At 43.1% G+C, this 450,487-nt stretch overlaps 2 protein-coding genes and 5 long non-coding RNA genes across 21 annotated transcripts; 4 read left to right on the top strand and 3 right to left on the bottom strand.

The window, feature by feature from the left end:
* Nucleotides 1–35,007: 35,007 nt before the first annotated feature.
* LOC149919801 (uncharacterized) lies at nucleotides 35,008–43,111 on the top strand. The gene is made up of 3 exons (XR_016463696.1): nucleotides 35,008–35,211; nucleotides 41,573–41,681; nucleotides 42,766–43,111. It is a non-coding gene; the product is annotated as an uncharacterized LOC149919801 (long non-coding RNA).
* Nucleotides 43,112–65,551: 22,440 nt separating this feature from the next.
* LOC116242343 (uncharacterized) lies at nucleotides 65,552–297,764 on the bottom strand. Of its 5 annotated transcripts, XR_004169722.2 has the most exons (11): nucleotides 296,477–297,764; nucleotides 294,806–294,901; nucleotides 227,887–227,966; nucleotides 215,324–215,400; nucleotides 135,331–135,437; nucleotides 83,953–84,122; nucleotides 79,796–79,909; nucleotides 79,133–79,408; nucleotides 73,831–73,996; nucleotides 72,354–72,472; nucleotides 65,552–66,399 (listed from the first exon to the last, which is right to left on the bottom strand). It is a non-coding gene; the product is annotated as an uncharacterized LOC116242343 (long non-coding RNA). The 5 variants fall into 5 exon arrangements; XR_016471181.1 differs by lacking the exon at nucleotides 227,887–227,966; XR_016471183.1 differs by lacking the exons at nucleotides 79,796–79,909; nucleotides 227,887–227,966.
* On the top strand, nucleotides 119,786–126,269 carry LOC116242387 (uncharacterized). Of its 2 annotated transcripts, none has more exons than XR_016463695.1 (3): nucleotides 119,786–119,817; nucleotides 124,962–125,044; nucleotides 125,682–126,269. It is a non-coding gene; the product is annotated as an uncharacterized LOC116242387 (long non-coding RNA). The 2 variants fall into 2 exon arrangements; XR_004169735.2 differs by lacking the exon at nucleotides 119,786–119,817 and adding an exon at nucleotides 119,828–120,146.
* An 8,164-nt stretch (nucleotides 297,765–305,928) lies between the features above and the next one.
* LOC149919800 (uncharacterized) lies at nucleotides 305,929–313,408 on the bottom strand. Its single transcript, XR_016463694.1, has 3 exons — nucleotides 311,488–313,408; nucleotides 309,690–309,862; nucleotides 305,929–307,474 (listed from the first exon to the last, which is right to left on the bottom strand). It is a non-coding gene; the product is annotated as an uncharacterized LOC149919800 (long non-coding RNA).
* Nucleotides 313,409–316,016: 2,608 nt separating this feature from the next.
* IGSF11 (immunoglobulin superfamily member 11) lies at nucleotides 316,017–440,352 on the bottom strand. Of its 3 annotated transcripts, none has more exons than XM_090150476.1 (7): nucleotides 440,246–440,352; nucleotides 322,900–323,063; nucleotides 321,846–322,053; nucleotides 320,917–321,072; nucleotides 319,835–319,957; nucleotides 319,462–319,612; nucleotides 316,017–318,773 (listed from the first exon to the last, which is right to left on the bottom strand). In XM_090150476.1, the coding sequence occupies exons 1-7, from the start codon at nucleotides 440,340–440,342 to the stop codon at nucleotides 318,323–318,325; spliced, it is 1,350 nt and encodes a 449-aa protein (XP_090006602.1). In that variant the 5' UTR covers nucleotides 440,343–440,352; the 3' UTR covers nucleotides 316,017–318,322. The 3 variants fall into 3 exon arrangements, with proteins under 3 accessions (XP_090006602.1, XP_090006604.1, XP_031468933.1); XM_090150478.1 differs by lacking the exon at nucleotides 440,246–440,352 and adding an exon at nucleotides 405,640–405,759; XM_031613073.2 differs by lacking the exon at nucleotides 440,246–440,352 and adding an exon at nucleotides 351,969–352,056.
* Nucleotides 349,628–356,401, top strand: LOC116242365 (uncharacterized). 5 transcript variants are annotated; one of them, XR_016471169.1, is made up of 6 exons: nucleotides 352,130–352,296; nucleotides 352,813–353,018; nucleotides 353,100–353,141; nucleotides 354,051–354,117; nucleotides 354,762–354,834; nucleotides 355,796–356,155. It is a non-coding gene; the product is annotated as an uncharacterized LOC116242365 (long non-coding RNA). The 5 variants fall into 5 exon arrangements; XR_016471170.1 differs by having other exon boundaries at nucleotides 352,138–352,296; nucleotides 352,942–353,018; nucleotides 355,796–356,152; XR_004169728.2 differs by lacking the exons at nucleotides 352,130–352,296; nucleotides 352,813–353,018 and adding an exon at nucleotides 349,628–350,781 and having other exon boundaries at nucleotides 355,796–356,401.
* Nucleotides 440,260–443,134, top strand: TEX55 (testis expressed 55). 4 transcript variants are annotated; one of them, XM_031613129.2, is made up of 4 exons: nucleotides 440,260–440,321; nucleotides 441,371–441,828; nucleotides 442,101–442,163; nucleotides 442,923–443,134. In XM_031613129.2, the coding sequence occupies exons 2-4, from the start codon at nucleotides 441,478–441,480 to the stop codon at nucleotides 443,034–443,036; spliced, it is 528 nt and encodes a 175-aa protein (XP_031468989.1). In that variant the 5' UTR covers nucleotides 440,260–440,321; nucleotides 441,371–441,477; the 3' UTR covers nucleotides 443,037–443,134. The 4 variants fall into 4 exon arrangements, with proteins under 4 accessions (XP_031468989.1, XP_031468988.1, XP_090006619.1 ...); XM_031613128.2 differs by having other exon boundaries at nucleotides 440,316–440,358; XM_090150493.1 differs by lacking the exon at nucleotides 440,260–440,321 and adding an exon at nucleotides 440,338–440,354.
* Nucleotides 443,135–450,487: the final 7,353 nt, after the last annotated feature.

Genomic DNA, 450,487 nt, shown 5'->3' with positions numbered 1-450,487 from the left:
TTGATGCATCCTATCAGTTAGGCTTCATTTCCTGAGGAAATCAAACTAAAATATTAGAGCGGATTAGAGTCAGCTGACTCCAGTCAGCTGGAGGAACATGCTTCTTTTTCACGATTTCTCTTTTACGGTGGTTTTCATCCTCCAATGCCAACAGATTACCTTATAAAGGATGGCATGTGCAAAAGATAAGCCTGCCCACAAGGTTAGTTTGGAACTTACTGTGCCCAAGTGAAATGCTGTCAAGCCAGTCTGTATGTTTTTAAGTGTTGCTGCAGGAACTCCCACCAAGGTGGGGCACAGGCACTACAAGGACCAACTAGGCCAGCTCTCAAACCGTGTGCCCATGTCATACTTGGGATATGAGCATTCTGTTGGATCCAATCCTCTTTGAATTCTTTGAGCATTGACAGAGCAGCAACATTGCAATTAATAATAATAGGAAAATCAGAATTAGATCTCTGCTTCAGACCATAAATTGCAGGGACAAAACTAGTTGAAAATGATATTGAAGCCAGCATCATTCCCATTTAGACTGGACAGCAGTTTAAAAAAAAAAAAAAAATCAGAAGATTGAAAAGAAGCAGCTTTACTTCAGGTAGCATCATCTCATACTTCTCTGGAGAAGCCAGAAAAAGCTACTTCTTACAGTCCATTTGACATACTCTTAACCTTCAAAAACATTCAGGGCTGGGGTTTGGCTCTCCTGCTCATGCTGAGTCATACCAACAGAGTTAGTCAGGACATTCGGCTACTAAATATGAGCTGGAGTATCAGATTCTGTGGGCTGGAATTCTCTAGGATTGGTCTAGAGCCAAAGGTGAGCCCGCTTTTTGTATGGCCAAATCCCTCTGCTACCTACAGACTGCAAGGACAAGAACAGAAGAAAGAATGCTATACTCAACTCTCCCTAAACACATAAAACAAATTTTCTTTAAGTCACTGTTCTTCCTCCCTTTCTTTTTGAATTGCTGCAGTTTTCCCACTTACCTTAGATTCAAAAGCCAGATGAGCCACAGACATATTAGCTATCAAAGAGTGCATCTACAACTCCATTTAGAGAGGAAAAAAAAAAATAAATAAATAAAGGCCAGATTCTGACAGCTCTGAATGATTGAAAGATGGCTACTTTTAATGCATAGTGAAAGTATTTCATTAAGGCTGAGTGGATGCATATAGATGCACTGTGCATGGATGCCTGTCCATTTTTTAATAAATAAATGTGCTTTGTGCTATTAACTGTTTAAGCACTCACACTTTCATTTCTATTTCATCTACGCTTTAGTCTCTTTGTGCAATATCAATATTAACTTGACTGTACCTGCACACATGTAATATTACTTCTTCCAAATGTTCATACTGAACCTACCATAAAATACTTCTCAAGCAGGCAAACTAAAGTTGATAGAGGAACTTATAACTTTTCCATTACAGATTTTTTTTTTTCAAATTACTGTTATTTAACTGTGCAAATTTTGTGTTGCATTAGCAAAAGGCTTAGTGCCTTTTTCTTTTACTTTAATAGGAGTAGCACTGAAAACATAGTTGGCCATGCAAATTTTTGCAGAGTTTACATAAGAAAATTAGTGGTCCTGAAATTTAAAGCTGAGAGAGCTTGGTAAAGCGAGCAGGAGACAAGAGCCATACATTACCCAAGAGTGTTTTTATCCTGGATGTTTTAGTGTCCTATCCTGCGCGTCTCTCTCTGACATATGTGTATTACTATTTGTTTTATTGAGTGTTGCATCTGTGGGTTTCATGGCATGTCTTTGGGACTAGTGCATCTGTGATGAATAGCACATTTTATTGTGATTTAGAAGAGTGTTGTGGCATGTGCTGCATGTGATCTTGGAAAAGGGAGTGGAAGGAGATGTTCTCTCAGCAAGAAATAGTCATTTGTCATGTGGCTCTGTGAAACCCACCACTGTCCAAGGTCAAGGACTGCACAGTGTCCAGAAATGTGAGTTCTTGTAGAAGGGATGCACAGTGCATCAGGACCATGATAAATAGCCTCACATCTGATTAGGCTGCCTTATGTAGACTAAGAAAACAGCATTCACGCTTCCCATTCACCTACAGCCTGAGAGGCAGGAAGAGCCAACTCTGATCAAACAATACTTCCCACCTACCACTTCCTTGCTGCCACTTCATATTCCTTATCTATATTCTTCCCATGTCCCACTCTCAACTTCTCTTTGCATCCAACTACCTCCCACCCCCCTACCCCATTCCTCTCTTCCTCTTTACTATCTTTCTGAGAAACTCATCAAAGAAGGAAGAATGTCTTTTCAAGGTTTCTTCAAGGAAGCATTTTTCACCAGGGCTTCTACAAAATTAAAAGGAGTCTTTCTGAGCCAATAAAAGGCACAGCCTTTTTATTGGCTGTACTTGGCTATATAACAATTCCATAAAATAGAAATCCACAGAAATAGCCAGCTAATGAGACAGCAGCAACACTCACTGTGCAATGACGCAGTAGAGACTGTACCAAGAACCCTTGGAGACAAGCATGTTACATGTTCTGATACAAGAATCACAGGGAGAGTTTGTCCCGAATTAGCCCTAGCAGACAGAAACACAGAACTGTAGAGGTTGGAAAGGACCACTGGAGACCATCAAGTCCAAGCCCCTGCTAAAGCAGGTTCACCACAGCAAGTCACATAGGAAGGTATTCAGATAGGTCTTGAATATCTCCAGAGAAGGAGACTCGAAAACCCCTCCAGGCAGCCTGTTCCAGTTCTTCATCACTCTCACAGTAGATAAGTTCTTCCTTATGTTTGTATGCAATTTCTTGTGTTTTGGCTTCTGCCCATTGCTCCTTATTCTATTGCTGCATGCCACCAAAAAGTCAGCCTCCATCAACTTGACTCCCGCATTTAGAATTTATTAAAGTTCACCAGGTTTCCCTCCACCCAACTCACCTATGCTATGGTAGCATAGCCTTCTGGTGTGTCAGACACTCCTCCCAACTTTGTATCATCAGCAAAATTGCTGAGGGTATACTCTATCCCTTCATTCAGGTAACTGATGAAGATGTTAAAACCAGACCCAGCAACAATGCCTGGGGAACACCACTAGTTACAGACCTCCAGCCAGATGCTGTGCCACCTATGACTACCCTCTGAACCAGAAGTCAGCCACTTCTCAATCCACCTCACTGTCCACTTATCGGTCCCAAACATTCTAAGCTTCATTACAACAGTGCTGTGGAATACAGTGTCAAACACCTTGCTGAAGTCAAGGTACGCAGCATCCACTGCTCTGTCTTCATCTACCCAGCTGGAGATAGCATCATAGAAGGCTACCAAGTTGATCAAGCATGACTGCTCCTTGGTGAATCTATGTTGACTACTTCTGATAACCCACATCCTCTGCAAGTTAGGGCATATAAAGTATATCTCACAGAAAGCATTTGGCAGCAGTGTACACCCACACTTTGACATCGCCACATAATTAGAATATAAAATGAATGGAACAGCAGTTGCTATCATCACGTCTACCATTACTGAATCCCCAAAGCCAACTTCTTCAAGGAGGGCCTCATCCAAGCTATGCTGAGAAGTCTGAAACACAGGCACACAGAACCCAGCCTCTGGGACACACACAAGGAGTTCTGCAGAAAGGATCTCTGCTCTTTGAACATTTGCAAAATTTTACTGGAAATCTGCAAGTGTGAACAACAACAAGAGAAAGAATATTGGCTAGAACCCAAAGAAAAATTTTGGCAGATCACGTTTTTGAGTTATCACGTTTTCTGTGAGAAAAGTCAGCTCTTTCAAGCTGGGAAAAAAATAATAATAAGCCCTTAAGATCATCAGTAAATCCACAATTTAGAGGGACAGGTGTTTACACCACAAAATTCCTGCCACATTCAGCATTAACTGGCCTTTGCAGAAGAATGAACAATCCCTCAAGGCTACAGAGCACCTTTCAAGACTGTTTTTGCAGCCACCCTAGTCTCGTAAATCTCTACCAGAGCTTGGCAACACAGACCTCACTCACCTCTGCCTTGGATTCAGGGCCTGTCTCCTCCGGCAGCACTGTACTGAAGATATTTTCTTCACAAAGCACTCAGCTCCTCTTGCAGGTGCCTTACTCTGCCCAAAAGCAGAGCTGTAGAATCCCAGCTGCAGCTTGTCAGTTCTTTGGCAACAGCTGAGTGCCTTGTGCTTCCCTCCATTAACTCTTTCACCTGATGGGCATGAGGTGATGAACCCAGCTTCCTATCTGATGGTTTCACTAAGCCCAACACTGTGCCTCCGAGAGGTACTTCCCCATTAGACTTAGTGACTTTGTTAGCTATACTGTGGGCTGACTTTTGAACTAGGACTACGATAAGTCTCTTGTGCAAGAAAGGTGGCTATTTGTCCACCCTGCCTGTCTGACTAAGGTGATGTTCCTGACATGACAAAGATGCAAACAGATGAATGCTGAATATCACCAAAACACTTCAGTCTGACTATCTGCAATGAGAGTTGACTTGCACATTTTTTGATAGCCTTACATTTGCTGGACAGAAATATAGGACAGTGGTGAGCTCTCCAAAGCCATTTTTTGTGCCAAGGAATCCACCCTTTCCAGTCAGCAAAGCAGCAAGAGCTAGGGCTGCATGAGTATTCCCACTGCAAGTATCCTTGCAGTGCTTCATAACATATTAAAATTACAAACTCTCAGACTGATATTTTTTCAGACCTAGCCTCTTATCCAAGAATGGATTTGTATTTTGTTTTTATTTTTGAAAGCTTGAAAAAGCATTTGGCTGTTTAAGATACTTTAGGCTGGGAGAGTGTTTTATGATTAGTGGAAGAAACAATTTGCACCTTTTCTTAACAGTTCCAATGCTGAAATTACTGTGGATAGAGAGCTGAAAGGCAAATAATGTGAGGCAAGGTAGGAAAAGGCAATATCTTTTATTAACCTAAAGAGTATAGCTGAAAAAACTCAAATCAAACCAGCTTTCCAGGTACATGGGTTTGCAAGCCTGGAAGCATATCCATACTTCTAACAGTATAAAGTCAAATAAATGATAGCATTCCTCTGTACAAATCTGCCAGCATTTACTTTAGCCATCGTTAGCCATCACAGTGACAATAGTGCTGCACCTCAGAAATAAAGTCAAGCCTTCTGTGGTGAGGACTACAATAACGAGAGAAACAGAAAACATACAACCACTGCTACATTAAACTGGACTTCACGAGTCCAAACCATAGTTCCTAGAAAATACTGTCTGATTTCTTGCAGCAAGAAAACACTTGATGTTCAATACAGTGAAGAGTAATCTTTGCGTAGGCAGAGCTCCACACACTTCTGTGGATCACTGAAGACCTGCTCTCAAGCACATTAAAAGCAAATGAAAGACTCACCAAACTCAGCATCAACTGATCTAGACCCCCTAACAGCAAAATCACTAAGACAGCCCTTTTGCGCAATTGCTCTGTATTGAGTATACAAAGTGATTGTCCTGCACTGTTTATCAGTTGTGTTGCAGGGATGCACAGAGCCCTCACTGAGACCAAATCCTATTGTTCTAGGTGCTCTACAGAAGGACAGTGAGAAATGATTTCAAACCATTGATACCAGGTGCTAAGATAGACAAGGTGAACAAAAGATGAGAGAGGTGAAAGTAACAGAGGTGATTTGCCAACTGTAACTGATGAAAACAAGAGAGCAGACCTCTAGTGTCACAGGGACTATTTACCTCTTCACAGACTTCACAAAAAGCTTAGCACACTGAGCAGAGAAGAAACTACAGCCTACCTACTATTTTTAAAAAATAAGTCTGTGATGCAATAGCAAACTAAATGGAAAACATGAGGTCGCAGCCTTACGTTTGGCATTGCCTGACTTCTGCTACCCTTTGCAATGTTAATAGTTTCTGCCGGTAGCTTCTTTTTCAAAGCAAGATTTCTCTCCTGTTTCTATTTTATCAGACAGAGGATGATCAAGAGGTTAAAAAACACATTATTAGCATTAATGACTATTATTATTTATACCCCTGCTACAAGCTGCACAAGCATAGGAGAAGAGACAGTCCATTTCTCCAGAGAGCTCGCAAATCTTATTTATGATAAGGAATCACAGACCATGTATCAACAGCCAGAGAGAAGAACAGGGCAGAAATGAGGGCAACCATATTAAGCACGAGCCTGTTGTATAGCTTGGGCAAGATACTGTCTCCTGGGACCTGCTTCCTCAGCCATAAAATACAGAGTTTTTCTCTACCACATCACTTTCCACCTTACCGAGAAAGCAACAGTGGTCATGCCCTACCACCTGGAGTCTTGACCTGAAAAAGTATTTCTATTTGTCCTACTCAGAAGCTCCAAGTTTTATGCCCCTTAGGATTTACAATGCCTGAGCACCAGAATATGGATGGCTATGCAAGAGAGCTCAGGAAGGTTCTGGGAGTGTTCCTCTTTGTCCTCCACTGTTTCCAGTAATGCATCAATGTATGGCCCAGAGTTTAGGCCAATAAAACACAGGTAGAAGCATCCAGAAGTTGAGAGTGACAAATAAAATGTACAGATGCTATTGTTTAGCTCATTTGATTGTTGGGCCTCTAGCACAGGGACTTTCTCCTCGTTTTGACGGTTTGTCTAAGAGAGGAAGATCACCTATGCCCTTGCTGGCTTGCCACAAGGGCTTTGATGACATGAATACTGCTGATGGCTTTGGCAATAACCATGGACAAGTTGTTCTATTTTCCCATACCTGAATCTTGGTTTTGGCCATCTGTTTATGTCAGCCTTAGTAAATAATTGGTTAATCCATCCATGGGTCCTTGCTGGTACTAGGGCATGATGAAAGCTGAAGAAAAATGGGAGCAATCCCTCTTAACCAGGTCTCTTTTGACATCTAACAATGACTGTGATAAATGGCTTACAAGTGACTTCGCCTATCTACAATTAATCAACACATCCCATGATGTAAGTTCAGGGCTTACTGGGGTACAAGGTCATGGGCCTGCCCTGACAGCACATCTGCATAAGCCTAATCCCACTCCTTTTTACTGATTCTACAGAGTTTGGATGAGAAAGTGGGATCTCTGTCACTCAATGCAAGTTAGACTGGCTTCTATGAGAGACTTAGCATCATGGGGATGCAACCTAGTCTTAGCAGAGCTGCTACAGGTAACAGTGTGGGGAAATTCCAGATCACAGCTCTTCAGAGGTCACTGGAAAGATAGTAGAGAGATTTCAGCACATGACTCCAAAAAAAGGAAATATGGGACTCCTGCTTAAGCTCAGAAACAATTTGAAGCACAACCTTGCAGATCCAGACTAAAGCCAATTATAGCATGGCACTGAGGTTGGTTTCTCAGGTTCCTTTCCTTTTCTTTTGAAATTATGGCCACTTTTCTCATTCTATCTATTTCCATTGTACAATTTCCCATCACCAAGTTCCCCACTTATCTGCCATTCGTCTGAGCATCTGTCATCTAAATCTACACCTTCGCTGCCCCTGTCTTCACCAGCCTGACAGCTGAAGCTGCAGATGGCCTCTTTTTCCTCCCTTCCTCTACAAGACTATTTTCAGACAACGCCCCTGCAAAACGTAAAGGAGAAAGCTGCCGAATAGGGGGCTGATGTACTGCTTCATTTCCTGAAATACTTGTGGCCACAGAAACAAACCAAGCTGCTCAGGGAAGAGGGCAGAAGAAAGGCTGATATAATATTAGGAGACCTATACCTCTTAGTATAGCACAGATGCCATGAGATGCACATTAGTGCTTATTCGAGAACAAAGCATACACTGATGTTGGGTTGCAAAGTCTCTGCATGTTAGTTACAATCTGGAATTCCAGGGAAATTTTTAAAGGTCCATTAGTCCTTGGCCATCTCCATTGTAATCTATATTATGCTGATTACATCCTTTCTGTGGGTCTTCTTTGTGGGGGGGAAAAAAGTTTTCATTTGGAAAGATGTATAACTGCATAACAGCATCCATAATCTGACTATGAAGGTCAGAATTCCCAAATCAGACAAACTCTGTTTGGCAATGAAAAAACACCTGTGAAGGAGCAAAAAGGATGTCTAAACCAGTTCATGATGCAGCTCAGAACAGCCCTTTCCCTTTTTAAATTCAAGGTAAGCTCAATTGATACTGAAGCAAGCACCAGAACAACACAATTCCTAGATCTACTTTTCTGACAGTAACCTGATAAAGGATGTACTTATTGTTAGGAGTAGGAAACCAGCATTCTGGGAGCAGGAGAGTGCTCTGAAAATGATCTTGAGACCGAAGAGTATGCACCACATTTGCATCTTGAGACCAAAGAGTATGCACCACATTTGCATCCTTTCCCCGTGTCTGCCTTTTAGAAAGCCAGCTGGATCCCTGCATTAACATACTTGTTCACCCAGTGACTCACCAAGTGTGCTCAGGCAAACAGAGTACCGAGGACTCAGGAACACGTGCCTGGGCCACACCTGAGCTTGCATTCATAAGCTTACAGTCTGCACCAATGAGAAACTTGACCTTGGGGTAGCTTCAGTCTCTCTAGACAGAACCTAAAGTGTTGCATAAATTTAGTAGACTGTGTAACTATGTACATCTCTGCTTTGACCTTCTTTTGACTGTGACCACTGACAGTTTCATGGCAACCACAGAGACCTCCTACCTTCAGACCAAGTTAAAGGATAGACCTTTTAGTTTGTTGTACTCGGTGGGTGGAAGAGATACATACAACCTGCTTTCCAAATAACCCCAAAGTTTGCCATATTCTGCTTAGTTCATTTCTCAATTGAAGTTGAAAACCACACACCAGCAGATTTGGAGTCATTGTTCTTCTTCGCATTTGCCCCCAGCTCCAATGGGACTGCAAAACAGCAGTCTCAGTTTTACAAGACACTTGCAAGACATAGCATCTCTCCAACATATATTGAAACAAGTTAAACTGCACTGAAAAGGAAAAGTTGTGCAGATTAGATGTTTGTTCATATATTTGCCTACTCTTTAGTCACTAAGAGCATCCCAATGTATTTTCAGACCACTGTCATCAGAGTGTGCTCTTCTTTCCTTTTAACCAATGAAAAAATAAAGTTTGATTCAAACTTCCTTAATAGCCATAATATAAAAGCTTGATGCTTGTGGCAGACAATGGACTTGAAATCTATTTTCTGAAGTTTCTAGAATCTCATGGGATTTCCATGTAAGATGTAATACTGTATTGAACACTTCAGCCCAGCAGCACTGTAGTAAAACAAAGCTTTTCAAGCCAGTGGAAGCTGCAATTATCACCGCACTGCCCTCTCTCATTAAGATGCCAACCACTGAGATTACCTACAATCAAAACACCTGCTAGTCTGATCAGCTCATGAGATTTGTTGGCTTTGCTATTGGTAGGAAAACTGGAGCACAAATGCCGTTCTTTTGGCCACAACGTGATTCTGCTGGTAGAGGACTCTGTCTGGAGAATAAATAAATCCACTATGGGAGAAGTACATCTTAAGGATCTATTCCACTGTCCTCTGCTGATATGGAAGAAGGGATTCTGAAGGAAATCCCCATGATTTAAAAAAAAAAAAAAAAAAGGCAGCTTTATGGAGATTTGCAAACCTCTGTAAGACCTTGTGTTTTGTAAGAAGATCTATAAAACCGAGAATTAAAAAAGAGGAAGGAATTGGAGAGGAGAACATAATGTAATTGTCTAATGCACATCTTTAATGAACTAAAACATATCCTCCTCACAAAGGGCTCATAAGGGAAAAAATGGGATCTCTCATATACACCTTCAATCTTGCACTGAATTATCTGTGGCAATTGGACCCACAGCTTCAACCGAGAGGGTCTTATAATGAGGAAAAGATATTGTAAAACCACTGCATGCAAAAGCACCCAATTAATTCAAGAGCATCATTGTTATTTCATTTATATGGCACCGTAGGGGTATGCAATGCTTTACAGACGATTAGGGGCTATAAAAGTTTACAGAAAAGATGAAGCAGAATGCAAGGAGCTGGCAACCAACTGGAGTACAAGCGCTGACTAAAAGCTCTCACCATGGTGTTTATGGTTTGTTTGTTCATGTGGTTGTGGTTTGTTGTTGTTGTGTTTTTGGTTGGTTGTGGTTTTTTTTGTTGCTTTGTTTTAAGGTTCAAGGAGTGTTTTTTTTTTTGGCAGCGAGCCCCTTTTTCAGGAAGGCAGAGACCATTTAACAAGACTGTTGGGTCATTGCCAAGGATTCAAAGTTGGAAAGCATACTTATTAAAACAGGTCTGAAGAAACCGAATAAAAACGCCCACAACATAGAGGAGGGAGACAGATTTGAGACAAACTGTAAGTCATTTACTTAGAATTCAATGCTCCAGTAAACTGGATGAGCAAACAGAGACTGCATATACCCAGAATTGACTGGCTGAGGCTCCAACTAAGTGAGTGTTGTATTCCTAGGTCAAAAAATGCACGTATAAGATATGGCCTGTTACTTATGTTCTGTATTCACAGCTCCAGGGTACTCCTAGATTCTCAGCAGGCTTTCAGCTGGCAGTAGAACAGCAGTGACCAGGCAGCATCTCTCCACCAGCTACAAAGAGTACAACTCAAGCTTCCAGATAGAGATTTGTTAATGGATTCTGGACAGGCTTTTGTATGGCAGCACTAAAATATTTCAGGAACAGCTGGACCTTAAATGTGCCCAGAAGCTATACAGTAAGAACATAGCAGCTTTCTCAAGTAACACCTACTTTTCTCATAGCAGCGTACGACACCTGTGCTCCATAAATGGCTGCAAGCCAGGATTTTAAGGGTTTTTCTGTATCACTTGTGATCTCAGAGTAAGTAATTCTGTAAAGTTTTTGTGTTGCACTTAGACAACCCACAGGAAAGGTCTTTGACAAATCTGTTGATTTTTTATTTCCTCACCCTGATGTTCTCTCATCTGCTACTTTTATCAAAATGGTCTCTGAAATTTTGAACAAACTAAATATCAAGAATGACTGGAAGGCTAGAATTCCTTTTTTTTTTTGTTAAGTAGAAAACTATACATCAACAAAAGGTTTGTTAAAAATATTGACTGTAAAATTACACCATTTTTTAATAGGATAGAGAGGGGAAAACAGGTTTTCCCCCTACACTTCAAGCAATTTTGTCTTTTCAAGCCTAAGAATTCTTGCTCAACCCTACTTTTTCAGCAGCTCAGGAGCAAATCCTGAAACAATTCTTGCATTACTTTCCCCAGAAAATGTTGTCCTTTTTATTGTTCTTCTCCAACAGCTCCCACCAGCAACGAGATATCTAATGCTTTGGGACTAGCATTAGCACATTGTACAAGATGGCCTCTGGACTGCAGTTTGCTGAGCTAAAAAAAAAATAATTCTACTAGCATTTCTGACCTTCAGGCAATTAGCTTCTCAAGCAGTTATATTTATGGAAAATTGTGCATGGATCATCTCTATCTTTCCATTGAGATGCTAATGCCTGTTTAAACATATCTTATACTATGATAGTTTATTCCTCTTTCCTGTACAATATAAAGCACCTTTCTACTGATTTTGCTGTGTCTATGCTATGGGAAGTTACACTGCAGTAACTATTGCAATATGTAGTAGGACAGATTGAAAGATTTCTGGTTGAAGCTACTGGTAAAGCCATTAATTTTGTGGGGGAAGGAGGAGGAATTGGGAAAATGCTAGGTTTTTTGCTTAGAGCAGTGTTTTGTGTGTTTCTGTGCATGTGTTATTCAAATAATAAAAAAGCAGCAGCAGCAAACATATTGCCTAACCTTTCTCCAGCCTTCCCTTAAACAATGCTAAATTCTGTCCTTCTGTGGCCCACGCAGTCAAATATACAGCTAAATCAGCTTTTCATTCCCTTGGACAGGGTCCACAAGCAGCGCTGCTGAGTGCCACCCCCAGCCAAGGCTGTGTGCCCAGCTCTCAGGAGCAGTGTCTGTGGCTGCTTCTGGACTGGCAACAGCAGCTCCTTGTGAATATTCACCCTTCTGAAGTGATTTGGACCACTTTCCTGCTCCAGAAAATTAAGGGCAGTAATGTAACTGTTTCTAGTCCAGGCTACAAACGCCTGTTCCGTCTTCCCACCTTGATCCAAAACACCAAATACAAGATGCTCCCAACCTAGCTACTTACTTGTACGCCCTTGCTTTTAAGTGATGCACACCGTTCTTCAGCTGACTCATGAACCTAACCTGGGACTTGCCTTCTGACACAGGCTGTAGCTTCACTGTTCTCCACAAGGAGCTCCTAGAAGCTCCATACTGAGTTTCCTTGGAAACAGAGTTTGATCAGTATAATGCTCCATGGCACTTGACCATTCGTCACCATAGTGGTTATAAAAATCCCATTGGTAGAAAACCCTTCAAGCTTTTATTTTTTTTTACACCATTTAAAAAAAAATAACCAGATACTCATCCTTTGATTCAACAGTAAAGCAAACAAAAGACTACATTAGACTAATTGGGCCAATAATGTTGAAAAAGGTGATGGACCTAAACCTAAATTCTAGCTCCAAACGGGGGAAGATGAGATCTGAGGTAACACTCTTGAGGCCTGCAGGCCTACTTGATAATTGCTATCAATTATCAAAAATTGTTTTTCAACCTTTTCACTTACGTGGCACCTGAAAGTTTCCTACAGTTTTAACACAGAGGTGTGGATCCTAACAACATGAGCTTTAGCTTCTTGAAATAAGCTTTCCTTAATTACTTCTCCTGTGCTTGCCTGCATCCACACAATACAGGTTGGAGAACACAGTGGTACGGGAGAATTATGGGAGAGCTGATAAATAAATGGGGTTCATTTTCCAACTATGGCCCCTCCTGTGATTAAGGTTATTTTTCTCCTCAACCTCTTGATTCAGGCGTGGAAAAAATGCATTACAAAGCCATTAGACAAAATAGTGCCTCGGAAGTAAGTGATTTTTTCCCCCTCATCTTTTGTTTGTCATTAACAGTCTTTTCAGTAACTATGATTATGGCAACAGCAGGCCACGTGACAGAAAGAAATGAAAACAAAGAGCAGAGGGGAAAGTTACTGCACTAAAACAAACTCTGTTATATTGCAGATTATATTACAAGTGAAATGCACACTGCATTGCCTAAGACTATGGAAATACTATGGGAGCCCTTCTCAGTCCCAAGCTGTTCATTAGCATGGAGAGATTTTGATTTAATAACTGTGATCAAAATTCCACTGAATATGCTGGTCATTATGTGCCCAAACTGAAGATGCTCACCAAGGTTTATGATCTTTGAGTAAATTTAAGTATTCATTAAAAGGACCAGCTAGTATATCAGTTACATAAGGAAAGCATCCAAATGATACTGTTGTCTGAAAAAGTCCTGACCTTTCAGAGGGCAGTTTATATAGCTGTGTTAATGAAAAAAATTGCAGCTAAAGATGCTAAGGAGCTAAATGAGTATCTGAGTGTAACACATTAAGTGGTGACCACATCCCATGTGCAAGAGTATGTAAGTCACTCTGAAAGTAATGCCTCCTATTCATTCCTTCTTTGGGAACTATGACAGATACAAAGACCACAACAACACTATTTGACAGAGCGAATTCTCAACTAAAAAGAACTATTTTTCAACACAGTCACCACCATTAGCTATTCGTTTTCAGCAGCAATGAACAAAAGCCTGCATGCCACACAAAATCTGCATGGCCATCCAGAATGTGGCTTGTCTTTCACGTTGCTGTCACTACTGCTGCCTCAGTGCACTCATGCAGGCTGTTTGGTCTCGAGGAACATTCAGCAAACGTTTTTTCTGCATGGAAGAATTCAGTCCCACACCTTCACTCCATACATACTTCCATTTAAGATACCTTTTTGTCATACTGCCCCTCTGCTGCCATCAGCAACAAAATATAAGAGAATACTGTTGGGAAGTTTCAATCTCTACTTCCATCCCACCAACATCTGCCTCTGACATACTGGGCCAACATAATGAAATAGAAAGCATTACTTTTGGAGCAGCCCCATTGGCAGTCTGGATGTGGGTCTGTATTTTGGAGGTTGAGAGACTTTAATAATATCTAATTATTATATCATGCCAGTTGATACGAGTACCAGAATGAGGTCACGACATATATAAATGATCACTAGCTGTCCAGTGAGTGCTTGGCATGTATTCTAGAGCTGGATTCATTGAAGAATCATGGCAAACAAGGCTGGAAAGGAACCAAACAGACCATCATCTTGGGTCCATTTCATGTGACAGGCACACTTCTTGCAGTATAGACATTATACTGTGACAGGTTGGCAGCTGACAAAAGTTCTGGTAAAAATGCACCACCAAGATGGACAAGTGGAGTAAAGACACTGGCTATCAGACTGACAAGCACAGTTCTTTAAAACTTATAACAAGATCTGAGACTTCTATGCTGCTGATGGCCTTCACTCACTATTTCTCATTCGCTATGTCTAAAGAAAGTGAAAATTGACTAGCTGTAGGCTTTCAGTGGTGACATACAGATGTAAGAGAAATCACAGACAGAGCAATGCCCAAATGGCATATGGTAACTATATGGAATATGGAAGAATTCCTCCTCTTGGACATCATATCCAGCTGGACTGAAGCAATGTAAGTCAAGGACACTCTTAGCTAGGTTTTCAAGAGAACACAACATCCAGCTAAGCTTCAAAATAAGCAGGTAATTTCAAAGAAGCTGATCTATATTCAAATTTTAACCCTAACGAGGACCTGTTTGATGCTGACTGGGCACATTTGAGGGGAAGTACTAACCTGAAGAAGCCAAGCACTTGAAAAGCTGCAATGTATTTGCCAAGTCTAATGTTTACAAATTATGCATAGTAAAATCTTATACATATTAGCACTGACATACTCTAGTGTTTTAAATGAAAGTTACCATTCAGAATAACATGTGATGTCAAGACATGAGAGTAATACCATTATCCTCTATACAATAGCTGATGGCAATTAATTGCCTGTTTGTGAATCGAAGACTTTGTGCAAGAGGAAACTCATTATGGCCTTGCTGCCTGAGAAGAACTGAAGGTGGTGTAACATAGCAAGGCCCTTATTCACAAGACGTTACACTCTTAAAGGATAAAACAATACTGACCAACTGTTCAATTCCTACTTCCAGAGCAGGATATTCTAACAACAGAGGAAACAGCAGAAATAAGGTCACTGTCAGCACTCTATCATCATAAATAATCACAGATTCATCAGCTGGCATAGTACTGATGACTGGTTTTCCTGCCCAGCGTGGCACACATGGGACAGTTCACTCTAAGTAAGAGGAGTAAGTGTATTCAGTCTATGCCAAGCCTGGCATCCTAACAAATACACAGTTAACAACAGAAAGCTGTAAAGAGTCACTTTTAAATTAGTCACGTTTTGCAGGGCAAAGGTAAGTGCTCTACTTATGTTAAACCTTTCTTTCAGTGCTCCTATAGACTGAGCATTGATGAAGGCTGTCTCATGCATTGGATCCAAGTTGTAATTCCCAAAAGGTTGCAGCAAGCTCTTTAAGAGGGATTATGTGACATTCATTTTCAAGTGGCTGGGATGAAATCAATGGCTGGAAGCCATCTTTGTATCCTACTTTTGAGCACTGATGGTCCACTTCTAAATGTGACTAATTAGGCCCATTTCTAAATGCAAGGAGATAAAAACTAAGATTCAGCAATCTACATAAATTATTAAGGAGAGCATCCAATGCTAGTAGATAAACTGTGGGCAAAAATTAATTCTAAGCCAGCTCTATTGACAAGCATCATTCAAGTTGGTATCCACCAAAAAAAAATTTGCCAAGTGAAGCTTGGGTTATTTTTCATACTGTTCCACTTGCATAATGCAAGATTTGAATAGAGCAAACCTAACATTTTCTAGTAAGACATATTTCTTTCAGAATTAAACACCAAATGGCTTTATCACAAGCTTTTTTTTTTGGATCTGATACACTTCCAGGTCATTGCCTTTTTTTGCTGCACTAAAGTGAACGAGGAAAGCCATTATAATATCTTGTTACTTAGAAGACTTCAGTCTTCTCCATTCCACATATTGTTCTACAGCCCCAGCATCATTTCAAAGAACATGTAATCCACACATTCCCAAGTATGTTCAACTACTACTCACAAGATTTGACCTTCAGCTATAAGCTTCATTAAGGTCTTTTAATTCTTGTAGGGTTGGCTCCTTGTTTAAGCTTTCTATGTTTCTATGTTGCTTTCATAGAACCACAGAATCACCAAGGTTGGAAAAGACCTCCAAGATCATCCAATCCAGCCAGCTACCTCCACCAATATCTCCTCACAAAACCATGTTTTTTAGTACAATGCCTAAACAGTTCTTGAACACCTCCAGGGACAGTGACTCAGCCATCTTCATGCGCAGCCCATTCCAGTACCTGACCACTCTTTTGGAAAAGAAATCTTTCCTAATATCCAACCTGAACCTTCCCTGGCACAACTTGAGGCCAATCCCTTTAGTCCTATCACCAGTTACGTAGAAGAGGCCAGCCCCCACCTCTATACAACCTCCTTTCAGGGAGTTGTAGAGAGCAGTAAGGTCTTCCCTAAGCCTCCTCTTTCCCAGACTGAACAATCCCAGCTCCCTTAGCCACTCCCCATAAGACTTGTGCTCCAGACCCCACACAGCTTCATTACCCTTCTATGGACAAGCTCAAAGGGCATCAATGTCTTTCTTACAGGGAGGGGCACAAAATTGAAACAGCAATCATGTCCTCATCTGAGCTGAGTACAACAGGATGAACACCTCCCTGCTCCTGCTGGCTGTCCTATTTCTGGTACAAGCCAGGATGCCATTGGCCTTCTTGACCACCTGAGTACACTGCTGGCTCAGTTCATCTGAGCATCAACCAATACCCCCAGATCCATTTCTTCTACACAAGTCTATCACAGTATAGCATTCACTTCAGACTGACAGCAAAGGAACGTAACTCAGAAAATAACCACAATCCCTCATCACTGTTCCATGCTATTAAAAAATGCTAAGTATGCTACAAGATACAGTATGCACAGGAACAAGGTGAACTTACTCTAAATTGGTCAGGGGTTGTATGCTATCACAAGAGAAGCCATTTCAGGATCTCCATGACAGCTTCCTTGTTCAATGTAGATGCATTTAATTAAACTGGAAACCAAAAGAGAGGCCTGACTTTGTAGGCAGGATAACAGCAAAGACTTCAAAGGAAAGGCATTATGTTCTCCATTGTGCAAGATACAAGGGGAGGAAAAAAAATCATTCTCTCTCTCTATCAAACATAATAAAAAGCTGAGTTAAGAAGCACAGAAAAAAGAGCCTGGTTAATTTAAGGTGAAATTGGAAGAGAAAAAAAATACAAGGGCCTGGTTCTCAGGGCATCATCACTCTTGCTGATTTTAGATGGTACACTAGATACTCAGCATTTCTGAAATTGAGGTCCAAAAATTGGATGGGGCTGTATTTTCCCTCTTGCTGCATTTGAAGTGACATATTTACCCTCCAAACGTGCAGATTAGGTACTGTTTGTTCAAGATGTTACACAGTAACACAATAGGTGCACCATATATTGTATGCATTGTCACAATCACACATTAAGCAGTAAATGAAAAAAGTATATTTAGAAGTTACAGATTACAATCTTATTCACCAAACTTGATACCTGGTGGTGGTTTCTTTTTTGTTTGTTTTTGTTATTCTTTCTTTAATCTGTTTGCCAAAAAGACAGCAACATCAATAAAGATGTACACTGGCCACCTCCTTCTCCCTTGCCATGATTTAATCCAGCAGGGGGCTAAGCACCACAGTCATTCGCTCTCTCCCCCACTTCCCAGTGGGATGGAAGAGAGAATCAAGAGAAACAAAGTAGAACTTGTGGGTTTAGATAAAACTATTTACTCAGATAAAGGAAAAGGATAATAGTTATGACCATAGAGAGAAAGATATACGTGAATGTACATAACAAGTGATACACAAACAATTGCTCCCCACCCCTCGATTGATGCCCAGCAAGCCCCCCAAGCAACAGAAGAGAGCCAGATGAACTCCCCTTTCCTTCAAAACTCCTTCTGCATAATGACATAAGAAATGGAATATCCCTTTGGCTAGTTTAAACCAGCTGTCCTAATTTTGTTCCCTTCCAGCTACTTGTGCCCTTTGCTGAGAATGGCCTTAGTTCTGTACAACACTGCTTAGCAGCAACCATAAACATCCACGCATATTAAAAATTGTTTTTCTCCTAGAACCAAAAACATAGCATTATACCAGACATGCTGAAGAAAACAATCCTACCCCAGTTCAAACTAAGACAGTTATAGGACGGCTACAGCCTGCCCAGAGATTTAAGGTAGGCCAGTACCAGTAGACAAACACAGACCTGGGAATACAGGGAACTGATGTTTGAAAAGAACTTCTATGTGTTCATCTACAGTTTTGTCTGAGGACTCCACCTCACTTCAGCTGTTAAGGTCCAAGTTTGACACAGCAGCTATATGCCTTTCTGTTCACCTTCCTGGTTGTGAGTGCAGGTGTCACTACATTGGAGATGAATATATATTTTAAAAGTTCTGTTCAAAGATGAAGATAGTTTCCTGGGGAATTATGAGCTACTGAATCCTCAGGATCTAGTATGCCACCTTTTCTGTTCTGGATTTCTAAGGAATCTAGACAAAACCCATTTCATGGGGAAGGTTTTTTCTTAAAATATGTTCAGTTTGGTTTTTTTTCTTCCTTCTCAGTATCCATATCCTGTCCTTCCATTTTGTCCCCCGTGAATTGTCAAATGGTGAAGTGGTCTTTCAGTTACAGTTCGGTCAAGCCCAGATAACAACAGCCTTGTTTTAAGTAGAATTTAAGAAAGTAGGAGACAAAAGAAAAAAATAAAGAAAAGGAAAGGAAAGAGGTAAAGAGATTCTGACAAGATGTGATTGATACTGTGTGCTTTATCTTTCACAGCTTATATTATACACACACACACACACACACACGTGTGTGTATGCGTGAGAAATAGTTAGCTTGATAGTTAAAGAAACTAAATCCCTGTCAAGGATAAAATATATCAGAAAATATATCAGGAACACAGAACAACTCTTCATCTGGTGTGGCTATCACTCACTTCCCAGCCCAACCGACTGCCTCCCAGAAGAATTCATAAAGGATCATTGCCTCTGATCTATTCTCCGCAGGTCCCGTCTCTTCCCTCCTTCATTATCTCCCTCCTCCCTTCCCGTCTCTGCCCTCTTCCCAGACCCTTCATAGGACTGTGTAAAAGGAGCATGTGAAGGCAACAAAACCTCTGGAGAGAGCATGCTGCCTAGCTGAGAGGAGCAGGTGTGAAGGAGAAGAGGATGGGTCACACGGAGTGTGAGGCACTGCACTGTCTTCAAATGCTGCTCACTGCACACAGGTGGTGTTATGGGGAGGAATATGGGAGGCAAGAAAAGCCACTGAAAACGTGAGGGCAGGAATTCAAAGTAAAGATGAGTCTGGAGAAGATGAATTAGCCATGGCGGAAGCCTATGAAATAAAAATCCCCAGGTTGTACATGGACAATCCTGTTAGATCTAATGGCAATTTACTTTGGAAGTTTCAAGTGCAAAGAGACCATTTAGCAGAGATGCTGCTGTTTGCCTTGGTTTCCTGAGACACACAGACCTGATTTCCTCAGTGAGGAACAAAGACATCTGTACACAGAATACTCAGCTGTCAAATACAGGCAGCAGCAGGACAAGCTAATCCTAGTGGCTGAGGAGGGATACTGTAAGAGTAGGACCAATAGTCAGAATGCAAGACTGCCTAACCCCACTGAAATACAGCCTTCTCGTCTGCCTCTATTTTCCTCCATTCCCATGCTCCGTAGATCCTGCTCCATCAGAGAGGAAGGCACTTTTCTCTGAAAAGCATCCTCAGGAAACTGTTGGAACAGGGAGCAGTAACCACAAGCGATACATCAATGAGGATCTTCAGGTTACAGATGAGAGAAGACAGGTGCCATACAGTGGTAGAGGACCACAGTCTTCCTTCAGTTACACTAGATGGGGAAAAAATGGATTTCACACTTCATTACATTCCGTCATCTCCAGAATGGGATGAATCCATTCAGGAAGAGATTCCAGCCCACAGTGAGATCAAGGGGCCAACAGAGAAAATTCAGTGAAGGCAGAGCCAAACTCTAACTCTACCTGCATACATCACTGACACCTGGTGACATCATGATATCTTAAGATACATCAGTATTTGGGGGAAGAAGGTATGAAAACCACAAGAGTGCCAATTGCTAGTACTCTGCACTAGCATGCTCTTCATCTGGAGACTTTCATCTTTTTTGTTTTTTTTTAAACTGCATCGTATTAGATAGATAGCTCTAAATACACTCAAGCTGATAGTTTTAATCTGTATGAATGTGTTGGGGGAAAAAAATCATTAACTAGGGGAACATGGGAAGAAGAGACTACCCAGTTTCTCACAGCAGCTTCTCAAAGGCATAGAGCTGGTGGAAGTGGTCCAGAAAGATGCTGTCCCGGGAATGAGCTGGTTTTGTGCCATCCGTTTTACCACCTGGTTCAAATAGAAGCTGCTATTATACCTTACTGCAGAAACCTAGAGCCTTCCTTGCAATTCCCAGTGATGCTTCCCATCCCTCCCTGAGGCACAAGGCCTGCCAAGGAAGGTTTGGAGCAAGCATCTCCAGGTGGCTGCACGATACTCAAGGACATAGAGAAATCCACCCCTAGACATCAAGGCTGCTGTAGGAGCAGCACACAAGAAACGCAGCCTGGAATTCAACTTCCCTCCTGCACACACTGAACAGCAGATTAGGCAGAATTTCCAAGCTAGGCCAATTTTTTTTCAGGCAACCTCCTTCCACCAGATCACTCTCTGGTCATAAAGCTATGGGGACCATTTATTGCTAATGGTATCTGAAGGCTTAATGTAGAAGTCAGGCTCTTCATATAAATGGAACCACTTCCTAATTACAAGTCCAAGGACAAGCAGGAAAGGAAGAATCACCTCTGAATTGCAACCATCTTTGACAAGAAATGCAACTCAAAATGCATTTGAAGTATTGCCTGCCTATCAAGGCCTAATAAAAAAAAACAGGAAATGGGAGGTGCCATAGCAATTCAGCATTTGTATCCATCTACAGAAAAAGCAGTGCCAAAGCCTTAGCAAATAATCTCTGCAGCTGATCACCTGAGCTTCAAGCATCCACAGGTGAAATCTATAATGCAGCCTTAACAGCATCATCTCTAAGGGGAGGGTTTCCATTAGCTCTTTGCAGGAAATGTAGCAAACAGTTTCACTGAAAGGCACCTCTTAAACACATTTACATAAGTAAGCTTTCACTTACAAAAAGCAGCCTCAGTCAATCCGTTGGGGCTTTCCCACCACCTCCTAAACTTGCCAGCATATGATCTAAAAGCAACCCAGTAAGCAGCTTCTTCCCTAATTGCTCCTCTAAAGTGACTTTATGCCCTGGGTGGTTGTACAAGGTGGAGTTTCTCTTGCTCAGATTCAGGGAACTTGAGGCTGGCCTTCGGGCCAGCTTTACTAAAGAGGTTTATTACACCGACTCTCGCTACATTATTTATTGCTTGTTTGCTCAGCTCTTTTAATTGCTTTCTTACTAGCATTATACTCCCCGCAGTCTTCTTACTGAGGTACACACATCACCTTCTGTCCTGTAGCGCTGTGCTCTGCCCTCTGGATGCTGCTGTACGCTCCCTCCTGGAGGCAGTGTTTCAGGGCAGATGCCATAGGAAAAGGACGCATTGCATAGCAGTGCCTACCAGCTGACTTGCCCTGAGTGCTTGCCTTTGCAGGTCCCACTAATTCACCCTCCCCCAACAGCCTTATGAGCGGCATCTGAATTGAACATGCCCAAAGATATGCAAGAATTAGCATGTAGCAGTCATTATTTAAATACCCCACATTCTGTGAGCCATCAGCATCTAGCACTTGGCTTATCGCAAAATGTCAGCTCTTAAAAATTGCAATTATAAGGAAAAGCAATTTTAAGTCATTATCATAGGCTTTCTAAAGCACATTTGTTTCTTTCCAGCCCCCATCCTTGTTCTCTCAAGGTCTATGCAACTGAATGCATTGGGACAGCCTGACTTAATAACACCTGTACAATGCTCTGCCTTCTCACCACTCCTCAAAATGATTGTTCCCACACTCATTTTTCTACTGTGAAATGTGCAGGCAGGATTGAGGAGGTGCAAACCTTTTGCTAGCACTCTTTTGGGCTGACCATGCTCCATTGTGCCTCAGCAGCAGGGCTGTTCCTAAACCATGCTGCTGAAAAGCACATACCACACCGTAATGCAGTCGCTATATATAGGCTGTAAAGAGCTTTTGGAAACCATGAGGAAAAGGGCTATTTGATGTACAATAAATTATTAATTGTTATTAGTTACTATCTTGACAGGTTTCTGTTACTCAGCTGTTTTCCATCCTGGTTTGGGAAGGGAGGGTGGCCTCTCTCCCTTCCCCATTGTTGTTTCTCCTCTTTTTCCCCTTGCTAAATTTGGGACTCTGCCTCTCTGCACTTAATGGACAGAAGACTGAGCAGATCTTTGTTCCCACAGCCTCCTCCAGCTCCCCTGACTGTAAAGGGAACAGAAGCAGAGCAGATTTTCAGAGCTCAACATTAGAAAACACTGAAGTCTGGATTCTGCCCACACATCCACTACAGAGATGTGAAGGCACCCCATAAGCTGACCCAAGTACCTTATATCTGACAACAGCACAGCAGTCCAGGCCATCCACTGACAGTACTTCATCTCTTCCTGAATTTATTACATGCCTGGAAAAGCATATCTTGTTTTACAGGTTTTGTTAGAACCTGCATGTCTGTTGTACTGCAAGTAGCCTGTGCATACTGGGGCTTTTTCTTCACAGAAGAACTTGATATAGGCAATATGGGTATGACAGAGGTGAGTAGAAGCCAGGAGGTTTCACAGCATCTGCAAGGACCAAGCAGAGTACAGCTCAAGGACACTCATCCTCTCCTACTTGTGTAATGGGAATCTGGCAGCCTCTTGCCTGTTTCAGTGCTACAGCTATAACACCTCCTCCCCAGGAAATGCTCCAGTAAAGTTAAAGTCAGGAGAACAAGGGCCATTACACGACTCTGCCTAACAAACACATGCCCTGCAGACCACAAACCACTTTTCAGGGCAGGAATGAAAATACTGTGAAGTGGGAGCTGATGCTGTATGGCTGTGGGATGACCCTGACCACAATCCTGTGCTGAGCTGCTCCATGTATGGCTCACAGGACTGCTCAGTGAATCACTCCAGCAAGAAAAAAAACACAGAAGGGAGGACTCACCTGTGCTCAACCACAAAACAGCTAGAAAAGCCTCTAAAACCTCTATACAAAACTAGAAGTTCCCCCACAAGTCTGGAAAGTTTCATTAATAGTGAAACCTCAAAAATGTCACAGGGAAGCAAAACACAGGGCAAGGCTCTGCAAGTAATGGGCTTGCAGTCACAAGCCATTCTGTCAGAGAAGAGACAGCAGCAATACACAGGTTACCCTCAGCATGTACAGCAGCTCCATCTAGCACATGCCCCAGTTTAGTGCATCTATTTGCTTGCCTCATCGTTTGAAACGGTCACACTGTTCAATTCACAGGGAAGCAGGAAGCCTCCTGCCTTCACCACACCATGAAAAATAAACCTCATTGCCAGCCGTGAGTGCAGCTGAACTACTGTGAATATGATTTACCTGCCAGGGCTGATGAAGATAAACCAGCTTTGGTGCCATTTCAAAAAACCTGCCTGGGTGAGCCCGAGGGATGCTAGGCAAGGACAAACATCTCTCCCAGTTCATATTCTGATGTGTAACTGCGCCCACACTTAACTATACTCACACAGAAATGCTGAGGAATGCAGAGATGTACGTGCACATGACAATGCATGAAACGTTTTGCACATCATGATGGATATTTAGCAGTTAACACAGAGAGGGCTCAGACATAGAGACAGCTCATTTGTAAACAGAGAACCTGATTTGAACAATCATTCCAAACTTCCCAACCCAAGAACAAACAAGTGGAACAATCTTCACCCAGCACTGGAATCATGAAGACTGATTGCAAAATAGGGGATGGGGCATTCTTCATTGTACAAGAAAGAGATGGGAAGGGAAAGCAAAAGTAAAAGGTAAACAATTGTGTCTCTGTTCAAGAAAAACTGTAAGGAATATTTTCATTTTATTCTAGAGTCACCAGAGTGTGTGCACGTGTATGTGTACTCTACTTCTGTGAAGAGTGCACCAGAGTGTAAAAGCAGAAATGCAGAAGTAGAAGTGAAATAGATTTTTTTTTAAATAGCAAACTTAAAACACTGCAAAAGGTTAGAATGATTTAGAACATCCAGCCTGCACAGCTACGCTTGGCTGTTCTCAGCGTACGTGGGAGGTGACTCTGCACACAGGGCTCTTGCAGTGGCCAGAAAAACTTGCTGCTTGCAACCTCTTTCATTTTCCTGCTATTTCCATGAGAGGCTTCTGAGGGAGTTACCTGCTGACTATATGAGGACAGGGCATAGAGCAGTTCATGCTTCTCTGTCATGGTAAAGGCAAGTAGCAGCATGGGCAGAATAGTTTCTCTCCTGTCTCCTGTGATGGGAGATGCATGCTGCCTGCTCTTCTTGTTTAATCTTCTGAAGATAGTTTGTGACCACATCAATGCCTTGTAAATTTGTCAGTACCTTTCTACAAGGCTGTGCTACTTATAATAAAAAGCTACAGTAGCCTCCATAGACTTTGTCATTTTAATTATATCACTACTGCCAAGCAGTAGGCATGTTCCTTGTCCCTGTTGGTCCAACACTGAGGTATTGCTATCAGCAAAATTAATTGGTTACCACCCTTTTGTTATCTCAGAAGCAGCTATCAAAAAGGTGACACCATAGTGTCAACACTACCGATTGGCTGGCACTGTGAAAATTAGTACCTGGGATATGGTCTGCTTTAGCAGGAGATAAACTAAATTGCAGAAGATCATCTTCTTCAGCACTATCCTATATACTGAGATCACAGAGATAGGAAGAAGGCACTCAGTCACTTGAATTTGGAAGTTGCCACAGAGGAAGCAAAAAGAGAGAGTCAAAAAAAAAAAAGAATCAGATATTCTAGTTTCTGGTTGGCTAGAGGCTATCTACCTCCACTAAGCAGTCTTTTACCCTTCTGCATCAGCTACCTAACCTGGAGAAACAGAGGAGTTGTTAAGAACAGAAAAGGCAGTGGTAATTTTAATCAGAAGTAGAAAAACAAACCAGTACTAATGCAGCAAAAGAAAAAAAAAAAATCAGGCCACATCTAATAATGACCAAATTCTTCATTCGTTTGTTAGCTCAGAAAATTCCACATTAAATAGAAAAAACACTACAACAGATAACTGTTTATGCACAAAGGGAATAAAGCAGCAGTGTCACAGTTGTGTGAAATGGGTAACACAGGTTACGACTGTGTGCTGTCTATAAAGGGAGATAAAACATTTCCTAAAAAGACAGAATAATTGTGAAAATAGTTTAGATGAGCTCAACAAATGACAGACTGCGTACAGTAAAGAAATTCACTGAGGTTTCACTTAGCTCAAGCATGGCTTGTTGGTTTCAAAAGGTGCATAGAGATTAGCTAAGGAAAACAGGGCTCACCTTGCATCCCCCCTCTGGAGGAATGTCTGGCATATATTCTTTGGTTACTACAATACAGAGACTATTCAGGAATTTTTTTGATATTGTTATCCAAGTTGACAGGTATGAATGACCGTGAAAAAACATTCCACTCAGGCGTATCTGGAAGACTCCAGTTCAAGCTATCATAGTGATTTTAGAGGTATGATGTCCACTTGTTTTGAAATTGAGAAAGGGAACAAGGAAACATCTAACAACTTGAATACAACTGAAAACAATCTCTTTTGTAAAAAATACAACCTTCACCAACTCTTCACTAAGTAAAGATGAGCTGACAGTGAGCTGCTAGAGGGAAAACAAGAGGAGCATGAGGCTTTCCAGGAACAGTAGCTAACAGTTTACTATGGTTCAGTTCACAATAATCAGCACCACTTGCTGGGATTGTTGAAAAAAATAAACATCTTCCACAACACCCTCTGTTATCAATAATATTGAAGACAGTTTCATGTCAGTGCTGCTCACCTATCTATGAAAGAATGACAGTGGAAGCATGTTTTACTGTTCTCTGGTTCATGCTGTGTGAATGCAAGTACCTTGTGATTTAGGGGTCAGATGATTACCAAAAAAATGTAATCATTTAACCAAAGCCTGCTCTGCCTGTCAATCCAGGCTCTAGCCACGTTCAAGCAGCAGGACCGTGTTCTGGCTGCACCTCTCTTTTGTAGTGCAAGTCCTGGGGGAGAACTGAAGCTGGAATTTATAAAAAAAGCATCAGATCTTAATGCTTTGTATTTCTGAATCCTCCCTTGTAGCCTCTGAAAAAGTGACAGGCAAAAATCTTCTCTACACTGCAGGTAATATAGAGAACCTACACATATGGTGAGTCAGAACATTCAAGGTAGAACAGTGAATTTCTATTCACATTCAATTTTTAATTGTGTCTAAGTTTCTCAATAAACATCTTTTCTTCCTGAAATGCAGCATGACTAGATCAGTTGTCAGAGGAAAATGCTTCTAAGGGAAAATTATATGTCATTTGGAAAACCTTTTTAGAAGTCTTGTAAAAACTAAAAGTATTTTTCTAGTTTCTTTTAAAATCTTCAACTGTTTCTCACAGAACAGAAGAAAACAAACTATGTCACCTAAGTCTATAAACTCCACATTTGTTGTGCTTCCCCTCAAGGAAGATCTTTATGCAAAATTCATCCTGAAAGGACAGCAAAGCACTTTCCGCATTAAGAAAATGGGCACCATATTGATGTAATTACATTGATGTAGACAGTGCTTTGGTTCACTTTGGAAACCGTGGAAGCTCTCCAGCAGATTTACAGACTCACTGGAGGTCACGTGGAATATGTAACTTTGAAAACCTCACTAATTAGATAAGCAGGAATTTTAACTCACCTTATTTTTCTTGTGTTTGTCAGACAACATTCCAAGGCTATAGGTGGAAATGAAGAATTTCCTGCTCAATTCCTGGGCAATAGCTACTTCTGTATGGTTTGTTTTTTTTTTTTTTTCCAGCCCAGAGGGAAAGCAAGGAGAAAGAAAGATTTGAGAGAATTTATGGTAGCTTCTCAAAGTATCCCAACACTGTCAGATTCAAATCACTTGATGTCATTAGAAGCGGAGCAGTCTGTTGCTGTTCTTCTCCCCTTTATATTGCCCCACCAAATCCTGCAAAATAAAGTGAGATTTCAGCTCTGGAAAGCTCTTCTTCCCTCCTTTTCTGTACTTGTCATCCCACCTGATTCTTCTACATAGCTGTTGAGGAGATGTCACCTTGTATAGTATCCATGGGGTCTTTGACAATCCAAAACAATAAAGATAGTGGGAAAAAAAAACATCCAAGAGGCACGGTGAAGCCAACAGATGAACAACAAAAGGGAAGCAATGGGACTGGAGTGCTTGCTGTTGTTTGTGTGCTCTGTAAATATCAGTAATGATGAAGAAGAGGCAATAAACTGCTTTGAAGCCCTTTATGATCATTTCTGTATTCTCTGTCACCCTGGAAATGAACTGTGTGTTTTGGAGTTCCTCTCTCTCCCCCTTTGTCCCATTCTTTTCCTTTTTCCCCAGGATTTAACAGAAGTAGTAACCTTTGTGCTTTTTATTGTGCAGTCAGGAAATAAAATTCCACTCAGTTAAGCCACATTGTAAACAGAAACGCAGCCATCAGCTCAGTTAACTCAGATATTTCAAGGCAGATGCCCTCTAAAAGGTACCATGAGTTGAGGAACCGCTTCACTGTCCTTTACCTGGCACTGGCAGGTACGACAAAGCAGTAACCTGTAGCTGCCATAATTCATCACGAAACAAAGAGCCCATTTCTCCCATGTTTAGAGGGAACACTTGATTCCTCAGCTCAGTGGGATGGTCACAGGTCTACTTCCAACTATGCAGGTTTACTGCAGCATCTTGAGCCCAGAGGAGAGATGAGAGGTCAGCTGCATTAGATTCTTACCACTACATATTAAGGAAGTTTCTGTCTTGAACAAGAGACTAGAAACCACAGGGGAAAGGCATCTGCAGATTTTAGGAAGGTCAATGTGTACAGAGACTTCAGGGATGACCAAGGAAGTGCCCACAATCCCGAGTCTCTAGCACAATTAAGAACTTTTTAAAACTCCAGAAATGCCACTTGTAAGGAGAATCACATCTGAGTGAAAGTTCTGAGCCTGTGTGGAAAGGAATTTGTGTAAAGATTAGAAAAGTTCACTGGAGAAAAGCTTTAAATTCACTGTTGGGCAAACAGAAGAGGAGTTCTTATGTCTCCGCCTTAAATCCTTTCAGGATACTAGTTAATAAATATACCAAAAGGGACAGAAAGACAAGTGCCCTGTCCCCTGACGTCTGCTATCCCATGATTGCTGATATTCTTCAACAAAAAAAGAATGTTTCAAGATCATTTCCAATGCTCTGACCTGCTCTGAGAACCTGGGACTCCTCACCAGATCTTCTTCAGGGAGCCATTTAGTGGATCTCTCATGTGGACACAAGGCTTCCTTTTGCACTAAACCTCTAACCTAGAGATAACTATGCTACCTGGGTTGACTGATATCTACCATTTGAGCATTCCTGACTTAGAAGATGTTTCTGTGTTGAGTAGATTCAGTGCTGGTACAGTGAGAGAAGTACAACTTCTGGACAGTTTCAGCCCAGCCATAAATCTTATGTCACAGATCAAGCCAAACTGGTAATAAATCTCTTAAACTCTGTACGACATGATGCCAGATTCAGCCCTTAGAAAGGAAGTACAATTCCATTGACTGCCAACACTTGTTTGCATGAGATTTTATCTCTTTCCTTCTCAATATCTCCAATACCAATGCCCTGTCTGCTTTAACTGTCTCTGAAGTCAGTGTTGCTCTGAAAAAGAGGACATCTGTCTAGAGATGACCAGGAAATGCTATCCAGATACTATTTTTTTTTTAAGCTTGCCAAAATTTTTCATTCCACACCATGTATAATACAGCCAGAGGCAGTGCAGGCTCAGGAAACATCATGGTGACTGTGTAATTATTCTTAGTGCTTTCTGCCAGTAACTCCATGGTCAAATTCTGACTGCTTGGCTTGTCTTAGAGCTTCCATGCAGCATTGTGAGTGCCCTCACAGAAATAATGCAGCCCTTCCAGCCTCTTCAGCACCCTGAAGGTGTGGATGCTCCCTGCCCTGTATTATTTCCCTCTAGGAATCTACTTACATAAGCTATGTACCAGAAAGCAACAGATAGCCAACATCAGCACACTCATTCCACATCACCCATCAATGCTCTCTCATGTACACTCTAACTAAACCTGTTTGTTCCACAGAGACCATGTAGATGTGGTCAGTGGTAGGCTGGTAGGGTGAACCTGAGCAGATGCTCACAATAAGCATTATGGCCTTTACATATATAGTGGGGAGCTGTCCAATCCCAGAGCTGCAAGAGCCAGCCAAGACAGATACCTCAGTATAAATCCCTCACCAAGAAGAATGCGAGCATGCTTAGCTTCTTCGTCAGTCAGTAATGAGTCATTGCCCACTGGGGGGGAAAAAAAACAAGACCTGTCAAAGTTGTTTCTCCAAAACCAAGAAAAAGTGATTCAAGCATAACAAATAGGTAGGCATTCAGCTGGATTGGGGAGGTCCTTGTTCCTGCATTTCCCAATCTCCCGCATCCCAGATGAGTGCTGAAGTAGGCCTACGCAACTAACTTTTCTCTCCACTTCATTATGGGGACAGCTAATACAAAGTAGAATAGCTCCCTCAAGCAGCACTAAGGAAAAGCTTCAGTTGGAGAAAAAGTTGAGAAAAAGAACACAGTTTTTGGGAACAGAGGCAGATGGGGACTTTTTTGCATCTTCCAGCTTCCTTGGTAAAACCCTTGGCCACCATGCTATTTGGTACTCAGGTCCAGCTGGCCTATTTCATCACAGATTCCCATCTGACACAAAAACCTCCTTCCAGCTACAAGTTATACTAAAACTAACCAGTTCATTCCTGTCTATCAACAACAAAAAAAAATCTGACAAGTGTCAGAAAAACTTCCCTATTGAGTTTCTGTGAAAGATGCTTCAAGAAATAACATTGATACAAATACGAATACCAGATATTCAGGCTACAGGTCAGCAAGAGTTAGATATAGAAGAGTCTGACCTTGTTTCTCAATCTTCATATGCCATACTCATTTGCTATGGAGGCATTCAAACAAGCCAACAGTAGTTCCTTTTCATTTAATCTTTTTGCCAAATAATAAATCTTTCAGACAGCTCCACTGGAATTATTCATATACACAATCAGCTACTGGAATATGTTGCTTTACCAGTTGTTCTCCTTCAGATTCCTAGGGCATTAGGCACCCCTTCAAAGTGCCTATAAGATATAGCCTGTTCTCTTCAATGGTGTAAGAAGAGAAAAATCTATTTTTTAACTTCAGAGGAGAACACAAAGATGTTGATCTGCACAATAGAAAAGAGGACTGTTCGCTATTCTACGAGTCACTAAAGTAATTGCTCTTTTTCCCCTCCCCCTTTTATAAGTCAAATGTTTTAGAAATCAATTATGATATAGATATCAGAGTTAAAAAAAAACAGTGGGCTGATGGGAGGGCCAAGTAAACAAAAAAATGCTGAGGATTCTGGAGAAGTTTGACAATCAACAGAAACCTAAGAGAAGTAAACCTGGACCGTGCTCTAGGTGCAAGAAATGCCATTTGTAGCAAATGTGACTATTGTAACTGTAGGCAGCTCCAACATCCACCATATACAGGTGAAACAGAGACATCTACACTCCTAAGGTCATGAGAAAACATAGCTAGAAAGTGTTCCAAGATATATAGGCCTTTCCCTAGCTCTAACCAGTCACAATGGATATTTACCCAACTTTTAATTGCTGTTGTTAAGAAACCTTCAGAAGCCGAGATACACTTCCCTTCTCAAGCAATCCACTCTAGTACTTAACTATTCTTACTGCTGGAAAGATTTTCCTAATGTTTAATCTAGATCTTCTTGCCACAATTTAAGCCCATTACTTCCCATTCTATCCCCAGTGGACTTAGATAGCAGTCTGTTATCTCCTCAGACACAGGTCTAACAGCAAATTCAGCTTCCCTCACTGTCAGGCCTGGGCCTTAATTACAAGATGATTTCAACTCTCACAGCTCATGTTTGTATATACACCATGCATATTTATGGCACATACCAGAGATGACTGCTTTGAATGGATTGCTGTGAGGATCTTGTGGTAGAGAAAACAAATTGCCATTGCTGGCATTAAAGAACAAGAAGCATTTTTCACACGCTCATAAATACATATTCCACACACACACACACTTATACACTTTTCCTATTAATAGCTGTGTTATGTACACAGTCTGACAGATCTGAGGGCAACCCAATGCTGCCATCACCATACTCAGTCCATATCTGAACGCAAGCACCCAAGCATGCACAGAGACAAAGGTATATGAACGCTTATGGATCTGTGGCACAGACTCACAGATGGTATAAATCAGTGTCACTCCTACTCAGCCTAACTCCTATTCAAGTTGGCCATAAGGTAAGAACAGGCAAGTACGCAGCTCCCTATGTCTATACAGCCATATGGGCAGTATACCCAGGCGAGTGTGTTGCACACCTTCCTCGCCTGATAGATGCTGCAGTACAGCTGCCAGCCTGGCCACCCAAAAGCACAGGCACCATCAAGCTCCCATCAGTAGAAAATTCTGGCTTAGGCACAAGAGGAAACACTGAGCAGCACAGCGTAGTACAGCAGAACCCTGTTGAACCAATTAGGGTTAACACATTTCTGGTTAATGAGAGGTGCCGGTCATGATTGTAAATTAATATTTTCCAGTGGCTACCCATGCACTCAAGTGTCAGTATTGATCAAACTTACCTCTGTCCAGTTAATGCTGATGGATTCAACAGCAACATACGCCTGCTCATCTGTTACCCAATTAAGAAAAGCCCTCGACTCATCCTAATAGCTGTATTTATTGTCATTGGAAATATTGATACATCTCTGTGCCAACTGCAAGCCAACATACACATGCAAGCACATACAAAGGATGTGAAGCTGCCCTGGGAATTCTCCTGGGCTCAAATCACATTGAGAAAGCACTTTGTCAGCCTCCATTCTATTTTGTCCAAATGGGCAATATTTTCTGTGGGGAAAGGGAAAGTAAAGGATACTCCCTTCTCTAGGCTTACTAGCTAGACTTTTTTCCCTTTGCATTAGAGAGCAGGAAATGCATCAAGCTTCACAAATAAGCTGCTTGGCTGTTAAAGGACTACAGCAAATGAAAGCTTCCTATTGCACACGGAGTCCAGCATGTGAGAAATGCTGGCAATGTAAGAAAAATGCCTACAGGAGGAACCAAATAAGGATTAATGAGCATCTTTTTACATGATTCTCTAAAATGCTGGCCTGACTTTGAATCAGGAATCAGAAGCTGCTGGATAGCTAATGGGTCTTGGGTAAGGGACATGACAGCAGCTGTCTGCATAAAACAAACAAAAAACTCAAAGGACTGTAGCAACATTTAACGTTTTCCTTGCAGTGCAAGTTCTTTCCTGAAATGGACACCTGCGATTTAGAGAGCCCAAGAGCATCTGCCCTTTCCTGGAAGCACACAGACCGTCATCCCTCTCAAATGGACTATTAAATGCAGGAAGAGATGAGAACCCCATTTTTCTCAGAAGGTCACTCTGAACTAAAACACAACTGAAAGCTCAGAGGAGGGCGGTTCATCTCTGCTGCTAAAGCATAGCCCTGCCAAGCCCAGCCAGAACACCCATCCTGTGCAGTTGAGATTGCATGCTGTGGTACATAAAGCTGAATGGGAAAAGAGCTGTGAATGAGATGCCTAATGCTCCAGAAGTTCAGAAAGCAGTTAACACAGGCCTCTGTGCCTACTCATTAAGGATCCCTTTTCTGAACACAAATGAGCCAGCACCATCTGACTTGTGCAGAGGCTGTGTTTTATCCCAGGGAGCTAGCTGGAACCTCAAGTCATCAACCAAAAGCCTGTCTGGTGTTTTCCAAATGTTTTGTCAATTGTTCCTCCAATTTGACAGATGCCCACAAGGCAACCTGTGGGCCTGAAAGTATCTTAGCAGGCCACAGTCAATGGCACTTCATACTCAGTAACCAAAGTTTGAACGGGATTTTGCAAATGGATCTTTTCAAGCTACCGAGGTGGAACTCTCAAGCCTGCTGCCACACAGCAGTGGCAGCTGCTCCCTGTTGCTGCTTCTGTCCAATCTGTCCTTTAGATAGGTGAAGGACACCTATCTCCAGTGCTCTCCATTTAGTACTTTTCACCATCCTCTAAATTAAAAAGTGAGCAATTGACAACACACCTTATTAAGTGACACTTTTCTCCCTTCCTCCCCATTCCACCATGGCCATGTTTTAACAGACACAGACACTTTGCTGGTGTCTTTTTAATTTGATTTAACTAAAAAAATAACATACAAAGCCATTTGGCCTTGTGCCACTCAACAAACTGCTACAGAGTGGGTATGAGTTATGGGGTAATATTTCACACCCTGTTGTGTCTTATTACTTAACTAATAACAATATTTACCCAGGGTTTTCCCCAAGCAACTCAGACAGGTTGAAAAGAAATCTTGATTAAAGAATGACAGCCAAAGTATTGGATGTTAAGTATAAATAAGAGTAATGTGAAGAGAGTGGAAGACTTTACTGTTGCATCCTGGTAGTTTGCAGTAAATCAGAGTAATATGAAAGTTCCTTTTTTTCCAGCAGGTCTTCCCATTCGCCAGCTCTCCCTGCAGCCCATGTGGAGATCTGCTTATTTGCACTGAGTGCAACTGCTGTAGGTTGAAGTTGCCACGTGCACCAATAGCATTTACCTGCTAAAGGCTAAACCTTGTGACCTAAGCCCTTAACCACTAAAGCCAAACAAATAATTAACCACCTCTCACCTTTTCTCAGGCCAACCACTAAGAAATAATTTATCACAAAATAGTACATTGTAGCCTTTATTTTCCACCAACTCCTTGCCACTTAATAGGTCACAGTTAGAAAAATTAATTGACACGAAGCAACAGCTCTCACTGTATTATCTGTGGAGTTCACCACCAAGGCAGACAAGGACCACGTAAATTACATGGAGCGCATGCTACAATTAAAAGCACCCCCATTTGTGTTAGAGAGGATATGACACTTTTACTCTTTAATCAGTTAAACGGCAACTGCCTCATGAGTAGAGCATTCCATGTTCCTTCACTTTGAATTTCAGCTGAAATAGTCCATGTTGCTTTCAGTTCAAGGCAGGAATATAGAACTATTATAGAGCCCTTGTCTCACTTCCTTTGGTAATTCTCCACCTGACTCAGGGACTTCAGCCACACATCCATTCAGCTAAGAAAAGCACTGCAGATTCCTTTCAACCTAACCTAATTCAGAAAACTAAATATTGTAAATAAAAGGACTCCTGTCTAAAGCTCATAAAAAATAGATTCAAATTTATGTTCAAGTTGCTTTTTTCTGGCTGCTTCAGAATACTTGGAAGGGATGTGGGAAAAAAGTAATGCCATTCTCTGCATCTTCTTGTTTCCCCATGGAGACCTTCCTTCCACAAGCTCACTAGACTCTGTGACAGGACCCTCCAGTAAGAGTGGCTAAAATCACAGCCCTAGCAGGGATGCATGCAAGCCAGAGCTGAACATTCTAAATAATGTAATTTCTGTAGAATTACTCCAGCTGATAGATGGGCAAAATCTCACCGCTGTTACTCAGGCAAAACACCATTCCAAGATGCTGAAAGTTTTGAGCGAATAAAAGCTTTCAGGTTTGAGCTAAAAGCAATAATTTTGGAACAGACACCTTAAGGAATATGAACCTCTCCTGACAAGGGGCTGTGACATAAGGTGCTCTTATGATGCCATGCTACACTGTCTCAGCAACAATCTGTCACAGGCTGCATTCATGAGCCAACCACAGCTGACAGTGGCTGAGGAACAGAAATGAAACAACTACCTACCTCTTCAAATTAGGCACTACAGAGTTTACCTCTTCATCCTTCACTACTACAGCATTCCCTCATCTCACTTGCACATTAGAAGCCTGTGTTTGAAATGCTTACTCCTTTTCCATGCAGGAGCTTTAATACCACAGGAGAACATGTGCGTGAGTACCCAGGCACTATTTACCTTTGCTTTCTGATTTCTGTGTTCAAGTGAGTCCTACGAGGCAAGATGACAACAGCAAAGAGCAGGGAGATACCAAGATCCTTCTTTCTCTTCTCTCTGACAGAGAAAGGAGACCTATAAGCCAAGGAAAGTGGCATGTGGAGGTGGTACTGATGAGTAACTATGACAGCAGAAAACGAGACTCCAAACGTTATTTAGGATATTAGTTCCAGCCAAGGGAACATCATCTTCTTTATACTGTACTGAAATCAACTGTGTTTGCAACAAGTTTTACCCCATCTTATCATACTGCTCATCTTCCCATATGTACTTCCAGTTACAGCATCTAAGCCCAACTTTCCTGTCCCCAGCTCCGTAATCCATCAGGTCCTACCTAGCCTCTTCCTAGCCCCCCTTTTTTCTTTTTTTAAACCTACAGAAGCACCTATAAGTCTCACACCAGCTTCCACTTTCTACAGCTCTGTCAGTTCTGGCAGGGAATGGAGACCCCAGTGATTCAAAGCTGGCTCACTATTAACACTGCCAGCTGTTTCACCACCCTGCCTCTCAGCACGCCAACCAGAAAAGCCTTTGTTCTCCAGGACACCCTTCCCAACTGATTCTGACTAGGTGGCTTATCACTCAGCAACAGCAGCAGTGTTCACCCTGGCAGTTTCTCTTTCCCCCCCTTACACCCCAGACCTTCTGTGCTAGGAAAAAAAAGAGCCTTCACACTCCTCCTCTGGTCCCCTACTATTTATCTTTCATTTCTTTCTTAATGGGTAGAAGGAATTGTACCATCCCTCTTGGCTCAACTGCTTGTGCAGGCATTTTCTATCATCCTGCAGCAGATAGAGCTTGTGAGGAAAGAAGAAATGGCCTTGGGATAAGAGATCACATCCTTGTGAATTAGCTTACAGTCCAGGGGCTAAAAGCCACTGCCAGAACAGGATAAATATGGTAAACAGTATTGGTCTCTATTAGAAAATCAGGGATTCTACTTAAACATATTCAGAACGACAGCAGGATGAAGCCCCATGTTCCCACAAATCACTGCACATACTCACAAGGCCCAAGGCTTTAGGGATAACTAGTTTGTTTAAATGGGTCCAGGGCTTATCCATCAGAGTGAAAGCACCCACACAGATCAGATTTCAGTCCAAGAGCAACATGAACTGCTTGTCTTTGGAGTTACAGGACAAGTGTCAGTAGAAGCATGGCAGGGAGAAAAAATGATGCCCCAAACTACAATCACACGAATCCTTGTAGTGCCTCAAGCCACTGCTGTTGCAGTTCTCACAAGTTTCACCTTTCACTCCAACACAAAACAGACATCTAAACTAGAGGATGATCACTTCCATTCTCTTAGCCTGAGGACTTAGCCCTTGAGGAGGGCTTGCAAGGATTGTGTGTCACAGTTGTTTTATATTCCACTAACAATCTCTAATTTTGAAAGTACTTGCCTTCCATTTACCAGAGATCTTGTACTACTGTTGAGTGTCAGAGTAATAGAATCATAGAGTGGCTTGGGTTGGAAGACATTTTAAAGACCATATGGCTCCAAATCTCTTCTGTAGGAAGAATTGCCACCCATCTGGTCAGGCTGTCCAGGGCCCCATCCAACCTGGCCTTGAATGCCTCCAGAGACGGGGCATCCAAAGCTCATCTGGGCAGCCTGTGCCAGCGTCTCACCATCCTCTCAGTAAAGAATTTCTACCTAACATCTAACCTGAATCTCCCCTTTTAGTTTAAAACCATTCCCCTTGTCCTATCACTATCAGGTTGTGCAAAAAGTCAGTCCCCCTCTTCTGGGACCAACTCACATAAGCTAAGCTCATCTGTCCAGACAAGCCCAGTTCCCTCAACCTTTCTTCATAGGAGAGGTGCTCCAGCCCTCTGATCTTAGTGGCCCTCCTCTGGACCCATCCCAAGAGCTCAGACGAGCTAAGGTCATCTGTCCAGACTTCACTTTTTCCTCACTTGCTGGGTTTCTTCTTCCAAACTTCTCATATGATCTGACTGGGAGAAGGAAGGAAGCTAAATGCTCTGAAAGAGTAACCTTTTTGTGAAAGGCCTAAAGGAAAGCCATATCATTAGTAGCAGGAGATCACATACAAAACAATGCTCTCCTTTGGATGCGTAGCAGATGAGGAAATGTACCTGTAGAGGTACTGGAGATTCCTGAAACATGCAGGAACTGGAGAGGGGGAGAAGTGAAAGATGAGTTTTAAATTCAGTGACAATATCTGTTCAGATAAATGCAACTCCTTTAACACTTCTCCGCAGCCTCCTACTTTTCTCCATCTATTCTACTTAGCCTTCTACTTCTTCATGTAAAATACACTTCAACATTATCTCTCAACCACTTCATAAGTTCTACACCCTCCTTCATAGCACCCTAGTTTGCCTCTGATTCCAACTTTAGTCACCTTGGGAAGAACACTGATGTACACGTACTTACTTTCATATTAAAAGCACTGTTTTCTTACCACCTTTACTTCCTCTGAGGCAGACATTCTGCAGTCAGAGATGCAGCAGCCTATGTCATGAAAACTGTATCTTCCATGAATCTGAGACACAGTACCTCCCAGATATCATCACATCTTTGTGCTGTGTTACTGCTTCATCCCCAGTACAGAAGTCTTTAAAGCCCAGTGCATAACTACAGTGCTACATCTGTTTTAAAACATGTTACTGGAGGCCTGCAAGTATGGACCTATAGTTCCAGTGAAGACAATGTCCATCCTTACACGCAGATTAAGCAGACCATTAAACAGTGAGAATACTGATTTCAGATTCCAGAAGTAGAGGTCTGCTAGAGATATTGCTCTAGAGGAGTGGCCAGCGGGGAGAGGGAGCTGATTGTCCCCCTCTACTCGGCTCTTGTGAAGTCCCATCTGGAGTACTGTGTCCATACCTGGGGCCCCCAGAACAAGAAAGACATGGAGCTCTTGGAGTGGGTCCAGAGGAGGGCCACTAAGATGATCAGAGGGCTGGAGCACCTCTCCTATGAGGAAAGGTTGAGGGAACTGAGATTGTTTTCCTTGGAAAAAGAGAGGGCTCCAGGGAGACAACATTGAGGCCTTCCAATATTTGAAGGAGCATACAAGCAGGAGGAGGAACCTCTGTTTACAAGGGTGAATAGTGATAGGATAACGGACAATGGTTTTAAACTGAGGTTTATGTTAGATGTTAGGAGGAAGTTTTTCCACACAGAGGGTGGTGACACTGGAACAGGATGCCCCATCCCTGGAGGCATTCAAGGCCAGGCTGGATGTGGCTCTGGGCAGCCTGGTCTGGAGGGCTGAAACTAGATGATCACTGTGGTCCTTTTCAACCCAGGCCATTCTGTGATTCTATGATTTGTGCGCAGTTTCTCTCTGAGAACAAAATGGTCACCAAATGTGGCAAGAGAAGGGAGAAAACACCAACTTCATAGCTATGCATGCTATTTCTGAGAATAGAAATACACCATAAGACAAATTTGTATATTGAGACCAGAAAGAAAGATTATGATTTCGCGTGACTTCCTAAGCACACCATTGAATTTCAATTAAAAAATTCTGTATTAAGCCAAGTGTCCATGTTTAAGCTAGAATCTCTCTTTTAGACAGCAGCCCGGTCTGGATTTGAACATCTGATATACAAGAAAGGTATCACTTCTCTAGATGTCTTATTCTGATAGAAAATCATCTTCATTAAAAGTGTTTTATCCTTTTCCCTGGCCACCTTGGTTTTGCAAACACTTTGTAGCTTGCTACTGTAGTGTCTTGCCATTGCTTTCTCTGCTGAAATCTTAACTAGATAAGGAAGGCCTATGGTTAGGATCCTTCTCTAAGCACATTGAGTTTCCTAAATCTTCCATTCTGAGCCAGATTTCTGTTTTGCATCATACCAGTGGGCTCATATCTGAAGCCATTCCAGTTTGTTAGCAGGTTTTTTATATTCGTCATAACACAGTTAACATGCAAAAGAAGCCACCGCTTCTTTTTTCAAAAAACAAACAACTAACAACTTTCTATGTTTTAGTGTGCTTGATTTCTCACTCTTAATACTACACATAACTACATACCATATATAGTAAACATCACACACACACAGGAGACCCTTAAAGGTCAGAAATTAAACTAGAAAATATACACCGGAGAAACCAATCAAAGTCTATTAATTTATTTTTCTTCCCATTTCCACCTCTGCATACCAGATGCCACAGGGGCTTCAAGTACCTTCCCTAGTGATTGATTCAGTTCAAAAAGAATGGCCTGACTGATGATACTATCACTTCCTTCTTTGAAAAACCATATCCTGCAAGGCTTAGGGGAAATTTTTCCTATCACCCAATTTATTCTATGGTTAACTTCATCCTATTTCTTTTACATTATTAAACTATGTGAATCTTCTTACTTCTACATCCCTAACCAATGTAAACTTTGTCCTATTTCTCTTACACCTTTAAACTGTGTCATGTGAATCTTCTTACTACTACATCCCACCGCAATATAAATTTCATCCTATTATTCCTACTTCCCTAAGCCAACTTAACTAATAACCCTTTGTTACTCCTACATTTCAAAGCAAGCTCACTTCTCTTGTGCCCAATCCTTTAAATACTTGCAAAGAATCCTAGCACGCTAGATGGATTGGTCAGCTTACAGTTGCTTATTTTCAGTTTCCATACATCATTGTCAATAAAACCATTGCTTTTATTTAATCTCTGGGACTCATTTTGAATTAAGGTATTTTCAATTCAGATTTTTCTCAAGTGGGACTCCATTACTGCCAGTCATAGTTCCCATCTTGCCCATCCAGGACTTGCTACCTTATCTCATAAATCACACAATCTCAAATGATACTAGTTTCCATCAAACATCATTTGATTTTGTCATGCAAATACTGTTAAATTTCACCCAGTCTAGAGATATCCATATCCAGAATACATATAGTAAGCAGAAGATACAAAGTGCATATAAACAAGCATGTCAATGCAGAGCTGTGAGTGTCAGCTAAGCAATAGTACAAATGGTTTTTTTCTGAAACAGAAAAAAGTAGCAGCTCATCAGCCAAGTTCTGAACTTGGTTGGGCTTTCTGGGACAGTGTCAAAAATCTTAGACTTGTAAAAATCATAGGTTCATTATGGTTGGAAAAGACATCCAAGATAACCAAATTCAGCCATCAACCCATACCCACCACGCCCACAAACAATGTTCCTCAGTGCCCTACCTCCATGTTTCTTGAACACCTCCAGGGATGGTGACTCCACCATCTCCCTGTGCAACCTGTGCCACTGCCTCACCTCTTTCTGAGGAGACATTTTCCCTAATACTCAACCTGAACCTTCCTGTTGCAACTTAAGGCCATTACCTCTCATTCCATCTGTTCTTCAAGCAGCAGCACGTGCAGGGATCAAGACCAATCCAATTAGATTGGGACTCCAAGTGCCAAAGCTTAGGATAGATCCAAGACCCTTGCCTAGTGTGGAGATAGGATTTGGTGATCTTTGCTTTCTCTACTACAAGAATAAGCGTGGTTACAAGTCTTATTTTGCTTCCATTCACTTTGAAGACAGAATCTTACCTATTATCAGGCAGCAGGAAAAGCAAAACATGGCCCAGCTTTGCAGTCAGTATGATCTCTCAAGATACAAGTCCTCTTGTGAGCATGAGTTCTGACTGATCTACTAAGAACAACAATGCTTGCACGTGGTTTAAAAGTCAACCCACCATACAAAGATCTTCGGGAAAGCTCAGAAGATACGTAGGTCTTGCTTCTCTTAAGCAAAGACCTTGTGTTCTGCTGCTAGAAAAATACCTGATGCCCTACATAGAAACATTTCAATAGTAGTTATCCTACAAATGCAGCTGGCATTAAGAAATAAAGATTTTGGATTTAACCAAAATGATAGTGCAGGAGAAAGTATAGGTGCCTTGTTTGCCTAGTTTTGGTAACACTATCACCAAAAATTCTGTTCTGGCTAAAATCCAAATGTTTCCACCAATTTTTTGGCCCAGCCACAACACTAAATAAGCCATTCTTCTGCTAGTTTTTTTTCTGGAGCCAGAAGTGAATTAATTCTTGGCTTAAACTTTTATCAGAATGTACTCATTCAAGATAGCCAACACCTTAGTACATGGCAAAGATTCCCCTTTGAGGCACATAAACATTTTGTTTCATTGACAGATCTTTCTCCAGATTTAGAGAACATACTTCTCCCTGGAGCTCAGGTCATGTTTGCATAGCTGAATAAAAATGCCATAAATCTCCTCTTTTCAGCAGTAGAAAGCAATTGAGAATTAATTCCTCCTGGAACCTTCTTAAGAAACTACCCAGCTCATGGTTGGACCTTATACTATTCTTTCAGGTTCAGTATGCCTTCTGTTCTGCCAGGGCCGTTCACCAGGACATGCTGAGGACACTTTAAATTTAGGAACTTCTGCAGTCAGACCAAGACAGATTACTCATGACATCAGGTAATTGAGGTACTTCCCTGATGCTATGCTTAAGTATTAAACATTGCAAGGGATCTGTATACCAGATCAACTGTACAGGCTTGTTTGTAGTTCAGACAGTTCACTGAATAACCACTGGGGAAAGATACTGTTATGGAAGCATGATACAGGGAAAAGGATTTATGACCCGAATTAGATTAAAACAAGGTTAAGGATCTTCATCTTCAGCTCAGAGATCACTTTACACAGTAATACACATTAATAAGATTTCACCATGGTAGCTTGGATCCTGTTGTGAATATTCCTATCAGAGCTTCTCTAGTGGGTTAAGAAGAATCTCTATTCTGTGGTCTTGAAAGAGTAGTCCCAAAGGCTTGCATTAGCTTAAGGCAAATACTTCAATCACCATCAGCCCATCTGACTACCAAAGATATCAGAAACATGAGAGGTTTTCAAGCCCTTGAACAGCCCAAATGCTAATCCTCATCACATTGCACACTTCCTGTGGACTGCATTGCTGGCTCCATTAAACAAAGTGGAACATTTGGGCTACTGTATCCAGTCTTTCTGGTGCATGCATAAAAATTCTGTATCCTCTTGTGCTCTGTTAATAATCTGTATATTTGCTTGCTTTTATTTGGATGCAATGTCTGATCCTGTCTGGCTGCTGAACAGATTTCTCTCAGACAAGTTCAAAATGCATTTGGCAGTACTGTGCCCATATGTGCTCCCTCAGACATGCCTCTTAAAAAAACCTCACTAGATCATCATCATCACATGTTCCCTTCAGACACCACAGGTATTGTGAGACCTGTGACTTCAGCTATTTTAACATAGATTGTAGAAACATTAGTTGAGTATAAAAAGCATTTAACCAGTTAGCAATGCTCCACCAGTAACGACACAGCAGTTTACTATGCTAGATAATAAACTGAACAGACTTTGGTAGGATAAAATAACAGCAGGCAACATACCAGGGACACAGTAGCCCAAGGAACTTTATTTATCAAGTCTCAGGGCAGATTAGAAGGTGATAAATCAGATTCAAAGAATTGAGCTTAATGTTGCAGGAGTGACATTTTGATCACTTTCTTTCCTTCTTCAGCCCCTCCCTCTCACTCCCATCTCCCTCCTCCTTTTTCCTACTGGTGGAGATGCATTTTCACAACATGCAGACCTTCCTGTCCAATAAACCTCTTCTTCTATCAAGATGAGAACCTTAAAAGGATGGTATTTTTGGAGAATGCTAACTCACACTACATACTCCTCATGAACTGGCACTGTGCAAGACCACTGAAGCTTCTGCATAAACCCACGCAACAGCTTTCTAAAGCATCCACAGTGAATCTGGTAGGTCTGGAGTCCCAAGAGCTTCTACTCAACGAAACATGACTATCTCCAATTTCCTTCTCAGCATCTGTAATTGTCCTAAGTCAGAACCCTGGGAGCCAAAAAAAAAAAAAAAGAAAAAACACAACAAAACAACACAGACCAATCGGAGCTATACAAAAACTGTGGTGTATGAAGGAAGAAAAGAGGGGGCCATGCAATGATGGGAGTAAAGGATCAAGGGAGAGAAGGCAAGAGATTTATTCAGCATTTCCTTGTCTGTCTCCTCCACAAACTGAATCACAGAAGCATGAAAGTAGATGTATTGAATCTCAAAGGAAATAAAAGAAGTGGAAAATTAACTACTGATGAAAAAAAAAAAAAGCTGTGTCCAGGGATTCCTGCATATCAACTCTGAGCTCCCTCTTATCAGCTTAGAATAGAAAAGGCCAGGGGACTGGGGAGGAAAGGTCAAACATGGAGGGAAAACACAGGCAAGGAAAAAAAATAAGAACTAGCACTGAAATCAAAGCAAAAGAGCAAAACTGAAAAAACTCACCCCATTTCAGACAATTTGCATGCACTGCCACAAGTACCATTTCCCAATTTCAGCATCATGAATGGGTGAAGCTGGCTTAAAGCTGAAGCTTAGAAAAGCCACACCACTTTCTGCTTTTTTTCCCCCTTTATTTGGCAATAGGTAATAACAGTGGGCTGGGGAAACCTAGTACAACAGCAGCTGCAACCATCTGCAGCAGTGCACAGCTGAGCCAACTGTGAGACGCTGCGTGCCAGGCCTGAACCAACCTCAAGAGCTCATCCCTGCTGGTTACTAATGGCCTAGACACTGTGCACAAAGTTGGCCTGTTTAATTCTGGCTGGCTTCCGTGCTTTGCATTTTCTTGTATCATATGCTGCTGTTTTCCTTTAGCTTTGAATAAGCTTTGACTTTATTCATTCCTGGGCATCTGTATCCATATTGACTTAAGTAACTACCAGATCATGATGGATGGAGTTCTACCTCCACATCACCACTCTCTGATCACAGACAGGTCTACTGCAATAATCTCCTTGGAAACTGCTAATAAGAGACTAGGACAAACAAATGCTGTTCCTATTGCCAATGAGTAGTAAAAAAGACAACTTTAAAGACTAGCTTCAAGTGGAAGTGGTGGGTCTGAGCATACTCCAAACCGGCTCCCCACAACCACCACACACCAATCACCAACAGCACACAGTGCAAGGCCATCCCCTGTTTAGATATCTCCACTGAACCCCTGTGCCTGGCTGACAAGGACCAACAGCGATCCAAGAATTACCTTCATTTGGCCAACAATCCAGCTGTTGATATTACCTCCTCAAATTGGTATAACCAGAACTACAGCTATCTCTTTTGAAGACTAAGCATTCAGTCACCCAGTCAAGTCCAAGAAGGACAGAAACAGAGAAAACAAAGACACGCTTATGATATCACTTAGCAACATTAGCTGCACAAATGCAGACTAAATGACTACCTTACAGAAAGAGGTAACAGGCTGAAAAATCAGAACATTATAAAAGTATATGGGGGAATGCAGGGCAAATGGGTTAGCAAACATAACAGAACATGCATAATTCTCAGCTACTCAAACAGTAATCATAAATCACCACCTGCCCAGCAACTATCAGACAGCAAGCTTGCCTCATCACTTTCAATAAACGCATTTCCTATGTACAAATCACAGCCAGATTTATTTAACTCACTTACCAAAGTAACTTTTTGTGTTCTATACACCCAGCTCAGCTCTGGGGAAAGCAACATGAGTTTATACCTCCCCATACATGAAATTACTTACTGTGTTCAGATATCTGTGGAAAGCAGCTGAAGCAAGGAGGCTTTCAGTGTATCGGTGTACCTCATTTTAACTTGGAGGAGTGTTTACTTCATGTGAGGCCTGACTTTGAAACTACATTTGAGTGCTGCAGAACTTGTCAGCATTTGTATACTTCACTGAAGTTGAGACTCTGCTCCTGTGCTATCAGAAGAAAATTAATGTGGAGCCTTATAAACTCACTGGAACAGCCAGATCACAAACCCAAGCCCATCAGGATATCCTGTGCACAAGGTTTTTTTTAGCAGAACAAAAATTTCACTCAGAAGGCTGACAGTGAGTCAGGTCAATTCTGACAAATACTACTTGATAAAAGAAGAAACTGAAGTATGTGGAAAGATGAATAGAATATACCAAAAAAAAATTTAAAAAATCTTTTCTTCAACTTTGGAAATGTTACCAGCATTTCCTTTTTTTTTTTTTAAAAAAAAAAAAAAAAAAAGAGTCCGGGCCTATACAAATAAACTTTTCCAGAAAATGAACTAACATTGTACTTACAATTAAATGAACATTTTCTATTTCAGTTTGAATTAATAAGGTATTTCTGGTCAATGGAACCCAACATCTTTTTTTTGTTTGTTTGTTTAGTCATTGAATCAAAAAATCCATTATTCACACAACTCAATCTGAAATAAATAAAAGAGCAAACCAGCTGCAGACTCCTTAGATTTTGAATTAAAACATCAGGCTGCAGGAGTCAGGGCAGAGTATTCCATTGCCAGAGATCACGCACTATATAATCCCTTAATTGTAACCCAACCCTTAACAGTAATTTAATGTTCTCATAACATCATTGGTTTTCAGGTTTCTTGATTCTAAACTGAACTCCCTACAGAGCATTAAGGGCACATGCAGTGAGCTGTAGGTCTGTGAGATGATGGCTATCTAATTCCTCTAATAAAAAAAGGTAAACATCTGTCAGTGAGAGGGAAACTTGCAACCCAGGAAGCTTTTATCATGGAACAATGACATTGCTGGCTTGTCTATAAGAAATACCTTAAGAGAGAAGTTTCCTTACAAAATAAGTGGTAAGAGGCAGAAACTGCTCATTTCTTAAGCAGGCATAGAGAAAAGGAGGCCTGGTCTTCAGGTAACCTATTAAAGACTTAGTGAACACACTCATGCCACTGTGGAAGGTGCCCAGCCAAGTGCAAACCAGTGAAGAATCTGCAAGGTTGAGAGAGGCTAACTTAATTTGTGTCTCCTTATCCACAGCATCTGAGGAATGGAGCCCACAGCAGGGGCTCCAACCCAAAGCCTGCATCCTATATCAAATAGCCCACTCAACACAGAGTGTCAGGTAGCTTTATCATTCCAGCATCTTATTGCATCTTCCCTCCCTCACTCTTGGCCAAGCTTCTAGTGTGGGTCTAGCCCTGTCCAGGCAGCCAGGTGATCAGCACTGCTTTTTTAGTCTATGATGGCCAGAGATATAAGACATACATTCTCCTTAGGCTTGCTCAACTCACTCACCACTCAGCCATAGCACTCTCTCGTTATCATCCATGAGGCTGAACCCACAAAAACAAAGAAAGTGGAAACTATTTTCTGCTGTTGTTTTGAATGTGAAGTAGAGCAGAGACTGGCTTTCATTCTCAGGGCACTACAGGGTCGCAGGCAGCGCATAGACAGCACAATCGCTTATCTCTCCCCAAGGCATTGCACACAAGAAAGAAAAGAGACACATAGCACTGGCCAGGGTTCACTGCTCTTGGCAAAATGCAGCAGTATCCCAGAGGTGAGTGGCTTCCTGAGCCAGACTAATCCAAACTACTGGCTCAGAGGTGAAGCACTGCACTGTTTTGGCACACGTACAATCAGCTCGACAGCCACAGATCTGCAGCTGTGCAGATTTGGACTAGCAACATTTAACAGCAAGGGTAATTACCTCCTGGGACAGTGTGCCAAGGCTCATGAGAGGCTTCCTTGCTGGGCGTTAAGTCAATCCTTTTCTGAGCTCTGGTTCAAACACAGCACCCAGGACTTGAAGCAGGAATTACCACAGAGCAACCCCCCCTTGCCCTGTGTCACACAGAGCACTAGGGTTTTCAACTCATGTCCTTTCTTAGCCTTTACTACTGACACTTCACATCAGACAGACCTTGAATATGGATCTTCATCACAGCGATCACAGTATGAAAAAGTCTCAGAGGGTAAGTGATAAATATACAACTCTATCCTTGCTATTCAATTTGAAGGCTGCCTATATTGCTCTTGAATGTCTGAGAGCAACAGAGTATCTTTGGCACTGTCATGCAATAGAAAGCACAGCAATGATAGCAGGGTAACAAAGACCCAGGCTGCAGCAAGTAAGGATAGGCTTGAACACAGCAGCTATGGATGCAGAAACAAAAGGGGGGGGGAAAAAAACCAAAACAAAACACTTACCCTTGGTAGGCCTCAAGCAAGCAAGAATCTCCAGCAAGATACCCTCACCTCCACTGCCAACAGTTAAATAAAGTCTGGGAAGGGGTGGATCCTGGCCCAACCCCTTCCTTCAGGTGCACTGCATGCACCTGAGCTCCCTTGGGTGGCCCTGCCTTCCTACCAAGTGCTCAATCACTGGTTCAAGCAGTGACTTAGCATTTCCACTACAGGCACTCTTCATCTATCTTTCAGCGTGACAAACTGGAAGAAATGAACCAGTCACAGTCAGCTATCATACTAAGAATACTTGGAGAAACCTAACAGCTTAAACCTCATTACTCCGCAGGAGTAAGATTGCACGCTTCTAGATCTCACTATCTAGGCAGCCTGACTGAGCTTAGTACTTTTTTCACCAAGAAACAAGAGGAAAAAAAAAAAAAACAGATCGCAGCTCTCCCCAAGAATATGGCATGCCCATTTGGGAGGCTGAGGTGATTCTGCCCCTCTGCTCTGCTCTCATGAGACCCCACCTGGAGTACTGCATCCAGTTCTGTGGCCCCCAACACAAGAAGAACACCAAGCTGTTGGAACAGGCCCAGAGGAGGGCCACAAAGATGATCAGAGGGCTGGAGCTCCTCCCCTAAGGGGACAGGCTGGGGATTTTCAGCCTAGAGAAGAGAAGGCTTCAGGATACCTTATGGTGGCCTTCCAGTACATGGGGGGCTATAGGAAAGCTGGGGGGGGGGGGGTTATAAGGGCAAGTAGAGACAGGACAAAGGGAAATGGCTTTAAATTGGAAGAGGGCAGATTTAGACTAGAGATTAGGAAGAAATTCTTTACTGTGAGGGTGGTGAGACACTGGAACAGGTTGCCCAGAGAGGCTGTGGATGCCCCCTCCCTAGAAGCATTCAAGGCCAGGCTCGACTCAATGGGGCTTTGAGCAACCTGGTCTAGTGGGAAGCATCTCTGCCTATAGCAGGGGTTGGAACTAGGTGATCTTAAACGTCCCTTCCAACCCAAACCATTCTATGATTTTAAGAAAGGATTACTTGCTTTGTGATTCAGAGCAGAGCAATCTGGAGTGTTTACTCTCCTTCTGGCTTGCACAGTTTTCTTGATTCATTACCTGAGAGAACTGGATGTTGAGAGAGGCTCAGTTATAGAGTGAGCATTCTAGGTATGCTTTTGGACACTTGAGTTATTCTGTACCATTCCATATACTATTCTACTTTTTCTGTACTATTCCATATATTATTCTATAATCTTCTTGTTGGAAGAGATCAGGAGTAGAATTAGATTTACTGGCCCTGGCACTGTCTTTTAGCCTGGTGCTACACTGCAGCTTGATCCTCAAGTTAAGTAGGTTGCTCTGAAAATAATACCACCTATTTATTTCCATGGAAACTAGAACAGATACAAAGAGCACAATAACACTATTTGATAGAGCAAATTTTCAGCTACAAAACACCATTTTTCAACTTCATAACTACCATTAGTTGTACCAGGGGAGGTTTAGGTTAGGTATCAGGAAGAACTTTGCAGAAAGGGTTGTTAAGCACTGTAATAGGCTCCCAGGGAGGTGACTGAGTCACCATCCCTGCATGTGTTTAAAAACCGTTTGGATGTGGTACTCAGAGACATCATTTAGTGGTGGGTTGTTAGAGTTAGGGTAGTATGGTTAGGTTCTGGTTGGACTTGGTGATCTTGAAGGCCTTTTCCAACCTGAGCAATTCTATGATTCTATGATGATTAACAGTGCATTTTCACCAGCAATAAACAAGAGTCTGCATGACATGCTCATAAAAATCTGAACCAGCGTAGGTGGCCCACTGTTTCACAGCTGCTATGATGGTGTAGTTGCTAGAAAAATGTTGCCCACACAAACCATTTTTCATTGGCTCAGACAGACGGAAGTCAGAAGGTGCCAAATGTGGCCTATATGATGGGTATGGTAGGACAGTCCAGTCAAGATTGTTAATGTGCTTCATGGTCTTCAAAGTAGTGTAGGGCCTGGCATTATTGTGTTGCAAGGGAAGGTGGTTTTCTTCTCTGGCCTGACTGTGAAAGCTGGAATCTTCCGCTTAGCATCACAATGTAACAGTCAGACTTGATAGTTTGTCCAGGTTCCAGGAAATCCAGAAGGACCACCCCTTTCTTTTCCTAAAAGGTAGTGCGCATCACTTTACACACTGAGGGCTATATATTGAATTTTTTTTTAATGGGGAATTCACACGTTGCCACTCCATGGACTACAGTTTTGACTCCCATTCATAGTGGTGACACCAGATCTCATCACTGCTAATGATGCGATCCAGGAAACTGTCACCTGGACATTATATAGGTCCTGACAAACTTGCATACAATGCTCTTTCTGTTCTGTTCCTCTGTGAGCATTCATGGTACCCACCTTGCATAAACTTTGCAATATTTCAATGTTGTCACCACTGTTTTCGACATATTGAAGCTGATACTCAGCTATGTACACAGTTCCCTGCTGTAATCTGCCAATTTGCATGGATGAGCTGATCAAGACATTCCACATTTTGTGGTGAGACAGCTGTGCATGGCCGTCCAAACATGGTTATTTTTTCGTGCTACTGTTGCCACTGCTCAAACATACCAGTCACTGCCTCACTGTGCTCATATCTGCTGTATGGCCTCCAGAAATGCTCAACAAGCATCAGTTCATGTCAGTGGGGGCCACTTGTTCTGCATGGAGGAAATCATTGACGCACCTTTGCTTCAAACACACTTCCATGTCAGGTGCTGTTTTGTTAAACTGCCCCTCTGCTGCGATCTGTCATGCGACAACAACATGTAACAGAATACTGATGGAGAGGTTCAACATCTACAGCCGTACCACCAACATCCGCCTCTGACATGGTGGGCTGATGTAATGAAATAGGAGGCATTACTTTCAGAGCAGCCCTTGTACATTAAGGTAAGGAGGAAGAAAGATTTGTATTCCACTTCGCATATGTAAAAGAAAGTGTTTATCTGTACTGGGTTGCATTTATGCAGCAAATGAAACTTCTACATAAGCACTTACATACATAGTCACCTGCTACCTGGCAATTAAGGCACTTTTAGGCTTAGGGGAGAAAGTCTGCACTGCAGTCAAGGCAAAGAAGGGATTTTAATTCCAGTAGCCCCATTTGTGTTTTTTTTGTTGTTGTTTGTTTGCTTTTTGTAAACACTGCACCACCTTCTGTTGCTGACGGTAAGTATGGAATTTGGCACAGTGTTGTTCCTTGTTTGGGGGGTTTCTTTACGCTTTGTACAAATCACCTTGCTGAGGAGTAAGAAAGGTTTGCTTTAAAAGGATCCATGAGGACTGTGATTTTAACGTCATGTCTACTACAGAAATTGGAGTACCTGGTAAAAATAAAAATGGCCAGGAAGTTTATCACAAAGAACAGTGACTCAGTAAAACACTGACCTACTTTAAGAGAATCACTGGCTGCAATGAAGGCCATGGATTCCAGGTCAGCCTTGCTTTTGGGTGAACCCCATCTGAGGAAGTCCTGCAGAGCAGTTCTTCTTTGGCAATGGCTCATCTGACTCTCGTATGCCCTCAAAACAAGTCTTCTTTGCCTTCTGCCTCCAGCCAAGCACTTCATCTCATCCCCATGCCCTATTGCTGCTGCGAGGCTTGATGGGAGGCCTACATCTTCCTGCCCTCAGCTGGCTGCTCTTGGGAGGGAAGGAAGCTCACCCAGATGGATTTCAGCAGCTCTCATGAGTATTTTATGGTCTCTTACTGATTTACAGCCAGTTCAGCATTCTTGTAAATGGCCATAAATTGGATTGAAGTCATAAATCATAACCTGAGAAAGAAAGACACAGTCTCTGAGTCCCAGCTCAGGCTAAACCAGCCTCTATGAATACATGGAAGAAACCTGCTTCCTCAATCAATACACACAGCTCAGGGTCAGCAGGGTCTGCAGGGTCCACCCCCACTTCTCTTCCACTGTAGCAGCAGCTACATACTGCATTTGTGGGATGCACTAAAAATATCTTCCCTCCAGCTGTCTGGCATGTCCTGCTGCAACACAGAGGTCACCCCCACCACTTTGGGGTCAGCTCTTCATGATCTTGACTGTACTTGCACATATACGGCTTTCTAAATAGTAATTCTGATCAGCACTTCTTACTCGAAGCTCCCAAATTCCTCAAGTGACTCAGGAAGCAGAGTTTCCTACCACAGACAATACTTTTGGGAGCTGATTGCCTTCTTTCTTCGGGGAGTAAGTAGTAGGAAGACTCAGGTTAACTTGTTGAGACACCAGATCCATTCCACACATGGCACAGACAAATTGCCTCACTTTCACTACAAGCCTGGTACCTCAAATCCAGAGTTTTGTGCCTTCCTCTTTTGTTTCTTTAGCTCAGTTTTAGAGTCTAACCTGTAAGCATTTTTGAAAGCGTCTGACACTGCTGCTGTAAGAGGGACCCCTCATGTTTCTGCAGCTGTCTACATTCAGGACAACACAGACTGGCTCATCTCACCACCTCACACTAGGTCTGCACACTGCACTCACCCAAAACTGACTGCTCCTGCCAGGCCTTCTGTAGCCCCCAGGGCTTTTGGACTGGCTGCTTTGCCTCACCCTCTATACAGAGCACTGGATGGGGACAAGCCTTAGTATCTTCCTTCCCAAAAGGCCAAAAGGGCGCCTGGCTGCTTCTAGCTCAGAGGAAAGAAGTCAACTCACACCTACAATTAATGAGGCATTTTGTTTCCTTAAAGACAAGTGAAAAGCCACCACAAAGGTTTCCTACTGGGTAGAAATCACAGACTCAGCCACAGCAGGGAACTGCACTGCGCTCCTGTAAACAACTGCAGCACAGCCCAGTCAGCAGCTAAGACTGCAAGTCCAACTCATGCAGTGACCCATTCTCAGGCCTCTTTGATTCAGACTTGGTTATGTGAATTTATTATTTAGCTAGATGGAGTGATTTAGACTTATGCAAGCAACCATTAAAAAACAAATTATTGTGCCTTGTTATCTATGCATCTGTGTTTCAATAAAAGTCACTGGTCAGTCACCTTGCAGGAGAGCACCCTAAAGTCATGATCTGACACTGATTATGTCATTTTCTAATAGCCTGGAAGAGTGGATGAACTGTTTGCTCTTTAAGCTTTTCATTATTTAAGCATCTTGCTGTTATTTTGTTCACCTGCTGTTTGTTTCTTTTTTCTCTGTGTCTTATTTTAACTTGTTTATTCATTACTGCTTTTGTGATAACACCTCAAAGTCCTGGACTTGGATTAGCTTCCCACTGTGCTGAGTGCAGTGCAAAACATAAAGATACCCATATTTACATCTGGGCACGGGTGACTCTGGAGTTGTCTTGGGTTTTATCCCACTGGTTTTGACCATGTAGACCAGGCACTGCTTCCAAGACTTTGTGAAAATTATCTGAAGCAAACCCTGAACTGGCATATTAGAATCTCTTCACAGGACTTGCATCTCATCTGACAGAAATTTAGAAAAAGAAAAAAAATAGAGAAATCTAAAAAAGGAAAAGAAAAAGAAAGAAAACCATCACCATTGTATTGCTTTTAGTAATACATTAATCAGTAGTAATAACTGACCAGTTCTTGTTTACCAAGATAATAAAAAAAGAATCAGAATAACTTGATCATTTCTATTAACATTCAGATTCTTCAAAAACATGTTCTTTTGGAGATGCATTTAAACTGGTAAAGCTCTGGTTTTAATACCAAGCTAAAAAATTGCTAAGAAAACAATGGTTGAGATATCAATATAACCATTGAGATATTGATGTTGAAATATCAAGCTATGATAGGAACTAAATATTATTGCTACTTTTACTGATCACTACTATTTTCCATTAGACACTTAGCATCCTGTCATGGTTTTTTTTGTGTAGCTGTGTGTGTGTTCTCTGTCTACACATACCTGCCAGTGTAACTACAGGAAAAATGACTTATCCATAGTTTATAATATGGGCACCAGAAGCAACTTTTACACTCTACACTATGGATCTGATCAGCTAATCATGTGTGTAAGTTGTACCACACATGCTACACCTGTAAGAAGTATGAATAGAAAATAAGATAATCCAAAATGATTGGCTTAATCATGGCACAGAATTACAGCTCACCCTCTCTGTCCCTCAGCTGGAATCTGCAACTTGACCACAAGTCCTGTGAATGTGGCTTTGAGTCAGTTCAGAGCTTCTGGATCAAGAATCATTGGAAGCAGCATACATCCTGCAGTTCAGATCCTAGGTCTGGCTAGAGCAGTTCGCTTGACTGCCTGGACCAGTGTTCTACGTGTTGTAAGTGCTCCCACCACAACCCAGATTTAACTTTCCAGATGCCTCCACGTGGCCTCCAGCCTTTTCCTAATAGGACATAAGAGATAAGTGAATTGGTTAATGACTGAAAAGGTCTTTTCACGCACCTACGCATAACCTGGCACATAACCATCAGTCCCTGCTGCCATTTGCACTGCTTCCACTTGGTGGGTCTGGGGAGAGATAAGAAGTACATCACCAGCACACACATACACACACACCTGAGCACGCACAACTAGACACTGCCTCATGCAATGCGATTTGCCAGCACACGGGAGTGGATCTCAGAGGTGCAATCCAGCTTCAGTGGCTGTGAAAGCTAAGCTATTTTGCCACGGGTCATTTGTCCAAATGATGCCAGAAAATAAATCCTACACCTTATAGGTCAAGAAATTTGTTTTTTCAGGTGTGTGTGCTTGTTCAGTGGGGTTCTATTACAGGAGCTTCTGTTTTAATACCATTAATAACAATAATAATAATAGTTAATAGCTAGAAGAATATCAAAAGCAGAGACAGATATTTGCAGTTTCTTTTGGACCTTGTTTTAGGAGCAGGCTATGATAGGACTAGCAAAATCCACAAGGTGACAACAAATCAGTGGGGTCAAGCAAAGTTAAGGAACTCGAAAACTTTGGTGTGACGAGAGTTTCCCCATAAATCTCCTGGTTAGAAAGTCACCCACAGGCTGAAAAGAAACTTGTGTTGAGTTCCTACCCATAGAAAGACTTGCCCTTCACTGGGTACTGCTGAATCTTTCCTGTCAGAGAAGATTTATCCATGGGAAATAATTAAAAACAATTCAGAACTTTCTCCCTCTTGGAATGAATTAAATTACATTAAATAGCAGGGGGTTTTGTGCTTTTTATTTTTTTTCCTTTGCCCCAAAGGACAAGAGACATTTGTGCTTGCCACAGTGTCTTCCTTCACCCAAGACCTCTTCTTACTGTTTTAAATGATATACATTGTCCACAGCCTGTAATAGTGCTAAGTGTGGCATCATTTTCAGAAACAAAGCATTTCCTTCCCTATCATTCTCTTGCACATATGGCATCTCAAAACGCAGTGACAGACTATAAATTCACACCAAGGTTATAGAGCCGTTCAACAGAGAGGAGGGAAAAGATGACTATTTCTTGATGGCTCTCCCTGTGAACTGTGAAGAAAACAACTAGTGTCATCATCAAACCCAGTCAGAAAAACAGTGATACTAGAACAGCACTTTTTTCTTGTATGAGATGTTATTCACAGCAAAGTCAAGTCCAGTGCTTTTGGGCTGGCAGCCTTCTTTTGGCTGAGGTTTGTTTAAACCAATAGATACTTCAGTTCTGTTTTGCTCGAAGGCTCCAAGAAGTAATGCTTTGTGTCTTTTGGATCCAGCCACAGTGCTAGGTGTCAAGGCCAATGTTGGACCAGGTTCCCTGTTTCTAGCTGCTCACTGACACCTGCAGAGCTGGCTCTGGTCTGTAGCAGGGATATCTCTGTTACATGCAACACTACTACACAGCTATGTACAAAGAGCCACAAGATCCCCCTGGCCCTAGGGCATCCTCTGGGTGCCTCTGAGCCCATATTCCCAGCTCCTGGCTACCCACTCTGCTGCTTCCCTCTGTTGCAGTGCCTGCAAATGAGAGAGAACAGCTGCAGTTATTACATGACATTAAAAATGCCGATATAGATAGTGCATAGCTGAAAGGTAGGTCCAGACAGAACAAACATGTAAAAGTGCTTTGGTTCCTATAGCCACAAAATCACAGAGCCATGGAATTTTAGCAGGTGGGAGGAACCTCTGGGGATCGTCTAATCCAATCCTCCTGCTAAGTAGATTGCCTTCAGTACTCTGCATGGGAAAGCCTGTGAATTCAAAAGTTTCTTTATAGCCATCCGATAACAGAGAGAAGTTCCAAACCAGCCCCTGTGCCCTCTTTAAAGAATCTTTCCACTGCAAACGACAAAATCCCTTCACTGCAGAGCACATTGCAATGCTGGGCAGAGAGGGATAAGTACAGCACCAGCACAGCAGTGGGGAAGCTGTTAAGACCCGAAGCAGAGCTAGGGAAATCTGTTTCCCCCATTCTGGGGGACCTGGGCAGGTATCTGTGCTGGCATGCAGCTCCTTGCATCAGGAAAGTGATGCAAGCACCTCCCAGGGCGTCAGGCTCTGCTTCTCTGAGATTCATCTCCACTGTGTTTCACAGTCCTTTTTTTAATTGGGGTAAATAGAATCAGAATGACAAGTGCAGAGTGATGTTTTCAGTGGGCTATTTGTCTGGTGAGGAATTTGTGAAATGTGTGTTTTTCTGTAGAGTGTGCATGGCTGTAAAGAAGGGCCAGAGTCAGCACAACCTCAGAGCGATGGAGAATAAAGCATTCTAGTTTTGTGGCCATTGATCTGATGACACTGCGGGTAATGGATGGACAAGGTTAGTCTCAGAATGTCTGATTTTTCTCAAATCATTGCTGGAGTCAGACTTAAGGTTGCTTCACCGTGCAATTCCGTATTTACTGTTATTAGAGTTTCTCATACCTTCACACTCACTTTGAATTTCCTACGCTTTTACTGAGTGATGGGTTTGGAAGCTTTTTTAAAGGAAGCAAATCATTCTGGGAAGATATTTTTACATGATTATTTTTGTTTACCTGAATTTTATTAATCTTCTCTTGCAGCCCTAGATCCACGTTTTTATCTGAAATTCCATTATTGCATTTAATGTATTTCAGATCTTCTCTTAGTTAGGAAAAATCCCTTTTTCTCCTTTTTATTCTGCTGTTTTTATTTTATTTCTTCCTCTTTTTTTTTTTTTTTTTTTTTTTTGGTTTGTTTGTTTGTTTTAAATCAAAATGCACTGTTTTTTTAAATCCAGAGAAGAAGAGCTGATTAGATTAGGAAATATCAGTACATAGGTCACTCTGAAAGTAATGCCTCCTATTTATCACCATGGAAACTACAGCAGATACAAAGAGCACAATAACACTGAGTTCTCGGCTACAAAACACTGTTTTTCAACATAGTAACCACCATTAGCTGTGCATTTTTGCCAGCGACTTTCATGAGCCTGCATGCTGTGCTCACAAATATCTGCACCGGTGGAGGTGCCCCACTGCCACTGTCACCACTGCTGAAACGCACCACCCACCACCTCACTGTGCTCACATCCACTCTTTGGTCTCCACAAACATTCAGTAAGCATCAACGACTGTCAGTAGGTGCCATTTGTTCCACGTGGTGGAATTCAGTGACGCACCTTTGCTTCAGACACACTTCATGTTTTGTCAGACTGCCCCTCTGCTGCCACCTGTTGCACAGCAACAAAATGTAATAGACTATTGGTGGGAAGGTTCAACCTCTGCTGCCATACCACCAACATCCACCTCTGATGTCGGTGGGCTGACATAATAAAACAGGAGGCATTACTTTTAGAACAGCCCTCATATTTCAGACAGGTTGCAGACCAGTTTGGGACTGCATTGCAGGAGCAGCTGTGCTGGGAGAATGTCTCCATGGGCTGAGAATGGTTTATTTTGTTATGAGGTGCTATGTACCATGCCTCTGTTAAAGTAACCTTTGAAGAAAGAGCTGTGGCAAGCAGGAGAAAGCAGGAAAGTGGCAAACGAACTGATGCTTGCAGAAAGAAAGCAAACACTTCAAAGCACTTATGCATTTCCATAGCACCACCTGTCACTGAGGACATCAGCCCAACTGTTAAGTCCGCCTGTAGCTTTGAAAATCCTGTGGACACCTTGCTGCTATGTATCTTCCAGATAACCACATCACTAAAACACCCCCTTTTCAGTTGCATCCTGCCAGAAGATGGTGTCCTATCCTATCAGACACCGGTCTCGGCACAGTGATCCAGGCGCTTGTGACTGATTATTGCAGCTAATATCTAGTGAAGAAGCCAGGCATCCTGGAAAAGCTCCAGTTGACAAAACACAGTCTGCGGTCTCCCTGGCAACGCAGATTTCTGTGAGAACATCACCCTGCTGCTCCCTCGTTTGTACCGGCCACCAGCGAAGATAGAGTCACCTTCAAGGTCTCCGCCCCAGTACTCAGCACTGGCCACAGGTTTTGTTGGAGTTGCTGCAGAAATCCACCTTTCTGCATAACTCTGCTGCAGAGGTACTGTGCGGGAGCAAGCAGACAGTTGACTGAGAGGATGCAGTCTGTGTACGCCGGAGACAGGATTTCCATGGGCTTTAGATGAGTTGCATTGCTCCCAGGAACACTGAGAGCAACCACAGCAGCTCCTGCCCGCTTCCCAGAGAACTCAGCTCCCCAGCACAGCAATAAGCTTTCTGCATCCACCCACACGGGTGCAAAGCACAAGGCATCCACCAGCCCACTCATTAGCACATTCACACATTTAAACAAACAGATCACCCCATAAAATAATCAAGCTCTTTTCCCTCCAGCCTATAGAGGAAGGGGAAAAAGGCAGAGAGCATGTTAGTTTTATTTCTGTTTTCCGATACTTGGGTCACATTCAGATATTGTGCTTCTAGCAGTGCCTAAATGCCCAGGAAAGCTGTTGAGGTCAGAAGCAAGATGCAGTCTCTGCCTTCAAGTCACCTAGGAGATATGTCTGTGCACCAGGAGAGATTCCCATGCTACCCCCAGCCGTGCAAGCAAAGACACCTCTGCACAGCGCTGCTTGGGGTTGTGAAAGCATGCCCCCAAATCAGCTCGCTGCTAAGCTGCTTTAAATCTGTTAGCAGGTCCTGAGGAATGACCCACAAATCTTCTTTCGAATTTGTAATTAATTCCTTTCTGCTGAGTTCACTCCCCTTTTTCTGCTGTGTTTCCATGAGCTATCTCACAAATCAGTTTACTGGCAGGGATGTTTGTAGACATGGCAAATTTTAAGTCAGTGTTGCATACTATTTGCAGAAAGTGCATTTTGAATGTGTTATTACAGATCTTTCCACCACCTCCATTAAAAAACAGTTCTGCTGGCATAATGACTCCTAAAACCTAGGCCAATGTTTGTAACCCAGGCCCCCCAGAAGCTGAAAGGAGAAAAGTGATAGCAAGCAAAACTCTTCTGCATCCTTTCTTAAACATAGCCTTGTTTATAAGAGCAGCTGTGCTGGATCAGATCACAAGCATTTCTACCCCAGTACAGTCACCTGCAACAACCCAAAGAAGAAATTCAAGGAAATGTGTGAAGAGACCAACTTACTTCAACAAAGACAAATATGCTGCAGTATAAAGAGTATACTTTACTTTTAAAGTATAAAACTTAAAGTACATAAGGAACTGTACTGATGCTACTGATATCATAGGGAAATGCTGAGCTATTAAGACAGGTGGAACCTAAAAGAGGCTATGAAAAAGAAGGGGACAGACTGCTTAGCAGTGTTTGTTGTGACAGGACAGGGAGAGATGATTTCAAACTGAAAGAGAGGAGATTTAATTGGATGTAAGGAAGATTTTTATAGTAAAGGAGATGAGGTGCTGGAACAGATTGTCCAGAGATGTGGTGGAAGTCCCATCTTTGGAGACATTTAAGGCCAGGCTGGACTGGGCTCTGAGTAGCCTGATGGAGCTGTGCATGTCCCTGTTCATTGCAGGTCCCTTCCAACTCAAATGATTCTATGATTCTATGATAATATGATTGATTAGACAAACAGGTGAGCTGATCAGCCAATGTTATCAAAGCCACAGAAAGTACACATGCTTTTAACATACAATTACTTCTATGGAGAATACCAAATATTCTGCATAATTCTCACTATGAACATTCTATAACCTCCTGCAGAAAATATTTTTGCCTGAAAACTGTGAGTGAACATAAAAATTACTGCAAATCATTGGACTCTGTGGCTTGAGCATGAACAAACTGTGACTACTAGAGAAATAATGCTTGATGGGGCAGGGCAGGTTCAAATTGACAATGTGAGCAAAGCTGGTTAGCTTCAGCAAAGAAGACTCACCTGAAGGAAAGGACTGGCCATGTCTGGATGTCTTGAGATCAACAGCAAACCTCTTCAACAAGTACTGTGTTAGCTAAACATAAAGCATGTTTCAAAGGCAAATGACTGGGCTCAATCCATGGGTAACTGGGTGAAAATTAATGGCCAGTGATACAATTGTATGATTCTATGGTTTTATACCGAGAAGGTCAAAACAGCTGATCTAATATTCCCTTTAGCCTTCAATTCTGTGAATCTGTGAGTATACAGTGGACACATGGTTCATTAGGAAGAGTGGCCCACAGCCTCAGCTGATATAAATAGATATTTGCACCAATTTGCACTTGATAAGCATCTGGGCAGGCTTGCTCAGCTGCACAGCCTGGCATGCTGTGTAGTCAAGTTTAAAACTAACAAATGACATTAGCATGCCAGAACCCATGGGCCAGATGGTGTGTGAGGACTGCAGGAACCTCACTCGTGCACATGGCTCTTGTCAAAGTAGTATAAGTCTTGTCCACAAGCCGTTCCTCATATAAAGTGAGGACTGCAGACTCCCGTGGAGGTATGCTGCACGTTTTGCTGTGTAAAGAGGGCTCCCCTGGGTTACGTGGGGCTCTTGAAAGAGTGCTGCTTCACTCAGTTACTCTGGGAAGATGCCTCCTCACCAGCATGCCTGCACCATTCCCAGACCCAATGTTAGCTCTGTATGTCTTTTCCTATTATGTATTTACCACTATTTTTTTGTCCTAGGTTTTATAAAACTGAGAGCAACTAGGTTTCTTAAGCACTGCCATCAGGCTAGAGTAGTGACAGTAAACATCTTTTTCCTATTGTCTGAAAGTTAATCTCAAAGAGAAAATTCAAGTTACTTTCAATTTCTGCCTGTTTCCACTTGTTTCCCCATGTATCACAGTACTAGTCTTTTCCTGTTTCTGAGATACTTCTTAAGTATGTGTAGGTTATCATGCCACTCAGTAGTTGCTGTTTAACCAATCTCTCCAGACTTTATCCTTTTAATCTTTCTTTCTGAATCAATTCCTCCACTCCCTTGATCATTCCGGTTGCTCCACTTTGAACAGCTCCTGTTTGTCAATAGCTCTTTCTAATGACTTCTGTGAAACAGGAAATACGTGAAACTTCAAGGCATAAAAATCACACGTGCAGCAAAGGTTCTGAATGCAGGATTCCAGGGATTCATATGCAAATTCCTGAGCTATGCCTCAGGAATCTTGTCATGAGACAAGAGCAGACTCCAGGGAATTTTTGAGCATCACATCTAGTGTTTGCCCCAGCCAGCTGCTTCACACGGAGCCCATAGGTCAACCTGTGCCCTGCAATGTGCTAACATGTTGGATGTGAGGACTTGCTTAGGCCTCACTAGAAGATGCGGGGTCAGTACTGTGGCTGGTGCTGTTTAATAACTTCATCAGTGACATCGACAGTGGGATTGAGTGCACCCTCAGCAAGTTTGCAGATAATGCCAAGCTGTGGGGTGCAGCTGATATGGCCGAGGGATGGGATGCCATCCAGAGGGACCTAGACAGGCTCAAGCAGTGGGCACAGAACATCAAGAGGCTCAACAAAGCCAAGTGCAAGGTCACATGGGTCACAGCAACCCCCAATACCAGTACAAGCTGGGGGACAAAAGGATAGAGAACAGCCCTGCTGAAAAGGACTAGAGGGTACTGGTGGATGGCAGCTGGACATAAGCCAGTAATGTGCCCTCACAGCCCAGAAAGTCAACTGTATTTTGGGCTGCATCAAAAGAAGCACGACCAGAAGGGTGAGGGAGGTGATCCTGCCCCTTTTCTGTGCTGGTGAGACTTCACCTGGAGTACTGCATCCAGATGTGAAGCCCTCAGTACAGGAGAGATGTGGACCTGTTGGAGTGTGTCCAGAGGAGGGCCACAAAAATGATCTGAGGGACAGAAGACCTGTGAGGACAGGCTGAGAGAGCTGGGGCTTTTCAGCCTGGAGAAGAGAAGGCTCTGAGGTTACCTGAGAGCAGCCTTTCAGTATCTAAAGGGAGGAAGCTATAAGAAAGAAGAGGCTCTTTAGCAGTCTGTGGTGATAGGACAAGGGGAAATGGCTTTAAAATGAGATAAAGGAGATTTAGACTGTACATGAGGAAAAAGTGTTTTTACAATGAGTGTTGTGAGGCTGCCCAGAGAGGTGGTGTCCTGTTCCTGGACATACTCAAGGTCAGTCGGAATGGGGCTGTGAGCAGCCTGATCTAGCTGTAGGTGTTCTTATTCACTGCAGGAAATTTGAACTAGATGACCTTTAAAGGTCCATTCCAATTCAAACAATTCTATGATTCTGAGTGCAAGAGATCTTTGTAGGTACAAGAAGTGACTCTGGCTTGAGAGCAACCCCAAATCTTGCAGGAAGAAACAATGCAGTTGTATCATGCAATGTGCATAGTAGAGTGATGAACAGCCAGATGATATGAGGTCATTTACTACAATCCTAACATGTTTCCATATGATGCATATACATTCTCCCCACAGGTGGGAAGTAATGCTGAGAAGTAACACCATGGATAAAGGGAAAGATACCATCATTTAGTGAGGCATTTTCTAAAATATGGAAATCCAGCCCAAATTATAGTAATATAAGAGATTGTAAAGTGCAGCAGGGGAGATATAAAATGGAGATTAAGGAGGGTATAAGGAGCTTTGCTGAACAAATCATACCATGGCAAATCCGTGCCCAGACTCTGTGGGCACCTGACTTCCCCATGAGAGCAAAACAGTGCAGTTCTGCTGAGCAAGAAGACAAGAGCTGGTTACAAAGGGGAGCTTGGGTTAGGGAGCCATCCCTCTCACAGCATAGGAACTTTCCAACCAAGGTAGCCTTTGTAACAACACACAGGACTAGGCACGGTGAGCCACCATCTGCCTTACCCCAGGAAGGCATTCGGGATATATATGGGGTTTTTTAAGCCATTCAAGTAAAGCGACCTCCTTAGACTGACAGTGCTGCAGTTCTTCCACTGTGGAGATATGAAAAGATTGCTCTCCCAGAGTTCCTCAGTCCAGTCTACGTGACTCCATCTTGTGCTTACAGTGCTGATCTCTATCTATGAGGGACTTGAAAATGACACAGAGCTAGCAACATTGTTTAGAGAGCCATGTGTATCCCGAGAGGAGGCCAAATGCACCCTATTTTCCACAAATACCAACTTTTTAAAAGACTGCACCAAATTTTGATGTTGTGGAAGAGCCTTGTTAGCGGAAACAACAAACAAAAATAAGGATAAGAAGCTGCTGCCTCCCACATGTGCGTTACCATGCTCCAGTTGAGCAACCTGTCCATCTGCAGTAGAGTAACATGCATCTTCCAGCACACAGCAGCACAGGCTTGAGAGCCCTGTAGGAGAACAGGAGGATGGTAGCTTCCCGGGTACGTGCCTGCAAAGGTGCTAGGTGAATAAGAAGGACAGGAAGCTTCTGGTTTGGTGAGACATGGGCAGGCTTAAGATGCTCAGCTACCCTAGCAAACCCTCTTCCTTCACGGACATGATCCAAAGCCTGCTGTAATTTGTAATGTCTTCCAGGCTTGAACTCCATCCCTGCACATAGTGAAGAGTTGTGCATGTTATTCATTGCATAAGCCAACCTTTGGGCCCAGCACTACAGAGCAGGATGTTAAGTTGCTGCTGAGCATGAGTGCAGCAGCTGTGAGGGTTCAGCAAAGAGACCTTTCTGTCTGTAACACCAAATGGACGTTTTGCAGGCCTGATTTTTGTCTCTCCTGATAACAGCTTGACCACGTGTTTTTCTGCCTTGAGGCTGGATGTATCTCTTTTACTCTGGAACTGAAAATACTCTGTCACAGCAGAAGAGCTGCCTATGAATGAGGAGGAGAAGTGAACCATCATCCCTTGACATGAAAAGGTACTTTGGGGACCTCAACTTCCCCTGCACTGGTAGAAATCAGCTTTTCCTGTGTGTCTGTCATTTTGAGCCCTCAGCCCTAATTAAACTTTGCCATCAATTCTGTCAAACAAGGTGGTGGAAAGACTCTGCCTGGCCAGGGCAGGCTATTGAATAGCAGCCATCAGCACCTGCTTTAGGACTGATTAATCCAGTAAGATGAGGTGTGAAGGCTGAGCTGTCAACAACATAAAGCATTCTGGTAACTGGAAAGGCAGAAGAGCCACCATCAATTCACCAAACCAACCACCTACTCCTTTAGCTAGCTCCTTGCTTATCCATGTCTGGAGTGGGATCTGCCTCGTGAACAGCAATGAATGTTTTTTCCTTTGGGCTTTTTCACCTGTGGAAATGAAGAGTGGGAAGAGAAAGCAATTCTTGGATGCTTCTGACCATGCTGAGAAAGGTCAGAGACATGAGAAGATGACACAGCAGATGAAGACATGAGCTTAAAAGTGGATGATAAGCATCAGCAGATGCCCAAGAAACAAGAGTTCAGTGTAGCTGGGCTATTAGCTGTTTGAATGAGAAGGTAATGCTCATTCAAACAGTTTTTTTGTACAAATGCCTGTGGGACTGAGGAGCCAGGAGGGGAACAATTATTGTAACCATGTTTAACAAAGAAGCTAAAGATGATCCAATTATAAAATAGAGAGCCCTACTTCTGAACAAGGAGGAAAACACTGAAAAAAAATCATTAAAGATAGAGTTAGAAAGCTTCTGGATGGGTCTAACACGATTGAGATAAACCTGTCTGCCTTCTTCTGTAAGTGTGACTTGTGCTTCTCTAGCCTATTAGGATTCTGGGGAAGAGGTAATGAAATATTGGACTGAGGAGAAGGGGTGTGGGGGGATATAATTTATTTAAAGTTTTCAAAAGGCTTTTGATAAAGTCTTTCACAAGCGGCTATTAAAGAAATTTGTTACCCGTAGGGTGGAAGGCAAAGTCCTGACATGGATTAAAGCCTAGATAAGAGGTAAGAAACAAAGGAAAGGAATAAGCGTCCAATTCTCTCCATGAAAGGAGGTTAATAGCAAGATGCTCCAGGGATCAGCATCAGGACCGGGGATGTTCAATATGTTTATTAACGATCTAAGAGAAAGAGGAGAAAAACAGAGATACAAATTTTTGCTGATGGCACAGTTTACTTCTTGTAGGCAATTTATTGGCTGCGTTTGACTCTCTTTCTTTGTTCATTGCTTGTCTATGAATAGATCACAAGTTGTACTAATAGGCTTATAAATATAATTGGAAGTATGGCTCGGTACGATGAACAGTACTGAGGTTACAGGAGGAGACCTACAGGCGCTAGAACATCAGCTGGAAATGGAAGCAGAGACAGAAAGCAAGAGAGCTTCAGCTCCCCTCTATCATCTCTGTAAGGTGCTGGTTCTTCTAATTCTGCCTGTGTCTTATGTTGCTGCTAACTCATAATAGCAGCTGTGGTGTAAGCAGTATCATCATCATATGCTTATTATCATCACACTTCTTCTTATCCTCCTATACGGTTTGAATCTGCTATGGACTCATAGGATGTCACAAACCCTTTGCCAGCCTCCTTTGCAATCCATTACCTATGTGTACATTTTTTGGGAAGCATGCACTTATGCATTCACACTTACATACATTATTTCTGCATTTTTAAGTCCCAGCCTGGCAGACCTTTCTTTGTGCAGCCAAGTTTTTTTGCTGCCAGCACAAGCTTCACGAGGTCACTGTTTGGCTTCCAGGCAGGCTCTCCTACGGTTGCACTCTGCACCCTGCCCCATATGGATCTGCTTTCCACACTGCCTCCATGTGCTGGTCTTCTACTGGCTCCTGTTGTCTATTCATCATACTGACTGAAATGCTCAGCTCCTAGCAAGGCAGTTATTGTAGGCAAGTTAAAAGTCCTCCTTCACAGTCACTGCTGCCACATAAGTTTGTTCAGCTTGCTGTATTAAAGTCATTAGTGCCAGGCAGCCCCGGAGAAATGCTTTATATCGTCGTTTTCCACTACAGTATGGCTACCATTTTTTACCCAGTTGAGGTCTTTACCTTAGAGTATCTCAGCACATGCTTAAGGCTGTCGGTATTTACATTCCTTGCCAGATAAGAAATATCTTAGAGATTAGAGAAAGCCACATATTCAAGTGCTTCCTAAAATCAGAGCTTTATTGAATTCATTGATCTGAGTTTGATAATTACCCACTTCTAGTCCAAGGTTACCAACAGAAACCTGTGCTCATCAAATTCCATTTTATGTCAGTCTGCCATAAAGAAAAGAAGAAGCAGATAAAACTTCCTCAGCTGACCAGATCAGGAGACAGAGTTCTCGTGCTGCTGGTTTGTCCCAGCTTTGTGTCAGCGTGACAGCTGACAAACAGCTCCATCTGTACAGTGGCTGTGAAAACGGAGGAGGAGTGCTAGTCGGTCTGTATGATTCCTTGACACGAAAGGTGTTACTGCTGAAGAATTCCCAGATGACATCTGATTCAGCAGTTCCTTTGTTGCGATTCTGTTTACTCAGAGGGTGATGCTCATCCTTTCTCTCACCTACCAACAGCTACCGAGGAATGAAATGAGGAAAAGGGGCACTCCAGGCACAAGTGCATTCCAAGACCAGTAGCAGCAGGGATGATGGAGTTGTTCTCCTTGTAATTAAGTTTGGAGTCAGAAGGCAGCAATTCTTTCTGTGATCTTCCGGCATTGTCGCTTGACACTTCCCACCAGCTGGTGGGTAGGAAAAAGAGTGTTGCAGTGTCACTGGAAAATAAGTGGCTGCAGCATGTAGCTGAGTTGCTGGAGGTTTCATAATGCTGCTTTCAGTCTTTTATATATATGCAATCACATACGAGCAGAATGGCCTCCATCTCAAAGCAGCTCCGTTCTGTCAGAAGCAAGCTGGAACAGCCAGGCGGTTGCTTGACTAATGACACAAAGGGAAGGTGCTAAGAAGGCAAATGCAATCTGAACTCAAACTCGGCATGTTGCAAACAAATTGAGCTGCTGTGCTAAAGTTGTAAAGAAAAAAAAGAAGGTTTCCTATTACTTATACAGCAACCGGGGTAACGAGCAAGCTGGAAATGGAAATTCCCATTGATAAGAAGAAATTTGATATTATTGTCATTGGTGAAACCTGCAGGGATTAGTCACAAGACTGGAATGCTTAACAGTCTCATTACAGTCATTTAAGGAAAAGCACAGTGAGTAAAGGCACAGGGGTGATGCTTTGCATAAAAGATGCCACTGCGTTTTTGTAGTTACTTGATTCTTCAGAGCAGAGACTGATCCTTGTGTTTACTAGAAGAAACTTTCAGCCACTGCTAAATGAACTGATGGAAAATAATGATTCTCCTCTTTTCTGCAGCATATAGAAATAATAACAGTGATAATAAAACAGTTAGTATGGAAGGATTCTAATTTGAATATCACCAGTGCTTCTGAAGTATAGAAATGATAATTTTCTACCATGAAATCATTTCAGTCGTGTTGAGGTAGAAGTCTAATGTTGTTCTCATTAGGAACAGTGAAAGGCTGGTCTGAAAGCTGCTGGTTTCCCCTGGAGGGTGGGTTTCAGGTCAATGAGGGATTCAGGCTGAGATGGTAAAATGTAGAAATCAGTATAGAGTAACAAAATACAGAATTACTGAACACATTGATGAATGCATTACACTGATACCCAGAGGTCAATAGGAAATAGTCTGGGAATCGTAAATTAAGACAAAGAAACATATAGGACAATTATAAATAACTTAAAAGAACGATAAGCTCCTGGACAGCAAATTGGCATGAGGAACTATTCAATGATCCATGCTTAACGAGATGATTAGTGTATGACTAGTTAATAGCAGTGCAGGGAAAAGTCACTGTGAAAAGTAGACATATGCACCTGCATGAGCTTTTGGACAACATTAAAGGTAAAAATAGGTACTAAAACACCGCAGAAAAGTGTGCTTTTGCATTTGTGAATGTCCCTGCACCTGCACACAAACAGAGAAAAGTGATCACGCATGCCTGCCCAACTGATCAAGAGCTGATGAAGTTAGTAAAAGGTTATACTCACTGGATGTTCATTCAACCTGTTGCAGTAGAAGCTGCAGCCCCTGGAAGCAGCTACAGGGACCAGCAATGATGATTTGATTATTCTCAGTATGAGCACAGGGAGTGTGATGCCAAGCAATAATATATATATACTTGGTCCTCTGAAAAGGCTAACTTTCGAAATGTCAAAAGTAAAATTTATTAGGAGAGAGCATAGAATACCTCTCTATATTTGTATAAATATTGATTTATGTATGAATGAAAACTGGGAGTTCCTTCAGCAAAGTTTATCAGAGGCCACTGTGACATAGTCCTGTAAGAGGATGGTGAGGGAGGAAAACTCAATATGACTGAGCAGAGAGAGAGATGGTGTGAAATTCAGAGTGCTCGTGTAACATACAGAGGAAAAAAAAAGGGGGGAGGGGGAGGAGGGAGGGAAATGGAAGCAACCAGTAGTAACTAAAAGATGGATGTTCAAGATAGTTATACAGGAAATTAAAGATTATTCTACATTCAATCCATTTGTTTAAACAATAGAGAGCAACTTAAGTCATAAGAAGATAAGGAATTGGCTGGATGTGGCTCTGGGCAGCCTGGTCTGGTGGTTGGCAACCCTGCACAAAGCAGGGGGGTGAAAACTAGATGATCATTGTGGTCCTTTTCAACCCAGGCCATTCTATGATTCTGTGATTTTATGAACTGTCCCCACTGTGTGTCTTTGGTCAGGACACAGGGAGATTGGGCCATCATCCTTGGTCTCTAGTGGGTGCTGGGGATCATGGGGAAGAGAAGGGGTAGTTGGGGCGTCCTCTTTGTTTTGCTGAGCATGTGATGGAACTTTGTAGCCCCCACCCTCTCCTGAGCTGGTGCTGCCAAGTTATCACATGAAGAGTCTCTTGTGGCCCTGACATTTCTGAAACATCTTTTCAGATCTTGGCTTCACAGCTGACTCGCATCCAGGCAGCCAGCAGGGCCAGAAACACTGTCAGGATCATTCCCACGTTCAATTACTCACAGCAGCCTGTGCTTTCGCCTTGTCACTCGACCTTGTCCCCTTTCCCTTCCCAGAGGCGCTTCAGGCAGCAGAGGGCTGCTGTCCATCAGAGGCCCAGGTGCTTCCTTTCTCTTCCTTCCCTGCGAAACGCCAGCCTGCAGCAGAGCAGCCGAGGTAGCCAGGCTCCCCAAGGTGGTGGAAATGTGATTAAACCACCGGGTCTGCAACAGTCCTCTCCCTCAGCCTTCATAGAAAGTGCACAAGGGGCTGTGGTTTCTACACAGAGCAGCTTGCCAGGCCATGAGACTATGAAATGTGGCAGGGAATGAGAGAGAGAATAAATGCATGCTCAACCCAGACCCAGAGTACTAGCCTAGGGCTTTGCACTTGGCAGATCCTCATCTCAGAAGACAACTTTGTGGTGCTATTACCAGTCAGCACTTCTCCCTCACTCTCTCACTCTCTTTCCCTTTCATCTAGGTTGCTGCAGTTGCATTTAATGACACAACAGATGTATTCATTTGCATCTTTATACAGATCTCTAAGCTCTACAAATGGGTGGGTGGGCGTGACCCCATTTTCCCAAATTATTCAGCACCTTTCAGTTATGCATTTATCTCTTTTCTAATGTTTTTCTGAAGCACATGTAAGCAGCAATGGAGAATTACTCTGCCATTTTCTCTTGAGCATCTGGGACCCAATCATTCCTGTGGCTGCCTTTGTGAATCTCCCTTAGACAAGAGGAGACAGAGAGACGTCTATGCATGGGTGGACTGCCTCCTCCACTACATATACATGCTTCCTGACAAGGGAAAAAGGCACAGATTTACCTAAGAAACCTCAAAGATGGCTATGGGGAAGAAATCACAGAAAAACAAGCAACACTCTGTCTATTTGTCGAGGGCGATGACAGCTCTGTTGCTGACATCGAGAGATCTGTAGTCGCATTTGTGGGATGTGGGTGAGTTAAAATATTTCCCTTCACTGTCTGAAGGCGGTGTTTATGTGGAACTGCTTGAAGCACACTCCACGTTGATGACTAAGGGAGATGCCACCACCGGCGTGGAAGATCTGTCAGCGTGTCTGGGTGCTGGTGTGTGTTCTTCAGAGCTTCTCTGCACTGGTGCCCAGATTCTGGCCCTGATACAGTGAGTACCTGGCTACAGCAAAAGGGTTTATACTGCTGAGGAATACGTCTTCCCACAGTGACAGGTGCCTTGAGAAAACACACCACGCTGCATTTCTCCTGAGTCTAGAACACAGCATTGCCATCTCTGCCTGGCCATCTGTACAGACTGGGAACAAGAGGATGGAAGATGATGAGAGAAGAAAGGAGGGGATAGGAAGGACTATTCCCCACTTGACTGTCATCCGTTGCATGGAAGTGCAATCCCAGACCTTGCATGCTGAACCCAGATGCACAAAAGAGGGGAGCTCCTGTTCTGACACTCCTTCTGTGTGGCCAGGTGGCTCTGGAGCCATGTGTTAGTCAAGAGGTTTTCCTGTTACAGTCTGTGAGTATGGATGCTGGTGCCTTTGGCAAAGATCATCTCTGGTTTAATTCATGGGTTGCACTTTGTGTGTATCAAGCTATGGCCACAGATATAATGTAATCCTATCACTGTGTGTGTGCTGAGCAGGGCTGTCAATAAAAGGTGATTTGCATCAGTACATTTTCATATAAATATGTATGCTCTGTTGCTAACAGTATTATTATTTATTATTTGTGTTACAGTTGTGCCTCAAGGCTTTGGCAGGGAGTGGGCTCCATTATATTGGTTGTTGCACTCACTGTGAGAGGCAGAGCCTGTTCTGCACAGCTTCTAGACTAAACACACCATAACAGGCAAGGTCTGGAGAACTTATGAGGGAAAAAGCATTTTGAAGTTGAAGTCCTGGATTCAGGGAGCCAGCAGCAGGGCTGGGAGAAGACCTGTGCTCCTGGTGGCTTCCTGACTAATACTTTTCCCATGAGACTTCTCCAGAACCAAAAAATTTGCAACCCTGTAACCTTGATTTCCTACTGGGAGAAAATGGATGAGGCATTCTATAAGGTGGAAATTCCCTCCTCTGACATGCAAAGCGAGCACCCCTTTTTCCAGCCCGTGGACACTCACTGGAATTTTCCCCGGGCCTTACATCATATAATGTCAGATTTCTTCTCCTCCCAAGGTCCTGCCCACAAGAATCACCTGAATGCAGCAGTCTCTCCTCCAATTCATACGAAAGGGCATTGGCTTAAGTATCATTTGCAGGGTTTTGAGGGCTACAGGATGGGGCACAGGGTGCCCTGGGGACAGGACTTGAAGGGAGATGCTCCATGCTGGGAATACTCTGCAGGCAATCTGGCTGTGGAGGACCCACAGTGGAGCAGGAACAACACCCCAAGGAACTGTGGTCCATGGAGTACACAGACTGAAAGGAGCAGGAAACACATGAGGAAGAAGGAGAAGAGGCAGATAAGAGCAAGTAACCATTGCAAACCAACCCAGCCACCTACAAAAATGGGGTGGGAGAGAGGTACTGAACTGAAGCGGAGCCTGGGGAAGAGGGAGAAAAGAGACTTCCCTCAGTGTTTAATTATTTAAGTCTTCTTTGTTTTCCAACACCAGAATCAGTAAATAAAGGTTTATGTTAATTGGAAATAAATCAAATTCAGTGAAATTCCCTGAACTGAGACTGTTTTACCCACAACAGACACATATGAAAAAAAAAGTTAAGTTTTTTTAGCTTAGAGGGATGTGAGGAAAAGCTCCAGAATCATCAAAGCCTTCAAAACCAGAAGCAGAGTGCAAAAAGCTCATATTTTTCTCCTTCTGTATCTGTACATCTGTACATGTCTGCTCATTCTATGAGTACAAACACCAGAAATGACAATAGTGTTCATGCACTGCTGGTGACACCAGAATCCAAGATAATACATCTAACCCACAGTTGCTGAATGGACCTTGTTGTGAGTGTAGAAACACTGAGTATTTTAAGACAGCCAGCTTAGCCAAAAATTAACTAAATACTACTACACACTCTCTCTCTCTCATGCTATTTGCAAAACTGCATCACCAACTAATCAAGACAGCCAGTGATCAGGAACACTGATAGACAAAATACTGTCAGACTCAAAAGCAGCAGGTCCCATCCATTCCACATTGGTTCCACCATGCATCAGCAGGCTGATCTGCTGCTCAGAGCACAGTGCAGCCGTCTGTCTAAATCAATACAGCTGGGACATCTGACAAAATTCATGGCACCTCTTTTGTCTCTCAAACATTTTTCAACCCAAATAAAAATCCCCTTTATTTGACTGAGACTAGCTCCCCTTCTTCTGCATGTGTGGAGAGAAGTTATGTTTGTCCATCCTAATTGCCTTGAGAACAGACATGCTAACCTGAGCCTAAAAAAGGTTCCTAAAACAAAAGCATATCAGTATCCCAGCGCATTTCCATACCAGCTCCTGGGAAGAGACAGATCTCAAGGTCCAACAGTGAGCCAGCTGCTGAAATTTAATAGCAGAAATGGCAGTCAGATTTATGGAACTTTTATGAAATCAATAGCATCGGCTTCTCCAAAATGACTTGAAGAGTGAGACCCCATACAAATGTAATTAAGCACAGAATGCAGCACTGTTTCTATGCTTGTGAACACGGCTGCAAAGCTGTATTCATTTAAACATGGACAGCAGTTGCCTTGAACTTGCTGCTGATGAGGTGAAAATACTATTGCCACTAATCAAGGCTGTTTATAATGTAAGAGGCACTCAACCTTATTTTAATGGAGCTATGGAGCTGGCGTCTGAGTTTCAATACCCTATAGGAAACAGGTAGGAGATGAGATAGATAGGAGGTGAAGAAAAGCTGATAAAATCCCATCACTAGGCAATTCATAAACACAGGTGGTTGAGAAGTGGATAGAGGAGAAAGGGAAAGTGCGTACCTTAATTTTTCCAGTCTTCCTTAACTGAATGCTTTGTTTTCCTGTTGGATAAAAGGCACTCAGAAGCAGAGGGGTGGATGTCACAAAGCTGTCATCAGTCTGTTTTCCACATTTATTTTCTGAAATTTGAAATGACACTGAAAGTTGAAAAATCTGAAAAAAGGGGAAAAAAAAATAATTCTTCACAGAACTATCTGTACACCTCTGTCACAATCTTAAAAGGAGAGATATATTTTTAACAGCCCTGGGGGAAAAAACATGTTAGGAAAGTTCAGAAAAGCCTGAGTGCTGTTACAACCCCAAAACGCTTCTAATCACTGAAGACTTTGCCTTTTTGACCTTCTTAGCTGACTGTAGCACTCTCCCTGGCTTTGACTAACAGCTTACTCTACCAGCACAGCAGCCTGTCTCTACAAACAGACCCAGGGATGTAACCTCACAGGCAATGCCTGCACTTCTGAAGCTGGAAGTTGTCAGTCCTGTGCAGAACCAGCCACTAAAGGCCCTATTCAGGCTCCGTTATCTAATGCAGCAGTTTTCAACTTATTCAACGTTGCTAATGGCTTACGGACTGTGTCAAAGGGAAACACAGAAGTAAAAGAAAAGTCACTCTAATATCTCTAAACCTAAGTTTTTGACAAAGGGATCTGTATTACCACCAGGCAATTTTTCAAGGTCCACAAATAGGATTGAAAACCATGGCAAGGTACTTCAATCCACTCTGAAGCATCCGTATTAGTGTGTCCTGAGATGCTGAGTGCTACCTGCTGACCGTATCAGTACAACCAAAGAGTCTTTGCTTTTCTGTACCTCTCTAAAAGCCTAAGTGTTCAGAGCTGGTAGGGGAAGTTTACCATGTTAATAAGGAGTGGTGGAACATTTAACATGGAAGATTGTTACTTATTTTTCACTTTTCCAGCTTTGGTCTTTACGAGTTTCATTTCTTTTATTTGTTCTCTCTCTTTTCTTTAGAGCCTTCTTGCCTATTCATTGGATCTGTTTTTACTGTTGAACCTATCATATCTTACCAGTGGAAAACCTACTGAAATTATTAATTGGTGAGAGAGCATGGTTATGGTTTTATTGCTATCATGAAAATCTAAATCCTGGAAAATTACGAGTGTAAATGCAAGCAAATCAAACTGATCAAGCTAATTTTGCATTATTGAATTTCTATCAAGCTCCTCACAAAATAATTCCCACAGGAAAAAAAAAAAAACCAACAACTATTCTTACTGCAGGGTGGTTTATTTTGCTGCTTGTTTGTTTATCCCTATTTGTTTCCATCCTTTCTTTTCTACTCTTTGGACCATTCCTAAGGCGTTTTTCATGTTTAAAAACACAGCCCTTTCATAAAGATGGCTGTAGTGACATAATAAACAAACATGTATTAAGGTTCCAGCTTCATCAATCATCCTATTAGACTGTACTACTCCATCAGCAGGTTAGCTGCATGCTCAGCTTCCTGAAAGCATACCTGGATGTTCCCCTTCTGTACAGAGTGTGTGACCGATCCATCCTGCAGCCTGAATTTGTCTTGTCTATTTGGTCGATGAGCTCACAGGGGAAGGGACACATCTCCACCCCACATTTGTATGGTGATGGATACACTGAAGATCTCTTCTTCATTCGTTACTACAGGTCTTCATCATAAATAACAGAAACAATAATTCAGCTTGTACATCAGGGCTTCACCCATTGCATTTTTCTGCCTCAAAATGTTAAAGGAAATTATGTTTCATGATTACTTTATTTTTAAAATAGGTACATAATTCACAGTCTCCAAAGTGCATAAATTGACTGGAAAGAAAATTAAAGACTTAAATAAATAAATAAATTAGCTTAAGTTCTTCTCTTGTCCAGTTCCTCCTTACAGCATTCATGGGCTTCCTTGACAATTTAACTCAAAGTAAGTTTATGCATCTGTCATTAAGTAGGCAAATTCAAAAATGCTGCCATGAATTAGCGGGGATTTGGAGCTGGCAAAACAGAGAAGCTAGGGCTGTAAATGCCCTTTTATGTGGAACTACAATCAAAACAGAATGCACTCACATCTTCTTCCTTTTCTTCTCCCTCTGAGAGCTCAGTAGAGACAGAGGCACTTGGTTTAAAGATCTTTTCCAGCAAGTCTATGAGAGAACTCAAGTCCCAGAAGATAAAGGATTTTTTTCTCTCAGATCTTCCAAGTAAAATTCTAGGTTGATAGTCCTGTCTTCACTCTTTCTTCCTCGTATACTTGCTTAAGAGGTACAAACATCTTCCAATTCTGAGCTTGACAAAGCTCGGGGGGGGGGGGGAGGGAAGATCAATATTTTATGGTGGTGATAAGCAATTGCCTTTATGACTGCAGTTGATTTAGGATTTGCACTGTCTTATGTATATCAGACACAGAAGCAATAACATTGTTACTTTAGCTGGCTGTTTTTTTGTTTAAAGCAGTAATTTCCTGTGCTCATGTATTTGCATGCCTTCTCACTAAGACCCCTCGCAAGATTTCATCACACAGTCCCACTTCTCCTAGTCCACAGGGCCATGCAATAGCCCGAGAAATACCAGAATACACCTTTGGCTTATAAACATGTAACTTGCTCACATTATCAGGATGACAACCATCACATCACAATTCCCTAAGTACCATCTAGATCTGGCCAGGTAGCTTGGGTGCCCTGTATATCAGCAGGTCTTCTCTATGGTACTTGGCTGCACTTTAGAGCACAGCCTACCTCAGAGACTCTGCATTGTTTTTAGGTATTTGCTTAGCCCTTAGCAATGCTTGCATCCCATTGAAGCCAAAAGGCACAAACCACTGGCCTGAATATCCTTTAGAAGGTGAACCAGAGTCTCAGGCAATGCCAAGTGAAAAAGCAAATACAGAGGGAGACTTTCTCTGTCAGTAAACAAAACAAAGCAAGATGATTTTTAAACCTTTTGGCATGTCTGGATGTCTTTACCGCCACTGATGAAGAATAAACAATGCAATTATTAATTATTGATGATCACTAATAAGAATGATGATGATGATCATCATCATGCGGTCTCGCCGTTCCTGCCACCTCTCTAATCAGTGTGATCTTGCTGCTATTATACATAATTGTGATATTCCACGTCAGGGCAGGCAAGGAAGCAACCTTTCGGTATAAATACTAAATACTTAGCATAACAAGAGTGAGAGTTCCCCGGCTCAGAGCAGAGCTAAGCAAAGTCATGGGCTTCCATTCTTTTTAATTTACCATCTGTTCTGTATGACACAGCCTCCGTCTCTTTAGGGTTTAGTACCCATTTATTATCCAAAAGCCACCTCTGCCTGCTATTAAAATCACGTTGGAGTGATTTAGAAAGGGAATCCGTCCATTTGCCCAAGTGGAAAGATGTGCCATCAACATAAACTGAAGCTCTGCAGCCCTTCCTAGCCGCCAGGCCCAGGCGCTGGCTCACCAGCACATGCACCTCCAACCTGCTCCCTCCTCCAGCAAAGCTGGCTTCCAAGGACCTAGCATTACATACATCCCCTTCTCTCCTCTTCCCTCATGCTACAGATGCACACGTCACATACACTTTACCACTGCGCCTTTTCCTTCTCATTCCCCTTTTTTTTGTACAACTGGCAATGTGTGCATGCTCCTTACCCCTCCGTGTCCCAACATACAACTTGTTCCCACATCCTTTTACTCAGCCTTACTCCCCTTTCGTCCTTTCCAGCTCATTCACTCTTCACCATCGCTTAATAAAACACAGCACAGATGAAACTAATTGCCATCACTTCCTCAGGCCCCTTGGGACATCTCAGAAATCCCCCGCAGGTGCCCAGGCAAGCATCTCACCCTAATAGTGAATGACTGCTAAAGTAAGACAAAGATTTTCAACAGCCTCCGCAAATTGAACCCAACACCACCACTTCCACCCCCATAGCTGCTGCCTATGGCTTTAGCCACTTCCAATTAACTGAGCAGCCCAGAGCTCTCCTCAGGGACACAGGACAAACAAGATCTGGGCAGAAAACAAGCCGAGGAGGAAGGCAATGCAATTAAATGCAAGGCAGCTTGGCTGCAGGGCCTGGGGCAGGCCTGCTGAGGGGACGGGGAACCCACAGCTTGGTTCCTAAAGGGCCATCAGGTGGGATGGAGGTGGCAAAGCTTCTAGTGCAGGGCAATACTTGCAGTGTGCATCTTTGCTCAGCCACATGACTACCAAAGGGAGATCTGAGCACTAAATATTTAGGATCCCAGTTGGTTTGCTGAGAAAACAGCCATTTTGTTCTCAGGCACCACAGAGGGTGGAAGATGAATATATTCATGGCCTCAACTTAAAACATTTTAATGAAAACCTTGGCATCACTGATGTGTGTCCTTGCTTGCTGTTATTTTTGCTTTACCTGCTAGAGTACAACAGAGAGAGGGAGGAGAGGAGAAAGAAGACAAGGGAAAAATGAGTATGTTCTCACCAGAAATTCTGAATTGATTTAAAATGAATTCCTCCCCTCTATTTTAAATCAATGCTTCAAAATCAAAAACTCAATTTTAGTTTTAGACTCAAATGCTTCCCCCCCTTTCCCCTCCCCCACCAAACAGGCTATAATTTATGTTCATATCTAAAGAAAAAAAAAAAAAAGAAAAAAGAAAAAAAAAAAGGAACAATGCCTTGAAAATGAAATGACAGGTTAAACTTTTTAGTATTTCATTTAGAAGTGGTGATTTGACATGGGAGTTGCAATTCAGTACTTTCCTCAGGGGGTTAGCACGTGATTCCTGGAGGGCTGGTGGAAAGCGAGGCTGCTGAAGTACCAGGGCTTCTCAAGAAGTAGGTCACTTGTCTTTGCCACCCTGTTTGCTTGGGCAGATTGAACCTCGACAGCCATTTGCCTGCATGGGAGGCAGAAGGGTAGGAGGCATCCCAGGATTTTGCACAGCTTGCTTCACACTGGCTGGCCTCAGCTAAGAGCTGTGAACTGAAGAAGCTGAGAGAAGAGGGAACAGTGCTGCTGTGAGATGAGTCACAGCTTTGTCTGATTTCAGTACAAGCCTGGTGCTACTGGAAGAAGAATGCAGTGAGCAAAGCACATCACCCTGACCTGTCCCGCCCACACTGAGCCTGTTCTAGTGAATAAATCCCAACAGGGCACCTCCTGGCTGGGAGAGCCAGAAGTTACTGCAGGCTGGTGCTGCGGTGTGTTAGAAGAGAGGTGTGCACAAGGGAAGCCGTACAGAGCTAAGTTTATCTCTAGTCAACACTATCAGTCTTTCACTTTCACGAGCAGTAAAATTGACTGAAACTCACTGAAAATATGTATTTTAAAAAATGGGAAAGGAAAAGAAAATGTCCAGTTCCTGTAAGGTGATCAATAACAGCCAGAGCTAGAGATGACTTTTTCAGCCACGGAGAAACAACTGTTATTGTTGAATTGCTCGGGAACCTTGCCAGTGGACAAAGATAAACTAATAATGTCAAAGAGAGGAGGGGTGAGATTGCTGAAACCTTAGCTATGGTAAGAGGGTTGATGGAAACACTTTCAAGGGGCATGTGGCAGGCCTCACAGAAAGCAATCAACTCAAAGCAGGCACCAGGGAAAACTGGGGGTGGGAGAGCACGCACCTATGGCACTGCCACGCTACTGCTGCTGCAGCTGCTGCTGCCTGAGCAGGAGTGGCACAGTACAGAGCATCAACCTGCTTCAGGTGCTAACCTGCCGAACAGAAGGCCAGGCTTCTTCACACAACATTTCCTTGTAATCAGCCTGGCTTCTCCTGTCCCCAGGAAGCCCAGAAGGGCAGTGGGAAGACACCACAGACCAGGAGTATGGGGGACCCGTGGAGCAGCTCTGTGGTACAGTGAGCAAACTGCTCTCCATTGACAGAACAGAGACAGACATGCATTGCTTAACACTGCAGAATGGCCACTGCCAAGGCTTTGCTTCTGCAGCTGCAACCCCGTGGCTCAGCAGCAATTGTTTGTGAGCCCATGCATCACCCACAGCATGGAGCCCTGGTGGATGTATCCAGCATAAGGCATCACACCAAAGGGACTTTTACCTGGCTGCCTGAGAGCCAGCCCTTAGAGAGTTCCATTGGTTCTTCCAGAGAAGTGGTTCGCAGTGGCTTCTAGGCTGCTGGCTGTAGCAATTTAGATGTGAAGGGCTCCAGGGAAAACTGGAGCAGTCACAGGGTCATAGTTCCCTGAGTTTTTGCCATTTCATTCTGGACAAACAGTAAATGTCGTTCCCTGGTATCAAGCACTTTGTATTTTGTGAAGCATTGCACTGTGGGCTTTTTCTCACAAAACTCCATTATTCCTACAACACCAGCCCCATGACACCAAGGCATGCAGTTGGGCCGTGGTGTCCACTGACAATGAATGGAAAGGCCCTGGACAGGCTCCAATTCGTACTTGTGAGAGATAGGCTGTTCTGTCTAATCCTGACCTTTTCAAAGTATCCAGATACTCACTTCTATTACTAAAGAAATATCACTACACTTTTTTTTTTTTTTTTTTTTTTTTTTTGTGCCTTTTTGCTTAAAATTTCAAGAGATGATAGTTCCAAACCCAGCCCAGCACTGAACAATGCCACAGGGAGGGGGTAGCTGAGCCATGGGACATTGGTAAGGCTTTGCTGAAGGCCACAGAGCCAGCCAAGGCCCAGGGCTTTGTGTTGTTGTTATTCCTGCTTCATCTTCGTATACTTTTTATATCACTGGGCCATAAGCTGCTTAACAAAAGCAGCTGGTATTTTTACTCTTATTTATGGAAGGGGAAACTGAGGCATGGAGGAAAGTGACATGACTTACCTGAGGTTATTCAGCAGACATCTGTGACCATGAGGGTCTTCCAAGTCTTAGAGTCACAAAATATTTCAGCTCCTGACCATTGCTATGTGAGTGAGGCCTCTTGCAGTGCTGAGAGTTCTACAACCCACGTTGATCTCTGGCTTGTGTTTGGGTATCACACATTTGTAATGGAAAAACTTGGACCTGCAGAGATGGGCAGTGCCTTAGGTTGCCACATCTGCACTGGACAGTGGGACACACTGGCGCAGCCTTCCATCAAAGCCTTGCACCTCTGACCTGTTGAGAAAACATTTTAGCTAAGTTCTTCCCATGGCCTGCTCTGGCCCCAGACTCTCTGCAGACTGGGAGGCTTCCTCTTTGCTGGTGCTGGCTTCCCAAAGTATACCTCAGCCCCAGTGCACCAGCTCCGTACCCACAAAGCAAAGAAAAGCCATGGGAAGCATCTACTGCTGCATAGGCAGGAGCCCGCACTTTCAGGAGAGAACAAGCCCCCTGCTCCCCTCCCTCTCCATGTTTGTGTTGCTCTTTAAATGGCTTTGTTTTGCTTAAGCATCCCTTTTAAAGCAATGTTTAGCTTCCAGTTGGAATGAGCTCCAGGAAGCATGGCCGGGGCCCTGCCTGGAACAAGGGCCTGTAATTTACGGTGAGTTATGTTTCAATTACCTCGGTGTTATAGCGTCTTGGTGAGGGCAGGCATTATGTCATGTCAGGGATACAGGCGAGGGAGAAAATACAGACGCTCCCATTACAGCCAGTGATGGAGCAGTTTTAATAATACTGCGGGAAAAAAATAAAGAGAAGGGGAGCGCAAATGACTTTCCAGCCATACCATTACTGCACATTAGTAACAGTGTGCAGGCAGGGAGGGAGAAGGGGAGAGGGAAGTGGGGAAAGGAGAGCACAGCTGAGGAACGGGGAAGTGGGAAAAAGGAGATAGAGGGGGCAGAGAGAAGGAAAAATAGAGCATGGCAGGGAGAGGGAAGGAGGGAAGGACAGAAAGAGGGGCAGGGACAGAATGGCACCTGGAGAGAAAGGAAGGGCAAAGGGGCTGGATGAGATATGCAAGAGGAGAGGCAGATAGAGAAGGGGGACGAAGTCTGGAGTGAGACACAGGGGGGAAACGGGTGGCCCCAGCCCCACAGCTGTCCATCCCCTCCTCCTGCTCCATTGCACTCTGTACGTTCCCAAGCCCAGTTCACCAGCAAGGCAGGCAAGGAGGCACAGGAAAGGGGAAAAGGAGCCATCGTTATAAGGCTTTTGTGAACAATATTGCTTTGTTGCTGGAACAAAGCACTTGACTTTCCAATAATAACAATCTATCTTTTTTTTTTTTTTTTTTTTTTGTATCAAATTTCCATTATCATTGTGGTTTTCTTTCATTTCATTTCAGCTGGGTAAGCCTTTCACTTCCAGCATGCTGCCTCAATTGCCCGCTCTCCCTCATGGTCAGTTGCTGCTGCCCATGTGCTCCCACTCTCTCTCTCCTCTTCTTTATTTTCTTGACATAAATGGCAGTCATTGCTCACAGAATGTGCTGGGTGAGCCTGCTTTGTAATTCAAACCTTTTATTCAGGTTACCATTATGTACTAAAGAGGAAAATATGTATTGGCTAAACAGCATCCTTACAGATTGTTCCTGGGCTGGGAGGGAGGGCTCAAGCATGGGTCCTCACATAGACCAGCTGTTCTTGGCTTACCGAAGAACCCGGCACATACTCACTGCCACCCACCACCCAGCTGCAGGGAGAAAACCCACAGAGTGGGGAGCAGTTTGTGCCTCTCACCAATGCCATATGAGTAGACTTAGTCTACCAATGCAATGCCATAAAGCCATAGCGGACTGCAGGCAGGGATTTCCCACCACCATAAATGGCTTCACATTGCTATATTGGTAAAAATAAAAGCTATCTCTCTGTCCCTCAAAATTAGAGTTTCCAGAATGCTGTGTTAGAGGAGAGTGGTGGGGATAATGTTTCAGACTGCAAGTCTTTCAGTGTTATATCCATACAGCACCAGCGGATGCGGTTGTGCAAATGCGACCTGAACCAGGTACAGGCATGTGCTGCCATTTCTCATCTACTTGCAAGGAGGAGTACATGCCTGCTTTATGGCCGTTACTGGGAAATAGGGCACCATCTGATTTGATTTCAAATCAAGATAAAGTTTGGATTAGCTACTCTTGAAGCATGCTGCAGGCTTCCCAGACCTGCAGGACAGTGAGCTGTGTGTTAAACTATTGGCAGCTGATGGCTACAGTTTCCGAGTGGTACTTCTTTTTGATGCTTACAGACTTCATTTGTTGCATGAAAGCAGTTATGCCTCCCCCATGAGTGCATCAGGATAATGCATGTAATGCAAGTCAAAAGACATCAGAATCAGGGGAATACTATGAGCAATCCCAAGTGGAGGCTCCCTCAAAGCATCCTTCAGCCACAAGATTATCCCAGTTTTATAGGAGGACACACACATCAGAGGAGACTATTAAGGTGGCAAGCATTCTATATGAAGAGGTTCACGATTTCTGCTTGCCCCCTGAAGGATTTTATATGTAATAATTTTCTGGTCTAGCTCATAGTTAGACCAGAGACTATCACTGCTAAAAATTTCCCTTATACTATAAGGTTTAGCCAGAGCTTTGTTGTTGACTTGGAGTCTTTTTGCCTCATCCTACATGGCAAATGTATCTAGTATGCATTATAAACAGAAAGCACGGGAAGTACTGGTGCCAGCCTTGTTTAATATCTGGAGCACAAGACTTATGAAGAGCAGCTTAGGAAATCGAGATTATGGAGGAGGCTCAGGGGAGAACTTATCACTCTCCACAACTCCCAGAAAGGAGGCTATGGAGAGGTGGGGATCAGCCTCTTCTCCCAGGTAACAGCTATAGATGAGAGGGTATGGCCTCGAGTCGCCTCAGGGGAGGTTCAAGTTGGATATTAGGAAAAATGTCTTCTCAGCAAGAGTGGTGAGGCAGTGGCAAAGGCTACCTAGGGAGGCAGTGGAATCATCACCCCTGGAGGTGTTCAAGAAACTGTGGATGTGGCACTGAGGGACATGGTTTATTAGGCATGGTGGGGACTTGATCTTAGTGGTATTTTCTAAACTTACTGACTGATGTTTCTATTTCTCTTTGCAAGTATTGATTAACCTATGTATTTATTTTTTTATTACGGTGGCCACACCTCTGCACAGACAAGTAGGATTCAGTTGCATGCAGAAAAGAGGAACTTCACCCAGGCAGTCCTGCCCCAGCCTCCCATTAGCCTTACGGCAGATTTTTGCAGTGATATTCTCTGAAAATCTCTTTCCTCCCTCAGTTTCTGAGCTCACAGATGTTAAACACAGGCGATGCAGATCTGACGGTCCTATGGTTCGTTCTTGCTTCCAGATGCTAAAGCACATTTAAAGATGTTAACAATACACAAAATACCCTCAGCATATGACTTCTCTCTGTAGGCGATCACTGGAGCTGTCACAGGGGTATTATTAATTTGCTAAGAAGAAGAAACGTATCCCCCCTGGTTTTGAATGAAAGGGGAGGCGTCTACAAGGCAGCTTCTCAAACAGGAGGTAGCCCACACTTTAGGAAATGTTGTAAGCCTCCAGATAGGAAAACTTTTCTGTTTGTTTATTGTTGGGCTTTTTTTTTTAGGAAGCAGGAACTCATCAGTTCACCTATATTGTATTTACTGATTTTCCTCCCTCGTGGTTAGTCACTAAAGCCATATCACAGCCCAGTCCTTGTTTTTAAACACAGCACAGTCACTACCATCTTCTGCTTACATTTCCATATGATTTTTCATTTTAATCTAAAACATGGAGTGTCTGTGGAGTATGCGAATATGCCTTTGGGATAATCACAAATAAACACATGGGTAGCAGCGTGTTTGCAAACAGCTAACACTCTGAGACACCAGCCAACAGAAAAGCAGATTTTGTGGCACTAGACGAAATTCAGCAGAGATTTGCTGGGCTGTTGGGGATACAGTTTCATTTCTCTTCACATAGGGGAGAACTGGCCACGAATGCTTTGGGAAGGCTCTCTGTCTCAAACTCAGCAGAAGAATTTGGAGTTCCTCTTTCCTACTTTTGTCAGTAATAACATTCCCTCACTCCTAAAACTCACTGTCCACTTGAGATATTGATTGAGATTACAGGATCAAGAGCTTGTACAGTAACTAGGTCAGGGAGCCTCCTCAGAGGAGCCTGGCTGTGTTTTTCCTCATCCAAGCTACCATGTTAACTGAAATGCAATGAACACAAGGAAAACATGATGTCAAGTAAAACAGCCAGGCTTCAGGCATACTTCTGAAAATTTGAGAAATGATTAAGTGGCACAAAATTATCTGCTTAGAGAAATTTAGGACAGCAGTTCCTAAATGTCCTTCTGTAGCACAGCCTTCCCCATCCTTTTGGTTTGCATAACAGAATGTATTAGGATCCAGTTACAAGCCCAAGTCCACCGGGGAGTGGAAGTGTGAAGCTTAATACAGTATCACAGAAATGGAAAGCTTCCTTAATGGTACAGAAGGGACTTGTGCTTGAAAGCATTTAACAGAGCCTTGGTAAGTAAACTACAGTAATTGAGCTAGCAGAAGCATTTAGCTTGAATGCTTTGTATACGTATAACAAAATCAAATCAACACGAGGAAGAAATATTCACCAAAGTAATGATTTGAAATGCTTCTATCTTCTCTCCAGACAAGGAGTACTTACTTTTTTTGGCCTGCACATTTCACTGTGCCATGTAACTACAGTGAGTCCTGGTTGGTGAGCACAAAAGGATTTAAGCCACAATGCATTAACGTCAAGCTTCATACCTGCAGTTATTTCTAGTCCGTCAGGGAATGCAGCCCTCCAGCTCCAGAACTTCAAACTGAAAACTCAGCTGATCATGGTATCCTCTGGGATTAATCCTTCTCCTGCTTCTCTCAGCTCCGACTCTGTTTTCCCTGAGGTTCACTTTATATCTGGCAAAGGAACCGGGGTGCTAAAAGGCATGGGAGGGGAGATAAATAACAACCATGAGCAAGCTGTCAAAGAAAGACACTTCACTGTGGTCAGTTGTGTGTCAAAACCATCAGCCCATCAAGAGAAAAAGAGAGGAAGAGAGGGAGAAAAGCTAAGGATAATTGAAGCTTAAAGGATCTGACATCTATAACCAGCAAAATTCTAGTGTTGAATACTAGAAGTTGTCAAAGGTCTTCATAACAGTTAGGTCAAAGAAACAGCTATGGGAATTGTTCAGGCTATCCTTGGATTGTATCCTGGGACTTTCACTAAATAAAATTTAAGCATGAAACGGAGGCAAAAAAAAGTGCAGCATTATGCCTTTGATGCTGCTGCAGGGCCTTATGAAAGCTGAGATTTGAAAACACCTAAACCTGTTCTGCACTGGGGAGATGGTCTTGCTTAGAGATGAGTCTTAAAATGACGGTCCCAAGTACTGCACTTGTCACTCTGACACCATTTTAAATTCCAGCTGAACAAGGATGCAGTATAATATTTTAAGTTTGGTGCTTAAAGTGGAAAGTGGAGATCTAGTTTGAAATTTTAAGTAGAGAAGTCTTTCCATTTTATCCTCATTTAGCAGAAAACCTTTTCCATGATTGGGTCAGCTTTATATGATAAGCTGTGGTGAACAGGAACTCTCTAGATAGGAGTTTGGTTTAGCTTATTTTGGTTTCTTTGGTAGTTAGAAGAATTTCAGTTTGTACATATTCATCTGAACATAAGGAAAGGGAAGAAATTGCCCACTAGGAAGAAAAAAACCCTTCACAGTTTGGCCACAGATTTTCATGATGATATTTGGAAGATGCTGAGAAATGAATAGAAGACAAGGCAGGGGAAAAGATAGAAACAAAGAAAAGAAGTGAAATGGACAACAGAGAAGGCAAAGGGATCAACATGCAATGATGGAGGCTCACTGCAGAGAGCAGAATTAAGGAAAAGAATCAATTGCAACCCATCTCGAAAGAAGGGAAGACAAGTCAAAGTAGAAAGTAGACATCAGGTGTTGTAGCTTTATCAGACCCCCAGATGCTGTCAGAAGATGTCTTTTAGCAGCTGAGAAAGGCACATATTCAGAGCTTCACAGCAATCCTATTTTTTGGAAAAGAAATAAAAAAGAAGAAGAATTTTCTGGAAAACGTGTGCCACTAAGGCTGCTCACTGGCAAGCAGAGCATTGTAGCTGATCTGGGGAATGCTGAGCTGAGTACAAGGCACTAGCTCTGAGTCCCTGCATTAAACAACCAAGTTAGGAAGAACTCAGCTTTGACTTCAACATACTCAATTATTCTTGTATAGGTATGTGCAACAACAACAACAACAACAAAACCATGATAGAAGAAAAAAGAACAGGAGCTTGCTATTGTATACGGTTTCTGCGCTCCCTCACACAGCAAGACATGCAGCTATTTGGAAAAATTGGGGTCTGACTGTTCTTTCTCTCTTAGTGAATTTTCTCACCTCCACTGTCCCAGCCTACCACCCACCTTCTGAGAAAGCCAAAGCTCCAGTGATTTTGTTGGAATGTTTAATTCTTGCTTGAAGAGCTTTTGTTACTAGGTTTAAGGAAAACAAAGAATGCTAAACAACTTAAATGACCAACATCTGACAAATAGCAAATAATCAAAGCATTCAATCCACACATAAATGAGGCCAGGGATTGCCTATTATTCTGTCTTTGCACACTACCCAGAAAACAGGCAGAGGGGGTGTATTCTTGGTCAATCCCTAGGCACTGTCATAATAAACATGATTAATAGGCTATAATTTACCTGCACAAATAATTCAATGAACAAATACAAGCAACAAACAAATTTGGGCAGCCGTGATCAGATCTTGAGCAGAATAAAGCAAATTCACTAAATAAATTGGTATCAACTAGTTCTAGTAATTGCATTCCATCTCCCAGAATGGCTCCTGGATTACTTATGGAGCCCAAAAGCCTGCCAAACATTTTACAGGCTAGCTCCATTCTGTGCCTACGAGAGTGGATTCACAGCCTACACCCAAATGAATTTACACTGACATTTTTATGGGGCTTTCTAGCCTCACAAGTGTTTTTTAAGGAGTGAAACTTAAAATAGCTCTGGTCCTCCCATAATATTCCTGATTAAGTAACAGGATTAGACTAGGTTTTGCATTCTTTCATCAACGAAAATGACTTACTCGGGGCATTAAAACAAGAGCCCCTGGAGAACCACACGTACGGGTCATAGATAAACCTTCAGCACTGTGCTACCTTTCTTTCTTACATCTCTTCCTTTGTCTCAGTTGTCTTGGGTTTTGAGTTTGAGCCACACTCCAGCCAAGACCCTGCATTTCTGCTTTTCTGGGATAGAAGAGTATCTCTCCTATGAAGAACAGAGCTCTGGTCTGTTCTGTAACTCCCAAGCAAACTTCTTGCTTTTTGGAAGAAATGCTGAGCGCAGCTTTCCTGGCACACACACCCTTCCTCCTCCTGCCTGAGCTGGGCAGCAATGCCGCATGCGGTGGGTAAGCCTGGCCTCCATGACAAGGTAAGATAAATGGAGAAACATGTGCTGCAAGAGATGTTTATTGAGTGAGATGCTAAATGAATAACCCAATCAATGCTGTAATATTTAATTCAATACAAACTTCAGATTCAGAGTGTTCCCCATTTATTTTGTGCTGTCACAGAAATTGTTCATTAGAGCAGGACGCTATCATTAAGGGGAAGAGTCCTTCAGCAGGGAGGGGTTGGCTCCAGGATTGGCAATGGGTATACAGCCTTTGAAAGACGGTGAGCGATTGTGAGTTTAGCACTCTCCTTCCCTGACAGTGGCTTTGGGGATGGCAGAAGACCTCCTGGAAAGCCCTCGCTCTTTGTCACACCTTGCACCACCATAATATTACCTCCACGTGGCAAGGAGCCCTTTGCAGCTGCATCTATGCCCTGGACTATTTGCACTTGGATAGCCTGCAGGCAACCCTGCCTGCTGGCATGCCATGCTGCCTCACCACCAAAGTGCTCACCCTCAAACACACATGCATAGGGATGTCATGGCAGGGTTGCCAGCTGGCAGGACATCCCTTGCTTGTGACAGGTGACATGTTGCCTCTTAATCATCCCAGCCATCCTTATTCAGTGCCCCTGGCACCCTGTCCCCCACATTTATAGCTGCCACTCTTATAGATCTAAACCATCTGGTACAGCTCTGACTTGTCCTGTGGTTAATGGCTTTTCTGAATGTAACATTCAACCACGTGGTGCCTGCGTCTCCTTCCCATGCTGTCTCTGCTTATTTTTATTCATCCTGGCCTCTGTCACTAGCCAGGTTTTTCCACAAATCCAAGAAGATATTTAAAACATTTCTTGTCATCCCTGAAGCCCTATTCTTTGAACTGTTCTATTCTCTTTTTCCCAGGGATTCACATGAAAGCAACCCCAGGTAGCTCAGCATTGATTTCCACATGGATGTTTGAGGAATGCCTTCATTCCAGCAGGTTGCATCCCTTCAGTGGGTGTTCTTCAAAGCCAACTTCACTCTTGAATTGATCCCAGCTAGCTTATTCATTCCCTCCTCAAAGTCCTTCATTCTCTCGTCTGTCCCTCTCTTGCTCTCAGGCAAGTCCTTAATTATCCCCCCAAGTGCTACTCAGGTGAAGAAGCAGAAAACTGTGTTTAACATATCCTCTTATTACCCGCAGAGGACTAATGAAAGAAGAGCTGATTTAGTGAGTCTTGATGCCCACATGTCTGCGTGCTTATTTAGCCCTGTCAGTTCCTCCCTCACAAAGGAAACCAAGTCCTGCTTGGCCATTGGTGACGGGTAGCTGACATGAGCACAGAGTATATTTCTGTCAAGCTCCAAGTGCTCTGAAGGCTTAAAATTCAAGGTAATTTACAAGTAACTGTTTTGAAAGGAGAGCACAAAACCTCCATATTAATTGGGGGTGATCTAGAAGGCAAAGCATCTGTCAGTGCAGAGATAACAATGTATGATGAATACAAACAGAAACAACCCCCCACACCCCTTCTCTATCTTATCTAGCCATCCATTCATCGATCCTAATCCTACCTCTGCTTCTTCCTTCTCTTCTTTTTATGGCTGTGCAAATTCATGTTTCATCCACGTTTCAAAGGCTGGTGAGTAACCAGAACTTTGTCGGAATCTTCATTTTAAACTGATAAAACAAACAGCATCCCCTCAGCCCCCCTTCTCCCAGTCTGTTCCTGCCAGAAACATAGCAACCAGCATGCACGGCTTTCTGCAGGCAGCCTAGTTTGCATTTAATTAGTTCTGTGATATCCTAAACTTCTTTCAACCTCCGCCCCCAGAACATCGTTGTAGAAATCTTCACTCCGGGAACAGCACGATAGAGCTGTCAAAAACCCAGCATCTGTGCCAGGAAGTGTTTAGAGCACTTGGGTTCCTGAACTGGGACACAACTTGCCTGGAACAGACTCTGCTACCGGGACATTAAAGCAATCTAACACCCTACAGAGGAACAAAGATGGACAATCTAATCCAGCTTTATAAGATGGGATAAAGGAGTCAGAGATGTGAGGCTGCCTGCTCTCAGAGCATTGGTCTGGCGTACCACCATCCATGCCAGGACAGATAGCCAGCTCCCATGATGGAGGGAGACAAGGGTTTTCCAAGGTGAGCAGGAATCTTGTGGGACAGTCAGTCCTAAAGCCCAGCATCTTCTTTTCACAACCATGCATCCATGCACCAGCTGTAAGTATTACCTCACGGGTCCCACTGCAGCAAAGCCTATATTTTCACTGATCAGGTTTGGATACTTTCCATGGGCACCGAGTAGAAAAGGCTGAATAACTTCACTCCAGAATCAAGGGGTCTATATGGACCAGCATGGACACTCAGCACTAAATAGAATGTCCCTGTCAACTGAGAGTGCTCAAGACCATCCATGCTTCACCTTGCCAAAAAGACCACCGGCAGCCCCACGCAGTTCCCACTAGCTCCATGGACTCCTTTCCAGATCCACACCCTGCCTCCAAGCCTTCTGCTTGGACCCTGTACCTGAAGTTACTGAAAACGACACCGAAGTCAGCATGTGGCTGAGCTGTGCTAGGGGCTGGGGGATTCTTGTCCTTTTAATTTACCTCTGCAGTTCTAAATTTCCCCCCACAGATAGTCGTTCCCTCCCAGACAACAGGGAAGACACAGAATGAAGACAGAAAACAGTGTCCATCCCAACAGCCATCTGAGGTGGCTGGCAGAATGTTCACTGTTTCTCTCCAGAACAAAGCATCCCTTTTCTGTCCATTTATTCCTAACCCGTAACAGAGAGATGCCAGCTGGAGGAAAGCTTCTCACACTTGTCTACATTTCTGCTAGCCACAGCAAACCCCAAAACTGGAAAGCTAGCAGAGCTAAAGCAGGCAAGAGCTAAAGCGGGTGTCGATATTTTAATCACTCTGGCAGCCCACTAACCCCTTTGATGCTTCCACCAGGCTTGCAGTTGGCAAGAGCGCTGCTGATAATGGTACGAGCATAGAGCAATGGGTCCTTTTTCCATAGATGATCAATGCAACCAAGCTTCTTGCTCAGACCATTCACAGCCTCTCCGCAGGGTTGCAGCTGCATTCAGCGCCGGGTCTCTGTGAATTAAAGCACAGGCAGCGCTTTCCTCATTCGGCAGTTCCTCCCTCCCATCCCCTGCCACTCTGCTGCTGTTAAACTCACTGCAGCTTCAGCCACTTTATCATCTCATTTGCTTTCTGATCTGACACCAGCCTGCCATGCAGCTGATCAAAGGCAGAAACCAGAGTGCAGCCGGGCTGAGCAGCCCCAGAATTCAAACAAACATGTCACTTCCCATCTCTACATGTTAGACAACTTCACTTCTTTCTGTTACTGATTCTTTTAATCTTTCCCTCCACACACACTCCCCCCTCCTTGCTTTCTATTCATCCTCTACATTCATTTCCCAAGCACACATGCTGTCACCTTTTCCCCTTCTTTTCTTGATCTTTCCTGTCACTTTCCCATCTTTCCCCCTTGCCTCCTAAACCCTGTCTTCCTAACCACTCTCATTCCTTCCTTCTCTTCCTGGTGCTTTCACACTTTTTACTTGATTGCTTCTGCCCATTCCCCACTCTTTTCGGAAACTTTCCACCATTTCACAGGAGTGAAGTCACTTTTGGGGATGTAGACATAAGGTTCCAGAAGGGGTATGTTTTCCTTCCAAGCTGTGAGTAGGCTACTATTAGAGCCAGTATTATCATTATACATGTCCCTGGAATCTGTAAATGACTTCTTACCATGAAATCTTCAATGAATCAATAGTCTTTCAACAACTGAAATCCAATGTTAGGAATAAAGAAATTCAGAGATCCTTTCCTGCAAGTAAGGAAGGAAGGAAGGAAGAGAGAAAGAGAGAGAGAGAGAAGGAGAAGGAGAAAACAAGAAGGCAAAGAAGGCAAAATGAAAATAAATAGAAGAAAAATAGAGAAAAAGAGGAAGAAAGAGGAAGAGAAAGAGAGAAAAAGGAAAAGAGAAAAAGGAAAAGGAAGAGGAAAAGGAAATAGAAAAGGAAATAGAAAAAGGAAAAGGAAAAGGAAATAGAAAAGGAAAAGGAAAAGGAAAAGGAAAAAGGAAAAAGTATTTTGGACTTTGGGAGAAGGTGGGAATGACAGGCAGTAAATATAAGGATTCAAATAGATTTATTTTTTTTTTAATAACATTGTTGGATTTCATTTTAACATAATCCTCAAGTAATTCTTGAATCTCAGGCTGAACTAGTGATCCTTGGAATCCTTCTAGTAATTCTTTCCATCACCTGCACAGTGTTACAGATTAATTCTAATACTGAATTTGGGTCCACACATAAATATTGCAACTTGGAACCCATTTTTGTTCCATACTGGGAAGGATATCAGATCTTTTTATGTTAGGTAGCATTTAGTCTGATCATTTACGATGCTTAAACACCACTTCTGAGCTCAAGATCAACGCATCCCTAAGAGTAAGAAATTGGGGAAAGGTGGCAGGAGGCATGTGTGGATGAGCAAGGAGCTCATCAATAATCTAAAAGGAAAGAAGAAAGTTCAGAGAGCGTCTAGCCAAAATCAACACATACAAATCCATGGGCCTCAATGGGATGCAACCACATGTGTTGAGGGAGCTTGCAGAGGTGATTGTTGTACTGCTCTCTAAGGTCTTGGCAAACAGAAGATATGCCTGTAGACTGGAGGATAGTCAGTGTCACACTAGTTTTCAAAAATGTCAAGAAGGAGGATCTGGGAAACTGCAGGCCTGTCAGCCTCATGTCCGTCCCTGGAAAGGTGATGGAACACTTGTTCTGGATACCCTCTCCAAGAAATTGGAAGATAAAGAAGGTTATCAGGAGTAGTCAACATGGACTCACTAAGGGGAAATCATGCTTTACCAACTTTGTTGCCTTCTATGATATCATCTCCAGCTGTGTAGATCTGGGGGGGAGAGCAGTGGATGTTGTATACCTTGACTTCAGCAAGGAGTCTGACACTGTCTCCCTGAACATCCTTGTAATAAAACTTAGTAATTGTGGGATGGATGAATGAATGATGAGATGGATTGAGAAGAGGTTGACTGGCAGAGCTCAGAGAGTTGTCATTAGTGGCACAGAGTCTGGTTGGAGGCCTGTAACTAATAGCGTTCCCCAGGGGTCGGTGCTTTAGTCTGGTTTTGTTTAACATCTTCATTGATGATCTGGATGAAGGGATAGAGTTCACCCTTAGCCAGTTTACTGATGATACAAAGCTGGGAGGAGTGGCTGACAAACCAGAAGGCTGTGCTACCACTCAGCAATACCTGGACAGACCAGAGAGTTGAGCTGGAGGAACCTGATGAGGTTTAACAAAAGCAAGTGTAGAGTCTTGATCCTAGGGAGGAATAACTGCATGCATCAGTACAGGTTATGGGCTGACCTGCTGGAGAGGAGCTCTGCAGAAAGACCTGGGGGTTCTTGTGAACAACAGGCTGGCCATGAGCCAGCAGTGTGCTCCTGTGGCCAAGAAGGCCAATGGTATCCTGGGATGCATTAAAAAGAGTGTGGCCAGCAGGTCAAGGGAGGTGATCCTCCCCCTCTACTCTGCAGTGGTGAGGCCACATTTAGAATACTTTGTCCAGTTTGGGGTTCCCCAGTTGAAAAAGACAGGAGTCTCCTTCTGTGTAGATACTCAAGACCCATCTGGATGCCTATCTGTGCCACTTATTGTAGGGAACTTGCTTTAACACAGGGGTTGGACTTCATGATCTCTTGAGGTCCCTTTCAACCCCTGCAACTCTGTAACTCTGATTCTGTGAAGGCTTTTGTCTCTGATGGCAGATAGACAGCACACATTACAGAAATGCATGGGAGTCACACATGAAGCAGGGAGATAATTTTACCTCCATTTTTCTCTCCATTAAGGTTCAGACCAGTTTTCAAGAGTTTGAAATAATGTTCCAAGGCTCAAACTAAGCTGCAAGGTTTGTTTCAATAATCTCTGAACATTTCTAAGGTCTACAAGAAGGCTTTTTGGCCTACATCCAGCTTGATTAAAGTATTCCTGGATTCAATTAACTGAAAAATAACGAGTATTTTGCAACATGCAATTTGATATATTTTTTTGTTACAGTAAAGTGAGTGAGCGGTGATTACAGAGCTTAATACAACAGGCCTTGCTGTTCCACTAGAATCAAAAAGTGACATGAAATTAAGTTAATTTAGCCAGAACTTTTGGGGGAAAGCTGGGACTAGGGGAAAACAGCTGTTTTTCCTTTATAAGGCTATTTTTCATTAGGTAATTCTAGAAGATGCATTCTGTGACACATTCTATAATTCAAGAAGAAACAGTTCACATGAAAGACATTTTGTTTTCTTCAAAATAAAATACACATTGAACAAAATAAAATACACATTGAGCCAAAAGTTACATACATGCACACAAAATCCTTTCCCCACAATATTCTCTAATAGACAAATAAATCAAGACGTTTTAAAAATCTGAATCCTCGGTGCTGAAAGTCAGAGGTTTGATCTTGCTAGATATCACCTCTGGGAGCAATGGCCAGTAGCAAGTTCAGAGGCAGGGTTGGCAGCAGGCACCCACCTATGTGAAGCAACTACATACAGCTTGGAAGTGACTTCCAAAACGCAACTGGTCCACAGGGCACATTTTGAAATTCCACCACCCATTTCACTCCCACATCTTAGTGAAAAGAAATGGTTGCCCTGCACAGGCTAAGAAACTCCCACATTGCTCAGTACGTTTGAGCCAGTCCCCCTCCAATCAAGTATCCATTTCAGGATTTTGCTAGCTATGTCAGTCCCTGAGATGAATAACCTGCACAGCATCTCTTGCTTCAAATCTTTTAAGCAGATTTTATCTCTACATCAGCAGCCAAGATAGTTCATTTCTGTAACAAACAGCTGCCACCTTATACCTCTGCATATACTCCCACATCAATATGCACTACAATTTGTCCTTGTCCAACTTACTGGGGTACCTCAATATGTGCAAACTTCTTTTGAACTTCCTGACATTTTCAATTCATGTACCATGGGACACATAAAAAACAAACAAACAAACAAAAAACTACCCAAAAACTAAAACAAAAGAATTCACAAGCTATGATCCTTAAATCTCAAGTTCTCAGCTTAATAATGCATTTTCAGCTGTGCAGTTCCAACATTCGTAACTAGTGCTGAGAAAATAATTTGCAGCCAGTAATTTGCTGAAAGAATTTAGTCTTTTTCTCTGTGCGCAGATGGTCCCTGAGCAAAATCAAAATTTCCTTGAATGTACTCATTATTTGAAAATACTCAACACATTTTTGGCAGGGTTTTTGCTCCCTTTAAAAAAAAAAAAAAAAAAAAAAAAAGCCCTCACAGACACATACCAAGAAAACATATAAAAAATCCTTTCAAATTGACCACAAAAGAAGCATTGCTTGTGTATTCTATTGTTAGTATTCTGCCCATGAGCTGCTGATTTGTTGTGATTAATTGGAGGTTCATAGTATGGTTTTTATTCCCCAACTAGAGGGAAAACAAGAACCCCATAATAAGCTTCACGTGGCCTCCATACAAGGTCTTGCAGTGGTATAGCAGGGCCTCGTGTCTGGGAGAATGCATCCTAATAGCACAATGGCACAACACCTCCTCTCTCTCCCTACTCCCATGCTGAGAAATCAGTTCAACCCATCCCAGAACACAAAAGCATACCTGAGAAATGGTAAGTTATTACAGGACGCTGTGCTGTAAGATCACGAGGTATAGGACTGGCTGAAGGGAGAGTAAGATGGAAGTGAACAGAGGAGGCTTTTTAAAATTTGTGAGACCTGACAAGTCTATGCTTTTAAAAAATCATTCCTGAGAACAAATAAATAAGACCTCAAAAATAGACTGATAGGCTGGGTCTGTCATTTAAACTTCATTACCACTTTACACACCAAGGAACTATGTGAAAGAGAGGAACTTACTTAATATTTCATTTAACTGCATTTATATCAGGGACTAGAAAGAAGGAGTACTGTTTACCTACAGGCTTGTTAAGGCTACAGTAGTCCCACTAGCTTCCTATTCTGTCCTCATGTTCTGTTCATCCACTCCTACTAGCATTGGGTTGTCCTGTTCTGCTCCTTCAGCTGGGATACTGAATTTTGTCCTGGGCTTAGATACAAGAGCTGATGTCCTGGAGCTGAAGGGATGGGGCATAACCATTACAAATCCTCTGAATCATCCACGCTTTCTATCAATCTGCTCTCTTTCTGTGCTAATGTGTGTTACTGATGCAAGTGCAGACAGAATTGTGCCACTCTTTGCAGCTGCTTCGGGGAAGAATCACATTTACATTACTAAATGCAGCTTTCCAGCAAAAACAGAGAGCGAAGTCAGAAGACAGCCTTTGAAAAGGAAGAAAGAGACTTTAAAACAAATAACCCACATTCACTAACATGTATTCAAATACAGACAAGAAGAACAGTGGTTAAAAAAAAAAACAACAAAAAACCCCACAAAACTCCTGACATTTCTGATTCTAGCAGCCTTTATCACAGAGAATGAGGCTTTTATTTTGGCTGTTACCTTTCCTTTTGATAGTCTCTTCTGAATCACATCTCAAACACACATTTCTTCATTTCCCCACAGTACTCTGTCATGTTGGGTGATCCTGTGCCTTGCAGATGTGCTGTGCCAAGCAATGACCAGCAGTAAAGGTGTAAAATACTTTTCCTCTCCTGTAATGCATTCCGTGTCTACAGCAGAGTTTTTGCAAGAGGTCTTGAATTTGGAATTTATCAGGAAGACTGGGCAGACAAGTCTGTCTTGCTGCTGTATAAATCTATGATAACTTACAAATACTTCAAGAAAAAAAAAGGATTTTAAAATAGAATTACATTTGCATTCAAATTAATTTAGTATATGTGAGATTCTGTCTTAGCAAAACACCTCACAAAGCTTTTGGGACATACAAGATTCACTGTGGGGATCCAACAAAATAATTGCTACACATAGCCCCTACATTTTTGGAAAGACTAGAACGTTTTTTTTTCACTGTGTGACAAAAGATAATGGGTGGCAGAAACTGAAGAGTATCAACAGATGGAAATGGGTAGCTGCAGCAAGTTTCAAACAGAAAAGAAAGGATTTTGTGGCATTTACAGGAAAAACAATAGCAGGAGCAAACTAGTTGTTGAATGTGGCATCAGAGTCAATCCTTTACTGGGATAGGTGATGAGGTCCATGCCCTTCAGAACTGCTGTTTATTTAATCTTTACCATGGAAAACACTGATGCACAGAACTATTCTCAACTAATATTCTGATAGCCGTCATCAGCTTTTTCTGATGGAAGAAGATTCTACAAAACTGAATCTAAAACAAAGAACAATTCATTGACAGGTCAGTTCTGTGGCAGCTTCCACAGCAATGAAGATAAAAAAGTAAAACAGCAAGAGCTTTCATAAAAAGTAGCTTTTTCCTTTCTTGAACATTTTCTGTCCACTATGAAGTCAAAAAATAAGGAATTTCCTGAATCAGAAAGCAAAGGCTGACTCACTCAAGAGCTAGGATGTTTGAAATATATAGGGCAAAATCTCAGTCCAAACTTAGCAGCTCATTCCTCCCCAAATCCCACTCACTGTGGAACTCTCTTCCCAAGCATTAAAGTATCTCAAGTTCAGATCCAGATGCAAATTCCTTAACTTGTTAAAAAGTCTCACCACTTTGGAAGTCAAAGGAGGACAAACATTACAGTGTGTGGGCTGAGACACCTCTTCAATCAACAGTAAAAAAAAAAAAAAAGTAAAACAACTTCATTAGCCAATTTTTCTTGTTATTTAAGCTCAAGGTTTACACTAGATAGTACATGATATTCCAACCTAGGGGAGAAGGATATAGCAAACCAAGGCTTTATTAAGGCCTGTGTGTACATGATTTACTTTTCATTAGATTTAGTTATCAGCTAACTAGTAATTCGGGCAAGAGTTCTAGCTGTGCTTAATACTTCAGTCTTACAACAGAATAATATTTCCAGCTTCATTAAAAACAAACATTCAGATGGGAACAAATTAACTCATTTCAATTCAGCCAGCTGCAAAGACCTCCTTTCTTTTTGTGCCATTTCAGAAAAATAATTTCAGCCATTTCCAAATCACCTCTTAAAAATACACAGCTTTTGCATCAAGCCTGTAAAGCAGGCTTGATTCAGGCCTTTGCACCCCAGTAAGGGAGTGATTCCCTGAGGCCTCTGTGTTCTTTGGATTTATGTCTTAGACAAAGCTACCAGAGACCAACATGCAAACTGTGCAGATCCCCATGCCTGGAATCATGTGCTTTCAAATATGTAAGCCAAATCAGCAAGGTATTGCACTGGTATGGGGCTTCAGTATGAGCAGGACTGCATGGTTCCTTCCTCATTCATCTCCACTCACTGCTCAGGCTATCCTCTGTCCTTGTTTCACCCCTTTCCTCATGATTTCTCCTCCACTTTCTCAACTGAATGTCCCTCTACTGCTAGAGGAAAGCACAAACACAAGTCCCAGCTCTAAGATCCTACAGGAAGGTTCCATCAGTAGTGTTTTTTCCCCCACTCCCAGTAGGATGAGGTACTGCACTGAATGCTTTGAGTCATCATGCTCTACCACCCTGCATGATGGCAATATGGTCCCAGGCTCAGCATTCACCTTCCCATTCACTGATGGTGTCTCCAAAGACAGGCTTAGCCTTGCACAGAGCAGCTAGCCTTAAAATATTTAGAGATCCAGGTCTTACCCAACAGCTTCCAGAGAAGGATACTTGCCTCCACAAACATACCAGGCATACAATCAACAAGGAATGCAGCCTTTGCTTTGGCACACATTTTGTTCATGGGTAGTCAGATCCTTCTTGTTCCTTTATCCACTGTGCTGGGATAATGAGCAACAAGAAATACAAAGATGCAAAATACAAAGATGCAAAAAGCAACGCCGGGGCTCTAGCTTGATACCAGCAAATGGTTTCTGTGTTAGAAAATAGAACAATCTCTCCTCTGCCTTTCCACTTAGATATTTTCTGATGCTTTCTGAGTAAAAAAGGCTAAGCTTCATTTATTCTTAGGAAAATTTCTGGTCATCCATAAACTCCTACTGAGTTCTGGTGAGAAAAGATTCTACATGCTGCATCAGAAAACAGCCAACTCTCAAACCCCACTTCCTATCCCGAAGCACTTTGAGGAAGTTTGGACGCACATCTGAACTTTTCAGTTTGATGCAGTCTCTCCCTGTGACTCATAGAAATGTTGCCATGAATATTTAAATTTTTGAAGTTCCAAAAGGAAAAAAAAAAAGGCTTAAATAGGGAAAGAAAGAGACTCAAACAAATACCATAGCTGCCAACATCTTGTGACAGAAAGTCAATAGCTTTTAAATCTGCATAAAATTACATACATTTCCATGAAATTACCTACATTTGCATACAGTGATGCTTGATGCTACAAGGGACTTGCAGCTCCTCCCCAAGACTCCTCAAATCCTAGTTTCTCCCACAGGTCAAGCAGCACATTAATTCTGATCTCCTGAGCTGTAAGGCACTGGGACAATCTGGGAGTGAATCACTGGAGTATTTTCACAGCACAGCAGAAAACCCTCTCTGACTAGAACATGGGCCAGAGGCCTCTGAAAGTCTCCGTGGGCCCTTTGCTCCTTCCTCCCTGCCCTCCTCTTCCTCTCCTTATTGGCAGGACAAGGCTACAGTTCAGGCTAGGGAGGAAAACTTCTAGCAAGTAGGAAAAAAGTCTGTCCTAGAATCACAGAATAATCTGAGTTTCAAGCATTGGAACACATCTTTTGGGTAAGTGGTGGAGTCATCGTTCCTGGTTCAAGAAACATGTAGATATGGTGCTGAGGGACATGGCTTAGTGGGCATGGTGAGGATGGGTCAGTGGCTGGACTTGATGATCTTAGAAGTCTTTTTCAGTATAATGATTCTATGTTTCTATGAGTTGGAAGGAACCCACAAGAATCACTGAGTCCAACTCCTACCTCCACATGGGACCACTGCAAATTCAAACCCTATATCTGAGAGTGTTGTCCAAACACTCCTTGAACTCTGGCAGCTTGGGGCTATGCCCACTGCTCTGGGCAGCCTGCTCCTCTGCCCCACCACTCTCTGATGAAGAACCTTTTCCTAACCCCTACCCTGACCCTCCCCTCACAGCTTCATGCTGTTCCCTCAGGTTCTCCTCTCTCCATATTCTTCACCACATGCAACAAGTGGATGGTGCTCATAGTGTCACCAGCGAGAAGTTGGCTCTCCTTGTAGGGATCAGGGACTCCCTTCAATTCCTCATGAGCTGGCTCAAACCCACCTGCCAACGCCTGTATAACATCATGGGTTGAGAAAGGAGGGAATAGGGCCTAGTGGTAAAAACAACAAGCAGTGACTGAAGGACTTCTCAGTGGCTAAGACAGCTTTTCTCTTAGATTAGCGAGCAAGCAGCACATGAGGAGCTGAAGGGCTTCTGTTTTTTTCTGCCAACTCATTGCAGTGCATCAGCCAAAGGGATTGCTTGGTGTGGTTAGCTTTCCCCTGGTAACATCTGTCCACTAAAAAACAAAACCCAACATGCCACCCTCCTTTTACAGCAGCCATGACACAGGTTAGTAATGAGTTGGAACAAAACGGGGAGTGCTTTGCATCCCACCCCCAGGCCCTGGCCTCCCTGTGTGTAACTGCTTTTGAAATATATTTGGTAACACACCGAATGTATTTAAAGGGATTGTGGAACTGGCCAATTTTCATGCTAATTAAAGTGCAGGAAATGGAAGTGAGCTGTTTGAAATACATTACAGCACCGAGGAAAACATATTGTGTGCTATCTCATATTTTTCAAGAAACCATATTCAAATCCACTTTCAATCTGCATGCACCGTGCTTCTGCTGCTGCCTGTGTTACCAAGCCACAGGCAGAGAGTGTCCTTTCCCCATGCTGGCCTAGCAGCAGCCGTGGCACAGACATGGATGCAGCATGTGTCCTTGGAAATAGAGAGAGTTAGGTCAGTGTCTGAAAAGGAGCTGGAGCACCAGGCTTTGCATGGGAAAGGTGGAGAAGAGAGAAAATCACTAATCTACACAGACAGCATTGCCAAAGGGGTCAATATTTAACTGTCCTGTGGTGGATGCTTGCAGCAGAGAGCCCAGGCTAACAGTGGTGTTTCCCTTGCAAGAACTGGGGGAAGCATAGGGTTCAATTAAGTGTCTAAGGGAAGTTGCATGCAGAAAGGCATTTGCAGAGCCTGTGAGCATCCTTTATTTGCCTCTCTAGATAGCAGGATGCACACTGTCCCAGATAGGCAAGAGCTTGACTGGCATCCCTTAGCCAGGGGCCCAGGTGTAGCTCTGAATTTGGGTTTCAGCCTCTCAGACTGCACGTGCTGTTTATCAAATACAAAACACTTACATAGCAGGTCTTTTCAGAACAATTGCTTTTGCCAAGATAAGTTTAGAAACCCTTTACCCTTAGGGATATTAAATGCTGCCCTGTTGTTTATAGACAGTTCCCTTCTGCACAGTATGAGACCTCACCAGAGCACAAACTCATGTACATGAGCCAGTCTCAGCATGAAATTCAGGAAGAATCTGCGTGTAAGTTGACGGATGGGGAATGTCCTTATGTACTTCCCAAGGTAGCTATGTGTGTCCAACTGCCCTCCCATGCATCTTTGCATCTCCCTCCTCACAGGAGGTGGCTGCAGAAGGGATGAGCTCTCCAGGCACGCCTGTTCCTCTAGGAAGACTGCAGAGATTAGGGTCTGTTTGCGTGTAGGCAAAACACAGGACTCTCTTCTACGTGTGAGTGCTGTATGTAGGAATTACTTGGCTGTTTTCCTTCTGTTTTCATCTCCTTGCCCTCTCTCGCTATCCTTCGGATATAGGGGCTGCAAGCAAGCATAATAATCCCTGGGGCTGGGAGCTACCACGCTGCACTGTCAAGTGCTGAGCAGTATTTCTTCACCCTCAGGAGGAAATCTGCTTCTTTAAATATTTGTCTGACTCCCTGACAGCTTTTTGACAGAACATCCACTCCCCTGTTAACAGTAGTGTTCAGTGGCAAGAGGCATCTCTATCAGGGCACCCTCTCCTTTGCAAGCAAAGCCCTATTCCTCACTGGCAATAGCTCTTCCTTCCCTGTTTCAGTTCAAATCCAAGTTTTGTCCCCTGTGTTGTCTTCTGGGAGGGCCTTGCTTCCCAAATCAGAATTTGGAAAGACAAATGCCCTGGGGCTGGTGTACAGATTGCAAAGGTTAGGCAGCAGCAGGTGAGAGGAAAAAAAAGAGAGGTTCTTCCCAGTTTAACTCCACCAAAGGATGGAGGTGGCAGAGGAACTGCAAAAAGAGCAAATCTCTGTTCTTGTGAAATAAAGGCAAGTGTCTCTCTTAAATGTTAATTGAGAAGTCTTCCCTTCCTTCAGAGTCTGGCAAGTGATCTGTGTGGGGGTGGGAAGAAGACAGGAATTACCTAGCAATATCTGGAAATACCCTGCAATCCCAGGCATCACGTGGCTTTGGAAGTGGCAGCAGCTCTTGGGAGGCAGCTAAAGCCAAGATGACATGTGGGTGTTGGGGAATTAGCCTGTTCTGTCTGATGCTGTTTCAGCTTTCTACCGTCAGGTCCAGCTGAAGTCCTTGGCTTTGGAGAAGGGCCATCACTGATCCATTAGATTCGTTTCTGACTTAGCTATGTCATGGTGATGTGGCTGATTGGTCAGTGTAATGAATTTGAAGAGAGATGTCTGAGTTAAGTCATCCCTAAAGAATCTCTGAAAGAATAGCCTGGTTGCCATGAGCTCGCGTAGGCTAATCCTTTTAATAAGAAGAATATCTATATTGCCTTTGTGACATTAGAAATCACTGAATGCCTAAATTCTGTTCTACCAGTGTTTGGCAGCTTATAGCATGAGAGATAAATCTAAGTTCTTGCAGGAATGCAGAGTTTGATTAATGGATGATTCCACTAGACCATGGACCAGAATATAACAGGGTTGGAAGGGACAGCCTGTGCATCAGGTTCACTTCAAAACCAATAATGTGATGCTGTCAAGATCTTTTCTGCAGTGTCTCCTCCATGTAAAGGGCAGCAAGACCTTTGCCAGTGCTGGCGGTATTTACATTATTTTTCCTACTCAAGATAGTGGAAGAGAATCATCTACATACAATGCAAGATCCGTTGTAATCCAAAGAATATGAGAAAGTTAGGAGTCTCAGAATCTCAGGAATCTCAAGGCAGCTATTCCCAGGTCTTCATGCTCTTCATGGCACTCAGACTAGGAGCACAAAAAGTTTTGCCTTGAAAAGCTGTCTCTGGCAGAACTGCTGATACTTTTGTTCAGAGGCAGCGTTGTGTGCTGAGTGTCACCTAAACGAGGGAAGGAGGGATGCTCTCCTACAGGATTTCTGGAAGACGCTGCCATTGTTCAGAGTGCAAGTGGGCTGAGGAGCTTAACAGATGGCTGCAGTGAGACATGGTCTTTCTACAGATGGTGAATTCATTCCCTCTGAGATCAGTGGTGGGCTGGATGACAGCCCAATATGGTTGCAGACTCCAAAAGCCTGTATTCTCCCCCCACACCCTGCTATCATGACATTTTCCTCTTTGAAGAAGGGAAGGGGATTTAGAGAGACAGACGCAGACACATTACAAGGGCAGGGAGAAACCCAAGAAAATGGCTGATGCCATGGAAACAGGTACGTATCCCTCTGAGAGGCTGTCAGCACAGGAAGAAGGCTGAGCAGTTTTTACTCACTAGTTGTCCTTGTGGACATCCCTTCCAACACATGGACATTCACAGGACATGATACCTTCCTTGCTTTTCAAAACAAAACTTCTTTGATAAGCACCAGATGCCAATAAGCAAAATGACTGAGAATGTCATCTCTGAGAAAAACTCCCAAGAAGCCCCTGTCCTGCAGACCTGTCTTTGAGACTATGGTCACATTCTTTTTTAAACATTAGCCAGTGCTAATTAAAATGAACCTCTTGCTGGGTTTTGTTGCAACAAGCTTTTAAAAGGCTAGAAGCCTTTCACTAGAAATTATCCAAACCCAATGAAATCAGTGGAATCAGACAGCAAATGACTTCCTGCTGTGAACAGCTACAGACTTGAATGGAACCCTACCTTATCCTTCCCATCCCAAAAGAGAACATCAAATTTCAATATTTTTATCAGATAAGCAGCTTATCGAGTTTTATCAAAGGAAATCAGTTAGTTTCTTAGCCTTCTCAAAGTCACAACAGAAAAAAGAGAAAAGATTAAAAAAAAAAATTCAAGCCAGTAAGCATTTCAAGCAAACACACTGAAGAGTTTCAGGTCTTCATTACTTTTTTTTCCCTCCTCAGTCAGAGCATTCTTTGAAGCCAGTCTTCCTCCAGGTGATACTTCAGAAATACAAGAAATACGATACTGGAATAGGTCACTGTGGCCAGGGTTTAGAAAACCACATCCTCATTCATTCCAGGATGGTCTTGGGCTATTTAGTAGTGGTGGTGGTTAATGCCAGGAAGCTGTCTGGAAATGTCCTGCTTGGATGCAGTTCTAGGTTCCACAGTGAACATGTAGCTTGGAGGATTATCTCAGCAGTCAGCATCCACTGACTCATTGGAAACCTGACTCACAGCTATTCCTATTAAATGGTAAGAACAAAAAATCTTTTTATTTCTGTATCTACCCATAAGCCTGTAAGATGATACCTACAGGGACTAATGTCATATTATCAGGAGCAAGCTTAACTTCAGCAGGTTAGCATTCAGCAAATCACAGCAAAGTTGGGCAAAGGTCTGGATTAGAACACATCTCCTGACAGCTGTTGTGCCCTCAGCCCCATGTATTGAAGGCTGAGCAGCACTTCTCTTGAAATTCACTTGCTTCCAGTTTAATGGAGTACCTGCAAGGAAATTTCACAGTAGTGGGTATTCCAAAAGATACCACCGTTAATTCAGATGGCAGAATAGGTCTTGTGATTCAGCATTCAACACCTTCTCTGGAAGCTCTGAAGCAACTCTAGAAATAGTCCTCTTAGGAAAAGAGGAAAAAAAGAAAAGGAAAAGGGGCACCTGAAGCATGCCAGTAGATTTGTAGGTCTGAAAAAAAATACAGAGGACGTGTCTTGCTGAATATAAACTTACTGGTGTAAAGATCTTGGTCTAATGCTGATGGAAAGGCCCCTTGTGCTACACTGCTTCCTTGCATTAAAGTAGTGTTAGGAAACCTTGAAGGATCAAGCACAATATGAATGATAAATCCTAGAGCTATATATATAAATATGGAAATACCACACCTGCAATATTGTTCCCAGGGTGCTATATTATTGGGAGAAATGCCGATGTAGCAATGCAAGTGGCTTTGCCAAGAGATTCATGGATTATTCCAGAGGAATTGCTTTTGGCTTGGTCTCTCAAGGCTGCTAAATACTTCTCTATATGAAATCCACGATACCATATTGTTGAGATACTAAAACCAAGTCAGGAGAGGGAGGGACAGGAAATTTAGAAGGAGAAAGAGCAGAGACCTCCTCAGTCATTCTCCTTTAGCCCTCACCACTCCTTTTGTTCCAGAATATTTCCCCTTCCTTTCTAAGCTTCATATTTAAGTAGGTGAGCCCTGGAACCACTGCAGCAAAGCATGCTGTTATAAAGCCAATGGCCCCTTCTTCTCAGGGAAAATCCTCCTCCCAGAGGACTGCTTCATTTATTTCATTTGTCTCCTTTCCATCTCCCACCCTCTTCTCTGGGGAATACAACTCAGACAGATAAGCTAATGAGACAATTAGCTCTCTGCTCCCTGATTGAAGGGCCCTTTATTTCCCTAACCAGCCAAGCCAATTCTCAACATCATGAGCGCTTGACTTTATTTCTACAATGTGATTCATCTTCCTTCTTGCTCATATATAAACCTACCATAAAAGAATATTATTAATGTTGCCAAGTCAAGAGCTTGCTTGTTAGCAAACACTTAGACCTAATTCTATTTGGGGAGCCTTAATTCACCGTCTCTTCTTTCCCACCTCCTCGCAATTCACCTTGCATGTGTATATTATTATGATCTTTAATAACTCTACCCTACAGCAGTGTAGGGAGCCCAATCCACACCCAGAACAGAAACTGGGCAGTGATCCATGAGCAACAATAAGATAGTCACTACTTTATCTTTTAGTTATTTACTTGCTACCTACGTGCTATCACACATCTGCAGAAGTAATCATCTCAATGAGCGCACAAAGGTCGAGTACAACCACAATACAATAATCATACTTAAATGTAACACAGCACGTCAAAATCACATCTTAAAATATCAGAACACTGCAAGCTCTGGCAGAAAAGGGAAGATGGAGATCTGAGACAAATTTAAAGCTTCTTCAGTTTCTCTTTAGCTCAAAGATCTTACCTCCCAGGCGATCACCCAGTAACCCCTACACTTGATCTCCACTATACTTTCCCTTTTGGCAGGTAGGGAAAAGAGGTGGCTGAGAGGAGAGAAGGAAACAGTACCCTGCTGTTCCTCCAACCCTGCCATGAAGAGAGAAGCAACAATCAGAGCCCCCACTCCTCCGAGGTCCTAGACTGAAATGAAGAGCCAGGGCTCCTGTCTTGATTTGGCCTCCTCCATATGTGGAGAAATGCAACAGCAGAGTTCAAAAGACCTGAAGAATCTGCTCAGTAGCAGCACGAAGTCCCAATGTTCCCATTGTTTTTCCCCTACCACCCACTCCCACTGAGCTATATAACCAGTTTTGGTCACATAACACTGGGCTGAATAGTGGAAATTGCAGTTAGAAGAGTGTGAGTCACTCACCAGGCTTTCTCTGACAACATTTTGTCTATCAAGCAGGTAGCAAGGAGACATTTTAATTGATCCTATATCTGTAGTAAGTGGAAAAGAGAAAAACAGCAGATTACCTATGCCTGGGGTATCATTGTTAACCATTTGCCCAGTGCTCACTGTTGGTGGCTGCTGGCACTGATCAAGCTCATGAGATATTTTTCAGCACTGTAGGATATGTGCTGTATTCATCAATTGCTACTGCATGCTTGATCATTTAACCTGTCACATCTCTTTCTGATTTCTTGGTGGACTGTCCCCCTAGATCCTCACAACAGGAAGCAGTGCGGCCTCTGAGACACATCTGCTTAAGAGCATCCACGTCTCTCCTTATGAGTGGTACTGCTTATAAGCATGGTTGTAAAAGAAAAGGGAAGAGCGGAAGCCACTGTCAAAGTTCTCACTAGATCCATCTCATAGGGGACACAAAATATAGCACAGACTGAATACTACAAATTATTTTAGCCCCAGCCTTTTTCCTTGCTTCTGATTTCTTTAGTCAATCATGAGAACTCACCAGTGTCATGCCATGAGAAAAAGAGGGGATGTCTGCCTACCTATACAGGACAAGAAAACTGTCAGAGTTATGATATTTTAGTCTAGTCAGGCAAATCAGCCTCCAAACTTCTGTCCCGGCAGAATTTGAAGGCTTCATAATCTTTCTGGAATTTACAAGTGCATGAACATTAATAGTGTAGGCACAGGTCCATACACCCTAACCCTATACTTCGTAGAAAAAATGCTCAATGCAATCTACATTTGCATTGTTTCCACTTGGGATCTCTTCAGTGGGTAGGTGGCAAGCCCAGCTACTGCACCACTACACCTCTTTACTTTAAAAGCATGGGTAAATATATTAACTTTCTTCAGCATTATAGAAGGTCGATAGATGCAGATGGACTTCTGTTGCAAAGCTTCCAAGACCTGGTAATTCATAATTGTGCAGTATTTCAAATATTTCATTTTAAAAACCTAAAGGAGTGGGAAAGGAGGACTTGGTTTCATAAAAGTTTCAGCATATTTGCAGACAAGTTCAACAGTTTTTGCCCAGCTAGAATTATCAGGAATAGAGACCAAAAGGTTGCAGAAACAGTTAGTTAGATGGCTTGGGAAAAAAGCTCTGTTCTCTTTCACTGTTTGACAGATGCAGTGCAGCAAATAGAGAGTTAAGGCTTTTCCCCTGCTACACTGCAGCAAAAATGAGAGATTTAAATAGACTGAAAATGTAAATCCAACATTTACTCCATAGACAGAGTGAAGCAGAGCAGAGGGGAGGGGAGTGAGGGAGAATAGATGATCATTGGATGTGTGAGAAGAGAGATGCATCACATAGTATATATTTTATAGGTATTAATATTCATACCACTTCTTTCCTTTCTCCCTCCAGGCTCTGTCTGCCGCTTCAGTTCATCCATCCAGCTTCAAGAGGGAGATGGATCTTTCAGCCTTTCTCCTGCGACTCTAAGCTAGAAACTGAGTGTCAAAGTAGCGTACAATTCTCTTCTTGGGAACATTACAGGGAGACATTCATTGTAGAGACATCTTCAGACACATCCTAAGAGAAAGCATAGCTTATGAGAGGGATCTTCCCATGCACACTGGAAAGCACCTTTTTGTGTTTGATCAGAGATGGGCTTGAGCTGAAACATAAAGAAAGCATGGAGTGACACAAGTTCTTCTCGAGCCCAGAAGGAGAAATGCTGCCTTTATGGATGTGTGGAACTTTAGGAACTGCCATTTCATATCTAAAGGTTTAGAACGACATGTGGAAGGTCAGCATATGAGACGTCTTCAGGTATGTGTTTGGAAAATTGAGCAAAGCATACCTCTGGAAAGAGGATGCGCTGATTGCAGAGATAGTAGTCCAGTCCTATAAAAGATAGCATTTTATTATATTGGTCTGGAATCAAAAGAAATTCTTATGTGGAGAGAGCATGAAATCAGGTGACTGGGACACTTGTTTGGGACTAAACAGATGTCCAACCTGAGACAGCAGCATCAAGATCAAGAAGTAATGTACAGGCAGTAGTGCACAGGAAGATAGTTTCAATTTACTGAAAAGAAGATGAGGCCAAAGTTTATGTTTAAAGGCTGCTGCAGTATTTTCATTTTGACACTACTGAAGATTTTCATGAAAAAAAATAATCCATTTTCCAAACTCTGTTCAGAAGAGAGGCAGTAGTAGTCCTGGAAGACTGATGTTTCCCTCAAGACTCAGGTGCTTCAAACTAAGAAGATTTGATGGTGATGCTTAAAAAGCACTATGTGGCCCAAACAAATATCACAGCAGAGAAATAAATTTCTCTTAACCATGCCAAGCAAAGGTGAGGCTTAACAGTTTTCTTGCTGGTCTTGCAAAGCTCTTCTACCCATCATGTTTGTATTCCAGCCTAAGGAGCCTCTTGGGAATTCTTGCTTTCTATTTGGCAATCAAAAAAACTGGGCTCTGATGAAGAAAAGGCTGCAGAGTATTTTTCACAGAGAACAATTTAATCCAAAGGAAGAGACAGGTAAAAAGTGAAGTCCTGAGCATAGTTCCATGGTCCAGCAATGAGGAAAAACCATTCTTGAAGCCATCTCTGTGCCTTAAATGAAGTCATACACCGTGGTCTGGCATTAGTCCCAGGAATACCAGGGAACAAAATTTAGAGGCATGACATGAGTAATACTAGTGCTTCTGCACTGAGCACAGAAGATCTGGACAGCGGTATGTATTTGCACTGTCCTAAAATGCAGCAAGAAGGAAAGCCATTTTATATTTGCAAGGAGGAGGAAACTCTCCCTTTCTCTTAGCAAACATTGGCTCATTTATGTACTACAAAGGATTGATCTTCTACTGTGGAACAGCTTCTCTGAATTCTGGGATGCAAAAGCTGGATTTCAATAATACAGACAGGTAAAAATCATTGTGACTGTTCATCTTTAGACATAGCAACTCAGAGATAATTCCCTATTTTTTGGGAAAAGCATACAGAAGATTTACCATCTTTCCTCCCTCAGCAACTGACAGTGTTCACCAAATTAGCATCCAGGAGATAAAAGTTCAGACCACAACCGGCTGCCAATTCACACAGCACAATTTAAGTCGGTGCCACTTTACAAGGAAGGCTTTTACAGGAAGCGCTCAGGAAGGCTTTTGATCTATGGATGTAAAGTAAGTAATTTTTACCCTTGCCATTATTTGGTACAGAAGGAAGAGATTTTTAGCCTACCATGGAAACACGGATTTGTCAGTGTTGTTTGTATTACAGTCACATCCAGGGCCTCCCACTGTGATAGATGCTGAATAAATATGCAAGTGAGAAGTCCACACCACCTAACAAAGATATCCAAAAGGAAAGCAATGTAACATCCTGTCCAATATTATGAAGCAGAGCAGAGACAGAAAACAGCACAAGCTTCTTAGTCACACCTACTTTGCTTGTGGAAGATCTGTATTTAGTGAGGGTATCACTTCTTTATAGATTCATGCCTTCAAAGTCACTCTGCTTTCACTGGGATCATCAAACAGAGATACACTTCCTGGTTCCTTCATCACTTCTTTCAGAAGTCTCTTACCTATAACTTGTAGATTCCATCCCATTTATGAAATCAGAACAGGGCATGAAGTCTTTCTTGGAACACCAAGTTTGCATGGTTTTATGAGAAGCATGAGCAAAGTCTGGTTTCCTCTGGGATGTGCTCAATTCCAAGAGGCTTGCCTGACTTGTAGTAATTTGTGCTTCAAACTGCAGCCCTCCTATCAAAACAAAGCAAAACTTTCTTCTATCCATAGCACTTAGCTGAGATCAGACAACTAGTTCAAAAGTTCATGGGGAGTGAGAGGAAGAAAAAGGTTCTGCAGACAAAGTATGAACCATCTGTCTTATATTCTAAGTTTGCAAGATAAAATTCATGCTGATTATTTTTTTTTCCTCAGTCCAAAATTAATAGGAATTTAATTCTCAAATTAAATCAGAGAATTTGAAAATCCAAAATAAGTTTTACAGAACGTACTTTCTTTTAATCATTTTAAAAACCCTCATGAAAAGATAGGCCTTTTTACTCTAAAAAGCATAAATTTTACTTTGACACAAAGCTTCTAAAAGTCATTTCAAAAATGTTTTCCTTGAAATTTTGAAATGTACCAAACACACCCCTCAAGCAATTTTTTATTTCAAGTTGGTATTTTCCAGTGGAAAAAATTCCTGTTCTAACATTGCTTATTGCATTAATAACATTTATAGCTTGACTAAGAGTTCTTAGCTATATTGTGACTGAAAAGCTTGCTTTGGAAGCCACTAATCCAGGCATGATGCTCACTCACTTCTTTGCAAGCCTATGGCTAAGTACTGGCAAGATGGTGTAGCTCTATATTTTCACTGCTGCTGAGCCAAGTAGTTTTGGTGGGTACATCAAGAGGGGGGTGTGCCAGCAGAAAAGGGCAGAGCATGTAGGGGGGGAGGCATAGTCAAACAGGTCAAAAGCACATGTGCGCTGGAGTATGGGGTGACTGAAGCAAAGCCAAAAATGATGAAATTATGGCTGGTAGAAAATGTTTCAGAGATGCAGCTTGCAGCTGTATGGCTAGATTGTTATTTGCAATTCCTCACTCCCTCGGTGTCTGTGAAGCAAAAATCTGCTTTCCTGAGATTCTAGTGCCTGCAGTTCATGTTGAGTTCACTAGCCAGGGCAGCCAAAAATACTGAAAAACCTGGTTCAAATATATAGGAAAATAAAATCTAGTTTTGTAAATCTGTGGCAAGCTTGATTTTTACAATATTCCTTTAAAAATATTTCTCCCCTTATACAGTTCAGAAATAACCAGATCAATTTTGCAAAAAGAAATCCAACAACTCCTGAACACGTCCTTTGGTCTTAGGCTAAGCATGAGCCATTTCATCATGAAGAAAATTCACTGGGAGTGTTCAGAGGAAATGGACATCAGGGCCTGGTTGCTGCGGCTCTTTCAATTTGTGTACACCGTACTGCTCAGGTCGGCAGAGACACAGAAGAATCTGCAGCTGAATTGGACCATTATGACAAGATTCTGTTTCTAGAGTTGACAGTACCAGTACAAAGATGATGACAGAGAGACAAGAGCAAGCTTGGGAGAGCATGCAGAAGCATATACCTGTGGAGCTGGCTTGCTCACTTTATGACCAGCATCTCTCAGGTTGGGAGCTGGCTGACCCCAGAGCAGTAGTGTTTGCTCCAGGGGTGCCATATTTCCTGCTATGAAGCATGTGCACTTACAGTGAAAGGCTCCCTGCATCTGGAAGGTGGTCTTTCATTGGACTGGTTTATCAGCCTACAAACTCCTCTCTGAATGGACACCACTAATTCAGACTACAATAACAAGGCTTTCCTTTCCTTCTCTGCTATCTGTACCTGGCCAGGCATGACTCATTTGCAATACCTGTAAACAAAACACACGACAGCACAGTTCAATTTTGTGCTACAATGAACAATGGGTCTCCTGCAGATGCCCTAGTGATGTACTACAACCAGTGTTAAGCCAGTGACAGAACGCAGCAAGATGGTGCTGTTGAAATGTTACTTGAAGATTTCATACATCAGGCAAACAAGAGCAGGGGGGAGAGAGGGTTACCTGAGCAGGTGTTTTCTTCAAGGAAGATGGAAATGAGAGATTGCAAAACAGTTAGCTCTCTGAAGCTGTAAGATTACCTGGATAGGTCCCTGCTTAGCACATGCCACTCACTGTCCCCCATAGGAAAGATTTTGAGACCAGGGAGACCTCAAAGGGACAGCTGCAGCCATCCAGCATCCTGTGTGCAAAGCCTGTTCTGCAACATCTGATTTTTATCTCAGAAAAAAATGGAAAAATTTCCTCCCACTTCTCCAGACTAGTGAATCTTGATTATCAAAAACCCCACAGCTTTTCTCATAAGCCATGCTCTTACCTTTAAGCATGGCAGCATTTGTGTGAGCTGCTGCTGGGATAGTATCAAGAATTGTATTGCTCTCCAGTTTAAGAAAGCTGCTCAGCATTTAACAGCTTCAGAGCCAGCCCCATCCTAAAACATCTGAACACCGCAGTTTTTGCTATCCAGATCTGAGCATTTGAGATTGCAACAAACTGAGTCATCCCACCAGCACTAAGACATCACTCAAGAGAAAAATTCAGCACTGGTATCTGGGGCCTCTCCAGCATTCATTACAGGATTACTCTTTACCTCCATAGCTTCAGGGACTGTAGGTTGTGGAAGAATGGATACTTGAACAAAGTGCTTAGTTTTGAGTGAACAAAAGGCTCATTTGCCTAACGTGGGCGTGTTTGTGTTGCAGATAGTTTGAAGCCTTTGATGCGATAACTTGGGAACAACTTGTTCTGAAAGTATCCGCTTCAGCAGAGGCACATGGAAATTCAGCATCTCTGCTCCCACTGTTTGCATTTCTTGCCATATAACAAGAACTAGCAAGAAGTGGAAAGCTTTAGTATATGCTTGAGACCTCATTATATGAGACCAGTATATGCTACATCCCCCTTTTCCTGCATGTGTACAAAGGTGAAAGGACTAGAATGTCAGGGAATAGCTCCCTACTGTGTCACTGGAGAACAATTATATTTTCTGTGCCAGTCATTCTCTCACAGTCACTGGGGATGAGAGAGGATCTGTGGGACTAAGAAAGCTTAGAAAGCTTTCTGTTAGAGAGAGCTCTCTTAGAGAGCTGCAGCTTTACCAGTGTCTGACACTGGGGTATCACTAGGCAGGCCCACATGCTCATATGGAAGAGGAAACAGCTGAAGATACTGCATAGAGTTTTTCTCTTTGCTGTGAAAACTCAGGAGCACCAGTGCTCTGTGAATACTTGAATACTTTCCAGAGGGCCTCTGTTTTCTTGTGGTATGGACTCTCTGCTCAAGAAAACCTCTCCTGTGAGTTTGCAATACCTGAACCAACCAACAGCCTCTGCATCTACGCTGCTGGCCCTTCCAGAGGGAAGAACTGTGCAAGGCACACACTGATTCACAGTCGCATGTGGTAATGAGGAGGGAAGCAGTGGCCAACCCATCACATTTGACTAGTTTACAACATGCAATTAATTTGTGCTGATTTAAAATCAACAGGAGAGTGTAATGAGAGACCTGGGTGCCCTGAAAGTACTCTCGCTTTGTCTAGACCACTCACGGAGCGCCACTCCATACAGCACAGAAAGCACACAGTTAAGTCTCCGTGGATTAAAGCCTGATGATCTCACACCTTGTGTGTTGTCAAGTAGAAGGGCTGCTCCAAAAGTAACATCTTCTGTGTTATTATGTTGGCCTATGAGCAGATGGTGGTGTTACAGCAGTAGAGGTTCAACCTTCCCACCAATATTCCCTTGCATGTTGTTGCCGTGTGACAGATGACAGCAGAGAGGCAGTCAGACAAAATGTAATTTGACATGGAAGTGCATATGAAGCAAAGGTGTGGAAGTGAATTCTTCCATGTGAAAAAAAAAAAAAAAAACACCCCCTGACCTTCACTGACACTTGGTGAGAGTTTCTGGAGACTAAACAGTGGATGTGACAACAGTGAGGCAGTGAGCAGTGAGTTTCAGCAGTGGCAACAGCAGCGTGAAAGAAAAACTGTGTTCCAGATGGCCATGTGCAGCAGTCACAACACGAAATGAAGAGTGTCTTGATCAGCTCATCCATGTGAATCAGTGGATTACGACCAAGGAACTGTGTGCAGAGCACAATATCTCCTACAATGCTTTTGAAATAATGACTGCAATAATGGAATGAACATCACAAAGTTTGTGCCAGGTGGGTCCCACAAATGCTCACACAGGAACAGAAAAAATATCATATGCAAGTTTGTTAGGACCTATTGAAACAGTATGAGGCTGCAGGTGACAGTTTCTGTCCAATGTGGGACCAAATGTGGAGGCACCACTATGAACCACAGTCAGAAAGACAACCCACGGAGTGGCAGTGTGTGAATTCTTCACTGAGGAAAAAATTCAAGAGACAGCCCTTAGCAGGTAATGCATTGTGTACTGTCTTTTGGGATAGGAAAGAGGTGATCCTTCTGGATCACCAGCAGCTCTGACTGCTTTATCATGATGCTGACTAAGCTGAAGGCTCAAACTTCCAGAGTCAAGCCAAAGAAGACAACTTTCCTCTTTCAACACAATAACTAGGCCCCATACTATTTTGAAGACTATGGAACACATTGCAAATCTTTGCTGGACCGTCCTACCATACTCAATGTAGAGTCCTGATTTGGCACCTTCTGACTTCCATCTGTTTAGGCTGATGAAGGACAGACTGCATGGGTGAAATTTCCCTAGCAACTGCACCATCATAGCAGCTGTGAAACTGTGGGTCACCTTCTCTGGTGCAGATTTTTTATGAGAGCATTATGCAGGCAAAAATGCATAGCTAGTGGTGATGACTTTGTTGAAAAACAGTATTTTCTAGCTGCAAATTTGCTCTATCAAACAGTGTTATTATGCTCTTAATATCTGTTGTAGTTTTCAAGGAAATAAATAGGAGGCATTATTTTCAGAGCAACCTATGTATATTAAGAAAATACTAATTCTTGCAGATGCTTCTGAGTTTGGTACCTGGTGCTTTGCTGCCTATGTTTCCAGGTCTTTCAGGACCTGGAGTCCTTCTGCAGCTGATAATTCTATATTATTTATTGTACTGCACTAACAGTTTCTGTAATTAAAATATGTTTAAAAAAAAAAATGCCGGTTGTTCTAAAGGGATAGTAAAGATTCGGGCTGGCAAAAGCCACCTACACTTGGGAGCAATCTATTTTATCTGAAGAGAAAACCTTATAAGCATAATTCCTCTCTGAAAGTGGCTGGCATTATGGCAGCTAACTGCTAAAGAGTTAATCCTTTGGTAGTGAAGGGAGATGCTCCTTACATTCATTTGCATGGCTGAGAGCAAGGCTGGACTATTTGTATAAAATTACTCAAGCTTTTGACTTCTTGCTCTTATCTGTTCCACCAGACTTTCTCTCATGACCCCATCTTTCCCTACTCATTCGAATTTCCTGCCAAAAGGACTGTGTTTAAGGGAATGCTCTCTGCTGCTTCTTGTGCTATTTCTCCTTCATGAAATAATGGTTTGCCTTCAGGCTGGACACTAACAGTGAATTGACAGAGGAATGGAACCATGCTTTTTGTTCCCGGTGCTCTCTGTTGCCCGTACGTGTGATGTTCCATTGATGATAGGCACCACTGGGAACTCTAAAGTAGATGAGGAGCCTCAAGCTGAAGAATATGCTTTGAAGTGGCTGGTGGACTTGGCAGAACTGTCTGCTGTTAAGCTCCTGCTGTTGCCAAGCATACAGTAGCGGAAGCAATACAGGAGAGAGGGAACAGATCTTTGGTCCAGAGTAGCTTAATAATGCAGATAAAACCTAGAAGTAGCAGAAGGGAGTTGATTCAATTTATCTGAACTGAGAACGAAGCTGCATAGTTGTGCTGCCTGTCCTTGATAGTAGTGGACAGATCATGGACTTGCTGGTTGCACACAGTGTTTTGTCTCTCTCCTTTGCCCCAGGGCAGGTGGAGTGGCAATATACTCATAGTTATCAGATCTCCACCACTGAGAGTTTTCAGTCCAAGATCTTCCCCAGGCTCCATGTGACCCTGGAAGATGTATCACACCCAACACAGCAAAAAAGAAAAGGCCCTGTTAATGACACGGGTGAAACCTTTTTTTCAGCCTCTATTTATTACTCCAAATCTGAAGAAAGACTACAAGAATCAGAGATTTTTCCAGGAACATTCACATGTTCAAAGAAGCCACGAGAACTGAAAGCTAACTTAAAACCAAGGAGAAAAGAAAAAAAAAAAAAAGTTTTTAAATTCCCTTTCAAGGGAGACAGAGATTAAATGCAGTTAAGTACAGTTCACTATAGTTTCTCTCTAAACCCCTCCAGAAATTAGCATATCGGGCACTGCAATCCTCACATCACTAGTTTTAACTACAGGGTTACACCTGCACTGTCGCAATTATTTTCATGAATGCATCAAAATCCACTGTGAAATAGCTGAGGTTCCATACCTTCTCTATTTTTAGAAGCCCTGGCCACAGAGACTTTTTTTTTCTGTTGATTAGAGGTTTTTCTGTTCAGTTCATTGATCAAAAGGGCCATTTACAAGACTCTGAGTTATCTAAAGCTGATTTCAAGCCCACAAAGCACTATCATGTTCTGAGGTGAGATTTCACATTGACTCTGAATACAGACAAGGAGAAAAATAAATTGTAGACAGACTTGTCATCCAGCGCAAACTTAACCAGGTCTTGGGCCAACCTTTGACAATACGCCTGATTTATGTCATTGATCAGGGCAGTCACTCTCAATAAAATCAGACTAATTGTTAAAATAAGGGCCCAGATTATAAATGCTTTGATATACAGTTAAAGCCTAGTACAGGTACAGGAGCCAGAAAGATTTACAGAAGTGACCTTGAGCGGAATTTGCATATTGGTTGGTTCTGCAAATGTTTGTTAGACCACAAAAGCAAAAGGGCCATTTCACACAGACCAGCAAGTCACAGTTATGCTTATTCCCTCTTCTGGGGAGTGACCTCAACATGGGGACCATCCACAGGCAGCAGATGATATCAGAAGGCACAATGGGCTTTTTATTTCCCCCTTACTTTGCCTACTCTACATAAAAATGCAATAAAAAATCAAAAGTATCATCCTAGTTCCCCTTACATGATACACCAAAGAGATTCGTTGTTGCTGTTGTTGTTTTAGGTATTCTTTTTTCATATATTCCTCTGTAAGTACTGGCAATACTTGAAGGTAGGACCAAATCCTCATACAAGATTATAGTAAACCTGAAGTACAACTAAAACATAGAACCCCAAATAGTACAGCTCCATTTTGATTTGGAGGTAATTTGCAAATATTTCCTATCCATAGCCTGTAATTGAAGACATTTAACTCTATTATTATTATTATTTTTAATGATAGTTTAGGGGATGCTAATGGCCTAGTAGAGCCTCTCAGGGCCTGGGTGCAATCCACGCTCAGTATTTAAAGGCTGAAAGTCACTAAAGTCTACTATGAGGAAAGAATGCACATCAGCATTAAAAAGGTATGAGAAAAAATCACCCAAAAAGCTTACAATCCTCTTGCCTTTTTCCTCCATCACATCTCCATGAGGAGCCATGCCAGAACACAGAGATTGAAATCACGGTCTTGATCATAAATAACCTTTGAGGCTCTTTCTATTCACTTTCTCATTTGTACCTCACAGCTGAAAGATCACACTATACAGTACTCCTGATAGACTCCCTTCCCCAAGCCCACCCACAGAGAGGGAAATATAACCCAGAAAACTATGAACCTAAAGCATCCCTCTTCTCCTTTAGTTGTTTCCATCAGTCCCAGCTGGAAAACATCACAGCTGGGAGAGCAATTACTGACAGAAGCCGACATATATTCTAGGTGACTTCTGTCTGCTAAACCAGAAAGATGACTTGACCATGAAAAAGAATGAAGCTAGAATTAACACAGCAATATTTTTCAAGAGGAAAGTAATATCTGATAAAGCTATTTATTTCTCTTTTCTGGAAACCTCTCTTCCCCTTTTCCACTGACCCACAAACAGGAGTAAGTTTACTAGACAGGCCAGCCCCAAGCTAGTCTCACATCCCAGAATTGCAATGTTGGCTAGGGAATTCTTTTAGTAGAAGCCAGGACTAGTATCTTATTGCAGAATCTATGCCCAATTATTAACCTTGTAAATATTTTAGGTTACAGAGCTTATTATACCTTTGGTTTATTGATATGTCCATTGACTATTAAAATTAATTTTTCATTACCTTTAATTAATTATGGTAGTGATTTGGAAATTATCTTCTGTGAAGTTTGGCTGAGATGACTTGCAGACTCTGTGCCTTTAAAATGAGCTCCACATTCTTGCAGAATGCAAGATGAAAGATATGGCTTTATTAGACCAAATTGGGCTCCTGACAAGTCTTCTCAAATATGTATTGACAGTATTGCTGTCTTAAAAGGTACAGACTGTATAGCACAACCCATAAAAACCATAAATGCTGGAGCAAAGAAAGATATGCATAGGTTTAACAACTACCGCTATGCCCTTTTCGTATTTTGGCAGAGCCTGGAATTAAGGTGGAAATTTCATCACAAAACCCAGTATACAGATTGCCTGGAGAATTCAGAGAGGCATTTGTTCCAGAGTCACTACTAAGTCCTTTGTTTGACTGGAGCAAGCTTATGTCTTGCGCTGCGGAATATGGTTTACTAATCACCACGGCTGGTTTGAATGGCTCCATGGATCAAAACTGACTTTATGTGGTGGTGCTGAGCACATTTGCCATTCTACTGCATCAATCATTAGGATGCTTTGCTTGCGAGGATTGTACTAGGAGTCATTTCTTTGATGTGTACAAACATAGGAAAGAGCTGAGGTTTTTACAGGAGCTGCTTGGCTACAAGTAAAGAATACCACCACTAAAGAGGAGGGCCATTTCAAAACAATTAGAGCCTGTTTTTTTCTGCTTGCCTATTTATGGATCTAGTATAGCTCATATCATTTTGGCAGGGTGGAGATTTTCTTTCTGTGTTTTTGGAAAGCTCGTCCAAGTGCAACTATCATAGCTGAATTTTAGCTCTGGTCCTGTCCCCTATAACTACCCCATTCTTTTCTACTCTCTTCACACTGAGGCTGCACCTTTGTGACCTTCAGTAGCCATTCTAAGCCAAACATCTAATCATTTTGTGATTGTGACAGTGTGAAAAATTCCTCCAAATCGAATTGGAAGAGGATTAGACATTTATGCAGTTAGCTCCAAAGAACTGCAGCGTTCATGGCCTACTCATGTTCACCAGCTTCTCAAGAACAAGAATAATAAGTTGACAGTGTCACTGCCTCCTTCTCTTGAAAATAGCACGCTCTAGAGGAAGCAAATGCACTTCCTACTCCTGCTTACCATTACACTCAAGTATGCTTATAAGAAGGGCCTTTGGTTTAGTCCTTGTAAGAACAGCCACCAACTTCAGTAGACTTTGGAACAGATCCTTAGTATGAGTTTTATTCCTGGAAGTGCCTGTACTGCTTGGAAGAACATGACAATGGATTTGTTACGGACTGAAGCACTGCACAGTCTTAGCAATCCTGCAATTTTTAGGACTTCTGGGCAAGTGTTCAGCACACTCAGTGAGTATTCATCTCCTCTCATGGCAGACACACGGAAAGAACATTGCCAGTGAAGCAAGTTCATTGTTCTGTTCCCATATGAGGTGGCTAAAACATGAAATGTATTGCTCCTTTTGTAGCTGGTGACCAAGTTCCCCATTCTGCAGCCAAGTGATTGATGCAGTGTGCATACTGAATCTCTCCTATCCTTATGCCATCCTTCTCCTGAGCATCCACCTGCATTTTCCATCCTCAATTTGCACGACAGTACGCTCGTGTCAGTCCACAAATGAAAGTGAACTTGGCTATAGAGAATCGATGGAATGGCCATGGATGTAGGAGCAGAAGACAACAGAGCTCCATGGAAAGGGTAACCTCTGATTGAACCATCTCAGTGTTTGGCTACCATTTTTTATTGTGAAGTATGCAACAGCATCCTGTAGATAATGGGAATTTTCTGACAGCCAAATTGATGGATGCCTCTTGGTGTTATGAAAGAGTAAACAAAATCCCTGTGAGAGAGAAAAGAAGAGCAAAGAGCCTTATAGAGACAGCTTTGTACTGAGATGAAGCATTTCTCTTCAGGAAAACTCATCCTTGGATCTTGCTTTTTCACTTTGGTAACAAAGAAAATCATCTGTGAACAACACTGTCTGGAACACTGAAAACCCAGTAGGGGTTAACAGGGACTGCTTTATGTCTACAAAGTTGATAGTGTGGGTTGGCTGGCTTCCTTAGAACTAAAGTTCTCACTGTACTGTATTTGAATGGCTTTGGTTTTTCAGGCAAACTGTCTCTGCCCTTCTTCATTTTGGAGACTGAAGGAACACATTTGGAAAAACAATAACAACAAAAAACACATTATTAATATTTAAAAACCGGTCTATGCACATGAATACAGAAAGTTTTTTACTACTGTTGATTCCATAGACCTATGTAATGTAATAGATTTTTCAACTGAGTTCACCAGTATAGGCTTTGGGAACCTTGGAAACATTGAATAATTTAGCCTCAAAATACCCCCTGGTGGTGTGCTTCAGTGTCATTTATCTCTATTTTACAGATGTGGAACCAATGTAACAAAACTCACAATGCTTTTCCCTGAAGTTGTTCAAAGAGCTTGTGGTAAAGCTTTGTAATCTTTTAGAATCATAGAATGGTTTGGGTTGAAAGGGGCCTTTATGATCATCGAGTTCCAACCCCCCTGCTACAGGCAAGGACACCTCCCTCTAGACCAGGTTGCTCAAAGCCCCATGCAGTCTGGTCTTGAATGCTTCCAGGAAGGGGGAAGCACTTCCTTTATTATCATAATACTTTTTTATTCTACCATAAAGACTTTGGGCTAAAGCAGAAGTCACAAATACTGACAACTGAGTTTTGGACGAATTATAAGCAGCAGTCAGATTTCACCTGATGGCCTAGAGCTGTGAAAGATCTATATAGAGGAAGTCTTAGTCTGGACTAAATTACAGTGTACATGGCAGAATTGTAACTGGGATTTAGTGCTTTGAAAGTGATGACTCAAATGACAAATTGATAATCCACCCTAAGAGAGGAAAAGAACATGGTGAGGAATGGTAAAATGGCTTTTGAAAGAAGAGATTTGTGGGGACTGTCCTGATTTAGTGAACAATTTCCACTAGCCCACCTTTCTTTAGTATTCTAACCTGTCCCTAGGGGAAAATTTTTGCAATAAACAAACAGAAAAGATGGGTAATGGAAGAGTTCTAATGAGATATTTTCATTAAAAAGTTTTTAAGACACTGAAATTTTTCACTTTGAAATTTCCTCAACAAACCTAAACCTTTTCATACTCTTTTAAGAACTGATCAACTCTCTAGAGCAAACATGAAAATATATGTATATATTTTGAAAGAGAATTAAATAACTTATAATGAAACATGACATTGACATTCAAAGGAGACAGTGACCACCTGACTGTAATTTCTCAACCAACAATGAAATAAGCAGTTTACTGCATGATCCATGCCAAAATTTCTGTTTTAATCCAAGTCAGACTTTTTTTTTCCTCCTTGGATAGCATAACAGAAAACAATTTCCTTTTCCGTATGTTGACTTCTTTTAAATTCAGTTTTGACCCTTCAAATACTGTTCACCTACGTCCAAACTTTCCATAGGAAATGTCTTTCTTCATGGCAGTGAGACTGAAGGCTGACATTGAAGCCACTGTTCTAAAATCATACTGACAGTTCAGATCTGGATCTGAAATTTGGGGATTGCTGCATCTCAAAGGAGGTGGAATTAAATATTTCAGTTCTGCCAGAGCTGCTAGTTGCAGGTTGGAAGGTATAACATTGTGCCGGTCTTACTTCTGAATCTGATTCCCATATTTTTCTCTTACAAAAACCACAAAGAAATACAAAAACATACAATCGTATTAATTTAAGGTCCTGTGGCAGAAGTGGTAGGAGAAGAAAAGTTCAGCTAAAGAGAGATGGAGCATTAAAATTGAAATAATGCATGCTAAAAATCAGAAAACAGAGAAGAGTACTCAGCTTAAGAGTAAATTCTCCCATGTGGAATATATAGCCTTGACAAAGCATCAGTAAAGAGCCTATAGATCTATACCAAAACTTTCTGCAGTATCAACAGGTTTCCAGACCTCATGGCTCCACACATCAGTTCTCAGTCCACTCCTATCTAACATCTATTTCCTAACATTTCCTGGAAGAATATGGAATAGACTCAGTGCCTCAGTTTTAGACCTAGGTCTGCTTTAATTTCACTGTGTACGATGATCTCATTAGATCAGGGTGGCCCATCTCTTCAACATGATGGGGCTCTGTGGATGAAGTACAGATTGTGAGAGCTGAACCTGAGGAAGATGGAGATTACACTGGCAGGCAAAGAAAGCACTTTGAATAGTTTATAATCATTCTGTGGTAGCTGTTACATATTTTAAACAGCCACAAACAGTCTGTTTAGGCAGAGCTTGAAAGGCCTCAGAACCCTGTGCCACAGGCAATGTGCATCCATGGTCAGCTCTGTGCCATCCTCATTTGGCTAGAAGACTCCACTCCATTCTGGCACATGAGGTTCTGGTCTTCAGAAGCCAAGCTTTTTCCCCTTCTGTTTGGGTTACAGAATTGCAACAACCCTTTGGAGAGTCTAATTGATACAGCCCCTGCAGCAATACAAACAACTCTCAGCACATCAAACTTGTCCTCTACTGCCCCTCCACAGATCTCAAAGCAAATTTTATGGTCTTTCTCTTTATCCTCATGGCCTGGGCCCAATATATTTAAAACATCACCGAAAACTCCAGGTTGCAGATGTTGTTCTCTGCTATAGTAATATTATGAGTTCTTAGGGTAGTCTTCCACAGATGACCAAAGCCTTGTGACTTTTCATTCCTTGTACTAGGTTTATTTATTTAATAGTGTTAATACTTAGCATAAATGTGAAGTTGAAGCCTGTATATATTAAAAAAAAAAAAAAGAGGGGGAGAAAGAAAAATGAAAAACATATTTATGTTAAAGAGGCCTCATATCAGTTGGAAGATTGTTGAAATCATTCTTCTATCTAAGGAATTTTATCATGCCTCAGTAGTGTCTTAGCAGTGCCAGTAAACGCACTCCTGGAAAGCTACTAATTTGTGCAATAAGAACAGAAGCAGAAGATCAGCGTACAACTTGTGGAAGTGCTCAGCTGCACATCAGGTCTTCCACAGAACCTCTGACTGGTAACTCACTAATGCAAGGAAAACACATCAGCTCAGGCCACTTTGGCACAGGCTTAAAGACTTGTGTTTTATCTTGCATTATCTGTACATAAAGAGTAAAAACAGTTACTTATAATGATTCAGGCAATAAGTAATAACTTAATAATCTTAAGTATTAAGATTTGTATTAAGTATATCTCATCCTTAATAATACTTCTGCTTGATGGAGTTGGCATTTTTGAGCAGTGTAAATCACCCCTTTGTCCCTGTCTAGAGCTTTTTATGGCCACAGACTATACTGAATTAGTACCAGGCTCTGTCATCTGTTTTTCTGTCATCAGGTGATTTCGTAAGAGCACAATCTCATTGTATTTGAGATATGGGACTATAGTAGATACAACTTAGTCTAATCCATAGACCTTCCGTTCTTAGGATTTGGGGAATTGGTAGAAAACAATAAACCATCTCTGACTCCTTCCAGTGACAGCTCATTCTCTCTTTCTACTATCATATTATAAACTGTCTTTCTGGGAAGCTAAAAGAAATATATTCTGTAGGTAGAAAGAGGTGTTTGCAGCAATGCTGGGCATTGAGAAACTGTAAGAGAGATGGATCTTAGTATGGCAGGGAGGGAATATATCCTGACAGAATGGCCTCGAATAAAAATGACAAGTGAGGAAATGGTCCTCTTTCAGCATAGAGAAAAGTGATATCCCCAGAACAGGAATGACACGATTAAGCAGATTCTTAAAGCTTGGATAATACTGAAGAAAAAGATAGCTGCTAATAGATGCCCAACTTTTTCTTACAAACTCTGTCTTTCAACATAGGCACTTTTCAAACACGCTTTCCAGAAATGCTGGCCTGTGATCACTTCTTTGGTTTCTGTGTTTTGTTGTGGGTTTTTTTCTTTTATTCTTTCTTTCTTTCTTTCTTTCTTTTTTTTTTTTTTTTTTTTTGGTTGTTGCCCCGAATACTCAAAAGACCAAGTGCATTTCAGTACCTTTCAAAGTCTTTCACATCATGAGAGACATACTTGTATATTTGCACAAACTGGAAAGGAATGAAATATCACATGCTTCATTGGAACAACTGCAAATAATCAAAGCTGAAATAAAACCTGAATATTTTGAAAAGACCATTTTGTTCAGCAGTTCTTGTTCAAGATAGCATAAAAATATTTCTACAGTTCATTCTGAAGAACAAAGACACCGTACAAGAGATAGGTTTTTCCCAGATATCCTTAGGTCATTGCTATAGTTGGACTATGCAGGGCAAAATCTGTAGGGAAAGGTATTGTAATTTATTAGAAAGATATGGAAAAATGTGGAAAAAGCAGAAGTGCAATTTCTTGTTTTTCAAGTTAGAGGCAGAAAATCTGAAGATGTATTATTGTTTTAGGTGCAAAATTAGTCTAATAAAAGATCTGTTTCAGATTGTTTGATAAAACTTTGCCTTGCTGATATCCTTAGACCATTGCAACTACAACAAAATTTAAGGCATCGCATTCTTTTGTCTAATTCAGAGATTTAGAGGGGACTATGACAGATATCTAGTCCATCTTCTTGACTTCGGATCAACATCAAATACAAATATGTCATTCCTGAAACTTACTTATCTACTGTGTTCTTAGAGATCTCTAATGATGGAAACTGCATTACATACTCAAGTAATCTTTTGTTTTACTTGAACCTTTCTTACTGCAATTTAAACTCATTATTTCCTTGTTTTGTTACAGCCATGGGGAATAGTTTCATACCTTCTTTTTTTCCAAAGCTTTTCATGTTCTTTATGTTCTTGAAGACTGTCATTATTCTCAGTTTTCTCTTTCTCTCTCTCTCTCTCTCTTTTTTTTTTTTTTTAATTTTAGGTTAAACAAACAGTTTTCCTTCAACTATCACACTGATCTTTTTTTTTCTAGACTATTTTTTACTCTGACTCTTATGCCCCCCCAATTATTTCTGTTAGTGTCCTATTGACTGTGTTTGTTCCAAATTTTCTTGGTATTCCAAAGCACAGTTTATTCACTAGTATATACTTGTATAAACAGTATATATATTAGAATACAGAGCATGATCCCAAAGCAGAGGGAGCATAGAGACTGAATTTCACTCTTTCAGAAACAGGTGACGTTTTCTGCCTCAAATTAATACCCACAGAGCACAGCAGCATGTTAGTATCCAAACTTGAGATGAATATACATGTCTTTCTCTTTGGCAATTTTCAGTTGATCCCAAGAGAAGGTGGTTATAGTACACTCCTGCAGGGTTTCAGTAAGGGGAACAGTTCTGAGGAGCCTAGCAGAAAATAAATATTTTGTAGTAGTAAGAATTTAAATTTTCATGTAGGCTTGTTGCAGGCTCTTAGCATTACACAGAACTTAGGAAGTTTTTATTAAAATCAACCCTACTTATCAGATGGGAAAAGAGCAGTACAAAGAAATAATGAGATGAAGCCCAAAGCCACACAATGAGAAATAAACATAGGCTGAACTAGAAAAGAAGAAATTCTGATTATTTTTTTTTTTCTGCCCCTGCACATTCTGGAAATTATTTTTTCTCTGACCTTTGGGGAAAATGATTAAGCCCAGGTTCAGGCTGGCTCAATCAACTGATAGAGTGGGACAGAGTAGACAAATTAGCAGTGAGTGTGAATCTGCCTTTTGTATCATGATTGGAGTAATGCAATGTATTCTGCTAGGGATGTAACAGAGCAACATGATGACATCCAGCTTCCACCTAGTGCCTGAGTAATGCCTGTACCTCTTCACAGTCAACAAAAAGGTAAAAGAATAAACTTGGATTAGCTTTCACAGGATTTCACCGCAAAACAAGTGTTTAAAAATGATTTTAAGTGACCTAGATAATGTCTTTTCATATCATTGTTTAGCAATACCTGCCTCAGTAGATGATGTAGCTGTTAGTACTGTAAGGATCCCTCAGGACAAACTCCTGTTGTAACACATTTTCTCTGCACCAAAGCCTACATAAATGTTAAATGAAGCCACTTTAAACAAATATAGGTAACAGAGGGAGAATAAGCCTGTTAACAGAATCAGCATTGCAGTCACTAACTCATAATATTTTATTTATTTATTATCTCATAATACCTATAACAAAAGTAACTAGATGCTATAAAATAATACTTACATGCATAGAAGTAGAAATTACTCACCATGTTCAACCCATCATAAAAGCTCCTTTGACTCACAGTATCCAATCAAAGAAAGAAAAGAAAGTATAGCCCTTTCCAGACCCAACTAATGCTTAATTGAATGCCTGGCTGAGCACAACAGCCATGATGTTTTCCAAACACAGCCTCCTAAAGAGTCTGAGACCATCATGTAGCGTACAGAATAAGGACTTTCAAAGTGAACAGGAGACAAAGGGAAGAAACTATTTTTTTCTCTTCTTTTTCCAGATGTGGTTTACTGTCACCCCTGGCTTGAACCAAAGAATATAAGTATGCAATGGAAAGTGTGATGGAGAGCGTGAAGAGAAATGGAAAAGTTTATCAGCATGCTGAAGAGTTAATGCAGCACAAAAAAAAAAAAAAAAAAAAAAGCTTCAAAGCACAGAAATTAGTGCTGAGAAAACAAACTGATACAGAAGTAAAGAGCAAGCTCTCGTGTGCTGCATATTGATCATGAATGTACAGTAGGCAATTGTGAGAAGACAAATCACAGAATCATAGAATGGCCTGGGTTGAAAAGGACCACAATGATCATCCAGTTCCAACCCCCCTGCTATGTGCAGGGTCACCAACCAGCAGACCAGGCTGCCCAGAGCCACATCCAGCCTGGCCTTGAATGCCTCCAGGGATGGGGCATCCACAACCTCCTTGGGCAACCTGTTCCAGTGTGTCACCACCTCTGTGTGACAAACTTCCTCCTACTACCTAACCTAAACCTCCCCTATCTTAATTTAAAGTAATGGGCCAGATACAGCGAGGGGAAAAGTATCCATTTCATAACTAAAACAACAAGGGAATCTAAAAGGACCTTCTAGGCTAATATCGAGCAAAAAGTGGCAATGAACAGCTCCTAACCTCCTAAAAGAAAAGAAAACAAAACAAAACACACAACTTTCCTCTACTATTCTCAACAAATCCCCCATTTTCCCTTCTCTTGGTACCTGTGGTTGATCTCATCCAAACTCAGTTTCAGCATTTTCTTTACCATTCAGAGCTTAAACAGACAGCAATGGAGAGTGCAAGGATAGAGCAATTTGTACCCAAGGAAAAGAAAACCAACGTCTTCTTTTGAGCAGCTTTTTCCTCCATGTTACATCTTTTTCCAACCTGAAACATTAAAACAGCATAATGCAGAGGCACTCAGATGGTGCTGCCAACACAGTGCATAACAAAACACATTCTCTCCCTGGCTCTCCGATAATTTAGCTTTGTTTTAGTTTCAATCTAATGATCATTTATGCTGTAGCCAATCTTCAATTTATACCCATCTAGTCCAAAGTGCAATTATATGCTGAGCGGAAAATGCAGCTTTGACTGATAATAATAAGATTGGCACTGCGTGTGGCAATTTTTCACTCTTCATTTTCATGACTACTGCCATATCAGTCGGGCAGTGATTTTGCCCCATCTCCTAAATGTGGTCAGGATAGTAGACAGGAGAGGACTGAAATAGAAGTGTCCCTTTCTGTTGGATGAGATCAACCAACACTTTCTGAGACAACTAACAATCTAAAGGAAATGATGTAGGAGAGGCACTTTCTCAATTATATGGCTATGCTGAAGAAGAAAACAAGAATGCTTTTCACCGCACATTTGCTCATTAACATTGTTCTTTTTTCACTCTTGCATGGAGCAGAAATCTCTAGTTCATTCACTGGTAAGTTAGGCATTTTCCAGTGCAGATCTAGCCTGATGGTATACAGAGTGCCTAATGTTCATATGCTCAGAAGGCCATTCTTCAATTGTTTTAAAGGCAGTAATTGTGGCAGTGTAAGTCTCTGGCAGCCTTTCCACCAGGAAAGGTGGTCTTGTGCTTAATTTAGAAAGTCAAGACATACGACTAGAATTCTTGACTTTGTCTCTGATTTGCTGAGATTGAAAAGGTACCACTTGTCCTCCTCTCGATTCTATTGTCTTCATCAGTAAAATAAAGTGAACAATACCCACATCTGCCTGGTAGCAGACTGTAGACTATGCAACGTCAAATGCGCTTTGAATTTTCATAGCTTGAGTTTCAGAGGGGATAAAACAGCTGAAGAAGAAATAGATCTTCTACAGAGTTGCTGTTACTACCAAAAATGTCCCAAAAATCCTGGTAAATATGTTGATCGTGATGAACCTCATTCTGGTTGGAAGCTGCATATGAACAGTGGAGAACTACTGTTTAGCATCTTCTTTCTCATGGCTTAGTAACAGGTTCTGCTGTATTTTCACCTGTGTAATCTAATGGGAAGCCAGCTTGTCCTTTGCATAATTTCCTTTATTTCTTTATTTTTTCAACAAAGGAAAAGTTCTTACCTGGCCTCTTTGGGGGGAATTTCATGTACAGTTGGTGGTGCCCAGAAGGGAGAAGCAGATGCTATTGAGATATTCATGGTGTCCAAAATAGAAAGCAATTTATATGGACAATTAAGAAGAGCCACACGGGACTTTGGTTGTTGGAAGTTACAAGCCTGTAAGCAGGCAATTTCTTGGATTTAAAAAAAAAAAAATTGAATTCACCTGAGGCCATGCAAGGGAAGAAAAGTTATACAGAGAGAACAATTCCCAAGTTCATTCACCAGGGCACTAAGCTCCTGATTTGCAGTGAAAATGCAGCATATAGAGTCCTTGTCATCGGCAGGATTTAGAGGACAGAGAATGTAGCCATCAAAGAACAGGTATGAAATGTCACACACAGTAAAGGCAGAGCAAGCTAGGAGCTTCTGATAACATTAAAAGAAGATCTCTAAAAGATCCTCTGTCCTGACTTTCGGCAGTTGCACCCATCCTACTCTGATTCTCTGTGCCCTAGCTCCACCAGCATGTCTTCTCATTCATGACATTGCACAGGAAAAAGGCTTGATGAGGAAACAGAAATATGGTGTAATGGGTTATATGTTTGGCATTTATTTTCTTGTCATTATTTGTTCTCCTTTGGCATTGGGAAGACAGAAAATGTCAGTGTTTTCTGTTGACCTGGCATTTTTCTTGGTACTTCATCAATAAGGAAGTTTCAGTTGCAGGCACAAAGGAGTTAAATCAATTTGCTTCAGAACAGCTCTAAGAAATCACTCAGCTCTTTAAAGAAGTCTCTGGAGGGGTGGTGGCTGTAGCTGGAGGGATGTGCAGACTGAAGGCCTGAATGTTTCAGAGTGCGGACAGAAATTATGTGATTTCAGCCTTTCTCTAGTTGACTACAGACCTTAGAGCACAGTCTGCACCTTCCTTTTCCCTAGACATTGCTTTGGGCTACCTTATTATGTTCAGATGCCATGCGAGAATACGTTGTCTCTCAGCAATATGGTAAGCCAGAGGACATTTCTCACTCACATCTCTGTAGCCACAGAATTGGCACAGGCTGTGCAGGAGCACTGAGAAATCGTGTATTGACTCATTCTTCCCTTACTTGCACAGATGAAGTTGGGCCCACTCAAAAATCCCTTATGAACCATCACCCCGCAGGATGGTATCAGATTCTCCTCCAGTTCTTCAGTGGCTGAATTGAACTGTTTCAGCTGAGTAGCTCCAATCCTCCTGCTGCATGCAACATGGAATTGAGCAGTCTGTTTCTCCTCTGGTTGCTTGATTTAAGTCAAATGAAAACTCTGGGAACAGCCATGCTCTCACAAGGCTGAAGTGTCATCTGAAGAGAAAGAAGGGATGGAGTAGCAAGACTGGACATATTTCACCCAAATTTCTTCTGAAGTCTGTATATTCCCTGCCTTTTTAATGCAGTCTTCTATGGTGAAAAGGAGTATTATCCATCAAGGAGTGAACTCTCCACTTTGTTTTAGTGTCTCTTACTTGTTTACCTTCACTCTTTCTTGAAGCCTGAACTCCCATCAGAAACCTGCTCTGCATTTTCATGTTCCTTTCCTGGCTGTTATATTTCCTGCTAGGCCTTGACATTGTCTGAGCCAAAGTGTTTTTCTCTCTTATTTGCTTTTTGTTTATGTCAAAATAGTATGTGTCTCATTCAGCATTTCTTCAATGCTGTTCCTGACACAACATAGTCAGACCTATGGCTAATGTAGATGTATGTATTTTATGACATCTTTGGTTTCTTTCTGTATGATGTGCTTTGTCATTCTGAATAAGAGTTTAACCGCTCACAGCTAGCACTGCAACTGGGGAAATTATGTGAGATGTTATTCACACAGAGTTCAAGTCCTTGGTCTGAATCAAGAAGAACAGGGACTTGAACTTGTCTCTCTCACATAAAATGATCATTTAGTTAACGGATATTCTGCAGCACATCTCTTTCCTTTCCTTAGAAAACTTTCTAAACAGAAGATTCATTGAACACTGTTCAGTCCAACTGGAACATCTGGTGTGTACAAACTCAGATCTTCATATGGTATATAAAACAAAACTAAGATATATATATATATATACACTTGTGTGTGTGTGGAATAATTCAGAATCAGCTACACTGCCAAGCAGGTCTTTGCAGTGTGTTGCCAAGAAAGCCAGCAGGTCTTCTGGATACACGTGAGATGAATAAAAATAATACCAGTCTGCTGTTATCCATCAGAACTTCCTGGCTCAAGAACACCAGACATGAGATCCAGTGTCCTCTCTGTGTGATACTTGCTGGTAGCCAGGACAGAGGCACAAAGATTACTCTTTCTTTCCCGATTTCAGAACTGCCAAGACAAATGTGAATGTCAAAGGAATAATGTGGGACTGGTGTGGCATGCCTTCACTAAGTAGGTGCTCATGAGAGACTCATTCCATAGAGATAGAACATGAAAGTTATGAAACTTCCACCATTATTTAGGATGCCAGGAGCTATGTCTCAGCTGCAATCCTTCTGAGCATCAGCAAGTAAACTGTACTCATATCCCAACCTGGTGTGAAGAAAAGACCCTAAAGACTTACCACAGAAACCACAATCCAGAAATGTCTGAAGGGAACTATGGTGAACACTGGGTAGGTCATAGATGTGGACAACAGAGGGGATTGGCTTCTTGGTCTACTCCTCTATTCTTTGGGGTTTGAGTAACAAAGGATGCTTCACAGCATTTGAGGGCATAAAATGATACTTGCAAGTTCTGAAGACTTTAATCTAGATTCTTAACATGAATTGTGGAATAAGCAAAGAACAACTTGTGAATTCCACGTTAATCCAATTCAGATTTGCAGTGACAACACTGCCAGAAATGTGGATATCCACAACATGCAAAGCTGCTTCTTTAAGAGTCATATCTCTGTGAAATCACATAGAGAAAGGTGCTTACAGTGGGAACAGGAAAGATTAACCCATAGAGAATGGAGGAAGAAATCCAAGGAGAAAGGTCAACCAAGTGGGAAAAAAAAATTGATTGGAAGAGAAGGAATAAAAGAAGTAAATAACCAAAAAAATTCAAAGATAGTGGCAGAAATAAGGAGGAGATAAATTATTCACTGAACAGACATAGAACAGAATTTGAATGTATTGGTTATTGATTACATCTTCCAACAACTATAGGCAACAATGGAACAGACATTAAGCTGAGAAACATCCATCATGTCCACTTCAATCCCATTCCAATTAAAGTGAAAACACAGCATAAATTTACAACATTTAATGGGAAAAAAAAGCCCACCAAGAAACAAAAAACAAAACACCCACAAAACTATAACAAGTCCAACCAAGACATTGGGATGGATGAATAGTCTTAGGAGGATCTTAGACTCATTTAATTGCATGCAGGTGGACACACAGAGAGTTCTGGAAGTGAATCATGCTCCACACAGCTACAGCAGAAGACCAAATGAGCAATCAGACTAAATCATCCTTGGTTTATAGTCCAGAGCAAAATTCTTTCCTGATCCTACATCCAGTTAATGCTTTTAGTTCGAGTTAAATCAGTCAGACTGTACCAACAAGAGATCAGCATAACCTACCTACTGCTTTGTCTTTAGCTCGGCCAATTCCTTGTTTAGGCAATTTAATGCTCAAAGAAAGACCGGCTTGCCCCCTCCTCACTCTTCATACCTCCCACTCCTACACACACATCCAAGAAAATAAAGGACTAGGAAATGAAGTATCTTCCTTTTTTTTACCCCAGAAGTGGTCACTGGAAGCTCTGTAGCATGAAATTAATTAATTAAAATATAAACACAATAAATTTCCTTCTATGAACTCAGCAAGCAGTACTTTTTAATTATTTAAGTTTCTTGCCCTTGCTACCCTGTATGAAAGGCCAGAATTTCTTTCCTTTGAAGTTCAGAAACCTTCTCCTAATTTCCTAGCTAATTTATTCTCATCTGATCCTTAAGCACTGCTTTTCTTCAGTTGAAACAATTCTGCATCCTGGTATTTACAGAGAGGGTATTTATGAAGTTGTACTCCTTCTTGTCTTTCTTTGCTAGTCTAATCAAGCCTCCCACACACACTTTTTAAAAGCTTTGCTACTTCCCCTAATCATTCTCACAACACTTCACTATTTGTCACTTTTTATTTTAATCAGAAGTGACCCAAATTGGCCACAATATTTTGACTGAGGTTTCCTCAGTTTCTCATACTATTACTGAAATACCTCATATTTCCCTTTCTGGAAATAGCCTTGCCAGATACATCACAGAATTGCAATGGTTCTTTTCAAGGCAATGTCATATTCCAGCAAAAAGGAAAAGAAGATGTGAAGCAGAAGAGAGGAATGTTGAACAGAAAAATAGAAGCATCATGAGGAATAGTAGACAATTCAAGAGGGAAAAAAAAGCCCTTCAAACATAAAGACATAATTTGCTGGGTAAAAAAGTTAATCAAGGGAATAAAATTGACAGACAGACAGGTGATGCAAGGCACATCTGTACAGAATCACAGTGCAGTAGTATTGTATGACCTTTCAGCTTCACACTAGTCTCTGCCAGTGCTTCCTATCAACAACATTTTTGAAAAAGCAGGGACGACAGCGTCACATCAGTAAGGGGAAAAACTCTGAGGGAAAGAAGGCAGAAGAGGTCTGTCTCCTGTGTCTTGAATAGAATTCTTGCACCAGGGCTTACCTTCTCTCTCCAGAATGAAATGCATTTTGCCTAATGATTTAAGAAATAATACTTTCCAAATGTGTGTGTGCTTGTGTGCCGCTGTGTGTGTGAGTTTGAGACATATAAAACCTTCCTGAGTCCTAAAATTTTTAAGGATAATATTTGTAAAAAAAATATTTTGTTGTCCTACGGTCATGCAAATATTGTCCTTTAACCTATGAAGGAATGTAATGAAAGATCTTAAAGGATTTTAAGCATATTAATGAAATGTTACAGTGATCCCCAGGCAGTACACGCTTATGTATTTTCTGTGTACTCCACAAGGAGACACAGTAAGCCCTGCTCTCAGTTGCCTCACAATTTTCCATAGTGAAACATGATTGAATTTTTTATTTATTATTTGGAAGGAAAACTTCAACACTGAAATATTTTGTAGGAACACTTTGAAACAGGATGAATGGAGAGAAAGAGCTCTATGTTTTGCTGGTATAGTGTGGTTTTGTTCTGACAAATGATAAATAAATAAATAAAACCCAACAAATTTTCTCATCAGTAGTTTGTATAGCAGCACCTTTGTTTCTGACGGTGTAAGAGGAAACTCAGCTTGCAGCAGACATGTGATACGTCAATTCATTTCTACTGTATTAGCAAGAAGCAACACACACAAGACAGATATATCAAGCTGTCTGATAGTCTAAGAGCCAAAAATTCCTCTTCCAGCTCCCTTCTCTCCGCTCTGGTTTCCTCCACACACATACATATGCACAAATAAAGGCAAATCTGCCACTCCCGCAAGCGTAATATTGCAAAATTCTGCAGTTTTATTGGGGGTGTTTATCATAAAGCATCCTTATCTGTTATCTGCTTATAGAGGAAGCTTTGGTATATTATTTCAGAGTAATAGCCGAGAGCGAGTTAAATTGCATTAACCTTTAAAGCTGGCATTAATGGGTAACCATGTCATGAGACTATATTACTATACAATTTCCTTTTCCTATTCTTATTCTGGCTCTGTGCATGGAGTATTTTTTGTTGCTGGTGCCAGCCTTACATTACATATTCTGAGCTCAACATGCAGTGCCCATTCTATGGGAAGCACTCAGCTACAAAAAGTGTAGGACTAGATTTTCTTCAATGCCAACAGACAACAGGTGAGAAGGCAGGATCTCATGATTGATGCTATGCATTTTGTCCTTTGCACAGTCAACAGGTTATTCAGTATACACTTCACACCTATGTTTTTGACCAGAAATATGGTAACTTCAGGGCTATAATGCCCTCAGGGCCTGAAGCTCTTAGGTTAGGATTCATTCCTGGATGTATCAGTGTGGTACATGAGAGACTGTTCCTTTCTCTTACTGCTGCAGTTTTCTGGGAGGGAGAGTTTTACCTGTGGGGACTAAAACATATGAACTGTATTATGTCTGTTATTCTGACAGGGAAGACGTCAGCACAGTATTCAAAGCGTGCAAGCCCAATCTCCTAATAGCTTTCCATGAACAGAGACAGACAGAGCTACTCCAGATCTGTTGTGGTGTAAATGGAACCTGAACATGGCCTACCAGTTATCACGTACTCACGCCTGTGTATTAATTATACACATAAAATTGCTGTATTTAAGAATTATCAGAATAATTTATCACTTTCAGAGAGCTGTAATTGCAAAAACAGCATAGCCATTTGTCAGCAGTTTTAGATGGAAAGGAGTAGGCTGAGAGAAGGCAGCAGCCTCTCTGATCACATTTTGATTAGGAAGCCTCTTTGTTACGTATCTGGCTTGTGGACTCTCCTCCCCCTCACAACTCTTTGAGCCTTCTTCACAATCTGTTTATCCATAGAATGCCTGCACCTGACTCACCACCCATGGAAGCTCTTCTCAGCTTTGAAAGGAGAGCTAAAATGACAAATCTGTGAAAGGACACAACTCCACACAACTGAGGCCAAGCTTCTGAAAACATACAACTGAGCTGCAGTGCTCTTCAAAACTTTCACAAACTGGGAGCCATCAGATCGTTACCTAGTTTACCAAAGAGACATTTGTCTGACTAAAGGGAACGGGTCTCAGATGAATTTTAATACTCCTCAGAAAAATGCATGGTAAGAGCAGATCTACACATGGGACACACCTTGGGTGATGCAAAAGAGGTGTATGTTATTTGGCTCCATGGAGATGCGTACAACATAAGAGCCTAAATAGATGAGAACATGTTTTGTTTTGAAGCACTGTTGCAATAAAGGTGCATGTTAAATACAGAACTGCTAGAGTTTCTTGCCAAAAGCTAACGTTAGTTGTTTAAATTAAAACTGCAATTAACACACAACTTAAATAAATTCTTTCTTTCCTCTTTTCTGTGTTCCTTAAAAGGAACCTGCTGCTTCCTGAACTCCCTCTGAGAGCACACATGCTGTGCTGCCCGTTTAAGCAGAGCAGCACAGCCCCTTCTCCATGGCTAATCAGCAAAGCTGGTGAATGCAGACTGCAGAGAAGTGCAGGCTTTTGGGTGCATCTAGCTTTGTTCTCTCTCATGAGTTCCTTTTGAGATCAGGCTTATGTTCACTAACGCTTCTTTTCCCTCCTCCTCAGAAAAGTTTGCCACAGCCCAAATCTGCGTAACCACATTAAACCATCAAGCTGTAGAGATTTACCATCATAGTGCAATTCGACCCAGGGTATCAGCAAGCTGATATAACATTTCTGACTGCCCTGGGACTGTGAAGTTTTGGACAGTTGTGAAAGACATTCCACCTAATGTCTGATCCATTTTTTCTGGACCTATCAACACACAGCCCTAAATGAATCTATCAGACAACCTTACTTTTAAAATTTTGATTCAAACAGCAAAGATTCACCCTATTAGTTTCAGAGGTGTGAGTTACAAACTCCAGGCTGTCAGACAAAAATAGGTGCATGTATACTCACAAATCAGTAAGCCCCTGAGTTAGAGGAATGACTTTGGGCCAGCAGCTCTACAGACAGTTTTGAGGCAACGTGTTGCATTCACAGCAGTAATAAGGATCTCTCTCTCCCTAGGGAAAATAAAGAAAAAAATTACAATCATTGGTAGAAATTGTGTTGATTTTTCTTAATGATAAATGAAGTGAAAATGTGGATGAGAATGATGGATGCTGCCAGTCAGAGTTCTTCTGGTTACAGCAGACAGTGTCTCTTTATGTACCCGTCTCATGAAAGTGTCAGGATATTTAAAAAGCAAAAAAGCAAAAAAAAAAAAAAAAAGAAAGAAGCTAAAATTAAAATGGAGAAGAAAAAGTCATTTCTCACATTTAATGGCATAATGAAGTCTTTTTAATGTAATTTTCTTTACTCTTCTGATTACATATTCACAAAGAGGATCTTCACTTCTATCTTTATTAGGCACCGTGTTTGTCATCATTATGGGTTAAGTATTTTCATAAACATTTGATGAATATTAACCATTTAAAATAAAAAATAACAGTTTATTCTCAGTGCAATGACGGCTGCACATGGAGATATTAATATTAGAGCAAGTCATATGAAATTACGCACCCTGCAGCCCCATCCCTGTGTGCAAGGAAGCAGTGCAGAGGCTGAGAGATGAGAGAGTCTCTCAACCAGTTGAGAGTCTCTCACATGTAGAAGTGCTTGGAAGACTGGATCCTAGCTAGACCTATAACCCAGGCTGACAGTAATCAGTAAGGCTACCAAATCTCCCTGTCAGGGACGTGGTGCTCCTGGGTCCCTCCTGTAGGTCACAAAATAGCCAGCCGTTTATTTGCTGCTTTCCTAACATTCCTGCATCCTTCCCTTCCTGTGTTTGCAGGGACTTATCCAGCCTAGGCTTTGAAATGAAATCCTGGTTAGTTTATATGCCATCTCTAGTTGGTGCAATTGCCCTAACAAATACATTTTTAAACATAGCCTGTTCTCTACAGTACGGGGAATGGCATTTTAAAACAAACAGTTCCAAAGCCAGGTTCTACAGAAAGAGGAGGAGGAATGAACATCACAAAAGAAGGTCCATCAACAAGAGGATGACTGGAGCTGAGTGCAAACATAACCTGGTTAATCTGCTTTTAAATAACAGAAAAATACAAACAAAATGTTTTAGGTTCACTAGAGCACCAGTTAAAATTTCTTAAAAACAGTATTTCATTTTGATCCTTTTCTTAAGAAGATTTTATTACTCAATGACTGAGTCATTTCCATAAAAGAAAACAACAACGCATACTATTTAAATATTGCCTGACCTCTTTCTTCCCCCTGGGCTCTGTTTCTTTTGCATCTTTTATCCATTTTCCTTCCCCCAGTAAACAAAATAAAACATCAGTGATAACATCTTAATTCCAAGGAAACACATGAAAGCCTAATTCTGACAGAAGGCTGTTGCAACAAAAATACCTGACCTGCTTCTCACAAAGCATCCCTATTTCTCTTCTTATCCAGAGGAAACAGGAGGCAGCCCATACCCCTGAGGCTTCCCCAACCATAAACCAGGAAGTGTTGGCCCTTCCCTATGAGTGCCCATGCCAGCATCAAATCAACACAAAAGCAGGCAGCCGTGGAACACTGCTTTACTTTTCTTACCTTAAATAAATAAATATATGAAATAAACACAGAGCAACATGAAAAAGGTGAGGAAAAAAGGCTTACCTGTGGATCTTATATTGACCTTCCCCACCGCCCCAAAGCCCAGAGCAGTATTTTCAGTGCTGTCAAACACTATTAGAAGGTCAGATATGCAAAGGTGTATAGGGTTAATCTTTTCTTTTTTCTTGCCTTCCTAGACATAAACTGGGTCAACTTAATTAAATCCTGTATGTAGGAGACCCAAAGCAGGAGCCTAAAGAGCCCAAGGGACCAATTCAAAAGATCCTGACGCAGCCCTGAGAGGAAAGGGTTAACAGCAGAATTATCAGTGGATGTTTAATTAGGATTTGAGAGATGGGGATTGAGCATTAGGCTCGGGTTTATTTAGGGCTCATGTGTGCTCAAGCGCCGAGGTAATTTTACATTGTACTTCGCGGTGCCCTTCGCGGCTCTCAGCCGGGAGCTACGCTGGCTGCTGCTGGAGTAAAAGCTCCACCTGGAGACAGCAGGAGCCTGCCGGCTTCACAGCAGAGGATACCGGCAAGGATTTGCTGCCAGAGCAAGGGGCTCAGGAGGCCTCAGCCCTGGAATTGCCACTTCTCTCGCTCCCCTGCTATGGCCCAGACGTTTCCCTTCCTTTCAGCACTTAGCGCTGCTAATTCCCAGACCCCGTGGGGTGCCAGGAGGTGCAGAGAGGGAACATGAGTGATTGCAGATCTGCAGCAGGGGCACCAGGGAGGGGGAAGGGGAAAACTTGAGCAGAACCTCAGGAGTTCAAACCCACTGTTGCCTGCAGCTACAAAAAAGGTTTTCTAGAAAAATAAAATCAGATCGTAGAATCATTATGATTGGAAGGACCAATAAGATCATCTAGCCCAACCATCAGCCCATGCCTTTGACCACTCTACACCACATCCCTCGGTGCCACACCTACATGTTTCTTCAACACCTCCAGGACGGTGACTGCACCACCTCCCTGGGCAGCTTTGCCACTGCCTCACCACTCTTTCTGAGAAGACATTTTTCCTAATATCCAACCTGATGTGATTCTCTGCTTTGGTGTGAAGCTTCTTTTCCAGCCCTTCTGCCTAGTTTGCATCTTCTCACCTGACTGCTCTCCATAAAAGCTGTTGAAGTCACTGGTATTGTGGGATGAGTAAGGAGGAAGACATAGCTCCTGGGAACCACTCGCCCATCTGTGTCTGGGTTGGATTTTGAAATCCTCATCCTGAGGAGAAGTTTGCATCATGATATAAAGTTTCACTGCCAAGAATGAAGCATGAACTGGTATTCAGCCTCAAGCTTCTAAGCGCTGAAAAGCAAATATATCCTTTCTGGCTTTTAACTTAGGCACAGGGAGATTTCCCAGTAACTGGAATCCCTCTGTCCACGTTGCCAAATTGCTGGTGCAACCTCTGCTCTGTTTTTGGCTGACGCCAGATAACAGCATCCCAGAGAGCTCCTAGACACAGCCTGTGATTTGGCATGGGCTGGAGTCCTTTCCAGAAGAAAGGTAAGTGTTGTTAAATGGCATCAGGGCGTTGCAGGCCAAACAGCTTCAGTATCAGGAAAATTTTCTGAGGTGTATCTAATTCCTTGGCACATAAGCAAACGTTTTCAGTGAAAGTCTGCTCTAGGATCATACTGTCAGTAGAAGGGCAATCCTCTGCATAGGCAAGCTTTCTCCAGCCACGACGAGCTCCATAAAGGTGTCAGACTGGCTCCTCAGCTTCAATGAGGCCTTCCAAACAGGGAAAGAACAAGCATATGCAGTTTAGTTTAGTAGTGGAACAAAGATTCTAAGATATGTAGAAAAAAAGCCCTTTATACTGTTAGAAAGCCGGCGCCATAGAGCTTGGTTGGCAAGAGTTGAGGCAACAAGAGAGTGTTCAGCTGTGGTTTGCATGCCACTGCCTGGCAAGCAGAGCTCAGTATTTCTAAGTAGTCTAAAGCTAGACTGGTCTGTTATTAGGAGAAACCAAGCCCCTGCATGTTATTAATCAGCAGATGGTATATAAATGTGATGTCAGGAACCAATCTAGCACGACCCACGGCAAGGAGGAGGATGATTAAACAGGGAAATGAAACAGAGCTGAGGAATGTCACAAAAGAGTCAGCGCAGAGGGACTTGGATCCCCAGGAACATGGGGGCTTCAGACTGCATGAAAAAAATCTTTGCCAATTTAAAAAGCAAGAAGCAAGTCTGTAAACAGAGCTGACCATAGGGGATAAAGATGAAATGGAAGCAAGCTTTTTTACTATCTCAATCAGGGAGAAAAAGTAACAAGAACTGACGGAGATGCTGAAAAGTGAGTGATATGTTATTGCCAAGAAGAATGCTCAAAACAGTGTAACAGCTGATAGAGGTACTGAGCGTTGTGAACCTAGACAGAGTAAGACTTCAGAAACATCCCTGAGTTAGAAAGAAAAAAACAACCAACAAACTAACTGAATGCCTTCAGCAACAGAAAACGGAGCAGATGTCAGTGCCGAGAGCTCCAGACTCACAGGGTAAATTTGGGGACTGCCAGCAGCGACGCCTAGTGAAATCGGCAGGTGTGTTTCTTCTCTGGAATACAGATGCAGTGGGGGCTTTCCTTACCCCAGCACATTCACAGCAACTCCCACCTGTCCTTGAATTCACATAGGACAAAAGGTGTCCCTCAAAGACTAAGCTCAAAATTCTGGGCTAAAATATCTCTTTCTCCTCTAGCCTCCTCACATCTCCATAAGAGACAGAGTATTTTCTCTACCTTCTCACTGTTTCTCTACTCCAATAACCACATCATTTCCAAAAATGTTGTCCAGACTCAACCCACTAAGTCCTGGATTTGTTATAATGAGAAGCCTGTATCAGATTCCTCCCAGAGAGAGTAACGGATTATTCTCCATATTCAAGGAATCATAGGAACACAGAATATCCAGAGTTAGAAGAGACCCACAGGGATCACCGAGTCCAACTCCTGACTCCACACAGCACCACCCAAAATCCAAACCCTATATCTGAGAGTGGTGTCCAAACCTCAGCACTCAGTGGTCCAAACCAGCACTCAGAGCCATGCCCACTGCCCTGGGCAGCCCATTCCATGCCCACCGCCCTTTGGTGCAGACCCTGTCCCTCACCCCTAACTGCCCTCCCCTGACACAGCTCCATGCCGTTCCCTCGGGCGCTGCCCTCCGCCTGTGAGGAGCTGCAGCCGCCATCAGGCCTCCCCTCAGCTCGTCTGCTCTGGGCTGAACACACCACAGGACTCAAGAGTTCTTTCCTCATTCTTCATTGAAATTACTAGAGAGGTTCAGCCACCACATTTCACTGGTTCTTTGTCCAGATGTCTTCAGTCAGAAACTTCCTTTGCAGCTTCCCTTCCAAATTAGATTCACAAAAGCTCAGGTATTTCTGTTGGTGCGCAGACACGTACACAGGCACTTTTGCAAGGAGTCTGGCCATGCCGGCCCTGACTGGCTAACACTGTTTGTGGTACAGCATCCAGGCAGCTTCAACAGCTTCCAGACCCAGCGTCATGCATCTGCAGAAGGCCTTCAGATCTGCATCCAGCAACCCAGCACCACTCTCAGCACAGACCCAAGAGGAAGTTCTTCCACTGATGCTGAGTGTATTTTTATATATTTCTTCTCGCATATATACATTGTAATGTATAATTAATGCTTCTGCAGTGCTTTTTTTTCTTTTTTTTTTAATGTTGCATGTTATTTTTATTTTTTCCTACAGGATCACCCTCTCTCTTTAGCATATGCCGTTGGCTTCCTTATTTTCTCCCCACCATCTACTATCTTCTGTCCGCCTTCACTGTAGGCCACTCTCCCAGCTCTCTGCAATACATGCCATTCCTCCTATCTCTCTTTTCTTCCACCATCTCCTTCCTTCCCTCCTCAGTGCTGGCCACCTCCCACCTCTCTCTATCTCCTGTCAGCAACACAGTTTATCGGCAGTTGCAGTCTCATCTATCAGTCCAATTCATCTTCCCCTGCAGCCTTTGGGGTAGAGCGAGAGGAAAAACCACAAGCTGCCTTCCTAAAGAAACTGGTGGCAGCCAGGGGCATTAATATGAGAAGCTTGGGAAGGTGTCGTTTTTCACTCAAGCTGACATTTAAGCTGTTTCATAAATATGAAATCAAACTAAGGGCCCAGATGGGCCTTCACCCCCTCCTCCTTTAACTAAGAACGGCTGTGATACTCCCTTCACCAGCTTAAAGCAAAGGAATGACAGGAGCAAATCCCTCGAGGATGACGGATGGAAGGAGTGACTGTTCTCAGTGATAGCACCTGTGATGTTTACATTCGTTTCAGTGCAAAGCCACCAACGCATACAGGAGAGCCATCAGTCACTATTGGTAGTGGCAGGTTGTCCAAGGTGGGATTTCTCTGTGAGTGCACAGGGCAATGGGGTGGATACTTTCTCTGCCACAGAGAGAATATCCCCCCACAAAGGAAAGCGGAACTGTTTTCATAGCAGTTCACTTAGTGCTGCAACTCCGTTTCACATACACCTGGAGCCTGATTTTAGGAGAGAAAGAGGTACAAATCCCCGATCCTGGCTTGCGTTACAAACGTGGCCTGCTTGTACCACTCTGTGCATCATGGTGTACAATACTTTGAGCGCACAGCCCAGGGAAATAGCAGTTTTTTGGGGAATTTACTGGACCAGCTACAAGAGCTGTAACCTCATCCTCCCCTCCACTTCCATTTGGCAGAGTTCCTTTAGAGGCTGGACTGAAGAAGAGGCATACTGGGCACCTGTTAATGACCAGAGATCACAAGAGCAAGGGAGAAAATGTAAATTCTGCTGCCTCTTACTCCTGACAAATTAAGGAGGATCTTTGAGGTCACATGCAGCATCTGCTTTCATCTGCCCGCCCCGTAGTCCCTACAGACCCATACTGAATGCAAAGGCAAGGGGAGAGGGCCACAGCCAGAAGAAAGAAGATATGGATATGGCACCTTTATATATGCTTCTAGATATCACTGGCAGTCAGTGATACAGCTCCTTATGATCCAGGCATTAACTACAACTGCCCCGAAATTTCTTGCCAGCTTATACAAGATACAGAAGCAGAAAGTGACATCACAAGGCACAGAGCTCTGCCTCTTGATCTCACAGAGAGACATGTTGTACAGCCTCATCCTTCAACATGGAGTGCTCATATCACCTTACACTGTCTGATCCTGCTGCAGTCCTTGAAAGGCTATGCTTGGGCCACTCCTCTGTTGGACAGATCAATCTAATTCCCAGTACAAGTTTAGCTGACCAGTTTTATGAGAACAATGAACTTCAGTTCAAGCAGCTTTTCTCCCTCCCTTCTGTTTGACCCAATTATGTGTTTACAGAGAATAATGGTATCCTTTCAGTTTTCATTTGACTAGACCAAACATGGCAGGCTTATTTCTTCTGACATTGTCCTTATTGTACTGCCATTTGCACTAGTTTTAATTCTTCTCTCTTGAAAAAGATTGACAAGAATGATAAAAACTCTTCCAGGTGATGTCTGTACTATCTTCATACAACAGCTGTGGTATTGCCATTTTCTAATGCATGTTCTAGTGTATGCTTGTACATCCTAAAATCTCATTTACCTCTCACATGGCCATTTCAAGTTGTGAGCTCATACTTGTACTGTGATTGACTGGTACAAGCAAGTCTGTCTCCTGCTTTCTTGTTTCAAACTGATAAGCTTTCAGTATGAAGGTGCAACTCTCACATTGCCCAGATCTATGGTCTTGCATTCCATACTGCTATGTTCCCTCACATCATTGTTAACCCAATCCTTACAATACCCTGTGTGATATTGCAGTGTTTCTGGACATTGATGATGCTGCCTCTTAAAGTTAACTCACTCCCAAGTTTAGGTCTGTCATCATCACTGAAAGCATGGCTACCATGACCAAATCTTAAGAAGCCACCTCCTCCCCGCTTTGCTTCCTTTCCTCTCTTTCACCAGTTCCTTAGCGTCCTCACAATTCTTGTACTAATCCTCATCTTCCCTCATTTAACTAATAATTTCCCAAGAGGTACCATCCCAGATTTTAATGAAGTGCAGATAGAAGAGATCTACTGCATTTCCCTTGTCTAGAACATCACTTACTTTATCAAAGACAGATATCAAGTTAGTCTGGTACAATCTCTTTCTGATAATGGCATGTTGCACTATATCCATTTTATATTCCATGTCTTCAATTATTCTTTCTGACATAATTTGTTCTGAATCCATCTATGCCCTTGAGGCCAAAATAACAAGCCTGCAGCTGCCTAGATCACTCTCCCTCCCTTTCTTAAATACGGGTACTACATTTGCTATTATCCAGGAAGAAGAACCCCCCAGTGATTGGATAGATTTATTAAAAAAACCATGTAGCAGGCCTGTGATTTCATGGACCAGTTCTTTTAGCATGCTGGGGATGATGATTTCCCAGCTTCCATGACTTGAACACAGTAAACTCTCTGAAACATTTCCATCTTGCATGCAATTATTGCCCTTTCAGTATATTTATTCCCATTAGTCCACCTGACTTTGCCCTATAGTCTGTATTACTGCTCTTACGGACAAAGTATTCCTCTTGTTTAGAGCTGTGCAAATTTTTCTCCTATGTATAGTCTCCAGTAGTGGTTTTTTGGTTTTTTTTTTTTGGCTTTTTTCTTCTTTTTTTTTTTTTTTTTTTTGTTTCATTTCCTTTGCAGGGACTAACTCAGTTTGACTTATGGCAATTCTCACTTCATCCCTGCACTTCCTGACCTCCCAAGACATACCTTTCTTTGTTGCTTAATCTCCTTTCCAAGGCTGCCTTGATGTGCACGCAGTTATCAAGAGCAGCAGGCTACTAGGGGGTAATAAAAGGGCCACAGACCTATTGCTTGTTTGGCCTATACCTAGAGCTGCAAAGTCAGCCTTGCTGTGATTACCAACACAGACCAGGTCAGGGTGGCAGCTACTACTACAGGAGTATGCCTACAAGCAACAGGAGATGCTGGTCCTGCCCTCTGCTTCTCCGGATGGCAGTCAGAGAAGTAAGATATACTTCTCTCACAACCCCCTACCAGTCTAGTTTCTTTGCTTTCTGTTTCTGAAGTCATGATTCCCCCTTTCACAGGTGCTACCACAAGCAGCATCATAAGAGATGCAGATGGATAGCTGCCTTGGCATCAGTTAGATGTAGAAACAGGATCCTTTTGTAACCTCTCAGAAAATGAGGGCAAGGGGAAAACGAAGGCAAATCTGTATTTTGAGATTACATTGATTGAAAGGGTACCAAGTAGTGGAGGAAGAGTGGAAGACTCCTTTCTCTGTGTATGGTTCACTGAAACTTTCAGTTACTCCTCTGCACCCTCCCAGCTCATCCTGTCTTCATTCGCCTCCCATCTGCTCTGCAATGCCACCAGAAATGGCTTCATTGCCCTTTATCTAAAGGGAAGGCAACTTTCAGAACTTTGTTAATACTGTAGAGGATTTGCTGTTTCTGCCCTGCTTTGCTCCTTTTAGGCTCTTCGCTTATGGGTGAGATGTTTTTTAAAGATAACCTTTTAAAATAAATTGGCTATTCATCTCCTCCAAGTTTGCTCCCTCTTCCTAGGATGCAAATTCCAAATATTTTCACACTATTCAATTAAATGTGTTCCTACTGCCCTCCTTTAAAGTCTCTGAGTTTCCAGGTCCAGCTAACTTACTGATTTCTCTGCTTGAACAAAGTTTGCCCTTTGGAAATAGAAAGAAACTCTCAGTTATGATTCATTCTTATTTATCCAGCCACTCAATTTGAACTGAACCATATAGCTGTAGGATTTGAATGGACCTCGAGAGCTCACGTAGCCCATCTCTGCCCCAAGCGATGATCTGCTGTCCAGACCTCCATCACTTCTGACAGGCATGTGTTTAACCTGCTTTTGTAAACCTCCACTGGCAGAGACTCCATAATCTCCCTAAGCAATCTGTTCCTCATATTACTCTCCTTACCCTCCAAAAACATTCCCTAATGTCTCATCTGAATCTCTTTTCCTGAAATTTAGACCATTATTACTTGTCCTTTCTACCATAGGCACACAGAAAAGGTTATTTTCTTCATAGTAGCTTCTTCCTTCCTCATAAACACTTTCATTCCTCTCTTGACAGACTAAGCAGCTCATTCAATCCTCCCTCACTGGTTGTGGTTTGTACATTTTGGAGCATTCCTGTTTTTCTCTTCCGGACTGAGTCCAAGAGACCCATATCTTAAAATGCAGCATCCACAACCTGATCTCACTCAGACTGAATTTAAAAAGGATTACATCACATATCTTACCTGTGATGCTACTACTTATACATCTCAGGATGATGTTTGCTTTCTTCACAACAGCTGACTTACTATTATTGACTCGGGCATTATGTGATCCGCTGTAACCCTCCAGATCCTTCTCAGCCGAACTATACCTGGTCACTCCCATCTTGTGCTGGTACTATTGATTGTTCCTCAGTACAACACTTTGTACACATCTTCATTGATCTGCAGCCCATTTTTTTGCAGATATTTTCTCCAATCTGTATAGATCATTTTGAATTTGAATCACATCCCCTGTAGCATGCATGCATGTATTCAGCAGGGTATTCTAACATTTATTAAGGGCATGCATTATTCCATAACCTACATTATCAGTGACCATAGAATCTAACTTGATGGATCCTTCTAGTCAGCCAGTGAATCGCTGATAACTCCTTTACAAGAATGGTTTTCCAAACAGTTTTGAATCCATATCATAGTAATTTTATACACGCTGCATTTCTCCAGACTGCTAATGGAAGTCTCACATGAGGCAGTGTCAAAACCTAACAAGTCAAGGTGCTCTGTCGTTATCTACAAGACTTGTTACCTGTCAGAGTAGGAAATCAGGTTGGCTTTATACAATTTGTTCCTGACAAAATCAAATTGCCTGTTATTTACTATGTTGCTATCCAACTCATGATCAATCTATTGTTAGGTTCCATATAAAGCTCTCCTGTAAAATTCTCTCTTGCTAACTGAAATCAAGGCTAGAATAGCAGCACTTCTGATGGGTCTCAGTGATTATTTAGTGATGAAGTCTTTTAGCTATCACATTCAAGAATAACCAGTCCCTACTTTTATTAATAGCATCTATTTTACAATCTAAATTTCAGAAAATACAGTCTTCTAAACTGACATAATTCCTAGTTATTTTTCTCTCTCTCACACACAGGTTAAAGCGATTTATGATCTTCAGACACCCAAGGGTAATAAAGACAGCATTTTTCCAGTTCCTCCCCAAAGCAATTTTGACCCAAGCCAATTCCATTTTAGCTTTGCTGCTACTTATTTGCTCATCATATCCTTAATGTCTCAACTAATTTTATGTTTGTTTCTGCCTTTCCTGAAAAACATCCACCCTTCAGTACATATGTTCCAGTCTTCACTACTACATGTCTTCTCTAACATGTCTCTGATGATTCATTCTAATAACAACTATTTCATAACAGTTATCTTGCTCTGATTTTCACATTCCTTGAATGCACCTTGGCTGTTTCAGTCACATCTTGATCAATTTCCCAGCTAAATAGTGTACAAACATTTCCCAAAAATATCACTGATTTCAATACTGTGCCTGCTAGCATTTGTACTCTCATTTTCCTTGCTTTATTTTTTCTTTTTGCTACACATTCACCTATTCCTGCATACTTTTTTTACCCCACGTTGCTTTTTCTGTATATTGAATGAAGAAATTAACATAGGAACAAATATTATACAAGCTTATCCCAAACTACCATTCAATTTCCTAAACCAAGATCTTACTTACTTACTAATTGTGTTACATCAATGCCAGAAATCATTCTCTCAGGCATAGAGGAATCTCTCCCTGGAGGACAGCTATTCTTTTGGGACCATGTCTCAGTGGATAGGCTGTCTGAAAACCTTCCTGGTAATATCAGTCTTATGACAGCCTTTCTTATACTTTCTGTGCATGCAAGAAATTGCAAGTTCATTTGAGCTTCACTTCACTTACTGCCCTGAGGACTTTCCTTAACATGACACAGATAATTTTCACTTTCTCTGACAGGATTCTGGAAGTAACACCTGTCCTGGAGTGAAGGACAGTCACTGAACTTTTTCAAGGGATGTCCTTTGGGTTCAAGTCTTCATAGTGGGATTCAGTACAAGGACCAGGCTGGCAATATAACCACTGAAGAAGAACAAAGTCGCCAGTCCAGGTCTGTCTGTGGTAGCACACAACATGCCATTCAAATACCATGTTTCCAAGGATGTCTAAGTTGTCAGTGTGAGCAACTTTGTATGCTGTGACCCAGAGACAGCATAAGCTGTCGGAACAGGAGGATACAGCAGTTGCAGAAGAGTGTTTAGAGGATATTATGTCCCTTGGCTCAGCCTCTCATGATCTTTGCAGTCTTGAAGCAAACCGTACATCAGATGAAGGGGAAGAGACAGTTGTTCTAGTAAGCAGAGCAAGGAAGGAGGAAGGGGAAGGTCTGGAGCATTTCTGCTGTGTGAGAGATGCCATTCTGTGGTTGTTTTTCTACTCTGTAGCCTCACTCTGAGAGGTGAGTGAACCGAGAAATTAAAGCATCCCTTGAAAATAGAGCAAGCCTTTGGGACTGGTGGCAGAGTGCTGTCCTCATTTCCTAATTTATGTGCTGCAAATTTTTATGTTTTCTCTCAGTTTCCTCCGTGAATGTGTCCCTGATTATGCCCATCCTTTTTCTTTCCTGCATATTGGTTGATTATTTTGCTACTCCATCATTTGCCTCTTTCTTCATTACAGTCCCTAGTGCAGCATGCCTGTTGTCAACTATATTTCTCCTCCATTAGCTAGTTCCTTTTTCTTCTCACCTAGACTGCACTCAAGGTCCTTCCATTCCATTGGGATCATGAGTCTGGAAGACACAGAAAGTTATCTAAACCTTGTGAAAAAATGTTTACTCAATGGGAGTGAAGCCAGGAACGGATCTGGAGAGAAGTTTGTGATAATGTGGAGTGAAAAGTGTACAGTCAACCAAAAGGTCTTCTTCAAAAGCTCAGACGTTTAGGACATGAAGAAGTTTTAAAAGCAATTATAAATATTCTTGAGGGAAAATTAAAGAAGAAATTTTCTCTCAAAATGCCTAGCCTCACAGACTGTTATAAGAAGATATTATTATAAATCAGCAAAGATGACACAAAATCTCTTGAAATGTAGTTCAGCAAGGGAACTATGTTATAATCCTACAGCACCTGGAATGTGACATCCACAATTAAAAAGAGAAGGAGGGAGAGGGAGGGAGAAATAACAGAGAGAGATAGGGCCCCAGAGACATGCTGTTAAAAAATTATATTTAGAATCTCCAAATCTCCAAGGAACAACAGACATAGAAGTCAATTATACTGCCTCAAAGGAAAGATTTCAAATACTGTACCTAGTGGGAAATCACACAGACCTGACTCCCATGAGTGCTTGCAGCTCCCATGATCTTTTCCGTTTCACAAGACAATTGTAAATCTCTACCACTCTGGACTGATAGTTTTTTCAGGTAAGGAGGAAGTATATCAACCAATTGTGTATACACCTAACACACTGATTCAATAAATCTAAACAGACTTTGGAATATTTGCCAAAGAAAGTTCTACAATTTCAAATTTGCCTTTATTTATTAAAAAAAAAAAAAAAGTGAAAAAGGAAAAAAACCCAAACCCAATGTATAGAAAGAAACCCTTCACTGCAGGTCAATAAGTAAGTTTAGCCTGTGTTTTAACTTCAACACTACATTCCACTGAAGTTTAAAGGAGAAAATAGGAATCTAAGCAAGAAGTCATAAAAAAAAAGCCTAAATGAAACATTTCAACCTCCTGGAAGTGTTGATGTATTTTCTGAGTGAAATTTCATCAAATGGGGCACATTTCTTCAGACCCTGAAGCTTTCATAAAAATCAGCTTTTACAAATGGAAAATTGTTAGAGAAAGAAGGGAAGGAAAAGAAAAAAACACAAGTACCTCTCCTATTGCTTTTCTAACCTTCAGCACTGGAAGTGCATACAGTCACTATCACTTGTGTCTAAACAGCCTTCTAGGTGTGAGGAGCAACAGTCTCAGCAGTTCCTCTGGACAGACATATGAGAGTATGCTCAAATTCACATGGTCTCACTCTTGTGACCTACAGACCACTGCAGGTCCACAGCTTGCCTTCAAGAGCCTATGTAAAATATCTAGAAATGTCTTTTGCTAGGTTTGAACTTGCTATATCGAAGTGCAATTTCTTCTGGAAATGTTTGGTTGTTTCTAATTTTGAAAAGTGTGGCTGTCCCCTGCACTGCACTGCCTGACAGGGCAGCAGAGGATCAAGACTGCCAGCACCAAGCCTTGCTCTGCCTCAGAGCAGTGGAAAATGGACTGTCCATCCATGCAGCAGCCCCAGGGAAGATCACCTCTGAGGAAGAGAAAAGCCTTCCAAGGTAAAGAGCTAACAGCTGCAGCTTCCTTTGAAAGCTGCTCACTTTCCTCTGTCTCCAAAGCACAAAGATCTGCAAGCACAGATCTGAGGTTCTTCCTCCCTTTGACTTCCCCAGTTAATCTCCACTCTATGTCCGACGTTATTCTTCTTGTGTTTCTGAAATCACTCATCCTCTGTTGCACAGTTACTATTGCCTGTGTTTCTGTAATGATAAATGCATTAATAAATGCAGCTCTCTGTCTGTCAAACCTGAAAATCGGGGAAGCTGCAAATTCAGAAGATCAAACTCTACACACCCTAGCTGCTGAGACCCTATGTTATAACCTCAGTGAAACAACTGGGCTGTTGATAAATCAGATCCACACCCCCTACTCAATAAATAATGAGCAACCTAGGAAAAGCTCTGGAGGGATATAATCCACTGGCCATTGAGACCTTTCTTGCTTCATTCAGGGGCAATAAAGTCATACCCTCATGGTCAGAGAGAGATGTTTCACTACAAGTCAAGCAGTGATCTAGTAACAGTGAAGAGTGAGTAAGACAAAAAACATCTCACTATCTAGCAGCTAGTGAGTGGACTATCAGAGAAGTCACTCTAGCTTGCACTTAGTTTACCATTTTGGAATAGAAGAAAGATTGTTTACACTATGGACAGTGGGATTTGCCTGAGTAAATATGAGGATCAACATCGTAGAAATTTGCATCTGAGGAAGCCACACTAAGCATCCCTTGTGAGTCAGTAAGGTTCAAATCAATATAACTAATGCTGTTTAGGGTGCAGTTCATCTTGTCCTAAAATAAACATCCATGTTTTATCTGCAGAAGTCCTGTCTTCAGTATCCATTAACAATAATGGAATTCAGATACCTTGCAGGAGAGTATCTAGGACATAGACAACTGCTCTGTAGATAGCCATTGCTAAGTGAAACGAGTCCTTCCCTGCCTTCCTTTCTGAGCTGTAAATGGGGCCCTGCTAGGCTATCGCAGAATAGGCTTGCATTATCTGTATGCAATTTGGGGACTTTGCTTCCATATCCACTCATAGCTAATGGTCTGTTCCATTAATTCTTAAGGTTAAGGTGACCTTGTAAAGCTAAATAAGTACATTTCTCAAATAGCACGTGGCAAATATAAGTATGCACACATTTAGATATTTGTGAAATAAATTAACCCTACCTCTCTAACTCATTTCCCACTTTCCTTTCAGTGCCAAGATAATCCACTTAAATAGAGTTCCTAACCTTTCTAGAGGCACAAAACAACATGAAAAAGATCGAAAAACCCCATTGGCTGGCTCCTTTCCTGCTCATGGAATAAAAATACTAATTATTCCCTTATTAAAGCAAAAATTAAATATTTTCTAAGCTTTCATCCATTTTTTTTGTCTTAATTATACCCCCTCTTAAATAATAAAAAAATGAAACATGAAACTTAATAAAAATAAAGCAAAATTGATGCAAACAGATTAATTGGCAAGGTGTGAAAATACTGCTCGTATCCTGGAGACAGACCGCGTTGTCTGTAGTTTCTTAATTTTCACTCTATTAAGGTTATTTCCTGTGACTGTGGCTTTTTTTTCCCCAGCAGCCATTCTGAAACACAGTCACCCTTCTTTCCTTTGCATGCTCTATGCGTGTTTCTTTTTCCCTCACAGATCAGGCAAACAAAAACGCACATGTATGAAATCCATTTGTCAGAGGTCTAGAGGTAGGCACACTGGTCTCTGAGTCAAAGTGCATGGAATGGAGCAATGAAAATAAATCTCAAACTGCAACATCCACATTACTATAATATGTGCTCAACAGCACTATTACTGGCTATTTTTTACAAGAAACTGAGGTTTAATGCAACACTGCACACTAAAAACTTTGAAATTCTAACCAGGACAGTGTTCACATCACCACTGCATCCTAGCTCAGACCCAGATCTGGTTCTGAACTTATCCCCAGCTCACAGCAATTTTAAACCAGGATAAATGTGCAAGTATAGGAGAGTACTGTGTTCAGATGTAGGATTTCTTCACTGCTTACTTTCTTGCCTTACTGATGACACTTCTCCCATGTTCTATTAGTAGGAGATGTTGGTACAAACCACCAATGCTATTAAGTGTACCCACCCTAAGACATAAGCATCTGGAGAAAGTGAAGCAGATTTTGCAAAGAGCTGTCCCATTTGGAAATAAAGAGCGTGTTTCCAAATATGCCAAGAATTACTTAAGTCCGTATTAAAGTGATTTCAGAACCACAGTGAAATTTTCATATTAAATAAGACTGCAACTTGTCTCTAAAACTCAGACTTCTCAGTCTAAAATCACCGTAGAAAGTTTTGGAAGTCTGGGAGGGCACCTGTCTTTGATATCTCTACTTTCTTCACTGTTTCTCTCCTTGCTTCTGATTAGAACCAAATAAGAAAGTTTGGAAGAGTTAATTGGAAGTGGGAATTATCAGACCTTCTATGATTCTCAAGCTCAAGTTTTCTGCCAGCAAGCAGACCCTGGTAGAGCAGACAAATCAATCTTCCATCACTGTTTGTCCCACAGTATCTGACACTTGGTATTGTGCGCACGTGTGCGTGACTTTTTAATTATTTTGGAAACCAAATTGCATTATTATTATTACTACTACTATTATCTAGATGCTTTGTATTTTCCAGAAGCATTTGGGGATTATTTACAATCTCCTCTGGAAACTATTGATTTTCCACAATATTTGTCTTGTGTTTGCATTCACAAGTTCAGAGGGAGATCTGATTCACATCCTGGTATCTGTAGTATAAATCTTGGTGATCAGGCAAAAGATACTCTTCCTTTACTAGGTTTGTTTGCCAGCAGTCTCTCAGCCTTTGAGCCTTGTATCTATGATACGAGCAGTCACCACTGTTCTAAACAATTGGCAGTCATAAAATAGCTGGGCTGGTATTACTGAATCTGTTTTCTGTTTCAAATGCTTTTGAATATAAGAGAGGGTTGCCTTATTATCTTCTGCATGTCATTAGGAGCAGGGATGACAAGGTGATGGCCCAAAATGAGGGAAGGAGGTCTGGGTTTTACAAGCAGCTCTTGCCGTGGTGATGAGATCCAACCAGAAGGTACTTCAGCTCTTTAACTCTTTTCTGTCCTACACAGCATCCTAAGTGACAGCCTGGTGGCTTACTATGGCATTTTTAGTAGGTCAAAAATAGTAAATAAAGAGCACGTGTTTGCTTGCAGTATAGCCAGATTCTCTCTAATATTTATATTCTAATAATCTCCATCATCAAGGTCTATACACAAATGAGAGATGAGTACTATGGGTACATCTACAGCATAAAGCAATGCAGACCTACACAGAGCAACCTGGTAGGAATTGCTTTTGGTTACAGATGCAGATCTAACCGTGATGACAAGTGGAATAAATGAACCGGTGAGGAGGCAGATTCTTTCCATTACCCAAGGCACAGAGGTAGCATAGAGGTCTTTTGTAGTACCACTTTATGGTACATTACTTACCCAGAGCTGTTCCTCTAGCTTCCCCTGTGATGTTCTATCTCACCAATTTTTATTTTTATTTTTATTTACAGTGATGATGTAAATCCAGCTGGGGGAGAAGTAGGGCTTTTGTAGAAGGATCTATGTTAGCATCTTAATGAAAACAAACTGCCAGTCTTGGAGTTCAGGACCTATGGCCCTTCATTTCTGCTGGACAATAGGAAAGGAATTCCAACCCAGCTTTGCACTGTTTAACAAGGAACTAGTACTTTTCTGCATGTAGGTGCTTCAAAAACAGAGGAAGAGGCTTGTGCTTTGATCAGCTGGTAAGCTGCAACAGCCTACTGCCCTCTCTATCAATAAATTTACCATTGCTCCTGGAACCACTGGTCCAAAACTTCCTATCTGATCCTTCACCTTGTGAATAATGCAGTTCCCTGCCTCCAGCTGCCTGTTATCTTCATCTATCATGTACTGATGATGACCATAAAAATTGTAAACAGTTTAGGACACAACTGTCTAGGAACACTTGAGAGTGATCTTATTGGGCTACTAATGCATCCAACACTTTTCCATAATGCATCATTGAATCATTAGCAGCACCTTAGTTTGGCAGTGGTTATTTGTGGAGGGTACTCAGTACTCAGTACAACCTGGAGACCTGCACTGACCTTGGTCATGGCTACTAGCATTTGGAAGTGCAGATGGAAGAGAAAGATGAGGTTAAAAGGAAAAATGAAATAGAGGAGCAGGATGAGAACTATTTCCATGGGTTACTAATAAGGCCCATTTGCTTATGTTAATGTGCCATAAGTCCTTAATTGTCCATACTCCACTGATACGTTGTCTATTTTTTATTTTCCTTCTCTCTATTTCTGTCCTGTGTTTCACTCCATTTGTTTTTTGGTCTGCCTTATTCCCAACTGTCTTCTCATCTCACTTTTTTCCAATACATACTTTCTCACCAGTCTCCCTGATTTACTCATTCCTAAAGAGAGGAATTAAAACGTGCAAAGATACATGCGAGTGCTCGATACAGGGTGTGAGAAGTTTGCCACATTCCTAGCAATTAGCTCTTTGACTGCCATCTTTCTAGGAGCAGGATTTTCTTTAAGGGGAAATACATGGTACAATCAGCTCAGTTAATTTCCCTCAGTTAAGGGAAATAAAATGAATTTGAGCTTGATTAAAAAAAAAAAAGTATACAATCAAGTTGTGAAAGAGTGAAGGGAGATGTGGTTTTGGTATCCATCCTAGCTCAAATTACTTTTCAAAACTGAAAGTAAGACACATTCCATTCACAAAATACAGAAAAAAAAAAAAAAAAAAAATAGCAGAGCCTGACATATCCTGGACAATCAACTAATATTTGAAGAAAAAAAATACGGAGCTACTTCAAATTCAGAAGAATTCTCTGACTACATACAAACAGTTAATTATCAGTTTCAGAGAGTAGGCTAAGCAGTACAGACACTGTCTACTTACTGAAATTAACTGAAGTGGAAAGAAAACAAAGAGAAAATGATAGAGAAAGAGAGAAAAGAATTTTTTTTTTTTTTTTTAAATACTGATAACAAATGAAATATTGTAGATTAGAGATTAAAAGTCATATTCTGCCAGGAGTTATACCAACATGCAACAAAGGACAGAGCTGGGCCAACTGATGGCACAGAGATTTTTGCTGACCCCCTGTAAAGTAGAGTTGCTGCTGTCACCTTGTATTCATTTTGTTCCCCCCTCCCCTGTCCTCCCCCAAGGCAAAATCCCTGAATCAGCCATTTCCGATCAAGACATTTGCCACTACACAAGCAAAATGGGGAGCTTTTGAATGCTTTCATGGCAGCTGTCCCACATCCAGCTAGTATATTTCAGCTGTCAAGTGGATTAAATATCCACCTTTAAGCAAACTCATGAAAATGTAACAGCCTTGCCATTTTGTTACTCTCAAGAAGAGTTCACCTCTTCCTGCAGCTCAGTCAACTCCTCCCTCTAGGGTCTGCAGTCTCTCCTCCTAGTCCAGCATAGGCTCCTATCTCAGACAACAAGCAAGAGATAACAAGCTCACCCCAATTGGACTCATTAAAAACTCAATGTTCTAAAGGCCAGGTACTCAAAACTCCAGCATCCACTGAGTGACCTAAGAAAGGAGCAATCTTTCCAATGGACTCAGCCTCTGTTACGCTCTGGGAGGAGGCTGCCAGATTTTTGAATGCTCCCAAACCTCAGTGCTCAAGAGATGCAAGTACTGAGGGCTTCTGAGGATACTGCATCTCTGAACTATTTGGATAAGCACAGCGATGCCAGAAAGCTCATGCCGACCAGCAATTGTACCTTTCTTTAGCCAAAAATACCATTAAACTAGTTGGGACTGTTCAGTGTTGTTCTGCAGCTCCCACTTAATTATGCCTGAAATATCAAGCATTTAGATCTTCTAGAAGGTCTAACTTTGGGTGACAGTGAGGACTGCCAGCACAAAAGCAAACACTACAGCTGAAAATTTGCCCCTTTAAGAACTTTGTTGTAAAATTCTAGAAAAGTCCAGCTGATGGAAAGGTTAAATGCCAGCTCCACTGTGGAATATTTTGTTTCAGTCTAATCACACAGGGATTAATCTTCTGCACAGTTTCTAAATGCTGCCTAGACAAGTTGCTCAGTGCCTGTAGGAGCTAGGGACTGACTTTAAAAGATTATCTTAATGCTGTCTCCAATTCAGCATCCGGACATGTGCCTAGCATTCTCCCTTGAGCCAATAGAAGTCCTCAAGGACATCACATTCACCACTGCTGGAGAGAAAGCCTGCAAATATGATGACATCCTGCTGTCTGCCATGGGCCTGCCCAGCCACATCAGACTTGGCCATTAGTCCATGGTGAGACAGGGTTTTCTATGCCCTGAAGGAAAGCAAATCTCACTTGGAGTTTCAGGCTTATGGTCTTGGAATCTTTCTGCTTCAGCTGATATATTGTCTAAATCTAAAACTTATTTAAAAACCTGTCTGGATGCGACGGCTTTTAATTAATCTTCTCTTAGTTTTTATACCATATAGTACCTTGAAGACGCAAGATCAATCACTGCTGTATTGTAATGTAGAGTTGGGAGACAGAAAGATAAATGAGCTATCAAGTTTAGCATTTTGATAGCTAAGTTTAATTTTAACTAGCTCGGGAACACACTGTAGATAGGTGGATAAAGTCAGCATTAGGACCCGAGGTAGAGTCCACCAGAAAGGAACAGAAAGAGTTCCTTAGTGTCTGGTCAGTCTTGTGTGAACGTTGGTGAGTGATATCTAAGCTGACATAGGCTATTATGTTAGCAAACATACATTTCTTATCCTTCAGCTGTATTGACGTTTCAAAATCATAAACAATTGCTAAAAAATATAACCAAGCAGCCATAATAAAGACTGTACAAGCAGATGGGATTCTAGTATATAGGGTACCTTTCTACCACACATTCTACAGCTTCTGTCCTGCAAAGACTCGCTCACAAAGAAAATGAGATCCTTTACAAGGTATAATATTAGGCATACAGGAGAGCTGTGGCAAAAACAAGTCTCGGTACTATGTAAGGAAGGGTAAATACAGTGTCACATGCATGATGGGGAAGAGAGAAGCAAGTTTATCACTCAAGGGTACAGAATGAATCAGCAGCAGAGCTGGCAGCAGAAGCAAGGAATCCTGACTCATCATTTACTCCATCCATGAAGCTGTTCACAGATCTGCAAGTAAGTGATACAATAGTCAGCCAAGTTATTCATCCTCCTGAAAGTGCCTATGCAAGAATGAGCCACATTTGGGGGCCTTGTGCCTTTTATGACTCATGATGACTCAGAATCTGATGAGTTTCACAGAGTCCATCACAGAAACTCTAATTCCAGTGTTTTCTGCTCAGTCCATTATAATGATTCTCATTCTAATGCATGCCATGCATCCATCACAGTGATGACTTCTAACATACTCCACCCAGTCTTAGACTGCAATGAGTAATGCTAATGCACTGCACCAGTCTGCAAGGAATTTCCATCATGCATCATTTTAAGATCACATTGTATTCAAGAGTACACTCAAATTAAGGCAGTTCTTGTATGTGCATTTGCTCTGAATCTTAACTTTGGCCTTTTCTCACTGGACCAGTAAAAAGGTTGAGTGGAAGAGCTAAATAAAAAGCAGCTTTGTTTGTCTGTCTGCCACTCCAAGGGGTTCATAACGCACCCATTACCCAAATTATGCACATGTTGAGTGACAGTGTCTTTTGCCTATGGTTTAATCTGATTCACTAGGGTAAAAACTACTGAATTTCACAATAAAACAAAACAAACTGCTTCTTCTTCTCTTAGGTCAGTTGTAATGGTTGGACGGGGGGGGTTGGCTGGGGAGAACTGCATATCCCTATATGCTTTCTCACTTACATAATAAAAAGCGGATACAACAGGCATGACTGATAGTACAGATTTCACTCAAATAGCTCCATTTATTAATATTTTGAGTTTGTGATATAGTGCTGAGGCTCTGAGCACACAGTTAATAATACATAACATCCATTATTCTACCATTGGGTTGGAGACGCTGTGACTACATGACAACAAAAATCAATCTGGTATTCAGTTGGTTGACAACTTGTCCAGAATATTTTGGTTCAACTCTGCTCCAAAGGACTGTATATGGTGTCACATATTTCCTATCCTCCACCACATGGCATTAAGATAACATAAAGAAACCTAGAAGCCACTATAAACTCTGTAAGTTGCACTTTTGTTAATTCAGCAGATAGGAACTGGTGTGCCCTCATCTTGATCCAGATCAAGAACATAACAGTGGTGCAGCAGAGGAAATGATAGGGGTTATTTTATTCACAGCTCGCTCCATCTCTTTGTCTCATTTGCTGCTATTGTATTAGTAAAGGGATTTTAGCCAGCCTGGACCATACTGTGGTATGTGATGGAGTTTTAGTAAAGCAGACATCCTGGGAGGATCTGTCCCAGAGGAAACTTCATGGTCGGTAAAGACAAACCCTTATTACTAAAACCAAATATATAGCAAAGACATGCGGGTCAGCCATTTTTAATAACTGAGAAATAGAATATGACTCTGGTCATTTTTATGCTGTTATTACTTGCTTTAGAGAGCCATCACACGTGCAAAGTCCCATTGGAACAAGAGTTCACAGAGAGTAAATCTCAGGCCTGTAGCTTAGAACCACTTAATCACGCAACAGACTTCATTTCTGGCAGAAGTAATTAACAAAGGTTCAGCCATCTAATCAGGGAACAAAAGCACAGCTCCGTCACCTCATTGAACAATCGTGTCACCCAAATATCGAATCATGAATATCGACCACTCACAGCTAAGGGTTTGCAGGTAGCTCCCAGACCAAAATACGTATAAACTGAGGCTGCAGGTCAGTCAATGCAAACACGCTGCATAAAACAGCTACTGGCTGAGAGCAGACTACTGGCAAACATGAAGGGGAAAAAAAAGGAAAAAATAAAAGCAAAACAAAGCAGCAGCTAAATTTGCCAACCACTGCAGATTTTGCTTGACTGAATATAAAACAGAGAGCAAGAAAAGCGGAGTGAAAAGAAGAGTGGGAAATGATGATGCTCCCTGTACAGTCACTCTGAAAAACACTGTTTGGAGGAAAGTTCAGAAGTGTGGGAGCACCAGAGTTGGCACAGGGAACATTGAACACTGGTGAACTCTTGTCTAGACACCCATTTTGCAGGACTCCACATGCTGTACCAATTCTCCAAGACAAAGCATTCTCCATTCACTTTTATTTTCTGTATGCTTGTTTTGCCAAAAAAGGGTATGCTGCTACTGCTTGTTCTTTTCTACCCTGACTGGGAGCTTGCTCCTTTATGCTGTGTTTAGGCTATATTGAGAAGAACTTCACTCTTCTGCATAAGAAAAGCAAAGGGTGGGACAGCAAATGGCTGGTGATCAAATGTTATATTGTTCCACATGCACTGACTGGTAATCATTAGGGCAGAACAGATACAGTGAGCAGCCATATCTGTTCTTGGTGATGAGAAAGTTCTCATTCGGGTCACAGCATCACACAGAGCTCCTGCTTTTGCATATACCACAAATAACGACCCTATCTTCCCATCATTTGTTTTAGGGGAACCATCAAAAGCTAGTTATGGAACCAAACTGAGGAACTCAAGCTCACCCTAATTTAACATGTAAGCGTGACTCCCAAAAATGATATTCAGAAACATTTCAAACCCCAGGAAAACAGCTCCACCCCCATTTATGGACTAACAAAACAAATTAAAGGAAACTCTGAAAGAGCTGAAGAGTAGAAGAATGCAATTACTACTCAGAGGGATGTCATTTAAGCAGTATCTTCCAAAAGATCACGGTAATGTCAACAGAAAGCTGTAGGTACAAAAGAGGTCAAATAGAAAGTAAGGAGCTGAATAGAGAATTTTAAGTTCAAACATCTAAGGCAGACAATGAGAAATTCCAAGGTTAAACTGGTCTTCAGTTGGGACACTATGTGGAGATATTGGGATTTATTTTCAACCCTGGCACAGTTTATGATTGACTTGGGCACTACCAGTTCACCTTGATATAAATTTTGATTTCCTCAATTATAAGGGAGAAACAATGCCAATAAACTACTTTAGAAGAAGCAGTAAGAGCATGGTAACATTTGCAAGGAGTTTGAACACTAGGTGATTGAAGAGATGGGAAAATGCAAGAAAACAGGGGTTTCCCTGATCCTCTTGCACAGTCAGGATACAGTCAGGCTTGGTAGAAGCTGCATATACATGGAGACAGACAACAGTTGGTCTGGCAGTTGTTAGTCACGGAGGTAAATGTTGGGGAAGATTGGGTCCCCAACTTGGCTTGTCAAATCTGAAACTTTTACCTCTTCCAGACCCAACCTCCTGGAAAGGAGCGGCCTGCTTTACCTATTGCTTCCTCTCCTTGCCTCATCACTTCAGTCACTGAGGGCATACAAATGGCAGCTTAGCATTCTGTGCAACAATGCATCTGGCACTTGCCAGTCTCTTTGAATAAGTCAAGAGGGGAGAACATTTCCTGGTGCAGTTGCAGCTGACTCTTCCGAAAGACATGCTGAGCTGTTCACATGAGGACTACACTTCTGCAGTCCCATGTTTCTTAGTATAATGGTTGCAACTCTTTCTGAGGTTAGAAACAGCATAGCAGCTTCCTGCCAGGGTGAGAAGTTAGAATTGTTTTCCCCAGGTGATTACCCTAACCAGAGAACTGCTAAATACCTTTAATTGCTGGCAGCAGTTCAGTTTCTCCAGCACAGGCCAGTGGATGTTGGCAGTGGTTACAGCCAGTTCTCACTCCTCTGCTGTGGAGGAACAGGGCTTTCTCCATTCAAGGTGTTACATGAAGAGAAATGAGGCAAATGAGACAGGGCACTGTTTGCAAAAAAATACATGAGAAAGATTGGGATAGATCAACAACAGCAGAAAAGCTTTGCTGATTATCTCAAATTGCCTGGCAGAGGAGATAAGGTGAAGAGAAAATTTAAGTAAGCAGGGAGAAAGGAAAACAAACTGGATACTTGTGTCTCTTGCTTGCTTGCTGCAGCATGACTGTTATCACAGCACTGTGGACCAGAGAAGCCCCTGTGCTACATGGCGAAGACGAATGCTGGTAATGCTATAGAAGAAGAGCTGGAAATGGGTACCAACAGGAAGACACAGGTTCTCCTTGGGTCTGAAGCAAGGCGGCACTCTTGCAGCAGCAGCAGCAGGACTAAGCTCCATCTGAGTGGTTTGGTAGGAATCTGCAGCATTGCAGTGAGCAACCTGGTCTGTGGATGTGCTGCCCTCCCACATTCACATTATTATTATATCTGCTTCTGGGTTCCCCACAGTTCAGAACACCCAAAGAGCAGATGAAGGAGTCATGTCTCATTGCTGCATGCCAAGAAAAGATGGTTCTGCTGCACAGCTGGAGACAATGGGGAAGAGAAAGAGAGAGCTGCAATACTTCTCAAGGATATATCAACCTTCATAGCCAATCAAAACAAGCATCCAACTGCCATAACACCTTGTTTCAGATAGTGGCCAGCATCAAGGATAATGTAAAACACTTAAAATGGGAAATAACTAACTAATGTGTCCACTGGGAAAGTTTCTTTATAATCCCAGGCAGTTAGTGGTTGGATTTATGCCCTGAATCTCAAAGGCTGATATTTCTTATACATTTTTTATTTTCCCTTATGTAACTGTGAATGCTCTCACTATACACAGAAATGGCTTCTTCTGCTTCTTCCTCTTCTTCTTCTTCTTCTTCTTCTTCTTCTTCTTCTTCTTCTTTTTAACTAAGCCTCTGAGCTCAGTGCATGATATCCTGCAGCAGGGAGTTCCACAGTTTAATGGAGTACCATAAAAAATAATATTTTCAACACTTAGAAATCTGGGTTGCTTTTTTAATTTCAAAGCATATCCTTTTGTCCCAGTAGTGAGAACCTTTTAAAATATTATTTATCTACTTCTAACACTTACTCTCTCTTATTCATCTCCTCTCTGAAGGATATCTTCCTTCATCTTATTCAGTCTTTCCTTATCTGAAAATCCAAGCCTCCGGACCATTTTCACTCCCATATCCAAGTTCTGCTATATTCTTCGTTTCTGAGAGGAGTTGATGAGAAATTAGCAAAGTACAAAAGGTGAGGGTTTATCAGTAACTCTATGATGGTATTATATCTTTAATGTTAATTTCTGTCCTATGCTGGAGATATTTTTTGCTGTGCATCTAGTTATGTTAAGTTCAAGGAAAGATGGGGGAGTCTAACTGCACTGAATAAGCATCATCTCCTGCTGTTCCTCATGCCTCTGAATGCAGCTCTCATCTTCTGTCTTAGTGTATGTTATCAGGCTGTGCTTCTTGTTGGGGATTGTCATTAGAATGGCGACCTGCTAGGGTGATATAGCTGTCCAGCTCCTATCAAACGAGAACTTGAAACATTTTTCTGTTATTTTTAAGTACAGCCTTGTACCGCCTCGTTTAACTTTAATGTTCTGTTTGAATGCATTTCTCTGTAGTCATCTAAGGGAATGGTCCACAAGGAAAAAAAAAAAAAAACTGAAAAAAGTTGCTGTATTTTTTCTGCTCTGAACAGAGGATCACAGAGGAAAGATAGCTTGGGTGATAGGACTAGTGCCAAGATATATGGTAGAAAGGGTCAAATTCCTGCTCTGCTCTCCCTTCTGTTACCTCATGTGATCTCATCATGAACAGAGGCTATGGGCAATGACAAGCGATGAAGTTCCTGATGCTTAACAAGTTACTGCTCGTCAGCTGAACCGTAGAAGCAAAGATATCCACATTCCACGTCCATAGAGATAGCAAAATGAAATCTCTTCACTTAACTATCTTCAGGAGTACACCAAAGGGCAATTAAAGCTGGCCAGCTGTCATTTAGTCAGCTATGAAAGCACATCCATCCTCTCCAGGTTTCTGTGCCTGTAATGATTCCTTAATTCACAGGAGAGCTGGGGGGAAAGCAACAGGAAAATGGCAAGGTACACGTATAGAAAAACTTGTCACAGCACAGCAGCCACATGGCTATGTCTATATTGCGTGCCCAAGAATACAAACCAGCAGTGGGCCGTGGCCCCTCACAGAAAAGCATCCTTTCAGTTCCCGGGCCTCTCTTCTCTCTTTTCCTCACTAAACCTCATCTGAGGTCAGTAGAAGGACAAATACAGCCATATGGGTCAAAAACAGAAGATTTTTAGGGTGGTCTTGGAACACTATGATGCTCCTGACACTGCCAGGAGAACAACAGCAGCAAGCACATGCACTGGGATGGATAGGCAGCACCACATCCACCTCTGCCCTCCTTTGTGGTATGTAAGCCTGCAGACACTGCTGGGAACATCTGCCAGGAAATTGCACAGGCAGGTAAGAAGTATGACTAAGGTCAGCTTGGTTAGGGCCATCCAGCAGCTGCAGAAACAGCCCATTTTGCCTATACTTGAGGCTAGACCAGAGCTGTTGTGACGCAACTGTTGTTTGGTGTGAAAGGGAAATAATGGACTTGTCAAACTCTTGCTAGTGAAGAGGAAAAAAAAAAAAAACAACAAAAAAATGTCCTCTCCTTATTGCTCCAGATTACTGTATTATTTTCAGGGCTTCTTTTTTTGCAGGTTTGGAAATATAAACTCTGAGCTGTTTTGCAAACCCTTCATATTCAGTGCAAACATTTTATTATCTGTGGTTTTGTTGCTGATTTTCTTTCTCCCATCTCTTTTTTTTTTTCTTCTTCTTTAAATCCATTCAACCATTTATTGGATCTTCAATTCTCCAGTGTGCATTTCTTCTTTGCTACACTATCTCCTGCTTTTCACAGATAAACACCTCACACCTGGGAGACAGGCTCTCTAATTAGTATTAAAACCTGATTTTTTTTCCACCCCCCTTTGAAGCTTTCTAGGATGCCTTTTTGTGAATAATAATGTCCTCAATTCAACATAATGCACCACTCGATCAAAAGGAGCTGTAGCAATCACTTTCCCAACAACTCACATTGCCATTCCTGTCCCTCCATACAACTGAGGCAAGAAAAGGTCCAGCTTGAAAGAGGTGCTCAGAAACTGAGGTTTCAACATGAGGTTTCCTGCTGGCCTCAAAGTGCCCTATGCAGAAATCTTGATGCCTCGTATCACATCTTCATCACCATTCTCCAGCATGACGGAAGTTGAGGCTGCCTGATCTCCTGCCACATCAAACTGTATCAGAAATAGCGTGGCCAGAAGGAGCAGGGAAGTGTTCATCCATCTGTACTCAGCCCTGGTGAGGCCACACCTCAAGTATTGTGTTTAGTTTAGGGTCCTTTACTGCAAGAAAGACATTGAGACCCTGCACTGTGTGCAGAGAAAGGCAACAAAGCTAATGAGCGGTTTGGAGCACAAGTCTTATACGAAGTGGCTGAGGGAACTGGGACTGTTTAGTCTGGAGGGAAGCTCAGGGATGACTGTATCGCTCTCTACAACTACCTGGAGAGAGGTTGTGGCAAGGTGGGGGTCAACTTCTTCTCCCGTGTAAGCAGTGATAGAACGAAGGAATGGCCTCAAGATACTCCAGGAGAGATTCAGGTTGGATATTAGGAAAAATTTCTTCTCCAAGAGAGTGGTCAGGCACTGGAATCAGCTGCCCAGGTAGGTGGTGGAGTCACCATCCCTCAGAAATGTTTGGGTGTTGTACTAAAGGACATGGTTTAGTGAGGAAATACTGGGTAGGTGGATGGTTGGACTGGGTGATCTTGGAGGTCTTTTCCAACCTTGGTGATTCTCTGATTCTATGATTCCATGAAACTGGTTGACAAACAATTATCCCCTGCACAGTGTTCTATAATCATGGCTACAGGACACCTTGTGTCCCCAGACCTAAAGAGGAAAACACATACAAGGCTGTTCTGGCTCCCTGCTTTCTGGGTTCCTTTGAGGGAAGAAAAGTCAGAGTTTAGGCAACTCTTTTAAAAAGCACCCTGGCCCATGGCAGTATCTTGTATAAAATCATGCACTAGAAGTGTATGAGAGGGGGACAGAACTACAAGTTTCTTTGGTGGGAAGGAGAACAAGACACAACTGAAACACCAAATCAGGCATACATCTCTTCACTTTCTCTGCAGACCATTTGTGGTCTCGCTCACAAGCTGTTGCCCTTGGGAACAGGAGCCTGTTGAAGGTCCTAGGTGTTAGGTATGCCTATGCTGCAGACCAGTTCCAGCAGAGTCTTCTTTCAGAAGTTCACAGTGCTGGCTATCTACCCATTGAGCATCTAGGTTTCGATGGATGAAAAAAATCATCCTTCTCCAACAGGAAGCTATTCCTTGGCAGCTTTCCTAAGCCCTTTAATTTAGAAACTAGCAGGGTCGCAGGCTATGCTCCCTGAGGCCAAAGTGATACCACAGCCTTCATAAATGGTGCCACCAGCAATCCAGAATCACTGCAACCAAGGCTAGATAATGGTTGTTACAAGACAGGTCACCAGGTCCTACTATTAGTCCTTATTTTAAGATTTCATAAGTGCATTCCTTTCCTAAGTTTTGTTCATGTGCACACGCAAATTAATACTTACAGGCACATGCTAAAGTACTGACTTTGAAACTGCAGCACTGCTGTGGGAACATATATAATTTGGACCACTCCTGTAATATTTTCTCAGGTGAGATGGGAACTCCAAAGGATCCATAAGGGACTTAGGAGCTTCAGCCTTACTTTTCCCTTTCATTTTATTTAGAATTGCCTCTCCAGTTCCACTCAGCTTTTTCCTTGAAGCCTACTCAATGAGCAAGAATTTACTCTGCTGTACATAACATTGCTGAAGTCTGGGATGAGCTGCAAAGTGCTCATAAATGACAAGGCTTAACAAATAGGAATGTTTTAGAATAAAGCAGATAGCTTGAAAGAGTACTCTGCCCTTCTAGAGAGGTAGCTGGAGGCAGATGGGGTGCTCAACACAAGTATTTGCCTGTCTGCAAGTATCTTCAGTTAGAATGTGAAGAAAGGCAGTCTGAACTTAGGCAGTCAGACCTGTGCTCTGTGGGATGTCTTGTACATCCTTAGGCACCTGAATTCAGTCTCTATTATAAGACACCATATCAGACTGAACACACTACTGTTTTGATGCACAAAGACAATGCTAGATGCCAAAGACTCCCAGCTCTGATTTTAAGTGCCAGGGGAAACATGAGAATACATCATGTAATTACTATATTCTGCTTTAATTAAATGGTTTTTGCCCCTCTCCCCTCCCCTAAAACAGCTAGGCTTGATGCAGTTCTGAACATTATCTAAATGACCACTAGGCTGAGGGGTCAGCTAGGTCGCTAACCATCTAAATTAAATTCAGGTTATTATCTTTTCATTATTATACATGGGTTGCTCTGAAAGTAATGCCTCCTACTTATCTCCATGGAAACTACAGCAGCTACAAAGAGCACAATAGCACTGTTTGTTAAAGCAAATTCTCAGCTACAAAACACCATTTTTCAAAATGGTCACCACCATTAGCTGTGATTCTTCGCCAGCAATGAACAAAAGCCTGCATGCTGCAATCGTAAGAATCTGCACCAGTGAAGATGCCCGAGTGTTGCTGTACTGGTGAAATGCATCACTCACCACCTCATTGTGCTCACATCCACTGCTTGGTCTCCATAAATGTTCAGCAAGCATCAGTGAATGTCAATGGGTGCCATTTTTTTCTGGATGGTGGAATTCAGTGACACACCTTTGCTTCATCCACACTTCTGCATCAGACACCATACTGTCAGACTGCCCTTTTGCTGCCATCTGTCACATGACAGCAACATGTAAGGGAATACTGGTGGGAAGGTTTAACCTCTACTGCCATACTGCCAACATCTGCCTCTGACATTGTGTGCCAACATAATGAAATAGGAGGCATTAATTTCAGAGCAGCCTTTGCACAACTGAATCCCATACACCCAGTGAGTGGGTGTTTGGGTGACTTCACACTCCTTAAAACTTACACCATTATTTGAGTGCCACCAGCTCTTTGATTTGCAGCCCCCTTCTCCCCTCCACCTTTCCAGCACCATGTCCCAGTATTCATGTGGCTCTCAGTACCCCCAGCTCCTGTGCAGCTCTTCCTCTTACCCGAGAGCTGGAGTTCCACTATACAGCTGTCCCTGTTTGTTTTGCTTTTCCTATGCTATTCCAGCTCTGGGCTCCCCCCTCACTTTTCTGCCTCTTATCCTGTATTTGAAGCCTCTCTCCCCACTTTTCCTAGACCTCTGCCTATTAAACCAGCTCTTGCTTGAACAGCACCAGCTAATCATATTGAATTATGCCACATTTTAATGTGACTTCCTTACACAGATACATGCCCATGGGGATCCAGACTGAGAACTCCAAGCCCACATTATCTTTGATCTGAGACACTACAAGATATAAACCCTTGATCATACTCATCAATTGAATTAATCATCACCTTCCCCTTTATAAGATATCTGTGTCCAAGAACCCTGTTGCCGATTTGGTCACGGGCAGATTAATGGCTGTATATGCAGTATGTAGTGGCATTTCTATACAAATGTTTAATAGCAATGAAGTGGTTGCACTGAATCAAATATTATAAACTTTTCCAGCTCTCTCATAATTGCTATTCAGGGAGTCATTCTAATAGCAAGCCTCCAAAAGGAAATGAGCAGCAGCATTTTTGTAATGAAAGAAAATGTCTTCCATGAGAAGCACAGCCTCTCCCCCATACTCAAAAGGATTCTGCATTATATCCTGAGAGGTGTGGACTCCCTTTTGGAATGAAGACTCCAGCTCTACTAAAACATCTTTCGTAATTTCTACAGAGCAGCTACTATTGTGCAAACCAACAATTACAAAAACAGTAATGGCGCAGGTTTCCCCACACCCATTGTTTTCACTGAACAACCCCCAGCTGCAATTAGGAATCACACTACAGTTCAAGCTCTTATGGCACTACAGTATGATCGCACATGATGCGTACAGTGTAATTGATGGGAACTATATAACTCATCCAAACAACTTGATATCTAATAAACAAACATCTGAAATTAACTTCACTTGCGTTCAGCTGAGATACGAACTACGTCTGCTGCAGGTGACAGAAAGTGACAGAGACTGGCGAAAGAAAATGAAACCCTAAGCATTCACTAATTTCATCAGTTCTTTCCCTGTTCTTTTTGTCTAATGGAAGGTAGTGGCTAGAAGTCCTTGAGATTTCCATGACATACAATTATTGAATTCAATTTTCAATTTCGGAACTGAGGACAAATGGATTTATTAAGTAATTGCTCCAGTGAAAGATTTAGAAACTCATACAAAGCGGACATTTAAAGATGACCCTTGAAATTCAGGCCTGTTTTTCACATATTTCTTTGGGTTTCACTATCTTAAATCATATATGCTGTGCACACATCACAATTCACCCAGTATCTCATCTTTACAATCTTTCGGACATAGGGCAAGTATTGGGACTTGAAACGAAGACCTTTAAAAGTTATTTCTATCATTTTTTGCAACTGGATTTAGCCTGGCAGAGAAAACTAATAGATGTGAGAGCTGTCATCAACACCATGCTCTGCTATGCATCAAGGTACGAAAGAGACCTTTGTGCACAATGTTGTTTATGGACATTGCATTTCACTTAATGAAAGGGAGAAAAATACAGACGCTGTGCCCAAATGGCAGGGTCTCCCCTCATGTCCATTTCAAGCATATGGTCAGAGTAAATGGAAACAACAATAAAGCCAACCCCAAGCAGGCCCTGTCTTTGTTAGGAGGGAAAAAAAAAAAAAAAGTTCAGCTCTTAAGTCCTTGTAACTTGGTACCTTGTAACAAGGTACAAAAGGCTTGTAAAGATGGAGCAGAATTTGTCTAGGCTGTAGCTGCCGTGATGCACAGCAGCAGAGCAGCAGCATGAGCCCACTTCTACCAGCAGCTTCTGTTGGCATCTTGCACTTCCAGCTGCAATGGTTAGAGAGAAGATATGTCTTCTCTCTGCTATTTTGGATCCAGAGGCAGACACATCCAGCTGATGTGTGAGCAGGCACCAGGGGGTGGTTGTAGTGATGGCAGTATCTGCCAAACAGCAGAGCTGGCAGGAGCACAAACTGTTAGCCACATTGAAACAAGAACCCAAAGTGCCATCTGAGGTCTTGACTGCAAGGGCAAGCTTCAGCAGTGATGTTAGTGAGGATACAGATGTACAATTTAGCAGAATAAAGCCCAGCATGAACACCATTATCCCAATATGAGAGAAAGAGACTTAGGGGTAATGCAAACACTTTCCCAGGTGACAGCTAAGCTGAAACAGGCTTCTATTGCACCAATTTATTTATTTATTTTTTAAATCACACCCTGCACAAGGATTATACATACAAACCCTACTAATTTAATCCACTTCTTCAGTCAAATCAGAGGGATGTTCCCACACAGACAGGGTCTAAAAATGGGATTAAATGGGCCAGGAGGAGCTGGGGGCACTGCTGTCATTTACACAGGGTCAAGGGGAGAAGTGCTGAAGGTCTGACACAGCATTGGTTAGAAATGTTACACCCTTCTGAAGGAGGTTCTTGGGATTATAGCTCTACACCCTTGAGCACACTGCTGTACAGCAGTCATGCTAATAATTAATAACAAGGAAATGATTCTCGCCCTGTTCTGGTCACCTTATTAAAGTGAGGATATTGTGGAAATGGAAAAATCCCAGCAGGACAGCACCTAGGATGATAGATGGATGGGATGCATTTTTAACAGAGCTCACTACATTTCAGGAAACATATTTCTGAGCGGAGAGTGCCTGCAAAGCTCTTATATTCCTTTCCTACTCTGCTGCTACCAGACATTGCGAGGTGGACCCTTGCTCTGCCCAACTGGTGGCCAATTATATTATGCTCAGTGGCCCCAAAATGCTTGGCTAAGCTCGTAACCTTGTCTTTATATTTTTGTCACCATTCTCCTTTGCACTAAGGATTCTTACCGAGATAAGGAACAAGCTGATAAAATAATGTTAGCCAAGCTGTTCTTTCTGTGTGTCTGGAGCGGCCCACAAAATCTGGAAAGTTGCTGTTTGCCCTGAAGGACTCCTAAGATCCATTTTTCAACTCTTCAGCCAAGTTCTAGCTTCTAATTTATGCTCTCAAGTAGTCTCAATGCACAAAAAGTCAAAATAGGCTTTGGATGGGTATCCAGATGTAGCAAAACAGAGCTGCACATAAACACAGGACTCTGAGTTACACGAGTACACAGGAGGACATTGTATTGGCAAGGCTGCATCGGCCTTTTGGTCTCGAACAGCCATACCCTAGGGGCTCTGTAAAGCCCAGAGGTCACTCCAAGCAAAGTGCCCTCACAGCCGCGTGGAAGCAAACACAGACCCCAGCAAAGAAAGCTTCCTGCGTGAGCTGTCTTGCAATGCAGCCCGGGGCTGCAGCTCCTCCTGCCAAGACTTTTATGGGACGCGGTGGTCTAGCAGAGAATGGGCCATTCACCCCGCTCCCGCTGAGTTGCAAAGGACAGACCTTTCACCAAGATCTGTGTTACGGCTTAAAGGAGAGAGGAGAAAAATAAAAAGAAACAAAAGAAAACCTTAGCCCTCCGAAACAACTGAACAAATATCCCCCCGGTTAATAAATAACAGGCTTGGCTGGGGAATTGTAATTGTGTGTATAATGCATCTCAGATCTGCAGTATAATTACACTCTGGAAACCATTGACTAATAAAAGGCACCAGCCAGGGGAAAGGATGCCTCCTTGCCATGGGTTGACAGGCAGGCAACAAACAAGACGCACTTTTTCACCTTCTATTCAATAAAATTGGTGTATTAAATATGCAGGCAGAGCACCTCCATTTAGCAATTCACTTCCTTCCTTTTCTTTCTCTTTTTTTCCCCCGTTCTTCTCCTTTTGTTTCCATCAAGACACAGAAGGTTAAAAAAAAAAAAAAAAAGCTATATATGAGAGCCCTGGCTATACGTGAGCGGTGTTTTAATGAGGCTGCATCTCGGTCCCTCTGCTATACTAAGTAAATATGTTTCTCCCCCTGCAAAGACAGGCTTTGCTTGCCTGGGCTGAAGGAAAAAGTGGTTGGGGAATACTAGGAGGCTTTTCCTCTACCCCCACTCTTTACTTCCACTAAAATAAAACTCACCCCCATATTACAGAATGAATGCTTGTTCACAGAGCAAAGGCAATATAAGCCATTTCCATACCAATCGCAATGCATTTGAACCTTTAGAGGAAATCAGAAACCAGGGAGCACACCTGAAGATCAAGTTCCAGTTTGCAAAACTTATGGGAATCACAACTGGCTCTAAACAAAACAGGCAGCTCCTTTCCTCCTCCAAAATGAATCTGTGCCGCCCTTATCCCTAAGCTGCCCATCTCGAGCCCCTTGCACTAGAAATACCTGAGGTCAAGGGCGGTGAGCATAGTCAAGTAGGCTGAGCTACTTCAGCTCCCTTCAGCTTGGTGGAGGCATCTGTAGGCACCAGCTTCACATCTAACTCTGAGGAAGGAAGTGGAAGAGACACTCTTCCTGCAGACTGAAAAGCCAAAAACCTGACAACATGCATGCAGATGCAGCAAGCAGGTGAGCTGCTAATTTGGAAACCCCAGGGTTGATTAGCCAGCACTTTTGCCTTCAGATGCTTCCAACCGATGCACCTCATTTCCCACCCGTGTCTCTAAGGGTGCAAGTCCACTAATGACCCCACAGAGTCCACCAGGATGCAGAGCCTGGCCTTGAAGCGAGCAAGGAGAGCAGCTGAGCTGTGCGGGCTGTCACTGCCTCCCTCCCGGGGCTGAGGAGGGAGCAAACAGGAGCAGAATTGTGGAAGTTTCCTGACTCAGCAGTCGCACGCTCATTCGTGGAGGCACTGCTGCTGCTAATAGGCTGTGGTAATGGAGAGATGTCTCGAAGGCAGGACGGTGGGAGGCTGATCAGCTCCAGCAGAAGAAGTGAGGTCAGTGGTAATGAGCGACAGCAAAGAGGAATGCAAATTGTGGGAGGATTTATGAAGCAGTTTCTGCTCAGTGAGCAGATTCCAGATAAGTGGGCTGTTAATAAGGCAGGCAAAGCTCCTCGGCTGTGCCAGCTGTTAGATGGAGATGGGCACACGTCTCTGACTGGCATTCACCCGAGGCCGGGTGCAAGGTGCCACAGCACGGACACCAGCTCAGCACGTGTTGACACGCTGCAGTGCTCTGTCCCTCTGCGGACAAAATGCTCATGTGCCTGGACTGCAAAAAGCTGACAAAAAGCAGGGCAGGTTGGCTTATCAGCACACAAAAGAACACAATTTTGCACGCCCAAGTCCTAACTTAAGCCATTTTTATTCTCTCTTCTTTTGGTCCCTCCCTCCTTCCCTGATCTCAGAACGTACTGTGGAGTTAGATGAGTATCTCTCACCAGCCCCTTTGAAATGAAGTGACCCGAAGTCTTGCACAGCAAATCCCAGCAGAGCTAGGAAGGGCAACTTTACCTTGCCCATCTCTCGTCTGCCCAGGCCTGAGTCTCTTGGGAGCACTGCTGCTGCAAATGACTAATGGTAGGTGTCATGGATGTTGCTGAGGAATGCCAGTCTGTGGTGTGCTGGTGACACAATAGGAGATCTTTCAGCAGGAAATCATTTTCTTTTATAATTTTTCCTCTGAAATGCTGTGGGATGCAGTCACAATAAGCCTCTCAGCATCAGGAGAGTACCTAGTTTCTCAGCCATAAGGACTGCCACCCTCAACTGCTTGATGTGGCAACACTCCAGGGCCTACAAAACATTCTTTCCCACCACTGTCTTTGCCTCTTTCCTTCAAGAAATCTGCCTGTCTGCAACTTGTTAGATTCTAGACTCTGGGTTAATGAGGCTTCATAGGCTAGCTGCCATTGAGCCCTCACTACTGGTAGAAGCAAATCCAACGCAGCAAGGGGAGGTGAGCTGTGAAAAGCCACATGAAGTGCTTGTTGTTAACCTGAGCTGGGGCTGCCCCACTGGGAAGATCCTGCCTCAAAGAGAAGGAGAGGTGATGGAGGCAGCTATCTATGAAGGCACTATCTACAACCACACGAAAGAGGAACAGCCAGAGACCTTCCCTATTACTGGGCAAAACAGACCAAAGTCTCAGGCTAAGGGGCTTCCTCTCCCATTCCTGTTTTGGGCAATCACATGGGGCTCCCACAGACATACATGCACTTTGTGACACAATAAGGGAACATGGGTGACATAGGTGGAAAGCATTCTGCAGTGGTCATCGCAGACTGTGCTACATGCAGGATGTGAGTGCCTCACTACATTTGGGCAGGTCCTTCTGCAGCAGCACTCCACATCTGCATCTTAGCAGCACCACAACAGGGGAGTGAGAGACAGGAACCAAATGAGCTAATTTCATTCTGAATACATGAGACTTGACAAGTCTATTAAAGGTCTGGAGCCTAATGTGTCTCATTATGAAAAATTAGTGCTGTCCTGTAAAAATACTGGAGACAGTGCATCACTTAAGGAAAGGACATCTTGAGGATGCGGTCTTTTTTAATAGGCCCTACATCATCAGGGACATGCATACCTCAGAAGTGAGCCAATGGGATTTGGACCTGAGAGCTAGTACTTCTCTCAAGTCTGACATTTCTACAATACTTTAGTTTGCCCTTCTCCTGATTAAACAAGGAGAAGGTGGACCAGCCAAGGTTCAAGTGGATTGAAGGATTTGGCTTGCTTGTTGCAACATATCACTGAAAAACCCAATAAAAAAAATAATATTTGATTCAAGCAGAAACAAAACTCTGTAAAGGTATTTTTCAAAATAATAATAAATCCCAAACATTTCATCTTGAGCCAATCCCACACTGTGTCAGTTGAAATATTATGTTTTATTCCTTCCCTGTGTTGTTCAGCTGCTGCTGAATCTTTTTCTTTTAATTTAGGTCAGTGTTAATGCTATTTCAAAAAACAAAGCTATTTCTGTGAAATGAACATCAAAATTAAGCATTTGAGTATTTCAGAAATGAAACACTATAGTCACAACAAAGACCATTTGATATTTACAATAATTTTTCATTCATCACCTTTATTGCTATTGCTATTATTATTATTATTATTATTTTGCTAGAACTCCTTGCGAGATTTGGCTCAAGAATATCCCACTTTGCTTCTTCCCTCCTCTCCTCATCCCATGCCCTACCCTACCTTTTTTACTACTTGTTAAAATTTAGCCTGGTTCTACTCACAGTTATGATGTTGAACATTCTCGTGGCTTAGAGATAAATAGATAAATAAATAAATAAAGATTTTTCACTGTGTCTCTACCCCAGCATCTGTGAAGGAATATGAAAAACTCAGACATCTCTGTGCCATCAGCATGTTATTAGGTTTGCTATGACAGTGGGCAAACAAGCACATCAACTGCATGGAGGTAGATGATAAGTAGAAAGTCCTACTGAGTTGGGCATCTTCACTGAAAGAATGCATGGGCAAAAAAAATTAGTTGACCCTGCTGAGGTGTGGTAGAGCCCTACCAAGAGAGTTCTGGCTATAGATGTCAGAAGGGCTGCAACATCTCATGCAGCAACAAAGGCATGCTGAATTGGTCCAGCACCCTCTGACATGAAGTCTTCACATCTCAGGGACATTCAAACGCAACTCATCTTTGTAAATTTTGCTGAACTCTTTTATTATAATAAAAGAAAAAAGACTTTATCTGCTAACTACCACTGTATGCCTGGAATGCTGTCTTCCAGGCAGGCGAAAGAAAGAACACATATGACAGCTGGAAGAGCTCAGAGAAACCAAAGTGCTTTATCTTGCAGAAGAAAATACAAATGAGCAATTTGAGCACCATCAAACCTGCAGTGTGTGTGAGAAAGAGATGTAGGATGGAATCCCCTGTTAGACTTTGAGATCCCTGGAATTAGGTCACGTTAAGAAGAAAAGTGACAGTTTAAAGGATTCAGAGAATTTCTTATTTCTTGAGACAGCTCTTTGACCTTTGCAAGGAAAACCACGAAGAACCTAGAGCATAAAGGAACAAGCCTTCTGTGTCTTTCCTTTTATTTCCTTCCTTCTCTCAGCTTTCTCCTTAGAAACAAGTAATTGCACTTCCCTTTCTTGGAAAGATGCAGTTCTCTCAGTTGGAGCTTCATAATACAAGTGCCAGTACTGCTACTCATGGTCTGACAGGAAATCTGAATGGAGAACATAGCTGTGTGAGCACTGTCATTATAAAAAACCTACTTCCACAGTATGTTCTGGAGCAGAAGCAAAAATGATGCAGGGGCTGGGCTCAACACCAAGCTAAATCAATTAAAGTCCAGCCTAAGTCCACTGAAGTCTAAGACAATTGCCCTAACACAGATAAATGACAGCTAGCACCAGTTACTACCTCTGTTCAAATACTTCAGCATGAATGCAGGCATGAAAAGGTCAGTGGTTTATGTTTGAATTCTCCTGGAAGCTGAAACCTCATGTTCTCTAATGGTTCATTCAGTCCATTTGAACCCAGGTAAGGCAAATCCTTCTGTTGAAATGTGCTTTTCTGTCATTCTACCACAAAGACTTACGTTCTTGGAGGAAAATCCAGACATCATGGCTACAGAGAGGTAACTAAAAATCTCTAGTACTTAAGGTATAGCAAAAGGGCAGAAGATAAGAAGGGGATAGGAATTAAAGAGCTTGTTTGCTATGGAAAGAATTAATATAACTCTTTACACGGAGAGAACACTATGTGGCTGCAGGAGCATGAAGAACAACACACATACCACGTATACAGAAACAAAGCTATTCCTTGTTGTATATCTATCCGTGTGACAGATTTCATGCACCATCACATTCTCTCAGCAACACACATCCTCCTTCTCACACACTTCCTTATAGCAACAGATTTATAGTACAGCATCAACACAAATCCCTTGCTTCAGAAGGGTTTCCACACAAGCTCAGTAAGAAGCATCCACACACACTAATCCACACCTGTAGATCTTCCCAGCTCTAGACAAAGCACATACAGGTGAATGGGCCACTTTTTCTCAGCCAGATGCAGAGCAGTCATAGGCATAGGAATACCTGCCTACCAGTCTAGTACAGAGAATGACAAATACAACCATGGATCACAGTCTCATTGGTGAAAGTTGAAGGTCTCCTTGGCTCCCAGGATCTGACTCCTTCTTTTCAAGTTTCAGCTTCTTAGAATCACAGAACATCCTGAGTTGGAAGAGACCCACAGGGATCATCGAGTCCAACCCCTGTCTCCACACAGCACCACACAAATCCAATCCCTATGTCTGAAAGCAATGTCCAAACATTCCTTGAACTCCAGCACTCAGTGCTATGCCCACTGCCCTATGGTGCAGACCCTGACCCTAACCCCCATCTGCCCTCCCCTGACACAGCTCCATGCCGTTCCCTCGGCCCTGTCGCTGTCACACAGAACAGAGCTCAGCGCTGCCCCTCCGCTCCCTGTGAGGAGCTGCAGCCGCCATCAGGCCTCCCCTCAGCTCCTCTGCTCTGGGCTGAGCACAAAGGAACCTCAGCCCCTCCTCACACACCTTGTCCTCCAGACCCTTCCCCATCAGCATAGTGCTCTTCTGTGCCTGAAAAAACCTCTCTCTCTCCCTCCATCCCTCCTTTATGCCAAAGCTCTCTTTACGGAATGATAGCACAGCTGCACTAATAGCTTAGCAATGCAGCTGACTGATGGCCTTTGCTTCACGCCTGCCACTTGCCCACATGGAGACCAGTTGCAACACAATCCAAAGGAAACATTAAAAGGGAAATGAAAGGGACAAAAATTTCAGGGGCAAAACCCTCGTTGGGTGCCAGGCAGATGAAATCAACAGCCTAACACCAGGGCTGAACTTGATCCAGCATGCTGTTTTGACAAACTAAACAATTAATTAACAACTATCTCCCCAGCAGATCTCTTCTTGCAGCAGAGTATGTGAGGAACGCACAGATCCATGTAAGAGCTCTATCGCCACCATTACATGCTGAAGAATAGTATCTAATTAATTATAATGATGGCAAAGATTAGATCCAAATTCCTCTACACAGTGTGTACACAGCCCAAACAGGCAAAATAAATCAGAGAGCCATACCCTAATCCAGCAGCTTCAGAGGATTAAATAGGTGCATTCTAATCACAGGCTCAGAGCTGTTCCACTCAGTATGCACAAGGCTGCTCCCGTATGTGACTGTATCTCTAAGGGATCCTGGGAAAGGTACCTCACTTTAGATGGAAAAATGTAATTTAGGCCTTTTCCACCTTCAGTCATTTAAGATCTCCTTGCATTCTTTCTCTCTCCATGTTTCAGTCTGCACATCCCAGGCAAAAACCAGGGGTAATAATTTATCACTCTTTAAGCCTCTCTTGAGATTTCAGATGGGCAAGACATTAGTTTTCGTTTCTCTGCTAGCATGCTGCTGTGCTCTGCTGCTTAACAGTAGGTGCTCCCATCCAGAGGTGGCAGCATTTCAGACAGCAGGAGGGAATCGTCTTTTAATTTTATTTTTTATATGAGTTCTTGAAGGGAGAATGTTTTCTTTTTTGTAACTTCATTAATATGGGCTGTATGAGAAAGCCGAGATTCTACTGCTCATAAAGCAAGTACATATGTTCTCTATTCATCAAGACGAATTCTCCAATTCCAAAGGAAAACATATTTCTCAGAATGCAAAAAGAAAAATAACCAACATCTTTTTCACACAACAAGGGTAAAAATCATTAACTGTGTCACTAATCATTGGGTTAGCTCCAACCCTGGGGTGGTGGAGACTAAATCAATCCTACTACACCTACTGTGAAACTGAGCTCTTACACTAGCTAAGAATAGAACTGAGTGGTCCAGACCATGAAAAACACTACAATTTGCAGAATGAAATCTTTAATTAATACATATTTTTCCAAAGAACTAATTAAGAAAAAAAAGCCACAACTGGAAATACTGACATTTTTCCACTTCTCCAATCCAAACAGTGTCTGCTGACATTCCTTAAAACCAAACATTTCATTTCGTGTTATACTGAATGCTTCGATAGCCCTGTTTTCGCCTGTACTGGAATTGATCTTCCATAATGTCTGGCTGCTCTCTGACTTTCACCCTGCACTGCTCAGCTCATTCAGAGCAGATCTGCCTCATGCTGTTGGAAGTGTATTTCAGACAAGCAGACCAGTCCACGAAAGAGCTGTATGCGTAATGCATTCAAACTACATCTCCCATGAGGCACCACAGCTCCACGGGCAGGAGCCACTTGATGTCAAAGAAATGTACAGCAAAATGCTTTGATTTCTTTCAGCAAATGCAAATGTTTGAACCATTCCAAGTCAAAACATTCTGTTCAAATTCTAACATTTTAAAGCTGTCAAACATTGCTGTGTTTTGTGATTCTAAAGAAAATGGTGCTTTCCCTTGGAGAATCAATTCCATGGGAAATCTCATGCCTAGGAAGTTGTGGCAGCTGAAAGTCTTGATAGAGGCTCCTCTCCTCTTTTGCACAGGGTGCATCTTCATGGTAGTTGAAAGCGGTAAACTGCAGGAAGTATAGGCATACACGAACTAGCTTGATCTCACATGCTGTTGATATGAGTAGCAATAAAATTACAAAAAAAGCCTATATACATCCATCTGAGATGCACATAAACTGCTAGCCCACATTGGCATTCATGAAGTTCACCACTACTGACTTTAATTTAGCTGGAGTGGTTACTTTTATCCATCCTGAAATCACGCCTCTGGCTGCAACACAGACATGTCCTTTACAGGCAGACTCAGTATCTAATAAAAAGACAGCATTTAGGAACATCTTAAGCATGTGAAACAAGATCTTCTAGAGGAAATTTCCTGAGAATAGTTACCCTAATGCATGGCCTTAAAGAAGATTTGGCAGGATACTAAAGTAGGATAAAAAGCGAGCATGGATCCTTACGGCTCCATAACACACCTGACAAAACTCCATCCACCTCAGGGGGAAAAAAAAAAAAGAGATAGTGAAACTAAATCCACATGTTCTTGCATCTCTTCCCCTCTCTTTTTGTCTTTCTAAGATAAAAGGTGTAATATAACCTTCCATCATTTCATCGCAGCCTCATGCTGTGAACCAGTCAATACTTTTTTATTATCATTTATTATCACAAAAGCTGCAACACTCTCTGATCCATCAAGTATGGACCAAGGTCCCATTCTGTCTAGTGCTGCACAAGCACAGAACAACAAGATAGTTCTTGCCTAAAGGAAAAGCTAAATATAAGGCAAGAGAGTGGGTGGCTAGAGACAGATGGGGAAGAGAGAAGCAATGAGACCATACGCGTCACCATAACAGGCAGACCTCTGTACACTGGGTGCCAAACATTTATCTTGCTTTAGTCTGGGATAGGTTATTTTAGACTTTTTTGGGGGGAGAGAGAGGAGTGGAGAATATTTTCTGCAATAAAGATGGATTTGAGGGAAGAACACGGTGATGCCTTTGCAGACAGAGGGAGCTGGGAAGAAAGTAAGAGGATGTTCTTCCGCAAGCGTGTGACTGGTAGCAGAGCTGGTTGGGCAAGGAAGCCATGACGGGCCTCAAACTGAAAGCAATCTCAGAAAATTAGAGAAGGGCTGAGCAAACCTGAACTGAACTTAATTAAGAGCAAAGCAGCAGATGGTAGATTCTGCAGCAGTGTCCTCCAAATCAGCCATAGAATCATAGAATCGCTCAGGTTGGAAAAGACCTTAAAGATCATTGAGTCCAACCACAACCTAACCAAACTACCCTAACTCTAACAACCCACTGCTAAATCATGTCCCTGAGCACCGCATCCAAACAGTTTTTAAACACATCCAGGGATGGTGACTCAACCACCTCCCTGGGGAGCTTATTCCAGTGCATAGTTTCAGGATATGTGCTTTGAGAGCTGGGACACAGTCAGAATGGGCAGAAGCTGCTCTGCGCTTATGGTCAGGGTTTGTTTGCAGACAGCAAGAAACAGCTTCTCTGGTGAACATGCTTAGCAGGGCAAATAGAGGTGAGGGAGAATGGGAGCAGACTCAGTGGATGTTAGCTAGCAGTAAGCAGTACTCAGGTCTAACACTGATAATAGGGCTGGTAAAGGAAAGATGCTGCACAATGCTAGGGCTTGAAAGGTCAACAAAACTTCAGCAAGCGCCACTCCCTCCCCAGCTGAGCTTCACACGAGGTGGCAATGTCACCCTATCACCTCCATGGAGCAGAGTGTAGAACTGCCTCGAGTGACAACTGAAATGAGCCAAGGTCAGCCTGGTCTTAGTCAAGGGTGGAAGTACAGCTGCATGAAGAAGCTGTAGCTCAGTCCCACACAACTCATCTTCTCCCTGTTTCACTTTGAAGCTGAAGAGTGAGGAGACTCAAGAAGAAAAATAAGTGATGGGCAGAGAAAGTGAGATAGTGAAGGCAGGGCACAGCTGAGATTTCATGCTAGAGCCCAGCGTGGATGGAAAAATACGGAGGTAGACCAGCAAGCAGTGTGCAGGCAGCACAGGAACCATGTGAACACGGGCACTGTGAGAAGAGAACAAACTGCCCAATGGATAGAACAAATTGGTTATGGGGTAAAAATGGGAAGGGGGCCTCTCTCTGTAAAGGCAGCTCTGAACAGAAAGTTCATCCCATGTTCTGACCTTTTCACCTCTGAATAACGGGCACAAACAAAACCGAGCCAAAACCTGTGGCATGGAGGGGTGCATTCTGAGATCTGAAGTACACTATAAAACGCAGCTTTCTCAAAGCTTTTTTCTGAAGTGAGCAGAAAAGCATTTGGTCTGCCTCCTTTTTCATTCTTCCTCTTCCCCTCTGCTGTTTTTTTGTTTTTTTTTTCCTGTGTGGGTTTTTTCTTTTTTTTTTTTTTCTTTTTTTTTTTTTTTTTGTCTTTGTGAGGAAACACTGCAACCAGAAGGATCTCTGAAATACCAGGCCTGACCAAGCGTGGGGCAGAATCTGCTCATTCCAATTATCTGCCAGCCTAATCATAAAAACATCACGGTGCACGCTCCATATGTCATTTTTATTGAATTCATTCAGGAGTTTCTCGATTAATCTTTTATTATTCCTTTTCAAATCCCAAGGTTCCCATAACAGGAGCTGATCAGCTAAAGCAATTCTTGCACAGACTGGAAACGTTGAGAATTATCTTGGCTCTCGCATCCTTCTGTCACGTCACCAGAATTCCCTATGGCCTCTTCTTCAAGTGCTTCCTGCCTGAAAAAGACCCTGGGTCCCCAGTGCCTCTTAGCCCCTTGGCTCTCATCCATCCAGGCAGGAGAATCTGACCCCTGCCAGTGCTTACTTATAGTCTTAATTGAATCCCATCTGAAGGAAGATAAATGAAACTTTGGCACTGAAATGGTGCCCAGTGACAGGACAAGAGGCAATGGGAACAAACTGTAACGCAGGAAGTTTCATAAAAACGTGAGGAAGAACTTCTTTACTGTGAAGGTGAGAAAGCACTGACACAGGCTGCCAAGAGAGGTTGAGAAGTCTTCTTCTATGGAGATATTCAAGACCCATCTGGATGCTTTCCTATGCATCCTGATGTAGGGAACCTGCTTTAACAGGAAGTTGGACTTGGTGATCCCCAGAGGTGCTTTCTAATCCCTACAATTCTGCAATTCTGTGAATACACCTGAAAATGAGAGGTTTACTCTCAAGACCTCTGGTGAGATTCTAGTCCCAGACCTGTAAGCATATTGGTATCTGTACCAAACTTAGCACAAATGGCACCAGATGGATCCATAGCAAGAACAACAACAACAAAAAGGATACTTACTTAGCCTAACACCTCTTCACTGCCACACATTCTCTCTAAAGCCTAAACCTTCCACACATCTAGCAATGGCACTTCTACCTGCATATTTTTTTACTGCATCTCTACTTATCTCCATGTTAGTAATGTATATGCTGCCAACTACCATAGACCTCTTGTTCTCACCAGCAAAAGCCACATCATCTATTCCAGCTCAACAGAAGTAGTATCAAAGGAGCTTTACATCCCATTTTGAGACACCTGTGCCATTCCCTTCAACTAAGCAGAATGAGCCCTAGAGGTACTGAGAGCTTCCCTGAGCAGTAGTATTGCTGTGGAAAAAAATTACTACTGGGAGAATAGTAACTAACTATTTATTACCTCTGGGGTGGGATATTCCTGTCCCAGTAACTTGTTTGGCATCTTCATCACCACCTCATTAAAGCTTTAGCTCATTAATTAAATATTTAATACATTAAATGAAGTTCCTTCTGTACTGAGGAGATGAGATCTTGTTGCTGTGTGCGTGACGCTGTGTATCCTCCTGGGAGGCTCCAATTTGCCATACTAATTGTACCGAGCCTCTTCAAAAAGCCCTGTGCTAAATCTTTGGCTGCTGAACAAACTGAGTCCATCTCAGCAGGAGAGGAGCCCAAGCTGGCAAAAGGCACAGAACAGCAACTTACCCTTCTCTGTGGATCCTGGTAGTCAGAGGAGCACACCTATTTGACAGGACACAGTACAAAGCAGCAATACCAAAACTGAAAATAACCTCCAGTCCTCATCTACACTGGTGTGCAGGCTAAGATGCAGCAGCTTTGCCGAATCAAGGACTAGCCCTGCTAATTAGGGCTGTACGGTGGGAACCAGTTAAGCTTGCTATTAGCATTTTAAAAGGTCCCAAGCATTTCTGCTCCCTTGGTTATGCTGCAGCTGTACTGGCAGCTGACTGAATGCAGCAAAGATGGACAGAAGGCTCTGCCAATAGAAGAGGTCCACAAAGGGAAGGGCAAAAATCGAAATGAGGGAAGGAATCTCCAAAAGCAGATGGGCTACTGGTGGAAAGAAAACAGAGACCAGCTGTAAAAATTGAATTGCTGCCCTGCTCTGCCCTCATATACACTTTCTTGCCCCCAACCTGCTGTTTACTTCTACCTCTGTGGTTATGGTCAGAAATCAGCTGCTCATGTGGCTGAGATGTGATTGAGTGAGTTGATGTCTCTGGCAGGAGAGAGCAGAAAAGTGAATTATTTTTGTAAACTTCTGTTTAGGCCCTTCCCTTAGGTGTCTCACACACACTCATCCATAATCACATCAATAAGGAAAAATTAAGACCCTTCCTTCTATTGATATCTACATAAAGCCAAAGATCCAAGTTCCCCATGGCCTAAACATGGTTTACCTCATAGATCTATTTTCTACATTGAATGAGGGACCTATAATTCCTATACCATTTGAACCACATCATGTTGTTGTCCTGTCAGATATCTAAGTTGCTAAATGAAAATATCCTTAAAAATTATAGATTGTGACTCCGGGCTTTCAGAATCAGAAGTGTGGATTTTGTAAGATAAGAAGTTCTCTACGAGTGGGTGCCAGGAGGAACTGAAAGGAGCTTGGCTCTTCATGGGAGTAGATGGCATCTACATGTGTGAGATTCTTAAGGGCAACATCTGGCTAGAAAGAATAGGTAAGGAAAATAGGAGGACAAAAAAGAGATTTAAAGGTCATTGAGCTTAAGTTTGGAGGTGGGAGGGCTTGCCAGCAAGATGAATTATAGTTAGGGTACTATGGTTAGGCTGCGGTTGGATTTGATGATCCTTGAGGTCCCTTCCAACCTGAGTAATTCTATGATTCTATGATTCTATGAAAATGGGTTTTAAGGCTTTCCTCTGGAAAGGTGAAGGAGATGGAGGAGGAATGGCAGAGAGGACATCTATGTTTGGGCAGGCAACTCTTGCTGGCTTCCTTCTGTTTTGATACCTTTTTCATTTATATTTTATTCTTCTTTTTAATGTTGTAGTAAGAACAGGAAAGGAAGATCTATGACAATTGAAAGAAAAAGCTGAGAAATTGGGAGAACATTAAAAACTACTGGAGCATTTGGAGAAAGACAGAAGTGATTGTCCTTTGAGAATGGAAAGACACTGGGTAGAACACCCATCTGAGAGATTCTGAAGGACTAGAGGGCTTCTTTCCCCCGGGCTGAACATAAGTGGAGTGCTGGCTTCCTTCTGGACACCAGAATGGAAGCAGAGTAGTTGGGCACTGGGAGGGAAGCACAGCAATGGATACAGTGGGTGAAGAAATTCTTCCACAACTAATAAAATGCTTCCATAGGGTTAAGCGTCCTGTAGTACTTAATAAATAATATTTAGCACACTGACTGCATACAACACTTCAAGGGTTTTTCAGTCATGGGTATGGACCACTAGTTACAAACTAGTTAGTAACTAAAATCACACATTCAGCAAAGGCCTCTGCCTACATCATACTGCTAATCGCTGATGAAATCAGGAATCCATCAGTATTCACAGACCTCAATTTGGTCCCTTATACAACACTAAATTCACCTGAAACCATGCACAATTGAAAAATACAAGTGATGTCCAGCTAAGCTTCTGTCTTTCTCCAGCTTACTTTAGAAAGCATCATCTTCCATGCCAATCTGAGATCAATTTTCCTCATGGATGCTGCAGATCTTTCTCAAGAAAATCCTTGGTGTAGTAGAATACAACTACATATGCACATATAGGCCCAATCTGTGTGTCACAGACATAAATAGCAAGGTCATCTGTAGTGGACTCAGGAGCAACGTCTGAGTGTCTGGAATCACAGAATGAGATGTGCCTGAAAGCAGTGTCAAAATACCCCACTTACATGGAAATGACCATGTACCTAGATTTCTATTTGTCAAAGCCACTGTGATACGTACTGTCCAAAGCTGTGGTTTAGTGAGGAAAGGGAGCAAGGGTTTGCCAAAAACACATATATATTTTTTTCCCTACTAGCTGTACATATAAAAAGAAATAGATAAGGTTTACAGTTGTTACCACTTTGGATTGACACATTCTATTTGCCTGGATCTAATATTTTTCATGCCCTTGCTGCTGATACTGTTGCTATGCACTAAAGATGTAATAAGTTTGGTAAATCCCAGACGACTCTTAAACAAATGCAAGCTCTAGGTTATAAGCATTTCTTTATCAGCCTGTTTTTTTCAGGGGGTCAGGAAAGCAGAAAGGGAGATTCCTTTGCTCCAGCTCTTTTTTTCCTGTAATGCTGAGTGTCTTCAAAGACACTCATCATCTGCTTTTTATAGTCCAATTCACAATTTCATCTTCCCCCCCCGACCTAAGATTCTTTTTTTTAAAGCTATTTTCTCATGAAGAACAGGAGGCAAAGTTTTCTCAAGTCATAACCCAATGAAGTGACACTAATAGAGAATTTAGTTGTACAAGATTTTAAACCCATTAGATACCCAGCTCAAAGTCTTAGCTGGGGTGAAAAGCTATGCAGTCAGCGCCTGAGCTGAAATGACAGCCATGATACTTTCCCATCAACCGTCCACGTTCTAGCAATTTATTGTGTTTGGATGCAATTGCTGGCAAAGACTTAACTGCCAGCATGGACACGACAAATCACTTTCAGCACTGTGTCAGCTCTATGTGATTAAATTGTGGATCTTAGATAGCCCAGCCTCATGGGATTGGCATATAAGGACAGACAAGGCCCTGCAGAGAAGGATTTGGGGGTTCAGGTGGATGAAAAGCTTGACATGAGCCAACAGTGTGTGCTTGCAGCCCAGAAGGCCAACAGTCTGGTCTGCATCAAAAGAGGGGTGGCAGCAGGGTGAGGGAGGTGATTGTCCCCCCTCTGCTCTGCTCCTGTAAAGCTCCATCTGGATTATTGCATCCAGGCCTGGGGCCCCCAGCACAAGAAAGATGAGGAGCTGTTGGAGTGGGTCCAGAGGAGGAACATGAGGATGATCAAAAGGATAAAGCACTTCTACTTCAAAGACAGGCTAAGGGAGCTGGGCTTGTTCAGGTTGGAGAAGACTCATTGCAGCCTTCAGTACTTAAAAGGAGCTTATAAACAAGAGTGAGACCAACATTTTACATGGTCTTATAGCAATAGACCATTTTACATGGTCTGATAGGAGAAAGAGGAATCGTTTTAAACTAAAAGATGGGAGATTTAGATTAGAACTCATGGAAAATTTCCCAGTGAGAGGATGGTGAGGCACTGGCACAGGCTGCCTGAAGAAGCTGTGGATGCCCCATTCCTGGATGTGTTCAAGGCCAGGCTGAATGGAGCCCTGAGCAGCCTGATTGAGAGGTTAGCAATCCTGCCTATGGCAGGGGGGTTGGAACTGAATGTTCTTAAGGACCCCTCCAATCTAAGCTATTCTATGATTCTGATTCTAACTTCTATTGTTTAAATAATTCCGTTCTCAAAGAACAGCAGCAGAAGCATGGTCTCAGGGAGAGAGTGCAGAAATGCTTAGATTCCTGTATTAAGTCTGTCCTTAGAAGTAACTAATAGTGGAGTTACTCAAAGATTCTACTGTCTGCAGGACTTGCAGAGCTGCCTGTTACCAAACCCACAGGAGAAGTTTCCATGTTCTCAGACCTTCCAGTAAAATGTCTTATGTGATCACTGCCTAATGAACAACAGTTGAAACAAAGCAGATTAAAGTTGAGTGGGATCATTTTGATGGGCACTGCTTTGGCAAACTGTTCACACTAACATCTGTGTGGCATATCTGGCTGAAAGGGTAAGCAACTCCTTTCACAGCTCCAGATGGATCCAGAAAAGGACATCCGCGCTGAATCAGACTAGGACTAATCTTCTTATTCCTAAAAAGAATCAGAAACATCCTTTCAGCTTAATCCTTTCATCTTTCTACCTCCTTTTCTATCTCCCAGTAAATACTGCTGCCAGTTTTCTGAGGAATGGTGACATGCTCCTTCAACACAAGGGCAGGCTTACAGAAAAAGTCTCCAGATAGGCTACTGCAGTGCTGAAAGGTACAGAAACTACACGGGGAAATCTCACGCTGTCTTATCCTACAGAATGTATCAGGTTCATTCAGTTATTTAAATACAGTCATCGAGACCCATGCGGCAGGAGGTTGGAGCATGATGATCCTTGATGTCCCTTCTAACCCAATCCAGTTTATGATTCTATGATTCTGTGACGATTCTATGATTCTGTGACAACACCAAGCTACTGCTCTAAAAGGTCCTATGTGTCTTCAGTAGTTCACCAGCCTCACAAAGCTGTTTCAGATACCCTAAAATATTTTTAGTGAGAACAGGTTCCTGAACTTATACAACTGAGGTGGCTCATTAGCCCAGCAATTCCACATGTTTTGTGACAGTGCTTACAGCCAGAGACAAAAGGTGCTGAACTCAACAAATGCCCTTGAAAATGTCAATACCTTAGGAACCTAGGGCTGCATCAAAAGGCCAAAAGATGCAGTTAGATACACACAAACATTTTCAAAAGTAGTCAGCAGCCAAAACTCAGGGTTCCAGCTTCTGATGAAACCAGCACCAAGGCACTTGCAAGCATCCTGTTAGATACCTCAGGTGTTCTTTACAATTTGAGCTCATCTCACCAAATAGCAACACAGCTCTAGCAGAGAAACAGTTTATAGCTCCCTAGGCCTAGCCCAAATATAGTCAGACTGAGAAGATAACGGCACAAAGCTGCATCTTCTGCTAGGCAAACTGGGCAAGGATAGAGCTGCTGCATTGCCACTTATATTTTGCAAACGTCTTTTTCAAGCTTTTTCCCAGCTTTGGGGCTGTAATTTTTAATCCAATTCTCAAGAAAGAAGAATCAACCTTAATTTAAGTCCTCTTCGGTCTCAAATCACAATGACTCATCTATGTTTTCTTCATGTGGCTAGTTACACCTACCAGAGATTGCGAATGAAGAGAACAGTGCTGTGTCAATGAATCTGACAAATCTTCTTTCACTCACAGCAACACCAAATGACAAATGCACTTAGGAAGTCCAATTAGTGGGGAAGCCACAGGTTGCAATTTGTTCATAAGCACCTCACACTGAATGTTAGCAAATACACATGTAAAATTAAAGTTTGTTCAAGAGCAGAAAAACAAGCTGCATTGATTAGCCAGTCATCTGTTAAAAGTTTGTTTGTCTCTCCCAGATTAGTCTAACGGGGGGACAGATAGACAAGCAGATAGGCTGACAGACAAACAGACTGAATCGTTCCTGCAAACCCAAAGTTTCCGTTTTCAGGGAGGCAGTTTGGATGAAATCAATAAACCAATTTCTGGAAGCTGGAGTGCTGCTAGTAATTAGAAAAAGACCTATGCAGCCACCCCATGCTCAGCTGTGAGATCTCCCTTCATGGGTTTCAATGAGAGTGAAATTGAGTGACTTCAATAATTTCATGCCGGGTTATGGGAGGGAGGTGAGGAAGGGTGAGTTCCCAACCATCTAATAGGTCTCTAACAGCTCGATAATTGGCCCATCCCGTGGGTTATTAAGGATGAAAATAACTAATTTCCGCTTATCTTACAGACTAATCAGATCACCTCACCCCTATCATTTTCTCCTCTATTTAAAGCAACAGTCTCTTTCTTTCCAGCATCAAAAGCTAGCAGGATGTAATCATTTAAGTTAGTAAAGAAGCTAGTTCAAGCCAGGCCGGAGTTAGTGCATTTAAGACACCAGCTCTTCAATTGGTTGCTCTGTAATAAACCTTTTTACTTCTGATTTCTGCTGCAGTGCTCCAGCCTCCTTGTATGCGGCATATGAATTCTGCTCCACACACTGTCTATTGCATGCTGCAAGGAAGAAGGCACAAGCTCAGATATAAACCCAAATCTGGCTGTCAATAGTGCTTGAGAATCCTCTCTGCCCTTGAATTTTCCTTACTACCCTGTTGGGTGCCCTGGAACAGTTCAGTCCAAGGAAGTTTAAGCATGGGGTAAGTCATGCCACTAATGAAGAGGAAAGCAAGATTTTTCTTGAGTAGAAGAGAAAGCTTATCAGAGAGAAGAAAAAAGCTTGCTGCCAGAGCCCCAAGCACACTTGCCATTCTGAGTACCAAGCATGGTCTTCTAAAAGCCTGAAAAGAGCAAAATATGGTTCATGAAGAAAATTCAAATACAGCTGTTTCATTCCCTCAAGTCTCTGTCAGGAGATCAAGTCAGTGAAATAGAGACTGAGACCACAGCAGTGGCCTTGGTGCTGCATTGATTTCCTTTGCACTGAGTAATTAGGCACTAGTTTACAGATGGAGAATTCCAGCCCTGGAGTTGGATTGGGTCATCCTACTGGTACAATCCTGATTATCTACACAGAATGCCAGATCTGTGTCACTGAATGTAACAGAAACTGTAACAAACAGCAGTCTCTTTTCCCTCCTTGTAGTTCTGCTTCTTTAGTTCCTGTGTCTAACACCTCTCGTCTACATGCTTACTTTCATTGCAATATTCACAACAGATTTCCTGTCTTCATGCTATCCCTCCTCTTACTTCTGTAACCATAAAAAACCTCTTGGCCCTCCTACCTTGTTCCTCACCAGAAAGTACAGCTGTGCATTACCAGGAAGGAAAGACACAAGACACAGACTTTGATCAAACCTCTTCCATGAAGGCCATTACAGTTATGTTTTTTCTATGAGATTTCTTTTTCACGTATATTCTTCATCGCATCTGCTATGAAAGTAGAATTTCATCCTTTCCATGGAAACAAGCTATCAGTGCACACAAAGCTCTACATACATACTCACAAGAGGTGAGCAAAGCTGAGTATGACAAGCCAAAACTTCCTACACTTCATCTCACCCTCATCAAAATACAGCTACGCTCAGGACATAACAATCCATTCAAAACCTTTGACACTGCCTTCTACAGTGTTCTCCTGGAGAAGCTGGCAGCCCATGGCTTGGGCAGGTACGTTGTTTGCTGGGTAAAGAACTGGCTGAAGGGCAAGGCCCAGAGAGTGGTGGTGAATGTAGTTAAATCCAACTGGCAACCGATCACAAGTGGTGTTCCACAAGGGTCAGTACTGGGATCCAACCTGATTCATACCTTTATGGATTATCTGGTTGAGGAGATTGAGTGCACCCTCAGTAAACCTGCAGATAATATCAAGTTGGGAGGAAGTGTCAATCTGCCTGAGGGTAGGAAGGCCCTACAGAGGGATCTGAACAGGCTGGGATTCTGAGGTTAATGGGATTAAGTTCAGCAATACCAAGTGCCAAGTCTTGCACTTTGGCCACAACAACCCCATGCATTGCTACAGGCTTGGGGCAGAATGATTGGAAGACTGTGGAAGAAATGGACCAGGGGGTGTTGGTCAAAGCTCAGCTAAACATGAGCCAGCAGTGTGCCAAGGTGGCCAAGAAGGGCAATGGCATCCTAGATGGCATCAGGAATAGTGTGGCCAGCAGAAGCAGAGAGGTGATTGTTCTTCTGTACTCAGCTCAGGTGAGGCCACACCTCAAGTACTGTTTGGTTTGAGGTTCATTACTACAAGAAAGACATTGAGGCCCTGGAGCGTGTCCAGAGAAGAACAGCAAAGCTGGTAAAGGGTCTGGAGCACAAGTCTTATGAGAAGCAGCTGAGGTAACTACAGGAGTCTGAGTCTGGAGAACTGGAGGCTCAGGGGAGACCTTATCACTGTCTACAGTTCCCTCTAAGGAGGTTGTGGTGAGGTGAGGGTCTGCCTCTTCTCCCAGGTAACAGTGATAGGATGAGAGGGAACGGCCTCAAGTTGTGCCAAGGGAGGTTCAGGTTGGATATTAAGAAAAACTTCTCTGAAAGAGTGGAGCTGGAATGGGCTGCCCACAAAGGTGGTTGAGCCACTGTCCCTGGATGTGTTCAAAAAATGTTTAGGTGTTGTACTAAGGGACATGGTTCAGTGGGGAAATTTTTGTGGTAGGTGGACAGTTGGACTGGGTGATCTTGGAGGTCTTTTCCAATCTTGGTGATTCTACGATTCCCTATCTCCAGAGTTTCCCAATTTCTCACCAGATCCACTTTGTGGCTACCACCTGCAGCCCAGACAGGCTGCTGGCTCCTTTTGCTCATGCTGCTCCACAATGCTTGAATTTTCAGTCAGGTCTAGAAGTTAATGGCAAACACGCCCATGCAGAGACATCTCCTGCTGTCTTGAACTACAGGCTGGGCTCCTGTGTGTTTACCAGCACCCTCAGACAGCCATCAACACAGATGATGGAACACAAGTCACTCATAAGCCCATGACTAAAAGCTAGATTTGGCTTTGCCAAAGCTGTGGTGCCCATGACAGCATGTAAGAACATATGTGAGTGCCCTCTGGGCAATTGCTTTAGGGATGCAGGGAGCCAAAACTGCAGGTTTATGGAGCTGTCACCATCAGAATGAGGGAAAAACGCTGGAATGAGATTTTAAGCCTCTCATGTGAAACAAATGGTAAAAGAACACCTCAAAACCACAGCTCAGAGAGGAAAGCTCTCCTGCTCCTGCCAAGGGCTCCCAGTCTCAGAAGCAGTGGAAAGGCTACTGTTGTTAACTATTTAATTGCTGGTTGATACGAGAGAAAGCAAAAGTACAGTGTCAAGAACTATAGGTTGGAATTCATCTTCACATCTCACTGTGGCATTTGTTACCCATGGCTTGGAAAAATATTTCCATCTTCATTTCCTTTTGCTTCTGTTCTGCCTGCAGTGTTCACGTGAGCTTGAAAGAAGACCACTGGAGGCCTGGGGTTCCCTGATTTAACCTAAGGGTTAATTCACCCTTTGGAAAACTAAGACAAATTGAGTAAATTATTAATAGCTAATATTTTGCTCAAAGAAATTTGTTTGTTTTTTTAACCCGCTGTACCAGCTTGTGAAATATCCCTGTGCAAACAGCAATTTCCTTGCATCCATACGTTAGTGGCACTTGTATGAGAAATATCCATATGACCTTAGATTTGTAAGCTTAGCCCCTGTCCAGTGCTTAGCCCCAAGTGGACAGGCTTTTCTCTTAGTAACTTCCAATTTATCCATTAGATGGATGAGCTGATCAGCACTTCCAATGTGAAAACTTCCTTGTGAGTTTTCCACTAAATTTGCTGTGTTACAAAATTCTTTCTGAGAGTCCTCACATTAAGCGAGAAGCAGTTCACTGTTGGTTGCTTCTTTCTATAAGAACTGCCTTTCACCCCTTGTGTTTGCAGAGAACACAGGGAAAGGAGGATGTGGAGAATGGGAAGGAAACTACACACTGAGTGAGCCCTGAAGGAGAAAAGTGCACATTTTCTTAGTTATATTTTTGTTGTTGTTGTTGAGTTTGTGTTTCTGTTTGTTTGTTTGTTTGTTTTTAATGGTTTGCCAGACTCCAGGGTGGAGTCAAAAGCAAGATAAGATATGTAGGGAGTCTCACAGTCTTTCAGGTTTGCTTGCAAGTATCTCACACAGCACCACTCCTCCATTCGGTAAACACTTGAGTATGTGCTTAGAATTATTCCTAATGCCCAGAAAGCTATTTCTAGCTTTTCTAGGAAATCGTGTTGTAGCAAAGAGTCTTCTGTTTATGCATAAAGAAACATGCTGATGCACATGGTTGAATAAAAGCAGATGATGAATTAAGACCTTTATTACTAATGTATGCATATATGCACACACACATGCAGGATGCATGGCTCTGTCTTGCCTGTCCTGCTAGATTTTCCCATGGGAGTCATCACTGCAGCTGGGCTCGCATCCCTTATCCAACACAATGTACCACATTCACTTACAGAATTGATTTGCCCTGAATACCACTTCTCTCACATTTCTAAATCTCTTGGCATAAAACCTGTTATTCCCTTGACGTTAGGCTATTCAATACCTGTCACTTTCCCCCCTTGGAAAAAAAAAAAATTTCTTCCGAGTGACATTATATGATAAGCAGTTATATACTGAAACTTCTAACCAGATGGAGCCCTTCCATCATTGGAGACAACACTGAGCACGTGGGATAAATGCTCCCTGTCGCGTGGTCCCTCTGCTCACTGCCTTGCAAGAGGAGCTGCTCTTGCCTCACAGAGCCCTGCAGTTTGAACCTGCTCCACAGCTTTGGGAACAGGCTTTCCACATGGACTCTGCAATAGTTCCACTCTTGGAAAGGCTGATGCTCTCTAGAGGACACTCACAGTCAGACTCGAACCCTCTTGCTTCCAATAATAGCCCAGGGCATATGCTGCTGTGGTTTCTCTCACTTTTTCCATTTTTCTATGATTTCATTACTACTCTCAGATAGTTAGACTATGGATCAGCCTTTCATTTTTCCTGAGAAAAGAACATCTCTGAGACAGTACACAGATGGATTCACATCTTATGTTCTTTTGCAGCAAGTTACATACCAGGATTCTTTCCCCCTTCTCTCCAACACTCCCATGTAGGAGCACAAAACTGCACAAGCTTCAATTTAACCATACAATAAAGGCACTGCTATCACTCCAACATATTCTTTGTAAAGATACATTTCAAAGTCCACTACAGAATATCCATGTTCTTCTTCTTCTTCTTCTTCTTTTTCCTAAGTTTCTGCCTAATTTTATCCATTTATTTCTTATATCTCAACCAGTACTGTTAGACAGAAATCTGGTCTAGCAACCTTTGGGACAGAAGCAAGATCCCACAGACTGTTCCGCATCTGTAAATGCATCCATGGTGTATCTCACATCAAGGAAACCCTCACTTCTTTCCAAATAAAGGGAATGTAGATAATTGAGTACAATAGAAAAATGCAGGTGCCTCTAGACTGCCCAGCAGTACAAAGCCACAGTACTCATGCGTTTGGATTGGAAGCAGAGTTAATACTTCTGTGAGAGTGAATAACAGCCTGTTGAGAGACACAGCCAAAATATTAGGATTCAAACCTGAGTTTTCTGGTTTGTAGGTATAAAAGGCCCACTCATGCTTTGAGGTTGGTTGTGGATACTTCTGCCCTGTTGTGCTAGGCTGGAGCACTTCTGTGCTCCACCTCAGCCACCCCAGAACTCCCACGTTACTCTATGTTGTCACGGGAGTTGCTGATCAATAATAAGCACTATTTTTATAACAGTACCCAAAATAAGGATAAGGAACTAAAACTTTCAGCATTTTAAAGCAGAGGTTTTTTTTTTAATTTAGAGTTTTCTGAGTAGTAAAACCAGCCCACCCAGCCAGCCGTTTGTCACGGAGCTTAGTTCTGCTATAAAATGCTAATCAGCCTGAACAGTCACGTCCCCCCTGCGCAATATCTTTTTATGAGCACATTAACATGGTCGTTAGGGAGAGGGGACTCATATGGACACAAACACGTCCCGCCATCATTTATTTCCCCCTCAAACTCCATCCCCAGTGACTCTAATTCATTTGCAGGAAGCACATTTCCTTCCCCTTTGCTAAGGTGGTTTCTGTTCCCCAGTGACATAGACATGCCCGGGCCATCCCACCATACTGTTGTGTCACCACATTGCATCACTTGTTCCCACGCAAACAGATGTCATAGGAACAGGTAGAGCCATCTCCTCCATAAGCATAACACACATACTCTCTGCAGCATTCACAAGGAGTCCTGTTACCTAAGGCGTGCATAGGAAGGTGGCTCACCAGACATGTCTACCTTTTTTAAGGGCCTGGAAAAGAGTTGATTAAAGTCACCTTTTCCTTCAGACACCAAAAACAATGCTTCTGTATGTGATAAAAGATAGAGTTGGGTGAAAGTTTGGTAATTCAGATACAGGTCACTGGCACTTAAGCTATGGGAGAACCAAGGTCAATTTTAAGAGTAGATTGCCAGTCTCTAGAGGGCACCTTCATACATAGAGGCAGTGGGATGCAGAGTATAGGAAACAGAGAAAAGAGCACAAGGATATCTGTCTCGTGGCTGTAACACACTGGCAAGGGGGACAGTGACCCCCACATCTGCATTCATGGCATCCAGAACAAAAGCCCTGCAGACGGACACTGGTGTTAATGCATCCTGCTTGCTTTTCTTACTAGAGCCAGCAGCATCCACTTAGGCTGCTGGAAATAAGTATAAGGCAGTAGTTGCGTTAGAGCAAATGGTTTCCTTTTTCCTAATTCTTTCTTTTTTCCCCATCAGTGAATTGTCCCCTCCTTCCATCTCCTATTCTCTCTCTATCTCACTGTATGCAAACCACAATCCCCCTTTTCTTCTTTCTGCTTTATTTTCCTGAACACTCATTAACTACTCACAAAGGACCATGCCTGGCGGATCGGAGCTGCAATTATCTCCTGGTTCTGACCCGTGTTCAGCGGTCAGAGATTAGCATCAGCAATAATAATGGACTGTGAGATGCAGGCAGCTGCATACTGGGGATTTGACAAGTATCCAGGCTGCTGGAGCCAACAGGAGGCAAAGGGAATCTGTACAGGGGACCGTGTCTTTGGGAAGGTGGACATTTTTGTTCCGTTAGGGGAAATTTCAAAACATTCCAAATTTTAGTCATAATTCCTGCTTCTGCTCCCACTCATTCTGGCATGCCCATGAGCTTAAGGCAAGCTGGATACCTTTCCTGCTGCAATTATCCTCTGACTTTAACCTTCACACATTTGTTTGATTTGCAACATCCTAAAAACACCTGGAAAACAGATCATCAAATCATGCTTGTCAGCAAAGAAATATCTCTTGGACTGCTACAAGGGACAGTCCTACCTTTTCCAAACACCAGAAAAAGAATGGGGAAAATATTAAACGGACTTTACTGACTTCTGTTGTGTCTTTTCACTGGGGTCCCAGCACATTTTCCCTTCTCTCTGTCAACTCACTCATCTCTTTAAGGCATCCATCCATCTTCAGCATCACAGTGCACCATACTGCAATTGTGATTCCATAGTTTCACCATGGGTCTCCATGTCCCTTAGCTTTTCAGCAGCTTTGTTTGCTAAACTGTGGGTTTTGTTTGTACATGGGTTTATGATTTCTTGTATTCAGTAACTACATTTGCTGTGGCAAACAGGCGAGTCCTGTAATATACTTGGAAAAACAGCTGATCTTCGGCTCAGTTTTATCTCCTCTATCCATCAGCACTATTAGAGAGATCTCTGTGTCACATCCTTGCCTGAACCTTCACCACAAGAAGTCCAGGTGGTAAAAACTTTCCAGGCAATACTGAAATCAGCTCATTGCTTAACATCTACTGGACACTACAAAACATTTTTCTTCAGTGAGGAGTTTCTGGACAAAATTCCCTAATTCAGGGACATGTGAATTCACGGCAAAAGCTCATCAGTTTATCTATTTTAAGAAAGATATTGCACATATAGCTTGTAGGCAGGAAAAAATAATAGTTGCAGTCCAACTATCAAGAGACCGGTTCTGGAGTTTGTTCATTCCCATTCCAGTTAAGATACTCAATCCACTCCTGAGAAGACCTCAAATTCATCCAGCTTCTGGTTGGTTTAGAAATAAGACAAGAATAGACTCTAACAGAGCACATCAGTCCTCTCTGAATTTGGACATTTGGAAGCAAAGTGTTAATGAAAAAAAAAAAAGGAAAAAAAAAAGATGAAAAAATTAATTGAAACTTTCTGAACCTCAAAACCTATTCAGCTTGAAACTTGGAGGGAGTTCAGACACGATTTGTATTCTAGCTGATTGAGCCTGTTCATCCTAAAAATATCCCTAACGATATTTTACAGCTACAAGACGTCTGAAAACTAACGCAACAAGAATGCTCAGAAACAATTGCCTGGATTAGTTAAATGCATGCAATTCAAGTGGCCTCACAGCCTCTTATTTACTGGCACAAGAACTCTGCAATTAAAGTTTTCACACTAGTAGCTCCTACCTGCTTTCTGCCCTTTGATAAGATGCAACATTGTGCATCAGCTGACCAGTCCCAACTGCAAGCTCCGTGAAGATAGGAGGAGCTAGAGGGCAGAAGGGAAACAAACAAACAAACAAACAAGGTGAAGTAAGAGTATTCCATTTTTCTAAACACACAGAATCTAAGAATATGAGTTGAACAACGTCGAGTACATAATCAATTCCAGCCTGCCAATTTCAAAGGCAAAACAGGTTCAAGGAGATTTGTAGCAACATCTGCTTTCTGCCTGGAGGTCATACGTTCCAGTCCAAACACAGAAGCAGCACGATGCATTTCATCATGTAAAAACTCTTTTTAGTTACTGTAGCGGAATTATTTATTGATCACTTATTGCCCGGTTAGAAATCAATGAACAAGTGACCACCTCTGCTCTTGTCCTTTCTCCTCAGAAGAGCACAGGACTTTGTCATTGAATGGACCTAGTCCTGCACAAATATGCAACACTCTAGCTATATTAAGTCCAAGACACACTGCTAGCACTGAGTGGAAGCCTGCACTCCCACACATTAGTTATTCCCATTTGGTATGCGAACAGGGGATGCTGCTTTGCAGGGCTGTCGATCCAGCATGAAGCTCGCTTGGAAAATTGTTTTTAAAGAAGAGAATATCTGCATGGGGTAGGGGGGAAGGTGGGGGAAAGTAAGTCTCTTGGTACTTTCATTCATTATTTAAAGCAACTATTATTTTTCTCTCTCACTTTTGAGTTGGATATCCAAGAGACAAAATTTCTTCTACTAGGCACCACTGGGAGAAACAGAATGTGCGATCAGAGTTTCAGAGAACTTCATTCTGGCATTTCAGGCAGGAAGTAGGTCCAGAGGAAATGCAAGAAGCTGCAACAGGGAATCTGATAAGACTTTGAAATGCCGCTCTGATCTCTGCTGGTTCAAACTTCACATGAGCCACTGCTTCAGGTATCTATATACCTCATCTAATACTACAAAACATAGAACATAACAAAGGGAAAACTAGGTAGAGGAGTCTGTTAATGGGACAAAATTTATCAGGGCACACCTTGCCAGAAACCAGAGCCATCTCAGGCAAGTCACTGTACTGTGCATCCTACCAGCACACTCATCTCCCCACATCTCTGAAATGGCCTTCCATTTGCTCATCACTGACTGAGCTGCCCAGTACAGGATGCAGGCTGTGAAGCAGAAACACTGCGGAAGATATAATATCTGGCAGTTTCTTGAAGAAGCAGATGATACAAACAGCCCTGCTCCTCAGAGCCCTTCAGGTGGCATTGGGAAAACTCTTGACCAACAAACACAGTCTGGGCTCAGAAATGAATCGATGGTCCCAGAGTCAGGCCTGATAACACTTGGGTACACTGTCATAAGTGACCTTTGCAGCCATTTCTATGCCTGTAATGAACTAAACTGTTATCCTGATCTGATTAATTCAAAGTTGAGGATATCCAGATCCAGATGGAGTTGCTTTGCTACTTTCAGCATTTACTCTTTTGAGATCAGCAATTACACTGAGATAACTCATGCACCATAGAGAAGGCCGTCAGATAAATGCAGGCTGCATAACCTGGTATGCTTGGAGAGACAGGGAGAAAAAGAGTATATCATGGGATTTCAGGTAGGGAGTTCTGCATCAGCAAGCCAGAGGGAAGAACATTATTAATGAAGCACTTTCACTCAGCTACTTTGTAACTTTGGATGAGATAAGCAAAGCCTGGAGGTCATGTTAACTCGGTACACACACAGAATGGCCAAGTCTTTTGGCTGTTAACGGCTTCGTTAAATCATTTCTCTTAGTGAGTCTGTCTGTAATATGGGATTGCTGCAACTTCTCTCATTTTCTAAGCTACTTTGAATCTTACACATGGAAAGTACTAGGTGCTGGTACTACATATCTAAAATTAAGGCACTAAAATGGTCAAAGTCATCAGCTTAGTTCTTGTAACGAGGATTGACCAGAACTGGCATCTGAGGGTACCTCATTTGTAGGACATTACAGTTTTTTTCTGTTGTCTGTTCTACTTTTCTTTGACTATCTTTTCTCTCCCAAAGATTTCTGGATGCTTTAAGTTAATTTTGTTGCATTATAAGGTACCAGACTAATCCACAAGAGAGAAGGGATCCTACATATTTAGGTCTACATGCGATACCAGCACCGGTTTCTCTACCCGTATTGACCCATATCTCTTTCTCTCAGTCTTCTCCTACCCTATAAAAAACAGCAGTTGACACTAAGAAGGAATTCATAGGAGGAAGAAAAATTGCAATATTTGTGTTTCATTCTATCCCAGCCCTTTCTGGCTAACCCCTCAACAAGAAAGCTATTTATACCAGCAGATTTTTTTTTCAGGAGGTGGATGAAGAGCTCTGTATCTCATCTGCCCATCTGAAAGGCAACTAATCAGCCATAGAATTATAATGATTTTCAGATGTAGAGCAGGATCAGAAGCCAAAGGTGAAAATCATTAGGTATCTTGCCAGTCTGTGCATACATAGTCGCATGAGTGCTTGAGCTCTGGAGGGTAAAAGATAGAATATCCACCAAAGTGAGCGTGAGCAATAAAGAACACGAACAGAGCAGCCTCTGTGTTGACCATCATCTCTTTCTCCAAAGTCTTTGAAGGAAGCTGAGATTTTCAGACTGTCACACAAAGGAGACATCAGCACTATCACTGAGATATAACTATCCCAGCTTCAGAGAAGGTAAGCAGTTAGCTATAACCCTTTTGTGTGCTACACAATTAGAATACCAATAATTTTCCAGAAAGCACCTAAACCCCTTCAAGAAATCTATGGACTCTTGTCACAGACATCCAGCTTCATTTGATGAACATGGGGAGCCTTTGTGTTATTCATCACAGAGGGAAAACATGGCTCTGCAGGACCTGAAATTGAGCTTAGAATTCATCATATTGAAAGGAAAGGAAAACTTCATGGTGGAAAAAAAAACCAAAAACAAAACAATACCTCCTTAAAGTGTACAATGGGGAAAGGAAAGACATGATTGCTCTATCTCAAGGCAGGGAAGAGGGTTGTCTACAGTGGGCTTTCTATGACTACCAGAATTTAACACGTGTGTCTTCAACCATTAATGGACTGTATAACCAATCCAATGACTATCACACTTCTTTTAGCTACAGAGACCTTCTCCTCTGGGGCCGAGTGATGCTGCTTCTTCAGAATCCACTCCTTCTCCCAAGAAGTGAGTGTGAAAGTCTGTTCACTTAAGAAATAAAATGTAGCAAAAATATCCTGATATGAAAAACAACATGTAAAACACCTAAGAACTATTCTAGTGAGTATCACAAGTTTGTACCTTCACTGTCACACTGGTGGCTCCACTAGTCTCTGCAGAAGAGTTTTCTGTCCATGGCTGTAGGAGTTTACATCTCTGATCCTCACAGGGAGGAGGACACAGAGGGAAAGAAGGCTTCCTAGCTCCAATCATCAGGGAGTGTGGCTGAAGACAACTGCCCTTTGATAATGAGAATCACAGCAGCTCTCTACTGCAGGCTAAGGTGATGAGTCTAGACCTAGACATCTGAACTGTAGACAGCTGAACTCTGGGTAGGTGAAGCACAGCATCCATCTCCCTTGAAATATAATGTCAGTTTGAAATAAAGAATATCAAAGGTAATCTATGGAATAGAGTTAATTTTAGCTATCCAACTTCAGTTGACACCCAACACGCAACTTCCTTGGTACTACAGCACTGTAGCATCAAACTATCCTGAGTTTTAGATCAAGTGTTTTATTTTCCTCCTTCAGAAAACTGTGCTACCACCAGCAAAAACATCCTATTTTTTTGCAATCAGCTCCTGGAGAAGAAATAATCTGACAGGAATCAGTAGATATAAGGGTTACTTTTGTACATCTTTGTTCAGCACATGAAGTACCGTATACACGAACACCCATCACAGAAGAGACAAATAAAAATCAAGGGTAATTAAAGGAAAAAGATGGATCTTGCAGAAAGTTTGAGACCATTAAAAATTTCTTTCTAACATATTCAGGAACTTCTTTTAGGAAAAAAGGGAATCCATGACCTGTGGCTCATCTATACTTGTCTCCTCTTTTGATTTGACTTATAGCTTGATAATACAGTGGAATTCTATTTTACTGAACTTCTTTTGAAGGGATCATTTGACTCAAGAGATCAAACCTGACTTTCCCCCAAAATAATCTCTGTGTATGCGCAGATGTCTCTGCTCTGTTGATTAGGGATAAGATTGGAGGTGATTTCTTTCAATGCCTTCAAAATGTAAGACAGGATTTGACATCTCTTATATGAAGTTCACTTGGACAAAGGTGAAGACTGACGCAGCTTGTGGGAGTGCTAATCACAGCCAATTGAAACCTCACTAATACCATGCTGGTACTAAAATACATACAGCAGAACCAAAGTCCTTCCAAAAATGGGGAACTGCATATATGCTCTGAGACACTTGTCAAAACATGCTTGAGACTCTGAAGTAAAGGCACAGGATGTCTCTTCTTTTTCAAGATTAAACACAAGTTTACAGGAGGAGCAAGAACTGGGCTCTGGTAAGCCCTAGGCTGACATAGCAACCACAGGATTGCTCTCCTTTCCTGATTATTAGAGTTGCTACATGTGTTGTTGCTGCTGCTGTTAGAACTGAGAAAAATACTACAAAATACCTGAAAACCTTCCTCTGAATAAGATCAACCCAGACTACTTCTTAAGATTCATATGCCCAAATTCTTCATTTATCTTCATTTCACACTGTTGTTCTTGCCAGATATGTTGTCTCTGCCAGAAAGCTTTTGGAAAGAGAAAGTGTCATGAGAACCACTGCAATTATAGATCCAAACCCACACCAGCTGGGTCAGTGCAGCCATTTTGAAATTTTTTTGCAACTAGGATCATATTGTATTGATATGTATTCATATACCTTTATATTCATGCATGTCTGTTTTATCTACTTTTCTTTATTAAGTAAAGGCTGTCAGCATCTGCAAATTCTCAACAGTTTTCTGGCAAAATCCATATGTTTTCTGCAAATTGAAAACAATCTTCCCATGCAAATGCTGAGTTCTGGTCCATTTTGGGGCAGCGCTCCCTGAAGTCTGTGCTTTCCTCAGTAGGCCCAAGAAATTACACTGATCAGTAACATATACAAATGAAGCAGGTAAGGTAGAGAAATAAGGAGGAATCCTTATTAAGCTGGAACAGGCTGCCCAGTGAATTGGTGGAGTCACAATTTCCAGAGGCATTCAAGAAACATTTAGATGTGGCACAGAGGGACATGGTTTAGTGGGCAGTGTTAGTTGTAGGTGGATGGTTGGACTAGAGGATTTTAGAGGACTTTTCCAGCCTTAATGATTCTATGATTCTATCCTGGTAAGCTAAAGCAAGAGCTGAGTTTTGAAAGAGGATTGTTGTAGAGCTGGTAGTAAGAAGCTATTTAACCAAAGAGTTTCCCTTGTCATTTTCTGGGAGATCCATCTCAAAAATAAACCTGTCCTGAAAATGTGCCTATTTGTCTCAGCTATTTACAGGGTGAACAGTGCAATCTGACTTTCAACCTACCACCCAGTTCTTCTCACATGATCCCACTAATAGCTGTGCCATAGTGGCACAAGGGGCAAGAATTGCTTCAAATCCTCACACTTCGTTCACATACAAAGAAACCCGCATGTGCCTTCATTTTCTCATTTGCTTACACCTACACATGCCTCATCACAAGGACAGGGGATGCAAGAGGAAAATGCAAGAGGTGTAGTTAACAGCCTGAACAGGGGACAAATGGAACTAGCAATGCAGTAGCACAGGGTGGAGGAAGCAGCCTATAACTTCACCAGGGTGAGTCTGTTCCCCAAACCGTTCCATGTCATATTTGCAGCAAACAAGCCCTGAGCCTGTTCTGGTCTGCTGACTTAGAACATTTCAGAGGCACTCTTCTGGAGTATGCTCCTGAGCACATTCTGCCTTTCCACAGCATTATGCAGGCTCGCCTCCTGGATTCTATCACAAAATGGAAATTTGGGGATGAAAAAACCACAGTCCTTTCAAAAGGAGTCAGAGCCTGATTTATGGCTTTATGTCCAGCCAGTGCTAGCTTGCTTAAGAGATTCAGATTTTCTCCAAAGAGAAGGTTATTTCAAAACCCCCTCTACTTTTCTGAGTCAGAGGAAAATCTGAAAGAAAGTTCCTAGTGTCCTCTGCAACAATTCCCCAGTAAGACATTTGGTAGCCAGCAGAAAGAGAACTTGTGCATCAGCACAGGTAACACACATAGCAGTGATTTACAGACTAGGCTAGGTCAGAGATGGCTGTGTGGGCTTGTCACAGCAAAAATTATTTGCCAGACATGAACCATAGAATGACGTGGATTGGAAGGAACCTTAAAGATCATTGAGCTCCAACCCCCTGCCATAGACAGGGTTGCCAACCACTAAGACCAGGTTGCCCAGGGCCTCATCCAGCCTGTCCTTGAAATGACTTTAGGGTGCACCTCTGCAATAACCTGTCCACCTCAGACTTATTTTCTATTACTCCATCACCTGCCACACCTACTTTTGCTGTTCTACCTCTCCAAGACCTCATGCTGCAAGCTTGGATGAGAAAGCCTGCCAAGCTCAGCCTTGCCACCCCTCCCAGCACAGCTGCACCTCACCTGCCAAACACAAGGAACCACAAGAGGAGCCTTTTTAAAATGATACCTGAGTATTGCAATAAGACGCACCTTGCAAAGTTTACATCCTGAGGCAGTCCTGGTTGCCTGTACAGCATGCTGTCCTTACTTTCACAACCCCCCACCACGTACCACATCCACTTAGGCATTCCTGACATTCTCATATTTCTTCTTGAAACTTTGACTCATGAGACAACAGGAAAGATGCACCTGCAATGGTCCTCTAATTCCCACAGCCTCCCTCCCTCTAGATGATGTACAGTGGTTTCAGAGCAGTACTTTAAAACCTCATGAGTCAAACCCTAGTATCCCTTAATATTTGATCCCAGCATGTAAGTGGTACCTCATGCTGTTTCCCTCCGTGACCTCAATATCCAATTCCCGTTCCCCTTGGTTGCTTCACTTGCAGGAATAATGCCATCTGTGGTGAAAATAATACCCTGTAGCAACTCCTGAGTACACGTGGCTGCTCTGATTTCCTCCACAAACCCCCCTACAAGGCAGGGCAAGGTGCTATGTGCAACCCACATGTTGAGCTACCACAAAAAGCTGTAACAGCAGCTTTTTTAAAACCTCAGACTAATCCTATTAACTTCTAGCAGGGTGTGTGAAGGGGTTGATGCACCCAGCCCTATGCCTCCCACAGGTACAGAGATGGTCATGGCGCTCTCCTGCCCTGAGAGATGAGGGCAGAAACATTCTCCCACATGCAGACTTATTCACAAGCCCACCCCATGCAGTTCTGCTCAATGTCGTTTTGCTGGGAGAGATAAGCTGTACATATGTTGTTGCAGGGTAAAAAGAAAGCAGAGCTGCAGGTCTCCATCCGAGGTAGGCACAGGCTTCTGAGAGCAAGGCTTCAGAGCATGGCTGTGATTTTATCTCCCATGTCCATTTGTCATTAGCATCAGTTCCTGATTTGGTGGCACACAGAGATAGCCTGATGCGATCTCTATTGTCTCTCTTTGTTCCCCCAGGGTTAGGCACTGCTTTTTCTCATTACGTTTTTGTTGAAAAATGTTTATCACGGCAGATAATCTGTGAAAAAACTCCTTCATGAAGCCATTTGTCTTTTAGCCATGGGAGTAGGAAGTGTCTCGCAGTCTCAGTCCCTCTTCTCATTTCAGAGGGTCATTCTTCTCTCTCACAGCTCCAGCTCTGGGCATCCAGCACCACTTGTGCTTCGTGTTTTTGCAGGGACAGCCAAAATCAGGCTTGACATAAATATTTTGGGTATAGAAGTGGAGGAGTGGGCACATTCCTCAGTTCAGCTCCCTGATCACTTGTAGGACTAAGTCTGTTTACATTCATATCTCAAATTTGATGTTCCTCATCCCCATCAGCAGGCACCTCTCTCCAATGTTCCAAGACAGGGGTAGCACGGCTAGGTGAGTTAGCACAAAGCTCTGCAGAAAAAGGCATTGTGCTTTCATCACTCCAATTTGGGTTTTTAACCTCTGGTGCTTTAGAGAGCAGAGATGGCTGCTTTAAATCAAATGGCACCAAGTGCAGTTGCCTTTTCTGCATTTTGATTAGAAAGAAAGAAGGAAAATGGTTATGTTATGTAGATAATTTTATGGGAGTCACTGCGTAATGCAGACAAAACTAAGTGAGGTTTGGATTTTTCACCTCCTGGGAAATCTGAAGATTTTTTTCATCATGAAAAAAAATCATGAAAAATTGAAATTTCTTCTCTTTCCCAAGGAATGGAAATTTTGATACAGAATGTTGACATTTCTAATCAAAACAAAGCTTTCTGATGATCCCCAAGTCAAAGCATTTAGTTTTACCGGAGTAATATGAAGCGTTCTAATTTCAAGCATTTCAACAAACTGCATGTTGCACTAACACAGCTGCTTACAGGAACTGAGGTACAGGGTGCTGCATCAATCAACCAGCCAAAAACCACTGCACTGCCTTATGGGTTTGGAGATCTTGGGTTGAACACAGTGCACAGTGGAGAAGGGCTTGTTGGAATGGCAGTCTGTGAAAGTAACACACCCTAAGGAAATACAGCTTGGAATCAATTTAGATCTAAGCTAAATTGCATTTTTTTTTTTTTTTCCTGGGGGGAGGTGAGAGAGTTGAAAAAAAAAAATGGTGATAAACATTTTCATGAAGGTTTGATACAGATGGCACTATGAAGCAAAGGGGAACAGGAAAGGTATCTTGCGCAAATATATCATTATTATTTAGAATGAGCCTCACCATGGACCTCAACAACCTCCTCCGCAGAGATCCACAGTGATAGGACAAGAGGAATGGCTTTAAACTAAATGAGAGGAGATTTAAGTTGGATGTCAGGGGGGAGATTTGCACAGAGAGGGCAGTGAGGCACTGTCCAGAGAAGCTGTGGATACCCCATCCCTGGAGGCATTCAGGGCCAGGTTGGATGAGACCCTGGGAAGCCTGAGCTGGTGGCAGCTCTGCCCATGGCATGAAGTTGTAACTGAATGGGCTTTAAAGGCCATTCCAACACAAGCTGTTCTGTAATAAATGATGTCCTGCTTCTACACGAACACACAGATCAGAACTCACATCAGAAGTCAAACCTGCACATGGAAACCTGCAGAATTCCTAAACATCTTTGCAAAACTGATGGGAGGGAATTACGTATTCTTATGTCCTATATCATACGTAGTCTGACACGTGCACACAGAAAAGTGCATGCTTTTATACTGTCTTGAACTTGTCCTTTGACCAGACACAGTTAATGATAGATCTGGTCCCAGACACACACAGCCTACACTCCTGCCATTCACAGATCACCCAAGCTTCCTCAATAGAGTAGATCTGGCAGCTCCATCTCTCCTGAGACACAGACTGTGGATGGTGCCAACAAGGAGAGGAAGCCCGCCAAAACCTTTACAGCAGCCCTGGGCTCATTCAGATTTTCTTTTGTGCCTGAGGGGAGAGGAAAAAGGGGGGAAAAAAAAAAAAAAAAGAGAAAAAAAAAAGCCAACAAAAAAATCCCAACAGCTGTGAATTTATTGACTCTCCCTTAAGAATCTCTGGAGCACTGAATTCCAGCTTCATGGTGCTGGCTAATTAGGCATTTATTTAACTCTGTTGCTGTTTTTTTTTTTAACGACTCACTGCTGTTGTTTGAAGTTCACTGTCTATTATTTGTAATAAAAAACCACTGCCATATCTTCGCCTCATTATTCCTAACAAATAGTGCACTTCCTGTCCCTCTGTCCCCTCTCTGTCCCCCTCCTCACAGCTCCCTGCCACCGTCACCTCTCTGCCCAGCGTTCCCTGGAGTTTCAAAGCCCAGCTGTGAGCATTTTGTCGTCGGAGTGTTTCTGAGAAACTTCTGTCATGGGCTCTGGCACAGCGGGGGCTGCTGAATAAAATATCAGCCCTTCAAAAGGGAATTAAGGCAGAGAACAAAAGCAGCAGGGAGAAGGAAGGGTAGAGAGGCCAGTTCTGCAGTCCTCTCCCACCCACTCAGCATTTTGAAAGCAGGAGCCCTTAGATGTCACTGCAGCAGTGACCTGCAGATGCATGGGACAGCTGTGCTGGCCACTTACTCAGTGTTAAGTGTCCTTAGTTGGAGGAAAGAAGACATGAAATGCCCTTATTTCTGTGGCATTTTGAGCACAAGTTTTATCTGCTCCCAGCTACAACTTGCAACCTGTCCCAATCTCTGACTTCCTTACACTTGCCCAGTCTTCACTACAGAAGTAGTTATTCCAGCCTAATATATGGCTTTAAAATCCCCAAGAAAAAGACAAATTTTTCCCTAAAAAGAAGTATCTAAAAAAAAAAAAAAACTAAAAAAAAAAAAACCTAAAAAAATCCTAAAAAAAAGGAAGTGAATTGATGCATTTGGTTCCTACCAATAATTTCTTGATCATCAATTGTCACTCATCTTCAAGAAGAGTAAGGAGATTTGTGCAATTACAGTCCCATCAGCTTTACCTTAATTCCTGGGAATGTGATGGAACAAATGATTCTTGAAACCATTTCCAAGCAAATTAAGGACAAATGAAGAGTGAGCAACCTGATCTAGCTGTAGATGTCCCTGTTCGTTGTAGGGGAGTTGTACTAGATGAATTTTAAAGGTCCCTTCCAACTCAAACAATTCTATGATTATATGATTAGGAGATGTCAGCATCGATTTATGAAGGAACAATCATTCCTGACCAACCTGCTAGCCTTCTTCTACAAAACAGCTACTTCAGAAGATGAAAAAAGATCAATAGGTGTTGTTTATCTTGATTTTAGTAAATATTTTGAAACATCTTCCATAACATTCTCATTGGAAAACTGATGAACTACAAACTAAGTAGATAGTGAGGCTGAAAACTGACTGAATAGCTAGGGTCAAAGGGCTGTAATAAGTGGCAAAAAGCCCAGCTGGACACTAGTCATTTGTGGCATACTCCAGAGAGGGCCAATGTCATTGCACTTCTTCTCTAACGACTTCAGCAATGGAACAGAGCACACTCTCAGCAAATTTTCAGGAGACCAAACTGGAGCTGATAAGATAAGATGTAAAACTGTGTTGCTTCCAAAGGGACTCTGTCAGGCTGAAGAAGTGGGCCACTAGGAATCTCAAGAAGTTCAGCAAAGAGATTCCCAGATTCTTCATACAGCAGTACATGCTAAGAGCCAACTTGATGGAAACCAGCTCTGGAAATCCTGGTGGACAACAAGCTGCTGATGCAACGTACCCTTGCAGCAGAGGCAGTCAGTAGCCTCTTTGGAGGAAGAACATTGCCACCAGGTTAAGGGAGAAGATCTTTTCCCTCTACCCAACACTGGACATAATGGGACCAGTCCAGCAAAGAGCAGCTAAGATAATTAAGGACTTGGAGCTTCTGAGAGGAAGAGCTGAGATTGCTTATCTTCAAGGAAGGAAGACTCAGAGTGCATCTCATCAGTGTGTATAAATACCTGCTGGCAGGCAGTAGAAAGGACAGTCAGTCTCTAGTCAATGATATCCAGCAAAAAGGTAAGAGGTGGTAGGTGCAAACTGAAATACAAGAAACTCCATTTTTTTAAAAAGTGGGGTTTTTTTTTGTTTTGTTTGTTTGTTTGTTTGTTTTTCCATTCCTGGAATTATCATCAAGCCCTGGAACAAGTCATCAAGTGAGTCTGTGGAAGCTCCAGCCTGGGAGCTATTCAAAACCCTTCTGGACACAGCCTCAATCATGATGACCTTGCATCAAATATGGGAGTCCAACAAAAGAACCTCCAGCTCCTTGAAGGATGTTTTGGAAGTGAGGTATTCAAACTGCAGTGCTGCATTTTAAAATTGGCTGCACTACAATGTAAAGAGGATGTTCCTTCCTGTTCCATGCCATGACACCTTTCAGACACAAAGTCCCAGATTGAAGCTCTCTCATATTTATTCTGCTTAGCAATTCCCTTAGCTGCCTCAGCATTACCAGTTACTTATTTTTGCATCAAGCAACATATGTCCATGTTTTGGATGAAATGGGCAAACTTTATATATAAATATGTATTTAATAAAAATATATGTTTGTCTATATATAATGAAGAAAATAAATACATTCTTCTTGCCTTTGAAAATAAGTGATTAGGAGCAGAACATTACTGGAACTCATGTCCAGCTCAACCAGTTGTACTGGCTAAAGAGCAGTTTCAAATTTCACCACATCTCACTTCAATGTATTAAAAGTCCTCCAATTGCTTAGAAACAATTTTATCTTATTTTTTAGAATTCTATTTGATTTTCTTAGGAGTTTAAAAGTAAAACAAATAAAATGGAAAACAAAAAAAAACAAAAAAATGAAAACTAATATACCTTCCCCCAAAGAAAAACACTGAAGTTTTACTCAGCTCCTCTCAGAAGACCAATAACTGCTTTAAAATTGAAAAGCACAGGATTTTTTCAGTCCTAGTTCTGTATTTGAGACTTCATCATTTACAGCGATTCCTATTTAGCAATTAGATGTCATCTTACTAGTTTGTTTTCTTTAATGATCTTGCTCCTCTTAGTGTGATTATAATAACTTTTCCACCATTTCCACTGCAGTCAAATTATCATTTGCATCACTACACCTAGATTAGGAACATCCTGCCCCAAGTAAGAGACACATCAATAACAGCTATTCCTGTGAAGAACAGGCATTATTGGAAGGCTATAAAATATGACTATGAATAAAGAATAATTTGGGGGCTTCTTTAGCAAAAAAGACAGGGGCAAATCACAGTGACATTTAAACTTCTTTTAAAAGAGGAATTAAATGTTCTGTATGTCTGTGGTAGACTAAACAAGAGCCTACAGGATATAACTGCAGTAAAAGAGATTAAATTTAAACACTGGGAAAAGCTTTATTGCTGGAAGGATAGATGCAGACTGAAGCTGCTTAGCTGGGTATGGCACTGAGGATACAAGTCTGCACAGTGTAGTGCAGAATCAGCCCTTGAGCATGGTGGGGTACCAGATGATGTTGCAGCATTGCAGCAATGATATGAGACTTCAGAGGACACAGCGTCTTTAAAACCGAAACTGATTTCCTTCACAGTGGCATGGCTACCTGTTCACAAAACGCTACACAGCATGAGCAGAAGTGATCTTCCAACATTCAGGTGCCAAGTTAGTTTGGCTAGGATTGCAGAGACAAGGATGACAGTCCTCAACAGATCTCCCAGGTTTTTCTTAGGTCAACAACAATGCCATTTTGTGAGTTTTATAACCTTCAAGGAGCTAGCAGTGATTATAACTTTCTGTCTCAGCTCTACGCCTCTTTTATGACCTAAATGTCCTGGGTAGTTGGAAGTAGATGGGCTGGAATCTGAATGACCTTCTACTCCGGTTGGCAAACAGTACATGATGTCACAAATTTGTTTCTGATTTAACAACACCAGAGCTGAAGAGCTACACAGAGTATTTTCCATCACAGAGGGCTAGGTGCAGCAAATCCAACTACCAAAATACAAGGTTCCACACCCACACAAATATCTGGATGGGCATGCAGTGAACTGAGATGTGAAGTCTTATTCCTGAACAAAGCTGACAGGATAGACACACAGCACTATTAGCAAAGATGGCTCCATGGATAAATTTATCAGCTTGTGCTCTGGGACAGGTCAATAATCAGAAGGATGCATTTCTGCCTAAAAGAGATAAGCTCAGCATTCAGGGATATATAAACATCAGGGCAATCCACTCCACAATAATCGGATTCTTTTGTTACAGAGCTGTAACACATCAATGGGAAAGGCAAATGGGAAGACTGTATAGACTATAGTCTGTATTACATGTAGCTCGATCCTGAAAGCCTTGGCGTAAGATGTTCCTGGAGGGATCTGAGGAAGGTGATTGTGTGAATCAAGCTTATTACCAGCTTGCTCAAAGCCATGCATAGGGACCTCTGCCACCCCTAGAATAAACACATTTCAAGTGCTCAGACAAGGAAAGAAACTCAAAATTGCCACTTTAGTGGTGACAAATTGCCAATCAGGTTGGGATTCAGGAAGCTAAAACTTCAGTTCCGAAGCCTAGCCTCAGGCCATGGCATGTCTGAAGCACAAGTGTGACAGAATGGGCTCTCATAATGCTTCGTTGACTAATGGGATTAAAGAGATTCCATTAAATCGCTTGTAGTTATAAGGCTTTCACCTTATTGCACCTGCATCTTGAAAAGGCAGCGTTACTCTATGATTTGACACATTTGACTTGGAAGAGATTAAATGAGAACTTCAAACTGGCTGCAGAAGTAATCCAGTATCAAAAGCCTCACTTGAGCCCCAAGAGTTTGGTAGTGAGGTTGATTTGAATTGTGGTATTTGGATGTGAAACACAGAAGTTCCTTTCTGACCGTTATAGATGTTTTCGAATGGAAACTGCCTATCTATAAAGTTCTTACAGGTCTGCCTATGAAGGTATTTGTTTTAGGCCTTAAGTATCCCAAATTACAAAGCAAGTGACAATTTCAAGGCAAGTCAGGTTGTAGGCAGAAATCTGGCAACCAGAGTAGTCAAAAGACAGCCAATACGAGGCCTCCCTGATCAGTCAAGTGCTGAATTCCCTTCATTACACTAAGTACATCACATTCCACACCTGAGACAATTCACTGCCCGTAGCTGATCTACCACCAACAAAAATAATTCTGGAATTTCATAATGAGCTTGATGATCAAATTCTATGAAAGACGCTGAGTGCAAGAAATATACCTCAAAAGTGGCTAACATGGATGAGGAATCAAAGGATGAGAGTCCAAACCTCAGAGCTCTGTCAGTTACTTGTTACCATTTCAAACCCATAATTTCCTTTCTTCCGTTGCACCAGAGAGAAGTAGCTATGAACGTTAATAACAAAGCCTTAGAGTGTCTTGAGGTACCTCATTAGGCAAATGTAAGTGGGGGCAATTTATTAGCATGCACAGTTCCCCCAGTGCAGCCCCTTGATAAGGGGAAGGCCCTGATGTAACTACATAGCATGAAGTTTATGCTTGCCAGAGGAAAGATGTTCAGCATGACAGCTGCAGCCTGACTAAGCATCTCACCCAGGTTGTTACTGAGAAACAGCATTAGCAGAATACGATACCTTTTTCACTGTAGTCTCTGCCTACTGAAGCATTTGAGAGACACATTAGAATGCAGGAAGATGTACATGGAGAAAGCTTAATGTTATATTAGAAAGTGCCAAGATCTCCTCAGGCAGTCATATCAGCAACTGTATATTATCATTACGCATTTAAGGAAAAACAGTAAGTACCTTTTGTCACTACCCCCTGCGGTCACAGCATTAGCTGCAGCTTCTAGCCAGAAACTACCCAGACTATAAACTACTTGCAACAGCAACCATGCCACTGTCCTCCTTTACCCCATCCTTATGCATCTTTATTCCAGATTTTCTGGAACATAGGTGGTAGGGCAATAGTTTGAAGCTACTCAGGGAAAGCACAAGCTTGAAACTGTCAGCAGATGTTTTACTGAGCATCTTGAGCAAATTTCACAGTACATGGCTGTTACAATTAGCAGCAGAGTATTAAAACAGACTACGGAAGTATATGGGGAAAAAAACCAGCCACTTACTATGTACTACAAGAGTAGTTTATACAAGGATTATGAGTTAGTGATCCAACTCAGCTGCTCTGATTCCTGCTCAGGTTTCCAGGAAACTCCCTGCCTGTGCCCTACTGCTTCCCCAATTGCTGCACCTCCAGACCACAGATCCCTAAGTTTCCAATTTGCCACAACAGTAATTTCAGATCATCTAAGAAAAGCCACGGACAATATTTTATACTGCAAATAGAAGTTGCCTAGGATATTCCAACAGATTATTTTATAAAGGAGAATACTGCCTCCTCTGTACTCCATAGAATTTTTTGTTGTCTCAGCAATACTCTCTTTCTTCATGAGGGTGAAAGCTGTCCATATTAGCTCTGTATTCTCTGGAACAATGCACGCATGTGTCTACTACAAGACAGTTGTATCAGGTGGTACATAATGCTCAGAGAGATCATGTAATCACAAGGAAAGGGAAGATAAGCAGTTTCTATTACTCCTGACATACCTTTCCTTCTAATCAGGGCATTTCTAAAGCATCACTCCAAATATTTCACTTCATTCACTTGACACTTTTCAACCACTATGGTCCTCCAGCTACTGCCCAGCTTCTCTTGGAAAACCATCTATGTCAAGGCACAGAGTGAGTAGGATACTTAAAGGAAAGAGGAAAGGCAGGAAAACAACCCTGAGACTCTTCTGCAGATACAACCACGCCTTTTAGGAAGGTAACCGAAAGTAAGCCACTGACAACAGAGGTGAGAGGGATGGAAGGCATATTTTAGTGAAGACAAAATTATTAAGTCTTGTATTTTCTGTAACTGCGCCTATACACAAGATTTACATATCCTTTAAGCTACCCTTGATAAAGTTCCCAGTCTTGCTACAGCAATGCAAGGAGGGCAATTTCATCTGCAGTGCATTTATAGCTCTGGTTTACAGGATTTTCCTTCATAACCCAGCCCAGGTTTCTAGCTCTCTCTCAAGTCAGTGTTTTACTAGCTCGTAGTTTGTCAGCTAGTACCTGCAATGGACAATTCTTAGCAACTCTTTCAAGATAAAAACAGAATAATAAAGCAGGGTGGAGTTTGGAAAGCAGATGACTCCTAAAGCCTGATCCTGAGTGGGAGACCTACAAGTATTTTTCAATTACATTGATTCTGTAGACAGGCAGTAAAAGAAGCAGACTGTAATTTCTGGATATACCTCCAAATAGTAGCACCTTGGAGTTGGTCACAGACAGAATGGTCTTGGCACTGTGGCAACTGTATGATCCCTACCCAATGAAGACAAGCTCCAGATGGAAAGGAATACATGAGAAGCTTATGCAGGAAGGCTCTAAAGCCGTTACTGTTCCTTCTTAAATGGTAATTTTGATTTGAAACTTAAGAACAGCTTCTCAAGGTCAAAGTCTAGGTCCAACTGGCAGATCACAAAATCATAGGGCTGGAAAGCCCCTTCTACTGTTCCTTGAGGAATAAGAGACAGCCCTATCTTGGTTATATTTACAGATCTTTATATAACCACTTATTAAAAAAATAAATAAGAGACTGTTGATTCTACCACCTTCTTAAGTGGGCATCTATTCAAGTCTGCTCTTTCTTCATATTCTCTTCACCAGCCCAGAGGGAAGGTTACTCAGCATCCTCCCTGAGTGTCTTGTAAACAAGCCCTCTTACGTTCCCATCTACCTGTATTACAATACTTCCCCTAAGAGGCTGTCTTCACAACACTCCTTTTCCCTAGAGCTCATTTCTCTGAAGCTGTTACAAAGACTGAGCAAAATACTCCAGATAAAGCCTCCTTAGAAGTATTCCCCTCCTTTTTTCTATACAAGCACCATTTTAATCCTTCCTTCAGGACTGTTTCTACCCTCCCTCCTTTTTCCCTTTGAAGATGGAGTGATACTCCTGCCATTTTCAGATCATTTAATCCACTAGGCCTTTCCTAGCACTGCATTTGATTTCTCCTTCCTAAGGGTAAATCTCTACACTTGTCTTGAATTTCATCTGTTTCATTTTGGACTGTATCTCCAATTGGTCAAAATCATTTTCAATTCCAAATCATTCTTCCCAAGCCCATGAAGTCTGTCCCAGTGAGAAAAAAATAGTCCAAAGCCAGCATAAAAGGAACAGAGAAAAGTTGCACTTCAGTAGAGCTAGCATCATCAGGCTTCAGGATAATCATATAGTGTCACAGTAACTATTCACAGGTGGCTTGAGTTGTGACAAGTAGGAATCATGCTCACAAGCTAATAGCAACATATTTTGTTGCTATTATAGGTAGAATTTCTTAATATTATCATTGCTAACAGAAAGGAGGCAGAGGTTTTATGTCAGGAGCCTGACATGAAATGAGCCTTCTAGGAGATCTAGAACTCTGCTTTCAAGCTACAGGAAAAAAACTGCTTTTCCTGCCTTATGAAAATAGTTACTTGGGCTTGCGTTTGGGAGAGCCAGCATTACAGAGGTAAGAGCAGAATAATATTTATACCCTGAGACTGTAGAGGTGTCAGGGTACCAATGTAAAAAACTTTCAGTGCTTCCAGTTACTTCCCAACCCTCTCAGACATTGAAACACCTTATGTAGAGTACTATCAGCAGCTGCTCCAAGGAAAGAAGGTGAACAGTTGTGGTCAAAGTGGAGAACTCCAGGTCACAAAAAACAGCCTATTTTTGATTTGTTGTCACTTGCTCCTTCCTCGGGATTCAGATGAAAGCCAGTCTTTTATAGCACAGTGTCCTTCCCTACACTTTTAGTCTAATGCAAGCTACCTGAAGCTTCTTTGTTTTGCCACTTATTATCTCACTTTAATGCTTCAAGCACTAGTAAAAGTAATCATACTGAGTTATAAAACTGATCTCATCAAGACAGTATTCAGCAAATCAAGCAACTTGACTCATTGCTTTGCTAAATAAGGTTCTGTTTTGTTCCAGCAATACGGAAATCTGCAGGTACCCGTGTCATAACTCAGGCTCCTCACAGCATAACATTCCAATTCCCCTTTTATTTTTCCCTACCTGTTGAAAGACAGCAGAGTATCAGTACACAAGTCTGTTTGTCTTTAATAAACTTATCCTTCTCTTTTCTAAAGAAAATACCTTCTTGCACCTTTCCCATTGACCCAAAGGCCAAACAGTACTTCCATGCCATCTCACAGCATCGCTTCCAGATTTTATTAACCATGTTAGAATTCTCTTCTGTTGGCTTGAATCCCAATTAAGCTACTTTCATTTTAACCATAACCATGGGAAGGACCCATATTCTGGTGCAGTTCTGCAAGTGTCATTTTAGACTGAATGGCTATGGCTGGTTGAACATGAATCCTTGTGCCCCTTCAAAACGAGGCACTTGCATTTTTCCATTCAGACACTAGATTTTGTGAGAATCTGAAATAGGCTTCCCCCCCACAAGTTACTGGAGGAATAGCTCTAAGAGAACCAGGGAAGTTTGATCAGTATAGATCATACTGTGATTCATTCTCAAAGGACATAATGGTTACCTAAAAATCAGTGCTACTCCACATCTGGTCTTCAAACCTAAAGGCCTGGAAATCTAGGACAAGCACACAGCTAAACAGATACCCTTCTTCTTTCGGCAGCACATGGCCCAAGTACCTCCACAGTCCTGCCTACAGCCAACCTGAGCTGGTACCCTAAAACTGAGGACACAAGGCCTTTTCAGGCCACATCTTCACTACAGAGAGCAAGGCTGGCGTCTCCCATTTTCTTACTGTCTCCAAGAAAAGCACTTACCTCTCAGAAGGTTAGTGAGGTGTGGAGGGATTCATAGTAGCTGAGACACAGGCTGATGCACTACAGTGAAAGTAAACCTATGAGGAAAGAAGCAGAAGGAATTGAAGTGAATCCACATGGGTTATTAGCCCCACATTAACGTTTAAATACTGCATTATTTCATCATTTGCCAAAGCTCAGATGAGCCCTAACCTTCTGCAGATAACTCAGGAGGAACTAAAACTGTGGGGGGAGTTGGGATGGTGTCAGTCATTTGAAACAATGGTGTGAAAACTGCAAGGCCTGGATCAACAGATAGAAGTTCAAGGCTATTCTTCAAGAGTCGGTTTTAAGATCAGAAACTATTTCAGACTGGTTTTACCCCAGAGCTCCATAAAATTTCTACAAAGAAATTTGGTACAACTCTACAATATTAAAAAATAAAAAAAGAAGAAGCAAGTGCATAGAACTTGCATTCAGAGCTGTGCTGCTCCCCTAAGGAAAAGACAGCTACAGAAAGGGGTCAATGAGGTTCTATTAAACACCCTCGATTTCTGCATATTTTTTTTATTATTATTATTTTTAGAACCAAAACAGCTGGCCTTATACAGGAACTTATCAGACTAGATAAATCTTATCAGTCCATTAACACCTGCTGGAAAGTAGAATCCACCAAAGCCAAAGTGCTAACAATTAAGCACTTCTGAGAAGAAAACTTGCAGAGAAAAGCTTTTCCCATGTTACCTATAGCCTGTATAATCCAGGAAGGGCAAGATCATCTATCGTTAGCACCTTTCCTGCTCAAATCTTCCAAAAAATCGTTATCTGAAAGTGTTATGCTGTGCAACACTCCCAATATTCTGACTCCTCATGTTGCTGTCTGCCACTAGCTAATTCTTGTATTCTGTGGTCTCCAATCTTCTGCTCAGGAAGAATCAGAAATAAGCATTACAGAAGTTTCAAAAAGACATGACTTCAGATGCAAATTCAAACACTCATGAGCATCCATCCCTGAATGTCTACTGACAGTGGAAGGATATGGGAAATGAAAAAGTCTCAAGTAAGACTTCCATAGTCTCAATACAGAAGTCCAAGCCACAGACTGTAAAAAAAAATATATTCTCATTCCCATTTAAGTTTAGAATTACAGCTACAAAAGATTATGTGATTCCACTTTATTTCCTTCAGTCAACTGATTTTTTATTTTATATAACTTAAAGGAGCAAGACTGTATTTTAGTGTCTTCCTCAAGGATGATCCTATTTTATAACTTATCCAAATCCTAGATTACATGGAATATGAATCTTTTCTTACCCAGAAAGTGGTTTTGCCTACAGAAAGTGGGAACTGATATTGAACAGAGGCCTTACTTTTGATGGCTGGTCAATAACTCTTATTACGTCTCCTGCTTAGAGGCACCAAATCCAGTTTAGTGGTGGTACATTCATCTCCAGTGACCACAAAGAAATGACTACCAAATATATGCTGGATTATGACAGAAAGACAGCAGCCAGCCCTTGTAAGATATCATTTGAGAGCTGCCATTTATTATCTCCTTGCAGTTCCCTTTGGTCAGTAAGAAAGAAAGCTGAGCCAACTCTGTCTTCCCCCTGGCTTAAAGACCAGCTTTACTCACATGCCCCTTTCCCACAGCAATTCAGCATTTCTTACTGCTAGCCAACTAGCAATCAGGTTACAGTCTCCTGGTAGGTTTCAAGAGAGGGACTGTTCATTGCCTGCAGCTCTTCAGGACAAAAGTTGTGTTCTTTTAGGGTAAGTTAAACAACACAGAACCAAGAGTTTAACTAGCAGCTATAGCCAACAACGTAGTGACTCTGCCAAGGCTGGCATGTGTTAAAGAACTATCTTGCTCAAGTCTGTAGGTGCTGCCAATGCCTAATATCAATGGCTATGGTGATTTCAGGCCCAGCACAGCTGGTTCTGATGAAACTGCATCACCTAATGACGTCCTGGAATAAGGGCTGGAAAGCTGTCAGAGAGATGATGTTTTGTGTTTGTTTTCATTTTCTTTAAATAAAAAAAAAAAGTCAAATTGTATATGCAATATTACATCAGTCTTGACAGGAGAATACTTCTGTGGTTTAAAAGGTAAAGAAGGTTGGAAAAGATCATGCCAGAATAGCCAACATCCCAGGGATGGGATTGTTTAGTTTTGTTTTTAAACTAACAGTTTATTCTATTACTCTCCTATTTTAAAGAACTTGATATTACTTCACTGAAGATGTAGGAATAGAAAAGTGATTTCTTGCACAGTTCCAATCACTTGATATTATACTTAATACTGTCTTTCTCCCAGGGGGATATTGAACTATCAAATTCCTGAATCAATATGAACTTCACAGGGAAGGAGGTCACTGCATAGTAAATCCTAGTTGGAATCCTGCTTAAGGCAGGAGGGAAAAGAACATAATGACTATGTGTAATTCATTTTCAGTAGAAAACATGCCTTCTAGGAATTAATCCTGAAATTCTTTTTTAAAGTTGGTTAGCTGCAGCCACCACCAGGGTCACACAGACAGTTTAAAATTAAAAACAAACAAACTAACAAACAAAAACCTTATTGTATTTTAAATACCAAAAAGATACTACATAAATGGTACAACTTAGTTTAATTCAAGAACCCTTAAGATGTTTTTGAGCTGTCTAAGAGAAGATCACCTCATGATGAAGGAGTAGGATTTAGATATTCATTTATTTATTTACTTAGACAAGGACATTTTGCTTTCAAAGTACAAGCTACTCAGTTGGACACTTTTTCTCCAGATGTTCCACTTGGAGTTACACTAGCTCTGTACTGAGTTAGCTGTAGAACTGTTTTAAAGACTGAAGATCTAAGATCTCTCATCGTTAGTCCTTGGTATCATGCTCTACAGTGCCATATAAATAGCTAAGCATGAAGCTCATTCAGTTCTTAATTCCTAGAAGCCTTTATCATTGCCATTCCAAGCCACATGGACACAGAGAAACTCAATCTTTTGCATCATACCAGAGATCTTTGCCTTTACACCTTGTCCAAGAGAAAAGCTAAGGCAGCTCAAGGCAACTTGTCTGGGGCTGCTTCTTGCAGCATCTACAGCCACACAGTGGCAACAAGAAGATTCACAACAGCTTAATTTCCATTATGAAGCATACTTGTGGTTTACAAGCCATTCTTGCTTTTATCATCCTTACCCTGAGAAGCATTTGCATTTTTTCTTTCAAGTGCAAAGGACAACTCCACAGAAGTCTCTCATAACATTTGCAGTGTTACCCCAGTACAGATGTTCTAGGTGGTATGATACATGGTAGTCCCCCCAAACATTTCAGTTCCTCTACCTAGAAATGCATATTTTCCCTTAATCTAAAAATATTCCAGAGAAGGAAAAAAGTCACCCAAGGCAACTGTGTACTGCCTTTCCTACTCTGTAGGAAAATACTGCTGGTTTTCTATCCACCTAGTTCTCCTCATCCACCTCCATGTAAACTCAAAGAAGATAACTTTCTTCTTGCATGAACCATTACTTCCTTTTTTGGCTATCTTTTCATCTTAGGAGTTGGCAGTTTTTCTGAAGTCTTCACACAACAAGAATCAACTGAATCCACCCATTCATGCCCCTTCCATGCTGATGTCCACTTCTCAGAGGAGAAAGCAGCAGCTTTTTTTGCCCAGAACAGGGAACACAGGAAAAGCTAAAATTACTCACTAAAATTACTTACTGTGCTGGGAGATGCCAAACACTATTCATTGCTGCCATCAATCCCATTCCTCCAGGATAAGGGTATACATATCTATTTTGGCTTCCAGTGACCACAGCTGGTTTCTATCCCCTTACTGAGGGCTATTGAGTTCTTATCTTCAGAAAAACAGCAAGTTACATAACAGCAGCTGAGACCACCTTTTTTTTATTATTTTAATTTTTTTGAGATTCTCAAGAGTCCCACTGTCCAGGCAACATTATATGACACTATTAATCATCTTTCCAAGGCAAAAAATAAAAATACACAGCCAAAGCCATCATTCCTTGCTTACAGGCTTTTGTTTCCAGTGCAAATGAGCCTGGAGTTAAGCTATAACCAACTAATACACTCAGCTAGAAGGTTAAGAGCCATATCCACAAAGGAGACTCTAAGTATCTTTTTTCTCTATACCCTAAGTGGATTGAAATTTTCTACTTTTGATTCAGATAGTCTAAGAAGAGGCAACAGGCATCAGCAAGGCTAGCCTAAGCAGGTCCTGTGTTACCATACCCCAATCACTTATTCTCCCCAACCTGATGCTCGGAGAATAGCAAGGTATTATGAGCAGTTTAAGGCAGTATTGTCAAACACCATCAGCCAGGCATTGACAGTGGCTTCATAGCACTTAAGATGGTTAAACATGTAAGTCTAGTAGTCATTAAAGAAGTTATATTTTTCTCTAGCTTGGGAAAGGTATATAACACTTTAAGAGGGGCTTGAAGGTTTGTCTCAGTTTTAGGAAGTGCCGCCTCCCCATTCTATCCCACAGTCTAACAGTTAAACAAGAGGTGTATCATGAGTTTCTTACCTCAAGGACTGGTCTGCCTTCCCATATCACTCAACATTTATAGCAGGGGAAAAAGCCACTGTCAAACCTCTCCTGCAGTTGAGACCAGACTGTCTTCAGCAGCATTATGCAGAGGATGGGGCTCTGCCCAAGAAGATCCAGGCAGAAAAACCTCAGTCAAAATGCCTCACATTTGCAGATGATAACTACATGCCAACAGCCATGCTATCCACATTCTTCTATGTCTTCCAAGGGGAGCACTTACATACCTTCATACAGGGCCATATATATCTTCATATACAAGGCCATTTCATATATCTAATTATCTTTCTAGAAAGAAATTACTGTTTCTCACTCAGGTTTCTGCAGTCGCATAGTTCTATGTGGAGAGAAGATTCGTCAGCGTCAACCACAGGTAGCAGTTTTATCATTTCCCTCATGTGAGCTCAGAAGGGATAATTTGTAGAAGAATCCTAAAGGCTGCACACACAGCTGCTGTGTGATCAGACAGCAAGGATGGTTTTGGAAGGTTATGCTTGTCTCAGCCCTTTCGTCCTTTCACCCAGAAAGGTTACAGGCAGCTGCTCTCACTCATACCTGTGAGCATTATCAGCTTGCACACCATGCTCTAAAGCTGACCTATGGAGGGAGAGTGTAAGAGTTCTTTCAGGAGAGTTTTCTTGGGCAAAATAAAGAGAGAGAGAGATCATATTACATTCCTGGATTGGAAAGAGGTCATTTTTCTGACCCCCATGGTTGAGTTGGTTTTACCAGCAAAGCCTCTGTAACACAGAAACTTGTTAAAAAACCCCACTCGCCTACAGTGGAAACAGAGATTTAGTTTAGCAAGCTGACACACTGCTCCAAAGCCCCACATTCCTGTGTGTTTACTCCTCTCCAGCCAGACAGCAATCATAGGTACTTTCCTTATAAGCTTCAGCTCACCCGTTCCTAATGCAGGATCAGTGACCTCTGGAGTAACCGGCGAGAGATAACCAGCTTTTGTTCCTAGCTGCTAGTGTGATGCACATCCCTCCAGCTGCCCTTCTCCTAGGAGAAGGATCAGGCTTTAAGAGCAGCTAGGATCAAGCCTTAGAGAAGCTTACAGCAATCAGAAGCTTAGCTGCTCCAAGCAGAGGGGGCCGTTCACCCACACAGCATCAGACAGCAGCACACGGATGGACCTTGCAGAAGGAGCCTGGCGCTCCCCAGCTTTGCCCACGAGCATCATGGGCTCCCCGTAGGAAATATGAACTGCTGCACTGGTGACATGGAAAGAATAACAAGAGTAGAATAATAAGGCCCCTCTGGGCCACACTTTTAGTGAGCATTGGCCACCTCGGCGGGACACACGCTAAGGAGTTAGCTATCTTTTGCGCTGCCTTCACACCATTTTAAGCCACAGTGAATCAGGCACCATAGGTACACGAGGGAGAGCGCCGAGGGAGGGCAGTGATAGATTGGGAAAGCAAAGTTCTCTCAATTTTACACTCGGTCACCTAGCTTTATCTAGAGACAAGAGGAAATCTCATTCCATGTAATTCACTTACCCACAGCGCTCAGAAGGGAAATCACTGCAATGCTGTTTGCAGGAAGAGCAAGAAGCGCGCTCCTCCATCTGCAGCTGAGGAGGCAATGGTCTCCCAGCATAAACACATCTTTAAAGCTGTTAGAAGCCCTGAGGACCAAAGAAAAGAAGCAACAGAGCATCCTAAACACACTGCCCAAGGGAGTCCCTTTCCACTTTACTAGCTCCATCCTCTTTTCTCTGTCTAACAGCTCATAAAAAAGAAAAGCCTGCTTGCAGGGGGACACTTTTATACTCTTAATTGAGCTGCAATTGGACATTACTAAGGCTTCTGTCCTGCCCTTTTCTGGGGAGGCTGCTACCCGCCTCCATAGGATGGGCAGTTAGAAAATCGATTTGCACCTTGTAGCTATTCTCCCTGTTGAAATTCTGTCAGCACCTGCTCTGTATTTATCCACTTTTATTTGTTCTGAAATTAGTTTCCTAAATCCAGGCCTATTTGCTAAAGAAAAATCAACAGATTTCAGAATGGAAATAGAGGAGGCAGCATCTGAAATATTTCCCCACTACCATTAGTGGCTAAGAATAAAAAAAATTATGGTCCCCTCCAAAAAACAACATCTAGGTGAATGAATTCAGAAAGGAGGAAAGGGAAAGGCCTGAATTACACAACAGGTCGTGTTTATATTGTCTGCTCACACAATGCTGAACAATAAAACATAGTACTTGACCAATAATACAAATATTTCCTATTCTTACATGCATGTATATGCACCATTTTTACATTTCTATTTAACATTTCTAAGTCTGAGGAAGATGAAGAAACTAGAAACAGCAGAAGATCTCCAGAGATTGCCTTTTTTCTCATTCTCTTCCCATGTAATGGGTAACTGCACAGCTACCTGGAGTGAATTTATGCTGCACTGGTTGATCTGCGATAGCCACCCAAGTGGTTTCAGGGTCACATCTACAAGGATGTGAGTGCAAGCACAAAAATCACTCCTGCAGTGCAGTTGGCACACAGCAAACCTAGGACTTTGTTTACCATTTGTTTATCTGCTGTCCTCCATAGAAAGCTCAACTGAGTGCAGAAATGGAAAACATACAATGATTCTTGCCTATGTGGCTAATTAACGAAATGGTCTTAGCTGTAGTGTGTTTTAAGTTTCCAAGGTTCCTCTGCCAATGAGAACCGCAGCCGTACTGTGAGGCAGAGGTGTGCAGATGTCACAGGTGTTTTGATCTCTTCAGTTGAGACCTCTTTTCTCTTCCTGCTATTTTAATGTAAAATAGAAACCTTTCGGATTGAAAGGGCATGGAAAAGTCAAATAAAAAGTCACTAATATAGTTATATTGTCAAAAGGAAGGAAAAAGAACAAACAAACAAATGGTAGAATGAAAACGATGGGAATTGTTTTTAAAGAAAGCTTTCTAGTTTTAGTTATCTGTGATATTTTTTGTTTATTCTGATAGTTCTTGTTGTCTCTGAACTGCCTGTGTTGTGTGATTAAAATCTTCACCTCAGGGATCTACTATAGTTTTTTTGTTTTGTTTTGTTTTGTTTTTTTTGCATAGTGAGTGGGATTTATGAAAGGGTACCATTAACTCAGTTCTACTCCCCGCTGAAGTCAGGAAGGGGGCATTTTATCATCAACGGCAATTAAAATAAAAATGAAACGGATCTGCAGTACTTCTAAAAATCATCTTCCCAGACATAGCTTTCCTTTTCCGAAGGTCTGCACCCGTGCATACGCCTGCACCAAATACACCAGGGTACTTAAGAATTTGGGATACAAAAATAACGTGTGGTTGAGGTCCATTCTGTGAAAAGGAAAAACATTTCAAAGAAGAGAAATTACAGGAGTGGTAAGTAAACCAATAAGAAGTGAGAGCTCTTCCTTGGAACTACAGAAAACTGCTCCATATGGAAAGCTGATGTAGCAATAGTCTGATCCAAGGTACTGCAACAGGGCACCTCCAAGGCCAAGGGGAAAAGCTGCAAGCACACCTCTCCCCTTGGAGGACCAAGCCTGGGAAAGAGAATGGGGAAAGCAGGAAGCACTATCTGGCACCCCAAAGGAAAACCTAAGCAACACGGTGCCTGGTAAAGCAGGGGAAGGACAGGGGAAAGGCACCCAGAGATGTTTGCCAACATCAAAAGCATCTCCCAAGTGTGTACATTTGTTTGCTTCTCTGATGCAAGAGCAGCCCCTGCCCCGTCTCCCTCCCTCTGATCATACAGTATTCATCAGCTGCCTTTCCCCTCCTGCCCTCAGATACAGGGGGCTCTGTTGGCTGCAACACAGCTGTGCACCCCTCCAGCACTCGAATGCTTAGCAGCATGTTTGCAGGAGGCAAAAAACAAGGGCACTGGGAAAAGCATGCACTTCCAGAGCATCCTGTGAGCAGTGCTGTGAGGGAGCATAGCCCCTGGCTCATCTACACCATGTCTTCATGGAGCAAGAGAAGCACACATTGTCCTGAGGGTTGCCAGCAGGTGAGGTTTATTCTCAAGCTATAGCACAGCAAAGCCAGGGCCCTGTAGTTTTGCCATGAGACAAGACTGCTGAAGCCAGGATCCTACTTTTGCCTGGGGTCACTGACTGCTGTATCTTCACTGCTGATGTGCTCATGTGCATTATTACAATGAGGCTAAAAAATCCTTTCACAAAGCTATTTTTGACTCTGTATGCATGCACGTGTGTGTAGACACGTAAATGCAAAAACCTAGGGTTGCTCATCCTCTCCCATTTCCTCCTCCCCACGGCATCTGTTTTCCCTCTTACCAAGGCAGGAAGATATTAATTTTTTGCTCTGCTAGTCAGAAGATTAGAAGTATTAAGATGTATGCAGCATAACAGTGTTTATTTAGGTGTTTTTTTTTTTTTTAATCTGAAGGCCAAAGAGAACTTAATTTAATTGGTGGAAAGATAAAATAGGGCTGCATTTACAAACAGGTTATCTTTCTACTGTCAACTCATCTCCCCTGCTCTGTCAGTCGGTTGAATTTAATTGTTCCAGGCCTCCCAGTTTTATAAAGCCTTTCCTCTCCCCTCGTTCCCCATTACCCTGCCTTTACATAATGTATTCTCCTGGCAGGTGACTGCAGGTCTGCATGAAAGCCTCGGAAGAGCTCATGATTAAAAAAAAACACGTTAAGCAAAGCTGGAAAAGCCCAGGGCCAAATAGTTAAACGTACTATACTAATATTTTACATGGAAGCAGAGTGCATTCTTCATCTGCAGCTATCATGCCTTGAGACCCGTTGTTTTTCCAAGAGTTTTATACAATTTTAAATGAAGGAGGGGAGAGCTGATAGGTTTTGAGACTGCCTATTTTCTCATGCAGCTGGAAGAGATGGACCACAATGGTCCAATCTGTCCTTAAATCTGTGATGCTGTGGGCAGAAAGATGTAGAAAAGACACGGTTATTTCTCCAGCAAAAAATACTCACTCTTGCATGACTAAGTGACAGAAACACCACAAACTATCTAGTCTGAATTCACCTGAGTGTCTGATATAACCTGCACTGTGGATTCAGTTCCCTGCTGCCATTTACCTCAGGAGGAGAGTTCTTCATCCTGCTTTGCCACCATTTGGTGCAGGGCCAGTAGCCGTGTCACAGAGAAACACCAACTAGGCACATGGCTGCAGAGAAGTTTGGGTGATCCACGCAGCACCACATTAGGGGGTTAAGGCAGGCCATGCGGGCTGTAAGCACACTGAACCAGATGATGCTTTTAACACCCTGTTCCCTCCCACATATGCCTCTGCTGCATTTGGGGCCGTATAGAGCCACGTGTGCCCTGTTTCACAAGTCCGTTTTGCCACCTGGCCAGAGCTCTGTGTGTGGCAGTAGCTATGAGCTATGTGAGCCTGCAAATGCATACTCAATTCAAGCACAGCTGGAGGAGCTACAGCCACTTCTTGATTAAAATTAGATTAGCCTATCCTACATGAGGTCTGTTCCAGCCAACTTACATCTGCTTCAGAGAGCTATTTCCCCAGTCTCTCTTTAGGACAGCACCAGCATCATTACCAAGCCCATCAGCACTTTTCAGAGATTTGTCCACATTTTTAACAGCTCTACCCATACCATCCAAGAGGAAATGCAGCCTGTGCAGGCAAATGACTTTTTTAGGTCTTCAGACCTAAAATAATTCACCAGTGGACTTATTAAGGATGAGCCCGTACATATTAGTCTACCAAACTGATACTTTAAACTGTGTTTTAAATGTGCCGCAGTCATAACATAAGACAGAACAGCAGCACACAGGGATTTTCTCTCTGCTCTCTTCCCTTCACAGGTATTTTAAAATCTCCCTATCAGTCTGCTTCTCAAACCCAGTATTGGTCACTAAAATACACCTCTGTTTACATCTCAGGTTGACTCTAGAGGCTCCTGGTTGGTGCTGTCTCCATAGGCAAACCTCAAAGCTAAAGCAATTTTCATGCTTCTTCTATTCTTTTGTCCCCCCATTGCTACCACAAAGGCAGCAGATGTTCACAAGCAGGGCCTTACCTAGCAGCAAGGAGTGAATGCAATATTCAACATTTAAATCAGATTGGTGGCTGAGAGAGGCGTGAAAGCTGAAAAAATTCAATGTGTTGGTGAATGTCAAATGTGATAGATAGAGTCTGAACTAGTCAAAACAATTCTTAAGAGTTTAGCAATGCTCTGCTTATGAGCATGCACTATCTTGATCTCCATCTTTCTCACGCTGAAATGAAGATGTATGCTGAGCCACTGCTTTTCTGTTCTACGTGACTCACTTCACCAGGGATTGTTTACCCATCAGGAATGTACCTGGAATCCACTGTGACTGTTAATTTCCTCTTCTCCCTTTTCAATTTTTTTCTCTTCCTAATTGAAGTCAGCCTAAGTCAGATCAGAGTCCTGCCTTGATTTCCATGGTCATTGAGCTATGCCACATGTACAATGCAGAGATCAGTGAGTCAATGTAAAGTGAAAAGAAATAATTCACTTATCCTTAACATCCATCTCCCCACTCTCTTTTGCCCATGAAAAGGAAGACACAGCTCTCTCAAAAAATCTACTTGGTGCAAGAGTTTTTTTCTCCATTTATGAAAAACAGACAAAATTCAGCTGATAGGTAAGCAAAGAAAGAAGAAATGCACAGAAGTAAACATAACCCTCTGAAACGTAGCTACTTTTATTTCACCATTTTTGGTTTGCTGTAACGAACTAACGAAGTTGCACTATGCAGGAAAAAAACTGGGAATCCTTATTTCCACCCTGGAGATGGAGAAGAAATCAGAACATCATACAGCAGGGTATCCCCTGGGGTACAGAAACCAATCCTCTCCTGTTGCAGGCAGCACGTTAGGTAAACATCTTTCTCAATAGATCGAACAGCAACCTAAACATAGTTTGGCCATTTGCCTCCATTGTAGTAAGAGCAGTCAAGTCCTGAATGTAATGGGGCCAGGGTAGAGAGAAAAAAGGGAAAAGAGTTGAACAACCTCAAGCTGTGAGAGTGCTCATTCACCACTACTGGGGAGCACAGGCATTCCTCATGCCTTCTTCTGTCTTTCTAAATACATCTCATCTGCACTAGTTGGTCTGATTGTTCCAGAGGCCCATTTCTCTAGTGTTTAGTCACTTTCTTCTAATTTTCTGTCTATTTTTATTCACAGCCAGTTTATACACATTTGCTCTTGTGCCAACATTGTCTTTATTTTAAATAGCTCTTCTCCCTCCTTGACGTTTATCCCCTTAACGTGTTTATAGAGAATAAGCATATCCTTTCTCAGCCTTTGTTTTGTCAGGCATGTGGAGCACTTTTGTAGTCTCCTCACATATGATAAGCTCTCCATTCTACTGGACATCCCTATAGCCTTCTTCAGCATCCATTCCTGCTGGAGCTCATCTAGCCAGTGAGTGCCCTGGCACCAAAGACGATATTCCAGATAAGGCCTTAGAAAAGCTTCATACAAAGACATTAAAAATTCCCTGTCTGGCTCAGGAATCCTGCTCATCCTAAAATTGCATTTGCTTGTTTCTCACCTGCATCCCAGAGGTAGCTGACAGTTGTACTAGCTGATCACAGGATGACTAATACCTCATTTCTTTCTCCCTTCTGTCATTTCCAATTTATGAATTTATTTATTCTGGCACCTAGCAGAAATTCTCATGTTAATCCCAAGAATGGAACCTTTTATTTTGCTCTGTCTAATTTCCCTCTGCTTCTGTTATCCTCGAGGTCACCCAATGTTTCCTTCATGATATCTGTTTTGTCTTGAAAGCGCCTCAGTTTTGTTTCATCAGCTAATTTCATCCATGCAAGCCTTCTCTGCAATTTTATTCCTAATCCCTGTCTTCTCCAGCCTTCGGTAGTAATTTCCCATGTGATATCACCTTCTTGTAGTTCAAAATAAATGAGATTCAACACAGCTTTTTTTTTTTTTTTCCTCCTCTATATGAATTTAGTTCACATTTCCAAATAAGATATTTGGTTCATTTGTGGCGGCTCCACACTGGCAAACATGGACAGCATTCTGGCCTCTTACCTCTCTCGCTGCATTTCAACTTTCACTACTTCCTTTGGATTTTTTCAGAATGCATCCACACAGATAGGTATAGAATTACACTGTTAAAAAGAATAATTTTAAAAGAAAAGAAAATGAAAATAGCAAACAAAAAAAAAATTTTTTAAAACCAAACCAACCAACCCAATTTCTAGCTGAATTAGGATATTTTCTTTTTTTGTTGTTGTTAATGTTTTACATACCTCCTTCCCTCTTCAAGCAACAAAAAAATAATCTGAGAAACTCTTGTTATGGTCCAACGCAAATGAATAATCCCTCATTCTCCTCTAAATTATATTATACATTGTTTGCCTGATACTGGTGTAAAACCTCAGTAGTTTTACAAAGGGGCTCTTGAACAGATAGACATTTCTGATCAAAAGAGCTGCCGGAGAGGGCCAGGGTTAAGGTGTGGGCACTGTTGTTTAGGAAAGGGCAGAGGGGGGTGGGTTATCTACATACACCAGGTACTTCTGTCTCCTTTGAGACAGTGGGAATCCACATGCTTCATCTAAGCCAGGAGTTTGTTCTCAGAAATAATGACCTGTTTTAATAACGTTGTCAACACCCAAGTGCTGGTGGCCAGTTTCCAGATCATAGTGGCTGGATTCAAAAGGCCTGATTCACATAAGGCCAAGAAAATAAAAACCAAGAGGCTTATCAGAAGCTTCAGCAAGTCTTTTTACTAACCTCATTAAGCTAGTCAGAGGAAACATTTTAAATCTGAGCCACTGCTGGAGACGTGCAAAATCTGCTGGACAACACAGAGGTGAAAAAGTTCCAAAGATTGAATGCACAGGGTCTGATGGGGAGAAACCAGATGCAATGGCTTCACTCTAAAACTAGTGCTATTATGCATTAATATCTCACTCCTAAATTCCGGGTGAGACCAGCGTGCATCACCTATCAGTGAATACCCACTTTGTGTCTGACAACACGCTTCTTGGCAATGAGGACTATAAGGTAAAACTCTAGTGCATATTACCAGCAGAAACTCTCCCCAGGATGCCATCCTAAAGACCCAAAGATCTTTAGAGATCACCAGATCAATCGAAAAAGGGAAGAAAGATGTCATCTAGTCATCTGCAGACAGATCTGGTTTTGCTTATTTTTATTCTGATTTTCTTTGGATAGTGTGATCATACCGCCTGCCTGAGAGTCTCTCCTAATAGCTATTGAGTTTATTGGCCAGTTTCAACTCAGTTTGGCAGAGAAGCACAAGTCTCAAATATAACAGGCTCTGAGCAGTTTTGTGCAAAAAGCCATGCAGGTGGAGGAGGACCTTTTAATGCCTTCATGGGCAGAAAATATATGTGCTTGCCACTTAACAAACACCAGAAGACATACATGGGGATTTGGTCTTAAGACAAAAATCTGCAGAAAACTCTGCTTCTTTGGCTTTGCTTTTCACAGAACTAAGGTTTACATTAGACATTCAGGTCTCATCTGCTTTGGAAAGCTAAAGATGTGGATGAATTGCATCTTTATATGAGACAGTAAAAGGAAATTCAAATTATGGCAATAATGAAAGAATTCTTGGGCAGGGGTCAGACTCTGAATGAGCCCCAAGTCGTTACTTCTGCCCTTTTATACCCATATGTAGGTACAGTTCTGTGTTGGATGCCATAGGATAGAAACTACATAACACAGACATTGAATTTTTTCACAAGTCCTCATATAAATGATGCATCAGGTTCCCATAGATGTTTCTGTGGAGATACTGCTAGGGAAAGCCTGAAGGAGTTGCCATAGGTTTGGTCTCCAGATTAAGGCCTTTGTGACAGAGACATTTCTCTAGGCCTGAAATAAAGCTGCTTCTTTACCCCTCAGCTTCATTCACCCTGTCCACACAGCCTCGAGGTGCTTGAGTGACCCTACTATCAAAAGTAAGAAATGTCCCTGTACGTATGCTGCAAGTTATATGGCAAACTCCTGTAGTCTCATGTCAGTGAAGGAAAACAAATGGGTTTTGAGGCACCTAAACTCCACTCTGTCTTTTGCTAATACTTTTAGACTTCGTACAAATATCTTATTTTTTCTACCTGTACCTTTTTTTCTTAGCAAGTGTTGACAAAACACAGTTAATTTCAGGCGCTGGCTAGAACCTGGTGAAAAGCAGCTGGTGAAAGGAGAATTTTTCTTAAAGAATTCACATCCAGATCCTGCCATGCTTACAGTAAACAACCTTGAGGTTTTCTCTACTAAAATGGGGCAACATCACCCAGAACACCTCCAATATTTGCCCACACCAGAAAATACGTTGCTTTAATGTTGTAAAAACAGAACAGCCCCTTAAGGCAGGCTCATTTCTATGTGCTTACAAGTAACAATCCAGTTTGAATAAGCTACACAGCTCTCCAGCACTTTCTACGTTAGCATGACTGCATCCACACTAAGAATAGCTGATAAAACAGCATAAAATCACTTTTCTAAATGAACAATTAGAAATGGACACAAAATTTGCATAGAGATAGCAAGCTAGGGAGAGATGAAACCCTTCTCCCTATTGAGTTCTCTTTGTACAGCAAGAAAATTAAAATTGGTGCTAATGTTTGCACAATTCTATAAGCACATGAAGCGGTATATAAGTATTACCAAAAAGTCAGGAATCACTGTTAATGTTACTATGCATAAATTTTAAAAATAAAACCCACAAATGTCATGGTTTCAGCTCTAGTGTAAAGCAAGAAGGCCTTCATGAGCATCAGATACTTATTGGAGTGAAGCTGGAGTCTGCCTCTACCCTGACAATTTCATTCCTTATTCAAACCAATTGTTTCTGCCTCTCATTTACATAAGCACTTTGCTCATTAACATGCTATAAAAGGAGAAATGAGTTGGGGGTGGGGAGGAGGAATGGGCCACTAATAGAGTAAAGAAAACCTTTTAAACAGGGAAGCAAGAAGGTCACATCAACCCTAGGACGATAAGAGCTGAGGTCATTGAAGGCCATGGAGCTCTCTGTCAAAACCACTCAGAAAAAGGAGATGGAGCTGATGCATATTCCTCACTCTTCTCAGTATGCACATCTATCTCCCCTCTCCAGTTCTCCTTTCCTCCCCTGCTCCCTCCCACCACTTTCTCTCTCCATGCTGCTAACTCATTTAAGCCAGAGCTTTATGGGCCAATTCTGCTCACATCCCAGCTGGCTTCTGCGTATGGAGTCCATTTTCATCTCCTCCAGCCAATAAAGAAACAGAATCAGACTTTCAGGTCTTTTAGTAACTGTCCTTGAGGGACAAACCCAAAGCTGGTCGAGAGTGGAGCTGAATATCCACCCCCAAAACTACCCCCAGTAGGGCATAGAAGACAGTTTGGCATGGGACAGCTGCTCAGCTGTGCTATGTGTTAAGAGTCATAACGAATTTGTGATGAACATGGTAAGCGTGCCCAAGGGGGTGGAATCAACATAATCTTCTGCCTCCATGCTACACACAGGACACATGGACAGTTCCTGGTCTCAGCCTTAGACACTGGCTCATATTACTGGTGTGAGAGACAATCTGACTTTCTCACTCTTGCTCCTTCCCACTGGCTCTCTCTTATTACAAGGATAGCTTGCTGCTCACATGGCTTCAGCCCATGAAATAACTCAATTTTCAGGGCTGGCTAGGTTCACACTAACTATCAAAGAAGAAAAAGAACGTATAATCACTATAAAAATATATAAATGGAAGAAGAAAAAAAGAATAGGAGTGAATGAAAAAATGGGATGAAGGAGTACCTAGTTCTGTGGGTGAAGCCAAAGGGATAACCCGATACCATGGTCTTCTCTGCTGTCTCAACTATTTCCACCATTCTTGTTCTTAATAAATTACCACTGATGAAGACTCTCCCAGATAATCTATCTACCACAAGGAGTCTCTGCCCTTCCTAATGGATAATCTCTTCCAGTTAATATCCCTTGCAATAAAAGCCTGTTAATTTTTGTCCTTAACAACATGACAAGAAGACTGCTGCCTTTATTTTGGCAGTAGCTTTCAGCATTTTGGAAGCTATTTCCATCAGTATTCACTGACATGTATTAAAGGAACAAGATCACTAATTGTAACACAGACAAGACTTAGACATAATTGGTTAAGTGCAATTGATAGCAAATACTTGTGCCAGGTACACGTGTGCACATATTACTTACATTAGACTGTGGAGAGAGTGAGTAACGTGTAAAATAGCATACAGTGATAAGCAACTCATAACTGCTGTGTGTGTTCTTTCACTGTGAATAACGTAAGTAGAGGAAGTATTGATGTGGAGTTACACCAGGGAACATAAACCTGCTCTAATATCTATCCTCCTGCCACACCTTTTATTTTCAGAAACAGGACGTTACCACAGATGAGTACATTTGATATGACAGAAGGAAGAGATGCCATTCAGAGGGACCTTGATAAACTCAGAAAGTGGGTCTTTGTGAACCTAATGAAGTTCAACAAGTGCAAGGTGTTGCACTTAGTTTGAGGCAACCGCAGATACGTGTACAGACTGGGAGAAGAACTCATTGAGAGCAGTTCTGTGGAGAAGAACTTGGGGGTCCTGGGAGATGAAAAACATAACATTTGTCAGCAGTGTGCAATTATAGTCCAGAAGGCCTAAGTATCCTGGGCTGCATCAAAAGAGAGGTGGCTAGCAATTCCAGGGAGGTGACTGTGCCCCTCTGCCCTGCCCTTGTGAGGCCCCAGCTGGAGTACTGCATCCGTGTCTGGAGTTCCCAGCTCAAGAAAGATGTGGATTTGTTGGAACAGATCCAGAGAAGGGCCATGAAGATGATCAAAGGGCTGGAGCACCTTTCCTATGAAGAAAGGTTGAGGAAGTTGGGTTTGTTCAGCTTGGAGAAGAGAAGGCTTCGGAAGACCTCACTGTGGCCTTCCAGTACTTAAAGGGAGCTTATAAGCAGGAAGAAAATCAACTTCTTACATGGGCAGAAAGTGATAGAACAAGGGAAAATGGTTTTAAACTAACGTAGGGAATATTTAGATTATATGTCAGAGTGAAATTTTTCACTAAAGGGTGGTGATCAGGCTGCCCAGAGAAGTTGTGGTTGCCCCATCTCTGAAGTTGTTCAAAGCCAGGTTGGATGGTGCCCCGGACAGCCTGATCTAGTGCCTGATATAGTCGTTGGCAATCCTGCTCATGGCAGTGGGGCTGGAACTTGGTGATCTTTGAGGTCTCTTCCAACCCAAGCCATTCTATGATTTCATGATTCTTAAGTTTTTCAAGAATCAAGGAAATATGGCTCCCATCTTCACAGGTGACACATTTATCCTAAACACAGCAATGACATTTCTTACCTCTATAAACATTAAATGCTAGAACAGAACACAATCACTTCAGTGTTCAGTATGATCTAGAAACTCTCTTAATCTCACAACAAAGGTCTCAGTCTGTTTGCGTGTTTTTTTGTTTTTAAATTAATTTGGCATTTATTGCTAATTAACACAGGGGGTTTAACACCAGGTGTGAAATGATGGAGCAATCTCCACAGCAGCCTTGGCTTAACTACACTCCACTGCAGGTATAATTACATCATAATCCTTGAGAGTAGCCCTGCGGAGAAGGACCTGGGGGTCCTGGTGAATGGAAAACTTAACATGAGCCAGCAGTGTGCTCTTGCATCTTGGAAAGCAAATGGTATCCTGGGCTCCATCAGAAGAGGGGTGGCCAGCAGTAATAGGGAGGTGATTGTCCCCCTTTACTCTGCTCTTGTGAGGCTCCATCTGGAATACTGCATCCAGGTCTGGAGCCCCCAGCACAAGAAAGATGGGGAGCTATTAGAGAGGTTGCAGAGGAGGGTCACAAAGACGATCAGAGGGCTGGAGCACCTCCCCTACAAAGACAGGCTGAGGGAGCTGGGCTTATTCAGCCTGGAGAAGAGAAGGCTGTGGGGTAACCTCCTTGTAGCCTCCCAGTAGCTTAAGGGAGCCTACAAACAGGAGGTGAATCAGCTCTTTACAAGGGTAGATAATGGCAGGACAAGGGGAAATGGTTTTAAGTTGAGGGAGGGAAGATAGAAGGTTGGATATCAGGGGAAGTTCTTTACCAAGAGAGTGGTGAGGTGCTGGAACAGGCTGCTCAGAGAGGTTGTGGATGCTCCGTCCCTGGAAGTGTTCAAGGCCAGGTTGGATGGGGCTCTGGACAGCCTGGTCTAGTATCAGATATGGAGGTTTGTGGCCCTACATGCAGCAGGGGGTTGGAGCTTGGTGATCCTTGAGGTCCCTTCCAACCCAAACCATTCTATGATTCTATAACTATGGCATCACTGACAATGTAATAACAATGCATGCCTGTGCTAGCTGTCAGCAAACAGCGAAGCCAGTGCAACACGGAGCTCACTGAAAGCTCAAGAGTTTAGAAGCCAGCAGCAAGAACTATGCTGCTCTATGGCTGTTAATATCAAAGACAGTTTGGTAAAGAGCAGGGCTATCCATGCAGCCATGACATCTCTGTGGAGACATAGCATCTCTCCAATTCTGTTAAACAGTTGCAAGTTCTCATGGCTTTGGAAACTGATGCTCACATGGCTTAATTCAGTAAAGCTCCATTGCACTCAATCAAGTTGCATAAGTTGCAGCACAAACCCAGCCTGTGCTGGAGAGTGAGAGCCGGATATTTATTGAACAGCGTGGAGCAAGAGCGTCATCCTACAGTAGACAGAGAATTACTTCATTTCTATAGGCCACATTATTATGCAAATAATCATTTTTGCTGTCATAAACTTGATAGATCAGGACATAAAATTTAGGAGCTGATGAGCTTAGCATACTATTCTCTGTAAGTGCAGGTGTAGCCAGTGTTTTTCTGGTTTGTCAAGGCCATGGGTACAGTGCTCTTCAAGCCTCCATGAGATTCCAGTACCACACTGCAGCTTTACTTATTAGGCACTGCCTGTTTTGCTTTGCAAAGGCTCAGGAGAGCACCGCTCACAACAGCGGCCTTCAGGCAGCCCATCACCACAGCACTGCTGTTTCTGTGCAGAGTGTTTTAAAGCTAAGAAAGTATTTTTATGAGGTGTTAATAGTCCCTAGCAGTTGACTTCCCCTGTGACCCAGGCAAGGTGTAGCAAATGAACTGAGCTGTTTCACTAGATACCACCAACTGTGATAGAGACAGTGTCTAAATCTTCACAAGTGTTCGATTGGAAAGAAATCTTACTTGGCATGTAGTCAATAGCCCAGTGAAAGAACAGAGCGTCGTCCAGCAACATCCCCAGAGGTATCTGGCACATGTAACAGAGGCTAGGGATTAAAAAAAATAAACTCCAACTTGGATTTTCAGAATGCTAATCAGGCTGACATTTCATTGGAGGAAAACAGTAGCTTCCGTTTTTGTCTGTTTCCCAAGGCTGCTACGAGATCCAGAATCTATCAACTAACCAGGACAACTTGAGAGGTGTGAGGGGTATGGCAGAGGAAGTATCTAACCCTATATTGGGAAGAAAAACCGCCATAAAAGGGATTGGACAAACTCTTCAAATGGAGCTAAACAATGTGGATTACTTGTTCGATGGACTGAACAACCTGTGCTACATCTAGTCTATAAAGAGTCAATACCTGAAGGCTAGGAACACATCCCACAGAAATGATTTCTCTATACTAGCTTATATTTCATCAGCTTTCTGAAAAAGCCTGGAACTGGCTACTGGCTTATTTGTCTGTACTTTTATGTATTTATTTAAACATACTTTATTTTAAGAGCCCATGTTTCAAGTTTCTCCATTTCAGGTTTTTAATTACGCCTAAATGAATGATCATTGTTGTTCCCTCAAAAAACACTTTCCTGACAATCCTGACAACTGTTTTATTGATATATTACTATTTGAGCTCAAAAGTAATGGCATCACTCTCTTTCACGGCTTTCTCAAATACCCGCATCAAGTCACAACAACATACACAGTGACATTCCTAGGGGATAATAGCTTTAAAGTTTGTAGAGTTGGTACCTGCTTCCAAACAGCATTATGTGAGTCTGCATCCAACATTTTCACATGCTGCTCCTGCCTTAGGGCTTTACAGACAGATACATTTTGGGTAGAGGCAGACAGTAAAATTTTCCCACTACAGTGCTTAGCAAAAGCCACTGCATACTGCTTTACTCACTCAAACCGTAATTTCTACCAAAACACTTGCCTAGACCATATCTTGCATTTCCCCTCGTGTCTGCTTCACTCCCAGTACAGGGGATGGCTGTAGCCAACACACAGTGTAGATTTGCTGCAGATCTCCGATGCCTTCCAACTGCAGCACCAAGGAAAAGGCAGACAGGTGTTTGTGAGAGCAGGGAACAGATTTCACAGCAAAACACTCCCAGCAGAGCTTATACTTGGGGCCATGTGGGCACTTTACTAATCGATAGTCTGGCAGCACTACAATGCTTCAAGCTATTAAAAAAAACACCATGCATGCTTGCACAGAAAGAGGGAGTCCATCTCCCAGTCTAACAGAGCAGTGTGCAAAGGAGCTGTAAGAAAAGGGATGAAGCAGTTGGACCGCACACCCAGAGAGAGGTCAGGCAATGAAATCACACATTAAGGGGTTAGACCGTTTTGCTCTATCACTGAATAAGCTATGCTATCCTCTAAGTGGAAAAGTCTGGGTACTCTGCAATCACGTACTTCCTCAGCAGCATTCAGTGCAAAAAGTAAGAGCCAGAGGGAAGGAACCTGAAATAATTTCCTGCAGTCCCTCAGGAGAGATTGCATTTTGCTTGGTTGACTAGCCCCTGCTGAGAAAAAATTATTCTTCTCTCAGAATAATAACACTAATTATTATTATTATAACTGCTTACATAATATTATTACCTTTCAGTCTTTACCAAAATCCAAAACTTCTCATGTTGCATGTTCTCTGGATGGTGAAAATCCTTTTCCCATCTCCATTAGACAAGGTAGGATAGGAAAAAATTTACCACTGTTCATAATGCGAGAGAGGTTTTAAAGCCAATCATGGAAATTTCTTCCTCTGGCATCTCCCATTGCCATCTCCTCAAGGCTTCTGTCTACTTGGCTGGCAAACTAAGCCAGAGCAAATTATTTTTCACCTCTTTACTCACTGAGACATCAAGTTGAAGGAAATGCGTAAGGCTACTGTGGGTCTCAGTTTGCCCTTCCACTGATTTCACTTTTTCATTACCCTCCACCATGTAGTTGGGTTTAGTTTTGACCTACTGTGTGTAAAGGGCATAAGGTGGTGCTCAGGGTACAGTAGAAGGCACGTTCCACTCAGCTGACATATAGGAACTTGTCACTGATGTCCTCCTGCTCCAAGTACTGCACAGGAATAGTTACTTAAGCTTCCTGACTTCATACTGAAGCAGATAAAGAATGCATGTGAACTCTGTTGCATAAACTCTACAGTAGTAGCTGAAAGCTCTTTTTTTTTTTTTTTTTTTTTTACCTTTCACAGCAGACACAATAGAGAAAATTTCCTCTCTCCTTTGAAAAGCCTGGATTTTCAGATGAGTAGTCCTGAATCTTGCAATGGTATGGGTTTTGCAAAGAAGTCTGTGGGAGGGAGTTTCCAGTATTAAGCTGAAGCTGTTTGCTCACCAGCAGTATATGATGAGCATTACACATGACAGACAGCAAGGCCTGAAGACACAGGACTATAAGAATCAGTAACAGTCCAGACATTGAAAAAGCATGCAGACCCTGCAGAAGCTAAAAAAATATCCCACTGGTTCCATTTCTTTGTTCCCTCGGGGCATCTGCTCCGTTTTTAATTTGTGTTGTGCTTTGTTGCTGACCAGAGGGTGCCACAAGGCATCTAAGACGCTAATTTTTCTAATAAAATATTTCCTTCTGGACAGAAAGTGCCAGCAGTTTTAAAAGAGAAAAAGAGAGCAATCTCAAAATCAACTTGCAACTGAGAGGAATAGAAAGGTCAAGCTCCTCTCAGCATACCCATATCTGCTTTCGTATTCACATATCATTGCCTCACATCTAGAATAAGAAGTGAAAGCTAAGCCTCATGGATCAGAAAGCGTTTCCTCCTGTGAAAGAAGGTTCTGGGACAGGACTCCAAGCACTGGGTCACCCAACCTCATCTGCCAATGACTTACAAACCGCCAACTCTAGCAATGTCTTGAGTTCTAATTCTTCAAGACAGAGCTAGCAATGCTTAGCAAGTTCACAAGGCAAGCATTGGTCACAAGAAGAACAATTAAGAGCCCAGAGCATCTGCAGACAAAACCTTGGAGACCTTTTATTGTCTTTTGGAAAAGGTGTGGCTAAAAAAGCATCAGTTGACAAAAAAAGACAGAAGCAACAAACTGGTTAGAGCACAAGTCTCTGCAGGTCTCATGGAAGAGGCTCTAGGACTTAGTTTTGCCCAAAGTTTCCAATTTCAAATGGAAGTTCTGGGTAGCAACTTTTCTGGAAATCAGATCCGGAGTGCCTCAAATTAGAGACGTACTGCCTCCACCCACCCGCCACCTCTAAATGAAAATGTCAGCCTTAATTCATGAACGGTTTTTAAATCCTTTGATGGAAAGGACTTGAAAAGCAACGGGTATTATCTCTGGCTTTCAGAGCTGGTATCAGGCATGAGGCTATTTTAGGAGCATGCGATGCTCTCCCCCATCCTCCCACCCTCGAAAGTTATAATGTATCTCTGGGGCAGGTTGATATTTGCACTTTGTTGACACCTAATAAATAATAATCCAAATATTTGCACACATGGAATATTTTGTGACATTATAGAGCTGACAGACCCTGATTATTCGGGAGCTGCTTTGTGCACAGAACTCCCATTGGTTTCAAAGTAAGTGCGGAGTTCAGAACAGCTGCAGAGTAAGACCCATGACATTTATGTTTATGAAATAGGAGAGACCTTATCATTTGCTGGTTCTGTAGTCACTAAGCCAGAATAGCTGATGAGGGGCCTTTGCTGGTATCTTCAGTATAATCAGTGTATGCAACTGAGGTGCCTTGGCGAGCGGTAAGTGAGCCAAGGGAAAAAAAGGAGACATTAGCCAGGGGTGCTGTAGGGCAGGAGGGGGAGTTGTAGAGGTTACAGGAAGCAATGGGATGGAGAGCCCTGGGCTGGGAGATGGGGATCTGCAAGGCAGTGGGGAGCACTGGAAGAGCTGGGTGTGGGGCTCTGGATGGAAACAGCAGGGCTGCCTTGTGGGGGGCACTGCACAGCCAGCCTAGAAGCTCACAGAGCTCGTATGCCATCTGCTGCTATGCTATTAACAGCTATTAGTCACTGAGCTTCATGAGCATGAAATTTCCTTAGATGCTGAAAAGGAGGGAGAAAAGCCTAGAATGTAGCTTAACTTTGATTAAGCACCAACAAATTTGGGACAATTTAAACAAGAGGGATTTTGAACTTCTCATTGAAGCATGTTGCAAAATTCCTTTATTGCCTGGGGGAGGAACACACACCAAGTGTGCCCCATTGTACTCCTTATTCCACAGCACTTTCGTCAGCAAGATAAAGTATTTGCATGTGGTTAGGAAAGGAGCTATGGATTTGCTAAACGGATTTGTATCCTGTTCGGTTCGAGTGATATGGTTCAGCACATTCCAAAAAAGATGGAAGTAGACAGTAGTACAAATAGAAAGAGCTTTCTCAATTATGCTAGTTAAGATAGATGTCGGTAGACTTATTAATCCTCATGCTCCAGGGCTTTTGCCAATCAGCACCTTGGGTCAGGAAGAAACATCCTATACCTTGTTATGGTGCAATGCCACACAATTAGAATTGATGTCTCCTTTTCACACTGTAGTTTTGGCTACTTGCTGCAGTAAGACACGGGGACTCTTGTTGTTGCAGAAGGGAAGGTTCAGCCCCCAGAAATGCTCTAGGGGTATAAAATGTACACACTAAGACTAACCAAAAATAGAAGCATACATTTCCTCCTGCAGATGCTCCTACTGGAAGGCAGACTTGCTTTCCTCCAGCTGACTGGGAATGGAGATGGAGGGACTGAGAAGCAGCAGACTATCACCCAACACCCAACCACAGCACAGTAACATAGCACAATTTAATAGCAGGCTGGAGAACTAATGGGTTTTTATAGGTAAAAGCTGAAGGTGTAGCTTTGAGGAAATTCTAATCCCTTTCCTCAGAGTGGGAAGTGAGATGCATCCACCAGATTATTAGTTGTGAACAATTTGTGCAGCGTTGTAGAGGGCACAGCACATGTTGCAGGGCTTGGCCACAACAAAGGGCCAAATAGCATTCTGCAGGCCTATGATGGTAGCAGGCCAGAATTTGGTGATGAACCAACCCACCTGGGTGCCAGGTGGAAAAAAACAGACTATTTTACGCATATGGGAGTCGCTGCTGTGGCTGGGCTAAGGCAGTAAGTCTGGTCCTAGGGCTGTTTGAACCAGACCAAAGGCTCTGCAGCCATGTCCATCCAGTCACTGAGCTAGTCTAAATTCACTCTGTTGGAACAAATTTGTCCAAAACATTTTGACGACATAAGTTTGCACTTTGGTTCTCTGTGAGATAAGCTACCACCTTTCTGCACCTCTCCAACTTCACACTGGACTGAGTATCACCTCTCCTCACATAATTGGCAAGCAGTCAGCATAAAAGCAAAAATCCCCTGCAGCATTTGCATCATATGCTCTAACTCAACAGAGGCATGCAAGTGCCACCTTGAAATTGTGTGGTGGGTGATGTGCCCATGCTAAGCTCCAGTACAGGCTGCTGTGACAGGGACTCATTCAGTCTTCCCCTCTCCTCTCCTCTCCTGAGCCGTAAGAGACCTCATGACTCCTTGCATCCCTCCTGCCCACTCCATTCTGGATGGGGTTTACATTTCATGGCAGCCAGGAACACACCTTTTTGGCACAGGGCAAGGTAATTGTGAATTCAGACTTTCCCAATGAACCACATCCTAGTTGAGGCACTAAGGGAAACCATTCTCTCTTCATGACCATACATTACAGCCATTGTTAGTCAGTCATTGTTAAGTGCTCTTGGAGCAGTGGCAGATGTCCTATTACATTGAGAGAAGGAAGACACCTGGGTTCGTTACCACCTAATTAGGTTCTCCAAGTGATTAACTACTTGTGCTGCAGACAAAGAAGAAAACTACCCAAATGAATGCCAACAGAAGATAGGCTGGCATGGCAGCAGCAGGCACCTGACAGGCACACACAAATCCATACCTCATCTGGCTTTCTGATGGAGAGTGAAGAATTTTTAGTAAAAGTTGAAAAACTTTAATCAGGAAATCTGATGGTATGTCTCGCCTGAGTCACAGCTAAGTCCTTTGTGACCCTGCAAACCAGTGTAATCCCACATACAGAGTTCATTTTAGTACTAATCTCTTGTTCATCTAACCTACCTAAATCTTCGTGCCTCCACTGAAGAGCCCTCAGCATCTTTCAGACACCTCAGCATCCCTCCTGAGAGTCACTCCCAACCCTTCCAGCAGGTGACACTTCTCTATACGCTCTGTCCTTCACCTTTTCTCCTCAAAGTCTCCACTGTCCTTGTGCTCCTTTGTGCTATAAGAAAAGCTTCCTCAGAGAAAAACCTTTTAGCTAGTCCTGAGATTTTACACACCTTCACTTCACCCACATTCCTCTTCCCCACACTGTCTAAAACCAGCAAGGTAACAACGCCCGTCTGCCAAGCCATCTGTCTTCATGGAGAGCCTCCCAGCCTGCTATGACTGAGGTTGCAGCAGCCCCATGCAGGCCTGAAGGCAGCAGGCTGGATTTCCTCTTGAGCACCTGATCCAGTCCAAACGCAGATCCACATTCAAATTATCTGAAGCTTCCAATCAATCACTGAATTGTACTGAATGCCCTTAGGGGAAAAAAGGATCTTTGATGAGGCTTTGCTGCTAGCAGCCAATCCAAATCCATTAGCTTTCACATCTGGAGTTCCAACGAACAATAAAAATGAGCCTGATGGTCTCAATCTTGTGCTCATTTTTCAGCACCACAATAACGTGGCTCCGCTAAACACAATTCAGCATGATTGGCTGCCTCTGCTCAGACTTTGGGGATACCCAGAACCACTTCGACTGCCAGAAAAGAGGGTCACGGTAGAGGGTACATTGGCCAAACTCTGTATGTGCATATTTATACATATTAGAGAAAGACGAGAAGAACCAGAATGAGAGAGGATGCTGCAGGGTAGGATCAGCAGTATTTGGCAGAGCTTTCTGATATAAATCCATTTAATATTTTCTCAGTAATACATGAGTATCTGTGCAGGACTATTGATTTTAAAATGTGGCCACCTCCTGCATATTTTTTGCTATTTTTGGAAGCCTAATTATTATTTTCTCACTTGCGAACCTGGCTGCTGTCTCCTCCTGCCCACCCACATCTGCCATCTTCACCTCTAGGCACAGCAGTCCCTATTTGGTTGCAAGGAAAGAAGCCCTACTCAGGCCTGCACAGCCCTAGGCAATGGTAGTTTCCGTTTAGCTGTAAGGAAAGATGCCCCACTCATCCAGGAGAGTTCTACCTTCCTCAGGGAGGCAGCCAGATGATTCCAGGTGACCAGAAAAGCAGAGAAGCAGCAGCACAGACTGAGACTGGGATAACTGTGTTATTTGTGATTTGTGCATATGACAAAAGCCATTCTGACACAAGGCTGGGCCATGCACTTGGATTTGTCCCAGTCCCCCAAGGGCTCAGCACAGCCCTGCAGGTACTGAGGCAGTTACCTGGCAGGCAGGCAGGCAAAACCTATGATCCGCAGCAAATTTCTGTGGGTTCCTCAGGAGCCCTCCTATACCACAAACTGATATTCTGGTTTAGGGTTGTTAGTTGTATATCTTAGGTGATGTTAGCTCTCCAAGACTTCTGCCCTTTTTCTTTCTGTCCTCACTGCACTCCTGGCCCAGGTTCCCTAACCCCACCCCTCTCTCTTCACTTTTTACAAAGGAGGAGTCTGTGCTGAGACCTCTGCGTGAAACCATCCTCAGCATCTGCTAATCGAAAGCCTAATAGCCATTTAATGGGCCTGGTAAAGCTAATAGATTTGTAAAGAAAATACGAGTGACAGAAGCCAAAGAGAAGTGCTGCTCAAAAGCAGGCAAAACTGGCAGGGTCTTTCCCACTTGGACTCCAGTCACTGAAGCAGTGCCTGCAGCCAGGCAGGAGCTTTGCTGGCTTTCCAAAGTTGCCAAGCATTCCCAGGAAAGAGACTTCTAAGCATAACGCTGTCTGCCCAGTTTGCAAGGTCACATGAAGGATCCTCAAGTGACTTTTGAACAGCCCTGCCAGATGTTACCATCTCTGAGATGGAGCAGATCCGACAGGCAGGAGGTCACAGCTGGAGTCACCACTTTTAATATACTGACAGTGTTTGCTGAAGTCTCATTCCAAAGGCTCCTCTTCCACAAGCACTGTAGAGTCTATCTATCAGAATAAGCCAGATTTATTTGATTCCGACAGAATTTATACCTAAACCTTTTAATACTTATTTTCCTTATGTGTAGCCAAAAGTTTTATGTGACACTCTAACCCCTGGCTCAGCAAACAGAGAATATATTTTGAAGAACATTGTATATAGTTGACATATCATATAAATTTCCCTTGCCCCTCCAGTGTCTGCCTCTAGTTACACTGTCACCATGGAACAAGCACCAGTTTGTATCTCTCCAGGGCTCCTATAGAGGCCCTTATCACTCTCCACATACACTGCCTGTGTATGATTGCTGAGCCTGGAAATAAAAGCTGAGTTGAAATGAGCCAGGTCATTGTCAGTGTTAGTGGCAGCACCAGGATAGGCCCTGACAGACTTCCACACCTCTGGAAGATGTGTGGGGTCATTGAGGCAGCCAAGCAGAGTCGCTCAGTCTTGGGCATTGTGAGCAAGGACTGAGTACAGGATGAGGATGCTATACCTCACACTATGAGGGAGAGAAAAACATCTTTCATTCCTTTTCATCACAACGTGAAATCTCAGAGAGACAGATCCTGGCCCTCAGCAAGATCAGATTGATTGCCACATGGGGAATTATTGACAGGAGAGAACAGAACCATTTCTCGTCTATCTCTGCATCCTAAAAGCTCACCAAACCCAAAAAGTGCAAGAGCACAGCAGTGGTGTGACAGATGTGACAATTTGACCCATTACTAACAAACAAGCGCACTGAATGTGATTACATTTCCTTCCATAGCGGAATTTAGTGAACTGTAATTGCCCTCTGGTTGAAAAAAAATGCTTTGCTGTTTTAGGGAGTAAAAAGCACACATTTAGGGCCTTTTAAGCTTGAGATTGGGTGTTGCTAGTGACTTCAGTGGGTTAGCTGGGCCCGACTGCATTTTGGTCATACTAGAAGAGGAATGAGACCTTTTGAATTGCCATTGCAAATTTTAAATGCACGACCAATGCAATTCCTACAGCAAAGAATATGGAGGTTGTGACTATGCAGGAGACTGCTTGTATGTCAGTAAGTGAAGCACGCATGCCCCCGTATGCCCATAGACTTGGCCTTCCAGCAGTAAGGGGGAAACATATCAGCAAAGCTACCCCTTTCTCACAGAAAACCAGATGCTACCTTTGCCTTGGCAACCACAAAGAAGACTGGGATTCATAACTGTAGGAGATCCCTGCAGCCAGGAGTTTGAATAATTCACTTCCCAGCAAGAGACATCAATCCTTTCTCTGCAGCCCTTCCTACCACCTCATAAGATGTATGAGGAGAAGGCAGGAGACATTTTTATTATTTTTATTTAGTTTGCGGATGTTTAGTGTTCCTCACTACGGGCTACATTCAGTCCTCACATGCATGATATTCTCAAAACCTTTATCAGTTAACTATCCTTGCTTTAATTTTCCCCCCATTCTCACCCTCACTTTCCCCTCTTTATAAATTACTACATTCAGGCCTTTGCTGGCAGTAGAGAGCACTACATTGTTCTGGAATAAAATGGACTTTATTCCATTATAATGACTCTGCTTCCAAAGGGGAGTAGTTATACTGGAATAAAAGTATTTTTTATGCTCCAGTCTGGAGCATAATTCAATCATAAATTACATCAGAAAAAAATAAACCATAATAATAAAATGGCAGTTTGTGCATTGATTAAAGTGAAAACACTCTTCATTCTGGAATATTCCACATATAAAGTGAAGTTAGTGTGCAATAAGCAAGGGTGTGATTTTTTATAGCACACCAACTACCCTTCATTCATTCCCTAATGGATACCCTGCCAGAAAACAGGAGTGCCTTTAGGTGAGGCAGGTTTGAAAATGGAATAAACTACCATGCATTAATATGCCTTAAGAACATTCAAAAGGGAGCATGGGGAAGTAACTAGTGAGCTGAAAATCCACCCCTAACTACTCCCCACCACTGACACCTCCAGAGGAAGACAGGCCTGCCCCAAGGCTGGGACAGCTTAGTGGAATAATTCTTCATGTATTCTTCACGCGTTCCCACAGTAGGAGATTTTCAACATGGGACCCCTTGGTCCATGCAGCCTGGGTCTCAAAACAAGTCTGAGGCCTTGAGAATAATTTGAAGTTGGCCTATTCTTGGGAATGGGGATACACCACCAGGAAAAGTGCACTGCATTAGGATGAAGTATGTATTTCTGTCCCCAGGAAAGTCCCCAGAGCAGCTGACAAGCCAACTCAGTGAAGATAGGGCTTTGTATCTGTGCTGGTACCCCAGAAGAATCGAGCAGCCAGCATCACATAGATACAGCCAGGGGCTATACTTAGGGCAGTTTCTGTTCACTTCTCTTTTCAGACGTTAATACAGCATTTCTACCCAGCATCAGTTTGTATGAGCCAAGAGCTCTTGATCAGACGTCAATGTATCCCATGCAGAAATCGTTTGCAGGGAGCAAGGGAAGTGATCTCCTGGCTAGGAGACTTCCTAGGGAGTCTGTGATGCTCTTTGATTCCTCCTTATATTTTCCTTTGTGTGAATTTACAGACTAAGAGAATTAAATAGTGTTCACATTTGCCAGTTTTACCTAAAGAGCAATAATACGCTGTAAATGCTCCCCAACTGATTTCTACCAAGATCTGCTAGACAATTATATCCGTATATCCTCATATACTCAGAAAAGGGGCACAGCCCACTGCCCCCATGGCTGAGGGATAGTTCTGAGTACGGTAAGAAATTCAGTTATCCTGAGTTTGCTCTTAAACCTTTGATAACAACTGGACAAAATTTGCTTGTGGTACAAAATTGGGATAGTCTGCCATTTGAGGAGCCTGAACTTTCAAAATGTCCACAACTAATCACCCAAGGCCTGGGTTGCCCACAGCTAGCACTGCCATCGCCCACACCAGCTCTGTCTTTCTTGCTAAGAATGCTAAATTACTGCCACATTAAGAGTTGGTCTTAGCTATGTCTCTATCGATAAAAAAAAATATCCTCAAAGCCTCATTACTTAACACATTTTCACTAATGTGATGTTCCACTATCACTCAATGCCTTATGCAGAAAAATGATATTCCAACACTTTAGCTAGTCATGACTAATGATAAGGTGTCCTGACAAAACAACATATTCAGAACCATCACTGCCCATATGCATGGTAAAAGGGACACTGCCTTTGAGACTGTGTTAGCTGCAAGATCATAGCTGTACTATACCCATAGCTTCAAGAATTAGACACCCACAGACTTTTGTACATGCTGAACTTCAGGACACGGGTAAAGTTTTATAAATTCATCTATTCCTGCATTATTGCCCTCTGTGCTGAAAAGTAATTTAAGCTTAGCTAACTTCTTTTGCACTGAGCAGGGTCAGGAGAGCTCACACAATCTCCTGCCAAACTCAGCTGTCAGGATGGTGACATTTAATGAGGGCAACAAAAGTAATGCAGGGAGGAGGGAGAAGGATGGTTAGTGTGTTAAACTACCAAATGGGTTCTCGAAATCTCATATTTTCCCTTCCCAGCACATGCATGGGGCATAGAGAAGGAGCCTGTGGATTCAGTACAGAGCTCCACAGGCAGATCACCCTGAGGCCATGCAACCCATTTCTTCCATACTCAGATCAACAGCTGAACCCAGTGCTGTGCACCAACTTGCTTACTGTGCTGCTCAGGCCCCTCGCTGAAAGGTTAGGGTGAAGCACAGAGAGAATGTGGAATTCAAGATGTGGATTATATCAACAATTACAGTCTGGAGCATAATTCAATTATAAATTAAATTGGAGTAAAAAAAATACCCGTAATAATAAAAGGGCGATTTGTGCGTTGATTAAAGTGAAAACATGCAGTCATTAGCCTGTGTTTAAATCTTGTTAGCTGCCAGCAGAGCTGCGCGTTGCCATTAACCTGTGAGTGCCTGTGGGGAACAAGGACTTCTCTGGCTGTTTAAAGCATAGGTGTGCATCAGGACTTCTGCTGCCCTCCTGAATGTCAACGGACTGAATGTCAGACAGGAGAATGCTAAGTATGTGCTGGTAATAAACATTCATACAAAAGATTTGTAAATACATTTGTTTTCAAGCCATGCTCTGGGACTACAGTAAGATCCTCATTTCTAAGAGGGAAATTTTTAAGATGGAAGCATGAAACCAAGATGAGGGAAGTCTGTGGGAGAGGTCTTCTCCATAGACCAGTCTTGCTGTGAGTTTGGGGCTGCACACACTCATGGAAAGGGGAGGGACTTGCAGTTAGTATGTGGGGAATAGCTTGAGGTCTTCAGCCAGGCTTGGTGAATATCAGTAGGGGCCCTAAGAAAAGGGCATATCCTCTACGAGTGTTTCTGCAGAATTAAGAAGTACTTAGAAAACTAACATCAGACAGTTGTGCTCCTCTGCAAGGATTCCTGAGGGTTGCAGGAAACCAGATGCTCTTAGCTTCTGCCTGACTACCCTGGGATCTTCCTGTCCTTTCTGGCCAGTGCTGTGGGCAGGGCAGAGACCTTGAGGAGACCAGATGCATGGTAGAATTCCTACGTGTTCACCATCAAAATGTCAAGGTGTCTTCCTCTCATACTGTACATGTGTTCTATATCCTTCCTCACATGTCTGTTTTGCCTCACAGGGCTCAGGAGCTTGTGCCTTCTGTGCACATTCTGAATAACCTTCCTGAGTAAACCTGCTGGGGCTCATAAAGGTTCCTTGCAGCCCCTTCTTTCTCCTGTATTTCATACCTCTCCTGAGCCAGGAGCACTGTGTTCCCATATTATAAGAGAATAATTGCTTTTCCCTAGTTCACATCCATACGATTTTTTTTTCTCTTTTGTTTTACAAAATCCTATCCCAGAGAAATACATCCCTGTGTGAGAGCATTAGATCGAATTTTTAGATCAAATTATCCTTCTGTTCTATAATGCTATCTGTAATTACTCCCTGTAACTTTGATTTTGCTGGTGATCTCAGCCATCAGGCAATTTTCACACATCTCACCAATAGAATTCAAGTACAAGCAAATATTAGAGTGAGTGTGAATGTATTTTTATTTATAAATTACTTATCATAGAAAAAAAAAAAAAAAGAGAGACAAGCTCTGAGCACTTAGCAAATTACTGACTCGAAATAGATTTTGCAAAATTTGCCTGTGTTGTGTTCTCCTGTGCCTCACAAAAAGGAAAAAAGAAAACAGCATACGTGCTCATAAGCTGGAAAGCATGGAGAGAAGCTGTACAAATCATGGCATGTTTCACAGTGCAAGGATGCATAGAGAAGTCTGTTGAGTTTTCAATACAATAAGATTTCTCAGCCCCCACAAGCTCAGACAGACCCAAGATACCCACATTAGAAAGGCAAGCTTAGTATTTCACCTATTTATGTATCTGTCTGCACTGAATTTCCTTTAGGTTCATCTGGGAGCTGCTCAGCTACATCTGACTTTCATTTGGTTTGGAAATTATTTTCCCCCTGTTTCTTGTCACTTCCTGTAAAGTTTCACCCAACGATCTGGCCAATGGGGAGCTAAGCTCTAAATTAGCACAAGTTCAGTTGCAAGCATAACGGAATTAAAAAAGAAGGAACCAGTAAAACCACGCTCTTGACACCAGCTCAAAATGTTCAGTTCCAGAACTGGATCCAAAACTGAACTTTGCTGTTTAGAACTATCTTCTGTGAGCCCTCATTTCTCAGGTGGAAGTCTGTAACCTGCTGCCAATGCAGGCATATTTCACGAAATTCAGTGGGAAGACTTGGTTGGTAAAAAAGGTCAGCATCTGCATTCTCTGGAGGCAACAAAACACTGGCTTCCTTACACAGAAAATGGACACTAGGACAAGAAGATCTTCTAAGTCCAAAGGGAGTAAGTATCTAGTGATCTTAAACATGCTTTTCTTAACCATCATCAGCAAGCCATAATTACATTCAGCACTGATTATCTAGGCTAACGTGATAGTCATGGGGAAGCTGTAGGAAGGAGTGCTTTTGGCTGAGAGAAAGCTCTCAGCTCTTCATGTCAGTTGTCAAAAAGAGTAAGCTTATTGACTTTTGGCAACCCTTCTAGCAACTGTGTTGCAAGAGCAAATAAGGTTGTGGGATCTCTGTTCTTTGAGGTTTTCAAGATTAAAGTAGACAAAGCCCTGGCTAACCTAAGCCAGTGCTGATTACGGTTCTGGGGAAGCTTGTTTACACGGTTTCCAGAAGTTCCTACCAATCATAATCTACAATTATGTAGAGATTAATTTATTCTGTGTGAATGAGGGGGTAAAGTCAAGTCTTACTTTCCCCCCTTACTTGTTCTGGCAACAAAGTGCTCATAGAATAACTTAGGTTGAAAAGCACCCAGGTCATCTGGTCCAACCTGCTGCTCAAATTAGCAGCTCTCACACCTCCTCCTGAAATATTTTAGGATTCCACAAGTCAATTAAAAAAAAAAAATGAAACAACTCTGGGCTAATTCCATTTCTAGAGGGAACTGTTGAGATCACCAAGAAGATGAAAAAAAAAAAAAAGGAAAAAAAAAACAAAAAACAAGAAAACAAAAGGTGCTGAAGGGCACTCAGGAAAGTTTCTCCCTAATCCTACAGAGTCACCTGTAACCATGGCAATCCTGATGTAGATTGTCCTTAAACTTTATGGTGAGAGAAACCCTATAGTGCCTTCAAGCATCCTGTTCCAGTGCTTCATTCTCCATCCTATTACAGTGCAGATGCTGTAACTCAATCCTTGCAGGGTAAAGAAAGTTTTTTTCTCCTTTCTTCCTTAGTAGGTCACATTCATCTGCAAGCCCTGTAAGACAGGGGACATCCCCTCACAGATACCTGCACAGCTTGTAGCACAACTGGATATGAATCAGAGCCTTTCCCTCTATATAGTATTTTTAAGACCCAACTTGTGCCAGTGAATCCACTGACCCCATAAAGCAGGGAAATGTCATTTCAGAGATGAGAAAATGAAGCACAAAGACAGGCCTCATAGCAGCATGCCAAAGTTCGCACTGAAAGTCAGCGCCAGGCCTGGGAATCAGGCTTCAGTCTAGCATCTTAATGTCCTCTCCTCTCTTTTTGGCACTGCTGAGATACGAAATAATAATAATCATGAAATGTGCCCAGACACTAAGAAGATCGTCACCTTAATGCAGATAATAGGGATAGCCAGCATCTGTGTAAGGCAGAATCAAAATGGTTTATAATGGGGAGAACAAGATGTAGCTTAGAGTTTAAAAGTAATTAAAATTTCCTACTTGAGTTTCTTTTACTTAATGTACTTCCAAAAAACATTCATCTGCTTGCAAATGCCCGACCCTAAGAGTTCAGGTTTCAATGCAATGGAAAAGCGTATGTTGGCGGAATGACAGCCACTGAACAGCATCTCATCTGGATCCAAAAATGTAAAGAAAGGGAAATACTCATTATTCTAGAGGCTCAAAGACATTTTCAATCCATTTTAACTCTAACAGGTCCCCCTGTGGCCTCTTAAAACCTACTGAATTGGAGCAAACTAGTGTAAGCGGTGGAGTTTCATCTTCAAAGGAACAGTGAAAATATCCAGGTTGACAAGAGGTCTCAGTTCAGGGGGTTTTGTGAGGTTTCACTGTGGACTTTTAACAATGCTCTTCCGCAGCACTTTTTATCTGTAAATCTTACTGCACTTTAAAGATATCGTCTGATCTATTACTACGTTGCTCCTGCAAGAGGTGTATTATTATCCCCATTTAATTAGCAGGGAAACTGAGGCACGGTGGGAAAAAAAGTAATTTGCTCAGGCCCTAACAGCACAGTAGTGGAAGAGCTGGGATTATATGCTAGCTCTCTTGGTGGTTCAGGGCGCCCTACTCATTCTGTCCTGCCTTGATCCTGCTCATCTCTTCAGCTGCAGCCCCCTCAGCAGGGAGCCTTAGGGGATGCGAGGGGTGCTCTGAGTCAGGCAGTGATCACAGCAAGATGAGCAGCAACCCTGCCTTCCCATTCAGAACAGATCTGAGCACGTACAGATCAATCTCACCAGCCCAGAAGAGACCTCATATCAGAAACAGTCCATTCCTAGCCTCCCAGTCATCATTTGCACAGGAATACAGCAAAATGAGAGAAAAAAATCTTCCTTCCTTTCCTGTTACTCTAGTGCTGCACACTGCAACTGCTGTGCTGGAGATGTATAGGACTTTCCCTGAAATCAAGCAGAAACGATTCTAAGGCCTGAAGTGGTGAGGAAACTCAGTTATACTGGAGGCTGTTGGCATTCACTCTGCACCTCCACAGTACTACTATCTCATCACAGACACAACTGTCTGTTTGATAAGGCTATATATCACAGAATCATAAAATGGTTTGGGTTGGAAGGGACATTTAAAATCATCTAGTTCCAACCCCTTTCTATAGGCAGGGACACCTCCCACTAGACCAGGTTGCTCAAAGCCCCATCCAGCCTGGCTTTGAATTCTTCCAGGGAGGGGGCATCCACAACCTCACTGGGCAACCTGTTCCAGTGCACCTTCTCAGTAAAGAATTTCTTCCTAATCTCTAGTGTAAATCTACCCTCTTTCAGTTTAAAACCATTTCCCCTTGTCCTATCACTCCATGCCCTTACAAAAAGTCCCTCCCCAGCTTTTTTGTAGGTCCTCTTCAGGTACTGGAAGGCTGCCACAAGGCATCTTGGAGCCTTCTCTTCTCCAGGTTGAAAAGCCTGTCATCGCAGGGGAGGTGCTCCAGCCCTCTGATCATCTTCATGGCCCTCCTCTGCACTTGCTCCAACAACTCCATGTCAGAATTATATATATGCTACATACGCAGATATATATTGCATAAATACGCCATATTCTTTCAAGCAGTTGTGACTGACAAGAATGCAACAGATGTAGAAATAAACATTTGTGTGACTCTCTAGAGAGTAGTGAAGAGCAGCCTTGTAAAGAGAATTACTAGTGTCACCCAAGCAAGGTGTTCCACTTAACATCCTGGCATGATTATTCAAATGTCAGCGTTGTACACCGTGGCGAGACTGATGTGTTCAAGTGTACATAGTCACACATCCCTCCTGCTGCTTCAGCTGCCCAGCAGGAGCCAGCCTCCAGACACTAAAGCATTATCTCATGCCTGGTGCCACACACACACAAAAGCGATAGTTGCCAGTCTCGAGCCAACCAGTTCAAATCAATTTTTTTTCTGATTGTACTGGAACACATAGATGTGCCCATCCACGGCAGAAGCAGAAAGAGGAAGAAATGTGCCCACAGTTTACCTTTATTCTACTGTTCTCCTGATAGCACATGATAAATACAACTGCATTTAGGCTGATAAATATAGTTTAGACAGATAGAGTAGACAGCAGAGCTTGCACTATGCTCACAGTCAGGGAGTTGATATTATTTGGTGATGCCCTTTTGTAGACATCCTTCTGCAGAGGTTGGGTTGCTCCCAAGAAGCTCTGAATTAACTAGATCTAAGCTGAGGGAAAGCAGGGGTTAGGATGAGAGCAGTCTGACCGAAGTGTCTTGTCAAGTATGGCAGTAGGAACATGGTCACACACAGTCCAAATAGAGCATCTAACAAACGTGATTCAGAGGACCAAAATCTGGAGTTCATGAGATTTTGTTACTGGAGAGAAGGAAGTAGTGCTTCCAGAAGGGAATTCAGGAGTCCTGAAGTAAATCCCTGAAGTGTGCTGTTACTCATTAACAGCAAGCATAACCTGAAGGGTCGTGTTTGAAAAATATCTGGTTTTATTTCCTTACTCAAGAGAAGCCAAGTTCAGAGTCCTTTACCCTATTCAAGATGGGAAAGCCTCTCCCAGAGCTTCTTCTGAAGTAAGGCAAGCTCTGTTCCCTCCCAGGGTTGCATGGGAGATGATGTCAGTGAATACTGGAGAATGCTAAACAACTCTGGCTGCTCAGACAAACTGTCAGCATCCTGTCTATTGGTTAGAAGCAGTATTTGCTAATTGCAATGCATACTCCATGATGATCATTAATGGAGATGCTACTTTTTCCTTAAGTGGCAGGTGACTGCTCTTTAAGAAGAGGAGGACCTGAGTTATATCTCTGGAGCTGCAATGAGGATAGAAGTCACTGTGATGTACAGTATAGAGACAACCAAAAATTATTCCTATGATCATACGTTCATTTAGTTACTTAATGCCCTCACACAGAATTCTGAAGTTTAATAACATTAATGAGGTACTCCAAGATCCATATACAAAAGAACTAAAGGGGAATATCATCATTATGATTTCCCACTGTCATTTGCAGGTTTCAAAATACATTACAGTCCTTCACTAATAGTCAGAATGCCCCACTACGTCAATATTATTACAATCATTTCATAAGTATCAAGGGACTGATTCTGATCTCACTCACACGGGTTCAACCGTGACACCTTATCCCAGTAAGAGGACTGTTGCTTGCATTCCAGTGCTATGAAAGCTTCTACTACAGAAAAAAGAAATACGTTGAGGCCCTGGAGCGTGTTCAAAGAAGGGCAACAAAGCTGGTGAGGGGTCTGGAGCACAGGCCTTATGAGGAGCGGCTGAGGGAGCTGGGATTGTTCAGTCTGGAGAAGAGGAGGCTCAGGGGAGACCTTATTGCTCTCTATAACTACCTGAAGGGAGGTTGTAGTGAGCTGGGGGTCAGCCTCTTCTCCTGTATAACCGGTGATAGGACTAGAGGGAATGGTTTCAAGCTGTGCCAGGGAAGATTCAGGCTGGATGTTAGGAAATACTACTTCTCCAAAAGGGTAGTCAGGCACTGGAATGGGCTGCCCAGGGAGGTGGTGGAGTCCCCTTCCCTGGAGGTGTTCAAGAAACGTTTGGATGTTGTGTTGAGGGATATGATTTAGCGAGAACCATTGGTGATAGGTGGATGGTTAGACTGGATTTGGGAACTGACCCATGGCCTCACATCTTTTGGCAGAACCACCATCTACATCACTACAAATGACAAAATCCAAACAACTTGTTCAAGATCACACAGTGATATCAGCGCTCAGAACAGGAGCCAAGAGTCATCACCTTTAACCAGCAGATAACCCTTTCGTCGTGTGGTTTTGGACAGCTGACAGTGCATCAGGCAGTATGGTACACAGCTGTAGGCAGGATAGGGAGTTCAGAATTCAATTTCCATGAGTTATGAGAAGTCCCTCGTGAAAATACTCACTTCAGTGTCTGATCTCAGTCCATTCTCTGTCTCCATAAAATGAGGAGGAGAAAACAATCTTTCTTTATACTATGCTTTAAGATTCACAGATAAAACACATTTTTTAGAGCTCTGATTCTTTCTTTAAAAATTCATAGCATCATTTTCCCTTTTGCCCCCATTTCAGCTAACCAAAAATTCATGGTCTTATGGGTTATTCCATGGGAAGAGATGGAAAGGCTTCATTTTATGATACCTTATTTGCAAAGAATGTGTGGAGTCTTATTTTCTTCCATGCAGGAGAAATCAAACAAGCTAGAGAGTTTCTTTTCTTACAGCATCAAACTCTAAGCTTTTACTTAAGGTCAGGCTACCAGCTGCTTAAACAGGCTGTGCTTCAGCTCCCTTCTTCGCCTATATTTGTGTTGACGTTTCTTTCTCTCAAACATATATATACCTTCCCTATTTTTTTCAGAGTCCACCGAATTTTACTTTGCTGAGTGGCTAGAATGATTGTATGGACTCTGGTTTAGACAGCAGTCTGTTATCATTTCGTAAGAGTTTAGTCATTTACCTAGAATGAAGAATGAAATTTAACTCAAGCTACAAAGGTATTGGTGATCATCACGCCTTACAGCAGCAACCAAAGCTACAGAGCATCCTGCTTCTGAGAAAATATGCCCATGAGCATGAACTCTGCGCTTGAATCACTGTGCATCTGCTTGGGAGAATTTCTTCACTGCAGCTCAAGCCTCTCTCTCCGTAGCACTGGCAAATGCCTAGGGAAGTTCTGAGGCTTTCTGTACTAAGGCTCCTTTGCTAAGCTGCGGGACATTTCCTGCCAGCAATACCACCAGGCAGTCATTCGTGGAGGGAAGAAGGATGGAGATACGAGGATCAGTTTGGAGTTGTTCAGATGTTGGTTGTTTTGTTTTTGGTGATGCTGTTCTTTGTTTGTTTTAAATGCAATGTGAATGTAGCAGAAGCAGAAAGAGGCAAGATTTAATAATCTAAGAGGGAAAAGGAAAAAAAAAAGCACATTGAGTCCATTATATTCGGCTGTGACTTGACTCTATAACTCCAAAGGAGTAGAGTGGAAGAAGAGAAGGTGGAAAAAAGCGAATACAAGCAGGAAGATGCGTATGGAAGACAAGCAACAGGCATTAGGGGAAGAATATAGGTGAAAGCAACATGAAGGAGACAAAAGCTGAAAGGTGAGAGACTCTCAAGAAATAGCAGCAATTGACTGAATAAGGGGACAGCAGCTAGATGAGGAAGAAACAGAAAAAGAAGAAACCAGGCTTTTACCCTAACAGGTAAGAGTTTAGGATGCTATTTCCAATTCTGTTCAAAAAGTGGCTTCTTCTTCAGAGATTGGTTTGAACTTAGTTTTGGATTAGGTCAGAGATCTGGGATACTCAAATCCGTCAGATTTAATGGCCACTTTTGGAGACACCAGCCTGTACTGGCTCTTCTTGCAGCATAATAAAGAATTGCTATGTCTAAGAGCACCATCAAGTGGTGAAGGGAAGACGATATTAAAGCAGCCAAACAGCTCTTTTGGCACAGTAAACGGAAAACTACACAGAGCAATTCATTTTTGTGCATCATCCTTCACGCAAAATCCTGAACCTCCTTACAGAGAGGATAAAGGTCTGCATAGCCAGCTACAGGATGGCACGCACGGCACAGAGATGGGTTTCTGACTGCAAGGAGAAGGAAACAATGTAGGAATGGCCTGAGAGGAGACAGAGGGAAGAGTGATGGAGGAAGTAGTAGTAGTAGTAGGGAATGGAAAGGGGAGCAGCCAGGAGGTGTCTGGGGACAAGGATGACAGTAAGGAAAAGTGGAAAGGAGCAGAAATGATGGGAAAAAGGCATGGGTCATTGATTGACACCAATAGAATTACAGCCATGTCATGGGTTTTCTCAGCAGGCTGGAGGTAATCAGGAAGGTAACTCTGATCTAGGCTCCTTACAGGGGAATTACTTTTCCTCAGCACTAAATCAGCCTCCCCTCAACATGCAGCACCCCTGTCAGCTGGTGCTGTACCCAGCATGGCTTTGGGAATGACATCATAAAAGGAAAGCTGTGAACAGGTCAGTGACAATCAGACGATGATGGATTTTAACAAAGGAGTGGATGTGACAAAGCAACTTGCGTGTGTCTGGGATGCTGAAGCATGAATCTAACAGAGGAGACACGAATAAAGAAATGATAATCTCAGTGTGACATCTCAGTAAAAGTTGGTGGTGTTAGAAATAGACTGACAGTTGTCCCTCACACTTATTTGACAGTTTGCAGATCAACATCACCTGTATTTTACACCTTGGAAAACAGAGACATTGAGAAATAGGGATTTGCTCAAGAAACATAACCAAGAACACAACATCAATGCTCAACATTCAAGGAGAAACATTTCACCTAAGCACAGACAGTGCCTTGTTTGAAGCTTTCAGAGGCAGGAAGCTACAGAGGAGCTGAGATCTGGTGGAGTCCAGGGGGACAAATAAGAAAAATGAAAGGCTAAGCTGAAGGAGATGTGAGAGCTCAGTGTCACTCATACAGGATTGATAACACCAGCTCCAGAGCTAGCACTAGCAGAGGAAACCAGAGCAGTGCTAATGATGAGATACATTAGGAAGTAAAGGAAATAGGCAAGGACTCACACAACAGTGGAAGAGCAGCAGCTGGTGAAGCACATTTCACATCAGGAGGTAAAAAGAACACCCAAAGAGGACTGCCTTGATCAACAGCACTGAGAACCATGGGGAGGCCACAAAATGAGGGGGGAAAAAAGGAGGTTCTCACAAGAAAAAAAAGGAAACAGCCTGTTATAGAAGGATCAGAATGATCATTACAAGGGTGATTTCCAATGGGAAATACCTATCTCACTCCCAAACTCAGCTACTTCAGTCAGATCAGAGCTTTGAGAAAGACTACAGCCCTACCTCATATTTGGAGATGACCTATTTTCACTTTTTTTCTCTCCCCTTCACATTGCTCCTTGTTTAGATAAGTCTCATCCTACATGCTGCCTTTGGAACTATCTTATAGTTTGGGAAGGAAGAGTCAAAGCCTTCAGGGAGCTTCATTTACTCAGAATTTCCGCCATGGTGTCCTGTGTGAAACATGGAGGCCTTTTTGCTCATCTTATTAGCCAGCACTCATCTGCTTCAGGAGCAATGCTGATAGGAGCATTGCTCAGATAGGAGGAGTAAATATGTATCTCCAGCATGTGCTTGCAACATGGCAGGTAAAGAAAGAGGGAGAAATCCTCTCTCCAGTGGGCTTCAAAGCCTGTTTAAGATGAAGTAATAAGCTAGCCAAATATTTCCTCAAATCAGACTCCAGAGTCTCAGCTTCCCATCAGATAATTTTCTAAGTCTTCCCATCATATCTATTCCACACAGTACCAGTAATTCTCCTTTCCCTCCTCTTCTGTTGAAGTAATTAATAATTAATTATTATTAAGAGGAAAAAGCTGAGGGGGCCAACTCCCAGTTTTGCAACCAAAAGACCAAAACCAACACTAATTATAATCATAGTCATTTTTCATCCTGCTAGGCAAAGCCTGGGCCTATGCCAAAAGGTTGTGCATTTGTTTCTGACTATCTCAAGCTAATGGAGCACGGATGGATGAGGAAATGCAGAACATTCTCATGAGCATTAGAGGGAGCTCATATGAGGCAAGGCAGAAATGAGGAGGTTTGAGTTTTTGGAAACCCCTTTTGAGAGCTCATCAGAGGAACCATAGCAGAACTGACTGCTTCTGACTTCTGCTAATACCTCATGCTGAATATTAATGATAAACATAATAAAATATGTATATAGTGTAATAGGAACGAAAATGTGTATGTAGCACCACAGATTTATAATACTGCTTTACATACACATTCAGACAGCTGAGTAGCTGGAGCCTGCTGCAAGGAATAAAAACAAGGTCCCTGCTCAGGATGGCTGGCATAAAACATGAGCAGGTTTTCCTCCCATGTCTGCTGCACAGCATTCAGTTCCCCTTTACTTTCCAGTGCTCCGTATAGTTACAATGTCCGGACAAACTCAAGAGTTTAATCTGTACGATTTCCTGAACACCTGGAAGTTTTGATACTGAGAAGTTGGGCTAAGGAGCACAGTTGCTAGTGATCAGTAACCCTACCCCAAGAGAGGATTCAATATCAACAAACCAGTGAATTGTAATGTCTCAAGCTTCTCCAGCTGACAGTTTACAACCTACGTCCACTCCTGCTCTACAGCTGAGTAGTTCTAGTTTCTTCACTGCCATGGCTCTGCATAGAACAATTCTCAACAGCCCACACCAGAGAGATGCAAAATGTAGCAGATGGGGGTATCCTATTCTAAACCCTCAACATTCACCCATGGAAACCGGTATGTGAAAAGCCTGAAGTCTGAGAAAAGTCTGAAGAGGCTGTAGTGGTCACTTTCCTATGGTCACCAGCAAAGACCCTGCAGTCTTTTTCCAACTCTATCATTTGGTCTAACAAAAGAAGTTGCCCCTTCCTACAAACTTTCATTTTCTTACATTGTGTAACATCCTTCCCTCTCTTGGAAATTCAGTCACTTTTCCCCCCCACATCCCTCATGCTTCACCCATTGTTTATCCTCTCACTAACTTACATTGTTGGGACTGAAGACTACAGTTTATTTTGTACGGCCTAGAAGTAGTGTTGTTGACAACTAGGACTGGTTAAACTTTGAAGAGGTCTCTTTATTTTGTTGTTGATAATGACTGACTACACTTAGACCTTGCAATAACAAGTGTACTATGCAGCTCCTCCATAGTGTGAGTAGACCTGGACTTTGACCCCTGTGATGGGGAGCCCTTTTATGAGGGAAATACAGATTTCAAGTACTACTAGAAGAGAACCAGAATGCTTCCCATAATGCCTTTCTCACCGTTGTTTCCCAACTCTTCCTTCTTGCAAGAAACCTAAGATTGGCGTGATAATCTTATTTGAATGGAATCGCTTTGCACACTGCTTTTGCTAACCGTATCATTAACCTTCACATAAAAGCAGAGAGAACAAGAAGGATTCTGGAGGTAAATCAGAAAATGTACATAAAAACTAGAAAAAAAAAAAGTCATACTTTAATTTACTGAATAGTCAAGAGCCACAGTGTTGTGAACCAAGATATTTCTATCCTTTTAGAAGAAAGGCTCATTCAAAGAGGTGGTGTAGCTCCAGGAATTGAATTTGATTCTGGATAAGAGCACCTGTATGCTCTGCCACAAACCCTCTGGATACACCACAAGTGACTTGACTCTCCATGACTGTTTCTGCTATTTCACAATTTCTTGAAGCAGACAAAGCTTCAGGATGCATAAATGAGAGCTGTTAGGCAAAGCCTGTAGAGCAGTGGTAAAAAGTAATGATTATGGTAATAACATAATGTAGACAAAACATCTTAGAATGTGTTTACAAATAACACCACTATTCCATTAAGTTGCTTGAGACATCCTTATCCCTGTAAGGTGAACTTGTTTATCTAAATAGACTATCTCCAGGGTTCTGACCTGTCTCATTGAGCTGCTTCAGTTTAGGATTAGGCCCCCCCATGGGGCTTAAAGCTCTGGAAATTATTTAAAGTGCTTGCAAGCAAAAACATTGTGCCTATCAAGCAGATCCCCAGAGACGACAGAAACACAGGAGGAATTCTTCCTGTGGTGACTCTGACAGTGATCTTGAGAAAGCACCACAGGAAGCAAACGACTCCTCACCTGAACACAGCTAGAGTTGTCTACTTCAATTTTCTGCTCCGATCTTCAGCCCCTTTGCTTGCTGCCTCCCCAAGGAGCAGTCGGTGGCAGTACCACACAAGGAAGACAGGGCTTTTTTCAGCTGTGTCCACAGACTTTGCCAATTCAGCACTTATTCTGAGTTATTTTGTTCCAAACAACCCCTAAGCGTACCAAAGGAATATGGGTACCATCTTCCAAGAATTTGTTGCTGAGGCTCAGTGAATTACCACACTAGTTGAATCACAGCAGCTACCTAAATATAAGATTAAGACTACTGAGAGGATATTCTGCTGTATGTGCTAAATCAAGGAAAGGTGATCCTGCAGTGAACTGCCCTCTCCCAGAGTTTACTGCTTAGTCCTTTTTGGCAACTTTAGGATTTGTTATTTTAAATCTCTGGTAAACCTGATCATCTAGGCTGACACAGAAGGGAGTAATGGGGGCAGTGATCATCAGTCTTCCACTACTTCAGTTGTTTGCATAAGTTCCCATTGTGCTGTGCCTTCTGACAAGAAGCAAACTAAAATTTGTGTTCGCTGATACAAGTGCTATAGCAGTAACTCACTCTACACAATGAGTTTAAATAACTCATGCTGAGAGGCCCACTAATTTTATTTTATTTTTTTAATTGCTTTAGATATCTGAGGGTGCAAGTCTCTGCACTTGTTTGGGCTGTTTTGCTTAGCCTTCTAATGGGAACATCACCCTAAGAGCACATGCAAAAGCACCACAAGAGAGGGGAAAGAATCCATTTAATCAGCCAGTTTCCAGATCACTTGCGTTCAACGGTATGAGTTTCTTGTTCAAGCTAGGACACATTAAAACAGCCCTCACGCTTAATTAGCAAAATAAATTCAAACCACAAGAGCAGGTGAGTTTGGCATCTAAGCTGGTAAGATCAGACAAGTTTGATAGAAAAATCTATGCACACAACATATACCCAACGGGATACACGCAGAGCCCCCAGAACACAAGATGGAAGAATTTCCATCATCAAAGCAGAACATCACAGACAGCTGCAGGCAGCCTCAGGGCAGGACACAGTTGCTAAGCAACTCTTTCATGGGTTGGATGTCACATCATGCAACCCCAACAATGCCAGGCACATAGAGGATATTTTGCATTGGGGTTCCAATAGGAAAGCTGTTAATGAAGGGTTTGTTTTCCCATATTTCCCCCAGCACCTCCTGTGCTTCACTCCAAGCATCTCCAAGAACTCTCTTACCAATAATTCCCTTCTAAAAAGATGATTGGCCATGAGTTGGAAGTGGCATTTGAGTGGACTGATTGCCCATGGCATAAATATTGACATCAAGGCCAAGGAGATGTTTAACATTCGCACTGGTGCAAACAGGGAGATCTTTTATCCTGGTAATGTTTTACATGTGTATACCTCAACAAAATGGCATAAACTGATAGCAAATGACTAGGCAGAGAATGTGGCTAATGCTAGCCAGGAAATAAGATGATTCTTCTTCCTACCCACTCCCCAAAAGAACAGGGAGCTTTTTTGTTATTTGGGATAAAATCTACCTTAATGGAGTTAAGAAGGGATAAAACACATGCTATTTAATATTTTGAAGGTTATTTTAGGACATTCCACATTTTCTCCTAAGTGCGTGGTTCCTTGGTTCTACCTATCTGCCCAGAAGGTTAAGAGGAGCTGCTAGACTTGCAGAAAAGAGCTCCTGAATAACTGAGTTGTTTGAGTGGTGGATGACCTGTCAAAACAGATTGTCAAGAAAAATCTGCCTATAAAAACTTGAGAGTCTCAGTTGATCTGGGCCTGGAAAGATAAAAGCACCCAGATAGCATTTCTGTGGCGCCTTTGCAAGCTTTGGCAAAGATGCACTGTAGAGCATCTCAGCTCCAGCAGTCCAACAATCCCTGAATGAATGATAATTTCCTTACGAAAATTTTTTAACAGCTTTTGCTACATACATAACTTTTCAGTACTACTCCCATCTAAGTCATGGATGATTTCTTCCCCAGTTACAACATTATTTCTGGGATAAACCAGAATATAAAGGTATTTAAAAACACTTTCTGGCTTTGGGGAACAACTAAGACTCAAGTGACCAAGTTGCTGAAAGCACTGACAGCAGTACCTTAGTTCTTTCAGGGAGAGGAAAAAGAGATGGCTGCAAGTTGCAAATATTAGCATTCATTTCCTCTGCCCTGGGAGAGCTGAGCTATCTTGTCTGAAGGGTATTTATATTTCCATAGATCAAGTTTTATCTAGTGCTCTGTAACCACCATAAATTCTTTCTCGCCATCCCTAACCTACTTTTGCTCGAATGTTTCTATGTAATTATTCATCGGTGCTCACAGGCCTGTTGTGCCAAGTACACCCTCCCAGGCCATTAAAGACAAAATTACTGAGCACATGTTGCATTTAACTTAATTTTATAGATGAGTAGCTGAGGCTGTCGGATTTTTCATCAGGTGCTTGAGGTCTTTTGAGATACTCATGAAGTGCTGGACACTGTGTCCACACTGTCCTCAGACTGCCAGTACAGCAAAGCAGGGTTATTCCCCAGCACATATTATTCTTCCTGAACTGTTTCACTGTGAAACATGTTATTAACAGGCTGTTATTTGTTAGAAAGCTAACTGGCCTCCTTCTGGATGCTCCTGGAGGCCAAAGGAAGGGCCAAAAACACCTGTGTGGCCAGAATAAAGTAGAGGGCAAACCCTCCATCTTTCTCCATTTTAGGCCTCAAGAAATAAATATCAACAAGCCTTCCTTTGAGCGGTTCCTTGCAGCTGTCCATGCAAGTCTCGGCCTCTCAGAGGACTCCCCAACTCAGGCTGCTTTCACAGGACCAAGCTCCTGCTGAGGGCCTTATAGCTTTTCCAAACTCCAACAGTTCTGGACTTTTCTCTCACTGAAAAGATTTATTCTGTCCCTTGGGGACAGAACAGCATCATATCTGGACAGCAGGCAGACAGCTTGCAGATAAAATGTAACTTCAGTCTTTCAGCTGAAATTTTTTGCCTCCTTTTATTTTCATTTACAGAGAAGAGACTGGAGGGGGAAAAAAGGCAATGAGGGATACAGAGGAACGTGTGTGTGTTGGGGGAAGAGGGGGTGGCAGGAAGGCAAAGAGAAACAAATTTTAAGATGATGGATAGAATTTATGTATAATATTGCATTATTTATTAAGACAAGTTCAACTGAAAAATATTCCTGACCAGGCAGGCGGAGAGAAAGGAGATAACTATTTTTAGTTTGCTGTGTTCAATAGTTCTCCCATCCCAACCTCAATGCCAGATGCACTTTCTGCAAACCAACCAAGGATCGTGGCCTCAGCCAACCGTGTTTACATTGAATGTCTGAGGTTACACGTCCAGATTACAAAATGAAGTCAAAACATTTTCCAAACTCACAGGCACACCCAAAATTCCTATATAGGCTCAGCCTCTAGAGCATAGAGCGCTTGATATATGAGTCTACTCTAGAGAAGCACAGTAAAAGCCACATTGGAACATCAGGAAAGATGGATTTCAAGACAACTTCAGTGATCTTCTGGTGACACTTTTTCAGGAAAACAAAAGAGGAAGAAAATTTTCAGTTAGCAGTTGGAGATCTGAGGAGCTGAGCTCCAAGTTTTCCCTTTTTACATTGGGCAGACAGATGAGAATTCCCTGAAGCTATTGACAGGCTAGGAAAAGGATAGCTCCTATGAAGCTCTGTGAGCTGTCACTTTAAAAAAAGGCTTTGTTTCAAGCTCCCACAGCTTTTTCTTTCCTTTCCAATATCGTTCCCTAAATTCACTTGAGGTAACACAGAATATAAAGCTATCAAATATTTTGCTAGAGCCCACATACGTTCTATCTGCCCTTTGTCTTCCAAATTTTCATTCTTCCAAAACAAAAAGCACTTGCTATGGCGTTTTTCTGTAAAGTCGGACTGCCTATTGCTTACAGTTCCATTATCTATGAGCTTTTTGGTGATTTTCCAAATATTCTATCATTTTGCTGAGGATGGAAATTAGATTGAAAAGATGTTTACTGACAGTCACTTTTCTTGACATCACCCACTTATTTTAAGGCTTTCCATACCTTCTCAAATCTCCCTCCTTTTTCAGACATAATTGCCAGTACTGCAGCAAAGTATTAAAAAAAAAAAAACACACACAAAAAAAAACCAACTTGCTTTATGTATCCTAGCACACACATATGGGCATCTGTGTGTCAGTCACCTGATCAGTCCCTCTAATCTTCAATGAATTTGCAGATTAACTTTGCTCTACAAAGTACAACGCTCACCTCACTGCTCATCCTAAAGTCATTCTGCTATCACTGTAGCCAAAACCATTCTACCACTGCTCCCATCTACTCTTCCCTCCTCTCAAATCTCTTAGGATCCACACTTCCTGCAAAAATGGACCACCTCCTGTGATCATCTGCCAGTTCTGTTATGAGCCTTTCTTACAGAGACATCTTTACTATCTGAGCTGGGCCAGACAAGGATCCGAATGGGTTCTGAAAGGCCAAAGCAACTTGTCCAGAACTTACATATAACACGTTGTTGCAAGCTTCCCGGCTCTTTAAAAGCTAGTTTACTGCTTGCTTTTTTTAATTTTAAAACTTTTTTTTTTAATTGTACTGACGATGTTTTTGTGGAAGGTGGAAACACATTCACAGCCTCAGATATTTTTAAGCCATCATTTTTTTCCCCATCCTCATTCTCTAAAAGACCTACTTTCTCCCTACTGCTACCTTTTTTTCTTCTGATCCATTTGTAAAAATCTCTTATTCTTCTTTAACCCATTAATTTCATTCTCTTTCTCATCTGTCAAGCCATGCCTAATCCCTCTGATGACATGTTTTATCAGCTAGGAATTCATCTCGTTTCTTTCTATTATGAAGCATTATCTCAGCTGCCTCTCTGAAATCGAAGCACAACAGATCTCCTGCACTCACTTTTATCACCTAGCTAAGACTCTGATTCAGCGAGGTAATGCCACCAGGCTCACCCGAATTGTCCCACTGAGGTCAGGCAATGAAATTTGGACAGATATTCGTAAGACACTTGTTCAGCAAGGGGAATTAAAAGCTCACTGCTGTTTCTGTTTGGAAAAAAAAAAAAAAGGAGGGGACAAGCACAGGGGAAAATGCTCCAAACTGGAGTTCTCTTTATTCCTAATTGAGAGAGACAGTGCCTATCCCTCTTGCCTTCCTTTTGCTTACAGAATAAAGGAGTATGCCCAAAAGCCCTGCAGATTCTTTAAGGTCTGCTTAGGTCCCGGAGGAACAACAGAAACCACAGGGGCAGCACAAGGGTTACTTGTAGATGTCAGCTTCATCCTTATGGACATTTTCCCCTCTGCCAGCTATCCTCCCCCAAACCAACAGATTCCTTATGGCTTGGATAGAGCATTTTCATGGGAGATGCCATCCTATAAAGTGCTCTCCAGTGGTGTTCATGGTGTGGGGGACTGAGGAGTGTGTATACAGTCCCTCATGTTGGAAATATAACCCTGCTAGAGGATTAATTATGTGACTTGGAGAAAAGAAAATTGAGCAAAAAAAGCATTTAGGAATATCCATCACTCTTCCATCTTCCCCTGTTTCACTTATTTGGAAACTCAGAGTTACTGTCCGGATGTTTTGATAATTTTGATAAGGCCTTTCTTGTTTCTTCCCCCTGCATCCCTTCACCCCCCCAAGCAAATGTCATTCGATTTTTTTCTCTCCTCCCTGTTTAGAGGTGTGCACTTGTGGCTATTAGTTCAGTTCCATCTCCCTGCTTGTTCATTTTCTATACAATTCCTTTATTCACCCTCCCTTCAGCCAAATAGATTTTTTTAATCTACCTTGTATTTTAAGTTGTCTTGATATTGTTAGCCTTTGGGCTTACGAAACTTAATACTTTCCCATTCTCTCTATGCCCCATCTTCAGCTCATATTAAAGGATAGCTTTGCATGCCCTTCTATCTACTCCACTCCATAATTGGTTTGCAGAGTTTTAGCATCCTTAGTAGAGCTATGTCAGACGATTCTATGGGCTTGATTCCCTAGCAATAAAAAGTGAAGAACTACCAAGGCAAGAAGAATTACTTATCACTAGCAAGAGTAGATAGAAACCACCACATCTGACAACCCATTTCAAGTTATGGAGATGGCTTCCACTCCATAACGAACTAAACTTGAAGTTCAGGCAGAAATGTTTCCAGATACACAGTGTACTATGCAAATGGGATGGACAACATGAAGATTGAGATGTGATATTCATTTAGGTATGGCAGTATACCTAGAAAGCTCATGTGCTCTTGAAAAATGGACACTTGGGTTACGTGGATGGTGTTTGCCTAATTAGTACATTTCAATCCCTACTTTCAGCCTACCACAGAAGCTGCACTTCTTCACTCTTCTCTTCCTCCAATTGACCACCAGCTCAGAGGCTCATGACTTTAGTTTTATTTTTATCTCTTGCAAAAGAATTGCAAAAAGAAGAACAGTCTGAAGTATTTCTTTGTGAGCAGTGCTTTCCCTCACCAACATAAATGTTTCAGTAAAAGACAAAAACTTGCTGTGCTTCCTACATACTTGAAAGCTTTTCCATTTCCTGACTAATGGTGTGATCTGGCTTTTTAGAGTTCTGAACATTTTTTTAAACAGTATGTGTGACCACTTCATAAAACTTCCTTATTTATTTTACCACATTTTAGTACCAAAACTTCATTGTTTCTCTGAAGAAGCAACTGATATTCATGACATGGCCTCTTTTCTTGCCTCATTTAATTTCAACATACTTCAGTGTGAGTAAGCCATAATATATAATACTATTGTTCCAAAAATAGCAATTTATTTCTCAGTAAATCCAAACTAAATTCAGTAGGTGAGTATGTCTAAAGAGGTCTACTTTGACCAGCAGTTGAAACATAGGTTAAGACTCATCAGTGAAGTTGAGTGCCTTTCATTTCTGTGCTTTTGCACCTCTACAGTAATTTTTGGCTCTCGGGGTACTAATGAAAATAAAAGCTCTGTGCTTTATTCAGGTAAACCAATCTTACTGCAGTGATGCTCTGATAGAAGTGAGTTAGATGAAGGAATGTTTCTAGCCTTTTTTAAGCCCTTAAGCTGAAAGATCAGACCAAGAAAAAGAAAATCTGCACAAGCAGCAGTCCTCTCTAAAGTTCTGATGACAATTTTTACCCCTTCTATTTATCATAAGAGACCTTCAAGAACAGTTATTTTTTCAGTCCATTAAGTCAATTATTTTGACTTCCCTTCAGCTTATGTTATAGACTACTTGATGTCCTGTCTTCAGGCTAGTTGGACCAAGGGAGAAGTGGGTGGTAGCTACTCCTCTCCACTGTGCAGCTCTCTGAAATCTGAGCATCTCCCTCCCTACCTGCTTTACTCAGGTTATTTGCTTTTTTGTTGTTTTAACAAATACTAGCTGTTCAACTACTGTTGTTCAAGCTGGATGCAAATGTAATAGATCAACGCTTCTAACAATCTTGGCTTTTTTCCTCAGCAGTAGGATCTGGTTCACATAATGAAATCTCTGCATTCATAGAAACTAGTGCCTTCCCTTTAAAATACAGTTATGACTACATTTCTGGAGTTCAAAATATTAACCAAAAGAAAAGATTGTCTTGTCAAATGTTTGCAAACTCTAATGTTTGAAAGAACCCATTGTTTTGCAACTACTTGGTGCACAGACCATTCTGCATTAAGATTGGTAGCACTGCTTTGGTCTTAAATCCTTCAGTGATTTGGAGTCCAAGCTCTCTGGACACAGAAATTAATCCCATAATACATAACTTGATCTCCTCAAATAGGCTAAGTTCCAACATGCCCATCTAATAATGATCACTGCAGAATCTCAAAACACTTCCAAAACATTTGCTAATGAATCCTCACAGCCCTCAAAGCTGATGAGCATTATTTGAAACATCCAGTTAACAAGAACAGCTGCAGTGATTGGACTAGGCTCATCTAGTCAGCTGGAGGCAAACAAAGAGACAAGCAAGTGTCTTGATACTTATCTCCCACATCATTATATGTAGGAAGAGCTGAAGTTTGTCCTGTCCAGCTTGGTTGAGCCCCAGGAAGCCCCTGCTTCAAGGAAGATAACAAATTTTTGCCCTGTATCTGCTAAAACCATACTGGCCCTCTGTTTGCCATGCTGTAACTCTGAGATCACGCTTACAGGATCACTTAAAAAGGACAGGTTTCTAAGGAGTTTTTGGTTTTTTTGTTCCTCAAAATGATAAATTTTTCTCTTTTAGAGATAGCTTTTTCCTCTTGAAATATAATGGGTCTGATTCATATAAGGATCTTAGGTCAGAAGTTCTACACCAGAGATAAATCTGTCTCAAAAAAAATTTGCATCACCTTTTTGATCCATCATTATACAACAATTTTCTTCTGCCTTAGTTCACCCTCCCCCACACATACTGTTGATGATATTTTTCTTTATTGGTATTCTAGTCACATGTGTTATTCCATCAATTTTCTGTAATGCCAACTAAATTATCATTGTTTTCATGCATGAGAGCATCTCACTACTCCTACTTCACTGTTTCCCAGATTCTTGCATTGAGACACTGAGAAGATACTTTTGCCAGTTCTCTCCACAACCTTGAATCTCCCTTTCCTTTTAGCTTGCATTCCATTTTTCTTAGCTCTGAACAGAGCCGTAGATGTATTAAGACCAAACCTCCTCCTCACCTTTTGAGCACTCCTCTTAAGCTTTGACAGCAATATATACGCTTTATGACTACCTGTAGCTTAGGTTCCCCTATAGTTGTCCCACTGAGAAATCACTAGTGTCCTCCTCCACTTATTTTCAAACTAGATGATTTTCCAGCATTTGTCACCTACACCACTGTTGTCAGTTGGAAAGTCAATAGGGCTTCCACATTTCTGTCCCTTCTCTGGCACCACCAGCCTTGAGAACCATGAGAAAACAGCATGCAGTCCTACAAGAATCTTCAATATCCTTTTCTCTTACGCACTTCTCAACCACTCTATTTCCTATCCACTCCCATACTGCTGCTCTGGTTCACTCATTTACTTTACTCTCCTGTATTCTCTCCTCGCAGGTCTTGGCTCTAAGCTACTAGAGCCTCCAAAGCTTTAAATTCTCCATTCCCACATTCACAATAAAGTCAGTGAAGGAAATCTGTGGAGATCAGAGAAGACCTAGAAGTACATAAAGAATCACAGAATTGTCTGGGTTGGAAGATAATCTAGTTTGGGTTTAAGATTATCTAGTTCCAACCCTCTCTACACCAGGTTGCTCAAAGCCTCATCCAGCCTGGCTTCGAACCTCTCCAGGGAGGAGGCATCCACAACCTCGCTGGGCAACTTGTTTGCCTGTCTTCACCACCCTCACTACAAAGAGTTTCTTCCTAATATCTAGACTAAATCTACCCTCTTCCAGTTCAAAGCCACTTCCTCTCATCTTGCTGATGCATACCCTTTCAAGAAGTCTCTACCCAGCTTTCCTATAGGCCCCTTCAGGTACTGGAAGGCTGCTATAAGGTCTCCTGGACCCTTCTCTTCTCCAGGCTGAAGAGCCCTGTTTCAGCCTGCCCCTCTAGAGGAGGTGCTCAAGCCTTCTGATAATCTTTGTGGCCCTCTTCTGGACCCACTCTAACAGTTCAATGTCCTTCTTGTGTTGGGGCCCTCAGAACTGAACCCAGGTGGGGTGTCATGAGAGCAGAGTAGAAAGGCAGAATCACCTCCCTCCCTCAACCTGCTGGTCATACTTCTCCTGGTGAAGTCCAGGATACAGTTGGCCTTTTGGGCTGCAAGCACACGTTGCCAGCTCACATTGAGCCTTGCATCAACCAACACCCCCAGATCCTTTTTCACAGGGCTGCTCTCAAGTCATTGTCTGCCCAGTGTGTAACTGTGCTTGGGATTGCCCCAGTGCAGGTGCAGGACCCTGCACTTGCCTTTCTTGAACTTCATGAGGTTGGCAACAGCCCATCTCTTAAGCCTTGTAGGTCCCTCTGGATAGCATCCCTTCCCTCTAGTGTGTCGACAGCACTGCCCCACTTAATGTCATCAGCAAACTTGCTGAGAATGCACTCAAACCCGCTGTCTATATCCACTTACAAAGATGTTAAATAGCACTGGTCCCAGCACTGATCCCTGAGGAACACCACTCACCACCAGCCTCCACTTGGATACTGAGCCATTCATTGCAACTCTGAGTGCAACTATCCAACCAATTCCTCATGCAGAAAAAGGTCCATCCTTCAAATCCATTTTTTTCTCCAATTTGGCAACCAGGATGTTGTGTGAATCAGTGTCAAATTCTTTGCACAAGTCCAGGTAGAAAACATGCTGCCACCAAAACCAAAACAGACCCTCCAGCACCTTCCCCAGTAAGAATGCTCCTTTTGCAAGGATACCAGGGAGGAGTTTGCCTAGTGTTGCCTTCACTTGTAAGCTAAAAAGAAGAAATCAGTGTCATGATTACTTTCCCTACCAGGGCTAATGTTTTATTTCTGCTACATAGCCACTGGCGTTCTTCTGATCCCCTGTGAAAGTTTCAGGCATTGCTTTGCAGTCAACTACCAGTCCTTTTCCTTTATGCCATCCATCCATGACCTCCTGCACTGCAGAAAAAGGATTTGCATCTCCATGAAGCTGGCAATTGGAAATTTTAATACTACTAAAATAATTTAGTCTGTACTACAGGTAATTTTATAAACAGTCAATATTTCCTAGCCTAAATGACAGATTTATTACTGCATATTATTTTATTATTGAGTGTAATCATATCCCTATGCTACTGAAATCCCCTGGGCATCCACAGTGCTCTAGAAGTAATAAATAACTAATGCACGTGAGCACAGAAGAACGTTGCTAAGGTGAATTTAAGGTTGCAGGCACATACCAGTGGTGTGAATGCATATTGCCTCTCAACACTAAAGTTAACAAGATGTTGCAAGCAGCAGAACAAAACCATTCTCATTTCTTACACATTTGTGTCTCAGATTCCACACAGTCCCCACCACAGGGCTTTTCCAGATATTCTCTCATCTCTCCTGTGGGTGTACTTTACCTAAGTCGTCTCCCTATAGCAGTTAGCACAAATTAAACCTAGTTGTCTACAGTGATAACATTCAAACTTTAATTAACCTTCCAAAATTAGGGAATAATTTAAAATGTGAAAGTTGCAAGTGTGTTGAGAACCATTTGATAAGTCGATTGAAAGCACCACCTGTGGTGACACTCAGTTATCAGACAGAGCGGTTTAATGGACTAATCAAATTAGATAACCTCTACCAAAACCTAAAACTTGACTCCATCTAAAGTTGCTGGTGGAGACATCTCAAACAACCCCACAGCCCAACACTGAAACTGTGTGTAGAACATCTGGAGCTGCTACTAAGAACCATTCAAATTTTCTTCCAGGCTGCATCATCTCTCCATCAGATGAGAGAAGCTGTATAACTCATGAAAATGAATATAGCTGATTCTGTCAAAGATTATTTAGTCCCCAGAGTATCACTGGATCCTGAACAGAAACTTCTTTGCCTCCCTGCACAAACACGTGCATCATCCCCACAGTCACCTCACCAAAGCTGAGAAGACCAGGAAAACCCATCTGATAAACACGCTGCTATCAGGCTGGTGCCACCACAAAAGTTTTGACTTTTTTGACCACGACACAGTTTACTTAGCATCTGGCCTAATGGCTGCAAACGGGTCCCACTCATCTCAAAGGGGTGAAAGGATACTACTCCAAGAGCTGGCAGGACTCATTGAGAGGTCTTTAAGCTGAGTACAAAGGACAAAGGGGATAAAGCCAGGATTCCTTGAGATGAGCCTTGGGGCAGCATGCCAGGGTCAAAATTGAGACCAATAACCCAGCTGAAGGCATCTACATTGATGTATACAGCATGGGCAACAAAGAAGAGAAGTCGGAACCCGTTGGGCAGCAAGCAAAATATGTATTAGTTACTATTACTGAAATGTGATGAGCTCTCCCTCATAACTGGCATGCTGCAATGGATGGCTATAAGCTCTTCAGAATGGTTAGGCTAAGAAGGAAATCTTGCAGCTCTCTAGGGATATCTGCACCCTCTGCTGCCCTGAAGTGCCTGTATACCAATGCACATGGCATGGGAAATAAACAGATCTCTAGATCTGTGTGAGGTCAGAGGACCATGATTTCATTGTGATCATAGAGACATCGTAGGATAGCTCACATGACTGGAATGCTGTCATGGATGGCTATTTTCTTTTTAGGAAAGACAGGCTTGTGAGACAAGGTGGTGGAACTGTTCTTTGTGTGAGAGAGCAACTAGAATGTATAGAGCTCCACCTAGAGATGAATGATGGAGAGCTTGTGGTTGAGAATTAAGGGGCAAGCTAATATGGGTGACAGTTTTGTGTGTGTACTACAGGCCACCTGATCAGGAGAAGGAAGCTGATGAGGCCTTTCACAGACAGCTGGAAATAGCTTTGTGATCCCAAGCACTGGTTCTTACAGAGGACTTCAATCATCCTAATATTTGTTGTATGAGCAACAGGGCCCATCACACATGGTCCAGGAGATTCCTGGAATGCGCTGAAAACAATTTCCTGACAAAGGCAGTGAAAGAGCCAAAGAGGAGAGATAGGCTGCTGAGCCTTGTTCTTACTAACAAGGAAGGGCTGACTGAAGATGAGAAGGTTGGAGACAGCTTGGGATGCAGTAATTGTGAGATGGTAGAGTTTAACCTTTTCTGTGGAAAAAGCAAAGCAATAGTTAGAATTGCTACCCCGGACTTCAGCGGAACTAACTCAGATCTCTTCAAGAACGTACTTGAAGGTATCCCACAGGATAGAACACTGGAAGGTAAGGGGGCCTGAGAGAACAGGTCAGCACTTGAACATCATTTTTTCTAAGCTCAACACTGGTTCATCCTTAAGAGTATGAAATCAGGAATAGATTGCAGGAGTCTATGTCATCTCCAGCTGCGTAGATCTGGGGGGAGAGCAGTAAATGTTGCATACCTTGACTTCAGCAAAGTCAAAGACACTGTTTCCCACAGCATACCTACAATAAAGCTTAAAAAGTATGGGATAAATGAGTCAACAGTGAGGTGGATTGAGAGCAGGCTGACTGATAGAGTTTGGAGGGCTGTGATCAGCAGTACAGAGGATAGCCGGAGGCCTGGAAAATTCTGTTCCCCAGGTGTTGGTACTGAGTCTGGTCTTGTTCAACATCATCCTGGATGAAGGAATAGAGTCCACTTTCAGCAAGTTTGCTGATGATACAAAGCTGGGACGAGTAGTAGGCTGTGCTATCATTCAGTGAGACCTGGACAGACTGGAGAGTTAGCTGGGCTGAGAGAAATCTAATGAGGTTCAAAAAGAGCAAATGTGGAGTCTCGCACCTGGGGAGAAACAACCACACACAGTACAGGTTAGGGGCTGACCTGCTGGAGAGGGGATATGTAGAAAAGGACCTGGGTGTTCTGATGGACAACAGGTTGGCCATGAGCCAGCAGTGTGCCCTTGTGGCCAAGAAGGCCAGCATTATCCAGGGGGCATTAAAAAGAGTGTGGCCAACAGGCTGAGGGAGGCTAGTCTTCCCTTCTACTCTGATCTGGTAAGGCCACATCTGGAATATTGTGTCCAGTTCTGGGCTCCCAGTTCAAGAAGACAAAGAATTCCTAGAGAGCATCCAACAAAGGGGAACAAAGATTATTAAGAGCCTGGGACATCTCACATACGAGGAAAGGCTGAGACACCTGGGACTCTTCAGCCTGGATCTCAACATTGTTAATAAATATCTGAAGTGAAGTAATCAAGTTGATGGGGGGCAGACTTTTCAGTGGCATGCAGCAATAGAACAAGCGCCAACAGGCACAAACTGCAACACAAAGCTCCATGCAAACATAAGGAAGAACATCATTCCCGTGAGAACGATGGAAGCACTGGAACACACTGCCCAGAGAGTTGTAGAGTCTTTTTTTGAGATAGTCTAGACATGTCAGGACACCTTCCTGTGCAATCTACTGTAGTGAATCTGCTTAAGCAGGAAGTTGGACTCAAGCTCTAGAGGTCCCTTCCAACCCCTACAATTCTGTGATTCTGTGAGCAAGAGACAGCACACGCTGTGCTTGCTATGCACATGCTGATAGGCCACACTGGACAAGTTATGCCTCAGCTTTCAGTCTTTCCTACCAGTCTTTTCAGCCCACTTAAGGCTGTGTCCTTTGCACAGCCTCTGATTTTCACAGTACTTAGAAGCATTTTTCTTTATTTTTTTAATCCTCTCTTCTTTTACAAGATTTAGCTGAAACCAGCCAACTAATTCCTGAGAAGAGCAGGATTGACAGGTTGATATACAGGCTGATACCACAAGTGCTTGTCTCTTGTTTATTTAAGAAATTGGGATATAAAGAAAAAAAAAAGTGAAAACTTAGAAATCCCAGTTAAGGTGAACCACTCAGACCTCTACTGCTCAAACTGCTTTCCTACACAATACCTTTTTATCACTTCCCTTTCACTGAAGAGTTTTAGAGCTCTGCACCAGCAGGCAGGGAACTATTTGTTATCTACTCCAAATAATAAGCATACTGCTTTGTTACTGCATTAACCTTCAGGCTTTTTCAGGTAAAAAAAAAAAAAGCACACACACAAAAAAACCCACACACTTAAATCTCCCAATCAGGGAAGATGAGAATTATCTGCAGAGGCAGGTAAGTGCTGTATGCAGGAGCACTCAGAGCAGGGCACAAGGTGGAATTGTCAAACTTAACCTTGCAGGCTGCTAAATACCTTCCAGAGCAGCTGCCTGACCTCAGCAGCTGGCAAGGTCAGACCCTGTGCAGCACAGGGAAAGACTGCCTTCAGCATGCTGTTTGTGTAAATGAGGATGTATGTGCCGTGTATGACTGTAAATAGAGCAGCAAGACTCCTCACCCAAGCTTGGAATATTCCAGCTCTTTATAGTCGCACAATGGACTTGAACTACTTGCAGCTACATTCAGCTCTTTTTGCCTTATTCCAATGACTCTCCACAGGGAAAACAGGACAAAAACGCTTAATTTTATTAAGGCATCTCTCCATTTTCTTAATCACGTTGCTTTTTAGAACACCTGCACACATTGCATGTCCAAAGCACACCAGTAGGAGTTGAGCAAGAGATGGCACGTCTGCTACTATGAACACGTGTTCTTCCTGCTCACAGCAGGAATGGAAACTGATATTTCCAGGGAAAAGCCAAAAGGGAAGAGAAAGGTTATTTAAGAAATAATGCAAGACATTTAATCACAACCTAATTAAATGTGAACATTTTGCCTTTCAGAGGACTTGAGGCCACTGTTCTTCCTACTGGACCACCCTTCTTGGCTGGCCTTCTTCTCCCATGATGCACAAGAGCTTGGGAGATGATGGACAAGCTGTTGTGTGTGTGTGTATCTACTGCCTCGCTTCCCACTGGATGCTTCACAGAATCATAGAACTGCTCAGGTTGGAAAAGTCCTTAAAGATAACCAAGTCCAACCACAACCTGACCATATTACCCTAACTCTAGCAACCCTCTGGATAAATCATGTTCCTGAGCACCACATCCAAATGGTTTTTAAGCATATTCAGGGATAGTGATTCAACCACCTCCCTAGGGAGCCTATTCCAGTGCTTAACAACCCTTTCTGCAAAGAAGTTCTTCCTGATACGTAACCTAAACCTCCCCTGGATGCTCTAACATGAAATGCATCATAAAGCAGCATGGAAAAAAAACAAATCCTGAATTTTTTCCCTTACAGATCAGCATGAGTGCATTCTGGAACTTTGTTTCCTCTTGTGTTATTAAGTACCTGTGTTATTACAAAAGGGAATACTGCAATTTTGACCTATTTGTTAATAGGCAAAAATTAGAATTAAAAAAAATGTTAAAAACTTAAAGCATCTTCTATGAGCTAAGCACTCAATTCAGTGGGATTTGGGTGTCTAAGCAAATAGGGTCCTTTGAAGAGCTAAGGCATAAAGAGCTTTGAGATCCTTGAATGAAAGAAGCTATAAGTAGCACAAAGAATCATTGGATACACAGGCAGGAATTGTCATTATCATCTTATTTTTTGATAGCAAAGCCCTGTATAACAGTTCAACACATTAGGCATTAGTAGAGAGATAAAATATTCCCTAAAATAGGAAGCTTCCTTTAGTAAGGCTCTGAAAATTGCTGAGCTGATGGAGAAATTCATATCTTCTTAATACGCTTTGTATGAGATCTTTGGCCCACTGATATATTATTCCTTGGAGCAGAATTGGGAAAAAAAAGTTTCATAATAACAAGCATCTGGTTTTGTCACATTCACACTCAAAAATCCTGTGCAATACACCAGGATGTGGTCCATATGAAGAGGTCAGAACTGGCTCTGGGCTGGCTAGGGCAGAGAGTCTCCCTTCCAACCCCCTGGTACCTCCTGCAAGCTTAGCACAGCCCATAATGCCAACAAAGAGCCAGAAGCAAGAGAAAGATGCATTACAAGAGAGAAAGCAAGAGGGAGATATTTGAATTTCATAAGACAGGTTAAACCCGCAGGGCTGAGAGAAGCAAAAACAACTTATTCTGAATAAACATGATATGGAAATTGCAGAGATAAATTCATGCTCCATTCTATCTAGGAAGCTACAGCACAAGTTGGTATGAGATGCCATCAGGAAAACACTGAAAACTGAAGATGATGGAAGCTGTCTTACCAGCCAGGTCTGAACACAGGACTTCCACTTCCCATAAGAAACTTATTGCACAAGAGGTAACAGAATAGTGATCCCTGCCATCCAGAGGCAGCTCAGCCACCAGGTTGAAAAGCAAGTGCCTACAGTGCATATTAGATTTTGTGCGTTTTCTAAGGATTATACAGGTAAAAGGCAGATACAGCTAGCACTCTCCCTCACAGTCTCTAAGTCTACTTGAGAAAATCCAAGCAGGAATACCCAATGCTACATTCCTACAGCCACGGCAAACTGTGGCAGGAAGCACACTGGTAAGCGAAGCAGCAGGGACACCTATGGGGCAAGGCTTGACTTTCCATCCCAGCCTCCTCTGCCTGGTGAGCAGGGATGCTGAATCAGCAGCCCTAGGTGCTACATTCTTTTGATTGGGAAGAACACTAAGAGAACAGACACACAACATGGAAACAGACCTGCTCTGCAATGAAGCATCATGTCCTTGTCCCAAGCTGTCCTCCTCAGCGTGACTGATGGTCTAGGCAAAATGGAATGAATTTACACCCATTTTGAGTGCATAAGGTATTTGACAGATGAGCTCCAGAGAGCCTAGATGAAGTGATTTAGGACGTTACCTCTCCCCAGCTGTCTGCCCTGTCCCTCTGCCAGAAGTTACTGCCCCAGCAGCAGGTACAGCAGAAGAAATGTGTGCTTGCACCTTGAATACTCGAGCTCAGGCCGGCACATTAGCATAAACTACCAATGAAGGGTGGGTTCATGCTAATATATCAGCTGAAATCTGCAGCCAGTGGAGCACAGGCATATGTCACATTCTGCCAACTCCTCTCCAGTCATCTCCAGCAAAGGAGCAGGAAGGACAGCTAAGGGTAGTAAAGTCACATGTGTTGGGTACAGCTTGTCTTATATGCAGTCTCTGTGATGAACACACTGTTCTCAAGTCCATTTTCCTAAGGCCTGGTAGTCTGCAGACTCACTGATGCACAGCCTGGTGAATGACTATCAGACATTGTAAGACAAGCAGTCAATGCTAAGGAGCGCACTTTAAATGGCACATGCAGGGCAGGGAGGGAAGGGGGCTTCAGTCACTCCCCCCCAGACCTCTGAGACCAAGTGGAAGATTGCCAGCTCACATCCTGGCTCAGCAGTATCAAGAAGCTTGATAGATCCCACTCAACCAAAATTTGGACACAACAAACTAACAAATAACTGGAAAAATTCCAGGAGAGAAAAAAAAAAGCCAGGAAAAAAAAAAAATCTAGTCAGCCTGTTCTACTATCTCTTTCTGGTATCAGTTTCAGCGATGCATGTTTATGCTAAATGTTTCTTTATCTCATTCAGTGCAAGACGTGCTTTTTACTGAAAATCATTTGTGCTTTAGAAAATCCTGTAATGCGCTGATTTGCTTTGCCTTCTGTTGTATGCTCTCACTTTGTTTTGTGCTTGTATCTCTTGTTTATGATCACTCTGAATGCTGAAAATCCAGTACAAACATTTAGTAAAATAAGCAGCCCTTCGCTCTTTCAAGCAGAAAATTTGCCACTGCCTCGCACATCTATTTTGACTTTTATTTAATTTTAAAATAATGCACGACTTTCTAGACTAGATCTTTCCTTGCTTAGATCCTACAGTGACGGGCGCTTAACAAAAGTTTATCTAGATAGAATCAGCTGTAATCAGTTTATGTAATCCATTTACAGCACACTATCATCTTCAATCAAAAGACTGATAAGGTGTGTTATAACATATGGAACTCATTTTTCAATATGATTTAGAGATTTAAAATTTTGTAAATTTAGGGACTCCTCCACCATCTTTTCTGATCCTCTGAGATCATTTGGAACAGTTCTAAGTTGGAGAACACAAAGGAAGTGCTGTTGTAATAGTAGATACCAGCAGACTAGAACTCCTCCAGAACCGCCTACAAAGATTCAACAAGGCCAAATGCAAGAGTGTTTGGGTCAGGGCAATTCCAAATAGCTGTGCACAGACTGGGAATTCTTTGAAAGCAGCTCAGCAGAAAAGGACTTGAGAGTGCTGGTGAATGAAAAACTTGACATGAGCCGACAGTGTGCCCTTGAAATCCAGAAGGGGAACAGTATCCTGGGCCACATCAAAAGAAGGTTGACCATCAATCAGGGTGAGGGAGGTGATTGTCCCTCCTCTACTCTTGAGAAGCCCCACATGGGGTACTGCAACCAGGTCTTGTGTCCTCAGCACAAAAAGGACATGAGCCTGTTGGAGTGATTCCAGAGGAACAGCACAAAGATGCTCAAGAGGCTGAAACACTGATGTTAAAGCATATGCAAGATAAGGAGGTAACCAGGTGACCTGAGACAGCCAGCACAGCTTCAACAAGGGCATATTGTCCCTGAACAATCTAGTGGCCTTCTATGAAGAAGTGACAGCAGCAACAGATTTAAAGGAAGGAGTAACTGACATTGTCTACGTGATCCTGCACCCCATCCTCATCTCTAAATTGGACTGCACTATTCAGTGGATAAGTAATTGCTCACAGCCAGAACTACGCCAGGCTGCCCAGGGCCCCATTCAACCTTGTCTTGAACATCTCTCTATGTGGTGGCCCAGACTCAGCCCCCAGCATGAGAAGCACATGGGTCTGTTGGAGTGGGTCCAGAGGAGAACCACAAAGATGCTCAGAAGGCTGGAGAAAAGGGTGAATAAGATAGGAGCAGCTGTGTTTATTTAGCTTGAAGTGGAGAAGGCTCCAGGGAGATCTCATTGCAGCCTTCCAGTACTTGAAGGAAGCTTATAAGCACAAAAAGAAGCCAACTTTTTACACTGTCTGGTAGTGACAGGACAAGAAGGAATGGCTTCAGAAGTTCTTTACTTGGAGGGTGGTGAGGCACTGGAACAGGTTCCCCAGAGACACTGTGCGTGCCCCATTCCCAGAAGCATTCAAGACCAGCTAAATAAGGATTAGCCCTGGGCTGCCTGATTTAGTTAGTGGCAGCCCTGCCCACAGCCAAGGAGCATTACTAGAGAATCAGTCCCAGGACAGATCTCTGCAGGACACCACTCATCACTGGCCTCTGGACATTGGCCACATTCTTCTGGCTACAACCATCTAACCAATTTTTTAATCCACCAAATAGTTCGGCCTTCCTCTCTCTCCAATTCAGAGATAAGGATGTAGTACAGGGTCACATAGATTATATCCATTGTTCTTCCTTTGCCCACTGATGAGGTCACTCCATCAAAGGAGGCCACCAGCCTGGTCAAGAATTATCTGCCCTTAGCAAAGCCATGTGGATTAGCTCAGATCACCTATTCCTCTTGCATGTACCCTAGCATCTCTTCCAGGATGACCTGCTCCATAATCTTCCCAGGTACAGATGTGAGGCTTACTAGCCTTTAATTTCCTGAGTTTTCTTTTCTCCCTTTCTTAAAAATAGGAGTGGCTACCCTTTTTCCATTCACCAGGGACTTTGCCTGACAGCCATGACATTTCAAGTAAGATGGAGATTGGCTTGGAAACTACATCAGTCAGCTCACATTCAGTTTCATGAGGCAGCCTTGGACTTGATCTGTCCTTATACTGGGAGGGATTTTGTTCCCCGAGTCCTCACCTAAAGATCATCATTCACATTCAGGGACATGAGAGATGTGGGAAACCTGACTAGCAGTGAAGACTAAGGCAAAGAACTTGAGTTGTTGCCTTCTCCAGTCTGTTGAAGCAAGTTCTTCTCATTCATCAGAGGGTTTACACTCTCCTTGGAATGTCTATTCTGATCAATGTACCTGTAGAAACCCTTCTTGTCTTTTCACATCCCTCATCAAGTTCTGTGCATTGGCTTTCCTGATCCCATCCCTGCACATCCAGCTAGCATTTCTGTATTCTTCCCAGGTCACACATCCCTGCTTCGACTGCCTGCACATTTCCTCCTTTTCCCTCAGCCCAACCAGCAGGTCCTTGCTCAGCCATGCTGGTTTCCTACCCCCTCTGCTTGATTTCTTATGCTGGGAGTCCTAGAGCTCTCCCTCCTTAGAGCAGATTTGTCAACCCATTCCCAGTCTATGGGTAATTCACCCTCATCTCCTTCATTTCTCTTGCATTTTTCTATTGGAATCCAAATGGTTTTTAACCTCAGTGTTTACACACCTCCCTGAGAGGTCTCAGGTTAGACTAATTTTCCCCTCCTCAAGTAACCTGATTTTGAGTACCCAGCTAAATACTGGAGGCCACAGTGACTTCACCGATTATAGCATCTATTCATTGTAACCAATTTCATCCTTTTATTAGGTATAATTAGATTATCACAGTGATTGGAGACTCTTCCCAATTGAGCCTTCCCTAAGAAGATTAGGAATGTTTCTGTATTTCGTTTAGACGTGCAAGAGCTCTGTTGTGACAAAGCAATATTTTACTTTTTGGATGACAGAAGCACCAAGGCTGTACCAGTTTGGACTGGAAGCAGAGGAATCTGAGGCTACCCCAGGGGCTTTGCAAGCAGGGAAAGTGTAAAGCCAGAGCTATAAATTTAATCACTGTTCATTGATGTGGTGATGTTGGGTGTATTGATGTATTTTATTGCTAAGCAGTGCATTCTCCCTGTGTTTTTCCCCCTTGAGCAGATTAACTGTAGATTCCAAAATAGTGTCCAGCAGCAACATGCATGCCATTCTGCTTTCACTTCACTTGCCTCCCACATAAAAGAGCAGCTGTGAATGTCAGCTGAGGCTTATTTCTCTTGCACAATGGCCTATCATTTTTGTAAAAATAAATAAATAAATGGCAATCATTCATTTTTTTCCCCATGATATAAACACTTTGGGTCAAACTCAAAGTGACTGAAATGATATTGCATTTTACCTCTGGTTGATAAGTAGTTGTAATTTACAGACCAATAGAACTGAGTAGATAGAAAACCAACTACCAAGCAGAATTAAGATAAAAAACCTCCCACTCTCATTTTGTCTTGCACTTTTCACTGAGCTGCCTTTGCTCCTGCATCATTTATTTCCTGACTGTACAGTCTTGTACGTTACACTAAGTTGCTGCCAGGGAACATACAGGATCTTTTATATCACCTTTGAGCAGTGCCCAATAACACAAGGCAAGGCACTGGAATCACTGATTCAATCCCAAACATGCAAAGAAGCTTCAGTAAAAGTAGGCACAACATTAAGTCTAAATAAAGATGCAGAAATCTGCAGCACAACTGATGGGGTTATTGGTCTAGATATATTTATATATATTTAAATGCCACATATAGCTCTTCCTTAAGAAGATTGTTGTGGGAAAGACTAAACATCTAAGGTCCTGTTTACCCTTACTGTCTGTACAGAATACTTAGACTTACCCTAGTGACTTTCAATTGATCTGATGCACCATCTTTGCACAGTATGGCATTGTTGTCCAGTTGTTACAACAGATCCCCAGAACTGTAGAGCTTATGTCACAAACATGCATTCTTCTCCAGTCCAGAGAAAAATTTGATAGTACCAGCTCAAGCATTTCTACTATCTACAAAACACAGAGGATCCCTGAAGGAGCAGGTTACAGTAGGTTGGCATAGAAAGAATTTCCTAAAACATGGTGCGTTCCTGTCGCCATTGTTGAGATCTCATTGTCTCTCAGCCTGCATTTAAGTGTGGCTTTGGAAAAGCTGTTTTCCATTCTCATCCTTCCACCTCCATACCCCTAGCACAAAGTTAATGTAGAATCTCATGAAAGAAAGCAAATTAGGGCCACTACAGAACTGGAACTTGAAATAGGAACTATCAGTTCCTATTTGATATGTTTATTCTTCATAATTACTACTGACTTTTTTCCACTGAAAGTTATTTTTCTGAATATCAGCAATGGGAAATATTCTCAAGTGTTTGTTTCAGGTATACATATATTGGTATAAGGTAAGACCTGTTTGAGTTCTAGAATAAAATTACATGCTCTTGTATTAATGCTGACTGTAGTGGTTCCCCTTTTGCTCATATTAGACACTGGAAAGATTGTCATGTGTGACAAGATCATCGAAGAGACAGAGCTCCTCATTCACAGTGGTACCAAGCATTAATAACTTCCTTGTAAATCTAGAGGCCACACATGCCTATATTTTTCACCTTGACAGATCTCAGTCAAGGGACACATCTTTAGAACTTCCACATCACATACAAGATGACAGGTCTTCAACCTGTGGTCTGCAAACCTCTAGGGCCTTGATGCATTTGTCTGATGCACACTGTAAAGATCTTCACATGGGAGTTCTCTAGAGGTACCTGTACAACCCTTACAGAAGTACGAAGGCTCAGCAAATGAGAAGTAGACAAAAATTTGTACATAAAACAACATTTTTTGAGGCCAAAAGTATCCACAATCAGGCTGAAAAGGAGAGGATAGGTATCTATCTGAACACTCCAGCTACACATGACCCCCAGGCACTCCCATACCTCAGGTGCTGCTCCAAACAAGGGCTGAGACCCCATCAGCTTCCTCCTTCCCCTTTCCTCCTGTAAATCCACAGCTGATTAAAAACATTAATTAACTGTCAAACCTTCCCCTGCTCTCCGTCAATTAAATCTGTTTTATGTCCATTTTATCTATCCATCCAGATGCTTTAATTAGTCTCTATGATTGCAATTCATCAGCACTTCCTGAGAGTAAAACACATCAGCAGTCTTCTCCTTCTCCCTTTGTGGGGTTTGCACAATGCTTCGCTTAATGGGGTTCTGAGTCCAGTTCATGTTTGCACTGTAGTTAAACCCAAACCAGCAGTAATTATTAGTTCAAAGGAAAACACTTTCCATTCCCAACTAAGAGTTAATACCCTGTCTTCATAATCCACAGTGCTATGATTCAGTAGCGCCATTTGTGCATCTCGATTCCTTAAATGCAACAACTCAGTGTCACAGGGATGTGCGCATTCTCTTGTTTGTAAATTTTTGGCACATTTATAAATACAGCATGGCCTTACTGTGCAACCTCACAATCTCTGAACCCAAGAAAGTTTAAAATTAATAGTAAATGATAAAACTTGGGGAAAAATGAATCAAACTTCATTAAATGATAAAATCCATCAGGAGCCGAGGGCAAGGACAGGGGCAGAGATTCAGTTAATTTGTGAGAGTAACGTAATTTTGAATTATTGGAAAGATAACAGTGGAAGGCTTTAAGAGCTTTAGTTTGAAGGTCATTTCTAGGAGAGAAGGCCAAGAAGCTATCTGACCTTTCTCCGGAAAGGGGAGAATATATTGTCAGGACAAGACTCAAGGAATTCTATGATCTTGAGCTGTAATGATTAAGAAGTCCAACAGTTCTAATAGCCGAGTTGCCACCATACTCACTGCAAGAAATTCCTCCATGCAGGTATTCCAGCTACAAAGCAACCTAGGCACGCAGACCAAAAACCCTCTTTCTCCTCCTCTCTGGCATCACCTTGTTTTATGTTTTCAACAGAGAACTTCAACGCTAAAATTTCAATTTCACATCAAAAGACTAATTTATACCTCTCCTGGTAACCTCACCTCCATTCCATGCCTCCATTGGGGTACATTAGAGCAGTCTGCTACTCACATCCCACTTATCAATGCTCTGCTGTCAGCATCAGATTGGATCACTGCATTAACATGGGCTTCTACCTTACAAACACCCAGATTTCAGACAGAAATATCCACAATAAAATAACCTTACACAATCACCATGTGCAAGCAAACACCATCAAATTCAAGAACTAGTGTCCTAACCATCTAGGATTTACTCATACCCAAGCTCAGAGACACCAGACAAACTTAACACTCTCCTCAGTAAACTCACATTGCACACATTACCATTATAAAAAGCTAGTCTCCTATTTCTTAAGCAATTTTTTAAGAACTTGATTATTCAGCTTATATTTTCGTAGGACTTTTTCCCTGTGAATGTTCTCATATCATTCCCAAGGCAGTAGAACAACATGAAAAAACAATAGATGCAACATTAAAGGGAAATCAAAATATACTGATTTTGAGCTCTCAAGTGGTGGCATTTGCATGTCATTTTGTAACCATGCTTGGTGTCCCTTGTCTCAGGCAAGGAGCTTTACATCCCTTCGATAAAATCTTTAAAACCAGTTGAGTCTTATGTCAGATCACCATTTTCTGACAGAACTGAGCTTCACTGCATCTGCATGAATATATCAACTGCATAAAGAGACTTGCACAACATTAGCAAAAAACCCTCCAAATGTAAATATACATTTCAGAAAATATTTCAGATACTTTTTAAAATATTGATGTTGCAAGTAAACCAAAAATATCTAATTTCATAAATTAAGTAAACAAACCAGGGCTTTTCATCCCAGGTGGTGACAAAAATTTTAAGATGTCAAAAATGCCTCCAGGACAGAATTTCTATTTCTGTTGCCAGCTGTCACGATGCCTCTCAGTAGCTGCAGACCATACTGCTCTGATCTCTCCAGGTCAGGAGCTTTTGATTACAGCCTGTTACTTATTACTCTCATTTACTTGTGAGAAGAAATTCATTGAAGACGGCAATGTGCCCCTCCCTCCCCCCCAAAAAAAAGTCTTTCATAAGGCAGAGAAACATCCTTCAACTCGAAGCCTACATGGATGTAGGAGTGCATATATGGAGAAAGAAGTTACCAAACCCATCCACTGCTGCAGTTTGTAACCTCCAATCTCCTGACAAACAGAAGCATTATCACTCTCTGACTATTCAGTTCATCTATCAATTTTATCAAGAAATAATTACACACATAGCTATACCAACAGAAGGTGGTAACTTCTGGTGATGAGCAGCTGAGATCACTAAACTTCAGCCAAGATTAACTGCTGTTTTGATTAAAATCTTCAGCTGCAAGTAAATGCCACACCGAGGCTTAGAACCAGAGTAAGTAGAGAAATGCAAGTACATAAGTCTGCAGACAGTACATATTGAGCTCTTTATGCAAGCAAAGGCTTTCTGACAACAAAAAGTCACATTCAAAACCCATAAAAAAACACATCAAAATACATCCAGAGCATGCATCCACGATACATGTTTGTAAGATGAAAAGAAAAAGTCTTTCATACTGATTCTACTCTCTGGGAAACCCATTAAACACACACAGGGTGCTGACACACTGGAACAGGTTGCCCAAGGAGGCTGTGGATGCCCCATCCCTGGAGGCATTCAAGGCCAGGCTGGATGTGGCTCTGGGCAGCCTGGTCTGGTGGTTGGCGACCCTGCACATAGCAGGGGGTTGAAACTACGTGATCATTGTGGTCCTTTTCAACCCAGGCCATTCTGTGATTCTATGAAATACATTCACAATTCCCTTTAAAAAATAAAAAAATAAAAAATCAACTAAGAAAAAAATCTCATACATTTAATTCACCATCAAAGGGGTCCTCAGCCACAAGAAATTTTATAGGGATCTGCAAGCTAAAAAAAGATGAAAAAAATCACTGTTCTCTGTCAATTCCCAAAGAATCTATATGGTGCTGGTATTAAATGCCTCCATATATTATTTGCATACTCTGCAGATGTTCACTTGCGGTGATTATGTACAATAACACACTGCCTTGAATCTGTAAAACACTGGTCTCGTTTATATACAATACCATACTTGGAATTTTATGTTGATATTTTCTCCTAAACCACCTTTATATACTGCATTGGTGGGAAACTATCAAAACAGCTTTGAAAACAGCAAACACTCAATCACAGGTCAATTTTTCTGCCAATTCACTTTTATGTTTATCTGGGGAAGGAATCTTGGCTTCGGTGGTGTCAGAGCAAATTTCCTCACCAACTTGAATGGTCCCAGAATTTCAGTCTGTGTTATAGTATTTTTATTGCATCCCAGGCAAAGTAATTTCTAGCCTTTCCTTTTGGAAACTACCTAATAGCTCAATGAACTTCACCGTAAGGGTTTTCTCATTCTGATTCCTTTCTATCACTGCTAGCTCTGCCTAACACACATTAACTAATTCCTTCTTCACTTCGTGTTTACACACTTCAAATATTCATAGAGGGCTGTGTTTCTCCACGCTTCCATTGCTGCCAGACACATTAGCTTTCATTTCCACCAAGCTGAATCTTCATTTGTTTTTGTACCAAGTCTCTAATCTCTCTAGGTATCTTTGTATTATTACTATTTAATTTGTTAAGTACTGACAGTATGCCAGGTGCCTTTGGTTTGCCAGATGCTGCACAGGAACAAAAAGGCACAATTCTTCTCCTGTGGAGGAAATGGTCTAAAACACAAAGCAAAGATGGGGCAGCGTCCTTGCAGCTCGGAGCATATGGTCCTGCTCTGGACCTGTTCCAAAAACTCCACATCTTTCTTGAGCAAGGGGCCGCAGACCCACACCTTTTTCTTGCTACAGATGGGCCCCCTGAGAGCAAGAAAAATCTTTTTCTCCTTGTTACATAAGCCATCATATTTTTAACTGCATGTTCTGGTTAGATATTTCTTTGCTCCTTATTCTTGAGACAAGGAACACTCAAGGGAACTAGAAGCTTCCCCAGAGATCAGACTAAGTACTATCCAAATGTGCTTTTTGCAGCCTGAAGGAATGGTTGACTAGAAAACCAAAAAACAAATGCCATTGGGTAAATGAAGCCAAATTCTGGCAATGGCTGCTAGAAGTACCAGAGATGTGCTCATTTATCAGGAAGTGGTCTGCATTGCTTTCAGCACATAGATACAAAAGTTGTATGTGCACATTGCTATTCTTAATAATCCTCACACCTGTTTGATAGCTAGGCTCTTTCTGTTCCCCAAGCCCCTAGCTCAAAACAACAACTCTTTCTCCAGCATTGGTTCGGAGATAAAGAAAGCTGACAGCCAATGCTTCTAATAAGCATGTCCTCCATGTGTGTACCTTATACTAATAAGGTAACTTCCCAGTGGTGTTTCAGGCTCCTCAGTTCTGTGATCACCAGTTAAATCTCAGATCTTCCTCCCCACTACCTAACAGGAGAGAAGAGAGCACTGTGTATCATGGTTTTCAATCTTCTTTTTCTCCTTCTTCTCACCCCAGAAGGGGGAAAACAGATAGTCCCAAGCAGATCTCACCAAAGAAGGGAATTAGACATGAAACGGTAAGGTTGTATGTATCCAAGTCTTTAAGAAGCTCTTGAGCTCCTAAAAGCTACCTTAATGCTTCTTCATACATTGTGTTCAAAAGCACTGGCCCTCAAGGAAATAGAATACAAAGTACTGCACAGACATAGAAGAGAGTTAAGTTCACAGCAGAAGCATCTCTGACTGCAGAAGCCAGAGAAGATGCCACTGCCATTTCAATTCTCAGAGAACCAGCACTTTGCTAAGAGCATCCCCTCAACCTTCACTATTCTTTCCCTCCCAGAAACCTACAAGCAAGGAGATAAACTGTTTGTAAATAACAGTTTCACACCAATTAGATCTGTGCTCTGCAAACATCATTGCAGACTCAATGTGCTGTTTCTAAGGGCTTGTTATTTTAGAATACTGTATAGCTATATTTCTAAATAATTGATCTGTTCTACTTTAAAAAGGCCATCAGAAAGATATGTGGGCAATTTATTGTGGAGGTAACAGCAGGAGAGACCATAGGAGTTAACCTCAGCTTAGCCATGTTTACAACTACAGCATTTTGCAATCCCAGGTCTTGGAATGAGACCAGAGGCTGCACTGCTTTCCTCTCCCTCCCTAGCACCTCATTTTCACCTGGAAGAAAAGGCAAGCACAGCAGTGAGGCAGGACAGCCAGCTTCACAGTTCACAAGAATCAAGGTATGCATGGAGAATTCTCTGCCCCATAGCAGGAGCACTGCCATTGGCACAGGTTACTAATGCTGGACATCAGAACTCAAGAACAAAGGCCTGAAGCTACCGCCACACAAATGTAGCCTATATTAGGCACCATCTAGCTATAGTAACCTGACACATCTGACCAAGATGAGAAAGCTGGCAAGTATGAACAAGAGCAGATTACCTCAGCAAAGTGCCAAGATCTGCGGCCTCAGATCCCTCAGTGCACTAAAGGTAACATAGCATGGCAGAAGCCGAAGATGCATGCTGCAAAACCATGACTTTATTCCACATTACTCAGGTGAAGACCTTAAGAGCAATCAGGGCAGTTCTGACCTTCCACAGAACCCAGTACAGACCCTCAGCCAACAGCTGAGGAACCACAGTTAACAACATCTGTTTCACACCATGCAGTCCACATTGAAGGCTGCCAATACTGGGCTGAAGCACTGGTGAACTCCCTGACCTTTCAGCTGAACTCTTCCAACAACTAATTTCTCTACTGTGCCTTAGGTCTAACTCCAAGCTTGCCTAGCTTCTACATCTCACAGCTCTTTACACCTGTGACTGCTAGATTAAAGAGCTGTCCTAAATAAGATAAATTCTTCCCCATTGGCTTTATTTCACAACCAAAAACTTTTACTTTGATAAGCTAACTAAAAGTGTCAGTGCCTTCCCATCAGAAGAGAAGCATTCCATTCTCACATCTCTCTCCATACACTCTGCCATTTTCAGCTTTTGGTGTGGACCCCAAGACTGAAACAAGACCAGAAATAAGAACCCCAGAGTACATTCACTTAATTTGACTTACTGAGGATACTGCAGCAAGGAGCAACATACCCACTTCAGCTCTGCCAAGCCACCCAGGATCCATACGGAAGCATCATGTTGTAGCAGGGCAAGAAATGTGAACTGGTAAGAAAGATTTTTCCAAAGAATGTGGGAAATACCCATAACTGGAATCTTGAGAAACACAAAGCTGGCTTGCAGAATCCAGACAGGGTCAGACATTCGGAGGATTCTGCAACACTTTTGCTGCAACCCAACCCCCCACAACCACTAACACCACTCAACACCTCACAAGAAGGCCATTGTGCTGCCAGAGGCTTAAGGTCAAAATTTATGAATGTGTTTGTCCACTGAGATGAAACAATCACAGATGGGACAGATCTTCCACTTGCCTCTCACACTGACATCCCTGACAGCATTCCAAGCACACCGTTCAGCTCATTAATACCAGGGCACCAGAATCATTTACATAATCAGCCCAGCACAAGTCAGATCTCCAAGTCAGTGCACAGTTCCCACAGTTTTTATTTCAGGATACCCGCTTCCACAAGGTTAATATACATCTTGTTTACTAATGCATACACATTGTTCCATGGAATTAGCCTAATCCTGCTGTTAGTTGACATGCCACCTGTATTACATACGAACTTCACAAGAACTGACTTTTATTATCTCTTCCCCACAGACAACTTTTTTGTTGCTGTAACCAAGAAATTTTTCCATTTTTTTGTAGGAAATGAGGAAAAGGTCTGCTAGTTTTGGCATAAAACAGCAGCGTGATGAACACATAGGATAGAAAAGTATTAAAAGCACATGAGAATAACAGGAATTAAAACAGACCTTTTAGTGAAGGAAAAAGTTCAAAGAAGTGATCACCAGGGATGAATCAAGGGGAGAAGCTGTAAAAAAAAATGAGCTAAACTGGAACATATAAGTGGGGGCCACGAGGTGTAGGGCCCTGAGAACAGAGGCCAATTTTGATGCACAGCACAAGAGGCACTGAAGTGACTTAAGAAGGTAACTGTATAATTAAGAGATCCTCAAACATATTCTGAAATACATCATGACTGGGAGTCAAGGTGAGATAACAGAACAGCAAAGCCATACTGCAGGGACTACCAGCTTGTTGCTTTTCCCTATACGAGTGTCCAGAGCTTTTATATTGAGCTGGAAAGCTTCAAAAAGCAAGCAAACATGGGCAGAAACATGATCTTCCCTCCCACCCACCCCCACCTCCATTTTCAAGTTACTCTCTATAGTTCTGTGGAAGGAAGTCAGATCCTGTTGGAAAATGCCAAGGAAATACATCCATTGGGTAGGAGCAATTTAAATATTTGATGGCTAATATATTAAATGTTAATTGAATATTACAATGATTTTCTCCCCTGGACAGCACACAATTAACATTTAATTTGTTATAAAATATTTAAAGTTATGAAATATCTCAGGGCAGCTGAAATGTCTCTTCCACCCAATTGTCTTGGGACAATGCTTTAAGGGGACAAAAGGTCCCCTTAAAAAAAAAAAAAAAAAAAGCATTTCAAGTTCCTCTAGCAATCCATACAAGCGGCTTGGGAAAAGCCTTTAGGATTGGCACAGGGTTCAAGAACATAGGGCACACAAGGGAACAGAGTTCAGACTGGAGGGGATCATACACAAGCAAGATTAGAAGTCCTCATGACTACCCAGCTCTGAGCTTGAAAAGTGCTGCGGCAGCTACTCCATTTCAGAGAAAAGCAAATATTGTGCATTTAGACCGGGCATTTATCTTAACAATATTATTTGTTTCAGAGGTGCCAGTGAGGGATTGGAATCCTGACTGCTCTGCACTCTTTTGCTCCAAGGCTTATTGACAAGAGCTGTACGCAGATGATAGAGCTGCTGCTTTGGCTGTGCTCGACACCTCACTAAGCACAGCTTGGGATGTTAAAATTAAGCTGGTTGTTTAGAATCTGAACATGAGTTTATCTAGTAGGACATAGCATTCAGAATTGAACAGCCCAGCATTTTGGAAACCTTACTCTTGTTCCTTGTTTAGAAAGGTGGGTAGGAAACCTTTGGTAATACTTCAGCATGGAAGGAGACCTATTAATTAGGTTAACAGTGCATCATCCTTCAACAGAACTAGGAAAGCACTGACTCAATAGTCCTGACTTATTTTTTATTGGAAGAGGAGAAAAACTGTTTCAATATGTATCATTCCGGAAGCAGAGACAATTCATGTAAAAACAACCAAACCTCTACCACAGGCACCCTTAAAGAAATGACTTGCATTGCTAAGAGATCCTAAATAACACCAGGGGTAGAGGAAATTCACCTACTCACCTCCATTTTGCGTAGTCATGCCTTACCCAGCACTTCAGAAGGAATACCAGCTTTGTTAAGCTCAGCTCTTTATGCAGCTTCTTTGAACTTTCTGACTTTCCTGGGCTCAGACCTTTCATTGACTACTTTCTAAAGATCTGCTAAACAAAGTGAGCCTTAGGCTCATAACAATGAATTATTTCCACCTGGAAGACTTCCCCATTCCAGAGGCTCCTCTTATTTGTTGCTTAGAAATATTTGACTAGTGGCAGGAGAAAACAGATGCCTTCAGTTCATGCCTATGGAAAACCGTGCTTGTGAAAAAAATTCAGGTCTTTACTGGATGGAGATCTCCTTTCTTCCTATTCCTCCATAGCCATATTGTCATTAATTACCACGGTGAATCAGCACCATTTGATGCTCAGGTATCCAGTGTTGCAGAAAAACTGCAATGCTTTCTTGGGAGAATTGATCATTTATCTATGTACCAAAACTGGTACAGCACTATAAGACAAAGAGAGAGCCCTTGGACTGCTGAAGTGTCTTTTTTCCCCCTGTACAACACAGAAAAGAGAGTTATAGAAGATTATATAGAATGTAAGGATGAGTATAAGCTCAGAGAACTTACAGGATGGTAATGCTGTACATCTGAGAGCATGATCATGGTAGACTGCTGCAAGCAATGAGTCTGGCAGCCTATTTGGTGACAACTGATGGAGGCCACACCATATGTATAAACAACACCATGATACTGGGGATCAGGGCCCCAAAATCTAAGTTTTGCTAAAAATCAGTGCTGAATCCTTGACTCAAAGAGACTGACATCACATAATTGAGCTCAGGATGTTGGGATGCAGCCTTTTTGATCTAATCTGTTGGAAAGAAGTTCTCCCATTTGCCTTATCTTCTAAAGTCTAGTACTGTGAAAGGCCTTAGAGGACTTGTGCAGGACTGTTAGATGTATAGAGTTTAAGAACATTTTAGATTATGTCCCAGTAAAAGATGAAAGATGGCAGACTCTAGTAGTTTGGTAAGGAACATTTCCTTAGAAAGCAGATTTTATTACTACAGAATGATTCTGTCCCTTCCTATCGCTGTCACAGGACTACCAAATAATCAAACACCTTTTTGGTCATGAAAAGAGCAGAAACAGGGAGCTACAGATGTCGATGGAAGTACTAAGGACAAAACTGATAGGATTTCTCAGAGCTAGGTAGAACATCAGAATAAGGAAGAGGTGATGCAGCATAAGGATTAGAAGCATGAGTAGATGCAGGCATGGAGAATCTAGGACAACCTAGTAATGGGTTTTACTCATTTCATTTGCCACCCAGATCTCTGATCACATCATGCTTCTTACGTGACTCAAGTCAGATTTCCCCCTTGTTTCACTCTTCTCTCACCCCAGATGGATTTCCCCAAGCACAGCCTATTCTCCTTTTACAGCAACTGCTGCTTCTGCCACTTACCTGTCCAGAGGACCAAGTCTTGTGGCAGCTTCCTGTAACACTGTAGTACATCAGTGTCATACCTAATTACCATTCTCAGAGGAGTGAGCCCATTAACAAGCTGCACTGAAACCAGATCTGCATACTAATTAGGGAGCTGCCTTGGAGGATATTAATTAGGGGTGACACTTTCAGGGTAAGTTCTTCTTTCCTTCCTCATAACCTATTTGAGACATGGCTGGGAAATATGACTACAATGTAAACAGAGACAAGATGGAGCATTACACAGACCACCTGTTGGTGCATCAGATAATAACAAAAATTTACAGCGATACTCATTTTAGGACAAACTTCTGTCTCAAGGAAGATTCTAGAAAGCTCCTAAATGAATTCTTCTAACATCCCTCCTAACCTAGAAAAATGCAATGAAGCTTGTTCCTTCATCTCTGCATAGGGAATTCCTTTTTCTCTTTTCATTTACATTTCCCTTGGTCTTTAATAAAGGCCTCAAAAGTCCCACAGCCTAATGAAATTTTCTTGCCTTGGCTCTGACACAGCTGCTCCTTGAGTTCTTGCTTCTGTTAACCACCATGAGGCTTGTACAGCCTCACACAGCCCTGAGCACCATCTACTTTCACTGCCTCAACCCCAATCCCATCTCCCATAGCATCGCCTTGCACCTACAGCAGCCATGGACAGACAGTGGAAAAGCAAGCATACGACACTTCCAGCTCAAACTAGAAGCTGATTTTACAGTACTCCATTAGATTTCATTAAGATTGGAGGTAGAAGAACAAGCAGCAGGAGTAAGAGAATTCCTCAGCAAGACAGACTCTGTTTAGAAACGTGTGTCACTCCTTCAGTGCACAGCTTCATATAATGTGTTTGTGTACAATTCAAGCATCTGTCAATGCATCAGTATGCAAATAATTTCACCTGCCACTAAGTGGCTGCCACCTCACTTCCCATATTGTGAATGCATCCCACGCTGGTAGCTTCTGGGTGCCTCACAAAATGAAGGAACGAGCAGAACAACTGCTAGACCAGATCATGTCTGCAAGCCATGCAGTACAGGGTCCCAACTCCAACTGTGAGCAGCATAAGAAGCTGCAGAGGAGAGTGTGCCATTATGCAATTAACAACCTGCAGCTGGAGGAAGTTCCCTCCCGAATATCATCAGCCATTAATTGGCTGATACTCTCAGGCACGATGGTTTGTATCCCTTATGCAGTTTTAGATTGCTTAATGTAATTGTGAATGCTCCCACTGCCTGTTCCTATATCCCCCCGCTTCTGAGTTCTGCTGAGCTCCTGACTCCTGAGATTATCAGACAGCAGTGAGTACCACAGGTTGGCAACTCAGTAAGATGTACCTTTCCCCCTTCCTACATACATCCATCTCTAACATCACCATTTTTCACCTCTAATACAAATTACTTCACACGCTTAAATTCTCAGCCATATGATTTACTTCAGTTTCTTTCCTAAGAGGACATGTTCTAGATGCTCATTTGTGAGGCAGACTTTAAAACATTGGTGTCAGAAACAACAAAAACAAGTGAGTAAAATAGGCAGCCCAGATTTCTTCTCTACATGTAAAAAAAGATAGATTTTTTTTTTCTGCCATTTCCTGTTAGCAATCACTTACTCCAAATCCCTTGATTTCCATAACTGAAATCAAACTGCACGGATAGCTTTTTTGGGTCAGCAGCTGAAAAAGCCGACAAAACACTGCTCTTTTTGTTATTTTCCCATCAAGATAAGTTCACTTACCTGCAGCAGCCAAAGCAAAAGCACAGGTACTCCACAAGGGAAGATTAGCTAGGGTGCTGGAGCACACACACCATCCTCTGTGGTCATAGCACAGCCCTATAGCATCAAAAAAAAAAAAAAAAAAAAAAGCAAGGTTTGGAGCAAGAACAGATTCTGTTCACAGTCCAGTGAGCTGAGGCAGGTCCAAAGTTCATGCAAGAAGGTCACTCACCAAGATGGAACCGCCAACTCAAAACAGTATCAAATATTTGCACTGGAAACTAAAAGCAGCTCTTGGACCGATGGCAGAGGGTGAGTGTCCACCTGAGGCTGAGTGAGTTAATTAAGCCACACAGGTGACATGACTCTGCAATGAGCACGGAGCTCCATCTGTGTGTAAACCTCAGAAGCAGACAGCAACCCTTGTGGTGCTGAGCACTGTAAGATATCAGTAGGCCAAGCAAGTTGGTCTGATGTTATGAATTCCTGAAAGACTTAATGGATTGAAGCAAGTTAGGGTAACTGTTAGGGTAAATGTATACCTAGCACATTAGGGAAGATTAGTTGCCATTACTACCTTACTCCAGTTTTTTGTTTCAGCAGGGTTTGGGGCTCATATCTTAAGGTCTACCATACTTTGAGGAGAGGTGAGTGGCATGACAGACAGATCTTAGCTCCTACAGGAATTCAGTTCATCTCAGACTTGCTTCTATCGAGTCTCTGCTGCCTTGCAAGGTGTACCCTGGCTCTGTCTGCACCCTCAGCTACAGATGCCTTAGAGAGCAGTCCTGAGATGAGCCTTGCCTAGCGTCCACGCTGCAAGTCTAACCCGAGGTACAGTGGAAGCATGCTTCCCACCCTATGTGGGTCCACGTGAGTCTGCATATACCTAGCATAATGCCTTGCTGCCACACACAGCCCCCAAACAGTCCCATGGGTTGACTGTAAAGGAGCCCTGTTCAGAAAAGGCATGCAGGGTACAAAGCTTTGTGCTTCTCTGCATGGCTCTTTTCCAGCGAGGAATGGGAACAGCCTGTGGATGCAACACTTTCTGCTGCATTTATCCCATGAGTGCAGGGAAGCGATGTGTTCAAAGGCACATTGCCAGTCTCCACTCCCAGAATCATCTGTATGCTAGGGATGATTTCCCCAGTGTTTTTTTTATCCAGTGCTGGTGAATCATTTCCCTGCTAGAAATGAGGTATCCAAGTATCTTCTAAACATGATTTGGAAGAGCATAGTTTCTGCCTTTGGATGATGCCAGATGGCATCAAATGATTAGTAGGTTTAATATAAGAAGCTTCCCAGAGGATGAAACTCCTAGATCTCACAAGAGGGTCTTCACTATCCCTCTGTTCCTTCCCTTCCCAAACTTCGCTGCACAACTTTACCCTCTGCTATTTTATCAATATACCCTGAACATTTTTCAGGAACAAAGTGGAAAGCATTTCCAGCAAATGCTTTTAATGTCACTTTGTTTGCCAAGAGATGCTGCCTCCCGCTTTGGTTATCATTAAGAGAAAGCATCTTTGCTTAAACAGGAAAACAAGTGATGATTTTTCCCCAAGTCGTTCATATCTCTAGCTAAGCAGCTTCTGCACTTGCTGGCAAAGAGGCATGGCCTGTGCTAAATAGAAGGAAATTTTTGGAATCTATTTTCTAAAAAGCACCCCTTTGTAAGCATCTCCTCACCTCTTCAGATAAAACCTGTTGTCAGACATCTGTCTCCCTTCTTTCAGATGAGATCAGATAGCTTGTGTGACTGGCACATTTGGGCTGCCATCCCTGCTAACATGCTGTGCTCCTTGCCCATCCCTTGTGCCTAGACTCCACCTATGAACATATTATGACCTCATAACAAGTCAGTAAGTGAGAGGTACTGAGGGAAAGCACAGCTCCCATCACAAGATGTTCACAATAACACACTGAATAACTTTCCTAATAGTGTTTATTTCCTCATGGCAGTAGAAACACGGGAAACTGAAGTAACAGAGCCTCTCCACTGCTCATTCTGAATGTCTTACCTTTTGCTTCCTCATCTTTTACTGATTCCTTCTCCTTGCACCCTTCTCTTTCATTCGTGTCTAGGCAGAAGTGAACCACTTTGCTATGCTCCTTAACTACAATTTCAGTCAAAAGATACCTGAAGATATGACTTAGCCAGCAGAGAACGGCTGGGGCTGAGACTAGGTCTCTCCTTGCCTTTATTCCTCCACCATCTGTGTGGCTAAAAGCTGTAGCAGCACATAAATGCTGTTGGTGAGTGTCATGGCTAAATTACACTAACTTTTCTATTCCTTGTCTCTGTTAGGAAAGGGTAGAACCAGGTTCCACCCCTTCCGGTGAATTGCTTTCACCTGTGCTCCCAGGGCTGGCTGTATCCCTTCACCAGGTGGTCAATCATTGGTTCAGGCCATGACTTAGCAATTCTCATACAGATGGCTTCATTTATTGAGAGTTAATATCCTGGTTCCTTGTTGATGATGAGGAATCAGAGGGAGGTGAACTTGTGCAGCAATGTAATTGCCTCTCAGTTCAAGATCCAACTGTCCTCTTTTCCTGTGAGACTTCTACCCAGCTCAGGGATGAAGGCTGCACAGCAGAAGTGGATGTCAGCAAACACTGAGGCAGCTGTGTCCTGATATGTGTGAGGAGGCTGGGCCCCTGAGGAGCTGGCTTCCATTTCAGTGCCAGACCCTTCTCCAGGCAGCAGCAATGGCAGTAGTGCTGAGTGACTCTGTTATTTTGCACAAACACGCAGATCTCCAAGCGCTTTGTAGGGTATGAAACCATTGTTGTCTCAGTTTACAGTGACTGTAAGCTCTGCAACAACAAGTTCAGCAACAGCAACTGACCACCAAGATCACCCAGTGGTTTGGAGAGGTAGGAAGCCATAGTGGTGGGAGCCATAGTCTGCTGGATTGCCTCTCTTTTGGAAAGGAAAAAAAAAAAAAGGCAAATATGAGGTTTCACAGCTCATCAAAAAATCCCAGATATGAATGAGGCTCAGTGCAATGCACCAGCACTGTAGAGATTCAGAGAAGAGCAGTAAACATGATTAAAGGGCTGGGGAAATTTATTCCCGGGGAGGAAAAGTGAGCTAAATATGTATAGCTGCCTAGCTATGCCCAGAGGAGCATACTTAACCCGCTACAAGTATTGGATGGAAGAATAATTGTCCTGAGAGGCATAGAGGTCTTACAACTATGAAGAATAGGGTGAAATTAAAAGGGTGGAGATGCAGCCTCTGATGGGCACGCTCGATAATGGAGACGCTGACCTGTCTCCCAGTGGAAAGCCTGTTGCTTCACTCATGCAGAGCTGTCTGGGAGACAATCATTCTCCAGTACTGTAGTGGACTCCGGAGGTTTTTCTGGCCCTATTTACTTGGTTTCTGCAGACTAACAGAGGTTTACCTGTCTCCATATCTTGTCGCTAGGGGTCAGCTGGGTTTTTGTTTTATAAATTCTGGTGACAGCTAAGGGATACCTGGCAAATCTGTATCTAACCAAACACCTGCCTCCAAGAACACAAAGCCACTGTGATAATACGCAACGCCTCCAGCTCTTTGCTCTAGAGGAAGAGCCATTGTTCCTTTTGTCAGAAAGCTGTGGAACCAAAATCTAACATTTCTTATCAGTAAGCAAATATTGCAGATGTTGTAAAAATGTCCTGATCACAGGGCTCAGGGTGATGCTATCTGTAAGCAGGGAAAAATACAACAGTTGTGAGAAGAGGGCATGTCGGCCTGTCAGCGTACAAAAGAGGCTCAGCAAGCACAGGTTTAACTTGTTCCAATACTTTGCAAGTTACCTTCTCCTGCTGAGTGCATCAAAAACAAATGGTCTGGGCTTTGTGCTCACGGGAACCTGGTGCCTCACCCTCTCACCTGCCTCAGGCAGTGAAAGAAAGTGTGTTTTTTGAGTACTCATCAATTTGCTCACTAAGAATACACTGTTGGAAGAAGTGTGCTTGTCTAAACTCTGGAATCAAGTATCAGTATGGAGGAGGTAGAGAACAGAGATCAAAAGCACTGCTGAGGCCAGTTTAGTGCAGGGCTGTCCTCGTGCATCTCCAGCTCTCAGAGTACCTCGTGCTTTCCATCTGTAGGATGGAGTCTGTCTCTTTGGCCATCTTTCCAAACCCAAACTACTTTCTGCACCTACTCACGAGGGTTGTAACTACAACCTCTGGTCTCCTCTGAAGTGCACACACACTACTTGGTGAGGCTGGCTGCTCTGTGTTCTGGGAGCTTCGTGCTAACCCTTGTTAGCCTTCAGGCATTTTAACTGAATGGTGCATGATTTTGCTTCGTTCTGCTCTGCCCTCTTTGTTTTAACACACAGTGAGACCAATCTCTGATTACACAAGACATTCAAGGTTTGAGAATAGGTGCTGTGATCAGGAGAGGCAAAGTATGACTGTGAATGCACACAGGTATTAGAAACCAAGAAGGGGAAAGATTCCGGTTTAGGGTTTAATTAGGCAGTGGGAATGAAGTACTTATAAGCAACTTCTTCTGCACACTTACTGAGATCAGCTTTTCTTGGGAGAACACTGCCTCCGACCTGAAATAATTGCTAGTATGGGGCTAAGACAGCTGTACAAGGTAGAGATGACCAAGCCATTCTATTAGGATGCCAGTGAAAATTTCTCTTCAGAGCTCCCACTGAAGCTGGCTGTATGAAGAATCCACAGATAGCTTTGCACAAAAGATGTTCCCATAGTATGTAGAAGCAGCCTAATGTCTCCTTGTCTTTATCTCCTGTCCATCACATATCAGGCAAAAACATTATTGGATTTCTGTGTAATAATATGAGGTTTTGTGGCTCTCTTTGTGTGGGTTCAATGGCATATCCATAATCACAGATATGAAGGGTTAGTGTCATATTATCTTCCAGCAGCCAAGAAGACATTATTGCTTGGTTAGATCGGCCGAGATGCTCCTGTGAACACCCCCTTCCTCATTTCAAGCTCAGCTTTAATAACAGGTCATTGCTAACCCCGTTCAGATAGCTAAAACAGGATGCCAAGAAAAAAACTCTCAGGAGGAAGGTATAGAAAGCATCTTGCCTCAGGCGAAAACCTTGTGCCAAAAGTTGGAGTCAGTACAATCTTCATCTGACACAGCCCAGCTAGGAAAGAGTGTGTGATCTGCACCTCCATGTGATAGCATCAGGAAAACATGACCCATACTTTGAGGAACATTAGGAACAGGGGCTGGTCTGATGTAACTGCCTTTGGCAAACTACTTGCTTCCTTCCTTCCCTTCTTTACTATTTTTTCATTGAGTGCAGGAAAGCCAGCCCACCTGGCTTGCAAAACCTGTCACCAGGTCTTTAAGCTGGAGGAACAAGTGTTACCTTGTCGAATGTCAGCAGCACATGTTTCTGGGAGACTGAAGGGCAGGTGGTACTGCCTTATAAATCATCTAAATATGCCTGGGGTGATAAATGCCTGCTGTATTTTGCATAACATCTGGGATAGCACAGGAGAGACCTTGGGGGCTGGGAGTGAACATTTCTGAATGTTATGAGATGACAAAGACAGAGATGGTGTCACCATATGGTCAAAGAAGCAGTCAGAGATGCCCAGTTCACTTCCTCTGAGAGAAAAGGCAACTGGTGATGCAAGAATGCACTGCAAAGAGTGTTTTTTCTGCTTGGTTTTATCAGGTTTTGACAGCATAAGAATTGCATGGTCTGAAAGGACAGAGGGAGGGTGAAAGAGAAGAAGGAAATGTGTGCCTTTCAGGTGGACTGGTTGGTTAATTTTTCTGGGGTTAAAAAGAGAAGGATCAGGAACAGCAGAAACCAGAACAAGGAAAAGGACTTCCAGGAGTGGCTACGACAGTAATAAGAATCAGTACAAGATGGTTTTGAGAACTACTCTGAAAACCAATTTGAATACTGAATTTTAACACAATTTTAACATTTTAACAAACTTTGTAGTTTTTATCCAAACTATCTTGAACCATTTAAGGGAAAAATAAAAAATAATAATAAAAAAAAAGTCCCATGACATGAAATCTCTTGCTGCAGAGAACATTTCTTTTTTCAACCCTCTTTGCTTCCAGCTCTCCCCCTGATATGTAATTCTGTAATTCCCACCAGCAGTGGGAGAGAGCCCAGTTGAGTGTATGTCCGACAGGTATTTGAGAGTATTATTCAGCACAGCTCTAGGAGTACTGAACTAACTCTCACATCACACTAGGTATGATTAGATCATTCTTCTTGCCCAAGATTCCAGTGCTCCAACCCATGTGCAAAGTTCATTGAATCTCAGGCACACCTGGTACCACAAAGAAACAAGATATGGAGAAATCTCAGGAAACCACTTAGCTCATCCCTTGCTTTGAGATAAGATGAACTAGAACTAAACCATGCCTGGAAAAGGCAAGCTAATCTGTTCTTAAAATGCTTTCCAATGATGGAGTCTCCATACTCTCCCCAGGCGATCCACTGTGGTTCTTCACTACCATGGCCTTTTTATTTCTAACTCAAATCTTGCTGTAATTTAAATCCATTATTTCCTGTCCTACCCACCATGGATGAGGAGAAAAGTTTATAGTCTTTTTCCTTGCAGCAGTCTTTTATATACTGGAAGACTGTTCACACCTTCCCCCTTCAGCCTTCTTTTCTGTAGGCTAATTAACCCCAATTAATTCAATCTTTCTTCATGGGTCATATTTGCCAGAATGCTGATTACTCTCATTACTGTTCTCTGGGCTCTCTCTTCCGGCTCCTGCTTCCTTTAAGCATCGTGCTATGGTAAAGGAAAGGAAGAAGGGAAGGGAAGGGAAGGGAAGGGAAGGGAAGGGAAGGGAAGGGAAGGGAAGGGAAGGGAAGGGAAGGGAAGGGAAGGGAAGGGAAGGGAAGGGAAGGGAAGGGAAGGGAAGGGAAGGGAAGGGAAGGGAAGGGAAGGGAAGGGAAGGGAAGGGAAGGGAAGGGAAGGGGAAAAGAATAAATAAGAAAGAAAGGACAGAAAAAAGGACAGCCCACATATTACCTAAGACGGATTTTTGGGTTCATTGCATTTTACTGATCGTAAGTCTCCAACACATTTTCATGGGATTATTTAAGTTTCTTTTCTGTTATTGTAACATTCACAGTAATCATAGAATCATAGAATTGTTCAGGTTGGAAAAGACCTTAAAGATCATCAAATTCAACCTCAACATAACCATACTACCCTAACAACCCTTCGCTAAATCATGTCCCTGAGCACCACATCCAAATGGTTTTTAAATACATCAAGGAATGGTGACTCAGTGCAGTAGTCCATGCTGCCTGCCTATGCCTTGTTCCTTGCAGGTAGACTTCCCCATGACTTTGCAGTGCTACACACTGGATAGTAGATGTTGCAGAAGATGTGCAAGAATGATTGCAGTGTCTGAATGTGTGTCTTATTACTCAGAATTCTTTTCATCACCAGGCAAGATTTAAGGATAAAAGAATATGTTTGCTTAAAAAAACAGATTTGCAATAATGAAAGCAAGTCATAAAAAGATAGAACAGTGTTATTAAGATCATACTGAACCTAATAATTCTCCATGGTGGTGGCAGCATAGTTTTCTCCAGTCCCTGTCTCTCTTCATGAGTCAGAGTTGGAAGAGCAACATTTACAAGATGGTTAGTTCTGGAAAAGTTGCTTTGCTCTGCCTTGTAATGCTTTAAAATCTCTGTGCATTTGGAAATGTATTTGTAGCCCAACCTGGACCATTTATTTCCTGAAATATCAACACTACTAAAAGCAAAGACAAACAAGAATATGAGCCTAACTTTGCTCTTGCTGTTTCTGTTTCTGTATGTGCTCCTATCAGAAACAAATCTGCCATGCAGCACTGGTTAACTCCCCATGAGGCTGACATTTGGACTAGGCCAGGGAGGAGATATGGCAAATGAGCCATAGTGCATTGATGAAGGGGTGGAAGAACATGCAGAGAACAGTAACAGAACTGAGAGATGGAGACAGCCACAGCCAGGGATTGTAAGGAAGGAAGGTGATATCCTCTCTTTGATAATGCCATGGGAAACAGAGGAGCAGCAAAAAAAACCAAAAACCAAAACAAAAAAACCAACAGAGACCATACAACATAAAGTTTACTACAGGTAGACCCAACAAAATGCCACGTCACATTTGTTATTAATCTCTACCACATCCACAGACAATCTGTTCCTATTTCCTGCTTTCCTTCACAGAGCATCACAATGGCTGTACTCCTCACAAATGGACTCAGGTTAGAAGCTTTCAGCATATTTAAGGGGAATAAAAAGGCAAAACAAAGATCGGCTTTGCAGAAGAGCCCTGAAGGTAGTGCTTATTACAGAAATGTGATCCAGTGTTTCCAACACAGCACAGGAGCATTTTCAGTTTCACCCTAGGTCATCATTTTTCAATCTCCTTTCCTTAGATTGGGTGATGACCAAGTTCCAGAAGGCAAATCCACTTCCAGTTATGACAAAGCTAAGCCAGTTTCTGCTGCTGCAATGGAGTGGTATTGAGAAAATTCTGTTGCTTATGTTAGGGTAGAAGCATTAAGCTTGGCCTGCTCTACACTACCTCCCAGGGAAAACAGGCATGTAAGGCTTCTCATAAGCATTTGGGTGGATGAGTACATATTTCCTGGAGAAATTGGCTGCAAATGATACTATTCACTGGGCAAAAACTGTCTGGATGGCCAGGCCCAAGGGATTGTTGTAAATGGAGCTAAATCTGGTTGGTGGCCAATCACAAGTGGTTGTTGCCCAGGGCTTAGTGTTGGCTTGAGTTCTGTTTTATATTTTTATCAGTGATCTTGATGAGGGAAGGAATTGAGTGCATTCTCAGAAGGATACTGAGTTGCTTTTTAGGCCCTTTCCAGCCTAAATAATTCTATGATTCTATAGCAGAGGGCACCCATAGAAAGGACAAGCTGATCCTAGTATGGGACCATGCAGTGTGGGACAGCATCTAGATGACTGTCAAAAATGGGATGATTAAAAACACCTGCACCTGAACTTGAAAGTGTATTCACTCAAGGTGTAGTTAGGCTTTCCCAGGAGGACTTGTTAGTATTAGCACGATGTAAAAAGCTACAGAATTCTTCATAAAGGCATGCTGTGCCTAGCTGCGAGGCACTTCCAGGCAGATGAACATTTAACGCCTCGAATATATAAATACCCTTGTTATATAACAAGGTTTGAGTTATGTTTTTTTACAGCCTTGGTAAAAATCGATCACAGCTCAGTCTCTTAGCAAATATCATTGCGGAGGTGAAATGACTCTCTCAAATAGCTGCCAAACCTTCCCATGCATAAGCCTCACTATTCAACCTCTCTGTCCTCAGTTCCTGCAGTCAGCAAGGAGGGCTTATCCAACAAAAGTTTCAAGACTTCGCTTTTGCTCTGGAGAGCCCTAGAGCACAGCTGGAATCCAACAGTCCTTTCCCACGCAGAAGCCCTTTGCCAGGCTCCCTGTGCGACAGGCGACATTAACACTTCTCCATGTAGCTGTTCATAAAGGAATGTTTTTTCCACAGGCTATTTGTTGACATATAGCTCCCACAGCTAATCCTAAAGTGCTTTCTAAAACCATAAACTGTATATGTTACAGAGATTAGAGCTGAACAAATATTTCGCTATAAATCATTTATTCAATAAATTTCTTATGATTTTTTTTTTTTCTTCTGTTTGTGAACTGTCTGCAAAATGAAAGCCGAATTCCCAAATTCATTCATTAGTCAAAATTGCCCACGAATTTCTTCTGCAGATAGTTTTCGCCCTGCAGGCCATTCGTGGGCAGTTTGTTATGAATAGCCTCAATTCAATGCTTGGTTGGTTTAGCTGCAGCAGTCATGTGGACGTGTCTCTGTTCTAAATGAAAATTCACTTTCAAATATGGACTGACATTCACAGTGAAATTCTCCCTCTGTTTTCTCCTTCCTGATAGAAATCAGCCTCTCCAGTCCAACTGGGAAGGTTAGCTGTTCACACAAGCACAATCAGCCAGAAAGGGAAGGAAGCAGCCCACTGTATGAATTATTCTGTATTAAGGTTGGATAGAAATACTCCTCGTCAATGCCCTCACTAATGCATGACCACTGAATAAATGAGAAGATGGCCACATCTGCAGTGCAACCTCTCTTGGTGTAGCACAAGGAATATCTGTTCTGCTACACTGCAGAAAGATGGATGCCTCCTTCTCACCATTCTCAACAATAAGCAGCATGGGTGAATTCTGAGGCATACTCAGACCTGGTTCCCTCATGTTAACCTGTTTCCCTGAGGATTCATCCCTCCAGGATGCTTCCAGGGTCTTTGTAAGCATCCCTCCCCTCTCTAGAGAAGGAAGTAGATAATGTAGAACATAATGCATTGTAAACACTAGTTTGAAGTTTGAGTTACCGTTGAACAAGCCTGCAGGCTTCTCTCGTCCTGTTATCTGTCTCCAGCAGATGTTCCTCACATCAGATCGCTGTGTTGCAGTCCCTGCTGCTGCCAGCACTGCCAAATCCAGCTGCTACTCGCACAGCGGCTCTGAAAAGCCATTGAGCTGTGCCTGCTGATCCTTGCCCATCCCAGCTTCCCCATCTGCAGAAAGCAGGGTTAGAGACATCCAGGAAAACTTAAGCAAGCAACAACAGGGGCTATGTGTGGCTTTCAGCACTATTGGTGTGCCCGTAGGATGAGATTTCACCGGCTTGTGTAACATCACAAGGGCTTATTTTCTTATTTCTGAGGTTGTAATTGCTCCATGTAGCCACTTCATGACACAGGAGTAAATATAATGGCCTTCCCAGTCGAGATTTCATATCGAATCATTGGGAGAGAATGGTAAATTTCCCCAGTCGAAGAAAACATTGACTTCATTTTGAGAAACTTAAGGCCAGAAGAAACTAAACAAAGTGGTGAGGAGAAGGAGGAAGGAGGAAAAAGTAAAAACAACTACCCAAAGCCAGTAAACAACTGCCAAACCTGAAAGATTTTCATTTTGCAATGAGAAATATTTCTACTCATTCCTAATAAGAGCACACTTTGGCTGTGAAAATATTTCACAGAAATTTCATATGAACTTTATACCAACTTTATTATTTTGACAATTTTGACAGAGGTATAGTACAAGATGAGTTATAGTTATATATATGTCTCCAGAGCGCCATTTGAAAGGCATCTGTAGCCCTTTTATGAGAAAACCACAGTCACAGAGCCTCCAGAATGTATACGTGATAACAAAACCTTCTTTGGACCTACATTACCTTGAGCTCTGACCATGAAATCTGTTGAGCTTCAGTCTATTCAAAACACTGCTCCCTCTTCAACACTGCTCAAAACATCTCCAAACTTTTTCTTCCCCAGATCTCTGCCCTCTGTAGACTATTTAAAATCATTTAATCCTTACCCAGACAGCTTATCTTTCACCCACTTCTTTGCACCTGTCTTCCCTCAGCCCTTCACACAGCACCTTTGCTGAAGACTCCCGAGTCTCTAACTCTTTAACTTCCAATGGGTCCTGCAGCCAAAGTTATGTCTGTGATCCGTTGTCGCCTAATACAACACCTTCTGTTCACTAAATGTCTCCCTTTGCAAGAATGGGCTCTCCAAGGTCTTATCTCAGAAGTCTCCAAGTGTTCCTCTGCTCCTCCAAATGCATGTGCTCTACCAAACAGAAATCTACAAAGGAATGTATGACGTGCCCACTCATTCTCTGTCACTGTTCTTCAGGAAAGTAGGCTCTGAACTCCTGGGAATGATCAATGTAGTCTTTTTCTATCTTTAAAAGTTCCTCCCACTTTATCAGGATAAGAAACAAACAAAAAAGCAGCGAAGAGAAAAACTAAGCAGTGCTTTGCATAGGACAGAGATGAAACCCTCCTTTGGTTTGCAGCAGCAGCTGTTCAATGGGGAACAGCAGAGCTGCATCACAGCAGGGAGGAATGAGAGGGAAAATCCTGGAGCTGCTTAAAACTACTTCAGTAGGAATTTATGGATGTGAAGTAATTTGCTTTTCTATCTGTAGAATTTAATTGAATTTCAGGGTGTTTGGTTTTTTTCTTTTTTTCACTTGTTGGGACACCCTGGGAGGGGTGTGGACCATTGCTTCTATTTTTAAGCAAAAAGAAAGCAACGTGCAAGCAGACAGTCCCTTCTTCATGAGGGAGCAGGAGGGTAATGGATTCCAGCCAAAACAACATTTGCCATTCACCCTCCTCCCTTCATTCCCGGAGAACCCAGAGGAGTTCTTCTTTCTGAATACTGGCCCCAGAAGACATGAAAGTTGCACACAAGCTTGTATGAATAAAGGGTGCCGGGCCCTTCCCATGCTGCAGAGAAATGATTACCAAGCTACACCTCTAGAATGGAAGGAAGAGAAGAAGAGGTGCGTTGCTGGCAACTCCTCGTTTTATTTTCCCCTCCCACACTCTCCTTCAGAGCTATGTAAAACGGTAAGAGTAGGGAGAGATTTAGCTTAAATTAGGTTTACAAATAGCCCAGTGAATAGGGAAATGAGATGCATATGCTGCATGTTGAAGTGTCACTGCCACGCAGCCCGCTGCGACTGGGATTTGGAAAGATGCCGGGTCCCGAAGATGAGGTGCAGCGCTCTGTCAGTCAGAAGGAGGATGCTGGAAGGTTTCTGGGATTGCAGCTTTCCAAGCGCTTGCTGCTGCTGCCCCCCGACGGCCCTGGCTGCTTTACGTGCAGTCACGGTCTGGAGAAAAAAGAGTCTATTAAAAATGACGACTCCGTGCTTTCTATTTATTCCCTGTCACTGAGATTTATTTTCTGTCCAAATAAGTTTTCGTTGTTTTCCAAACCACGGCCACTGCTGGCTCCACCTGGCAGCTGAACATCAAGCTCTTGTTTCAATGCCCTGCAATACGGGGATGCGCTGATCACTGAAGCTGCTACATTTGCAGAACCAGAGACATAGTGGCATAGCACCACAGCCAGCTTCTCACCAACACTGGCTCCTGCCAGTACACCTCACTCTGGATGTAGGAGCAATCCCCTCTGCAGACACACAACTTATCTACACAGCCTATCTGACCTCCCTGCTAGGCTTGCTTGGCTACTGAGGAGCTGGCAACTTTCATTACTCCTTTCCTTACTCCCCTTCAGAACTGCTTGTATCTTCATTTACATTTCTGTAGAGGAGGGGTGGGTAAAGATGAATGTATATTCTCTCATGATTTGAGATATCAGGGGTTGTTCTCACTATTCACGCATAAGCTCTGCACCTTAAAGGCAGGGCAAATGAACAGAGACAGATGCTGGTGAAGACGTTTGATCTTCCACTTTCACAGCCTGCCAGCAAACCTGGATGTCCTAAGGGCCTCACATCAGGGCCTCATCACAAGGCTGGGAAAACTGAAAGAGCCAGAGGTAACTGGAATGGGGCAGAAAAGGGAGAAAGGATGAGTGAAAGCCCACAGAGAGGACAAGAAGAAACCATAGAGGAGAAAGCCAGAGAGTGAGGCAAGATAACTGTATATAAAGAGCCGGTGGGGTGCGCTGGGGGCCTGAAGGACCTGAGAGGCTGGGACATGAGGAAAAGAAAGAGGCCCAGGCTGAGAGCAGGAGGCTGAGGGAGAAGGACTCTGTGCCTTTGGGACTTGTCTTGAAAGGACAGCCACCTTGGGGATGAAGCCTATGAGGAAAGACAATCAGAGGAAGATGCAGCTGACTCTGAGCTGTTAATGCTGCAGTTGCCCTGTCAGGAGTGGCCTATGTGACAGATCTGGTGCTCCTACCTTATGTCCGCAAAGAAAGCTGTACCACAGCACAGTGTGGACAAGGCCCGATACCAGCTTACAGGGAAGAGTGGCTTTCGTGCCAGTCCACAGAGCAGCAGTGCTCCTTCAGTCAGTAGGGCAAATGTTAAAATCCCACCTCCTGCTCAAAAAACCCAATGGTTTGTCCACGTTTCAAGGCAACATATGTAGGCCGTGGGGGAATTTTCCTGATCTGAAACAGAAAACAGGAGCCTGAGAGGTCTGCTTCAATCCAAGTGCCTGGGTCTTGGCTTGGAAGGCTTCAGGCACTGTCTTGAATGTTCAGCCAGCATGCAGATATATGGCATATCCATCTGCAAAGTCTGGATTTATAAAAAAGACCTGCCCTGGCTCAGGGATATGGCAGCTAAGGCTCTCTGTTTCCTACCATGAGTACCAAAAGCATGAAACCCCCTACTTCCTTCTTTTTTCCAATTAGTAAAAAGGGTTGTCTTTTCACCCAGGCCTGAGGATAGCACTGGGGATAACTGGGAGCCCTCAGCCATAGCTGGGAGTGAGAAGACTCCTTGCCACATGTACACCAACCATGATTCTGCTCATGAGAGTAATACACATCTCTCCTTTGCTTAGAAATCAGCCCCAGGGCCTGAGTTTGCTTGATGCTGAATAAAATCAACCCTTGATGGCTTTCCTACCTAGAAAGCCATCCTTTCCTTCCTGCAACCAGGAGGAACTAGTTGGCTAGTGGCTGATCACTTGCTTCAAATTGCTGCAACTCCAACAGAGAAAATCCTGTCTCTAGTTATAAATAACTAAATGCAAGGGACAGAGATCTGTATATTCTCTGCAGCATATAGCGAAGTTAACATCCAAGACTGACAAGGTACATACTAAGAGTGATGTAGATAATCCTTCAGAAGCAAAACTCTCACAAGTTACTCAGTCAGAAACAGTATTGGAAGCATTTCTTTCTATCTCCGTGCCTAGTCAGCCATGTTTTGATGTCCATCTAAAGTGTATTCTTTATGATCATACCAATTTTCCATGTGGGGAACAGAAGTTTCAGAGACTGTATTCAAAGATAATGTTTTCATTCTCAGACTCCTATGTTCAGCAGCAGGTCTGTCCTTGACATGCACTCCAAGCACCCAGCTGTGGATCCCAAGATGTTTGTCTGTATCCCTGACTCACCTCGTGTCATGCAGCAATTCAGTGGCAATCTGAGAGCAAAGCCCAGCTCTGACTTGAACCTCTGCAGCACATTCACTGGATCATAAGCACCCAGTGTATTTATCTTCATTTAGTGTGCTTTTTTTCAATCCTCTTGAGTAATTTCCTTCCCTTAACAGATATAAATCACATACCTACAAAGTAAAGAATCATTTAAAGAACATTTGCATTTAAGCTCAAAAAGGAATTTGAAGTTAACTCTCTAGTGGCTAAGATGTGACTGGATGGTGAATATAACTTGGCCAAAGACTTCACTAGGTGAAGATGCTTAATGGTTTTAACATCAGCTGGCCTACAAACATCCTTGCTGCATGTTAATTTAACACTCCCTTTATCCATTTCAGCTGAGTAGAACCACACTTTTCTAAATCCTAAACGCACACATTAGGTTTTGCCCCAAGTTAACTCAATCAGTTTTCCTCTCTCAGATGGACACGAAGAAACAGAAGTTTCTCATTAGTTCTCTAAGCCACATCATGGTTTAATCTTGTCCCTGATCCTACTGCTGCTGAAGACAAGGAGGTGTGCAGGACAGGAGCTATTCCAGTGATTTCAATAGACTTGGACAGTTACAAGTGTTACAGATAATCTGTTATTAAGAAAAGGGATACTCTTTCTGCTTAATAAGTATAACTGAGAAGCAGAAACGCCACCAGAAGATTTAAATGAACAACAAAAAGATTCTAAAAGACATTAATATGTTAGGAACAATCGTAGCAATCATTTACTAAATAGCCTAGCACCTAGTACCCATGTTCTCTAACTAGTAACTTGTGTAATAGTTGTATTTGTATAAGAGCTGCTTTCCAACAGCTCAGAGTAATACAAACCTAATGCCAAGACAGAAATTTATGATAGCTAAAATATGATGCAAAAGTGCAAGGCCATTACATCTAAAAGACAGTCACTGATAAACTTCCAAAAACCTTTGTAATATAAAACAAATATAAAACAATATAAACCAAAACAAAAATCTACAGCCCATGAATCCATTGGGGCCAGCAAATATAATTTAAAATTACCGGAGACTGATGTGATCCATTTCCATGCAAACCTCAAACTCCCTGCTCAGAAATATGACAGAGCTGTCAGGCACTGCAGCTCCCTCCCAGCCAGTGGCTGAGGAGCTTCACATCAGCTGAAAGAAAGGTTAGACCTATTGTATATCCGGTATGTGCTGGGAACAGATGGGAGCACAATGTTTATGGTAAAGTCCAGTTGAAAATATATCAGAAGAGCCCCATGGGTTGGATGTTCTTGACTTGACTGACAAGAACAGAAATGAGATCATGACACAAAAATCCTGATTATAAAACACATCTCAAAGACGAACACCATTTGTTGAGTAGCTGCTCTTAGAGCTGTGACTGTGTTCATATCATGATGTGAAATGAGGCTGTGATTTCTGATATTCCAGAAGTCCATCACCAAGGTCTGGAGATGGCCCTGTGTAATATGAAATGTTTTGGAAACAGCCATATCCAAAATCTGTTAGAGTCTTATTTTCTATTTTTGATCCACACACCACTGAAAAGAAAATCAAACTTTGGTGGTTAGCATATAACCACCTTGTCTTCTGAAGAAAAACCTCATCAAGCTTTTCTAAGCACATACATTGCTATCAGATCCAAACCCAAACTATTGATGTTGCAACTAATCTGGGCACATTGCTGAGCACGAACATGAGAGCTGGTTTCACAAGGTCACTGAGGTTCCCCAGGGATAGATGGCAGTCAAATAAGACTTAGTTTGCACTTGCTTTTCCTTTGCATCCTATCCCAGGCTCTGAAGCACTGCTCTAGTGTGGAGAAGGTAGAAAAATATCAACCAGGCAGCTGCTCTCAACTTCAACAGCAGTGAAGAAGGACATATTTAAGTCAGCTGTGGGTCCACAAGAAATGTCATAAAGGCACAGGAGTTCCTACACTATTTGTGACCCATCTGTTCCCCAGCCTCACACATATTCCAGCCCATTCCCTATGCCTTTGAGTCATAGAGCATCATAGCAAGAAGAGGAGCTGGGATGCTAGAGACAGCTGTGGGTAAACTAGTTGCTCCTAAGATGTGAGCAAAGTGCTCAAGCCTCCCCACCACTGCATAACAGACAGCACAGTACAATGAGCAGATGCTAAATGACACTCGTTGGTGGGAAGAAAAAAAAAAAATAAGAGAGAGAGAGAGAAAAGGCACTCATGCTTCAGGAACAGAGCACTGTTTTTTTGCAGGACCACAAAGAAAAAAAAAACCTACCTACAAGCTAGTAAGGAGGTGCAACCAAGCTGTAACAAGTGGGCAATAGGAGTAGATGTAGTTCTTCATCCCTCCAGAGGATGTCATCGCAGAGCCGCCAAAAAAAGGCGAGCTTTGTGACCCGAATCTGGAGAGTGTGAGTAAATGCCTCGTGTTTGGACAAGGCTCTTCGGGCAATAATCCCAGACCTCCCTGTTTACTTTCTCAGAAGGAACCAGCTTTCCCTAGACCAGACAGCACCTTGTGGAGGGCCAGGAAGGGCAGCAAAATCCATCATTATTTGAGAGATGTGCAACAGGTTAGCCTGGGACACAAATGAGACGCGTGCTTTAGATGAACAAGGCTGAGCTCAGGTATGAAGTGTTCACACACTTTATGGTCATGTCCGCGTTCATCCTCATTTGGTGTCCCTGAGCATGGATGGGTGTGTGGAGGATTCATCCACAAACAACAAAGAGAAGCAAAGAAAATCATGAAGACAGAGACCGCCTTCACAGACAGCAGGAAAAGGCTGTTTTGCAGCCACTGGGAAAGCACAGCCAAGAGGGAGCCCCAGGTCTCTCCCAGGTGGAGGTCTGTGTGTTCACCCTGTTTACCCATTTCTGTAGTTTGTATCACAAAAGGCACTGTTTGGTTTGGGCATATTTGTTCCAGCAGCAAATCAAGCCAAAGGAAGAAGTGCTAATGATGTTCAGTGCACATTCTGTAATATTTTATATCCTGAAACATGTATCTTATCTTTGAGAGACTAATGCTACACTGGCTTCTCTACTGAGCTAATCCTAGCCTTTGGTGGTCTTTCATGTGGGGCAGGGGGACGTACAAGCCTTCCCCACAAGCCTCTGTCACTGGAGACAGGAGAAGATCAGGAGTGGAGGAGTGGAAGTGCTGTGCCAATGGGGCAGTGCACTAGAAAAAAAAGTCTCTAGGCTCCTGAACAATCTTAGAAACTGCCACAGCTTAAAGTTCTGCTGCTGCAACCCTATTGCACATCCGTTCCCACGTCTCACATGTCCACATGACCTGCTGACTTGTCTTGTCAAAGTGCTTTGAGAACCTAAGAGAAAAACAGCAGTGAGAGAATTTCTGCAGTTATTGATAGTATACAGGAAGCTGGCAGCCAGGCTGTGTAGCTTAGCCCTTCTACCAGACAGTGGGTTTTAATACAGGTGAGCAAAAGAACAGAACCTCTGGGTTTTGTTGTATCAAGCCCTTCAGCCAATGTTTCTCTGTGTGCACCACACCAGTTTTCCCATGTAAGTATATCAACAGGAGGCAAGTCATCATCCCCTTTACAAACATATTTTAGTAAGTCCAAATCCAGAAGCTGATCCAGGCCACATCCACTGCTAAAGAATTGCTTGCCAGCCATCCATGCAAGCTGCGTCTTAATCTCCTCTCTTCTTTGCTGCTATTTGTTTCGGGATTTTGGTGGGGGGTTTTGTGTGTGTGTTTTTAACATAGATAGATTAAACTTCCTGCCAACCCAATTTCTCATTCAAACATGCTACAGAGGAAGCAGGAGGAAGGGAAAAAAATCAGGAAAAAAGAACTAGCAGAAAAGGCATTAGGAGGTTTAGTAGGAGTCTGGTCCCATTTCTACATATAGTCAGTGCAGCCTAAAGCCAGGGAGTCTCTACCATAGGGGAGTGAAAAGTGCTTTATTAGCAGTTGCTGTCAGAGAAATTCATCAAAGAAAACATGCCAGAGTCCTGGATTTGGGAAAACAAAAGTCTACTGAGTTCTGCCCAAAGAACAGTATTCCCCACTCACAGGCCAAAAGCTCTTGTCATGTATTATCTTTCTCTTGGGTTTGCTCTGAAGTTAACAGGTGCAAGGTACCTGTTTTCCCAGTCTTCCCTGCTCCGTCTTAGAAATGTTCAAGACTATTTTAAGTGAATCTGCGAAACCATTTTGGGCTCACTCAGTTTATGGCACACATATGCACACTCTAATTCCTGGTAGAGTACAGACACAGAAAGGTACTCGTGTACCTGAACAAGAGCAAGCTGAGATGCAGAATGTTGCTTCCAAGAGAAATCCACTCATTTCCAAAAGCTTATCACTGTGTTGGATGAAAATAGAAATTTATCATGAAAATTCCCCCACTATCTTTTCCAGTTTTGGGGGGGTAGATAAGGATCAAAACATTTCAGTTTGATTTCCCCTGCTCAGCACCAAATGGATCACCCAGTCACATCAGTCTTCTGTGTCATTCTGAGGCTATCCTGGCTTGAGGTGCTTTTCACCAAGACCTAAATCGTGACATAAGGAGGCTCGATCTTCTGAGCACCCCAGGTCCTCACAGGTAGCCACTCAGTCTTCAGGACGCCATCTGGCAGACTGTCTCCTACTGGAAACTTGTCTGCATTCTGGCAAGAGTTTGCTGAAGTGCATGCATGTGGGCAAGTTTTTTTTTAGTTCAGATGAATCAGCAGATCCAAGTCTAAAAGCTGCGCTAGTTGAAAAAAATCCTGGCTATCTTCAGACCAGGTTTCCCAGATTTTTGAAATAGAGCTCTCATCTCCACCAACCTCTAGAAAGATGTCCACTGCTGAAGTGTAAGACATCCTCTTGTGGCTCTGTGTTCTCTTTCTCAACACTTAAAAGTACCATTATTCCTTGTGTTAGAACACATTTCCTTCTAACAGTCTTTGATGGAAGGTAATCTGACTGATGGGTAACATCATCAAGTAACATCATCATTGTGGCATTCACAATGGGGGGCAATCCCCACCACACAGCTGTGGTTGAAGGCTGCTGGAAAACTCAAGCATTTCAGTAGGGACTTCCACTTAATAGCTTGAGCCTTTGCTTGTTTTTAATGATAGCCACTCAATATCAAGACCTCTAACCGGTATTATTTTTAGGTAGAAATCTGTATTACAGCAATGCCTCATTTGGTACAACTTATAGCTAAAACACCAGCACAGTAGGTGCTGCACAAACATAGTAAGCTGTCCTGTATCTTGGGAAATTCTGCTATAGATCAATAGACAGGGATGCGCAGAAAAATGATGTGAAGGGCAAGCCAGTGGCAAGAAATGGATAGGAGAGCAGAATACTGACAGGACTATCATGGGAATAAAATGCAAAGACACAATTAATGTCACATCAAGGTTGCACAATCAAAAGATGAAAAATGCAAACATTAAGATTCCTATAGCAACTTTCCCAAAATGGCAATGCAGTCATCTCAGCTACTGTAAAGCCAACAGCTGAAAATACATTCAAAGGAGTATTTTAAATTAGGTGTTGAAAAATACCATGGAATGAGAACAAGCTGTGTGTGCAGCAGGGCTGAATTAGCACTGCTGTTGGATCTGTAGTTTTCTAGTTTTAATAATCATTCTCAAAGTATCTGAGGAGTTTAGAGAAGTAGAAAGGAAAATGAAACAGGGAGGAAAAAATGCATAGATGAAAAAATGGCAAAATATCAGACTGGCCTAGTAACAACCTTCTGCTAGCAGCTGTTGATACCAAAGGTATGTGCTTCCCAATCCCCTTATGCCCTGGAAGTGTGAATGCTCTACTCATGGCACTCAGAACATTAGTTAACTTCCTGATAGTTTCCCCCTATCAAATATATTCAGAAGCCCACGAAAGTCAGAGAGGGCCTTCCTGGTGACTGCCTTAGACTTTGCATCAGAGTTGAACATGCCATATTTCAGACTGGAAAACTAACGTGACAAAAGGTATTTTTTTACAACATTTTTACAACATTTTCCTCTATCACTCAAAGCAGTACAAAGGTTCCCCATCCCCTGAATGACAAAAAATAGAACTCACCTTTGTCTAGGGAAGCAGAGATCTTGAAGCCTGGGAAATGGTACCTTCAAGGGCAAGGTGTCAATATTATGAATGAGCAAAACAAGGCTGTAACAGCAGGGTGCAATAGCTGTCCTAAGAAGAGTCAGGTCACGGTTGCATGGTCACTGAGTACCAACAGCCAAATTCTTTGTAGCTACAGAATTAGGGGAAAGGGAAAGCAGCAGCAAGCGGTAAAAACTTCTTTTTTATATGAATAAAGTTTTATTGAATTTTATACAATTAGAAAGAACAAAGAAAGAGGAGCGAACAGTCTCATGGAAGGTAGGAACAAGAAGAGCTTTCCCACTAGAGGAGAGGGCCTGCTGAGGGCAGTGTTACTGTAAATGTCACACAGGGATTGTTTCCAAAGCAGAGAGAATGTGTATGGGCTTTTCTTTGAATGCTTTTTCTTCCCTTCCCACATCAGGGTTTCAAAAGCAACCCTTCTTCCCCCAGTCAGTCCTACTATGCAGCAGCAAAGAGAGGTAGGGAAGAGGACTGCTCCTCTGAAATGTGTGTATACACAGCAACTCCCTGTCTGTGCCACCGCTGCGGTCTGTACTCATTCTTGGATGGAGTTGTATAGGGAAGGAAGGGAAGGAAGGATAGGGAAGGAAGGGAGGCTGGATTTTTTTTTTCTTTTTTTTTTTTTCTTTTTCTCTTTTTTTTCTTTATTTTAAGCAAAGAAGGCACAAAATCTCAGCCAAGTTTCAAGCATACTGCTGCCCAGGTGCTCACAATCTCCCCAAAAGCAAGTGTGTTCATGTGAGAACCCAACTTTCAACTCTCCTCCTTCTCAGAGCATGTGCTTGCATTTGAAAGGTACAGCTCAGGCAGAAGGCGCTGCCCAAGGTTTGTGCACTGCTAAGGAAAGTAAAGCTGTGTCAGGACAAGGAAAAGGGGATGAGGAAGTCTCTTGGCTTAACAAGATCCTTTTTTCAACATGAGAGATACAGAAATTTACCTGCGAGCACTCACATTGCTTTTTCCAAGAGCAGATCTGATGTGGGAGGTCGCTTGTACTTCTGGAGGTCACCGCTGCCTTTATATGTGCAAGGCTTGGTGTTACACAGGAGGTTGGGGATACCCACCCAGGCATGGCTCTGCTGAGCCAGGGCTCTCTCAGGAGGAAAAGTCCAAGTCCTTAGTCTGTCCCTCCAACGGCATCAGGTCCCTTGAGCAGTTTCAACTGTTGGCTTTGATTAAGGCTATTTAGTTGCAATAGAAGAAATAAAAGGACAGGTGCCAGCCATAGTCACCCCCTGGCTATAAGGGGATGGCAGGGCCATCAGCAGGTGCCATAAGTACCAGTGGAGGAGTAGGGGAGGCAGAGCAACAGCACATGGGCTTCCACAGAATTACATCCTCCACTGAGTCCCTGCTTTCACTCTTTTTAAGGAAAAGGATTTGGAAATAAACCCTGCCAAACTCAGCATCTGGGAAGTTTGTACGTGTGGGAGAGAGGAAACGAAAACTATGGTGCCTCTGTGTGAGGGCCCCAAGCAAACGTGCCCTGCTGCGCAGGGAAGCCCTCTAGGTAGTCCAGTAAGGAAAACCCACCATGCAAACACCAGAGCTGTGAGGTCTGAAGCCCCTCACTCCACATAAGAGCAGCCTAGGTGTAGCAGGCTCTGCTCAGGACTCTGCCTCCAGAATAACCCCAGCAACACCAAATAAAACCCATGGGACCTGTACCAGCAATGTGCCCTTCCTTTGCATGGAGCTTCTCAGGGACAGAGGCCCAGACAGCAGCACAATCCACAGCCACGAACAGGGCTCTGGCAGCAGCTGAAAAGCACCCAGCCCGAGGAGTATCTGTGTGTGCATGAGTGTGTGTGTGTGTGTGTGTATGTGTGTGTCAGAATTGAGGGGAAAAACAGCAAAAAAATAAATAAAGAGAAACACTCCCTGGCCCACATCCTTGCCCAGCCTTCCCCTTGGTTTGACTGGTAGCTGTGCTGCCAACTTGCACCTCCAGTTTGGCTGGTGCCTCTTCGTGGCTGTCCCCATCCCAACAATCTTCTTCATCTAGCAGTAGGGCCAAGGAGGCAGAGAGGGGGTCACAGCCTCCATGACAAGATGTACCTTGCCTGGCACACCTCCCCTCTTAGCCTTCCCTGTCCCACACTGGTTGTTGTCCTCTTAGAAATAAAACAGCAATAACAACAGAAAAATATATATATATATCTTCCCAAACCTCCCTGAAGGACCCAAGTGAACAGAAATGACCCCCAACAAAACAAACTGGAAACAAAAGCGAAAGCCCTGAGGCTAGGCTGGGAGGGGGTCCCAGCCAGGGCCCAGCAGCCAGGGAGGGCTCCCAATGCCCTGTGGCCTTGGCACATCTGTGGCGTCCTTGGTGGAGCCCTGACAGCTGGGGGGCACTGCATCATGGCTGGAGCTGCCCCAGTGGCTGGCAGCGGCCTTGGGAGGCCCACCTCATTGCCTTTCAGGAAGGAGTAGGGTCTCTCAGCCATGTCTTCGCTCCCCTGGTACGCAAGGCCCTTGCTCAGCTCTCAGCTACCAGCGTGCCCCTACACAAGTGAGCCAGCCCGGCTCTGGGCGGGCACCATGACAGGAACAGCCCCAATCCGCTCCAGTGTGGCCTGGCTGACAGCATAGGAGCGGGTGTGCGGAAGCCGAGGCTTCCTGCTGACTGAGCCGTTGCTCCGGGCCACCTCCTGTGGGGATGGTGCTGTGCTGGCTGTCACCACCAGCGTCTTAGGGGCAGCTGGGGAGGGGTGGCCACCATTGGCATAGACAGGGCGAGCACTTGTGCTCCCCGAGCGGGAGAAGGGTGGCTGGCGGGCATCATTACTGTTGCTGAAGCGGGTGAAGGAGTCTGTGGCGTGATTGGCCTTGGGATCATTCCAATAGCGGCTGTTGTAGGTGTTGGAGGAAGTGAGGGTGTCGTTCTCCGATGAGGACGCATCAGCGTGGAATGTCTTGGTGGTGGAGGAGCATTTGGGTGGCAGGTCATCCTCCCTGGGAAAGAGAGAGCAATGTGAGGGCACGGGAAGGATGCTGCTTTGCTTCGGCAAATTCTCATCACTACACCCCACTGGAGGCAATATCATCAATATAAGGTCAAGGACAGCACCAACATGAACTGGCTTTACTCCTTGGCCTGTTCACTCATCCCTTTTTACAGGACCCACTTCTGTACACATTAATTGCTTCATGTGCCTATCACTGAGGGAAGCAAAGCATACTCAGGTTTGCAGTGGACCAAACCAGTGGCTGTCACAGCCAGTCAGTACAGCTATACTCGTACAGCCAATGAATTGATCCTCAGGGAAGCTTCAGAAAGCTACCAGAGGGAAACATGCTGTTTGTAACACCAGAGAACATCACAGCTGTACCTACAGAGCTTTTTAGTTATTACTGTCTGATACTATTGGTCCAGATCCCCACCACATGTATAGTCACTCTCCTACAGAGTGTGTAGCTAACCTACAGTGCTAAGTTGAAGCTCCCAATAAAGGCACTTCAGAAAGAAAAATCTGTAGAAGCCATTCTTCATTTGCTTCTGCTATTTTTGGACAAATATGGAGGCCTTCCATTACCCCAGGGAATAGACCTAAGGATTATGAAAAGTAGGGATTCTGCTTGCCTTCCTGCTAGCTACTGCTCTTGCTGGCTGACTGGGGGTTTCCAGATCCCTGGCCCCTACCTTATCTCATTGGGAATCTCCTCTTCTTCTTCTTCTTTGTGTTTATTTTTCCAGTAGAACAGTGCTATGGCCACCAACACAATGCAGACAATAAGCACAACAGCACCTGTGGCCACTGCTCCAGCAATCAGGCTGATACTCCAGGGATGAGCTGTGGGGAGGAGTGAACACAGAATGAAGAAGAAATCAGGGCTGGGCTGTGGCCACCTGTGAGCATTTGAAGCTTAGAAGCAGGGAAAGGCAGTATCCCCATTCCAGGGTACAACGATCTTCTGATAGAGAGGCATAAGTTGGTTCACAGCAAACATGGTTACAAGTGTTACTGTCACAAGACAGAAGCAGTTGACCAAGTCTCCCTTGGCAAAATACTTACGTGCAACGACTTGCAGGTCCAGAAGGCAAGTGCTGGTTCCAATGGCATTTGAAGCCACACATTGGTAAAGACCTGAGGACACAGTGCTGATATTTCGGAGAGTGACAGTGCCCTGGACTTGGTCTAGTTAGAGAGAAAAGAAGGATTTAAATCCCTCCCCCGGGCTTGAGGAAAACCATGAAAAGGCAAATCCAGCAAATAGAGAATTGATGTGTGAGACTCTTAAGAGATAAATAAATTAGGAAGTAACCCTGAGATGGAAGCATTGTGCACACACACAAGATTAGGTCTTAAGGAGCTTACACTAGATGTTTCTTTTTTTTCTTACAGATGAATTTCTGCAAATGAAAGCTTGGGGCTCATATTACTATGCGAGGGAAAGGAGGAAAGAAGAGACGCGCAATACCCAGATCTACCTGCTGTATTGAGCTCTGCCCTGCAGCACCCTACTTTCCTATCCCTGAGTTCCCTGCTCCTTGCTCTTCCAATTTTCCTCATTCCTGAATTACCTAAAATTCTTGTGTATTTTGAAAATACAGCAAGACAAAGGACAAAAGTGCTGTTGTCTCCATTTGGTCAGGACATGTAGGCTAAGAAACCTCATGGATAAGACTTAGTGTGTGGGCAGTATTCAATCTGATCAGAGCCTTGCTTTTACATGGATCTGAAAGATAGCTCCAGTCACAACACACTCAGTGTGAAAAGCTGGCAGGATTTTCATTGAATGATTCTGCCTCCCTTCTATTTTCCAATCTATGAGCCTTGTGCATGTGAGGTGGCAGCTGAAATCTCCAGACGTGCAAACATCTGGCAACCATGTTCTCTCGCTTCCATTCAAAAAGATCCTTATTCCTCAACTGGGAACATTTGTTCCATACCAAAATAAGATGAAACTTTAAATGGTTGCTGGTGAGTACCTAGTCCAACACAGCCTCCAAGCACTCCAGGAATCTTCGTTCCAAACAAGTGATCATGCAAGTGATGGCAGACACTCAGAGAACCATGTCATCTCTGGCAGCTCAGACAAAGGAAAGACCAGGCTGCCACCTGGGAAGTAAGAGGATAATCAACAGAACAAGCACCTTGTGTGGCAGTTGGGGGCAACTTGGGAACATTGTCCAGTTTCTCCCAGAGGTATGTTGGCCGGGGGATGCCTTCTTCCGAGCTGCAGGTCAGTGTGATATCGCTGCCCACTTCCAAGGACCCCTGGATTCTGCAAAGTGGGGCGGAAGGAGGAACTACAAGAGAAGAGGGGAAAGTGACAGCAGATCAGGAAAAATAATCAAGCAGTAGAGTACAGGCTCTTTCTGGACACACTGCAGGGGAAATCAAGGAGTCTGGCATGAGCTGACGTGGAATGAGAAGCAGACAAAGCCCAGAAAGGAGGTAGCAGACAAGAACCCATTGAGATTTGAGGGATGACAATAGACAAAGATTCCTGACTGAAAAGCCCATCAAGGTAATGACAACTGCTTACCCAGCACCCACTTGTCTTAAACAATTCCCTAGAAAAAAAGGGTGAAGACTTCAACTCTTGGGACAGCAAGAGTGGCAACAACTAAGAGGGCTGCAAAATGAACTTCCTGTGGTTTGGTTTTGTTTTCATTGCCTATAATGGCACACACTCTGCGCTATAACATCCAATATTACTTGCTTTTATGAGAAGGAAGCAAATCTCTAAAGTCCATTCTTTTCTCCCGTTGCACAAGCCTGTTATAACCTTAGATCTCATAAATGCACCCACCCTTTATTCATGCTTCTTTGCAACTCCACATCACAAACTTACCACACGTCTTTCTCTCCACCATATTTTAAAACTGTCTAATACAACATCTGCATATGAGGAGTGTGTGCCTATATACTCCCACAATACTCACAACCAACCCTCACCACAGTATGTCCACGGGATCCAATGTACACACCACCATATTTTTCTGCTATGAACACTATCATACAGAGGATTCCCATACCCCAGTTCCTCCCCCCTCCCCCACAATCCCAATAAACACACCCAAGACAGTGAGTCCGATGACTCCAATATTCCTGCTGCCTCTATCAGGAAGATTGTTGACCAAACACTGGTATGTGCCAGTGTCTGATAGCTGGGTGTTGTTGATGAAGATGGAGGCACTGGTGGTTGGCATTGTCACAGCAAACCCCACTCGCCCATAGAATTGGGGTGCACCACCAAAGATCTGACCTCCTTGGTAGAGAATAACCTGGAAAAGAAAGGAAAGTTCAAACAATACTCCGAACAGACTGAGCAAGGAGGAAGAAGGGCAAGCAAATATGGGCTTCCAAAGCTAAAAGGATTATTTCTTAAAGGCTCTCTGAATAACCAAACATCAATATACAACAGTCAACCCAGAAAAACTGATCCTATGAGAAGTGTTTTCTACAAAAGAGATTATGCCAATAAAAATGTTCATGAAGGGAATAGACCAAATACCCAAGTCTTCTGGCATAACTAGATTTGTAATACCAGCTTATTTCATATAACAATCATTACCCATCTGGACACCCAATGTAGAGAGGTAGACTCTCTGCAGGTCAGTAAGTACTTCACAAAACCATCCACCTGGTGGTGGACAGAATCGTTTTGGGTGTCAGCAAGTAACGTCCTGCCATGATTTGACACTGCTCACTGATGATCACTAAAGTAAACTGAATACTGGGCAATACAACCCTTGAGTGTGTACACCTTCTGTCAGCCCAGCAGCTTAGATAGCAGTTTGTACTCAGGCCAGGTCCCCGAGGAGAAAGTTGTCTTCAGTGCAGGATACTGAATCACACAGCTGAGCAACAAATGTTATGGAGGCAGTCTGACCCAAGGTAGATCCACTTCAGAGCAATGGATTTCTTCTGGCCTCTACGTATGTGGATAGAATTCAGGCCAACAGCTCTCAGGTTACGATTCTAGTGCCACCATGATAGGCTCTCATTTGCTAACGTTTGTAAGAATGGCCTTGCAAAAGCAAGAGGCAGACTACTTGTAGATCAGTGTTTAAAGGGTGAAGAAAAGGAAAAGCCCAAGAAAATGCATAATCCAGTGAGAAAAAACCTACCTGTTCAGGCTGGTTGGCGTTAGAAAGAGGAGTGACCATCCATATGACATTAAGGTTAGTGAGAGCAGCATTAGTGGTGAAGGTGCAGGGCAATACTGCTGTCTGGCCTCGGGCAACTTGAATGCTCCCTGAACTGACTGACACCTCCAGAGGACACACCATGCCTGGAAAGAGAAGATGACCCAGTTCAAGCATTTCAGGAGAAGGAATCCCAATTCAAACATTTCAGTTGGCCCTATGTACATGCAGGTTATGACAGCAGCATTCTGTTGTTGCATAGCTGTCCCTTACATATTACTTCAAGCTAAAGAGTTATATTCCTCCCCCAACAGATCAGGCTGCACTCATGCAGACATCTTCCAGAGGCAGATGCAGCTAGGCATTCCTTTTAAGTAAGAGTATTCTCATTTCAGAGCCTCAGAGAACATCAGACTTTGTTTTGGAGACAGGGAAAGAGCTGTAAGAGCTGTATTTAGGAGATAATGAAATATGTTTTCAAACTCATCAATCTTAATGATATTTAACATCACTGAAACAGAAAAGGAAAATGCACTCTGAAAGGCTTCACCAAGGAGTAAGAAGAGAGAATGCATATTATTTAAAGAAGAAATGCGGCTCTCACCCAACTTCTCTTCCTTATGAAGTCCAACATGGACAGAAAAAACACTTAACTGTTATTTTTTAATTTAAAAGATTAAAAATCTAAATCTTTCCAGATCACGTATTTATTCCTAGCTAGTGAAAAATGACTATTGATTATAGAGGATCTGATCCAATCTCCTTCATACTCCAGCATTTCCACCATTCACTTCTTTTCATTCCACACAGGGTGGATGGGACACAAAGCCTGATGAGCCCCAGCTTTCCAGTACAGAAGCTCAAAGCTGCAGTGTTTTGAGTAGCACTAAAATTCTTTAAAGCACTTTTTTGCACAAAATCAAAATGCTGACTCCAGATGACATCTCCTTTTTTCTTTTTCTTTTCTTTTTTTTTCTAGTTTGCTAGCTTGCTGTCTCCAGTGCACGTGGAAGACTGCTGGAGGAGATGGTAAGGAGCTTTCAAGCTTCAAGGCAAAATGAGACAGGGGAGGTTTAGGTTAGATATTAGGAGGAAGTTTTTCACACAGAGGGTGGTGACGCACTGAAACAGGTTGCCCAAGGAGGCTGTGGATGCCCCATCCCTGGAGGCATTCAAGGCCAGGCTGGATGTGGCTCTGGGCAGCCTGGTCTGGTGGTTGGTGACCCTGCACATAGCAGGGGGGTTGAAATAGACGACCATTGTGGTCCTTTTCAACCCAGGCCATTCTATGATTCTATGATAATATCAGAATATTGCTAACACCTGGGTGTAGTCCAAAGTTATTGGCACTTGAGCAGCCTATGATGAGTTCCTCGATTTGGAATGACTGCTCTGGAGCTGCAATACACAGGGATCTTCCATACCATCAATAACCTCCTCCACACTTCCCAACTCCTATACATGTTCCTTCTTCCCAGACAACTACCTCTAAAGTTGCAGGTAGTTCTGGGAAGCTCAGAAATGCTTTAAAACAGAGCCAAACAAAACGCCACTTTAAATTGATTCATGAGTTCCTTATGTGGCAGGAAAAACTAAAGACTGATTTTTCTCACAAGCTTGGAACATGTTTAAAAATATGCAGCACTTTGAAAAATCTTAGCGAAACAATTTAGCTCGGGTCCTAAAATCTGTCAGAATGATGTGCCTGGATGCAGAACAGCTGGTGAAAGTTTAATCCATCAATCTCCTATGAAGGACTGTCAGCAGTAAGCGGAAGTAAACAATTTGAAGGGCCAGTAATAAACATGACCTTTATTACAAGGCATCTGCCTTCCAGTTGCTTCTGTGGCCAACAGAGTGGGAGTGGTTTGGGGCTCTTGAGTTCCTTACTGTGGCTGGCCAGGCGGTTGCAGTAGCCCGTAGACCTGATGTGAGATATCTGTTAACGAATATTAGTTTGACAAGAGATCTTCTTGTCTTCAAGCCTGACGTGGAAGGTTATACTGGCATAACTACACATCCATTCCTGCCACCATCCATGTGCTAAACATTGAACATTTAACTGGATTAAACTTTCTAAGGTGGAGCAGAAAGCTCTTCTGCCACCTTCATTGTAGATTTTATGAAATGTTTCCTATGATCTGGCCTCAACCTCTCATTGGATTTGGAACAGCAAAATGTGTTCTTCAGCCCCAAACCTTATTCCCCTCCAAGAAATACTCATATATTCAAATTCTTGTAAGTCAGGAAGAATAATGCTTCAGTGTGAGTATTCAGTAATGGCAAACATCCTGGAAAAGTTTGATTTCACAATTTGTACTGCAGGCTTAGTTTCATCAATCACTCAATCACCAAGACGATGTGATTTTCATACCTAACCACTCTTTCAGTGTTCCAAATATTTGTGATTAGTTGATTGCAAACAGAATAATAAAAATACTAAAATAGAGCATGCATAATTTATTCACTGCCAATTCATTTGAGAATATCTAGATCTGCTTATGAACCCTTTTCTCTTCCAGGGCTCTATTCTTGCCTTGTAGCACCCTTCAGTCGCCGCAATTTTCCCACCCTTTCAAAGCACTACAGCAACCCTTTCAATCTGAATGCCATGGAGCGAAAGGGCAGTAAGGAACAGCTGAGGTTTCTGTCCATTTCTCCTTCCAAGGAATGGCTTTGAGGCTGGGCACGCAAGACGCGCGCTCTTGCAACACATCACGCTCTTCTGTCTCTGCCTTATTAAAGCATTGGGCAAGCCAGCTCCATAGACTTGCCTTTGCCTGTCAGCTGCTCTTTGGCCCAGGATGCACACAAGGCAGGCAGCACTTAAAGACAAGGACTCATTTTGTTAAGCTAAGTGGCACCTGCAGGGCTACAGCTGGGGAAAACATACACAACCGCTTCTGACAAGTACGCTTAACCAAGGCGACAGGGGAAGCAGGAGACCAAATGCAGGCAATGTCCTCTTCCACCAGCATAAACAGGGAGGTAGGCTGGTGCGTTAACACAGCACCGGAGGGGCATTACTACAGCACAGCTCCTCTCCCAGGAAGACAGCTAAAAGAGCAAAGATCAAATCCTCTTCAGGGGCTACAGCGTCTTTCTTTACAGCTCAGACTATTAGAAAATGTAATGTGGTTACACGTGCACTTGTCCATCTATGCAGGGATCTGTGTGACAGCATCCTTCCACACCAATACTCGTGGCCCAAAACACAGGTGGCTGCACACAAAGGCACATACACATCAGCCACTATGCCCAGGAAGACACCTAGGAGGAAAACTGAACCAAACGTTACATATTTAAACACTTCAAAATTAGGAGTTGCAAAAATGCGGTTTTGCATTAATGTAAAAGGAAAGAGGCAAGGGAGAGAGGGAGGAAGAGATTTCAAATTTAGCATAAGTATCGGGATAAAGGTTCTTCAGCATAGCCTAAGGAATGAAGGCTTAAATTCCCCTGGGTAGCTATAAATGCAAATATATATATATATATAAGCACACACATACAGCCCAGTCTAGTAAGTCAAATTACACGTAAGAGGTGAGAAAAAAAACAAGCAAAGGATGTTGTAAAAGGTCCCCTTTTGCCAAGGTATATTATCTTGATCTTTTCTAAGCATTCAGAGAAATTTAATGATTTGTGAGAGGCAACAAGAACCAGTCATCACCAGGTCTTTCTTCGCTTAGTGCTGGATTATGATGGCCATTACACCCTCTCCTGTATGTGCAGTCTCCTCCTTACTTAGTAATTAATTCTCTGCAAGCAGCACGCCTGGAGGCAGAGCAGGGTACACCGCCATCAGCAGAAGGAGGAGTTGGCCCTTCCTCTTCTCAGAGCACTTTGATCTGAGCTTGATTCTGCACACAGCTTTCTCCTTTGATCCCGATGTTCTGAGCTCCCATCATTAATAAGAGCAGATGCTCCATTTTTGTGTCCCCCATCTATCAGGGAACCAGACAGAAGAAGGATGTTTTGGCTGAAGAGGCTCTTAGCGCTTCTTCAGTTTTCCTAGATCAAGTAATTATTCTGGCAATGGATAACTCTGATTTCATTTTTGATGGGGCCATATTGCTTTCCCAAGTAGCACACCTCCCCAGAATCCATGAAGGCATGTGGGCAGTTCACACAACAGGACACAAAAGTGTAGGGCCCAGACACAATCAGCATTTCCTTCCCTGAGAAAATCAACTCAGCTGACATCTCAGTGAGTGAAACGATGTCTTCCACCAACATCACATCAATAGCACAGTCAATGATAAGAGTAGCTGATGCACCTTTACCGGTTGAGATCACAATGATGTCAGATGGTCACAGACCACAGGGACCTGAGATGCTGTTCCTTGAAGAAGCACTGTGGTTATGCTGTTGAAGCTGTGCTAAGGGCATCTCTCCTCTTTACTGCATGCTCAGCATGATAACTGGGTACCTCTGGATGGGTTGGAGTATGGTTAGAGGACAGTGCAGAGAGAGGGCCTTTCCCAGCTTTACTTATTTTAAGACCACAGAAAAATGGTAGTTTCTTTGGAAGGTCATTCATACAGTGAAAGTCAAGATGCTGCCCTGCCTGCTAGAGAACTCTGTCTGTTTTGTACCTACCCTCAAGAACCGCTGGCAAGTCAGTAGCATTTGGAACCTGCTAGCAGCAACCTCATGAAACCCAGAGATGTGGGAGGCTGGGCTGGGATGACTTTGCAAACACAGAGGACAAGGGACAGGTTCACTCTGCAGTGCTGGCAAGCCAGGGAAGCAAATGGCCAGAAGGGAAAAGAGGTGTGAAAGAGATGAAGAAATGTCTCACCTTCATGCATTCAACATCTCCAAACCTCCAGGGAAGATGTGGTGAAACGCATGTGGCTGGGGGGAAGAATGAGAATAAAGCTGCAAGCAATCAGCTCGCATGCAAAAGCCAGGAATGGCTCTCCCTCTCCCCGTGCAATTAGCAGTCCTGTGCTGGGAAAGATGCCTATGGCAGTATGACATTTTGGGTCCCTCGTTAGAGAGGAAAAGATGAGGTCACTCAAAAGTTTCAAGAGCAGGGAAGGAACACAACGTTCAATCTGGCAACTGCAGGCAGCAAAAGGAGAAACTGCAGAACAGTCTTTTTCCCGAGATGAAAGAAAAACACAAGTCACTGTGCCTTTGGCCTACCTCACATCTCTGAGTTTGGGACCAAAGCTTTCTGCTGTGCTGAAGGAATGTCTCCCACCTCAAGGAACTGCTGACTCAACATCCTGAGCAGCAGCAAAAGCCCCAGCCCAGGAAGGTGTGACTCACTGCTGGAGGGACAGTAACAGAGTGCTGCAGGGAGCACTTCTGTCATAGGACCTTCTTGTGCAGCAACCGTTCAACCCAAATTTGCAAGCACTGATAATATTGTAGGACAGCAAAGAAATGAAAGAGACATTTTGCCTTCTGAGAATCTCTTCTATCTTGTGAGGAAGCAATTACATTGCTCAGAAGAGATCTCGGGAAAGGAAATGGACTCCCCAGGGCTGGAAAAGGGCACCCCAGTACTAGCATGGAACCTCATAGATCATACAAAGAAAAAAAGGTGGGTGCTTATGATGAGTCCAGAGTCTTTACAGCATCCAAACAAGCTGCACAACAAGCTGTCTGAATACTGATTGTGCTCATTCTCACTGGACTAGACTGTGGTCTGCTTGCTTGTGGAAGCAGCGCCATCAGCCGCCCCAAAGGAACACAGATCTGAGTTAACGCCCAGCTATCCTGAGTTATTTCCAGCTCACTAGGGAAATTCTTCTTCAGAACTTCCAGCCTTCAATGTCACTGAGCAGGACAGGTGGCTGGGACAGATGCACACCTTCACAGTAGATTGTACCACCATGCTAATGTGCTCTAACACAAAGTTTTCTGGGAAGTTTGTGGGCACATGTTATACAGATGTTATGAGGAGCCTGCCTAGAGATACTGAGGACACTCAGAAAATATGATTTTTCTATAAAAAGGACAGAGACTTCCTAATACAGCTCCTCCTCAAGAAACAACCAACACTGACTAAACCACTCCCAACAGCAATTATTTCAGCCACCAGACTAAGAATCTAAGAATCTAAGCTCATTCCTTTTATGCAGACAGGGCAAATATCCCAAACCAAGGCTCCTACTGGTTCTTTCTGGCTCACAGTTGATAGTAAACCAACAGTGCACGATGCAAAATAATTTCCATCTCTGTCCCTCCTTACCTTTGCTGGCTCTGCAGGAGAGCCTGGAAGAAACAGCAGGAAAACTATTACATCTAGCATGGTTTTAGAGCAAAAGCCCTGTGACACGTGTTAAATCTACACAGGAACCAACATTTCCTCTTAGGTCTATACAGTGTTAAATGCAACTCAAAAGCCAAGTAAACCTCTAAACTCCTTTATCGCTAGAAAAACCATCAGACACAACTGGAGTTATCTCACCATCTCTCTGGCACAGAGCTTCCCAGGTAAACAGATCCAATTTACTGCAGAAAGAGGAATCTTAAGATTGCTGTTCAGCTAGCAGAATATGCGGGCAAGCAGGTACTAATCCAAGGAGAAATCACAGTCAAGGTCTTGAACTTGAGCCCTGTCGTGTTTCTCACTGAGCACTCCATCAGCTGATCAGGGACAATGGCTACCTGTAAATCTGTGCTGATCACACTGACCCCTCTCCCTTACCATTTATAATCTCATCTACACCAGACAAAAAGATGACAGTGAGGCATGCTGCTGACCCACCCTGCTCTGGTCTCAGCTGTTAGCCTTGCGAACAGCAATCACTACCACCCCTGCCATCTCCCTTTTAGATACAAGTCTTTCTCTGCAGGCCAGCTGGAAGGAGGATTTCAAATAGCTGTCTGATTGATATAATAACATGGAGCACATCTCCCTGCCCCTGACTTCCCCAACCTGCAGCCATAAAGCAAAGAGGAAAGTTGGACAAAACGAAAAAGAGCAGGAAAGCTTTCAGCAATGCATACTTAAAGAACAGTGTCATTTTGCTCCCATGTCTTTGTCAGAGGAGCTGGGCTAGCTTTAATGGGGAAAAAAAGAGGCTCTCATCATGCAGATGAAAATCACTGAGGAATTTGATTCTTTCCTCATTCCTGCCACAAAATCTCTGTCGGTCAGCTCCAGGTGTATTCAGAGGACTGCTGTTAGTGTGAGATCCTTGTTTGCCCAGGTTTAGACCATCAGGGATGGATGTGCTGAACTGCTGAGCATTCAAACCTACCAGGGAAATCAAAAGTGTCTGCGCTCTCCATGTCACAGGGATTGCATTACACTAAGCTTTTTGTGTAACTGGTGCTCTGCCAGCAGATCCTAGAACCTGAAATTTGACAGAGGTTTTTGAACTGTGAGAAGAACATAGCACTAGAGCAGCTAGCTAACAGGGATAAAGTGGGAACAAGAACCCAGATTTGGTTTACATATAGCCTGGTGGTAGCAGGGTCAGGAGCTCAATGACCCAAGTGATCCATTCCAATTCTGGGCTCCTGCTGTGCTTCCAGTACTGCCTTAATTCTGTGCCTCCATCCAGCCCAGCTGGAGTTGCTGGGAAAGCCACTTCTGCAGCTCCTGCTAACTGGGATGGCTGCCCTGCATCTCTGCTGACAAGGATGCAGATGCATGCAAGTTAGCCATAAAAAAAAAACAACAGCAACAAAACCCCTGCACCATATTATTGGAAGATTATAAAAATAGGAAGGGACATTGATAGGAACAAAAATAGCATCTACAATGACATTAGCTAGGATAAAACTAATCAATCGCTGTGCTCTGGGGCATATGTTAATCCCCTCTCCATGGTATAGTGTTGCACAATTAGGTACATTACGGAAGGTTTAACACTTCCTTCCAATGCATGCAGCATTGGCTGGAAACGGAGACTGCTGTGATCTGAGCTGGCAGTCCTTGAATCCACAGCATTTGCAGAGGACTCAAGGAGCAGCTGCACCACTGATGTTGGGGAATTTTTTGCCTTAGCAGATGAGAAAGACCAGAGGGGACCCAAAAGGGATCAGGAACTCACTCAAGTGCTCAATCATTGCTCCCTTGACTTGAGAGAGGGGAGGGGTGGGAAAGTCTAATTCAGCCTGCTCTGTAGGACTATTTGGTGCCAGATTATCCCACTGCTGGCTATGCCCAGCACTGGAGGCATCTATGACTCATCCACTCACCCCCACAGGACTCAGGTGGGCAAACCAGGAGCCTGCAATCTGCTTACAGATGGCTGAAAGCCACAGTCAAGCAGCATAGCAGAGGTAAGAACATGGTTGTTGTATCCTTGCGACAGGGAGTTAGGCATTTCTTTCTCTCCTGAAGTTGTCCAGAGATGCCTGGAGAACCATTTTCCAAATCTCAGGCACAGGCAAGGAAGAAAGTGAAATTCCAGCTGGGCACAGAAAGGTGCCTCACTATTCCTGGTCTTCTACAAAGCTGGGGCTAGCAAACACGGTCCTTCTCTCTTCACCCCTAGTCCTCTGATGGCAAATCCTGTTGCATTAACTTAGGATATTATCATCCTCCGCTGTTTGCCTTGCCCCTCAGAACAAGGTTATTGTCCAAAAAGCAGCGAAAGCAGAAAGGAAGCTGTGCTTCCATCTCACAGCCAGGCATTAATTAGCATAATCTGCTGAGGAAGGTGGAAGGACAGGACAGCTTGCTTTGCTGTGAAAGGGAAAAGCTGTGTTGCAGATGCACTGTCCTGTTCTGCTGACTGCTACAGTGGAGGCATTATTCAGTGGTAATGGATGTCTAAGGGATGGGAGCAATTTAAGTGACCATGGCCAGTTACTCAATGGACTGACTGCCTGCAGTGTTTAGCCAAAGAGACTTGGAAACAAAAACTTGTCAAAAGTCCATTCAAACACATCTAAGGTGGGAGTCATTGCTTGAATTTGCAGAGAGCCAGCATCAACAGCTCTGAGCTGCATATATATTCACGTAGCTCAGACGCCAACATAAACTTTCCACATCCCTTGTCTTAATCATCTTGCTGCTTGCCACAGCACATCAGAAAGAAAAATGGACCTTTTACAGCAAAGACTTGCATCTATGTTTCCTAAAAAGGAGAGAAGGCACAGAGGTGACTGAGAGCAGCTAAGGCATAAATTGGCTTCATTTTCCTAAAGCAGGTTGCAAAACCTTATAGGAACCTGTCTTTAACATTTGGGAAGCTGCCACAGCCAGTCACTGTGCTGAAAGCCCCTCCAAAGCATCCCCATGGTTATCTACACCACAATCTGAGGCCAGCTGAGCCCACAGCATGCAAAGTGCAGGGTAAGGCTGCATGGGATGAGATGAGAGACGTACATAACTTGTTTATCCCTGAGCGAGAGTCTAATTAGAGCTCTCCCCTGGATCTAAAAGCAAAAATAGCCTTGAGTCCCCTCCAACCCATCCCTTTTCCTTGCTAATATTCTCCCAGCGCAGCCCAGTCAGCAGAGATGTGACGCGCTGCGGATTGGTGCCAAGTGCTGGCAACAGCACGTGACATTGCTGACACAGCAAAGTGGCCTCCTTTGGGAGAAGGTATCCACCAGTGCCTCTGCAAGGGAAATGTATCTGCTCCCGAGACAGGGGAACAGAGTCAGGGCTAGGAAGCCGAAATTAAAACAGGTCGGAAAAGCACTACTAAGACACTCGCTCCTATTTTCTGTTTGCCGAGCCATAAAAAATACATTAACGGCCCAGCAGCTTTGTAAATGATTTATGGTCAAAAGAATAAATTTCTTTCTCCTCTCGTGGTTAAAAAAAAAAAAAAAAAGGCCAAAAAAAAAAAAAAAGAAAAGAAAAGAAAGAAAAGAAAAGAAAAAAAAAAGGCACAACATAGTGATGAACAGCTTAATAAGGGAAACCAACTTAAGGTTTAAATATGTTCAATAGCATATTGAGTAGGAAGAATGCGGTGCATCATGAATAAGACTAAAGCCCAGCACAGAGGTGGCACAGGGGAAGGCAGGACAGACGGGTGGGAGGGCTGTATAATGGGACTTTGTGCAGTAGGGAACAGCAGGAGGGCAGGGTGCAGCTGCATAGGGAAACAGGAGGGAAAGTGGGATACAGAACTGGTTCATAGGCAACTTCTAATGCTGCTCCTAAATGTATCACAGAATGCATTCAAGGTTTTATTTCTCTCCTCACCTCCTGCCCCATAACAGGAGAAATGTCACTGAAACATGGACTGCAAACTCCCACATGGCTTTTCCACCTACCCTGAAACAACCACCACTACACTGAACTTCAGTGCAGATACTCCTGATCTATGGTTTGACTGCTTTTACCCAAAGCACCAAGAGCTGTGCCCATCCTCATTCAAAAAAAAAAAAAGCAAGGCCAAAAAGCTGGGTATCTGTTTTCTGTCAGTTTTGCATCTAATCACAGAAATTATAGGGGTTGGAAGGGACCACTGGGATTCATCTAGTCCAATCCCCTGCTAAAGCAGGTTCCCTATAGCAGGTCACACAGGAAAAGGTCCAGACAGGTCTTTATTATCTCCACAGAAGGAGACTCCACAGCAGCCTCTAGGCAGCCCATGCCAGTGTGCTGTCACCCTCACAGTAAAGTTTTTTCTCATGTTTGTATGGAACTTCCTGCTTCCCACTTGGTGCCTGTTGCCCCTTGCCCTGTCACTAGGCACGACTGGCCCTTTTGGTATTTATAAACACTGATAAGATCCCCTCTCAACCTTCTTTTCTCCAGTCTGAACAGCCCCAGGTCTCCCAGCCTTTCCTCATACACGAGATGCTCCAGGCCCCTCATCATAAGTACACAAGATTTCCAAGTGAGAAGATACCTGGCAGATACGTTTTTGTTTTTGCTGTGCCTTTGACCTCTCCTAAAAATATTCCTGCTCCATGACCCAGCTATGAATCTTTGTTCACCTGTCTTGCTGCCTGGGCTGGTTTGATCCATCCTAGCCATTCCTCTAAAGGCAGTTAACTCACTGGAAATAAACTTAATGTTTAAAAACCAAGCACATGTTTAAGTATCTTGCCAAATCAGGGCTTAAGGGTCTAATCGCATTTGCATCCATTTTGATAACAAAACTCCTGTGGCCGGCTGGTAGGAGAGAGAGGAGAGCCTTTAAAGTGAGAGCATGCCACAGTGCAACTGCTTTGCCTCATACCTGATGCTAGAAACAAGCCTCATGAAGGCAGGAAAGCATAATTTTCAGTTTCCAAAAGAAGTCAGACTGAACCTAGCATCCTCGAGGATGTTCAGCGATATTAGACTTCCATATTTTAAACTTCATCAATCCCAAATTACTTTGGATATAAAATTATTAAAAACAAACAGGAAAAAAAAAATTAAAAGCAAAGTCTTTTTCATTTAAATGAAGAGAAAAGAAAAAAAAAAATTGTCTTCTGATCTGGCAAATGCCAGGTCAGTAATTGAATGCATCAGATTATGAGTTGAGCTATCTGAAAGAGGTTGTAAAAGGACAATTTTCCACCGGGAAAAGAGTTTTCATTAAAATCAAAATAGGATGTAAGAATATCAACTTTGATGACATTTTCAGAGAGTGAAGACAAAATGAATTGCTTCGACTTTCTCATTTAATTATGGCAATATTGGCACACTTCAATTCAATAAGGTGAAAACACTTTATTTCAATCCATTTAAACTTTTGCAACGTATTTAGATGTTATATAAATTCTGACTTTGTATTATTGTATTTAGTGATGCTACAGTACTGTGAACACATACTCAATACACTATGCCCTTCCATGAGAACAGTCTTTTAACAATGGAAATTTTTGCTTTTTGTTCCATCCACTCAAAACTCTGTGCTATCAATATGCTATGAGATAAAACAGAGAGGATGCATTGGGTTTTCCCTACAGCACATGACCAGTTTTAGCTACACGCACACCTCCAGCCCAGTCTTCACATGGGAACACCAGGAGCTGTAGATGTTTCTTTGTGAGGTCTGGTGCTGAAGTTGTTCACGTGCCAGGTTTTGCCCCAAAACCCAAAGTTTCGTTGCACACATTTCTGGCTCTCTAAATGAATTCCCCTCTTCCCAGTTGCTTGGGCAACCTCCTCCCACATTGCACAGTGGAAACAGGACCAATACCTAAAAACGTGCACAGCCATATTAAAGAAAATCTGTCCATCTGTTTATTACTATAGAAAGTTTCACTGGTTGTTCTAACATACGCTGTCAGGTAAGGCAATGGGGCAATGCAGAGAGCCTCCATTTTGCAGTGAAGAAAACTGAGGTGGAGAGAGGCTATAACTCAGCTCAGCACCATGCTTCAGGTCAATGGTGAGACACGAACAGGGCTTTGTCACCTGATTCATGGGCCTTGTTCTGCCTATTAATCACACTCTCTGCCACTGTGCCAAGTATTAGTATTGATTTCAAATTAACACACACATTTCTTATCAGAGAGGGAAAAAACAGCCAGGAAGGTTCAGTGTGTGCAGCTCTACTGGAGACCCACACGATGTTAGCAGTAAATGCTTTCTGCAAGGGGCTCTGCTGCACAGTACTCCAGGCAGGGCTCCCAAATATTCCCCAAATTATTATGGAGGTTTTCAAAAAACACAAAGCACAGTCATAACATGCTTGAAGAGAAGAGGGTTTCAGTTAATACAGCCATTGCTGTTACCATACAAGACAACGTGGCTCTCTCCTTACCACCTTCTTTTCTGATGCCAGGTCCTCAGAGTTAACCCTGCGTGACCAAACCCCACAGTGCTGTCTGATTTAATGCCTGCCCTCTCTTCTTCCCTTCCCTGATGTCCTAAATTCTCTTTTACAGGAGCAGCTACGGGCTTCTCTTGTCTTTTAGAGTTAGAGTCTCAGGAAAACACTTTGCACATTTTCCCTCCATAACAGATGCAAGAAGCTGTTATGCCCAAGCAGCAAAGCACACAACTGCTCTGAACTAAGGAAGATTTTTTTCTGCACAGCTGGCTCAGTTTTTCACACAGATGTTGTCACTCCTGCCAAGTCTAAGAGCACACAAAGCAACATTAATATGAAAGAGCCCAATTGGACACTGGCTTAACAATGAGTTGAAGATTCCCCAGGCTGAGTCTGGATGCTGTGTTTTCCCTTTTCTTTGTTTCTTTTTGCTTTCATGTATACCCAAAGGGGAAAAAAATGAAATAAAATAAAACAAAACCATAAGAAGCCACTGAAGCAAGTCTTAGCCTTTTGGGGGTAAATTCTTTTTTTCAATTTCAAAACACACACTTTAATCTTTAATGTTAAACCCCGGATTAAAAATTCATTCACAAATCTCATCGTTTGGAACACTTACAAGTCCATTGCATTATTAAAAGCTCAGATCAGTGGTACTCCACATAACAAAGTCTCTCCAAATTCTTTCCCTTCTCTGTAAGCCAGAGCAGGTACACTGCTTTCCTCATTTATCTTTTCAGCCCAGAGAAGCCTTGTTGGGATTCCAAAGATCTCAAAAAGGCTCATGCTGGTGGCCTCAGTGTCCCATTTCAAGTTGCTGTCACTCACCCTGCAGTACCAAGGAGCAAATTCCATCCTGATGGGAGCAAGCGGGCCTCTTCAAAACAATACTCCCCTATTTCACCACACAGTGGTGCTCAGTTTGCTGGTGCTTGCAAACATCCCCAATTTTAGCCAAGTGATGTGGAGTGCAAAGCCAGTATCATCTTAAAGGAAAGAAGCATCTATGCAAGACGCAGCCCAGGCTGCCACAACTCAGTGGTGTTTCTCCATCTTTTCCAAAGGATTTATCAAATTAGTTTGCATAATGGAAAGAAGAATCATTCTCAAACCGCAGTGTGCCATCTTGCTGCAAAGAACCAAAGAATCATGGAATCGTGTGAGTTGGAATGGACCCTTAAATGTCACCTAGTCCAACTCCCCTGCAATGAACAGGGACATCTACAGCTAGGTCAGGTTGCTCAGATGCTAGAAACATCGCTAGAGTCTACAGGGATAAAACTATCTTCTTAAGAAACATTTCTGAGATGTTACGTGAAAGGTACTGTATGAGTCTGGATGTGCTGTGTCATGCCATGCACTGGACAGCTCCAATGGCACCAGACTCTGGGCAAAAGTGATACTATCATTTTACCCAGTTTTCTTGCTTGCCAGAGAGAGAAAGAAAACAAAAACAAAAACACACAGAGGCGATTAAACATGTACAAATCACACTTATCTCCCCCTTGTTTATCATAACTTTTCCTAAGTTATATTTGCTAATGGCAATAATGATAACTTCTGGGGAAAAAAAATTGGCTTGGGCTTCTTCCCAGATTCTTTCTTGTTCATCAGGAAAGGAAGTCACTGTGTTACTCAGCTGGTGACACCAAAACTTCACAGGAGGGGTCCTGCCAAGAAAAGTTTTCACAGATTCTTATGGAAGATGCGGGGTTGAAAACAGAAGAGGAACTCAGGAAGGAAAAGAAACAGCAAATCCCTGCTAAGTTTGCCAAGAGTGGAAAGTAAAGAAAGCAACAAGTTATGAATGAACATATAATCCAACAGTCCTGCTCAGGGCATGGATGTCTTTTTCCAGCAGGGTCTCATCGCCTCAGGGAAGGGAAGGAGCAATAACCCAAGTGACTTGTTAGGTGACAAGGACTCACCCCAGGCAACTTGTGCACAATCAGAGGTGAACTCTCACTCTCCAGAGCCCAGCTCAGTAGGTCACCTCCCAGCTCATCTCTCCCTCTATAAATTCAGTCTTCTACTTTTAAACTCATGTGCCCATCAAGTCAGATTACAATTAAGACTCTGCAAATATGGCAAAATATATTCATGAACATCTGTTTGAATAATAAGCCTGAATTTGCTTCGACAGTGTTTGCCCGACCTGCTTTCCTTGCCTTCTGTGAGCGCTCACACCAGCTCTCCCCTGATTGAAGACATGACCGCACGAGGGACTGCTGCAACACGCACATAAGCATGGAAATTATGTCAGTGGAAGCGGGAAAAGGTTCCTCCAGGACCCCACTGCCCTCTGGTGAAGAACTTTTCCCTAACCCCCATCCTGACCAGAGGGAGACTTGTGGAGTTGAATCAGGATGGCCTGACTGCTGACTCATAGAGATGGATGGAAGGGACGCCCACTGTTCTGCAACATGGGTGCAAGAGCCCAGAACCTGCACAGGTGTTTTGTCCCTTTCTAAGGAGAGTGTGGAATTGTGAAAGCAAAAATCTAGCAAGAGGGGAGTGATCTCCAAGCATGAGGAACCAAGAGTTGGCAAAAGATTAGCATTATAAAGGATAAATCCTAAAACCACAGAAGCTCAGAAGGCATTGTATTTTGATGCTGCCGCAGGGATGTTATTTATGTTCACTGTAAACACAGACCACAGCTAAAGAATTCAGCTCCAAAGACAAGGTAGTGTTGTGAGAGGCTGTGCTCTGTGGAGGCTGGCACAGCCAGAAATCACATTTAGCAAAGTTTTTTCCGATTTCTTGTCCAGCTCTCATTATTGTAGGACCTACTAATATGTATTTCCGCACATGTGTCACAACATGTTAAAATCTTTCCAAACTCTAGGAAGCAGGAGATGCAGCAGTGAAGGAGGCAGTTCTGCTGGACTGGAAGACAACATCATTTCAGACAGCACATGCAGCAATAATGCATAAGCATAGAGGACGGATGAAGAAAATAAAGCCCCTTTCAGGTAGTGGAAGTCTAACAAATGAAAACAAGCTTCCATTAGTGTTTTGGCATGAACATCCCTGGCTGAAAGTAATTAAATGGGTTTAGTACATGCTTTTTGACCAAGAGGGTGGGTGCCTAGCGGTGAGAGAAGATTCTTGTGCATCGTCTCACTTACCCTCTTTCCTGCAGCCCTCTTAGTGACACACTCACAAATTTCCTCTCCAGTGCTGATTGTGCCAGCATGATACAAGAAGAGGTGGTCTAAAGGAGAATGGTTCTGCCCACTGCTGGCTGGCTATGGCTGTGAAAAGACCCTGTGAAGGTGAAAAATCACATCCCCAGGTTGAAGGGTATTGTATGCATCTCCATTCATGGGAATGTGTATTGCAGGACATACCTCCAGCTTTGGACAGCAAATGAGGGCTGTGGGGAGGGAGTGGAAGCTCTCTGCCATGAGAGCACCTTCCTCCCCTAGGCAATGGAGTAGGGGTGCTTGCTGGAGCTGACAAGGCCACAGAGCACCCATTCGGTGTTTTGCATCCTTTGAAAAGCGAAAAACAAGAGGTGGCAGGGTGGCTTTTCCCCCTTCTTCTAGATGCTCGGGTTTCTGACAGGTTTCTCTGGGAGGGGCTACCCAAAAGCTCCATGAAGGTAGAGTGTCAAATGTTAGCACTCAGCACTTAATTTGCGGTGCAAATCCTGTCAAACCCGATTGTGTCTCTTTGCCCCTCCAAGGCATCCCAGGCCCCCTTTGCTTTTGCAGGGGGGGGTGAGGCTTTGAGGCCGAGTGTTAAAGGCAGACACCAAAAGGATGCGCAGCGTATGCTCCAGCACCAGGTGAGCCCCTCTGCAGGCTGGCTCTGTGTATGCATGCAGAGTGGCCAGCAGGGAATACACCCCAGGAGCCTTAATTAATTACTGATGGCTTCAGGTATCATCATGCCAGAAGAAAAAAATAATGACACTAGCATCTAAGCAAGAACTGTTTGGATTAAGAGGGAGGGAGACGAGGACAGAAGTAATGTCTGGCTTGCTAGATGCCTCCAAAAAGCATCTCCCTCTACAGGGATCTGCCATACTCATCTATATCAGACAAAAAGGTACCAAAGGAGAAGGACCCCAATAACATATTGGATCAGGCATGATTAAGTGAGAACCTATGAAACACACTCTCCTGTGGAAAAAGAAAGCCATCATTGTGGAGGAAGGAAGGTACAGAACAAAACAGACGTATCCAAGGAAAAGAAGCAAAAGAATAGTAAAATGCTAAATGACAATATAGTATGCTTTAAATTGTACGAGAAAAATATTTCTCTTTACCCCACCGATCGTCATTATTAGCAATAAAACTCACTGTTGGATCTAAGACTGACTTTCTAGCTACAACAGCAGCAAAGTTCTGAAAAACACTGCTCAAGGGAGTGCTTCCACCTGAGGCACTGCCTCTCCCTGCAAGGCTCCTTTCCTACCTCCCATGCAAATATCAGCACTTGTGGCTTTTTCTGTTCTTGGAAAAGCAGTGGCTGGCCTTGGAAGAAGTATGAGAATACAAAAAACAGAGAGATGAAGAGAAAAAAAAGCAGAAAAGCAGTTAACAGTTTTCTAGCACTGAACTTAAATAAAAAAGCAACCAAAAGGGTTTCCTTTCATTTCCTTCCTTGTCTTCTCTCAATTTGTTCCCTACTCTTTTTCTTATGGCAAAATCAAAGCCAATGTCAGAAGAAATTAAAAACCTTATTTCCCACTTATTTCTTCTACCCTCACCACTTTCTACAGGAAGAAGGAAATGAAGAAAAGAATGCAAGGGACACTTCTGTGAAAAACAGTCTTTGATTTAAAAAAGCAATTTTTCATCAACACATACAGGTGAAGGAAAAGCTCAGACTGGATCTACGTGACATACTGGAGATACAGGCCAGCCTCAAGTCTATACATATTTGTTCTTGGTACAAGTAAAACTCAGCCCAAGCTGAGAACACGCACCTCTACCAGGTTTAATCTAGCTAGCATAAAAACAGCAGGGACACCATGCTAGAAAGGACATTGTGTACTTTCTTAATAGCAGCTCATAGTGAAATCTACGCTCTCATGTCCTCCTTCTGCTTCTTACTGATGGTGAACAGAGTGGATGCAGCAGTGCCATCACACCCTCTTTTACTCAGGCAAACAAATCCCCTAAATAGAATAGAATCATAGAATCACCAAAGTTGGAGCAGACCTCTAAGATCATCCAGTCTGTCACCAATATTGGCCACTAAACCACGTCCCTCAGTACAACATCTAAATGTTCCTTGAACACCTCCAGAGACGGTGACTCCACCACCTCCCTGGGCAACTCATTCCAGTGCCTAACCACTCCCTAGGAGAAGAATTATTTCCTAACATCCAACCTGAATTTCCCCTAGCATAATTTGAGGTCATTCCCTCTAGTCCTACTGCTATTTACATAGGAGAAGAGGCCAGCCTCCACCTCATCACAATCTCCCTTTACGCAGTTGTAGAGAATGATACGGTCACCCTTGAGCATCCTCTTCTTCAGACTGAACAATCCCAGCTCCTTCAGCTGCTCCTCGTAAGAGTTGTGCTCCAGACCCCTCAGCAGCTCCGCTGCCCTTCTCTGGACAAACTCCAGAGCCTCAGTGTCTTTCTGGTAGTGAGGGACCCAAAACCGAACACAGTACTTGAAGTGCGGCCTTACCAGGCCTGAGTACAGAGGGATGATCACTTCCCTGCTTCTGCTAGCAACACTATTTCTGATACCAGGGAGGATGCCATTGGCCTTCCTGGCCACCTGGCCACACTGCTGGCTCATGTTCAGTCAAGTGTTGACCAGTACCCCCAGATCCATTTCCTCTGCACAGTCTTCCAGCCACTCTGCCCCAAGCCTGTAGTGTTTCCTGGAGTTGTTGTGGCCAAAGTCCACTACATCCCATGGCCTCAGCCCAGTTATACAGCCTGTCCAGATCCCTCTGTAGGGTCTTCCTACCCTCAGGCAGATCAACATTTTATTCCAGCTTGATGTCATCTGCAAACTTACTGAGTGCATTCAGTGCCCTCATCCAGGTCACCAGTAAAGACGTTGAACAGGACAAGCTTCAGTACTGAGTGATGGGGAACATCACTCATGACCAGCTGCCAACTGGATTTAACTCCATTCACCACTACTCTCTGGACCTGGCCACTCAGCCAGTTCCTTACCCAGCAAAGAGTTTATTTGTTCAAATCAGAGGCTGCCAGCTTCTCCAGAAGAATGCTGTGGGAAACAGTGTTGAAAGCTTTGCTGAAGCTTAGAAAGACTACATTAACAGCCTTTCCCTCATTCACTAGGAGGGTCACTCAATCGTAAAAGGAGATGAACTTGGTCAAGCAGGACCTGCCTTTCATGAACCCATGCTGGCTGGGTTCCAGTTGTCCCACATATGCCGTGTGATCTCCCACAAGATGATCTGCTCCATATCCTTACCTGGCACCAAGGTCAAGCTGACAGACCTGTAATTCCCCCGATCCTCCTTACAACCCAATGAATAGATTCAGTTCTTTGAGATCTTCCAGCAGGTAACAGAACCCTAGCTCCAGTCCAGGAGCAATAGAGCAGTAAACACACACAGAACTCCCATCAAAGGCACTTGTCTCTGTGAGCTTTATTGGCTCGCTATCTCCCATTTGCTGGGAGACAGCCAAGATGCAGGTATTTGTGAACTTGCTAACTCAGCATTTTTCCTTGTTGACACAATGTATGGACAGAACCTTCTGGGAAGTCTTATGTCCACTTGTTGGTTGCGGGTCCAATGCCTAAGCCAAGGTCTTCTGAAGTTATTGCATCGAGACTTAACATGGTTGTCTCTGTCACAAGGAGGGGAACAGGCATAATGGCACATATTCCTGTGGAAGAGAAGATGTACCGGGCAATCCCTGGCCAAATTGCTCCTTAATTCCTGTTTGAGGCAATTACTGCTGCATCCCTAGGCAGCAGCATTGCATTTCCTTAGTGCTGCCTGCTCCCCAACAGCAACAACAGCAGCAACAACAAAAAGCCTTTCTACCCACCCCAATTTCTCTCCTAGCTGGCCTTTACTTTACCCTTGAAAGTACAAAAAGAAGCTGAGCTCTGGTATACTGCTGCATCCCCTCCTTCATTGCTATCCTTTTCTCAGCTAAAGAGTAATGACCTGAACCAACCCCAGCTTAAGACAATGGGTGTCTGTGTATTGACTTCAATGGAATTTGGATTAATATGGAATTGCAAAATCTCCAAAATGAATGCAACTGTAATGCTGTTAAAACAATGGCTCAAAGGTCGGATGTTCTTGAAGTTAAATGTTTTGTCTGAAATTAAGTAAGCCACACTGCACATCTTGCATTGCCTATGATTATACCTTTGTAATGAGAATGAAAGAGAATGCTGCACATCTGAGGACAAAGCCCAGGAATATCAAACAGCACATATGCAAAGTAAACATTATGACTACAAAGCAGTAGTTGTCCAGCTCTTTCTTTATCCCCCAGTTGGTACTGATATCTTATACACTGCAATGCTTTTTGTTCTTGTGCTTTTCTTGAAAAATTAATAAAGAAAAAAAATGTTAGAAGAAGACAGCACATGTAGAACAAATACTCCTGTGACAACAGTTATTCTACTACAATGGTGCTCAGAAAACAGCAGACCTGGCCTCAACCTCAGCTCCATGAAACACCTGTGTTTCCTTTTAAATTCACCAAGGGCCAGGCAGGATAACTCTGGCAGGAAAATCCTGGAGTGTATTAAAAAGAGCATGGCCAGCAGGTCAAGGGAGGTGATCTCCCTCTACTCTGCACTAGTGAGGCCACATTTAGAATACTGTGCCCACTTCTGGGCTCCTCAGTTCAAAAACATAGCGATGTCCTAGAAGGAGTCCAGAGGAGAGACACAAAGATGATGAAGGGCCTGGAGCATCTCCTGTATGAGGAAAGGCTGAGTAACCTGGGTCTGTTCAGTGCAGGGAAAGGAAGACTGAGGAGGGATCTTATCAGTGTTTATACATATCTGAAGGGAGGTGGGAGGCAAATGGATGAGGCCAGGTGCTTCGCAGTGGTGCATAGTGAAAGGATAAGGAGCAATGGCCTAAAATTTGGACATAGGAAGTTCCATGCAAACATGCAGAAGAATTTCTTTATGGTAAGGGTGACAGAGCACTGGAATAGGTTGCCCAGAGAGGTTGTGGAGTCTCCTTCAATGGAAATATTCAAGACCTGTTTGGACACCTACCTAGTGTAGGATACCTGTTTTAGTAGGGGGGTTGGAGTCAGTGATTTCTTAAGGTCCCTTCCAACGCCTGCAGTTCTGTGATTCTGTGATTCTCTGAAAGCAGCAATGTGTTGAGGGATATGCCAGTGATAGAGAACCCTCCTCTCAGAACTCTCTCTCCATACAGGTAATGTCTTTATGTGTATTATTATCCAAACTGCATTAAAAAGAGGAGCAGAACCTGTCTCCATTTCTAATCAGAGCACCCACAAAATTGTGACTGCTGACAATTACAGTTGCCCATCTTCAGGCAAGAGATGTTAGCCAGAAGCCAAGTACCACAGCACCTGCTGAAGGCAATAAAGGCTGGTGGCTTGGAGTGGTCTTTTCCTCAGTCACTTTGATAATGCCATGATAATGCCACATCTCAGGGTGGGACCACAACTTGTCCTGCAGCCTCCTGTGGTATTTGGGAGAGATGGATAAAGTCTCAGAGGGAAGCAGGCAGTCGCTGTTTCCACTACTTGCCCATCTTTTAGGATTTTTCCAAGTTTGCCTAGGAAATCCTGGCAATGTCCAGCTTGGCTTAGGCAGAAGGTTATTTTTAGGGATGCAAATAAACAGCCGAAGATCCATTTTTAATTTTCATTTAGATCTAGGATTTATATTTTGTTTGTTAATTTTGCTGTAATCTCCTTGTGCTTCATTACTCCCTGACTTTCACAGCAGGGGAGAAGAGGGATGTGTGGAGGAGGGTGAGGAATAGGACCCAATGGGAACAGTGATGAGCATGGTACTGCAAGAGAGAAGAGTGAGGGAGAAAGAGTATTGTTGACAACATCTGATCCTCCGATTAATGTATTTCTAAGCAGATTAACCGAATCCCAACTGCTCTGTGCCAGGTTTCTTCTCTAAGCTTCTCTCTCTCTCCCGTGTAAACAAAAAGGCATTTCCTCTGAGCAAACATTCAGCATATTGACTAGAGCTCTGGCAGGCCCCCTGCCTGCAGATAGTGCCTAAGCCAAGCTGAACTGGGAGGTGTGTGTGTCTTCTGAGACCCACGGTCTTTATTTTTAAGCACAGTTCATGCTTTCTTCTGCCTCCTCAGGACTTTGCACAATTCCCGACTTGTCCGTTTTCAGGAAGTGTGGACAGATGTGGGTGATGTGGGATGACGAAGAGGTGATGTATGGAGATATTCTGGTCCCAGAGGTGTGGGGAAACTTGTGATTTTGTTATGCTTTTCTTAACTGTAGCTACTTTCTATGGCACCCATATGGGGAGGAGAGATGGAAAAGGTGAGAGCATCTCCAAAAGAGGCTATGTGAACCAGTGAACATAGCCTGCCTTCTGCTCTGCTCCACTAGTACCTTCACACTGACTCCCTACAAGACAAAAACATTGCTTTTTCAACCCAACTTGGCAGAGCCTTTCACAGTCACTAGTTGGAAAATTCTCACAACCCTATATCACTGTCCCCATTTTATGGATGTGGAAACTGAACAGAAGAGAATTCTCTGGGATCACAGGACAGATCAGTGGTAGAGTCACTTTCTAAGTCACATCTTTGTAGGTCACAAGATCTAGGCATCTTTCTAGGTCACAAGATCAGCCGTGGCTGAATAGGTCTTCTCTATTGAGCCGCCAAATATAGCCTCCACGTTTATGCTTCTGGACCCTGTAAGGAACTCTTCTGCTGGCCTGTTCTCCAGCCCTGCTTCTCACGGGCAGGTTTGACATCTCTGCTAGCACCAGCTACAGTGATCATGGGACACTTCAAGAACAGCAGCATTGCCAACACATCTTAGAGGGGAGCCTAGGAGACTAGAGAGCCCTCTTATCCTCTCGCTTCTATTCTGACTGCTTATTTTGTTAGTCCAGGTTTCCTCCTGGCACTCTGCCTTCATATGAGCAACAAGTGGTTGCAGTACTCACAGACCTCTCCACCTTCTTTGGCTGAGAAGAACTACACACAAAATGAGAATTTTTTCTTAATCTTTCCTACAAAGAAAGGAGAGCAGCACTACTAATGGGCATCTAACACAGTACAGTGGATGAAAGAGCTCAGAAAGAACAGGATTTACCATTTGCTCAGCTGCCTATCTTGTCCTGCTCAAGTCACGATGAGAGCTTTAAAAATGAAATCAGAGACATGCTAGAACTAAAATGCTGGCTTTGCCACACAGAGACTCTTTCTAATATAAATTCATGCAACTTTTAAATGAAACACTTCAGATCTCACAGCATTGTACAGCACAGTGCTTTCCTACTGATGCCTCTTCATTAAGAAAATTATAAGGAAAGTTCCATGCTGCAAATGGAAGGGGAGATTGTGACTGAACAAGAATATACAGAGTCAATTAAGGCTGTAGGGAAAGATAAGGGCAAGGGGAAAAAAAGCAAATGAATTTATGTTGCCTGAGGCAGTGAAGGGAATAAGAAGGGATTTACAAATTCATCCAGAGGAAAAGAAGCACCAGAAAGAAAGTAGGTTCATTAATAAATGAGGATGAGGATGAAATTAATGGTTCAGAAATGGCTGAGCAGCCTTTTAAGAACTATCCTTAGCCAGAAGAATGAGAAGGGAAGCTGTGACTAGAAAAGGGTTTGGGAGGAAAGCAAGTAGAAGAAACAAGAAGAATCTGAAGAACAATACATCCTAGAACTTAATCCAGAAATGATAAAGATTTTTTTGAACAGTCTTTTCACTTTCACAGAACTATTACAGGGTTGAATGTTAAGCAATCTATAGATGTGAGGACATGCACAAATGTATGCAGAATCAGGAGCCTAATTTGTTATGGCAAGCCACTGACAAACATATTATCCTGGTGACAAATCCGACAATTTCCATTGAGCTGGGGAGATTCCACAAAAACAACAAAAACGCAAGCATAACAAGGATTTTCAATAAAGAATAGAGCTGGCAATGTTTAATTCCAATTTAATGTCTATCCCTAGTGAAATAAAGAACGAAATATGAAGAGTCGTTAAGAATCTAAAGAATTACACCACATGCAACACATACATGGAAACCTCACGGCATTCATTTGACCAAATCCAAGAGCCCACTGGCCAGAGGTACCAAAACAAAAGGTGCTCAGTTGGACTAAGTGGTGACAAATGACGTGCAAAGGGGCAGCATCCGTGTTGGTCTTTTTAAACCAGAGTACCAGGGAGCCAACACTAACAGTCTATTGCATTGGCAGTTGATGCCCTACAGAGAAACTGCAAATGTAACAGAAGAAACAGGCTCTCAAACACAGAGCTCCTTAAAATTAAGCATGTGTGGGCAATGGTCTCAGACTTAAAGCAGAAAAGTATTATGAGTTGGACTTGACTGAATCTAGACACAAACGAAACAGAAAAATGCAGGCAATGTCTCTGGAGAGCAATGATCCAAAAGATGGATACTCAGCAGGAGGGAGAAAGCATGGAAGCTATTTTGTACTGAGATTAGAGGACAGAGAATATAGCAAATAAAAAATCTTGATGTGCTGTATTAGCAAAACAGGCTTTTGCAGTTTGGGGTGGTGAATAGAGGGGCATCCCATTATAGCAAAGGGAGAGAGGAAACAGTTTCAGCACCATTTCGTTGCAACTTGCCCAAGGTTTCAATTTTATTCATCCCGTCAGTCTTTCCTCATCGGCAATAAAAGAGCAGCAAACTAGGAAAAAAAAGAAATCAGAAGTGACTGATAATCAGACCCAGAGGAATTTATGCTGAAGGCCAAAAAGGGTTAAAAGTGTACAGCTGAGTAAGGAACAACTCCAAGGAAGTAAACTATATGATATACTTGATGCATGTGAATACTGCAGAGTGGGAGGAGGTAGTAACTGCAAGTTCTGACATTAAACAGGAAATGAAAAGAAAAAGAATAGACCTTCTATCAGGAAATAAGCTGACCTGGTTCTGCTTTTACATCAGTGCAAATTAGAAATAGGGAAGAAGGGCCACAGAAAATGGATATTGTGGGCACAGTGAGAGAGAGCATTTAGGAGACCCTTTTCATCTCTCCCAGTCCTTCATCTCCTGAGATTTCAGCTCCCAAGTGCCAGTGGTGTTTTTGGTTGCAGAGACTTTTCCTTTCCTTTTAGGAAAAGCAGAGGCTTTGCCCATTATGTGGGCGCTGGCACAATTCAATCCCTGCTGATGCAAAGAGCCCTGTTGGGTGTTCCAGCAGCTCTGGCTCACCTCCTGCCTCTTGGCAACATATATGGTTACATAAGAGATACTAAGGCTCTAAAACCACTACTCATTACCATTATTAATACAGTGACATATAAATCCATAATAAAGACCTCATGTCCTTAGGGAGGTCATGCATCCAGATGCCAACTTTATGCAGAGCTGTGAGAGGGGCACAGCTTCCAAATTCTTTTAAGTGCCATGCTGCACAAACAGACCTGACCTCATCTCCTAGAGAATGAGGAAAATGAACTCCAGATAGTCCCACAGAGCATTAAATCCATGGAAAGACATGCTTGGTGTCCTACATATTTTCAGAAACAAATCCAACCCCCTTCATCTAAGCTATTGCAAAAGGTTGCTATATGTGCAGGGGAGGACAGAGCACACCGGAGAGATAAGGACCTAAAAGCACTGCTGCTGGATGGCAACTCATTTGAGAAATTTGGCCATCCATTAGTCCAGAGGAAGGATGGCTGCATTATGGGCATTCTGTGTCTTTGTCCACTTATGGAAATAAATAGGCATAGCTGGCCTGAGAGGTGTCTCTTGGAGGTTAATACACTTAATATTCTTATGATACTCATTCCTCATTTTCTGATGGCTAAATCCTGGCTTGCCCTGCCTTCATATGCCGCAGTCTTCAGCAGATGGGATGCATGTGCATTACCCACGATGTGTTTTGGGCAGGGCCAGATGCAGCAGCATTCCCAGGTCACCCAGTGGTTGCAGTATTCAGCTGCACCCCGTGAGAAGCAAGCTCAGCTGTTGCACCAACAGGTCAGAAGACCAGCTTTCCTCTCAGAGCCTGACAGAAGCACTTCAAGCCCTGCAATGCTTCTATCTAGCAATAAAGATGCCTCTGTAGCTCACTTGCCCCACCCATAGGCATTTTGGTCAAAGTTCTGTGAACGCTGAGGTTCTGCAGCCCTCCAGGTATCACAGGAGATGGGGCAGATAATAGCCAGGTCACTGAATTAAACTCAAGAAGAGGCAGGTACAGCAGCGGTGGAATCCTGCAGACCTTGGCTGTTATCAAGTTCAGGCCCTTTGGAGCCTTTCTTCAGTCACTCAGAGTCATGGAATTGATCTGGAAATCACTTTATTAATGTTCTTTCTTTTCCTCCCCTTCTCCCCAAGCAGTATCATCATTTATTAATTTATGATTAAATGAATTATTGATTCTCACAGCACCTGCAGTATTCACCATTGTCCTTCTCCCTTGGAGATATCTGTGACTGACAGGAGAATGATAAGATGTCAGAGAGAAAAAGAGGGAGAGAAGAAACTCTTGGTGTTGCAGGACAAGCGTGGTCCCCACTGAAGTGCTGAGCTCCAAAGGCAGGAGGCAACATGCCTCGGGTCAGCCTCAGGGCCACCTTCTCTTAACAGCCACAGAGAACAAGGAAGTGCCAAGCCAAATTGCTCCTGATAAGGAGGGAATGGGTAGCAAAGCTATTCATAGGCATTCAGCACATGGGGAGACATTAAAAAAAGAAGAAAAAAAAAAATCTGACCAAAAGCAGGAGCTTCAGTTTTTATTCAGAAAAGTCAAGCTGCAGTTCTTTGAATACAACATTGAAAAAACCTTCCAGGCTTTTGGCTTTTGCCTTGCAATTACAATCAACAGATGGTGATTATTTCACAGGCTGGGGCATCTGGTCAGCTCCTAGCCAAACATAAATAAAAGACCTTTGCATGATTTTATTGGGCATGCTGGTACAGAGATGAAAATGTAAAAGAAAAGAGAGGCAAAAGAGGTATTTAAACTTCCCTGATTTGAGGTATATTATTTCCTTTCCCAAAGAAAAGGCTGAGAGGTGGGAGCAGACGGGAGTATATGCAGGATCTTTGCAGAAATGTGCCCCTTGCACAGATGATCAGAGCTCAGTGCTCATAAAAATGATGGAATCTTTGAGCCAAAATCTCCCTGCCATAAATTAAACTCATGAATTAAACCTAAACCTTTACCCTTTATCTGAGTTTTGGAGCCCAGATAAATCTTCCTTCTTCCTTATAGCATCTTTCAGTTAAATATTGTAATGTGCCTTCCCCTAAAAAGCAGGGCAAGATTGACTAAATCCAAGAACAGGAGGAACATAATGCTCTTGCTTTGCATTAAGAAAAAAGAAATGAACACAACAGGGAAACATCCTCTTTCTGAGTAGCCTCCTTGTTCAGAAAAGGTGCATATTGAAATGACTGCGCAGAACACATGCCTCCCAGTTTTAGATCTTCCTCAAGTCCTCATACCCCTGTGAATCACTGCACACCTCTACACCAAGTGATGAATGCCAGCTTGGTGTGAGTGACCACTGCCTATCGAGGGGATCATCCCACAATGGCAAGGGAAGATGTAACGGCAGCAAAGTTCAGGAAATGCCTTGGCTGACCTGCACAGAAGTTTCAGAACCCTCACTGCTATTTTGTATGATTGGACAATGGCTGAAAATCCACAAGGCACTCATCCAGGGAGTAATTTTGTCTGGAAGACACGGCAAACTCTTTCTTTCTCTGTCATGCAAATGCCTCTGTGTTACTCAGGCATTATCTGCTAAATTCAGAACCTGTCCTGTCCCAAAGCCACGGCCAAACTCTACTCTCATAGGCAGCACAAGGAAATGGATGAGGATCTCCTCCAGGTCCCCCACTATTACAGTTCACATTGTGACATGCTACTGAATGGTTTCCAGCTCCCTCCCAAAGAGAACTGCCGGAATTTGGCCATTTCATTACATGCTCGGCAGGACTGTACGAGAGAGTGGAAATAACTGCATGCTCACTAGCAGAGGAAGAGGGAAACCCTCCAGGCCTGTTTATATCAGAAGGAAATGGCACCACAGGACCCAAGGTTGGGTAGGGGGCATGGAAATGTAATGTAGAAGTGAACTCTCTGCAAAGGACACAAATAAGTTATGGGATGAAAGAAGAAAATTACATTACACTCTACAGAGAACAAGCTTGGCTCAGAAATAAAAGAGCAGCATGCTACCCCACTGCCTCCTATTAAACTGATGGACTGCATGGCTGTGCCCAGGGCTTCTCAAGACAGAAAGGTTCATCTCCTTAGAGAATAAGGTTTCGACCTTCTTGACCTTACTGGGCCTGTGTGCATTTACCCATTTTAATTTCAGATTAGCATCTCGCATTTCTGGTACCCAGGGGATTCCTGTTTTCTCCTGTACAGCAACCGCAGTTCATGAAAGTATCGGTTACCCTCCCCCTTGTTCACAAAACCAAGGCAGATCCGACCAGATGGCACATGCTCCTGCACTCCATGTCAGGCTGCATTAATTCAGGGGAAATGAACTCTCCTCTAAAACTATATTTATTTCAGACACCGCCTTGCCCGGTCGCTGGGCTGTCCTCAGGAAGACCTAGAGCCAGCTTGTTTCCATGGGTTTAGCAGGGGAAAAGGATTGCAAAGGCCTTGCTGGAGGTGCCTGGATGTGGGGTCCTCAGAGGTGACCTGAGGCATGAGCTCTCCTAAATAGAGCTTAAGGACCAAGCAATTGAGGTCTCTCTTAGCAGACTTATAATTGAGATCCTGCTTTTTTGGGAAGGTTGTGTTATGCTGCTGTGCTAGAATCAGGAACGAGATTCCTGTATGCAACTGAGAAAGGTGAAAACTGCTCTGGATAGAGCAGCTGAGGGAATTGGGATTGTTTAGTCTGGAGAAGAGGAGGCTCGGGGGCGTTGTAGTCAGGTGGGGGTTGGCCTCTTCTTGCAGGTAACAGCAACAGGATGAGAGGAAATGGACTCAAGTTGTATCAGGGGAGGTTCAGGTTGGATATTAGGAAAAAATTCTTCTCAGCAAGAGTGGTGAGGCACTGACTGCCTGGGGAAATGGTGGAGTCACCACTCCTGGAGGTGTTCAAGAAACATGTAAATGTGGCACTGAGGGACATGGTCTAGTGGGCATGATGGGGTGGGTTGATAGTTGGACTTCATGATCTCAAGAGGTATTTTCCAACCTTAATGTTTCTATGATTCCATGATTCTATGAACTAGTGGACAGCGCACAACTTGAATTTTTACCTAGATGCAGTTCTTCAGCAGGCCATTTTTCGGGGGATTTAGGCAAGGCATTTCCCCTATAGATAGCTCTGGTTGTGCTGCCAGTCGACAGTACATTTCCTCCTCCTGCTGGAATAATGCTCTCCATTGTTGAAGTCATAGAGTCATAGAATGGCTTAGGTTGGAGGAGACCTTAAAGATCATCTAGTTTCAACCCTCCTGCTATAGGCAAGGTTGCCAGCTACCAAATCAGGCTGCCCAGGGCCTCATCCAACCTGGCCTTGAATGCCTCCAGAGAGGCGTTACAATCTCTCTGCGCAGTTTGTGCCAGTGCTTCACTACTCTCTGAGTAAAAAATTTCTTCCTAACACATAACCTAAATCTACCCTCTTTTAGTGAAAAGCCATTCCCCCTTTTCCTATCACTATCAGACTTTGTAAAAAGACAGTCCCTCTCCTGCTTGTAAGGTCCCTTCAAGTACTGGAAGGCCGCAATGAGGTCTCCCCAGCCTCATTGTCAGTACAGTGCAAGTGCTGGAGAGAGTCTGAAGGGATAAGAAAGAGTCTTTTTTCCTTCCTGTAAAATGTTATTTACCGCCTTATACAGCACATGTAACAACACCTAAGTGCTATACTGTAATTAGTAAAATCATGCAGAGAAACTGCTCATGTGGATAATGATACTTTGCGTCCTCCCATGTGGGTAGTTTAAGGTTGAATTAATTCATGTTTGCCCAGCTTTGTGAGATCTGTGGAAGAAGAACTATTGTTATGCAAATAATTATTAATAATGACTCCTCCTGCACTGTTCCCCATTAAATGTGCTAAATTTATAAGTAAAAGGGTATTTTTCTTCTTGCTGCAAGACAAACTAGGTTCCATGTTGGTGTCAGTTTGGCAGGCAAGAGAGGAAAGCTCTCTGACAAGGATGATTTTCTGAGTCTGAAGGCTCTGGATCCTCCTTTCTGAGCTCCAACCAATATTTGTAATTCTAGAAGTCACTTGGAAGAGCAGTCACACTGCCTTCTCGGGGCACCAAGCACAGATACAGTTCATAGGATCCCAACATAAGGCAAGCCCATGCAGAGGGAAACATAGGCCACCAAAAAACATATAATTTGCTCACTGGTGAATAATTATCTTCATTTTACAGACTGAAGCACAAACATCTATGAAATGAAAGCAGCTCTTAGAGGTATGATAAATATACAGCTCAAATCCTACACTAAGTAAGGACAAGACTCAAACAAAGACATTTCTTTAATGAACATCTTTACAGTCCCAGTACAATTCAGACGTGAGGGGTTTGGTATTACAACCTCAGTTCTTTAAAGCAGATGTGCAAAACTGCTCTACATCTGGCTGTAAGGGTCCCTGGGAGGTCTCCTGAGGGCAGGACCACACAGCCAAAGTAGATCAGGAAATCTGTGTTAAATAAGATTTCTCCCAGGGTTCGTGAAATTTCATGAGCCACACAGGGATCACACCAACACAATACCTGCAGGCTTGTTTTTGGACACCTCTCAGCAAGTTCTGTGAGTGCAGAAAAAAAGAAAATTGGCTATTACCATAGCCTTTGTAGACCTTCATTAGCCCTGTAGCATCTCATAAAAAAAAAATTTTGTCCCCATGCTGAATAAAGCTGCTTGTAGCTTGGATGCATCAGCACTACGCTGTGATTTCCATACAGGAAACAGATAACTGTGGAACAGATCTGATGCATCCTAAGCCTTCATGCACACCTTGGCGAAAGATTTCTCAAGTAGAGAAGCAGAGAAGCAAAGATTAAATTATACCTTTGGCTCCAAAGGCAGCAGCTTGTGTGCACAGTGCTCCTGAATGAAGTAGGCTCCAACAGCAGTAAATGGTGCTACCTCAAGTAGTCACCCTCCATCGCTGAACATCATTTTTCAGGGTTCCCACTGTACTGAAGCTCACAGGGGCTACAGGCAAGACACAAGGCAGTAAGATTGTAGGTGGATGTCTTCCTGCGTCGCCAGTAGCAGCAGGTGCTCTAAAGTCTGCAGTCAGAAACCAGCACATGGGGGGTTGAGGTCCACAGGAAAGTGAAATGGTGCCTGATTATCTCCCTGTATTTTTGCAGATGCAATATGCAGAAAAGGTAACTATCAGGGAAAATGGATTTGTGCCATATAAGTGGCAGGTCTGAGGTAAGAACACTGCTGGAATTGATGTGGCAAAATGAAGGTCCTTCTCCACTGCATTGCTCTGCTACCTTGCTCACACAGTAGCTATGATTAACAGATACTAACCATTGCCACAGACGGCCTAGTGTTCAATGCATGCCCTTCCCCGAGGCTCCTAGAAGAACAAATGTGTGTGTTTACATGAGAATTAAAGCCAGCCCCGCTGCTTGCATAGGCCTACAGATTTTCAGCCATCAGTTGAACTGCTGTCCATTCATAATTATCCCAAATCTGACCAAGATATTGTAGAGGAGGGATGCTAGTGCTATTACCAGGAAAAAACGCGTGCACTGTAAGCCCTATGGAGCAGGTCGAAATCTTCATACATGTAAGTAAATCTTCCATTACCTATATAGCCACAAGACATTAACCAGCAGCTTGCATTTCTCAGGGGCTTTGAAGACTTTGGAGCCTTTTGGGAACAAGGTAGTGTGAGGATGTCATGGGAAAGAACACAAAAATGATAAATCCTGGCAGGTCAGAAAGATGAGAGCATCACTGTTTTGTTGGAGGTTTTTCTTTTTTCTCTCTTGTACCTACTTGTCTAGAGCAGCAGAGAGTCTATTTCCTTCATGGGTAATGAATATATATCTGATTTTTTCAAACAGCAGCAAAGAAGCCAAAACTGAGATGCAGCCAGCCTACAGTTAAAGCTCCAAGGATTTCAGCTTAACATCCCAGGTAAATATGCTGTCAATGGTCACGCACTGCGCTGGTAAATCACAAAAGTAAAGCAATTGTCATGGCCACAACAGGACTGCTACTTCCTCAGTGTTCTGGCTAAACTTATTCTTTCAAAGAGGAATAGAACATTTCCTAAGCAACAGACTACGTGAAACTGGATTTCTTAGAGCTGCTTGTTTTGTGGCTTCCCAGGTGCACAAGTACTCAGCATAATTCTACCCCATAGCCATTACAGAACCGCATAATCCCTTTCCATCACACATCCAGCTGTCACGAGCTCTCTGTCTCTCTGAAACGAGTTACTCATGAATGACTGATCTTCAGTGACTTTTTGGCCAGCTCTTGCTCTTCTTGTAGGAAACGTCTCTTAAGCAGAGGCTGGTTTTGCTCCTGGAGTACACCTGCTCCCAAACAGAAGCGCTCAAGGAGCAGAGCAGCAGGCTCTTTCTTGGATGCAGTTAGCTGTCTGATTGCTCTCTTGTAAGACTGGCCCTCGGGGATAGCTGTGACATATGATGGCAGAGAAAAACATTGCAGGTGTTCCCTAAGCAGGGAGTTACTCTAGATCTAGTACAATTTGCATGTTATAGGTAACATATGAGCTGCGTCAGGAGAAGAAACACTAATTAGATGACTTATGAGCTCTAAAAAGCCAGGCAAAAGGTGAAACACAGAATTCTCTCCCAGCTGACAGCACTGATTGGAGCTCAGATCCTGATGGGAGAATGGGGATCAGCCTCAGAAATTTCCCATGCCGTGCCCTGAAAATGCTGTGAGAGCATCTCTACTCTCTGCAAGCTTTGATGGAAAGGGGAAAAACCTAAAATATTCCCTGCTAGTCCATTCACGGAAAATATTCCACTACAACCCAGTTACAGCCCATGTAATAAATGCAGGACTTATACATCCAATAAGATCCTTTTCCAAGTGAGGAATGTGCAATTTTACTTATTTACAGTGATGCTCCACAATCCTTCCCTACACTACTGGCACCAAGATGCACAGCCAGCTGAAGAAAGCCATTTCAGAGTTGTCCTGTATCACAGAAAAGATGCTGTGAGTAAATTATACACTCATGAGCAACCCCAGCCAGCAAGACACCACAGTATGACCAAGTCACCCTTTCCATAAACTGTTAAATGGAGAGACAGAGCCTTGACCTGGCTCGTCATGTGATCCTACAAGCAGTGAACAGCCAACACAGTGGCTCTCCCAAGTAATGAACGGCCAAGGCGATGGCTCTCCCTGCTCTCACAAATGGCACATGATGGAATAAAGAAGGCTTATCTGCTTTTCTGCCATTCTGCATCATCTTTTAGGAATCCCTCCTTCCACCCGCAGGCTTGTGATGTGCTCTTGGCTCTTATGCCAGCCCTCCACATACACCGTTGATCATGGGCCAGGCTTCACAGGATGCTTCCTGCTTGTTTGCTTGCTAATGAATATTATTTTTAAACAGTAAGAGGTGTGGGGGAGGAAAGATGAGGGAACCTGAAGTGAAGGCTGCCTCTGTGCTCAGTCTCTATGGAAATAATCCACAATGCTAATACGTCCTAAAATGGTAATAAAGCCTGTGTTCTCTTATGTAATCCCATAGTAAGAAAGAGCTCTGTTGGCTTCCCTGACAAACGATATCTCTGTAACCTTGGAGGGGATTATTACTAAAAAACACAGGGTGGAGAAACAAAGCAACACATGCATGCTTCCACGGATCTGACAAATGCAGCAAAAGGACAAAGAGCTCCAGGAGGGCTCCCAGGCACTGGCCCTGCATTCTTATATTTCTGCTACCAACAAGAGACAGATCTCCTGGCAAAGCAGCAGCCCTGTCCCGGCTCCTCCACACCAGCAGCAGGGAGAAGGCAGGTTTTCCCATCTTTTGCCCTCCCTCCCCCAAAATGAGCAGTCAAAGCCCCGGCAGCTGGCCAAATCCAGTTTGCCTGCGTCACTGATGCACGTGGATCCACATCTGTCTTGCCCAGCGGTGATGGAGCTGGGCTTACGTGCATCCCCAAGGAGGATTCATGCCCCTGAACACAGCAAGTTGTGTACCAGTGAGGTAGGGATTGTGCTTTTCCTGGGCCAAACAGCACCCTAGGGTTGCCCAGTTTATCTTAGAGTATAGGAGACAGGGCTGGGGAAAGGTTGGATGCTGGAGTACTCTCATTGCAAGCTGGTCGTGTTTGGCTGCTGAACCATAATTGGCAGGCAGCTCATTGCTCCTGTGCGTGGGGTGCAGAACAGGAATAGGGCACCTCCAGATGAAAGTGATGCTACTTGCGCCCACGTATCTTTTCACCATCTCCCTCCACCTCTCTGTGCCCTTCAGAGGGTATGAAAATGGATCCACCAGGTCACCAGGTCACCCATCTGTGGTGTGGTTCTAACAAAGGAACTGTCCAAGTAATGCTCCCACCCTACAGTCCAGCCAGCCCTAAGCACTTTCCTTAGGGTTGCAGCAGCCATCCAGACAGGAGACTGACTCTAGAGACAAGTATCACGTGCTAACGTTAGCACCAAAGCTCTTATCTTGGTGCCAGCAAAGGAGGGTGACTACTCCAGTATCTCGTTCCCACAGATAAAAACATGGGAATATTTAGCAGAGCACCAGAAAACTTTCTTGGGAACGAGAGATGACATCAGGCAGATTTTTATGCCTGACTGAACACCCACCCTTTCATGATGGGCTGCATTTAAGAGGCTTTTAATGTTTTCTCAGACAGCAGAAGATGAATGAATTGGGAATCTCAAGTCAGAGAATATTCCTGGAGGCAGGAGAATGCCAAGTCTGAAGAAAAATTAGCCCTAACACTTCAAAAGATGTTGTTACAACACATAAAAGGCACTTGAAGGGGAGCACAGCCTCTACCCATCGGTGTATGCAGGCAGCTCTAGCCCATGCTGGCTGAATGCAGTTTCAGCTGCCTGGAACATAAAGGGTTACGATCATTATTCACACCAGTCACATTTTTTTTAATTAATAACCTTGTAATTGGTATTGACTTAAACCAACTGATGACAGTCTTATGATAAGCCATTCCCAGCCAAGCTTCCTACTCAACTGCCCTCGGGTCAGGAAAACAGCGAACTCCATTATCGGGCAGCAGCTTTCCACCCCACACCAGCCTCTGTAATGGGGAACAGAGAGGTTGCCCTATGCAGGAGATGCCCTATGCACCTAATTCCACAGCTGCCTACCATCACCATGGCCACGCTGAGGTTGATCCACCTCCAGGCATTCATTTCCAGGATGCAGAACAAGCAACTCTCACTCTTCTCTTCAGATGCAGGTTTGAGCAGAGGATCCCCTCGAGATCCCCGATGGTATGTGGATTCTGGGCAGCTCTAACATAGCTGCAGCATGTGGTTCAGACGTGTCTCTCCAAAGCCCAGGGAAAGACAAAAGGGCAGTGCTGGCAAAGGGCAGAGTGTCTCTGCTTTTCACCTAAGCAAAGTCTCAGCTAAAAGAAAGACCTATGCAGCATTTCTGGCCGGAAGCACAGCACACTTTAGGAGAGCTTTGCCTCCAAAAGCCAAAGTACCAGTCACCTGGGTACAGTAGCCATCACAGAAACCCTGCATAAAGCTCTCCTGCAAAATACCAAAGGCATGGGGCCGGGACATCAACCCTCTATCACTGCCCTGGCCCCAAAAAACACCCCCCCAGGATACAGCAGGGCTACTAAAGAAGGAGTTTCGAGGCACCTTCTAGCAGTCCCCGCACCATCGCCACTCCACTACCAGCAAGCAGCATTAGAGGGCAGTGCGCTGCCTCGCTAGCAGCCCTTGCCCCCCTAGGGCTGGGGCCTCGGGCAAAGGGACCCCGGGCAGTGCCCCCTCAGATGGCAAAGGGACACCCCCTGGCCCAGGGACCCCGCTGCGGTCACTACAGGGAGCACTACTCGTTGCCCTCCAGATTTTTCCCAGCAGGAAATTCTGCAGGGGCTGCGTTTTAATTAGAAAATGCTGGGTTTTAATTAAATAAATGTGAAGCTGAATCATGCAATCAGGAGAATTGCCTGTGCTCTTTTCTTTTGCAATTCAATTTATTTTCTGCTGGCCCCATGCTTTTGGTTTTCACATGCCAAAGAGTTTTGCATTGATCACTCGGAGCTGCATTGCAGAATTTGCCAAGGATGAGGCTGGAAGCTCTGGCAGGGGACTAATGGGCAGTGGAACTTCTCACAGCTGGTTATGCGTCAGAGCACAGGAACAGATTTATCAGGTTTTTGAGCATCAAAGTTCCCACTGACCTTAGGGAGAGTTCAACAGCTCACCTGGAAATCAGGTGCAAAAGAAGAGGATGAGAAAATACACTGTCCCATCGCTAGCTGAGGAGAGCACGTGTGTGTAAGTGAACAACAGACAACAGATCATCTTTGCTCTCCATCCCTATAAACACTTCATCAACATCCTGAGCACACAAATGTTAATTTTAAGGTTCTAAAAAGCAAAATTACAAAACAAACCCAAGATTTTTGCTTCCAAAAGCCAGTTCTGGTTGCTATGTGACTACAGTATCTTTCTCGAACACATTATTTTAAAAACCTGTGCACTAAGAGCAAGGAAATTGCTAGGATTGGACATCAAGAATGTGCCCTAGCTGGGTGATGAATTTTACATATGTATTTGCACTACTTGGAGACCCCAGGGAGCCATTGTCTTTGGTAATGTTAAGAGTGAAGGACAGTTCCATAGCAGTCCTAAACCATCTGAAATGGGGCACAAGAAGTTGGTGTAAGCTGTAGCACAGAGCCGAGGAAAAAAAGAAGAAAAAAAAAGGAGGCAAGGAAACAGCTCTATCAAAACTGAAAAGAGAACCCACCATAAACAGAAGGAACTGTAAAGAGAGGTGACTATGGTCCAACAGGTGGTTGAGGCTATGATAAATTTGGTGCAGAGATGGGGGGGCAGAGTGAAGCAAAAAAGAGTACAAGTATGAAGGAAGGACTAAAGTAAGAAGGTTTTAAAACTAAGGACAGAAGTCTGAGGGAACTGGGGGACACCAGAGGAATATCCTAAAGAAAAAAAGCTCTAGTGAAGGTAAAAGCATAGAGTCATTGGTGCAAATCTGGAGGAAAATAATATGAAACTTGGGTAGATTGCAGTGAAAACTACAAGAAAAGCAGAATCTATCAGCTGAAGAAGCACAATCAGCAATAGCTGCAAGACAGCAGACTGGTTTGGGTTATTGCAGCAATATATGCAAAAATGATCTAACTGAGAGAATATGATTCCTCTGTGCTTTATTAAGCATCACATAATGAAAGGTAGGAAATTACTTTACTTCCCTTCCCTAGTAACTCTGGAATTCTTACAAAGGACCACTAATTTCATACCCTAAATAATATTTTACCTGAATGCTTGTCCATAAGAATTACCATCAGTGAAGACATTCATTAGCTGGCTGTGCCTGTGAATACTCTTTCTGCCTGCTGATTCTCAGGAATGCTGGCATTGCTGTCTGGTATGAAGTCTGCAAGCAGCTGTAACAAACGCCGTTGTTTTGTAAATACCCTTTTATTCATGAAATAGTACTATGTTTTTCCTGTTTCCCCTACCTCCCTCACAAACAGGAATTTCACATGCCAAGCCAAGCGGGGAACAAAGACAAACAGGCATAGATACTGTGCCATGGACTTTAGAGTGCCCACACATGGGGTACATGCCTGGGAAATAGGCTTTGGCTGGACCATCAGGACATGATGCATACAGACATGATGCTTAGGGTCTTCTCCAGAGGACTACACTGCCTGGACCCAGAACTCCAACTACAATTACCCTGTAAATATCCACCACAGTGAAGCTCAGAAAAGATCAAGAGATTTTTCACAGATTATGAAGAAGGCAAAATGACCAAACCTGATTGGTAATGAAATTAGAGAGGTGGACTTGCTTTTATGCCAAAAAGATATGATTACTGTCTGTATATACAACACTTATGTCACTTATTGTGAGCACATCGTGAGTTCATGTGGGTGTACATCAGTAGTTTGTCACCCACACAGCTTTTGAAGATGCCGGTCCAAAAATTTAAGAGAGACACCTCCAGGATTTAGGTTCCTGTAAGCTTTGTGACATTGAAGAGATGAGTAAATCAGTGATGCGACAAGCTGTTCACCAGAGAACTGCCTGGTACTCCTTCCAGGCAGTCCATCACTACACACAGATCCCAAAGCCACATACTTGCCAGGTATCTTCTCACCTAGTCAAAGCAAGGAAGAGGAGAACTATATTATCATGAGACGGCTTAGGTTGGAAAGGACCTTAAAGGTCATCCTGTTCCAGCTTCACTGCCATGGACAAGACTGCCACCCATCAAAACAGGCTGCCCAGGGCCCCACCCAGCCTGGCCTTGAATGCCTCCAGAGATGAGGCATCCACAGCTTCTCTGAGCAGCCTGTTTCAGGGCCTCACCACCCTCTGAGTTAAAAAATTCTTCCTAACATCTAATTTAAATCTCTTTTAGTTCAAAACCATTCCCCCCTGTCCTATCACTGCCAGACCATGTAAGAAGTTGGTCCTCCTGCTTATAGGCTTCCTTCAAATACTGGAAGACAGAAATGAGGTCTCCCTGCAGCCTTTTCCAAGCTAAACAAGCCCAGTTCCCTCAACCTTTCTTCACAGGAGAGATGCTCCAGACCTCTGATCATCCCTGTGGCCCTCCTCTGGTCCCGCTCCAACAGCTCCATATCTTTCTTGTGCTGGGGACACCAGGACAGTATTCCAGATGGGGCCTAACATGGGCAGAGCAGAGGGGGAAAATCCCCTTCCTTGCCATGCTCATCACCCCTCACCATTGCCTTCTGGGCTGCAAGCACACACTACTGGCTCATGTCAAGCTTTTTGTCCATCAGGGCCCCCAAGTCCTTTTCTACAAGGCTGCTCTCAATGAGTTCTTCTCCCAGACTGTACTCATATCTGGGATTGCCTCAACCCAAGTGCAACATCTTGCACTTGGCCTTGTTGAATCTCATTAGGTCTACATGGCCCCAATTTTCAAGTGTTTCCAGGTCCCTCTGAATGGATTCCCTTCCTTCTGTTTTATCAGCTGTATCACTCAGCTTGGTGTCATCAGCAAACATGCTGAGGGTACACTCAACCCTACTGTCCATATTGTTGATAAAAATGTTGAAGAGAAAACCAAGGGTTTTTCCAAAGGTTACAAGAGACATAAGAAGGACTTGGGTGGTACTAGCTGAGGGGAATATAGAAAGCTGGGCGCCATCACATGAGTCCATGAGGTCATAAAGGTTCTTGTCTCTACTTCCAAACTGAGTTAATCAGAAGCTTATAAAGTGTGCTGAACACAGGTCCCTTGGCAATCCTTGTTCTCCCATCTTGCAGCTCCTGCCCCCACAGTGATATCCAAGTGTCTCTGGCATGCTGTGGGCTTGGAGCAGAAACCAAACACGGTCCCTCAGAATAGATATTCTCCCCCCGCTGTTCTCATCCCAATGCGTCTTCAGTAACCCTACCCAACCGGGCAGGGGCTGTGGGTCAGTAACACAGGAGACACTCAAGATTGCAGGGATAAACTCCGCAGGCACAACTGCTGCCAGAGTCCTGTCCCCAAATCTTGATAACAGGTGGAAAAGGAGGGGGTGGCCACCAGCCTCACAAGAATCTTGGCATGCATGCTGAAGGGCTGGATATAGGCAGGTACAGGCAGAGGACCCTTGCACAGGGGCAAAGACGTCAAGCCAAATAAAGACATGGAATTTGGCAGCCAAGGGGAGATAAAAATACACGGACCTTCATAGAAAAAGAAATACATGGCTGCTCCATACGTTTCTCACAATACAGTGCAACACCGTGGCCAGCAAGGCACACAGCACGGGCAGAATGGTAGCACAGTATGCAAGGCACATAAAGAAAACACCAAGACAACAACAAAAGCAATAAAGAGCTATAAAGTTATAAGGAGGTAATTCTATCCATAACATGTTCAATGTACCAGGCTCAGCAGAGCACTGGAGCTGCTCCACTACTCAGTGACTAGTGCAGATCTAATATAACAGAAAGCACTTTCATACGTGTAATAGTTATTAAGAAACACAGGGTAACGGGAGAAGAACACAAATATAGTGGGGGAAAAAAAGCCTGCTGAAACCTGGAGCAGCACAACCAAGGTGCTGCCTGGGCAGTGCATCTCTGAAACATAATTCTGTAAAATAAGGTATATCTGTGAGAAGGGCTGTTCAAGAAAAGAAAATCTTTGCTAATGTGGCAATAAATGCAATCAATACAAGGCTGCTGGAGCAATCAAGCTGTCTAGAGAAAACCAGTACGGACGGAGATCAGGATCGATAATGCAGAATTCATTAAATACCCTGAGAACAAGAAATTTTAGTGCCTAGAGTGAATCCCTTGATTTGCTGGGACTGCATTAATTTGGACAAATACTCCCCTTTCCATAGACGACTTCACTGGAAGCAGGATTATGTCTCTATTTCACCAGGCAGCTTTCTCTCCCCCTCCCCAGCCTGCTTTGAAACTTAAATCTTTGAGACTTAGGGACTGCTTCAAGTCTCAGGGTTTGGAGTCTTAGGGTTTAGAAGTACCATCCAGACACTGGTGGGATTCACAGGCTGTTGTGCTGATGGAGCCAGTGGCCCTGTCACTAGTATGCAAGATTTTAGCAAATTGAACACAACATAAGTCACATGCTGAGGGCTGCAGGATCTATATAAGCTGCTTTTACATAGAACCCACTTTTAATTCAGCTCCTTCCATGTAATGACTTTACAAAGTGCCTCTGAAACAGAGGCTGTAGCAGCTGAGTGTGAGACAACAGTGTTCTTTACAGTTCAGCAGTACATTAAGTGTTGGGGTATTCACACTTTTGCTGGATATTATTGCTACTGATTACAGAGTTAACTTTGGCAGCAGTTATGTTTTGGGGTTTAGATCACCCCTCTCTGGATGAGCAAGCCTGCTTGCCCCTCAGGATCCCCCCACTGTCTCCCTGAGCATCTGGTGCAGACTTTGAGGTACACCTGAAAGGAAAACAACTAAATGAAGCTGATATTAGTTAATATTGCTGAAATTCAGTGAGCTTGGCAGCAGCTAAGACTATGAGGATGGCTTAGTATTGCAAGAGAAGAGAGCTGGATAAGGTAATGGCTCAGTGGGAGGGGAAGAAAGGGGAAGACAGTTGATCTGAGAGGAGATAAGGAGGGGAAGAGCAGAGCAGAGGAAACTCCTCAGTAATTTGTTGCTGCCTCTCTTAGGCTGTCAAATAACGTGCAAGGGCCAGGGACCCACTGTGCTCCCAGACCATGGCCAGGAGGATGCTGATTTTGGAGCTTTGCACTCTGATTTGCCGCTGCATGATGGCCTCATGCAAAGCAGCTTTCCAGCAGGATTTCAGACCAGGAAAAATTCAAAGCCCTCAAGCCATGTATCAAAAAGCTGAAAGATCACATTCCTCATCCTCAGTGGCTCCCAAAATGTGCATAAGACTCGGCAGCAAGTTGCAGCTGAGATGCTGACTGATGACCTGCAATGAGGACAAAGGCACATGAGCAATCCCCCAGAGCACAATCCCCCCAGTGCAGCCATTTCTCAACTGCTTTGACTCAGGAAAACCATCATTAGGGATGAGTAAGCTTCACTCTCTGTCCTATGGCAAATCTCTGCAGCAGGACTTCGGTAGGTACTGATTTACACAAGGATTTTTGCAGTGAAATCCTGCTTGATGCAAGCTGCACAGGTGCCTTGCTCTGGTGATTGCTGCCCATTCATCTGATTTGTGAGTTATGTAATAGCGGGAGGGAAACAGGGTTGGGTGGTTTGTTTGTTGTTTGGTTGGTGGCTTTTTTTGCTTTAATAGAAGTCATGTAATCACTTTAGGTTTAAGCTCCGGTTCAAATCGGACTATTTTTACATTTCAGGCTTGATCTCTCTGGAAAGAGGATGAGTCTTTTCCCCCGGCTTACAAAGAATGAGTTTGATGAAGCAAGGACTGCTGGAGGGTTATGCAGGGTCCCCCCTCATGCCCAGCCTTGAGATACCCTCCTTGCCTTTTCACCCCACAGCTTTAGCTGGAGATCCCTGAGAGCTGGTGTTTTAACCTGAACCGTGCATCCTGAGCAAACCTTCAGTTTCATTTCCCAATTCTTTCTTTACCTGTCTTGCACTTGTGCAGCCTGCTGCTTCTCACCAGAAGCAAATAATTATGTGTTTCATCCCAGGTTTAGTGCTCATCACTTTGTTCACATTTCTGTCTTAGAACCCAGCAGCACTCGCTTTCATTATACCTCTCTTGACAACAGCGTGCTACCTGCTGTTTAAACACTCAGGTGCTAAGTTTCAACCAAAGGGACCAGCAAAAGATCTACATACAAATAACACCTCCCAGTACTCAGGTACAGCTCTGTGCCTAGACCAAGTGCTAAGCACCTGGAACAATACAGACTTTCCAACTACATTACACCTGTTCCTCACCACCACTCCATTGTCCCCCATGTGTAGCACTGACAGCTGTCTGTTGAAAGCAGCCCACATTTCCGAGCTGCTCAGACCTCGGTGTGACCCATCTCAGAAATAAGATCTGTGTGCAGAGCTTCCTCACAGTGTGGTGTTTACAAACTGATTTCTTGCCCCAGGCCCCATCAGTGGCGGGTTTTTGCTCCTTGTCAAACGATTTGGATTTCACTCAGGCACTTCTTCTAAGGCAGAAACACCCATCATGTTGGCAGCAGGATTAAAATGGCATGTGAGCCAGGTCGGGTGAAAATGTCCCCATTAATTTTTCATCTTTCCTCAGGCAACCCTGCGTGTGAGTCTACACAGGTAGTAAAGTAAGACAGCCGCATGAACAAGAACTGTTAGCTCATCTTCCTCCTGGGCCCACGGTGCGCTGCTGGCAGTGGAAGGCTGCAACCCGCTCTGTGTCCAGGGCACTTCCTAAGGCAGAGAGCAGGTCCCCATGGACTGAAGGCTTGAGTCACACCGTGCCAGGGAATCACCTGAAGGGGAATCTCACTGGGAGACAGACAGGTGCTGAGACTGAAATCCTCTCCTTTTTGCCCCAAAGCTCTTAAATGACAACTGCAAAAATAATCCCACCTCCAAGCTTATGCAGTTTCTTCATCCTAACCTCTTCTTGGTCTTCTTTTCTTCAGCTCTGTATCTCCCTTCAGCCCTCCCCAAACAGAGAGACACCAAAAAAGATGTCAGAAGCAATCATCTCTGTAAACACAAGGACATGCAGCCACCCTTCACTAACAGCTCTGATGTGGCCAGACTTCTTGCTGGCTCTGCCCTGCCTGAACTTGGGCAGGCAAAAAGCCTACAACAAAGCAAGAAGATCTTCATTGGAAAAAATAAATCACGTTGTTACCTCTGCTGAGCCAAGATGAGACTGCAGCCCCTTCCACAGGAGACCCAGGCTTTCAAAGCTGAGGATTAAGACCATTGTTAGCCATTAGAGAACCTGTGGCCATTTTTTCATAAGATAAACACAATGTCATGACTGAACTCCAGCACAGGCGATGACACGTTTCCTATCTTAATCCCCCCAGCCTCCATGGGTCTATCTGGGTGGAGTAGCAGCAAGCCAATACTTGCTCAATATCTTGCATTCATTTTACTGAGGAGCAAAATCAGCAAGTCAAGCTTTGGGTAGACTCTTGGAAGAGACTTTGACAAGACCCAAAAATTGTTTGTAATGTTTACCATTTGGGATACTTTCTTAAAAAGTCAGGAATTCAGAGGCTTGTGTGCATTTAATTTCATGTCTAATTATACATTATATTGCTATGAATCCAGCTTTAAAATATTGCTAACAACGCAGCCTTACAATATGTACTGCACATAAGGTCCCATTACTATGTAAGGACTGGACTTTACCAAACGACAGAAAGATGTTTGCATTTTCTCATCATACAGTTACTGATGGCTCTGCACTATCATCATAATAGCTTTGTCCTCAAGCTGTATAGTCATAATTGTATTTTATTTTCACATTCCTCTGCAATTTAGTGCGATATGCAGCCAGGTCATCAGTCATACATCACAGATAAGATGTAATGCAGAACATGTCCCTAAGCAGAACACTTGCATTCAAATTGTGTTCAAACGTCTTCCTTTTGGTGAGGAGGTCTCACACCAGTTTATATCAGCCACAGCCCTGTGCCTCAATCAGCCCTGACTCTCAGCTACATGCATTTGTTATCTCCTCAGGTGTACAACAGTTGGACATCTATCTCAAGCCAAGGAACTGAACCACTTTCAAGGTAAGCCAGGCTCTCTGCAACACTGCTTCAGCACCATAATTAATTCACCGGCCTTTCCCTTTCCCCTCCTGCTGCCAGGTCAGCAAATACACTGTTATGCCAGTTACTAAAACTGTATCTTGCTCTCTGGCTGTTTATCAGTTTTATTAGTGTGGATATGTCTTCCCCAGACAGACCTCTGCAGTAAACATATGGTTGAACAAATCCAAAAGCATGCAGGACAGACAGAGCAGAAAGCTTGCATGATGCATAGGGCAGGAGGCTGGCACAGGGAGATGGAGCCTGTGCACCAGCTTGTGAGAACAAAGCATGTATTAGCAGAACAAGGATGACAATGTCACCTGTACCCAAAGGAGAACCATGAGACTGTTCCTCTGAGGTCAGGGCTGGGCATCATTGACATTGCTTGACCCGTGACTGGCTTTTAGCTGCTCTCTGCAATGCCTCTCAAATCACTTCCATTTGCAGCTAGATGCTTCTGGTTTTGGGAATGACGTAGGAAGCCTGCTGCAAAGCACTGAGAAATAAGATGCATACAGACTGCCTATGAGTTGTCAGGTACAAACATGCCTGCCTGCATGGTGGAAAACAAGTTACTAAAATGAAGGTATTGGCTCTCCAGCTGTGTAACCGGGGGTCCTCACTGCGAAGACACATGTATAGCAGCCTTCTTCACTTTCAGAACAATCCCTAGATTTCATTGCCATCTTCAAGCTGATTATATTTACCCTCCAGGTACTGTCTGCATTGTATTTTAATAATCTGCCCACCTGTTATTATTTTCTCTCCCAAATCTGTCGCTCTTCAGCAGTGCTGTAATTTAACTCCAGCTGAAGGCTGCCTGGGTTTGGATGACAACGTTTTCTCTATTAGTACATAGCAAAGACAAATCCCAAGCTCATCAAATGATAAACAATCACAACCACCTTTCAATCTCTGAAATTTATGTTGATCACGATACAGAGGAAAAAAAATAACACAAAATATTGAAACAAGTTTGACGGTCACAGCCCCAGCGTACACAAAAATCGGTTCCCAGTCACAAGGGAGGGTCAGGCAAGGAGGCAGGTGTGCACATGAGACGGGCGGGATGCAGCACTACTTGATCAAGGAGGAGCATCAGAGTCAGGGAGCCCCAACACATACAGTTCAGAGGGCTTTCAGCCACTGCATCTATAAAACGTCCATGCTGGCCTCCTAGCTCACTACTATGTGCTTTTCTTTACACCCATGTGCTACCATGGTTGAGTAATCACCGAGTGGCTGGTACAGAGAGCCAGAAATGAATAACCAACAAGCTGCAGGGAGAAGGGAGGAGATATTTAATCATGGTCCAGCCTCTTCAACAGTGCAGTTGTTTTGAGGTGAAAGACCAAAGTCAGCCCTACACCCTACAGCTCTATACCCTACAAAAAGAACCCCCAAAACATCTCATCTAATCTAAGGAAAACTACTTCTCCTATAACAAGCTTTGTGGATGACCAGCACCAAAGAGCTTGGGTTTCTTTAGAAAAATGAAAAGAACTCTAAAGCATGCCTACTATAAAATGCCAAAGCTTCATCATCCTGAAAATGCACATTCAAGCTCGCTGTTCTGTACAGGCTAATATTTCCTTGGCCAGCATCTCTTTCAACCATGCCACATGACATTCTACATATCCAGCCATACCAATCAAGACCTTCAGCAGCTCTCCCCTGAGAGCAAAACAGAGGGAAAAAAAACAAGGTATCATTGCACTAAAGTAATTCTGATCTGGCCCGGGGACATATTATGATGAGACTTCACTTGATAGCATGCTCCCAGACATTTCCATTTCCTCATTGTCACTTCCTCTCAGATGAGCCCACCTGTACAGTTTGCACAGCTGTCAAGTCCATCTGAAGTGTTGAGAGATAGACAGCCACTCACATAATCACACCGTGATACAACTCTCATGCAATAGAACCACCCCACAACACAACCCTCCTGCCCACCACTACAGCCTGCCAGCAAGCCAGCTCTTGCCTGTAAGGTCTTGTGGATTTGGGACCATTCTATGATCATATAACCACAGAATGGCTTAGATTGAAATGGACCTTAAAGACCATCCATTCCACTCTGGAAAAGCAGTTTATAATTTTGTGGGGTGCTAGGATCCTTTGCCCTTTATACAGCCATCTGGCTGTCTCATAGAAATGTGGTGACCGTGGCTGATGAGCAAGATGCTTTACACTAGACCTTGCCAGACAAGGGAGGCAAGAGCCAGTAATGAGACCCACTTTAGTTTTACCCAGGCCCATTGATTGAGTTTCATGAAGCACTGCTGGAGCCAGGTCTTGCAGCTCAATTGCATGTCCTGAAGCTAGCCAAAACCAGATTGCACGAGAAGCTGCTCTCTGTGCAGAGGTGGAGCCTCCTCAGCCCCTTAGGCTTGCTGCAAGTCACAAAACATCACATGCATCTCTACTTGAGAGAAAGAGCCTTCTGTTTTCTCAGGCTACCAGATCTCAAAATTTGGATGCCTGAGTCAGCATTCTGGTACAGACCCTGATTTTCTGCTTTCTGCAATTGGCTGCAGTAAGTCAAGTGTGTCCTGCCTGTGGGAAGAAGGATCAATACTACAATAGATTGCACTATTCTATGTAGTCACTGGTTCTTGGATTTTCTTCCCAGAAGTGCCAAGAAATTTTTGAGGACAAAAGCTTCTAAGGCTTTGTTGGTGCTGTTACCTCCCTGGAAAGACATGATACAGCCCTTCAAAGGTAATTTCTGAGGTGCCAGCAGCTGTCAGCCCCTTGCAGAGAAGGAGAATGAAACAGCTCAAAGAAACTTGCTATTATTCTGTCAGGTATAATGTCTGTGTCAACACTGAAGCATCCCAGGCCAGTGCAGCTCTTCCATCAGCCCCATTAGAAGCTCACTTTATTATACATCTTGCTAGTGCTAGGCTGAATTCATTTTGAGGCCTCTTAATTACAGCGCAGTCTGCTTCAGAAATAAAACCTGCAACAACGTTTGTAAACAGTCCCACAGCAGAGAATTAAACAGGGCAAGCTAAAAACCAACACTGGAGGCAGACCTTCAACCCTAAAGGTCTCCAATTTACATCAGACAGGTACCGCAGGGGCACCGCAGTGGAGTCACTCTGTGTTAGGATGATGGGGATGGGGGAGCAACCGCCCCAGGAAGGAGCAGGGACAGTGCTCAACACGCTGCTGCTTTGTCCATGGCCTCGGGACACCCGCTGCACAAACCAGCAGTAGGTTCATGGGGTGTCATGTGAGTCAGGGAGAGGAAGGAGCAGGAGAAAAGATGAGGTATGAGGTGAGGAATTTATGTGTGTTATAGATAGATTCACACAAGCGGTTGTGAACTTGGTAAATGCATTATGTTTCAGAGATTAATGAGGTGAGATTCTTGCAATAGGAACCTATTCTAGGCAATGTTTTCTGCCAGGAAAAAAAAAACAAAAACAAAAACAACAACCTTTGCAAGCCCTCTGGCAAATATGCAGGCATCATGGGGGGTGTATGTGTACAGAGGGGATTGACTGTACACAGGGAGCAGCCCCAGCCCGGGACAGACAGACCTATGGGGTAGGGAGAGATACATTTTTACCCAGTACCAAATGTTCCTCTCCAGACTTTACCAAAGGGACCTGAAGCCCCATGCTCCCACAGAGCTTGAGAGCAGGCAGTTTTAACAGTGACAGTTTCAGGTGAAATGTTACTGGAAAGTGCAACCCTTGCAATGCATTTGCAACTGAACGCCACAAAAAGTACAGGTGCTCTTTGTTTCTTTATATAAAAAGGTGCAATGGGGGCTCAGGCAGTTCCTGGCTGTGCAGAATAATTTCAGGGGAAGTTCAGATGGGGTAACAGGGAAAGATTCTTCACCAGAGGGCAATGGGCATGGAACAGGCTGTCCAGGGCAGTGGGCACCCCCAAGATGCCTGAGTTCAAGGTGTTTTTGGACACCACTCTCAGAGATAGCGTTTGGATTTTCTTTGGTGGTGCATGGAGTCAGAAGCTGGACTCAGTGGTCCTTACTATCTAACTCAGGATATTCTGTGATTCTATGATTTGCTTCTGTGAGGGTCTCTCCTCCAACATTTCCCTGCCTGTATATAAGCGCCACAATGACATTCTTGCTGTGATCACTCACAAGCCTGACTAAAAATCGCATCTATTAGAAGCTTTTATTGGTATTCCACCTACATTTCTCTCCCTGATCTTTATCACATCACTCCCAGTTACACACCTCCTGCTACCCTTCTGAGCAGCTCTTCCTGAAGTTCACACCCTTCAAATTACAGCAAGACAGCTAGGTTTCCCCTTTTAATCATCAATTACCCATGATAAACACACTTAGCTGCTTTAATCTTTCCTTGTACCTCAGCTCCCCTCCAGCACCCTCATCACTGTTACTCTTTGAACTCCTTCTGACTTGCCTGCCGCTGGAGTTGAGCAGGGGGGTTTGGGTGGGATCTGATCAAAGCTACAGGCTAATTTTGTCATTAGCAAGATTAGGTGTCTGCGGCAGGAAACGCGTGTTGGTTCATTCATGTGTTTGTTTGCCTGCACATCTCACTGCTGGTGACACGGCAGTCCTCAAGCCGCCTGCAGATTCCTGCTCCTACTATCATTTGTTCGTTTTATTTAACCAGGGGATTAAAAGCTTTTGGGACGGTAATTACAGCGATTGTTTGAGTGCCGGCTCTGAAGCCTGAGAGCATGCCAGACATCCTTCAGCTCCATGTGGCACATCCTTTGGCATGGGAAGTGCCACAGGGCTGGGTCAGACCTGCTCCTGCAGCTCCACGCCTCGTGTCCAGAACCCAGGCTGGGAAATGTCTTGCAGGCAAATATCACCTGTCACAGTTTTCTTGGACAAGCATTCAAGAACATCATATATTGTCAGTATCTTAGCTTCCAAGAACAAGTTTCTATAAAATGGAGCTAACGATTCTTGCCTGGTTTGACACACAGAGCTGAAAAGCCCTCCACATAAGGAGCAGGCAGTATTAATAATCACAGAATCACAGAATCACAGAATCACTAAGGTTGGAAAAGACCTATAAGATCATCCAGTCCAACCATCCACCTGTCACCAATGGTTCTCATTAAACCATATCCCTCAACACCACATCCAAACGTTCTTTGAACACCTCCAGGGTCGGTGACTCCACCACCTCCCTGGGCAGCCCATTCCAGTGCCTGACCACCCTTTCAGAGAAGTAGTATTTCCTAATATCCAGCCTGAATCTTCCCTGGCGAAGCTTGAAACCATTCCCTCTAGTCCTATCACCAGTTACACGAGAGAAGAGGCCGACCCCCAGCTCGTTACAACCTCCCTTCAGGTAGTTATAGAGAGCAATAAGGTCTCCCCTGAGCCTCCTCTTCTCCAGACTGAACAATCCCAGCTCCCTCAGCCGCTCCTCATAAGGCCTGTGCTCCAGACCCCTCACCAGCTTTGTTGCCCTTCTTTGAACACGCTCCAGGGCCTCAACGTCTTTCTTGCAGTGAGGGGCCCAGAACTGGACACAATACTCAAGGTGCGGCCTCACCAGAGCTGAGTACAGGGGAACAATTACTTCCCTACTCCTGCTGGTCACACTGCTTCTGATACAAGCCAGAATGCCATTGGCCTTCTTGGCCACCCGGGCACACTGCTGGCTCATGTTTAGCCGAGCGTCAACCAACACCCCCAGGTCCATTTCCTCTACACAGTCTTCAAGCCATTCCACCCCAAGCCTGTAGCGTTGCTTGGGGTTGCTGTGGCCAAAGTGTAGAACCCGGCATTTGGTCTTATTAAACCTCATCCCATTGGCTTCAGCCCAGCTCTCCAGCCTGTCCAGATCTCTCTGTAGGGCCTCGCTACCCCCAGGCAGATCGACACTTCCAGCCAACTTGGTGTCATCTGCAAACTTACTGTATTTTTAATGTATTTGAATTCTCTGCAATACCTTTCTCATAGCTAAGAACATATGTGAACCTGCACAAGTTTAATCATCTCTCATCTCTGTGCCTTGGGGCCTTCAGGCTAATTTTGAACTTTGAAAGTCTTCCCCTCCACTTGTTTTGGTTTCTGTTGTTCCTAGAGAGCAGTCTGAACTCCACCATACCACCTAAACATTAGCTAAAGAAAAATTGTTTCAGCCACAGAGGAGAGATCTAGGTTAATTATGTTGATAACTTAACTCCCAGGCTAATCTCTAGCCCATTAAGGTGAGCAGATGGTCAGCTCGTGGCAGGGAAGAGAGGGACAGAGAAGCAGCTCCCATTCACCCCATGGAGGATCAGGCAGGACCCTAACACTAGGCATCCCCAACCAGCTCCTTTCACTGCAAACAGCTTTTCTTTGCACCTATAGATGACAAAGCAATCCAGAAAAGTAAGCACAGAGCCACCAGACTCTGCTTTTATTCTTTTCTGATTCAAGTAATCAGTGCACCGATGCCAACTGAGAACCGAGAGGGGAAGGGAATGGCAGGAACTTAAAAATGGGTCTTTCAGGCTGGCCAAAAAGGGCTGGTTAAACAATAATGATCAACGCCATATCAGAATCACAGAACGGCTTGGGTTGGAAGAGACCTTACAGCCCAATTAGTTTCAACCCCTTGCTGTGGGCATGACTGCAACCCACTAGATCAGGCTGCTCACAGCTTCATCCAACACGGCCTTGAGCACCTCCAGAGATGGAAAACTTTTAAAGATTTGAATAGAGCAGATTTAGATGGGACGTTAAGAAGACATTCTTCACTATGAGAGTGGTGAGTTCACTAGAACAGGTTGCCCAGAGAAGTTGCAGAATGCAGCTATGTCACAAAGTGATAGGGACTCTCTAAACTACCCATTTTAGGCATCATTTCTTAGGGCAAAGCTGCCCCATCCTGGCTTAATCCTCCATCTGTACTGACTGATTTTCCAAACACTGGTACTCGGCACACCAGCCACTAGTACACCAAAGATATGCACAGAGAATATTCACCCTTGTAGGGAAGCAGGAATCAGGAGCATGAAACTGAATCTTATTTTTAAGGGCACCTTTCAAAATTAATGGTCATGTTGCAATGCTGCCTTGTGACTTTCAAGATCTCACTGCGAACCCATCACAGGATCAAACCGCAGGATAACTATTGAGTCTCTATGCTGAGACTAACGTACATTACAATCGTACATTGAAGAATGATATCTGAAGGAGACAGGACCAGATGTTGCACCTCAGAGCCATTTTTACTTATTTAAGGGACAGGATGAGCAGCCTTCCCTTAAACATGCTGGAGGTGAGGCACACTCTGGGAAAAGTTGGGGTTAGAATAAGACGCTATCGTCGAAGCCATGGATACACTCACCTAGTACAGTGCAAGCAGAAGCAAGCCCTGAAGCTTTAAGCTGATAAGGCTGCATAGCTGTGGTTAGTGTGCTGAGATGCATGATGCACTAGCTCATACTAAGTGCTGCACTGAAGCAGTCTCACAGCTGGCTTGTATCCACTGGCTCAAAGGGAAGGTCAAGGGAGCTCGCTTCTACCTGCAGCACATGATGCAGTCATAGCTCACGTCACCTGCCTTCAAGGCCATAAATGTCCTCCTTCTTTCCTTTTATCCTCTCTGTTCCTTTTCTGTAGTGCAAGTTCTTCCAGGAGGTGGCAATGGATGATACTGAATGACAACTATTGCCACTAACACACAGATGCACGGAGAGGGATAATTCCCAGAAGAAGCAAGTGCACAGTGGCAAAGAGCTCTCATTCACTGGTTCAAATTTCAATGTTAATGAAACACTTCTTAAAATAATGCCAATACATCTCTAAATTATCTTCAAGGTGGCACAGTCAAACACCAGCATTCCCTCTGCCAAAACTGGCACTACCATCAGTGCTAGAATAGGACAAAAATTCTAACAGTAAGCATGTTGTAGTGACAACATGGATGCTGGAAGCAGATGGTATGTGGGAAGGAAGCAATTCGTCTCCTTCCTCAAAATATTTGGTTTTGCAATAAGGCATAGGAAAGATCAATTTTCCCTTTACTTCCAGGGAGTCAGCCTGATAACAAACAATGGTAGGCCCTGATTTTCTTCCACATGCATACCAGCATCCAGCATCTTTTTGGGTGAGCAGAGGCCAGAGGAGAAACAAGTGACTGTGCTTACTGGTCCTGACAACTCCCCCCTACACCTCATCAAACAGGGGAGGAAGATGGCAAGTCATAAGCAGAAATCCAGCTCCATGACAGCACGATGCCCAATGCTGGGATGCTGCAACATCTTGCAGAGGAACAGGAAGAAAGCAGGTTTCAGCAAAGCCTTCCTCTTCCCAGCAACTTGAAGGAGGAGCCCCACTTTGGCTTCAGTCCAGCCCTGCCCAGTGATAATTTCTAATCCAGCATCTGAGGGATTACAGCACATTAGAGGAGACAGATGGCAACGCAAAGGCAGAGAAGTCTTATTGCTTGGCTATAGTCTGTGCTTCCCGAGGTTACGTGTCACCCAGGGCTGGCTCTTGCAGGAGAGGGATTTTCAATTTTATGAGTTTGCAGTGGTCTGCGTCTCAGGTGAAAATTTATTCATGTATGTGTTGGTGGGTTTTTGATGTTGTTGTTGTTATTGTTTGGTTTTTTTATCTGCTTTTCATTATTATTATTATTTTTAAGACAGACTAGAAATATTAGGTCTAAGCTTCCTAATTTTTGTCAAGGACACTGTATGTGAGTTAATGAGACTGAGATGTCACAAGGAGTAAAACTGAGGGCTAAGCCAGAAAACTGTAAGAACCACTGAAAATTCAACTCTCTGGTTTATGTAAACACTTACTTAAACCATTTGCCTGACAAATGTTAGGCTTTTTCAGAAAGCCAATGCAGTTTTCAGATAAAGATGGGGAAACTTCATGGTACAGCTTTCCAGAAGCCCTCAAGCAAAGCCTGAGAGACAGCTTCCTGATATTTCTGATGTTAAGAAGAAGCAGAGAAAAACTAGGCTACAAAGATAAACCCTACTCCAGAAGATTTCAGGTGTTCCTGGGTAATAACACAATGAGCAGTAGCACTGCAGCAAGCTTCACAAACCAGCAATGGATCTGTGAAGAGCACAGAAATGTAACAAAAGAACATCTCCGCTTCTAACGGCAGCACATTTTTCTTTTTCTGAGACACCTCTAAAACAAAGTAAACTGAACAAACATGAGTCACAGCACTTGGCTCCCTCCAGGCTGTGCAGATCTTGGCAAAGCCCTTCCCTTTCCTACCCCATAGTCTCACCTGCTGCTAGCAAAGGACGTCCCCTTTCTGAGACATATTTGAGACCTATAGATGAGTATGTGTTTTGATAGGTCCAGAGCGGTGAAGAACAAGTGGCACCTTCTCATTTTGCAGTGGCATGGCCAGAGCTCCCCTTTTTGCCTGCCCCGTGACACTGTTGGTCACATCCATCCTGGGGTGGCACAGGCTTTCTGCACAACTCCAAGCATTTGAAAACTGAACATGTATCCATGACCTCAACTTAAATAAATAAATGAAGAAAATAAATTAGTAAATAAATAAACTGTACAGAGCCCACACACCACTCCCACCCCTCCTTCAAAAAAAAACAGAGCAAACAACCAACAAAAAAACACCCAAAGTTCAGTGGACCAAACCCACAGTGGTGAATTGTATCTCCATCTTCTGCTTCAGTGGAACATGCTGCAGGCATTGTGTACAACAGAGGCATTGTTGCACACCAGTTACTCTTTTTCTGGGAGCTGTGGAGGCTGTGGGAATAATGAGGTAATTATTCCTATTATTTCCAGCAATGGTGGGAAAGAGGCTGCTTTTGTCCTTGATGGCACCAGCTCTGTCTGTGTTATCCCACAGCAGAAATATTGTGAAGGCTCCCAGGATGTTTCTATGGGGGTAGTGCCTGGTTGTGCACGTGGATGCCTGGTTGCATCCTCCAGGATGTCTCCTTCTGAGGACAAGCCCCTTTAGTGCAAGTAGTCACCACCTCAGCCTGACACAGCTGTGTGAAGGTAAGGGATGTGGTCAGGCACTTCGTTTTGCAGCCATTAGAGGCATCCCAGCTCACAAAAGGTTCTTCCAAAGTCACCTCCTTCTGCTGGACCCACCCACTCTCCACTACACGCATCTCCTCTGTTAGCATCTTCCTGGGAATCTAGTAGGAGGTAGGATCCCCCTGGTTCCTCCCTTGAGGGGTATCACAGCTAACAGAGAGCCCAGCACATCCCTGCTTCTCTCCAGATCCACATGGTGCCCTACTTGGGAGAGGATCGGCAGGCAGTGCAGACAGCAGATGGGAGGGAATTAAACCCTGATTGAGGAAGGACGCTGGCCCCCCAGAACTGAGACTTATTCCTGGCAACACGAAGCTGAAAAGCACTTAGATATCAGTGGTCCCTGTTAATTCACCACTGGGTATTATCCAAGCTTGTTACAAGATTGATGTTCACTGTGGTGCAGCACTTGGCCTGGATAGAAACACAGGATCTAGTAGCCAGAAGTTGTTTCTCTTCCTCGCTTGATCATTTTGCTGATTCCTTGGCTTGAGTGTAATGATCAGATTAGAAGGCTTTTCTGTTGTTATTTGGTTTTGGCTTCTTAGTCTCTATAAACTAGATTCACACTTCCACGGGCAGCTTGTCATCACTGCCAGGAACACTAATTGAAGCCAGTGAGAACCTGTGTGATCTGTTGCTGCTTGGAAGTTATCGGAAGAGCCACAGGCAGTACTGAGATGAGCACAATGGCACCGGTTATCACAGGGCTACGCACAAGGCTTTCATTCACAGAGGTGGTGCCTGTGCCTTGCCAGAGCTATTTCAGCTGGGAAACAAAAAGCCAGTTTTTCCCCCTTGTTTTCAGGCGGGTGTCACGCACATCAGAGTGACACAGGCGGTGGCATGCGACCGCAGCACCCGTGCACTGTACCAGTGCCAGCCGGGAGCTGTGCGCTGTGTGCAAACCCAACACAGCCCCTGCCACCTCCATCACACTGGGCTTAATCAAACAGCCTGGAGGTTTGTTTCTAAACCCAGATTACCGATAGATTTATTTATTTTTTATTCCCGGGCTGCTGCAATTGAGAACTAAATGAGGTGAACAAAAAGACTCAAGCGGGAGAGCTGGGTCTGCCTTCCTGACCCTGCAACTGACCAAGAGACAGCCTGAAACGTGAGATCAAAGCACGTGCAAGAAAGGGTCAGGCTGTACATCATGTCCAGCTGAACTGCGAAAGCCCAGGAGGAAATCCCTCCTGGGATTCCAGCACCCAGGCTGGGAAATCCTTTCATCTCCAATGGGTGCAGTTTTCCTTTAGCCGCCTCTCTGGTTTCCAAGACACCTAGAGCAAATGACACAGTGAGATGAATTGGGGGTATTACTTATTCCAAAAACCTGCTCAGGATTTATACTGGCTGCTCATCTTCTTGCTGGATCCAAATCCAATACCCCCTACTGTTGCCAACACTGAAACAAGAGGAAGGTTTTACTTAGCAAGAAGACAGGAAAAAGAAATCACAATAAATCATGTGCTACTGCTGAGTATCTCTGGGAGAGCTCTCACCTTCCCACAAGAACACAGAGGTTGGGAGGAAGAGAGAAATTCCAGCCTAATTTTGCAGTGTTGGATATCGGCATAGAAGTAAAAGCCCTTTTTTCCCATGCAGCAGCTGCTGCTGCACAGAGGGGCTGGCGAGGACCCACACCAGAGCCAGAAACAAGATCTCAGCTTACATCCCAAAGAAGAAAAGAGTATCTCTCATTGCCATCGGGCTGCCCCAGGGATTAGCCTGCAGTCGGTGACCTGACCTGTAGCTGGTACTACAACACACATTCTTCTTTGTTGTCTTTTACAAACTCAGAGAGAGATCTTAAACTTTCCACTACCTCTTCTCACTCCACCCCTGAAATAACTGAGGAATCCCCGGAAAGCAGCAACGAAGCCTGGCACATTATGTCCTGCTTGCTTGGGCTTTCGTCTGCCTAATAATTGAACTGAAACCACATTTGAGTTGAATGTTTTGATGAAACCTGGTAAATGCAATATTTTGGAAACTTCTTTCAAACAGGGCTGAAATGGGCCATTGAGCTGCAAGGCTACAAAGGTGAAGCAGACCATGTCTCTTCAATACAATGGGACTAAAGATGGATCCTGCAAGTGCACACTTTACTGACAGAACCAAGAAGAAACTGAGAGCCCAAAATCCTCTTAAAAACACATGGCTTTGCTAAACAGCCCTTCTGATTATAAACAGACAGTTGTCAGAGCCCAGGTACCATAACTTGGCTGCAGCACAGGCACGAGAGCCAGAGATGAAGGCAAAAAGCAGAAACTATTTCAGGTGACATGACCCCACACCCATCAAATAGGATTGCCAGACAAAATCCGATTGGCTGAGGTGCTGAAAATAGTGTTGTACTCCTGCCCTCTTAGCTGGTAAATAGCTTTCAGTTCTCAAAAGTGCTGAGGTGCAGTTCGTTGGTGGAAACAGCTTGCACAAAAGTGAGATGGGGGTGGAATCTGGGCGTTGGGTGAAATGCTGCTACTGTGTATGTGGGTGAAAGGGACACCTTGAACAGAGCCATTAGGCAGAAAAAGGAAACTCACGACATAAGTTCAAAGTTGCAAAGCACTTAGAAGCTTCATCTGTGATGTTTTACACAGTTAGGTCTCAAATGCACAAAACATGCTTGGTTAACGTGGAATTAAGAGACATAGAAGGCAGCATGGAACAGAATCCACTAGGACACAGAGTCTGGCGCTTCATATAATCCCTTTCACAGACAGATCAAGACTCCGCTTAAGGGTTGCATGGGTGTTTTGCTTCTGTTACTATGCTTGGAAGCCTATTCCCTAACTTCTCTGACCTAATGGCTTGAAATTTCACTTTAATTCCCAGACTAGATTATTACAATTGAGCCTGTCCCTCCGCCACCACCTTCCTTCAGTATTATTAAAAAGCCCTCACCCCATCACACTGCTCACTTGCTGATATATTCACAGAGCACTCTCACACTTCCCTACCTTTTTACTCAGGTGAAATGAACTAAGTTCACCAACAGGCTGGCACAGAACAAGCTTTCCATTGCCCCGATAGGCAATTGGTTCAGCACAGGTGCACCTTGTCCTTAGCAAGATCAGCTCCGAGCATCTCCTTCTGCCCAAAGGAGGAGACAATATTTTTGTTTTTATTTTCAGATTCCTATTTCTTGTTTTAAAACTTTCTCCCTTTTTGCTTTGCCCACCAGGATGGAGCAATGTGTGGGGCCTCCTCTTCCCTTCTGCCACTGCTCTGCCCAGCACTCACAGGACACACTCGGTGCTCGCTCCCTCCTGCTCTGTTTCCATTAGCACGGGATGATGCAACCAGACTTTTGCTGCAATTCACTGAGGAACGCTGCTGTCCAAACTGATGAAACAGCAGTTCAGCAGAGTATGCAGGAGGCACTTTAGAGAAGTGGCAGTGACACCAGACAAGCTTTCACCACATTTATCAAAGTGCCTGCAGATTCCATTTCAAGGCGGTAGCAACACTTATAAATAATAAGCAGAGCTCCTCTGCATCTAGAGCATTTTAATAAATAAAAATGCAAAGAAGCAGCCTAAACGGCACAGTCAGTTCTGTTTCTGCAACCTTTTTAGTCTTCCAAGAATATATATCAATGATTTTCTCCTGTGCCATCCCTGAAAGCACAGCTCTTCCTGGGTGATGCCCCGTTAGTACTGACGTGATCTTTCACATATAGTGGCCATGCTACTACGCTACTATCTAGAAATGCAGAGCTCTACATCTGTGTGAGTGCACATACATACGCATGTGTGTACGAGATCTCACTTATCAGCTGCTTGCTCAAGCTTCAAGCACATCATAAAACCAGCCCAGCCCTTTTCCTGCCTACTGCAACATTCTGCATGGTCCCCTCCTTCCAAACACCTTTGTTTTGGAGAGTGGCATTTTGTTTGGGGACTTCTACCTATTTCATTACTCAATTCTAAGTCCTCATGAAGGATAACCAAGCAAAGAACACGAAAATATTTCCTGACACTCAGTTCAGCCGATGTCCTGCTCTGCAGCATCCTGGCTGCTCTGTCCACGAGCCAGTAGAATGCACAGATGACAAAATCCTCAGTGGTCCAACATGGGCTCGGAGGGCAATGTGATGCCCACTTACAGCATCAAAGCAACCCTTCCAATACACCTTCCCCTACGCACTGCTGAAGTGCAAACTGACACTAGGACAGCATGCAGACAACACATGTACTTACAGGATCTTGGGTACATGCATGTTGCCCAAACAGCATCCCCCCCAAAAGGGCACACTGCCAGAGTACTTGTGTCTCCAGAAGTCTTGTTGTGTTCAGACACAACACAACCTGTGACCAGGTTCAAGCAGAGCACTCCAGTATAAGCAGTGTATTTACCAAGCCCTTGCAAGTCTGGGATAGCAAAGTTGGAGTAGCTCCGTCCCTGCCCCACATCCTGCAGTGCCTTTCTGTTCATACTGAGCTTGAGTGACATGCACCACATGGCACAGTAAGTATGCCCTCTCCACTGCTGCGATTCACAGCCTAATTAACCCCCTGCAGAAAGAAAGCATTTTCCCTGCGGCTTGCTGCAAATTATCTCTGCAGCCTTGACTTGCCAAGCTGCAGCAGTGGCTGCTGCCACAGCATCCTCTGCAAAAACGACAGGATGGTGCCGTGGGGATGGATGTGGCTTCTGCTGGAATAATGTTCTCTGCTGATGAACACTTGGAGGTGCTGGTCCCCCTCCCACAAGGCAGGCAGCATGAGCCAGAAGCCAGCCCATGCAGATGCTGCCATCAATATAAATACATCTGCTGTGCCGGTGGGAACCCGCCCCTCCATCCTCGGCTGCTCAGATAAATGTATCTGAATCTGAAACAGGGGCACACTGGCACTGAAACCACAGGACTGCTAGCAAAAGGGGGAAAATAAGTTAGATGCAAATGTGACAAAAATTAAAATAAAGAGGAAAAAAAGAAATAACTTGAGTTCATTTATCCATGCAGCTGAAGAGTCTGTCCTTCTTGGGAAACATTTCCCGTCTTAGTGAATGTGTCCTGCTGAATTAATTGCAAATGCCAATGTAGGAATGCTCCCTTCCCAGGAAAGTGCAAATTCAGGGTCCTAAGAATGTAAACTGCAGCTGTTGGAGAAAATTTTGAAATGCTTCAAGAACCATATTTATGTCTGAATTAAAAGTTTTTTTATACAGTATTTAGAGCTCCTGTTGGTTTTTCTAAGATGACTTCTGCATTTCCTTTTACTTAATTATGAGTCATCCAGGTGATAACCATGTGCAGATTGGTTAATAAAACTGAAATGCGACAAGCTGAACTATCATCACAGCCTCACAGCTAAACACACCTAATCTGGAAATGTAATGCCGAAGCTTCTCATAGTAACATTATCTCAGAATTTTGCATACCCAACACCCAGCAAAATGGACTTTAAAAAAAAAAACACAAAGAAATATTCATACCAAAAATACAATCTTCTCCAAGTGCAATAAAGACAACATAACATTTCCCAAATGTCACAATTTAGAAACCTATTCATCTGAGACATTAATGTTAAGGTACCAGAAGCATCTATATTTTTCTTTCCCTGGATTCCCCACAACCTCTGTTATTAAAAAAGATAAAAGATTGACTCGATCATGTATTACCAGTTATGGATAGCTGAAGCTGCCCAGCTTGAATCAGTTTCGCCAGCACAGACTCTGTAAGGGGCAATGTAGAGTTTAAACACAACTATATAGGAAGATGGTTCCCTCCTGCAGTTTATGCACTTCATAGAGGTATGAACATTTATAAAAAAAAATCTGTTGGTTCTGTTAAAACTTACCCAAAATTTTCATACTGAAAAGTGTCACGAGCCTAGGAATTCCAGTGGGATTCAACTGGTTTCCTCTGGGCCTCTTGTGCTTCATAAGATGACAATATTCATATAGAGGTAATATAGAGGCAGATCCTGCAGGGCTCTGAGCACCTACAGAGCTCCCTGAATGTGCCCACAGCTATCATAACCCCACTGAAGGGCTGGGCATAATAGTGCACCAGCTTCTATAGCCTCAGACAGCACTGACTGCACAGCTTCCTCAACCCATGCTGCTACAAACACCGATTCATGAACATTTTTTATTCAACTTATTTTCTACTCCATTTTTCTTCCTCACGGCAAAGAGAAAGAATGGCTTCACTCATAAAGGAAATGTGGGTGTAGTTTTCCGCATGCTTTAACGTTGGCCCGCTCATGTGACAAACAAGCCCTTCTGAAATATCTAGTAAAGCCACCATCCTAAATGGCTCCACAGCATCTTCCCTTTTTCCAGAGCAGCTCCATTATAAAGCTACATATACACAACACATTGCCAAATAAACAACTGGAAATCCCCTCCTCTAGGCTAAGAATGTACTGGCAGATGCCATTCCCATAAGAAAACCTTTCAGTAAGACATGAGTTGATGAAATCTGGGAGCTATGTGATTCCCAGATCTGGTAGGGGCAGCCAGAGGAGGGATCATCACACAGCTATGCCACCAGCTGGGAAGGTGACTTGGTACCTCTCCAAGGTACTGCAACCAATTTGCTCAGTATCTCAACCTATTTGTGTGCAGGTGGCAGGAATATCCCCAGAGCCAGGAGAAGAGGAAACACTGGATCTCCAGTGCTTCTGTCATCAGCAAAGGAGCAGTCATCAGTCTGCTCCAGGCCATCAATCTGCTCACCAACCTGAAGAAGTCCCATGCTATGTGCAGGCCCCAGGGCCACCCTCTCAACACCAGTCCTGCTCTGCTGCTGAGGGCGGAGAGAGAGGTGAAGGCAAGGCAGGGCCCTCCACATTCTTCACCATTTACCTGCTGTGGAAGGATTCAGCTCACGTGAATTAGCATCTCCATCTGCTAAAGGAGAACACGACTGTAGGAATTTAGCATGGGAGGGAAGAGCTGAGTGGAAAAGCCATGAAAGAGGAATAGAAGCACAGTTAAATTAAACTGTAAGAAGTGACCAGAAGCAAGCATTACCCTTTATCAGCAATTTACCCACAGTGACAGAAGAGGAAGGCTTCTCATTTTTGTCCCCCGTGAACTGGGAATTTAACACATTGTAACTGGTTCCAGCAGCTTCAGCAGCTGCCAGCCTTGGCAGAGGCCTACCTGGCCTCATCACCATCCCTGTGCTCCAGCTGGCCCTTCCTGAAGTAGCAGAGAGAAGCCAGCTCTGCTGTTGCCCCTTCTGCGCCTGCTCTGCAGAATTTATTTAAATGTCACTAGCGTGAAGCTATTTGAGAGAAAACAAAAGCAAGCACCAAGCCCCTTAATTCTTCCCATAGAGTTAAAAACAGGGATGTGGCACAGCTCTGCCTCTGACCCAGGGCATAAGGAGGCAAGAACCTTGGTTACAATGCATGCTTGCCCCAGGGAACCTGGGAAATAATGAAGGGGAGAGGGAAATAAGAGCAGCTTCTCCCTCAGACTCAGGGCAGCATCCCCATACACTTGGCGGCCTGAAAACCACACAGTAGCCAAGCGGAGCATGCTGAAAGGCACTGACGTGCAGCTCAAAAACCAGATGCAAGCTACAGTAGCCTGGACTGGAGCACAAAGATCCAGGCACAGGCAGGCTGGGACTGTTTAAAATGAGTGGCATGTTGCCCAGGGCCTGGAGCCTGCCTGACAGCAGCATAGCCCCAGCCCCCTGCGAGTCCCCAGTGCCCCGGTTTTCCGTGGAGGCGCTGACAAAGCGGCATTGAGGCTGTCAGGGCTGGCTGAACATCCCATCTGTGAACAGTGGGTGCCTTGTTTGCTGGCTCGGTATTGGGAAGACTCTGCAGAAGGCTATTGAAATGGAAATGTAGGCCTTGCACCCAGCAAGGAGGAGTGGTGTGGCCTTCTCCCACACAGCAAGGGCATCAGGAGACCTCAAAGAAGAGGAAGGATGGGGGAGAGGAGGACAGAGGACAAGGAGGAAGGGATGCGCTTCAGCATATGCACTTCATGAGTGGACGCTTTCTCCTAAACCTGGAATGCAGCAGGTGAGAGACCTCCTTGTGGAGGGATAAAGGGAACCTAATGAGGTAAAGCACTGCCTGTAAATGCTTAGCCACCCTGCCCAAGAGAAACAAATCCAGTAACACAGGGCATTGCTTGGCAGCCCAGACCTCTAAGAAGTCCATTCAGTAATGCTAGATGCACGATACCCCATGGATCTCATCACAGATCACAAAAGCACATCACAAACAAGGCCAAGCTGAGCGCACAGTGCACATGGAGAAATAACAACCCCAAGGAGTTAGGCCCATGCAAATAACCCCGTGCAACACATGGTGTTTTCAAGTCCTAAGAAACTTTTCTCTCTTCTTCAAACAGCAGAAACTGTGAATCTGTCACTTCCTTCTCACTTGTTTTCGTGGTTTTTTTTCCCCTCGTGGTGGTGTAAAACAAGGGGAGAAGATGGGAGTAATCCCATGTAATGATTAAGCATGGGTTACTGATGACAGCACACCCATCCAGGCTGCGAGAAGGCACAGTGATTCTTCACACAGGCCATCTGAGCAAGCAGTACAGCAAAGGAATAAATCAAGACAAACCCTCAATAAATTAAACCTGAATTAAATTAATTAAGAGAAGACAATATGACTTCAATCACTGCAAATTCTACAAGCCGACCTGTGGCTTTAATTTCACAGCTGTGCTTGTGCTATCCTGTGGTGCCATCAGTCTAAATTAATTCTAGGTACTCACCCAACAGCCTGGGAGACAGCAGCTGCCCCACGAAGCCCAGTGACTGAGGTTCAGATATCTTTCCTCATCCTAGTCTTTATCTGGAAGCAGTCTTTGCTGGATGGGGAGACACAGTTTCCCCCCAACCTCCATGTCTTGAGGTGACCATCAAACCACACATAGGGTATAACAGGGTCAAGAACACATGAGAGAAGAAAAATACAACTCCACATTTCCACAGGTTCAAGCAAGAGCTCAAATTTCTCTTAAAAGAGCCTACTAGAGATACCCTTTCTATCCCATTTTCTCTGTGCAGGAATCTGGGAAAAGACAGAGACTAAGAATGACCTTTAGTTTGCACACTCCTTTCTCAGCCAGAAGCAAAAAAAAAATGTTTTCATTCACCTCCAGTGTTGGTAAAGATATAACACGGAGGTAATTTCAGAGTAATTTGCTAGGAGTTACTCGAAAGTTCAATTATTGCAGGACACAATCACAGACCACAAGAAAAAAGGAAATGTTACATTACATTCTGCTCTTAAACAGCTTGCCAGGAGTTCCTCGTCTCATCAGCAGGAAAGGTATTTGAAAGTAGAAAGCAAGAATCAAAGGCAGAAACAAAACCACTGAATGTGTGTCTGCTGCCCACCCTTTGCTTTAGAAAGTAATTGTTCTCAACATTTCCCATTGCCTCTGTTTCTTAACTACCTCATAGACAGTGGAAAATGTATTTGGAAATAAAGATATAGAAACACAGGCAAGGCTTTATTTGTCCAGAAACCTGGCAGATTCCAAACTCTCTCAGTAGGTAAGAAGGGCTTTTCTTTAGCCTATACGATATTGCAAAAAGTACAACAGACAGAACAGAAATGTCTTTCCAGAGCTCACTGGAGGGTGGAGTATGCTTTGATTAAAAAGCTATACTTCAAGGATGGGAAAGATCAATGTGCTCTGCAGAGCTATGAAGCTTTTCTCCAGATATGTACTGTACCCAGGAATTAAGAGACACTATCTGCGGGTTCCTCATGGCACCCACTTCCCTTCATACTTTCAACAGTGACGCCCAGACAACTAAAATACCTGAGACTGGAGGGCAGGGAGGGTAGGATGCTCTCCTGTTGCTATTGATTTCTGTATGAGAGAGTGATTCAGTTATTCTCCAAGCAATGCCTAGTGCCCATTTTAGCTTTTTTCTGTTTATGATTCCTTCATAATACATGGTTAAAAAAATGATTTACTCTCCATTCACAGTTGATTTTAAAATGATTTACCCTTGAGCCACAATCCCTTGGTGAATGATTTAAGAAAAAAAAAATAAATTCCCTCTGAGAGAGACTGCTTGCACCAGCACTTGGCTGAGACTGATAACCTTGATCAGAGGGTGCTGGGTCTCAACTGGAAAGCAACAGACTGAGAAAACTAAATAGAAGCTTTTCTTACTTGCTCCCAGGAATGCCCATGCAGTGAGCAGCCATTTCCCACTTACACAACTGATCCTGTCTGTAAAAAGAGTTATGAGCAACAAGGCAAGCAAGGACAGCCTAAATAAAGCTTATATGCAAAAGTCTGTTAAATTACTGTAGGGCAGGGACTGAAATTCAGAGAGTGGGAGTCATTTCCATGTGAATCACACCAACGTTTCCACATGTTTGAGGACACAAGACAAGGTATCTTGGTCCCCCCCAGGGTCTTCCAGTCTCTTCATAAGTAGGACCAAACATCTTCCTCTTAAGGAACACGTCTGGAATCTTTAGCCAGCATCCCAAAAAACAGCTCAACTCTTCAAAGAGGAAGGGACCTTTCCCAACATGCCTCCATATGAACATGGGCGTCCAGCATTAGGCACCTAAGTGTGGTGCATTTGGCCTAATTGAACTGACATGAGTCTCACTGTCTGGCCTTGCAAAAGGTTGGGTTAGAGAAATTCTGCAGAATGCAGACCACATCCAGCCATTTTGTCCTTAGTTTCCACTCCTCTGAATAAAATCAAAAGCAGGGAAGAAGACTGCTATGCCCTGTCATGGTTTTGTGTTTTTTGGTTTTCAGTATTCCACATCATAACAACATGTAGTGCACTGGGAGTTAAAGCGTTAATGCTCCAATTCCAGGTACTTGTCCCTATACATCATGGAAGTCATGGGATGTGGCCATTCCAGGTGGGGTGGTCTCTTATTGCCTTGCAGTGGGTGCTGGAGGGTGCTTTCCTAGCTCTACCAAGCTTTTCAGGTTTGATTCAGTCTCTCTCTCACCTATTTTATTTGATTTATTAGTCTCAGTTCCAATTAGATTGTATTAATTGTGTTATTTTGCATTCTGATATCATAGTTAGTAAAATAAATTTTCCTCCATATATCACTGTTGCTGTTTGGTTTTTTTTCCTTCCTTAAGCCCAGCTTCCATCTCCCTGTCCCTTTTCCCTTTCCCTTCCCATTTTGTGGGGCCAGAGGGGGCCCCCTGTCACGGGCATAGATTGATCTAGTTAACTCTGTGACATGCCCAAAGAGAATCTTTCGATCACTGCTAAAGAAAGCAGCTTCCCTGCTTCACTCAATGGCTCCTTTTCCTCAGATACAGATCAGAAGTGCTGGTAGCACACCATGCATGAGCTTGCCCACTGGATTTGGCCAGTCTTGCTGCTGAAGACACGGTGACTTTCCTCCACTTAGGTTATAAACAGGTGCTGCCCATCACAAGTTGCTCCTGAGGAATTTAATACTAATTCCTTTTGAACCCACACATCTTCCCATATTTCCAAAATCAGTTGAAGCCATTTTCTTTACACTAGAGTGCTTTCCCTTCTTCTTCCCATTTTTCATCCTGAAGTAGAGAACAGACTCTGGCCATGCTGCCAGCAATGATGATGAACTGCTTGTACCATAGCAGTCAGGAGAAGTGCCACAATATGTTTTGCTAGATGGGCCCTGCACCAAAACTCCTCTCTGTTAATAGGGGCACCAGCAAGCTTCAAACAGGCAGTGAATGACCACCAGAACAGTGAGTACTCTGCAATGAACTGACAGGAGAAATTTCAGGAATATAATGTATCTGCACAAAATGGATGAAAGATGCAATCTACTTTGCAGAGATTTAAAACCTAAGGATTTAAAGAAATCGCTGTTTGTTGTTACTAACATAACAATAAATTAACAAAATAATAATGTATTAACTGTTATCTCCTTTTTAATGCCTGCTTATGATTTCCAGCTTTCGCCGCGGAGATTTAAAGGCAAACTGTTGAATCACCCAAGCATCAGTACAGCTCAGGTATTCAACCCAGATGCTGCCAGAAAAGCAGCAATGCCAGATGCCACATCCCCTGGCACTGCTAAAATAGAGCTGAACACGTACTAAAAATAAAAGCAAAAATCACATACTTTTGTTTGTTACTGCTTCTTTCAACCTCCAGGACAGACAGACACTGAGGGCATATTTAATCTACTGTTCTACTGACTTTATACTTATCGGGTGACTGCAGCTTTGATTAGTGGCATACTTTCAAGTCCCATACAGGAGACAGAATTCCTGAGTCCCTTTGGGCATTTTTAGGATGCTCAGTGTTGTAGCATCCCACACCCTTCATTAACAAATTCTCTTAGTTTTCCAGCTCCTCTGGGATGAGATACTGGTCTGCTTGCCTGCCCAGTCCAAGATTTACCCCTTTCCTCCAAACCTCACAAGGTCCTGGGCAGCCTGCCCTGATCTCCAGAATTCCCTGCCCACCTCAGTGTTCCTCCTGCAGTTCTATGGTAACTCTTATGAGCCTTTACTATCACCCCCTAATGAGCCTCAGTGTCCATCCAGTCCCATTTGAAGCCCCTTACTATTGTAGTCAGGGAGGTAGTTTATCCTGTTTGCTGAGAATGAAACTGGGATGAAGAAAGGATAACTGAAAATACCAGGCATCCTTAAAGACAAGCAGCACAACCCATCTCCTTAATTGCATTATTATTATTCTTTTTAAAACAAAAAATGCTGTTATCCTGCTTGCAGATTAACTGTGGTGCAGAAATATGGCAGTGGTTTCCGCCAGGGTTACTGCAGATCTGGCTCCATGCAGCATGAAGGAAACTAAGGAGCTATGAGAGACCAGTCAGATGCACCACGGCTGCAAGCCGAAGCAAGACAGCTCTGCCAAGCAGCAGCATGCAGAGCCAGCCTGGTTCTCCCGCACCCCTCAGCTGCTCATCAGGAGCACTCAAGTGTGTAGCAGAGGGATGCTTGAGTGACCCAATGCTGTGCCAGCCAGGTGCCATACATCCTAGCATGAATCAGAATGACTAAAGCCTGCCAAAGCTCGTCTCCTTCAAAGCTAATTAGGTGTATTTACGCTGGCATCCCTCATTTGCTGTATCTGGGAGAGCTTATCCTGAATCCTAAGCAAATACATGGAAGACAGCTGAGGTCTTCTGCTGTGCTGCCCAGTATCTATAGCTTCTGGGTGCTTCATGGACTAGATGACACTGCACTACATGACCTCAAGATGACAAGAGGATGCACTTTACCCTGGAAACACCAGAAGTAATAATTCTCCACACAGCAGCCTTCAGAATTTCATCACCTCCACCCTCCTGCCCCAAGGCAGGATTTCCTACAGCCCTGCCACCCTGCCAGCTGCTGGCTGAACCCATCTTTAGAAGCCTGCTTCCAAAGTGGAAACCCCACACCTTCCCCAGGCAGCCTCCTACAACGCCTGCCAATCCTTCCTCACAAGAGAGACCTCCAAGGAAGATGTAAATGCTGTGGGAGCCAAGGATACACATGGCACCACAACCTGGAATTAAGCTTACAACTGTTTGGGTTTCTGCAGGAGAGCATGAGCACACAAGCAAAACGAGCCCTGGAAGCTTTGAGAAACCATGCACTATCCTCACATGGAGAGCAGCCCATAAGATAAAGAATTCCTTTGCAGAGTCTCTGAAGTTTTGTGTATCTGCACTGATGCTGGTGTAGATACATCCACAGAGTACAACACATCCTTCTACATAATGACAAGGGAAAAACATTGCAGTTCTGCTTGGCTGGGCCCCGGGTCAGGGCAATTTTGTTACAAACCTTTCTTCTTGTTGTATATCTTGGGCCATGGCAGTAATAACATAACAGCATAATAGCATAATGTTTTTCCCTGACAGCATCCTTAGAAGCAAGCCACCGTTATTCCCTTCCTAGAGGTGAGGAGAACAACGCTCAGGAACCAACAGGGCAGAGATGAGAAACAGGGCCTCATGCTCACTCCACACTGCTATGTTCTGTAGGCAGTGCCTCCTGCTATTCTTCCCTTCCTCTTGTTTGCATGGTGGCCATCCAAGGAATAAAACCCTGGAAACAGTTATGAAATTCAGTCCCAAGACAAAAAAAAAGCAAGAATAACCTGGAAGATGAATGGAAAACATAGCATTGTCGAGATACTGTATTCCCCTACTTGAAATCCCCCTAGTAATGTTTCCCTACTCAAGCCCTCAGTAGAGCAAAAGAAACCCAAAAATAACACAGCACACTGCCTTCCTGCTGCTTTAGCTGTGTCAAATACTGCAGGACAAAAAGGACAACAGCGCCCAGGCACTGCCAGCTGCTAACAGTTATTCCTTCAATCTCTCTGCAGTGATGATGGGACTCCCCCTAAGTCTTCTCTTCTCCAGGCTAAACATTCCCAGCTCTCTCAGCCTGTCCTCACAGGACAGGAGCTCCAATCCCTTCATCATCGTGACAGCACTCCCTTTGATTTTTTCCAGTACATCCATGTCTCTCTTATACTGGGGACCTCTAAGAAAAATAGCTGTAAGTCCTCCTTGCAGAATTTCTGCCCCATCTACCTACCAAACTGCATACAGGAGGAGGCGAGGGCATGCATTTTCTACCCATATTCCTTGGTGCTTATTTACTCTGTGTGCTTGTATAGCCACAGTCTGCATTTGAAATAAGAGTCTGCTCGTGCATTGAGAAGCGCCTCCCAAACCCACAGAGGGGACAGCTTCAGCTACTGCCAGCCTATGTGCTCCCTTTGGAAAAAGCACAAGCAGGCAGGGCGGGGGGAGAATCATGAGCAGAAGCCGTGATCTGACTCTGTCAGCAGATGACTTCTATTTGCACTCGTTAGCACTGCCCTAGCGTGTGCTAACACCACCCCCTCGGGTAATTTAAAATTATTAAAAAAAAAAAAATAGAGGAGAAGAAAAAGAGGAGGAAAAAAAAAGCCCGTATTTCTATATTTAGGTGGTTAGGATAATCGGGGTGGAAGAGCCCATCTGTTTGACGTTCACTCCAGCTGCTGTGGATGCGGAAATTTGTCTATTTTCTTTCCTTTTGCCTGTTTTGACTTGTCCTGGCTGACTGTGACAGCCACACAAAGATCCCGATGCATGGCCATGGCCAGTTTGGTCTGAAACTGTGCACCCTCACCCTCACAGCAAAATGAGTCCACACAACCAGGATCCTTCTCAGGGAAGTGTAAAACAGTTAGTAACAATAATTACTATTGTTATTATTTTATTGTTACTATTAACCCATGTTGGTAACACTGAAGAGAGCAACACAGAGAGGCAGAAGGCAAGGTAAGACACACCTTAGTCCTCCATTAAGGTCAGTTTTAGGAAGGCAACCTCCCCTCTATACATCCTCCTTTTGGGAGATCTCCCCACATGAAGCCAAACTTCTGTGAGATGCCAACTCCCTGCCAAAGGCACTAGTCACTGGATGAAGATGTGGCCATGTTTCCTTTCCAACCTGCTTCTTTTGCCATTCTTATTTCAAGATTCTCCACAAGTGGGCCCAACCTAAATTCAAAAGTGACCTTTGATCTCCCACCTTCCTCAGCTCATCAGGTCCTGGTTCCCAAATAACAAGTATCCAGTAACCTTCATCAATCTCCTCATGCTTTTCCTGCTATAGATATGACTGCCCTTATATGATATGTCTCTGCCTCTGTACACCTAATGCAGTGCCAATAACTTGGCTCCTAAAGGCATCCACATACTGTTTAAGGACATGTGGCAGTCCGCTGGGACCATTTGCTGTTTATCTTATTTGGTTTAGGTGATTGCTTTTTAATTTTATAACATGCATCACTGGGGTTGTCAACGGTGCAATCATATGCAATGAATGTGCTAAAAGCCCTGCAAGCATCAGAGAAGAAGGCCAGAACAAAACCCAGAATTGCACCTCCAGCTTTTCCTTGCAGTGCCTTCCCTAGATTTTGAGCTGGGTCCACACGACAGAACAACAAGCAGCAAAGAGCATAGACTAGTAAGTAGGAATGTGGATGGGGAAATAGGCCAACCCAGAGGCTGCCTAGCAGCTCCCTGCAGCTGGTGCTCCTCTTTTCTGCCCTGCAAATGCTCCCTTACCTTCCCAGCCCCAAAAAGATGAAGTTGATCTCCATGGGTGCATGAGTGGGATTTAAGTCATCACCTAATGGGCAATAAGGATTTCCAGAGGTCTGAAAACCTTCCCTTGGAAAGAATCCTTTTCATATATGTCCTGCAATTCTCTTGCACAAAGGAGTCGATGGACACTAATGACCACTTTTTGCAAGATTGTCCTTGGGATATATAATGTTTGGGGTTTGGTACAAAGCATGGATTAGTTGCATTTCTGATTAAGCACAAGAAACAGCATCATGCTCCTTGAAATCTGCTCCAAAGAGCTCATTTTAGCTCTTGCAAGTCAGCAGGAGCAGCCGCCCTTCCCTACCCCAAAGTCACTGTCGACCTGTGCAGCCGCCTCCCACACACTGCCCAGAGATGGCTTGTTCTCTTCTCAGCTTCCCAGACCACAGCGACCTGAGCCACCTTCCTTTCCATAATGTGAGATATTTGCTGCCAGAAGGGAAAGACTGGGCCACGCTCAACCCTCCTTTAGACATAAGAGACCTCACACAGGTCAACCTGAAAAGCACAGACAACAGAGATGAGGTCTCACCAGTTTGCAAATCCACAAAATGAATCATTTAAGCGTACCTTTCACAAAACAACACCTGCGTTACAGAGCTGAAGGGTACATCACATACCTTCAGAAGCTGCTTTTCCACAACGTGTAGCCTTCAACAGATGCACAGAAAAATGCAAAGCCTTCCTGATTTCTATTCTTACGACAGCCTTTTAAAATGCTAATGTAACTCATAGGTATTCCTTGCAGACCTGGTGAAAGATCTCCTTTCTGTGAGGGTCACTTCTTAGGCATTATTTAACATTTGTCTTTTTTTTTTTTTTTTTTTTTTTTTGAGAGAGAGAGAGAGATAGACAATAATTGAATAAAGGCACATGGAAGAGATTGTAAAATCTGAGACATCTTGAGAGATGAAGAAATAAAGATGGAAGTAAGACTAACAGCTGCTTTTTTTTTAATTCTTCATGTTAATTCTCCCAGTGTTTACAGTGAAAAAGTACAGAATAGCGCATAAGGGAAACTTCAGGTGAACTGTCTTGTATTTGATGAGTTGAGGAATACTGCAAGCCTGTGCAATATTTATATTCTCACCTCCTCCCACCATCCAAAAATGCACTACCCCATAAATGCAGCTGAAGAAACAAAACAAACAAAAAAAATTCTCTCAGTCACTTTCATGAAAGATAAATTTGCTTGGGTCTATATTTTTGGACCTTAATTCAGCAAGCCACTTAAATATATGCTGAAGTTCATCATTTACCATTCTACCACTTACGCATCCACTCAAAAATATGCCTGAAGTCAAGCATATGCACAGCACTCTGCTGAATGCAGACCCTATATCTTTCTGTTCATTTCTGCAACTATTCTAATCTGGTGACGTGAATGTACAAGGAAGTAACACATTTTAAGCAATTTTAGCACATGCTGGCAAAAGTGACGTCTGAACCTGATTATCCACACCGATAATCTGACTAATCATTAAAAAGTAATAACTAATTCTTCATACCTTTCACAGAAAGCTTAATTCTAACCAGTACTTTCAAGACGTCGGGTTGTTGAAATACTACTGCATGAATCTTTGCTGTGGATCAGTTCCAAGTAATCAAACCTGAAGCTGAAATACTGCTGTCTCCCCCCCTAAAAAGGAAAAACACTGCTCATAAGCATGTGGTGTGTCAAATACCACTTGCAGAAGCTATTCAGTAAGTAATTTCAAATAAGCAAAATAGGAAGAAACCACAGGATGTTCACAAACAATTTGCAAACAGAAATGGAAGAGGAATTCATTAAATAAATTATTGGCTATAAATTATTCACCTCTCTCTAATCTAACTACCACTTAGACTATAAAATTCATGACATAAAAGATACAGGATATGTAACAAGGCATCATTAACTTATGCATCCCCCAGTGCTGCTCCATTTTGACTGTCCAGTTATATTATTGCATTAAGACAGCCTTTTGTCTGTAATGGAGTTTGAGTGTAATACATTTTTGCTTTAAAAGCCTGGCTAAGGAAACCCGGTCTGATTTTAGACTGTGGTTTGATCTTGACCAAGGCTGAATAATTTCCCAAAGATGAGAGGAAGATCCAAGCTGCCCTCAGAACAAGACCCAAACTAATAGAAAACTTGTACAGTTGGCTAAATTTATGAGATTTCCACAGTTTGGACCCATTTCACATAAATTCACAGAGGAAAACAGATCATGGGGCTTCACAGGTTCTGCCTCAGCTTCCCTATCTGCCAAAGGGAGGGATGAGATTCCTTTCATTTGGCATGGAGGAGGGAGCCACAAACCACAAGGCATCATAGCATGCACTGAAAGACAGAGAAAAGCTCTCCAGAAAGAGGCATCAAATACAGCCTGCAATTATTTTTAGCCATAAAAAGAAACCCTCCCAGGAGGGTTTCTCACTTATAACCAAGGATAAAGACAGTTTTTTCATCTTGTTTTTGTCACGACTTGTTCTAAGTGACAGTCATACTCTGCTACTTGTTCGGTCTCTCAGCAGTTGTCTTATTTTTTCTTTAATACCATATTTGTTTACTTTTAATTAAGATGGTGATGATTGTCACTGAGTTTCTGTGTTTGCAGAAAACTGATGCAAACTGTGGTTATTTGGCTGTGGAGGAAGAGAGTGAAAAAGGGCTCCTACAGTTGTCAAAATAACCTCCTGATTGTCTCCAAAGCCAATGCTGTCACTGCTGTTGGCAACACACTGCAGTTAAACACCATGCCTCGTTCATTCATGTTTGCTCCTTTGAAATGCCAGCAAGGTTGGTTTTGCATTACTTCACAGTCATAGAATGGATTGGGATGGAAGGAACTTTAAAGCCCATCCAGTTCCAGCCCCCTGCCACAGGCCATGGTTGCCACACACCAGATCAGGCTGTCTAGGGTCCCATCCAGCCTGGCCTTGAACACCTCCAGGGATGGGGCATCCACAGCTTCTCTGGGCAGCTTGTTCCAGTGCCTCACCACCCCCTGAGTTAAGAATTTCTTCATAATATCTGATCTAAATCTGCTTCATCATCCTGCACTGATTTGTAGAGCGCTCAGTCCCTGGCCCAGTGGATTTACCAAGTCCCCACACAGCACACTGGTATTTTTCATTTTAAGAGACCTTCGACAAAAGAGCAGGGGAGGCCAGTGCATGGCCTCCACTTTCATCAGATCACTCTTGAAGACTCCAGCTGCAGCTCCTGATCCATAGATCTTAAAAGTGAAATGTGCTTTGCCATGGCATTCACTACCTCAAGTACCAGCATAACTATGGCACTGCTGACATGAGAAATCACGGGGACGCTTCCCCTCCTGGCTTACTTTTAACACAAATCCACATCAGCTACACTTTCTGAAAGGAACCTGAGGGAATTGAGTGCTTAATTCCCACAGGTATTTCAGAAAATCCCAGCTGTAACAGGCGAAGCCTTATTTTTTTTTTCCATTTCCATAGTGAAATTACAGTAGAGAGTGGATAGAAAGGAAGGGCTGGAATAGGCCAGATAGAGACCAAGGTTCCCTTGAGCAATGTACATAACCTTCAAAATGGCAGAAGACCAGTTCTGGCCACAGCAGCCTTGCATGATGGTGGGTGAGGTGCTTTCTGTCTCTGGGCCTCAGTTATCCCAGTGAGGATGTGATGATCTAAACAGCATGGCTACTGCTTAAATCACTGAAGAGGAAGGTCATGCAAAACTGAGCAGTAAAAATGTGAGTGGGTGGAGAGCAATGCAGCCATGAAAGGTTCGGAAAAACACGCTGGCCTCCTTCTTTGTACTCTTCATCTCCTTCTACAAAGTAGTTATTCAAAGCAAAAATAATATACCGTTCCTACAAAGGCAGCATTCACCAGACATGCATTATTTAGACCACTGTGCAAACAATTAGTGACTTTTGTCTGAGGCAGGAGAATGGTACCCTGTGCTGCGGACGGGGAGATGGATGACATCCCAAGTCAGCCTACAGCAAAGGAGAGGCCAGGAGCCTTGAGGACAGATTCAACCTTGGTATAACACAAATGCTAGCAATGCCCAAGTAGGTCAAGCATAAATGGCAAAGCTCTCGTGACTATAATCCATCAGGTGCTAGATGTGTGTAGGACATGCTCTCATCTTCCTGCATGTCTGACATCTCCCTTCAACACTTCAAACAACAAACAGGTTGCAGCACAAGAAGGACAAGACAAAACATCCCTCATTCATTTTATTTTGCAGCCCTTTCAGCTTCCCATACTGTTACCCTTGCACACCTGAGGATGCCACATGTTCACTTGTCCCTGCACACCAACACTTGCTTACTAGTCTTTCCATTAACACAAAGTACTGCACAGAGCATGGAAACATCAGCAGAAACTTGGTGGCAGGTAGGAACAGAGCCCACATCTGGTTCCCAGTGCTCACATCCAAGCCAAGGAAAAAGGGAAAAAAAAAGCAAAGAGAAGAAGAGCTCCCCCTCTACCAGTGCTTAGGTTCTCCCTTCCTTGCATAGCATCGCTGCTGCTGAATCACAGCCTCAGGAAATGAGAGAAAGAGGCCCAAAAGGCAGCCAGGAAACCCACCATCCATTGGCTTCACTCCACGCCAGGCAAGCGGGCTCCTTCTGCTGCAGTGACTTGGCAAGCACACCTCGCACTGACTCAGCACCTCACTGGCACCTCCTGGCAATTAGTCCCACAAACTGCTGACTGTTGCCCGGATGGCTAACAGGAGAGTCAATGGGATGCCAAAGCATACCCTACTTACACCAGAGAGGCCCCTGACTTGGAGAAGGGGTACTAGAGAGATGGGAACCAGGGTGGGAAGGAGAATTCCACCCAATTTGTAGCCACTGTGTCAATAAAGGGATGAAGAAAGCATAGTAAAAGTTAGTAAGCTAACTCAGAGCACACAGAGCACTGCATGGGAAAGGATGCTGTTGATGAGTCCTGTGATAGGGCCTGGGGCACACCAGCTGTCCAAGGGGCAGGAGGAAGGGCTGCCCTTGACAAGGCAAGGACGCAGCAGTTTTGCAGGCAGACTGGGGCTATGCTGTCACCCTGCCAAGTAGCCAAGGTCCTCCCAAACTCTCTTGGCTCCCAGCTCTCAACATACGGCCAGAAAGCCAAGCAGGCATGCAGTCCAGCAGCTCCACAACTAGTGGAGGCATTCAGACATTAAACTCCATCAGATAACAGTGCTCAAGCACACACTCAGCTATGTAAGCAGGCAGGCACGATTCCCTACAGCACAACTCAACAAATACTTAATACAGTGCAGGAAATGTCAAAAATAATTATACTAACCAATAATTAGAAAGTTCAACACATCTCAGTCTGCAGAATTCATCACGGAGTAATGTCACCGCCTGGAAACCCAGCATGGGCAAAAGGATGGAGGCATCAAATTGTAAGGTGAGTAGGGCATAGATCCATTTGCATGACCATGGCTGAAGAAGCAAAAGGGTTAGCTAATGAACAAATCACACCACAGCAATCTGAATTCACTGATCAGGAAGCAGATATCTACTGCGCAGTGTAGAGGGAATGCAAAGAAACAATAAAGTCAAAGAAAAACACCCCAAAAATGTGACATCAGAACACATGCAGGAATCAGCCAAATGTCACAGCAGGCTACAATTTTGCAACATCTTAGATGGTTGGAATTCTTAAATGGTTTGATGGTTGGACTTACTGATCTTAGCAGCCTTTCCAAACCTAATGATCCTAGGATTGTGAAGATTGCTAGGATCAGAAACAGCCAATCCCAGGACCCTTAGAGGCTAAAGAACCTAAAAAGCACACAACAGGAGACAAAAAACAGCTCTGCACACAGGAACTTGCACCCCTCAAACCACTGATATTGTGAGAAGAAAAGGAGAGGACTAAGTGATTAACTCTCCATCCATCCAAAGCTGCTGCCCCACAGCCTGGTGCCAGGCTCTCCCCCTGCCCCTGTCCTGGCCCCGATTACAAGGGATTACCCCCAGGTCTCCTCCGGGCTTCAGGATGGGTTTAATCTATTCCTTAATATCTGGAAGAGAGACGGCGAGTTGGCTGAGATGAAAGAAGATTGGGAGAGACTTCCAAGGGATCTGACAAAGATAGGCAAGTGGGCAGCACGATGCGAGATGAAATGCAGCATTATCCAGCTGACAGTAATACAAACTTGGGAGAATAATCTGAACTGCTCGTCTACCGAGGGGCTCTAATTCAACTGTAATCACTTGAGCAGAATATCTTTGGTATCACGGTGAACAGCTCAGTGAAAACATCTGTTCAGCAGACAGCGGTGGTCAAAAAGCAAGTCGGCTGTAGGATGTCAAAGGGGATGGGAAGAAAAGTGTGATGGAAGCATTAAAATGCTGGGATCTCTGCTGTTATTTGTGGGTGGCACACTTGGAAACACAGAGGAGATTGAAAGGTTTCCTCATTCGCCAGTACATAACACCCACTGATCAAACACAGTTAAAACTGAAGCTATTTAACAGAGGTGAAACTCACGTTTCTATCCTTGTTTTGTTGTTTTTTATTTATTTTTTATATATAATAACAAAAGTTGCTCAATACAACTGAAGAGCAGGGAGCATGGCCAAGTATGAGGAAAAAATTAAAATTTTCCTTTCCTTTTTCTTTTTCTTTTTTTTTTTTTTTCATTTCCCCTACTTATTCCAAGCACAGCCCACAGTTAACCACCGGAAATGATTAGCGTACGTTATCAGTAAAGTTAATTGCTTAGCAAAAATCACAGAGGCCTGAGCATTTATAAAGCAATTGGGAGTACCCACAGATATGTCAGGTAGAATGAAAAGAGGAAAAGAAAAATGAAAAAGAAAAAAAGAAAAAGAAAAGAAAATCTCACAACAGCATTACACGCTCAAGCTCCCAGGCATTAGCCAACTTCTAATTAACAAGGATTAGGAAGTAATCTCCCCAGTGGGCATGCAGAGACTGCGTCCCAACCCACTTACTGCTGGTAAAGGCTACCAGTCGATGCCGGGCAGGGGAAAAGCCAGATCCCCATTGCCCACCCACAGCCTGTGCCTGACAGGGGGCTGAGCCCTGGGTTATCCCAGCTCCAGTCAAGGAGGCAGGTCTGGGGTCCCATGGAGGGGGAACAGGAATGGAGATGGGCGTTTTATTCCCGTCTGGCACCAACTGCTCACTGCAGGGGTTCTGCATCCCCTTGGATGCATCCAGTGCTGGCCACGGCTCTGCAGACCGGTGGTGTGACCTGACCCAGAACTGCTGTGAGCTGCCTGCAGAAATGCACACAGACTGGAAATGTTCGCCCTCTGAAATTACATTCCTGCCTTCTGCATTTTGAAGAAGACTGAAGCCAGGATGTAACCCAGTGGAGTTCATACATCGGCTTTCTCCTGCTGATGCTTGTGAAATGTAATCTGGTTCACGTTTCTGTAGCCAGGCTGACTTGTGGGGATACGAGAAGAAAAAAAAATGCACGAGATTTTATCCCTAAACAACTCATTAGATTTCTCCATTGCAGAAATTTGTCTTGCAAGTAACTCCACACAGATACGCAGAGGCACAAGTGCTGCTGTGCTGCCAGGAGGAAAGCTGTGGCTCTGTGCATGCACAATAAGAGGCTGAGTGTGATCTGCTGGCCCTGATCAGCAAGGGGGCTGCATTTCCTAAATACAAAATTGTCTCATACACACATTGTGATTTTTTGGTGCAAATAGTGTCCTGCAGTGCACTGGATAAGGGAAGGACATCGGCAATGCCATGTACATGCAGGTGGTTTTTGCATGTGAGTGCCAAAGAGGTTAAAAAAAATGGGCAGGGACTGTGCACAGATACCACCAATAGCTGCAAGTTGGGTTTTAGCACTGTAGTTTAGAAATGTGCTGAAGAAATAAAAAATAGGAACAACTTCAGTTTTTACTGCGGATACTTCCACCAAACCTTATTGCACTCACAGTGCTCTGTAAAACCAAAACTATGTTTCAAAAAGGAACTAGGAAGAACAGCCAGAAATATGTAAGCATCCACCTCAAAGTTTTTTGGGATGAGAAAGTTTGACTTTTCACATCAAAATATCTTCTGGTTAGCGTTGGTTTTGTTGTTGTTGTTGTTGTTTTTAGTATTATCACAATACAATTCCAAGATACAATACAAGAGAAGCACAATGCTGGCTGACCCAAAATGGGATTCCTCTCATACGTTTTCTTTCAGAAATTTCAAAGCTTTTAATTTCTATTTCTATCCAAAATGAAGCCTAACCCCCCCAATCCTGATGAAGCAGATCATTTGTCCTTAGCCCAGCTCAAGCAGCAAAAGCAAAAAAGTGAAGGTGGAAGCCGGAATGGACACAAGTGACCTCCAAAACCAAAGAGATGACAGCAAATATGGGGAAAAATAGGTTGCTGTGCATAATTAATGAAAGCATTCTCTCCCTCTGATACTTAAGATGCGAAACATTTGTGAGAGAAAAGTGGGGTGGTATGTGATCAGGAGCCCAGTAACCGTGACTTTTCTAAAGGAGAGCAGGGCAGATGTCCTACATGACAGCAAGCAAACAACTTCATCTCTGCACATTTCAGCCTTTCCAAGCCATAAATCAAACCGACTGCACTAACAAAATATGTTCAGAGTCTCTCAATTAGTTAATGCTTATAAATGACTGTGCAAACACAAGGTAGTATTAGCAAGGGAGCAGTCTTTGTTACACTACTGTCTGTTAAACAACCAGGAGCTGAATTTCTCTCTGAACATTCACAAAGGGAAAGTAGCATTAATGCTCGACAAGGAGAAAACTACAAAGAACAGATTTTCAGAGCATGCACTTCCCCTTGAAATAAACTGTGTTAAAAGCACTTTACTTAAAAAGCACAATGATAGTAGCATCCTGCTAAATATAGGTGACTCACCACAGTGTAGTAGTGAGCATCCCTGAAGAGTGCCATTACAGTATGGCTTATCCTGCTGCATGAATATAAGCATTCTCCTGTGGTTACCATTTGGATCAAGGCACTAAGGACTACCAGCATCCCTTTGACCTTCATGAAGCCTCTCTGAGCCTTGCTTTGTCCTTCTCTGCTGCTGGTAGCGTAACACAAATTCATCTGCCCCACAGAGGCAGAAAAGAAGATTTCTAAGTTTCTTAATGAGTTGTTTATACCATACTTTCCATACCTATATTACCAGTGAGCAGCTAAATACAGCTATTCTTGAGACACTTCAAGATCCCTCAGAGAATAGAATCTTACAGAAGAAAATTGGACTTTAGGCAATACTGAAGAAAGAGAGGTCGAAAAAAAACAACACTACAAGCAACAAAAAACACCACCTAATAGTTTCCAAAATAAGGGTAGGATGCCTGCATTAGAGATGCAAGAGGTAGTTAATGCATCTGTGCCTGCCGCTGGGGACCAAGGTCAGGTCGTGAGCAAAATGATTTATCTACATGTCACAAAACCACACAGCTTGACACCAATGGCAATCTGTTCCAAAAATGCATCAGCATGGAAAAGAAAGGCACAGCAACGGTCCTCTCTTGCTGGGGCTGAGGATCTGGTTTAGGGCTGGGAAGAATATACGGGCTAACAAAATGGTGCTGCAAAGCCAGAACTTCAATGCACGGCTTCAGCAGGGATAAACCCAGTGTGAAGGAAGGGGACTTTACAAAGGGAGCAGAAAGACCTGCCTGTGTGAGTAGTTGCAGAGCAGCTGTTGCACTGCTGCATTGCTACCAGGCTCACACACTCACTCCCCAAACTTGCAAGATCCAGCTGCAGCAGGCCGTAACATGCTGACATCCTACCTGTTGCAATACTGTGTCACAGGACCCAAACCACCATGCACAATACAAATAAAAAGTTGTTTCTGCAGCTTAGCTGTACCCGATGTGTGACTTCTAACACACCAGAAAATGCGCAGTAGGCTATTTCTGGTGATGAAGCAGGATTGACGTGCAATAGCAGGGTTGGTTTTAAAGCCCCAAACAGACTTCCCTCCTATCTTTCCATTAACTTCCCTGGGAAGCCTGAAAAATATTATTTTCACAAAAGCTACTATGTTTGTAATGCTTCAGAGTGAAAACAAATACACTGTCCCAGGAACCTCAAAGATGAATATAAAAAACCAAATGAAAGCAGTCATCTGCTCCAGTTGAAAAGAATCAGTGCTGTTTTACAAATCACAAAACAATGTAAGCAAATGGGGCTACGATATTTGATTGACATTTCACTACAAAGTCTGACTGTGTGAGAATGACCAAACCAACTCTGAGGACCTTTCCTCGCAGCCACTCTTCACTTGTTGGCATTAAGTATTTCTTGTGATGATACACTCTTACAGTTCCTGATACTTTAACTTCTAAGCTTTACGCCTGTAATTTGGGTAGCTCTTTGCATATGGATCCTAACATATTCTTCTTCCTCAATCCTCAAAACCAACATAGAGCCTCAAAAAAGGAAAATCGATCCTCCTAACCAGTCTGCAGCTCAGAGCAAAAATACACACACTCATCTTCTACAAATGTTATTCAGAAGAATCTCTGCCAATTTTATTCGAGCCCGCACAGTCTATGTCTGTTGCTTATGCCTATCAGGATTTTATTTTCAAATCCAAGCCCAAAAATACGACCATACTTCTGTTGTGTAACACAGAAGTGACGGCGTATCACAGTTATTTTCATCTACCACCATCTTCTGCAAACTTTTCCTTAAAGAGAAATTAAAAACAATCTTGAGACACAGGTGGTTCACTCAAGTCATTTTCAAGTCTTAAAAGAAAGTGCAAGAAAAAGCATTACGCTGGCATAAATAACTATTTTATGAAAGGTATGTTTCTGTGCTTACTTGTTTCTATTGTTTGTCCCCACATGCCCTCTGCCAAAAAGAGAAAATTAAATATTTAGTCAATCTTTTTATTTTTTTATTTTTTTCTGAAGAGATAATCAAACATCCCTGCAGTTTCAACCTTGGGTCGGGTTACTGCTGGATGCTCCTGCAGAGGTAGAACATCAACAGCAACACTTTATCACCTATATGCTTTTCATTGCAGAGGCATGGTAACTTTTTAGTTCAATCTTTGCCATGTCTGCAGATTGAAAAAAAAAATTAAAATGTCCTATTGAAGACCTAAAAGTGAACACACGCTTTCCAACCCAGGAAAGTACCAAAAAAGGAAAGAGAGCAGATGAAGTGTGAAAGAAACATGATTGTTTGGTTTAATTAAAGGCTAATAAACTCTTTTTTTCTTCCATAATGCATCCCTTTGAAGTCAGCAGGTGAAGTTTCCAGTTAATACATGCAACTCCTAACTGGTCTCGGACAGTGGGACTCGGCGTGCTCTCAGGGCTGAGGCACTTGTGAGAAGCCCACCTTGCCGACCACCAGGCTGGCTTCTCGCTGTGCCTGGCCAGAGGGGCACAGCCTGATCGATGCTCCCCACAGGGCTGTCAGGGCCAGACACAGCAGCCCCAGCAGGCAGTTCCATCTCAGTGCAGGCTGCCAGAAGTTTCGCCCAGCTTTTGCTGAGATGTCCCCAGTGCTCTCGCAAGAGAGCCCATCGTTCCTGCCTGTCCTCCCGCTCTCCTGAGGCTCCTTGCAGCAGGTTGCCTGCTGTTCCGGCGCAGAGGCAGCCAGCAGCACCCAGCTGGCTTGGCCAAGCTGTGCTCTGCTCACTGCCAAGCTGACCTCCACAAAGTGGATCTGAGTAGACCTTAAGAAAATGACTTTGTAGACCTCCAGAAGACATAGCTGTGTAGGCCTGTTGAAGTTTGGCACTACTTGAAAGAAGGCATCAACAGATGAGTCTGAAGGCTTCACACTTTGCAGGTTCTCCTGTTGCCCTTATCACAACGCCTCTGGGTGCTCTCAGCAATGTACCAAGCTGTCTGTCCCCTCTCCTCACTCAGGACCCGAACACACCTCTCTGTGCAAGGTCTGAGTTGGATGGGGAGGGCTGGATCTTCCCACATCGCTATGGCTGGGCACTTGGAGCTGAGGTAGCAGATGCAGGGGAAGCACCAAGCCCCGGGCACTCGGTTAGCAAGGAAGCTCGGTGGTATCTCCACGCAAAGTTCCCTGCTGCCTCGGGGCCTGAGGGATGGACCACAGTTTGGCACCCAGGTGAGCTTGCTACCGGGCTAGGCCCTGCCAGCCGAGCGCCTGTGAAGCCCAGACAGTTTACAGCAAGTTTCACAGCACCGTAAAAAAAAAAAAAAAAACCACAAAAAACCCCACTCGTACTAAATGACGGTAGTGAAAGCGATGGTGCAGGAGAGGCAGCGCGAGGCGCGGAGCAGCCAGCCCGCAGAGCGCTCCCCGCCGCCGCATTCCCGAGCATCACCGGCGGGACCGCCACCAAAACTTCCCCGCCGGCCCCCGAGACCCCGCGTCCCCGGGCGGGGGCAGCGGCGCTCCCCTCCCCGCCGGGCTCCCCGCTCTCCCCGCGAGTTGCCGCCGCTCCCCGCCGGGCTCCCCGCCGCTCCCGCACTCACCTCGCAGAGCCAGGAGCGCGGCCAGGGCGGCCGGCACCCAGCGCCCGCCGCCGCCTCCGGGGCGCCGCCGCAGCGTCATGCCGGGCCGGCCGAGGGGAGCAGCGGGCCGCGGGCTCCCGCCTCCGGGCACGGCGGGCGTCGAGCCCTGCCTTCCCCCGCCGCCGCAGGTGTAGCCGCCGCCGCCGCCGTCCCGGGACCGCCCGCTCGCGGCCGGGCTCCGCCGTGCCCCAGCCCCGGCCGCCCGGGGACAGCGCCAGGCGCCGCGGCCGGCCCGAGAGCGCAGCCTGGCGGCCCCGAGCCGCCCCCGCAGCCGGGGCTGCGGCTCTCACCCCCCGCACCGCGCCGAGCCGCGCCGCGCCGCCAGGCATCCCGCCGCCCCCCGGCTCTGCCTCCGGCTCGCCCCGCCCGGCCGGAGGCTGCTGCGGAGCCCCGCGGCCATCTGGCCCGCGCTCGGTGGCGGCCCGGAGGCTTCTTCGGGTCAGCGCTGCAGCGCGGGGCTTCTCCTCTCCAGGAGCTCCTGCGAGGATGGAGAGAGGCAGAGCATCGCGAACGCTTTGGGATGGGCTGTGCGGGACCGGGCGCTGCAGCAGCGCCCGGTGTAAGTGCTGCTGGTTTGTTGTTTAAAGGTATGGGACACCTCGACACCAGTCTGCAAGAGTCTGGAGGACACGAGCGTTCAAAAACCCCTAAAAATGAACCTATGCTATTTCCAAAAGGAACGAGGCAGTTGTAGCTGGGGCCCAGTAACACTGCACAACACAAGAACCACCAAGAAGTTGTGTCATGCGGGGTCACGAGCTTGGGTAATTGCAGTCCTTGAGGCCACATGGAAAACCATGGACAATCAAAACCCGGCATCCTAGGCACCATCCGGGGGAAAGGATGAAGGCAGAGAGTTTGCCTTGCACGTGCCCAACTCCCTGCCCAAGTCTCACCAGGTTGATTTTGAACTGAGAAAACAAGCAGGAAAACCCACAAACAATTCAGCACAGCACACAACCGCTTCGTTCCACTAGCCAAGGTTTCCTTCCTGCAGCTTCTCCACATCTCCTTCCCAGGTAGAGGTGCTGACAACAACCTTGTGACCAGCTGACCCTCCTACTCAGGTTTCTGTCTTCCCAGTTGCCCCAAAAGCCACACTGACCTTTTATATGGCTACTTTGTGACCAAGAAGTGGGGAGCTGCACTTGGGAATGAAGAAGACAAGCAAAAGCACGTGGGAGCAGCAGAGCAGAAATGACTTCAAGTAACAGGGAAAAGAGAACTTGTTGGTCCCAGAAGCAGGGAGTGGGAAACTAGTTGCCCTCTAACTGGAATAGGTTGAGCTCTGCCTTCATATAGCCCTCTGTATTTTTAACCCAGAAAAAAAAAAAAAAAAAAAAAAGAGTAGAGGAATACATTGTTCTTATTGACCAGCTGTGGCAACAGGAGACCCCCACCCTTGCAGGTGACACATGAAGTGCCTGAAGGAAAGCAAGGCCATGGCTGTACTTCTAGCTACAGTGAGATTCTATAAAGGTTTCTTGTCCAAACGTAATCTCCTTCCCCAAAGTCTGCACTGTGTGCATAAGAAAAGTGCACGCGGTGCACTGAGCCTCTCTCCTTACTCCATCAGATAACATGAAGGAATGAAGCGATGCAAAGATGAACCAAGCTAAAAGAAGAAAAGCTGCATATTCTCCCTCAGAGTGCCGCACTGCTTTCCTGATCTGCCAAGACTTGGGAGCTCTCTTGATCTAATGGAAATAAGCATGTTTTTTAGCATTTGGCAAATGCCATCCCAGCTCGCCTTGGACTGTTCCTGTACCCTACTGTGCATCAGCTGGCAGGTAAACAGCAAAGAGCAGTTTGCCCTGTACACTGTACACTGGCTGAATCAATGTGCTTCCTAAAGAGCTCAGTGAACACAATGTGAATTCAGAGCCTGGTGGTCACAGAAAGCATTTCTACCCAGGGTGGACCCAAATGACTCCCTTCTGACTCAAGGTGGTAGAAATAAGAAGTATTTCAATCACCTTCAGGATCTGGTCACCGCAACAGATACTAAGTCAAACCTGCATAACACAGTGACACAGCAAGTGACTTTAGCTGCTTCTTGCAGCAACTGAAAGAACAATCTGCTGCAGAAGGATGGAGCAGCCCCAGGGAATAGCAGTCTTCAGATGCACCAGCCAGTCCTCTCACCCTGGCCCCCTCTCCACCTTGCAGCCACTTCCAAAAATAGCTTGCAGATAGTACAGAAAGGACATGGGTGATGCAAAATTGTTCCTGGAACTCTGAATTTCTACTTGAGCTGCCCTTGAGCCTTCTCTAAAGTATTAGACTTATGCCAAACATTTATTTAGCGAGTGCAGCATACTCAGCTGGTTGGATGCTAGAGCTATGAGCAGATGTATTTGCTGCTCCATTGGTCTGTTTTCCCATCAGTGAGTGTAGACCTCGTCCTTGACACTGATGGAAAAGAGGAGGTGGATAGAAGAGGTATGGTTGCAATATCCCAAGCATCAGATGCTGATCAGTGACCACTGGAAGGTTCAGCTGTGTTGCATCACTCCCAAGTCCACAGGATCCTTACAGTGGATGGCCAAATGCTTGCCAGGGCTTCACATGCTAGGCTGGGCAAGGACATGGAGAGACAAATGAAACCACTCCCTTTTCTTTTAAAAGAATTATGATAAGTAATGCAATTCTCATGTTCTGAAACAAATTTGAGAATAAGGCTTTTTTCCAAGAAGGTCCTTTTATTTATTTTTTTTTTCCTCCTAACACGGCTCTAAAAGAATCCAATGGGGATGCAGTTGGGTTCAAGAGCACAGGTGCCAACTCTTACATCACTTTTGCTGTCTCCCAGCTTGTTATTGGATTATCTATTGTCAGATAGGAATTTATTGAAGGTGACATTGCTTATAAATTGATCAAAATCAGCTTCAGTGAAGTGTCCTTCCAAGACATAAAGAGATGGATAAAATTTACTCTGTTTATCATTAATAACTTCAGAGACTGTGGAATTGGTTATCTCCTTTTGACAGAGGAAATGGAGTTTGCAGATTGACCTGTTTTAATCCTACCTGAAAAGAAATATGACAGGCCTTCACAGACACACCCAATTAACCACCTTCATATATTTTCAATAAAAACAAAAAGCAGTTAAAACAAAAGCTTAGCTCTACAAAATCTACAACATCCTCTCCTCCTTTCTTGCTTCCCTCCCAGAGACCCTGTATGTCTTCAGAACCAAAGCATGTCATTCAACATAACATTTTAAGGCTCTTCATCTCCCTCTTGCCCCTTTCCCTCAAATCCAGTCCACAAAGACGTGTTTGGAACAAATTGCTCCCAAAGACTTCAGCTACATCTTTTCCTTGGATGTGCAGCTCTTGCTGTGGTTAATGACTGCCCATTGCCTCTTGTCAGACACACTGCAACCCCTGTTAGCAAATGGTGGATTCTGCATCCTCATAAAAGCATTTCATAATGCTGCCATTTACATAATAACTTTCTAAATTGTACATCGACAGACTTCCCCAAATCATTACAGTAGGTGAATTAAATCTTCCACTAAACACCAGCAAATGGTGGTAATGACAAGTCTTCTAAGTAGCATACCCCATAAAGCTCAGAAAATGAAAATCAATCACTCTTCCATTTTTTTTTCCAGAACTGCTGAAAGAATTTATTACACACAGCTGTGACAGAAAATAAATAGATGGCAAAACCGAGAAGAAATACGTTGAAGTTTAGGACTCATGTGGACATATTCTTGTAGTTGTGATACAAAGTGGATCTTAGACAGAGAGTCTTGTTGAGTAGCAGCATTACCGTAGCTGTGATGGTCTCAAGATATGTGAGGCTCAATAACTTCTACAGAGAAGCAATAACTTTCACTAGAAGAGCTGATGTAGCTGGAAAACAGCAGTATGCTTCTGGGCACACTGACCTGAAGAAGAGCTTCTATGCTTGAAAACTCATCTTTAGTGTGCTTTTTTTTTTTTTTTTCTTATTGCATCCACTGGTCTAATAAAATATACTGCAGCTTCCTACAGTTCTTAACTACTTGATGTTCATTGGCAAATAGTAGCTATACAAAACATCTTTTCAGTCCTTTACTTGCTTTTCCTTGTATGGGGACTAAAATGAATAGAGTGCCCTGGGAAAAAAAAGAGGCTGAACTGTCTGTGCCAGTGAATTTATGGCCCACTGTTCTTCATCCTGGTTTTGCTCATGGTGGCTTTATCAGTAATATACTGGATTAGAAGGTACTTTTACAAGTTATCTAGGAAAGTCAGAGGTACCTAAGGAAATGTGGAAAACCTAAAGGCATACAGCACTGTCTGCCAAGCCCACAGAGAGCTGCAGGTATCCCTATAGCACCCTTACTGCTACTCCTGGTTCAGGAGAGTTGCTTGGCTACAGAGTATGATCTTGCCTGTAGCACTCTGCTGCTGAGCTACACCATAGCATGTACACCAAGGCATGAGACAGCTCAGCCATTTAGTATCTACAATGCAATGTATTCATACATAAATAGGTGGCCCATACAGCAATGAGGGGTTATGCACTATTGGTTGAAAGGCTGATTTAGGCCAAGTTCCCCTGGTGGAAGGGGTTTTTCCACATGTAAAATGTGATGCCACTTATCCCCGTCATATCAAAATCACTGTTAATTTTGGGGAGAATGCACCTTATTGCTAAAGTACAAAATAATATAAAATAAATAATAAGAAATAATAATTAATAAATAATATAAAACAATAAATGCTAAAGATCTTCTGGGCCTGCCTTGATCCCCCAACACAAGGAGCCAATCACATCCCAAGGGTAAGACCTCCAAAATCCACAGAACAATGTGGGAACAAACCAAACCTTCTCTTTTAGAAGCAACATAAAATAAAGCAACGTAAGATGAAAATATAAGCTTTCATTTCTACACAACTTGCCGGTTAACATCTCTAGCTGCCCATGCTCTGCTTCAGATTCATGAGACCTCTCCTTTCAGTGGCATTTGCTGTGGTGGGAGGAAGCTGTTCTGAGCCCATGCCAGCTGACTTTCCTTTCACCTGTTCTGGAAGGAGTCTGAACCACCCTGTAAATCACTGCTGACAGGAATGCAAATTTCCAGGCTATTATTGACAGCATCGCCTGCCGTTGCTTAGCGGTAGCCACGGGCTGTGTGGTATTTATCCTGAGGAGTTAAAGCGTCTTGGATGCGGGCAAATTTAGCTCTGCTGAGCATACTGCTTTGGCACAGTGTTCCATGGCTCCCCGCGCAGTTCAGGGTGTGCATAATTCCCATTAGCCTATATCAGAAAGGGTTTGTTTCAGAGAAAGAGAGGCAGAGCAGAATCATCCTCTCTTAGAGACCTTATCATGTTCACAGCACGACGAGGCCATGGAGAGGTGGATCCATTAATGCAGAGTTTAGGACAAACCCTGGAGCCAGAGTCTCCAAAGAGCCTGAACTGAGGGCTGCTTTTGGAAAGCTTTTGGCTCCAGTTCTAACACGACACGTTTGCCTTTCCCAATTTCCCACCGCAGCCTCACAAAGGCAGAAGGTGAATTATGAAATAAGTTCATCAGTGCTCTTTCGAAGGCCAGTTCGGGGTCTGTGATTCCAGAGCCCATTACAGTAAGCAACCATAGGACAGAGCAGCACTTTCCCATATTGTAGTAGGGCTTGGTTAGCAAGGCTTGTGAGCACCCTCCTCATGCTCAGATAGAGAGCCCGGACATTGAGTCCCAAGCAAAGAGAGTGTTAACTGCTGGAAGGTTTTCTTGCTGAATCTATTCTCAATCAATTTTTGCTCCCCCTTATGTACATAGTGAGGCATTTTCTTCTCCCTCCACTGCACAGAACCATCTTTATAGCTGGCAACTATAGCACCAACACTGGAAACTTGTCATGCTCATAGACTGCAGCATCCTCTCAGCCTGAAGCACAGTTTCTGCAGGTCAGTGCAGGAATGCAGCCATGGTCCCACTATTATGCCTGCAAGTGGGAAAGCAGGACTTGGGTCTCCAGAGCGGAGCTGTCAGCCCAGCACCTCATTTAGTGGTGCTTAAAAAATGTATGCTTAAAAAGCAAAGTTTGGTTGGCTAAGTGCAAAGGGAAATCTCTTAATTAGCACTCAAATCAAAAGGAGGGGGGAAATGAAGGAAAAGCGTAAAGTGACTTCACATTTTCAAGTGAATTTCCTGGACTTTTTTCCCCTCCCTCAGTCTCCTTTTTTTGCTGAAACTACCGAGACGACAGCCCCTTTGGGCCAGCTGGACCGAGGAGTGCTGTCTGTAAGGCAAGCCACGGGGACTGCCAGTTCATTTCATCCAGACTGAGCTGATTTATACCAATGCCCGGTCAAGGATTAAACCCTCCATCAAATTTTAACAGCCTCTTGTCCCTTTAACAGTCCGATTTTGAGCAGGAACCCTTCTCGGACCCTGCATGTCTCTATGGTAACACAACAAGATTGTTTTGTTCCATCTCACCGCATTGTGTGAATATTGAAAAGCGCAGTTAAGATATTTTGGAGAGTCCAGATCAGCCAATTCTGAAGCCTCGCAAGAAAAATGATTATGCAAATGAAACTCCTAAAGGTGAATGGAAATGAATGCTTTCGACAACAATACGGGTACAGTATGAGAAATGAGAGCAGTGGTCTCAGCGAGGTGCCTCGCTCAGCAGTACAAAACCTACTACACGGCTTGCCTTTTTGCTTATCTCAGCAAAATGGTCTGGGACGGAATGGGTCACACTGGCAAAAGAATTTCTCAGTTTTGGGGCTGTGGCTGCAACACAGCGAAGATTGAGCATATCCATTGACTGAGCACAGCACGCAGAAGGCGAGTCTTGGGGATCTTAACTGGGTCTCCCTCACGTTAAGAAAAAGGAAATAAAGATGGAAAAGGACAGACAGAGCACACAGAGCCCTGAATTCAGTAATAGAATCAGTAATTTAAATGTTTGCTTGCCTCCATCTTCAGAGGAAAGCTGCACCTCACATACTTCCCTAAGCGCCATCTGACTTGCAGCTGGTGGCTGTCTCTGGTTCCTCTCACTTGCTGGTTTACCCTAAAAGCATCATCCCAAAAGGAGCTTGGCCTAGTGGGATACTGCATTTCCAGAGGACAGGAGAACATGTTTCATGCTGGAGGGCACAACCAGAGCCCAAGGAAGTCATCACCCCTTCCAGTCACTGTTTCTTTTCTGTTTGTTTGTTTTTTGGGTTGTATTTTTTTTTTCATAGCTATCTTTCAGCTGTTTGACTGCTGTCATTGCATTCAAAATCTCTTTATAGACAATATGGAAATGGATCTTATGTGTAAATCCAAGAATTTGCTGTCAGCATAACTGAAATCTTAACAGTCTAATCAAATAATTATTATTTGCCCAGCTCTCATTATTTCAGGAAAAAAGAAAAGAAGGAATATTATTACCTAAAAAAAAAATCTGACTGCTAATTCATCTGGAACTGTTTTACACTTCTGCTGTCAAACACCCTTTCTTTCTCTTTGTAGGGAGTAGGATGGTGCTGATGTGTTCTTTCTCCTCCATCTAAGGTCCATATGGAGATGTTTTTATACATTTTCTAGCAATGTTTTACACCTTACTCCTTCTTCCTCAGTCTATAAGTCCACACTGCATTCAAATTTACTGCTTAGAGAGAGTTTTACACATGTCGGAATTTGTTCTATTTTATTTTTGATAACCCTAGGACTGCTTTTGCCCAGCTCTGAGGTCCACATTTCTTCATCTCATTTCTAGCAAGCTGGTGTGCCCAGCATTATCCTGCACCCTCTATCTTATCACACCATTCCTGCTTTCCTCTGCAACCCATCCTCTGTCCCTTCTTTCAAGGTCTCGGTTATCACACCATGCCTGCATTTCCCTCTGCTGCATCAGGAGCAGGGAATGTGTGACTTCCACCAAGGCTATCCTTTTGAAAAATGGGAGCTCTCAAAAGACAGGAGGTAGAAGCAAGTGGGTGTTGGTCAGCCAAAGACGGTGTGTTCTTCTGGGGGAACACAAAATCCTTCACGCACAGCTGAAGAACTAAAGAGGATCAGGCTTTCTGGAAACCAATTGGAGCTTTTGGGTTGGTAGCACATATTCAACTCTATTTAGCTAAATTAAGTCCTTCATAATAAATTCACTTTTTTCTTCATCTGTATGTTCTTCAAAGGCATGCACTGGACCAATCTATGGGGGGGCCTTATTACCAGTGGCCTCTTGGGGTGCAATTGGAATATGAATATGAAAAAATTCTGAAAAGTCCTAGTTACTTCTCCCAGTACCATTCACTGTATACAAATACATCTAAAAATTGAGCTTTTACATAGATCAGATTCAAGTTTTTTAACTTGAATTTTTAGAGAAAGTGTTTTTATTCACGTTGCATCTTTTTGTGGAGATATTCTAGTCCTAGTGTTTCTCAAATAGAGAAGGGATTTGAAAGTTTTTTTTTTTTTTTTTTCTTAAAGCTTTGAATTCAGAGTGTTGCCTATAAGGCAACTAAATTGAGGGGAAGAAAAAGAATAATTGGCAAATTAACAATCTCAGCAGGGTCAACCTTCAACTCAGACTAGACTGCTCAGGGCTTAGGCCAGTCAGTTCTTCAAAACCCCTAGGACAGAGACTTCACAACTCCTCCGGGCAACCTGCTCCAGCCATTAATTATCTTCAGTAAAGAGCCTGTATCTGCCTTCTTGATGACCTCCACGTATGCAAGGGCAGATGGCTGTTTGGTCCCCTGACCCTTCTTTCCTCCAGGCTGAAGAAGCCCAAGTCCCCCATCTTCTCCTTGTTTGCATGTGGTAGAGATTCAAAACCTCTATAGCACTGCAATAGTACTTGATCTCAGTCTGATTTAATCCATAGAGAATCACAGCAAGTTCATAATGGCACAGGGCTTGCTAACAACTAAAGTTTTCTCAGCGTGGCATATGCTTTTTTTGAAGCATCCACCCCCACTCACTCAACTCCTGGTTTAACATGCCACACATTTCTTCCTCATCGACTCCAGTTACCAGGGATACTATGTTCTATACAAGTTTCAAGGCAGTGTCATCTCCAAGGATGAATCCTTCTCCTGAAAGAGAACAAGGCAGCTGGCTTTCTCTAGGAAGGCAAAAGCAAGCAGATGCAAACCAGATTTTTCAGAAGTACATCATAAATTTGACTTTGATGTTGCGATGAGACAGGTGCATAGTCCTTATCTTACCTCTACCAGAAGGATTCCGGAGCCCAGAGCAGACCTTCATTCTCCTCAGACAAATAACACTAGCAACTATTTGATAGTGTTCTTTGCCCCACTCTGTGTTATGTATTGCTACTAAAACTAGAGGGCTATGCAATTAAGCATTCATGACATTAGAGACAAAATTTCAAACCTTTGGCAATGGATTAAGTAAATGCAGCAAGTAACATGCAACCAAGGGCCAGAATATGCCTTGGCCTGCAGCCCAATAAATGAATCCTTAAGGAGCTGGCATCTCACTTCCACACAAATATAGCACTGCAGTCTTCTCTGCTCATTACCATTCCAGTCTGAAATATCAGGGAAGACTACAGGAAAACAGACACTTGGCAGAGACGTGAAGTTATTTCCCTGCATGATGATTTATGCAGCGATACTTCCTAAATCACTAACACAGAGAGTACAAACTGTGCAGTGAACAGGAGCCCTGAGGCATGACATGAGGTGCACAGTGGAGCTCCCACAGCAGCCTTGCTTATCCCACCAGTACAACAAGCGAGGTCTTCAGTGCAGTGACAGCAATGAGGAGTTTGGGCTGAAATCCATTTAACAATTTTGTTGAGTGTGAATGGGCAGAAGTTTAGCTTAAGCCTGCTTTCCCTCACTGCCTTCAGTGGGCCACTAGACATGGATACACAGCAAGAGTAGCTAGTGCCCTCACAGGAGCCAGGAGCTCCAACCAGCTGGTTTTCCTTATCCCCTTGGCCATGACTGCAATGAGGCACAGCAGCCTGTTTCTGATTAAGACAGGTGGCTTACTTTACAGACAAATTTGCAGTCCTGTGTTGCAGTTTCAGCCCGCCAGAAGGCAGGAACACACGTGGGCCTCACAAGCAAAACTTCAACATCTGGTGATCTCAGCACCCAAAAATCCCATCATCTACAGCATCACCAGACATCCGTCTCATCCTGCCCTCTTAAAAAGCTTTCCTCTTCTTGTTCCTGGGACCAAACTTGGCCTCCATGATGGGAGGGAACAACCATGAAGACAAAAACTGGGGAATTTAGGGAAATGACCAGGAATTCATTATGTGTAAAAGTTTCACAAGTCCAATATTTCACAAGTGAGCAGCTTTCCAAAACAGTCTCAATATGTTTCAGGTGCTGTCTCTCACATTGTATCTTTATTTCTGATTGTACAGCAACAAGCATACTGGAGCTGACATTCAGGTATAGTATTTCTCAACTTTACGGTCACACAAATAAAGAATGTGATACGCCTAATTGGAGGTGTTTTCCAGGCTATAAATTATATAATCCTGTCAAAACTGAATTAATCATGTATATTTCACCAGCTCAGCTCTACTCTATCCATTAATCCCTCTTCACTGAGACGTATTCTAGTGTTACAAAAAACTCATTGGTTTCAAAGGCATTTCTCCCCAAATCATCCCCACTCAGGACAGACAAGATTCAGATTGAGCCTTGGGCTAGTGGTGCTTTTCTAGGCACAAAAACCCTGTACAACAAAAACTCTCTCATCTTTAATGCCTGATGGTCACAAAGGGTTAGAAATGAGAGGTTCGTGCTATTACAGAAGGGCAATTCCCAGCTGCACTAAAGAGACACATGCCCTGAAAAGACTCATGATTTTAATGCTATGACGTTTTTGTGATAGAAATGCATTTGAGTCATTTTTAAATGGTTGCACAGCTAATTCCCTTTGAGTTCTCCACAGTTGGATTCATTGAAATGGAGGCAACTGTGTTCACAGTGGTACTATTGTTGCAGTTGTGAAGGCTTTAGGCTGTAGATGAGAAAAGTTTATAGGGGAAGGAATTATTTTTTATTAGATCAGACAAGAAATGGAAAAACCAGAGCATCTTTTGGGCACACAATGCCTTATTTAAGATTCAAAACAAAATCTTTGGAGCTGAACACTAGGGAGCAGGGAAATGGAGAATTGTTTCAACAAACATTTTAACTTCACTAAAATATTCCAGTTTTTTGTTTGCTTGTTTGCAACAGTAGTTTTCATGCAATGGGCTACAGTTATCAAAGCTCCTTTAGGATGAGCCATATAAGTGAGCTTACTTTGGGGTTTATGGAGAACAACTCCACCCCTACTCGTTCCCAAAAAAGCTTATCTGGTGCACAGCTTGCTCTCATTCATACAGCAGAACACACAAAACACTTTCCTTCTTCAACCAAAACCAAGCACCAGCATGTCTCTCTTGGCTGAGAGAATAAATGGTTATTCCCAAAGAAAACAACTTCAGTTGGAGTTCAGTTGAGTTTCTGTTGTTCTTGTTTCTAATAAAAGAAATGCAACAAGAGATGGCATGAGGAGAAATAGTAGGTATTTAGGAAGGTCGAAGAGAAGCTAAAGCAGGAGAATGTCACAAATTCAATTGGCAATAAGTCAGGATTCCAGGATTGTCAGCCCTAATTTTCACAATGGTTGGGAAATACATAGTGTACACAGTTTCATGTTCCTCTGAAAGAGGGCAAGCTCTGCACTCCATAACCCAAAGTGATCAACCCTTGTTATAGAAATCACGTGCCTTTAGGAAGGGAAGAGAAGACTCCACTTGGGAAGATCATGTATTAAATGTATCTATATGCAATCTGAGCCAAAAGTTTTTGGCCTCTTCTAAACATATGATGTAAGCACTCCCTGCTAACTTTGCATCTTTTGGGTCTATAAAATTCCTACAGTACAGAAGAAGGGAGAAAAACCTTTCACTCAAGCTTACATTAGAGCTGAATTGAACACTAAGAGGTGCAAAAGCACTGGCAGAAAGTCACTTCCCTCTTTGCTCTAGACACTGCTCAGTATTTTCAGTATGGGAAAATGCTGCCCCAATCTGGGGCTCAGAAAGGTCTGCAATTGCCCACCAGCGAGTGCCAAATATGCACAGTGAAAAGAGGCAGAGCAGACTCCCTGCTCAAAGGGAAAGCATTTGCCCAACTCTTCCCAAAGCAGATGGTGCTCGGTAGCTTGCCTGGGCTGGAGCTACAGCAGGACCTTATCACAGGAGCCAAACTAAGGCTTTTCTGGCTTCTATTTAAGAAGGCCCATTGACACTAGAGACGACTCAACCCACTTTCAAAATCAGCCTTGTTTATATAACAACAACCAGCAGCAAAACTGCAAAGGAAGACTTTGGAGGCTCTGTGCCTGACTCTATTAACAGCATTTCCTCATTTAGCCCTCACAAGTTCCCTAGCAACATCCTTGCATGCACATTAACACATGGATTGGAATTTGCACAGACACCTATAGAACAATAATCTATGGGAAGGGCTGGAAAACTTTGCTTTTATGTTGACTCCAAAGGGCAAACCCCTTCAAAATGGCAAAAGCTAACATGCTAGTAACATATCTGTGAAACCACAGAGCTCTTAGGAAAGGGAAACCTGTTGAATCTGATTTCATTATTGGCATTTGCCACATAGGAAGGCAGTGAGTTATCCCTTCCCTGCAGCTTTCAAAGAAGGTAGCTGTCAATACACAGAATAATGTTGTGAATAACACATAAAGAAGTCTGAGTGGCCAGACAGTCAGACACTATACATGGGGTCAAAAGGAGTAAAAAATCATTCCTATGCAACCTATGCCAAATCCTGTGTGTCTCTCTGTCTACTTGGGCAGCCAGATGTTATCCTCATTTCTCACCACCTGAGGCAGTGGCTTTCTTGCCCAGCTAGCATGTGCGTTCACCTTGCCCAGTACTGGTTCACTGAATCCAACACAGAAGCAGGACTTTCCCAGTCCGCTGGGTGGATTCAAGTCACTCATTTTATACATCACAAAGTGTCTGCTGGTCTGGGAGATGAGGGTTCACCAAGTGCCCAGAGCAAAATCTCTGTAACTTGTGGAAAAGAGAAGCTCCTCTTTCTTAAATCTCGCTTGCAGCAGACAGATGGATGAATACCACATCTGGCTGGGGCAGGGCAGAAATCATGCCAAATTCCTCATACCACTGAGGTATACCAGCACCTCCCAGATCAGCTGCATTTACCTACCACATTTGCCATGCACATAACACAAAGCTGCATAACTGGCTCAGGCTGAAAACCTAGGAACCTCAGTTGGACGTTCCTAGGCAAGCTGGGAGTATTTTGGACACTTCTCAAGATCATCCAGTCAACCCTGAGGTCATAAAACTCCCAGTCCACCTCCTTTCACGGTAGTGTTAATCTGAACTATAATTTTTCATTCAGCTGGAAAGTGATTTGGAGCACACTGAATCCCAAACCTGTTTCTTGCCCTGCTGAAGCTTCATGCAGTAGAGATGTGTATGGTGCAAGAAAATTGCCTTGAGCTGAAACAAATGGTTTAGGGAGACCACTTTGCTTTTGAAGCTAAGACAGCATAATCTTGCATCTTACCTATAGAGTTTCTGAGAAACTCCCTGATTTGCTGCTGCCTTTCCAGAGGGGTTTCCAAGCCCCATGAAAGGCTGATGTCCATGTGCAGTTCTTTAAGACTTGAGGGAAAGTTGGTGCCTTGCAGGTCTGTGCCCTGCAGTGAGTGCCCAAAGTAAAGCCACTGTCAGGAAATGTGCGTGTCTCTGATTAATGCTCTCAACCTGTCTGTTGACAAAAGCAGCAAGAGGATTTGCAATGCCTAAGCACATCATCATCACACTTTGAGAAAATCCATCTCCAAGAAACAGTGTAAATAAGTAAAGTTTTACAAGTTAACAGACTCTCCTAATTGAAGTAACACTTGTAAATTAATAACACTGAAGTAAATGTGCAAAGACTCTGTGGAGTTTCTGGAAGATGTCTAACAAAGTCCAAGTTTACTGAAGTGCCCAGAGGAACTGGTCCCCAAATCTTAGCGTAATTTGTTGAGACACTAATGATAGCTAACTCCTAGAGGTTTATTCTAAAGCACAGGTATGAGAACAGGAGAACCATCAATAAGTTTTTCCTCCTGACCCAGCCAGGTCCTCCCACTCCTACAGCCTTGCAGTCTGACGGTGAATGGTGGGGTCTTTCTCCTTCCTTCAAGGAGATCCTGCAATACATCAGTGAGAAACCAGCCTTGGGGCACCCCTCAGAACCAACATGGAAAGTCTCAGGGGCAACTCTGCTTGTCACTATTCCTGCTAGAGAGTGCTCCATCTTATAAAGATCACATCTTCCCACCCTCCGAGAAGGCGTTTGGTAGTTTAGCACAAGTGGTGAAACATGTAGGAATGTTTTCTATTGCTTTTCTTTTGTACCTTTTGCTTTGCCTTCTCCCACTCCAGCCACTGCTATCTCAGTCGACCTAAGGAGATACTGCATCTGGGTGAATAATCTAGAGTCAGTGAACATTTTTAAATAAACTTTGTCTTTCTTTGCTCATGGATGTTCATTTACAGCAGCTTTTACTACTGCATTCACTGTTTTAAGCTATGAGGCCATCCATACTGTATTTTGACTGTAATGGCTATGAATACTCATGTTTTCAATCATTTTGCTTGGAGCTTGTCCACCATAAAACCTTCCTGGGGTTACATTAAGTGGAAGGCTCCTCTCCTTTGCTATCACTCTAGAACTGGAAATTGCTTGTGATGGCCCAAGTTAAGTTTCTAAGAAAATTAGAAATTAAAAAGCAGATCTAAGTCACTTTTAATAGGCATTGCAGTGCTCAAGGTGGAAGGAGATTGCTCTGTTTTCACTAATCCAGGGCAGGGCTGTGAGTGAGAATGGTTTCAGGCGATGGAAACATGCCTTCTTTCAGACAGCCCTGACAGTGGAAATGCAGATGTACTTCAGCTTGCTCTTGCTCCCCCTGCAAGGACACTGGGGTCCAATGGACTTCTAGGAGAGCAGTTCACAGGAGCCTCCCCAGACTCAAGTCATGGGAAAAAAAACAGCACAAAACCAAACAGATTAGTTTAAGGCAACCAACTTGTTGATAACCTGAATGATTTTATACAGATCAGTCTGAGGAACAAAACATTCACAGCTTCTCTGGCAGATTGACAGGGCTGGTAAATCCCAACAACTGGCAGCATGTTGGAGCAGCTGTCTTTCCTATTAGTACAGCAACCCCTGCTCACCTGTGGATGCTTGAGGTGAAGTCATCTGGCATCAATTGCAGACCAAAAACTGTTTGATTGCCTATGCAGCACACTCCACACTTGCAGCAGTGGACTGCTGTGCCCAACCCAATGGCAGTGAAGGGAAGGACAAGGGCTTCCACTATATGTAGAAGGGCTTCCAAGCTCCAGGGATTCCTGCATCTCACCTGCTCAGGTAGAAACTAATCTGATACACAAGAATGAAGCCTAGCTCAAAAGCACCACAGGGTTGTGTGTGTGCTTGCATTGAAATGCCTTGAACTAGCAGCTGTAGTCTAATGTAGCCTGTTTCTAAGTCAGGGGCAGCTTGGGTCATTAAAATATATCTGATTCGTGACTCCACTGGACTGCAAGATGTGACTGTGTGCTCCCCCTGCTCCCCCTTAACACTTTCCTTCCCTCAACTCCCTCCTTTCACCTGCCTTTGCAGACAAGGCCTTACACAGTGGACAATGAGCAACAGCACTCACAACACTTTTGCTAAGACAGGTTAATGACCACAAATCTGCCTCAAACTTGAGGGCTAAAAGAACTGATAACTACTTGTTCAACAGCTGAAGGCCAATTGAGTATGAGCAGAAAAAAAAGCAAATTAAGACTATGAGTCAAACATCTGACCCCATAAACACTGTGGAGCCCAAGAGCCTCCTTTTAGCTCTCCTAAATGGCACCTGGCTACATGACAAGATCTCCTCTTGAACAGGGACACCCCTTGAGGTTACACGTGTGCAGAGATCCTGTACTTGACATCAAGACACCTTGCCGACACAGATCCTCAGTAAGTGATTGTTTGCATTAGGCTTTCTCAGCCTCACTAAGATCACATATCTTAGATTGGTTTTAGGCTTTGTTAGCCTTGCTAAGATTATGTGATTATGTACATATAATCTCTTAGACACAAACCACAGACCAAGTCTGGGACTAGGAGTGGATCCAGACACACCTAGGCTCCTTACCTCGGTGGTTCAAGGAGTTTAGAAAACAAGGGGGTCCACTTTGAAGTTTGTGACTCAAGGGGAGGGCCTCTTATGTAAGTGTGCTTATCCAACCCTCTATACAGTAAATAATCAAATGTATCTAGCCATCTCAAACCTTAAGTTGCTGTTAAATCACTATGTTATCAATATATATATTGTAGCTTCTCTCTTACAAGTGCAGTATAGTATAGTTTGTTTCCATCTGTGATGCAAGTGATGCTGCTGATAAATGCTTTTTGTGCTGAATATGAACTGAGGACACCTGACCCTGACAAGATCTTCAGTGCTTTTGGATGTAAATTTGACAACACATAGCTTACCACTTCAGTAAACTCAGTAAATCACCCAGGCAGGGATTTACAGATAGAAGGGAGATGGGGTGTTTTCAAGATATGACTGTTTAAAAACAACTTTTCTCCTTCCCACAACTACAAACTCTGCAAGATTATTGGTGCCCTGGCTCCCCATCTCCTTTTCCAAGATCCACTGAACCACGATGCTCCCCTTGTCCCCTGTGGAGTGGCACAACTCACACAACACTATCCACCCTTTTCCTCCTCTTCTTGCTCCTCCCAGAGTTTCTGGTCCCTCCTCTGCTTCTTGGACACAACCCAGCTCATGGCTTGTTCCCTCAAGGAGCCCCAGAGAAGCACTTCAGCACCAAGCCCAGCACAGACACGGCAGAACAGAAATCTCAGGCACGTGCAATTGGATGTGCTGTCCATAGATTCAAAACAGAGGAAATACATTTCTTTCACTTACTAAAAGCCAAATATTTCTGAGCTTTGCAAGACAGATATGCCATGCCACGGGAAGGTCTTGCTCTTAACACTGAAACATGAGTAACATCCTTTTGGCAAGTAAGTGCCTGTCTGTGGTAGAACAAAGAGACTTCTTTGCCAATGCATCAAGCAGAAGAAAAATTGTACTTGCTTGCATGCCCGAGACACACTGCAGAAAAAACAATGCTGAACTCTGGGCAATGTTTAAGTGTCAGAGTCAGTTCTCCATATAGGAAATTCTATTCCAGGCTTGTGGCATCTGGAGACTTACAAGCTACAAGTCCCACAGGAGAGCACTGAGGGGGAGATGTTCATACAGGGAGAAATATGTATTTACAATGCATCCATGTTGTACAGCTGCACTGTGTATTATTACTCCAGCTTCTCATTTTTTAAAGTCAGATCACTGCAGAAAGGAAAGAGCTCAAATTCAATGGTCTAATGGAACATCAAAATATGAAGGTTGTTTAAAAAAAAAGCATGAAAGCTGTTGATAAATCCAGCAAAATTGATTGGTGTATAAAATCATTCCAGTCAATAGAAGGTGAAGGAAACAGAGAGAAGCAGCAGCTGAAGGTGCTGATAGAATAAGAGAAGATAAAGGAGCCACTCAGCAGTGCTCCTCTCCTCCCTGAGGAGCTGAGCTAAGCCACAGTTTCCTGCAGCCTTGTATTTCAGAAAACAGGGACCCTAAGACATGCAGTAAGCCAGGACTGTCCTGACTCACAAAGGCCCAGCCATGCCCATTGCTGCTGGCCATATTTCCAGCCCTGCTTGGCTCCTCACTGTCCACACAGTGGGTCTCTATGCAAGGGGACTATGCCAAGACTAGCTGACACAGGTCACACAGCATTTCAGACTTATGCTGCCTTTGCTGGAAGGGCAACCAAACTTTTGCAGGAAAGTGAGGTGCTGTGCACTCCTGGCTTCCACCATTCTCATGCTACCAGCTGGTCTAATTTCTCTTGACATTTCTTCCTTAATAACAACAGCAACGTGTCAGGATTAATTAAGCCAAACAGTGGGCGAGTCTCAGAAGAGAACATATATCTGCAGTGATTTGCCCTCACCTAAAAGCCAGGGACCTTAACTGGTTTGGGGAGGAAAAAAGGTGAAGGCAGAGGGAATGGCACCCTCCAGAGGAAGGAGCATAGGGGGCAACCTTTAGCTGGTAGGGTGCAGAGGAACACCACCAAGGCTTTGTCGCTTGAATCTGATATCAAGCACCTGCTAAGCACCATCACCATGCTCAAGGAAAATGAGTCCGGTTCCAGTTCCCAGCTGGGAGCTGAGACTTCTATCATCCCCTCAGCTTAGCAGGCCTCAGTGACACTCAGTGCAGCTGCACCTGCAAAAACAGATCAAAGCAGGAGAAAGAGCACTTTGAGACCTCCCCGAATTTGGTCAGTAATGCGAGAATATGACAGTTAGAAACGACCAGGATGTTCTCACTTCCCCTTCCTTTTATTTCCTTCTCTCAATTCCAGCCCTGCTGAAAAGCCTTTCATCCTTCCAGAAGTCAGACAAGGAACCACAGGTAGTATCTTCTGTGCTTACAGTTCAGCATTAATCCATACAAGTTGAGCCCTGTCACTTTCACCAAAGCACCACGTGGCTCAGTAATAAGAGCACACTTGTTGTAATGTTTTAAGGCAGAAAAGGTATATTTTAGGAACAAAGAAGAGCTGTCTCAGTAACTGGCAATATATGTAGGAAGGATAGACATGTCATAACATCCAGTACAGACATAATTATCTAAATACTGGTGATGGGTGATTATTGAAAATCCTGATCTGTGAATCAGTCTTCTGCTTGTCATTGTATGTCAGTATCTGGATAACTATGGAAATGATAGGCTGAATGTATTCTAATTTTAGCAAAGATTCACATTCCACAAGTCACTTTCACATTCGCAAGTCCAAAAAACTTCACCAACAGTGGATTTATCACTGTGCTCTTAATATTAATCCTCTCGTCAAAGATCACAGAGAGAGATCTCTGCATAATGAAGGAGACCAACTACAGCAAGAATGACGAGGAATTTACTGCCAAACCTGTAACTCATTAGACAAAATTGTTCATTAATAACGTTCAAAAAAATCTATGGAGAGACAACAAGATTGAGATGCAATTCATGTACAGAAAAAAAAAGTGTTACATAAGCAATGAATGATTGAGCCCACGTTACTAGGTAGTAACTTTGGAACAAAAGCCTCAAACTGTGTTGTACGGATGTTACAATACAGGGTGTTAAAGTGTTTGACCTTATTTGTAATACTCTGCATCCTTCAAAAGCTAAGGCAAAGTCTCAGATGAGATACTCAGCCATATTTCTGCTCTTCTTCTATCAAAATTAATGTAGCTATTTGGCAGAAGGCACATCAACTAAACCAGGCTGGGTATAGAAGAGCATAAAGGATGCTTACAGATTTGTGTTATTTCCATATGTGATGCTGTTGTAAACACCTAGAACTGTGGATTCTCTTCCTTGGAACAATCCTGATGTATATTGGTTTACACATTACTCACACAGATATGACGGTATATAAAACAAATTCCAGTAAATCTGTAGATACACTCAGATCCCAAAGTTCAAGCCTGACTCCAAATCCAAGTCCTTCCATGCGCCTCCACTTATCAAGGGCTCCATCTCTGTCAGGCTCCATAATAAAGAGGCACTATATCTTCAAAGACACGGCATACAATTCTCAAGGTCACAGTACATCCTTAGGCACACTCCATCTGCATCTACACCCCACAGCTTATTGCGCTTTAAGCCTGTCCACATGGTAAGTGGTTTTCTAATACTAGCCATAATTTTGCACCCACTTGGCATGTGGAAGGCTATATTAAGCCCAGACGATTAATGCTGTGTTTGCTGAGAAGCAAGAAAATAGTCTCTGTGCTATTATACTCTGTCAGCTTTCCCAAACACTTCAGGCAACTAATTCTGAGGACTTTTTGACTGAATTGACATAAAATGCATCCTTCCCCTCTTGTTGCTTTTTAAATGCGCTAGGTTATTTTTATACTGCAGTCTCAGAGGTCGTTGGCAAGAACATGTTCTGCTTCCCACAAGGCACTCGAGGAAATTTATGAAGACAGTCAGGTCCCATTTGTTCTGGTCACTCTTGGTGGGTTTAAACGTCAGCAGAACATGAATGAGCACCAAAATGCTGTTTGTCATCAGAAGCCCCCTGGAGCTGTCCGTGGGGAGAAGTTTTGGATCAGTCACAGTGGTTGTTGCTTTCAACAGCTGCCTGAAGAAAATATGGTCATCGGTAGATGTGAAACTGGAGATAGACCATCTGGAAAGAACTAAGGAAGATCTAGGAAATGCATCACAGCAAAACCGTGAGATACCATTTATAAGATAAGCAAGGTGGGTGCAAGATTTAAGAGAAGTCCATATTTGCATATGCTTAGCACATACTAACATTCTGGGACTGAATATTTTGTGAATACATCATTCAGAAGAGATTCCAGCTCATGACTTGTTTTCCAGATCATTTATCCATTCTGCTGGTGTGAAACGAAGTGGAAGGACTGTTCTTAAATACCTAGCTGATGTTCCCAGAGAAACAGAGATTATGCTTTGGTAACCTCTTTCTATAGGAGCTTGCTGTTATTGATGGACAGAGTGCACGCCAAGGTGAGGTTTGCAGCTCAGGAGTGAGTGTGCAGATACAGCCAGGGATACCGAATACGTAGGTTACTGTTTTGCACTCTCAGGTTGCTTTGTAACATCATCATCAGCAAGACTTTAATTTCTCTGGCTCGTGTCATCCAGGCAATGGGGCTTCAGCAATTCTAAACAAAAATCTGTCTGAGGGCAACCAATCGTATCATTGATTTGTATGCACAAAACGAGGTGTTGCTCAACTGCAACATTTTGGCATCCACTAAATATCAGATACAGTCCCACTGCAAATTAACTGTCTCGGCAGTATTTTTCCTGTCCACAGAGTTGCCACCTCTTAACCAATAAGTGCTTTCCATACGGATGCTGTATTTTGCTTGCTGTCTTCCCATGAGCTTTGTGAATAGGCAATTCCAGTGGTGCAAGCTCCTCACTTGGAACAGAGAGGGTACTGATGAAAGCTGCTTTCAAGTCAGTTCAATCCCTCTTGGATCAAATGATGTTTGGGAGACAGAGGACCTTCTGTTGCAGCAATTTGAACAGAGTTGCTTGTTTTACTGTGGTTTATGATGTCAGCACAGTCATATGCACTACGCAAGAGATAAAAGGGCCTATACCACTGCTGCTGTGCACTCCCATTTCAGTGGGAATTCTAGAATCTGTTTAGTTTTTCAAAATAATAATAATTAAAAAAAAAAAAAGACAAAGAATAGATTGTTTAAATTTGGTATTTCTGAGTTTGCTCCTAAGATTTTTTCTTGTGAAGAGAGCTGGCAGCATACTTTCTACAGCAGCCAGGTGGGTAAATCAGTCCAGAGCAATGTAATTTCTGAGTACACTATGGTTCTCAGGCAGAAGAGAATGGTCAAAAAGAAAAGAGCAGTCAAGATATTCTTCTCTTGCCATCTAAGATGTCCTAATATCAGAAGTAATCATGTGCTCTTCCTCATTTCTGACAAATTCTGAGTTGGCATAGAGGTCCAGGGCCTTTCCTTCCTTTCCTCCTGGATTGCTGGGCCAGCTTCTCAGCTCAAGAACTTACCGGTGGAAATTTCTGAGGGATCAGGAATTTTATATCTGACGACCATTTACTGCCTGTAGTATTCTCATAAATAACACAGTAGAAACTTCAATATGATAAATTGCATCTTCTTTTTCAGGTAGATCCCCTCAGTGATGTGATTTATTCAAATGCTGAGCAGCCATTTGCCTTCTAAGACAGATGAACACTACGGAGACCTTTTCATTCATGTCATTGGAACGCTGAAAGGCAGTCCGTTACAAAATCAATACAAAAGCTTCAACAAAGAGGGAGGAAACATTTTGTCCTCCCAATCCTGGCTGTATAGGACAATATACTGACAAGCTGGGCAATGTCAATGAAACACTGGAACAGCTTCACAGAAGTACAGAGCCTTTGTCGCTTTGATGCTTTGAGAACAGGTTATTCAGGACAGATGCTGGTAAAGCAGCCCATGCCTTTTGAAAGGAGATTGCTTAGGATAACTTCTCAAAGTCTCTTAAGGCCTGCAGCTCACAAGACACACCAGGATCTGCTCAGGTTCAGAGCCCCATGAGCAAGCATAAGCAAGCCAGGACAGACAGGATCACAAATGCATTACTGTGAAATCCACAGCCCGTGTTGCCCTTACTTCTGCATTCCCAAACATCTCCAGGAGACAGCAGGGGTTCAAATGTGTGGGAAAAACAGGACTGCTCCTTGATATTCAAACAGTGGGAAGCCCCTAGGATTTAGATGGAAAAAAGATAAAACACCCTCAGCCTCATGCAAAAGCATTGCAAAACTCCTTATTTCAGTTACTTGATGCAAAATATCTCTCTGCTCATTGGTGCTGCATCTGCTAAATTAAATGCATTACTTTCTATAAATCCTTCCCATTGTCAGTGGGTTGCCTCTTACTTATGGCCATTGTCCCTTCTGTTTATGTGGAGGAAGGAAGCATAGCAGAGAGCTTTTGTTTAATGAGCCATCACATTTAAACATCATTTGTCTCAGCTGTTTTCCTTTTCTCATCTACCTTTGCTCGTTACACTCTACCCTGCTTGGCTGTTAAGAGCATAATCATGGGGAGTAAAAGCATCACGAGATTCCTTGTACCAGTGTGATGCTGTTACCTGCTGCTTCCCCCATATTTACCATCTCTGATGGGACTGAGTTTGCCTAGCATCAGAGCCAGGGTAGCAGCAGTTTCAGAGATGGCTTTCCCTGAAGGACAAACAGCTGAAAGCACACTTTCCCCATATGGAACAGGGTTTTGGCTGGATTTTCTTGGTGCTGCCTGTGACGTTCACCTTGTCCTTTTGCACGTCTGTCGCAGCCAGTTGCCAGCCCCTTGCCTCTGCAGAGGGTATGGGGTGAGGGAAAGAGCCAGCAGTCTGTTCTGTACAGATGGCACATCAGCTGTGATAACATTCAATAGGGACAGGGAAGAAAAACAGAAGCAGCAAGGTGGAGGCCTGGTATTTGCAACTCTACGAAGAGGTGCTTCAGGAGATACCCCACCTTGAGAGCCCTCCTGTGCTTCCTTCCCCAGCCAGGAAGTACATCAGATTTAAGCCAAGCAACTGGAGAAGCAGCATTTTCAAGAACAGGACTAACCTTGGCATAAGAAAGACAGTCTGGGTGAGGAAAACTATTCCTATCAACTATTACCATGGTTCAGTTTTAGCATGAAGAACTACAATGAAAACTCAATGTCTGGTATTTACCTCCATGGCTTTGACTGCTCGTATTTTTCTCAGCTGTCCAGCTTGTAGACATTCAGGTGCTTGGTGGCACTTTTCAACTGTGAAGCCAGTGCCAGGACCAGAAAGGTGCAGCTGTACTCAGTGGAACCTGCGGCTTGCATTGTTGTCTGCATGAAGGAACGTGTCTGATGAGTTTGGTTTGTAGTTCATAGCAACTGGGTAAGTCAGAGTCCCAGCAGTGGGAGATGACAGCTGTAAAGCTGACATTCACCTGGTTGGTGGGCAAACAGCTGAGTCTGGAGTTGATCATTGAGTCTATAGAGCTTACAGGACAGCTTGAAAGGCAGGTCCTCAAAGGAAGTGGTCATATCCTCTCACTTACTGCATTAGCTAAGTTTATGTTTCTGGGCTACATCAATCAAATTGAGGTTTTGCATGGTACTTCATCCCAAGACAAGTTGAAGACCGTCAGTACAGCAAAAAATGAGGAAAACATTTCTGAAAACATACTATAAGCAAATCCCTATGGAGATGGTGAAATTTCATTCTTCTTCCGAGACCACTTGGAATACTCAGCAGAGACTCTAACCTCTCACCAGTGAGGTGGTTAACATCAACCTCAAATGAAATTCATCAACTGTTTCTCATTCAGTCTTTCTGCGAGCTGAAGGCAGCCAGGTCAAAAGATAGGTACTTTTGGATGATCCCACTTTCTGCCAACACAACTTGTGGCAACTGTACTTTGGTCACAAGGCTCACAATTTTAAGTATTCATCTGGCAGAGTGAACAACCAAGAAGTCCCACTTTTCTAATGGTTGGCAAATGCATTTCTTTGTCACCACCCAAACCCCCAGTACACATGGGTATGCAGAGTGCTGAGCCCACCATTCCCAAGGCATATCTGGAGAAATCCAAGATTGGGCTGGACGGGGCTCTGAGCAACCTGATCTAGATGTCCTTATCCACTGCAGGGAGTTGGACCAGATGGCCTTTAAGGGTCCTTCCCAACTCAAATCATTCTATGAAAGCAGTAGACTATGAGTACCTATGAGCTCACCAGTCTATCTGGAGGTGAAATGCCTGCTTCTCTGAGGTTTAACCTAGCAAGCTCTACAAAAAGGACTGGACCTTTTCCATAATACATTCTTATTCCAGTCTCAAAGGAGCAGAAGAGATGCTTTTCCCCAACACTCACTTGATATTCTTCATTTCCCTCTCCTCTTTTCTCTTCCCATCCAGACTGTAAAATATTCTTTCAACCTTGTTATTTATTCTATGTACCCTACCTTCAGAGGGAGGGAAGGGACTTTCAGAACATCATGTCCTACAATGGCACAACAGAGCTGATTTCTTTTTTATGTAGAGCTTGATCCAGAGCCAGGGAAGTCTCTCTTGCTCCAGTTTGGTTCTCATAGTCAAGATCCAACTTATTCTTTTTAAGCTGCATCTTTTTTATGCAGCAAAACTCTCTGCTTTTGTCTATGTGGCAAAATTTTACCCTTGTATGCTAGGCTATAAGAGTGAAAACTATGTAGTTTTACTATTGAATGTATGAATAAAAATTCCTTTCCTCCTTTGTTTTAGTGATGTTTTGGAAGAGGCTTAAATTAAACCAAAAAGTCATTTGTTCTAAAAGAATGCCTGCAGGGGACATAAACCAATAGCGCCTTAATTATGCTTGTATGCTCATTTTGATTGCTTTAATGTCTCTAATTACAGTGCTAACACTTCTCCAGTTTGACAAGCTGGGAAGACTATTTGGCTCAACCAAGGATGCTGGATTATGCGTTATGGGACCACCTTCCAAAATAGCTTGCTTCTGCCAGCTTGGATCGAAAGGATGCTCTCATTGGCATCCTGTTATTTCAGTCTGTTCTTCCTTCGGAGCACTGATGATGAGGTAGCATTTTCAGTGACAGTGCAGCAGCAATGAAAAAGCTGCTATTGCCACTTTTGGCAAGAAAACTTTGTGGGCATATGCAGAATTATGGAAAATAAAGCTGTAAGAAACCTCAAAGAACAATCTATGCTCTCCTTCCAGAAGACAACATCATTTTGACATGTTCATCCAAAATCCTCTAGAGGCAGAAGGCCTCCAGCCATTTATTCCTATGTAGTATTACTGTACCATTAGTGAAGGCTTCTCGATGTCTAACTGAATCTTTCTGCTGTTTAAGCCAATTATTCTCCTATCTCACAAGAGACATGGCAAAAATGATTACTTTGAAGCATATTAAGTTCAATACAAATTAAACAGTAAAGACCGGATTGTGAGTGGAGTATCTGACAACTGATACTTAAATACATCCGTATGGAAGCCACAGCCTGTGCAATTTTTAAGGGCTTTCCATAGACTCTATAAAGTGCTAAAAAACTTCACTGCAGACAATTTTAATCCAATTTGCTTAGATGGAAGAGAAGGACAGGAGCTTAGTCCTAATGCCTGCAAAGATGTGTTTGACATATATCCAGAAATATGTTAATTCAGATCCCTTAATAATATAGTCTGAAATATAATTTAATTGGTAAGCAATAGATGACATTTCTATCTTAGTAAATTTCATACTTAGTATCTGACTCCTTTCGAATGCTAGCAAGCTTTTAGTTTAGTGCTACCTACCATTCTCTAGAGGTAGACTTACTATCAGAATGACCTCTATCGGTATTCCTTTTCCAGCAGATCCTATGAAATGGTACCTCCATCCTCCAAGGCACTGGTCACTGGGAAGACGTCACCCCCAGAGCTAACAGCACACCAAGCTAAAATCTGTGCCTAATTCAAGGGCTGGGCTGGGGCTAACAAACTAGAGCATATTATTCCACTTCCATTCATGGAGAAAGGCAACAAGATCTTTCAAAAAGTGACCTGCTTTTGAATAACAGCCCATGAAAAGCCAGTATTTCTTCCCACTGTCAACACTACTTCTCCTTCTGTTCTCTTTGCCATCAATACTGCTCCTTTGTATTAAAATTTGTGTATTTCACATTTTCTTGCATGTATTCATTCCCATTACTTTAACTCTACAGGAAGAACTGTTTTGTACATCTTAAATTGTTATTTATCATCTTTCTGGAATGCATCTTTTGTGAAGTGTGGAATGTTGCTGTTCTTCACTCCTGTACCCTCCCAGCCACCAGCAATTTATGAGGAGCAGTTTCAATCAGAGCTAGCATTTTCATATTTAAAGACCTCATCTTCCAGGAAACACATACAGAAAGTTTTTAGTCTCTCAGCTTCAAGAAAGCGGTATATAAGGTCACCAAATAATGGAGAACATATTAATGTTTTTCTTTGAATAACATTTCTCTCTTACCAATCCAGAATCTTAAGGGCTTAAGTGATCCCTCAGCACGTTACAAAGGGTCTGACCACTAGCAGAAAGTTCTGTTTCACCCTTCCTGCCTTCAATCCTTAATCCTTGGAGCAGCTGAGGGTGTACAATGTGGCCAACAGTTTATTATTCCTGAGCAGGTCAGTGAGACACAGCATAAATTTACATACACTCAAGTGTTGGATTGAGATGACAGTGCAGAACTTTGCTCTTTTACTCCTTGGGCAGGTTTGTGGAAACCTCTCTCCAAACTCCAGCGCTAAGGATAGCTAGTCTTAGGTTACCAATACAGTGTATAGTCTACTGTATAGCTCAAAGATCCTGCTGTCCAACCTATGATAACCAGGGAATTTGTCATACATCCATCTCTATTGTATTTATGTAGATGCAGTCAAAGGGGAATGTAGCACTGCTCATCTCAATTGGCACCTCTTACATCAACTAGTTCAGCTAGTTACCAGCCTGACAAAAAATAAAATCGTGTTAATGCACATCATTAACAGATGAGATAAGCCAACATTAGCAGTCCTTCACACAAGATGAGTCAAGGTTTGGGCACATTCTCATGACCCATGAGGGTTTTGTCACCATTAATCACTATTGGGTCAAGATAGCTCAGCAACAAGGGCTGGGAAAAGGAAACAAAACAGAAATCAGGAGACTAACACTTATGACACGTGTCAGCAGTTCAGCACTATTTTCAGTCTTCCTGAATCATACACATGCTCTAAACTATACAGCCACCATCTTAGATCAGCTCTCTGTAGCCACCAGCTCGCCCAGCTCCAAGAAGGCACATCGGGTCTCATTTCTGTAGGCACCAAACCACTCCTGTTTCTGCAGAGAACGGGAGCTATTCAGAGTCAGGAGGAGCTTACACTTGTCTAAGCCTTGCATTCATGAAAGTTAAGGTAAATTAACTGAAGATGTTTCATGAATGCCTATGAATTAAAGCACATTAAGTCCTGTGTGGACATTGGGGGATAAAGTGACCTTGCTTTACTTTGTTTAATTGTCACCACAGTGAATTGAGGCTGTTTTCTTTCTGTATTAGAGCACTCACACAGGGGTTTAATGCACTTCGACTTCAGTGCATTAACTCACACCTCACACTAATTTGTCTTAACTCTCCATGTAAACAAGCCCTCAGAGGACTGTTTTTTTTCCTCTCTCGTGTGACAGTTCACTTTATCACAAAGTGAAAAGTGTTGAAGAAAACTATTTGCAGTGATTTTTCCCTCAGTTGTTCTACAGTTACATCTTTATGGTGAATTACTGCAGAACTTCTCCCTCTGATTAAGCTTACCTGCTTTTTTCCACTTTACAACAGCTATATCTGAATGGCTCATAATTAGTAAAGCATGATCCCTCTTTAGGGATGATAGAGGATGATTGGTCTGGACTACAGGTCAGATATGGAGAGACCCATGGAGGTTAACTGCTGAGCTCCAGGCCACACAGGATTATCTGCAGCTGAGCTCAGAAATTGCCCCTAGAAACATCTTTTCTCCTTCCTCAGTGGATTTTTTTCTCATTAGAAACAGTCAACAGGCTTCTTCAAACCTCAGTATCATGCCAGTTTTGTGGGAAAGAACACAAGAAAATTACTGCCATCTCCATGACTCCTGTGAGGAGAGAGAAATCTTTCCCACTTCTTCTCCCCCTTCTCCTCCATTCCCTGTTTTTACTTAAGAGCTGTAGGAGAACTTCACAATACGGATACAGAAGCCATCACAGTTGGAACAGACAAAGCCGGAGGGAGGTGATGGAGGCTGAGACAATGTATTTTTAGTCATTTCGATGAATTATGGAGACGTGAAGTTGATAATTTATTGAAGAAGGGAAACGGGGGACTCTATGTAAATGTTTTCAGATGAATAATTAATGTGGCTTTCTAGCATCAGGGGGTCTTTAATTAAAGCCTCTGTTAAACAAGGCAAGGCAGACGGGCCCATCTCCTTGCAGCAGCTAATTGCACCTTTCCCATGTATAGCTATGATTCAGAAACGAAGCATCATTTGCATCCATAAAGAAGGACAGATCCCACCTGGGGTGAGTGGTGGAAGACTGTGGAGACCAGCTCAGTGGCCCCGGGGCTGAGTTGGTTTGTCTCACATTTTAAATTAGTTTCACATACAGGCCAAATGAGAGAGGGTAGGGGAGCAGGCTAGGCAGAGGAAGGAGGAGACACCGAACACAAGACACTAAGGGGCTCAGAAAGCTACTCACAGACTTTTCAAGACAGCATTACCCAGGGCCTTGCTGTCACTGCGTGATACATTTGCCTTCCAAAAGCCTGTTCTTGGTGGCTCTCTGTCCCAAGGAAAAAGATGGAGTCACAGCTCAGGAATATAGTAGCATTTGCAGGGAAATCTGTGCCTTCCCTTTATCTTACTGCTATCCCTATCCTCAACACCTTCCACAGGCACCACTCCATCAGGTGAACATCAAGCCTGGATTCTTCCTTCCTGCAGGGATTTCACAGCTGATGTGAAGAGGGTGGGATAAGGGTTCACTGTAGACACAAATCAGAACAAAGCATCCACTCCCTCTGGTGCCAGGCAAGGGCAAGAAAAATCTAAAGCCTTCTCCCTTACAAGTGCCTGGCATCCTAGAAAGTTTAGGATTATTCTCCATGGGAAAGTATAAAACTGTGATAGCTCAATGCTTCAGAAGTTGGAAACAGGGCAATCGGTGAATGACAGAATCTGCTCCAGTTAATATCACTGATGAACTTCCAGTACGATCCTCAAATCGCCTTCTTTAAACTCCTTAGAGAACAGAAGATGAGTTCCCAAACAGAGGGACAAAGTCTGTGTTGGTTTTTTTTTTTCTGGAGAACATTCTCTAAATTAGACACAGATTAATTAGTTCTGACACCTTGGCAAATAAGCAGCTTCTCACATTTTTCATCCATTTTTGCTGCCAATAACATTTATGATAACTTTATAAAGTGAGGAGGGAACAAGAAGGAGACAGCTGAAACTTCATTTTCAATGGAAATGGATTGAGTATAGTGAACAGGTTTCCAAAAAAATATTTCAAAACACTGAACCTACAAACACATTTCTTTCCTGTGCTGCCAAAGATGGGGTTGAAGGAGACCTCAGGGATTTACCTAGTCCATGCCACTCAGCTGTGAAAGAGGTTTGCTTAACCTCCCACGAGCGTCTATTTTCTAAAGCCATACTTGAGGTATCCTCTTTTGGCTCTGGATACAAATATAACCTGGAGAGGATCCTCTCAAGAAAGGCTCCTCTACTCTCTGTGAAAACCCAGATTTTCATGGAAGCACCAAATTTATGGGATTGCTAGCACATGTTTTCCGTTTGTTCACACCAATGCTCTTGATAGGTCTGACATGCCTGCGAGCTCAATGAAGGTTGACTGTTGTGTTTCGAGGAAGCAAGCATTACAAGAAGCCTTGGAGGATGCTCTCGGAGTCCCTCTCAAGCATCTGCGAGGCTCTGCTGCTCTCTGCTGGGAAATGCAGGCAGAGCCCCAGCTCGACGATTTGCAGAGTGCTCTGCCTTGGTCGCTGCACATACACAATCAGGTCCTCTATACGAAAAATGCGTTCTCCCTCAAAGCATTGCTGTAGAAACTGGTCCCCATCAAGGTCTGCTGGTCTAAGTCAGCAGCCCCTGCTTGCCTCTCTTCCTTTGACATCCCAGCCCCTTCCACCTCATCTGGGAAACTGACTCTCTCCATATGGCTCTGTGGCACTTAAAATCACTCTCCCCACAGTTTGTAATGAACTTGATATCTCAACACTGCGGGCTATGCCGTTGCTGATGCACAGGACAAGACCACAATGCACCCACAGTCACAGATCAGCGTGTGAATGGGTAGAGACTCCAGCCACCACCTTGTCCCTTCTTGCAGCCTGCTTTCCTTGGTCGCTTCTCTATGCCACAATGCTGCCCTTCACTCTGCAGACCTCAGGAAAGCTTTAACTATATCTGGCTGTAATGCTGCAAAACCTCAAGTCAGAAAGCCTCGGAGCCACAGGATATCGGAAACCACGAGGCCATGGCCTCTATGAGAAAACAGCTCTTGCACCTCAGAGAGGACAGATCCCGCAGCCTGGCACTGAGTGGGGCCCTCTGTGCCTAAGGAAAGACACGTCATTTTCTCATGTGCTTCATCTTGCGCATCCCATTACGATTTTCAAGTAGCAGGTAAAGCGGCAGCAGTTTAGGATGGACACTTTCAGGGTTTGGCTCATGTACGTATATTTACAGCTCAATAAAATAAGTAGAAATATTAAAAGTGAAGAGACTGTGGAAAGTGATTTGTTCCAACTCTTCACTGCAGACTTCCAGGAAACGAATCAAAGACTCTCAGGAGTAGTTAGACTGTAATTTATTAACCCAAAAGGGACCGCATTGTTAACCAACATTATTTATAGTGAACAGCTCAACCATCTCTACTGAACAACTCTGTGATACTGCAGGGACAAATGCAATGAGTTACTACAGAGATAGGACAAAACCAGCAGCAGATCTTTGTTACAGCTGTTAGAAAAAGTGTCCCCAGGAGACAGACACTGAATCTCTAATGGCTATCTTATTTCTGTGACAATTTATTTAAGTTTTAACTTAACAGCAGGAATGATAGCCACAGTTACACAGTGACTCCCAATAAAGGAGCGTATTGCTGATCTGCAGCTGGTGTTTTCTTATTTATTTGAAAGTCTTTAAGTTCCAGACTTAGCATATGGTGCAATATAAATAATGATATAATAATACGGCTTTGCTTTCCATGTGCCTGGGTAGAAGAAAAAGTCGTGTGATTTATGTTACATGAGCATTATATTTAAGGCTTTGTTTTGCCTTTTTCATGTCTTTAAAATGCATCTTCTGGTTTTTCTGTTGTTGGTTGTTTGGGGCTTTTTTTTATTTTTATTTTTATTTTTTGTAATCTCTTCATTTGAAAGAATGAACAAAACAGCGATGTTTATTTAATGGAGTCATTCATCTTACTTCCTTGTACAAAATCCAAGCTTTCCAGCCTTAGCAGCCAGATTCCTGCAGCAGATAGTGGGGCTGGAAATGGAGAGTTCTGCAGTTTACCAATGAGAAACAGATGAAAGGAAAACATGGGGCTCGAGATTTGCCCACAGCAGGACTCTATCTAAAGCCAGCAGCATGCTGAAAACTGCTCAGTCCTGTCCAGTAAAGGATGGAGAGGAGAAACCCATGGGAGAAGTTCTGCAGGGAGTCATGCTGTGGAGAAAACAGCACTGGGATGCTCAGCACACAGCTGAAAGCAGATGCCTACTTCAGCTAAACCCGCAACTGCAGTTACTGCGGCAAACACTGCCCTCTTTAAGTATGACACAGATATAACAGTTTACAGCTCTCCTTTCAGACCCTGGATACAGCAGCTTCATGAACACTACAGCCATGCACAAATACCTAGATCCAGGGAAGAACTAACTCATGTTTTCTTGGACTGACCGGCAGCAAGATTTCATTGAGCAAAACCTCTTTACAACTACTAGGGTTACAAATGTGAGTTTAAACACGTACAGATTACTGCAGTACAACAACAACAACAAACAGTATTTCTAAGGTGTGTACAAACAAACTAGTGTCCCTAGTCACTTAAGCCATTGGTCCTCATCTCCTGGAGGAAACCTGTCAGGATCCACAAATCAAAACTGACATACCCTAACACCAGGCAGTAAATGGTACTCTCTCTCCCCATGTGACAATCAGTGGAGGTTGAAGAAGTCAGATCCTGAAATCTCAGTGACAGTCCAACTGCCTAAGACCTGTCCACAATTTCATTCGGCATCTTTCAAGATATTTCCAAGTGAATACACACACAGTGAATACACTCGCACTCAAAAACACAGCAACCACACAATGTCTTGGGACTATACCAGTCACAAGGGCAAGCGAGAGAGGCAAGAGAAGCTCAAAGGAGCTGAGTAATGTCTCGACAGCAGCACTTCAGTATAGGAGGATCTTAGCGGTCAGCATATCGGACAGTGTTATGAATCTAGTATGGGAGCAGTGAGGAAGCTACTTCTTATAGAAGGGCAAGAGCTTAAACTAAAAAACACACTCAAAGTGAATATAAATGGCATCTGTTAGTTTAGAACAGGTTTTGAAGTCCTGTATCTCTGTCTCACTCTCCCCCAGTCAAGACCCATGGCACTTTCAACCTCTGATGCTTCAAATCCAGCTCTTTTCACACTGGAGCATGAACCAGAGTATTTCAGAAGCTAGTTACTGTGGTAACCCAGTACTGCTTTAATCTTTTTTTCCTTTCATCTCCTCTTTGGGGGAAACTGGCAATCTGTTTATTTGTTTTTTCTGAGTTCATCACACAGGATATTGCCAAGATTTGTGTAAAACCAAGACAAAAAATTATCTCTTACTTGAGTGCACATAAACCTCTCTCTACGTTCCACTACCCTCTCGCTTCCCTGCTTCTCTTCACAAGCTATTTACCATCTCCTCTGTGTAGGTCTTTGTCTCTGCTATGGTCTGCCCTTCTCCTTCAGGCCTCCTCGCTACTGGGATACTTACTAGCAGGGCCACCAAGACAAATTAGATATCATGCACTTTGTTGCTTTCTTTAATAGAGCTCAGTAAACCAGAAAGGCCTCAAGTCAGGGTTTGTTTCATCAAAAGGAGAAAGCTAATGGTATTGAACTTGTAGTGATGTCTCAAAGCTCCCTGTAAAACAAAATGGTTGCTTGGTCTGCAGCAGGCAGAGCTACATACAATTCCCACCATGTCCCCACCCTCAGCTTAGAGATGCCTGCTTTCACAGTGCACAGGGGCTGGCAGCCCTAGGTGGCAAGACATCTGAGGACTCGCACCAGCAGTGGCCATGCAGGCCCTGTGGGCACCTGAAGTCCACAATCTCTGGCTGCACTGAAGTCAACACTGAGACTAGGACAGTACCACGACTGAGATCAGCACCAAGATTCTAACTATAGAACCACTAAGCCTGGAAAAGACCTCTAAGATCATCTAGTTCAATCACCAAACCACCTCCACTATACCCACTAACCACGTCCCGCAGTGCCACATCTACACGTTTCCTGAACACCTCCAGGGATGGTGACTCCACCACTTCCCTGAGCAGCCTGTGCCACTGCCTCACTGCTCCTTCTGAGAAGACATTTTTTCCTAATATTCAGCCTGAACCACCCCTAGCACAACTTGAGGCCATTCCCTCTCATCTTATCACTGTTAGAAGAGGCCAATTCCCACGTCACCACAACCACCTTTAAGGCATTGTAGAGTGGTAAGGTCTCCCCTGAGCCTCCTCTTCTCCTGACTGAACAATCCTAGTTCTCTCAGCCACTTAAGACATGAGTTCCAGACTCCCCACAAACTTTGTTGCCCTTCTCTGGACACACTCCATGTCTTCAATACCTTTCTTGTACAGAGGGGCCCAAAACTGAACACAGTATTCGAGGTGCAGCCTCACTAGTGCTGAGTACAGGAGGGCAATCGCCTCCTTGCACCAGCTGGCTGCACTATTTCTGATACAAGCCAAAACGCCATTGGCTTTCTTGGCCACCTGGGCATACTGCTGGCTCGTGTTCAGCCAGCTGCCAACAAACACCCGAGATCCTCTTCCACCGCACAGCTTCCCAGCCATTTTGCCCCAAGTCCATAGCATTGCTTGGGGTTGTTGTGGCTAAGTGCAGTATCCGGCACTTGGTCTTGTAGAACTTCATCCCACTGGCTTCAGCCCAGCAACCCAGCCTCTCCTGATCCCTCTGTAACACTTTCATACCCTCAGGCAGGCCGGCACAGGACGAAGACAAGGACTAGAACCACACCTACGATTACACCCCGCTCAGCTCAGCCCTTCTCAGCACTCCCGCCCCAACCTGAGATGGCCGCGCGGCACCACCTACCGAGAGAAAGAGGCGAGGCGTGACGGCAGCGGTTCCCTCGGCAACCTCTCGGCGTCTTCCATCTCTCCCGCTTACGGTGAGCGGCGCAAGAAGCCATGGAGAGCCGGGGGTTGGTGAGCGCGGGCGGCGGCGTCGGCGGCGGGAAGTCCCCGGGGCCAGAGACCTCGATCCCGGGCACAGACCGGGACGCGGAAGCCGTCCCCGCCGCCTCTCCGGAGGCACAGCGCCGCGCCGCGCACGATCCCATAGAACCCCGTGACCCCATCCGCCCTCCCGGCCCCAGTCTGCCCCTGTAGTAGTGTCGGTGTGATTTCATGCCGTCTGAGCTCAGTTACAGATCATAAGTGAGGATGTGGGGCACGGACAGGGAGCATTACCTGGCCAGCTGCTGGATGAACCCCCAGGAGAACCAGGCAGTACGCAGGCACCGGGCACAAGCAGTCATACAACGTGGTGAAGGCTTGGGGCTGAGTTTAAATGGCGTTTCTGGGCTCATGGGCAGAGACCGTGACCAGTCACAGAAATTAAAGCCTTTTAGTGCTCCCAGAGTCCTAACGCTTGCTCTAAGAGGAGCGTATTTCCAGAAGGATGCAGTAATTTGATGTAACTGGTCTGCAGGGCCTCAGTGTAGCCCTACAGTGTGTCCAAAAAAGAGCATCAGAGTTGTGAGGGGTCTGGAGCACGAGTCTTATAAGGAGTGGCTGAGGAAACTGGGATTAGATCAGGATGAGAGGAGGCTCAGGGGAGACATCATCCCTCTCTACAACTTCCTTAAAGTAGGTTGTGGTGAGGTGGGGGTCAGCCTCTTCTAACAGTGATAGGATGAGACGGAATGGCCTCAAGCTGAACCAGAGGAGGTTTGGGCTGGATATTAAGAAAAATGTCTTCTCAGAAAGAGTGGTGAGGCAGTGGCACAGGCTGTTCAGGGAAGTGGTGGAGTCACTGTCCCTGGAGGCATTCAAGGAACATGAAGATGTGGCACTGAGGTCTAGAACAGTCACAGACATGGGTTGACAGTTGGACTAGATGATCTTAGTGCTCTTTTCCAATCTTAATGATTCTGTGATTCTATGGTTCTGCATTTAAAACATTCTGTCTTTTTTTTTTGTTAAATATTCTAACAAGATCTCAGTGACCATTCAGAAACTGAAGTGAAGAAATCTAGCATATTGCCAGCTGCTATCCCACCACCTGTAGCTGAATCTCCACTATCACTGAAGGACTTATCTGTGATGGAAACACCAGCATCTGTAGACCAGCCATCTGTCATGGAACTGCCGAAGCCTGCAGATCATCTGGTTGTTGAGAACTCGCTAGGTTCTGAAGACCAATTTCCCATACCTAGCGGAAACTTACCTGAGATTAGATCACCTGTGGGTGAACAGCTTGGTTTCAAAGTCAAAATATCCATGTCTGAATCCTCACAGTCTTGCAGTAAAATGTCTCTGAATGAATCAGCAGCAGCTGTAGTTAAACCAACAGAGAAAGCATGTGAAATATCAGAGAAGCCAGTGGTGTATGAAGACCCTTTTGAAGCCTCCGTTAACTATGTGGAGAAGCATAATATTCTGCAGATATTTCAGGTGAAATTTCTCTTTCTCCCTGCAAAGGTTTGCTTGAGAAACTGTGCTTAAAGCTAGTTTGTACCAAACAGTCCCGTCTTCTAGATCCTTCCTTGTCACAAGCTTTCTTCAATCTAAACTTAGGAAAAGCAGTAAAAAGGGACACTTGGTCATCTCCAGGGACTGAAAGGGATGATTGCTTTTTAAAATTCAGCTCGTGTCGGAACAGAAAGTGCAGCCTCTCATCATCTTAAGGATCAATATTTCTTTCCTTCTGCCTGTCTCTGTTTCAGGAGATCACAGCAAAACTGTTGTACGAGAAACCTGATGACCCTTTGCAGTTCATGTTGCTGCAGGTATGGTGTTTTTGTGTTGCTCAGCAGGGACTGCCTGTTACAGGCACAGCAGAAAGCCAGCTTTGCTGACCATGCTGGAAACATGGGGAATTCATGACCCTTTCTCTCACTGTGTGCCTGCTCAACTGGGAGGAAGAGAAGGACAGGGCAGGAATAAAATGCCTAAGGTGCAAGAGCCCACTTGTGCTCTGTAGGGAGAGTGTTGAAATGTGCAAGAGGATGGGTGTGTGGAAGAGCATGGTGTTGAGGGAAGAATGGGGTGATGAGCCCTGAAAGATCATTACCTGAGATGTGAAGGAAGCTTGAGGACAGAGGTAGGACTCATTTCTGTCTGTTGTGACCCTTCTCTGACTTCCTCTGTCCCATACAGGGAGGAAACACTTTACCTGCAAGGTACCCCAATTCAGGAGAGTGATCTCTGCTGATCCTGATGGAGGAGTTGAAAACAGGAAATTCAGTCTGTCAAGAGAGTGGTAGTTTGGGAGTGAATTAGAAGTTAGAGTTACAAGTATGGGGAGCTCCTTTTGGAAAGAAGGAGATTAGAAAAAAGAGAGCAAATAGAAAGAGAAAGGGTCCTTTCCTTCACCGCCATCTTGTCAGTAAGGAGAAGCATCACTTTTGTGATTTGCTGCTGGGTTCATCCTGTACAGAATGTAGGCAGAACCTGCAGAGGAGTGGAAAGGCTGGTTCTCGGCAATGTTGGCAGAGAAGTATGTCCCCAAATGACCCTCTTCCTTTTCTTCTTTTCTTTTTTCCCAGGTGCAGTCCATGATAAATGCCAGGCAGGCAGAAATGGAGGGAGTATCCAAGGAGCACAAAGATACAGAGGAATTTCTGGGAGAAGTCCTGGGCACTCCTTCGGGCTTCTACTGACCTTTAGAATTTAGATTTAACAGGGCCTTTCCAGCATTGTGCTTTTACAACTACTGGAAGTACCTTTGAAAAAGTCTGTTGGTATCTCTGTTTCCTGATTTTTCTGTTCTGTATGCTTGCATTTCCTCTTTTATTTTAAGTCCTGCAACCAAGTATCAATTTGGATGTGCAAACTCAAATCTGAAAGAGTACATGTGGTGCATCCTGATAAGGCTGGGATGCTGAACTCTTGTCTGGTCTACACATACAAATGCACAAATTCCACATTTAGGCCACTTCTAGTCTCTACTTTTCTGTGCAGAGAAACAATACACTGTAGAATTAAAAAGTAATCCTGGACAACCTTTCTTTTTCATGAAGCACTGGTGGTGTACTGTCTCAAACTATACAATAACACCAATGTCCATCTAACAGATTGAAATCTACCCTCAGAGAGGCTGGGTCTGTCGTTTTTCTGCTGCTCCCAAAGCTCCTCTGATACATGGAGATAACTCTTTTTTTCACACAAGTGGCAGCAGCTGTCTCACTCTTCACCATCCTTGTTAGTTTCAGATCACTCTGCTTTTTGATGTTGTCTTGTTTGTATCATTGTGAGTATAGAATGTATTTTGATAAACAGAACTGTAAAGCAGTAGTTGCATACGTGGTTCTGTGGCTTCAAAAGGTATTGCCAATAAGGAAAGTGATAGGTGAATAAAATTAAACCAACCAAAACGAAGCACTGGTAGCGCAGCAAATTCAGAGTTAAGAATGACACTTTGCAAATACATCACTTGAACTGCTTTTAATTCTCAAAACACTTGCAGTGCTCATTTTCATATTTTCCAAGTGTTGGCTTTCACCCTCTAAGGGACATTTGTCTTTCTTGACTCTTGCCTGCAGATCACTGAAAATGTGCAATAGTGCATACAATAATTTTGCCGTCATTTCATGTGTATGTGCAATAGGTTCCAGAAAGCTTTTTGTCACTACATCTCTTTTTTAGGCAAGTGTTCTGATTTCATGATCAAAAATCTGTCTTTGGCTATGAAGGGAGCGCCACAGAAACTTATCTTCCATCTATTTCTTTGTAGCTAAAAGTCTGATGATCAGATTGTGCAGTACACCACAGCAGAGCTTGGGACCAAAACACTGGGGAATAACTGAAACAAGTATTTGGCATGTAGATGCTGTGTTTGAAGAAGAGTTGCCTTTCAATCAAAGGCTCTCAAAAAAGATGAAGTAACTCATTTTTCCAGGTTAGAAAATCTCAAAACAGATGTGTTAACTCCTGTGTTTCCAAGTTAAAGGCAGGTAAGCACCTCTGTCATTTACAAAGCAGGCAGGTTTTTCAAGCCTAAAGGTAGCTAAAGATCCAGATACATCTTCATAGGTTTTCTTAGAGATGTGATGTAGACTTAGGTGTCTACACCTAAGAACTGAGATGCTCTTGAAAGCCCTGCTTATCATCAGCAACCAGAAGAATTGGACCCTTAGTGAAGCAGAGTGAATGTTTTTTTCAGGCTCATATATTTCTGATCAAGGGTTTATAAGTGGCCCTGTACATTCACTCACTGTGAATGTAGGAGTAGTGTTAATAATGTATCTCCATGAAACAGGAAATGAGTGGAAGATAGTCAACTTTACATGAACATACTGGCTGAAGCCTTTTGTTCTCTGTCATCACTTATCAGCACATTTTCCAAGAGATGAAGGTGTTGTCATGTCTTTGAATTTTCTTGTAAAAAGGGATTAAGGTACTTCTGGGGACACTTAGATGTGAAATTCCTATTTCTCTGCCATTTTCATATTGTATTTTCTTGTTATGTTTTACATATGGAAACCTTGTGAACTGTGATATATTATCATACAATAGGTGTATGCCTTCAGCTTCACATCAGTTTTAAGTGAGTATTGAAAAGAAAGATCCTTAATTTCTCCTTCAGATAAATTGAGAGCTGGAAAGTCTTCCTACAGGTAATGGAAGTTTTGCAAGAAAGGCCCTACACAGTGTTCCTCAACAATCTTCATAAGACATATGAGGGGACACATTGCTTCCTCCTCCTCAGGCCTTGTAGATAACTGGATTGTATTTTGAACTGTATATATATATATATGTATGTATATTCCTTTTTTTTTTTTTTTTAGAAACTCAAGTTAGGAACTTCAGTTTTGAAAATAAAAGCATTCTTCAGAAGGTGTGCAGATTATTGTGTTTAGGCTGATACAACACCACAGTCCTTTTGGTTTGCTTCAAAGTTTTACTGAAAAACAGACCTTAGCTCTAGGAAAATTCTACCTCATATTAAGGCACTAATGCACCACTGATGTTTGTGTGTGTGAAGGCTTTTCTGCCGTGAAGAAAAGGAGAAAAGTTAGACTTAAAATGGAAACATGTGTTGTGGTCTTAATTCCAGAGTGACTGTCTTTTTTCCAAGATTTCTTTTCCAAGCCATTGGATCCATGTGTCTTCTTCATAAGTGGACATTTATCAACATGACATTAAACTGTCATTTAATTGCTCGTTTTGGGTGCTCTGAAGGAATCAACAGTTCACTGTAACCGAAACTATTCCATATAAGTCCCTGTATCACACTAGTCACTGTAGATTTGAATGCCCTCCAGTAGTGTGTTAAGCAATGTGCCTAACATTTGCTGTTTGTTTTTCCCCCTCCATAAGGGCGATGTGTGTGCACTGACGTGCATTCTTTCTAAACGAGTGTTTTGAATTTTTTTCATCCACACCTGTGCATTGCTTTGTTTTGTTAATGGATAGGAATACGCTATGAACTGGGAGGTGGAGAGGCTGGAAATAGTTTGTTGTTCCCAAGGGTGTCGTTTCTGTAGTTTGATCTGGGCACCTAGAAAGTGTGGTATTTTCACAGATGAGATTTGTTGTTTATCCATGAGCTGACGCAGAAGCATGATGTCCATTTCACATGACAAATAGCACTGTTTTGTCATGCTCAGATCATTTCTGATGTGAATCTTGTAGAAACAAATTGTACACGCCTTGAAATACGTGTCACAGATCAAAATGCCAGACTCATTTTTTGCCATCTCTGTATAGAAACTTAAATCAAGTGACGTACCCAAGCAGTAGTATGTTGCCAGTATACTGCCTCTTACCAAGTAAAAAAAAAAAAGAAGATATTAAAAATCTTGTAATTGCTGATTAAAAATCCTTTGAAATGTTCACACAGTCTCTATTCTGCTTCTTAGTTGAAGTGCACAGGAAGGGTAGCTCTTCACTGGTCTGCCACTTACAGATAGCTTGAGACATTTTGTTGTGACTCACTGGATATGAATCACATCTACGTAACACCAATTTTAAGTTAGTTTAATGCCACTGATTTTGAAGTTTCACAATCATGTGAAACTTAAAGTACTCAGCAGCAACTATTCCGAGCCTGCATGTCTAAAATGGAAGAAATTAACCTCTGCATGAAGTCTGATAAAGAGCTTGGATTACGGGAGAACTCAAGCTGAAGACGAGGGAATTTGTAAGAGCTTAGAAGGGGAATACACCAGGGCAAACTGACCTAACCCTGTCTGAAATGCCTTCAGGTTGTATTCAAGGGAAAGTTTCTCCTGACTGTTCTTACAGCCAGAAGAAACGCAGAAGAAAAAGAAGAAACATTCTGTTAAAGTCAGACTTAGTATTCATGGCTGCGTTGACTTTTTGGAATTATCTTCATTGGCAGCATTAATGTAGCAACTTCATCAGAAGTTTTGGGCTATATTTCAACATACACAAATGAAAAGGGAGAATTTGACTTGTTGAGATGACATGGGTTGGAGGAAGAGACACTTACCATTCTCTCCTGGGGAAAGGTGGTGAGCTGGAATGTCACCCCAGAACAGTAAAAGGCAAAACAACCCCAGGAGGTTTCTATACACATAATTCAAGACCAAAGAATGCAGACACTGCAGTACTTAGCCTGTTCTAGAAATGTCAGGTGCAAATGAACAGAGTGCCTCTTCCTTCTTTCCTTGAGGCCATCACCCCTATTCCCCATGCAACTCCTTTCTCAGGTGGAAAGATGTCAGCCTTCTTTTCCACAGAATGCCTTAAGAAGGGCATCTCCATGGCATATGGAGTCTAGGGTGAGCTTTCCTGTATTTCCTGCCTAGGGCACAGGGTTTGGAACTAGATGATCTTTGAGGTCCCTTCCAACCCATTCCATTCAATGATTCCCAGTGTAGAAGAAGGGAGAAACTGCTGGTGTAATTTCATTAACTGCAGTGGAGTAATACCAGGGAAGGAACAAACAGTATAAGAGGGGCTCACTTGCTTTTTTTCGTGTGTGTTATTACCTACTCTGAGACCAAAATTAAACTCTTCTTCTTTGCCAGTTATTAGAGTGGTAAGAGATGGAGAAACACGGTTCTGCACAGAGCCAGACTTAATGGCAGACATTTTGCAAGAGTGAAAATGTAGATAATGTAGCTAAGGGAGTGCAATGACCAGCTTACGCTTGCTTGTGAAAATTTCACTATAAACTGACAAGCCTTTATTGGAAATGTCTTATCTGGAATCACCTGGTTCAATACCTAGAAAATCTTCTGAAGAGTTAAGAGCTGAGATCCAGTTGAGGGCTAGGTAGTTTTAAGAACAAGAGGTGAACTCTGTCCTTCCTGCTTCCCTTCTCTCAGCTTTTCTTCTACTATAAAACAGGAAGTAGAGATGAATAAAGACACACAGGATAACACAATTGTTTGTTAATGGGGAAAGCACGTCACACCAGCCATTGAAGAAAAATTGTTCCCACCTTGAGGAGGTGTTTGAGCAGGTGAGTGGACATTAGGGAGAAGGCTATATTAAAGTGCAGGTGAGATCAGAGAGTCACTGATTTTTAAAACTGACTCAAAGTTATATAAACAATATATGTACCTAAATACACAAATCATAAACAACATAACAGGAGTCTCTGTGAAGAGCAAAAAGATGCCTACTCTATCCAGCTATTGTTCAAGTATCCCCTTGGGTCTAGCATAATATCCTGTCTCTTTGCAAGGAGGCCCAAGGAAAGGAAGTGTCAACAGTTTGCTGAAACTCCATAGTATTGAAAGCAATGAGAACTCTGTCCATCAGAGAACCCAGCTTTTGGCCCTGTGTCAGCATGTAGCAACTCTGCTTATTGTTTGAATCTGTAGCAGCACAACTGAGCCCTCCTGAGAGACTCGTTGACCATGTCATGATGCTATGATGCAATATATGTTTGACAGGGTGGATGAAAGTGTAAATGGGAGAAGCTCCACCTGTTCTCTAGAGCAACGGCTCCTTCTCTTTTTCCCTATCTGATATCTAAATGTTTCCAAATGAAAAGCAGAGCTCCTTAGAAACGTAAGAGCTGGGAGGAGTCCAACACAACTGTAAATAGAATTAGTTTTCACAGTTACATTTCAGAGCCCTCTTAGAAGTTATTCACAAACCTTTCTGACTTTTTAGAAATCATGAGCAACAACCGTTGCTAGAGTGGTAGGTTGAAATAAACCGGATGAAATTTAACCTTTCCTACGTGTGTCCATGAGAGGGCAGCACAGACCGGCTGAGCCTTCGCTAGAGCCTTCCGATACTAATTCAAGATACGGCCGGCAGGAGCTACAAGCAGGGGAGAAAAAGTCCATACAAAGGAGCTTGATGGCCCAAAGTACACCTCTATCTATCTCCCACTTGAAACTAAAACCCAAGTTGTGGTTAGCTAGGTAATGGGTTGATTGGGTCAAATTCCGTGTGCATGTGACTGTCGATGGCTACAAGATGTTCAGAAGGGACAGGCAAGGAACAAGGGGCTGGTGTATTGCCATCTATATCAGGAAAGGAACAGAATGTGAAGAGCTGTCTCTAAAGAGTAGTCATGAACAAGTCGAAAGCCTGTGGCTGCCTGGGTTGTAGCAATCATGCTATGGTGGAATTCACGCTCCTGAGATATATGAGACAGTCGAAGTGTAAAATTAGGATGCTAAAATTTTAAGAAAGCTAACTTCCAGCTCTTCAGGGAGTGAGTCAACAAAAAACACCATGGGAAACTGTCTTCATGGACAAAAGTGCAGAGCAGAGCTGGCATATATTTAAGGAAGCTTTCCTCAGAGTATGAGAGCTCTCCATCCCTAGGTGTAGCAAGTCAGGAAAAGAAGGCAAGAATCCAGCGTGGCTGAAGCGGGACCTGCCAGTCAAACCTGAGAGTAAGAAGAAAATGCACAGGCAGTGGAAGCAGGGACAGATACCATGGCAAGAGTATAAGGAAGCTGTTAGGCTGTGTAGGGATGGAGTCAGGAAAGCCGCGGCTCAGTTTGGAATAAACTTGGCCAGGGGTGCCAAGAACAAGAAAGGTTTCTATAGGTACCTCAACTAAGAAAAGAAAAGTTCAAGAGGGAATACCCCCCACTAGTGAGTAACACAGACAAGCTGGTAATAACAACAGACAAGGAGAAGGCTGACGCACTTAAATTTTTTGCTTCAGTCTTCTCTGATAACTACTCATCACACAGCCCTCGAACAATTTATTGGAAGGAAGGGATTGAGAAAGCAACGCCCCTCCTGCTGGGAGAAGATCAGGTTTGTGGCCACCTGAGGAACCTGAACATCCACAAGTCTGTGAGTTCTGATGGGATATATCCCAGAGTCCTGAGGGAATTGGTTGATGTAGTTGCTAGAACACTCTAGATGATATTTGAAGAGTCATGGTAGTCAGGTGAAGTCCCTGGTCATAGGAAAAAAGATAACATCATGTCCATTTTTCAAAAGGGTAAAAAGGATGACCCAGGGAACTACCAATCTGTCAGTCTCACCTCTGTGTCAGGAAAGATCATGGAACAGATCCTCCTAGAAGCTATGCTAAGGTACGTGGAAGACAGGGAGGTGATACAGGAGAAAAAACATGGCTTCCCCAAGGGCAAGTCCTGCTTGACCAACCTACTGTCCTTCTATGATAGTGTCACTGCATCAGTGGACAAGGGAAGAGACACTGATGTCATTTATCTGAACTTCAGTAAGGCCTTCGACACAGTACCCCACAACATCCTTCTCTCCAAACTGGAAAGATATGAATTTGATGGGTGGATTGTTTGGTGGTTGAGGAACTGGCTGTAGGATCGAGAACAGAGAGTGGTGGTGAATGGCTCAGTGGCTGGATGGAGATCTGTGATGAGCAATGTCTCTCAGGGATCGGTGCTGAAAACGATACTTTTTAATATCTTCATCAATGACATTTACAGTGGGTTTTAGTGTATCCTTAGCAAGTTTGCAGATGACACCAAGCTATGTAGCGTAGTGGACATGCCTGAGGGATAGGATGCCATTCAGAGAGAATACTGAATAAACACTACCAATACAAGCTAGGGGATGAAAGGATTGAGCACAGCCATGCCAAAAAGGACTTGGAAGTACTGTGGATGGGGAGCTGGACACGAGATAGTAATGTGCCCTTGCAGCCCAGAAGGCCAACCATATCCTGGACTGCATCAAA

Source organism: Phasianus colchicus, chromosome 1, assembly GCF_987193195.1.
Source record: "Phasianus colchicus chromosome 1, bPhaCol1.hap1.1, whole genome shotgun sequence".
NCBI classification, from domain to species: domain Eukaryota; kingdom Metazoa; phylum Chordata; class Aves; order Galliformes; family Phasianidae; genus Phasianus; species Phasianus colchicus.
Note: the sequence above shows the minus strand (reverse complement) of the source record. Positions and strands in the feature narration are given on the sequence as shown.

Excerpts from the sequence above, each read along its gene's own strand:
- IGSF11 (XM_090150476.1), bottom strand. The coding sequence starts at position 440,342 with ATGGCTTCTTGCGCCGCTCACCGTAAGCGGGAGAGATGGAAGACGCCG. Across the intron at positions 322,054-322,899 it reads ACGCCAACCAGCCTGAACAG|GTTATTCTCTACCAAGGAGG; the intron begins GTAGGTTTTTTC and ends TTTCTTTTCCAG. Across the intron at positions 319,958-320,916 it reads GCCCCCAACTGCCACACAAG|ACCAAGTCCAGGGCACTGTC; the intron begins GTGCTTGTTCTG and ends CTCTCTAACTAG.
- TEX55 (XM_031613129.2), top strand. The coding sequence starts at position 441,478 with ATGGAAACACCAGCATCTGTAGACCAGCCATCTGTCATGGAACTGCCG. Across the intron at positions 441,829-442,100 it reads ATATTCTGCAGATATTTCAG|GAGATCACAGCAAAACTGTT; the intron begins GTGAAATTTCTC and ends TCTCTGTTTCAG. Across the intron at positions 442,164-442,922 it reads TGCAGTTCATGTTGCTGCAG|GTGCAGTCCATGATAAATGC; the intron begins GTATGGTGTTTT and ends CTTTTTTCCCAG.